The following is a 576,716-nucleotide window of genomic DNA, read 5'->3' as shown; positions in this document are numbered from 1 at the left end:
TTGATGGTGAAGGCGCAGTGGAGGATGAAAAACCTTTTGACATCCATGATCGTTTGGCTGTTTTACAGGATCTAAATGAATTCAGGACACACCAAAGTAATGTCCATCTGAAGCAGACCACCACTGGGGAAGTCAAATCAGTCACGGCAAGACCTGTCTGGATCCAAAAAGTCAGGGATCTGGTCAGAGAGAATAAGAAAGGCAAGAAAGAATTTGGGCCATCCTACAGAAAGCCTGTACAGGTCCCAGCAGTCGAACAAACAAGAATTGTACTTCTACCACCTCTTGCCGGAAAAAATAAAACATTTGTCTCAATTGAACTAATCAAACCAAACTATGTGGCAGATACTGAGTAGTAGGCCATGTGGACTCCACAGTAGCTGATGCCCTCCTCTCGCTTCAATTCAAGAAGTTAAAACAGAAAGACTCATCACGTTTGAAGAGTCCCCTGTACGGAATGATGGACTATGCAATAATGATATAGAACTCGTTCCTCTTGAACCTGAAGTTCAAATTCAAAATCAAAATGAAAGACAAATTTCTGTTCGACAAAATACTGATGTCTACATTAACATGCCTCGACAAGAGCAAACTACGATTTCCACAAATCCTAATGCAATACCAATAATTGATCAAACTGCTTCTGGCTACTTCATGAACTTTGATACGTTTTCTTTGGATCCAAGTGAACCTGAAACGATGCCAGACCAAAAATCACGCAAGCAGCATGTTAAAGACTTTCTGAACTTTCTTAAAAAGTCTTACCTGGTGTCACCTTGGGTAGAACTTTGGGTAATCACTGGGATACTTTTATTCCTATTCTGGGTAGCTTAGTAATAGTTTTTAGCATGCTTAATAATGGAAAATACCATCGACAAAGCTCTGCAGCCCAAAAGGTGAATTTGATTTTAAAACCACATCAACCATCTCATGAAGAACAAACAGACTTGTCATCAGTGAACATTATAGCAGTTCCTAATGGTATAGTTTGGGACAAGGTTGATTTTGATATATTTGGTCTGAACGTCCTTTTAAAATTCCTCATTTATTTAAAATAACCCTGGGTGTAGTCTGCGTAGTAGCGCTACGCGTAGCTACGCAAAGTGCACTTCTCACTACGCGAACTGCGTAGTGCGCTGTTCACGATGATTGCACAGTGCTAGATGCTTGTCCGCTCTGTGCAATCATTGAAATCGGCATCTTGCACAGTGCGAGCTGTCGTTTTCTGCCGCTTGAGTAGATTTTCAACGCGGACTGCTAGTTTCTCATCGCGAGCGGTCGCGAGCATACGCGAGCACTCGCAATGAGAAACCTGACCTCCCCGCGTTGAGAATCTCGCCAGGAGGTTTATTTTCCACACTACATCAAGTTGCTGATCGCGAACGAGGAAAAGGTCTTGCCGGGATGTCATTTTGCTCACTCGCAGTCGCCAACTTGAGGTTGAGGACCGTGAGCGAGCAAAAAATGCCATCTACACTACGCTACGTGTTTTTGAGTTGAGTTTGAGTTTAATGTATTTGTAAAGCGTGCTTTCACCGGCGGTTTCATGGCGCTGCAACAGACAGATTCTCAGAGTAGGAGAAGGAAAGCAGAATAGAAAGGAGAGAAAATAAGTGGTCTAGTTAAAACATTTTGCAAAGAAATGGGCCTTGAGTTTCTTCAGAAATTGAGGGTACATAGTTATAGATCTGAGCTCAAAAGGAAGGGAATTCCACAGGAGTGGGGCATGGGTTGCGAACTTTGATCCTCCCCATTTCTTTCTCCAAAAACGGGGGGCTGACAGCAGGGATTGCGTAGAGGAGCGCAGTTCCCTGGTAGGAACATAGGGAACAATCTCAGATGTAATACAGGCCGGGGCTGCGCCCAGTCGTGCTTGAAAGGTGAAAGAGGCAAGCTTAAACTGGACGCGTTCACGGATAGGAAGCCAGTGTAGGGATTTGAGGAGGGGAGTTACGTGATGGAATTTCGGAATATTGAATATCAGCCGTGCCGCCTGGTTCTGGATCAGCTGCAAACACCGTAGACTATATGCAGGAATACCCGCATATAGGGCGTTGCCATAATCCAGGCGGGAGATGACCATCGCCAAAATGATCATTTTCAGGGCGTCGAAGGTAAAAAAACGGGATACCCTGCGGATGGTGCGAAGTGTCAGGAAGGAGGAGGACACCACAGAACTAACCTGGGAGTGAAGAGTGAGCTGAGAGTTAAGTTTGATACCTAGAGTTTTAACTGAGGCAGAGGGGACCGGGGATGAGCCTAGTGAGGGAGGCCAGAAAAGTGAAGACCAAGGACAGGTGCTACCACCTGTCAACACCAGCTCAGTCTTATCTGGGTTAAGTTTCAGGTGGTTGTAGTTCATCCAGTCCTGGATAAAAGTCATGATAGACTGAAAGTTAGAGATGGAAGTAGGGGAAGAAGACAGATTGAAAACAAGATGAAGGTCGTCCGCATAATTGTATATGCTGACATCCATTTGCTGTAGTGAGAAAATAAGAGGGGCAATATAAAGGTTAAACAGGAGGGGAGAAAGGGAGGAACCTTGGGGAACCCCGCACTGAACTTTCCGGAAGTCCGCAGAAAAGACACCCAGGTGAACAGCCTGGGTGCGGTCCCTCAGGAAGGAGGATAACCATACCAGAGCGGTACCCCCGATCCCCGCCGCCCTGACACGGGAGAGTAAGATCAACCGTGTCAAAGGCGGCTGAGAGATCAAGTAGAACCAAGGCCTGGGCCTGGTTGGTATCCATTCCCTCCCTGAGGTTGTCTAGGACTGAGAGAACTACGGACTCCGTAGAGTGTGCGGGGCGGAAGTCAGCCTGGCTGGGAGCCAGAATCCCATACTCCTCCACAAAGGTGCTCAGGGACCTGGTGACATGTCGTTCGAGCACCTTAGCCAGAAATGGTAGGAGGGAGATAGGGCGGTAGTTGGCGGGGATTGAAGGTTCTGCGCCAGTTTTTTTTAGAATGGGGACAATGACAGCGGCTTTCAGTGGTGTGGCAACAACCCCCTGGGAAAGGGAACTGTTAGGGAAGTGAAGGGGGGGGTCTGGACAGGATGTATAAATGTGGCGAAGGATATGCGCAGGGCAAATGTCCAATGGGGATCCAGATTTGACAAGAGGAATTATTGTAGTCAAGGAATCTTTAGTCAGGGGAGGAAAGGTGTCAAGTTTGCCGTTAGGTGGAGGGCGCTGAAGGTCAACAAAAGTCGGGGGGGCGAGGGGATGTTGGCTTTAATAGTAGCAATCTTTTCAATAAAGAAATTATTTAAAGATTGACTGAGGTCCTGGGAAGGGGAAGGCTTGAGAGATGTCCTGTCGGAAAATGCCAGAGTGTGGACAATCGAGAAGATTTCCCTCGGTTGATTCTCAGCTGCAAGAATCTTAGATTAGAAATAAGCTGGTTTTGCAACCAAGATGGCCTTCTTATATTGAGCTAGAAGAGTGGTAAACTCAGCTCTGAGTGAGGGAGAATAGTTCCTCCTCCAGGCTCGGCACGGCGTACTGCAAGTTTGGTGGTTTTAAGATTCTCGTTAAACCACAAGTTGGCGTCTTTCTCCCGCTTAGAGGTCACCTGCTTCAGCGGGGCGATGGAGTCACAACTAGAGGAGAGCCAGTGTTCAATGGCAATGGCCTGGGAATGAGTGGAAAGGCCTTGTAAGGTAGGGTAGGAGGAGGCTAGTAATGTAGATAGGTTCTCCGGGTCCACTCGGCTCCATGAGCGGACCCAAACATTCTTTGGACGCGGGGGCCTGATAGTGGGATTGAGGGGAAGGGTAAATGAGATCAGATGATGGTCGGACCAGGTGCATGGCAAGATGGACAGAGAGTCTACCGGACAGTTCAAGGACCAAATCTGATCTAGGATGTTTCCTTTGACGTGAGTAGGAGAGTGAACATGTGATACGAAATTGAGGGTTTGGAGTGTATCTGAAAATTCTCTGGAGGACGGACATTCCGCTGGGTCTGAAGGCCAAAAGTTAAAATCTCCCAGTAATAGAATGGAAGAGTTATTGACCGTCAGTGTGGAAAGTACCTCCTGAAAGTCAGGCAAAAAAGATAAGGGTGATTGAGGGGGGCGGTAAGTGAGAACACAAGTGAGAGGGGGAGTGGTAGAAGAAGTGCGAATGGCAAGGTACTCTGTTGTAGCAATATCTGGCAGAGGTAGACATTGGAAGGGAAGGTCGGTCCGGGCGATGACCGCTACGCCGCCCCCATTCCTACCATTGAACGGTCTGCTCGAAGAGCATAATATGGAGCGGGAAGGGTGGCCAGTAAGGTAGGGAGAGAGTCCTCACTGAACCAAGTCTCTGTTAGGAAGAGGAGATCAGGAGCGTGGAGGTCTAGCAGTACCGACAGCTCGTGTGAGTGGGCCACTGCTGACCGGGTGTTGAGATAATAGGCAATAAGAGTCCTAAGTGAGACTGGGCTGGCGTCTTCTCTGAGAGGGTGAGAAGGAGTGGGGGGAGCGAAAGGGTTGGAAGATGAGGGAGAGGGGGACAGGTCATGCGAGGATATGAGAGAGCAAGTGGAAGCGGAGAGAGGCCAGGGGCCATGAAGACTGTGGAGTTGTGAGGAAGAGTAAGTGATGATTTGAGCAGAGTGACATGCCCCTGGCCCCGGTCGGCCGCGGACGGGCGCAGACGGGCTTGCCTTAGGCGCGCAATCGACGCGCCCTCTGCGCTCGTCCGCTGCATGTCCGAAATCTACACATGTTTTATGGATCTGTAAGAGGGGGTGGGGGGGGCGTGGCCTCGAAAAGGGGCATGTCCGCGGCAAGCGCCGGAAATGGCGCCAAGAGTGTCCCGGTACCAACAGCCGTGGCAGCGCTAAATCCGCTGCACGGGTGGTCTGGGCGAGTGAGGTCTGCAAGCAGCAGTCAAGGAGCAGATGGTGAGTGAGTTAAAAGTACAAGAAATAAGGTGACACTCAAATATTTTTAAAATCAATTTACACAAGGTTCGTGCTCCCGGCTTCCGCCTCAGAAGTATCTGTCAATCTGCCTGGCGCTCGTTATTTAGCACCTTTAAAGGCTAGAAGGAGGGCGTGGCCTCGAAAATGGGCGTGTCCGCGGCAAGCGTCAGAAATGGCGCCAAGAGTGTCCCGGTACCAGCAGCCGTGGCAACGCTAAATCCGCTGCACGGGTGGTCTGGGCGAGTGAGGTCTGCAAGCAGCAGTCAAGGAGCAGAAGGTGAGTGAGTTAAAAGTACAAGAAATAAGGTGACACTCAAATATTTTTAAAATCAATTTACAGAAGGTTCGTGCTCCCGGCTTCCGCCTCAGGAGTATCTGTCAATCTGCCTGGCGCTCGATATTCAGCACCTTTAAAGGCTAGAAGGAGGGCGTGGCCTCGAAAAGGGGCATGTCCGCGGCAAGCGCCGGAAATGGCGCCAAGAGTGTCCCGGTACCAACAGCCGTGGCAACGCTAAATCCGCTGCACGGGTGGTCTGGACGAGTGAGGTCTGCAAGCAGCAGTCAAGGAGCAGAAGGTGAGTGAGTTAAAAGTACAAGAAATAAGGTGACACTCAAATATTTTTAAAATCAATTTACACAAGGTTCGTGCTCCCGGCTTCCGCCTCAGGAGTATCTGTCAATCTGTGCTACGTGCAATTCGTGTGGCGCAAAGTAGCACAAACTATGCAAACTACGCGAGCGCAGCGTAGTTGTCCACCCAGGGTTATTTAAAATATCATTGAGTGATATCATTACCTTAAGTACATTTTCCGATGATTGGGACTTTGAAACTGTAAATAACATGTTGTCTGATTTAGAAAAATCTGCTGCATTTTCTAATAGTGAAACATTGGAAACCACATCAGATTTCGAAACGATATATTGTTTTCAACATTTTGGTCATCACTTTTTGCATAAATCTGCTTAACCTAGAAATGTGCTCACATACCATCAGTGGGAACATTGTCCAACACCGCCGAAAGGCAGTTCAAAAACATTTGCACAAAAGTTTCCATATTTTTCAGAGTTTAATATGCCTGACCCAGCCTCATATTATTATGAGGTTTCACCAACACCAGCACAGAAAAATATGTTAGCAAATACCAAACAGATTTTCTCTGCCTCCTTTATTGCCCAGTTGTCTGAACAAGGTTACGACTTATGGAAAGACGCCATAGACTTAAAACCAGTCTGGGGTACTAGAGAATGACAAGTTCATGGAACGGAAGCTTTGTTTAGAGCATGCCTTATCCCTCAACAGATCATCTTTTTGAATGAAACAGTGCAACAGACGTCTTGCCTTGGACTAGCCAAGAACAAAGACTTGAACACACCTCGGCTGCCAACTCCCTCACACACCGGGGGTAATGAAACATCACAGAAAGAGATTACAGTAGATGACATTGTACAATACAATAGATCAGACCATTATTGGAGGAAATTGTTGATTTGGCCCACAAGTGACATCCTGCAGTGTTGGGAAGTTGTGCCTTGATTGGCTAAAAACCTCAACACTCACACAGGTGAAACAACACTATCCTTACTGTCACGGGAGGTGGATCTTAGGGATCTTTTACTAGGTCCCAGGAAGGCACGTCAGAAATGTTTCATTTATGCTGGCATTTTTGCTGCCTGAAATGAAATATGGAAAATATCCCAACAAGAGGCCGCAGAGAGACTACAGAAAATAGACCGTATAAATCTAGAAAAATCTCTAGCAGTGGTAGACAATGGGTAAACAACATTGACCTCCAGGATATTTTCCTTAGGAAACATTGTATCTTCTGTAATAGATACACTGGACCAAGATTTGGCCATATTTCAACACGGGCAATCTCAGTTATGTTCTATTATGTTGTTAAGCTGGATGCTGCAATCTTTGCGTGCAGGCTATGTGCCTGGGTGTTTTATCAACAGCACGTCTCTGTTTTCTGAATACAATCTGACAGATAAGCAGATAGAAATGATACAAAGGGGAGCTAAGCAGATAGAAATGGCACAAAGGGGAGCAAAATATACAATGCTGGGTAGCGAAAAACTGGATGGATTACCATTTACAGTGGCAGAATCACTGTCCACAGAATGGCTAATCTATGGCCACAAAACTCTACCGGTCACTACTTTTCAGTTTCAGTATCGCCTTGAATAAGAGTAGACAGGCAGATGTGAAAAAATGGGTAAGGAATACATTAAGGAATCATGGGAATTACCATACAGATTTCAATGATGGAGTGGGGATCGAGAAGTGTTTCTAAGCAGTACAAACTGTGAGAACGCCTTAAGTGGATAACTCATATGTCAGTATATTTTGTTCCACGGGGCTTGTAATGGTTCTGTAGCGAACTTGTCCTGTCATCTGAGGGATGCTCCAGCTCAGTGGTTACTCCAGCATTTAGGCTACTTTCAAATGGGAGTTACTTAATGCTGAACACTCAAGGCTGCTGCGGAATGCTACCGGGCATTGCATATCTAGTAACCATGAGCTCCAGGGTTACTTGTTGTGTGCAAGTATTGTTTACATCGACACATACAGTCAGGGAGGCACTGTTATGGCCTTCACTAAATGTTTCTTTAATACGGTTTGATACTCTAAGCAGAATGAAAGCCATGCTTTTACAGAAGTCTGTGCCCTTAACCTCTGCACTAGAGACTTTTGATCTCCTAAAGGCAAGGTCTTCAGCAGAGATACAGGTGCTTATCCATACAAATAGGCCGTTCCATTTCACAGAAATGGTAAATCGTTTGATATGACAGGCATAGACTGCCTATTTAAGACCATAGGTTCTGGACTTCTAGGCACCTTTCAGACGGTACTTGGAGCTATACCAAACTTCACACACTCCGTATTTGGAAACAATTTTGGAGGACTTCCGCTAATACTGTTTCAAATAGCAGGTATCCTGATTGTTTTCTATCTGCTACGCAATGGACGTCCCAGTCACCATTTAGATGGAAAAAGCACGCGTGGAGCGTAAATACCATGACCGCATGGTACAACATCGCGGAACGCCTCGCCAAAGAGAACTAAGTGCATCTTGGTTCTTGTAATTTTGACCAGTTTGGATGGACTGCATCTTACCTGCCCTCCAAAGCCTATTTTGCAGAGAAGAATGCGTGGTAGACATTTGTTTGACACTCCCATCATGTGCGCAACCGGATGTGAATGCTCTACTGGACCCGATAATGGCCCATGTTCTGTAGTGTCCTCAGTGTATTCCAATGTTGATGGCGGCATAACTTGAGCCACCACAGGTAGTAACTGCACCTCTTTGTATGGATACTGGCTCCCCCACTGACACCCAGGCTTTGGACGGTGCACAGGCTGCCCCAGCACCAGCTGCGGACAGCATGGAACATCATCTGTGCTCAATTGACATACTCTGCGAGGTGCTACAGGGGCTGTCTACTGCGGAAGAAAATGTTGTGTCTACCAGACAGGATACATATAAAATTTACTCATTTGGTTTGTCATGTGCTGGAAGAAATTCGCCCTTTTAAAAAACAGGCTCAAAATTTGGAACTCAAAAACAAAATTGACATTCCTTTAATTTATTGGGCATACATGGCTTTCTAATGCTTATAGTGGTTCGGACTATAACTACGGAGACTTTAGCGCTATGGCTTTCAAAGATTTTCTTTTAACATTTGTACGTTTTTTTTGCATTTTTTTGGGAAGTTTTAAACATTCTAGCAAAACTAATGTTTTTATGAACTTTGTGCACACCTATATCAATGTAAAGGCTAGTAGGACGGTAATAAGTTACATATGTTGTCCAGTTCGAAGAGGAGTGAGTGTTATATTACATTTAGGTACCCTATATGGGCATACGTAAAATTGCAACCTTTCGCCTATATTCTTCCCTACATTACATACATAACGGTTCCTAGGGACTGACTTTTAACCTAGATTCGACACTGTATTCAGAACTAAGGGTGGGCGTAGTTCGTGAAGTAGTGCTTCGCGAAGCTACGCAAAGTGAAGTTCGCACTACGCGAGCTACGCGTAGCACTTCGCGAACTGCGTAGTAACATGTTCGAACTGTGCAAGATGTTGTTTTCAATGATTGCACAGTGCGGACAAGCAACCGGCACTGTGCAATCATTGAAAATGGCATCTTGCACAGTGCGAGCTGTAGTTTTCTGCTGCTCGAGTAGATTTTTACTCGAGCTGCAGCTTTCTCAACGCGAACTGGTAGTTTCTCATCGCGAGCGGTCGTGAGCATACGCGACCCCTCGCAATGAGAAACCTGACCTCCTCGCGTTGGGAATCTCGCCGGGAGGTTTATTTTCCATGCTCGCGATCGCGTACAAGGAAAAAGTCTCACCAGGATGTCATTTTGCTTGCTCGCGGTCGCCAACTTGACGTTGAGGACCGCGAGCAAGCAAAAAATGACCGCAGCACTACGCTACGCGTGTTCGCACTGTGCTACGTGCAGTTCGCGTAGTGCGAAGTAGCGCGAACTTCGCAAACTACGCGAGCGTAGCGTAGTGCTTCGCCCAGGCCTATTCAGAACGCAGGTTTTTCCCTAGTTCGAATCTCATACATTATGCATGAGGTTTTTTGGAAGCATAGTAGGTCTACCATCTCCTATATAATCTTGTATAAATTTCAGGCCCAAAGTCATCCTTTAGGCTGGCACAGTAACACAGCATGGTAGTTCCCCTGGGGAGACCTATGGGTATATATACATCACATTTTGCTTAGAAAGACAGAGGAGACCGAGACTTCTTGGCTGACACACTGACCAGAGATGCTGAGAATCCTGCATGCAGACACTTTAGCTCACAGCGGTCTAACATCCCTCGCGGGGTGTCCAACTCGAGACCAGGACGGGGTTCCATTTTCTCTCATTTTCAGGTAATGGGGTTGACTAGATCCTAGAGGGATTCTTGGCATAGCACACACACAGATGCTAGGTACATTTGTGTACATCTAGTTAGGAAGGCATAGTAGGAGAACACACTTTTTTCATGTATTTTATGTACTTGTATACATCCATGAATACTGCAAAATGGTAGAAGTGTACCATCCTTTTACTTTCATAGTACTTCTAATCATATATCTCTGCTACTGTCTAATGGTTGTTGCAGCTCATCTATTCCACACTAGAATAACAACTGTTCAATAAACTCTGTTTGATAAACATCCAGTATGTTTATTCTGTGTATCTCTGAGTCAAACTAAGTGAGCACGAGTGACTGAACGAAAGGTAGTATATTGTTTTCACGATTCTGAGGGATCAAGGTTGTCATGTTCTGAGGTTGCCAAGGACTATTCCCCCTGATAAAAGGAGATTCTAGTGGCAATGTGAGCTAGTTGATACAGACAGGCTATCATACCCAGAGGGTCATGGTATCAGTCTGCCACCAATCACACAGTTTATGTTATCCAAATGTGCAGATCCTGTATAGGTTATATAGGAACTACACAAAAACACTTGGACCTATCTCGGTTACTGCAAACCTCCTCCACCCTTGGTTGGGGGAAACTGAGCCAAAACCTTTAGCATCACTCGCAAATGACTTTCCAGACTCTCTGGAACTCACCCAAAGTTTTGCATCCTTTGTGCAAAACAACAACAGAACATGTGCTCTCTGACATTCAGATTGAACAACCCTTCAAAATTGTTTGCTGGGCAATTGTTCCTCCACAAACTTCTCCCAAGACTGGTGAGACAGTTTCCTACTTCCCCAGAAACTCAATCTATGCTCTTCAGGGGCAAATCCATTCCTCCTTGTCAGTGTTTCTTTCATGGGGTTGTAACTCTGTCTTTCACTCCTTTTGTAAGGCCAGTAGGGCATCCCACCCATCCTTAGTAATATAGCCCTCCATGACAGTTCCTAAATCTTCCTCAGGTATCCTGCGCACTACCAGAGTTCCCTCATACTCCTGTAATAACTGATGTATGTCATCCCCTCCTTCAAGCTAGGCACTAGGTTTGTGGGTATGTGCGTGGTTTTCCAAAAACTAGAGCCACAGTTTTTGCCAACACTGAACTCCACCTGCAGAACTTTCAAGCTTTGCTCAAGAGTGAGCATTTCCCTGACTAAGGCTCTTTCAGTCTCTGCACTCCTGTTCCGAACTAAGGCTCTTTCAACTTCAGCCGTTCTCTCCTCCAAAGCCAGCTGCGCTAACTGCAACCTGAGGTCCCTCTCCTACCATCTATCCCTGGGAGACAGGGCAGGGGAGGTAATACTGCTCCTGGCACTGGACTCAGCAAGGCACTACCAATCTATGGGGTCCTCCCTGTCTACTGGCGTCCCTTCCCGGTCATTCTCTTCCTCCCCCTCAGAATCTTCAGTGTCATTGCCCTTTTGGTGTGCCAATTGGGATCCCTCCCAGTCAGGATCCTCTAAGTGGCTCAATCACATATGCTGCCATGGTTTACCCGGAGTCCCGCAAGGAGTTCCCGCTCATACTTCTTCCCAATCTAGGGATCCTCCCAGGGTCTTCCCTAAACCCAGCACTCCCCGGTTTTCTTTTAAGACTGCCACCTTGCATTCACTTTCAAAATAGAACAGGGTTGTCAGAAGGGCTCACTCATTGACTTCCCCACTCACAGTGAGTCCCATGACCCTGCAGAACTCCCTCAACTCCTCCTGATTATAATCCAACATGTAATCTTCATCATAGATTCACCCCATTTTGACAAGGTGCACAGATGTAAGTGCAGCAAGCACATTCCCATGTGTAAGATCTGAAGCAGAAATAACAATAAAAAAATGACCAATGAGAGAATCAGGAGAAAAACAAAACATGTAAACGTTAGAAATGGGGGACTCTAGTTGCAATGGTTTGCACCTTTGTCCAAATAGGGACCCTTCCTTATAGTCAGGATGAGTGGGGTATACTACTGAATAACCCCTGTTCAGCCCCTTGGTAGCTTGGCATGAGCAGTCAGGCTTATCTCACAGGCAGTGTGCAAAGCATGTGCACATAACCAACAGTAACACAGTGAAAACACCACAAAAAGACGCCACACCAGTTTTGGAAAAATAACCAATATTTATCTGTGCAAACAAGTCCAAAAATAATAAAAGACCACCTTACAGTAATTAAAACTATGCACTTTGCAAGATTAACTTTAAAATGCGTTTCCTGGGAGTCAGTAGCTCCGTCCGGGGCTACAGGGGTGCTGAAAACAACAGAATCCAAAACTTCCAGCCGACTCTGCTGGTGCGGTTCAGCTGTAGCGTCAGCAGACTCGTAAACAGTACCTTAGGTTGCAGCTGTTTTCGTTGGTGCAGGCAGGTCGTGGCAACCAATACGGTTGTGATAGGAAACATAGCGGTGCAGTACCTTCAGGTCACGGTGCAGGCAGCGGATTGGTGATGATTTTCAAGCACTGTCGATGAGACCAGGGCTGCGGTGCCAAGTGAGGGAGTGCTTGTTGCAGTGCTGACAAGTCACGGTGCAAACTACAGAGTCGGTTGATTGGAGCTTGGGTTGGTTGGCAAAGACTGCTGTGTGGGACGGGGTGGTGAGTCATAGGACTCACAAGCAGTACCCCAAGCCACGGTGCAGTCACTGGGAGTCGAAGAAAGTGTGCAGCAACATCATCAGTGAGACCAGGGCGACAGAGTAAAGCAAGGCTGTGCAGAGTGTGGTGCCCATAGGTCGCAGTGAAAGCAGTGGCTTGGTAGCAGCGGCGGTCGTCATCGTTAGTGAGGCCAGGGTTGCCAAGTGAAGTGTGGCAGTGTCTTCTGTGGTGGCTTCAGGACACAGAGCCAGCAGTTGAGTCAGTGTCAGAGCCGGTGGCACTCCCTCTCTGTGGTAACTGAAACCCATGGTTCCAGAGGCGGTACCCAGAGGTAAGTGAAGTCTTTGTTGCCCCTGAGACTTCCTGAACAGGAGGCAAGCTCTATTTCAAGACCTTGGGAAATACTCACTCCAAGTGGAGAAAGTTCATTCCAGTCCTTTCACTGCCCAAGGCTGATGCAGCTACTGCAGGTCAACCCAGCAAAGCATCAAAATAGCAAAGGGGCAATACTCCTCCTGACAGTTCTTATAGCTCTTCTTCCTGGCAGGTTCCTTGATTCCTGTGAGTTCTAAGGTTCTGTGGTCTGGGCCCCAATATTTATTCTACAATTCTCTTTGTTCTCTCGGGTAGAGAGTGTCTGTGCTTAGTCCAAACCAGTTTGGTCATCTCTGACCCAGCTTCCAGGCAGAGAGAGTGTGGAGTCAGCATTGTCCAAGGCAGACCAGGCCCATTCAGGTGCAAGGAAATCTCCTCCCACTACACTAAATGAGGCCCATGTCTATTCAGCCCAGCCCTGACTCATCCAGGAAAGGTAGAACATACCTCAACCCCCAGTGGCTTTCTGAAGAGAATGCACATCCCCAACCCCTTTCACTCTAAAGGCAGACAGTCAATCCACAAACCCAGCAGAGGCACATGGGATGGCTAAGCAAGAAAATACCTACTTTCAAAATGTGGTATTTTAAAAACATGGGATATAAAAATCATCTTTAATAAAATATGCATTTCTACATTCTGAGATCAGGCATACTAAACTCAATTTCTCTATCTTGTCCCAATGGGAAGTTATAATAATACGATGATATGAGTAAACTTCCATACTATCCTATGGGACAGATGGCCTTTCAATTGTGAAAAATGAATTACACTGTCTTTCACTATCAGGACACGTTACTCATACACTGCACTCTGCCAATAGGGGTGCCTTGGGCCTATCTTAGGCAAAAAAAAGGGACGGTTAGGGCTTGGTAGTGGGTGCACTTGCCAAGTCGACATGGCAGTAAAAACTGCTTGCAGACACTGCATTGGCAGGTCTGAGAATCCTTTGAAAGGCTGCTCAAGTGGGTAGCAGAATCAGTACTGCAGACAAACTAGCATAACTGCATCAAATGATGGACGGAATGTTGAATGATTCAAACATTCTCTCCAAGTCAAGACATCTGGTTTAAATTCATTGTTCTTTTGCCCACTACACCACCCAAGTTTGGACCCAGCCAAATGCAAATAGGTTTTGACCTTGTGACTCATGGGAACATTCCAGATCATACTGCCGAGCAAGGTCCTCCTTGGACTGCAAACAAGCATCATAAGTAACCCTGGGCGTTGTGCTCCACTTTGCCCACGGAGTGCACGTAGCGCTGCCTGCTTCCCCGTTTACGAAGTAGGCGTAGCAGGCAGTGCTACGCACACACCGCAGCGAAGCAAGAAATGCGCATGCGCGGGCGTCCGCGCATGCGCATTTGCGTGAAGAAGTTACCGTCCAGCATGAAGAGGGAGCCCCGGGACGCCGCACTGAAGGTAAGGTGGTTTATTTACCTTTAACTTTCTTTAAATTATTTTAAAATGAGGGTGGGCGGGAGGTGGGCGGCGCGTAGTGGGGAAACGCGGAGCTCGCGAGTGTGCGTAGATTTTGCCACACTACGTGCTGCTTCACGTAGCCCCACTACGCCCACTACGCCCAGGCTTAATCATATGACCAGTTTTGGGCTATATGTCACCCTTCATCAGCCAGGCTAGCTTGAAGGCAGTGGCACAGTGAGCAAGGGACCCACCTCTGGGCATACCCATCCCACTGATGCAAAAAGTGTAACTGCAACAAATGATGGACAGAATGCTAAATGATTCGAAAATTCTCCCCCAGTCAAATGAGCTTGGTTAAATCCATCATTCTTTTGCCCACTATGCCACCCCAGTTTGGGCCCAGCCATAAGCAAATCAGTCTTGTCCCTGTGCCTCATGTGAACTGTCCAGAGCGAACTGCCAAACCAGGTCCTCCACGGACCGGAAACAAGCATCCTGGGATCAGTTTTGGGGTATGTCACCCTTCATCAGCCAGGCTAGCTTGAATCCAGCGGCACAGTGAGGAAGGGACCCACGTCTGGGCATACCCATCCCACTTAGGGTGAAAAGTGTAACTGCAATAAATGATGGATGGAATGCTGAATGATTCAAACATTTTCCCCAGTGAAGAGATCTGGGTTAAACCCATTGTTCTTTTGACTACTACGCCACCCCAGTTTGGACCTAGCCACAACCAAATCAGTCTTGACCCTGTGCCTCCTGGGAACAGTTGAGACTGAACTGCCAAGCCAGGTCCTCCCTGGACCAGAAACAATCATCCTGGGACTGGTTTGGGGGTATGTCACCCTTCATCAGCCAGGCTAGCTTGAATCAAGTGGTGCAGTAAGTAAGGGACCCATGTCTGGGCACACCCATCCCAATAACAGCGAAAAGTGTAACTGCAACAAATGATGGACGGAATGCTGAATGATTCAAACATTATCTTCCAGTCAAGAGATCTGGTTTAAATCCATTGTTCTTTTTCCCACTACGTCACCCCAGTTTGGATCCATGCATATGCAAATCAGTCTTGACCAAGTGCCTCATGGGAACAGTCCAGACTGTACTGCCAATCCAGGTCCTCTCTGGACCGAAAACAAGCATCCTCAGACCAGTTTTAAGTATGTCACCCTTTATCAGGCAGGCTAGCTAGAATCCAGTGGCACAGTGAGCAAGGGTCCCACGTCTGGGCATACCCATCCTACTTAGGACAAAAAGTGTAACTGCAACAAATGATGGACGGAATGCTGAATGATTCAAACATCCTCCCCCAGTCAAGATCTTGGGTAAAGCCATTGGTCAATTACCATCTATGCCACCCCTGTGTGGACCCAGCAATATGTGTTACAGAATTGACCAAGTGCCACATTGGAACAGTCCAGACCGAATAGCCAAGCCAGGTCCTTCCTGGACCGGAAACAAGCATCCTGGGACCTGTTTCAGAGTGTCACCCTTCGTCAGGCAGGCTAGCTTAAATCCAGTGGCACAGTGAGCAAGAGACCCAGGTCTCGGCATACCCATCCCACTAAGGTCAAAAAATGTAACTGCAAATAATGATGGACAGAATGCTGAATGATTCAATCATTCTCCCCATGACAAGAGATCTGGGTTAAATCCATTGTTCTTGTGCCCACTACGCCCCCACAGTTTGGACCCAGGCATATGCAAATCAGTCTTGACCTGGTGCCTCATGGGAACAGTCGAGACCAAACCTGATCATACCTGGACCGGAAACAAGCATGCTGGGTCTGCTTTTGGGGTGTCACCCTTCATCAGCCAGGCTAACTTGAATCCAGTGCACAATGACCAAGGGACCCACATCTGGGCATAGCCAACCCACTTAGGGCGAAAAGTGTAACAGCAACAAATTATGGATGGAATGCTGAAAAATCTGGGATAAATCCATTGTGCTTTGGCCCACAATGCCACCACAGTTTGGACCCAGCCATATGCAAATCAGACTTGACCCTGTGCCTCATGGGAACAGTCCAGACCGAACTGCCAAACCAGGTCCTCCCTGGACCAGAAACAAGCATATTGGGACCGGTTTTGGGATATGTCACCCTTTATCAGCCAGCCTAGCTTGAATCTAGCGGTGCAGTGAGCAAGAGACCCATGTCTGGGCATACCCATCCCACTTATGGTAAAAAGTGTAACTTCAACAAATGATGTACGGAATGCTGAATGATTCAAACTTTCTCCCCCAGTCAAGAGATCTGGTTTAAATCCATTGTTCTTTTTCCCACTATGCCACTCCAGTTTGGACCCAACCATATGCAAATCAGTCTTTAACTTGTGCTTCATGGGAACAGTCCAAACCAAACTGCCAATCCAGTTCCTCCCTGGTCCGGAAAAAAGCATCCTGGGACTAGTTTCGGGGTATTTCACCCTTTATCAGCCAGGCTAGCTTGAGTCCATTGGCACAGTGAGCAAGGGACCCACGTCTGGGCATACCCATCCCACTTAGAGCGAAAAGTGTAATGGCAAGAAATGATGGACAGAATTCTGAATGATTCAAACAATATCTTCCAGTCAAGAGATGTGGGTTAAATCCCTTGTTCTTTTGCCCACTACGCCAAACCAGTTTGGACCCAGCCATATGCAAATCAGTCTTGACCAAGTGCCTCATGGGAACAGTCCAGACTGTAATGCCAAACCAGGTCCTCCTTGGACCGGAAATAAGCATCCCCGTACCGGTGTCAGGGTATGTCATCCTTCATCAGACAGGCAAGCTTGAATCCATTGGCATAGTAAGCAAGGGACCCACGTCTCGGCATATCCATCCCACTTAGGGCAAAAAATGTAACTGCAACAAATGACGGACAGAATGCTGAATGATTCAAACATTCTCCCCCAGTCAAGAGATATGGGTTAAATTCATCGTTCTTTTGCCCACTACACCACCCCCAGTTTGGACCCAGCCATTTTCAAATCACTCTTGACTCTGTGTCTCATAAGAGCTGTCCAGACCGAATTGCCAAGCCAGGTCCTCCCTGGACGGGAAACAAGCACCATTTGATTTACAGGCCCTGGCACTCACAGTGCACCTTATTAGGGACTCACCAGTAGATCAAATATGCTAATCATGGAAACACCAATCCATGATACAATTTACAATAGGAGCACTTGCACTTAAACACTGGACAGCAGTGAGAAAGTGCACTGAGACACTAATATAGTAAAAACAGAAAGTCAGAAAGTAAAAAAAAGGGGAAACATGCCAATATATACCAGTTCTAATAGTAGTGGTCTAAGTGCAGAGTTTGTAGTGCAACAATGACTCACTGTGGCATCACGCCAACGCAAGTCCTATCCTCACTGCTGATTAAAAATTGGGACTTTGATTGGCTAGCATATGCACCTAAGCCAGGCAAAACCCACCACTCTAGTCAGGGCAAGGGAGTTACAAACCCAAGATAACATCTGCTCACCCCCTTGGTAATATGGCACGGGCATTCAGGCTGATCCCAGGGGCAATGTGTGAAGGTTTTGTACAACACACACCAGTAACACAATAAGTACACCAGAAAAGAGACCCCACACAGGATTTATAAGAATATGTCATATGTTGTTGATTAAACATACACAAAAAGACATACATCATAAGTGCTGTGTATCATATACGAATTCTTAATCAGTACTTGTTATCCTGAGAAGGCAAGAATCAAAATGACATACATGATTCCATCTCGGCATGAAATACACCAGGTTGGGGGTGTGGCTTGGCGCCCATGTTGACGGTAGCAAGTTTCAGAGCTCTGACCCCGGACTCCTGTAGATAACATTATCCTGAGCCCCCGGCACTCGGAAATGCAGGGAAATCGGTGCATGTCCACCCTGGGAAGCAGCTGCGATGACCTGAGGCGGCAATTTGCAGTATCCGGCCGGTAGTGGCGGCCGATGAGGGGGTGACGATCCTGAGGAGCGGGATCCAAAATGGCACCAGCAGTGTGAGGCACAGTTTGCTGCCTGATACCCGACCCAGCGGACCGAGCCATGTGGCGGGCAGGGAGCGCTCGCATCGAGGGGCAATAAGCAGTGGGGGTGGAGGCTGATGACCCACCCCCTATGTGGAGCTTCTCCTGACTCCGAGCTTGCAGTTGAGTAGCTGGACTCCGGGCAGGCATACAGAGGTGAGGAGCGAGACACAACGTCCAGCCGTGGCTATGAATGGCAGAGTATGGCCGACACGGTAGGATGGGAGAGGAGAGCACTGAGGTTCTGTAGCGATCCGAACCCGTGAATTCGGTATCGTAGTACTGACACGATTTCGGTACCAATGAACCGCAAATGATCCATTGTATAAATGGCAGTGTTTTCGCTGCGCAACTAGCATGAATTCACTGGAAAATAGGGCATTCTGTCGTAAAAGTCATGGCATCCATTTTGTGTTACGGCATCCATCTTGTTTCTTGCCCTCACATAGTCAATGAACGGACGATGACCCCGGCAGAGTCACCTTGTTAAGGACACGTAAGCTCGAGCCCGAGAAAGGCTGACGCTGCATGACTAGGCAGAATCAAGCTGCCTCCCTTGCCTGAGGCCAGTCCTGCTATACTGGTTCTCGTGTCCGTTGTCCTGACTGAAAGGCCGAAGACGGTAGCCATGCCCGTTTATGATCCATAAACACCTCTTATCCTACATTTCAATCCTTTGCACCTGGCTCTGCTCCTTTCCTTCTGGGCTTTTACAATGGGGAGGTTACGATTTTTATGATGGGGAGGATCGGGCGAAGAATGGAGAACTGTCGAGGGGACCTGATCGAATACCGAAAACCTGCAACTAATTATTGTTTAATGTCAAATTTACTGTTTGTTTGGGATACCGGGTTGGGCATGAGAAATATTCGTGTAATGTTGCCTAAAGACAATTTGCGTGTATTTAAGGAGTGACCCACTTAATGCAATTTGAACAGTCTCGTAGATTCTGCCTCTGTGTGGTTCCTATGATTTCTGTGTGCCTGCAGTAAATAAACCTTGGTCTTTGACGCCGCCATCGAGAAGCCCGTGTCTCTGTTTATTTGTGCACCGAGACAGGAGGAACTCAGGGGTCTTCGGGTGTTGTTTCCCTGACACCTCTGGACTCTTAAAAGTCCAGAACCTCAAATTGGCGCCCAACGTAGGGCGACGTCATCCGGTACCGGTCCAAAGCCTGAAAAGTTCGAGAAGTTTTGTGTGAAGATTCCGGAGGGAGGTACCCCGCTTCATCGATCCCTGCATGTCGTAAAAGTGGCCCGACGATCTCTTCCACGAGGGTTCCCGTTCCCAGACGGCTACAGAGGACCGCTGCCTTGACTGTCGCCCTGTCTTGGACCCGAGGTGCAGACCTTAGTACGGCGAGACGTAGACGGGTTCTCCTTGGTGACGTCTTCCACATTTCAGTTAAGTATTTAGTTACGCTCGATTTGGTTGTTCCTTGTTGCTCTGGTTTGATTCGTAGATTATCATTGGTTGCTCTTGTTTAGATAATCTTTGTTTTGGTATTGGTTCATTTTGGTAGGCCTAAGTTCTCTGCGCATATTTGTTGGAATTTGTTTTTTTCATGACTACCAGTAGTAATTGTTTCCTGTCCTGGTTACGTTGCAATGGGGATTCCCGGTTGGAGGATTCGTGTTCGGTTCCTCCGATTGGAACTCCTACGTATGAGCTCTATTGTAAACACGGTGTGGGTCCTATTACGTATAATGAACTATGGGTCCGTTATACCAAAAAAGATGGTGTCCTTAGTTGGCCACCGCATGGTAGCTTCGAAACGGAAATACTAGATAATTTAGAAATGAAGTTATTCAAGAGAAAAGCCCAGCCGGCAATGTTTGATTCTTTTCGCGTATGGCGCAAAGAAGCCAAACAGAGAGAAATTAGGAAAACGAAGAAAGAACAGAAAGAGAAAGGGTTGACTTTAATGGAGTCTGCTAGGCAGTTGCATGTCAACGAGACTGAGAAAGCAATGGAGGTGGCGAATAAAAAACATAATTTGGCAATTGATAAATGTTACCCTGTATTGCCATCATGTCCTGCTAAGCCGATGGAGGATCAAGAAAAGGATCCTCTGTTGTCTTACCTGTTGAATTCACCTCCACCGTATGCACAGGGTATTACAGTACCACAGTTACTACCTGTTGTACAGCCAGCTGCTGGCCAGCTTGGAATAGCTGCTCCACTTCCCTTGATTGCAGCTCCTATCCTTCCCGTGGTTAATGTTCCTTCGGCACCCCCTCTTCCTGGGTTGCCTGTTCCGCCTTTGCCTGTCGTTTTGCAAACTGCTTTACCTGCTACTCCCTCCCTTACTATTTCATCCGCTCCAACTACCTTGTCCCCGAACCCTGTGAACACTCTGACTCCGCTTTCCGTTCGTCGGAAAATAACCGACTCTGTAACTAATATCTTAACTCCTCTCTACAGGTCTTTAATTGGGACCCCCGTTTCTGACTCTATACAGAGACGTAGCCAGCTTCCTGGTTCCCAAGAACGAGACAATTTAGATTCGACAGCTCTTAGGTGGATGTCGAAAGCTGCGAAATATGATGCACGAAGAGTGTTAGAGACATTTATGCAATGGAATGAACCGACTCAACGTTATGTTTTTGATGTGATGTGTTCTCTTGTGCGTGAGGAATGGGAAGATGATGATTTAGACTCCATCCCCACTGACCTGATAAATATTCAGCAGAAATTTGCTGCAGGAATGGTGATAGGTCCAGAAGTAAGAGGAGCGATAGAACTGATTTTAGCTTATAGGGATGAGTCCCCTCTTCGAGCGACAAGAGACCCTGATGGTTCACCGAGTACTACTAGGAAATGACGAGGACAATATCCAATGAGGGAAGTTCCACCGATATGGCGTGATGCAGTTCAAGCTGATGGGAACTTGGGTATTGCAGCTGCTCCGGCACATTTCCAGAGAGTGTGGATACACATCCCTTGGAAACGGGCTGAAGTATTAGCAGTAAAACAAGCATTACCAGACCCACGTAAAAATCCTGCTGGTTATTACAAAGAGTTAACGCAGACAGTTCAAGCGTGTATCATGAATTTGGCAGACATCGAAATGTTATTTGGTAATGTGGTGCCACAGCCTATATGGGCCAAAATTCGGCAAGAGAACCACCCAGTCGCCTTAGGAGGTGATTGGCCAGCTATTATAGCGGCAGATACGCAACAAATTGGCGGTGCTAAGCCTGAACCTCTGATTGCTGACTTACCTGGCAGAATAATTACTCTAATGAAAACGCTGATGCCAGCGTTACGAGTCAATTGGGATAAATTATCAGCATGCAAGCAAAAGAAGGACGAAAGCGTCTCTGACTTTTTCACTAGATTTGAAGAAACCTTCGTAGATCACAGTGGGCAAGATATGAGTACTGAGGGAGGCCAGAGATTGTTTGTCGACAAGTTCGTGTTTAATTTATTACCTGAGCTTAGTAACAAGTTAAAGGATTCTGAAAGTGCATGGGCAGTGTCGACGACAGCACAGATACTTGCAACTGCTCAGTATTACGAAAATAGAGAGAAAGAAGAGAAGGAAAAATCAGAAAAGAAAACGAAAGATTTAAAAACCAAAGTTCTTTTGCAACAGGCGTATCCGCCTCGTTCAAATCAGTCAGATTCACAGCAGCGACCTCAGTTTCAGCAGCAGCCACAATTCCAGCAAGGGATGGCCCAAAGGTTTAATTATAGTTTTCCCTGGCAACAGTTAGCATGGAATCAGTGTGCTTATTGTAAAAAGGAGGGTCATTATAAGAATGAGTGTCCAGTTCTGCACCCACAGACTAGTGGTGTCCCAGCTCAGAGAGGTAATGTTGGGTTTATGCAAACTCCTAGAGGTAGAGGGCGTGGTATGATGACACCACAGACTGATCGCCAATCGAATTATTTCGATCAGCGAAATATACAACCTACGCAACCAGGTAGATCTCCACAGTATCATGTTGAGGATTACTATGATCATAATGAAGAGATCCAAAGAAGCGAGCAATAGGACAGCCGCAGGCAGAGAGAGGGAGTAGTATCAATTCCAGTTGATCAGAGTGGACCTTATGTCGCAGTAGTTACCTCAGGCGTGGTCGAACCGTTTCTGTTGGATACTGGTGCGGCAAAAAAGTTCAATTATGCATGCGAAACTCCCTGGTGCACCTTTGTCTGGCTTAACGAACACTTCAGTAGGTTTCTCAGGCGCCCCTGTTCACAATCCTGTTTCTAGTCCTTTGTCAATTTCTGTTGGGCCATGCGAACTAGAAGCACCCCTTATCCTAACAACCGGTTGTAATGAGAATCTGCTTGGTTTAGATCTGTTGAAACGCCTGCATGCGACATTGTACTGTTCTCCTTCGGGAGTACAGCTCACATTAGGCAAACGAGTCATCTCTCCAATGTATATGTCGATGGATAAGCTCCCACCGGAGCTGCGTTCTCTCCCTGATACTCTTTGGGCAACTGGTCCTAATGATGTAGGCCTCTTGGAAATTCCCCCTTATGTGGTAAGCCTGAAAGCTAATGTTAAATTTCCACGAATCCCACAGTATCGGATTTCGAATGAGGGTGAACGAGCACTCTTGCTGATTGTGAAAGACTTAATACAGAAAGATGTGATAGAGGAAACTAGAGGAAATGTCTGCAATAGTCCTGTTCTGCCGATTTTGAAACGTACTGACCCTTCCAAACCTCCAATTTACAGATTTGTGATTGACCTCAGAGAGGTTAACAAAATAGTGATTCCGCAGTTTCCTGTGGTACCAGATATCACTGCATTACTGACGTTGATTCCTGCCTCAGCTTCATGGTTTACAGTGATCGACTTGAAAAATGCCTTTTTCAGCATTCCCATAGCCGAAGAAAGTAGAGACATTTTTGGTTTCTCCTTAGGAGGTCGCAGTTTCAAATTCAAACGCGCTCCACAAGGTTATTGTGAGAGCCCTTCAATTTACAGCCAAGCATTAAAGAGTCAATTAGATACCCTCGTACTTCCTCATGGTGTTGCTCTGATCCAATACGTAGACGATCTTTTACTAGCCGCTGATGACAAGGAAACTTGCAAAGCAGCTACAATTTCTTTGTTACGTCATTTGTCAGACTTACATCACAAGGTGTCACCTTCTAAACTGCAATATTGTTGCCAAGAAGTGACCTACTTAGGTCATCTTTTGTCAAAGGAGGGAAGGAGGTTGACCCCAGAGAGAATCAAAGCAATTTCGCAAATGACTGTACCAAGCACACAAAGAGAAGTGCGTGCGTTTTTGGGTATTATGTCATACTGTAGGCAATGGATCCCAAATTTTTCTCTCATGGCAAAACCGTTGGTAGCCCTGACTGGAAAAGGTGTTCCGAGCCCTTTGCCATGGTTTGATGAATGTCAACAGAGTTTCTCTGACTTACGTGATGCGCTGTGTTCAGCTCCTGTGTTGGGTACTCCTGACTACAGTAAGCCGTTTACTCTATATGTCCATGAAAGAGAAGGTTGTGCATTGAGTGTATTAACGCAACAATTTGGTGACAAACAGCGACCTTGTGCATATTTCTCATCCACATTAGATCCGGTAGCTAGAGCATTGCCAAGTTGTTTGAGAGCTACAGCAGCAGCTGCAGTGTCGATTCGACAGTCTGCTGGACTAGTCATGAACAACATGTTAGTAGTCATGGTTCCACATGCTGTGGATACACTCATGAATTGAACGAAAACTCAGCACCTCACCAGTGCTAGGCTATCAGGCTATGAGCTGACGCTTTTGGCAAGTCACATTCAGATCAAGCGATGCAACATATTGAATCCAGCAACACTGTTGCCGACTACTCAGGAGTCGAGTGATTCAGAGCCCCATGATTGTTGTTTGAAAACTGAGGAAGAAACAAAAGGTAGGATTGATTTAAAAGACACTCCGTTGCTAGACCCAGACGGCACCTTATATGTCGATGGGTCATGCTTCAAACTACAGAATGGTGATGTGACGGCCGCGTATGCAGTTACGACTTTGAGTACGATTGTTGAGACTGCAAGAGTGAGTCAGAATTCTGCCCAAGCTGCAGAATTAATTGCACTAACAAGAGCGTGTGTTTTAGCTGAGGGAAAGATAGTGTATGTGTTTACTGATAGCCAGTACGCCTTCGGCGTTGCGCACAATTTTGGGCGTCTTTGGAGAGAAAGAGGTTTTGTCACGTCACATGGGACTAAGATCCAGCATGGACAGTTAGTCAGTGATCTATTGGAATCCCTGACCCTACCGAATGAAGTTGCAATTGTGAAGTGCAGTGCACATCGGAAGATTACGGATGATGTTGGGCGTGGGAATGCGTTTGCTGATGAGGTTGCTAAAGAAACGGCCAAGAACATGACGAGCCGAATGTACGTTGCAACGTCTGCAAGATGGATTGCTGAATCAGGAATGTGTGAGAATACGATTGAAAGTGTGAAAGCAATCCAGAATGAAGCAACTGAAAACGAGAAGAATGAATGGAAGGAGAAAACGGGTAAAATGGATTCAAGTGGATGTTGGGTTGATTTGTCTGAACAGCAGCGTTGGATGTTACCTGACGCGTATGTGCTTGCAGTAGTCACGATGGCGCATGGAGCGGCGCACATAAGTTCGAAAGGGATCTGTAAAATGTTAGCTTCAGTATGGAAGAACGATGGAATTACTAAGTGTGCAGAAAGAGTGGTGAAAAATTGCATGATATGCCTGATGCATAATCCTGGCAAGGGAACCCCAACCCCATCTGGCCATTTTGCTCCCCCTTCTTGTCCCTTTGAAGTGATTCAGTTGGATTTTATCCACATGGACAGCTGTAACAATCTCAAATACGTTCTAGTGGTAGTCTGTGCCTTCTCAAGATGGATTGAGGCATATCCGTTAAAGGATAACACTGCTATGTCCACTGCCAAAATCCTCCTCAAAGAATACTTCCCTAGGTATGGTATGCCACGGATTGTTTGGTCGGACAATGGAAGTGAGTTTGTAGGGAAAGTTATGAAGAGTGTGTGTGTGGGCCTGGGCATTTCTCAGAAATTCCACAGTGCGAATCACCCACAGTCAGCGGGTTTGGTTGAAGGGTACAATGGCACCCTGAAGCTGAAACTTGCGAAAATTCAAGCTTCCACTGGTCTCTCTTGGCCAGACGCACTGCCTTTAGCTTTACTGTCCACCAGAGCGACTGTACACTCTCGAGTAGGGCTTAGCCCATATGAGATTGTGTTCGGCCGCCCTGCTAATGTTTGGGGAGTCCCTAGGCCAAAGGAATTTAAACAGATTGAATACCCAATGTTGATTGATTACCTTCATGATCTGACTGCTAAATTGAGCCTTATTCATCAACAGGTATTCGAATCCTTGCCTAAACTGCCGGAGAGTCCAGGCCACACGTTGAAACCCGGCGACCAGGTCGTGGTCCGGAACTTTGAACGTACTCGGAACCTTCAGCCAAGATTCGTGGGCCCGTTCCAGGTCCTCCTCGTAACCAGAACTGCAGTACGCCTAGCTGGCAGAAAAAATTGGGTGCACGCCAGCCATACGAAGCCTGTCCCTCTTCCACTCCCCTATGACAACTGGGTTAGACAGGGAATTGGTGTATCCGAGACAGAACCTGTTCCTAGGCACATCCCTTTCAGTGATGCAGAGTACATAACGGACCAACCACGAACAGAAACACAGAACTTTGACACTTCAACAGGAACCGCTCCTTTGAACCCTGAACCGAGTATTGTACAAAGTGAACACTTGTCACCTGTGAAGTTGAACATTTCCGCACCTGTAGACCAACTATTCCAAGACCAGACGAGACCTGGAAAGTACAGATATAATCTACGTTCTCATGCTATGAACGAATGACATTGCATTATTACCTTTCTGTTTGAAGACTGTAAAACTGTTTTGATCATATTGCATTCCATTCAGTCAGGAAGCTTGCTAGAGTTTTTATCTTTTTATTTTTTCTGTTTCTCTCACCTTGCCATCTGGGTTACCGTAGGGTCGTAACGTGTGCCTTGTTTTAATTTGCAGGGGATCAGACACTAGGTCGGTTTCTTCTGTTTGTCTTGGGAACTCCCAGGATAAACAGAGGCAAGTTTTTAACAGGTACAAACCATCCGTTGCGAACGGTTGTAGAAGATGGAGCTTCCTGAATTACGACGGGTTAATGTCATAAATGTGCACAAGACAAAACTACATGACATATTGTACAGTAAATGTTTCCTAATGCAATGTACCCTGACACTTCTGATTGTCTTAATAACCTTGGTAGGCGGAATTATTTTTGGTATTCAATTGATCTTTACACCTGTTGCATCTACAGTGTCTCCCCATGCTCCTGTTTCCCCGACTGTTGTTTCTCTTCATTCTTTCCATCCTTTTCCTGCCCACGAGCAAGCTCGACGCTCTGAGTTTATAAATAACACTTTCATTCAGCTCTTGCACCAACATCAACTAGTGGTCAACACAACAAACTGCTGGGTATGTGGCTTGATACCACATACCATGGACAAGGGCATCCCTTATTTGGTTCTGCCTTTTAGTTATAATGGATCATTCTGAGCATTTCAGACCATGTTCGCTTATGCCCTAGAGACCTATCCCCCACGACCTCCGCGTTCCACCCGGTATAGCTCTGCTAATAGAGCCTTGGTAAAAGGAATCACTGACATGGTGAGAGATGTCAATAATACTCCGTACATTCCCAAGGATGAATTGCGAGTTTACATGGGTTGGAATGTTACAGAATACGGCATTACTCTGGGTGAGAACAAACGTAAGAGCTCAACTCCGATCTGGGTCGTACCCCACCAAGGTCAAGTCTGTTTGCAAGGAAATGGGAGGAATCCGAAAGCTCGACTAGGGAAGAGTGACTGTATCGAAACATATGTTTTTCCCTCACAGTCTTCCCCTGCATTCTTAGCTGCTAAGGGTACCTATTTTGTTTGCCAAGACAGAGCGTATACATGGCTGCCTGCTGACTTCTCAGGCTCATGTTATATCGCTCAACTGTTACCTCCGACATATACTGCTGCACCGGATTATCACAAAACCAGAGTTGTGAGAGGTGTTTTCAGTAAAGAAGATACTGCTGGCCAAGAGGCAGGAGACTTTTTCAAGGGTTTCCTCCCATTCTGGGGGCCTATGGCCAACAGTAGAAACTTACGTCAACTAACACGGGTAGTTGAATCCACCATCACTGAAACTGCGGGTGCCCTTAGTAACTTGACAGCTGAGCTTCAAGCGGATCGCCTCATGACGTTACAGAACCGTATGGTTCTTGATGTGTTACTTGCAGATCAAGGTGAAGTATGTAAGATGATCCAATCAAGTTGCTGCGTTTTTATTCCAGATAATGCGCCAACAGTATACAAGGCCATCTCTAAGTTACATAAGATTTCTGACTCTATTCATGTAGAGGAAGGTGACTGGTCATTAATGGGATGGTTCTGGAGCCTGTTGTCCGCGTGGGGATGGAAGGTTCTGATAGTCACTGGTGTTGCGTTAGTATTTTTATTTTCGTGCTGTCTCATTGTTCAGTGTGGTCCTGCCTTATGTAATCTCTGCGTTTCTACATGCGTAAGAAGACCACCTGTTTTTAGAGATACGCCACGAGATAGAGTAATGCTGCAACAACACATCAGTGACCTGATGAACATAGAAATGGACTCCGACATAGAGTGAGTTATTGCCTATGTAAGGGCAAAAGGACGGTCTGAGGTTCTGTAGCGATCCGAACCCGTGAATTCGGTATCGTAGGACTGACACGATTTCGGTACCAATGAACCGCAAATGATCCATTGTATACATGACAGTGTTTTCGCTGCGCAACTAGCATGAATTCACTGGAAAATAGGGCATTCTGTCGTAAAAGTCATGGCATCCATTTTGTGTTACGGCATCCATCTTGTTTCTTGCCCTCACATAGTCAATGAACGGACGATGACCCCGGCAGAGTCACCTTGTTAAGGACACGTAAGCTCGAGCCCGAGAAAGGCTGACGCTGCATGACTAGGCAGAATCAAGCTGCCTCCCTTGCCTGAGGCCAGTCCTGCTATACTGGTTCTCGTGTCCGTTGTCCTGACTGAAAGGCCGAAGACGGTAGCCATGCCCGTTTATGATCCATAAACACCTCTTATCCTACATTTCAATCCTTTGCACCTGGCTCTGCTCCTTTCCTTCTGGGCTTTTACAATGGGGAGGTTACGATTTTTATGATGGGGAGGATCGGGCGAAGAATGGAGAACTGTCGAGGGGACCTGATCGAATACCGAAAACCTGCAACTAATTATTGTTTAATGTAAAATTTACTGTTTGTTTGGGATACCGGGTTGGGCATGAGAAATATTCGTGTAATGTTGCCTAAAGACAATTTGCGTGTATTTAAGGAGTGACCCACTTAATGCAATTTGAACAGTCTCATAGATTCTGCCTCTGTGTGGTTCCTATGATTTCTGTGTCCCTGCAGTAAATAAACCTTGGTCTTTGACGCCGCCATCAAGAAGCCCGTGTCTCTGTTTATTTGTGCACCGAGACAGGAGGAACTCAGGGGTCTTCGGGTGTTGTTTCCCTGACACCTCTGGACTCTTAAAAGTCCAGAACCTCAGCACTGCACGCCCAGCTGGTATTCCCCTGATTGCCTGAGGCCCGAGATGAGAAATGGGAGTGGGGGCCCCGAGTGAGGTGCTTGGCTGCAGAGGGATGTTTCAGCTGAGCTAAAGCGGGAGGCCGTTTTAGAGGGGAGAGGAAGTATCGGGAGCCGCAAGTGCTCAGGCCCCCAGGACATAGTGAACCACGATAGGAGACAGCCGGAGAGGCCCTGCCGATGGATGAGGCCAACTGGGGACGTGTCAGGCCCATGGAGGAAATCGCCTGCTAATGTTACGGCCTGGAGGGAGACAGGCTGCAGGGAGGCCAAGACAAGGAACACATGAGAGATCCCGCACCTGAATGCGCCATAAGGATTGCCAGGGAGTGTGTAGAGGAGCAGCTGCCCATGTAAATATTATCCTATGACCTGTTTTGAGCCATAGATCGTGCGCTGCTGGGAACTTTGATGTGAGCACAGTGAGCGGCCATCTTAGTGGATAAAGAGGCCTAGAAAATGTTCACGTGTGGTCGGGTGATACACGGCCTAAACGTCTAAGAGACCAGATCGGGGCATCTACTCTGGGCTTATTTAATGGAATGTGAGCTATGTGGACCCTAAGAGTAGGCGTGTGCCCTGGAGACGAGAAGGTGCCATACTCTGACAGAGAATAGAACCTTGACCAGGCGGTGAGATCACTGTGGGGTACAGCGATGACTGAACAAGGACGCAAGCCCATACATGCAGGCCACTAGACTGGCTTTCTGAGCATCCCTTGGAGGAGTGCCGCTCAGACCATTGGGAGCCTGGCGGAGACACACAAGAAAGGTGCTGCATATACAACATGACCAGTTGCGCATAGAGTACCTGAGTGAGCGATCATCATGGGCAGAGTGGCCTGGTGAAAAGTGCAAGGCGCTGCAACAGCAGGAGGGGGAAGTGTCCCAACAGATGAAGAGGATGAGACTCTGGATTCAGGAAGGGACCCACCCACCTTGAAGCTTACCCTGGCAGACATAATGGAAGCCATTACGGCATCCCGAGAGGCGCTCAAAATGAAAATAGACTCCATAGGCACGAATCTTAATCTTCTGAAGGGTGACCACCGCCGGCTGTCGGAGAGGGTCGCTGGTGCAGAAAAGGTACTAGTGACGTCCCAGAGGAGGTGACAGAACTAAAGAAATCTCTCACAGTGGTGGCGGCGAAAGTTAAAATATTGGAGATGCGAGCAGAAGATAGTGAAGGGAGATCTTGTCACAATAATTTGTGCATTATAGGGGTGCCTGAGAAGGAGGAAGGAGAAGATATCGTGCAATACTTAGAGGATTAGATTAAGAAAGAGGTAGCCCTTGAGGGACTCCCGCAGTTTTACGCAATTGAAAGAGCGCATAGGGTGCCGACCAGACCTCTCAGGCCAGAAGTACCCCCAAAACCAGTTATTGCTTTTCTGCTCCATTTTCGAGACAGGGACCATATACTCAAGCAGGCCTGTCAAGTGAAGGACTTACAAATTGGAAATAGCTGAGTGATGGTGTTTCCAGATTTCACTAGAGAGGTACAGCGACAAAGATCCACGTTCCTGGCAGTGAAGAGAAAGCTACAACAAATGCAGCTCTCATATGCAATGCTATTTCCATCTAGATTGCGAGTTGTGGGGCCTAAAGGAGTGCAATTTTTCTAATGCCGCAAGAAGCCTGGGATTGGCTGGACACTGTCCCTGGACAGAAATTGGGAGGTAGTTTGCTGAGACCGCCTGCAGGAGATGGCGGACCAAATCAAGGACAATCGAGAGTGCCGACAGAAGTTCAAGTCAAGTCAAGTCAGAGAATTTATATAGCGCACTACATACCCAGAGGGTCTCAAGGCGCTTAGGGAGGGGTGGGGGATTACTTGTCAAATATCCACGTTTTAAGTTGCTTTCTGAATGCTAGGTGGTTCTGGGTAAGGCGAAGGTAAGTGGGAAGTGAGTTCCAGGTTTTAGCTGCTAGGTAGGAGAAGGATCTACCTCCCATGGTGGTTTTGTTGATGCGAGGTACAGTGGCGAGGGCTTGGTTGGAAGATCGTAGTTGCCGGGGGGGGTGTAGAAGGACAGTCGTGTGTTGAGGCATTCTGATCCGATTTCGTAGAGTGCTTTGTGTGCGTGGGTTAGGAGCCGGAAAGTGATCCTCTTATTGACGGGAAGCCAGTGGAGGTTTTTCAGGTGACCAGAGATGTGTTCTTTACGCGGGATGTCTAATATGATCCTGGCTGAGGCGTTTTGGATTCGTTGGAGTTTTTTCTGGAGTTTAGCGGTAGTACCGGCGTAGAGGGTGTTTCCATAGTCCAGTCGGCTCGTGACCAGAGCGTGGGTGACCGTTTTCCTAGTTTCGATGGGGATCCAACGAAATGTTTTTTTGAGCATGCGAAGAATGTTGAAGCAGGATGAGGAGACGGCGTTGACTTGTCTGTTCATTGAAAGTGAGGAATCCACGATGACGCCTAGGTTCCGTGCGTGGTCTGTCGGGATGGGTGCTTTTCCAAGGGCTTCTGGCCACCAAGAGTCATCCCATGTGGAGGGGGATGTACCTAAAATGAGGACTTCTGTTTTATCTGAGTTCAGTTTCAGACGGCTGTGCTTCATCCATTCGGCAACTTCTTTCATTCCTTCGTGAAGGTTAGTTTTGGCGGTGCTAGGGTCTTTGGTGAGTGATAGGATCAGTTGAGTGTCATCCGCGTAGGAGATGATGTTGAGGTTGTGTTGGCGGGCGATGGCCGCGAGGGGGCTCATGTATACGTTGAAGAGGGTGGGGCTGAGTGAGGATCCTTGTGGTACACCACAGATGACTTCAGTGGCCTTTGATTTGAAAGGTGGAAGGCGGACTCTCTGGGTTCTTCCGGTGAGGAACGAGATGATCCATTCTAGTGCTTTGCCTTGGATTCCGATATTTCTGAGGCGCTGTAGAAGGGTGCTATGGCAGACTGTGTCAAAGGCTGCGGAGAGGTCGAGGAGGATGAGGGCGACTGTGTCTCCATTGTCCAGTAGAGTTCTAATGTCGTCTGTTGCTGCGATGAGGGCTGTCTCAGTGCTGTGTTTTGCTCGGAAGCCGGACTGTGAGGAGTCGAGGGATTTGTTGGCTTCGAGGAAGGCGGCGAGCTGGTTTTTGACAGCTTTCTCGAGGACTTTGGCCGGGAATGGAAGGAGCGAGATGGGGCGGTAATTTTTGAGTTCGGTGGGGTCCGCTGTGGGTTTTTTCAGACGGGGCGCTGAGTTCAGCGTGTTTCCAGCTTTCCGGGAAGGTGGCGGAGTTGAAGGAGCAGTTGATGACGTCTCGGAGGTGCGGTGCTATGATGGAGTCTGCTTTGTTGAAGATGTGGTGAGGGCATGGGTCTGTGGGGGATCCTGAGTGGATGGAGTTCATCAGGCGGATGGTGTCCTCAGTGGAGATTGGGTTCCAGTCATTAAGGATGTTCATGTTTAAGGGGGGTGAAGGTTCAGCAGATGGTTGGGTGGGTTGGTCTCCGGGTTGGTTGTCGAAGCTGTTGTGGATGTCTGCAATTTTGTTGTGGAAGAATGAAGCTAGGGAGTCGCAGAGGGCTTGAGAGGGGGTGATGTCGTTGGAGTTGGCCGAGGGATTGGTAAATTCCTTGACGATGTTGAATAGTTCCTTGCTGTTGTGGGCGTTGTTATCTAGTCGATCCTTGAAGGCGGTTTTTTTGGCCTTTCGGATTAGTTGGTGGTGACTGCGGGTGGCGTTTTTGAAGGCGTCCTTGGTGCTGGTGGTTGGGACTTTTTTCCAGGCCTTCTCAAGGGAGCGGCAGAGTTTCTTGGACTTCTTGAGATCATCGTTGAACCATGAGGCCTTCTTGCTGCCAAGTTTGCTTTGTCATTTTTTCAGTGGTGCTAGGATGTCGGCGCTGTTGGATAACCATAGGGTGAGGTTGGTGGCGGCTTGGTCGGGGTTTGAAGAGTGGGCTGGGATGTTTAGAAGGAGCGATGAGGAGATCTGGTCGATGGTGATTTTGTTCCAGTTTCTTTGCTGAGTTGGTTGGGGGTGGTTGATGGGTTTGGGCTTGTTGTAGGTAAAGTGAACGCAGCTGTGGTCAGTCCAGAGGAGAGCCGTAGTGTGGCTGAAGGAGACATGATTGCTGGAGGTGAAGATAGGGTCGAGTGTGTGACCTGCGATGTGGGTGGGGGAGGTGACCAGTTGTTTAAGTCCGAAGTTGGCGAGGTTGTCCAAGAGGGTGGTGGAGTTGCGGTCGTTGTTCTTTTCAAGGTGAAAATTGAGGTCTCCCAGAAGGATGTAATCTTTGGAGGGGAGCGCGTGTGGGGTGATGAAGTCCGTGATGTCTTCACTGAATTGTGCGTGGGGTCCCGGTGGCCTGTAAAGGAGGGTGCCTCTGAGTGTGGTCTTGGGGTCGATGTGGATCTGGAAGTGAAGGTGTTCAGAGTTGGCGAGATTGACGTCAGAGCTGGTTGAGATGTGGATGGATTTTTTATGGACGATAGCGATTCCTCCTCCTGTGTGGCCGGTACGGTCCTTGCGTATGATCTTATAATTTTCTGGGATGGCGATGGTGATGTCTGGGGCGGAGGAAGCGTTCATCCATGTTTCTGTTAGGAAGGCGACGTCCGGAGAGATGGTGTCTAGTAGATTCCATAGGTCGATGGCGTGTCTGTGGACCGATCGGGTGTTGAGCAGGATGCATTGTAGGTGGTTGGGGTCGGGAATCTGGGGTGTGATCGTAGCGGGGTTGGTGACGGTACCGATGAATTTGCAGGAGTAGCATGAGAAAGGTCCATGGGTGTGTCCAGGAGCGGCTTGGACGCAGTTGGTGGAGCGGCCGGGGTTGAGGGCTAGGAGGGTGGTGGCATCGTAGGTAATGCGGGAGGGGTGGACTTTACGAGGACCAGGGGCTATGGCGCTGGGCGCGGTCCAGGCGCGGACGGGCGTAGACGGGCTTACCTTTGGCGCACCTTCAGCGCGAATGGGGCGCGATCGCTGCGCGTGAACGCTGCGCGCGGGAGCAACTGTCATATATGGATAGTGGAGGGGAGGGGCGAGGGCGGCTCAGCTGGGAGGCGGGGCGGGCTCACGAGGACGACAACAACAAACAAAATGGAGACGGAGGGGGGAGCACAGCGGAGCGCTAGGGGCAAACGCGCAAACAGAGTAAAAACACAGTATTAAATGATAAAAGTGCAAATGAAGCAAAGCGGCGACCAGGCAGATAGCAGGCAATACTAATTGGCAATTTTAGGTAGCAATGCAGCACAACGATACCAAATGTCTCCAAGGGACACTGGGAGCGACCACTCAGCCCGAGAGAGAGGAGCGAGTCACGGCGCTTTCAGGTAGGGGAGCGCTGTTTCTAGTCAGTGGGAGGGCGGCTCAGCTGGGAGGCGGGGCGGGCTCACGAGGACGACAGCAACAAACAAAATGGAGACGGAGGGGGGAGCACAGCGGAGCGCTAGGGGCAAACGCGCAAACAGAGTAAAAACACAGTATTAAATGATAAAAGTGCAAATGAAGCAAAGCGGCAACCAGGCAGATAGCAGGCAATACTAATTGGCAATTTTAGGTAGCAATGCAGCACAACGATACCAAATGTCTCCAAGGGACACTGGGAGCGACCACTCAGCCCGAGAGAGAGGAGCGAGTCACGGCGCTTTCAGGTAGGGGAGCGCTGTTTCTAGTCAGTGGGAGGGCGGCTCAGCTGGGAGGCGGGGCGGGCTCACGAGGACGACAACAACAAACAAAATGGAGACGGAGGGGGGAGCACAGCGGAGCGCTAGGGGCAAACGCGCAAACAGAGTAAAAACACAGTATTAAATGATAAAAGTGCAAATGAAGCAAAGCGGCAACCAGGCAGATAGCAGGCAATACTAATTGGCAATTTTAGGTAGCAATGCAGCACAACGATACCAAATGTCTCCAAGGGACACTGGGAGCGACCACTCAGCCCGAGAGAGAGGAGCGAGTCAAGTGCAAAGGAGCAAGGTCATCAAGGCGGTGGTGGAGCTTAGCCAACAGGAGTCCAGCCCTAGATCGACGAAGAGTGACTAAGAGGATGGCCAATCAGAAAGTTCTCCAAATATGAGCGCGACCGGAAATGCCTGTTGTGACACCCCGTACAGCGGATGAGCTGGGTTGATCTGGGGAATCTGGCATTTTGAGAGTATAATCTTGCGCAAATGATATCCTTTTGCAGAATATCTTCTGTGCAGACTGTGGAGGAGGAGGGCAGTGGTTAATACCCTCAGAATATTATAAATGAGGAGCTGTGGGGGAACTGACATATCTTACATGGAGAGGTCTGGTTGGCAGGGTATCCGAGGCTGGGCGATAGCCACTACACCCAAATCGTCAATATAATTAGTAGTGTTTGGATGGGAGGAGGGTTACTTCCACTTGTCCTGGGGAAGGGGAGTTGGGTAGCTCAGTTATCGATGGGACCCTCCATAGATTATAAATGCATCTCCTGGAATGTGTGGGGGATGAACTCCATGACCAAACCGCATAAAATACATGCTTTTCTGGTGCGCAGAGGAGTGCATATTGCATTATTGCAGGAGACGCATATCAATGCAAAAGAAGGGGCTGCTTTAAAATGCAGTTAGAGGGGACAATTGTTTTATACAAATTACTCTGCATTTGCCAGAGGAGTATTGGTATGGGTGAGGGCTGGGATCCCCTTCCAGTGCACAAGGGAACTTGTTGCCCCAAACGGCAGGTATGTGGTAGTCCTGGGTAAGCTGGATGGACGAGATGTAACGATTAGGAGTATATATGCCTCAAACATGGAGCAAGCTTCATTCTTGGCAGATAAGTCGTGGTCACTAGCACATGCGCTGATGGGATCGGTACCCCTGGGGGGGGAATACAATAGTGTTGAAGATGTTGGGCTTGACAGATCTCACCCCCCTACATGACTCACCTGCTCATAGGGTGGCACGGACAAAAAGAGATTGCCAACAGCAATGGGGATTAATAGACTTATGGAGGGCTCACCACCCCGGGAAACGGGATTATTTGTTCTTCTCCCCTATGCATGACCTACACGTCAGATTGGATGCTATTCTCAACACCCCTGATGTCCACAGGCATACACAGAGTAGAGAATATAACACAACCTGAGCACGCCAAACAAGTTTACACCAATATATTCAAAATAATATGATGCAGTTTCTTGGGATGTGAACTTAAGTCTTCATTTATTGACTCTTGCATTAGAGCCATTGAAAAATTATTATACTCTAGACCAGCAAAACAATGGGCACATGTTCAGATGCTCTTAACCATGATCAAATTAATTCTTAATAACAATATTTTTTTGTTCGATCAACAGTGGTATAGACAAACTCAAGGAGTTGCGATGGGCTCCAGGTTCTCTCCATCGTATGCCAACCTTGTCATGGGTTGGTTTGAGGAGGAGTGGATCTGGGGCCCTAAGGGATCAACATGGTGCAACTCCATCATTTATTGGGGAAGATATATAGATGATTGTTTTTTGATTTGGTCAGGTACAAATGATTCCTTCAATGTTTTTTGTGAATTTTTAAACTCTAATGATATGGGAATTCGTTTTACACACAACAGCAGTACCAAAGAAATCTTGATGTGATCTTATTTATTAAGTACAATCATATTCACAGTAAACTGCATCGTAAATCCACCACGTGTAATTCACTGTTGCACGCACAGAGTGCTCATCCCAAACAGCAAAAAGACTCAATTCCTTATGGGGAATAAATCAGACCGAGAAGGAACTGTAGTGATGAGGCTGATTTTAATCAATGTGTGGATGACATGAAAAATCGATTTGTTGAGAGAGGGTATGATAGCCATACAGTGGATAAAGCATTAAAGAGAATTCGGAAAATTAATAGAGCTGACACATTAACGGACAAACAGGCATGTAACAACAAATCAGAGGCGATCAGATTAATTACAGATTATAATGATCTCTCCGTAGGGCTTAAGAAAAGTATGAAACGACACTGGCACATAATCAAATCAGATAAACACTTTGAGCACCAATTAGGTGAAGTTCCACTAATCTCATATAGAAGAGGTCGTACCATCAGATCCCTTCTTAGTCCGAGTTATCCAATAAGCAGATCATCAGAAAACTGGTTATCATTAAGTTGTAAGGGTTTCCACAAATGTGGAAGCTGCAAAGTATGTGACCTAGCGATGGACAAGACAAAAGAATTAAAAAATCCTAGAGGCAAGCGATTTACGATCAGTCAAATGATTAATTGCAATAGCAAATTTGTTATTTACATGTTACAATGTAAATGTAACACATTTTACATAGGAAGCACCATCCGACCTTTAAAGGTACGCATCAGTGAACATTTAAGAGCGATTAGATATAAAGATACAAGATATTCCACCGCAGTACATATCAATGATTGCAGGATAGACAGAAACCATTTACTTTCTGTGGGATTGATAAGATCGAGTATGATCCCAGAGGAGGCAACACAGAGCTAAAATTATGACGTCAAGAAGCTATATGGATTTTGAAAATGAGAGCTGTTGAGTATGGGCTCAATTTAGATCATGAGCTACATTATTTTTTGGGAGAATAGAATACTTTAATTACAGTAGTCCCATTTGTGCAACAAGAAATATAAATACAATTACCAGCTGTGAGCAATGGTATAATTGATGACTTTGTATATAATATCACAAAAAATTAATACATAATGCAATGGTCAAGAAGTAATCATTGATCGCATGACATTTCACATAGTTATCGTTCACTGGATGTTGTAGATGTTTTACATGCCCTACCAATGAATTGTACCAGTGATTGACTGTTTTAATATGGCTCTTAGATGGTTGAACCAGTTGTTTGACAAAGTAAGATATTCACTAATGAATTGTATTAGTGAGGCATTCAGATAATCATGTTACACAAATGGAGAAGAAATATGCCTTATACCTGTTGTGTGATCAACCTTTATCCCTTTCAAATCTCATAGAATTTTGTTTCCACGATGCTAACACAGGGTGACACATTTTATTATGTAAATATTCCAGTCGATTTAATGCGATTTTGTTAGTTACATTACATTGCATAGGGGTCAAATTTGGCCTTTTGCACATATATAATTTTCAATTTATTCTCCGCAATTTACTCATGGCACACCGCTTACACTATTGAGTTTTGTATTTTTTCTAACTGCATCATGGCCGCCTTATGAGGTGGGGTTGAATACACAGAGTCATTCCGATGATGTAGATATAGTACTGGTTTCTACACTTATATTCGGGTCTTACTACTCGCGGAATTTTCCAAACTGAGAGTCATGCGAATATTTTGTGACTTGGTATATTTAATATTTGTAATTCTCCATATATTTAGTTCACGGCACATTTTAAGATTGTTTTTGTATTTGAGCCACGTTATTGTGATAACTACATCATGGCCGCTGCATTAGGTTTATGCGGATATGTACCCATGTTTGACTTGACGTCTTTGACGCTGCACCGGTTTTAAACACCTAGACTTCCAGGTCACGTTACTACGCACAATACTGGAAACGAGGAGTCATGTCGATATTACGTGACCACACTGTTTGGTAAGTCATTATATAATTACTCGATTCGCATTTATAATTGGTTGAATTTCAAAGTACGGCATAGACCAAGGTTTGACTGTTTGCTATTTTCATACGGTTTTAGAGCGTCTGCTATCTATGGCGATTTGCCGATAAACGAGAAGAATTTTTGTTCCTGATAAGGTTTCCACCTAATATTTGACCACATGAGTCGGGTTTACTTATATTTCTTGATGGCGAATCGATTATGCTCACGTAATTTTTAACGATTGAGTTCTAAATGATTGCGAATTATGGTTTTGGGGATTAAGTAAAGATGACGTTTTGGTATAATAGTTGTTCAGTTTATTAATTTGACACGCGGTTGTCTATGCAGATTTTGCACCCCAGTACTGCTAGTATTCGATTAACAATTGCAAATTACAGGATAGCACATCAAGTTCATGAGTCCTTGAGTCACCATGCTTATGATGCACTTTGGTACTCATATGTATACATTTCGTGATATTTATTTATACATATTCATATACTTTTCAGAACGGATAATTTTGAGTCCATCCATGTAATGCAAAGGAGATAATTGCCGAACGTAAGGTAGATACACTCGTAAAGTCAGTGTGTCGTGGTTCTGGGTCCCTGTTCTCACCATTGATATAGTTAATACACTTTTCTGGGTGAACAACACGCTACATTATCTTGTCCATTAAGGGACATATCTCTTGATGTCACTTTATTTTAGCATCGTGGGTGCCTCAAACCTATGTATATATGTGGTAACTTAAAGACCACCTGTAAGATATGTCACTCAATTGATGTGCTCCGTACCTTGGGCTCCACCTTTCTCTCACTATATGAGTGAATATGGATTGAGAGATATATAGACAATGTCTACTATACAGATAAAGTATATTATGTATATCTATTCATTTTCCAGCCCTGAGGAAGTCGCAGGTACTCCCAGGCGACGAAACACGTGTTGGCTTCATCAATAAATGAAGACTTGAGTTCACATCCCAAGAAACTGCATCATATTATTTTGAATATATTGGTGTATACTTGTTTGGCGTGCTCAGGTTGTGTTATATTGTTTGTGATCTCTAGGGGTCACCAGTCAGAAGGGTGTATGACCCTTCTTCCTTTGAGCACCCTTAATAATTGAACACAGTACATATTGGAAGTGGTGAGCGCCAATACAACCAGAGATCAATCATCCATTCTATTTATTCACAGAGTAGAGAATATCTCGCACATACAATCTCGGACCACAATCCTTTGTTGGTCTGCCTCAGCTGGTCCAGGATTATAGCAAATATGCCTTCATGGCACCTTAAACCAGAGGCATTGGAGGCTCAGGTGTACCAATCTAAGACCCGCATAGCCATAGAACAGTATTTTGCAGAAAATGAAAGAATGGCCTCCAATCTTAATACAGAGTGGGAGGCATTCAAGGTGGTGCTTAGGTGGCGCTGTATCTCCGAGGCGGAGGGAGTGATTAGGACTCTTCTAAGGAAAACACTGGATGCAGAGCAGAGGTTGAAACATGTTGAACATGAAAGACCAGGGAATGCAGAAAAACAGAGGGACATATTAGAGGCCAGGGAAGAGGTAGCGGGATACATAGAAGTCTGTATTGTTTTGATTACAAAAGCTATATGACAAGGGCCCAGGCAGAAAGAGACAAGCCTGGGGCTTTGCTGGCCTGGCTAGCTAATATGGCCAAGAGGGGATCTGCTATTTTGGAACAGAGAGATGACCAGCACGATATCAATCACAATTTCTGTGACTATTATACTGAAGTATATAAAAGTAAGGCTTCCCCTACGGCCGCAGAACTGGAGCAATATGTAGAAAGTTTTGAGTTGCCAACAATAGGTGAAGAAGAGGCAGACGCCCTGGGATAGGAGATAGAACTATGTAAGGTACTGGGTGCTGTTAAGGCTATGGCTAGAAATAAGACTCCAGGTACCGATGGGTACCCAATAGAATGTTATGCCACATTTAAAGACTTGCTGGGCCCCCGACTGGTAGCTCTGTATAACCAAGCAAAACAAAAGGGGACATTGCCGGGTACCACTAGGGAGGCCTTGATTGTCCCATTGCTGAAACCAGGTAAGCAAGCACACAACAAGACTGCATATAAACCACTGTCAATGCTGAATCTTGACTATAAAATCTTGAGCAGAATACTGGCCATACAGCTTTTACTACACATGATGAGTCGCATACATTGGGACCAGGCTGGATTCATACCAGCAAGCAATACAGCAATGGATGTGAGGAGACTATTAAGAGTATTAGGGGCTTACTCCTTTTGCAAGGAAGAGGCAACTATTCTGAGAATTGACATTGAAAAGGCATTCGATAGTCTCGATTGGCCGTACCTATTAAGTGTGATGTGCGTTTTCAGCTTAGGGCAGTGATTTGGAGAATGGACAGCCCTACTCTATAGAAACTCAACAGCATGGATTAGGACAGGAAAGATTATCTCACAGGGATACGCTGTGGAGAGAGGGACATGGCAGGGATGCCCGCTATCACCCGTGAGGTTTGCGATAGCCATGGAGTCGCTGGCTGCTAAGGCCACGTCTGGGGATTGGTACCACTGCCTGGAAGTAGAGGGGCATATCCATCTTATAGCTTTTTACGCCGATTATCTGATTCTGTTTTTGAGAAATATGGAAACAGAATTGGAGGGTGCTAAGAGGTGTTGTTAGACCTGGAAAGAGTAGCGGGTCTGAAGGTGAATTGAAGGAAATCAAGTTTGTTCCCTACTTTACCGGGGCAGGAGAAACCTCAGGCGGTGGAGAAGATTGAATGGGAAGGGAGATGCATGTCATATCGAAGGGTACAGATATACCATGATAAAATGGATCTCCTAGAGGGCAACGAGGGGAAGGTTATACGGGGAACCAAAGCCAATTTAGAATTTTGGGGAACCATCCCCCTTTCAGTGACAGGCAGAACGTCCTCGCTAAAGATGGTGACTCTCCCGAGACTCCTCTACATTTTCGGAGTGCTGCCAATATGGATACCTGCGGATCGGTTCAGGCAGCTCCGGATCATGATGACGGAATTCCTTTGGGGGCAGGAAGGAGGAGAGTGGCTTTGGCGACCCTAATGAGGCCCACACTGAGGGGGGACTGGTGGTGCTGGATTTTGAATACTATTATATTGCATCTCAACTGCAATACCTGACAAAATGGGTGCCCAGCCAAATTAGGGGAACCATGCAGCAGGGTGATGGATGCCCCGCTCGAGAGCTCCTTCCCAGAATTGTGTTGAAATTGCCTGTATCAGAGAGAGAAGTGAATGCGGAAGCGCATGTGGCCCACCAATGCTGGGTCGGAAGGTTGCAGAGAGCTAACGTGAGATGCCCTTATGCACCGGAGATACCATTAAAATATTGCATGGCATTGCCACATAGGGCAGACTGGAGGAAACTGGAAACATGGAAAGAAGCTGGTGCACTAACCATAAGACAGTTATATCAGGATGGCATGTTACTGCCCTTTGAAGCCTTTAGTGAGCAGAATGGAATACCGAGGAGTGACTTCCTCCTACATGCGGCCTTGACTGCAGCAATATGTAAGCACTGGGCAGTTGGCCTTACCAAACCTGGATTAGATGGAGGTTGCCAGTACGTAGTACGGCAGCGGGGACAATTAAGGTGGTCACCTGTTTGTATAGGAGGCTGAACTGTGCAACACTCCTCCCACTTGGTGCATGTACTGAATGAGCCACTTTTGTGGTCTGACACCCTATGATGACCCTCAACCACCACCATTTTGTATTGACTTAAGTGTGTTATGCTGCCCTAGCCTTAATGTAGGATGGGCTTGCATATGCCTGCTTTTCTTCTGCCTTTTAGTGGAATAGTCTTTCCAAGAATAGAAGGTATGAGATGTTGAGGTGCGGTCTTGTGGGTGGTGGTGCACACATGTGCTCAATGTTGTATACTGAGGGATTAAGTGTATAATGTTATTTGGGTTAGGTGAATTATGACTTTGACCTATTGGCTTTGACGTGGTCTAATGTCATTCTGCCTTCTGACTTTACCTTGCTTCAAACTTTTCTGTGTGCACAGTGGTGCTTGTAATTTGTGTGGATGAGAATTATAGGTGCCTTTGACATGGTTTCATGTCATCCTTGTTTTTCTGATTCCATCTTGCTTTGGTCCTTTGTGTGCATGGCTTAACTAACTCCATTTTCATGCTGAAGCCATTTTCTGTGCCTGCACGAAGAAGAGGGCATGTTTTGCTTTCCTCCTGTTTTTACTGACTAGAGAGAACTGGTTCTTATCAGAGGAATGTACATGGTTTGACTCGTAGCCATAGCAAGGGCCTGATCAACCATTGCTGTGACCTTGGAGCAAGCTGGTACGGGCTCTCATGGGAACTAGGGGGCGGAGTTTGCTAGAAGCTTCGCTGTGTTTGAATGTGTATTAAAAAGGGGAGTCTACACTGGCCTGGTGGAAGTTCATCCGTGGAGCAGACGTGATGTCACGGAAGAGTAGAGGCTGGTGTCACCTCTGAGCTTTTGCCCGGTTCAAGCAATGGACTCCCCTTGAGCAAAGTGGGGTGAAATGATGGAGCATTAGGTGAGGTGTCTCTGCTACTAACTGTCTCTTGATTCTTTACTGATTCTCTCCTTTCCTTCTTATTTTCTGATTCTGATATCCATACATATATATATATATTTCTACATATATGTTTGCCTTGATGGTGTTTCAATCATACTATTGATATGTTAGAGACTGCTATGATAGGTGCGTTTGGCTTACTGTGTGGTGCTGTTTACTAATAAATACATCCCAGATATACCAATTTGTCTTTTCCTTGTAGCAGGAGGTGTGAACTCTTCTTGGCCAAGTATTCTGTTGTAGAAGGATGGGTGAATTTCCTTCTAGCAGGTAATTGTGTTATAGGAAGTTGGTCTAATCCTGGCAAGTGATGTGTAAATTACTCATATGTTATATTGTTTTCTTGCCTTGCCTTTGGGGGAGTGTTGAAAGTTTGCCCACCTTAGGAAGTGCTGTGTATATGTTATATTCCATAAGTTTGGAACTGATATTCTCTCCCTGGGAAAGTGACGGTACATTCCTTGGTCCAGGGGAGATCTAAATTTGTCATTACAGTGCACTACAACAGAAATGGGAAGAGGATCTTGCGGAACCCCTGGAGGAAAAAACGTGGAGAGAACTAACGGAAAGGGTCAGCAAGGTCACTAGAGATGCCCAGTTTCAGTTGGTCAATTTTTTTAGATATTTCATAGGGCGTATCTTACCCCAGGGTGCATAAATCAGTATTATAGTCACAGCTGTGTCCCCTCACTGTGGTGAAGTGGGAGCGGAGTTCCTCCATATGTTCTGGATTTGTCCGGAAACAAAGAATTACTGGCAGGAGGTGACAGAAATGTTTGCGAAATTACAGAGAAGGAAGTGAACATAACTGCAGACTATTGCTTACTACAGAGATTTCCACATACTGCTAAGAACAAGGTCACTAGTAAATTTCAGGACCTGGGCTTAATATTAGCAAAGCAAGACATCACAAGCCACTGGAAGGCAATGGGGGGCCCCAGCATAAGCAAATGGAAAAGAAAATTTGAGCGTTGGGCAGGTTGTGAAGGAACGATTCGCTTGAGAGACGCTAAGCGTAATGGGAGCGAGAAGACATTGAACGCAGCCGGGACATGGGAGGCTCTGACGTTGCAGTTGAAGCAGCTCAATGACAATTCAGAAGAATAAGTCTGAGACTAGTTGGGGGTGGATGATTGATTCCCTGTATGGAGATGCATGGGTAGTGATGCGAGAGCAATCAGGAGTGACTCCCCATAGGAAGCCCTGACAGGAATTTCAGAGACGAAAAGGATGTTGTCCTGTAGGGAGATGCAAGTGTTTCATAACCCAAGACATGCCTGGGGAGAGGGACGTGGGATAGTGGGAGATGGGAGTTATTGTTTGGAGGAGGCGGGTGGTTGTATTACTTTTTGCCTTACTCATAGACATGTGTGTAACCAGCAACTATTGCTGGAGCTCCTGAGGACATGGAACCAGGGTGTGGACATTAACATAATACTCTTGAAATATACATGTGTATGAGAGGTACTGAAGCAAGCTTGCCGAGTGAAGCAAGCCTTTTATTATAGGATGTCTTGTTTTACAAACGACTAATGCCCCTGCCCTCCTATTAAGTTCTATGCTGTAATTAGGCTCCAATCATAGGCACCTGTGTGCCTATTACAGGGAATAAGGTAATTTTCTAATTCCTTACTCAATGAAGCAGGGGCCTCTATTGACAACTCAATTCGATGAGGTTAGGACACAGCCTATACAAATGTAAGTGTGCCCGCCTTCCTCCCTATATAGGCTGTGTCCTAACCTCAAACACAAGGGGCTTGTTTAACCCCTAATGTATGTTTGGAGTTAGAGGTGGGTTGAAAGTGGGTCTTCTACACTTCTGAGGTTCTTTGGAAGTCACCTCCACATCAAAGATATTTTGAGTATAAGTACAGGGACTCTGACCCCATGTTTTCAGACACTGTGTGGAATTTTACCCAGACACTGCTGGCTCTACAGGCTGCACAGTGCCAGAATGAACTGTCATGCAGCCAGGAAGATCTGTCATTGGACTGACTTGCTTGTTATGCTTGTCTGTTGCCTACTGATTACTGAGCTGCATAATAGACTGCCACTTTGCATCTGCCCTGATTGTGCTGGTCTGCCTGCCTGCTTTCCTGGACCTTTGTGAACCAAGTGATCTCCCAGGATCTCAGCACTGCTCCTGGCTTCTGCCTTTCCTGACCTTGTTAGCCCATATGGAGAAATCTATTTTTCATGCCTGAGTCTGAGGTGGGGGGCTCATGGCAGTGGATTCATCCACCAAAGTGTGTGGTGAGCACTTCTCTATCCCTGCGAAAAGCAGCATGGCTACTGCTGAGCCCCGCTCCAAGGAAATGCCTGTTCTGTATACAGCATTGGTACTGTGTCGAGGCCTGCCAACGTTGGCTGCGCAGCCTTCAGGGGAAACTTCTGAAGCCACTTTGGAATGAACAGAAGAAATAAGGGAGACCAGGATCACGTCAAGAAAGTACCAAAGACTCAGTTGTTTCCCTTACCATCCGTCCTAGAGCATAAAGGACACTGTGGGGGAGGGGTGTGCCCTGAGTGTCAAAACCTACCTGGTGCCGTTCTCCCCGAAGCTCTGGCAGAATGATGGCACAGAAGTGGAGGGAGAGAGAACCACAGGGTTAAACCTTTGACATCCTTGTGCAGGCTGCCCGTGAGCCCACCACATGGGAGAGCAAATCCGCAGTCCAGGATAGCCCAGAAGAGGAGGGCTTACAGGGAGAACAGAGGTTGTTCTAGGAAGACGACAGGTGGGAGCACAAAGAATCAGAAGTCGCCTTTGAGCAATGTTGAGAGGGGTCCAGGACGCCGAGAGCCTGGGAGGAGGTAAAGTTTGCATGCCGCTTCCAGACTGACAGACACCAAAGTTTACGCATCTGAAATCGGGTCTGAGGAATGGTGGACGCCTCAGGAGAGCTGGTGCACCGCCTCAATTCAGGAGAGTTGTGGCCATTGTGGTGAGTGACCGGGAGAAAGAGGAAGAGGGAGGAGGGTGGGAACTAGGAGCATACAGAAAGTACCACACCTTTCTCCCTTCCCCAGTAGCATTACCAGGGGCTGACTGTGCAACATCAATGTGAACCTCTAATAAGGTTCCTGACAGTTTTTTTTTCTCCCCACTTTCTTCACTTTCTATCACTCAATCTTAGCGCTATAACCACTCAAGTATCAGGGGCATTCTATACATATGTTGGTGTTTTGATTAGGCATGTTTTGGGAGCCTTATGTAAAATAAGTTGGGGCACTGTGCCTGAGATAAAAGAAAAGGAAACCGAGGACCCCTCCAGATAAATAAGAGATAAGTACTTTGCCCAAGTTTGGGAAAGCGGGGAAGACCTGCCTTTATTTATATATATATGTTTTCTATTTGTTGTTTTGGTTGGTATTTATTTCAGTTGTTGCATCAAGAGAAGAGTATTCTCCCCGAGAGGGTGTAGCTAAAAGAAAAAGAGAAGAAGCCCTATAGGAAAAAGTTCTTCCTTCTCCCCCTTTTTCTTTTATTTGTCCTCAAAATTTTCTTGTGTCCCTCACTCTCAATAGCCTTTTTTTTTATGCACACTCTCAGTGTGTGGTGAAGGCCTCTTTCAATGAACTCAAAGGAATTTCATAATACTCACCGCCCTTTCTTCTTTCATCCGAGCCTCCTGAGGTACGTCCATCATCACCAAAATAACCTGTAGAAGAAAATAAAGAAAGAAGAGAAAATGAAACACAGAGCCTTGCTTCACTGGGACTCAGAAAAAGGATCAGAACAGCCTAAAAACATTGCAACAACAAAGAAGAAACAGAGAAAGCCGTATAAAACACAATGTAAATCTGTTTCACTCTGACACTGCTTAATAAACCAGCCAAGATTGAGCACCTCATCCGGCCTCCTAGATTCTGTTTCCGCCCATCCCTCCGACAGACACTAATATGGAGGATGGGCTAAGTAATTGTGCTATCAGGATTGACCAGAAGAGCACCCTAATTGTATGCCACCTACCTGAGATAAGCAGATTAACATCAGCTCCTGGCTTTTATGACTCTCGAGTGACACTAAATGTTGCGAGGAGTAGAGGTCTGGACCCTGCTGAGAAACAAACTGCAAACGTACCATCAGGATAGATGAGGCAACCTTCTGTAATTAAGCTGCAACATTGGCAATGAGACCTGACTTGGTACACCTTCCCTTTACAGATACGGAAGAAAAGGTGGTACTGCAGTAAGCCTTTTGGATTATCTACTCCACCTCCTCCATGCCTTCAGTGATCAGACTGGACCTGTAGTCTATGTGGTCCTTGGAGTTTGCTTTCAAAAGCACTCCATACATCTTGTGTTAAAAAAGACAAGGGCCACCCTACTCACAAGGAACCAGGGAATCAATTATATAACAAGGAACAGTGGTTCCTGTGGACAATATGCATAATCTATGGTAATTCTTAAGCTCAATGGCACATACTCATGGGAAAGGAATGTCGGAAGGAGAATAAAAATAATACACAACAAGATATTCAACAGTGTTTACTCTTTATGCAAATTATGTAGAAGGGCTTGTCAAAAAAATGGTGCTCAGTGTCTCAGGTGAACTGGAACCTATATTTCAAGAGTGACAATTTACAACATACAATAGTTTTCAACTTATACAAAACGGCCACAAGTACATATATGAAGAATATTGGCAGCCTTATAACACAACACTAGGGGCTGGAAAGTGGTTTGTTTAAAGTAATTTAAACAACTGTTCCTTGTTACACAATACTCTTGCTGATTCCAAGTACATCCTTCACCCAATATTTTGTTTAGGCTGAGAGTGCAGGTATATGTTGGTGGCTAACTAAATGAAAACCGGAAGAACATTTGCTAGGAGTCTTATCCGGAAACATCAGTGGTCTGAAAGATAAGGTGAAGAGGGTATTACTGCAGAAGGCTAAAGATATCACTCACCCAATAGTCTCCTTCTATAGGAAACTCATCTGACGGGATCTCCTTATCCATTCCTGGTTCTGGGAGACTTGCTTCCCTACTTCTGAGGAACTCACGTTCTCTTTTCCAGCCATTCCAGAAGAATCCTCTAGGGTATTGCATCAATGTTTAGGGTCATTGGAGGGTCACATCACAGTTTCAGTTTTCTAATTGTGTATGCATATCTACAGCAACAGAACTAATCCCTAAAGTTTGCAATATTTTTGGGGCTCCCAGGTCCAGCATGAACACCGAGTCCTTTAAGGCTTAAGAACATAAGGTAAAGCTGTAATCATGTCCATTCACACAAATTAGCAGGGAGTTCTACTCATTGCATTCAACTGGTGAAACCGGTTAAAATATTTAACTGCAATGCTCATTTGCCTCTATTCATGAAAGGGCTTTGATGCATTGTTGAGTAATGGAACTGCTGCAAAGCTTGCAAGCTGACATACATCAGGTGAAACTGGCTACAATCTCTTAACTTGGTGGCAACAAACCGTCCAAGCCTTAGCCATCGTCATGCCGATCTCATCCAGCGAAACACAATTGTTTATCACTGTCACTTATTTGACACAAGGCCCATCAGTTTACGTCTTCTTGCCCCTGATTAGATTAAGATAGTGCATCTCAGTGCTATGGGGATGACATGCCTAGTCTTGGAATATATCCATTAGAAGCTCAGGCTACGTGTAATACATGGGCCATTCCCTTTAGGTCCTTTAGGGGAGTAATTTAACAGAAGTCATTCATTCAAGAGTAATCAATTGCTAAAATGCCCTAAAACAAGAAATCATACATGCCAAGTGCTTCTAAACTTGCCTAACAAAACAAACAAAGTAGCCCATCATGATACAGGCTGTAGATTTTCTTTCCAATCGCTCCTCAACCCAAATCCCCAACTCTGAAAACTGGGGAACCTTGTATAAAATAAAAACGCCATGTGAGGCATCACAGTTTATTTCACTTCATTATACTTTCAATATTTTAGTATAAGGCCAAATTAAAATAAATCTATATTGAAATCTATTAATTTTATGTATTGGAATGGACTAAATAATAATTCAAATGTAAGCACTGTCGAGTTGCTAAATTCATCATCAACGTTCTTTATTTTATTTTAAAAATTAAATCATAAAAGATTCAAATAGAATCCAGAACAGATATCCTATATCAAAGGAGTGATGCCCAATAAAACTAATAAATACAATTGTTGACAGCATGGTAGCACAATTGTGTCCAAAGGAGCTCAATCAATATAATGTGCAGCACGTGAAAAGATGGAGTGCATTTGTACAAGCTAAAAGCAACCCCAGAAATATGCAACAAGCGTTACAATTAAGAAGAAAAACATGAAAACAATCCTTAACCTGCCATAGATTTTGTGTGTCTTAACATTCATTTTTAAAAAGCAGCATACACTCTAACAGACGATCACGCTGCATACAATAAAGAAACATTACAGTGCTGGAACGCCAGTGGTTTCAGGATGTGTTTAAGACAGATTATGAAAACACAAAATGTATGAGCAAGAGCAGGTGATTCCTCCAGATCGTAGGTTCATCAGGGAAACACAATAAAAGCTAGACTGTGACTGCCCTGAATGTAAAGAGCACCAGCCTTTCTCATCATGAGAGCTCCAACTGCAGATAATACGCCATCTCTCCTGAGGCTAAAAACATATCAAAATCATGCTGATGGCACTTACTAAAAACCCGTTCCAATCTTTGTGAGAAACAGAATTCTGCATGACAAGATTTCACCAGCCCCATTTCGGACTTCTTTATATTGTCCGGAACAGTGAACATTACCGAGAAGCCAATATTGTTGAAAGCGTTGTCAATGAACCACAGCCAAGGAACTGACAGATCCAAGTCAAGGCAAAAGCAATGCAGAATAACCTCCCTGTTAAAACTTAGGCCATCACAGGTCCATATCCTAACCAAAATTAACTGAGTCCAAATCATATTGTAATTTAGGCTCTGAATGTAGTATATAATTGGAGTTAGTAGGTTGGAGATTCTGGATCCGTCTGCATATCCAATTTTTCTCAACCTGAATATGGCTGGCATTATGAAACCCCCACACCCGGCTACATAAGTAGCTGTGGGGGGACCCTGCAATTTCTACATCTTGAAATAGGGAAGGATATGACAATGACTTGCTTTTCACTCAAGGTTAAATAAAGAGCCTGCCGCTAACCCTGATCAGTTTCAAATAGGTGGCGTTTACCTGCGGCTGCCAGGAGCCTGATGTACCCCGAGGTAGCTAAAGTTCTTGACCGAGATCAAAGACTGGTCTGCAATCTGTCGGGAACCTATGTTCTTTTCCCCAAGGCCCGATGTCATGATATAGGACTTCCCAAAAATGAAAGCAACAAACAATCTAACCAAAATATGCAGAATGCCTGGAGTGCGTTCCATTAGTCGTTTGTATAAAACAACGCGGGGACAAAAAGATGAGCTATTTTCAGCAAATCACTGGTCACTGCAGACAAATTGCTGCTTAACAAATATAAATGATAAAGAGTAAAGTGGCTAAAATACACCCCTGGCGCACCCTGCTGGATAGAGAAAAAAACCTCAGTATTTTCCAACACGGCCATATCATACCCTGGCCTGGTCCCCAAATTCTCTTGTAGAGTATTTAAGAAATGTATCTGGGGGACCTCCACTCCCAGCTCCAATAAAATCAGCCACATTAAATGCTAAATTAATTGACCTTGTTTGCATAGTTCTATTATAATCAATCAACCCTTGCACACATCAGGTCTCAAGATTGTCTTCGTTACCCGATCAGGACTCCGGCCACCACCCCCCAGCCAACCAAGCCTCAGTCTTCGGACCGTCTTCTGTGATCTATTCAGTACTCACGCAGTAAGTCCCCTTGGCCTTCCGGTGCCTACACTACAGGTTACCACCTTACCTTAGCATCCTCGCATGGCGCGATAACCCTTAACATGCACGCCCTGCTACGTATCAGACCCTTCTCCTCAGACACTGCCCACATTTTTACCCTCTTAGGCACGATATGACCTACCCATACCGATACCATACTCTTTAATTAATACAGCGTACACAAGGATCACCTCTCTAGGCACCCCAACTGACAGCCTTCACATTCACCAGCGCTGCATTGGAACGTACTCTCCTTCTCGCACAAGTCCACTTATTCCCCGGGTGTCCTAGCATCACACTCATTGCTCGGGTCCTAGGCACGCAACTTTTTCAAATGCATCAATCCTTAGGCACTACCGCTACGATTGCGCCAGACTGTCACATAAGCGCTACACCATCAATAATTAATTCAGTATCCTATGGACACAGAATCCAATTAATTCATAACTTTCCCTCATTTTAGATTCTACGTGCTCGCACTTCATAATGTCCTGATGATGATCTTGAATTACTAAGATCGAAACGCCGTCGCCCACAATTTCAAAGTTCCCTTAAACTGTGAAAGTTACTTGGGTTCCTTTGATCTGTTTTTCAATGTGATGTAAAGTTCATACTGTCACTAAACACCTCACTTCACGCACTATCACTTATTTTTGTGTGAGCACTGTATATTCTCTATCTGCAAAAGTTAAACAAACGGATGCTACTCCATTTTATGATGTTAAGTAAAATGTGATGACTTCCTTTAATCCTCTGTGTCTTTGCATACATTTCTGAACTGAATCCACCTTGGCTTCAGCATATCAATGACTCCAATTGAATTAACTTCAAACTAAATACTTCTAGCCTTGCTACCTGAGGATCTTATTGACCTCACCCAGACCACTGTTTTGTTAAACTACACTACTACCCCAGGTCACAAACGTGTGGGGTCCCCTTGTTTTTGAAACACATCCTACGTGCAGTGGCTACACTGCAAGTGTTATCACCACTTGAGTGGTGTCCTTCTGTATTCTTACATTATTTATTTCTCTCCTACTGATCAAAGAATGACAAATCCAATAGCTCCTACCTACACAGAGGACTATATAGCTAGGATCATTAGTGGCCCTTCTCTTTTTCAAACATCAGCAGCCCCAACGGCACCTATTGACGCTGCTACAGATAAAATAACTAAACTAGAAAACCTTATTAAAAAGCACATCAGAAGAGAACTGCATGCGCGCATTCTTACAGTGTATCTTAAAGCAGACATCATTCCCCTAGGGCTACTGGTGCGTAACACCCCAGCCATTTTCCTACAGGACCCTAAATCCAAAAATGGCTTTGCACACATAGGGACAACATGCTCACACCATTGGATGGTCCTTGGTATAGACACTGCGCTTGAACAAAACAAAAAAGAACTTGAAGAAATACTACTACTTGAAAAAGCTATTCTGGAACTAGACAGTCTAGCAGACGCCAAATCAGTTCTTAAAAAACTTGACAAAACTATCTCTGACTTCCACAAGTTTGAACACCACAAAAAAGCAACCAAAGTGACAAAAGATATCAAAAACTACAGTAAAGAAAAAACATATCCATACCTCATGGAGGATTACTTTCCTCAGCCCCAATTCCCACAAAGACAACAGGCAGGCACATGGGGCAGATTCAAAAACAAACAACCAGTCACATTCTCTGACTCTTCTGCAGACTCCGACTCATCTGACCAAAGCGCAGGACCTAGCTCAGCCCCCAACACTTCCAAAGTTTTAGGGAGAGGCCAACACTTCCAACCAGAGAGGGGGAGGAACAAACAGAGATACAATTTCCAACCAGGAGAACGTCAGACACGATTTTTTTTTATCAATGGGGTTACCAGTACTAAATGAGCCCTTGATTGAGGATATCCCTCTCAGACAACCTACTGAAAAAATCCCTATTTTTAACCTCTCTAGCCATCAGTTGGCTACCTCTGAAATTTCCCTCCTCAGTAAGGGACTTTCTTATGTCCTCACTGAAAAAACTGATTGGTTTAAGATACAGACCGAAATTTTCCAATTCTTCAGAAGAATTAGACTCCAGGCCTTTCTTCTTAACAGAGATACTGCCCCCAATTTAGACACCACGGGACTACGTCTCAAATCCACCTTCATTCCACCCACGTGATCACTACCACCTGAGGTAGTATCCTTTGAACATCTTGTTCTAAAAGACTTGGACAAACTACGAAACCAAGCCAAGTTTGTCCCATACAATATAAGCATGGAAGAGAAAAAAAGCCTTCTCTATCTGAAAAATGCAGAAAACATTGTCATCAAACCATGTGACAAAGGTGGAGGGATTGTAATCCAAGACAAGACCACATACAATAAAGTCATTATGCGGCAGCTCAACAATACTACCCATTATGAACCATTAAATAACAACCCTCTCAATGGCATAAAAAATCTGATACAAACATCAACAAAGGCCGCAGAAGAGGCAGGTTACATTAGCCATAATGAGCTTCTATTTTTGAACAACAAAAACCCCAGAACTCCTGTACTTTACACACTTCCGAAGGTGCACAAAGATCCCAGTAATCCTCCAGGCAGACCGATCCTTTTGGGATGTGATTCCATCCCGGAACCCCTAGGGAGATATGTCAATTTCGTCATTCAAGATACTGTTACGGACACAATTGCCTATGTTAAGGATACAACACACTTTATTAACATAGTAGAAAAAGAGACCTTTGACCCATCATGCGAACTCTTAGTCACCTTGGACATTGAGTCCCTTTACACAAACATTCCACAAGACAAAGGCAGGGAAGTCATTGAAAAGCATCTCAACAATAGACCCCGTCCACACAAGGTACCCACGGAATTTATCATTTCCCTTCCCCAAATAGCTCTCTCTGAAAACTATTTTTGTTCAATGAGAAATATTGCAAACAAAGGAAGGGCACTTCTATGGGGGCAGTTTTTGCACCTAATTTTGCAATGCTGTACATCGATGAAATAGAGAAGGAATTTATCCTCAATGACCTCAACCCACAACGTAATAAAATCAAAAGCTGGCATCGATATATCGATGACATTTTCATGATCTGGCATGGCTCCAATCTGGAACTTGAAGATTTCTGCCTCTGGCTCAACAACTGTCAGCCAGATCTTGAATTCACACATAGCTCCAGCAATCATTCCATAAACTACCTAGATGTGACTGTCATTCAATCTGAGGGTACTTTATACACCACCCGCTACAGAAAAACCACCGAACGTAATACCCTACTGCACTATAAAGGAGCACATCCCAGAGCACTTAGAGATGGACTTCCTTTTGGCAATTCCTACGAATCAGAAGAAATTGCAAACTCAAAGAGGACTATTTTAGAGAAGCCAACACACTGTGTGATAAACTACTCAACAGAGGCTATCCTAGACGCCTAGTCAAGCGATCTATGAAAAGAGCGTGGTACTCTCACAGGGAAATACTCCTGGAGCCCAAACCCATAAAAGTCCTCTCACGGATCACCTGCGTCACCACCTTTTGCCCTTCTACCAGCAACATAACCAAAGTGGTTAAAAAACACTGGACACTTTTGACATTCATAAATATCACTAAAGAAGCCCCCCTCTTCTCATTTAGGAGAGGACGCAACATCAAAGACCATTTGGTTAGAGCCCAAAGACCAACACCCAAAAACAACAGAATACAGTTGTTTCTCGGACTGCCTCCTGTTATAGGCCATTTTAAATGTGGTAACTGTGCTGCATGCCCCTTCACAAGTAAAACCAAAGTATTCCAATGTGACACTGGCATGCATAATCTGATTTTTCTTTCGAACTATAACTCCACAAATGTAATTTACTGCATTCTATGTCCATGTAACCTAAAGTACATAGGCCAGACAACACAAAAAATCAAAGCCAGAATTGGACAACACAGAAGCAGAATTCGATGTCAAGTTACAACAGCCCCTCTTGTGGAACACTACCTTGAAAAAGGACACACAGAACAGGATATCCAATGGCAAGTGATCGACATGCTTCATCCCAACAATAGAGGTGGCGACCCCAACCTCATCCTAAACGGACTGGAATGCAAATGGATGTTCAATTGTCGCTCGATCGAATATTGCCTGAATACTATTGATGAGTGGAATATGATTCTGTAAGCCACACTCATTAATGCTGACATTTTACTCTAATCGTGTGGCAATAGATTCACCACCTCTCATGCTCACCGTCCCACTAACAATGACGTCAATGTTTTTTCACTTATTTTAATTAATTCAATTTTTAAGTGACATCACACCAGTTTTGTTGTACAACAAGCGATTATTCGTCAATTCATACTGTCATGACTTTTCACGTTGACAATTCTGCTTACTGTAATTAATTTCAAGTTGGGCTTTTCCTTCACATGTTAGCCTTAAATAATTGCAGATAATTCCGCTAAATCACACCGCTGGGAATCGTCTGAACTATTCCCTCACCAATCATGGCTGACCTTGACCACCTCCGGGTTACAAGGTTGACGCCCCAAACTCTCGGGATACGCATGCGCAGCTACACCCTTATAGGCCTCATAAGCAAGCTCCGCGCTCATGCACACCACACGCTCCGGACTACTGCCAGCGCGTTCACTCCGGGATTGACTCCCTCTGGAAACAACTCCATCCAAGTAAGTTAGATTCCTGCGGAAACGCCGCCCCTGTTGCAGTTCTTTCATCCCCCTAATTACCTTGTAACTTCCCCCTCAGAACTAGAGGGACTCTCGAATTAACACACGAGTCTCCACCTCCGCTCGGGCCTTCGTTACCCTATCAGGACTCCGGCCACCACCCTCCGGCCAAGCAAGCCTGAGTCTTCGGACCGTCTTCTGTGATCTATTCAGTACTCACGCAGTAAGTCCCCTTGGCCTTCCGGTGCCTACACTACGGGTTACCACCTTACCTTAGCATCCTCGCATGGCGCGATAACCCTTAACATGCACGCCATGCTACGTATCAGACCCTTCTCCTCAGACACTGCCCCAATTTTTACCCTCTTAGGCACGATATGACCTACCCATATCGATACCATACTCCTTAATTATTACAGCGTATACAAGGATCACCTCTCTAGGCACCCCAACTGATGGCCTTCATGTTCACCAGCGCCGCCATTGGAACGTATGCTACTTCTCGCACAAGTCCACTTATTCCCCGGGCGTCCTAGCATCACATTCTTTGCTCGGGTCCTAGGCACGCGACTTTTTCAAATGCATCAATCCTTAGGCACTACCGTTAGCATTGCACCAGACTGTCACATAAGCGCTACGCCATCAATAATTAATTCAGTATCCCATGGATGCAGAATCCAATTAATTCATAACTTTCCCTCATTTTAGAATCTACGTGCTCGCACTTCATAATGTCCTGATGATGATCTTGAATTACTAAGATCGAAACGCCGTCGACCACAATTTCAAAGTTCCCTTAAACTGTAAAAATTACTTGGGTTCCTTTGATCTGTTTTGCAATGCGATGTAAAGTTCTTACTGTCACTAAACACCTCACTTCACGCACTATCACTTATTTTTGTGTGAGCACTGTATATTCTCTATCTGCAAAAATGAAAGAAATGGAGCTACTCCATTTTATGATGTTAAATAAAATGTGATGACTTCCTTTAATACTCTGTGTCCTTGCATACATTTCTGAACTGAATCCACCTTGGTTTCAGCATATCAATGACTCCAATTGAATTAACTTCAAACTAAATACTTGTAGCCTTGCTACCTGAGGACCTTATTGACCTCACCCACTGTTTTGTTAAACTACAGTATTTAGAGACAGCATCATAATGGCTCTGTTTCCCCTGCTGGCGGAGGGGCAACTGCCTCCCCACAATCATTCCCCACAACCACCTAAACATTAAATCATGCTGTTATCATACTTTCTTTTCTTGTTAATTTTTTCTTTCATCTTTCTGCTAATCGCTGAACTGGTTATCACTGTTCTTCTTAAAAGATTTCTGATTGACACTGTGCCCCCATGTTTTAAAGTGCTGATTCTGCACATTATCCTTTTAGTATATTGATACTTTCAGCAGTACATGTTTGAATCAAAACTTAAGTATGTTTTCAGATGGTCTCCTTTGAGTGTTGCCTCCCTCCAAGGGGCTCTCCTACTGTTTAATGGGAAAATGCTAGGATTCCCGGAAGCTGGTTGGAATGTTATCTGATGTGGGTGGGGGTATTGAGCGGTTATTTGTTTCATGTTTGAGTATTTTTTCACACAGGACATATCTTATGCTTTAGATCGGCTCGGGGTTCTACGCATTCACACATCTTTCCATGATCTCAATTACATCACCAAGCAAGAGTCCTGGGGCAGGGTAGTTGAAATGTATTTCATGGGATGTGAGAGGACTATCGAACCCTCAGAAGGGACGACACGTGCTAGCTTACCTTGCCCGACATGCTGTCCAAGAGGCATTTTTGCAGACTCACTATGCCCCAAACTCAATCAATCGGTTTGCAGCCAATTGGGGGTAATTACTTTTTTTGCAAATCATAGTACTTACTCTAGAGGGGTATGTATCAAAGTCCATGAAACAGTACCATTTCAAGCGCACAAGATAGTTGCAAATCCTGGAAGCCGATTACTGGTATTCTTGGAACAGAGACCCTGTCTCTAATATTGACCCATCAGACTTCTTCACTAATATATCCACACATATGTCCCAACTTTCCACTGATACTATCCTATTGGGCAGGGATTTCAATCTTACATTGGCCCTAACTTTAGATATGATGGGTCTGGATTGGTCACCAAACCCACTCTGTGCAGGCACTAATTTTTCTCTTACAATACTTTCTCCTTGTGGATTCATGTCATATTCAACACTCCCTTGGTAAGGGAGTTTCTTTCTACTCAGCCCCACATGGGACCAGGTCCTGCATAGATTATCGGTGTGTTTCCTCTAACGTTTCTTTGAATGTTCTTTCTATTGAATATGTTCCCTGTACTCTCTCGGACTACTCACTGGTCGTACTGACCCTCTCTATTGTCAGTACCTCATGAACTCATGCACAATGGTGGTTCTTCATGGAGGCTTTACTGGACACCGTGTTTAGAAGCGAGATTAAGCATGCCATAGTGGAATACTTTCAACTAAATATGGCATGGGTGCCCAGTTATGTAACACTTTGGTAGACGCTTAAGGTATATATACGGGGATTATGTACCGCTAAACAGTCTGTGGTGCTTTGTTCCATCCTCAGGGAACTCAAGACTGTTGAAAAGGCATTGAGAGATCTTCATGAACATACATAAGAGGAGGCCCTCCACCCCTGTTACATCAGAGAGTGAGATTCCTTGCAGAGTTTCAAGCATTCGTTGCCTGGGAGGATAACTATCTATGTAAATTTGCACGAGCATGAATATATGGTGAGGGTGAGAAGCTGGGTCACACATTAGCCAGACTGATTTGTCCCCAGTGTCAATCCTCTTACATTTCATGGCTTCAATCAGATGACGGGACATTGATTACATGTAGCACTGACATCACCACTACTTTTTTTGATTATTACTCCCACCTATATGCCAGTCATTCTCCACCCTCCGACGAGGTCCTCACTGATTATTTGTCCAAAGTTGCCATGGTCTGGCTTAAGGACATTCAGCAGCAATTTTTGACCTCATCTATTACTGCGAATGAGGTTTCTCAAGCCAGAGATTACCTTAGCGGGACTCACGCCCCTGGTACTGATGGGCTACTTGGTAAAACATATAAGCCTTTAATAATTCCTCATCTGTTAGAGGTTTATGCAGAATCTTTAGAGAAAAGATTGATCCCTCCTATGATGAGTGAGTCTGTCATTTACCAGCTCCTTAAACTAGGCAAACCCCCTTACTGGTGCGCCACCTACAGACGCTTAGGCAGGACTATGCCATTTTAGGTAAGATCCTGGCAACTCGTATTTCAGTCCTGGATAAGAGAAAAAATATTTTGATTCTAAACTGGGTTTGTTCCAAATCGATCTACTTCCATAAACCTTTGCACGGTGTTTGCAATTATTAATCAAATTGCTCCTGAACTTGACGCTGAAAAAGCATTTGATGCACTAGAATGGCCCTTCCTATATGTCACATTATGCAAATTAGGCATCCCCAAATGTTTCTCTAATCTGACACGCCTCTTGTATGCAAATCCACTGGCCCGGCTTCAGGTAAATCGTGAACTTACAAATCAGTTTATGCTATTGTGGGGCACTAGACCGGGCTTTCCTTTTTGCCATTACATTTTTTATCGTTGCGGACTCCCTAGTGAGTCATCTGCAGGAGCTTCACTTACAACGTGGGCCTAGATTTCACTGTGGTCCTCTATTTTCTTCGCTATATGCAGATTAAGTTCTGTTCTTTGTCAGAGACCCCAAAACTAACCTCCCTCCACTCTTTTTCAAAATTGTATGGTTTGGTACATTCTCAGGACTTGTTATAAATTAAACCAAATCTGAAATATTTCCACTAACAGACGCTAAGATTCCCTTCACTCTGGATTTCCCTTTGCACTGGTGTGACAATTCCCCCCTCCCTATGTAACTGGGCATATTTTTGCATTGCAACGCAGCAGAGGTTATTCATCTCAATTACAGGGCCACAATTGATTGATTATCAACTCAAATTTAATGGTGGATCAGACTCCGCCAGACTATCACCTGCACAATTACCATCATTAAAATGGTGGTACTTCCACCTTTTTTTAAACCTTTTTCTTAATATTCCCATTCCACTTACCTGTAACTTTTTGGATACGCTCCAGGTCATGCTTACTAAACTAGTCTGGGCCTGTCGACAGCCATGCATCAGTTGGCAGACACTGACAATGCCCTATCAATGTGGCGGGTTTAGTGTCCTGAAATTTTATTTGCACTACTTAATGGTGTAGGCCCAATTTGCGTACTATTGGTACCACCCCAATGCAAAACTGCAATTTCTTGACCCGTAATGGTCACAGGCTCGCCCTCATCCCCTCTCCACCATTATACCGCATGGCCTAGCTAGGATGCCTACGGAAATACAGAAGCTTCAGATGACATATTGGGTTTAGATGAAACTGCTTCGCTACTAGAATGCTGACCTTCTCTACTCCCCACACATACCACTTCTGGGTCACCCGTGGTTGTTGCCTACTATGAAAACATTAACTAAGTGAACCTTAACCCGATGTGAGTAACATATGCTGAGTGATATATTTTGTGAAGCTCAGTTGCGCTTCATTGCAAATCTCGCAGAGGGAATTGACATGTCCCATTTGGATAGATTTATCCTGCCTAGAACACACGCTTCAATGTCTGCTGCACTATAATCCCCTGCAATGGAACCAGTGGACTTCCCTCCACTCTTACTAATCATCACACCTACCCGTAGAGCCCATTTGGCCTCCCTACTATTTCACTCAGCTCTGACACTTCGGCCTCCAGTGGGGATGGGAGGGCACGTGGCATGGGAAAGGGATCTTTGACACCCCCTGCCAGATACGCCATGGGCCTATTGCTGTGAACAAACCAGACTTATCTCTAGTACATACATAGAGGTTATCTAAGTACATACATAGAACATACATTACACCTAAGTTGCTGGCAAAGATGAACCCTACTAAACTTCACGGATGCCTTGAATGCGCAGCCAAACATGCAAATTATTCCCATTTAGCCTGGAACTGTGCACCAATATTAGCATACTGGGGGAAGATTTCCACTATCTCGCTCTGATGACTGACACATAGCAAAAACCTTCCCCATTAATGGTTCTATTAGTTTATGTTAAGCTATTGAGTGCTGGCATTCATTGATTCACTGCCATCGCCCTGCTCCTCGCCAAAAGTCAGGTTTCTAAACACCTAGGTGGACCTACAATCCCAAAGGGTAAAAAGGCCTGGATGAGAAATGTAATGTATTGCGACATCACTAGCGATACTTATGCTGCATGGCAACCACTCTCCTCAAGGCCCAGAAATATCTGGCAAACACTTCACTCTTATTTATTGCTTCATCCAGAGGAGTAGGAATGATTGTGTGTTGATTAGAGTTAGTAAGCTGGTCCGTTTATACATGTTAATGGAAATTGTATAATTTTTCTCCTACAGTGAAATAAAAGTCTTATGCTGCACAATGTGATAATCTTGCTCTGATACACACTCCCACAATGATCTGCAACATTTGATGTAGTTTTACATCTTGGTTATAGCTGAATTGCCCCATGGTGACCATGGTATATTTTGTACTTAATGTGGCATTGTTAGTGAAGCCCTAATGTGTCATTCTGTATATCTCTTGGTGGTTCTTCTTTGTTCTCCTTCCCTCTTTTTTGTTAAACCCCATATGATATTGCTTGGAAAACTGCAATACAAAAAGAAGAAATACAAATTATTAACCTATTAGTGTAAATCAATATAGACATCTCAGAAACTAACATAAAAATACATATTGGCAGAGAATACAAAGTCGGTAACCATGTCATTTTGTCCTCTGTTAACATCCAGGAGTTCTATTACTATCAACATTTTGCAAGACTTCTTTATAGTACTCTAAACTCTGTTAACAGTACAAGCAATAGGAGTATGAGGGAATTTAGCAAATGTAGAAACTAATGTGCACTAGGCAAAGTGCCAAGATAGTATTGGTGATACAATGCCATTTTCAAAAAGAGCATGAACCACCAGATAATGCCATTATCAAAGGCCTAACATTTAGAGATAACAGAAAACTAGACAGAAAGACAATAAAACAACAAAATAGCATACGACCATGAGCATTGCAGGTGGAGAAAGCACTCAACACCAATACAAACGAAATAGGGAGACTGGATGTGTGATCTAGAAGGGATGGGTTTGTAGGTCAGTGTTAACTATGATACTGGGCTACAAATTCAAACAAAAGGAACAGCAAGATTCAAGCCATAGTACTGATCTAGCTTTGAAAAAAAAAAACTAGAGACATAACAAAAATGGTTCATGTCATATTAGCTCATCGATCCATACGTTCTCACAGTGGAAAATGGTAGAGTATGTTAAGTTTTCCTTGTTGGGGTCTAAATAATATTGGTTCAGTAGAATTGCTGCTTTAGCCCCAACCTGAAAAATAAGTTCACATGAACTTCGATTTAAGGACATGAAGGGACTGTGATCAAGGACTGGCCTCAGAAGCCTTATGGTCCATTAGTAGGTTACATCATATAGGAGGTGTCCCCAACTTCAGTTAAATCACTCATTCACAGCATACAATGTGTGATAACTAAGGATGGGTGTAACTTGCGTACTCCCGTGTAACGTAATTATGCAAAATTTGCTAAATATTCCAAGGGATCGCATAGAATTATGTGAGATGAGAAATTTTGCATTTTGGTCTACTTTCTGAGTGCAAAAATTCCCCTTTGCATCCAAAATGGAAGCATTGTTGCCAGGAGAGCACTGCTTTAGGTCAGGCTCTGTCTTTTGTGCTTGCTCCAGGTTTTTGATCCCATGCCCTTGAAGCTTGCATTGGGTGGGCAGTCCTTAACCTGGGTCTGCAGAACTTGCGGAACTGTGCAAGACACCACAAGTCCGTTATTGACTTCCACAAAGCAAGCACCAAAATCATAATTTTTTATAATATAAATATGGATTGAGTTCTTTTGGGATACATGGACTTGACAGGTAGGGTGTGTGCATCCTTACCACTTATAAGGCTTTTTTCTTCTTTTCAGGATGCACTAACCGGGTCTCCATATCCCATAATGTTAGCTGCAACATTTGTTTAAGCTGTTATTCCCACAATCAGCAGGGCTTTGGTTCTGGAAATCCTAATATATCTATCTATCTATCTATCTATCTATCTATCTATCTATCTATCTATCTATCTATCTATCTATCTATCTATCTATCTATCTATCTATCTATCTATCTATCTATCTATCTATCTATCTATCTATCTATCTATCTATCTATCTATCTATCTATCTATCTATCTATCTATCTATCTATCTATCTATCTATCTATCATCTATCTATCTATCTATCTATCTATCTATCTATCTATCTATTACAGACCAATACATGTCATAGACCTACTGATGAAGCAGCTCCGACACTCAGAACGCCACAATACCCACCAACACCCCCAGGACCCCCCCCCCCACCACCGAGGCAGCGCAGAACAATACAGCAAACTTTCTGAAAACGGCATGGCCCCTAATCCACACAATAGCTGAATATTGGGACAGGTGTGAACAAACTATATGTGAAAGAAGCAATTAACCCATGAATAACAATGCACACAATGCAAAGCGTAGCGGAGATGTGCTGGACACACCTCAGTATGCAGAACACACACCTCTCCAAGTGCACAAATACTACTGGTGCTTGTACTGTTGTGGAGAGTGGACCCAACCATGTTACGTCAAACACTAGGGACGATCTCAGTCATGTAGCTGTATCGTCCCCCACGTAAGCATAAGAGTAATCGGAGTGGGCTGGTCCGACGTACGCCACTTCAGCATAGGAGTGTGAATAAATAGGCCGGGGTTCAGGGCGTTGTTCACTTGTGAACTGTGAAGACCAATGAAGAAGAGTAGGATCTGCTTCACATGGGTACCCCCAATTTTTGCTGGTGTTTCACTGTTTTTCAAACTTAATCTGGCTGTGGCCCAGCTAATCAGGACCCCAGCCTAGCTGCTTCCTCACTAAAATGGTTTGCATGTACATTAGGTAGATATCTAATTGGATTCTGGAGTGCCTTATAAGCCCCTAATATATGGTATACTCTGTACCTAGGGCAATGGTACCTCAGAGGCCTACCAGGGGCTGAAGCATGTATTATGCCACCCCTGGGAAGCACTTCAAAATGACACCACAGGTCTGCTACTGCAGCCTGGGTAAGGGTGTGCTTGCACCCCTTACAGTGGTATAGGCTACCTATATCACTATCATTGCACATACATATACAACCTATAAGTTACTCCTATGGCAGGCCTTACCAATCCTGAAGGCAGAGTGCTTGGTTTTTATGTGAGAGGGTGCCGCTGCATGAGCAGAGCCCCTCTCCTAGGCCTGGGCTAAATTTCCGTTCCGCTCGCGGAAATTGCGATAATTTGATATTTTCGCGTTCCGCGGAGAGCGCGAAAATGTCAAAATTTCCGCATTCCGCAGCTTAGCGATAATTTGTTTCTTGCTCGCGCTGTAAAATAATACATTCTCACGCGCGCGCGATCGCCTTACCTGAATCCCCACGTTCGCCGACATGTTTTCCCTATCCGGTCGCGTTCTCCATGAGATGTTGGTTTGTTGGTAGCCATTTGCGCTGTCTCGCGACAGTTCGCGCCCGCAGTGACGTCATGCGTCGCGCGATCACGTCTTTCTTCTCGCGATCATGCACCGCGAGAAGAGTGAAAACAAGATGGCCGCGCCCGCGAGCAACCGCATGGGTAAGTTGGCGAGCCGCGACCACGCAAAAAATACCGCGAACGGGCGGGAAAAACACTTCCGCATCTTCGCGATATTTCCGCGTGTTTGCGGAGATTTTTAACATTTTCGCAATAATTTGCGAAAGTCGCTTTCGCAAATTCCGCCCACCCCTACCCTCTCCAGCATTCAGAGTACCGCCTCTGATGCTGTTTGTGGTGCAGCCTGACCATATACTCTTAAGTGCATTATAACCTCGCGGTAAATGCTAATTTTGGGATGGCTGCACGGAATCATGTTGTGTTTGGTGTCAAACGCTTTGGAATACTACCCCCCTCCAGTTCTGGCAGCGAGGGTAGCATTCCACCCTTCTAGAGGGAGAGACATGTTCACACTGGTCTAACCCGGTAGGACTTTCTAGAGCCCTGGCATCACAAAATGGATGCCTCTGCCACAGACACAGGTCTGGCCTTCTGCTGCTGACCGAAACCCCGGCAGGGGAGGCCTGGACAATAGGTTTCCTGTCCCAGGGAGGTGTTTGCACCTCCCCAGACAGGCATATGTGTATTGGGGCTGAGCGGGAACACTCTCTGGTGCTTTGAAGTCCTGCTCTGGGGGCAAACTTGGTGTCCCTGTGCATAGTTCAGTTCAAACTGGTTGCAGGAGCTACCTGCCCCTGCTCTGGCATGAAACTAGGCAAAGGAAATGGGTGTAACCACCCCTCTTTCCAAACCCTCCCATAGGTGGGTCCCTAGAGTATGTCCAACCCCCAAACGTAGTATAAGTATGGGAACCCAGTCCTTGCGACTTTAGATTACACTGGACAAAACTCTGCAGCATATATCCTGGACCACTGATGTTCTATCCTGACTAGAAGACTGAAGAAATCTCCCTTAGTGTCAAGGAGTGACTCCCCTGCTTGGCAGGCACCAAAGAAGCAACTGTCCGGTCTGCAATTCCGAAGCTCCCGTTGGACGCCGAAGTCTCTGCATCACCAGAGATGGATTTTCTGACCTCCCCAAGGCTACCCTGAGTCCACTGCAAAGCTGAGGCCAGTGACTATCGTGGGTGATGAGGAACTGTGACCCCTGGGCACCGTGTACTATTGCTGGTACATAGACTTCCTGTTTATCCTTGAAGTTCTGCTGTGGGCTCCGAGTAGCCCCAGCCTTGAGCACTGACTGCACCAAAGATCTCCGGCCTCCACTCCACGAGTGACCTGTGGGCCGGGTTCCAGTCCCTCAGACCTTGCTGGTCTGCCCTGACGTCCTTGTTCTCTTTTCACGAGACTTGCCGTTGCCAAGGCTTGTTGGGTCCATTCTGGTCGCCGACACCGCAGCACTCGACAGACTTTGTGGGACAGCACGAATCCGGCTCTTGGACTTCGTCGACGCCTCCTGGACATCGTGGCTGAAGAGTCAAGACACCCGTCAACTCAGCTGAAGCACCCGACATCTGTGGGCATTGGTCCATCCTGCCCTCAGTCACTGGCAAGTGACCCAGACTCTGTCCTCTCTGCTTTCAGGTTCCTTCCATCCTAGATCCAGGCTTGGACTTCTTCGGACACTTCTCCTCTTCACAGCAGCAGCAGTTCTTCGCCAGCTTCCATTCAAATCGACGACGCGACCCAACACCAAAGGACACCTATGCACCCGGCTTCCCTGGGTGAGGTAACACGAGTACTCCGGTGCTCCCATGGGTGCTAGCCCTAGAACTTCCTAAGGTTTGGTCCTGACTCAATTCCAAGCGTCCCTAATCTTTAAATTTACAGCTGCGACATTGCCCATAGAAGCTAACGGGACACGACCCTCGTGGATCCCCGGTGTCACTACCTTGGGTGGTTCCTTGGGGTCCCAGCGATTCTACAGGCTCCAGGCCTTGTGTCTAGTTCAGTTGTGATTCTTATACCACTTTATTGGCATATGGTTTGGTACTCCCCTAGGGCCCAATCGTGTATTTGTGCTATTACTGTTGATTGCTAAATTGTAAATTAAGTACTTCGAACTCCAGTCTCATAAAGAGACTAGAGGGGTGTGTTTTATCTTAAATACATATATTCTAAATATATACCTGGTGTGGTTGTCCTTTAATTGATCATTCAAGAGATTATAGACTTGTAAAACAAGCTGCTTTACATTCCTTCAAGACTTAGCCTGAAGGCTGCCCTCCATAGCTACCACTAGAATAGCTTTCAATAAAGGTTGTCTTTAACCTATTCATCATAAAGGGGTTGCTTGGACTGATACAAGGTGTCCACTAGAACTAGTGGACTGCATATATCAGGCCAACTTCTCACATTGGTGTGCAGCGGGTGGGATTCTAGCTTGCTATTGCTTTACCAGATAATCTCAATTGAATTGATCAACTGAAAACCACCAAAGGTACCTTAGGTACATATAATATCAAGTTTAGTTACAGTAAGTTCTACTGAACTTAGAGTTGTGTGTTAAGGAATAGCACACCCTTTCTACAACTCAAGAGAATTTAGAAGGCCACACTAGTGTAGGTAGTGCAATACACCACACCACATTAGTAATGTCTAGTCAGCCAGAAACCAGTGGGTCCCTGCAAAATGCCCCTGGGCTTCTCCCCTATAAATATGAGGATCTCTCCTTTGCACAGCATAGGGCCTTATGTTCCATTAGGAAGCTGAAGACAGGCAAAAGCCCAACCACCCAGCATCTCATAAAGATACTTAAGCTGGATGATATCTCAGGGCCTAATGGGCCTGATGGAGTAGGCAGTATGGGTGGGGCAGCAGCTGAAGGTGGGCCTAGGGGTGGAAACTCCCCTGACCCTACCTCTAATGCTGACGAGTCTCATGACAATGATCAGAATCTGGTGAACTCAGCTCTCCTGGATGAGGAAGAGGAGGATGACAACAATGCTCCCTCCTTTATTCCTCCAGGAAGAGTTGAAAGTAGGGCTATAAGGGATAGATCTCTCTCAGGAGATCTGTCCAGTCTAACTCCTCTATAGGGACCTCTGTCTTTTCTCACAGAGGGAGGGAAACCTCACAGGAGAGGAGAGAGAGACTGCTGAAGTATGAGCAAGACAAGTTCAACCTCAGAAAGCAGCAGATGGCCTTAGATAATGAAGCCCTAGAGCTCTACAGAGCTAGTAAAAAGGAGGGACTAGAGTCCCTTGGTGACCGCAATTTCCCTAGAGATAGGGAGATGTCTTATGACCATAGAAACCTAAGTAAGATTGTCCCTCCCTACCAGAGTGGGGATGATATCCACAAATGGATAGCTGCCTTGGAGAGGGCCTGTAAAGTACAGAAGGTCCCTCAAGGTCAGTGGGCAACAATCTTATGGCTCTCCTTTGCAGACAAAGGTAGAGATAAGCTCCTCACTGTAAGAGAAGAGGATGCTGATGATTACAAAGTCTTGAAAAGTGCACTGATAGATGGGTTTGGCCTAACCACTGAACAAAACAGGTTACAGTTCAGAGACACCCAAAAAGCACAAATTCAAGACTGGGTTGACTTTGTTGACTGTGCTGCTCAGGCTCTGGAAGGTTGGTTATTGGGCAGTAAAGTGTGTGACTTCATAGGATTGTGCAATCTGATAATGAGGGAGCAGATTCTTAATAACTGTCAACATCAGCTGTTGCACCAGTACCTGGTAGACTCTGACCTGACCTCTCCCCAAGAATTGGGAAAGAAGGCAGACAAATTGGTCAGGACCAGGGTGAGGCAGAAGGTACAGAACCTAGGTGGTGGCCCAAAGAAGCAGGATTCTAAGAACTCTGACAAGGGTGGGGACAAGGGTAAAGACCAGAAGTCTTCTCAAGGGCCCCAAAAATCTTCTTCTAATGGGGAGTCACAGTCAAACAAAGGAAATGGCCAAAAGGAACCTTGGTGCAAAATCTGTAAACAGAAAACTCACTGGACCAGTGACTGCAGCAAGTCCAAAGAATCTACTCCAGCCACTATTGCCCCTAAGGCAACCGTTCCCCCTAGTACAGCTACAATAGGTGGTGGCAATGTTCGGAATTAGGGTGTAGTAGGGTTGACCCTAGGTTCTGAGATGGACTCTGGCCTAGTCAGAGTTCTAACTAAGGCTGTGCTTGTCTGTGATGGGGGCATGGATATGTCCCCCTGTGTGAGTCCCAGTAATCTGGGCAAATACAGACAACAGCCTTTGTTAAATAGAGTGGAAGCTTGGGCATTCAGGGATACAGGAGCAAGTGTCACAATGGTGACAAAAGATATTGTGGATCCTGGGCAGATTATACTTGGTGAAATGTACCAAGTGACCAATGCTAGCAATGTCAGAACAGACCATTCTCTGGCACTTGTTAACTTCTCCTTGGGAGGGGTAACTGGCCTTAAGAAGCTTGTGGTAAGTGCAGATCTACCAGTGCAGTGCTTGCTTGGCAATGATCTAGAGACTTCAGCCTGGGCTGAAGTGGAGCTCAGGACACATGCAGAAATGTTAGGGATCCCTGCTCATGTCTTTGCTGTGACTAGGTCACATACCAAAATGTCTAAGGCTGGACAGGCCCTGGATTCTAGAAAAATGGACCAGGTGCCTCGCAAGAGGAGGATTAGTAGGGTTAAGGCAGAACCTTCCCACCTGACTCAGAATGTTGATCACTCTCCTCAGGGAGATGATCTTGAGCCTGAAGAATGAACAGTCCCAGATTGATCTGGAACCTGACCAGGTTGAGTTCTTGGGAGCAGGGGGCCATTGCAGGTCTGATCTGAGCCAGGAGCAGAAAACCTGCCCCTCTCTTGAACCCATCAGGAAGCAAGCTGCTGATGAGGCTGCTGGGAATGCTAGTGGCACCCATAAAGTTTATTGGGATGATGGACTCCTTTACTCAGAGAGTAGAGACCCCAAACCTGGTGCATCCAGGAGGTTGGTTATAACTCTGAAGTTTAGGGGTTACTATTGACACTAGTCCATGATATTCCCTTGCAGGACACCTGGGCCATAACGAGACTTGGGACAGAATTGTCCCTCACTTTCACTGGCCCCACATGTGATAGACACAAAGAGATTTGTTGCTCCTGTGTAACCTGCCAAGCCATTGGCAAAGCAGGTGGCACTACAAAGGCCCCCCCGATACCACTACCTTTAAAAGGGTAGGGATTGACATTGTTGGTCCCATGGATCCCCAAACAGCATCTGGGCACAGATTTATACTGGTGGTGGTGGATCATGCCACCAGGTACCTAGAGGCAATTCCCCTAAGGACCACTACAGCACCTGTGGTGGCAAGAGCTCTCTTGAGTGTGTTCTCAAGAGTAGGCTTTCCTAAGGAGGTAGTATTTGGCAGGGGTGCAAACTTCATGTCTAGTTACTTGACTGCTATGTGGAAGGAGTGTGGAGTGAACTACAAGTTTACCACACCCTATCACCCACAATACAATGGTTTAGTTGAGAGATTCAACAAAACCATAAAGGTCATGATTAAAGGACTCACAGAGAAGCGTACGCGAAAATAAGACGTACTCTTGCCCTTTTATTTGCATACAGGTAGGTGCCTCAAAGGGGGTTGGTTACAGCCCATTTGAACTTTTGTTTGGTCAACCTGTCAGGGGTCCATTGTGTTTGGTGAAGGAAGGATGTGAGTTACCTCTCAAGCCCCCAAAGCAAGAGATAGTGGACTATGTACTTGGTCTCCGCTCCAGGATGGCTGAGTACATGAAAAAGGCAAACAAAAGCCTTGAGGCTAGCCAGGAACTGCAAAAAGCCTGGCATGACCAAAAGGCTGTACTGACTGTTTATCAGCCAGGACAGAAAGTGTGGGTGTTGGAGCCTGTGGCCCCAGCAGCCCTCCAGGACAAATGGAGTGGCCCCCATACAAGTGTTGAACAGAAAGGGGAGGTTACCTACTTGGTAGACCTTGGAACCCCTAGGAGTCCCCACAGGGTATTTCATGTCAACAGACTAAAACCATATGTTGATAGGTCAGACATGGGCTTGCTCATGGCTTCTGATGAAGGACAGGAGGAAGAGAGTGACCCACTCCCTGACCTGCTTTCTCAGAACCCTGATGATGGGTCAGTTTATGGTGTAGCCTTGGCAGGCAGCCTCACCGCCCAGCAGCAAACTGACTGCAGAGACCTTCTCAGCCAGTTTAGACATATGTTTTCTCTGACTCTAAGTCAGACCACCTGGTGCATTCATGAAGTGGACACTGGGGACAGTCTACCTGTGAAGAATAAGATCTACAGGCAACCTGACCATGTCAGGGACTGTATAAGGACAGAAGTCCAAAAGATGTTGGGTTTGGGTGTGATTGAACCCTCAGTAAGCCCTTGGGCTAGTCCAGTAGTCCTGGTACCTAAACCTCACACCACAGATAGAAAGAGAGAAATGAGGTTTTGTGTAGACTACAGGGGTCTCAATGTAGTCACTTGGACTGATGCCCATCCCATCCCCAGGGCAGATGAGCTAATAGATACTTTGGCCTCAGCCAAGTTTCTAAGCACATTTGACCGGACAGCTGGCTACTGGCAGATCAGACTAGCTGATGATGCAAAGCCAAAGACAGCATTTTCTACCCCTAGTGGGCACTATCAATTTGTGGTAATGCCCTTTGGTTTGAAGTATGTACCTGCCACCTTCCAAATGTTGGTGAATCAAGTCCTTTCAGGCCTGGAAGACTTTAGTGCAGCATATCTAGATGATATTGCTGTCTTTAGCTCCACCTCGGGGGATCACCTGGTCCACCTGAGGAATGTTTTGGAGGCCCTGCTAAAAGCAGGCCTAATTATCAAGGCTACTAAGTGCCAGATAGGGCAGAGTCAGGTTGTGTACCTGGGCCACCTTGTAGGTGGAGGCCAGGTTCAACCATTGCAGAGCAAAATCCAGACCATAATGGAATGTGTTGCTCCAACTACCCAGACTCAGGTGAGAGCCTTCTTAGGCCTGACTGGGTACTCTACAAGATTTGTCAAGGTGTATGTATCGATAGTGACTCCCCTGAATGACTTAATTTCTAAAAAGATGCCCAAAAAGGTTCAGTGGACAGCTAACTTTCAAAAGGCATTTGATGACCTGAAGCTGGCTATGTGCACGGCTCCCATTCTGCAGAGTCCTGACTACTCCAAGAAGTTCATTGTCCAAACAGATGCATCGGAATTGGGGGTAGGGGATGTACTGTCACAATTGAATGATGAAGGTCAGGATCAGCCAGTAGCTTTCATAAGCAGAAGGCTGACCCCTAGAGAGAAACGTTGGTCAGCCATTGAGAGGGAGGCCTATGCTGTGGTTTGAGCTCTGAAGAAGTTGAGGTCATACTTGTTTGGTACTCACTTTCTTGTTTAGACAGACCATAAGCCCCTCTTATAGCTAAATAAAATGAAGGGTGAAAACCCCAAACTGCTTAGGTGGTCCATTTCCCTACAGGGGATGGACCTTACAGTGGAACATAGACCTGGGAGTAATCATGCCAATGCAGATGGACTCTCTAGGTATTTCCACTTAGAACATGAAGACTCAACTGGTCAAGGTTAGTTTAATTTCCCTTCATTTGGGGGGGGGGTTGTGTAGGAGAGTAGGATATGCTTCATATGGGTACCCCCACTTTTTGCTGGTGTTTGACAGTTTTTTTACCTTATTCTGGCTGTGGCCCTGCTAATCAGGACCCCAGCCTAGCTGCTTCCTCTCTAAAATGGTTGGTATGTACATTAGGTACATATCTAATTGGATTCTGGAGTGCCTTATAAGCCCCTAGTATATGTTATACTATGTACCTAGGGCATAGGTCCCTCAGAGGCCTACCAGGGGCTGAAGCATGTATTATGCCACCCCTGGGAAGCACTCCAAAATGGCACCACAGGTCTGCTACTGCCGCCTGTATAAGGGTGTGCTTGCACCCCTCACAGTGGTATAGGCTACCTATATCACTATCATTGCACACAAATATAAAACCTATATGTCACTCCTATGGCAGGCCTTAACAATCCTGAAGGCAGAGTGCTTGGTTTTTATGTGAGAGGATGCCCCTACATGAGCAGAACCCTTTCTGCAGCGTTCGGAGTACCTCCTCTGATGCTGTTTGTGGTGCAGCCTGACCATATACTCTTAAGTGCATTATAACCTTGTGGTAACTTTGGGATGGCTGCGTGGAAACATTTCATGTTTGGTGTCAAACGCTTTGGAATACTACCCCCCCCCACCAGTTCTGGCAGCAGGGGAAGCATTCCACCCTTCTAGAGGGAGAGACATGTTCACACTGGTCTAACCCGGTAGGACTTTCTAGAGTGCTGGCATCACAAAATGGATGCCTCTGCCACAGACACAGGTCTGGCCTCCTGCTACTGACAGAAACTCCGGCAGGGGAGGCCTGGAAATAGGATTCCTGTCCCAGGAAGATATAACCACCTCCCCAGACAGGCAGATGTGTATTGGGGCTGGGCGAGAGCAATCTCTGGTGCTTTGAAATCCTGCACTGGGGACACACTTGGTGTCCCTGTGCATAGTCCATTTCAAACCGGTTGCAGGGGCTACCTGCTCTGGCATGAAACTGGACAAAGGAAATGGGTGTAACCACCCCTCTTTCCAAACCCTCCCATAGGTGGGTCCCTGGAGTATGTCCAACCCCCAAACTTAGTATAAGTATGGGAACCCAGTCCTTGCGACTTTAGATTACCCTGGATGAAACTCTGAAACATATATCCTGGACCTTCGACGTTCTATCCTGACTAGAAGACTGAAAAAATCTCCCTTGGGGTCAAGGAGTGACTCCCCTGCTTGGCAGTAGAGTAAAGATGGGTCCCTGCAAACAATACTCTAAACAGAAAACGTTACACAGATCGTTACAATACATAAAAGGAATCACAACACTAAATGACTGAGAGATGTTATTTAATCACATCCTCATCTTTGCAATCATATGAAAAAACTTTCAGGCTTGTATTGAAAATGTACCCAGAAGAAGGGGAAGTGAAGTAAAGGTAAAGTGCGTGATTTTTTTGAAGGATGGAGTGATATAGACAGGAAAGGTAATTAGTGCAATCCAACAATTCACATTTGGCATCCAATACACTTATTATTTTGCCACATGAGATATTGCAATAATTATTGGCCAAGCCTATGTAGCAAAACACAGTAACAATAGTCCATTGTTGATAGGCTGGTTAACATAAAAATGTCAACGTTTCGACCCCAGAGAGTATGTAGGTTACTGTCAACCTTACAGCAGGGACTTCCTCAGGACTGTGATGGGGGAAATAGGGGCCTCAGGAGAAAGCCCTACACTGAGGGCTGAAGCACAAAGAGGTCGGGCGCATGGGCTCCGCGAGGAAAAGAGTGTAATAACTCCACATGTGACGGAATAAATCCGGTATATTTCATAGAGGCGGGCCGTATTCATCAGCTTGTTGCCACTAGTTAAAGAATCTGCTCAACTCCCCGAAGTTTAAATTACGAGGACACTAGATCGCTCCTCGGTGGTCCAGTCATAAAACTGGTGACATCGTGCATCAATCGCGAGTCCGCTGTCAGCTAACATTAAAGAGATCGAGGGAGGCATCAAAGAAGCAACAGTCTGGTTTGCAATTCCGAAGCTCCCGTTGGATGCCGAACTCTCTGCATCTTGAAGGGGGCCCAAGTGCACACCTATTTTTTCAATATTGAATTGCTTCAACTTGTCCAGTAATAGTCCTTTAGCGTGCAGCCCGGTAACACGATCTGCCCAAGTACCGTGTGCAAATAGAATTCATCTGGAGCAGGAACGCCATTGCACTCCACCGGACGCACAGCATACTCCGTGATCAATACCACACAATATTCCATAAACTTTATCCATATTTCATACCAATTAATTCCATGTACTCCTTGTTTCTTTTTTCAATAATCTGTTTAATTCTGTCACATGTGGGGCGCTTTATGCATGTGAAAGTTTCTTCTGCGACAGATATGCCCATCCAGGCCTTTCTCTGAAGCATGTAAATACATAAATCATCCTTGATAGTGGATCTTTTTAACCCAATGCATTTCGGGCATTTAGTAGCCCTTCTTCAGGGGTCCACTGACAGTTTTAAAACATTGACATTAGTTCATATGTACTTCACTACGCATCATTAAAAAATTGCAAAACTGTTTTAGCAGCAACCAGTCTATTCCATGTTCAAATGCAAACTGACGTTTCCCCTCTGGATGCGCTCCTAAGCGCCATCAAACAAAATGTGCCCTGCGAAATCTGCAACTCCCATCTTATCCCCCCACTCTTTGCCTTAACCTCTATCTATCTCATTAAACGTTCCACGAATAAATGTTATTCTTATCACCAAAATGACCTCTACCCTGATGTCAAACCCCCATGCACACGCGTTCGTACCTTCCTTCAAAAAACAACGAAACTGAATTTACTCCTCACGCCAAACCATCTTTTCCTCGTTCCCACTATTAACTATTCAAATACAAACCCGTGACTCCTCCCACTAATTTAGCCAATCCCGTGATGACAACCTACCAAATAGCTACACCTCCCATAAGGCACTTTCTCAAACCCTCTCGTTTTCAACACTCCCAGCTGCAGCAATCTTCCCAAAACCACTTTGTACCAGTACCCCGCCCACCCTTAGCTGTTAACTGAGCATCAGTTATACAAGATTGTCGAGTTTCATAACATTCAATTTAAACACATATTGTTGCGCATTAGTGAGGTACTTATTTTAACACTCAGTTATATATACTGCAAAGTGCCGTCCATCAATTTTTTCGAACTCTGTTCTCAGGATGAAAAGAGATTTTCTGCCAGCACACGTGACGATTTCCATTTAATTCCATTTCATCGTACTCCTTGTGAGGGTGCAACATTGGATGAAGGGCAGTCATTATGAAAAACATCTTGAAGGGGGCCCAAGTGCACACCTATTTTTTCAATATTTAATTGCTTCAACTTGTCCAGTAATAGTCCTTTAGCGTGCAGCCCGGTAACACGATCTGCCCAAGTACCGTGTGCAAATAGAATTCATCTGGAGCAGGAGCGCCATTGCACTCCGCCGGACGCACAGCATACTCCGTGATCAATACCACACAATATTCCATAAACTTTATCCATATTTCATACCAATTAATTCCATGTACTCCTTGTTTCTTTTTTGATTAATCTGTTTAATTCTGTCACATGTGGGGCGCTTTATGCATGTGAAAGTTTATTCTGCGACAGATATGCCCATCCAGGCCTTTCTTGAAGCATGTAAATACATAAATCATCCTTGATAGTGGATCTTTTTAACCCAATGCATTTCGGGCATTTAGTAGCCCTTCTTCAGGGGTCACTGAAAGTTTTAAAACATTGACATTAGTTCATATGTACTTCACTACGCATCATTAAAAAATTGCAAAACTGTTTTAGCAGCAACCAGTCTATTCCATGTTCAAATGCAAACTGACGTTTCCCCTCTGGATGCGCTCCTAAGCGCCATCAAACAAAATGTGCCCTGCGAAATCATCCTTGATTGTGGATCTTTTTAACCCAATGCATTTCGGGCATTTAGTAGCCCTTCTTCAGTGGTTCACTGAAAGGGGGTTTGACATCAGGGTAGAGGTCATTTTGGTGATAAGAATAACATTTAGTCGTGGAACGTTTAAATGAGATAGATAGAGGTTAAGGCAAAGAGTGGGGGGGATAAGATGGGAGTTGCAGATTTCGCAGGGCACATTTCGTTTGATGGCGCTTAGGAGCGCATCCAGAGGGGAAACGTCAGTTTGCATTTGAACATGGAATAGACTGGTTGCTGCTAAAACAGTTTTGCAATTTTTTAATGATGCGTAGTGAAGTACATATGAACTAATGTCAATGTTTTAAAACTTTCAGTGAACCCCTGAAGAAGGGCTACTAAATGCCCGAAATGCATTGGGTTAAAAAGATCCACTATCAAGGATGATTTATGTATTTACATGCTTCAGAGAAAGGCCTGGATGGGCATATCTGTCGCAGAAGAAACTTTCACATGCATAAAGCGCCCCACATGTGACAGAATTAAACAGATTAATCAAAAAAGAAACAAGGAGTACATGGAATTAATTGGTATGAAATATGGATAAAGTTTATGGAATATTGTGTGGTATTGATCACGGAGTATGCTGTGCGTCCGGCGGAGTGAAATGGCGCTCCTGCTCCAGATGAACTCTCTGCATCACCAGAGGTAGATTTCCTGACTTCCCCGAGGCTACCCTGAGTCTACAGCAAAGCTGAGGCCCGTGGCTTTCATGGCTGACGAGGAACTGTGACCCCTGGGCACCATGTACTATTGCTGGTACATCAACTTCCTGTTTATCCTTGATGTTTTGCTTTGGGCTCCGAGTAGCCCCAGCCTTGAGCACTGAATGCGCCGAAGATCTCCAGCCTTCACTCCACGAGTGACCCGTGGGCCGGGTTCCAGTGAGACTGCTTGAGGCTCCTTCACGATCGCTAGCCCGTTGGCTAGTGGGTCCCGAAAAGGCAATTCCTCTTCTGCTTGGGTTTTCCTGGTTGCTCCAGATGTGCCCTGACATACCCTTGCTTGGTGAGTCCCTCAGACCTAGCTGGTCTGCACCGACTTCCTTCTTCTCTTTCCATGAGACTTACCATTGCCAAAGCTTGTTGGGTCCATTCTGGTCGCCGACACCGCAGCACGCGACAGACTTTGTGGGACAGCTCGAATCCGGCTCATGAACTTCGTTGATGCCTCCAGGACCTCGTGGCTGAAGAGTCAAGAAACCCATCAACTCACCTGAAGCACCCGGCATCTCTGGGCATTGGTCCATCCTGCCCTCGGTCACTGGCAAGTGACCCAGACTCTGTCCTCTCTGCTTTCAGGTTCCTTCCATCCTAGATCCAGGCTTGGATCTCTTCGGACACTTCTCCTCTTCACAGCTTCAGCAGTTCTTCGCCAGCTTCCTTTGAAATTGATGACGCGACCCGACACCAAAAGACACCTATGCACCCGGCTTCCCTGGGTGAGGTAACACGAGTACTGCTGTGCTCCCGTGGCCCTAGAACTTCCTAAGACCAAAAGGACTTGGTCCTGACTCGATTCTAAATGTCCCTAATCTTTAAATTTCCGACCGCGACATTGCCCATAGAACCCGCGGTTGTGTTTTCACACTGCACACGGCCCCCGTGAGTCCCCTGTGTCACTACCTTGGGTGGTTCCTTGGGGTCCCAGCGATTCTACAGGCTATAGGTCTTGTGACTAGTTCAGTCGTGGTTCTTATACCACTTTATTGGTATATGGTTTGGTGGGCCCAAACGTGTATTTGTGTTATTACTGTTAATTGCTAACTTGTAAATTAAGTACTTCGAACTCCAAGTCTCATAAAGACACTAGAGGGGTGTGTTATATCTTAAATACATATATTTTAAAAATATACCTGGTGTGGGTGTCCTTTCATTTGATCATTCAAGAGATTATAGACTGGTAAAACAAGCTGCTTTACATTCCTTCAAGACTTAGTCTGAAGGCTGCTCTCCATAGCTACCACTAGGATAGCTTTCAATAAAGGTTGCCTTTAACCTATTCACCATAAGGGGTTGTTTGGACTGATACAAGGTGCCCACTAGAACTAGTGGACAGCATATATCAGGCCAACTTCTCACAACCAACGACTGTGCCAGAGTGGCGGGCCACACCCTGCCGCCATGATTGTGGCTCTCCTCGACACTGGCCCCCTGCGAACCCAGCGGCGCAGCACCGCAAACTTATGACTGTACAGACTACTGTCTTCGATCTACACTGCGGGCAGCAGGCCTCACAATTCAGATGGAGTAGCGATTGCAGATGACGCAATGCAGTAGGCAAGAAATATTGCTCCTATTGCGGCCCTGTCGGACCACACATCATCGCAGGGTGTGCCTAACACTAACTCAGTGTACCACAAGTCATCGCCACGTGCCCTTACTGAGGCAGAACTCAATAGACAAAAGACATTGGTCTGAGTGTGGCGCCCCCGGACAACGCATCATCGCAGGGTACGTACACGCTGAGCGCCAAAGGTACCACTAACTCAATGCACCATAAGTCATCGCAAGGAAGGGTGAACAGTTTTATTTCAGCAGTGAGGCATACTATTACTCGAAAATCACCCAAAAATACTTATAAAATAAAAAAAAACAGAAGAATCAAACTACATTAATGACAGCGCCAGGATGCCCGTAGGGTTACAGTAGCGCTCTACAAATGCTATAAATAAATAAAATAAATAAATAAATTACAATTTAGTCATTTTGAAGATGAGAAATACAAATATGGACATACAATAGGTTGCAGATAGCTCAATTCCTGTTCCTCGCATACTATCCAAATAGAAGTACACACCTGGAAAACATATGTCTGTATGAAATACTGCAATATTATAGTTTTAGAAAAAATTTTACAGAGAAAATAAATAAACTGAAATATGCTGTAATTGGATCTGATCGATGTTTCTTAAAGAATGCCAAAGGAAATTTGATTAATCACAGGAAATTAAGTTGTGATACTCCAGATAAGAGAGAGATTTTCTATTTAGCTCTTCTCCAACTCTTCAAACCTTGGAGGACTGAAATGGAATTACTTGGAGATTTTGACTGCTATGAAGATTCTTTCAAAGCATGGAAAGACGTTGCTACCAGTGAGGCCCGCCTGGTCCACGCATCATCGCAGGGTGTGCACACGCTGAGTGCTTCAGGTGCCACTAACTCACTGCACCACAAGTCATCACCACGTGGACTTATTCAGGCAGAATTCAACGCAAGCCGCAACACATGGTGCCACTAACCCTGTTCAACACAAGCCGGCGACACGTGGTGCCACTAACCCTGTTCAACACAAGTCGAACTATCCCACATGTGTAACTGTGTCCTGAGTCCTGAATGGCAGTGACCCCAAGTCCATGGCAGCGAACACAGCACCAGACTCCCTCTGATTAGTTAGGCATATTTCCATATGCAAGGCCGGCGACACGTGGTGCCACTAACCCTGTACAACACAAGGCGCGACACGTGGTGCCACTAACCCTGTTCAACACAAGCTGATCCCACATGTGTAACTGTGTCCTGAGTCCTGAATGGCAGTGACCTCAAGTCCGTGGCAGCGACCACAGCAGCATACTCCCTTTGATCAGTTTTGCATATTTCCATATGCAAGGCCGGCGACACGTGGTGCCACTAACCCTGTTCAACACAAACCGATCCCACATGTGTAACTGTGTCCTGAGTCCTGAATGGCAGTGACCCCAAGTCCGTGGCAGCGACCACAGCAGCATACTCCCCTTGATCAGTTAGGCATATTTTCATATGCACGGCTGGCGGCACATGGTGCCACTAACCCTGTTCAACACAAGCCAATCCTACATGTGGAACTGTGTCCTGAGTCCTGAATGGCAGTGACCCCAAGTCCATGGCAGCGACCACAGCAGCATACTCCCTTTGAACAGTTATGCATATTTCCATATGCAAAGCCGGCGACACGTGGTGCCACTAACCCTGTTCAACACAAGCTGATCCCACATGTGGAACTGTGTCCTGAATCCTGAATGGCAGTGACCCCATGTCTGTGGCAGCAACCACCAACCTATGCATGTGGCTGTGGGCCCTTGCTCACCGCTACCTCTGGGCTACACTACGGTCAACAGGACTCACAATTCAGATGCAGTTACGATTCCAGATGACGCAGTAGGCAAGAGACATAGCTCTCACTGCAGTCCATCAGCACCAAGCAGCATCACAGGCTCATACACTTTGACAGTGTATTCTATACATATTTCATCTTGTCATGATACGCCTACACTGCGGTCAGTAGGGCTCACAATTAAAATTAAATATTGATTCATTAATTACAGAGTCCACTAGGCAAGTAACTATCACAGGCCTAAAACCTACATAATATCCTTTTAGTATCCTTGCTTCAAGAACTTTTTTTATATCAGTTACACCTTTAGTATAATCAACAATTTAATCTTCAATTGCAAACAAACACTCAACAACAGTCTACACTGCGGGCAACAGAGCTTGCAATTTGAAACTTTGACATGTGGTGCCACTAACCCTGTTCAACACAAGCCAATCCCACATGTGCAACTGTGTCCTGAGTCCTGAATGGCAGTGATCCCAAGTCCGTGGCAGCGACCACAGCACCAGACTCCCTTTGATCTGTTTGGCATATTTCCATATGCAAGGCCGGCAACATGAGGTGCCACTAACCCTGTTCAACACAAGCCGGCGACACGTGGTGCCACTAACCCTCTTCAACACAAGTCAATCTCACATGTGGAACTGTGTCCTGAGTCCTGAATGGCAGTGACCCCAACTTTGTGGAAGCCTTCAGTTTTATTTGTTGTTATTTTCTTTCAATAAAATGTTTCAATGTAAACCTATACAAGACTAAGATTCTTATTTATCCAACTGCACAGGGACACTTCTGGGCCCAGGAAGGTTGTTGGGGGTATGTTTGTAATGTGGGAAGAGGGTGTGTTACCTGCTGATGTGGGGAGAGGCAGCGTGAAAGGGGTATCTCTCACAGAAAGAATTCCAATATGTTTTCAAATATGCTTCAGAAAGATGCCAGCTGACGGACTGAATCACAACATGTTTTCAATGCTTATGTAGTGTGAGTAATGAACAGTTTGCACCCAGACTCGCAGAAGGACAACTCCGGCCCATCTGCTCTACTCACAGACAGTACTACGAGCCGTCCGCTCCCAAAGGAACAGCACCGTAGTAGTTCGCAGAGGTACAGGCACAGTAGAGTACTAGCTCGCAAAGGTAGAGAGTTACGAGCCAACGGACTGGCTTCTAACAGTATAGCTGCAAAGTGGTGATGTTGGGCAGGGACAGCGTGAAAGCGTTATCTTGCAGAAAGAGAGCTCCGGTATATTGAATTGCCCTGAGATCTTTCTTTTATATTTTCACTTGATGCAAGAAAGCCCGCTTGCTGGTCCAAGACCTTACTCCCTGCCAAATTTGGCGTAATTCCATTCAGCAGTTTGACCTGTAGACTTGCTTAAAGTTTCCTATGGAAAATCCATTGAGAAAACACATTTTCACACACCCACATAGCTACCTGACGCAGGCGTGCTCGCTGTTGGTGTGCAGGTCAGTGCTCTAGTTGTCAACATGTCACGGCCACTCCCTGAGGGCAGGTTTGCACACACACCACACCCATCCTGCACATGTGTCAAAGGCCATGTGACCACGCAAATATAATGCATCGACAACGTCACATTCTTTATTGCCGGTGGTCACTGGATGGCAGACGCTCCACAGGTCTGAATCATAAAGAGTCCATGAAGAGTTGCGCAGAAGGGTTAGTCACACCCTGAGCTGCATGGAGCATCAGGGGCCTACTACCAAGTTGCATGGACTTGACTTGCACAGGGTTAGTGCCACCCAAAGCTGATGTCGCCGTCAGGGGCCTACCACCACATGGCGCCGACTTGAGTTGCACAGGTTTAGTCGCACCCTAAGTTGTATGGCCGTCAGAACCATACCACCACGTGGCGCTGACTTGCATTGCACAGGTGTAGCGGCCCCAAAAGCTGATGTGGTCTCCGCCATTGATGACTCAGGACTCAGCGACAGGTGTGAGATCTTCTGGGCCGCGGAGAAGCTGATGTGGTCTCCGCCATTCATGACTCAGGAATCAGCGACATCTGTGAGATCTGCTGGGCCGCGGAGCTTTGACGGGCACGTGGAGTTCCCACTGGTAGACACTCCGGTGACAGCAGGTAATTATTTGTTCATGCCTGCGCAGGGGTGGCAGTGTCTCTCTCTCTCTCTCTCTCTCTCTCTCTCTCTCACTTCCCTCTCTTCACTCTCTCTCTCACTCTCTTCCTTCCTTTCCTTCTATCTCTCTCTCCCTTCTCCCTTTCTCACTCCCTTTCTTTCTTTCCCTCTCTTTTTCTCTCTTGAGTTTTTTTCCTTCTCTCTTTATCTGAGTCTCACTCCTCTGACATGCGCATTACACACGTCCTTATTTTGTGCTTTATTTTCCAGGTTGTGTCGTCGACATTGATGGACCCGAGAGGAGTCTTCCGCCTTGTTGTTTTGTGTTGAGTTTTTTAAATTTAAATAAACTTTTTGGTTGTTACTTAAGTGCTGTGTCACTCTTTCTCGTTCTTATTACTGTTATTTGGTGGTGTCCACCATGGTGTTAAATTTTGGGGCAGTTATAGCGGGAATACTGGTGATGTCTGCAGTTTGCACCAGCTTCTGAATAGTGTGTTAGATTTATCTCAACTTTAGTTGCATTAAAGTGCTGATAATGAGATGCAGAGTAGGCATTCCCGTGCAAAAACACACGTGGTGCACCTTTGCGATCTATTCTAATTACTAAAACCCTGTATTGAATTCCACTGTGGTAGTGGGTGCATTTACAGTGTACACACAAAATCAATAAAGAAATCTCATTGTATTTATATTGAGTGGGAATAGTGGTTCAGGTTCTGGATCTTGACGGGATACACTGCCCAGCTCGTATATTTTTCTGTACACGAAAAAACCACATCACAACTTTCACAACGAAAGCCAAAAAGTACGAAGCAAAACAAATTCCGGCGATAAGCCACATTAGCACCAGAGATTTTACACCTGCTTTCTGCTGGTGTTAGGCAGGACGACTACCTGCAGCATGAAAAGGAACACAGCCAAGAGCCACACCTGAACACCCACAGGTGCCATAGAGTCAATGAGCATGATACACGGTTACCCATGAGGGCCATAACACTCCTGGCAACAACCCCAGGACCGCCAATGCCCCCGAACTCGCATCTGAGCAAGTATGTCTGTGTGGTCATTGTGTTAGCATGATAGGCACTGGTCCTGCAACATCACAGTGTGCTGTCTTCTGCGGACGTTACCATGTCACCTCAGCGTTGACAGTGAGCCTACATATGTAGCTACGCACGCATCCTCCTGCATGCACAAGCGGCAAAGGGAACGGGATGTCTCACGCATGTCCGTGTGCAAGAAGTGCGGTAAGTGTGTCTCTATGTTCTGCTGTGTCCACCACAAGGGCCGCAGCTGTCGATGTTGTAAAGTGGCATGAACCACCTCCAAACGGCAGTGTCACGGTGTGATTGGAATGCCGCAGGACATGCGCCAATAGGCATTACAAAGGTGTGCCATAGGAGTGCACGGGATACAACAGCGCAGCGCACAAAAGTCTGTGGGCTAGTTGGAGGGAGGAGCAGCTGTTTGGCAACGTATCACACAGTGAACCCGCCCACGTGCCACGTGCTGATCATCTCATCCTTGATGACCAGGGTCGCAGACATCCCACAACACCCACGACCGGCCTTTGGACACATCCTGTATGAATGCACCTGGAGAAGTTACTGTGAGGATGAAAGGTTCTTTGTCTGAGCTATCTTGCGCTAACACATCTGCTGCTCGGAGAGGGAACTTGCAAGTAGCCAGCCTCCCTGACAGATACGATAATATTTCCATCTGTCTCCCACACTACCCACTGCCCAATTTGAGAACAACAAGTGGACATCCCACACTCAAAAGTCCTTTGTCGTAGTTAGCATGCGTGAAATGGCCATCACACATACTCCCACCACAACCCTGCCCTGCACCCATTGCACACAGACCAGGCTCATTGCACCAAGCTGTGCCATTTCATCCACAAGACTGGCACACGGCAAGCCAGTGCAGCTACAAGCAGAGCCACTGACGCATAGCAGGGCATCCTGAACACATGGTCGACTCCATTCATGTCCACCTATACCTTGCACGTCTGCTGCATGTCCTGGGTGCACTGCCTTTGCAAGTGCTGTGGATCACTTACCAGCACCATATACAAGTAACCGTGTTCCAAACAAAACTTCCTCCTACTACGTATAAAATATTGCTGACGCTACTTGGACAGGTGTGGCACAGCACCCAGAGCACATGACGTCACAGCATAGGACACACAGTTTGGGCTCACGGTTTCATCCCCGAGTCCAGCAGCAGCTCAATTTAGCAGCATAACACTCTAGGCAATACCCCAATTAATTTCCGTACCCCGTACTTTCAGACCGGTAGGGGTCAGTAGTTCAGCGCCTTTATCCCCGAGTCCAGCAGCAGCTCAGCTTACTCCCCCAGCGCCATCAGACCCGCATGAGTGAGTAGTTTGCACTTTCCAAATACTGAATTGATTTGATACGCACAAATTTACCTTCGCACTCACTGTATAACACCCCCTAAACGCCATACACAACTTACAATATTCGAAACAAAGTTCCTCCGAGTAGGTATAACTACATGCTGACACTACTTGCACAGATGTGGCACAGCGGCCAGAGCACATGACTTCACAGCATATGACACACAGTTTGGACTCACGCTTTCATCCCCGAGTCCGGCAGAAGCTCAGCTTAGCAGCATGAGACTCTAGACAATACCTCACATATTTTCCGTACCCCAGCAGTTCCAGACCAGTAGGGGTCAGTAGTTCATCCTAGTAGGTATAAACACATGCTGACACTTCTTCCACAGGTGTGGTGCAATGGAGAGGGCACCTGACTTCACAACATAAAACACACAGTTTGGGCTCACGCTTTAATCCCCGAGTCCCACATCAGCTCAACTTAGCAGCATCAGTCTCTAGGTGATACCTCACTTAATTTCCGTAGCCCAGCACTTTCAGCCCGGTAGGGATAAGTAGTTTGCTTCGCCCCCCTGTGTAGCACACCCTAAACACCCAACAGAGGTTACAGTGCTCCTACCCTCCTCTCTCCTCCTTTTTTTGCCCTTTTTTCCCCTTACTCCCTTCAACAGAATCACAAAATGGCTGCCAACACTTCCTAGTTGCAACCGCTCACACCGCTCGCAGCCAATAAGCAGCAAGCTCGTGCTTGTGCTTGTAACGTCTCAGCCAATCAGATGGCAAAATTCAGAAATATCGATATCTGTAAATATCGCTATTTCTCCAAAACTACTGATCAAATTTACACCAACTAAACAAAAGTGTGCTTTCTAGACCAAGACCCTTCTCCCTGCCATATTTGGAGTAATTCCGTTCACCCGTTTTACCTGTAGCCTTGTCTAAAATTTCCTATGGAAATTAACATGGAGACCCTCCTTTTTTCTTGCTCCCCCCAACGAATCACCCCCAAGCATTCATCATAGGAGCTGATATGAACAAAGAATTAGTTTAGAAAAGTTCATGAAGATTCAACAAACGACGCCAAAGTTAGAAGCCAAACTAAAATTGCTCTTCCTATCGACCGCCAGTAGGTAATATATATAATATATATATATAAATCACAGAAGATCCTCTGTCAACTTGCAGCATTGTTAGCGCTCGCATCCGCCGCAAAGAAACGACGAACCACCAAAATGCAGGCAATTTAGCGTTTTATTTCTGTTTGCTCTTGATTACGCGTTTCGGGCACCACTTGCCCTTGATCACATGAGATATATATATATATATATATATATTACCTACTGGCGGTCGCCAGTAGGTAGTTATAGTTAGGACCCTGTTTCCATAGGAAATCCGCAACATTCTATTTGGAATAACTTTGGCGCCGGTCGACGAATCCTCGCGAAATTTTCAAAATAGGTGGGGCGCTACGCTCCGCTCCTACCCTGAAAGTCTCGGGGGGATTCATCCAGCAGGGGCCGAGAAAAAAGGGGGGTCCCAAAACGCGTTTTCCCCATGCATTTTTCCATAGGACCTTTAGACACAGCTACAGCCCGAACGGCTGAACAGAATTACTTGAAATTTGGCAGAGAGGTAGCCATAAGGTCAAGGAAGTGCCTTTTGCAGGTCTGGTGTAAATCTGTTCAGTATTTCCTGAGAAAATAGCATTTAAAAGCATATATATATGTGGGCGGAGCCTAACCACACATCTCATCCTGAGATCTGATTGGCTGTCAGCACTTCATCCAAGAAGTGTTGGCAGCCATCTTGGGACCAATATACATGATAGCACCTCATTAAAAAGCATTGCAGTTGAAAGAAGGTTTTAAGACTTTAGTTACATTATAAATCATTTGTTGATGGTACCATACTCATTTTCGGAATTGTGGTATGTTCTAAGGTGATTTCACCATGTGAAAAAGCCTTCTGCTGGGATATCATGATTGAGAGAAAAATATTTTCTCATGCTTTTTCCACAGAGGTTTGGAAGGTGATCTATAGGCTAAACTGAGAGCTTATTTTCTGTAAATTCACATTATCTTTCTCAGTCATGTGAGAATGAAGTCTGACATTCTCAGTAAAACATGTACATCCAACAAGGGCAGAGACTGTCAGTTGATTCCTTTGTGTTCTACTGCAGCTTCCCAGAGTGTTCCAAAGAACTACTAGAGCGCTAACAGTCCTACTTATGATAAACGTATGGCACACCTGAAGCCATCTTGCTTGGATTAAAGTGGTAACTCTTAAAACATTTAATTTAAAAAGGAACAAAATGAGGGGGTTCATTTTTCCATAAAAAGTATGATTAGTGCTGCAGAAAGAAAAATTAGGGCACATTTTGAGTGACTTCTCAAATCCTCTTCTATTTCATTAAAAAATTCTGACATGCAGACTGAAACATGCACTTTCAATACCAGCAGCAGTTTTCCCTGGTGAGCAGTAGCTTTACTACAGTGATCTAATGAGCAAAAAGAGTGCTAACATTCTGAATTTATGGCAAATGTGTGACACATCTGAATGCCTTCTTGATGGAATCAAAGTAAAAAACTGAAAGTATTTCCTACTGAGGAGACTGCAGTAAATGAGGAAATTAGGAAACTTCATAACAAATAAGTCTCCCAAGATGGCCACCAGAGACAAAAGAGCCCAAATGTAGCCCAAATATCACCCAGATGTAGCCCAAGTATAGCCCAATGACAGAATGTCCCAGAATGTTCTTAAAAACAACTAGAGCGCTTACTGTCTTCATTATGACAAAAGTATGGCACACCTGAAGCCATCTTGATTGGAATAAACTGGTAACACTTAAAAAATTTAATTTAAAAAGGAACACAATGAGGAGGTTCATTTTGCCATAGAAATTATGATTAATGCTGAAGAAAGAAAATGAGGGCACATTTTGAGTGACTTCTCAAATCCTCTTCTATTTCATTAAAAAATTCTGACATGCAGACTGAAACATGCACTTTTAATACCAGGAGCAGACTTCCATGGTGCAGTAGTTTTACTACAGTGATCTAATGAGCAACTAGAGTGCTAACATTCAGAATTTATGGCAAATGTGTGACATATCTGAATACCTTCATGGTGGAATCAAAGTAAAAAACTGAAAGCATTTCCTACTGAGGAGACTGCAGTACATGAGGAATTTAGGAAACTTCATAACAAATAAATCTCCCAAGATGGCCACCGGAGACAAAAGAGCCCAAATGTAGCCCAAAATCACCCAGATGTAGCCAAAATATAGCCCAATGACAGAAGTGTGCAAAACACTTATTATTTTGTGTTTTTGCAGTGTTATATAGTGCAGACTTGTCAGGTATTGGAGTGCTTTACATGAGCATTGGTTACATCACACAAGAACAAATTCATTTTGGTTGTAGACATGGGGAGACTAAGTGATTTGACCAGAATCACAGAATGTCGAGCTGAAGCAGAAACTTCAACCTGGTTCCCCAGTTGCAAAGTCTGCAGTTCTGGAAGTAACACCACATCCTCTCCCCTAAGTGCAACATTTAATCAAGTGGTCAACTGGATAAAAAAACATAAAGATAACAAATAATTTAAAAGTGCTTTGCCGCTATTTGAAAACTCAGAAAATATGTCCTTATTTTAGTCTTTTAGAGCACTAACCATAATTCTGATGCCAATAAGACCCTCTCATATATGTAATTTCTAAAGGAAATGCTCTAGGTATTACAGTTTTGATTACATCAAGATGATGTCAGGCGTTCCACACTTTTGTAATAAATATAGAATGTTAGCAATCTAGTTGTTCATTAGGATACTGTTGAGAGGCAGAGGCCAGGGGCACGGACTCTGAAAATTGAAGGCAGGTAGGAGGGTGCAAAGGCAACAATTTAACCACACTGAGCAGGCAGGAAGGGCCGTGGAAGCACAACAGACTATGGAGGGCAGTGGAAAGGGGGGCAGGGGCAACAAACCAACAATACAGGACTTGCAAGAGAGGCTGTTGGAGGGAAGATCTATTACGGGTCAAGGAAGCTAGGGGCGGTCCCCAGATCCCCGGGAGCCACCACAGAACTGAGCAGGAGAGTGAGTCAGGGACAAAAGGGGCACCTTAATTTGAGCCGGGGTGCCTAGGAACGCTTGCTCCAAAAATGAAGAAAACAGACATATGAGACATGGAATTGGAGGCAGAATACAATGGCAGTTTAATGAGAAGATGCAACTTCAAAGAAACCGCAGAATAGAGACATAAAGTACAAAATACAGAATCCAGATAATCATACAGCTGTCATAATATTCTCTGTATCTCAATTAATGTACTGACAGAGAGAGAGAAAACAGTGCACATCTATAAATGCATCATGAGAAACAAGTTACACCAAGGAAAATGTTACCTAGGAACACTCACGTTTACTCTTAGAGCAAGCATTCCTGCAATTACAATACAAAATCTTTTAAATGCAAAAGTAAAGAGAACAATGGTTAAACATAACATGACATTTCATATAGGTAAAATAGAATAAGATACTTCAAGCAAAGCAGAGCAAGACATTTTAAGCAAAGGAAGTCAAGAGCTCCCAGCTCTTGGGGAAAACCTGCACTGCCTGTTAACCTACATACAGACGGCGAGGTAGTCCGTCGATATCTGTGGGTGCTCCCTTTTTATATCATTTTGTGGGCTCCTTTGCACGCTACATCTACCTACGTATGCTACCCAAAAGCTTCGTCTGCAGATTTTACCAGACATTTCGTCATTTACCCACTTAATGCTGACAATGGACTGGGTGAAAAGGTCAGTCTCTCAGGCCAATCGCTTATCGTAAGTTCCATAGAGCAAGCAGAAAATAATGGGTATTGTACGGGAATTCAATATATTCATGTATAAAATCTCCTTAGTTCTCCTAACTTGACGCTCTGCGGTTGCCACTTCCTTAAAAGCGGGAAACCTGCCCAGGAAGCAAGTACCAGTCCAGGATGCAGCCTACTGTATGTCGACAGCTTCAGGGGGATGTTGAACTTTGATACCGAGCACGGAGCACTCGGGTAGGGTGGGGGCTACTAGTTTGGATCAGAAGGCCTCGCAGACCTGCCTTCAGACTGCTATACACTAAAATTGCAGAGCTATGGTCAATTTAACAAAGAGGCCTACATATTGAACAGAAGGGCCTACACAGGGGTTTTATGCTGGCTGAGTGGTAAGGATGTCTCAGGATAATTATATAGCAACACAGGACCCGCTGGTCAATTTAATACGGCCTACAAATGCAGCTGGCAGGGCAAGGACAAGGGTCTCATACTTCAGGTGTGGACAGAACGGGCCAGGGGCCCCCTGTGATACAAAATCTACCCTCCTTCAAGGCTGTGGCAATGTAATAGACCATTGTGGGCAGAAGGAAGAGGCAATGGTAGTACAACCATACATGCCAACAGACCCGATTCAGCCAGGAAACGTCCAATGTTTTTAAGCTCAAATGGGCTTTATTTGATCTGTCTCCTGTCTACAATATCCTCTTTTTCAATGTAACTCAAAGGGGAAAATCAATACCCCAGTTTTTTTTCAAAATCTCCCTCTTACCAAGTTCAAAATGTTCGCAAGTATGGTACATTGGATCATGGAAGGAAATGGGATAGGGACATGGACTTGGATAACAGAGGACAGGAGGGACATGGAGAGGTGCACCAAACTGACCCTGCAGGGCAGGCATCAGGGTTTGCAGCAGCACAATACACCACACAGGGCATGCAGGACGGTAGTGCAGCACAACAATCCATAGAAAGCAAGAGGGATGGGACAGGACCATGCACATGGACAACAGAGAACAGAGGGGCAAGAGGCAATGGTAGCTAGCTGACCATAATGGACAGACAGGAGAGAAAGCTGCAGCATAACAGACCATAAAGGGCAGGAGGGACGGATCAGGGGCATTACAATGGAACAGACAAGCCAGGAGGGAGGGAGTAGGGCTGGGGGCAAGGGGGCAGGGCAGGAGCAGCAAGATAGCCATGGAGGTCAGGCAGGATGGGCACTAGAAGCAAGACACACCATGAAGAGCAACAGTGAGACTGTGATGGCATACACACAGACCATGGAGGGAAGGTGGGAGGGGGTCAGGGGCAGCTAACTGACCACACAGGGAAGGTGGGAGGGGCCATGGCAGCACAGAAGACCATGCATGGCAAGTGGGAGGGTTAGTGGCAGCACAATGGCTATGATGGGCAAGAAGGAGGGTGGAGGGGCATGCACAAAGGACGATGGAGGATAGAAGAGAGGGTCAGGATCTGTGCACATACAAGAAAGTTCAGGGGAAGGGACCTCACAACAGACCACACGGGGCAGGCAGGAGGAGCAGTTGCAGCACAACAGACCAGGGAGGGCAGAAGGGTGTGGCAGTACAATGGACCATGTAGGACAGGAGGAAGAGGATAGGGGCATGGCATGTGGACAGGCAGGGTGGAGGTGGCAGGGACAGGTTACAGTCATCTGACAATGCTAGGCAGGTGGGAAGGGAGTGGCAGCTCAACAGAACACTCAGAGTAGATAGGAGTGGCAGGTCCATGGGACATGGTGGGCAAAAAGGATGGAGCAGGGGCATGCACAAAGACATCGGAGGGCAGGGGGAAGGAGAATAGGGGCAGCAAGCTAAGCACAGAGTTTAAGCAGGAGGTCAATGATGGGGCATAGAATTGGGCAATGGAGGGCAGGAGGAGTGGACTGGTACATCATACTAAATTGAGGGCAGTGGCAGCACATCAGACCATGCATGGCAGGAGGGAGGAGGCTAGTCCATGGATTCACACAACAGAGGATAGGGAGGAAGGGGATGGGGCAGCAAGCTAACTGTTCAGAGAAGGCGGGTATTAGGAACTTTATTGTTTTTAAAACATTGTGTCTGTGCGAACTACTTAAAATATGAACAAGTATGCAGCATAATCTCACTTTTATTCAGGAAGAAGAGGACGTTTGTGACTGTGACTCCGGGCTCACTTGGCAGAAACACCCCCTGACCCTCCACCCCCTATCGCAAAATGTAATGCCCGTGAAAAGGGTAGGTGAACACAGTGTTATATAGAACATAGTCCTGAGAGCACGATTGAAAATGAAAACTAGATATAGTGTATGGTATAAACTATGCACCAAAAAGTGTGATATAAGATGAACCGGGCGTGAAATATAATATGCAATACATTGTGCGCAATGACAGATTCATTGGAGAGCGCGAGATAGCACAGGCACTAGCGCGTGCTATGCGATATGCGCCTTGGAGTGTAATATGCACAGGGCAGTGTTGTGTAACCTAACTAGTCTCTAAAGTTGTAATATAAAATATGTGCTGGGGAGTGTAACGTTGCATATGCACTGTGACAAAGATATGGATCCCAGATTGTAATATGTATGGCATAGCACTGTGCGTTATAACATAGGCATCGAGAAAGGCACGTTAGATGGGGCAATATAACCCGTGCGGAGACAAGTGTGGCATGACATATACACAGGGTGGTGTTACAGTGCACATGGGCTAGAGAGTGTCATAGCATATGCACTAGCTAGTGGAATACAACACAGAGGTGTGTGGCACTCGGCAGGCAATGGTGGGTGTAACACAGCATTGGGCTCTGTCAGGAGCACGCTGTGACTCTCAAGTGATGTTCGTCCCCTTTCCAGAGAGTAAAATAAAAAGTATTACACATCCGGCAGTGGATGTGTGTTTTATTAACCGTGAGGGGGGTTTCTTGCATAGTTTTGGTCGAATTGTTGTCGAATCCCCTTTGAATGGCTTGGTGTGCATGTGTATTAAATGTGCCCGTCAATAGCTACCCATGTTTGTATAAATAAACGACAAGGGTGTCTACCAGGATTAGGCACGGTAGGGCATCAGACATGTCAGAGCTTCACTAGTGGTGTAAATACATTCCACGTGGATTCATTGCATGTATAGTCGACTTTTAATGAATATCACGCAAATCGTCATGGTGATAGGTACGTACGGTTTGTCCAGCATGTCCTAGGTGTGTCTATAAATATATATTTTTAAAAAATAATAAAAAACAGTGGCCGGCCCTGGGGATTGGGGTCAAAAAAATATAATTGGGAGACTGGCCCTGGGGGATGGGGTCATCAGGGCCAATAAATTAGAATAAGAAGGGGAACCAAACAGCCCCCCTTCTTAAAAAACTAAAATAAATAAAAGACTGGCATCGTGCCGGAGGCCATGCCCCCTCCGTGCAGCACTCTGCAAACGCGCCCCCAACAGGCATCTCCAGTATGCGCCAGGGAGCTGCGCTGCAGCCAGGTGTTCTGAGGCCAAGCCCCTTTTTACACCTCTCTGCAACGCAGCTCTGTGGCGCTTACTGGAGGTACCTAGTGGTCTAGTTTGACCCTAGGGACCCTTAGGATTCAAGGGGACTTAATCTCTCAACTTAGAACAGCCACAGGGCGCGTTTACACAGTGGTGAAGGGAGGGGACGGGGCCTGAGGTGACGTGTGCAAACACGCACTATGGCACGTTTTAAATTGGGGATATAATTTCCCTTCAATACTGAGGGCCCCTGGGGGCTAACTAGCCCACCAAGTGCTTCCAGTAAGCGCCACTGAGCTGCATTGCAGAGAGGTGGTCCAGGCCGTGCCACTTTTTACACCTCTCTGCAACGCAGCTCTGTGGCACTTACTGGAGGTACCTAGTGGGCTAGTTGGACCCTAGGGACCCTCAGGATTCAAATGAACTTAATCTCCCAACTAAAAATGCACACAGGGCGTGTTTACACAGTGGTGAATGGAGGGGACGGGGCCTGAGTTAACGTGTGCAAAAACGCCCTGTGGCCTGTTTTAAGAGGTAGTTTTAATCCCCATGCCCTATTATATACTAGGGGCTTACAGAGGAGGTCATGCTAATCACAGGGGGACCCCAACGCATAATGTTCCCTAGTGTATGTAGGTGTTTTCACTGTTTTCGAAGTGTCTTTTAACATAGCACTGGCTCTAGGACTGGTTAGTCAGACTCAGTTACCACCAGTATCCGTCTGAAAAAGTTGAGGGTACAGGATGATTTTGCAACAAGGCTTCTTTCTGCTCTTCTTTTTGTTCTTTCTGCACGTTATCCTTCTTCCTGCACTTATCTTCGTATTTGAGGACTTCTGTTGCTTCTTTCTGCACTTCTTTTGTTTCTTTCTGTGCATTTTTTCTTCTTTCTTCACATGTCCTATCTCTGTAGGCATAGTTAGTAATTAGCATTTAAAAAACCTTTGAAATTCACAGAAAAAACCATAGGTTTCAGGCACGTTATAGTTAGGAATTAGCATTTAAAAAACCTCAGAAATTCACTGAAAAAAACATAGGTTTCAGGGGTTCAGCTAACTATAACTCGCGCGCCCGCAATGCACTGCTGATGACGTCACATATTACATCACTCATGACATGGTCAGTGACATCACTCATGACATCACTGATGACATCTCAAATGACATCACTGATGACATCACTGATGACATCATCCTTGTGATAGAGTGGCAGACCTCCTCTCACCCTAATATAACCTTTGATACACACTTTCAAAAATAGAGACTAAAATTTTCAAAACAATGGACATACCAATACCAGTTACAACAACCTCTTCAGTAATTCTAAGATCCACATACACATCCACTCATTCACCAACAGTCCTATACAGTCACTCATACATGTACTCACTCATCATATGTACTCATACACCTATACATCCTGTTACACAATGCCACTCATCCATAGAGTTACTCACACACATAGTCACTCATGCTAATAAAGAATCAAACATACATTTACTTGCATATACAGTTATACACACACCACCATACTTACTTCTACGGAAACTTACACATACTTAGTCTTTTAAACAATCACTTATAGAAACACATACTTATTCATACAGGAACTCTTTCAATCTCTCACTCTCACATATACTCACATATATACACCAATAGTCACATATACTAGTTTAAAACATATGTAGTTACTCATAAAGACACTATTGAGACAGTCATTCACTCACTAACACACCCATACACACACTCATCCACCCATACAGTCCTGCACACATGCTGTGTTCAACCCATACAAACAGTAAGTCACTCATTCATGCACCTATGCACTACGTAATACCCCCCACCGAACCATGCAGACACTCAGACTGATACTCAAAAAACCAACTAATAACCTATATAGACACCAATGTAGCTACTCACCAACCCATGCAGCCACTTATACACAAAGTGAGAGACTGATACAGATATTTACATATTTAAACATTACTCACTAAGCCATGTATTCACTATGATACACTTAATCAGTCAGTTACACAATCAATTTTTCAAAAACAAATCATCCATTTAGACACTTATATACCCATTTATTCTTCCATCGACCTTGAGATATACATATATAAAACATATTTAATTTTCAGAAAAACACACATTCACTGGATGATGTCATCAGTGATGTCATCAGTGATGTCATTTGAGATGTCATCAGTGATGTCATGAGTGATGTCACTGACCATGTCATGAGTGATGTAATATGTGACGTCATCAGCAGTGCATTGCGGGCGCGCGAGTTATAGTTAGCTGAACTAACTATAACGGGGGAATTTCAATGGTTTTGTACAAGTGAAAAGTCCAGCTAACTATAACACCCCTGAAACCTAGGTTTTTTTCAGTGAATATATATATATATATATATATATATATATATATATATATATATATATATATATATATAAATAAATATATATATTACCTACTGGCGGTCGCCAGTAGGTAGTTATAGTTAGGACCACGTTTCCATAGGAAATCCGCAACATTCTATTTTGAATAACTTTGGCGCCGGTCGACGAATCCTCGCGAATTTTTCAAAATAGGTGGGGCGCTACGCTCCGCTCCTACCCTGAAAGTCTCGGGGGGATTCGTCAAGCGGGGGCTGAGATAAAAGGGGGGTCCCAAAACGCATTTTTCCCATGCATTTTTCCATAGGACCTTTAGACAGGGCTACAGCCCGAACGGCTGAACAGAATTACTAGAAATTTGGCAGAGAGGTAGTCCTCAGGTCAAGGAAGTGCCTTTTGTAGGTTTGGTGTAAATCTGTTCAGTAGATTCTGAGAAAATAGCCTTTAAATCAATATATATATCTGAGCCAGCTTACGGTGCGCTTACGGTACGCTTACCGTACGCGTACGGTGGCGTGCGCGAGCGCGATTCTGATTGGCTCTTAGATCTTAGTAAACATTCGAATCGGCCGTAACCAGGAAGCGGCGGCCGCCATTTTCTCTCTCGCACTGAGAGTGATTTTTAAAATATAAAGCACAAAAACATGTAAAGGGGCTGTTTAGACAGCTCCCACACACATAGCCATGTTTAGGGAGTCCCCAAAGATCCCCCAAGGCCAAAAACCGAATTTTGATTTTTTCGCTAATTTCACCGATTACGCTTACCGTACGCGTACGATAAAAAATTATAAAAAAACAAAAAAGAATCCACACTCTCCCCACCCCGTGTGCAATTGGTGCCCGAAGGGCAACAATTGTGCATTGCTTATTAAACATGAGATAAACTAAAATATTTAAAACAAAAATAATAAAAAATAAAATTATCCACACTCTCTCGACCCCGTGTGCAAATGGTGCCCGAAGGGCACCATCTGTGCATGGCTTATAACTTTTACGAAAAATTAAAATAGTATCTTTTAAAACGAAGTGCATCATATGTCCTCCATGTGCGCACGGTGCACGAAGTGCATCGTGCGTACATGGCCCATCTAGCGTAACGTGGGCACGCGGTGCGCGTAGCGCACCACGTGCCCACCATGCGTGCATGGCACTAACTGTGTAAAGTGGGCGCGCGGTGCACGAAGCGCACTGCGTGCTCACTGTGCGCGCACGGTGCGCGAAGCGCACCGTGCGCGCACGGAACGAACTGCGTTAAGTGGGCGTGCACGCCACGAATGGCGTAAAGTAACTTAGCATTTAAAAAAACGTACAAATTCACTGAAAAAACCATAGGTTTCACACACGTTATAGTTAGGAATTAGCATTTAAAAAACCTTGCAAATTCACTGAAAAAAACATAGGTTTCACACATGTTATAGTTAGCGGAAATTTTACTGATAAAAAACCAATGAAATTCCCCCGTTATAGTTAGTGCAGGCAACTATAACTCACGCGACCGCAATCTTCTGCTGATGACATATGTGTCTTTATGAAAAAAAAATATTTGTAATATATGTATAGCTAAAAATGTATGGAAGAAGACATGGGCAAATAAGTGTCTAAATACAGTATTAGCATCAGCAGAGGATTGCGGTCGCGTGAGTTATAGTTGCCTGCACTAACTATAACGGGGGAATTTCATTGGTTTTTTATCAGTAAAATTTCCGCTAACTATAACATGTGTGAAACCTATGGTTTTTTCAGTGAATTTGCAAGGTTATTTAAATGCTAATTCCTAACTATAACGTGTGTGAAACCTATGGTTTTTTCAGTGAATATATATATATATGTTCCCAAAAGCCTCTGAGCTTTAAAGACGCACTCCGTGAGGAATTGTTCAATTTGCAAATGATGTCCCTGACGTGTTTCAGTGCACACCTGCACCTTAATCATAGGGAAAGGCAAGTTGGAACACCAGAACTGGACTGCCAACATCTTTTTCCAGATAATTAACACGAACATTGGCAGAACAATCATTGTTGGACACCGGACCCACCAAAGGGGAAGAATTGTGGACTACCGCTCCCAGCATGCTGTTCACTGGAGAACACATGCATTAGAAAGGGTAAAAGATGTTGGCAGTCCAGTTCTGGTGTTCCAACTTGCCTTTCCCTATGATTAAGGTGCAGGTGTGCACTGAAACGCGTCAGGGACATCATTTGCGGGTCCGAAGAGCCGCTGCTGCGTCAATAAAGTTCAAGTTGAACAATTCCTCACTGAGTGCGTCTTTAAAGCTCGGAGGCTTTTGGGAACATATATATATATATATATATATATATATATATATATATATATATATATATATATATATATATATTACCTACTGACGGTTGCCAGTAGGTAGTTATAGTTAGGACCTAGTTACTATAGGAACATGGCAACATTCTATTAACAATAACTTTGGTGCCGAATGTCTAATCTTCGCGAAATTTTCAAAACTAATTCTTTGTTGAAACCCGCTCCTATGTTGAAAGTTTGGGGGTGATACGTGAAGGGGGGGCCGAGAAAAATGGTGGCTCCCAAAACTTGTTTTTTCAATGTTAATTTTCATAGGAAATTTTAGACAAGGCTAAAGGTCGAACGGTTGAGCATAATTACCCCAAATTTGGAAGGGAGAAGGGGCTTGGTCTAGAAAGCATGCTTTTTTAATTTGGTGTAAATCCGTACAGTAGTTTTTGAGAAATATCGAAATTTACAGATATCGATATTTGGGAATTCTGCCATCTGATTGGCTGAGGTGTTACAAGCACGAGCTTGCTGGTGATTGGCTGCGAGCGGTGCAAGCGGTTGCAACTAGGAAGTGTTGGCCGCCATTTTGTGATTCTGTTGAAGTGAGTAAGGGGAAAAAAGAGAGAAAAAGTGGGAAAGAGGAGGGTAGGAGCGCTGTGAGGTTTGTAGGGTGGGTAGGGTGTGCTATAGAGGGAGTGTGAAGCAAATTATTTATCCCTACTGGTGTGAAAGAGCTGTTTTGCCCACTGTGAGATGGTGCTGATGTGAGGTGCTGGTACACTCTGGGATGAAACCGTACATCTAAACTTTGAGCTGAGTGCTGAAAAGTGATGTGGTGTGGGCGCTGTCGCATAGTGGGCACTGTAACATATCTGTGCAGCTGGTGTTAGTATGCGTTTAGGGTTTAGCGGGAGTGGGAAGCAAATTACTTAGTGGTATCGGTATGAAGACTCGAGGATGAAACTGTGAGTGTAAGTCGTAAGTTTATTGCTGTGAAGTGATGTACTGTGGGCGCTGTAGGATACTGGCCGCTGTAGCATACCTGTGTAAGTAGTGGTAGTGTGCGTTTATTCTATACAGTGAGTGTGAAACGAACTACTCATCCCTATTGGTCTGACGAGTCGATTGTATTGTTTTAGGAAGCAGGAATAAAGGAATAATCGTGAAGAATATAATGCAGAATGTTGAAATGCCAGAGAAGGAAAATGGTAAAATGAGTTGTGTCTAAGTAAGTGGTTGTGTTTAATAAAGGGATGGAGTGTGAACATTATATAGAAAATGTCTTTATTTCAGTGCCTTAATTGGACCCACTGGTGCAAGAGCTAGGGTATCCAGCTGATGCAAAGGTGAACCACTTCTGCTGTATTCAAACGTAAGCTCCACCATCTGTGAATTGTATATTACATGTTACAGTTGCATGTGAAATAAACAATAGCTATTACAATTGAATGACTCTACATTCTATAAAGAAAATAAAGGTAGGATATGATTAACACATGTATCGTTTAAGAGAAGAAAGAAATAAAAAAGAAATTGCAAAATGTAGTCATCAAACTTTTTATGTACCTTGGCAGTGCTTTTTTGTAACAGAAAATTAACAATAGTAGAATAGTTAGCAATCTGTTGTACAGTAGATTCAATGTGGTGCATGTCAGAATTGGTACTAGTTCTACCCACATTGGATCTTTGAGGATGAATCCAAACATTTCTCTATTGAGAAGCACATTCTGTACCTTTGTAGACAACCCGTACATTATTGTCTTCAGCTGTTTCAAAAAGAATCTTGTGTAGAGAGCTAATGCATCGTGCTTAGACAAACTCCAATTGCTTCTGCTGTAGTCAAATCTAAGCTCCTGCATCAGTGAATTGCACATTATATGTTACAGTTCTATGTGACCTACAGAATAGCTATTAGACATGAATAAATACATTGTATAATGAAAATAAAGGTAGTTTACGATTACCACACTGTGCCAACCAGTTCCTAAACAAAGTTGTCTTTTTATATTTTTATCTTGAGGTTCTGAGCAGAGGCTGACTTTGAGTAAAATTGTGTGAAAGCGCTTTGTGAATAACAGGCAGGCAGAGAGGTGTGTGCACAAAGAATAGATGTGGTTTCTAAATGGGTGTCGGGTTTAGGTTAATTTTGGAAGTAAATAGCGTATTTGCATAGGCTATACATCACCGATTCCTGGTTAGACTGGAGACGTAGGGGGGAATAATGAGGATAGAGTTCAAATGTCTGAGTATGCTTAGAAAGTTATTATATCAAAGTAGTAGGATTGAAGTGTATTATAAAAGATGTAAAGGAAAAAGTCAAAAAAGATGGAAAAAAGATGGAAAAAAATCCATTCAAGAATAATGTGAGTTTCTTACAAGTCTTGGAGATTCCAGTCCAGAAGTTCTTCAGCGGCTTGAGATGCGTAATGTTCCAAGAGGCTATTGTTGCCATTGTGTGAGAAAAGCAAAGCGATCCAATTCATATCCTCGAAAGGACAGTAATGTTCCTCGAATGTTGGAGCGGTAATTTGAATGGGCAGGCAATCTGCGATGTTGTCAAAGGTCGCACGTTGCAGGAGATCTTTCGCAGCTGCGCAGAAATCCCATTGCGCTGAGATTAATTTTTACATTGCATTCGCCATTGCTCTGCTGCCAGAACAATCACGTTCATGGTTTTCAAGATACTCCATTACCTGCTGGATATCGGGAGCGATTGTTGAGATGTTGGCAAGGCATACATCCATTTGCCAGTCGAATGGGCAGGTTTTGCAATGAAACAATGGTTGTACGCATACTGCATAAGTGTAGATAAATGTTATGTTGTAGCTAGCTCCGATAATAGATAGAGGCAGGAAGCCAAAACGTTTCTCCATTTTTTTTACAGTATTGATGTAGCTTGGCGAAGAGGCATATTCTGTCGGACATAGTTGTTACCATAGAGAGCGTAGCCATTTCTAGAAGTAGAATTAGTAGTAGGATGGCCGCAAAGAGGGTGAGAATTATGGGCACTGTTCCTGTTATTCCAAAGATGATCGAAAGAATATCTGAATGTAGTCTGGTATTAAAAGAAGGACAGTTTGAAAGTGTGTTAGAAGGCTGTAGGAGACCGTGTTAAAAAAGTGTGCCAGACCTTGAGTGTGACATGTGTTGAAAATTGTGTAACAATTCACAAAGTTTAATTGGTGGTTCGTATTTAAAAGGGAGTGTATTTTATTTGAAGTTTGTGGTATCTGCAGTCGATACATTTCTTTTGCAGAAGTGAGGGAGACTTCTGTTCTGAACAAAGGCGCTTTTAGTTTGGTTTGTTTCTTGAAATGTGTTTTCAAACTAGGAATTGAAGGCCAAGTTGAAGTTTGGGAGTTAGTTTGTGTGGGTGGGAATAAATATTGCCACAGGAAGTTACTGGGTTTGAAACAGTAAGGACATGCGGTATGCCTGCTCACATTCCGTAGGACTGTATGTTATTGAGAAGCAGATAACTGTTGTTAGAAAGCTGTGTGAATGTTGGTGTGATTGTGGGAGTTGGCGTCCTTTTAAGAAAGTACGCAAGATTGGTGGCTGTTAGCTTAGAAGCGTCGTGCAGTTGGACATTCTTGGATAGTAATGAATGACTGCCATTGTGGTCGCACTATTCACCTGTGAGAAAAACATTTGTATGCTCTTTAAGACAGCAATATGTAAATGGAATAAGCCACTGCTCGTGAATAAACACGCTACCTTATATAATGACATTCAACATGACAAACAACATGTGCACGTAGCAGTCTCAATGACACTATGTACTGTGGAAACCGTGGCTAGCCATGTACACAAACATGGCATGGCACCTATGCCTCACTATGCAGAAAGCGGGAAGAGATGAGAGCAAAGTATGTGCGAAGGTGGCAAGTAATTCTCGATTATAAAAGTATACAATGCAAAGTCTTGAGGGGATGTGCCGGACAGACTTGAGTATGCAGAGTACAGACATGTACATGTCAACATACACTGATGGTCTATTGAGTGAAGTGGACAGTGGACGCAACCATGATAGTACAGTCAGTAGGGAAGATTACGGAATGGTAGCGTGTACGTTCCTCCCCCCCCCTAATGTATAGGGAAGTGGGCTGGCTCGCCACATGCAAGGCTAGCGTAGGGGTATGAATAAAAGGCACGTTTCTTTGGGTGTGGCTCTCTTCTGGATTGGTGAACATGTCTTCCAGATCTGCGCAGCTTACACCGCCATGAGGCTGGCGCTGTGAACGAAGGTAGGTGCATGAATGATGCTCTCAGCCTGCTGGTACTCAGAAACCAAGCGGTACAAAAGGGGTGGTGATGGACGGAGCATCAGAACCAATCAAACACTCACTCCCAGTCAACAGATCTGGGTTTGATCCATCACCGTTCTTTAGCCCACTCTGCCACCCCAGTTCAGACATGGCCATATGCAAATCAGTCTGACCCTGTGCCTCATGGGAACAGTCCAGCCCGAACTGCCAAGCCATGTCTTCCCTGGACCGGAAACAAGCTTCCTAGGACCGGTTTCTGGCATTTCAGCCGTCTTCAGCCAGGCTTGCTTGAATCCAGTGGCAAAGTGAGCAAGGGACTCACGTCTGAGCATACCCTGCCAACTTATGGCGAACAAAGCGGTACAAAAGGGGTGGTGATGGACGGAGCATCAGAACCAATCAAACACTCACTCCCAGTCAACAGATCTGGGTTTGATCCATCACCGTTCTTTAGCCCACTCTGCCACCCCAGTTCAGACATGGCCATATGCAAATCAGTCTGACCCTGTGCCTCATGGGAACAGTCCAGCCCGAACTGCCAAGCCATGTCTTCCCTGGACCGGAAACAAGCTTCCTAGGACCGGTTTCTGGCATTTCAGCCGTCTTCAGCCAGGCTTGCTTGAATCCAGTGGCAAAGTGAGCAAGGGACTCACGTCTGAGCATACCCTGCCAACTTATGGCGAACAAAGCGGTACAAAAGGGGTGGTGATGGACGGAGCATCAGAACCAATCAAACACTCACTCCCAGTCAACAGATCTGGGTTTGATCCATCACCGTTCTTTAGCCCACTCTGCCCCCCCAGTTCAGACATGGCCATATGCAAATCAGTCTGACCCTGTGCCTCATGGGAACAGTCCAGCCCGAACTGCCAAGCCATGTCTTCCTTGGACCGGAAACAAGCTTCCTAGGACCGGTTTCTGGCATTTCAGCCGTCTTCAGCCAGGCTTGCTTGAATCCAGTGGCAAAGTGAGCAAGGGACTCACGTCTGAGCATACCCTGCCAACTTATGGCGAACAAAGCGGTACAAAAGGGGTGGTGATGGACGGAGCATCAGAACCAATCAAACACTCACTCCCAGTCAACAGATCTGGGTTTGATCCATCACCGTTCTTTAGCCCACTCTGCCCCCCCAGTTCAGACATGGCCATATGCAAATCAGTCTGACCCTGTGCCTCATGGGAACAGTCCAGCCCGAACTGCCAAGCCATGTCTTCCCTGGACCGGAAACAAGCTTCCTAGGACCGGTTTCTGGCATTTCAGCCGTCTTCAGCCAGGCTTGCTTGAATCCAGTGGCAAAGTGAGCAAGGGACTCACGTCTGAGCATACCCTGCCAACTTATGGCGAACAAAGCGGTACAAAAGGGGTGGTGATGGACGGTGCATCAGAACCAATCAAACACTCACTCCCAGTCAACAGATCTGGGTTTGATCCATCACCGTTCTTTAGCCCACTCTGCCACCCCAGTTCAGACATGGCCATATGCAAATCAGTCTGACCCTGTGCCTCATGGGAACAGTCCAGCCCGAACTGGGACCCGTGCTCACTGCGCCACTGGAGTCAAGCTATCCTGGCTGATGACGGCTGATAGCCAGAAACCGGTCCTAGGATGCTTGATTCTGGTCCAGGGAAGACATGGCTTGTCAGTTCGGGCTGGACTGTTCCCATGAGGCACAGGGTCAAGACTGATTTGCATATGGCCATGTCTAAACTGGGGTGGCGTAGTGGGCAAAAGAACGATGGATTTAACCCAGATCTCTTGACTGGGGGAGAATGTCTGCATTGTCAGCATTCCGTCCATCATTTGTTTGTTGTAACGCTTTTCACCCTAAGTGGGATGGGTATTCCCAGACGTGGGACCCGTGCTCACTGCGCCACTGGAGTCAAGCTATCCTGGCTGATGACGGCTGATAGCCAGAAACCGGTCCTAGGATGCTTGATTCTGGTCCAGGGAAGACATGGCTTGGCAGTTCGGGCTGGACTGTTCCCATGAGGCACAGGGTCAAGACTGATTTGCATATGGCCATGTCTAAACTGGGGTGGCGTAGTGGGCAAAAGAACGATGGATTTAACCCAGATCTCTTGACTGGGGGAGAATGTCTGCATTGTCAGCATTCCGTCCATCATTTGTTTGTTGTAACGCTTTTCGCCCTAAGTGGGATGGGTATTCCCAGACGTGGGACCCGTGCTCACTGCGCCACTGGAGTCAAGCTATCCTGGCTGATGACGGCTGATAGCCAGAAACCGGTCCTAGGATGCTTGATTCTGGTCCAGGGAAGACATGGCTTGTCAGTTCGGGCTGGACTGTTCCCATGAGGCACAGGGTCAAGACTGATTTGCATATGGCCATGTCTAAACTGGGGTGGCGTAGTGGGCAAAAGAACGATGGATTTAACCCAGATCTCTTGACTGGGGGAGAATGTCTGCGCCACTGGAGTCAAGCTATCCTGGCTGATGACGGCTGATAGCCAGAAACCGGTCCTAGGATGCTTGATTCTGGTCCAGGGAAGACATGGCTTGGCAGTTCGGGCTGCAACCAACTCTGGGTCTCAACATTGGAACGGTGTCTTCTTGATGCCATAATGGATGATGTTAGAACTGCATCTGAGAGTGGAGATGAAGGTACTCCCTTTGACCATGTGGAACCAACTCTAGGTGTAACGAGGTCTTAATCCTATGATTGAGGATGTCAGGAGTTAAAGTGTGTGGTGATTTTTGTGTATAGCTTCTGATGAGGCGCAACCAACTCTAGGTACCAACAGTGGAATGGTGTCTCAATCACACAATGGACGATGTCTGATATTACCAGTTGCTGGTTTTTCACAGAACTCCGTCTGTTGAGGTGCATCAGATTCTGTGCTTCTGTAGTTAAGTGCTGGCTGCACATGGTTATTAGGCTTAGTTGACTGGTATTGCTGGAATACAGCACGGTAGAGCAGGTCCAAACAGTGAAATGGGGTGTTAATTATATGATTGAGGATGTTAGAAGTTACAGTTTGTGATTATTTCTGTGTACCCCCTCCGATGAGGTGCAAGCAACTCTAGGTCCCAACAGTGGAATGGTGTGTTGATCCCACAATGGATGATGTTAGAACTAGGCCTGGGCTAAATTTCCGTTCCGCTCGCGGAAATTGCGATGATTTGACATTTTCGCGTTCGGTGGAGAGCGCGAAAATGTCCAAATTTCCGCATTCCGCAGCTTAGCGATAATTTGTTTCTTGCTCGCGCTGTAAAATAATACATTCTCGCGCGCGCGCGATCGCCTTACCTGAATCCCCGCGTTCGCCGACAAGTTTTCCCTATCCGGTCACGTTCTCCACGAGATGTTGGTTTGTTGGTAGCCATTTGCGCTGTCTCGCGACAGTTCGCGCCCGCAGTGACGTCATGCGTCGCGCGATCACGTCTTTCTTCTCGCGATCATGCACCGCGAGAAGAGTGAAAACAAGATGGCCGCGCCCGCGAGCAACCGCATGGGTAAGTTGGCGAGCCACGACCAAGCAGAAAATACCGCGAACGGGCGGGAAAAAAACTTCCGCATCTTCGCGATATTTCCGCGTGTTTGCGGAGATTTTTAACATTTTCGTGATAATTTGCGAAAGTCGCTTTCGCAAATTCCACCCACCCATAGTTAGAACTGTATCTGAGAGTGGAGATGGAAGTATTACCTTCTACCAGCTGCAACCGACTCTAGGTTCCAAAAGTAGAACGGTGTGCTGACTCCACAATGGACGATATTACAACTGCATTTGAGAGGAAGATACTCTCTTCGATCAGGTTCATCCAACTTTAGGTCCGAACTGTGGAATGGTGTCTTGATCCCACAATGGATGATGTCCAATATTACCTGCTGCTTGCTTTTTTCAGAAGTTCATGTGTTGAGGTGCCTCACAGTCTGTGATTCCATAGCTAACTGCTGCACATGATTATTCGGCTTGGTTGACAATAGTCGGTGGAGTATACTGTGGTACAGCAGGTGCAAACAGTGAAATGGGGTCTTGATTCTATGATTGAGGATGTCATAAGTTAAAGTCTGCGATGATTTTTGTGTACCCCCTCTGATCAGGTACAACCAACTCAGTGCTTCCGAATCCAATGGTATGTGGCTGTGAGTTGTGAATGACCACTGGATTTGGTGTAGACTGCAGTTCGCAGGGTTCACAATTGAGGTTGTGTAGTGATTGTTTAATTACAGAATCCAGTAGTTAAGTAATTAGAACATCTATTGAAACATGCACAATATTGTTTTAGCAAATTTGCGTCAAGAAGTTTTTTTATATCAGTTATAGGTTTAGTGAAATGACCAAATTTATCTTGGAAGTCCAAATGAACAGTGAATAGTGTAGATTGTTGCAAGATGAAATCGCATTTGGAATTGTTTTGATTTATTCATTGTAGAGTTCTCTGTAATTTATGCTGTTTTAATTTGTAAAGAGGGAGTGAGAAAAAGTATTGATGTTTGTGTGTGTGAGCACTGCTTTTAATTAACAATGCAGACAGTTGTGTTCACAATTCAAATCGAGTTGCTATTGTAGATTATGCAGTCCTGTAAGAGAAGAGATTGCTGTGGTGTGCTCTGTCTGCACCACTCATACGCATCATTGCAGGCTCCGCACACGTTTTCTTTGCTTCGTGTATTGCAAACTGTAGATCTCCAGTCAATGCTACGTGACTGTGGGCCCTTGCTGAACACTCTCTCTGGCATATACTGCAGACTTCAGTGTTCACATTTGACATTGAGTCGGTAATGAAGATGATGCAGTCCTGTAGGAAAAGACATTGCTCCAGTGTGCTCTGTCTGCACTACTCATACGCATCATTGTGTGCTCTGCACATGTTTTTTTTGCTTCGTGTATTGCAAACCGTAGACCTCAAGTCAATGCCACGTGGCTGTGTGCCCTTGCTGAACGCTCTCTCTGGCCTATACTGCAGACTTCAGTGTCCACATTTGACATTGAGTCGGTATTATAGATGATGCAGTTCTGTAGGAAAAGATATTGCTCCAGTGCGCTCTGTCTGCAACACTCATATAAATCATTGCAGGCTCTGCACACGTTTTTTTTTTAGTTTGTGTAGTGCAAACTGTAGAGCTCAAGTGAATGCCATATGGCTGTGGGCCCTTGTGACTGCTTACTCTGGCCTACACTGCAGACAGCAGTGTTCACAATTGAGATTGAGTCGCTATTGTAGATGAGGTAGTCCTGTAGGAAAATAAATAGCTCCAGTGTGTACTGTCTGCACCATGCATATGTATCATTGCAGGCTTTGCACACTCTATTTGTTGTTTCGCTGATGACATACTGGGTAGGTGAAGTCACTTTACTTATCTGTGGGTCCTTTGTGACCGCTCTCTATGGCCTACACTGTAGACAGCAGTGTTCATAATTTAGATTGAGTCGGTATTGCAGATGATGCAGTGTTGATGGCAATAGATATTGCTCTTAGTATGGCCTGTCTACAGCACGCATTATCGGTGGCTGTGCACATGCTAAATGCTTTTGATGTGGTTATGTGAGTGCACTAGAACTGATGGAGCGTTTATGATAAAATCTTTCTGTGTATTATTTCAGATCTATTGATTGTGTGTCAGTATACCACAAGTTGTTGTTCTTTGACGATTTAATTATTTCTGCATTATTTCACATCTACTGTTCCTACCTTACTGCAGCATAAATTATTGATTCTTTTAATATTGAATCTCTGTGTGTGATCCAATGATTACTGTTGCAGTTGATGCTAGCAGCAACCATTGTCTGAAGGCTGGTTTAGAATTACCGCACACACATCTAGCACAGACATCACTGGATATGTCACCATGGTAATAAAAAGGAGTCACGCGTCCGTGCCCGTATCCATTTCCGCTATCTATCTGTGTCCGTGTGTTCATTATGTATGCATGATACTGTCTCTGGGCCTTACTATATTACGTTGTGTTGTGGACAGCTTATGCAACCATGTTACCTGTGGTATTGGAGAAAATTTTGGTAATGTAACTTTTAAGTGTATGGGTATCATAAGTGGAAGGCTACTTTACAGAGCATGAATATTGATGAAAATGATGGTTGCATGTTGTGTGTAGTGTAAGATATGTGTATATTGCAAAAAGTTTTGAACAAAGCTCTCTAAGCAGAAGAGGTGTGTCTCATGAAATGCAGTACAGATATTGACTAAAATGGGTGGCGTTTTCGAACTCTTACAATGGGAAATGTTATGAACTAATAAAATGCTTTTTTTATGTTACATGGCAATCGTGCAGCCAGTGCGCAATGAGACTGCACCCGATGTGTTTTTGAGAAAATATATTTATTATAATATACGTTTAATAGAGTTAGAAATATATAACTGTTTAAAATATTTTTCATTATCGCTTGCTCTCATATACACTTTAAAGATTTTTAGATACAGTTTTGAGACAAAAAAGAGGGAACGGCGTATGCGGCACAACATCGTACGTCTATGATGCAACACAGGACTTGGCAGCGTGCACTCATTGCATAAGCAATGCGCAGTGGGCGCGACCCTATTCGTACATGATGTAATGCGCAGCTTAGTAGTGCGTACCCATTGCATACCAAAGTAGCAGCTGGCGCGACCTCATTGTACATGTTGTTACGCAGGATGCGGTGCCACAAACCCGTCGGAAACGAAATGCGAATCATTTAAATGTGGTGGATAGGATTCGCGTGTTGATCAAGCTTGGTAGACTACCGGTACAGGACTGTAGTTTTCTAAAAAATAAAAAAAGTTATACATATTTTGTGGGGAAGATATAAAAGATTACATCATTTGTAAAGTTTAAAAAAAGATGATAGAGTTGCAAAATATTCAAAAACTATTTGAAAAATATAGGTTTAATAAATATTAAAATATTAAATTAACATTTAAAAAACCTTCGAAATTCACAGAAAAAAACATAGGTTTTACAGACGTTATAGTTAGGAATTGGCATTTAAAAAACCTTAGAAATACACTGAAAAAACCATAGGTTTCAGGGACGTTATAGTTAGTTGGACATTTGACTCATATAAAACCAGAGAAATTTGCCTGTTATAGTTAGCTGAGCTAACTATAACTCGCACGCCTGCAGTGCACTGCTGATGATGTCACATATTACATCACTCATGACATGGTCAGTGACATCACTGATGACATCACTGATGACATCCAGTGGATGTGTGTTTCTATAAAATGTAAATATGTTTTATATATATATGCCAAGGTGTACTGAAGAATGAATGCATTTACAAGTGCATAAAGGAATTATTTCGTATGTGTGTGACTGACTGTATAAGTGAGTGATTGACCGTGTCTTACTGAATGCATTAGTGACTAAACTGTGTAAAAGTCTGTATTAGTCTCTCCATTGATGTGTAAGCAACTGCATGGGTTGCTGAATACCTACATGAATGTCTATATAGGTTATTGATTTGTTGTTTGAGTATCTGTATGGGTCCCTGAGTGTATGTGTGGGTGGATGGGTGGGTGTATGAGTCTGTGCACAGATGTCTGAGTGGGTGATTCAGTGATTGTATGGATTAAATAGTACATCTGGAAAGGGCTGTATGGGTGAGTTAGTGTGTCTAAGTGTGTGTTGGTGAGTGAATAAATGTCGCAGTGGTATATCTGTGACTAACTACATATGTTTTAAGCCACTATATGTGAGTGTTGGAGTATATAAATGAGTATACGTAAGACTATTACTAAGACTTATTTCAAGAGTGGGTGTATAAATAAGTGTCTGCTCTTATCAGTGATTGTATAAGACAGTAAATATGTGTTAGTGTCTGTATAAATAAGCGATATGGTATGTCTAAAAATAATGAAGTGGGTCTGTATAACTGTATACATAATAAAATAGGTATGTGATTCATTCTTTGCATTACTGACTAGGCGTGTGAGTAACTCTATGGATGAGTGGCAGCCTGTGACTGCATGTATAGATGTATGAGTGCATATTATAGTCCTCTATTGATGAGTAACTACATGTATAAGTGACTGGATGTGTGTGTAGACCTAGGAAATAGTGAGTTCTATGTAGTATATGGCATTCTTCTGTGTATGGTTTCAAAAATAGTAGTCAGCATTCTAGAATGGGTGTATCAAACTTTCTATTAGAGCATCAGTATGTGCATCAGATTTTCACGTGGATGATGTCATGAGTGATGTAATTTGAGAAGTCATCAGTGATGTCACTGACCATGTCAGCAGTGCATTGTGGGCGCGCAAGTTATAGTTAGCTCAACTAACTATAACAGGCGAATTTCTCTGGTTTTATATGAGTCAAATGTCCATCTGACTATAACGTTCCTGAAACCTATGTTTTTTTCAGTGAATTTCTAAGGTTTCTTAAATGCTAATTCCTAACTATAACGTCTGTAAAATCTATGTTTTTTTCAGTGAATATATATATATATATATATATATATATATAAATACATAGACATGCTACACCTACAAAAGAAGGCCAGGTACATTTATGCAAATTATTTAGGGTGCGCATTTTAGGAATATGGAAGTGCTACTGTTTTATCTGAACTTTTTTAGCACTATGGTAGAAATGTATCTACTGTTTACTGTATTAGTAGTTGCAATTTCTTTCCTACGCTTCTGTCTCCTGATTGGGGCAGCAAACATGTTTTACACAAGATTCTGGATCGATAAATACTTATTGAAATGTCCTAATTGCCATCCTGTGTATTTTATGAGAATAAGTAAGCACGAGTGACTGAGCGAGTGACGGAGCGAAAAGTGCTGTACTGTTTTTCACGATCCCTCAGGAATCAGGGATGTCATGTTCAGTGCTTGCCAGAAACTACCTACACCACTGTAAGATACAGGGGGTGGTTGTGGCACTGTAGAGCTAGCTGGTCTAAAGGCTGACAAATCCTGTGGGGGTGGCCGAAAGTGGTTTGGACACCAAGCCCTCAGTTTAGGTCATCCAAAATGTGCAGGTCCTGGGGATTCATTGGAACTTCTCGACAGTTCCAAAACATTGAAAAGTATCGGACTAACAAGTTGAGATGGTAACTGATTTGCATAGGGGAAGGGTCCCTTTCTGAATCTTGAAAAATGTATCAATGAGAGTTGTCTGCAGTTCACTGAATTAATGTTATCTCTCAGTAAAACTTTCTGAAAAAAGATAACTTTTTTAATAACATTTCTTTAATTTTTAATAGAAATCGTCATACAAAATATACTGTACCAAAATTCACAAGTATGCAATAGAAATCAGTGCAGTGGATAACAAAAAGCTAAAATATCAGACTAGTCTGTAAGGAATCACAGTATAACTTTCATAAAAAGTGTCACAGTGTCAACAAGACATAGAATTAAACAAATCAAAGCATATATCCAAATTCTGCTGGTGGCAAATGAAGATAGACACATGGAAAAAGAAAAGAAAAGGATGAAAAGAAGAGAACAAGAAACAGAAAAGAAAAAAAGATAAAAGAAAAAAATTACAAAGTGGCAAACTTATCTGGAAGATTAAGAGAGAGTGAACACCCTTGAGATCAAACAAGACATAATTCTTTCAAAAAAGTGTTTTCAATCCAAAAGAAGGTAGACACCCTGTTCATGGTAGGAAGCCATTACCATGTTTTGCACCCAGTTCATATGAGAAAGGGGTGTTGCCTGCCTCCAATGGCACAGGCTAGCCATTATAGCTACTGCAAGTCCAGTGTCTATTGATCCCTTCCTGTAATTGTCGAGGTATGCCACTTTCAATGTATTGTGAAGAGGGAGGGTCATAAAGTTAGGTTAATGCAAGAATGTATTGTACCTAGGATCTGTTGACAAAATGTGTGTAGTGAGGGGCAGGAGTATATCAAATTTAAAATGGTAACCACACCAACATTCCACTGTGGAATTCAGTTTAGCAGCCTTGAGCTGATGTTGGGACCTATGCCAATCATGTAATAATTTGGAAGAAACTAAACTTGAAGCAGTCCTTGGGGAGGCCCTTGTTGTTTGTGTCCAGGAGCTTAAGCCACTCTGTCTCTGACAACTCCTTGCCCAGTCAATCCTGATGATTTTCTTGCAGTGAATTCCAGAGAGGGGGGAAGTGTAGTTTGTCCAGCAGCATCTGATACAGTCTTATTCTGAGAGGAGCAGCTGAACCAGCAAAATCATTCTGCAATATAAAACAAAAGGTAGAACGAGTGAGTGGAAAATCCATGATAGAGATGTATTATTGGTAAAATATACAATTAGGTGACTGCCTGCCACTACCTGTAACAGCATATTATTCATAATCAAAGTGGACCCCCTCAAATAAATCTAAAATTGCTTGCAATAAAGGGCAACCATATACAATGAAGACATCTTCAAAATGGCCAACATGAGTAATAGTAGAATATACTTTTATTCTCATGTCCCAAACGCTCATGGAAGCACAGTCCATATATAATAAAAAGACAAGACAAAAAGAGTGAGTGGGGGAATATAAACCAAAACAAGCAAAGTCACATGAGTGAGAGGTCCTCAAATAAAACTTGCTCATGCCTTGGTGAACTTGTAGAGCTTATATGGAGTGTACAATCCATTGATCCCCACACTGGATCACAAAAAGTGCCCAAGTGTAGAGATGTCATCAGTGATGTCATCAGTGATGTCACTGACCATGTCATGAATGATGTAATATGTGACGTCATCAGCAGTGCATTGCGGGGGAGCGAGTTATAGTTAGCTGAACTAACTATAACAAGGAAATTTCACTGGTTTTGTATGAGTGAAATGTCCATCTAACTATAACGTCCCTGAAACCTATGGTTTTTTCAGTTAATTTCAAAGGTTTTTTTAAATCCTAATTTCTAACTATAACAACCCTAAAACCTATGTTTTTTTCAGTGAATTTCAAAGGTTTTTTAAATACTAATTTGTAACTATAATGTCTCTGAAACCAATGTTTTTTTCGGTGAAATTCAGAGGTTTTTTAAATGTTAATTTCAGAATTACATTTTTATAAAACCTATATATTTTTATAAAATATTTTTTGTAATATTTTGGAACTCTAATATCCATTAATATTTATTTATTTTACTTTTTTAAAATGATGTAATGTTTTGTATCTTCTAAAATAAATATCTATATCTTCTTTTTTTGGGGGGAGGAAAAACTACCGGTCGTGTACTAAGCATGATCGGTACGGGGCTCCTATTGCTAAAGTCGTGAAGGATGCGTGTTCGGTATGCGACGGGTGTGCAGTCCCGTGTCCCGCGTTATGTCATATACGTATGGGGTCGAGCCAGATGCGCATTTGGTATGTGACAGGTGCGCGGTATGAGGCCAAACATTACGTCTTGCACGTATTGAGTCATGCCGACTGCGCGATGGGTATGCGACTGGTGAGCGGTGCAGAGCCCCGCATTATATCAAAGACATATGGTGTCACGCCAGATACACGACTCCCTCAAATTTTTTTAGATCTCAAAATTATATGTATATAACTTTAAAGTGTATATGACAGCAAGAGATAATCAAAACTGTTTAAAAAAATCATATATTTCTACTTGTAATAACCTTATATTTTTGCAAAATCGCGTTGGGTGCACGCTGGTTGCGCGCTTGTTGCGCAAGCCCCATGTGACCTTAAAAAAAAGCATTTGATTTGTTCATAACACTTCCCATTGTAACAGTTGAAGGACCCCACCCATTTTAGTCATTCTCTCTGCAGCATCTTAGGAGAGACATCTCTTGTGCTTTGAGAACTTTGTTGATTTTTTTGGTGTATTTAAAAACAACTTTTTGGAAGAATGGCTTCTGAAGATCATCAAGTTGATGTTTCTTCAGGTGAAGAAGTGTTAGTGGAGGATCCTCCCAAGAAGAGACCTGAGTCCATCGTATGGAAATTCTTTACTTTTCCAGAAGGCAATAAAAAGGTGAATGCTAGGAAGATGTCCTGCTTGGTGTGTCCCAGAGTCCTGTCACAAGGCAGTGACAAAAAATACATGTGTGGCACAGCGAGTATGTATAAACATCTGCGCACCATTCACCCCAAGAATCTTGCACGGGAAGAATTTAAACATGCAAGAGAACCTCCACCACCAGCTGTTCCAAGCACTTCAGGAGCCTCAAGCTCTTTATCTCTTCCTATGGACAGTAGACCCAAATTTGCGTTCCTCCAGCAGGACTGCATCAAGTGCAATGCTGTGAGATGTTATGGCGAGCAGTCGTGGATGCTGTTTGTTCAGCACAGCGGAACCATCATTGTTAAATGTTTTTGTTTTTGGGATTTTGGAATGACGTTCAATTACAACTGCTAACAGTTTAGTCTGTTCCTTTATTTCTGTTTTTTTTTTATTAAGCATTTTGCAAAGTGCGACATTAGTATTTCCTTCGCATGACATGCGGACACAATTGCTTCGGTATCTACATAATCATTACCGTACGTCTCATAGTGCACACCCCACAGTTCCATCTCTAGCATCTGCACAGCCCCCCTGGATATACATACTGTGTGTGTGCCCACCCTAGTCTGTTGATATACTGACATTGGACTCCGATTCTTCCAGTGGGGGGGCTCACATATATTGCCTCGGTAGATGTTCCAGCCTCCCCAGACCTTTTCCCATTTTTATGGACACCCCCGATGGACATACACCGACTTTTCTGGCATCATCGCCATGTCCATGTCTTTACACCATTGAGCAAGTGTGGGACTATTTCTGGATCCCCAGTGCTGGGCAATGTTACGTTTGGCTATTGTCATGCCCAAAGTTACCCAATCCGGAGCAATTGCATTTAGATCCGTTGGTTCCCAAATATTGAGCAGGTAACACCTCCGGCTTGGGAGTGTGACGATATGTGTGACCTGGGAAAGCGTCCGCATTATTGCCATCCAGTACTGCACTATTTTGGGGCAGAGCCAGATAGTGTGGTAGAACGTGCCATTCTCCCCTCACTGCCGAAGACAGAGCGGTGTGTCCGCCCCATGTATCTTGTGTAGGAGTGTCCTAGTGTAATATGTGCGGTGCAGGATTTTCAATTGGACTAGCCGTAGTCGTGATGGGATTGCAGCTTCTCTGGGGGATGCTAATGCCTCCCGCCAGTCTGCCTCGTCAATATCTCCCAGTTCGTGTTCCCACGCAGCCTTCAGCGCTACCATGGGGTCTTTGCGGTTATCTGTTGGGTCAGATTTTTTTCCATGAAAAGCGCGTGGTCATGTGTAACGAAAATCCCTAGGTACTTAAACCCGTCTGTGACTATTTGAAGTGTGCACTCTCTTGGGAGCCGCGGTGGGGGCTGGGTAGGATATACAGCAGCGACTTTTCCCAATTAATAGTGTACCCTGACATCCGCCCGTACGCTGCACATATATCCAGAAGACAGTTGATGGACCATGCTGGGGACGTTAAATATAGTAAAATATCATCCGCATAAAGTGAAATATGATCCTCCCATCCACTGGCCCATCTCATACCCTGTATTGTAAGATCTTGTCTAATCCTTGCCGCCAGGGGTTCCAGTACCACTGCAAAGAGGAGTGGTGACAGTGGACAGCCCTGCCTTGTCCCTCTCTTTAATTCTGTTTTTTTAAAAACACCAAAAAAAATAAAAAAAATTTAAAAAACACAAAAAGAATATAAAAGAAAAAACACAACCACCTTATCCGGTTAAAAAAGAAAAATAATTGCATGGTAATGTCTGAAACATTGCTTGAGTATCTGTGTGGAGCATGATTTATTCAAAGAGTGCATTAGTAGTGCATGGTGATTATATGAGTGCATCAGTAGTGACTGCATGATTGCACAAGTGTATTTGTAACGTCTGAGGGCCATATAATCAAGACAGGGTGATAAAATTATCGTCGCTTTCTTGGCAGGAAACTGCAGCTAAAGCAGTGATAAAGGGCTTGATAATATGCTCCATAGAATTTCAATAGAAACCCATGTTAGACGTCTAACATGGGCTTCTATTGGAATTCTCAAGGGCATATTATCAAGCCCCTTATTGCTGCTTTAGTGGCAGTTTCCTGTCGATAAACCAGTGATAATTCTATCACCATTCTTGATAATATGCCCCAGAGGTATTGTATAAATGGATGGATAATGTGTGGATAATTGCATTACTATATAAGTGGTGCTGAGTAATTGAAAGAGTGCATCACTAGTGATTGGGTAATTGCATAAGTGCATCAGTACTGTCTGAATTATTAAATGAGTACATACGTAGTGGTTGAGTGACTGAAAGGGGGTATGAATATGGCCAGCGTAATTGTATGACGGCATTTGTTCTACATAGCTGCTTCTATGTGTGTATAAGTAATGTCTTTGTGGACTGCATGGATACTACCTTGGTAATTGAAGAAGTGAATCAGTAGTGTGGAAAGGGTTCGGGGACTTCATAGATTGTGCACATTTAATTGTAGCACTGCATGTCTTAGTGCCTGAGTCATTGTACAAGTACAATAATAGTGACTGGATACTTAGAGTGCTGCAAGTTGACAGCAGGGGGGAGTTTATAGGTGCTTGTGTTTTGGCACAGTGATTAGATAAGGACATGGTTCTGTCAGGATGATTGGAGGAGTAGACGGAGAGTGACAGTGTGATTGATGCATTACATGGCTACTACCTGGGTTATTGCAGGAGTGAATCAGTAGTGTGGAGGGGGTTAGGGGACTGCATAGATTGTGCACATTTGACTGTAGCACTGCATGTCTTAATGCCTGAGTCATTGTACAAGTGCATGAATGGTTACTGGATAGTTAGAGTGCTGGTAGTTGACAGCAGGGTGGGTTTATAAGTGATTGTGTTTTGGCACAGTAATTAGAATAGATAAGGACATGGTTCTGTCAGGATGATTGCAGGAGTGGACAGAGAGTGACAGTGTGATTGCAGGACTACATGGCTACTACTTGGGTAATTGCAGAAGTGAATCAGTAGTGTGGCGGGGGTTAGGGGACTGCATAGATTGTGCACCTTTGAATGTAGCAATGCATGTGCTAATGCTTGAGTCACTGTACAAATACATGGATAGTGACTGGATACTTACAGTGCTGCACGTTGAGAGTAGGGTGAGTTTACAAGTGCTTGTGTTTTGGCATAGTAATTAGATAAGGACATGGTTCTGTCAGAATGATTGAGGAATGGACGGAGATTGACAGTGTGATTGCTAGACTGCATGGCTACTACTTGGGTAGATGCAGAAATGAATCAGTAGTGTGGAGGGGGTTGGGGAACTGCATAGATTGTGCACCTTTCAATGTAGCACTGCATGTGTTAATGCTTGAGTCACTGTACAAGTGCATGGATAGTAACTGGATGCTTACAGTTCTGCAAGTTGAGAGTAGGGTGAGTTTATAGGTGCTTACTTATTGTTGGACTCATAGGATATGTAGATAGTGCTGGATGGGTGATTTGAGAAGTGCTTGGAACAGACAGGAGGATTCCTAGACTGCATAGCTACTAACTGCGTATTTAAAAGAGTGTATCACTAGTATGTGCATGGTTAGAGGTCTGCGTGCATAGTGCACAGGATATCATAGCTGTACTAGTGTTACTGGATAGGCCATTACATAAGTACATGATTAGAAACTGCAATAAATACAGTACTGCAAACAGAGTGCATAGTGAATTTATAAGTGCTTAGATATTGGCGGAGTGATAGGATAAGTATATAGTCCTGGATGGGTGATAGGAGGAGTGCATGGGACAGACAGGAGATTTCCTAGACTGCATGGGTACTAACTGCGTATTTACAAGAGTGTATCAATAGTATGTACCTGGTTAGAGGTCTGCATGCATAGTGCACATAATATCGTAGCTGTACTAGTGTTTCTGGCTAGGTCATACCAGAAGTACATGACTAGTAACTGGAATAATTACAGTGCTGCAAACAGAGTGCATGGTGAATTTATAAGTGCTTAGGTATTGGCGGAGAGATAGGATAAGTCGATTGTGCTGGATGGGTATTTGGAGAATTACGAGGGACAGACAGGAGGATTCCTAGACTGCATACGTACTGACTGGGTATTTAGAAGAGTGTAACAATACTATATAACTGTAGCTGAATGGATAGTGCACACAATATTATAGCTGTACTTGTGTTACTGGCTAGGCCACTTAAAAAGTACAAAACTAGTAACTGGAATAATTACAGTGCTGTAAACAAGAGTATGTCAATAGTATGTACCTGGTTAGAGGTCTGCATGCATAGTGCACAAAATATCGTAGCTGTATTAGTGTTAATGGTTAGGGCATTCCGTAAGTACATTAATAGTAACTGGAAGAATTACAATGCTGCATACAGAGTGCACATGAAATTTATAAGTGCTTAGGTATTGACGGAGTGATAGGATGATTAGACAGTGCTGGATGGGTGATAGGAGAAGTGTATAAATAGTATGTAGCTAGTTAGAGGTCTGCATGCATAGTTCACAGAATATCGTAGCTGTATTAGTGTTACTGGTTAGGGCATTCCATAAGTACATTAATATTAACTGGAATAATTACAATGCTGCAAACAGAGTGCGCAGGGAATTTATAAGTGCTTAGGTATTGGCGGAGTGATAGGATAAGTAGATAGTGCTGGATGGGTATTTGGAGAATTACATGGGACAGACGGGAGGATTCCTAGACTGCATACATACTAACTGGGTATTTAGAAGATTGTAACAATACTATGTAGATGGTTAGTGTTCTGCATGGATAGTGCACACAATATTATAGCTGTACTTGTTTTACTGGCTAGGCCATTTCAAAAGTACATAAATAGTAACTAGAATGATTACAGTGCTGCAAACAGAGTGCATGGTGAATTTATAAGTGCTTATGCATTGGCGGAGTGATAGGGTAAGTAGATAGTGCTGGATGGGTGATACGAGAAGTGCATGGGAAAGACAGGAGGATTCCTAGACTGCATGGGTACTAACTGGGTATTTACAAGAGTGTATCAATAGTATGTACCTGCTTAGAGGTCTGCATGCATAGTGCACAGAATATCGCAGTTGCACTAGTGTTACTGTCTAGGTCATTCCAGAAGTACATGACTAGTAACTGGAATAAATACAGTGAGGCAAACAGAGTGCATGGTGAATTTATAAGTCCTTAGGTATTGACAGAGGGATAGGAGAAGTAGATAGTGCTGGATGGGTGATTGGAGAAGTGCATGGGACAGACGGAAGGATTCCAAGACTGCACGGGTACTAATTGGATATTTAAAAGAGTGTATTAATAGTATGTAGCTGGTTAGACATCTGGATGGATAGTGCACACAATATTGTAGCTATACCTGTGTTTCTGGCTAGGCCATTCCATAAGTACATGACTAGAAACTGGAATAATTATAGTGCTGCAAACAGAGTACATGGTGAATTTATATGTGCTTAGGTATTGGCGGTGTGATAGGATAAGTAGATAGTGTAGGATGGGTGATTGGAGAAGTGCATGGGACACACAGGAGGATTCACAGACTGCATAGTTACTAACTGGGTATTTAGAAGAGTGTATAAATAGTTTGTAGCTGGTTAGAGGTTTGCATGCATAGTTCACAGAATATCATAGCTGTACTACTGTTACTGTCTATGCCATTCCATAAGTACAAGACTAGTAACTGGAATAATTACAGTGCTGCAAACAGAGTGCATGTCGAATTTATAACAGCTTAGGTATTGACGGAGTGATAGGATAAATAGATAGAGCTAGATGTGTGATTGGAGAAGTGCATGGGACAGACAGGAAGATTCCTAGACTGCATCTGTACTAACTGGGTATTTGGAAAAGTGTTTTATTGGTACATAGCTGATTAGACATCTGGATGGATAGTGCACACAATATTTAAGCTGTACTTGTGTTACTGGCTAGGCCATTCCATAGGTACATGACTAGAAACAGGAAAAATGACAGTGAGGCAAACAGAGTGCATGGTGAATTTATATGTCCTTAGGTATTGGCGGAGGGATAGGATAAGTAGATAGTGCTGGATGGGTGATTGGAGAAGTGCATGGGACAGACGGAAGGATGCCAAGACTGCACGGGTACTATTTGGATATTTACAAGAGTGTATCAATAGTATGTAGCTGGTTAGAGGTCTGCATGCATAGTCCACAGAATATCGCAGCTGTACTAGTGTTACTGTCTAGGCCATTCCATAAGTACATGACTAAAAACTGCAATAAATACAGTACTGCAAACAGAGTGCATGGTGAATGTATAAGTGCTTAGATATTGGCGGAGTGATAGGATAAGTATATAGTGCTGGATGGGTGATTGGAGAAGTGCAGGGGACAGACAGGAGGATTCCTAGACTGCATAGGTACTAACTGGGTATTTGGAAAAATGTATAAATAGTATGTAGCTAGTTAGAGGTCTGCATGCATAGTGCACAGAATATCGTAGCTGTATTAGTGTTACTGGTTAGGGCATTTCATAAGTACAGGAATAGTAACTGGAATAATTACAATGCTGCAAACAGAGTGCACAGGGAATTTATAAGTGCTTAGGTATTGGCTGAGTGATAGGATGATTAGATAGTGCTGGATGGGTGATAGGAGAAGTGCATGGGACAGACAGGAGGATTCCTAGACTGCATGGGTACTAACTGAGTGTGTCAATAGTATGTACCTGGTTAGAGGTCTGCATGCATAGTGCACAGAATATCGTAGCTGTACTAGTGTTACTGGCTAGGTCATTACAGAAGTATATGACTAGTAACTGGAATAATTACTGTGCTGCAAAAAGAGTGCATGGTGAATTTATAAGTGCTTAGGAATTGGCGGAGTGATAAGATAAGTAGATAGTGCTGGATGGGTATTTGGAGAATTACATGGTACAGACAGTAGGATTCCTAGACTGCATACATACTAACTAGGTATTTAGAAGATTGTAATCATACTATGTAGATGGTTAGTGGTCTGCATGGATAGTGCACACAATATTATAGCTGTACATGTTTTACTCGCTAGGCCATTTAAAAAGTACATAAATAGTAACTAAAACAATTACAGTGCTGCAAATAGAGTGCATGGTGAATTTATAAGTGATTATGCATTGGCAGAGTGATAGGGTAAGTAGATATTGCTGGATGGGAAATACAAGAAGTGCTTGGAACAGAAAGGAGGATTCCTAGACTGCATGGGTACTAACTGGGTATTTACAAGAGTGTATCAATAGTATGTACCTGGTTAGAGGTCTGCATGCATAGTGCACTGAATATCGTAGCTGTACTAGTGTTACTGGCTAGGTCATTACAGAAGTACATGACAAGTAACTGGAATAATTACTGTGCTGCAAACAGAGTGCAAGGTGAATTTATAAGTGCTTAGGTATTGGCTGAGTGATAGGATAGGTGGATAGTGCTGGATGGGTATTTGGAGAATTACGTGGGACAGACAGGAGGATTCCTAGACTGCATCCATACTAACTGGGTATTTAGACGTTTTTAACAACACTATGTAGATAGTTAGTGGTCTGTATGGATAATGCACACAATATTATAGCTGTACCTGTTTTAATGGCTAGGCCATTTAACAAGTACATACATAGTAACTGGAACGATTACAGTGCTGCAAGCAGAGTTCATGGTGAATTTATAAGTCCTTAGGTATTGGCGGAGGAATAGGATAAGTAGATAGTGCTGTATGGGTGATTGGAGAAGTGCATGGGACAGACGGAAGGATTCCAAGACTTCACGGGTACTAATTGGATATTTAAAGGAGTGTATTAATAGTATGTACCTGGTTAGAGGTCTGCATGCATAGTGCATAGAATATCGCAGATTTACTGGTGTTACTGGCTAGGGCATTCCATAAGTACACAACTAGTAACTGGAATAATTACAATGCTGCAAACAGACTGCATGCTGAATTTATAAGTGGTTAAGTATTGGCAGAGTGATAGAATAAGTAGATAGTGCTTGGTGGGTGATTGGAGAAGTGCATGCGAAAGACAGGAGGATTCATAGACTGGGTATTTTCAAGAGTGTATCAATAGTATGTAGCTGGTTATATGTCTGCATGCATAGTGCACACAAAATTGTCGCTATACTAGTGTTACTGTCTAGGCCATTTCATAAGTACATGACTTGTAACTGGAATAATTAAAGCGCTGCAAACAGAGTACATGGTGAATTTATAAGTGCTTATGTATTGACGGAGTGATAGGATAAGTAGAAATTACTGGATATGTGATTGGAGAAGTGCATAGGACAGACAGGAGGATTCCTAGACTGCATAGGTACTATCTGGGTATTTAAAAGAGTGTATTAATAGTATGTAGCTGGTTAGATGTCTGGATGGATAGTGCACACAATATTGTAGCTCTACCTGTATTTCTGGCAAGGCCATTCCATAAGTACATGACTAGAAACTGGAATAATTATAGTGCTGCAAACAGAGTGCATGGTGAATTTATAAGTACTTAGGTATTGGCGGTGTGATAGGATAAGTAGATAGTGCTTGATGGCTGATAGGAGAAGTGCATGGGACACACAGGAAGATTCCTACACAGCATGGACACTAACTGGGTATTTACAAGAGTGTATCAATATTATGTACCTGGTTAGAGGTCTGCATGCATAGTGCACAGACTATTGTAGCTGTATTACTGTTACTGGTTAGGGCATTCCTTAAGTACATGACTACTAAATGGAATAATTACAATGCTGCAAACAGAGTCCATGTTGAATTTATATGTGCTTCGGTATTGGCGGAGTAATAGGATAAGTAGATACTGCATAGTTACTAACTGGGTATTTAGAAGAGTGTATCAATAGTATGTAGCTGGTTAGAGGTCTGCATGCATAGTGCACAGAATATCATAGCTGTACTAGTGTTACTGTCTACGCCATTCCATAAGTACAAGACTAGTAACTGGAATAATTACAGTGCTGCAAACAGAGTGCATGTTGAGTTTATAAGAGCTTAGGTATTGACGGAGTGATAGGATAAGTAGATAGAGCTAGATCTGTGATTGGAGAAGTGCATGGGACAGACAGGAGGATTCCTAGACTGCATCGGTACTAACTGGGTGTTTGGAAAAGTGTTTTATTGGTACATAGCTGATTAGACATCTGGATGGATAGTGCACACAATATTTAAGCTGTACTTGTGTTACTGGCTAGGCCATTCCATAAGTACATGACTAGAAACAGATAAAATTACAGTGCTGCAAACGGAGTGCATTTTGAATTTGTAAGTGCTTAGGTATTGGCGGAGTGATAGGATAAGTAGATAGTGCTGGATGGCTGATAGGAGAAGTGCATGGGACACAAATGACGATTCCTACACTGCATGGATACTAACTGGGTATTTACAAGTGTGTTTCAGTTGTATGTACATGGTTAGGGGTCTGAATGCAAAGTGCACAGACTAATGTAGCTGTATTAGTGTTACTGGTTAGGGCATTCCATTCGTAAATAACTAGTAACTGGAATAATGACAGTGCTACAAACAGAGTTCATGGTGAATCTATAAGTGCTTAAGTATTGCTTGAGTGATAGGATAAGTAGATAGTGATGGCTGGGTGATTGAGAATTGCATGGGACACACAGGTGGATTCCTAGACTGCATAGGTACTAACTGGTTATTTAAAAGAGTGTATCAATAGTATGTACCTGGTTAGAGGTCTGCATGCATAGTGCACTGAATATCGTAGCTGTACTAGTGTTACTGGCTAGGTCATTACAGAAGTACATGACTTGTAACTGGAATAATTACTGTGCTGCAAAAAGAGTGCATGGTGAATTTATAAGTGCTTAGGTATTGGCGGAGTGATAGGATAAGTAGATAGTGCTGGATGGGTATTTGGAGAATTACATGGGACAGACAGGAGGATTCCTAGACTGCATACATACTAACTGGGTATTTAGAAGATTTTAACAATACTATGTAGATGGTTAGTGGTCTGCATGGATAGTGCACACAATATTATAGCTGTACTTGTTTTACTGGCTAGGCCATTTAAAAAGTACATAAATAGTAACTACAGTGCTGCAAATAGAGTGCATGGTTAATTTATAAGTGCTTATGCATTGGCAGATTGATAGGGTAAGTAGATAGTGCTGGATGGGAGATACAAGAAGTGCTTGGGACAAAAAGGAGGATTCCTAGACTGCATGGGTACAAACTGGGTATTTACAAGTGTGTATCAATAGTATGTACCTGCTTAGAGGTCTGCATGCATAGTGCACAGAATATTGCAATTGTACTAGTGTCACTGTCTAGGTCATTCCATAAGTACACAACTAGTAACTGGAATAATTACAGTGCTGCAAACAGACTGCATGCTGAAGTTATAAGAGTTTAAGTATTGGCAAAGTGATAGAATAAGTAGATAGTGCTGGGTGGGTGATTCGAGAAATGCATGGGACAGACAGGAGGATTCCTAGACTGCATTGGTACTAACTGGGTATTTACAAGTGTGGATCAATAGTATGTAGCTGGTTATAGGTCTGCATGCATAGTACACAGAGTATTGTAGCTGTATTACTGTTACTGGTTAGGGCATTCCATCAGTACATGACTTCTAAATGGAATAATTACAGTGCTGCAAACAGTGTGCATGGTGAATTTATAAATGCTTAGGTATTGGCGTAGTGGTAGGATAAGTAGATAGAGTAGGATGGGTGATTGGAGAGTTGCATGGGACACACAGGAGAATTCACAGACTGCATAGTTACTAATTGGGTATTTAGAAGAGTGTATCAATAGTATGTAGCTGGTTAGAGGGCTGCATGCATAGTGCACAGAATATCATAGCTGTACTAGTGTTACTGTCTACGCCATTCCATAAGTACAAGACTAGTAACTGGAATATTTACAGTGCTGCCAACAGAGTGCATGTTGAATTTATAAGCGCTTAGGTATTGACGGAGTGATAGGATAAATAGATAGTGCTAGATGTGTGATTGGAGAAGTGCATGGGACAGACAGGAGTATTCCTAGAGTGCATCAGTACTAACTGGGTATTTGGAAGAGTGTATTAATAGTATGTAGCTGGTTAGACGTCTGGATGGATAGTGCACACATTATTGGAGCTGTACTTGTGTTACTGGCCAGACCATTCCATAAGTACATGACTAGAAACTGGAATATTTACAGTGCTGCAAACAGAGTGCATGGTGAATTTATAATTGCTTAGGTATCGGCGGATTGATAGGATAAGTAGATAGTGTAGGGTGGGTCATTGGAGAAGTGCATGGGAGACACAGGAAGATTCACAGACTACATAGTTACTAACTGGGTATTTAGAAGAGTGTATCAATAGTATGTAGCTGGTTAGAGGTCTGCATGCATAGTGCAGAAAATATCATAGCTGTACTAGGGTTACTCTGTATGCCATTCCATAAGTACAAGACTAGTAACTGGAATAATTACAGTGCTGCAAACAGAGTGCATGGCTAATTTATAAGTGCTTAGGTATTGACGGAGTGATAGGATAAGTAAATAGTGCTAGATGTGTGATTGGAGAAGTGCATGGGACAGACAGGAGGATTCCTAGACTGCATAGGTACTAACTGCGTATTTACAAGAGTGTATTAATAGTATGTAGCTGGTAAGACGTCTGAATGGATAGTGCACACAATATTGTAGCTGTACTTGTGTTACTGGCTTGGCCATTCCATAAGTACATGACTAGAAACTGGAAAAATTACAGTGCTGCAAACAGAGTTTGTGGTGAATTTATTAGTGCTTAGGTATTGGCGGAGTGATAGGATAAGTAGATAGTGCTGGATGGCTGATAGGAGAAGTGCATGGGACTCACACGACGATTCCTACACTGCATGGATACTAACTGGGTATTTACATGTGTGGTTCAATAGTATGTACCTGGTTAGAGGTCTGAATGCAGAGTGCACAGACTATTGTAGCTTTATTAGTGTTACTCTTTAGAGCATTCCATAATTACATGACTACTAAATGGAATAATTACAGTGCTGCAAACAGAGTGCATGGTGAATCTATAAGTGCTTAAGTATTGGTGGAGTGATAGGATAAGTAGATAGTGATTGATGGGTGATTGGAGAAGTGCATGGGACACGCAGGAGGATTCATAGACTGCATAGGTACGAACTGGTTATTTAATAGAGTGTATCAATAGTATGTTTCTGGTCAGTGGTTTGCATGCATAGTGCACAGACTATTGTACCTGTATTAGTGTTACTGATTAGGGCATTCCATAAGTACATGAATAGTAACTGGTATAATTACAATGCTGCAAACAGAGTGCATAGGGAATTTATAAGTACTTAGGTATTGTCAAAGTGATAGTATAAGTAGATAGTGCTGGATGGGTATTTGGCGTATTACATGGGACAGACATGAGGATTCCTAGACTGCATACATACTAAATGGGTAATTAGAAGAGTGTAACAATACTATGTAGATGGTTAGTGGTCTGCATGGAAAGTGCACACAATAGTTTAGCTATACTTGTTTTACTGGCTAGGCCATTTAAAAAGTATATAAGTGGTAACTAGAACTATTACAGTGCTGCAAACAGAGTGCATTGTGAATTTATAAGTGCTTATGCATTGGCGGATTGATGGGGTAAGTAGATAGTGCTGGATGGGTGATATGAGAAGTGCATGGGACGGACAGGAGGTTTTCTAGACTGCATGGGTACTAACTGGGTATTTACAAGAGTGTATCAATAGTATGTACCTTCTTAGGGGGTCTGCATGCATAGTGCACAGAATATCACAGGTGTACTAGTGTTACTGTCTAGGTCATTCCAGAAGTACATGACTAGTAAGTGGAATAATTACCATGAGGCAAACAGAGTGCATAGTGAATTTATAAGTCCTTAGGTATTGGCCGAGTGATAGGGTAAGTAGATAGTGTAGGATGGGTGATTGGAGAAGTCCATGGGACAGACAGGAGGATTCCTAGACTGCATAGGTACTAACTGGGTATTTACAAGAGTGTATTAATAGTATGTAGCTGGTTAGACGTCTGGATGGATAGTGCACACAATATTGTAGCTGTACTTGTGTTACTGGCTAGACCATTCCATAAGTACATGACTAGAAACTGGAAAATTTACAGTGCTGCAAACAGAGTGCTTAGGTATTGGTGGAGTGATAGGATAAGTAAATAGTGCTGGATGGCTGATAGGAAAATTGCATGGGACACACAGGAGGATTCCTACACTGCATGGACACTAACTGAGGATTTACAAGTGTGTATCAATAGAAAGTACCTGGTTAGAGATCTGCATGCATAGTACACAGACTATTGTAGCTGTATTCGTGTTACTGGTTAGGGCATTCCATAAGCACATGACTACTACATGGAATAATTACTGTGCTACAAACTCTGTGCATGGTGAATGTATAAGTGCTTAGGTATTGGTGGAGTGATAGGATAAGTAGATAGTATAGGATGGGTGATTGGATAAGTGCATGGGACACACAGGAGGATTCATAGACTGCATAGTTACTAACTGGGTATTTTGAAGAGTGTATCAATAGTATGTAGCTGGTTAGGGGTCTGCATGGATAGTGCACAGAATATCATAGCTGTACTAGTGTTACTGTCTACGCCATTCCATAAGTACAATACTAGTAACTGGAATAATTACAGTGCTGCAAATAGAGTGTATGGTGAATGTATAAGTGCTTAGGTATTGACGGAGAGATAGGATAAGTAGAAAGTGCTGGATGTGTGATTGGAGAAGTGCATGGGACAGACAGGATGTAGGAAAGTAGGATCTGCACTTATGTAGCCCCCACTTTTTTTCTGATGTGAACACTGTTTTCTGGCAATAGTCTGGCTGGTTCCCTGCTAATCAGGGCCCCAGTCTCTCTGTTCTCTCTAAACAACTTGGAATGCATATTAGATGCACTAGTGATTGGATACTGTTGTACCTTATGAGCCCCTAGTATATGGTACCTTAGGTACCAAGGGAATAGGTACTTCACTGGCCTACCAGGGGCTGAAGAATGTATTATGCCACCCCTGGGAAGCAGACTAAATCTGACTCCACAGGACTGCTACTGCAGCCTGGGTGAGGTAGTGTTAGCACTCCTCACTGAGGTATAGGTTCCCTATATCTCACCTTACACACACATATAAAACTGTCAGTCACCCCTAAGGCAGGGTGCTTGGTTTACAATGTGAGGAGGTGCCTCTGCATGAGCAGGGCCCCTCTGCAGCTGGCAGAGTCTATTCTCTGTGGCTGTTTGTGGATACGGTTAAACCATATACTCTTAAGTGCATTATAACCTACCGGTAAATGCTAACTTTGGAAGGACTGTATCAAAACATGTCGTGTTTGGTGTCAAACAACTTGGAATCATACCCCCACACCAGTAACTGGTGTGGGAGTATGATCAAACCCTTCTAGAGGGGAAGACATGTACCTACTGTGGAAACACGGTCGAAATCTGAAAGAGCCTGGCATAACAAAATGGATGCCACCAGCAAAGACACTTGGCTGCCCTCCTGCTGCTGACTGAAACTCGCAGTGGAGGAGGCCCAACAATAGGCATCCTGCCACAGGGAGGAGTCACCATCTTCCAGACAGGATTTAGTGTATTGGGGCTGGGTGGGTGCACTCCTAGAGTTCTTTGAAGTCCTGCACTGGGCGAGCAGTAGGCTCCTCCGTGCATATGCCAGCTCAAACCAGTTCAGGGGCTATCTGCCCCTGCTCTGGCATGAAACTGGACAAAGGGAAGTGGGTGTAACCACCCACTCCCCTGACCCTCCCAGAGGAGTGGTCATAGAGCTAGTCCCTCCCTTTCGTATAAGATAGGGAACCCTTGCCATTGCAAACTAGATATGGCTGGACGATGCTCTACAAGAAGAATTCTGGCCCTTCGATGTTCCACCACCTCTGAAAGACTGAAGAATCTCCCTTGGAGTCAAGGAGTGACTCCTCTGCTTGGCAGGCACCAAAAACTTGAATCAACGGTCGCAAACTTTCCCGCTCCCGCTGCAGTCCGAAGTCCCTGCAGCCCTGGAGATGGATTTCCTGACTTCTTGATGGCCATTGTGAGTCCCCAGCAGAGCTGAGTCAAGTGGACCCCGCGAGTGATGAGGAACACCATTACCCATGTACAGTGCACTATTTTCAAGTGCAATCCCTTCACGATGGTCTATGAATTTGTGCATTGGACCACTTGTGGTCCAAGCCTCCAGCAAGATTTCCTCTGAAAATCAGTGGCCTATCTCATCTTTAGCGACCGTGGGCTCCTGTTAAGTGAATCCTCACGAGGTGTCTTTGCGATCTCTTGCCTGTTGGCTTGTGGGTCCCCTGAAGACTTTCTCATCAATGCAAAGGGCTCCCCTAGTTACTCCAGGCCTGCCCTGACTTACCCTTGCAAGGTGAGTCCCTCAGACCTTGCTGGTCTGCACCGCTGAGACTTGCTGTTGCCAAGGCTTGTTGGCTCAAATCCGGTTGCCAACACGTCAGTAAGCTGCAGACTTTGTGGGACAGTCCGAATCCAACTCCTGGTCATCTTCGACACCTCCTGGACCTTGTGGCTGAAGAGTCAAGACACCCGTGAATCACCTGAAATCACCGACTACCGTGGGCATCCATCTTCCTGGCCCCGGGTCACTGGCAAGTGGCTGTGAACACTGTCCCTTCTGCTTTCAGGTCTTCCTTCTTCTGAATCCAGCCTTGGATTCCACCGGACACTTCTCCAGTCTTCACAAGCAGGAAATCTTCTTCGGCTTCCATTGGAAAAGACGCCGCGACCCGACATCAAAAGACACCTATGCACCCAGCTTCCCTGGGTGAGGTAACTCGTGCACTCCAGTGCTCCTGTGTGTGTTGGCCCTTGAAGTACTTCCCTTGTAAGGGGCTTGCTTGTAGACTCTCCCGATTCGACTAATAAATGGAACTTTGGCCCCCCACTCCTTATCACACATTATGAAAAGGGACCAGACTTTTGTGAACATTACTGCCTGGCCTGTACGTGATGGGATCGCTTGGGATGCTGTAAAATTTCAAATTCACGGCCCCACTGAAGTAATTAATGTGCCAAATGTATTTCGTTTTTCTATGGGTGATGTCGTTAAGAAGAACATCCACTCGGATGACTGGGATGTTCAAGCCATAGAAGCACTGTTTTCTGATTTGAAATATTATGCTGCATTTGATGCTGAGGATTTGTATTTAGATACTGCTAATTATGATGAGCAATTTTGCTATCAACATTATGGTACGCATTTCCTACACAAAGCAAATACGTTTAGAAATTTTGTAAATTATACACAATGGGAACACTGTCCCGCCCCTAGGATGGGCAGCTCTGCCACGTTAGTGAACAAATTCACCTATTTTTCTGATTTTAGTGTGTCAAATCCGGCCTCTTTTTATTTTAAGGTTGCGCCTGAGTCTGCTTCTAAAGTTAGACTGACACACACCAAATTGTTGTATTCCAAGTCCTTTATGGACGAGTTGGCAATTGGAGGGTATGATCAATGGAAAGCTACTATCGATCTTAAATCGGTTTGGGGCTCCAAACCATGGCAAGTACAGGGAACAGAGGCTTTACATCGTGCCTGTCTTATCCCGAATCACATGTTATTTTTAAATTCGTCCATTTTTCAGACCACCTGTTTTGGATTGGCTACTTCTAAAAAATTAAATTCTCCCTCCATTCCGGGTGTGGGTGCTTATCCTAATTGGGGTAATCATACGGATATGTCCCTTGCGACGTTGCAGACATACGTTTCCAACACATCCTTCAATATTTCTGAATTGAATCCGGAAGGGTGGTTTGTGTGGCAAACGAGTTCGGACTCCTGTCACCATCGGTTTCTGGATTTGAAGCAGGGGTATACACAGGTTCGTGTAGACCCCCGTTTTGAATCTTCTCACACTGTAACTGCCTACTCAGTAGGGAAGTTATGCCAGTCTTGGCTGCAACATTCCACTTTAGCATCTGTTAAACTTCATTTAGCATGATTAAATGACAAAATAGATTTGAATGATTTTGTTAAGGGTCCTGCAGTTGGCAGGTCCAAAAGATGGGTGTATGCTGTTTACAACGAAGTTTGGAAGTTATCACAAATTGAGGCTGCATCCAGATTACGTGCTATTGATCAAGCCAATATGGAAAAGGTGTTGGCTGTAATAGATAATAGTATTAACACCATATCTTTTAGAATTTATACCTTAGATAATATTGTATCATCTGTGGTAGACATTGTGCAGGATGATTTGTCTGTATTGTATCATGGTCAAAATCAGTTGCGTTCTATTATGCAGTTTGCATGGACGTTGCAAATGTTAAAGGCAGGGAAAGTCCCTTGGGATTACATGAACACTTCATCTTTGTTCCTTCCTTTTAATTTAACTGCGAAACAACAGTTCATGTCCATGAAAGATGCTACATATTCATTACAACACATTGAAAAGTTAGAACCTTTGCCTTTCTCTGTTGCTGAATTGAATTCCGCTGTGTGGCTTATACATGGGTTAATCACATTACCGTTCCCTCTGTTTAAATTCAGTTTGTGCATGAAACATTATGCTCTATGCAGATATGAACAACTTGGTACTGCCTTCCTTCACGAAGTTTGGTCACTCCCATTCACGTATAGATGTGTGAGAGACGGCAAGGAGGTATACTTGAAAGGTGAAGAGTGCACTTCCACTCCGGATCACTCTGTTGTGTGTAGGCACATTCAATTGCATGGTGCATGTAATGTGCACGCCCCTAATTTAGCTGGCGTCCTGAAAGGGATCCCTGTGCCAGTTATAACACCGTCTTTTACGCTGCTTGCTAACGGTAGTTATTTGCTGTTGAATAATGAAGCTTGCTGTGGGATGTTAGTGGGAATTCCCTACATAGTGACTGTATCGCAGAGAGTAGTCTGCTGTAATAACGTCCTTTTCCCGCCCCCGCATGGACGGCTCGATGTATCCATCTGGCCTTCCATTCCAACCTTAAAAGCAGAGTTCAACAAGATGAGCAGAATAAGGGCTCTATTGTCTCAAAAAGAAGTCGCGTTGACTTCATCCCGGGAAACATTTGTCCTTCACGTAGCAAACACCCGCACTGAGGTGCAAGTGCTTTTGAATACTGATCTCCCACTTCATTTTGGGACCCCGATTCAGACTATCTTTAATGCCTCGTCAACAAGTGGCATGGCTCATTTTTTTTAAATTGTGGGCTCCGGCCTCGTGACCTCCTTTCAAACTATTTTTGGTGTGATCCCGGCCTTTTTTCATTCTATTTTTTCCAGCGTCTTCGGAGGTCTCCCTTTACTTCTCGCCCTCATAACTGGAATACTTTTGTTGATCTGCGCCCTGCGCTATGGATGCACAACTTGCGTCACACGACAACATGTCCCGGCTGCTCCATCTTCGTAACCGGATGCTTGAAGACTGTAGCACGTTACCACTGGCAACTCTAAGCATAGCCTATGGATTGTCCTTCCGGTTTCCCTACTTTACTTGTGTGCAACCCGTCTTTCATTGCCTAGATTGTCCGTTCCAATGAGCTCTGGATTATGATCGGCTAATGAGCCCCATAGTGGCTCATGAGTTGGACTGTTCTGGCGTCGGGATTATGGCCTGTGGAGCAGCACATGGAGTCCTTGGAAATTGGGACATCGGAACGGCTGCGATTGACTTCTTAGCAAGAAGTTATCTTGAAGAACACGCCAGTTGTCCTCGTCTGGTGCTGGAGGCTCCGGTGGTTGAGGAGCATGTATGTTCCTTCCCCGTCCTGAACTGGATGGCAGATCATTTTGCGGAACGTTCCAATGATTTCCTCTTAGAAGCTGTTGTGACTTATTGTGCTTATACATTGATGGATTGACTTTTGCACTTTCATTTCGTCCTACGTCAATAAATATGAGTTTTTTATTTTTTTTATCCTTAACATGGGTTTTTTCACTCCTTTTAATTTTTTTTTCTTTATTTTTTTCTTCGAACTTTTTCACTTACCTTATATGGACTTACAGTTCATGCCCTTGGTTCCGTTCTATCAAAATTGAACTCTGCGTTCTTGCAAGTGCACCCCTACTGGTTAGTGGTCCGATCAAGGGGGGGTGTAGTGAAGATCGTTATCTATATATGTACAATGCTAAGTTAGCACAACCGCGTTAGATGTTAGAAAGCCATCTTGCCGCTTTTGCTGCTTTTGCACACGACACTGTAGTCACATGTTATTAAATTGAGAAATGCTTACTCAACCTTGCTTCACATGAGAACTGTCTGTTGTTAACATCCCAAACAGTGAGCAGCAACCTTGGTCTGTACAAAGTGTAAAGAAACAGTCTGGGTCGCTAGACGGTGCATGTTGTTGAGTTCAGGTTGATCAGCCCACTATTTAGCCATAACACGCACGCAGCTGCAAATACCTGAAGGTGGTGCTTTTAATATTGCAGTGTTTCATGTTTTCATTACATTCGGAAGAAGAGCTTTCCCAGGAGCAGAGCATAGCTGATCCTGTGATGTGATCTCACTGAGCTGATCTTTACGGTATGGGGTTCCCCATTCAAGCCTAGAGACCTTTTACTAGTCTAATAATAATACTATTAGTTTGCTAGAGAAAGGAAGGTGGCTTAGATCCACTGTCATTTTAGTATGATTACTCCTTTCATTTTCTATGGTATTGTAACTATGCTGATGGTTTTGATTTTAACCGTTTGTCTGCTTATGTTAGCCAAACTGCTGCATCTTAGGACACGAGGTTTAAAAAATAAATTCTTTAAACTTTTACCGTGTCTCTGTTTATTCTGTGTTGGACTGGTATGAGAATAATTACGAAAAGGTATTTCTGATTCCCACCATTCCTGAGAAATACACTAAGTCGCTTGTTCTAGGTGGTCTATACATTGGGCCTGCCGAGCTAAACCTCAGATAACGAATGGGACACTGATGCTGGTCGGATAAGGGTTTCTGGGTTCTGAGGTGAGTTTTTGGTACACCACAATTCACTGAGGGCCTGGGTTCCTGCGCATAGTTCTGTGCATAAGCAGAATCCCTGCAACAGTAAAGAAGCTTTTCAAAGTAGTCTACTAAAGAACTTGTTTACAAATGAAAACACACCAGCAGAAGTAATGTGCAAGAATATGAAAGAAATAAAGTCTATAGTTTGCTTAATGCCTACAGTTGAAGAGTGTTATACATTTAATAGAGAGCTTATGAAATTGGAAAATGAAGAAATAGTTCACATTGAAGCTATTGATAAAATTGAGCATCAAGGAATAACAATTCTTCTTTCAGACAAACTACAGACTAAATTGCATTCTTTGGAAAAGTCTGTATAAAAAACTGCTGTCTTAGAAAAATTTTTAGATATGTGTTTAAACTGTCATAAATCTCAATGTTTAGGTGTAGATAATGCTTTGATAAATGTAGGAAGAACTGTGTTTAAAGAGGGAATGGTATATTTTGCATTATCTTGAGTTAGAATCTTGTCTGGTTTGTATTTATTAGATTTTTATGAGAACAAGGTTAGTGCTGATGTTAATTGTGTAAGAGAATATAATCGTTTGAGAAGGCTTTATGCTCCAAGTTTAGGTAAATATCCTATCTAAGAGAAATGTGTTGTGTGTTCAAAATGCAAACATGGTGAAGAATCAACTATGGTTGGAAAGCAGAAACAAAATCAAGAGAAAATAAAAGATGTAAAGAAGCAGAAAATACAAACAAATGATGATGTTGTTGGATTCCAATTAGAAAATGCTTCTGGTGTCAACTGCTATAGTAATGTTGTTCTAAATGTTATATTTTATCTTGAAGATGATTATGTGGAAATTATGGAAAGTCAGGAAAAAAGATTATGTTTGGCACTTTATACTTTATTTCAAGAATTGAGAACTGATAGAAGTAAGATCCATTCTGCTTCTGGTATTCGCCAACTGTTGGATTCATGTACTGGATCTTTAACGTTCAGCGCTAATATACAACAAGATGCACAAGAATTTTTGGTAGTTATGCTTGAAGTACTAGAAGATGAAGGGATTCAGATTGAGAGTTTATTTTGACTCAGTTACAAATGGGAACATAAATGTGAACTGCAAGCACTATATTTGACAATACCTGACTGCAAATCTGTACCATTTTCCAAATTACTAAAAGAAGCAGATCATGAGATGATCTTTTCTCGTTGTAAATCAACAATGCTATCTACATTATGCCTACAAAGATATGGAAAATATTTGATTATAATGCTACAATGCTGTAGACCCAATGGAAGAAAAGTGGAAACCAAAATTAAATATTTTGTTGCTAGTCAAGCGTTTATTTCTGGAAGAACTTTTGCAACAGTTGCTATTGTTTTCCATGCTGGAAGTACTACCACAAGTGGACATTATACAGTTTATTTACAGTGTAATAATGGTTGGAGTCACTGCAACGATACACACTTGGAAATGAAACCGATATTGCCTTATGAATTACCCAACTCATACTTGATATTTCTGAAACAAAGATTTTAGATACACCATTTGGCTTCATGGGAAGGTGTAAAGATACTTTAAAGAATTCATACTAAATGCTTTCAAAGCAACATTTTTGATCCATTATTTGGTGTATTGGGAACATTTTCACAGAAACTGCAAAGTAAAGGTAAGATTTGAAGATTGGAAATAGTACTGGATGTGTTATTTTTGTTGATTTTGTATTATATTTGTGAGAATTAGGGATTTGTTTTTTTTTAACAATCTAGTTGATTGTTTTTTTCCCTGCTGTTTATGATGAAACTACTCTGACATCACTGTGAATAGTGAAGTTACATAGTAGCTGATGACAGCAACAAAGGGAGAAAATGTGTTTTCTGAATGTTAAATTATGTTGTATTATTTAAAAACTCACTGCAATTTGTGAAATATATTACATTACATCGTAGTTTTGCAGTTTATTTTATGTAGTTGAAAAGTTAGAAAAAACTGTAGTAATGACAAACAGCACAATAGTAGTCGATATTTAAAAAACCTTTGAACTTCACTGAAAAAAACATAGGTTTCAGGGACGATATAGTTAGTTGGACATTTGACTCATATAAAACCAGTGAATTTCGCCTGTTATAGTTAGTTGACTAACTACAACTCGCGCCCCCGCAATGCACTGCTGATGACGTCACATATTACATCACTCATGACATGGTCAGTGACAGCACTGATGACATCACTGATGACCTCTCAAATGACATCACTGATGACATCGTCCATGTGAAAATCAGATGCACCTGATCAGACCCTAATATAACACTTGATACACCCAGTCTAAAATACAGACTATAATTTTCGAAACCGTGAACACACCAATACCAGTTAGTGCATATCCACTCTCTAATTTGTAGGTCTGCACATATCCATTCATTCACATATACACTCACTCATACATACAGTCAGCCATCAATATAACATTATCATATCCAGTCACATATCTATACAGACACTCACACACTGTCTCTCATTCTTAGAGTTATTCACACACCTAGTCAGTAATGGAAATAATCAATAACACTTTCATTTACTCACCTGTACAGTTATACACACACCACGTCACGTATTTAAACATATACTAACACATACTTACACTCTAATACAATAACTAAAACAAGGACACACAGATCCATCCATGTACTCTCACAATCACTCATTCACACATATAGTCATTTATACAGTCCAACACTCAAATATACTGCCTTTCACGTATGGAGTTACTCACATGTACCACTGAGGCATCCATTCACTCACCAGACACTCATACACATACTCACTCAGCCATACAGACCTTCACAGATACAGACTTGAACACATATACCTAGTGAATTAGCCACTCACACATCTATGCAGAGAGTCACACCCCCCCATCCACCCACGCAGACACTCAGGTACTCAAACAGGTACTCAGACAAGCAATGAATAGCTCATATAGATCCTCATTTAGTTGCTAACCCAACCATGAAACTGCTTACACACCAACTAACAACCTAAACTGTGTGAATGTCTATATCAGTCTCTCTAACACATGCATCAAGCAAGACATAATTAATTAATCACTTATACAGTTAGTCACACACCTACTTAATCATCCATCCTGAGTCTTATACACTCATTCATTCTTCAATACACCTTGGTATATATATATATTTATAAAACATATTTAAACTTTACAAAAACACACATTCACTGGATGATGTCATCAGTGATGTCTTCAGTGATGTCATTTGAGATGTCATCAGTGATGTCATCAGTGATATCACTGACCATGTCATGAGTGATGTAATATGTGAAGTCATCAGCAGTGCATTGCGGGGGCGCAAGTTATAGTTAGCTCAACTAACTATAACGGCCGAATTTCTCTGGTTTTATATGAGTCAAATGTCCAACTAACTATAACGTCCCTAAAACCTATGTTTTTTTTCAGTGAATTTCTAAGGTTTTTTTAAATGCAAATTTCTAACTATAACCTCCCTGAAACCTATGTTTTTTTCAGTGAATTTCTAAGGTTTTTTTAAATGCAAATTCCTAACTATAACATCTGTAAAACCTATGTTTTTTTAGTGAATATATAATATATATATTTTCTCTGAAAAAAACATAGGTTTCAGTGAAGTTATAGTTAGTTCCACATATCATTCGTACAAAACCATAGAAGTTCATTCGTTATAGTTATTTGAGCTAACTATAACTCACGCCCCCTCAATGCACTGCTGATGTCACATATTACATCATTCATGACATGGTCAGTGACATCACTGATGACATCACTGATGACATCTCAAATGACATCACTGATGACATCAGCCAGTGACAGTGTTTCTGTAAAGTATAAATATGTTTTATAAATATATGTTATGTTAAATTAATTTTATATGGCACACAGCTACCCAACAAGGGTTTCCCAGCGCTAAGCCTGAAGGAGCAGAAAAAGATTAAGAAAGAGAAAGCCAGAAAAGTACAGATGAATAATAGATTATTGGTTAAATTACCAAGTGTATGCTGCTACATTGGTTGATGAGTAGCTACATGAGTGTCTATATGGGTAATTGATTTGTTGCCTGAGTATTTGTATGGTTGCCTGAGTGTGTGTTTGGGTGGGTGGGAGGTGTGTGTCTTTGTGCATAGTTGTGTGAGTTCTTTATTTACCGGGTGTATGGTAGGCCTGAGCGTTGAACTACGCTCCGTTCGCGGAGCTTGCAAAGTTTAGGTAACTTTGCGATTCGCGTAGAGCGCGAAGTTGCAGATTGCTAGGCAATCTAGTGCGTAGCGTAGTAGTTTTCCTTCCTCGCGCGCTCAATATTCATTCTCGCGCGAGCGGTAACGTCTTACCGTGATTCTGCAATCGCCAACTTGCTTTTCTGTCCGTTCACGAGCGCCACGAGATTTGTAATATGGCTGCCCAAGCCCACGAGAGTGTGCGAACGCCAACACGTCATTCAGGCGCGCAAGCTGACTTCCAGCAGCTGTCTTGGTAAGATCGCGATCCCGAACATGCAAAAACTACAATCTGGCGAAGAATATCTCTCGAGCTTCATAAAACCTTCTCTAAAATGATCATTTTGCTCAGAAAAACTCCTCAGATTGTGATTTTGCTGTAGTCTTTTGTGCAAGGAGGAGTCCTTTAATTTTTTTAACTCTTTTTTTCAAGAGGAAGGAAGTGCCCCTGAGTCTACAACTTCCTGTTCCTGTCCAGCAGGCTACTCAAAGTGCTTTGTGCATGTGCTGTTCACTTTCATTTGGAGTTGGAGCTGGAAGGATCACTTTTTGTGTCTGTCTGCTGCATCATACCATTGGATTGGATTTTTTTGAGGACTTTTTGATTTGAGATTTAATTTACTACAAGTAAGTTGGAGAATTGGTGTGTTTGTTTCATTGGGGCTTTTTCTGGGATTTTCGTTGGGTACCCATGGGTCCATGTTTCGTGGTGTCTGTAAAATTTCAACATCATGTAGGGCATGGATGGCATAGTATTGAAGTGCTAAATTTGGCTGTTGGTGTGTGTGTGTGTGTGTATGTGTGCGCGTGTGTGTGTGTGTGTGAAATACCTTTGTTGGATGTGTGTGCTTGATGTGTAACTTCTTTCCAGTCCTTTCGTAGCCCTGTTGATTTTCATTTTTGTATTAAAGCTGTGTTGTTTAGCAGGCCTCCTTTGTCCGGTCATATATTATAGGCCTGCTTCAGTTCATTATTTTCCATGGCCTGTTGTGACTGTGAGTGCCCATGTGGCTTGTGGCAATTTTGTGGTGGAAGTTTAGTAGTGTATGCTTCTTTTTCCATAAGGCCTGCATTTTTTTTCTTTGTTCCCCTTGGCTCATGCTTGTTGTCGTTGTGTCCTCCTGGCCATGTGTGTGGTGGCCATTTTGTGAAGGCAGGCATTGTGCTTTTGCCATAGGCTTACATTGACTGTTCCAAGCTTGGGGTCTAGTCTGCCAGTAGTCCCAGAGGTAGTCAGCCTCAACTCTTTGGTGCGTTATTTAAATTTATAGTTTTACACCATGGATGGCTTTGGATTTTATTGCAAAAGGTGTTTGTTGGGGTGGAATAGCAGTTTTTGGGTGTGTGTTAAATAAAAAGGGCTTTTTCGCCAGTAGGTAACCCTAGGGATTCAGCTCGCGAACTTTCGATAACTCTACACAGCGCGACAACGCGGACTTACAGTTTTCGTCATTTTCGCGCTCTCAATGTACGTGTTCGCGCACGCGATAAAGCCTTTTTTTACAGTTCGCGATCCCGAACACGCAGCATTTGCAATCTGGCAAACAATATCTCGCGAGCAACATAAATCCTTCTCGAAAACGCTGATTTTGTGCAGTTTGCTAAAAAAACTCCTCAGGTTGTCAATCAGCTGTAGTTTTGGAGCACGAGTCACTTTTATTTCTTTTAAAATATTTTTATGAGAGGAAATTTACATTTTGTGTTGTCTGTTGAATTATTTTTTTCTCGCGAGCAAAATAAATCCTTCTCGAAAACGCAGATTTTGTGCATTTTGCTTAAAAAACTCCTCAGGTTGTCATTCTGCTGTAGTTTTGGAGCACAGAGAAGCTTTTATTTAAAAAAAAATATTTTTAGGAGAGGAAGTAAGTCCCACAGAGACTACAACTTCTGTTCCTGTCCTTTGAAATCACTTTTTTGTTATTATTGTGGTGGGTGGCCTGAGCATGTGTGGCGGCCTTTTTGTGGAGGCAGGCATTGTGCTTTTGCGATAGGCCTGCATTGTCTGTCTTGTATTCCTGACCTTTTTTTGTTTTTGTGAGTGGCCTGGGCATGTGGTGGCGGCCATTTTGTGGTACCAGCCACTGTGCTTTTTCCATAGGCCTCCAAGCTTGTGGCCTAGTCGTACAGTAGGCCCAGGGGTACTACTCATCAATCATCACAGGTGCATGGAATTTAAACAACTGTTTTTGTGTTGTGCGTTAAATTTCAACATCATGTATGGCTTTGGATTGAATTGTAAAATGTGGGCTTTACTTTTTTTCGGGGGTTACATTTCACTTTTTGGGTGTTGTAAATAAATGCCTTTAGTTTTTATGTGTATATGTTCGTTGTTGTTGATCCCTGATGCTGCATCCATCCCATAAGATGCACACATTTTTATTTAGGGCAAACAGGCTACACTACATTTATGTTTTTGTTCTTTGCTATTCTTCTTCCTGAGTGTACACAGTACAAGTACACCAGGAGCCCTGGCCTTGTCAGTCTCTTAAATGGCTATACCGTTGTTGTTCACTGACTTCATAAAATGTAATAATTGTGACCACCCACCAGACACTATGAAGTTATATATTATATTATTGATCTTTTGACTGATGTTCTTCTGGCTTTTTTGCTTTTAGGTGCACAAAAGACAGAGGAGGTGTGTCATCATTAAGCTTGGGCGAAGCACTAGGCTACGCTCCCGTAGTCTGCGAAGTTTGGGCTACTTCGCACTACGCGAACTGCACGTAGCACAGTGCGAACACGCGTAGCGTAGTGTTGCGTAGTGCTGCGGTCATTTTTTTTTTGCTCACGGTCCTCAACGTCAAGTTGGCGACCGCGAGCAAGCAAAATGATATCCCGGCAAGACTTTTTCCTTGTTCGCGATCAGCAACATCAAGTTGGCGATCACGAGCATGGAAAATAAACCTCCCGGCGAGATTCCCAACGCGAGGAGGTCAGGTTTCTCATTGCGAGGGGTCGCGTATGCCCGCGACCGCTCGCGATGAGAAACTACCAGTTCGCGTTGAGAAAGCTGCCGCTCGGGTAAAAATCTACTCGAGCAGCAGAAAACTACAGCTCGCACTGTGCAAGATGCCATTTTCAATGATTGCACAGTGCCGGTTGCTTGTCCGCACTGTGCAATCATTGAAAACGACATCTGGTACATTGCGAACAAGGTACTGCGCAGTTCGCGAAGTGCTACACGTAGCTCGCGTAGTGCGAACTTCACTTTGCGTAGCTTCGTGAAGTGCTACTTCGCGAACTACGCCCAGGCCTAGTGTTAAAGATAAGATATCTGAGGGTGTTGTTGACACCGCTGAGATTTTTAAAGACACTCGCAAACATGCAACTGTAGCCATGTTTGCTATGGAGAAATTTACCTACACTATGAGTAGGTCCAAGTTGGTCTTCCTTGACCTTAATATAACAGCACAGGAAGGTGGTCTGATCACCTCCACACATTTCAAACCTACGGCAAGAAACTGCCTTCTAACATATGACAGTTTCCATCCACGAAGTCTAAAAAATAATCTCCCAGTTGGACAATTCTTGCGCCTGAGACGCAATTGCACCACCCGGCAGGATTACAAGATCCAGGCCAAAGACCTCTCACAGAAACTAGTCCAACGACAATACCCACAACATCTAGTGTCGAAGGCACAAAAAAGAGCTTCCAACAACAACAGGGAGGCCCTCCTTGAACATAAACCCAAGGATACAGAAAAGAACCGCAAAAGACATATCTGTATTACAACATTCAACATCGCTTCGGACCAAGTAACAAAAATAATAAAAAAACACTGGCGCATTCTAAACAGTGGAGGACTGGACTTACAAAAACCCATGTTCAGTCACAAAAAAGCAAACAACTTGAGGAACTACTTGGTGCACCCTAGACCCAACCCAGCGAGAACCGCTGGCCCTATACGTCTACTCCACCCACTACCGGAAGGTCACCACCCATGTGGCAACTGCAGCGTGTGCCATCTAACCACTACGACCAAAACCGTTGCTTGCAACAATGGTACAACATGGAATCTCAGATCATTCACAAATTGCAACACGACAGGCGTGATATATCTTATCACTTGTGTATGCAATCTCCACTATGTGGGCATGACCACTAGAAAGGTGAATACCAGAATGATAGAACACCAAAGCAATTTCAGGTGCAAAAGAAACAATACAAAAATGACCACACATTTTCTTGAACACCATCACACACCTAATGACTTCAGTTGGGTCATTATTGAACATGTGGACAACCACCCCAATATTGAAAGGATACTACATGGGAAAGAGCAACGTTGGGTTTTCAAGTTGCGGTCTGACATCAATGGTCTTAATGACGACATACCGTGGGGACAATTCATTTAAAACTAGGGCTATAAAGAGAAAACTTTACCACCCTCACAATATATTTTTCCAAAATATATGTATTTTTTATAGATCTTGAACCATGCAACTTTATTGATAATGATCCTTTTACACTCGTGGCAAAGGCATTCCAAAAACCTTTAAAAAACCATTCCTTCTTTCAACTTTGGTGAATGATAAGCGAGGGGCATACCCATTTACTTTTTCACCAGCCAAAACACTTGAGTTATCACTTGGGATCAAATATCCAAAAGACGTTTATTGCTGTAAAATTCCAATCCTGATTCCACCATGACCTCATTGATAATATTACTATGTGAGCCCATAATTAATGGTAGACCTTACAATCGCTTCACCATTATGTCACGAAATTCCCTAAATACTTTCTTTATCATCGGCGATCTCGCTCAGAGAGCCTTGAGGATTTGGGCACACACTCTGATCCTCTCCCGTTCCAACATGGCCACCATAGTAAGGACCTGCACTGCAAAGTCCGTTCTCTTTTTCTATGCGGAAATGCCATTGAAATTAGACAGCCCGCCCGTGACCAAGTAGTATGCGGTCCGAGAGGCTGGGCTCTAGTAGGTGTTTCCAGAGTGCGGTTTTCCACGTACAAGTAAGTTATCAGCCCCGAGGGAAGCCGAGCACGCTCTCCGATATCACGGAGACCTTGCCTCTCGAGTCTCACTTTAACTCCGTTCTCCTCCCAATCGATAGGCTCACCACAAGGTACGGAGCCCATTTTTTAGAGACAACCAAGCCCCTTAACAAACTCGTATATATTTTTCTCCAGGTGTACGAGATCTCCACACCCCCTCCGTTGACCATGAGGCTTATTGCTTGCTTCTAAACATGTATGTAATGTTGTGCATATTTGTTAGTCTTGTATGTGTCATGTGTTATGTCAGACGCATGTTTGTTGTTTGTTTTGTGAGCAGAATTTACATTTATTAAACTTTTTCACTCACCTTGTAGCACAGCGCCTGCATGGAAGATTTAATTAACGCTGTTTTGAACATCCACATAGCGGCACATTAGAAAACTTAGTGTACCCTACACTGGTGTATAGTGTGACCATTATTGATTTGATTCTATTTTTTGCATATTGACTGCCTTGGGTCCCTTAATATTTGTGTTTCTTTACTCAACAGATATCTCCTGACGTATACTTACGTATGTATTCATTTTAACGCATGCTTATTAGTTGCAGCGTCTCACTTTCTTCACCTTATTTAGGTCTACTAGGAGTGGTTTCTCACACTGGGCTGGTCCCGGTGTGGTCCTGAGGAAGAGCTGGGGAAGCTCGAAACTAGTTGACCATATGCTAGGCACACCTTTCCATTACAGTTAGGGCCTTTAGCATATTACCCCGTTTTTAACCAATTAGCTAGGAGCAAGAATAAAATATATTTGGCCCACTAGTTGATTATTTTAAAACACTTTATCCCACTCCACTTCACTACACTTGCACTACGCATAAACTTGTTTTAAGTGCTCCTACGTAATATCGCAAGTCGCAGCACACCTCAGCCCGTAGAGGACTGAGAGGACCCCAATGATGAAGCATGTCACCAAGGGGAAACCCTGGTGAGTGAGGGGACTCAAGAAAGGCAAAGTTTTGCCCCTTTCTTCTTTTTTTGGGTGATCAGCGGAATCCTATTGTTTTTTCCGACACCCTCAGGTTAGGCTCTTTTACCTGTTCATTCAGGTTCTTTTTGATTTATGCTATGGAGAAATCTCATACTGCTGCAAACATTTTGGATGAGTTTAACAGCAAGGTGTTTGTGTGGCTGTGACCAAGAGGGCTTACCATTGGTTTTGTTGCCACGGACAATGGCAGTAATGTAGTTAGGGCCATGAAAGATGGCGGCTATTTCAGGGTCTCATGTTTGGCACACTGCATTAACGTTGTTGTTCAAGACTTTCTGAAAAATGAAAGCAAAGTCAGCAGCTTACTGACCACCTGCAGAAGAATATGCACACATTTCAACCATTCTTTTAAAGCCCGGAAGCAGCTGAGGGTCATTTAACGTGAGCATAAAATGCCAGTCAAAGCACTCATCCATGTATTACATGCTTGAGCGTCTGTTTGAGCAGTACATACCACTTAATGCTTATGTCATGAAAAGGTCAGGAGATCCTACTGTGAAAGGCATGACCGTTGAGATGGCCCAATGGGACCTCGTCAAATGCCTTACAGAGATGCTACTTCCTTTTGAGGTCTTCACACGTGAAGAGAGCAGGGAGGACTGTACTATGGGCCAAGCTATCCCATTGTTGTACATGCTAGAGGAAGAGCTGAAAGAGGTGTCAGAAATGTACGCAGGTGGGGATGACATATTATTTGGCAGACACCTTAGTTGCTCGCTTATCTGACAATACACGGATTCAAAATAACATTGTGTCACATCACATTACATTACTGCCTCAATTTTGGATCCACGTTACAAATTATTGCTGCGCGGTAATGAAGTAATTTCTTTTTCAGAAGTGGATGTTGCCCAGTACAAAACTTTGATAGCTCAGGAAGCCACTGACTTTGAAAACGAACGGATCTTAATTAGAGGCCCACCCCCCCAGGGCAGAAAAAGTACTGCAGGGCACCCAGAGTCAAGTTCTACTTCAGAGGCCGAGAGCAGTGCGTTTGCCTCCCAGCAGTCAACAACACTGCCAGCAATAACATCAACAGCACCAACAGGATCATCAGGCACATTTAAAAAAACGGCAGGTGATTGGTTTCTATGGGAAGGGTTTTGTACGTCCATGACTGATGCAAAGGCAAAAGAGGCCAAGCAAATCGGAGCACCCCTGAACATTGAGCGGATGGTTCAGGCCTATCTAGATGACACAACAGAGGTCTTCATGGAGCAAAGCCCATTGGTGTATTGGTATGGGAAAAGAAGCCAATGGCCAGTGCTCAGCAGGCTGGCGATAAAGTATGTGGCTTGCCCTGTTGCAAGGGTCTCTTCAGAGCGTGTTTTCAGTGCTGCTGGTGCCATAGTTACTGTCAAAAGGACCAGTCTCTCACCCAAAAGTGTTGAGAGGTTAACCATGATCAAAATGAATCAACACTTTATACCACCGGAGTACAAAATACGTGAATCACAGCAGGAAGAGGAGAGCGACTTCGATGACATAAGTAGTGGGTTGTACTTCTGTCCGAACCAACAGAGTTTGAGGACGAGCTCCTCTTCCCTGACAACTAGGCTTTCAAATTGTTCTCCCTTCCTTTATTTGTGTGTGACTGTGTATCTGTTTTCCTGGTTCAAAATCTAATCACAACAAATCCATCAACAGTCTCCTCTTTTTATTTCCCTATTGGAGTTGCACGTCTGTGCATAACTGTCCACTCCACTCCTCAGGGTCCTGCTCCATCTTGCTTACTCTCCCTAAATACATTTCAAGCAAGTCAGACATTGGATGGAGATGGAGAATAGTACAATACATGTTGCCACTAACAGTCCCTCCATAAGAAGTGAAACATGACTCCAGCTATATTCCGTTTTGTTTCCAAGCCGAAAGAAACTCATCACTGACTGTCAGAAGGCTAGGCAGGCATCAGATCTGACAGCCAAAGAGAACAGCAAGACAGGTAATTATTGTGAATGATGGCATGCATTGCATTGGATGCTGGTTGACTACGAATGAATGTGCATGAAGTAGAACTATACTAGCTTATCGACAAAGTAAAAGTGACTCAGGTGAGGTGACAGTTAATGTTTCCTTGTTGTTTAATAACCACATTGTACTCCTACCACTGCAGGTGCCGGACAATATCCATAGCAATTTTGTAATATGGAATATATTCTAAGCTTAATCAGTCACTACAGACTGAGTTGGTGTTGGAGAACACGTACCACACGGTCATCATCATGATGCTGCTGTGCATACTATATTTGCACACAGTCAGTCAGTTGGATCGGAGATAATTGATGGAATAACTGCGTTTCATGGGCTGACTTAAAAGGTAAACAGTTTGAACAAGAACCACAGCAGACCTAGGCTAGATGTCTGTGTAGTGGTGTGGATTGGAGTAGAGTGTAGTGGTATGAGGGACAGTGGCGCATTGATTTAGTAACTTCATTTGGAAAATTCTAGGTTGCTGCAGTGCATATGACATTTGTCTGGCTCGGTCAAAATGTAAGTAAGGGGTAGGGTGCCTGGCCTGTGCCGCAGTTCTCCTGTTCTGTGGCTGTTCTGGCTCCTGAGTCCTGTCCCGTTGTTGTTGTAGCTTAATGCTGTAGAGTAGACACTATGTATCCTATCCAAGCTGCCTCAGTCTGAAAGTGTCCTCTCCAGAGTCTTGTCTTCTCTTCTTGCACTCCACTGTAATTGAGTTTATTGTTTTAAATGCAGTAATTTTTCAATACCCTGTTTGTTTTTCCATCTACACTTACAGGCCGGCCTTTAACCTGTGCTATAGTGGGAGAAACTACTCACACTTACCTTACCAATCCGCATCAGGCAGGCAGTGGTACCCAAGATTGATGTGCGGAGTGTCCATGGAAGGGAGGACCAAGAGGAATGACGAGAATGCTGCAACTCCACATTTGGACCAGGATAATACAGTAACTTTTGCATCGTTCATCATTCGTCTTTAAATGTATTTAATTCCTTTTTTCTCTTCAATCAGTACAACTGTGGGTTGTGGTTTGTTTGGTAATTGATCCCTACAACTATTTTTTCATTTCCTTTGCTAGCTTGAAAAATAAAAGTAAGCCCGGGACAGCATGTAATTTGGTTCGGTCTGAGTTCTGAGGGTGGCAGACAGGCAAGGGAAATTTCATAATAATAATTTCTTAATAATAGTTAGTAAGTACAACTCATTATCATTAACCATCAAGTTCTCTTCCTCAGCATGCATGCATTTGCTTTTTCTCACTTTATACTTTGATTTCTTTGATAATGGATCATGGTCGTCTTACAAGATTGTGTTTTACTTTTGTTGTGTCCATGCATACTGTCTGTTTTTCTTTCTCAAACCTTTCCCAAAACCCCACTTCCCATCCATTCATCAATCCCTAACCCTCTTCCCCTGGGCTGTGTGATTTATATTGAGGTGTGATGTGACTACATTAAATGTACACCAACAATTGATCACACGCTTGCTGGGGCAGATGTGGTGAAAGCAACACTAATTGAATTTCAACTAAGGCAGGGCAAGGATCTTCTTCTGCTTGCCCACCCATGCTGTAGTTTACTTTGTTCTACTACTCCTCCCACAGTCTCTCAGTCAAGTGACTTTCTCTTTCTTTTTTCAAATGCTATTGCCAGTGTCTACTACTACCACCACAATAATGGCTTCTTCTCCGTTCATTTGGGAAACCAACCATGCAGCCATCAGTGTGCCAAACTTCATCATCAATCACAGGTAAGATAAGTTTGGTGGGAGGTATGGACTAGGAGGAGAGACTGACAGTACTATTCTGACAATTAAAAATAACTCAGTGAGGGGTACTGCATCTATCGGTTTGTGTGTTACAAAATCGGCAGATCTTTTAAATCAAACTCTGGCTGTGGGCAGGCAGCTGCACGGAAACAAAGTAACAAACCATGTAACTTAGATTGAATTCGGAAAACAGTAACCCACCACAAAACATTAACATCGTATAAGTAAATAGTATAAAAAGTAATATCCCCTAACAAAAATAACTGCAGCTAAAGCGGCGATAATGAGCTTGATGATATGCCCTTGTGAATTCCCATAGAAGTCCAGCTTCACACCACAACCTGGCCGGCTAAGGGAATTGACAAGGGCATATTATCAAGCCCATTATCACCGCTTTAGCGGCAGTTTCCTGCTGCTAAAGCAATAATAATTTTAATGCCGTTCTTGATAATATGCCCTGTTATCTTTCTAAATTAACGTCTTAAGCTGAAAGTCTGCTTTACATTTCTTTCGCTACATCAACCTTTCTTTAAAACACCACCAGAGAAGGGGGGTGAACTCTGGTCCACAAAGAGCAACTCAAGGCTTTCTTATTCTTGTTCAGAAACTTCATCTGCCTCTCAATGATTATGGCCAGCCTTTTCGGCCCCTTAAGAGGCTGGGTTGATGAGGATAATACGCAGTATTTAGGATCGCGGTGGAGAGTGCACGAAAATAAGGACAGATAGTTGAATAAAGGGCGACTGGATGGATGGCCAGATTGATGAATTGATAGCTAGATGGATGGATGCATGGATATATGGATGAATGGAAGGATAAATGGATGCATGGACCAGTACTTAGGATACACGGGTGGGCTGATAGATGCGTAGGATTGGTTCTGGACAGATGTATGTATGAATATATGGGCATTTAGCTGGATGGATGGCACAGTGCTTACCAAAGGTGAGTGGGTTGATAGATACCTAGAATAATTGCAGGGACAGATGATTGTATGTATGTAGGTAGGAATGTCTGAATGAATTGAAAGATGGTTGGATGGCGCAGTACTTAGGATGAATGGATGCAGGGCTTTAAGTGGGACGGCTCTAAACACCAGCAGTTATTTCAGAAAAACTCGAAACGGGTCTCTATCGGGCTCTATTTTCGGCCCTAGCAAAGGTAGTCAAGCTTCTTTTTTTTTGGACTGCAGTCAGAGCATTCACATCGATGTGCGCATGCTCATTTTGCTCACTACTGAGAAGTGGAGACATCATGCTACGTGAGCCACATTGTAGGAGGAATGGCAATCCTTTAAACAGTGTGTTTCCCGAACGTAGGATAATTCAAGGGGATTTTCTTAAGCACACAATGCTAGTTATCTTTATGTAGACCACGCCCCTACTTGGATAGCCCACACCCCTTTAACAGGTTTGCCCCGCCCATTTTAGAGCACCCCCCAGAGTTTTTCCCACTTAAAGCCCTCACTGTACCATAGTAACAAAGAAACGGTCCAAGCTTCCATTTAAATGTACAATGGCACCAAGTTTCATAATTTGCCATCAACGCAGGCAGCCTTCTACCACAGTGCAAGAGTGTCTATCAGCACAAAGGTTTGTTATCCACAGAAATGTTGTGTGATTTGCATAGCTGTCTGCTGGAACACTCATCATCAAAAGGTATTAAAACATGCACATTTTTGAGAAAAACGTATACCATACCATAAACCGCTTCATAAATGGGCCCAGTGCCACTACACCACCCTCATCCCCATTCTTGCTTAATCTTTCGAAATCAAAGAAAAACCCCAGCAAACCTGGTAAAGCCACTATAGCAATACAGGGACTTAATTTGAACAAATCTCTGCCGGAACGCCCAGCAACAAAATGTATGAAAACATGCCAATTTCCAGATAAAACAAATACCATGCCATAGAGCGCTTTATAAATTGATCCAGTTGCACTACATCACCTTTACTAGCTACACATATGCACATTACAAATGTCCGTGTTACAATCAGCAACATAACCACCTCTCCCACCCCCACCCCTTCCCTTTCTTAACCTTACAAAATCAAAACAACAAGCCCCACCACTTCTGTTAGCGCCACTATAGCCATACATAGCCTTAATTTCAACAGGTGTCTGCCAGAACGCTCATCAGCAAAAGATATTGAAACCTGCAATTTTCCAAGTAAAACATACACCATACCATAAGGCGGTTTATAAATAGTCCCAGTACCACTACACCACCTCCACACCTGCCCTTGCTTAACTTTACGCAATAAAACATATATATATATATATATATATATATATATATATATATATATATATATATATATATATATATATATATTCACTGAAAAAACCATAGGTTTTAGAGACGTTATAGTTAGAAATTAGCATTTAAAAAACCTTAGAAATTCACAGAAAAAAACATAGGTTTCAGGGGTGTTATAGTTAGCTGAACATTTCACTCGTACAAAACCATAGAAATTCCTCCGTTATAGTTAGTTCTGCTAACTATAACTCACGCGCCCACAATGCACTGCTGATGATGTCATATATTATGCCTATTTTTTTGTACTGATTTTCTACAGTTTTTTAACTGTTTATTTATAAATATTTTATTCATTAAATAACATTATATATTTTTCTGAAAACTGTAAAAAAAGCATTAAACTGAAATATTGTTACATTTTAATATATTTATAATATTTTTTTTTTTATTTTTTTTTTCCAAATTTTTTCGGAGTCGCGCACCCAAAGCGTACACATCATGGTGGGTGTGCGTATTCTAGCCGCCATTTTCGAAACGTCGTGAAGGATCCACGTACAGTGTGCGACGGCTGCGTGTTTTTCAGTTACATCATATACATTTAATATTACATGATGTGCGCGATTGGTATGCGACCAGTCCGTGACTCCTGCTCCCACGCATTCGCAACACATGCGCATTACGGTATGTGACGCTTGCGCGGTGGCAGGTCCCGCGTGACGTCATATACGTGCTGGGGCGGGCTGGGTGCACGACTCCTGCAAATTTTTTTTATGTTCTAAAATGATATGTATGTGTGTTTAATATACATATTAGGGCAAGAGACTATCTAAGATATTCACAAAAATATTATATTTGTATTTATATTATTTTTAAATATATTTTCGCGAAGTCGCGTCGGGTGTGTGCTTCGTGAGCGCAGCGTGCGCGGATCCCATCTGATCTAAAAAACAAAGATATCATTGGTTCATAACATTTCCCACTGTAGCTATAGATGGACCCATTTTAATCATTCTTGTTGGAGCATCTTTAGAGAGACATCTCTTTTCCTACAAGAACCCTTTTTGCTTGTTTTTTTTTGGTGTTTTTCAAAAAATATCAAACAAAATGGCATCTGGACAGCAGCAGCAGCAGGAGGAAGTATCTTCTGAAGAAGAATTCTTGCAGGAGGCACCTCATCCACAGAGGCCCGAATCTGTTGTGTGGAAATTCTTCACTTTTCCACCTAGAGAGAAGAAAGTAAATGCGAGAAAGGTGACGTGCAAAATTTGTGACCAAGTCCTGTCAAGAGGCAGTGAAAAAAAATACTCTTGTGGCACTGCTTCTATGTACAAGCATCTCCGGACCACACATCCTCTCATTCTTGCTTGGGAGGAAATGAGGTGAGCTGCTTTGAACCCCTTACCTGCTGGGGCAAGTACATCTGGAACTTCCTCAGGAACACATGCAATGGACATTAGGCCTTTCTCAAGCAACACTGCGTGAAGTGTAAGAAAATTATGCTTCGGTGAGCAGTCGGTGGATGCAGTTTGTGCTACACAACGCAACCATCGTTGTTAATTTTTTTGTTTTTTGTTTTTGGAATGATAAGTAATTACAAATGTTTTCTGTTTTATTTGTTCTTTTTTTGGTAATTTTTTGAAAAAACACCCAAAAAAATACAAAATTGTTAAAAAAAATAAAATAAAATACAAAAGAAAAAAGTTCTTATCAGAACTACCTTATCTGGTTAAAGAAAGAACTATAATTGCAAGGTAATGTGTGAAAGTTTGGTTGAATATATGTATACAGCATGATTGACTGAAAGAATGCATTAGTAGTGTATGGTGAATTTATAGGTGAATATTTATGAGGAAGTACTGCAGCGTTCCACTGCAAGCTCTTTAGCTGCACTGTACTGTGGCACTTCTGAAGCACAGGGATGTGACACATGTGCATGAATATGTTGCAAATCTGTGCTTCCCTCTGCACTGCTGCACAAACTGCAGCCATGCGGTGACACAGGCACCCTTACACCATGGTGCAAGGATGTCTGTGTCATGTGGAGATTGTTTTTGTGCAGGAAGGGACACCTTCCTGCACAAAAACAATCAGTAAAGGCATTTTCCTCTTTCAATGTATGCTGTGGAATGCAGCATGCATTGAAAGAGGAAAGCATGAGGAGAAATGAAAACAATTATCCTCGTTGCGCCTTGCTACACCAACTCTAGAATGGCGCATCATTCACACACATCTCCAGATTTATGAGAAATCCTAAATCTGGAGATGTGTCTTGTTCTTATGGGTGTTGCGTGGGAACACCCACAGCAACACCTATGGGACGCCCCTTCAACACAAAGATCTTTGTATGAAGGGGTCATATTTACAAGGAGAGGAAAAACCACGCAGGGTGGCTTTTCCTCTCCTTGTAAATATGAAGGAGTGCCTGGCACCATCACTACGTTACAAAAAGTGACGTACTGGTGGCGCAGGGTGCTCGTAAATCTGCCCCATAATTGCTTAGGTATTAGCAGACTGATACAATAAGAACATAGTGCTGGATGGGTGATTGAAGAATTGCATGAGACTGACAGGAGTGATCCTACGCTGCATGGGTACTACTTCAGTATTTAATGGAGTGGACCAAAAGTATGTATCTGCTTAGAGATTTGTAGGTATTATGCACAGAATATTTTATGTGTACTTGTTTTGGTGGCTAGGTCATTTTATAAGAATACCACTGGTAACTGGAATGATGACAGTGCTGCAAAGAGAGTGAACACTTTAATTTATAAGTGCTTACGTATTGGTGGAGTGATAGGATAAGTAGATAGTGGTAGATAAGTGATTAAAGACGTGCATGGGACAGACTGGACGATTCCTACACTGCATGAGTACTAACTGGGTATTTAGAAGAGTGCATCAATAGTATGTAGCTAGTTAGAGGTCTGCTTGGATAGTGCATAAAATATTATAGATGTACTTCTGTTAGTAGCTAGGCCTTTCCATAAGTTCATGACTAGTAAGTAGAATAATTACAGTATTACAAGCAGAGTGTATAGTGAATTTATAAGTGCTTAGGTATTGGTGGAGTAATAGGATAAGTAGAAAGTTCTGGATGGGTGATTGTAAAAAAGCATGGGACAGACAGGAGGATTTATACACTGCATAGGTACTAACTGGGGATTTAGAAGAGTGTATCAATAGTTTGTAGCTGGTTAGAGGTGTGCATGCATAGTGTACAAAATGTTGTACCTGCACTTGTGTTTTTGACTACGCCATTCCTTAAGTATACGACTAATAACTGGAGTAATTTCAGTGTTACAAAGAAAGTGCGTGCTGAATTTATAAGTGCTTAGTTATTGTTGGAGTGATAGGATACGTAGATAGTGCTGGATGGGTGAATGGAGAAGTGCATGGGACAGACAGATATATTCCTAGACTGCATAGGTACTAACTGGGTATTTAGAAGAGCGTATCAATAGTATGTAGCTGGTTAGAGGTCTGCATGCATAGTGTACAAAATATTGTACCTGCACTTGTGTTAGTGGCTAGGCCATTCCTTAAGTATATGACTAATAACTGGAGTAATTTCAGTGCTGCAAAGAGAGTGCATGCTAAATTTATTAGTGCTTAGGTATTGGCAGAATGATAGGATACGTAGATAGTGCTGGATTGTCGAATGGAGAAGTGCATGTGACAGACAGAAGGATTCCTAGACTGCATAGGTACTAACTGAGTATTTAAAAGACTGTATCAAAGCAATGTAGCTGATTAGAGGTCTGCATGCATAGTACACAGAATATTGGAGCTGTACTAGTTTTATTGGCTAGCCCATTCCTTAGGTACATGACTAGTAACTAGAATAATTTCAGTACTGCAAAGAGAGTACATGTTGAATTTATAATTGCTTAGGTTTTGGCGCTGCCTCCTATGTACGACATACTTTTTCATAGGGGACAGCGTTAAATACAATGGGTATTGTGGTGGAACGCAACCACAACACTCACTGCAAGCCCCTTTCACGCTAAGCATAGTGTGAAATGGTGCCTTATGTACAAGGCAGCGTCAAGCCATGTTAAGTGGCTTAACGCTGCCTAGTACATAAGGCGCAGCCCCTATCGCCATGGGAAAATCACAACAAGTGATGTTCCTGGGGCAATATGGGCTTGTACATATGCCTCCATATGTTCCTAGGACAGTATGCACTGTATAACAACAACGGTCACTTTGCAAACCATGATAAACAAGACATTAGTAAGAATATAGTCCAACAGTTGAATATAAAAATAAAAATAAAATTCATCTATAGCAGGTAAAAGACTCAATTTAAAGCAAAGTAATTGTTAAATATGTTGTGTCTTAATTATCCTTCTTTTCAAATTATAGCTATGACTACTTTACGAAGAGTAAAAACTTTGATTATTGAAGATTTGGCATGCACATCTTGTATACTGAGATTTACATAATTAGTTAGAGTTGTCCTCAGTTTATATGTAATTACGAATTCTGTGGATATATAGGAGCACTTTACTGCTGTTTGTTTTGTTACACATTCCAAACTTTCAACAAGTGCTGTGGAAATGAAGGGGCACCTTTTTGTCAGGCATATGTGAGTCTGGAGCGGATGTTTTATAAGATCTGTTTTAATAAGCCTGTTTTAATAAGTGGTGTAATCACTGTGTGTGAGATCTCTTTTTATTTTGTACTTTCTTGAGTTCATGATAATGCAGTGTGGTGTTTCCTATTTAACTTTGCATGGCACATCAATACAATTTAGTTTTGTTGAGGATAACTTGGGGTTTATTTGGTTTAAGATGTGGGAGCCCTTCATATTTGTTTTTGTTTTTACTTGTGTTATTCCTGTTATTTTTGCTTGGGCGACTGAAGTACTCACTCTGACGCACCTACCACCAATATTGCAAATTCTTCTTCTACTATTATTATAATTCAAATTCTTTACCATGAAAAAGGCACCATGGTATTTTATGCACTAGAGTGAGCATTTACAATTATGCACAGTTTACTTTTTCTTCTTTTTCTTGTTCATTTGAATATGGTAAACAATATGATCCTGTGTGAAGATGATGCACTTTTCAGGTCACTGGCCAACGTGGTGAATTCATTTATTTCCTGCTGTTGCACTTCTTTTTGGTTTGTTTGATTTTGGGTATTTTTACATCCATTTGGTGTAATTTACTGTGGTTCTCCTGGATTGTCTTTTGTCATCGGCATACGCTGTTTTGTTTTTCTTACTTCTAGTTTTGGCTTTGAATTTAAGTAGTGAATCCTTTTTGGTTATCAATTTCATATTTTAGTGTACCTTGGAAAGTTTCTCTGCTAACAAAATTACACAATTATAGTCAGTTTTTGGGAAATGACTAGAACTGACTTATAGTAACAATATGGATAAGTATCTTGTGATGCATTTTTCATTCTTTTTGTTAAACCACTTTTAGAATAGAGTTGGCTTCAGTACTACATATGGAGTAATTAACTTCTTTTCTCTTTTGTCTCATTTGTTCCCTTTGTTTATTTTTTCTTTTCCATTTGTCATTGTATTGCACTTCTCTGTTCACATATCCATGAAGGAGCGTGTCTCTTGCAATCAGTCAATCAATCAATCAATCAATCAATCAGGGTGGGTAAAGCGCAACTACTCACCTACGAGGGTCTCAAGGCACTGGGGGGGCTTTCTATTGTTATGATTTGCACTTTGTGGGCACAGCTTCAAAAGAATTGGTATTCTGTATTGTATGATCCGAAAATGTTGTTGCTGGATCCTCAGGGAATCTGGAGTCACACAATCTAGATTTCATCAAAACATTAACCATATGGCCCAGGACTGTGCTAGTTCTACCCTGCCATTTGATATATATGTACTAAAAGGCAGCCATATTTATAAAAATGTCTACACCCTATCCTGCAAAATGGCAGTAGGCTTTTCCACGAGGGGATTAGGGGGAAATTCCAAACCTGTGAGTCCCTTATAATCTCATTACTGAAACCTGGCAAAGATCTGCTCTCATATCGCCCCTATCGATATTAGCCACAAATTATAAGATTCTCCGTAAAAATGTATCTAGCCACCTATTGGAATATATGCCAGTCCTAGTACACACTCATCAGAATGGCTTTAATCCCAATCGCTCGACCACTCTCAAAATATGAAGACTTCACAGAGTACTGGAGCTCACCCTGTCCCACTGGCCCTTTGCCGCTTGTTTGGTAATAGACCTTGAATGTGCATTTGATATAGTGGAGTGCACATACCTGTTTGCAATGCTTTTGTGGTTTGGGCTTTCAGCTCAATTGTCAACTGCCTATTTTATATGGCCCTGACTGCCAGGGTCAAGATAGGCCAACTCATCTCACACCATTTGAAATCAGCCGGGGAAAATACCAGGGCTGTCCACTGATGCCCCTCCTCCTTACGTTAGCAGTAAAAACGTTGGCCCAACTGCAGTGACGAGGTAGGGAGGAGTGGGATATCTTTCGGGGAGATGAACGGCATTTGGTCTTCCTGTAAGCGGACAATGTCCTCTATTACATACAGGATATTCTGCAACGGCTTGGAGACATTGAGCTGATACTGCAGGAGTTCTGGAGTGCCTGGGGCCTGGAAGTGAATCGGGCCAAGACCTGGATGTTCCCTGTGTGCCAAGCATACCCGCCACAGTGCATCATGGTGGAACCACACAAGGTGCGATGGGAGCGGTTCACGTTTCCATATCTCGGATCAGAATGTGCCACAACATGAGAGACTTAATAGATGGAAATCTAAGTAGTGTGATTGCCTCTCTGCGGCTGTAGATGACCTTCGTGGGCATGCTGTCACTTACGTTAAAGGGACGTGTCTCTCTTACTAAGCTGGCGATGTTTCCTCGACTCCTTTCAGAACCTTTCAGCCAATATAACACGCTCCATGCTCCATACCCTGCATGGCATGCGGGGTCCTTTATTAGGAATAAGGGACACAGATGAGTTGCCTTATGGAAGCTTCAGCTCCCAGTGGCTAAGGGGGGCCTGGGAACCCCAGATTTTGAATATTGCTATATGGCAACTCCGTTATGGTGGCCGTCATGCTCGCTGGCTGGTCAACACATGGTTAAGCTTGACCCTCCTGCACAGGATTGAGCTGCACAAGGAATTCATGAGCTAACACTACCATCCAGTAAACTCCTGATGGAGCGGGTAAAATGTTTTCTTTTTATATACCCAATCCATTTATATAAGTTTATATTAAAATGATTAATAATTAATTATAATAATTAATAGCTTGATGTGAAGGTACTAAACCAACCTTATTAACCGAAAGAATACATGTGGGAATGCATTCACATGGCTAAAATTAATGGGTGAACTAAGTTTGTATGCTTATTACATCGGTAAATGTTGCTTGAGTATTGTTATTGTGATTTGCGCTTAAATAAACCAGCATTAACGGCTTTGAATGTTACATATGGCTAGATAGATGCATACACATAAGGGTATTAGCAAGGGTTTAACACTGTTTATTAATTATGATTTTGTGTTGCTTTGCTTAAAGTTGACTATTCTGGCCTACCAAAAGATGGCCGCCGACTGAAACCTAACTAAAGTACATTACTTCATCATTTGAACAATGGAGAAAGGCGACTGCACTGACTTCGTCCGTGTCCCTTGGGTGACCTGTCAGACCATGCCCATGAAGACTACCCTGGGCGAGGTGCCAATGTCCCTGAACGTGAAGCAAATGTTGCTATTGGAAAAAAATGAACTGTCGAACCCAACCTGTTACCAACGAACAGATACATTTAGGACTATGAATTAGCCTTTCCCATACATTCGCTGTGAGACTTCTTCCACATGGGAATATTTGGAAATGTTTCTTAATGTATTGAGATGTATTTGAATTCAGCCAATCGTTGGCTTGGGAAATGAGAAAATGTAACTTTAATGTGTAAATTTTAGTATAAATATTAGTAGACTAGAGAGGGAATAGGCTGCTCTTCGCTAGACGTCACTTTGTGCCGAAGCTATTGACGGAGAATCGATGATCAGAGATCTTTATGCTGACGGAGAGGACGGAGACTTTATAACTCTGATGAATTTACTGAGGACCAGTTCTGACTTAGAAAACGACAATTAGCCAGAATAGGTAAATATGACAAAAGATGATATTGCATTATTAGGATTTAACCTGCATATAAATTAGATAAAGAAAATCATTATTTGAATTACTGTGTCGGGTGATTATTTCATTGAAATGTTTATTGATCGGTTTGAGAGTTAAAGCATCATTAAACTAAATAACAACTAAATGATTCGACCGACCTCTTGATGGAGGAATTGTTAGGGTGATTCAGTAGAAGTGGTTTCCTCTATCAAAGCGAACAGCTGTGGTTAGGATTTGATGTCCCTTTGTAGGCACGGATAGATTGAGAGAATTAATGTTGGTGTTATGGGCCCCACCAGCGTGTGATGTGTGTATGAGCGTGTGACTGAGAAATCATTCTGTCCGTGGAAGCCGGGGGAAATTTAGTAATCCGAACTGCACCAGTATTTCTGGTAGCAGAGGATGGTTTTTATTGTTTTGGTTTAATGATTTTGGCATGTATATAACTTATCGATTATTGATTGGTATTGATATATGTACTAACACTATATGTTGAAGTTGTATTGAGTTGTATGTTGTCTGTACGGCTTCTGGGAGGTAGGAAGTCGGGAATTGATAACAATTCCGTAGTAGAGTATAGGTAAGTGCTGCTCTCGGGAAAGACGGGATTGTGGTTGCCCGTAGGTACACGGGAGAAACGTGTGACAATTGAAGTTGCACGACGCATTGTCTGGGTTCGATTCGGTAGCATCACCGAGTGTTACCATTAGTGCTATTTTCTGTGTGAGAAAGGTGTGAATGATGGCAAAGGGCTACCTGTGAAATTTTGGTCTTAGGTAACAGGAAACCAATTGGCATACCGATAACGCTTATCACTGAAAAGGTAGCAGGTGTTCTCTGAGCTTGTTAGAAGGACAAAGTAGAGGTAAGTGCTGCTTTGTCAACGTATGTCAAAATTCTGTAGTAGGACAGACTGTTCACTGTTCTCGGAAAAGACAGGATTGTGTGTGAATGAACTACATTTTCTTGTGTGAAAGTGCGTGAATGAAATAGCATTCGGGTTAATTGCGAAACTCTGGATTTATTTCTCAGGAGCATTGCGTTTCCAACTATGGGGCCGATTCCGATCCTGGAAATATTTTCCCCGTATGAATCGTATCTTTCTGGATTAGGTGTTAAAATGTATCTGCACCTTTCCCCTTCGGGAGCAAGGTAGTGGGAATCTAAGTGGAATATAATTTGCAAAGTTAAAAATGGGCCTCTTTCTCCTTTCTTTTTTTTTTTTTTTTTCTCATTGTTTCTTGTTTTTATCTTTATTTTTCTTATACTTGCTGGATATGTCTATTCCTTAGATTAAAAGGGTTCTAGTAGGTATTAGCTTTTCTCAAGCTGTCTCCATCGCAGACATCGCTGCCCATCATGTGCACAGACCAGGTCTGAGCGCTTCGTCGACGGCGGTAGGTAGGGGCTGGAAGGGGGGGGGATTTAGTCAGGGGCTGGAAGGGGAGGGTTTGGGAGTGGGGTGGGGGTTAGGGGAAAAAGGGGGAAAAATTCGCAGTTTGGTACACTATGGGTCCAATAGGTGGGGTAAGATCTTTAGGATTATGTATAAGTTGAAGCTTCAGACAGTTTTTGCCGTTCAAGTAGACTCTCAGGATGGCGAACATTAGGATTTGTACAGTTAATATTGGTGGACTGAACGATTGTAGGAAACGCCAAAATTTAGCCCATTTCCTCAAGTTCAATAGATTGGATGTCTTGTGTATGCAAGAAACGCACCTCCCATGGGCCAAAAGGAATCTCATGTCTGTGAGAGGTTATCAGCTAGTGGCATGCACGACGCAATCATCTACTATTAGGGGGGTTGCAGTTTTGGTTAGAGCTTCTTTGGGAGGAGTCAGACGGATTAAAGTGGATGGAAATGGGAGATGGGTTCTGGCTGAGCTGGAAAAGGGCTTCACAATCTGCGTAGTCTATGGATCAAACAACGATGACCCAGAGATTTTCGACTTTCTGGAAATAGAGTTAGCTACTTGGTTAACCCCCATAATTTTTTGTGGTGACCTTAATATTTCAGCAGACTGGGGTCCGAATGCAATTTATAAAGGGCGAAAACCCAAAGTTTTTAGGGCAGTCTCATCTTTAATCAGGTCACATGGGCTGCTAGATGCTTGGGGGATAAAGGAACCTAAAGATCCAGGGTATACATACTTTTCAAATCCCCACCAGAGATATTTCAGGCTGGATTATTTTTTAATATCAGATTCCGTAATAAGCAGGATAACAATCTCTAAATCCCCAAAGATATTATCGGATCACAACCCTTTGGTTTTAACTTATAATCTGGACGGGCTAGAAAGGGCACGAACAAGGTGGACATTGGAAAGGAGATTACTATTTGACGACAGATTTGTAGAACATGTTAGGGAATGGGTCGAGGAATATTTTTCGGCTAACAGATATAGCGCCTCACGCAATTGCGTATGGGAGGCATTTAAGGCCGCCTTAAGAGGCGAATTAATAAGCTGTGCGGCAAGATTGAGAAGGGAAGACAGGAGTGAGATAGAAAGATTAATGCGGGAACTCGTAATAGCCGAGGTTCAACACACCACCGATATAGTACAAGGCAGGGATAGCTCAGAGAGCCAAAGGAAATTAGTAGCAGCCAAAGCAGATTTACAGAAGGCCTTTACATCCAAGGCAACAAGTGAATTCAAAACTACCAGGATTCAACGTTATGAAACTGGAGAGCAAGCCGGTAGGTTATTGGCACTGCAAATTAAACAGGAAAGAGTTAAAAATAACATTATTAAGATAGAAGATAATGGGAAAGAGTACACGGAAGCTAAAGACATCCTCCAGGTGTTTAAGAATTTTTACCAAGATCTCTATAGGGAGGAAAATGTTAAAGGCCTACGAGGCCACGAGTATTTAGATACCGGCCCACGCCTTGACAACACCGCCAGGGAGGAATTGGAGGGCGATATTAGTGAGAGTGAGTTAGTAAATGCCTTGCAGGAGCTTCCTACTGGCAAAGCAGCGGGCCCGGATGGCATCCCGCTCGAGGTATATAAATGCTTTGCTTCTGCCATTACCCCATATCTGCTTGATTTATTTAATGGTATAGTTTATACAGGGGCGGTCCCAGATTCTTGGAGGGAAACTAATATAGTGGTTTTTCACAAGAAAGGGAAGCCTAAGGAAAAACCTGGATCCTATCGTCCCATTTCGTTAATAAACGCTGATACCAAACTCTATTCTAAAATTCTGGCCAAAAGGTTGGGCAGGGTCATAGGTGATCTCGTCTCCCCTTGGCAACACGGGTTTGTTCCTGGACGGGGCACCACGGATCACATCAGGAGGGCCATAACACTGTTTGATGCCCAGTCCACGGCGGGAGACGGGATGGCCATGATCCTGCTCGACGCAGAGAAGGCCTTTGATAGAGTGGTCTGGGACTTTCTCTGGGGGATTTTGGCAGGAAGAGGATTTGGTGAGAAACTTATGAGAGCGTTAAGAGCAATGTATATCAACCCAGTCGCCAGAGTAGTGGTTATGGGTGAGAGATCGGATCTGATAACAATAAATCGTGGTACACGTCAAGGTTGTCCTTGTTCCCCCATCCTTTTTGCGTTATATATCGACCCGTTTATCCAAAAGATTCTCGGATGCCCGGGAATTAGTCCAGTGATATGTCAGGGATACGAAACTAAGGTTATGGCATATGCGGATGACCTGGCGGTGACCACAGTGGACCCGCATCAGGCACTCCCTGAGCTGGTACAAATGGCAAAGGACTTCGGTGTAGATTCAGGATACTTACTGAATGAATCCAAAACACAAATTATTTGTACTGGAAATATCAGCAAAATTGATGAAAGATTTGTTGACTCGGCAATATACTTGGGGGTCAGAATTAATGCGGCAACAGTGAAAACTGTCGCTGAGAATTTTGGATCATTGAGCAAATCTATAGAAACAGAGCTAAAAAGAATTGATGTTCTACACCTTTCACTGATTGGAAGAGTCAACGTACTAAAAATGACTATGTTCCCCAAAATTCTTTATTTATTCCGTGCCATACCCCTCCTTATAGATGAAACAGTAATTAAAGGTCTGGAATCAATTTTCATAAAATTTGTTTGGCAATATGGGCGGGTCAGGCGTTCTACTAATTTATTATCTCTCCCCAGGGATAGGGGTGGTCTGGCATTACCGAATCTGAGGCTTTATCATTGGTCATGTTTGCTGGTACATATGTCTATCCTCTTTCAGACTGAGGCTAAACCTGCCCAGGGGAATCTTGGTACTCAGATGCCCCCCTCAATATTTGAATTATTAATTGGCCGTAAAGCGGTAGGTTTACTTATGCGGGAAGTAGATCGAAGGTATTACAGAAAGGCCCGCTTCAAGGTATTGGAAGGGGCTTGGGGGGTCTGGAGGGCAGTGTCAAAGTTTTTTGGTATCCCTAAAGTAAATCGATACCTTCACCTCCATAATTCTAGGGTATTCCCTCAGATGGCAGAAGATAGAAATCTGCAGGCATGGGGGAATTTGGGAATTAGGACAGTTAGGGATTTAATGAGCGGGGAGGAGATTCTGGATTTTGAGTCACTACAACACAGTGTTGGCATTTCTAGCAAATACTGGCTGTTGTATTTAAGATTAACAAGCTGGATGAAGGCTGTAAGACCTAGGACTTTACTGGTAGATGAATTTCCCATTATGGACCAGCTAGTCAAGGGGTGTCAGAAGATTAAGGTTTTCTATACTTTATTTATTGGCTCAATACAAGATGATTTGGAAAAATAGAATCCTCTTTGGCTATGAAATTGGGGAATCCTGTCGTAGATTTAGACTATGCCCTTCTCTTACAAAAGAAAATATTCCGCTCCTCTAACTTGAAGGCGCAACACTATAAAACCTTGTTCAATTTATACCATACGCCTGCGAAACTATATTCTTGGGGGATAAGGGAAGATGATCGTTGTCCCAGATGCAAGACAGGCCAGGCTGATTTGCTTCATATGTTTAATGATTGTAAGGCCTTGGAGGGAATACAGAGGGAAATAGAAAATTTTTGGGAGGGGCTGTTAGGCCAAAAAATCTTATTGTCAACCACCCTTATGATACTAGGTACCGATAATAGGCTAAATCTGGGGGAAACGGAGGAGGCCTTGGTGTTTATCTCCGTTGCAGTACTTAGGTTATTAATTTCTGCAGGCTGGAAAGATATTGTTGCTCCTTCTTTTCAAATGTGGCTTACTAGACTACTTGGCTTACATAATATAGAGATCATGCTGTACGCCCAGAAGGGGAAAAAAATAGGTGATTTCGGGAAAGGTATTTGGGCTCCCATTACAAGCTGGAGGAAGGCAAGATCAAGAGAATGAGTGAGGAGGAGAGCAGGTCATAGTGAATAGAAAGAAGGAATTTAATTTGTTATCTGTTGTTCTGAGGTCGCAAAAGGCTTTTGAAGAAGATGCTTCAACTGTAAGTTTAAAATTTATGTACTGGTTTTTTTTTTTTTTTATGTATTATGATGTCATTATGTACCTACTGCAAACAAAATAAAATAAAAAAAAATAAAAAAAAATGAATCGTATCCGGATTTTTTTCCGTACGAATCGTACAAGTACCGTACAAACTGCCAAGTACGATTCGTATGGGGAAAAGTCCATACGAATCGCATTGGGAAAATTCCCCAACACGTCCTGGGGTCGGAAAAAGTGTCAGACACGTCCCCGGATGATTTACCGTACGAATCGGAAAACTGATGTCCGAGCGCGCAAGTACGATCCGTCCAGTGCGTCCGATAGTACAACCGTATGGTAAAAAAAAAACGTACGGAGCGAACCTCTATAGCAAGCATGGAGACATGTGCCCGCATATGTGCCGAACCCCCCCCAGCCCCCGTAAGTACGTGCCGTATCCCCCCCATCCCCCGTAAGTACACGCCGAACCCCGCCAGCCCCCGTAAGTATGCGCCGTACCCCCCCAGCCCCCGTAAGTACGTGCTGAACCCCCAGTCCCCCCGCGGATGGATGCGGCGTACCCCCATCCCACCCGTGTATGTACGGTGCGTACCCCCACCAGTGTATGTATGGTGCGTACCCCCACCAGTGTATGTACGGAGCGTACCCCCACCTGTGTATGTACAGTGCGTACCCCCACCCATGTATGTACTGTGTGTACCCCCACCAGTGTATGTACGGAGCGTACCCCCACCCGTGTATGTATGGTGCAGACCCCCAGTAGCGCTGGGGGTCCGCACCGTACATACACGGGTGGGGGTACGCTTTATACATACACTGGTGGGGGTACGCACCGTACATACACGGGTGGGGGTACGCACCGTACATACACGGGTGGGGGTACGCTCCGTACATACACTGGTGGGGGTACGCACCGTACATGCACGGGTGGGGGTATGCACTGTACATACACGGGTGGGGGTACGCACCGTACATACACGGGTGGGGTGGGGGTACGTCGCATCCATCTGCGGGGGGCTGGGGGTTCGGCACGTACTTACGGGGGCTGGGGGGGTTCGGCACATTTTTACGGGGGCTGGGGGGGTCGGCGCGTACCTACGGGGGCTGGGGGGGTACGGCGCTTACTTACGGGGGCGGGGGGGGTTCGGCGCGTATTTATGGGGGCTGCGGGGGGTACTGCGCGTACTTACGGGGGCTGGGGGGTGGGTACGGCGCGTACCGGTCCCCCAATTACGCTCGCATCACAACGTACTTTGCTTTTCCGGCACTTTTTGGGTGCCGTAAATATATTGCCGTCCGGACTGCTGTTGGTACGAATCGTACTTCCTGGTTCGTGAAACGCAGACTGAATGCGTCCCGACGTCACGTCGGCGCTGTCCCGGATCACATTGGTATGTATTTTTACAGTCGGTCGCTGTTTTTTCCGATTCGTATGGAAAAGGTGTTTCCGTACGAATCGTACTTGCAAATTTGTAGGGTTTTTTTCCTGGGTACGAGTCGGACGGAGAAAACGCTCCGACCGACGGTTCGTACCCGGTTTTTCCAGGATCGGAATCGGCACCTAAGTGTCTTAATTCTGGGGAAAACAGTTAATTGATGCTAGGTAGAAGGGTGAAGTAGAGGGATGCGCTACTTTGCCAACGGACATAACGATTCTGTAGTAGGGCAGAGGTAAGTGCTGCTCTCGGAGAAACAGGATTCTCGTGGGAAAGGTCGTTTGCTATTCTGTGGTTAGCGAAGCAGACAATGGAGATGTTTGTATGTTGTAACTAACAAGTATCGTAAAATTGAAACAAAGTCTACCGAGTAGTTTTGTAAAGGAGGGGTAGACTGAAGACAGGAGTCAGGAGCAGGAGCTGCTGCAGTGACTGCTGACGTCAGAAAGACCACGCTGGGATTGGACAGCCAGTCAGAGGTGTAAAAACGCTCTGAATTGGTACGCCAGTGTAAAAAAACGCGCTAGGATTGGAGAAGCAGGGGGAAATTTAGTAATCCGAACTGCACCAGTATTTCTGGTAGCAGAGGATGGTTTCGATCCATCGACCTCTGGGTTATGGGCCCAGCACGCTTCCGCTTTCGGTCGAATCATTGAGGGAGCGGATAAAATGTTTTCTTTTTATATACCCAATCCATTTATATAAGTTTATATTAAAATGATTAATAATTAATTATAATAATTAATAGCTTGATGTGAAGGTACTAAACCAACCTTATTAACCGAAAGAAAACACGTGGGAATGCATTCGCATGGCTAAAATTAATAAGTGAACTAAGTTTGTATGCTTATTACATCGATAAATGTTGCTTGAGTATTGTTAGTGTGATTTGTTCTTAAATAAACCAGCATTAACGGCTTTGAATGTTGCATATGGCTAGATAGATGCATACACATAAGGGTATTAGCAAGGGTTTAACACTGTTTTACTCATTTCTATGTATTAATTATGATTTTGTGTTTCTTTGCTTAAAGTTGACTATTCTGGCCTACCAAAAGATGGCCGCCGATTGAAACCTAACTGCCCATGAAGACTACCCTGGGCGAGGTGCCAATGTCCCTGAACGTGAAGCAAATGTTGCTATTGGAAAAAAATGAACTGTCAAACCCAACATGTTACCAACGAACTGATACATTTAGGACTATGAATTAGCCTTTCCCATACATTCGCTGTGAGACTTCTTCCACATGGGAAAATTTGGAAATGTTTCTTAATGTATTGAGATGTATTTGAATTCAGCCAATTGTTGGCTTGGGAAATAAGAAAATGTAACTTTAATATGTAAATTTTAGTATAAATATTAGTAGACTAGACAGGGAATAGTCTGCTTTTCGCTGGACGTCACTTTGTGCCGAAGCTATTGACGGAGAATCGATGATCAGAGATCTTTATGCTGACGGAGAGGACGGAGACTTTATAACTCGGATGAATTTACTGAGGACCAGTTCTGACTTAGAAAACGACAATTAGCCAGAATAGGTAAATATGACAAAAGATGATATTGCATTATTAGGATTTAACCTGCATATAAATTAGATAAAGAAAATCATTATTTGAATGACTGTGTCGGGTGATTATTTCATTGAAATGTTTACTGATTGGTTTGAGAGTTAAAGCATCATTAAACTAAATAACAACTAAATGATTCGACCGACCTCTTGATGGAGGAATTGTTAGGGTGATTCAGTAGAAGTGGTTTCCTCTATCAAAGCGAACAGCTGTGGTTAGGATTTGATGTCCCTTTGTAGGCACGGATAGATTGAGAGAATGAATGTTGGTGTTATGGGCCCCACCAGCGTGTGATGTGTGTATGAGCGTGTGACTTAGAAATCATCCGTTGAAGCAGGGGGAAATTTAGTAATCCGAACTGCACCACTCCTATCACATGCTAATAAGCTTCTGACATTGCCTACAACAGACTCATTAGGGCCTTCAACTGACCTTGCCCCTGACACCTTACATGCCAGATATCTCTTTTGGATATCCTAGACCATTCAGAGAACTCCATGGGAGAAGAGGTGGAGCTCTGGGAGAAGGAGAGGTGGACACTCACAGTGCCCTGTTGCTGAATGGTGCCCTCATGACATTTGACCAACTCTGCAAAGACCGTGGCCTGCCCATTGTTCATTTCCTAGCACGCTGAATTCTGATAGGGCGAACTACAACATCTTTGCTATTTCGCCGACACGAAGCCAGACACTCATCCACTATTACATTTAGTCCACTTGATTGGTGGTGGTAGATATCTTATTATGTGGTTCACATGTGCGATGGCCTTTGCCCCATAGGAGTTTATGCATTCCACTAGGCAGCACTGGGAATAGGATATCAGGCACAAACCCAAGTAGAAAGAATGGAAGTACTCATATATCCAAACATATCTTTTTACAACGCAAACAATTACAACGCATGCTTTAACAACACAGTTTTTACATCGCAACAACCATTAACATTGCATGATTTTACAATGCATGCCATTACAAGGCATTTTTAGAAACTACCTTTACAACGCATTCCATTACAACGCATTCCATTACAATGCATACCATTACAATGCATAATACTTTCAGGGTAACAGTAGCGTAATTGTTGGATGGGGGTAAAAATTACTATTCCCACTCCAGTGAGTGCAACAGAAGGGTACGTGTTGCATAGTGTAGGGGTAAAAATTACTGTCCTCACTCCAGTGATTGCAACAGTAGGGCACGTATTGGATAGTGTAGAGGTAAAAATAACTATTATCACTCCAGTGAGTGCAACAGTAGGGTAAGTGTTGGATAGTTCAGGGGTAAAAAATACTTTTCCCATGTACTGCAAAACCCATACCCACTCTAAAACTAAAACAAATCCCCAATATGTACCTTATCATGCGTTGTAATGGCATGCTTTATAGTGGAATGCATTGCAATGGCATGAGTTGTAATGGTATGGGTTGTAATGGCATGCGTTGAAGTGACATGTGTTGTAATGTCTCCGTTGTAATGGCATGCAATGTAAATGCAGTTGCGTTGTAACAGCTGCATTGTAAAGGTAGTGCATTGTAATGACCATGTTGTAATGGATGTTTCCCATATAACCATGCAGACTTTCCTGCAATGCAAACTTCTGATACATTCAACAATGTGGCCAGAATTACACGGATATGGCACAAATGTTTTTTAGAGGTGGGCATGTTGGGGCTGTATGGGCACAGAAGGAAGGGAGGTGCCACTAATTGGTTTATTGACTGAGTCCTGATTATAACCAAGAGAACTGGTAGGCTGCTTGCTTTCTGGGCATGACCTATTGGTGTGCCGCAATGTTGAAATAGAGCAGGGCCAAATTCGTGGCACTCTATTGGGAGAAGTTCCGAGGGTTGTGCAGGGTTCCCATGGCATTGGAATGGGATGTCCTCATACATTTCCTGTTGGTCCTTGCCGAGAGGACTGAAAAGCCCAAGGTAGAGAAGGGATGGGTAGTTTGATTGCTCATTATGAGACAACACATATACCACATACTGTCTCCCCTCATTGACTTTCCTTTCCTCTCTCTCCCCCTTCTCCTCCTGTCCTTCTCTTCTCCACCCTCCCATTGTTACTATGGACCTGAGCCTACAATCTCTCTTATACTGTAGCCTGCCCTCGCCTGCCTTGATGCTGGAGAGATATGACCTCGTATGCCGTCTGCAAGCAGAGTGGCGCTGTGGATGCTTCCCAGCCTGTGTCAAGGTATCTGTTCTTTCGGACACATAGCTCTTGATGGAAAAACTATTAGTGTCCTACTAGTCACTTTTGTTGCATATGTTGTTTGTTGCATGTAAGAAAATAAACCAATATCACCTGTCACAACTGTCAATGCTGTATATGCTACTCTGACCTTTTGGGAAAATGTGATCTCTCTCTGTCTGTATGTTGTCAAGAATAAATCCCAGCATTTTGTCCAATTTGCTCTTAAAATCAATAACACTGGTTAAAAAAAGAGAAATCTCCAAACCTGCCTTCCTTCCTCTCTACATCCTTACTCTGTCTGTCAAAAACTTTATTCGATTCAGAACAAAGGAATCATAAAAGTCAAACAATTTCATTTACAAACATTATTTCAAAATCATTTTTAAAAAGGCATTCTTACAATTATAACACTAAACTGTTAAAATTCATTAGCTAAAATAATCACAAATAAAACCCCATAGCTGTTACTTCCAATCAAATTAAATGATTTCATTGGTTCTTCATGCCAGGGCATACATTAAAGTGCCGGTCAAAACAAATAGAGAATCAGAAAATCACGATGCAATGATATACAATATAGATAATCAAGGGTCAACTTCATGGTGCCCGATTTAGCCGTAACATTTCCTGATCAAAAGTGACATCCGTATAAAATTTAGCATTGCACAGCAAACACCAGGTGAAGATAGGGATAGTAAATGATCATAGCCCTCTTCATAATGGCATGGTTGCTTTTCCTTAAGGATCGGCTTAATAAACCTGATTCTCGGGTCCTTATATAGGGAACAGAAAAGAACAATGTGCATTGTGCTTTGGCTATCTTTGTCATTACAAGGACAGGGTGGCAGTCTCTCACACCAACCCCACTGTTTAGGAAACGCAAAGAGAAAATGCAGGGTGTGTAACCTAAACCTTGTCAAGTAGAATCGCCAATGCACATGGTTTGTAAAAGATAAATAAAACTGGTGCAGCAAAGTAGCCTTAGGGGCATAAGGGCTAACCAGGGAATTCACAAACGGTGATTTCCAATAAGTTGTTTTAATTACAGCTTTGATGTTTCCCTGTATATTTTCGGGGTTGTCAAAAATGTCACCCAGGCCTAATTTATGAAACATTTCATTTACATAAGATAGCCAGGGGATCTGTTTCATGTTTGCCAACTTTAAACAATCCCGGAGGATATCTCTAGTAAGCTGTAAGTCCTCTGATTGCCATATTTTGCCCCATAACAATAAAGGGGAAAGGTGAATGGTGTCACTCACGTAACTTAGACCTAATTCGTTGTGGACAAATCTGTTTGAGGAGCCTGATGGAGTAGCCAATACACGCTTTAAAAATTTATTCTCCATAATCTGTAGTGAGTCAGGGCTTTCAATCCCCCAAACTCCTGCCCCATAAGTAGCAACCGACAAACATTTAGCTTTATACAAAGTTTTTAAATGTGTGACAGGTTTTTGTCCTAGTTTGCCACAGAAACGGAACAGACTCTCTATAGAGCGACTAGCACTTTGAACTCGGGTCTGCATTAACGGGGCCCAACTTAGTTTGTTGTTAAAAAGGTTACCCAGATAATTAAAGTTTTCAACCTTTTCAATGGTAGAGTTGTTAACTACAAACTTTCTAGTCTTAGTGCCCTTTGGGCCACAGACCATGGCGAAGGATTTGGCAAAGTTAACCTTAAGGTCTAGGTCCAACATGAATTTGTGGAAGGCATCAAGACAGTGCTGCATACTGTTTCCTGTGAGTGTCATAAGTACCGTATCGTCGGCGTAAGAAAGCATTGGAATGCTCCTGCCGTTGACCTTTGGAAAGTCATAACAATTATCCAACAGATATTTTTCCAGGCCATTGGTATACACAAGAAACAGAAAAGGAGCTAATATGCATCCTTGTCGGACGCCCTCAGTTGAGAGGATAGACTTAGTTTTCTCTCCCCCTGGCCCAAACCTTATGGCTACAGTAGTTGATTCATGGAGTCTACGGAGCAAGGTGACCAAGGGTTCCTCGAAGCCCATGACCTCCATCATTTGCCACAACTTGCTCCGACACACAGTGTCAAATGCACTTGAAAGGTCCATGAAGGCAAGGTGGATGGAGGATTTCCTTGCCTTCATGTATTTACCTATGATCAGGGCCAGGTTCAGGCACTGTTCGACAGTACCTTTACCTTTCCTGAACCCATATTGGGAATCCACAATAAGGCCCACCGAATCTGCCCAAGTTTCCAATCTAGCTAAAATGACCCTACCCAATATCTTACACGATGCATCAATTAATGAAATTGGGCGATAGCATCGGGGATCTGATCTATCGCCCTTCTTAAAAATTGGCACCACTATTGCCTCCTTCCATGATGCCGGAATACGGCTAATAACGACTGCTCTAAAAACATTTAATAACAGGGGGGCCCAAACCTTAATATTATGTTTAAAAAAGTCCAAAGGCACTAGATCAGGGCCGGGTGCTTTTAATGGTTCGACAGAGCATCTTCCACTTCCTGTAAGGTGAACGACGCGCTCAAGGACAAGGAAGACTGAGAGACCACCAAATCCCTAACATCTCCTAGTGATGGTTCATTGGATAGAGTACCATGTGGGTTAAAAATCTTCCCAAAGTGTGATTCCCATGTTTCACATGCAATCTGCATCACAATGTTATCCTTGCCATTACTTGTAAAAAGGGGGCGATTAATAACTTCCCAAAAGAGCCTGCTGTCCTTCAATTCCGAGGCCTTCTCTAAATCTTCCCAAGCTTGGTTTTTTAGGTCCAGCTTCCTTGTTCTTATGGCTTCTTTGTATGCCAGTCTAGATGCTCTAACCACTTCTGTGTCCCTGGGTTTTTGTTTTAATGCCGCTTTCAAGGATCTGTGTGTTGCCGAACATGCGGCGTCAAACCATCTAGGACCAAGCATTTTGCTTTTACCAATTGGTTTTGTGAGGCGTTCGGCTACATACCCACATAAAGATTCAAAATTCCCTATAACCTTTTCAGGTGTTGTTGTAGGTGTTAAACATGCCTCGAACTCAGAGCTATATCTATTTAGGATCTCAGCCTCAAGACCTACCGCGTCTATTTTGCCCCATTTAAGTGTAATACCTTTGTTCCTACTATACTTTACAGGTTGCTCCCAGACAGAGTGTTTGGGTTTAACGGGACAAAGCAAGGATAAATTTAGAGGATTGTGATCACTGGCAGCATTAGCGATTACTTCCAGATTGTCAACATGATGGAGGTGTCCACTAGAGACAATTACATCCTTACTCTCGACTCAGCACATTTTACTTGGGTAGAGAGTAAATCACTTGATAATGCCCCTTTCACATTTTAAATTATTGCTTTAGAAAAAATGGTTATAAATAGAAGCAATTATTTGTCTTTTCTGAAGAATTTATGGAAAGTGGCAACTTTATCGTTTCCAGTAAAGAGCTGCAAAATGTGAGAGTTTGACTAGAAAGGCCTCGTTTTCTGGTTTGGATTTTGTCAAATTTGGTATTCCCAATAAAGCTTTTTATCAAGTTCTGTTCTATTTGAAATTCCCAAGACCAACTGAAATGCATGATTTGCTATTATTTTCTCCAATATTTGTAAAGGCAGGCTAATTCATAAAAATCATGAAAATGCATTGTATATGTATTAAACTTTGTATCATTTATACCACGATTTTGTAGGAACTGCTCCCTCAGTTCCCATAAGTGTTTTCCCCTTTTATGTTGTTATTACTTGGGCTAATTTCCACCAAACCACACATTTTTGTGGACGTTTGAGCAGTAAAAAAATCCATGAAGTTATTAAGCCTGAAGACAACTTTTCGGTGGAAATTGTTTTTATCAGTGACAGGTAAAACACCCGTGTCTAAAAAACTAAAATCCTGGTCCTTCTCAGGGAAACATTCCAGTCCAAATAATTTCTCTTGCTGGTGCATCACACCCTGTGCAAATATTTACTTTTCAGAGCTTTTGGATTCTATTGTTTGCCTTTTAAAGAACTTGGAAATTGTAAAACATTTTTATTGGCGGTGTAGCGCATTCTGTTCTTCAAACTACATTCAAAAGATCAATAGCTCAGGTGATCTCCATCTAAGGGGGTCAGAGACTGCTCATTGGAAACGATACAATCTGTCTTACTAAATTGTGTCCTTCTTACCATACATTGATTTTAAAAAAAAACGTAAGTACTAAATTGAAAATATCTGAGAAGACTATTAGAGATGACAAATACACTAGATGTGATTTATTTTCACTAAATCAATAAGCTTACAAGAGAGCTCATTTACTGGATAAGTAGTTCCCTACCTCCACTTGGAAGCTTTCTAATTGATTAAATGTAATAGTAATAGGGCAGAAGGAGATATTGTGGAATGAGTGGGAGAAGGGAGACATATGTAGATTGAAAGCTTAATACTAGAATAAAGTCTCCAAAATATCAAATGAAAGTAAAACAATTGCTAAATACAGCAGAACTCAGGTACATGTCGCTATATCACCATTGATTCATTCTCATAAGTATCATGCCCCAAACACAAATTAGCTGCACAAAAACAATCATTGGTAGGGACAATCCCATACCTGACTAATAAAATGAATAATGGTGCATTTATGCTTTTCTAAATGGAGTTGGTTCGCCAGCAAAACCTATTTGACAAGCCTACATTTGAAAGTATATTGGTTTTCACTTATAATTTCGAAGAAGTTCCCCACCATGAAAACGTGTAAATTCACCCCAGTCAAGGGCATGATTCATTTTGTTTAACGGTATGAAGGGGACTTCAATCCTCAAATTGAAAGGGGACAAAAGGAAACTTTCTCTTTGGGGAAAATATTGTCCATATTGAGAGAGAAACATTTGTAATAACATTCTCTATCACATTTCTACACAAATACATTGTCACATTTGCAAACACCTTTGTCAAGTGAGTACTCTCGATAATCTGCAAGGCCTACAGACTTGAATCTTTACTGCTGGAATTGTCTCTGAATTAAAAGAAAAACATTAATTTGCACCAAACTCCAAAATACCCATACAAAAGCAAGTCTACAACTTTACCCAGAGAGCATTTGTGAACCTAAGGTGACAACAACATATATTGTCTCTCCCTCATGTTTTAATTATTAGATAGATGGGCTATAATAGCGAAATTTCACTACTTGATATATACAACAGCTATGGTAATACTCTACATCAAGATGTGCACGACAATGGCAGTGCTCCCTGCAGACTGAGCCTATTATAAAATAGAGATGGGTCATAATAAAAGGAAAAAAGAGCCTGACTATATGTTACCCCATTTGTAATTATACATAATTAACACTGAGTAGCACAAAACGTCAATGGTAGTGATTCAGTTGTTCCCACAACCATGATTTTTAATCTCCTCAGTGACCTATAGGAACTTTTGTATTCTATTTTTTTTTATTCACAGAGTGCCATTGTCTTCTTTGCATCTGGCTATAATCAGCCTTCAGTATTCCTCACTTTGAACAACATAACATAGTCCTTTATCCATCTTAATGTGCCCCGGTCTCCAGTTCTACTGTCACAGGAAGGCAGCCAATGCACATCCACTGTCTGTGGAAGTTGTCCATATTCCGCCATGCTAAACCAGGAGCCATCTAAAATAGATTGCACTGGTCCAGTGCTCAGACTCTGACCAAACAGAGAGTCCAATCCTACTATCATTCATGTGCCACACTCTCACTTTTGCATGCATTTGTGTACTCAATGTAAGGACACAGGCCCTATGACCACTCAAGTGACAATTGCGGTCCCAACACACCATAAGCCAGTGAGAAAATATGGAGTTCATATTGTCATACTATAGTAATGATGTGTATTATGTTAGTAGGTACTGGTTGCTCAAAACTCCTAGATATTTTAGCTCATTCTATGACTTATAATGAACAGCTGAAATGTATTACTGGCCCTATGAATTATGCCAGTAAATCCCTATTTTTTTAGTACATGAGTTTGGAGTCTCTGGTGTCCTGGGCACTGAATAATGTGAGACATTTCTTCCCTTTGCCAAAAGTAACTTGGGCGGAGTGTGCGTTGTCGTGATACACAAGGCTATGCGAAGCGGGAAAAACTCTGCAATGCTATGCAGAGTTACGCTAGCATGCTGAGTTGCTTGATCCGCATGCTCGTGTATGCTTGCGAGATTTTTTGGACATTCGGCAATGCGGATTGCATGTTCGGGGGGAAATTTTGTGCGAACTTTACCATGTGGTTGCTGATGGGCAGAGCCATCTTGTTTTTCCTAGTCTTTGCATGGTTCTGGGGCCTGTTTTTCATCCCTCTCTAATCTTTTCAATCCTTTGTTTTTTACACTGTTTTTCTGATCTTTTATTATTTATTATCTATCCCTTTCTCTTCCTATGTGTATATTTTGCATATTATTTCTACTTTTACTGCGTTTTTTTTACTTTTTTCTACTGTTTTATATTACTTGCTTTTTTACTTTCCTACTTCTTCTCCTGACTTTATTTTTTACTCCTACATTTTCTTTTCTGCCCCACGCCCACCCAGACCATGGCTAAGGCTACCACCTCTAAGGGGAACGGGATGATGCCTGCAACCAAGAGCCGCCTTCCTTGCAGAAGATGGTGTCCGGAAGGGGTGAAGCCTGCACCCTTTTTGCTGAGGAGGAGGTGTCCGCCATTGTTTTTTTGTACTGCACCACCTCCTTGTAACCTTGGCATTAGGCGGCAGGCCCTGCTCTGGCTACGCTACCCAGTAGCGTCACCGCTGGTGGGCGAGGGTGTGCCGAGCAGTGTTTCGCTACTCTGGGGTCAGGCGCACCCATAACCAGCTGACTCACAGGTGGCCAGACATTTTGGACTGGGGGCAGGACCTGCTGGACCTGCTACTTGTTGAGGTCTTGGGGCTTAATGCATAGCTAATTATAGCAGTATTGTGTGTTCTGTTCTGTGTTATTGTTATTGCGAAAATTATTACTTTCCCAAATAGCAAGAATGCTGCTGCTTACATGCAGCTAAGTTACGTAGTAAAATCGTATGTAATTGTTATTCTTCTAGACACTAGACAGGTGCTCAGTGCTACTAATCTTACTTGTTTGCAACTTTGCTGGCTATGTAAGAAAGTTTAGCGATGCTAGTGAGACTCCGATTCTTTCCTTTGTCCTGTCACTAAGATAGTGGTGGATTAGTAGGTACATTTTTAGCGGTCCAGGGTGATGCATCCTCCGTCACGTCACATGCTACTGACTCCAGTCCTTAGTAGAACCTTTTGTAGTTTGTTAGTGAGTGAGCAATATAGCAACTCATCGGCACAACCAACCAACCAACAATTTGGTGTATACAATATGCATGCGTCCATCTGTGCATTTTTGAGGACTAAAATAAATGGAAATGCAGTCGTAGTGAACAATTGGCTGGTCAAAACGGGTTGATTCATTGATGATTTTAAATTAGATCAGAACTTAGAAAAATCAAATATCATTTTTGGCAATTCATTTCAAAGTCTTTGGAATAGGTGGGCTAGGTGGTACTGTATTCTGGAATTGGAATGGAGCACTGGATTAATAAAAAATAACCAGATGGTCCACGATACTACTACAAGTCAATCAGATTAGGTAGGTCAATTTTACTGCAATAGTTGGTTCCTGTCCAAAAAAGATATTATAACTTTTAAAAAAAATATTTTATTTGTTTCACACCAATCAATTTTTGGCTCTTTATTATATCCTATCTAACATGATCAGCATCCAGGGGGAAGAAGACGGCGGGGTAGTCTGAGGCAGGACTCAGAGGTAAAGATGCCTCTCAGGACCAGGATCGCTCCTCTACCGAGGGCTCTGCTGCTGGCCCGATTAAGTCCTCCTGTTGTTATATTAATATTTATATTTCCCCAACTTTTACTGCACCTTATTTTTTCCAAACTATTATTTCCATTTCCTAATTCTATTTTTTACCCAATCTTCTTCGATCTATCTGTTTCTAATTTCTTATTATCCCTGCCTCTAACTGCCTCTGACTACTACTACTATTAGTCTGTCTGTAGCTTGCACAGTTGGCCATTCTCTAATTTCAAAAAGTTTTAAAACTCAGATTTAGCAATAGCTCTAGCCACTGAGTCTAGTTCTTTGGGTTGTCCTTAATCTTAAGAGGCTTTTCGACAATTGCCACCAACAAAATGCACAAACAGATATTTTACTATTTTTTATACTACTGTCTACTCTACTCTAGTACACGATGTTTACTAGTGATGTAAGTGGTGTATGTATGTATTGTATTAACTATTTTCAATCTTGCTAGTAAAAAAGAATAAATATGGGGAAGCATATGTGGCTTCTAAAAAATATGTAATGTTATTTCTAGGTGAACCGACCACCAGTGGGCGTGGCAGGTGACACCAGCCAGGAAGGAGCAGCTGATGCGGCAGCTGCTTCAGGGGTGGGTGGGCCAGCAGCAGTGGCGTTTGGTGGTAAGTTATACTTATATTCATTAATTATTGACAACAGTTATACACTCGCTGAAAAGGTTTACAACACTGTCCTGCTGAGAGAGACTAAGTTGTTTTGAACAACAGTTGAGGAAGAGGACACCCTTTACTTAGCATTAGCAATAGCGTTAGTAGCAAGAGTTGAGTAACTAATGGCCTCTTCTATCTGACTTCAACTCAGCTGGGAAAGTTTTATGAAGAAGACAAATAGTCAGACGACCTTGATGAAAGGGAAAAAAGGATGGAAGGGGGAAGGACGGGCAACATGTAATATATGACTGTATGACTGACAGCGAAGGATGTGTGGGATGCATAGCTGGCTGATAGGAAACAGATGCATGGGTGGTTGAAGGATGAGTAGACGGTGAAAGAAAAGATGCCTGCCTGGGTGGGTGAAACTGTATGGGTGATAGAAAGAATCCTCCAAGGGTTTTCAAGGGTCGAACCCAGAGGCAACTAGGCAAGCAATGAAGGACGCATATGTGGTGGCTTAAAAAAAATATTTTGTGGATAAAACTATGGTTTTTTTGAGAGATTAAGAAGAATGATAGACATGTTTTTTTATTTTGAGTGGGTGAATGCCTGGATGATATTATTCAATCATCATAGCATAGGTGGAGAGTGTCACTGGATGAAGAGTCTCTGAAGAGAATGAAAAAGAAAAATACATCACACAAGAGTAGCAAAATAGAATAAGATTAGAATTTTAAAAATATAATTCTAACAGAGCAATGCAGTGATTGATAAATGGAAAAATCTCTGGAAAGAGAAGTAACAGGACTGTTTTTTTTTCAAGGCTTTTAATTCAAGGTTGTGTATCAGAATATTCCCTTGACTCACAGTAGTTTGTAAGCACAGCATATATACTATATCATTTTCAACTCTGTCAGTCTGCCATGGGTGGCCCATCGGCTGCATTGTTACACATTGTCCCATTATATATAATTAATGATCATTTGGATCAGATATCATCTGCCTTGTTGTAGTAGTCAGGGTGAAAGTGAAATTGAGCAGTTGCCATTGATGTAATAGAGTATGACCATATTAGAAAAATAAGATAAAATTGTGTAGTTGTAGACTACAGCTGCCCCACCTGCTGACAGAAGTAAATAAAAATAACATAAGTCTGCAACATGACTAGGGCACAAGCTGACTAAGCAGGAATTCCTACAAGGTTAATTTAGCTAAACAAGAGAGAGAGAATAGAAAGACTTGTCTACTCCATAGTGCCTAGTAGTAGTAATGAAACTCCCACAAATGTTAGAGGCTGAGGAAGTGGGAGGATACCACAAATGTTAAGGACTGTGCTTGCTGGTGCTGCTGTGCCACTATGTGTATAATTAATTTTGTGTTACTGTTTTGACAGGAGTATTGTTTACAATTGTCTTTTTTCTTTTTTGATATAGCTACTCCTTCCCAACCAACCAGGCAGGAGTTAGCTGCCATGGCTTGGCGCCAGAAGCTGGAGGCCACCTTCTCAGAATATCGGCAGCAGGTGACTCTGACGGAGGAAGCAGCAGCTATAGCCTCCTCCAATGCCCCAGGCCCGAGCCAGGCCCCCCAGTGGTACGTTACCATGGTCTGGCAGCTGGCCGCTGGGCTTTATTCACCACTGCGGCCCCCCTGGAAATGCAACTGCCAAGCATTCAAGCGCCGTATGCTCCTCTGTATGGCGCACCTACAGGAACAAATAATGGTCCTCGAGAGCATCCGGTGAGCCCGCCACTAGAACTCTGATGCCTTGCCCCTTTTTAAGTCTTTTTTGGTGGGTGAAAATTGGGCGTTGAGGAAAAGTTGCTGTTTGTAATTAATATTTATGGACAATGGATGGAGCAGACATGATTGGACTCTTTCTTTATTTTTGGACATTGGTTGGGGTTAAAAAGAGGGATGGGTCAGGTGTTGGGGGATTTTTCTATTAGTTTATTTTGTTAGGGGAATACATTTTTTAAACTTAATGTTTACAGACAATGTAAATGTTTTGTGGGGGGTTACTCTTTTACTTCACACTGTTTCCTTTGCTGCTGCAGGGCCGCAGTCAGTTTTTGATTTAAATAATGTGCAGATAATGTAACACACAAATAGATAGATGTGGTACACTAAATGGTGAGTGACTTGTCCTACTAGTACTGTCAGTCTCTCCTCCTAGTCCATGCAGTCTGTAACTGGACTCTGAAGGGTGTGGGTGTGTGAATTCATGAATTGTTTTCAATATTTTTAATAATTCCCCCCCCCAAACTTCTTCTCTTACCTGTGATTGATGTTACTTAGACAAAGCGATGACTGCATGGTGATGATTGTTCGGTTTTCCAAGATACCATATTGATGGTGGTAGTAGTAGTAGAAACTGGCAGTAGCATTTGCAAAAAAAGTAAATGAGACAGTCAGTTGCCTGAGGGATACTTGGGAAGGAGTAGTAGAAGTGCAGTACACAACAAGACTGCCAAACAATAAACCATGATGATGATGATAATCAATGCTAGTACAAGTTACACCCTGTAGTTGACTCGACTTATGAAGTGGACAAGCATAACTTTTAGTGCAGGAAGGATGATGAATCAATGCCGGCAATTAATTATAAAGGGTTATGTTCCTCTGGATAACAAATTGAATTGCAAATACTGACATGGGTGGGCAAGCAGAAGAAGATCCTCACCCTGCCTTGAGTTAGTGTTGCTTTCACCACATTTGCCCCAGTAAGTGTTTGATTAATTATTGGTGTAAATTCAATTCAGTCACACCACAATATAAATCACACAGCCTGGAGGAAGAGGGCTAGGGTTTGATGAATGTTTGGGAAGGGGTATTTGAGGGAAGGTTTTGACACAGACAAAGACAACACATGGATAACACTTAATCTTGGTAGATGACCAACATAAGTCTGTTAAGGGAGAAAAAGGAAGTGCATGCATACATGATGATAACTTAATGGTTAATGATGAGTAGTACTAGACTAGTAGTCAGGGCAGCAGTATATATTATTAATTATTATTATTATGCAATTGCCTTGCCTGTCTTGCCTGTCTGCACCAGAGAGACCCAAATTACATACATTTTATGTTTGTTGTAGCGGGCTTCCTTTTAAAGCTAGCAAAGAAAATTAATACATAGCTGTAGGGGTCAAATATATAGTCAAAAATATTACACAACAACGCACACAGTCATAATTATTGAAGAGAAAAAATGAATCAAATTAATAGATGATGACACTAAGTTACTATGTTATGGTGAAATTGGGGAGTTGCATCTCAGCATTGCTCTTGGTCCTTCCTTCCATGGACGCTCCGTTCATAAATCTTGGGTGCCACTGCCTGCCTGGCGGATGCAGATTGGTAAGAAAAGTGTGAGTTGTTTTTCCCAGTATAGCACATCGTAAAGGCCGGCCTGTAAGTGTAGATGGAAAAACGAAAAGGATATTGAAAAATCAAGGAGAAAAGTAAAGTTAAAATGCATAAATTAAGGAGAAGTCCAACAAGAACACTTTCAGAGGCAGCAATGCTAAATCATGTCTACTCCAGCATCAACTACAACAACAGCAGGACAGAGCAGGGCAGCGGAGCCCACCCAACCTCCACTTAGCTTAGATTTTGAGCCAGACAGAGCACATAAAAAAGCAGCAACATAGCATTTTCCAAATTAAGTAACTAAATCAATGCACCTCTGTCAGTCATACCACTACACTTGTCTCCACCACTACACAGACATGTAGGTCTGCTGTGGTAGTTGTTGACTTTTTTTTACCTTATAGAGTTATTCCATCAATCATCTCCGATCCTTCTGACTGACTGCCAGTATGGTATGGTAATCAATAATCATGGTGTCCAACTCTGTGGTGTACCAAGTGAGTCCAGATTCCAGAATCGAAAATGCAATGGATCGGCCTACAGTAGTACAATTTTGTTATTGATCAACAAAAACAGGAAACATTGATTGGATTCACTTTTTTGTGTGTAGAATAATACAAGTGGACATCATGCAAAACAACACAAACACCACTCACTCACAGTCAGGGTCCATTGCAAGCCATTATATACCTGTTCTTACTGGGCAGTCCCTCTAGGCTCGCAAAGGAGGATAGCTAAAGTCAGGTTCTTTGGATGGACTTGACGAGGCACATACACATTTCACATTTCTTGTACTATTCTCCATCCAATGTCTCGCTTGAGGGAAATAGATTTAGGGTGAGTCAGGACTGGAGCAGGACGTGGAGGAGTGGACTTAATTCTTCTTCACTGACTGCACACAGTTGCAACTCTGATCCAGCAATAAAAAGAGTAATACAGAAGGGATGGATTTGTGAACCAGTAGTAAATAAAGTTATTTAGATATATCTTTTTTTGGGAGGCATCAAAGAAAGTAAGAAAGTAACTGGACATTGAGAGAGCCTATTTGTCAGGGAAGTAGAGCTCATCCTCAAACTCTGGTGGTTTACTCAGAAGTAGGTCATCTAACACACTACTTCCATGGCCTAAGTCATATCATCATCATCTTCCTGCTGTGCTACTTCAGGTATGGTGTAATACGGTGGTATAAAGTGCTGATTCATTATGATCATTGTTAACCTATCCATGTTTTGGGGTGAGAGACTGGTCCTTTTCACTGTTACAACAGCAAAAGCAACACTGAAAACACGATCAGAAGAGACACTTGCAACAGGGCTAGACAGATAGCTTATCGCCACCCTGCTGAGCACTGGCCATTGGACCCTTTTCCTATACCAATACACCAATGTGTTTTGATCAATGTCGACCTCTGTTGGGTCATGCAAATAGGCCTAGTTTTTCCGCTCAATGCTCAGTGGTGTTCGCTTTGCTCGACCTCTTTTGCCTTTGCCTCAGCACTGGACCTAACAAGCCCATGCCGTACATATCATTCCTCAGCCAATTGTACTGGAGCTTATGATCCTTTCTTGTTCTGAAAGGCTTTAACTACCGCAAGTTAAACAAAAACTGACTCAATCTACCAAGGTCAAAGAGATATTATTAGCAAAGTGTAGTGGCTAACTGCAATCCCTCAATATCACCGCTCTATTAAAAGTGACAAACCTTCACACTGGTCAAAATGCTATAACAGCTATTATTCTGGAAGTATGTCCTATTGATTCTGGCAAGGCTGCAAACTTTCAAGCATTGTCATAACAGGCAAGACAAAACACAAAGGTAAGTTACACTTGTGAGTAATTGACATGTTTAACTTCACTCATTCTTACACTTTTTTGTAACTTTACAACTTTTGGCTACAAAATCTTAGTGTAAAGTTACTCAAAGGTATAGACTTACACATCTCCAATCCTGAAAAGGGGGAAAATCCTAAACTATGAGTGTAAACTACTACAAACAAGCATTTACAATGCAATGGTCTCGGCATTGTTAAAGTTAGAGCTATTGGCATTGCTCACGACATTCTTTTTGTTTTTGTTTTTTACAATGTCAATAGCTTAATCTCTCTCAAATGCGAGACCCATTGCATTTGCACCCACACACAGAGCCACACACACACTTTCTGTGGTGCCGCTGTTTGCTTCCGGAACTCCCTCTGCGAGGAACTACCACTGCCTCCACTCTGCTGGTGTTCAGGAAAACAGAAAAAAACGGCTTTTCAGTAACACATCCACGTACCCTCTGACTCGAAGGCCACTCCCCGGAGGTGCAGTGTTATAAACGTATCTATCGCTTCTGTGTACTGCAGTACAGTTACCAGGTGTCTGTGTGACCCGTGCAGTGCATTGATGCCTCGGGCAACAGGGCGCTATATATAAAATTAATAATTCTATAAATAGATTAGGAAGGGGGCAGGTGTTTCAGGCAGGAAGTAGGACGTTGATAAGGCTATACAGAATACAAGACTGCCAGTAGATACTTAAGACAGCCTGTGCAGAGATTGCTTCCAGTTCCGGGTCAAGAAAGCTCTTCCTCGAGGCACTGATTGTCTCGGGATCTGATCTAGACAGGGTTATCGAGCTAGAAACAACCTTCAAATGTGCAGCTCGATCCCACCCCGTCCTGTGAACTCCTGCGACTGTCAACACAATATAAAATAGAGTCAATTGTTGTTGAATGGCAACAGTGCAAGGCAATAAAACGGAGCCGGCTATTGTGAAGTTCTGATGAACAATGAGAGCTGTGCTTCCCTGGCCGGGATGCGAGAGGGAGGGGCCTCAGCCCCCACCGCTGCACTGGGAGCAGATCATCTGGCTGTCTAGCAACACTGACATTCAGAAGTCAGTCAGTCCTGAATATAAATAGCCGTAATGCCTCCGTTTCCGAGGAATACCCGCCATTATTTGGAGTAGGATAAGAATAACACCATCTCCATGAGAAATGCATCCTGGGAAGAACCCTTCTGGGGTCAGTGGGACATGATTGTGTCCCTGTTTGCACTAGTGACACTCAAGAGCTGAATGGAAACTGTGTTTGCTCCGTTGTAGTGCCGGCACTTGCTTGGAAGTTGTCCGCTTAAATATAAAAAATGTACAAGGGAAGCAAAATGAGCTTAAAGCATTCGCACAATCCTATTTTTGCACGCACAGGGCTAAATTGAGTGCAAAGCATACTGCGCAAATATATGCCCTAATATGTTTGCTCACGGAATCTGCACCGTGGTGAGGGTGATCCAATTTCTTAAATTCAGGTAATGGTTTATTTTTCATTTACCGCCTGCACCGGGCCAATCAGTGCACACCTTTCAAACCTCTCACACATTGAGCAATGAACAGGCGGGCTATGTTCTAATTGAGAACTGTACACTTGCACATGGTGTGATCCTGGACTCATTTCTCAGTGCCTGAGTTACCTTATCCGTCACGATAGGTATAGCTCAGAAACGGGCGAACCCCACGCCTTAGGACAATGTAAACATCGGGCCTTATAAGCGCCCACTCTTCAGCTGTCTTTTCTGCGTCACCTCTCGGAGCTGAAGTGACAGATGAACCACTTGCATCCTGCCCGTGCCTGCGCCCTGCGGGTCTGTGGTTTCAGCCACAGGATCCGGGGGTCAAGAATAGCAGTCCGGAGTCCGCGCGGCACATTTAAAGCAGCCAAAGATGACTTCAAGCGGGACAGATGGGTTTCTGGAGATAATAATAATATTATTAATATTCATTAATAAGGTTGGTGGTGACAAACAATCTGTTTCCACTTACTACGACTCGAGTGGAGCTTCGAAGTGCTGTGCCATTGTTGTTGTAGCTTAATGCTGTAGAGTAGACACTATGTATCCTATCCAAGCTGCCTCAGTCTGAAAATGTCCTCTCCAGAGTCTTGTCTTCTCTTCTTGATCTCCACTGTAATTGAGTTTATTGTTTTAAATGCAGTAATTTTTCAATACCCTGTTTGTTTTTCCATCTACACTTACAGGCCGGCCTTCAACTCACACTTACCTTACCAATCCGCATCAGGCAGGCAGTGGTACCCAAGATTGATGTGCGGAGTGTCCATGGAAGGGAGGACCAAGAGGAATGACGAGAATGCTGCAACTCCACATTTGGACCAGGATAATACAGTAACTTTTGTATCGTTCATCATTCGTCTTTAAATGTATTTAATTCCTTTTTTCTCTTCAATCATTACAACTGTGTGTTGTGGTTTGTTTGGTAATTGATCCCTACAACTATTTTTTCATTTCCTTTGCTAGCTTGAAAAATAAAAGTAAGCCCGGGACAGCATGTAATTTGGTTAGGTCTGAGTTCTGAGGGCGGCAGACAGGCAAGGGAAATTTCATATTAAAAATTTCTTCCCTGTACTGTCTCATTGGGTAATAATAGTTAGTAAGTACAACTCATTATCATTAACCATCAAGTTCTCTTCCTCAGCATGCATGCATTTGCTTTTTCTCACTTTATACTTTGATTTCTTTGATAATGGATCATGGTCGTCTTACAAGATTGTGTTTTACTTTTGTTGTGTCCATGCATACTCTCTGTTTTTCTTTCTCAAACCTTTCCCAAAACCCCACTTCCCATTCATTCATCAATCCCTAACCCTCTTCCCCTGGGCTGTTTGATTTATATTGAGGTGTGATGTGACTACATTAAATGTACACCAACAATTGATCACACGCTTGCTGGGGCAGATGTGGTGAAAGCAACACTAATTAAATTTCAACTAAGGCAGGGCAAGGATCTTCCTCTGCTTGCCCACCCATGCTGTAGTTTACTTTGTTCTACTACTCCTCCCACAGTCTCTCAGTCAAGTGACTTTTTCTTTCTTTTTTCAAATGCTATTGCCAGTGTCTACTACTACCACCACAATAATGGCTTCTTCTCCGTTCATTTGGGAAACCAACCATGCAGCCATCAGTGTGCCGAACTTCATCATCAATCACAGGTAAGATAAGTTTGGTGGGAGGTATGGACTAGGAGGAGAGACTGACAGTACTATTCTGACAATTAAAAATAACTCAGTGAGGGGTACTGCATCTATCGGTTTGTGTGTTACAAAATCGGCAGATCTTTTAAATCAAACTCTGGCTGTGGGCATGCAGCTGCACGGAAACAAAGTAACAAACCATGTAACTTAGATTGAATTCAGAAAACAGTAACCCACCACAAAACATTAACATTGTATAAGTAAATAGTATAAAAAGTAATATCCCCTAACAAAAATAACTGCAGCTAAAGCGGCGATAATGAGCTTGATGATATGCCCTTGTGAATTCCCATAGAAGTCCAGCTTCACACCACAACCTGGCCGGCTAAGGGAATTGACAAGTGCATATTATCAAGCCCATTATCACCGCTTTAGCGGCAGTTTCCTGCTGCTAAAGCAATAATAATTTTAATGCCGTTCTTGATAATATGCCCTGTTATCTTTCTAAATTAACGTCTTAAGCTGAAAGTCTGCTTTACATTTCTTTCGCTACATCAACCTTTCTTTAAAACACCACCAGAGAAGGGGGGTGAACTCTGGTCCACAAAGAGCAACTCAAGGCTTTCTTGTTCTTGTTCAGAAACTTCATCTGCCTCTCAATGATTATGGCCAGCCTTTTCGGCCCCTTAAGAGGCTGGGTTGATGAGGATAATACGCAGTATTTAGGATCGCGGTGGAGAGTGCACGAAAATAAGGACAGATAGTTGAATAAAGGGCGACTGGATGGATGGCCAGATTGATGAATTGATAGCTAGATGGATGGATGCATGGATATATGGATGAATGGAAGCATAAATGGATGCATGGACCAGTACTTAGGATACACGGGTGGGCTGATAGATGCGTAGGATTGGTTCTGGACAGATGTATGTATGAATATATGGGCATATAGCTGGATGGATGGCACAGTGCTTACCAAAGGTGAGTGGGTTGATAGATACCTAGAATAACTGCAGGGACAGATGATTGTATGTATGTAGGTAGGAATGTCTGAATGAATTGAAAGATGGTTGGATGGCGCAGTACTTAGGATGAATGGATGCAGGGCTTTAAGTGGGACGGCTCTAAACACCAGCAGTTATTTTCAGAAAAACTCGAAACGGGTCTCTATCGGGCTCTATTTTCGGCCCTCGCAAAGGTAGTCAAGTTTCTTTTTTTTGGACTGCAGTCAGAGCATGCACATCGATGTGCGCATGCTCATTTTGCTCACTACTGAGAAGTGGAGACATCATGCTACGTGAGCCACATTGTAGGAGGAACGGCAATCCTTTAAACAGTGTGTTTCCCGAACGTAGGATAATTCGAGGGGATTTTCTTAAGCATACAATGCTAGTTATCTTTATGTAGACCACGCCCCTACTTGGATAGCCCACACCCCTTTAACAGGTTTGCCCCGCCTATTTTAGAGCACCCCCCAGTGTTTTTCCCACTTAAAGCCCTCATTGTACCATAGTAACAAAGAAACGGTCCAAGCTTACATTTAAATGTACAATGGCACCAAGTTTCATAATTTGCCATCAACGCTGGCAGCCTTCTACCACAGTGCAAGAGTGTCTATCAGCACAAAGGTTTGTTATCCACAGAAATGGTGTGTGATTTGCATAGCTGTCTGCTGGAACACTCATCATCAAAAGGTATTAAAACATGCACATTTTTGAGAAAAACGTATACCATACCATAAACCGCTTCATAAATGGGCCCAGTGCCACTACACCACCCTCATCCCCATTCTTGCTTAATCTTTCGAAATCAAAGAAAAACCCCAGCAAACCTGGTAAAGCCACTATAGCAATACAGGGACTTAATTTGAACAAATCTCTGCCGGAACGCCCAGCAACAAAAGGTATGAAAACATGCCAATTTCCAGATAAAACAAATACCATGCCATAGAGCGCTTTATAAATTGATCCATTTGCACTACATCACCTTTACTAGCTACACATATGCACATTACAAATGTCCGTGTTACAATCAGCAACATAACCACCTCTCCCACCCCCACCCCTTCCCTTTCTTAACCTTACAAAATCAAAAAAACAAGCCCACCACTTCTGTTAGCGCCACTATAGCCATACATAGCCTTAATTTCAACAGGTGTCTGCCAGAACGCTCGTCAGCAAAAGATATTGAAACCTGCAATTTTCCAAGTAAAACATACACCATACCATAAGGCGGTTTATAAATAGTCCCAGTACCACTACACCACCTCCACACCTGCCCTTGCTTAACTTTACGCAATAAAACAAAGAGCCCCAGCACTCTTGTTAGTGCCACTATAGCCATACAGAGGCTTTATTTCAACACATATCTCCCGAAACACTCATCAGCAAAACGTATCAAAACATGAAAATTTGCGGGTAAAATATATACCATGCCATAGGGCACTTTATATATGGTCCCAGTGGTACTACATCACCTTTAGTAGCTAGACATCTGCACATTACTAAAGTCTGTGTTTTAATCACCAACATACCCACCTCCCCCACCCCCACCCGTGCCATTGCTTAACCGCATGAAATCAAAGAGAAACCGCCACCATTCCTAGTAGAGCCACTATACCCATACTCGGGCTTAATTTTTAAACGTGTCTTCCGTAACCCTTATCATCCAAAAGTATTCAAACATGCAAATTGGTGGGTAAAACATAAACCATCCCGTAGCACGGTTTATAAATAGGCCCAGTGGCACTACACCACCTTTGCTAGCTATACATCTGTATGTTAATAAAGTCATTTAAACACTCTGTAGAGTGTATAGCAGAGGATGGGGAGAGTAAACAAAGATGTAATTCCCAAACTTTTGATATACCGTCCCTTTACTGTATGTATATTAAGGACATTAAATTGAATGAAAAAATTGATGAGTTTCTCAAAAGAAATAGTGAAACTAAGCACCGGTGAAACCCGGACCACTTAAACACCTACGTATATTCAGCAGAGGAACACAGCCTGACAATTACTATCATTTGTAATGACATGTACTTTACTAATGTCAGGAAAGTCATACAGAAAATATATTGAACATTTTCATTTCTTTATTATCTCTCACACATTTATAAAATATCTCTTCTAAAGAAACACTCCCCAACCACTTCTATTTCATAGGAACAGACAATAATCAATACATTTACTACCACATATTTTAGTATATCTACCTTTTTATTATTCACTAGTCACAAACTACTAAAACTATTAACTATACCCAAATGCAAACCAGAAACCATGTTCATATTATATCTCAACCTATATTCAAATGATTCAAACAATGCGTACATATAAAAGGAACGTACCACTTTTACTATCTTCATCTTCTCTCCATGTAATCTCCAAACACTGTAGACGACCTCACAGTACAACAACCTACCTAGACTTATATTCAAATCTACCTCTCACTGTCAAAAATGAGACCACAATCTGTCCGCATAACATTTCTGTGTTTGGATTTATCACTTTTAACTTAATAGCACATACATCTCCTACCCCCCCTTTCCCACTACTTCCACAAAAAGTATAACTTACAAACATGGGACATTTTGTTTATCTCGCCTGGATACATTAACAAACCCAAATTAACGCTGTACCTCATTTTCAAAACCATACAGTCCTTTAAAGATGACAAACTGCACTTCTTCTTTGTGAAAAATTCCTAAACATATATAAAGTACTTATATAACAACAAGTCAAACTTTATGCATATTTTATAAGCAATATGAAAGACCCTACTTTACTAACAGGATATTATTTTCAAATAAAAAATACATTCAAACTTAAAAATATCACCTCAAATACTTAATCACTTCTACAGAACACATAATACACCTTGTTCATTTCTACCTTACCTTTGTAGTTGGTATGCAGATTTCAAATGTCACACACGCATACAATTCTTCCTTTCTCAAACAGTACATGTAATGTACCGCTTTCATCAAGAATGAAACCAGTAATGGTACAATTTCTCTGTTGCTCCACATATAAATACATGTAAACAACAAATCAGAATACTTCATTCCTTCATCGACATTCCAAAACTTATCTCCATTGGTTATTTTTGAATTTTGCATCTGAAAGACTACGTAATATTCCGCGCCACACACAGGTCAGAAGTTCAACCTATTTTATCACCACACTTTCGGGAACATTCTACGACACCTGCAGGTTAAAAGTTCATGATTTTTTTAAACGTAACCTTTTCTTTTTCAGCATATTCTCAAACATTTAACACCACCTGCGGGTTAAAAGTTCACCATTGTTTTAAGTTACAAATGTACCTTTCAAATGCAAGTAGCACGTCTGGTTGAGCTTTGCACATTTCATCCTATCGTATGAACTCCACGTTTAGACTGCTCTTTATTAACCAATGACAAACATGCTTTTTCACGCAACTAATATGCACCCTAGTTTTTAGTACCCGATGCTTCTTATCTTCCAATCAATTATCGTTTTCTGTGTAGTTTGCACTTTACAAATACCGTATTGATTTACCTTCGCACTCCCTGCATAACACCACCTAAGCACCATATACAAATTACTGTGTTCCAAACAAAACTTCCTCCTACTGCTTGTAAAATATTACTGACTCTACAGGTGTGGCACAGCAGCCAGGGCACATGACTTTACACCATAAGACACACAGTTTAGGCTCAAACTTTCATCCCTGACTCTCGCACCAGCTCACCTTAGCACCATCAGACTCTATGCAATACCTCACTTAATTTCCATACCACGTACTTTTAAACCGGAAGCTATGAGTAGTTCAATTCGCTCCCCTCTATAGCACACCCTAAGCACCGCCACAGGTTACAGTGCTCCTACAATCCTCTTTCCTACTTTTTTCGCCCTTTATTCCCCTTACTCACTTCGTCGGAATCACAAAATTGCGGCCAACACTTCCAAGTTGCAACCGCTCGCAGCGCTCCCAACCAATAAGCAGCAAGCCCGTGCTCGTAACGCCTCAGCCAATCAGATGGCGGAATTTCCAAATATCAATATCTGTAATTTTTGATATTTCTCAAAAACTACTGAACGGATTTACAACAAATAAACAAAAGCATGCTTTCTAGACCAATACCCTTCTCCCTGCCAAAATTGGGGTAATTCCGTTCACCCGTTCGACCTGTAGCCTTGTCTAAAGTTTCCTATGGAAATTAACATGGAGAAAACACATTTTGGGACCCCCCTTTTATTGCGGCCCCCCCTTGATGAATCACCCCCAAATTTTCCCACATAGGAGCTGATATGAACAAAGAATTAGTTTGGAAAATTTCATGAAGATTTATCAAACAACGCCAAAGTTATAAGCAAAACAAAAAATGCTCTTCCTATGGAAACTTGGTCCTAACTATAACTACTTACTGGCGACTGCCAGCAGCTAATATATATAATAATATATATATATATATATATATATATATATATATATATATATATATATATATATATATATATATATATATATATATATATTCACTGAAAAAAACATAGGTTTCAGAGACGTTATAGTTAGAAATTAGCATTTAAAAAACCTTAGAAATTCACAGAAAAAAACATAGGTTTCAGGGGTGTTATAGTTAGCTGAACATTTCACTTGTACAAAACCATAGAAATTCCTCTGTTATAGTTAGTTCTGCTAACTATAACTCGCGCGCCCACAATGCACTGCTGATGATGTCATATATTATGCCTATTTTTTTGTACTGATTTTCTACAGTTTTTTAACTGTTTATTTATAAATATTTTATTCATTAAATAACATTATATATTTTTCTGAAAACTGTAAAAAAAAGCATTAAACTGAAATATTGTTACATTTTAATATATTTATAATATTTTATTTTTTATTTTTTTTTTCCAAATTTTTTCGGAGTCGCGCACCCAAAGCGTACACATCATGGTGGGTGCGCGTATTCTAGCCGCCATTTTAGAAACGTCGTGAAGGATCCACGTACAGTGTGCGACGGCTGCGTGTTTTTCAGTTACATCATATACATTTAATATTACATGATGTGCGCGATTGGTATGCGACCAGTCCGTGACTCCTACTCCCACGCATTCGCAACACATGCGCATTACGGTATGCGATGCTTGCGCGGTGGCAGGTCCCGCGTGACGTCATATACGTGCTGGGGCGGGCTGGGTGCACGACTCCTGGGAATTTTTTTTATGTTCTAAAATGATATGTATGTGTGTTTAATATACATATTAGGGCAAGAGACTATCTAAGATATTCACAAAAATATCATATTTGTATTTATATTATTTTTAAATATATTTTCGCGAAGTCGCGTCGGGTGCGTGCTTCGTGAGCGCAGCGTGCGCGGATCCCATCTGATCTAAAAAACAAAGATTTCATTGGTTCATAACATTTCCAACTGTAGCTATAGATGGACCCATTTTAATCATTCTTGTTGGAGCATCTTTAGAGAGACATCTCTTTTCCTACAAGAACCCTTTTTGCTTGTTTTTTTTTGGTGTTTTTCAAAAAATATCAAACAAAATGGCATCTGGACAGCAGCAGGAGGAAGTATCTTCTGAAGAAGAATTCTTGCAGCAGGCACCTCATCCACAGAGGCCCGAATCTGTTGTGTGGAAATTCTTCACTTTTCCACCTAGAGAGAAGAAAGTAAATGCGAGAAAGGTGACGTGCAAAATTTGTGACCAAGTCCTGTCAAGAGGCAGTGAAAAAAAATACTCTTGTGGCACTGCTTCTATGTACAAGCATCTCCGGACCACACATCCTCTCATTCTTGCTTGGGAGGAAATGAGGCGAGCTGCTTTGAACCCCTTACCTGCTGGGGCAAGTACATCTGGAACTTCCTCAGGAAAACATGCAATGGACATTAGGCCTTTCTCAAGCAACACTGCGTGAAGTGTAAGAAAATTATGCTTCGGTGAGCAGTCTGTGGATGCAGTTTGTGCTACGCAACGCAACCATCGTTGTTAATTTTTTTGTTTTTTGTTTTTGGAATGATAAGTAATTACAAATGTTTTCTGTTTTATTCGTTCTTTTTTTGTTCATTTTTTGAAAAAACACCCAAAAAAATACAAAATTGTTCAAAAAAATAAAATAAAATACAAAAGAAAAAAGTTCTTATCAGAACTACCTTATCTGGTTAAAGAAAGAACTATAATTGCAAGGTAATGTGTGAAAGTTTGGTTGAATATATGTATACAGCATGATTGACTGAAAGAATGCATTAGTAGTGTATGGTGAATTTATAGGTTAATATTTATGAGGAAGTACTGCAGCATTCCACTGCAAGCTCTTTAGCTGCACTGTACTGTGGCACTTCTGAAGCACAGGGATGTGACACATGTACATGAATATGTTGCAAATCTGTGCTTCCCTCTGCACTGCTGCACAAACTGCAGCCATGCGGTGACACAGGCACCCTTACACCATGGTGCAAGGATGTCTGTGTCATGTGGAGATTGTTTTTGTGCAGGAAGGGACACCTTCCTGCACAAAAACAATCAGTAAAGGCATTTTCCTCTTTCAATGTATGCTGTGGAATGCAGCATGCATTGAAAGAGGAAAGCATGAGGAGAAATGAAAACAATTATCCTCGTTGCGCCTTGCTACACCAACTCTAGAATGGCGCATCATTCACACACATCTCCAGATTTATGAGAAATCCTAAATCTGGAGATGTGTCTTGTTCTATGGGTGTTGCGTGGGAACACCCACAGCAACACCTATGGGACGCCCCTTCAACACAAAGTTCTTTGTATGAAGGGGTCATATTTACAAGGAGAGGAAAAACCACGCAGGGTGGCTTTTCCTCTCCTTGTAAATATGAAGGAGTGCCTGGCACCATCACTACGTTACAAAAAGTGACGTACTGGTGGCGCAGGGTGCTCGTAAATCTGCCCCATAATTGCTTAGGTATTAGCAGACTGATACAATAAGAACATAGTGCTGGATGGGTGATTGAAGAATTGCATGAGACTGACAGGAGTGATCCTACGCTGCATGGGTACTACTTCAGTATTTAATGGAGTGGACCAATAGTATGTATCTGCTTAGAGATTTGTAGGTATTATGCACAGAATATTTTATGTGTACTTGTTTTGGTGGCTAGGTCATTTTATAAGAAGAATACCACTGGTAACTGGAATGATGACAGTGCTGCAAAGAGAGTGAACACTTTAATTTATAAGTGCTTACGTATTGGTGGAGTGATAGGATAAGTAGATAGTGGTAGATAAGTGATTAAAGACGTGCATGGGACAGACTGGACGATTCCTACACTGCATGAGTACTAACTGGGTATTTAGAAGAGTGCATCAATAGTATGTAGCTAGTTAGAGGTCTGCTTGGATAGTGCATAAAATATTATAGATGTACTTGTGTTAGTAGCTAGGCCTTTCCATAAGTTCATGACTAGTAAGTAGAATATTTACAGTATTACAAGCAGAGTGTATAGTGAATTTATAAGTGCTTAGGTATTGGTGGAGTAATAGGATAAGTAGAAAGTTCTGGATGGGTGATTGTAAAAAAGCATGGGACAGACAGGAGGATTTCTACACTGCATAGGTACTAACTGGGGATTTGGAAGAGCGTATCAATAGTTTGTAGCTGGTTAGAGGTGTGCATGCATAGTGTACAAAATTTTGTACCTGCACTTGTGTTTTTGACTACGCCATTCCTTAAGTATACGACTAATAACTGGAGTAATTTCAGTGTTGCAAAGAAAGTGCGTGCTGAATTTATAAGTGCTTAGGTATTGTTGGAGTGATAGGATACGTAGATAGTGCTGGATGGGTGAATGGAGAAGTGCATGGGAAAGACAGATATATTCCTAGACTGCATAGGTACTAACTGGGTATTTAGAAGAGCGTATCGATAGTATGTAGCTGGTTAGAGGTCTGCATGCATAGTGTACAAAATATTGTACCTGCACTTGTGTTAGTGGCTAGGCCATTCCTTAAGTATATGACTAATAACTGGAGTAATTTCAGTGCTGCAAAGAGAGTGCATGCTAAATTTATTAGTGCTTAGGTATTGGCAGAATGATAGGATACGTAGATAGTGCTGGATAGTCAAATGGAGAAGTGCATGGGACAGACAGAAGGATTCCTAGACTGCATAGGTACTAACTGAGTATTTAAAAGACTGTATCAAAGCAATGTAGCTGATTAGAAGTCTGCATGCATAGTACACAGAATATTGGAGCTGTACTAGTTTTACTGGCTAGCCCATTCCTTAGGTACATGACTAGTAACTAGAATAATTTCGGTACTGCAAAGAGAGTACATGTTGAATTTATAATTGCTTAGGTTTTGGCGCTGCCTCCCATGTACGACATACTTTTTCATAGGGGACAGCGTTAAATACAATGGGTATTGTGGTGGAACGCAACCACAACACTCACTGCAAGCCCCTTTCACGCTAAGCATAGTGTGAAATGGTGCCTTATGTACAAGGAAGCGTCTAGCCATGTTAAGTGGCTTAACGCTGCCTAGTACATAAGGCGCAGCCCCTATCGCCATGGGAAAATCACAACAAGTGATGTTCCTGGGGCAATAGGGGCTTGTACATATGCCTCCATATGTTCCTAGGACAGTATGCACTGTATAACAACAACGGTCACTTTGCAAACCATGATGAACAAGACATTAGTAAGAATATAGTCCAACAGTTGAATATAAAAATAAAAATAAAATTCATCTATAGCAGGTAAAAGACTCAATTTAAAGCAAAGTAATTGTTAAATATGTTGTGTCTTAATTATCCTTCTTTTCAAATTATAGCTATGACTACTTTATGAAGAGTAAAAACTTTGATTATTGAAGATTTGGCATGCACATCTTGTATACTGAGATTTACATAATTAGTTAGAGTTGTCCTCAGTTTATATGTAATTACGAATTCTGTGGATATATAGGAGCACTTTACTGCTGTTTGTTTTGTTACACATTCCAAACTTTCAACAAGTGCTGTGGAAATGAAGGGGCACCTTTTGTCAGGCATATGTGAGTCTGGAGCGGATGTTTTATAAGATCTGTTTTAATAAGCCTGTTTTAATAAGTGGTGTAATCACTGTGTGTGAGATCTCTTTTTATTTTGTACTTTCTTGAGTTCATGATAATGCAGTGTGGTGTTTCCTCTTTAACTTTGCATGGCACATCAATACAATTTAGTTTTGTTGAGGATAACTCGTGGTTTATTTGGTTTAAGATGTGGGAGCCATTCATATTTGTTTTTGTTTTTACTTGTGTTATTCCTGTTATTTTAGCTTGGGCGACTGAAGTACTCACTCTGACGTACCTACCACCAATATTGCAAATTCTTCTTCTACTATTATTATAATTCAAATTCTTTACCATGAAAAAGGCACCATGGTATTTTATGCACTAGAGTGAGCATTTACAATTATGCACAGTTTACTTTTTCTTCTTTTTCTTGTTCATTTGAATATGGTAAACAATATGATCCTGTGTGAAGATGATGCACTTTTCAGGTCACTGGCCAACGTGGTGAATTCATTTATTTCCTGCTGTTGCACTTCTTTTTGGTTTGTTTGATTTTGGGTATTTTTACATCCATTTGGTGTAATTTACTGTGGTTCTCCTGGATTGTCTTTTGTCATCGGCATACGCTGTTTTGTTTTTCTTACTTCTAGTTTTGGCTTTGAATTTAAGTAGTGAATCCTTTTTGGTTATCAATTTCATATTTTAGTGTACCTTGGAAAGTTTCTCTGCTAACAAAATTACACAATTATAGTCAGTTTTTGGGAAATGACTAGAACTGACTTATAGTAACAATATGGATAAGTATCTTGTGATGCATTTTTCATTCTTTTTGTTAAACCACTTTTAGAATAGAGTTGGCTTCAGTACTACATATGGAGTAATTAACTTCTTTTCTCTTTTGTCTCATTTGTTCCCTTTGTTTATTTTTTCTTTTCCATTTGTCATTGTATTGCACTTCTCTGTTCACATATCCATGAAGGAGCGTGTCTCTTGCAATCAGTCAATCAATCAATCAATCAATCAGGGTGGGTAAAGCGCAACTACTCACCTACGAGGGTCTCAAGGCACTGGGGGGGCTTTCTATTGTTATGATTTGCACTTTGTGGGCACAGCTTCAAAAGAATTGGTATTCTGTATTGTATGATCCGAAAATGTTGTTGCTGGATCCTCAGGGAATCTGGAGTCACACAATCTAGATTTCATCAAAACATTAACCATATGGCCCAGGACTGTGCTAGTTCTACCCTGCCATTTGATATATATGTACTAAAAGGCAGCCATATTTATAAAAATGTCTACACCCTATCCTGCAAAATGGCAGTAGGCTTTTCCACGAGGGGATTAGGGGGAAATTCCAAACCTGTGAGTCCCTTATAATCTCATTACTGAAACCTGGCAAAGATCTGCTCTCATATCGCCCCTATCGATGTTAGCCACAAATTATAAGATTCTCCGTAAAAATGTATCTAGCCACCTATTGGAATATATGCCAGTCCTAGTACACACTCATCAGAATGGCTTTAATCCCAATCGCTCGACCACTCTCAAAATATGAAGACTTCACAGAGTACTGGAGCTCACCCTGTCCCACTGGCCCTTTGCCGCTTGTTTGGTAATAGACCTTGAATGTGCATTTGATATAGTGGAGTGCACATACCTGTTTGCAATGCTTTTGTGGTTTGGGCTTTCAGCTCAATTGTCAACTGCCTATTTTATATGGCCCTGACTGCCAGGGTCAAGATAGGCCAACTCATCTCACACCATTTGAAATCAGCCGGGGAAAATACCAGGGCTGTCCACTGATGCCCCTCCTCCTTACGTTAGCAGTAAAAACGTTGGCCCAACTGCAGTGACGAGGTAGGGAGGAGTGGGATATCTTTCGGGGAGATGAACGGCATTTGGTCTTCCTGTAAGCGGACAATGTCCTCTATTACATACAAGATATTCTGCAAGGGCTTGGAGACATTGAGCTGATACTGCAGGAGTTCTGGAGTGCCTGGGGCCTGGAAGTGAATCGGGCCAAGACCTGGATGTTCCCTGTGTGCCAAGCATACCCGCCACAGTGCATCATGGTGGAACCACACAAGGTGCGATGGGAGCGGTTCACGTTTCCATATCACGGATCAGAATGTGCCACAACATGAGAGACTTAATAGATGGAAATCTAAGTAGTGTGATTGCCTCTCTGCGGCTGAAGATGACCTTCGTGGGCATGCTGTCACTTACGTTAAAGGGACGTGTCTCTCTTACTAAGCTGGCGATGTTTCCTCGACTCCTTTCAGAACCTTTCAGCCAATATAACACGCTCCATGCTCCATACCCTGCATGGCATGCGGGGTCCTTTATTAGGAATAAGGGACACAGATGAGTTGCCTTATGGAAGCTTCAGCTCCCAGTGGCTAAGGGGGGCCTGGGAACCCCAGATTTTGAATATTGCTATATGGCAACTCCGTTATGGTGGCCGTCATGCTCGCTGGCTGGTCAACACATGGTTAAGCTTGGCCCTCCTGCACAGGATTGAGCTGCACAAGGAATTCATGAGCTACCACTACCATCCAGTAAACTCCTGATGGAGCGGGTAAAATGTTTTCTTTTTATATACCCAATCCATTTATATAAGTTTATATTAAAATGATTAATAATTAATTATAATAATTAATAGCTTGATGTGAAGGTACTAAACCAACCTTATTAACCGAAAGAATACATGTGGGAATGCATTCACATGGCTAAAATTAATGGGTGAACTAAGTTTGTATGCTTATTACATCGGTAAATGTTGCTTGAGTATTGTTATCGTGATTTGCGCTTAAATAAACCAGCATTAACGGCTTTGAATGTTACATATGGCTAGATAGATGCATACACATAAGGGTATTAGCAAGGGTTTAACACTGTTTTACTCATTTCTATGTATTAATTACGATTTTGTGTTTCTTTGCTTAAAGTTGACTATTCTGGCCTACCAAAAGATGGCCGCCGACTGAAACCTAACTAAAGTACGTTACTTCATCATTTGAACAATGGAGAAAGGTGACTGCACTGACTTCGTCCGTGTCCCTTGGGTGACCTGTCAGACCATGCCCATGAAGACTACCCTGGGCGAGGTGCCAATGTCCCTGAACGTGAAGCAAATGTTGCTATTGGAAAAAAATGAACTGTCAAACCCAACCTGTTACCAACGAACAGATACATTTAGGACTATGAATTAGCCTTTCCCATACATTCGCTGTGAGACTTCTTCCACATGGGAATATTTGGAAATGTTTCTTAATGTATTGAGATGTATTTGAATTCAGCCAATCGTTGGCTTGGGAAATGAGAAAATGTAACTTTAATGTGTAAATTTTAGTATAAATATTAGTAGACTAGAGAGGGAATAGGCTGCTCTTCGCTAGACGTCACTTTGAGCCGAAGCTATTGACGGAGAATCGATGATCAGAGATCTTTATGCTGACGGAGAGGACGGAGACTTTATAACTCTGATGAATTTACTGAGGACCAGTTCTGACTTAGAAAACGACAATTAGCCAGAATAGGTAAATATGACAAAAGGTGATATTGCATTATTAGGATTTAACCTGCATATAAATTAGATAAAGAAAATCATTATTTGAATTACTGTGTCGGGTGATTATTTCATTGAAATGTTTATTGATCGGTTTGAGAGTTAAAGCATCATTAAACTAAATAACAACTAAATGATTCGACCGACCTCTTGATGGAGGAATTGTTAGGGTGATTCAGTAGAAGTGGTTTCCTCTATCAAAGCGAACAGCTGTGGTTAGGATTTGATGTCCCTTTGTAGGCACGGATAGATTGAGAGAATGAATGTTGGTGTTATGGGCCCCACCAGCGTGTGATGTGTGTATGAGCGTGTGACTGAGAAATCATTCTGTCCGTGGAAGCAGGGGAAATTTTGTAATCCGAACTGCACCAGTATTTCTGGTAGCAGAGGATGGTTTTTATCGTTTTGGTTTAATGATTTTGGCATGTATATAGCTTATCGATTATTGATTGATATTGATATATGTACTAACACTATATGTTGAAGTTGTATTGAGTTGTATGTTGTCTGTACGGCTTCTGGGAGGTAGGAAGTCGGGAATTGATAACAATTCCGTAGTAGAGCAGAGGTAAGTGCTGCTCTCGGGAAAGACGGGATTGTGGTTGCCTGTAGGTACACGGGAGAAACGTGTGACAATTGAAGTTGCACGACGCATTGTCTGGGTTTGATTCGGTAGCATCACCGAGTGTTACCATTAGTGATATTTTCTGTGTGAGAAAGGTGTGAATGATGGCAAAGGGTTACCTGTGAAATTTTGGTTTTAGGTAACAGGAAACCAATTGGCATACCGATAACGCTTATCACTGAAAAGGTAGCAGGTGTTCTCTGAGCTTGTTAGAAGGACAAAGTAGAGGTAAGTGCTGCTTTGTCAACGTATGTCAAAATTCTGTAGTAGGACAGACTGTTCACTGTTCTCGGAAAAGACAGGATTCTGTGTGAATGAACTACATTTTCTTGTGTGAAAGTGCGTGAATGAAATAGCATTCGGTTAATTGCGAAACTCTGGAATTATTTCTCAGGAGCATTGCGTTTCCAACTATGGGGCCGATTCCGATCCTGGAAATATTTTCCCCGTATGAATCGTATCCGGATTTTTTTCCGTACGAATCGTACAAGTACCGTACAAACTGCCAAGTACGATTCGTATGGGGAAAAGTCCATACGAATCGCATTGGGAAAATTCCCCAACACGTCCTGGGGTCGGAAAAAGTGTCAGACACGTCCCCGGATGATATACCGTACGAATCGGAAAATTGATGTCCGAGCGCGCAAGTACGATCCGTCCAGTGCGTCCGATAGTACAACCGTATGGAAAAAACACCGTACGGAGCGAACCACTATAGCAAGCATGGAGACATGTGCCCGCATACGTGCCGAACCCCCCCAGCCCCCGTAAGTACGTGCCGTATCCCCCCATCCCCCGTAAATACACGCCGAACCCCGCCAGCCCCCATAAGTACGCGCCGTACCCCCCCAGCCCCCGTAAGTACGTGCTGAACCCCCAGCCCCCCCGCGGATAGATGCGGCATACCCCCATCCCACCCATGTATGTACGGTGCGTACCCCCACCCGTGTATGTATGGTGCGTACCCCCACCAGTGTATGTACGGAGCGTACCCCCACCTGTGTATGTACAGTGCGTACCCCTACCCATGTATGTATGGTGTGTACCCCCACCAGTGTATGTACGGAGCGTACCCCCACCCGTGTATGTACGGGGCGGACCCCCAGTAGCGCTGGGGGTCCGCACCGTACATACATGGGTGGGGGTACGCACCGTACATACACAGGTGGGGGTACGCGCTGTACATACACTGGTGGGGTTACGCACCGTACATACACGGGTGGGGGTACGCACTGTACATACACGGGTGGGGTACGCACCGTACATACACGGGTGGGGTGGGGGTACGTCGCATCCATCTGCGGGGGGCTGGGGGTTTGGCGCGTACTTACGGGGGCTGGGGGGGATCGGCGTGTACTTACGGGGGCTGGGGGGGTCGGCGCGTACCTACGGGGGCTGCGGGGCGCTTACTTACGGGGGCGGGGGGGTTCGGCGCGTATTTACAGGGGCTGCGGGGGGTACAGCGCGTACTTACGGGGGCTGGGGGGTGGGTACGGCGCATACCGGTCCCCCAATTACGCTCGCATCACAACGTACTTTGCTTTTCCGGCACTTTTTGGGTGCCGTAAATATATTGCCGTCCGGACTGCTGTTGGTACGAATCGTACTTCCTGGTTCGTGAAACGCAGACTGAATGCGTCCCGACGTCACGTCGGCGCTGTCCCGGATCACATTGGTATGTATTTTTACAGTCGGTCGGTGTTTTTTCCGATTCGTACGGAAAAGGTGTTTCCGTACGAATCGTACTTGCAAGTTTGTAGGGTTTTTTTCCCGGGTACGAGTCGGACGGAGAAAACGCTCCGACCGACGGTTCGTACCCGGTTTTTCCAGGATCGGAATCGGCACCTAAGTGTCTTAATTCTGGGGAAAGCAGTTAATTGATGCTAGGTAGAAGGGTGAAGTAGAGGGATGCGCTACTTTGCCAACGGACATAACGATTCTGTACTAGGGCAGAGGTAAGCGCTGCTCTCGGAGAAACAGGATTCTCGTGGGAAAGGTCTTTTGCTATTCTGTGGTTAGCGAAGCAGACAATGGAGATGTTTGTATGTTGTAACTAACAAGTATCGTAAAATTGAAACAAAGTCTACCGAGTAGTTTTGTAAAGGAGGGGTAGACTGAAGACAGGAGTCAGGAGCAGGAGCTGCTGCAGTGACTGCTGACGTCAGAAAGACCACGCTGGGATTGGACAGCCAGTCAGAGGTGTAAAAACGCTCTGAATTGGTACGCCAGTGTAAAAAAACGCGCTAGGATTGGAGAAGCAGGGGGAAATTTAGTAACCCGAACTGCACCAGTATTTCTGGTAGCAGAGGATGGTTTCGATCCATCGACCTCTGGGTTATGGGCCCAGCACGCTTCCGCTTTCGGTCGAATCATTGAGGGAGCGGATAAAATGTTTTCTTTCTATATACCCAATCCATTTATATAAGTTTATATTAAAATGATTAATAATTAATTATAATAATGAATAGCTTAATGTGAAGGTACCAAACCAACCTTATTAACCAAAAGAATACACGTGGGAATGCATTCGCATGGCTAAAATTAATAAGTGAACTAAGTTTGTATGCTTATTACATCGATAAATGTTGCTTGAGTATTGTTAGTGTGATTTGCGCTTAAATAAACCAGCATTAACGGCTTTGAACGTTGCATATGGCTAGATAGATGCATACACATAAGGGTATTAGCAAGGGTTTAACACTGTTTTACTCATTTCTATGTATTAATTATGATTTTGTGTTTCTTTGCTTAAAGTTGACTATTCTGGCCTACCAAAAGATGGCCGCCGACTGAAACCTAACTAAAGTACATTACTTCATCATTTGAACAATGGAGAAAGGCGCCTTCACTGACTTCATCCGTGTCCCTTGGGTGACCTGTCAGACCATGCACATGAAAACTACCCTGGGCGAGGTGCCAATGTCCCTGAACGTGAAGCAAATGTTGCTATTGGAAAAAAATGAACTGTCGAACCCAACCTGTTACCAACGAACTGATACATTTAGGACTATGAATTAGCCTTTCCCATACATTCGCTGTGAGACTTCTTCCATATGGGAAAATTTGGAAATGTTTCTTAATGTATTGAGATGTATTTGAATTCAGCCAATTGTTGGCTTGGGAAATGAGAAAATGTAACTTTAATATGTAAATTTTAGTATGAATATTAGTAGACTAGAGAGGGAATAATCTGCTTTTCGCTGGACGTCACTTTGTGCCGAAGCAATTGACGGAGAATCGATGATCAGAGATCTTTATGCTGACGGAGAGGACGGAGACTTTATAACTGATGAATTTACTGAGGACCAGTTCTGACTTACAAAACGACAATTAGCCAGAATAGGTAAATATGACAAAAGATGATATTGCATTATTAGGATTTAACCTGCATATAAATTAGATAAAGAAAATCATTATTTGAATTACTGTGTCGGGTGATTATTTCATTGAAATGTTTATTGATCGGTTTGAAGAGTTAAAGCATCATTAAACTAAATAACAACTAAATGATTCGACCGACCTCTTGATGGAGGAATTGTTAGGGTGATTCAGTAGAAGTGGTTTCCTCTATCAAAGCGAACAGCTGTGGTTAGGATTTGATGTCCCTTTGTAGGCACGGATAGATTGAGAGAATGAATGTTGGTGTTATGGGCCCCACCAGCGTGTGATGTGTGTATGAGCGTGTGACTGAGAAATCATTCTGTCCGTTGAAGCAGGGGGAAATTTAGTAATCCGAACTGCACCACTCCCATCACATGCTAATAAGCTTCTGACATTGCCTACAACAGACTCATTAGGGCCTTCAACTGACCTTGCCCCTGACACCTTACATGCCAGATATCTCTTTTGGATATCCTAGACCATTCAGAGAACTCCATGGGAGAAGAGGTGGAGCTCTGGGAGAAGGAGAGGTGGACACTCACAGTGCCCTGTTGCTGAATGGTGCCCTCATGACATTTGACCAACTCTGCAAAGACCGTGGCCTGCCCATTGTTCATTTCCTAGCACGCTGAATTCTGATAGGGCGAACTACAACATCTTTGCTATATCGCCGACACGAAGCCAGACACTCATCCACTATTACATTTAGTCCACTTGATTGGTGGTGGTAGATATCTTATTATGTGGTTCACATGTGCGATGGCCTTTGCACCATAGGAGTTTATGCATTCCACTAGGCAGCACTGGGAATAGGATATCAGGCACAAACCCAAGTAGAAAGAATGGAAGTACTCATATATCCAAACATATCTTTTTACAACGCAAACAATTACAACGCATGCTTTAACAACACAGTTTTTACATCGCAACAACCATTAACATTGCATGATTTTACAATGCATGCCATTACAAGGCATTTTTAGAAACTACCTTTACAACGCATTCCATTACAACGCATTCCATTACAATGCATACCATTACAATGCATAATACTTTCAGGGTAACAGTAGCGTAATTGTTGGATGGGGGTAAAAATTACTATTCCCACTCCAGTGAGTGCAACAGAAGGGTACGTGTTGCATAGTGTAGGGGTAAAAATTACTGTCCTCACTCCAGTGATTGCAACAGTAGGGCACGTATTGGATAGTGTAGAGGTAAAAATAACTATTATCACTCCAGTGAGTGCAACAGTAGGGTAAGTGTTGGATAGTTCAGGGGTAAAAAATACTATTCCCATGTACTGCAAAACCCATACCCACTCTAAAACTAAAACAAATCCCCAATATGTACCTTATCATGCGTTGTAATGGCATGCTTTATAGTGGAATGCATTGCAATGGCATGAGTTGTAATGGTATGGGTTGTAATGGCATGCGTTGAAGTGACATGTGTTGTAATGTCTCCGTTGTAATGGCATGCAATGTAAATGCAGTTGCGTTGTAACAGCTGCATTGTAAAGGTAGTGCATTGTAATGACCATGCAGACTTTCCTGCAATGCAAACTTCTGATACATTCAACAATGTGGCCAGAATTACACGGATATGGCACAAATGTTTTTAGAGGTGGGCATGTTGGGGCTGTATGGGCACAGAAGGAAGGGAGGTGCCACTAATTGGTTTATTGACTGAGTCCTGATTATAACCAAGAGAACTGGTAGGCTGCTTGCTTTCTGGGCATGACCTATTGGTGTGCCGCAATGTTGAAATAGAGCAGGGCCAAATTCGTGGCACTCTATTGGGAGAAGTTCCGAGGGTTGTGCAGGGTTCCCATGGCATTGGAATGGGATGTCCTCACACATTTCCTGTTGGTCCTTGCCAAGAGGACTGAAAAAACCAAGGTAGAGAAGGGATGGGTAGTTTGATTGCTCATTATGAGACAACACATATACCACATACTGTCTCCCCTCATTGACTTTCCTTTCCTCTCTCTCCCCCTTCTCCTCCTGTCCTTCTCTTCTCCACCCTCCCGTTGTTACTATGGACCTGAGCCTACAATCTCTCTTATACTGTAGCCTGCCCTCGCCTGCCTTGATGCTGGAGCGATATGACCTCGTATGCCGTCTGCAAGCAGAGTGGCGCTGTGGATGCTTCCCAGCATGTGTCAAGGTATCTGTTCTTTCGGACACATAGCTCTTGATGGAAAAACTATTAGTGTCCTGCTAGTCACTTTTGTTGCATATGTTGTTTGTTGCATGTAAGAAAATAAACCAATATCACCTGTCACAACTGTCAATGCTGTATATGCTACTCTGACCTTTTGGGAAAATGTGATCTCTCTCTGTCTGTATGTTGTCAAGAATAAATCCCAGCATTTTGTCCAATTTGCTCTTAAAATCAATAACACTGGTTAAAAAAAGAAAAAAGAGAAATCTCCAAACCTGCCTTCCTTCCTCTCTACATCCTTACTCTCGACTCAGCACATTTTACTTGGGTAGAGAGTAAATCACTTGATAATGCCCCTTTCACATTTTAAATAATTGCTTTAGAAAAAATGGTTATAAATAGAAGCAATTATTTGTCTTTTCTGAAGAATTTATGGAAAGTGGCAACTTTATCGTTTCCAGTAAAGAGCTGCAAAATGTGAGAGTTTGACTAGAAAGGCCTCGTTTTCTAGTTTGGATTTTGTCAAATTTGGTATTCCCAATAAAGCTTTTTATCAAGTTCTGTTCTATTTGAAATTCCCAAGACAAACTGAAATGCATGATTTGCTATTATTTTCTCCAATATTTGTAAAGGCAGGCTAATTCATAAAAATCATCAAAATGCATTGTATATGTATTAAACTTTGTATCATTTATACCAAGATTTTGTAGGAACTGCTCCCTCAGTTCCCATAAGTGTTTTCCCCTTTTATGTTGTTATTACTTGGGCTAATTTCCACCAAACCACACATTTTTGTGGACGTTTGAGCAGTAAAAAAATCCATGAAGTTATTAAGCCTGAAGACAACTTTTCGGTGGAAATTGTTTTTATCAGTGACAGGTACAACACCCGTGTCTAAAAAACTAAAATCCTGGTCCTTCTCAGGGAAACATTCCAGTCCAAATAATTTCTCTTGCTGGTGCATCACACCCTGTGCAAATATTTACTTTTCAGAGCTTTTGGATTCTATTGTTTGCCTTTTAAAGAACTTGGAAATTGTAAAACATTTTTATTGGCGGTGTAGCGCATTCTGTTCTTCAAACTACATTCAAAAGATCAATAGCTCAGGTGATCTCCATCTAAGGGGGTCAGAGACTGCTCATTGGAAACAATACAATCTGTCTTACTAAATTGTGTCCTTCTTACCATACATTGATTTAAAAAAAAACGTAAGTACTAAATTGAAAATATCTGAGAAGACTATTAGAGATGACAAATACACTAGATGTGATTTATTTTCACTAAATCAATAAGCTTACAAGAGAGCTCATTTACTGGATAAGTAGTTCTCTACCTCCACTTGGAAGCTTACTAATTGATTAAATGTAATAGTAATAGGGAAGAAGGAGATATTGTGGAATGAGTGGGAGAAGGGAGACATATGTAGATTGAAAGCTTAATAATAGAATAAAGTCTCCAGAATATCAAATGAAAGTAAAACAATTGCTAAATACAGCAGAACTCAGGTACATGTCGCTATATCACCATTGATTCATTCTCATAAGTATCATGCCCCAAACACAAATTAGCTGCACAAAAACAATCATTGGTAGGGACAATCCCATACCTGACTAATAAAATGAATAATGGTGCATTTATGCTTTTCTAAATGGAGTTGGTTCGCCAGCAAAACCTATTTGACAAGCGTACATTTGAAAGTATATTGGTTTTCACTTATAATTTCGAAGAAGTTCCCCACCATGAAAACGTGTAAATTCACCCCAGTCAAGGGCATGATTCATTTTGTTTAACGGTATGAAGGGGACTTCAATCCTCAAATTGAAAGGGGACAAAAGGAAACTTTCTCTTTGGGGAAAATATTGTCCATATTGAGAGAGAAACATTTGTAATAACATTCTCTATCACATTTCTACACACATACATTGTCACATTTGCAGACACCTTTGTCAAGTGAGTACTCTCGATAATCTGCAAGACCTACAGACTTGAATCTTTACTGCTGGAATTGTCTCTGAATTAAAAGAAAAACATTAATTTGCACCAAACTCCAAAATACCCGTACAAAAGCAAGTCTACAACTTTACCCAGAGAGCATTTGTGAACCTAAGGTGACAACAACATATATTGTCTCCCCCTCATGTTTTAATTATTAGATAGATGGGCTATAATAGCGAAATTTCACTACTGATATATACAACAGCTATGGTAATACTCTACATCAAGATGTGCACGACAATGGCAGTGCTCCCTGCAGACTGAGCCTATTATAAAATAGAGATGGGTCATAATAAAAGGAAAAAAGAGCCTGACTATATGTCAGATTTCTACACACATACATTGTCACATTTGCAGACACCTTTGTCAAGTGAGTACTCTCGATAATCTGCAAGACCTACAGACTTGAATCTTTACTGCTGGAATTGTCTCTGAATTAAAAGAAAAACATTAATTTGCACCAAACTCCAAAATACCCGTACAAAAGCAAGTCTACAACTTTACCCAGAGAGCATTTGTGAACCTAAGGTGACAACAACATATATTGTCTCCCCCTCATGTTTTAATTATTAGATAGATGGGCTATAATAGCGAAATTTCACTACTGATATATACAACAGCTATGGTAATACTCTACATCAAGATGTGCACGACAATGGCAGTGCTCCCTGCAGACTGAGCCTATTATAAAATAGAGATGGGTCATAATAAAAGGAAAAAAGAGCCTGACTATATGTTACCCCATTTGTAGTTATACATAATTAACACTGAGTAGCACAAAACGTCAATGGTAGTGATTCAGTTGTTCCCACAACCATGATTTTTAATCTCCTCAGTGACCTATAGGACCTTTTGTATTCTATTTTTTTTTATTCACAGAGTGCCATTGTCTTCTTTGCATCTGGCTATAATCAGCCTTCAGTATTCCTCACTTTGAACAACATAACATAGTCCTTTATCCATCTTAATGTGCCCCGGTCTCCATTTCTACTGTCACAGGAAGGCAGCCAATGCACATCCACTGTCTGTGGAAGTTGTCCATATTCCGCCATGCTAAACCAGGAGCCATCTAAAATAGATTGCACTGGTCCAGTGCTCAGACTCTGACCAAACAGAGAGTCCTATCCTACTATCATTCATGTGCCACACTCTCACTTTTGCATGCATTTGTGTACTCAATGTAAGGACACAGGCCCTATGACCACTCAAGTGACAATTGCGGTCCCAACACACCATAAGCCAGTGAGAAAACATGGAGTTCATATTGTCATACTATAGTAATGATGTGTATTATGTTAGTAGGTACTGGTTGCTCAAAACTCCTAGATATTTTAGCTCATTCTATGACTTATAATGAACAGCTGAAATGTATTACTGGCCCTATGAATTATGACAGTAAATCCCTATTTTTTAGTACATGAGTTTGGAGTCTCTGGTGTCCTGGGCACTGAATAATGTGAGACATTTCTTCCCTTTGCCAAAAGTAACTTGGGCGGAGTATGCGTTGTCGCGATACACAAGGCTATGCGAAGCGGGAAAAACTCTGCAATGCTATGCGGAGTTACGCTAGCATGCTGAGTTGCTTGATCCGCATGCTCGTGTATGCTTGCGAGATTTTTTTGACATTCGGCAATGCGGATTGCATGTTCGGGGGGAAATTTTGTGCAAACTTTACCATGCGGTTGCTGATGGGCAGAGCCATCTTGTTTTTCCTAGTCTTTGCATGGTTCTGGGGCCTGTTTTTCATCCCTCTCTAATCTTTTCAATCCTTTGTTTTTTACACAGTTTTTCTGATCTTTTATTATTTATTATCTATCCCTTTCTCTTCCTATGTGTATATTGTGCATATTATTTCTACTTTTACTGCGTTTTTTTACTTTTTTCTACTGTTTTATATGACTTGCTTTTTTACTTTCCTACTTCTTCTCCTGACTTTATTTTTTACTCCTACATTTTCTTTTCTGCCCCACGCCCACCCAGACCATGGCTAAGGCTACCACCTCTAAGGGGAACGGGATGATGCCTGCAACCAAGAGCCGCCTTCCTTGCAGAAGATGGTGTCCGGAAGGGGTGAAGCCTGCACCCTTTTTGCTGAGGAGGAGGTGTCTGCCATTGTTTTTTTGTACTGCACCACCTCCTTGTAACCTTGGCATTAGGCGGCAGGCCCTGCTCTGGCTACGCTACCCAGTAGCATCACCGCTGGTGGGCGAGGGTGTGCCGAGCAGTGTTTCGCTACTCTGGGGTCAGGCGCACCCATTACCAGCTGACTCACAGGTGGCCAGACATTTTGGACCGGGGTCAGGACCTGCTGGACCTGCTACTTGTTGAGGTCTTGGGGCTTAATGCATAGCTAATTATAGAAGTATTGTGCGTTCTGTTCTGTGTTATTGTTATTGCGAAAATTATTACTTTCCCAAATAGCAAGAATGCTGCTGCTTACATGCAGCTAAGTTACGTAGTAAAATCGTATGTAATTGTTATTCTTCTAGACACTAGACAGGTGCTCAGTGCTACTAATCTTACTTGTTTGCAACTTTGCTGGCTATGTAAGAAAGTTTAGCGATGCTAGTGAGACTCCGATTCTTTCCTTTGTCCTGTCACTAAGATAGTGGTGGATTAGTAGGTAGTTTAGTTACTTAGTATTAGTTGGTAAATTTTTAGCGGTCCAGGGTGATGCATCCTCCGTCACGTCACGTGCTACTGACTCCAGTCCTTAGTAGAACCTTTTGTAGTTTGTTAGTGAGTGAGCAATATAGCAACTCATCGGCACAACCAACCAACCAACAATTTGGTGTATGCAATATGCATGCATCGATCTGTGCATTTTTGAGGACTAAAATAAATGGAAATGCAGTCGTAGTGAACAATTGGCCGGTCAAAACGGGTTGATTCATTGATGATTTTAAATTAGATCAGAACTTAGAAAAATCAAATATAATTTTTGGCAATTCATTTCAAAGTCTTTGGAATAGGTGGGCTAGGTGGTACTGTATTCTGGAATTGGAATGGAGCACTGGATTAATAAAAAATAACCAGATGGTCCACGATACTACTACAAGTCAATCAGATTAGATAGGTCAATTTTACTGCAATAGTTGGTTCCTGTCCAAAAAAGATTTTAGAACTTTTTTTAAAAATATTTTATTTGTTTCACACCAATCAATTTTTGTCTCTTTATTATATCCTATCTAACATGATCAGCATCCAGGGGGAAGAAGACGGCGGGGTAGTCTGAGGCAGGACTCAGAGGTAAAGATGCCTCTCAGGACCAGGATCGCTCCTCTACCGAGGGCTCTGCTGCTGGTCCGATTAAGTCCTCCTGTTGTTATAATAATATTTATATTTCCCCAACTTTTACTGCACCTTATTTTTTCCAAACTATTATTTCCATTTCCTAATTCTATTTTTTACCCAATCTTCTTCGATCTATCTGTTTCTAATTTCTTATTATCCCTGCCTCTAACTGCCTCTGACTCTGTACTACTACTATTAGTCTGTCTGTAGCTTGCACAGTTGGCCATTCTCTAATTTCAAAAAGTTTTAAAACTCAGATTCAGCAATAGCTCTAGCTACTGAGTCTAGTCCTTTGGGTTGTCCTTAATCTTAAGAGGCTTTTCGACAATTGCCACCAACAAAATGCCCAACCAGACATTTTACTATTTTTTATACTACTGTCTACTCTACTCTAGTACACGATTTTTACTAGTGATGTAAGTGGTGTATGTATGTATTGTATTAACTATTTTCAATCTTGTTAGTAAAAAATAATAAATATGGGGAAGCATATGTGGCTTCTAAAAAATATGTAATGTTATTTCTAGGTGAACCGACCACCAGTGGGCGGGGCAGGTAACACCAGCCAGGAAGGAGCAGCTGATGCGGCAGCTGCTTCAGGGGTGGGTGGGCCAGCAGCAGTGGCGTTTGGTGGTAAGTTATACTTATATTCACTAATTATTGACAACAGTTATACACTCGCTGAAAAGGTTTACAACACTGTCCTGCTGAGAGAGACTAAGTTGTTTTGAACAACAGTTGAGGAAGAGGACACCCTTTACTTAGCATTAGCAATAGCGTTAGTAGCAGGAGTTGAGTAACTAATGGCCTCTTCTATCTGACTTCAACTCAGCTGGGAAAGTTTTATGAAGAAGACAAATAGTCAGACGACCTTGATGAAAGGGAAAAAAGGATGGAAGGGGGAAGGACGGGCAACATGTAATATATGATTGGCAGCGAAGGATGTGTGGGATGCATAGCTGGCTGATAGGAAACAGATGCATGGGTGGTTGAAGGATGAGTAGACGGTGAAAGAAAAGATGCCTGCCTGGGTGGGTGAAACTGTATGGGTGATAGAAAGAATCCTCCAAGGGTTTTCAAGGGTCGAACCCAAAGGCAACTAGGCAAGCAATGAAGGACGCATATGTGGTGGCTTAAAAAAAATATTTTGTGGATAAAACTATGTTTTTTTTGAGAGATTAAGAAGAATGATAGACATGTTTTGTTTATTTTGAGTGGATGAATGCCTGGATGATATTATTCAATCATCATAGCATAGGTGGAGAGTGTCACTGGATGAAGAGTCTCTGAAGAGAATGTAAAAGAAAAATACATCACACCAGAGTAGCAAAATAGAATAAGATTAGAATGTTAAAAATATAATTCTAACAGAGCAATGCAATTATTGATAAATGGAAAAATCTCTGGAAAGAGAAATAACAGGACTGTTTTTTTTTCAAGGCTTTTAATTCAAGGTTGTGTATCAGAATATTCCCTTGACTCACAGTACTTTGCAAGCACAGCATATATACTATATCATTTTCAACTGTGTCAGTCTGCCATGGGTGGCCCATCGGCTGCATTGTTATACATTGTCCCATTATATATAATTAATGATCATTTGGATCAGATATCATCTGCCTTGTTGTAGTAGTCAGGGTGAAAGTGAAATTGAGCAGTTGCCATTGATGTAATAGAGTATGACCATATTAGAAAAATAAGATAAAATTGTGTAGTTGTAGACTACAGCTGCCCCACCTGCTGACAGAAGTAAATAAAAATAACGTAAGTCTGCAACATGACTAGGGCACAAGCTGACTAAGCAGGAATTCCTACAAGGTTAATTTAGCTAAACAAGAGAGAGAGAATAGAAAGACTTGTCTACTCCATAGTGCCTAGTAGTAGTAATGAAACTCCCACAAATGTTAGAGGCTGAGGAAGTGGGAGGATACCACAAATGTTAAGGACTGTGCTTGCTGGTGCTGCTGTGCCACTATGTGTATAATTAATTTTGTGTTACTGTTTTGACAGGAGTATTGTTTACAATTGTCTTTTTACTTTTTTGATATAGCTACTCCTTCCCAACCAACCAGGCAGGAGTTAGCTGCCATGTCTTGGCGCCAGAAGCTGGAGGCCACCTTCTCAAAATATCGGCAGCAGGTGACTCTGATGGAGAAAGCAGCAGCTATAGCCTCCTCCAATGCCCCAGGCCCGAGCCAGGCCCCCCAGTGGTACGTTACCATGGTCTGGCAGCTGGCCGCTGGGCTTTATTCACCACTGCGGCCCCCCCTGTGAATGCAACTGCCAAGCATTCAAGCGACGTATGCTCCTCTGTATGGCGCACCTACAGGAACAAATAATGGTCCTCGAGAGCATCCGGTGAGCCCGCCACTAGAACTCTGACGCCTTGCCCCTTTTTAAGTCTTTTTTGGTGGGTGAAAATTGGGCGTTGAGGAAAAGTTGCTGTTTATAATTATTATTTATGGACAATGGATGGAGCAGACATGATTGGACTCTTTCTTTATTTTTGGACATTGGTTGGGGTTAAAAAGAGGGATGGGTCAGGTGTTGGGGGATTTTTCTATTAGTTTATTTTGTTAGGGGAATACATTTTTTAAACTTAATGTTTACAGACAATGTAAATGTTTTGTGGGGGGTTACTCTTTTACTTCACACTGTTTCCTTTGCTGCTTCAGGGCCGCAGTCAGTTTTTGATTTAAATAATGTGCAGATAATGTAACACACAAATAGATAGATGTGGTACCCTAAATGGTGAGTGACTTGTCCTACTAGTACTGTCAGTCTCTCCTCCTAGTCCATGCAGTCTGTAACTGGACTCTGAACGGTGTGGGTGTGTGAATTCATGAATTGTTTTCAATATTTTTAATAATTCCCCCCCCAAACTTCTTCTCTTACCTGTGATTGATGTTACTTAGACAAAGCGATGACTGCATGGTGATGATTGTTCGGTTTTCCAAGATACCATATTGATGGTGGTAGTAGTAGTAGAAACTGGCAGTAGCATTTGCACAAAAAGAAAATGAGACAGTCAGTTGCCTGAGGGATACTTGGGAAGGAGTAGTAGAAGTGCAGTACACAACAAGACTGCCAAACAATAAACCATGATGATGATGATAATCAATGCTAGTACAAGTTACACCCTGTAGTTGACTCGACTTATGAAGTGGACAAGCATAACCTTTAGTGCAGGAAGGATGATGAATCAATGCCGGCAATTAATTATGAAGGGTTATGTTCCTCTGGATAACAAATTGAATTGCAAATACTGACATGGGTGGGCAAGCAGAAGAAGATCCTCACCCTGCCTTGAGTTAGTGTTGCTTTCACCACATTTGCCCCAGTAAGTGTTTGATTAATTATTGGTGTAAATTCAATTCAGTCACACCACAATATAAATCACACAGCCTGGAGGAAGAGGGCTAGGGTTTGATGAATGTTTGGGAAGGGGTATTTGAGGGAAGGTTTTGACACAGACAAAGACAACACATGGATAACACTTAATCTTGGTAGATGACCAACATAAGTCTGTTAAGGGAGAAAAAGGAAGTGCATGCATACATGATGATAACTTAATGGTTAATGATGAGTAGTACTAGACTAGTAGTCAGGGCAGCAGTATATATTATTAATTATTATTATTATGCAATTGCCTTGCCTGTCTGCCCCAGAGAGACCCAAATTACATACATTTTATGTTTGTTGTAGCGGGCTTCCTTTTAAAGCTAGCAAAGAAAATAATACATAGCTGTAGGGGTCAAATATATAGGCAAACATATTACACAACAACGCACACAGTCATAATTATTGAAGAGAAAAAATGAATCAAATTAAAAGATGATGACACTAAGTTACTATGTTATGGTGAAATTGGGGAGTTGCATCTCGGCATTGCTCTTGGTCCTTCCTTCCATGGACGCTCCGTTCATAAATCTTGGGTGCCACTGCCTGCCTGGCGGATGCAGATTGGTAAGAAAAGTGTGAGTTGTTTTTCCCAGTATAGCACATCGTAAAGGCCGGCCTGTAAGTGTAGATGGAAAAACGAAAGGGATATTGAAAAATCAAGGAGAAAAGTAAAGTTAAAATGCATAAATTAAGGAGAAGTCCAACAAGAACACTTTCAGAGGCAGCAATGCTAAATCATGTCTACTCCAGCATTAACTACAACAACCTCCACTTAGCTTAGATTTTGAGCCAGACAGAGCACATAAAAAAGCAGCAACATAGCATTTTCCAAATTAAGTAACTAAATCAATGCACCTCTGTCAGTCATACCACTACACTTGTCTCCACCACTACACAGACATGTAGGTCTGCTGTGGTAGTTGTTGACTTTTTTTTACCTTATAGAGTTATTCCATCAATCATCTCCGATCCTTCTGACTGACTGCCAGTATGGTATGGTAATCAATAATCATGGTGTCCAACTCTGTGGTGTACCAAGTGAGTCCAGATTCCAGAATCGAAAATGCAATGGATCGGCCTACAGTAGTACAATTTTGTTATTGATCAACAAAAACAGGAAACATTGATTGGATTCACTTTTTTGTGTGTAGAATAATACAAGTGGACATCATGCACAACAATACAAACACCACTCACTCACAGTCAGGGTCCATTGCAAGCCATTATATACCTGTTCTCACGGGGCAGTCCCTCTAGGCTCGCAAAGGAGGATAGCTAAAGTCAGGTTCTTTGGATGGACTTGACGAGGCAAGTACACATTTCCCATTTCTTGTACTATTCTCCATCCAATGTCTCGCTTGAGGGAAATAGATTTAGGGTGAGTCAGGACTGGAGCAGGACGTGGAGGAGTGGACTTAATTCTTCTTCACTGACTGCACACAGTTGCAACTCTGATCCAGCAATAAAAAGAGTAATACAGAAGGGATGGATTTGTGAACCAGTAGTAAATAAAGTTATTTAGATATATCCTTTTTTGGGAGGCATCAAAGAAAGTAAGAAAGTAACTGGGAATTGAGAGAGCCTAATTGTCAGGGAAGTAGAGCTCATCCTCAAACTCTGGTGGTTTACTCAGAAGTAGGTCATCTAACACACTACTTCCATGGCCTAAGTCATATTCATCATCATCTTCCTGCTGTGCTACTTCAGGTATGGTGTAATACGGTGGTATAAAGTGCTGATTCATTATGATCATTGTTAACCTCTCCATGTTTTGGGGTGAGAGACTGGTCCTTTTCACTGTTACAACAGCAAAAGCAACACTGAAAACACGATCAGAAGAGACACTTGCAATAGGGCTAGACAGATAGCTTATCGCCACCCTGCTGAGCACTGGCCATTGGACCCTTTTCCTATACCAATACACCAATGTGTTTTGATCAATGTCGACCTCTGTTGGGTCATGCAAATAGGCCTAGTTTTTCCGCTCAATGCTCAGTGGTGTTCGCTTTGCTCGACCTCTTTTGCCTTTGCCTCAGCACTGGACCTAACAAGCCCATGCCGTACATATCATTCCTCAGCCAATTGTACTGGAGCTTATGATCCTTTCTTGTTCTGAAAGGCTTTAACTACCGCAAGTTAAACAAAAACTGACTCAATCTACCAAGGTCAAAGAGATATTATTAGCAAAGTGTAGTGGCTAACTGCAATCCCTCAATATCACCGCTCTATTAAAAGTGACAAACCTTCACACTGGTCAAAATGCTATAACAACTATTATTCTGGAAGTATGTCCTATTGATTCTGGCAAGGCTGCAAACCTTTCAAGCATTGTCATAACAGGCAAGACAAAACACAAAGGTAAGTTACACTTGTGAGTAATTGACATGTTTAACTTCACTCATTCTTACACTTTTTTGTAACTTTACAACTTTTGGCTACAAAATCTTAGTGTAAAGTTACTCAAAGGTTTAGACTTACACATCTCCAATCCTGAAAAGGGGGAAAATCCTAAACTATGAGTGTAAACTACTACAAACAAGCATTTACAATACAATGGTCTCGGCATTGTTAAAGTTAGAGCTATTGGCATTGCTCACGACATTCTTTTTGTTTTTGTTTTTTACAATGTCAATAGCTTAATCTCTCTCAAATGCAAGACCCATTGCATTTGCACCCACACACAGAGCCACACACACACTTTCTGTGGTGCCGCTGTTTGCTTCCGGAACTCCCTCTGCGAGGAACTACCACTGCCCCCACTCTGCTGGTGTTCAGGAAAACAGAAAAAAATGGCTTTTCAGTAACACATCCACGTACCCTCTGACTCGAAGGCCACTCCCCGGAGGTGCAGTGTTATAAACGTATCTATCGCTTCTGTGTACTGCAGTACTGTTACCAGGTGTCTGTGTGACCCGTGCAGCGCATTGATGCCTCGGGCAACAGGGCGCTATATATAAAATTAATAATTCTATAAATAGATTAGGAAGGGGGCAGGTGTTTCAGGCAGGAAGTAGGACGTTGATAAGGCTATACAGAATAAAAGACTGCCAGTAGATACTTAAGACAGCCTGTGCAGAGATTGCTTCCAGTTCCGGGTCAAGAAAGCTCTTCCTCGAGGCACTGATTGTCTCGGGATCTGATCTAGACAGGGTTATCGAGCTAGAAACAACCTTCAAATGTGCAGCTCGAGCCCACCCCGTCCTGTGAACTCCTGCGACTGTCAACACAATATAAAATAGAGTCAATTGTTGTTGAATGGCAACAGTGCAAGGCAATAAAACGGAGCCGGCTATTGGGAAGTTCTGATGAACAATGAGAGCTGTGCTTCCCTGGCCGGGATGCGAGAGGGAGGGGCCTCAGCCCCCACCGCTGCACTGGGAGCAGATCATCTGGCTGTCTAGCAACACTGACATTCAGAAGTCAGTCAGTCCTGAATATAAAGAGCCGTAATGCCTCCGTTTCCGAGGAATACCCGCCATTATTTGGAGTAGGATAAGAATAACACCATCTCCATGAGAAATGCATCCTGGGAAGAACCCTTCTGGGGTCAGTAGGACGTGATTGTGTCCCTGTTTGCACTAGTGACACTCAAGAGCTGAATGGAAACTATGTTTGCTCCGGTGTAGTGCCGGCACTTGCTTGGAAGTTGTCCGCTTAAATATTAAAAATGTACAAGGGAAGCAAAATGAGCTTAAAGCATTCGCACAATCCTATTTTTGCACGCACAGGGCTAAATCGAGTGCAAAGCATACTGCGCAAATATATGCCCTAATATGTTTGCTCACGGAATCTGCACCGTGGTGAGGGTGATCCAATTTCTTAAATTCAGGTAATGGTTTATTTTTCATTTACCGCCTGCACCGGGCCAATCAGTGCACACCTTTCAAACCTCTCACACATTGAGCAATGAACAGGCGGGCTATGTTCTAATTGAGAACTGTACACTTGCACATGGTGTGATCCTGGACTCATTTCTCAGTGCCTGAGTTACCTTATCCGTCACGATAGGTATAGCTCAGAAACGGGGGAACCCCACGCTTTAGTACAATGTAAACATCGGGCCTTATAAGCGCCCACTCTTCAGCTGTCTTTTCTGCGTCACCTCTCAGAGCTGAAGTGACAGATGAACCACTTGCATCCTGCCCGTGCCTGCGCCCTGTGGGTCTGTGGTTTCAGCCACAGGATCCGGGGGTCAAGAATAGCAGCCCGGAGTCCGCGCGGCACATTTAAAGCAGCCAAAGATGACTTCAAGCGGGACAGATGGGTTTCTGGAGATAATAATAATATTATTAATATTCATTAATAAGGTTGGTGGTGACAAACAATCTGTTTCCACAGCTCTTACTACGACTCGAGTGGAGCTTCGAAGTGCTGTGAGCAGCAGGTGCTCTTGGGGCTGTATTCCCCGGCTCCACACATTTGAGCTCCCCGCCTTCTCTGACTTCTGGCTGTCTCGCGGACGGCGCGCGATCCCTGTTATTCTGCGCCGTTTTCCCCTCAGGGAGGAGCCGTCTGTGCTGAAGTGTGCAGCTCCGAACCACGGCCTCGGCAGTGACCGGGAAACAGGGTCCGCTCTCCGGCCCCGGAGGTGATACTCCTGTTCCTACAGCGAGTGACGCAAAACTAGAGTGAGCGAGACTGGGGGAACCGAGGGGAGCGCAGGCCGCAAGAGGGAGGTGAGAACCGCCGTCTGCGCAGCATGTGTAAGGAAGGAAGGGACGCGGGCATTACTGGAAGGGCAGAGAAGCGAAGCAACAGTATTCATAACACGAAACCGATAACAAACTCAAAAATAATAATAATAATGATAAGATTTTTCACAAACAGTCATTAGCACATGTACGTAGCAAATAATAATATATGTAAGCAGCCTGACGGTACATTACACGTCCACACAGGCGGACTCTGCCTTGGTTCCCGGTTGCCGCGGGCATCGCAGCGACTCAGCTAATCCCAGGTGTTCTTTGCGTCAGCCTCATGCAGGGGGGCATGAACCAGCGGGGTGGGCACCACGCGAGTCTACAGCGTGTCTTGCTCATGCTGCCTGCACAAGGAGCCAGTAGGCTCTCTGATTGGTTGACAAGGTCCACCAATCACAGTGCTTATTTGGTAGTTGCTAACCAATCAGAGAGCCGACTGGCGCGTGTAGGCAGCGTGAGCAAGACATGCCGTAGACTCGCTGTCTTATGGGCGTGTTTTAAAAAAGAGAAATAATCGAAAAAACACGCCCCCGAATCCGAAAAGGACGGGGCTTGTTTGGAGAGACTAACCTCTTTTCCAATGGCTGACCAGTATTCAAGAGGCCAGCCAATGGAGAAGAGGAGAGAAGAGAGGCAGGTTCAAGTCCCTCTTCTCCAAGTCATTAAATCTCGCGAGCGAGACTGCGTAAGCGCAGCCTTCGCTAGCCGAGACCTAAAAAGGACAATAATAAGTCTAGCACTGCAAATGACAGCCTCCAGCAAATCCTCCAATAGAAACAAAAAACAAAGGCAAGGACTTGAATGTAAACCCAAGGGAAATAGTCTTAAATTAAATTAAACATTGTAAATAGTTAAAATATATATATATATATATATACATATATGTATATATATATATATATATATATATATATATATATATATATATATATATATATATATATATATATATATATATTCAATGAAAAAACCAAAGGTTTCACACATGTTATAGTTAGCTGGACATTTCACTCGTAAAAAAACAATGAAATTCCCCCGTTATAGTTAGTTCAGCTAACTATAACTCGCGCGCCCGCAATGCACTACTGCATGTGTGAAACCTTTGGTTTTTTCATTGAATTTCTAAGGTTTTTTAAATGCTAATTCCTAACTATAACGTGTGTGAAACCCATGGTTTTTTCAGTGAATTTGCAAGGTTTTTTTAAATGCTAATTCCTATCTATAACGTGTGTGAAACCCATGGTTTTTTCAGTGAATTTGCAAGGTTTTTTAAATGCTAATTTTTTATTTTATTTTTTTAAAATTTTTTTAACATATTTTTATTTTAATTTTCTATCCTTTTTTAAAGACTATGGTTAAATTTTAAAAATTCTACAATATGTTTTTTTTTTACCATTTTTATAAAATAAACAGGTAAGATTTATTAGTATAACATGTTGGTTTTTTTTTTCCCTTTTTTTTTTTATTTTTTTTTTTAACGTGCGCGTACGGTAAGCGCACGTCTTGCTTTCATTACGTTAGATTTCTACGCTGCTTGCGTTCATTTACGCAATTTGCGTAGACGTATGTCACGCGCGGGCAGCGCGTAACGCGTACGCTGCACGCGCTTGTTACGCGGAAGTGAAGGGGTGTGCCTGTTTTGCCCATGCGCGCGAGCGCGTGTCTTTTTTACGCGCATGCGTACTTTTACCGTAAGCGCACCGTAAGCGTAACGTACGCGCACGGTGGGTCATGTGATCATGTAACACAACTTTTGATTGGTTGAAACTACTTTCAGTTCTAGAACTCTCCTACACCACACCCATTCCCCTCATTTCTGCTTGTGATCCCTTAGGAGAAGGAGCTGAGTTGTCTTTGTGATACGATGGCAGAACAGCAGAACTCTTCTGAGAGTGAGGCTAGCAGCACTACCTTGAGGCAGAGAAGGAGGAAACAAAAGAGCTCTTTCATATGTGTCAGAACTCCAAAGGATCAGAATCATTCAGTCTGTTTAACACATCAAGAACACACGATTTCTAGCACACAGAAGGTAAAGGCCATTACTTGGAAGGAAGCTTGGAGATTGTATAACTCCAAGATGGCCGACGAAGTGTTGAAGTTGATGGTCTAGTCTTTCTTCGTGACGGAGCTCTCTAGTGGCGCTCACAATAGAACGTTGGTGCACTTCACCGAGACTTTTGACAGAAGCGCACGCATTCTTGAATCCCAGTCAGTTAGTTAGTTAGTTAGGTTTCGTTGATGCTAGTCTGTTATCAATTCTTGTCATAGTAAAACAACTCCTGAGATATTGCCGAGTCCGAGATATTCAAATACTACTTTCGTCATAGAAGCTTCGTTGGATTGCTTGCGCAAGCCTCCAGCAGAGACACTATTCAATAATCTTTGAAAACCAATTCAAGACCACTACCTCGCCGAGGGAGCAGTGTTCCAGTCAGAATCCGAGCTGTCACAGAAGTTTCAGAATTTCGACTTCCTCAAGGAAGCAGCGTTCCCGACCGAAGACTGTTCAGAACTAGAAGCTAACTCGTCGAGTTAGTAAGTAACTCTCAACACCTCAGCTAAGTACCATGAGTTATTGATTGAGTGAATGTAATTACCTAGCTCGTGTTCCTGATAGTTCTGAGGAGACCGAAAAACTGTATATATATTATTTTCTCTGAGGAAGAACTTGATACACACCACATAAATATCATCTCCCAGTTGTCGAGAGGAGGCTACGTGAGAAGATTATCCGGTTGCCTTGTCTCTACACTCTTATTAGGAAAAAACTAGAATGATATAGTAATAAGAAATTAGGTATGTATAAGTTCAGTCAAGATAATAATTGATTAGAAAAGAATACAGTCCATTTGCAGAATCACTTATAGATATTATCTTGCTACAGAACGACCCTATCTTAAAATGACAGAAAGATACTGAAGACACACATGAGGAGAGGCAAAGGCCAAGGTTATACTGGTAGGTACACAGAGAGAAGGAAGTTGAGAGAGTATTTAAGATTAAAAATAAATATAGAACTAAGTATGCATGTGTTTAGTTTCTAGAACCAACTTTCAAGAAAGACCACAAGTGCAGAGAAGAAACAGAAGTTTGGAAGCAGAAAACCTCAGGCAGTCTCTTTGTCTTCTTTATTATTTTATCCACTCCCCCTTCCCCCACTGGGAGATTCCCCTGGGGGCTAGCAACATTGGCACCAGAGGTTCTCCTGGACGGGGCATTGGGAACAAGCATCTCTGCTCCTGCACAAGTCAAGATTTGACAATATGGGAGTATTTTTCTTTTCCAGAGGACAAGAAAAAGGTAAATGCACCCTTAGTGACTTGTAAGCTTTGTGGCCGTGTACTTTCAAGAGGGAATCCCAACAAGAAGTATTCCTTCGGGAATCACACCATGTTGAGACACCTTCAGATGTACACGGTAGGACATTTGCTCGACATACTGAAGGTAACCCTTCAGTAAGTCAACCAAGCACATCCACAGCAGCTCAGCCTGGTCCATCATCTGCAGTGCCGAGTCCATCTTCGGCAGGTCAGCTGAGCCCTTCATCTGTGGGGGGAGCACCTCCTTTTTCTCGTCCTCTGGAAATCAACCATCGGTTTTCGAGGGTTTTAGTTCGGTGCGCCACTTGTCATGATCTAATTTGTCATAGGGAGACCAGTGTTGCCCTAGTGAACAATTTAATAGATCAGCACATTTGTCGTAGAGACTAATATTCCCACTCTTTCTTTCCTCTGTCCCTGCATGAACACAACAGCTCTTTTAAGAGCCAACCTTACCTTTTAACTTTTTTTAATATATTTTTTTAAACTTTTTAAAAAAAAATTTTTTACCGTACGGTACGCGTAATTTTTTTTTTTTTTTTTTTTTTAATCACTAAAAATCAATTATCACATTACAAGGTCCTTGAGAGACTACAATGAAAAACTGAAAATGTGATTGTGGAGAAGTGGAAAAAAGGGACCATGACTTACCATACCCACTCAAAAAATTATTTTTTAATTTAAATTTAATTTTAATTGCTTTAAAAATGGTTCAAGTTTTCGAAAATGTTCTATCTCAATCTGAAAAAAAAGAAAAAAGTATTAATATTTAATAAAACATTTTATAATACAGTACACATATTTACATATTTTCCCCCAAAAATGTTTGCCTTTTTTTTGCTGTTTTCAGAATATATTGCATTTCACTATAAATTGTGAAAGCAATTGCATTCATCATTTAACAGCGGGCAAAAAAAAATAACAATCTCAAAGATTGTTTTAAAAAAGCCCAGAATGTCTTTTTGCATAAACATAACTTTATAGAAATGCATAATATTCTTAAAAAATATCATCTTATATCAATACTTATTTCTTTAAAATACCGTCTGACAATTTTGTTTCAGAAGTATAATCCCAAAAATATTATATCTCAAATAACTCCACAATACATGTGGTTCCATTTCCTTTAGGCTAAATAGTAATTTTAAAATTCTTTTTTGATTAAATTTCCAATGTTAATCCAATAAAATTCCAAAATTTAAATTGTACAGATCTCACCGATTGTCTGTAACATTTTGGTTTCCGAAAGATTAATTAATAATTAAATAAGTCCACAATAGAATTGTTTACCTTTCCTCATGGCCAAATAGTAATTTTAAAAATCTTTTTTGAATACATTTCAAATGGCAATCCAATAACATTCCAAAATTTAAATTGTGCAGATGTTACCGATTTTGTCAAAATTTTTGGTTTTCCAAAGTTTCATTAAAAATGTAAAAAGTCCACATTACAATTGGTTACCTTTCCATTAGGCCAAATGATCATTTGTAAAATCATTTTTTTTTTAAATTCCAATGGTAATCCAATAAAATGGTAAAATTGTTTTGTACAGATTTTGCCAAGTCTCTCTAAAATTTTGGTTTCAGTAAGATTAGATAGGAATTTGCTAAATCAAAAGGCAAACGTTGCTTGAAAATCAATTTTGAATCATTACACAGTGTCCAGCCTTTTTCACATTTAAGATAAACTGTGTAATGTCCAGAAGTAAAAGTAGGTCCTTCAAGGAAAATTATTGCAACTGTTACAAAAGTTTTTCCTGAAATTGATAATTGCTGTCCTGTAAACTTCTTTATTAAAGTATCTAATTTTGAACCATCAGCTTTACATCGTTGCCTCATTAAAATTACATATTGTCCGTATTCCTTTAAAATTAACGTTGAAAACATTTCAGATTTACACTCACTGCATTCCATGCTATGATTAGCATCTTTAACTAATTTAGCAAAAGTGACTGTTTTACTTTCTGGCAATGTTAAATAAATAAACCTTTCAGAATCAACATTAGAGCCACATATATTGTAACAGTTTTCACAACTATGTTCCCATTTATAAGAGAGACCAAACAAATTTTTAATGGGAACCCCTTCTTCTTCCAGTACCTGAAGAAAAAACATCAAGAATTCCTGAGCGTCTTGCTGTACATTTTGAGAAAACTGTGTTCGTCCTGAACATACATCTAAAAGTTTTCTAATTTCAGTAGCACTTTCTATTTGAGTTTTATCATTACTCAGCTTTTGAAAAAGGAGACTCAACTCAGAACAGAATCTTTTCCCTGATTTACTATTATCTGCTCTTGCACACTTTCCAGATAAAATGCAACATTCAGCACTACATTTGCGTAGCAGTTGACACCAGAGCTATTTTCAAAATGACATCCTACAACCTGTTCTTCATTTTCCTTTTTCTTTTTGCTTGCAATTACATCACTCCTCTTTTTTTTCCTCCTCTCTACATCTTCATTACAGATATTCTCATTTCTCCTTTTACGAGAAACTACACGTTTCTCCAACACAGGATACTGACGTAAATGAGGAGCATAGCTTCTTCTTAATCTATTATACTCCTTTACACAGTTTGTATCAGCACTAACTTTTGAGTCATCAAAGTCTATCATGAATAAACCTGATAATGTTTTGACTCGTGACAAAGCTACATATGCCATACCTTCTTTGAACACAGTTGAACCAATGTTCACAAATGCACAATCTACAGTCAATCCTTGAGACTTGTGAATAGTTACAGCATATGCTAGAGAAAACGGAAACTGCTTCCTACGTACATATAAATCTTTTACAAGCATAAAACGAACTGTACAACGACAAATATCTTTAACTTCTTCTATCTGATCAAATTTTATTTTTAAACATTCAATTCATTGGTTTCCGATATCACGACGTTGCTTACCTTGGTCCCGCCTACGGCGACCGTGTTCTCGGTGATTGATTTGAAAAATGCCTTCTTCTCTATTCCCATTCACCCTGATAGCCGATTTCTTTTTGGGTTCACATTAAATAATAGATCTTATCGTTTTTGTAGAATTCCCCAAGGCTATACAGAAAGCCCTAGTATTTACAGTCAGGCTTTGAAGCGACAGTTGGATTCTTTTGCCTTACTCGAGGGGGTCGCCCTCATTCAATATGTCGATGACATCCTGTTGGCGGCTGACACCCTGGAGTTGTGTGAGAACAGTACGATAGCCTTACTTTCCTTTTTAGCATCACGCAATCACAAGGTCTCTAGGAAGAAATTGCAATTCTGTAGACCAAAGGTGACTTATTTGGGTCACCTTTTGTCTAAGGAGGGGCGTGCACTCACACCAGATCGTATCCAAGTAATTTTGGACACACCAAGGCCATCCACGCAGAAGGATGTGCGTGCATTTTTGGGTCTTGTTTCTTTTTGTAGACAGTGGATATTGGGGTTTTCACACATAGCTAAGCCATTACTAGCGCTCTTGACAAAAGACACGCCCATCCCGATCCCCTGGTCAGATGAATGTGACGCTGCTTTTCAGCAATTAAGACAGGCCCTTTGTTCAGCACCAGTGTTAGGGACCCCTGATTATGCAAAACCCTTTTCGTTGTATGTGCATGAGAAAGATGGATGTGCATTATCAGTCTTAGTGCAGATGCACGGCGATAAGCAGCGCCCTTGTGCATACTTTTCGGCTGTGCTTGATCCTGTCGCCCGAGCATTACCAGGGTGTTTTCGCTCGGTTGCGGCGACAGCTGTGTCAATACGGCAGAGTGAAGGAATTGTATTGTCCCATAAACTGTTGGTGTTAGTTCCCCACGCTGTTGATGCCCTGCTTAATCAAACAAAGACGCAGCATTTGACCAGTGCCCGTTTAACGGGATATGAGTTGACGCTTTTAGCTCCTCACATTACGTTAAAAAGGTGCGTGACATTAAACCCGGCCACATTGTTGCCATACCCCGAGACCCAGCCTGAGGCACAGAAAGCGCATGATTGTATTCTTGTGACTGAGGAACAAACAAAGGGTCGTATTGATCTCCAGGATACGCCCTTTTCAGATGTAGATGGAGAGTTATGGGTAGATGGATCATGCCTGAAGCTACCAGATGGTACGACTTCAGCAGCGTATGCAATTACTACGTTACAGACGATAGTGGAGACAGCACGCATACCACAGAAATCAGCTCAAGCAGCGGAACTGATAGCGTTAACACGAGCGTGTGAGCTCAGTACAGGATTGTGTGTGAATGTTTACACAGACAGCCGCTATGCCTTCGGAGTAGCGCACGATTTCGGCCTACTCTGGAAGGAGAGAGGGTTTCTAACGTCACATGGGGTACAGATAATGCATGGGGAGTTAGTTCACAACCTTTTAACTGCATTGACATACCCAAAGAAAATCGCCATTGTTAAGTGTAGCGCCCATAGGAAAGTGGTTGATAAGGTTGGAGAAGGGAATGCGTTAGCGGATCGAGTAGCACGGGAGACTGCGATGCAGCCCGGCACTACTGCCATGTATGTAGTGAAGTCACAGGTGGAGAGATGGCATGATGCGAAGGAGCAAGTGCGAGAAATACAAAAGACCGCTTCTGACAAAGAGCGGGAACAATGGGTTAGCGAAGGAGAACTGGATGACGAGGGTTGCTGGAGAAATAAGCAGATGGATAGATGGAAGTTACCCACGGCTTTTGTACAACCTATGGTCCAGATGGCACATGGGCTAGCACATGTTGGAGCTTCCGCAATTGTGAAATTGCTTACCCAAGTCTGGGAGCATCCAGAGATTGCTAGCACAGCAAAGAGGGTGGTGCAGACCTGTATGATCTGTCTGAAGTATAACCCAGGGAAAGGTACGCGAACTCCAGCAGGAGGATTTGCGACACCCACTGCACCCTTTGAGGTTCTGCAGATGGATTACATCCAGCTTGAGCGCTGTAACAATTTGAAGTATGTTCTAGTAGTGGTTTGCGCCTTCAGTAAGTGGGTTGAGGCGTACCCTGCGAAAGACAATACTGCAATGACTACAGCGAAGCTGTTACTGAAAGAGTTTTTCCCCCGATACGGCGTCTGTAGACTTCTGTGGAGTGATAATGGCCCTCACTTTGTAGCAGATGTTATAAAGTATGTCTTGAAGGGCCTAGGCATCACCCAGAAGTTCCACGCCGTGTTCCATCCTCAGTCTGCAGGACTAGTCGAGAAATATAATGGTACACTGAAGCTTAAGATCGCCAAAATCCAAGCTTCGACATCTTTGACTTGGCCAGACGCCTTGCCACTGGCGTTATTGTCAATTAGGTCGGTGCCACACTCTCGAACCGGCCTTACACCCTATGAGATTGTATTTGGACGCCCAATGAATATTTGGGGTCCACCAAGGCCTAAGGCTGTGTATGATGTACCTTGTGTGATGATGGGTGATTATCTGGCACAGTTAACGGATAACTTGGTTTCTATTCATCAACAGGTCCGAGAGGCGCTCCCTGATCGGTCTACCGGTGAAGGACATGGTCTCCGCCCTGGGGATCATGTCATGCTGAAGGTCTTCGACAGAACGAACAGTTTGGAGCCGAGATGGGTCGGACCTGAGCAAGTCCTTCTTGCAACGAGGACGGCAGTGCGAGTCTCGAACAGGAAGAATTGGATCCATTCCTTGCACTGTCGAAAGGTACCGCCCGGATTGGTGGAGTCTGCCGTGCTGACCGATCAACGAGACATCCTAGCAGCAGAGACAGGCCGTGCTGCAGAGCCAAACGACACTGAGGAGCTTTTTCCGGACCATACGACTTCGGGAGGAAGGCGATATCATCTGCGACCAAGGAAGTGAGGTTTCAGTACCGGGACATACTGTCAGAACGGCCCTTGGGTTAGTGAAACGGAGAGCCGATGAGGCAAGGGGGGGGGATCAGCCCTGCATTAGTGTAGCGACACCCGTCTTGGCCCGCTGGTGAAGAAATCAACCGCTGCCCAAGGGGAAGAGTTCTGACAGACTTTTAGTTTCAGGAAGATATTAGGGTATTGTTTCCTTTGACATGGAGAAGAAGAAAATTCTTTGTGCGTTGGGGTTCATGCTAACAGTAGCTATCGTTGGTATAACCACATGGTTTGTGGAGGAGGCAACTCCTGCCCGAGAGACACTTGTGTTGACGACTCCAGTGCCTGCGGAGCACTACTTTTACACATTGCCATACCAAGAGTTGAAGCATCGACAATCCTATTTGAATAACACTTTCATTCAGATGCTGCATCACACCCACGTTGCTACAAATGCTACGAACTGTTGGATATGTGGGATGATGCCAGCCCATCAGAAGAAAGGAGGTACGCCATTCATACCCCTTCCTTTCTCTCACAATGGCTCTTGTAGAGCATGGTACACTCTGTTGTTTGCTACTCGAAAACCGACAGTGGGACGATTGCTTTTCAGACTTAATAAAGAATGCCATCAGGACAAGAATGGATATCCACAAGCGAATGGGACAATTTGGGAATGGGAAGAATACCGACCGGACAATGAATCCATTCCCTATATCTTCACGAATACCAGAGACACTGTGGGGAAGGAAAAATTCGTGATCCAAGTGGCCCAAGCCCAAGCGGACCTGTGTGTCCAGAGTGTGGGTTTTATCCCTGTCGGTGTCAGTGATTGTATAACCGTATTAAACATCGATGGGCTGAACAACAGCACCTTCCTAGCATCCCATAATACCTATTTCGTATGTGGAAATAAAGGTTATTACCGTTTGCCGGCTGGGTGGTCTGGGGTATGCTATGTATCATTCCTATTACCTCCTGTATTTCTAGCACCCGCGTCCTATCATAAGGATTTGAAGTTGTTGAATAATGTGACTGTAAATAGATATAAACGTACTTTATCGACTGATGATGTGGATCAGACTGATACTAGCTTGCAACAGTATATTGATTTCAACTTAGGACTGTTTTTCTTTGTCGGAGCTGCTTTGAATAGTAGGAAGATCCGAAGATTAACAAGAGTGGTAGAAGCTGTGACTAATCAGACTGCTGCTGCTCTTGGGAATCTTACGGAAGAATTACAGATTACCAGGATTGTTGCATTGCAGAATCGTATGGTGTTAGATGTAATGCTAGCTGATCGAGGAGGAGCCTGTAAAATTATTGGAAGTAGCTGCTGTGTGTTCATTCCTGATCATACGCCGTCCGTTTATAACGCCATTAATAAGCTGCATAAAATAGCAGCTGAAATCCACACAGAAAACGGCACTTGGTCCTTTTCTGGATGGTTTTGGGCATTGGTTACTGCCTGGGGATGGAAGGTCTTAACTGGTCTCTGTATTATTATAGCAATTCTGTTCTTTCTCTGTATGTGTATTCAATGTGGACCATTGTGCTGTTCTGTATGCATTTCATTCTGCATTCCAGATAAGAAAGCTATTGCCGAAGTTGCCCGCCAGAAGGGTCTAGCTAAAGAGGTTAAAGGAATGATGATAATTGACATATACGATGATTATTCTTGGAAACCAGATGTCTTCAGTAAATGCTGAAAGGGTCGTCTGTTGTAAATTAAGGACAGAATGTGATTAAGCATTTACTGAAAACATTAGTGTTTCCCTTTTATTGTGTTTTCCCCCATTATGTTGGCCGAAGTCCGGACTCCATTTTGTATTGACATGCTGCCATGTGTTCACCACGAGGAGAGTCCGACCTCTGTGTTAGTTGCTCTTGTAATCTGCCTAGCAACAGGTTATAAATAGCTCTCCCTTGTCCGTCTGGCGCATGCCCAGACTTGACCACATCTGTTATAATTAGCTTTGCTTGACCATGTGTTTTCACGGGCCCAAGGAGTGTGTTAGCTCCGCCCATGTATTGATTTGGTATCGAGAATGACCCTAAATGGTAATGTTCTTCAACTTAGTGGTATCCACCCACTCATGAGCCCCTTCGCTGTGTATAAAAGGGGACTGTGTATGCAAGTTCTTTGTGCTACTCCTTGCAATACTGAAGAGTGTTGTGTGGATTGTAGGACCACCCTTAAGGGTTAATAAACGTTGTTTTTGTACTTTGCAGTTTCCGTGCCAACTTCCTTATAGATTTCGTTACAGAAGAGCGAACCCTTGTCTCTTGCGGGCCTAGCTGGGGCTTGTATTCATCAAGGTGATTCCTTTTATGTTATATGCTGCTAACCCAGTTGGAGCAGTAACCACACAAGACAAAGTAGAATCCATTTTTTGCTGTAGGTAGCTTCTGATGACTTTTATTAGGAAACTTTTTCCAGTTCCAGCTTGTCCGCTTACATACATCCTGATTGGATGAAATGATGTGCATGAGCACTCTTTTTTTTCATGTAGAAATCCGTGATCAATTTTGTTTCTGATCTCTTCATAAATTTGTTGCTGCTCTTCGTTCAGTTGTCTTTCCAAATTTTGTAAGTCTATAAATTCTTCTTGAGCTTGATTCATAGCCGTTTCCACTTCATTCATGGCTATTGATGCTTCATTTTGAACGATTGGTTGTCCTAGGGGATCTTGACTGAGTGTTCCTGAACTTTGGCTGTCCTGAGAACTGTCTCTAGCTACTTCAGCTGCAATTGTAGTTTCCTGTTCAATTTCTTCATTTAACATTTGCAGATAAGTTGTGAATGTATTGCATTGTATGCTGTTTTTGCAAGCATTAAATGAATCTTCATAGCTTTGAAATTCTCCCAGTAGTTCATCCTCTGAACGCCATGGTTTAAACAGCTGTAAAAGAGCCAAGTAGTAAAATTCCTTTTTGTCAGTAGTGTCGCAACTCAGCTTCCGGTGATTTATCAAACTTCCTTTTGTTTGCTTCACCAAACATCCTTCCTCACCAATGACTTTATATTTTCCATTTTTGATGTCTTCTGCGGCTTTCCGTGAATAAATGTAGTTCTGCAGCACTTCATAGAGACACATGTTCTCCAGATGTTGACTTCTCTTGGGATAATATGTGTCCAACATGTTTGATTTCAAAATATCTGTACTTTCTGGGTCATTCTCGGCCAAATATTCAATTTCTCCAACAGATTTCAGTACCCGATTTCTCATTGCTGCAAGGCCTAAACTTGCCCAAATTATTCTTCTTGATTTCGAGTAGAGACTTGCAGAAGATAACCTATCTGAACATTCGTAGGATCCAATTTCTCGATGCGATAACATCTTTAAACTGAAACTGTACAGCTTCTTACTGACAGTCTTCTCGTGAGAAATCTCTTCCCACATTTCTTTCAATTCAGTTTTTTCAGATTTAGTAATGTAAGACGTTACATATCGAGCAACAGCAATGGAATTGTCAGCTACATACTGTATATCCATGTTAGCATTCCACATGGATACAATGACTGGGTTGTAGTCATTTATATTTTTTGATTCTTCTTTTCTTTTTAGGTTGTAGGTATTCTTAGGTGATATTCTTGTGATAGTATGTCTCACAGATGACATAAAACTGTTTACTCTTCCATTTGAAAGAACAGGTCTAGGAAATCCAAATCGACATTTAGTGTAGTATTTATCTTTGCTCTTGTATTTCCGTCGACAGTATTTTCCACACCGATGACTTTGGAAACGTAAAACTTGCTCCTTTAACTTTTTCTCTTCTGTGCTTTTTGGTATAGCACATGTTGCATATTCTTCAATGTAAGATAACACTGCTTCATCAGTATCTGTTCCAAACTTTGGGGCATCCTTGATCCACAACAGCATATGAATATGAGGAGCACCTCTTGCCTGGTACTCTTTTCTCCAAAAGAAATCCACTACTTCTCCTAGAGGTGGATTTTTTTTATTGCAGATGAAGGACATCATAGCCTCAAATCTATGATTGAAATATCTGCAAACATTAACCGGATCCAATGAGCACAGTTCTCCTGCTGTCTTGTATTTGATGTTTTTAATTTTTGAATTTGCCTCTCGTAGAAAATCCAGTAAATCATCCCAAGCGTACTCGGCACTGCTTAGGGTAAGGAACCATGTTGGTGTTCCTAAATTTCGTAACATGCATTTTAATTCACCATGGCGTCGGTACCAATATTCATTTGTCCTACTCTGACAAGCCATCAGATTGATCAGTTGTGTTTCCAAATGATCATCTTGGTGCTGCACTTTCTCCATAAAATCCTTAGCAGACACATTGTGTAAAGGTACCCAACTTTTTAAAATGTGATTTACTGCATAAGATAGTGCAGACAAGTCGCTTTCAAATAAAAGATGGAACAAATAAGGAATACTTTGTCGAAATCTGGGATCTTCAGCATATAGTCTTGTAGTCCGATACTCAGAAGCTGGAATCTGTTCTGGACGTTCATCGTATCGTCCTCCTTTTCCTGTAGGAAACAGCTGGGGAAAACATTGAGCTTCCAAGCTCTCCTCCCATACACTCACGGGAGTTCCTTTTGCTTTCTTCATCTGAAACAGATCAATATTGTCTCCCATAACTTCTTTTGAATGAAGAGGATGTATGCTAAAATGTTCATAAATTTCTTCTTCCTTTGACTTGTCCACTTTTTCAATTTGTCCAGTTGGTGTTTCTGTGTCTTCTTGTAAATCTTCTTCTTCTTCTTCTTCTATATTAATTGTTTCATACCATTTGTTATTCCTTTTCAAATACAAATTTGCTCTTTGTACTTTCCGTACATCTACCAGCTCCTGCCAAATCTTCTTATTCTTTGTAGGTACACCATTAACCAGAATAACTAATGGTTCAGTTTCCAAAGTATCCGCATCAATAGTTTCCATATTTTTCTTCAAATCCAAAGGCAAATACACCACTCTACCTTTTAAACCTCTCAGTAAATCTGAAGGAGGTAATTTACCAGTTTTGGGCTCCATACGTACTATGGTCTGGAACGGATGAACACATTTAAGAAGTATAGACTCATATGTATTTAATTCAGAAAGTTCAGCAGGAATAGCATCCAATTCTAAATTATTATTTACAGCTCTGGTCGGCATTCTATTTTCCTCTAACTTGTTGTAACAGTATTTACAAATACGCTGATCTTCACCCAATTCAAAACAATTTTCTAGAAATATATATGTGGCAAAATCCTTCCACTTATAATTATCTTCATTTTCACTCTTTCTGTAGAGATCAACATTCCTAGTTTGTTTTCTATAATGAGTTCTGCGGCAACAAATACAAGTAATATTTGGTCTTTCATTAGAGATTATTGCAAATTTTGTTATGTGATCATTAAATGTCTTACTTACAGAGGGTTCTACATTCTCTTCCACTTCTTCCTCATTTACTGTGTCCTTTTCTGCACTGTTTTGTTCAGGACCAAAGTAACAAAACTGAATTTCATCAACAACCTTCTCTACATCTGATACTGATCCACGAAACAGAGCCCTATTCAATTCATCTAACTTTATTGCTGGACTTTTAGCAAAATACAACCGTCTCACAAACTTTCTCATTTCAGTATGATGAACAGCCAGCATCCTAAAATGATGGAAAACACTATTACACACTTTTCTAGATAGACAAGCCAGAGAATGACCCTGCAAACCAGTATTCTCTCTCACTCTGCATGGATCTAGACTTTGAAGCACCTTAATCTTCTGTTTTACACTTTTTTTACTATATTCTCTTAGAAACTCACGAAATTTATCAATAGATTCCTGACGCACAGTGCAAATACTACTACAATTCCAAGTGTACACTGGGGCTTTAGGACGTCTCCCCATAGCCTCATCCGCCATCACTTGTACCTCATCTCTTGGAACCATTATCTCCTTCTCCATTATGCAACCATTTTTCACTTCATAAGCACGACCTCTGGTGTCAACTGCATGCAGCAAACTATTACTTTGAAAATAGCTCTCTTCATTAAAAAAAGGTTCACTACTTGAACTATGCATCCATTTTCCTAAAAACACTTTACAAAAGTTTGTTCTGTTCACTACTCTTTTCCTTTTGCTTTGTGATTTCAGTACATTAACCATTTTATCTAATGTACGCATCATATTCAAAATTAAAATGAATAGTTTCCTTTTTAATTCTAATGCCTTTGCTGCAATGGCTTCAATTTCTTTTTTTCTCTTGTAATATTTTGCCTTTTTCTTATATTTCTTCACATCCTTTATCAAATTGGACATAACTCTTCTCTGAAACATTTTTCTACGTATCTCTTTAAACGCTGTTTTTCTGTTTAAGTTAATCTTTATTGTTGCAGAAGGTATATTTGCATTAACTAAATTCTCAATTTTTTCCTGTTTTTTTCTATTGAAAACATTCTTTCCAGTACAGACATTTTGTACATTTTTCCTTTTTTTGAATATGTTCTTTAAAAAATCTTTTGTCTGCTTACCAGAAGATTTTTTCTTTTTCCCAACATGAGCATCTCCAACTAACTTAGGTCCTCCAGTTGTCTTCAAATATAGGTTTTTTTGTGGTCTTTCTTTAGTCTGGATTTTGTAGGCATCTTAAATTTTGTTCACTGCTCTTCAGCAATACCTGAAAAAAACTAAAAAAAAATCCTTTATTTTATTTAAATATATTACTACATTTTTTATGATCTTTTGAAATCTTAAAATACTATAAACCCCTTTCCTATAAATGAAAATCACAATAACACCTTCACAAATTAAATATCTAAAAACAATTCCTGTGTGCACACAGAGTCATGCTTTGAAATTAGGCAGAAAACGAAATTTCTTTGCCAATTACAAAGCATACTTTCTACTACTTTTTTGGCAAGTGATAAACACTTTTACAGACTGACACATTATGAATCCACTTTTCAGATTCTTAAAAAAGCACATGTCCAAACAGCTTGTTGAGACCAGCAACATGTGTAACCTGGGTGACTGACTACACTCCAGCAAGGGCAATCAGCCTTAGTGATGCTGAATGTATTTGCATTACTGACTGAAACCTAAAACCCCACTCAGTTGTGAATACTGTGCATGTTTCGACAGGATACACAGCTGGTGTGTGCTAAGAGTTTGCTTCTGCACAAAAAAATAGGTCCCCCTTTCCATCTAATGCAAATGTAAAATCACCAGAGCAATACGCAATAAATCTCTGCCTGTAATTCCTATTTGCACACAGAGTCATGTTTTCATATTAGTCACAAAACGAAATTTCTTTGCCAATTTGAAAGCACACTTACTACTCTTTTTTTTGGCAAGTGATAAACACTTTTACAGACTGACACATTTTGAATCCACTTTTCAGATTCTTAAAAAAGCACATGTCCAAACTGCTTTTTCAGACCAGCACCATGTGTAACCTGGGTGACTGACTACACTCCAGCAAGGGCAACCAGCCTTAGTGATGCTGAATGTATTTGCATTACTGACTGAAACCTCAAACCCCACTCGTTTGTGAATACTGTGCATGATTCCACAGGATAAGCAGCTGTGTGTGCTAAGAGTCTGCTTCTGCACAAAAAATGGCTCCCCCTTTCCATCTAATGCAAATGTGAACTCACCAGAGCAATACGCAATAAATCTATGCCTGTAATTCCTATTTACACACAGAGTCATGTTTTCACATTAGTCACAAAACGAAATTTCTTTGCCAATTTGAAAGCACACTTACTACTCTTTTTTTTTGGCAAGTGATAAGTACTTTTACAGACTGACACATTATGAATCCACTTTTCAGATTCTGATAAAAGCACATGTCCAAACTGCTTTTTCAGACCAGCACCATGTGTAACCTGGGTGACTGACTACACTCCAGCAAGGGCAACCAGCCTTATTGATGCTGAATGTATTTGCATTACTGACTGAAACCTCAAACCCCACTCGGTTGTGAATACTGTGCATGATTCCACAGGATAAGCAGCTGGGTGTGTGCTAAGAGTCTGCTTCTGCACAAAAAAATGGCTCCCCCTTTCCATCTAATGCAAATGTAAAATCATCAGAGCAATAAGCAATAAATCTCTGCCTGTAATTCCTATTTGCACACAGAGTCATGTTTTCATATTAGTCACAAAACGAAATTTCTTTGCCAATTTGAAAGCACACTTACTACTCTTTTTTTGGCAAGTGATAAACACTTTTACAGACTGACACATTTTGAATCCACTTTTTAGATTCTTAAAAAAGCACATGTCCAAAGTGCTTTTTCAGACCAGCACCATGTGTAACCTGGGTGACTGACTACACTCCAGCAAGGGCAACCAGCCTTAGTGATGCTGAATGTATTTGCATTACTGATTGAAACCTCAAACCCCACTCGGTTGTGAATACTGTGCATGATTCCACAGGATAAGCAGCTGGGTGTGTGCTAAGAGTCTGCTTCTGCACAAAAAAATGGCTCCCCCTTTCCATCTAATGCAAATGTAAAATCTCCAGAGCAATACGCAATAAATCTCTGCCTGTAATTCCTATTTGCACACAGAGTCATGTTTTCCTATTAGTCACAACACAAAATTTCTTTGCCAATTTGAAAGCACACTTACTACTCTTTTTTTTGGCAAGTGATAAACACTTTTACAGACTGACACATTTTGAATCCACTTTTCAGATTCTTAAAAAAGCACATGTCCAAACTGCTTTTTCAGACCAGCACCATGTGTAACCTGGGTGACTGACTACACTCAAGCAAGGGCAACCAGCCTTAGTGATGCTGAATGTATTTGCATTACTGACTGAAACCTCAAACCCCACTCGGTTGTGAATACTGTGCATGATTCCACAGGATAAGCAGCTGGGTGTGTGCTAAGAGTCTGCTTCTGCACAAACAAATGGCTCCCCCTTCCCATCTAATGCAAATGTAAAATCTCCAGAGCAATACGCAATAAATCTATGCCTGTAATTCCAATTTACACACAGAGTCATGTTTTCATATTAGTCACAAAACGAAATTTCTTTGCCAATTTGAAAGCACACTTACTACTCTTTTTTTTGGCAAGTGATAAACACTTTTACAGACTGACACATTTTGAATCCACTTTTCAGATTCTTAAAAAAGCACATGTCCAAACTGCTTTTTCAGACCAGCACCATGTGTAACCTGGGTGACTGACTACACTCCAGCAAGGGCAACCAGCCTTAGTGATGCTGAATGTATTTGCATTACTGACTGAAACCTCAAACCCCACTCGGTTGTGAATACTATGCATGATTCCACAGGATAAGCAGCTGGCTGTGTGATAAGAGTCTGCTTCTGCATACAAAACAATAGCTCCCCCTTTCCTACTAATGCAACTGTAAAATCACCAGAGCAATACGCAATAAATCTCTGCCTGTAATTCCTATTTGCACACAGAGTCATGTTTTCACATTAGTCACAAAACGAAATTTCTTTGCCAATTTGAAAGCACACTTACTACTCTTTTTTTTGGCAAGTGATAAACAATTTTACAGACTGACACATTTTGAATCCACTTTTCAGATTCTGAAAACAGCACATGTCCAAACTGCTTTTTCAGACCAGCACCATGTGTAACCTGGGTGACTGACTACACTCCAGCAAGGGCAACCAGCCTTACTGATGCTGTATGTATTTGCATTACTGACTGAAACCTCAAACCCCACTCGGTTGTGAATACTGTGCATGATTCCACAGGATAAGCAGCTGGGTGTGTGCTAAGAGTCTGCTTCTGCACAAAAAAATGGCTCCCCCTTTCCATCTAATGCAAATGTAAAATCTCCAGAGCAATACGCAATAAATCTCTGCCTGTAATTCCTATTTGCACACAGAGTCATGTTTTCATATTAGTCACAAAACGAAATTTCTTTGCCAATTTGAAAGCACACTTACTACTCTTTTTTTTGGCAAGTGATAACACTTTTACAGACTGACACATTTTGAATCCACTTTTCAGATTCTTAAAAAAGCACATGCCCAAACTGCTTTTTCAGACCAGCACCATGTGTAACCTGGGTGACTGACTACACTCCAGCAAGGGCAACCAGCCTTAGTGATGCTGAATGTATTTGCCTTACTGACTGAAACCTCAAACCCCACCCGGTTGTGAATACTGTGCATGATTCCACAGGATAAGCAGCTGGGTGTGTGCCAAGAGTCTGCTTCTGCACAAAAAATGTCTCCCCCTTTCCATCTAATGCAAATGTAAAATCTCCAGAGCAATACGCACTAAATCTATGCCTGTAATTCCTATTTACACACAGAGTCATGTTTTCACATTAGTCTCAAAACGAAATTTCTTTGCCAATTTGAAAGCACACTTACTACTCTTTTTTTTGGCAAGTGATAAACACTTTTACAGACTGACACATTTTGAATCCACTTTTCAGATTCTTAAAAAAGCACATGTCCAAACTGCTTTTTCAGACCAGCACCATGTGTAACCTGGGTGACTGACTACACTCCAGCAAGGGCAACCAGCCTTAGTGATGCTGAATGTATTTGCATTACTGACTGAAACCTCAAACCCCACTCGGTTGTGAATACTATGCATGATTCCACAGGATAAGCAGCTGGCTGTGTGCTAAGAGTCTGCTTCTGCATACAAAAAAATAGCTCCCCCTTTCCTACTAATGCAACTGTAAAATCACCAGAGCAATACGCAATAAATCTCTGCCTGTAATTCCTATTTGCACACAGAGTCATGTTTTCACATTAGTCACAAAACGAATTTTTTTTGCCAATTTGAAAGCACACTTACTACTCTTTTTTTTGGCAAGTGATAAACACTTTTACAGACTGACACATTTTGAATCCACTTTTCAGATTCTGAAAACAGCACATGTCCAAACTGCTTTTTCAGACCAGCAACATGTGTAACCTGGGTGACTGACTACACTCCAGCAAGGGCAACCAGCCTTACTGATGCTGTATGTATTTGCATTACTGACTGAAACCTCAAACCCCACTCGGTTGTGAATACTATGCATGATTCCACAGGATAAGCAGCTGGCTGTGTGCTAAGAGTCTGCTTCTGCATACAAAAAAATAGCTCCCCCTTTCCTACTAATGCAACTGTAAAATCACCAGAGCAATACGCAATAAATCTCTGCCTGTAATTCCTATTTGCACACAGAGTCATGTTTTCATATTAGTCACAAAACGAAATTTCTTTGCCAATTTGAAAGCACACTTACTACTCTTTTTTTTGGCAAGTGATAAACACTTTTACAGACTGACACATTTTGAATCCACTTTTCAGATTCTGAAAACAGCACATGTCCAAACTGCTTTTTCAGACCAGCAACATGTGTAACCTGGGTGACTGACTACACTCCAGCAAGGGCAACCAGCCTTACTGATGCTGTATGTATTTGTATTACTGAGTGCAACCTCAAACCCTTAAAGTATTCCTTATTTTTACCAGTACACCTTAATTTATCGTGAAAACATAGTCCATATTATTTTTTTATGTTCCTCACATTTAAATTTCTCCCAAAACAGAAAATAATAAACACAACTTCAACAAAAGGAATTCCAATTCTATTATTCATTTCTTAATTTACCATATACATCCCCTCTCAAATTCTAAACTCACCTTTAAAATTAGTTAGTTGTGAAAAAAATGTGGCACTCAAACAGCAGATTATCAGAGCCAGGATCTCTGTTCTGTTCACCTCTCTCCTCTCAGCAGAACCAGATAATGGCAAACTTTCCCTTTCTTTTTCCACACATATACATGTTAATTTCAAATCTCAGTGCTTCCCCCTTTTTTTCAAATGTAATCACACATTTCTATTGGTTGAAAACCAACCCTTTTCCAAAAGTACCCTTCCCCCAACTTGACTTCTGCCTAGTACCCTTCCCCCAACTTGACTTCTGCCTGCTACCATAGCAACAGCTCATGGAACACTGCTGTGTGGAGTTAGGTCAGAAGTTCGCCACACAATGTTTCATTTCCAAAGAGCAGGAGTGCTTGACTTTTCAAACCTAACAGCAAATCCATAGTACTGTTCTTTAGTAACACATTTTTCTGTACCAATACAACACATGCTTCTATAAATTTACACATACAGCCTAGTTTTTATTCTAGAATGGTATGAAACAGCCAATCAGTTCTTTTTTTTATAAAAAAATATGTATGCCTCCATTTCCAAACTGTCTTTCATTTCTTTTTACCATTCTACTGAATTACACCTCCTGAGTGCATCCAGTTCTCCTTTGAAGATGTTCACAGTGTGGATTGTAGGGCACAGCTATGTCTTCTGGAGTGAAACGTATGCAGAGAAAACAGATATGGTGAGAGACCTTGCTTTGCCAAATGTAGACATTAAATGGATTGGTCAGAGAGGGTGAAAGTGGCACCAATTGATGCCATTGGTGAAATTCTTCATGCAAATCCAACACCCTTACCTCATAATAGTGCACTGTGGTGGCAATGACCTAGGCACTTTGACTGGGGTAGGTCTGGAAATGCTTATGAAGGACACCTTTGCACAACTGTTTTCACTTTTCCCTAAAACTGCCTTTGTGTTTTCTAACATATGCCAAAGGCAAAAATGGAACTGGTCCAATCATTTTTGTCCGCAGATTGACAAAGCAAGAAAGCACGTCAACAAATCTGTTTCTGCTTTCCTCCGTGACTATGGTATGGGTTCCATTTACCACAACAACTTGCGTTACGACATGCAAGACATTTATAGAGGAGATGGTGTACACTTCACTGATGAAGGGAACAGAGTCTTCCTCTTGAACCTTAGACTCTGCGTCGGTACTTACTTGTAGGTACCAATAAAAAATCCCTTCATAAACACAACAGCTCTTTTTAGAGCCCCCTAATATCTAAACACTTATTTTTTTTTTACCGTACGCGTACGGTGAGCTTACCGTACGCGTACCCCGCGATTTTTTTTTAAATCAATAAATGTTTTCTTTGTACTTTTCTGTCCTTCTTTGACCCCCTTACAAATGTTAGGGGGTCTGTAACTCTCTTCCTTGCCCCCTTTTCAAGATATCACCCTTTTTTTTCTGAGTGAAATACACAAAATGGTGGCCGCCGCTTCCTGCTTTCGACCGATTAGAATGTTTACTAAGATCTAAGAGCCAATCAGAATCGCGCTCGCGCACTTCACCGTACGCGTACGGTAAGCGCACCGTAAGCGCACCGTAAGCTGGCTCAGATATATATATTGATTTAAAGGCTATTTTCTCAGAATCTACTGAACAGATTTACACCAAACCTACAAAAGGCACTTCCTTGACCTGAGGACTACCTCTCTGCCAAATTTCAAGTAATTCTGTTCAGCCGTTCGGGCTGTAGCTGTGTCTAAAGGTCCTATGGAAAAATGCATGGGAAAAACGCGTTTTGGGACCCCCCTTTTATCTCAGCCCCCGCTTGACGAATCCCCCCAAGACTTTCAGGGTAGGAGCAGAGCGTAGCGCCCCACCTATTTTAAAAAATTCGCGAGGATTCGTCGACCGGCGCCAAAGTTATTCAAAATAGAATGTTGCGGATTTCCTATGGAAACGTGGTCCTAACTATAACTACCTACTGGCGACCGCCAGTAGGTAATATATATATATATATATATATATATTCAAAAGCAAAGCACACTCCACCCTCTGGTGCGCGCAATCAGGCTCAACCGCTGTGCTTCATTTTAAGAAAAGTTTTTATTCCGGCAGAATTAAGTAGCATTACGCGTTTCAGCTCTACTGAGCCTTAATCATATGCAAATCATCCTACAGTCACCACCTGGTTGATTATAAACCTGGCATTAATGGACAGTGACAGGGGACTAAAATAAACATTTCCCAACAGTAAATCCGTGGCTGCGGGGTGTAATTGCAGTTCATATGTCAGTTCGAAATTCACATTTATTTCTTCAATGAAACAGTGGCTTAGTTCATTAGACTCTATGTAAATAAAGTCTAAGTATTTTCTTGTCTTTACAGCTCACTGTTTTTTCTCGAATATTTATCGAACCACAGTTCCCACAATGCTTCAATTTTAACAAAATGTATACCATGTCCCAACTGCCGCAGAATTCCAATACCTGCTGTTTGGATTTATCGTCAATAGGAAGCCCGCCGGCTGACAAAGAAGGGAAACGGAATGAATTGAGCAGGGCCACAGTTGCGAGGCCCGCACAGAAAATTCTGAAAACTTTGATGAGTCAGCCAGGATTTGGGGGGGAATTGGTTCCCTGCATGCTGCGCTTGTGTGGAGAAAACGGAGGCAGACCAGCTTCTTCCATCGAAGTTTGCCAGTATCAGCCACGACTTTGGATGAAAAGTATATTGTTGGAATCTTTGCCGTACATGGAACTTTTTCCTTTAAAGGCATGAAGGAGACCAGAAGTGATATACTGGAAACCAGAGAACCGAAGGTATTGGAATTCTGCGGCAGTTGGGACATGATATACATTTTGTTAAAATTGAAGCATTGTGGGAACTGTGGTTCGATAAATATTCGAGAAAAAACAGTGAGCTGTAAAGACAAGAAAATACTTAGACTTTATTTACATCGAGTCTAATGAACTAAGCCACTGTTTTATTGAAGAAATAAATGTGAATTTCTGTTCTGCTTGGGTTTTCGGATCAGGTGGAACCCGCTCAACAGAGCCTTTCTAACCCAAACCAGAACGTTACCCCCTCCCTAGGGCCTTTTTACACCTAAATAACCACATATATATGTACCACCTAAGGACAGGGAATTCCTATTATATATATATATCCAGACCTCACAGCCTCGCGATCTCAGCAATCACAGTCTCGCGGTCTCAGGCAGACCCAGAATCTCCTACCCAGACGGCAGCCACACACAGTCTCGCGGTCTCAGGCAGACCCAGAATCTCCTACCCAGACGGCAGCCACACACAGTCTCGCGGTCTCAGGCAGACCCAGAATCTCCTACCCAGACGGCAGCCACACACAGTCTCGCGGTCTCAGGCAGACCCAGAATCTCCTACCCAGACGGCAGCCACACACAGTCTCGCGGTCTCAGGCAGACCCAGAATCTCCTACCCAGACGGCAGCCACACACAGTCTCGCGGTCTCAGGCAGACCCAGAATCTCCTACCCAGACGGCAGCCACACACAGTCTCGCGGTCTCAGGCAGACCCAGAATCTCCTACCCAGACGGCAGCCACACACAGTCTCGCGGTCTCAGGCAGACCCAGAATCTCCTACCCAGACGGCAGCCACACACAGTCTCGCGGTCTCAGGCAGACCCAGAATCTCCTACCCAGACGGCAGCCACACACAGTCTCGCGGTCTTCAGGCAGACCCAGAATCTCCTACCCAGACGGCAGCCACACACAGTCTCGCGGTCTTCAGGCAGACCCAGAATCTCCTACCCAGACGGCAGCCTTAGCACGAGCTCATCCTATTATTACCGTAGTACACGACAGGGGAATCGGGATTACTATATATCAGATGACACAAAGACTATTAGTTGAGCACAACCTGTTCTTTAGTTCGAGGGACTCGTTTCCTCCCTCATTCAGAGTTGAATCTGACTAGAAGAATAGGCTATCCTCCTATACAAGAATACACAACACATGCTGACTCACAACAAGCTAAATACTTTATTTAATTGTCACATGCACACTCGCAGAATACATCATATATACAACCTGCAAGGAAAGTAAAAGGTTAAGTTATACACTTCAAAGAAAAGGGGTCGACATCACCTTAGTCGTATGTAGCCTGTGCTCAATGGTCATCTAGGTTCCCTTCTCGTCTGTGCCTCGGCTTCGCCTGGAAGTCACACCTCCGCAGTCGCGGATCTACTCCCTTCTCCCTCTCCGAGTCACTGGGACCTCTTCCTCATCGGCTACTCTCTCCTCTTTAGATTCAAGTTCGTCATCTGTCTTCCCTGGAATAAGTAGTAGCTTTTCTGCTAACGGCCAGATGCCGCCTATGGTCTAGAAGCAAGTGCCCATATCTAACTCAGACTTTCACTAATATAGAGGTGCATTCTCTCATGGAAATTTCCAGCTCGAAACCTGCCGCCCACCAAATTCCTGTACCTCCCCGTGCCAAGGACACGTTCCCAGCCGGCCGGCCTGATGTAGTGTCTTCGGCAGGGGAAAAATACACTCCTTCGATAAGGGCCGGCCTGAACCGGTTCTCTCCGAGCGAATAACACCTCATAACTAAAACATCACCCTTCGTCTAGAAATGTCCCAAGCTGCCGGAGCAGAAAGAAAGATGGAGTCTCTCCTGTCTGAGGCCTACCAGGCCTGAATTCAGCACGACTCCATGAAATACCCTCACTATAGGGCAGGTTATCCTTAATGCTAACGAATCTATCCCCTAGGCTATGTATGTAGGCCCTGATCTATGGGTAGGAGCACGGGATCGTGTCAAAGTGTCTAATAAATAGGCTCTATTCACTACTCTAATCCTTAGACTTGGATGGAAAGAGACTGAAGTCATATTGATCGCTCTACAACACAAGAAGGCCGGGAAAATCGAGCAGTACATTTCACCCTTGACTTCAGTCTATTAAACATTCATTAAACAGAACTAACATCGGTGGAAGAATAATATGAAACAAAATTAACTGATCTATGTCTAGTGCCAGGTGTGCAGAATTGAAGCAGTGAAGGGATACACTGAATAAAGCAACAGATAGAAATCAAAACAGCGATAGCAATCAAAATGCCACCTAATGTGTGGCGTAACATATGCACGTCCGGTAACCAATTAAAGAGCCAGTCAAACCAGCCCTGATCAATGTGTTTTCTAACTTCATCGGTTAAGTCATGCAACTTGTCAATATGTGCACGAATGGATTGTGTATGATCAGATAAGTTAAAACAGCAGAGGCCTTCAAAGTCCGAGCAACCATGTCCATGTTTAAGCAAAAGATAATCAATGGCTGCTCTATTTTGCAAAATGGCCCTACGTTCACCCTGGGCGTCTAATAGCAAGTCAGACAAGACTGTAGAAGTATTATTAATAGATTTCACCATCCAGCAAGCCATTTTCCCAATGGATTTGGCATTATAGACCGCCAAAGCAGGAACACCAATAATTGAAACAGCTAGGCTAAGATATTCAGACTTGGAATATAAATGCAAAGATGAGTCACAATCCTCCTGTAACATCATAGTATCTCGAAGCACACGAGAGTTGGCATTTGGATGTGATGAAAACATTAGTAAACTCAGTCTAGTAATGGCACACGGGCCTCCGGAAATGTTTGCAGGGACATATGGCCAGGAAGTATTACCACATGAGAAAAGCCATCCGGCAGGTAGCAACATCGCACGATAGTGACTGGGAGTAACTACCAAACTATTGCAAGTCATATTGTTCTGGACTGAGACACATGTGGTCGGTGTCCTCTGAAAATACAAAGTCCGTTCGTGAGGTGTGAATGAAGTGGCGCCTCTTAACTTGAGGAGTAGGCATTCAGAAATTGCATTAGGATTACATGTAAGAAAGAAGCATAGGTCACCTTGTGTGATATTATACGTAATTATTTGAGACTGGATGGGGAGTTGGTCATTCGGCAGTTCAATACACAAAGGACAATATACATGGTTAGCAAAATCACCCAGGATAATATTCGGACGAGCCTTCGAAATGTTAAAGATACTGATTAAAGTCTCCAGTGAGGCGGGGACAGCAACTAGGCAAGTCGCAAGAATGTCATGCACAGATCTCATCGGTGTCAAGCAGAAGTGAGGGGCATCAGTCACTCTCTTGGCCAGTAATGTCCAAAAGTTCGATGACGAATCCCACGCATTGAAGGAACGCAACACTCGGGTTCTCCATTCATCCCGGGTTGACGGGATCCCTTCTCTTTCGCCGAACCAGTCCGAAAGGAGTCCAGTTCCGACACATCCTGCAGCAACAATCCAAAGAATGATCTGAAAAAGAACCAAATACAGGCATTAATCATTCTCGTAAATAACATTTATCAGCTGGGACAGCTTCCCAGCTATCTTTCCCTGGCCTCATAACCAAAATGGTATTGTCCTGACCGGTGGCAATAACCTCTGCTTGTTCAGGGGGATTCTTAGGCGATTGCACCCAAACCCTGGCCCCAGGGTTATCCGTAGAGCCAAAGCCTTTCTGGCCACGTACAGTTAGCAAAGTTGGGGCAGTGCCTTTCATTATTTCACCACTGAAAACAGGCATAATGAGTAATTGAGCCACTCGGTCAGTGCGGTGTATCAGTAAGTCAACCTCGCTGCTATTTAGCAGGAGTACCTTAATCTCTCCCTGATAGTCACTATCAATTACACCTCCAAGCACCTGAATGCCTTTTACAGCCAGCCCCGATCTAGGGGCGATCAATCCAAAATTCCCAGGTGGTATATGAATACCAACACCAGTAGCAATGATGACCCGATTCTTACTCTCCAGAACGGCGTCATCCATGGCGTGCAAGTCTAGACCTGCCGACCCTGGGGTCGCTCTGCATGGAGCCAGAGCTCCGGGGGTAATTTCCCAATACATCACAGTTTTACTTATTACATTAGGCATAGTCTCAACATTTGGGGGAAACAAACGCATAAGTGGAGATTCAGCATTTAAAAAAGGACGATTATTCAGAATCAATAGTGCTTGGGGTAAAAAGTCTCGCCAATTTTTATACTTGTCATCTGTTAACTTACGCAGCTGATCCTTTAGCAGGCCATTCAACCTCTCCACAAGGCCCGAGGCCTGTGGATAGTAGGGTATATGGAATATCCATTCAATATTGTTTTCCACACAGAATTCCTGTACCAATCTTCCACGAAAATGGGATGCATTATCAGATTGAATTTGGAATGGCACACCATAATACATCATAATCAATTCTAATGTTTTTATGGTATTCAATTGGGTGGCTTGCTTACATGGAAGAGCTACCAGCAAACCACTATATGTATCGACAATTGTGCAAACATATTGACAATTCCTACTCATGGGAAGGGGTCCGATGTAATCAATCTGCCAAATTTGAGCGGGAAGTTTCCCGCGATGTAAATGGCCTCTAACAATTTGGGGTACCTTACGCTGTCTGATATGTTGACAGACTGGACAATGTAAAATAACATTTTTGATTAGATCCAGGGGAATATAAATTCCTCTATCAGCAGCCCACCTGCTAGTGGCCTTCTCTCCAAAGTGTCCTGCCTTCTGGTGTGCCCATTTCGCCAATCCCTCAATATCAGGATCTTGTCTGTCCACCACTGCCTCAGCAATTTTAGATTTTTCATCTGCAATGTTATGAAAAAATTTGTCAAGGGAGTCTATTGGGGTGTGAGCATCCACATGGAAGATGGTAACAGTACTCTGTGGGAGCATCTCCCAAATCTCTTGCCATAACTCTTTTCCCCACAATTCTTTGGAGTGTAACCTCCAATTATGGGAATGCCAAGTCGGCAACCAAACAGCCAGTCCATTGGCAGTGGACCAGGAATCGGTGAAAATATGACATGTACCAGGTAGTTCTTGTTTCAAAACTTGGTAAACAGCGTAAAGCTCGGCAAATTGGCTACTCTTCCCTTCACCAGTTGTGCTCAACAGTTTCTGTGTGACCGGATTATAAGACACCGCCTTCCAGTGCCGTGTCGTTCCAATAAACTTCGCTGACCCATCTGTGAACCAAACATGGTTTCTGTCCTCAGCGGACAAATCATCAAAAGGTCTACCCCACTTGACAGGAGACTCCTGTTCTAAAGGTACGGAACATTCACTCTCAGTCTCAGTCGACGGTGCTTGCGCCACTTGCTCATGTAAAAACGCAACTCCTTTCGGGTCCACACGTGCCCTGTCTTGTATATACCATTTCCATTTAATCACACTCGCCTCCTGAGCATGCCCAATTCGATGAGTTTTCGGTGAACTCAAAACCCACTGCATAATAGGAATTTCAGGACGCAAAAATATATCATGTCCCAAAGTCAATTGCTCGGTATCCACCAAAGCCCAATAACAAGCAAGTAGCTGTTTCTCAAAGGGTGTATAACGCTCACCAGCATCAGGTAGCTTTTTGGTCCAAAACCCTAACGGTACCTTACTCCTGCCTTGTTTCTGCCATAGACTCCAATTTGCATAAGGGCCTTGCACAGACACATTCAAATCCACATCACCATCACGTACAGGCCATAGATCCATAGCATGTTGAATTGCCTCTTTCGCCAGACTAAATGCATCTTGCTGTTGCTTACCCCATTCAAATGCATTCTTTTTACGTGTAATTCGGTACAAAGGGGCCAATATTTGACTCAAATGAGGAATATGCTGGCGCCAAAAACCAAATAAGCCAATGAAGCTCTGGGCTTCCTTCCTATTCCTCGGAACCGAAAAATCAAGAATCTTCTGTTTAACTTGAGGGATCACCTCGCGGTGTCCCTCATGCCAATTAATACCTAAAAATTTTACAGCTTGGGACGGACCTTGTAATTTATCCGGATTGATCTCCCAACCTTTCTCACGCAGACACTCAATGACTCTATCTAATTGTGTCTGAACATCCTCTTGTGTTTCGCCTTGGATCAAAACATCATCAATATAATGGCATATCTGAATTTTGGGATGAGCTGGTACCTCAGCCAAGTGTTCTGCCACCAGCCGGTGACAAATCGTAGGACTATGCACATAGCCCTGAGGAAGACTTCTGAACGTCATCTGACGCCCATTCCACGTAAAACTGAACTGTTCCTGACACTCAGGGGCAATTGGAATAGAAAAGAAAGCATTAGCAATATCGATGGACGCATACCATGTGCCTGGATGTGTTTGGATTCTTTCAATCAGGGTGATAACATCCGGTACTGCAACAGTCAAAGAGGGCGTGTGTTTGTTCAATTCTCGATAATCAACAGTCATGCGCCAAGAATTATCACTCTTACGCACCGGCCAAACAGGATTATTCCAAGCAGAAGTAACTGGAGTTATAACGCCTGCATTAACCAACTCCTGAATGGTGGTACTAATCTCTTCATGACCACCCGGAATACGATACTGCTTCTGACAAACCACTTTGGTCGCCTGGGGAACTTGTATGGGGGGCATCCTTAAACGACCAACTCGTATAGGTCTGGACGAGATATAATGCGTCGTTCCAAATTGGTAACACCCATCATCAAGATGCAACGTCATTCCCTTCAAAATATCAATTCCAATTATGAATTCTAAGAGTGGCACCACTAATACAGAATATTCCTTTCTAGGGATTCTACCTATTCTCATTTCAAGCAAAGTTTGAACTGCAGGGGTTTCTTTTCCTCCTAATCCGGTAATAGTAAAAGGCTGCCCTGTAAACTTCTTTGATTTTCCATGAATAAGAGTGGCCTCCGCTCCTGTATCAACTAATGCTCGGGCCCTTTGGATATTACAATGTCTCCAATAAATATCAATATCTACATAGGGTCTATTATCTCTATGAGCCCATCTGTGTACCGGAGCTTGACCTATTTCCTAGTCATTCTTACTGCATTCTGTGTACCAGGACAAATCAGGATAAAGACTCTCACGTTTCTTAGGTATCGGTACCTCCTGTTCATATCCATTCCCCGTACGGAACGGATTCAAGTCTTCAGTATTATACCGTGGGTTACGATCAACCAAGCTGTGACGATTCTCTCTCCTCCTCAACTCAGGAGATTGATCCCTATCATCTCTACGCCTGCTGTAAGCATGATCATTTCTCCCCCTTTCCTTTTCCCCCTCTCTCTCCCTGTCCCGCTCTCGACGGGGGGACAGATCACGTACAGGACGCCGATCATCACGACGATCAGAGCGCCCACGGCGATCGTCATCACCGCTACCATCAGAACAACCACGATCACACTCAGTCGTTCGAACACGCCGGGCACCCTCCTTCCGATCCAAGCCCCGTTTGCGAAACAACTCCCACAAACGAGCAGTAATCTCACCATCAATGTCCTCCCGACGCACACCATCAGCCAAAAGACCAGTAAAGATATCACGTCTAGTAAATTTATATTCACCAGGAGTACGAGTGTCAGACCGGGACTGACGTTCAGGTTTAAACCACTCACCCAACTCACCGAGTTGGCGCACCGATTCCAACACCGTAGACAGCACATTACCAGTCTGGTTAATCAACAAAGTCATCATGACCTGCTTGTAGGCAACAGGAGAAGAGCGAATGATACGATTCCGCACAGAAGAAGTCAACATCCCATCAAGCAACCTGTCAGCAGTGCCCAGAAAAATAGCCGTTTTCATCACTTCCTCCTTAAGACGTTGCGCAGCATCACGCAAGGTATACCACGGCTTGTCATTGACAGGCCAGTCAGATTCCGTAGGATACTTCAGATTACAACCCTCAGTCGCCAATTGGAGCAAAGAAATTTGACCACCACCATTATAGTTACGAAAATGATCTTGCACAGTAGAATCCAAACTCAAAGACCAAAATTTCAAACAATCACCAGCATCCAACATAATACCAGCAGCGCCTAGTTCATAAAGGCGCACCATCCATGTGAGCAAGGCCTCACCAGTCCGCTGCCGAAAGCGCTGCAAAATATCACTAATTTCTTGTTGGGTAAAATCTTCTAAACAATCTAAAGAAACACCCTGCGGAGCATTGGGAGACTGCTGCAACTTCCGACGAAAAACCGGATGCGCAGAGACCACGGGGCGAGCATCACAAGGAGCCCGAGCAGTACTAGTAGAGGGACAATCAGTGTAAGGAGCATCGATCCCGCCCGAAGAACGAGCGTAATCACGGGGTGCACCATCAGAGGTGCGAGAAGCAGACTTACTCTCATGACGGGAACGAGAAAACTCGTGCGTAACAGACTCCTCACCCGAGGAACAAGATGTACTCGAGTCCCAGATATTACCATCCCATTCATCAGGGCTCCAATCTAGTCCAGCTTTCGCCACGACCAGACGCACCTTACGCGTCGAAACCCGACCACGCCTGTTCTTGTACTTATAACGAGCAATCCGCACAGCCGCCCTTTCGGCAACCGTTTGGTAAGTGTCAAGTTTGTCAGAAAGCAACTTATTTTGACACCGCAATAGAGTATTAGAATTCTGAATCTCAACAAAGTGTGCCTCCACATCCTTAAGAGAGATCTGTAATTTCAACAATCTCTCATGCAGAATCCGATACGCAGACAGAATAACCCAACCTCTGCGCCCCAAAGCGGGAACCTCCTCACCCTTCAATACAGGTGCCGTCTGCAAACAAGTAATCACGTCAGCCAGTTCCGCCGACTCCAAAGAAGAGTTCCAATTTTCACTCAGACCAGTAGAGTCAGCCCACTCTCGGGCTAAGGCACCATAAGGCGTTGAATCCCATCCGGGAATATCAACGGACAATTTAAGAGTAGATTTAGATTTCTTAGAAAACATCGCGAAAAAAGAAAGAAAAAGAAACGTAGAGAAAAGAAAGGAAGAGAGAAAGAGAGAGAGAAAAAACTATACACGCAAATATATAAAAAAGAACGCAAAGAAAACCACGTACACACCGAAAGCAAACATAAGACAAACAAAACGCACACAGGTTTCGTAAACAGTTCGTGACGCCAAATGTTCTGCTTGGGTTTTCGGATCAGGTGGAACCCGCTCAACAGAGCCTTTCTAACCCAAACCAGAACGTTACCCCCTCCCTAGGGCCTTTTTACACCTAAATAACCACATATATATGTACCACCTAAGGACAGGGAATTCCTATTATATATATATATCCAGACCTCACAGCCTCGCGATCTCAGCAATCACAGTCTCGCGGTCTCAGGCAGACCCAGAATCTCCTACCCAGACGGCAGCCACACACAGTCTCGCGGTCTCAGGCAGACCCAGAATCTCCTACCCAGACGGCAGCCACACACAGTCTTGCGGTCTCAGGCAGACCCAGAATCTCCTACCCAGACGGCAGCCACACACAGTCTCGCGGTCTCAGGCAGACCCAGAATCTCCTACCCAGACGGCAGCCACACACAGTCTCGCGGTCTCAGGCAGACCCAGAATCTCCTACCCAGACAGCAGCCACACACAGTCTCGCGGTCTCAGGCAGACCCAGAATCTCCTACCCAGACGGCAGCCACACACAGTCTCGCGGTCTTCAGGCAGACCCAGAATCTCCTACCCAGACGGCAGCCACACACAGTCTCGCGGTCTTCAGGCAGACCCAGAATCTCCTACCCAGACGGCAGCCTTAGCACGAGCTCATCCTATTATTACCGTAGTACACGACAGGGGAATCGGGATTACTATATATCAGATCACACAAAGACTATTAGTTGAGCACAACCTGTTCTTTAGTTCGAGGGACTCGTTTCCTCCCTCATTCAGTGTTGAATCTGACTAGAAGAATAGGCTATCCTCCTATACAAGAATACAAAACACATGCTGACTCACAACAAGCTAAATACTTTATTTAATTGTCACATGCACACTCGCAGAATACATCATATATACAACCTGCAAGGAAAGTAAAAGGTTAAGTTATACACTTCAAAGAAAAGGGGTCGACATCACCTTAGTCGTTTGTAGCCTGTGCTCAATGGTCATCTAGGTTCCCTTCTCGTCTGTGCCTCGGCTTCGCCTGGAAGTCACACCTCCGCAGTCGCGGATCTACTCCCTTCTCCCTCTCCGAGTCACTGGGACCTCTTCCTCATCGGCTACTCTCTCCTCTTTAGATTCAAGTTCGTCATCTGTCTTCCCTGGAATAAGTAGTAGCTTTTCTGCTAACGGCCAGATGCCGCCTATGGTCTAGAAGCAAGTGCCCATATCTACCTCAGACTTTCACTAATATAGAGGTGCATTCTCTCATGGAAATTTCCAGCTCGAAACCTGCCGCCCACCAAATTCCTGTACCTCCCCGTGCCAAGGACACGTTCCCAGCCGGCCGGCCTGATGTAGTGTCTTCGGTAGGGGAAAAATACACTCCTTCGATAAGGGCCGGCCTGAACCGGTTCTCTCCGAGCGAATAACACCTCATAACTAAAACATCACCCTTCGTCTAGAAATGTCCCAAGCTGCCGGAGCAGAAAGAAAGATGGAGTCTCTCCTGTCTGAGGCCTACCAGGCCTGAATTCAGCACGACTCCATGAAATACCCTCACTATAGGGCAGGTTATCCTTAATGCTAACGAATCTATCCCCTAGGCTATGTATGTAGGCCCTGATCTATGGGTAGGAGCACGGGATCGTGTCAAAGTGTCTAATAAATAGGCTCTATTCACTACTCTAATCCTTAGACTTGGATGGAAAGAGACTGAAGTCATATTGATCGCTCTACAACACAAGAAGGCCGGGAAAATCGAGCAGTACATTTTCGAACTGACATATGAACTGCAATTACACCCCGCAGCCACGGATTTACTGTTGGGAAATGTTTATTTTAGTCCCCTGTCACTGTCCATGAATGCCAGGTATATAATCAACCAGGTGGTGACTGTAGGATGATTTGCATATGATTAAGGCTCAGTAGAGCTGAAACGCGTAATGCTACTTAATTCTGCCGGAATAAAAACTTTTCTTAAAATGAAGCACAGCGTTTGGGCCTGATTGCGCGCACCAGAGGGTGGAGTGCGCTTTGCTTTTGAACATTTAGAGTCCTGACACAACTCAACAGGCCCCGATTCGAGAGGCTGGGCATTCCTAGTGTTGTCTTTGCTGTTTGGTTTTATATATATATATATATATATACATATATATATATACACACACAATTTAATGTTTAAAAAAGTATATCTTTTTATTTATGAAAATATTTTTACAAAGAAACAAAAAAGGAGACCCTTATCACTGGATTCAATGTCACAGTTGGTTTTACAAACTGACAAGTATTATGCAAGAATAGAAATGAAAAATGGTGTTTCTAGGCTGAAAAGCAATACATCAATGGTTTAAGATAAGCGGCATTTCAAAATATTTTGGAAAGTAGGCTGGCATGATTTTATGTAAGTATGTTTAGGAAATGTTTTTTCCGAGGTTCCCAAGCCATGTATAAAAATCTGATTGGTCTTGACCCTCTATTTTGTTTTTATGTATTTTACAAAACATACAAATATTTCCAAATAGTGATAGGGAATATTGAAATGTGCTTATGATTACTTAGATCACATATTGTTGTCAACCTATTCAATTTTGAAATAAATAGAGCATTCATGAAAATGAATGCATTCTTGATATTCAATGACATTAAAGTTATTTCCTCATGTTGAATTAAAAAAATGAATGTGTAACTTTAATAGAAAATAGTATGAATCAACAATTAGGTAATGCATCCAATAAAGTAAAAGTAATTTGAGTCTAATTAGTACAATGTATCTTTACATTCATTTTAAAATACAGAAAATATATAAATAAATATAAAATATGCATTATTTCTTTTTTTTAAAACACGTAATCATATGTATTTTTATTTTCACTATTTTAAACAATTTATTTTAATTCAACATTATTTCCTATAGGGTTAAATTAATGTTGCTAATTCCATTACATTTCTTAGAAAGTGGTTGCAAAGCCAGTGGTTGGGCGTGTGTGGTGGTGTTCTGTTCACCGAAGCAGCGCAAGCTAAATGTGGGCAGGTTACAACCTAACTCTCTGATCTGCTTGTGTCAAGTCTAAATGTTTGTATTATAATCACAAAGGACTAAATCTGATAAATTTAATTCCAAAAGCAAGCTAAAAAGAGGTGATGATGCAATATGGAAAATAATGATATCCTCCAATCTTCCACAAAGAATTGATTCCCTCAACACCAGCCTAATCGAAGCACTGCACGCAATTATTTTGAGAGTATAAGATTCTCAGTAAAAATGTATCTAGCCACCTATTGGAATATCTGTCACTCCTAGTACACACTCATCAGACTTTCTTTTATCCCAATCGCTCAACCACTCTCAACATATGAAGACTTCACAGAATACTGGAGCAGAGCCCGTCCCACTGGCCATTTGTCGCTTGTTTGTTAATAGACCTTGAACTAGGGGTGGGCGGAATTTGCGAAATTAACTTTCGCAAATTATTGCGAAAATGCCGAAAATCTCCGCAAACACGCCGGAAATATCGCGAAGACGCAGAAGTTTTTTTGCCGCCTGTTCGCGGTATTTTTTGCGTGAACGCGGGTCGCCAACTTACCCATGCGATTGCTCACGGGCGCGGCCATCTTGTTTTCCCTTGTCCCGCCCTCTCGCGATGCTTACTTCCTGTTCCGGGTCGCGCAATGCATGTTCGCGCCTGTTCGCGGTCGATATTTCATGTTCGCGACCGCTTTTACTTGATCGCGTTGCTTTTTGCTTGCTCGGGGAGAAAATATCGCGCGAACTTGCGCACGTGGTCGCAATGGGCGCGGCCATCTTGTTTTTCACTCTATTGCATGGTTCTGGGGCCTGATTTTCAATCCTCCCAAAATCCTTTCAATCCTTTGTTTATCGCCACTTTTTTTGGATCTTTATTACTTATTATTTCTCTAACTATTTTCCTGCTTCTATATTTTTGGTTTTTGTCTATTTTGTTTTTGTTTTTTAGCTACTTTTGCCTCTTTCTATTCCCTGCTATTTATTTCCTTTACTCCTTTATTTATTTGACCTTTTCTTTCCCGCCCCGTCCCTAGAACCATGTCCAAGGGTAGGGCTGTTCGCCGGCGCAGCCAGAGCCGCGACGGCGCCCACAAGGGGTGCAGGCACGGGCCTTATTTGGGAAGGAGGAGTTGGCTGCACTAATTTTCTTTGTGCAGCACCACCTCCCCTCAACCCTGGCAGCAGGTGGCAGGCCTGGGTCCGGGTACGGCCTAACGGGGACCGCGTCGGCAGCTGTGGGGGAAGGTGCGCTGGGCAGTGTCGCACATCTCTGGGGTCCGGCGCACCCAGGTACAGCTGACGCACCGGTGGTCCGACATCCTGGACCGTGAGCAGGACCTGCTGGACCTGCTAGGAGTGGAGGTCCCGGGGCTTGGTGAGTACCTATTTAATTATTACAACTTTGTGTCTGTTCTTCTGCTCTATGTTATATATTGCGAATATCTTTTTTTCCTTCCAACCAGCTAGAATGTTGCTGCTTACAATACATTCCAGGTTAATAACGTTTAAAAGTCTTCTGTGATTATGACACAGGTGCTCTTCTGCGCTACTACTAATCTTACTTGTTTGCAGCTGTGCGTTTGCGCTTGCTTAGCGTGATTCTTTACGAGTTTATTTTAGAGAAATTAAGTTACGTAATGCTACAGTGACTCACGTCCACTCCTTACTTTGTCCTGTCACTAATAGACAGGGGCTGATTGATACTTAGGTTTAGGTACTTTGTATGAGCTTCTAATTGGTTAGTGGTATACGTGATGCCCACCTCACTCAGTTATGTGACATGCTGCTAGTACGGCAGTCTTTAGAACCTTTTCTAGTTTGTTCAATGAGTGGAGGTAGGCTTAGCAGTTACTTAGCAGTAGCAGATCAGCATCAATCAAACCAAAATTTGGTGTATACAAAAAATGTAGTCATTTTCATGTGTCCTCCATGATTGGACCATACGCATTGTTGAGGAATACAGTGGAAATGCATACTTAATGTACAATTGGCATGCCTGGAATAGGTGGGCTAGGTTGAGTGGTACGTTGTACTACTACTTAGGCTTAGTTGTAACTTAGATTTCTGGAATCAGAATGGAAGACTGGATTACTGTTGATAAATAGTAACTTAAGTAGTCGAACTGCAAATCCCCAGATATTACATGTTGACCAGATGAGATCGGTCAATGTAGTTATTGCAATTGTTGTTTACATAAGTATTTTTTGACCATTGTTGAAAAATATTGTATTTGTTTGACACCATCCATCAATGTTTGTCTCTTTCTTATATCTTTCCTGTTCATCAGCACCCAGGGGCAAACCGACAGGGACTGGGCAGTCGGTGGGACAAGAACACCACCAGGAGGACACCGCTGAGGGCTCCTCTGCTGGCCCCAGTAAGTCTTCTTGTTTTTAATAATATTTCTTATTCCATAACTTTTACTGCCCCATTTTTCCCGAACTATAGTGTGTTTCCAAATGCAATTTTTTTACCACCAATTATCCTTCGATCTGTACGGTTTCAAAAATCTTATCCCTGCCTCCGCTATGATGACTCTGAGTACTACTACTACTACTACATACTATCAGTCTGTCCGTTCTGTAGTAGCTAGTCTTGCCCAGTTGGCCAGTGCCACTCTTTGTGAAAGGTTGTAAAATAAAACTCATATTCACCAGTAGCTCGTACAATCCGTTGGGTCGTTGTCTTGTACTACTTTTACTCTTATTGATGTTGAGGCTTTGAAAATTCACAGCAACAACAGCCCTACCAGATTTCTTAATATTTTGATATGATACCCTATAGGACATACCACTGTTGTAGGGATCTTGCACATACACTTGCACCAGAAAATAGGATGTTGGTGATGGTAGGTTGGACCTTCCTTGCACACCTCAATCAGAAATTCCGCACCCACCACAATTCCACTGCTTGACTATATTACTGTCTTGTCATACCTATTAGGTCTCGGAACCCTCCCCCCAAGATACCCAACAAGTACACAACCCAGAACATAACACACCCAACCTCTGTCGTGGAAGCAATTCACATGCACACCCTTACTTTAATTTGCTCACTCGTGTAAGTTAGTCCACACCAAATACCACCAAGTCTATGTAAGTTTAAAATGTTTATTTCAATTTGAGAAGGTCTGTACACTGTTTTCTTAGCAGCACCAACCGGCAAATCAATAACATTAAAACAATATACATTGTTACACTTATACAGTTGGGAATTAAATCATGATAACTGAACAGTGGTGGAAGGCAGCACCACCATCCCATAGCAATTTAGTTTATATAAATTTATAAATGAAGATGTGAGTGAAGGGACCCCTCACCTCAGAAGAACCTAGTACTGGTAGTTGGTGCATCGTTCAGAAGCTCTGGTTCATAGAAGGGAATCTTGCATCTGTAATGCGAAAAAAGAAATGGTGTGCGTTAGTATATTGCAACTTGCAAGCATTTCTCAGCCGTGCCAAAAAGTGTAGCATCTATGGATAAGCAATATGGACTAACAGTAACAGTAGTACACCAGTTCTTCCTAAAAAAGTGGCTTGTTAATGTTTGTTGACCGCTTGTATGCAGCGCGTAGACTAGACAGTAGCAGTGTGAGGCTGGTCATGTGGGCTCAAAGGTGTCTTAAGAAGCTGCAAGGTAAAGGTAACGTCACATGTGCATGGCTAGGGCTAATCAAGCAAAGGCTACAATGATCATATAACTATTAGTGTCTACTCTACTACTACCTGATTTGTACTAGTGATGTTTGTTAGTATTGACTCATTTTTCAACCTTGCTACTGATCAATAGTGGGGAGGTGTATATGAGGCCTAATAAATGTGTAATATTTTCTAGGCGCACTACCGACCACCATTGCCGGGGCCAGCGAAGGCGACGCGGAGGGCGAGGATGCGGCAGTTGCAGATAGCAACGGAGCGGTAGGGGGAGTGGCAGCACCAGTGGCAGGCGGTGGTAAGTTAGATTCATAATCCTTAACTATTGTTGAACTTGACAGCACACTCACTGCAAGGGTGTACTGTATGTATATGTATACTGTACAGTTGTGACTTAGGGCCCCATTAGGATGGTGGGCGTATTGCCCCCGCCGGGCCGGCTGGAATTCACTGCCGTCACCGCAGGGGCAAACCTCCCGCCATCCCTGTAGAAAATATTCAGACATGTCCAGGCGGAAAAGGGTTCAATATGGAGGTGGTGTCTTTCTCACCACACCGCCAGCCATATAATCTGCATTTTGGAATGCCTTTGTGTGGCGGCATTGCCGTCCGCCACGGAAAGGCATGCACACATTGCAGAGGATGCTTGGGGGCCCCCATGGAGGGTACCTACCTATGCTATGGTACCCCCCCGACTTTCAAAGCAAAACGTGACAGGCTCCGTGCGGGGCCCGTCATGTTGTGCTTGGAAAAGCAGCACAACATTTTAGCATTGCTTTCAGCAAAGCCAACCAGAATTTAAATTAAAAAAAACAGGGTGCGCCCGCCACTGTGCCGGGCGCATCATCCTATTTAATTGTCCCCATGGGACCCCCACCCTTTTTAGCAGTCGGATGGCGGGCGGACAAAGTCCGCCCGCTATCCGATGTCGTAAGTAAGTATGAGTTGTTGGGGACGTTTGAAGAGTGAACTAGAAGACTAGAATTCCCTTTAATTGGTATAGGACTAGGAGCCGGAGTATTGAGTAACCAATGGCCTCATCTATCTGATTTTAACTCCGCTTTGAAAGTTTTATGGAGAAGAGCACCTGGTGCACTGTTCAACTAAAAAGTGTAAGACAGGTGGAAGGAAGAAGGACGGGCGACATTTAAAATGTTATGTACTACTGTGCTTTATTTTATAGTGCTACTCTACCATGCCACTATGTGTATAAATAATTACCTGTCCTACTGTTTTATTAAGACTATATTTTACAATTGTCTTGTTTTTTTTCTTTTTGATACACAGCTACTCCGAAACTCAACCGGAAGGAGTTGGCCGCCAAGGCACGGCGCCGGAAGCTGGAGGCAATCCAGCAGGAATACCGGTGGCTGGTGATCCTAGCCGAGGAGGAGACTGCAGCAGCAATTCAAGCCTCCTCCAGTGCCCCGGGCCCCAGCCACCGCCCTCCAGCGGTACGGCGCCACCGTCTGGCGGCTGCCCGCCGCCACCGTGCCATCTCCGGTGCCCCCCCCACTGTGGCTGCAACTGCCACGGCCTTAGACGCCGCAGGGCCATTTAGAGGACGAGATGCGCCAGATGCGTGTCCTCCTCCAGTACCGCCCCACCAGTTAGTCCCTGTCACTGCCCCTTTTTTAATTCCTGTTCTTGTTCTTTACTCGTTTGGCCGTTAGACTTTTTTCTACTGTGGACAGTGGTTGGGGTTAGGGAGGGGGGTGGGTCAGCTTTTGTGGGTTTAGTTTATTTTTGTTAGGGTAAATATATTATATTTTTCTATGTTACATGCAATGTTGTTAATGTTTTGTAGGTGGGGTAACTGTTTTACATCACACTGTTTCTGGTGCTGGTGCATGGCCGCCCATAGCCTGTGTTTGATTTAAATAATTTGCTGACTGTATAAGACATAAACAGATAGATGCGTCACACCTCACTCATTGACTGGTCCTTCTAGTACTTTCAGTCTGTCCTCTAGTCTATGCATTCTTTGGAGTGGTGTGTGAAAATGAAATCATTGACAACATGTCCATTATTAATTCTGCCTCCACCAAACTTCTCTCTTACCGGTGCTTGATGTTTATGTCCAACTGTGGCACAGCACTGGCTGCATGGTGAAGATGGTTTCCTTTTTCATACATGCCATGATTGGGGTGGTGGTGGTGGTAGTATAGTAGTAATAGTAGACACTGGCAGGGTGGCAGCATTTCCAAAAAAAGAAAAGGAGACAGTCAATCGCCTTTGAGAGACTGTTAGAGGAGTAGTTGAATGAAGTACATTACAGAACTTACCAAACAACAATTATATGCTCAAATATTTGACAAAAAAACTGAATGGTGGTTATGAGGATAGCCTACTAGACAGAGTTACAAACTATAGTTGTGTCGACTCGAGTCACTTGACTATGCCTACAGTCTAACAGATAGTGCTGTATATGAGGAATGACAACAAACAAATCCAATCAATGTCGGCAATTCATGCTGAGGTATATGTTCCTTTGAAAATAACCTCTGAAATATCCTACTCATGGGTGGGCAAGCAGAAGAAGATCATCGCTCTGCATTGAAATTGAAGTAGTGTTGCTTTCCCCACATCCGCCCCAGCAAGTGTGTGATTAAGTATTGGTGTACATTTAATTTAGTTACACCTCAACAATAAGTCACACAGCCCGGGGGAAGAGGGTTAGGGTTTGTTGAATGGATGAGAAGGGGGATTTTGGGAAAGGTTTGACATAGAAAAACAGTATGCATACATAGACAAACAAACGACAATCATTGAAGACTACCATATCCATATGTTAAGGGAGAAAAGGGCAATGCATGCATGATGATGAGAGACCCGGATTACATACACTTCTATTTCTTGTTCTGTTCCGGCCTTAATACTTTAACAGATAGCAAATAGAAATGTTAAATATTGGTAGTGAAGAATCGTAAACACAGAGCAAACCTAATGAAGATTAATAATAACAACTCCAAGAACACACTGTTGTAAAGATTGTATACAAGATATTAATCAAATTATTTAAAAGAAGTTAAAAGTGGATACTGTTACTGTCTTACCCTGGTCAAAAATGTGGACTGGATTTTTGCATCTCGGCATTTCTCTTGCTCCTCTCGTCCATCAATCTTGGGTGTGTCGCCTCGCCACTCGCCACTGCCCGGCTGGAAAAAAAAGGTGATTGATTGGTAAGGTAATTAATATGCATTGTAATGTTTTACAAATATTTGGGTAAGGCCTGGCCTGTAATTTTAGATTGAAAACCAAAGGGGATATTGAGAAAGAAAGTGAAAACAAATGCACAAGTGATGGTGTAGTGCAACAAGAACAATTTCCGAGGTGGCATGTATGCATATGCATCATCTCTGCTCTAGTCTGTTTCCAGCATTGACCTTCAACAGTAACAGGAGAGATCAGGCCCACAGTGCTTACCATTCGCACATCCTACGTTAACACTTTAGAGTCCTTTTTTTTTCTCTCAAAGAGTTGGACAAACGCAAAGCACATTATCCATTCCAAACATAGCATTTTACAGTTTAAGTTAGTAAAATCAATGCACTGCAGTCATCCCACCGCTACACTCTATTCAACTTCTACACAGACATTTGGGTCTGCTGTGGTTGTTGTTGACGTGTTTACTTTTAGGCTTTTCCGTTTTATGCCACTCCTGAAAAATCCTCCTCCTGACTTCATCATCATCTCTGATACTTTTACTGACTGAAGATCGGCCTGCAGTATAAGTATAATTTTTATGACACAACAAGAGTAGAAATATAAATATTACTGACTTGAGTCATTCTTTATTGTGTACAGAAAGATAGATTACTACTAGTACACTTTGACATCACTTTGTGCACAACAAACAAACAACGCAAACACAAAGACCAATAGCTCAGAGTCAGGTGTCCAATACATGCCATTAATTGTCATCATTCATTACCTGTTCCTTCTCATCTTAAGTTAACGGGCCATCTCTTTCGCCATCATCATGATGGACGGTGCTGTTAAGTCACAGTCATTTGCATTGCGCCGATTGAGTGAGTCCCCTTCCTGTATTGAATTAAAAGCAATGTATCACCAAGATGCAGGAGAAGTACACATTTCTTGTTTGCAAGAAGGGGAAAATTAGTGTGTTCTGTAGAAAGTTGATTAGTGGCAGTGCACAATTACATCAATTCATGCGCAACACACACAACAAAATCTACATCATTCAGTCTGCGATTCTGCGGCCAATGCATGGCCTCAATCATTACCTGTTCCATCTCATCTTGTTAACGCTGCAGGCCGTCTCTTTCGCCATCATCATGATGGACGGTGCTGTTAAGTCACAGTCATTTGCATTGCGCAGATTGAGTGAGTCCCCTTCCTGTATTGAATTAAAAGCAATGTATCACCAAGATGCAGGAGAAGTACACATTTCTTGTTTGCAAGAAGGGGAAAATTAGTGTGTTCTGTAGAAAGTTGATTAGTGGCAGTGCACAATTACATCATGTCATGCGCAACACACACAACAAAATCTACATCATTCAGTCTGCGATTCTGCGGCCAATGCATGGCATCAATCATTACCTGTTCCATCTCATCTTGTTAACGCTGCAGGCCGTCTCTTTCGCCATCATCATGATGGACGGTGCTGTTAAATCACAGTCACTTGCATTGCACAGATTGAGTGAGTCCCCTTCCTGTATTGAATTAAAAGCAATGTATCACCAAGATGCAGGAGAAGTACACATTTCTTGTTTGCAAGAAGGGGAAATTTAGTGTGTTCTGTAGAAAGTTGATTAGTGGCAGTGCACAATTACATCAATTCATGCGCAACACACACAACAAAATCTACATCATTCAGTCTGCGATTCTGCGGCCAATGCAATGCATCAATCATTACCTGTTCCATCTCATCTTGTTAACGCTGCAGGCCGTCTCTTTCGCCATCATCGTGATGGACGGTGCTGTTAAGTCACAGTCATTTGCATTGCGCATATTGAGTGAGTCCCCTTCCTGTATTGAATTAAAAGCAATGTATGACCAAGATGCAGGAGAAGTACACATTTCTTGTTTGCAAGAAGGGGAAAATTAGTGTGTTCTGTAGAAAGTTGATTAGTGGCAGTTCACAATTACATCAACTCATGCGCAACACACACAACAAAATCTACATCATTCAGTCTGCGATTCTGCGGCCAATGCATGGCATCAATCATTACCTGTTCCATCTCATCTTGTTAACGCTGCAGGCCGTCTCTTTCGCCATCATCATGATGGACGGTGCTGTTAAGTAACAGTCACTTGCATTGCGCAGATTGAGTGAGTCCCCTTCCTGTATTGAATTAAAAGCAATGTATCACCAAGATGCAGGAGCAGTACACATTTCTTGTTTGCAAGAAGGGGAAAATTAGTGTGTTCTGTAGAAAGTTGATTAGTGGCAGTGCACAATTACATCAATTGATGCGCAACACACACAACAAAATCTACATCATTCAGTCTGCGATTCTGCGGCCAATGCATGGCATCAATCATTACCTGTTCCATCTCATCTTGTTAACGCTGCAGGCCGTCTCTTTCGCCATCATCATGATGGACGGTGCTGTTAAGTCACAGTCATTTGCATTGCGCAGATTGAGTGAGTCCCCTTCCTGTATTGAATTAAAAGCAATGTATCAACAAGATGCAGGAGAAGTACACATTTCTTGTTTGCAAGAAGGGGAAAATTAGTGTGTTCTGTAGAAAGTTGATTAGTGGCAGTGCACAATTACATCAATTCATGCGCAACACACTCAACAAAATCTACATCATTCAGTCTGCGATTCTGCGGCCAATGCATGGCATCAATCATTACCTGTTCCATCTCATCTTGTTAACGCTGCAGGCCGTCTCTTTCGCCATCATCATGATGGACGGTGCTGTTAAGTCACAGTCATTTGCATTGCGCAGATTGAGTGAGTCCCCTTCCTGTATTGAATTAAAAGCAATGTATCACCAAGATGCAGGAGAAGTACACATTTCTTGTTTGCAAGAAGGGGGAAATTAGTGTGTTCTGTAGAAAGTTGATTAGTGGCAGTGCACAATTACATCATTTCATGCACAACGCACACAACAAAATCTACATCATTCAGTCTGCGATTCTGCGGCCAATGCATGGCATCAATCATTACCTGTTCCATCTCATCTTGTTAATGCTGCAGGCCGTCTCTTTCGCCATCATCATGATGGACGGTGCTGTTAAGTCACAGTCATTTGCATTGCGCAGATTGAGTGAGTCCCCTTCCTGTATTGAATTAAAAGCAATGTATCACCAAGATGCAGGAGAAGTACACATTTCTTGTTTGCAAGAAGGGGAAAATTAGTGTGTTCTGTAGAAAGTTGATTAGTGGCAGTGCACAATTACATCAATTCATGCGCAACACACACAACAAAATCTACATCATTCAGTCTGCGATTCTGCGGCCAATGCATGGCATCAATCATGACCTGTTCCATCTCATCTTGTTAACGCTGCAGGCCGTCTCTTTTGCCATCATCATGATGGACGGTGCTGTTAAGTCACAGTCATTTGCATTGCGCAGATTGAGTGAGTCCCCTTCCTGTATTGAATTCAAAGCAATGTATCACCAAGATGCAGGAGAAGTACACATTTCTTGTTTGCAAGAAGGGGAAAATTAGTGTGTTCTGTAGAAAGTTGATTAGTGGCAGTGCACAATTACATCAATTCATGCGCAACACACACAACAAAATCTACATCATTCAGTCTTCGATTCTGCGGCCAATGCATGGCATCAATCATTACCTGTTCCATCTTATTTTCAGTTAATGGCCAGTCTCTCTCGGCTCTGAAAGGAAGATAGCTATAGTAGTCATCTGATTCATGGTCCACTTGTTTTGGAAGGACGAGGAAAGTTTGAATTTGTTGTTACCATCATCCAATCATCATTCATGAGGGAAATGGAATTGAGCAGGAGATTCAGTATGATCGAGCGGAGGAGCTGGATTCTGAGGACTGTAGTGTCAAATGGCAGACACCTGAAAAGTGTATCTTAAATTAGAAGAGTAGAAGACGGTGATAATGGATTTGTTGCGATTCACAAGTTTATAAATGGAACGACAGACACATAAACAAAGGGGGAAAAAAGGGAGGAAGACAGTAAGCGCGAGCCTAATTGTCAGGGAAGTATAGCTCGTCCTCAAACTCTGGGGGTTCTTCCAGTAGTAGGTAATCATCTGACACAATACTTCCGTCACCTGAGCCGCTGTCCTCATCTTCCTCTGTTGATTCATGCATTGTGTAATTCAGTGGTATGAAGTGCTGATTCATTTTGATCATTGTTAACCTCTCCACGTTTTTTGGAGATAGACTGGTCCTTCTCAAGGTTACAATGGAACCAGCAGCACTGAAAACATGTTCGGAAGAGACACTTGCGACAGGGCAAGCCAGATAGCTTATCGCCAGCCTGCTGAGCTGTGGCTATTCAGACCTTTTCCTATACCAATACTGCACTGGGTTTTGATCAATGTACACCTCTGTTGGGTCGTCCAGATAGGCCTGGACCATCCGCTCAATGTTCAGGGTTGCTGCTGGTAAGCTTTTGTGCTGGTTTTTTCTGTGCATCAGCACTGTGCTTACAATAGCCCATCTTTACATACCAATCTGATAATGATTGTACTCAGCCTAATGATCCAGTTATTGTTTCTGTAGTCGATGGTGATGGTGAGTGTTGTGATTGTGAGCCAACCGCACTGCCCTCAGCCGACGAAGTTGCACTTGATTCTGCATGGCCTGCTTCAGTATCAGTACTCGTTGTGGGTTGATGTGGCAGGCTTTTAATTAGCAGCCCTTCCTTTTCAAACTTAATGGCTGCTTCAGCTATACAACTTTTGTAGCGGGCAACATCATTGTCGGAAAAAGCAAGGAATGTCTTCACTAGTCCTAATTTTGCACGTGGATCCAGAATTGTGGCACAAATGTAATGTTTTTGTGACAAAATGTTATTTTGTATCCCTACATTTTCAGTTAAGCGCCTGGATAAGCTCTCCATCAAGTCATGGGCTTGCCTTCTGTCCTATACACCTTTGTAGGATTCAGACACATTATTCAGCTCATGCTCTAGCATTTGCAACAATGGGATAGCTTGGCCCATTGTACAGTCCTCCATGCTGACTTCAACGTGTGAAGACCTCAAAAGGAGACAGCATCTCAGTCAGGAATTTAATTAGGGTCCATTGCTCCCTCTGAAGGGTCATGCCTTTAACACTAGCATCACTGCTTCTGTACCAGACATATTCATGGAGTGACCTGTGCTGTTTGTACAGACGATCAAGCATGTAATATGTTGAGTTCCAACGTGTTGCCACCTCCTGGATGAGTGCCTTGACTGGCATCCTAAATTCACGTTGGATGATCCTCAGCTGCTTCCGAGCTTTAAAAGAATGGCTGAAATGAGTGCATATTCTTCAGCAGATGGCCAGTAAATTGCTGACTATGGGTTCTTTTTTCAGAAAGTCTTGCACTATAATGTTTATGCAGTGTGCCAAACATGGAACCCTGAAATAGGAACTAAGTTCCATGGCCTTAAGTACATTACTGCCATTGTCTGTGGCAACAAAACCAATACCAAGCCCTCTGGGCCGCAGCCATTCCAAAACCTTGGTGCGAAACTCTTCTAAAATGTTTTCAGCCGTATGAGATTTCTCCATGGCGAACATGGCTACAGTTGCATGTTTCCGAGTACCTTCAAAAATCGCAGCTGTGTCAACAACTCCTCGTGCAGATAGTTGATCTCTAACCCCCACAAAAGACATCCAGTGTGCAGTGATGCACATGTAATCTGTGGCTTGGCAACTGCTCCACATGTCTGTTGTCAGTTGGATATTGTGCACAGCACTCTGCTGCAAACCTTGACCAACCAATTTCAGCACATCATGATGTAGTGCCGGAACAGCAATTCGTGCAAAATAGGACCGGCTGGGAACCTTCCATTTAGGGCAGATGGCAGACACAAATTCAAGGAAACCCACCCCTTCCACAAATGAAAAAGGAAGAAGGTCCAGTGCTAACATTTTAGCCAGCTTCGCATTGTACAATCGTGCCGTTGGGTGGTTGCGGTGGAACTGCCCCTCCAACCTAAACATGCTGTCAATGCTAGGCTGGCCTACTTTCCTTAGTGGTCCTGTTTTCATTAACCCACTAAGGCTCAACGACACAGATTGTCTCATTGAGGTAGTCGCCGGTCGCCTTGGTGTCTCAGCCTGACTCTGAGTATGGCTTTTACTGCGGTGCCACTGTGATGTTACTGAGGAGGATGTGGGCGTTACCACTGCAGTACTGGGCACAGGACTAGAAATGCCTCCCTGTTCTTCACCTGCCACCACAATAATATCGCTCCCTGATTCCTGAACAACTTCAATGGGTTGAGTTTTTCTACTTTCTTTTAACTTAAGTAGGTGATCCTCCCACACGATAGTGTGGTGTATTTTTAGATGACTTGCTTGTCCTCCGGTACCATAGTTTGTACCAAGCTTACCACGCCGAACACCTTGCCGACAAATTGAGCATATAGCAACGTTCTCCTCCTTGGCGCTAACAGAAAAGAAGTCCCAAACTTGGGAGGAGAACATTCTGGCACTGCTGGATGTGCCACTTTCAACACCAGATGAACTTGAGGGGGTGCTTGAAAATATGTGACCCTGTCCACCTACACTGTGACTTTTACTACCACTACCTACTGAGATGGTTGAGCTGGATGTAGGTCCCTGCCGGGCCTTGGAAAATATGGCAGCTGGAGGTAGTGGTGGTGTAACCTGTGTTGGTGAGATCCGTGCTACATCCCACTCAGTAGCAGCCTTTCTGGATAGGGTGAGAATGGCGGTCTCCAATCCCTTTAGGGCAGGAGTAATGTGCGTGATGACTGGCTCGTCTTCATCAACATCATCACCCCCCTCTTCTACATCTACCTCCATAACTCTAAGTTTTTCTGGGACCTTCCTTTTCAGAAGCAATGTCTTGTGGCGTACATCACTCTCAGACCGAGCTGGTGGGACCCAAGTGTCATCACGATCATCAGAAGCGGGGCTTGAAGAAGAAGATGATGGACGAAGCCTCCTTTTCCTTGCTGGTGGTCTGGAAGACAATAGATCTTCTGAAACAGTGGTTTGACTTTGCTCCACTTTGTCTGCAGGAAGCTCGATTTCCTGAAATGCCCCTACGTCAGGAGCAACAACTACTATGGTGGGCTGTTGCGGCGGCTGCTGCTGTTCTTGTTGCGGCTGCTTCTGCTGTTCTTGTTGCGGCGGCTGCTGCTGTTCTTGTTGCGGTAGCTGCTGCTGTTCTTGTTGCGGCAGCTGCTGCTGTTCTTGTTGCGGCAGCTGCTGCTGTTCTTGTTGCGGCCGCTGCTGCTGTTCTTGTTGCGGCAGCTGCTGCTGTTCTTGTTGCGGCAGCTGCTGCTGTTCTTGTTGCGGCGGCTGCTGCTGTTCTTGTTGCGGCGGCTTGACACTGATCTGCTGAGTTTGCGCCTGCGTTGAACTTGATTGTGTACTACTTTGCGGTAATGACATTTCTTGAACATCGCTGCTCGTTAGTAGACTGGCTACCTCTGCGACACTAAAGCCCTTGGGCCTAGGTTGGTGGGTTTGGACCACTGTGCTGCTCCCAGTTGGTTCCCGGACAACGCTTTGGTGCCAAAAAAAACATTGGCCGGCACACCACCAGTCTTGGTTAATGGCACTTCCTTTTTCTGTTCCTTCTTCTCACCGGCAACTTTCTTGGTACTGGACCTGGTACCTTTCTTTGGGGCCATCTACTTCAGATGTCAGGCAGGATGCAGATGCACAACAAGTTCTGGTCACACGTGGACGTGATGCGCAGCAGGACTTCTGTCTGGCTGGCAGTACAACGGGTAGCCAGGTGATGCCGATGACACCTCCTACTCTGTCTTTTGTGCACCTAAAAGCAAATAAGACAGGAGAAGAACATCAGTGAAATGTTGCATTTGTTGTTGTGGTTCAGTTACTTACTGTACTAGTGCAAACAAAAGATAGCTCTAGTTAAAAGAAAAAGTCATAAATGGCTAGACTATGTTATACTACTAGTACTGTGTACAACCACACACTACACTCTCAGGAAGGATAGGAAAGTTAATAATAAACAACAAAATAAAAATCTAATGGAAGTGGGGTGGACCATTGCATTATTTGAGCATCTCAGCATCCATGGAGCTGCTGCTGGCAAAGGGGGTGGATGGATGGAAGCAGTAAGCCAAAGAGCCAATATGAAAACCATGCAGGCCTATGGCAAAATCAGGACACTAATACTCACAGTCCAAACACCCAAAAAGGCCACCACCCAGATGGACACACACAAATCACAAAGAAGCCGGGGGCCTGGGAAACACCAGGAGCTGACAAAAGGCCTATAAAAGTCAGGTAAAGGATGCCTGCTAAAGCACACTGCTCTGCTTAATGCAACAAAATGTAAATACAAACATTCACAGGCCCCAAAAAGCTCTGCAGGGTGCATGCATTGCACACCAACACACCAGTGACCAGACACATAAAAAAAGCATGGATTGTTTTTAAGACACCCAACATCAGCAAGGCCACCCCCGAAAAAGCACACTTCCCCAACTAAATCCAATGCCATCCATGCCCTAAATTATGTCTAAATTCAACAGATCACATAGAAAACACTTGATTAATAAAGCTGTGGCTACCTGCTCTGATCCTAGTGGATGAAAAAGCAGGCCTGTTGGCAGACAAGGCCAGGCAAGCGTGCAGGCCTAGGCCTCAAAATGGCCACCAGCCACATGGCCAGGCCCAACAACATCACAAAGGCCACACCCAAAAAACACACTTCCCCAACTCAATCCAATGCCATCCATGCCCTAAATGATGTCTAAATTCAGCAGATCACACAGAAAACACTTGATCAATAAAGCTGTGGCTACCTGCCCTTATCCTAGTGGATGAAAAAGCAGGCCTGTTGGCAGACAAGGCCAGGCAAGCTTGCAGGCCTAGGCCTCAAAATGGCCACCAGCCACATGGCCAGGCCGAACAACATCACAAAGGCCACCCCCAAAAACACACTTCCCCAACTCAATCCAATGCCATCCATGCCCTAAATGATGTCTAAATTCAACAGATCACACAGAAAACACTTGATCAATAAAGCTGTGGCTACCTGCTCTGATCCTAGTGGATGAAAAAGCAGGCCTGTTGGCAGACAAGGCCAGGCAAGCTTGCAGGCCTAGGCCTCAAAATGGCCACCAGCCACATGGCCAGGCCGAACAACATCACAAAGGCCACCCCCAAAAACACACTTCCCCAACTCAATCCAATGCCATCCATGCCCTAAATGATGTCTAAATTCAGCAGATCACACAGAAAACACTTGATCAATAAAGCTGTGGCTACCTGCCCTTATCCTAGTGGATGAAAAAGCAGGCCTGTTGGCAGACAAGGCCAGGCAAGCTTGCAGGCCTAGGCCTCAAAATGGCCACCAGCCACATGGCCAGGCCCAACAACATCACAAAGGCCACCCCCAAAAAACACACTTCCCCAACTCAATCCAATGCCATCCATGCCCTAAATGTGCTGAAAATGAAATACATTCAAAAAACAAAAGGAACAGTTGCTTCATCATGCACACACCCACCCATGAGGCCATGCCCATGGCTAGCTCGGCCTACTACTACTACCCACAAAATAAAAAAAATAAAAAAAAGGAATGATGATAATTAATTAATTATCAAAAATAAATTGTAGTTACAACAACTGCAATGCCCACAATCAAACAAACACAACAACCACTTACTTGTAAAATATCCTATTCCAAAAATCCTGAAATCCAATTGCAATGATGCAGCAGACAAAAAGAGTGATCTTTCCAGCTCCAAATCCAAAGGCAGAATGAGCAGGAGATGGACAAAGCACTGGGAGGAGGCTGCTGGACCGGAACAGGAAGTTGGAGATTCTGTGTCACTTCCTCCCTCTCTCCATCTTTTAAAAAAATGACTCCTTCCACAAAAAAGGAAAGCCAAATGTCAATGTAAGGAGTTCTTTTCATCCAAAATCAGCATTTGCAGATGGTTTCATGCTGCTAGAGCCGATATTCCTCTCCAAATTGAAAATTTTACGTTGTTGAGTTCTCGAGCTTCACATTACTTCTGCCGGCGTGTCGAAAACGACATGATCGCGTTCTCTTCTTTGTCCCTGTCGCATTGGATATGACGTGTTCACGGTCTCTTTCTCCTGTTCGCGTTCGATTAGACGTGCCCGCGTCCTCATCCTCTGGCTCGCGATGTAGAATGACATGTTCGAGATCACAATCTTCTCATACTCGCGCGGTGCATGATCGCGAGAAGAAAGACGTGATCGCGCGACAAATGACGTGATCGCGTGACAAATGAAGTTAATGCGGCCGCGAACTGTCGCGAGACAGCGCAAAATGGCTACCAAAATCCAACATCTCGTGGAGAATGCGACCGGGTCAAGAAAACTTGTCGGCGAACGCGGGGTTTCAGGTAAGGCGATCGCGCGAACACGAGAATGTATTTTTTCACAGCGCGAACAAGAAACAAATTATCGCTAAGCTGCGGAATGCGGAAATTTTGACATTTTCGCGCTTTCCCTGGAACGCGAAAATGCCAAAATATCGCAATTCCCGCGAACGGAACGGAATTTTGGCCCAGGCCTACCTTGAACGTGCATTTGATATAGTTGATTGGACATACCTGTTTGCAATGGTTTGGGCTTCCGGCACACTTGCTCCCTCTCACCTGCCTATTTTATATGGCCCCCACTGCCAGGGTCAAGACAAGCCAAATCATCTCACACCACTTGAAATCAGCTGGGTAAAATACCTGGGGTGTCTGCTGATGCACCTCCTCCTTACGTTGGCACTAAAACAGTTTGTAATACACAAAGAAAACTATGAGTCTAGTAACGTTAGAGACCTACAATGGTGTAATGGTTCTGAAATGGCTTATTTTAGAACAACCATTTATTCCACCGCATGTCACAAATGTCACCAGGTTCCTTTTTCTCAAAGAACAGAAATGGGTGTTCAAACTCAAAAGTGACTGCTATGGGCTAAATGACGATATTCCGTGGTCTTCGATTTAAGAACTACACGATTTCACTCTTTATTTTCATGGATGTTAACAGCCTGTATCATCACATGTCTGGCTTCCAACCCTAGGAATATCGTTTTGTACCCTCCACTGAGTGTCTATCACTAATTCCTGTTCACACGCAACAACGTGATGATTAATGACAAAACCGCCAGTGCATCAAGGACATTACACACTGGGGCTAAGAACAATATACAGCGTAAACCCCTCTCGCTACAAATCTAATGAACGAGGATCAAGATTGCCTCTATTTCAAGCATATCTAGGTATGACAGATTGCGCAACCCGTTCTGTAGTCCTCTTTTCCCTCAAGACACTACAGTTCCCAGAGCCCTTGAGGTCACGGGGTGACGCAATCAATCTGAGCCCGTAAACCGACGCACACTTGGTTTCCCGGGCAACCTAGACCACTCTTCATTTATACCAGGAGCTCTCAACACGCCGGTTACCTCCCCTTCGAGCTCAGCATCGGCAAGAGGTACCGACGGATAGGTGAGCGCAACTAACATCAGTTTACTTGATTATTTTATCTAGTTCAGAGTATGGCCTGTGAACAAAATACTTTTCGTTTTTTCTGTCTGACTACAAACGAGTGAGATAATGAACTTTCTCTAACGCAGTGGAATACAATCGCCTAACAGTATTCGTAGTTCTCTCTAACAGACAGTTCACCCATATAACACAACATGGTTATACGATTGTCATTTCGATCCTACTGATTTGTAATCGTAAGGCTTACGGTGATTTTTCGGCATGGTTTTAACTTCACGCAGTGCTTATGACAGTTTTCCTATGCAACAACCCACCTAAAGGGGTAGACAATGTTGAACCCTCTTATTATTTTTACAGAGCGGTGCCTCCATAACCTGAGCAGTTGCCAGGTGAGGTGAGGCGCACACCCACTACTAATTGGGTAAGTGCTGCGAACTTCATTTAACAAGTGTATTAACTAGGACAAACTTATAGTTGTCTAAGATACATCAAGAGTATTAGCATACTTGATATTTCTGTCTGGATGCATTGTTTTTGACCTCACATGATCATGATATCAATGGTTTTGCTTTGTTTGTTGTGTGTTCATCATTTGTGTTTCTCCGTGTAGGTCAAAGAATTAAACTAATCCCCACGGATCCATAAATTGGGTTCAGGTTGTATTTCAAATTTCTAATTATTTTTAGTTACTCTGTCACTAATTACTTATGCAGTAGCTTAATTGGTCCTGACGAAAGCTAGGATTACTCATATCCGACAGCTGAAACATGTAGACCATTTCCATCACAGTTATTTGTTGAAACTGTTGTAGCACTGTTTTTAATCATTGCCATCAAGGTAGCGTCCTAATAAAGTTTATCTTGTGCCTTGATAGACGATTTTTAAACAGCACTTGCTCACTAGCACTTTTTCTTTTGCACTGCAGCCATCATCCTCAATAACTACTACTAAAACACCTTGTTCTTCATCACTATCTAAACACAAAACCACCAAGAGGTCTGGGACACTTATGAGATCAATATCTACATTTTCCAAGTAGAAGATGGTTCTCAATTAATGTCCCGGTTCCCAGATGATGAAGCCAACCACGTCATGTGGATGATGGGAACCATATTCATACACATATGAACTCACATTTTCACCTTACTTAGCATAACCATTACACCATTGTAGGTCTCTAACGTTACTAGACTCATAGTTTTCTTTGTGTATTATATTATTGATTTGGGGATTTCAAAACTATTAGAGACTTTACACCTTATCCCTTGGCCCCTTACTCTCTTTTGAGATACTTTAATATAGTAACTAAAACAGTTTGCCCAACTGCTATGGTGAGGTGGGGAGGAGTGGGGTATCTTACTGGCAGATGCATGGCATATGGTCTTCCTGTACGTGGACAATGTCCTCTTTTACATACAGGACTTTCAAGGGCTTGGAGACATTGAGCTGATACTGGAGGAGTTCTGGTGAGCCTCAGGCCTGGAAGTGAATCGGGCCAAGACCTGGATGTTCCCTGTGTGCCAAGCATACATGCCAAAATGCATCATGGTGGGACCACACAAGGTGCGATGGGGGCGGTCCAAGTTCCGATATCTCGAATCAGAATGTACCACAACACGAGAGACTTAATAGATGGTAATCTAACTAGTGTGATTGCCTCTCTGCGGCTGCAGATGGCCTTCTTGGACATGCTGCCACTTACGTTACAGGGATGTGTCTCTTATTAAGATGGCGATGCTTCCTTGACTCCTTTCATAACATTCTAGCCCATATACCACGCTCTACGTTCCATACCCTGCATGGTATACAAGGTCCTTTATTTGGAATAAGGGACACAGATTAGTTGCCTTGTGGAAGCTTCAGCTCACAGTGGATAAGGGGTGTCTAGGAGCCCCAGATTTTTAACATTACTTTATTTCATCTCAGTTATGGTGGCCGTCACACTCGCTGGCTGGTCAACACATGGTTAAACGTGGCCCTCCTGCACAGGATTGAGCTGCACAAGGGATTCATGAGCTACTGCTACCATCCAGTAAACTCCCAGAAGTTTCTGAGCATTGTCTATACAGCTACATTAGGGCCTCCAATTGACCTCTCCCCTGACACCTTACATGCCAGAGATCTCTGTTGGATTTCCTAGACCATTCAGGGAACTCCATGAGAGAAGGGGTGGAGCTCTGGGAGAAGGAGGGGGTGGACACTCAGAGTGCCCTGTTCCTAAATGATGCCCTCATACCATTTGACCAACTCTGCAAAGATCATGGCCTGCCCATGGTTTACTTCCTAGCACACCGAATTATGATGGCCGAACTACAAAGTTTTTGATATATCACTGACACGGAGCCAGACACTTATCCGCTATTACATGCAGTCTACGTGATTGGTGGTGGTAGATATCTTATTACATGGTTCATGCGTGCGCTGGCCTTTGCCCCACAGGAGTTTATGCATTCCACTAAGAAGCACTGGGAACAGGATTAGTCGCAAATGCACGCAGAAAGAGTGGCAGTGCTCATATATCCGAATATATCTTGTTACAATGCAAACAATTATAACGCATGCTTTAACAATGCGGTTTTTACATCACATCAACATAAATATTGCCATTACAATGCATTTTTTAGAAAGTACCTTTAAAACGCATTCCATTACAATGGTTACCATTACAATGCATACCATTGCAATGCATAATACTATTAAGGTAACAGTAAGGTAAGTGCTGGATAGTGTAGGGGTAAAAATGTCTATTCCCACTTCAGTGAATGCAACAGTAGGGTAAGTGTTGGATAGTGTAGGGGTAAAAAATACTATTCCCATGTCCCCCAAAACCCATCCCCACTCTAAAACAAAAAAAATCCCCAATACTTACCTCATAATTTGTTGTAATAGCATGCATTGTAATGCCTGCATTGTAATGGCATGCAATGTAAATGCAGTTGCATTGTAACAGCTGCATTGTAAAGGTAGTGCCTTGTAATGACCACATTGTAAAGGATGTTTCCCATATATCCATACAGACTTTCCTGCAATGCAAACTTCCAATACATTGAACAGCATTTTACACAGAGTATACCTTACACCAGCATGAATAAAGAAGATATATGGGAATTAATTCACATGCCCTAGATGTGGCCAGGATGCCGTGGATGTGGCACATATGTTTTTGAACTGCCGGAAGCACAGTTACTGTGGGGGACAGTTGTGCACTCCTTGCTGGTAGTCACAGGAAGGGAGAACCTACACACTAAAGAGGTGGGCCTGTTGGGGCTTTATGGGCACAGGAGGAAGAGAGGTGCCACTAATTGGTTTATTTACTGAGTCCTGATTATAACCAAGTGAACTATAGCCATGAACTGGTAGGCTACTTGCTTTTTGGGCATGTCCTATTGGTGTGCAGCAATGTTGAAATGGAACAATGCCGAATCAGTGGTACTCTATTAGGAGGAGGTCAGAGGGTTGTGCAGGGTTCCCATGGCATTGGAATGGGATGCCCTCACACATGTCCTGCAGGTCCTTGCCAAGGGTCCCGAGAAACCCAAGGTAGAGAAAAACAGGTGGGTAGTTTGATTGCTCATTACGAGCCAACACATATACTCCATACTGTCACCCCTTATCAAACTTCCCTTCCTCTCTTTCTCACGTCTCCTCCTGTCCTTCTCTTCTCCCCCTCTCATTGTTACTATGGCCCTGAGCCTACGATCTCTCTTATACTGTAGCCTGCCCTCGTCTACGCTGTCTGCAACCAGAGTGGCCTGTGTCATGGTATCCGCTCTTTTGAACACATAGCTCTTCATGGAAAAACTGTTAGTGTCCTGATAGTTACTTTTGTTGCATATGTTACTTGTTGCATGTAAGAAAATAAACCAATATCTCCTGTCACAACTGTCATTGCTGTATATGCTACTCTGACCTTTTGGGAAAATGTGATCTCTCTCTGTCCATATGTTGTCAACATTAAATACCATCATTTTGTCCTATTTCCTCTTAAAATCTATAACATTGGTTAAAAAGAGAAAAGAGAGAAATCTCCATACCTGCCTTCCTTCCTCTCTATGTCCTTACCCCTTGACTTAGCACATTTTTCTTGCATTGTATATATATATATATATATATATATATATATATTAAACTTTCTCTACATTGTATCATTTATACCAAGATTCTGTAGGAACTGCTCCCTCATTTCCCACAACTGTTTTTCCCTTTTATGTTGTTATTACTTGGGCTAATTTCCACCAAACCACACATTTGTCTGGGCTTTTGAGCAGTAATAAAAACCAATGAAGTTATTAAGCCTGAAGACAACTTTTCAGTGGATTTATTTTTTCTAGTGACAGATACAACATCTGTGTCTAAAAAACGAATATCCTGGTCCTCCTCCGTGAAACATTCCAGTCCAAATAATTTCTGTAGCTGGTGCATCACACCCTGTGCAAATATTTACTTTGCAGAGATTTTGGATTCCATTGTTTGTCTTTTAAAAGAACTTGGAAATTGTGAAACATTTTTATTGGAGGTGTAGAGCACTCTGTTCTTCAACCTACTTTTAAAAGATCAATAGCTCAGGTTATCTACATTTAAGGGGGCCAAAGACTGCTCATAGGAAACGATGTAATCTGTCTTACTAAATTCTATCCTTCTTAATACACATGGATTAAAAAAACACGTAGATACTAAATTGAAAATATCTGAGGAGACTATTAGAAATGGATGACAAATACACTAGATGTGATTTCTTTTCACTAAATCAATAAGCTTGCAAGAGAGATCATTTACTGGATAAGTATTTCCCTACCTCGACTTGGAAACTTCCTAATTGATGGAATGTAATAGCAATAGGGCAGAAGGAGATATGATGGAATGACTGGGAGAAGGGAGACATATGGAGGGTAGAATGCTCAACAGTAGAACAAAGGGGTCCATTAGGATGGCGGTCGGAAAGCCATTCCGACCACCGTGCTAGTAGAAATTAACCATCCACAGGTACCACGGGAAAACCGGCAGTCAAATTATGATGAACCGCCATAAAAATCCAACCGCGGATTTGCTGAGGAAAGACCCAAAACCGCCGCACGTGTAGCGGATTGACCGCACGTGAAATTAGGATAACATGTCAGGGACAGCAGAATGATCTGCTGTTTCCGACCACCGCAATCGCAACCATTGATGAATGGGAGAGCCGGCGAAAGGGCGGTTGTACACTCACCGCCACTGCCGCTCCGGAACAGTAATGGCGGTCGACAAAAAAACACACAACAAGGCTACCAAGTGTGGCCATTAACCTGGCTCAGCCTCAAAAACACCTAACACGCCCCAATGACATATCCCCATGGCAACTAAAAAATACAAATCACAGGTCAAGCCACACAACACACCTGACAGGAAAACACCCTTTTGACCCACACACATAGCTGAGTATAAAATCAGCCCCTTCCCAGACCAGAATCCCTTGCACTACTCCACTAGTGAAGGAACCAACCCCACAGCACAAAGGAGAGGCAAATATGCACAAATCACACCATCACAACACCATCACAACACCACGCACATCACCACCACCACTTTCACACCTGCACCTTTCACCTGTCACAGAAGAAATTGCCCAAATTCACTGACAATGAGTTGTCAGTGATGGTAGATGAGGTAATCAGAGTTGAACCACATTTAGTTGGAAGCCTGGTCCAACAGATACCACAAGCCACTAAAACTCAAATGTGGGCAAGGACAGTCAACAAAGTCAATGCAATAGGGACCATCCCACACTCCCAGAAGGAGATCAGGAAGCGGTGGAATGACCTCAAGAGCAAGGTAAAAGAGAGGAACAACTGGCTCAGATGACTGGCAGTGACCTTCCCATTCCACTACGAACATTCACCGAATGGGAGGAGAAGATGCTTGCCACACTGCATCCAGAGAGTCTCACAGGAATAGCTGGGGGAGTGGAGGCTGGTAAGTATCAACAAATGTCTACCATCACACTGCTATGTACTGTCTTGCACAACTACAAAGCTACACCTCCTAGGTCCAGATGCATGCATGTACACCACACTCTACTAAACATATTGTAATTGTAATTGTAAAATCACTTATATAGCGCATGGCTACCCGTAGGCATCCCAGCGCTCTTGGCAACGGTAACCCTGGGCTAGTCCGATCTACATTCCTACTGCAAGCTGATTTCTGGGGAATAGGAAGGTTTTGAGTTTCTTCCTAAACTGAAGGAAGGTCTGTTCCTGCCTCAGATTACATGGGAGGGTATTCCATTCTCTTGCTGCTTGCAGAGAAAAGAGCCGGCCGCCCGAGCGGGCTCGCTTTATCCTGGGAATGATTGCCAGGTTGTGGTCACTCGAGCGGAGATTAAGTTGGGGCTTACAGGGACTTATCATATTTTCCAAAATGGAAGGGACTTCTCCATGCATGATCTTATATGTGATGCATAGGGATTTAAATCGCACCCGTTCCTTCACAGGGAGCCAATGGAGTGATCTTAGAGCTGGCTTCGCCGACATATATCGACTAGTTCCAGTCAAAATCCTGGCGGCATAGTTCTGAGCCACTTGTAAGGTTTTAAAAGTGGATGCCGGTGCCCCAAGGTATATAGCATTCCCGTAGTCAATTCGTGATAAAACCAAGGATTGAACTACGGTCTTCTTTGCTTTTTCAGGGAGTTGGGGCAGGATTTTGCGCAGGGATTTGAGTATCCCATGACAAACTGCAGAGGTCTTTCTGGCTTGTGTTTCGAAGGACAAAGCTTTGTCGAGCCAGAAGCCTAAACTTTTTATTTCTGGTTTGGGTGGTGGTATGGCACCCATACAAGTGGGCCAAGCTAGACAGTCGGGGATATCCTGCTTTCCTAAGAGCATCAGCTCGGTTTTTCCTCCGTTAAGTCTAAGCTGAGACGAATTCATCCAGTTTACTACCACCTCCAAACAATTAGCCAGATTGTTCGGGGGAGCATCTGTTTGTTGCAAGGAAAACACCAGCTGGGTGTCATCCGTGTAGCTTATTAACTGGATGCCAAACGGAGCAACTAGTTCCGCCAACGGGGCCATGTAGACATTAAACAGTGTGGGGCTAAGGGACGACCCCTGTGGTACCCCACACTGTAACGCTAACATGCGAGAGCAGTTGTTACCCTCAAACACCTGAAAATATCTTTCCTCGAGAAAAGATCTCAACCACTCCATGGCTTTCCCGGTTATCCCGATGCTCCGAAGTCGAGACAGCAGCAAATGATGACTTACCGTGTCGAAGGCAGTGCTGAGGTCCAGAAGGATAATGGCCGCGCTGCCACCTGCATCCAAAATACTTCTGGCCTCTTCTACCACCCTCAACAGTGCTGTCTCGGTGCCTTGTCCCTTCCTGAACCCCGTCTGGGATGGATGGAGAAGATTGTACTTCTCCAGGAATGCCGCCAATTGGATGTTTACCAATTTTTCGGTCAATTTCCCCATCCCAGGTAACAAGGATACCGGTCGATAGTTAGCCGGGTCTCCTGGGTCGAGGTTCGGCTTTTTAATCAGGGATCTGACCATGGCCACTTTCCATGCCTTTGGGACCGTAGCCGATTCCAGGGAGGTGTTAACCATCTTAATTATGGGTTCGCTGATGGTTGGAAGTGCCTGGTTAAGTATTTTCATGGGGACTGGGTCTCGTGGTGATCCACTTTTTATACTCCTCAACAGAGAGTGGAGAAGCTCTTCCGTGAGGGGGGCAAACTCGGAGAGTGTTGGACATTCACTTCTTTCCTCCGGAGGAGGTACACTATGATGTGAGGCCGGATCCGATACCGGGATCGTCTCAAGAATTTTATGTATTTTGGTCTGGAAATAGTTCGCCATGTCATCACATCTTGTGTCCTGCTCGTCTGCTTTTACAGGGGGATCTGGGATTTTTGTCAAGAGCTTTACAATCTTGAACATTTCCCTGGGGGCATTGGCGGCGGATTCGATTTTGTTCGCAAAGAATGCAGTTTTAGTGATAATAAGAGTGGTTTTGTATTTCTTCAGTGTGGCTTTGTAACTGGTCTTCCTTTCCACGCTAAAATCCTTCCGCCAGTGTCGTTCTGCCCTTTTACATTCTTGTTTTAGTGACCTCAAGTCTGAGGTAAACCATGGATGTTTCAGCTCTCCCTTCCTAATTGTTGAGGGTTTTTTTCGGTATAAGCGTATCTAGGGATTGGGTGATCCACTGATTAAAATTATTGACAGCCCCTTCTACATTAAGATTATCCAGTGGCTTACTGCTTTCTAACAGTCCCTTCCATTCGTCCACGTCAAGTTTTGTCCAAGGTCTTATTAGTCCTCTGAGGAAGTAGTAGTACTCGTCCTGGAAATTCTCCAGTGAAAAGGAATCACCGAGTGATCTGACCAGGGGACAGGGTAAGGCTCCAGGACTGTTATAGTCGCAATGTTAGTAAAAATGGGGTCAAGAGTATTTCCTGACTTGTGCGTGGGGCGCCGAACCTTAAGGTTAAGGTTATAGCTCTCTAGGTCATTTTCTAAGTCTTTAGCTGCCCTATCTCCTAGCTTGTTAAAATGGAGGTTAAAATCTCCTAATAACAGGAAGTTCGTGACCGTACATACCCCTCCTATCACCGCCTCCAGCAAGCTTTCGTGAAATGTGCCAAGGGGGCCTGGTGGTCGATAAATCAACATCCCTGCTATCGAGCTCTCACATGAGGGATGGAGGGTGAAATGTGTACTTTCACATCCCTGAATCCTAGTATCCTGTAGTCGGCAGCTTATATTCTCCCTATGGATAATTGCAATCCCTCCTCCTACCCTCCCTGGATGGTCTTTATGCTGTGCTATATATCCTGGGGGTAGTGCCTCGACCAGATCTGGGCCAGAATGTGCCCCCAGCCAAGTCTCCACGAGAAACAGGGCATTGAGATCTCCGAGGGTGATTAAGAGTGAAATTTCCTCCTTATGTCCAGGCAGGGATCGACAGTTAAGTAAGGCCATCTTCAGGGTTGTAGTCTGTTTAGCTTCGTCAAAAGCCTGTTCCGTTACTTGAAAAGGGCAGTGATTGCATGCTTGATGGTCTTTCGTCATATGTCATACAGATCCAACTTTCACTCCCTCTGATTCAACCCAAAGGTAGCTAGCAATACTTACCAGTAGGTAGCGATCGTAACAGGGAGGGGGGTTTGTGGGTAGGAAGCTTGCACTCCCACCAGGGCCCATCTAAAAGCTCAGCTGGATGGAGCACTCCCCTCCACCCAGAAGCAAGTGGCAGCCATTACATTGCCCTCATCAAACTAACAGGTAGGTAGACATCTTAACAGGGAGGGGTGTTTTCTCACATCAAACTTACAGGTAGGTATCTATCTTAACAGGGAGGGGGGTTTCTCACATCAAACTTACAGGTAGGTAGCCATCTTAACAGGGAGGGGTGTTTTGGGTGGAAAGCCTACACTACAACTCACACCAGGCCCCCTGTCTCAAAGCTCAGCTGGATGGAACACCCCCCACCCAGAAGCAAGTGGCAGTCATTGCATTCCACTCATCAAACTAACAGGTAGGTAACCATCTTACCAGGGAGGTTGTGTTTGGGGTGGAAAGCCTGCACTAGAACTCCCACCAGGCCCCCTGTTTCAAAGATCAGCTGGATGGAACACTCCCCCTTCACCCAGAAGTAAGTGGCAGCCGTTGCATTTCACTCATCAAACTTACAGGTAGGTAGCCATCTTAACAGAGGGGGGGTTTGTGGGTGGGAAGCCTGCACTACAGCTCCTAACAGGCCCCCTGTCCCAAAGCTCAGCTGGATGGAGCACTCCCCCATGCAGGAGCAAGTGGCAGCCATTGTATTTCACTCATCAAACTTACAGGTAGGTAGCCATCTTAACAGGGAGGCTGTGCTTGTGAGTGGGAAGCCTGCACTACAACTCCCACCAGGCCCCCTGTTCCAAAGCTCAGCTGGATGGAGCACTCCCCCTACCCAGAAGCAAGTGGCAGCCATTGCATTCCACTCATCAAACTAACAGGTAGGTAACCATCTTAACAGGGAGGTTGTGTTTACTCACATCAAACTTACAGGTAGGTAGCCATCTTAACAGAAAGGGAGTTAGTGGATGGGAAACCTGCACTACAACTCCTAACAGGCCCCTGTCCCAAAACTCAGCTGGCTGGATCACTCCCCCCCCCACCCAGGAAAAAATAGCAGCCATTGCATTTCACTCATCAAACTTACAGGTAGGTAGACATCTTAACAGGGAGGTTGTGTTTGTGGGTGGGAAGCCGGCAGTACAACTCCCACCAGGCCACTTGCCCAAAGCTCAATTGGATGGAACACTCCCCATACCCAGAAGCAAGTGGCAGCCATTGCATTCCCCTCATCAAACTAACAGGTAAGTTACCAGCTTAACAGGGAGGTTGTGCTTTGGGTTGGGAAGCCTGCACTATAACTCCCACCAGGCCCCTTGTCTCAAAGTTCAGCTGGGTGGAACACTCTCCCCCTCACCCAGAAGCTAGTGGCAGCCATGAACTTCACTCATCAAACTTGGAGGTAGGTAGCCATCTTAACAAGGAGGGGTGCTTGCTCACATCAAACTTACAGGTAGGTAGCCATCTTAACAGGAAGGGGTTTGTGGGTTGGAAGCCTGCACTACAACTGCCACCAGGCCCCCTGTCCCAAAGCTCAGCTGGATGGAGCAGTCCCCCCACCCAGTAGCAAGTGGAAGCCATTGCATTTCACTCATCAAACTTAAAGGTAGGTAGCCATCTTAACGGGGAGGGGTGTTTGTGGGTGGGAAGCCTGCAATACTAATCCCTCTAGGCACACTTGTCCCACAGCTGAGCAGGATGGAACACTCCCCATACCCACAACCATGTGACAGACATTGCATTGCTCTCTTCAAACTTACAGTTAGGTAGCCATCTTAACAGAGAGGGATGTTTGTGGGTGGTAAGGCAGCACTACAACTCCCACCAGGCCCCCTTGTCACACAGATCAGCAGGATGGAATACTCTCCACACCCACAACCATGTGACAGACATTGCATTGCACTCTTCAAACTTGCAAGTAGGTATCCATCTTATGCTCTCTTGTCCCACCCCTAAGCAGGATGGAACACTCCCCCATCCAAGAGCCATGTGAAGCCTATTCCCTTCCTCTGTTCCACTTCACAGGGAGGTAGCCATCCTAACAAGGAAGGGGGTATGTGGGTGGGGAAACTCCCCACACCCACAGCCATGTGGCAGCAATTCCCCTCAACTGTTTCACAGAATAGGTAGGTAGACAGTGCATGCACCCTGCCATTCCTCTCAAAAAGCATGGAGCATATGGCCACACCAGCCCTCATATGTCATCCAACTTGGTATAGATCTAATAGCCACTTCCAGTGTGTAGACAGCTAAGCGTATGTAACTGTCACCGAAATGTAAGTGTGACTCACCAAATCACATGTTGAAGAAAATAAAGGCACAATCATGCACAGCACTGAATGCCATGTTTAAGTGCCATGGGGCAGAGCATCAAGGCCCATATGAACACAGAACATGCATGGTCAGTTGGTAAAAGAATGTAAAGCGCATGATATGACAAAGGTTTGCATAAGATCACAATAGCTAATTCTTGCTTATCTGTAACGTTCAGAGTAAACAAAAAAGACGCTTCACATAAAGTTCTTGTGCTGCAAGTCGTTAGAAGATTTCATGTCCTTGAAATCATACAATCTATACCTGGGACATGGTATCGATTAACATGTCACACCATGAACAAGTAATGAATGTACCTCAACATCATGTCATGATGCTCAGTATCTTGCAGCCATACCAAGTGAGTGCAATGTAAACTGTGTGGTGCACCACATATAACATCCAAACATCTAACACCAAGCTTTTGGGGTGCTCTTCAATTACCATTTCATCTCTGTCCAACAGGAGATCAACAATTGACAGCTGCAGATAACAACACCGACCTGCAGAGCCAGTCTCCTCCCCCCCCCAGAAAATGGACTCTCGGATGCAGACTCCCTAAGCTTACCAGATGCGGAGCCTGAACCTGGCCCATCAGGACTGCCAGGGTGCTGCATGTTCTAGGCCCCAAATGTCCCCACCAACACCACCTCAACAACAACAACCATTCTGACCCCTGCTGCAATGACCTATGCAGACCCATCCACCACCATCACAACCAGTGTTGCCCGCAGCACTCTCCCTGCCTCAGAGGATACCAGCACCACCCAAAAATCTGAGGAGGGCAGGGGAAGTCTGTGGGTGCATCGAAGGGTAATGCCACAGGTCAGGGACAGCAGTGCAGGTGGGAGGGCAACTGGGGGACAAAATCGACAGGACACTGGGGCCGAAGACCTGTCCAACATCTCCAGAGTCCTTGGGACATATGAACAAACCCAGGGGCACATGGGCCAGGTTATGGAAGAAGTGCGTGAGCTCCACCTGCTGCTGAGGTCCATGGACACACATATGGGCCAATTCATGGACCTCATGGGCCAGCTTGTAGGTGTTCTGAGGGACAGTCATGCGGCCCAAAGGACAGCCATCAGCACAGAGGCAGCAGTCAAAATGCTCCCCTAGGCCTTTTCACTACCATCAAAGATAGCAGACAATAGCACTGTTGTACAATGTCAATCACACTTAAGGGAAGTAGCGGTTGATGAGCTGTTGACGCAGGTCGACACCTTCCTCCTCTTCACTATCCTCATCACTGGACATGTGTGGGTTTTCAGGCAGGGGCATTTGCTGCTTACCATCGTCCAGGATCAGGGGGATCTCTTTGTGCCAGGCCAGGTTGTGGAGCATGCAGCATGCAACTACGATCTGACACACCTTTTGGGGAGAGTAGAGTAGTGCACCTCCGCTCTTGTCCAGACACCGGAATCAAGACTTCAGAAGACTAAAAGTACGCTCCACCACACGATGTGCCCTTCCATGGGCATCATTGTAGCAGACTTCACCTGGGGTCCTGGGATTCCTCAGTGGGCTCAGCAGCAAAGGCCGGTTGGGATATGCAGAGTCACCTAGGAGTGAGATACACAGACCAATTTTGTAATATAACTGTGGCTGAGGACAGCATGTCACACATACAGCATGCTACTTGACTTTGCGTACTCACCCACAATCCATGCACACTCCGTATGCGGATTTGCCATCAGCTGTGGTACGACGCTGTTACGCAGTATGTAGGAGTCATGTGCTAGTCCTGGAAATTTGGCACAGACATGGGAGAATATCATATCCACTTGGCATACCACTTGCACATTAATGGAATGGAAATGCTTCCTGTTCCTTTAGATGTGCTCACATGCCTGTGGTGGAACCAGGCCAACATGTGTGCAGTCAATGGCACCAACAACATTAGGGATGTGGGCAAGGTCATAAAAATCACCCTTCATAGCTGCCAATTTATGTCTCCTGGGAAAATGGATGTACCTGTCCTTGTAGGTCATCATAGCAGACAGAACATCATGTAGCACCATGCTGAACATTGGTTGAGACATCCCACCTGCGCTGGACACCGTGTACTGGAATGAACCAGTTGAAAAAAAATGCAGGGCCTCAATCACCTTACACTTTGGTGTCAAAGCAGTCGGATAGGTTCTGCGAGGTCTCAGATGGGGCTCCAACTGACCACATAGGTCTTGAAGGGAAGGTTGATCCAAATGGAATGTACGTATGATGTCTTCATCCTCCATGTCCGCAAGCAATGTGAATGGACGATGCACATTTGGTTGCCTCATAGGTGAGATGAAAGGGGGCACTTGTCAATTCAATTCCCCTATGAGATATGCCCAATATCTTACGTTTTGACTGACACAGCACCAACAATGACTGGCATGAAATTACAGCATAAGTCATATACAGAGGCACCTTGATCTAAAGTAGTTGTACACGTTTCCAATATGTACATAGTGAGCACCCCAAAAACTATTCTAACTATGTGAATGCCTAATGGTACATTCCAACATCTTGTGTCACCAGCCCTTAGAGTAGTTGACACAGCACATGTCTGAAACAGCAACGCTGCTGGCTTCAACATAGCTGCAGTATCTGCCACACCTTCTTGCATGATTTAGACAGGGCACCCATTACCAACACAATGAGCACAGTGTGTGCATAAGGATCAAGTATAAACATGAGTTCAGCAATCTACACAGTGAACTAGGCACATTATGTAGTCAGTCCATCAATACTGTGGGTTGTTTAGCCATCTCACACATTGACACGTGTACATATTTGAGAGTCCATCACAAAACAGATCTGTGTACATGCACAACAACATCATAAGTGGCATGTGAGGGAGTACATGCCAATGCATGTAATCCTGTGCATAGTCATCAGTGAGTTAAATGCCACACTAGCATTGAATTACACTATCTGGTGGCATGATTCATAGTAAGTGTCTACTGTTCAATGCTGAGAACTGGTCATTGCCATGGCCACAGCATGATGTGTCCATAGGTGCCGCAAACGTGCACCGCCACCACAATCACAGCCATTGGAACCAATTGAAAGATGTCAATTCACGGTAGCGACCATCTGGGCCCTGCGGTGTCACACCGCCAATGCCCGTCCCCTTTCAGCCAATGGGAACAGCAATCGCGGTAGTGAAATGGACTATTGAAAATCACAGTAGGCATTCACCGCCACCGCTGGACAGGTCATTGGGGGCAATTGAAAGATGCCAAAACACGGTAGTAACCGCATGGGCCTTGCGGTGTGGCACCGCCAATGCCCATGCTCTTACAGCCGATGGGAAACCGCAATCACTGTAGTGAAATACACATTTGAAAATCGCGGTAGGCGTGCACCGCCACTGGGGGGCAGGTCATTGGTCACATTTGAATAAATCTGACCTGGAACACCAATTGCAGCAACTGAGTACCACTGAAACAGCCCCAAGGGCTATATTTATTTCTGGGAGAGAGCCACACATTTTCACTGCATCCAGACACTGCTGCCTGACATTCTTCGTCCCCAACTGCTGCAGTTCCTGTCTTCTGGACCCAGTGATGGCGAGAACTGAGAACATCAGGACCCGTCCCTTCACCACAGTGGAGCTGGAGGTCCTGGTGGACGAGGTGCTTTCACAGTATGGGAGGCTATATGGTGCTCCTGATGTAATGGTAAGTGTATCAGAGTGAAAGTTGTAGAGTGCAAAGAGTGCACACATGAAGTTCCTCTGCTGTAGTATGTGCCTGTGAGTGCAAGTTTGTGAGATACACTGCCTAGCATGCAGACTTTAGGTAAATGGGGTTTGTAGCCTAATTCCACAGATCCATGTCTGCATTTCAGGATGGGAGGGACATGCAGTGTTTTTGCAAACTTACAGTAACACTGCTGGTTTGGAAAGTGGAAGTCAGAACAAACATTGCCTGTGCTAATGGATGTCCGAGTCCATGAGGTTTTCACATGTTCATTTGTGATATTACAAATGTGTTTCGTCCAGAGGGTACTGAAGGATGTGAGACCATTTTTCATTTTGCCACCATTGATATGTAAGCATTATGAACACACTTGAAATGCTTGAGGGTGACACTCTTGGTGGAAATGCACCTATGACACATCGTATTAATGTACTTCTGAAACATTCTCTGTCCCTTGTTTTCATTATGTGTATTGACTTGCATGTGTAGGCACTGTTTGCCCAGTCATATTGTACATGCATGTAAATGTTCTGAAGGCCCATGTTTAACCTCAGTGTGAGTTCCCCTGGCCTGCACAGATACTGCCCAATTTGACAGGGACCCATCAGTAAATGGACAGAGTGAGACATATGTGTTGTCTACCACCCTATTCATCAATCATCTATCTTAGGCCTGTGGATTGCATGAGACAAACCTTGTGACAAGGGTGTGAGAATGTAAGATCATGTCCCTAAATGTGACCTCCATGACACAGTGAGACATTCACAGGCCAATGACATTGAGGGGTGTGTAGTGTTAGTCACAGTGAGTTTGCCCCGACACATCATTTCTAATGTAATGTATGGCTTGCTCCCTCACATAGTGCATCACAGATGAGGGCCTTCTTCACTTTATTTCTGTGCTGGCATTCTGCATGTGTATGAGGTGGCAGGGTACTGTGTCCATCCTCATACCTGCATGCATTTTTATACGATTATCTGATGCTAATGTACTACTTGTCATGTTGTATCGCCTCTTCTAAACATATCTGTATAGCTGTGCTAAGATTGTGCATGCTCCTGTACTGAGAAACAGTGATGCATAACCCAGTGTCACTGAAACTTCCTCTTCTTGTCTCCCATGCCTGCAGCTTAAAGTCCACCAGTGTAAGGCGTTATGGAGGGCCAGTGCACACAAGGTGTGGGCTCTGGGTTTCTCCAACCGACGGCACACACACTGTCACAAGAGGTGGGAAGACATCTGCCGGCTGAGCAAAAATGTGACAGAGATGATGCTGGGGCTGCTCCCATGGACTGGAAGGTTGGCGGGCAGAAGCATGACACCACTAATGGCCTGAATCTTGGCTGTGACACAGCCAGAGCTGGATGGACATTTGAGGGCCCATCACCAGCAAGTTGGGGATGAGTATTCTGCGAAGGATGACTTGGGTATGAGTGACTACATGTATCCTAACCCTGAGCCAGTGCGGAGCTCTATGATCTTTCTAGTGTGATGCAATGGCTTGTAAGTGGCCTCAGTGTTGAGTGCAGCTGTCATGCATTTTCACTACATATACTTTCTCATGTTTTCAATATAATGGCACTTGACATTGCAAGATGGGATGTGGCTTTATGACATTTGCTGCATTATGGGTGTCATAGACATCACTGGAAAGTGAACAGCACTGTGCTTCATATTTGTGTTCTTGTGTCGATGTGTGCAGTGCCTGACTTCGAAATTGTGAGAACTATACATCTGACACCAATGTGCAAGGGTCGTTGTGCTTCAAAGCACAACATGGTGGACAACAGTAGCTCATGGCCATAGAATAAGGACATTCTGGAGCCAGTGTCTGTGTTGTCCCCTTACAGTGACTCCATATGTGACCGTGACAACATATTGAGATGTACATCTATCTCACCTACAGGCATGCAGGTATGTTTACAGAAAGCAGTATGTCAGGTTACAACGAGGCACAAGCCAGCTATTTGGCTGTGGGAACATCACATGGGTCATTAATGCCAAATATGCATGTTTACATGCATCTTCCTGAATTAAGGTTGCACATGCAGACTGCACAGGGTATCATATTCCTGTTGTGTGCTTTGCTTGCATATGGTGTTTGCGAGTATGGCACTACACCAACCCCATGTCTCTGTCTATTGCAGCATCTACCAAGGGCATGGAAGGACAGGTGACAGGCATCAGTGGGGAGGAATCTGGCATGACTGCTACACATGAGCTCACTGACACTGATGTGACCAACGCCTCGGAGGGGGACAGGAGTGCCCTTAAATAATCACACCTAGAAACACCAACCTCAACATCATCATCATCTGACTCCAGCGGCGACTCCTCGATGTTTGCGGGCACAGGGAGTGGGAAATCTGCCTCTTGTTCCACCACACATTGTCCTGTGCTCACCCTCCCAGCTACTACCACTAGTGCTGCCCGTGCCTGCAGCAGTAAGAAGGGTAGAGTGTCCTTCCCCCAGGCACTGCTGTCCCTTTCTCCCCTGTTGCCCTCAGTGTTGAGGCGATCAACCTTTTGTGCCAGCTGTGTGTGGGTCAGACTGCTCTCCTGAATGCCTTCCAGGATCATGACAAGAAGTTGGCACAGGTAGTTGCCTTCATGGAGCAGATTCATTCTGACATGTGTGGGCTACAGAGAACTGTCCAGTCTTTGTCCTCCACAGTGATTCCAACCATTCAGCTGTCACAGGCTCAGAGTCCAACTCCAGTTCTTCAGCAACCACCCTGCTAGTGGCAACATCTGACGACAGTGAACACACACCACAGCCCTCAAGCTCCAAGTACTCAACATGCAGCACACAACACCAGCACTATGGGTGGCATCGAGCACAGACACCATCCCCAAAACAAAATACAGGTAAACAGGAGCGCAAAGGCAAAAGCCATTCAGGTGACCTTCAGGGACATCAGGCCAAGAGGAAGGCCTCAGGCTCCCATGCATCCAAACCATCCCCATCAAAGGACACTCCCATCCTCAAACCTGTTCCCAAAGACAAACACACAGTTGCCCTGTCTGCTATGAAGCTGGTGCCTTCAAAGAGTCTGCAGAAACAACTCTCTATGGCAGATTCACCCACAAGCTCAACTCCCACCCACACCCCTGTGAAGCTGGGACAGGAGAGCAATGTGGGGGGTTCACCTGGTCAACAGGGAATGGAGGGGAAAGGCAAGGCCAGGCCACAATTACCGCCAGATCCAGCAAATCCCCACAGGGAAGGTCACCACCTGTACCGGCTGCACCTTTGGTGGAGAGTGAAGCTGTTGTGCCCACCCCACTTCCCACTCCTACCAAGACAATTCTTGGCTATCAAATCCCCAAAAAGTGGAGAGGCAGCCCTCCACATTCACCCTCACACACTTTGTCTCACTGCAGCATGTTTTTGCCTCCCCGTGTCACCATGCCACCCGGTCCAAGGAGCCCTCCAGCTTCCAAAGCCACTGATGACTCTACCTCAGCTGGTCCTCTCTCTCCCAGGTCCAGTCCTCCAATGGGCCCCGACAATAAGCCACCTCCCAGTTCAACTAACAGCCAAGTCTGAGGCAAAGTCCCCCCCAACCCATCTCTCCCACAGCAGTACCTGGACTGCCCATTTGTATCCCCAGAGCTGTGGTGATTCCCATGACAGTGTGTGGTGTTACCCATTCCCTGTGCAGGTTCTCATGCACATATGTACATACTTTGAACTATGTAGTGGCCAATGGCCTTGCTGTTTGTCACTTTGGATGCCCATTCCCTGTGCAGGTTCTCATGCACACATGTACATACTGTTAAATATGGAGTGGCCAATGGCCTTGCTGTTTGTCACTTTGGATGCCCATTCCCTGTGCATATTCTCATGCACACATGTACATACTTTGAACTATGGACTGGCCATTGGCCTTGTTGTTTGTCACTTTGGATGCCCATTCCCTGGCAGGTTCTCATGCACACATGTACATACTTTGAACTATGGACTGGCCAATGGCCATGCTGTTTGTCACTTTGGATGCACATTCTCGGTTCAGGTTCTCATGCACACATGTGCATACTTTGAACTATGGACTGGCCAATGACATTGCCATTTGTCACTTTGGATGCCTATCTGGGTGATATGTAATAAAGACATTTACTCCTATTGTCTGCTTTGTCAGTGTCCTTGCTAAATAAAATGCTTTCTGTATTGGTATGGTTGCATGTGACAAATGCTCTGTGTGCCACTTTAGTATTGCCAATTGCTTGTTTTACTTTTTCAGAGTTTGCCAGAGGTGACAGGCACTTTAGTTCTTCTTGACTCTGAGGCGTGAGAGTGCAATAATGATTGTTTGTGATGATCTACTGTTATCCTAATCATCCTATGGTCATGTTTGCTAAATTGTACACGTCATGTTATGATGCAATACCACAACAGAGGTGAATTCTATCCACCTGATTACTTGTGTGGTGGCCAGGGTCCATCATATCTGTGTGATCTTTCTTCATGTGTGTACAGCAGTGTTTATGTGTGCTCATCTTGTGTAGGCCTGTCTTCCTAGTCACATGGGTACATTAGTATATGTGAACTTGAGTGGTCATACTGTGTGAATGGGCTGTCGTTGTGAGTAGTGTTGATGTGTGTGTGCCCCTGCAATTCCAACTGCACACATGTGTGATACATGTAATGTGTGCCTGTTAGTTTAAACTGTCTGCAATGTACTTCAGATTGTGGGCACATGTAGGAGTTGGTAGGTTGGGCACTGTGCAGTAAGTTGGTGGGTCCTTGCACCCCTGGGAGATACCTACATGTTGTTACTGCCAGTTGTGAGTATGCAAAGTGGGTGACTGCCAAGTCTGTGTTGTGTTTTATTGGTCAGCCATGTGTCTTGTTTCTGTCTGTGCTCACTGTGCAGACCTTCTCAGCCACATTGACATTATTTGTGAGTTTTCTCATGCATTTCTGTCACTTGACACATTCTTTGCTTCAGTATGGTATGTGGTATGTGGAGTCATCAACACGGGTGGAGCGCCTTGCTGCTCCTATCGAACGCACAACCTTAGTCCTTACAGTAAAGGTAACTCAGTTTTTCTGTTAGTTAACTTCTTTTAATGCATGAATGTTTCAAACACGTCTACACTTTGTCAAAGTTGAAATAAATCTAATTCCCCGCCCACCGTAGAGTATTACTTGACACATTAAATATGGCATTTTACCACATAGCATACTGACAGACGTGTTTGAAACATCCATGCATCAAATAAAGGGCCGGAAGGTATTCTGGGATTAGTAGTTTAAAACATCGTAATTAAGGTGATTGGTAGTTGTAAGAGGTGGAGAGCTGGCGGACACTGTGAAAAAAGCGGGAGGTAATAAGTGGGCGGTTTTACATATCGGTTTGCACATCGTTGCAATGAAGGCGGGGAGTGCAATGGGAAGATGTTTGAAGTAAGTAGGGAGAAAAACGTTGGTTGTAAAGTGAAGCCGCTGGAGTGAAAGATGTGTTGAAATTCATAGTGATATCAAAAGGGGAAAAGTTTTGTGGGTTGTAAAAGTTTGTTGTGGTTTAGGTTTTGATGCAGAGTTAAGCAATTAGAGGAAACACGTTAATATGAGCGATTATAAAACAGAACATGAATAAAAACTGGGATGTATTTTCCAATGAGCGTCATAACCAAGGTACTGAGTCTTTCCGTTAAAGCAGATTTTTTTTTAAATTTGTAGTGAATCCCTGATGAAGGGCGAAGATTATGCCCGAAATCCATTGGATACATCAATGAGGATGATTTTAAATGTATTCGTCATGTTGCAGTAGAAAGGCCTGGATGGGCAATCTGCAATATTTGAAGTGTTCCAAATATATTAACTGTCATGCATGTGATTGTGAAAAACTGGATGGAAATTGTTCTGATCTATGGATTAATTGGACATTAAAAGAAGTTAACTAACAGAAAAACGGAGTTACCTCTTCTTTAAGGACTGAGGCTGTGCGTTCGATAGGAGCAGCAAGGCGCTCCACCCGTGTTGATTATTCATTCGAGTGATATGTGGAGTCATGCCACTCCCTATAGGTGTTTCTGATGCCTACACATTGTGAGTGACTACTCTATGTGTTTGTGCACTGTGCGCTCCTCACCTGTCCAATACTGATTTACACACCACTTCAATCTCATGTCTTCCACCCCATAGCTTGCCAGTGTGTGAGCCTCACCACCACTTCATAGCGTGACACTATGCTTTGTGATGCTGAACTGTGTACAGGACCAATGTGCCACTCAGGACAGTTTTCCAATTAGTTATGTTGTATTTTCTTCTACTGATTTGCTGTCATGGTTGCTCATGTGCAGTGCATATGTTTGGGCAGCACAGTCCTCTAGTCTGGTTGTTTGCCCCCAGGTTTCTCTTAGTTGTGCATCTGTGTGTGTGGGTAAGCTGTATGTGTGTTTGCTGAGGCACTGCTACTCTTCCTGAGTGTGACATTCTCTGTGTGCTGTGATGATTTGTGTTGTGGGAGTTCATGGTGTGACACTCAAATGTGTGTGCTACTGATTTGGTTGGTGTGCACACACTGCTTGGTGTGCATCCAGTGTTGTCAGTGTATGTTGCCTTGTACTTGCTTGTTGTGCATCGCCCTGATCTCCATCTGAGTTTGCAATGTGATGGACTGGTATTTTGCATTTGTTGTGTTTTTGTTGTGGATGTATGCAGTGTTTGGCCTGTGTTGGCTCTTTCTACTGACAGGCCCGTAAGCAGACGGTAGTTGCTCTAGTTGGTTTAAGATTGGACTATTGTAATGCACTCTATGTAGATATCAACAAGGGTCTCATTCATCGCCTCCAGGTTGTGCAGAATGCTGCAGCAAGATTTGTTCTAGCCGCACCTAACGCTTCCTCGGCTACCTTAGCCAGGAAGAGTCTGCATTGGCTTCCAATCCAGGAGAGGATTTATTTTAAACTTCTGTGCCTCGCGTTTGGAGCCCTATTGGCTGGTTCCTCGGATGCCTTAGGTTCCCTGCTAACCTGCTATACCCCTAGCAGATGTCTTCGCTCCTCTGAGATGAATCTTCTTGTAGTTCCCCATTTTAAGAAAGTCAGATGGGGCAGCAGGGCCTTTTCCAATGTGGCCCCTCGATTATGGAATGCTCTCCCCTCGGAGATTAAGGCCCAACCTTCACTAGCCCTTTTTAAAAAAGCGCTCAAAACGTGGTGTTTCATTAAGGCCTACCAGTAAGCAGGTTCATCTGATTTAACTAGCATTCTTTTTGGTTAGGCGCCTTGACGCCCATTGGGCTTAGTAGCGCTTTATAAATTTGATTTCATTTCATTTCACAGATGCTATGTGTGTGTGATGTTCTATTTGCATGACATTGTGTGTGAGTAGTTGTTGCTGTTTGATACAATCAGATGTGTGTTGCAGGTGCTGTGTGCATTACTTGTGTGTCTGTCACATGCAGCAAGGTGGATTCTTATTACTGGGCTTGTTTTGAGTGAACATTGGTCGTTTGTCCTCCTATATTTTTCAGGATTGTCCATGCTTTTCGTACACTATGGCACCTTGTTCACTTTATAAGTGGCGTGGTATCTCTGGCTGTGTTAGCTGATTGTCCCATTGATCCCAGTTAGTGTTCATGATTAATTTTTGAGGATGCACTTCTTGTTTGTGTTGAGGTATGGTGTCTGTGCATTGGCCCTCAGTGACAATGTTGTGTACTCCTGTTCTGTCTAGGGTCACATTGCCTTTCCACTGTTTGACTGCACATGTGTGGGCTTGTTAGACTTCTGTGTATGTTGTTATGAGCTTTGTGTTTGGCTATTGTTTCTCCCCTTCTTATGGCGGCCGCGCGCAGTGGGCGCGCCGCTTGTGCGCCGAAGGCAAGTCCGTCTGCGCCCGTCTGTGCCTGGACCGCGCTCAGCGCCAGAACCCCTGGCCCCCACGAATGCCATGACACCCGACACTGATACGACTCCAGCACCATCCACGCACTCAACGCCAGACGATCATGCCCCTGCTGCCTGGCCACCCCAAAGCACACCCAAGGACCCTACTACTGCTGGAACTGCAGCTTCACCAGCATCCGGCCCGCCAACCCACCGACCAGGAAAGAACCCAACTACCTCAGATGCATTCTTCTCAACACCCGCTCCTTCCGCAAACACGCCGTTGAACTCTGGGACCTACTCGACTCAACCTCCCCAGACATCGCCTTCCTGACGGCGATCTGACACCAGACATCGCCATAGCCATCCCAGAAGGCTACAAGATCACCCGCAGTGACCGCACCAACGGAGTAGGAGGAGGAATCGCCATGGTCCACAGGAAAACTTTCAGAGTCTCAACCAACACCAATGACACCCTCAGCATGCCAAACACCTGCACTTCCAGATCCACGCCAACCTCAATACCACCCTCAGAGGAACCCTCATCTACATACCCCCCAGACCCCGACCACAGTTCAGCGACTCAATCTCCGACTTCGTCAGCACTCATGCCCTTGCCTCCACGGACTACATCCTCTTCAGGGACCTGAACTTCCACCTCTAGAACAACAACGACACCAACTCCACCACCCTGATCGACAACCTTGCCAACCTCGGACTCAGACAACTCATCACAACACCCACCCGCTCCGCCAGCCACACGTTTGACCTCATCTTCTCCGCAAGCCCCCACATCTCCTTCAACCACACCACCAAACTCCACTCGATTGACCATCACTGCATCCACTTCACCTTCCGGAAACCCACCACGCACCACCGCACCCAACAGATGCCTTGCCACTGCAGGAGCAAAGTCACCAAAAACCAGCTAACCCCCACCCTCACCCAGAGTCCACCTGCTGACCCCACTGACCCCGACTCCGCCGCCCGCAACCTTAGACAGTGGATCAACGACTGCGCCAAAACCCTCGCCCCGTTCAAGAAACCCTTCAACAGCCACACCAGCAAGAAAACCAGCTGGTTCACTGAAGACCTCCAGACCTCCAAGCAAACCTGCCAAAAGCTAGAGAAGACCTGGAAACGTGAACGAACACCGGACAGCTACGCAGCCCACAAGAATGTCACCCGCAGACATCATCACCTCATCAGATCCGCCAAAACTGCTGCCTTCAAAGACCGCCTAGACAACAATGCACACAACAGCAAAGAGCTATTCAACATTCTAAAGGAACTCTCCAGCCCCAGCTCCAACACCAACGACATCCCACCTTCCCAAGACATGTGCGACTCGCTGGCCACTTTCTTCCATCGCAAGATCGCAGACATACACGACAGCTTCAATGCCAGGATCGCCCCTACAACCACTGAGACCTCCGCCCCTATGACCACCATCCGCACTGACTGCCTGCTCTACTGGACCAACATAAACGACGACGGCACCATCAAGATCATTAACACCGTCCACTCCAGATTCCCGTCAGACCCATGTCCACATCACATCTTCAACAAAGCCAGCACCGCCATCGCACCCCATCTCCGGAAAGCCATCAAGATTTCCTTTGAGACAGCAACCTTCCCGGAGAGCTGGAAGCACACCGACATCAACGCCTTTCTCAAGAAACCCAAGGCGGACCCCAAGGATCTCAAGAACTTCCGGCCCTTCTCCCTGCTCCCTTTCCCGGCGAAGGTCATCGAGAAGACCATCAACAAACAACGGTCCCGCTACCTCGAGGAGAACAAACTCCTAGGCCCGTCCCAGTCCGGGTTCTGAAGCAACCACAGCACCGAAACTGCCCTCATTGCCGCCACCGATGACATCAGGACCCTGCTAGACAACAGAGAAACAGATGCCCTCATCCTCCTGGACCTGGCAGTCGCCTTCAACACGGTCTGCCAACGCAAACTACACACACACATCCACGGCACCGGGATCCAAGAGAAGGCCCTGGACTGGACCACCTCCTTCCTCTCTGGCAGAACCCAGAGCATCCGCCTCCCCCCCTTCTGCTCCAAAGCCACCGAGATCATCTGCGGCGTACCCCAGGGCTCATCCCTTAGCCCAATGCTGTTTAACATCTAAATGGCACCACTCGCCCACGTCGCCCGACTGCACAACCTCAACATCATCTCTTACGCCGATGACACCCAGCTGATCCTCTCCCTCACCAAGGACCCCCACACTGCCAAAACCAACCTCCACAAAGGAATGAAGGCTGTCGCTGAATGGATGAGGTATAGCCGACTGAAGCTGAACTCAGACAAGACGGAGGTTTTCATCCTTGGATCCAGTCCCTGGGATGACTCCAGGTGGCCGACTGCACTGGGAACAGCTCCAACACCCACTGACCACACACGCTACCTAGGGGTCATCCTCGACTCCACCCTCTCCATGACTAAGAAGTTCAATGCCGTCTCTTCCTCCTGCTTCAACACACTCCGCATGCTCTGCAAGATCTACAAGTGGATCCCCACCAAATCGAGAAGAACGGTCACCCAGGCCCCCGTCAGCAGCAGGTTGGACTACGGAAAGCCCTCTACGCAGGAGCCTCGGGCAAACTCCTGAAGCGGCTTCAACGCATCCAGAATGCCTCTGAACACCTGATCCTCAACATCCCTCACCACAGCCACATCACACCCCACCCGAGAGACCTGCGCTGGCTCCCCATCAAATAGAGGATAACCTTCAAGCTCCTCACCCACGAACACAAGGCACTCCACAACACCAGACCAGCTTACCTCAACAGACGACTCAGCTTCTACACCCCCACCTGCCAGCTCCGTCTCCGCGTGAGTGGATTCGCTGCTGCAGTATATTGAGCTGTTTGTGGCATTGTGCGTTGTACATTCTTTAACACTAGCCACCCAGAGTAATTCAGGATGGGGTGACTTGTGTGGCTCTCACCTAGTTCTATTACACAGAATCTCCTGCAAACCCCAAACTTTGTAAAAAAAACACATTTTTCTAATATTCTGTGATGGAAAGTTATGGAATCTGCAGGGAGCAACACAATTCTAACAACCCAGCATTCAGCCAAGTTTCCCAATAAAAATGGTATCTCACTTGTGTGGGTGACCTGAGGAAGGTGGTGTTTTAAACAGGATACCCACCGAAACGCGTAAACGCAAGAGAGTGAAGGCATATTGTAGATTGTTAAGACAGTTGTTACTCTTACTGATTAAGTTTTCTATATAATAATTTTATGTAGAACAAATTATCTGGATCTAATGTATGTACCTTCATTGTTGACAAGAAACTGTTTTTCGTGCAGGTTCTCCTTAATATTAAATTTGTGTACAGAATGTCAGAATGTTTTTAACCTATTTTAATATTGTTCGATAATTCACTGTATCTGACCAAGTGTCTGGTTAATTTGTAATAAAAATATGTTTATATTGTGAGCACTTGGCCTTTGATGGTGGGGGTGTTTGGTTCTGGTGATTTGTTGTGCGGAGAGCCCAAAGGGGATTCTCTTTTTGACTATGGTCTATTTGGTGCCCTACTCCTTTGGTGGTAAAGGGGCCCCTCTCATTTTCTTTGTGTGGGTCGACCTAGTGTCCTCAACAGGAATTTGCCCAAAATGTACTGTGGGGACTTAAAAATTCGATCACAAAAAGACATGGTTTTGTGAGGTAATCACCTGCTCCTTTGGCCCAGGGCTTGGCAACCATCTAGGGAAGCCTACCAAAACCAAACAGTTCTGAAAACTAGAGACCTGGGGGGATTTAGGGAGGTCTGGCTTGCGTGGATCTCCAAAAGGTTTCTTACCTAGAATCCCCTGCAAACCCCAAATTTTCCTAAAAATAATATTAATACTTTTTCCTCAAATTTCTGTGTTGAAAAGTTGTGTCACTGGCCAGACACAAATTTCCTACCACCCAGCATTCCCCTAGGTCTCCGATAAAAATAGTTCCTCACTTGTATGGGTGGGTCATCTGCCCATAACAGGGAGGGGCCCAAAACGTATTGTGGAGATATCAAATGTATCTATCACAAAATAACCTGCGTTTGAAATGGGGGTACCTACGTTTTTCTTGCTGGGCTCGGCGGCTATATAGGCATATAGGCATACCTTCCAAACCTAGACATTTCTGAAAACTAGACTGCCGGATGAGTCCAGGGAAGTTTGACTAGCATGGATCCACCGAAGTTTCTTTCCCAGAATCCCCTACAAACCTCATCATTTGCTAAAAAAAAAAAATTTCCTCACATTTCTGTTTGAGATCACCATGCAAGCATGAAATTAAACTCACTGTCAGAGCCTGGTCCTGGGACCTGAATCACCTTAACCTCCAGTGGATTCCACTGGACTCGACTTGCAAGTGATGCAGTGTCACTGGTGCATTTTCCCATTGACCACAATGTTATCCAGTAATACTCATCTGACTGTCTTTATTTTGGTATTTTAAATTATATATTTTTATTATTATTATGAAATTTGTTAAGCGCGCGGCTACCCCCAACGGGGGTGTCCCGGTGCTGAGGACAGTAGCTGCAGAGAACATGAATGCTAATAGCTGGCAAACAGCCATGTCTTCAGTTTACATCTGAACTGAGATTCTGAATCGATCATTCGGATGTTAAGTGGGAGGGCATTCCATAGCCTTGCAGTAATCACTGCAAAAGCTCTGCCACCTTTCCTTGATCTGTAGAACCTGGGGGGGAGCAGAAGACGGAGGTGATTGGATCTGAGAGCTCGAGATGAGTGGACTAGTTTCAGCCTATGTTTGAGATACCCTGGCCCCTTACCATTCAAGGCCCTGAACGTCAGGACCAGGGCTTTAAACTTAATACGGGAAGAAATCGGAAGCCAGTGAAGGTTCTTTAGGTGAGGGGAGATCAAATGGCGGTAAGTAATATTACAGATCAACCTGGCCGCCGCGTTTTGAACCATCTGCAGTCGGTGTAGGAGATATGCTGGTGCACCCACGTATAGGCTATTACAATAGTCCAGGTGGGAAGTAATAAGAGCATGCACAATAGTCTTCAAAGAATCCGTGGGCAAATAGGGGGACATCTTTTTTATCATGCGCAGTTTGCCAAAGCAGGCAGAAGTGACTTTATGAATTTGGGTCTTACCCAACAACTCGTTATCAATTTGAAAGGCCAAATTACGAGCAGTTTTAACAGGTGATGGGGGAGGGTTTAATTCAGACGGCCACCACAAGGATGGTAGTAAAGGAGATTTTTGGTTAAAAAAAAGTACCTCGGATTTGTCGGTGTTTAGATTCAGGGTATTAGAGGTCATCTATTTGGTGTTGGAATTATTTCAAGTGGTGTCAATTACTTGTCGTCCATGTTTGTACATGCTTAACACATTTCCTCTAGTAAAGCATGACCGCTCTGTGCCACACTACCAGGACTGAGCTGTGGATTTATTAATGTTAATCCAAAAGACCTATTTAGGAGTAACGTGAAGGTATTACACAGTTAAGCTTAACCAGCCTCACTCCATAATACCCCACTTTCCAAAGTGCTCTACCACAGGATAAGCAAATATCCTGCAGTTATTCATGGGCAGTACACTTGCAGCAACGGTGTACTTTAAACACAACCCCTGGCAACATCATTCATACAAAAATATGTCAAGCCACCCAGCTGGAGTACTTGTCGCTGCCTAAACAGCACATTCAGATCAGGCTATATTCACACATTCCCTCATAAAAAAGTACACTTTAAAACACAAATCACAAACTCCTGACACCATCATGCTCTTGTGTACTACACTTTGTAAACAAACAGAAGGAAATCTAAATACTGGGTTAAATTGAGCTTTGGCTTGTGACTTTATATATACATTTATAATACAAAGAACGCCCTCAGTTTTACAAATAACTCAAAAATAATAACCTCACAGCTCCTGATATCACCCAGCTGCCCCAGCCTACCCCGGTCCTATGTTGTTTGTTGGAAAATATCCACTCCTAACATTATTAACTACTGGAAGCCACTGCTCACCGAACCCCTAAGACTGACTTCTCAGTGAATACTTGTGTCATATTTCTTATATAGAACCAGTTTCAAACTGAATCACCTCTAGTGTTTTCCATGAATTAGCAATGTGAAGTGGGTATTTGTATAGGCGGTAGATTGAGAGCAATTCGAAAGTGATATCCTGCAAAGCCAGACCTACTTTATCACACTGCAGCAAACATTCTTAAGTCAAAAAGATCGTAGTATTTAGTCCTTGCTCATTCAGTTATTGTCCTGTAAGCTAAAACTGTCAATTTGTGACTGTATTTCGGTAAAACTAGAAACGTGTTGCTAGGGTAACTGAAAATACTCATTGGATATTATTGAATTCTAAGTAGTGATTGGTCTTAGATGTAAATATGAAACTGAGGATGGAGGTTTGAGCTTTTCATAAAAAAGTATTTTGTGCAATTCAAAAAGAATTAAATAATAAAGTATAACATAGTAATACAAATAAGATTAAAGAGTAGAACATAAGATGCAATTAATTTTCAGGATAAGAGAATATGATGCAAATACTGAAAGAACATACCAAGGGGCATATTTATGAGCCCCTTTGCATCACTTGTGCACCACGCACCATGGTGCAGGAGTGACATATCTTTTAAATGAGATTTATGAAGCCATGTAAAGCCACCTTCCATGAAACTGAGTGGCTTCATAGATCTAGAGGAATACAAATCACTGCGTCGCATTACTCTGCACCAGAGACCATTTCCGTGCTTGTTGTATTTTGGACACACCTACAAATTTACCAGAAGTGGTAGACTTGGGAATGCGCTGAAAACCACCAGGTGAGGTGTAACAAGAGGAAATATCTTTATTTCTCCTTGTTGTGTCATCTTCGTATGTGTGCTGCATTCTGCAGCATACTTAGAAGGAGGAAAAGGCCTCAGGTGATTGTTTTTGTGCAGTAAGGTGCCCCCACCTGCACAAAAATAATCCTGCTTATAAAGCAGGCACTCTTACACCATGGTGCAAGGGTATCTGCGTTGATGCGATGCATTCAAAAGAGTGCCAGCACAGTGGAAAAGGCAGGAGTGCACTGTATTGCCTTAAAAATTGCACGTTCTTTCCCTTTCCCTGCCAGACAGTGAAATGCAGAAAGGTGACTTGCTGCCCTGCACTTCGTGAGTTTCCAGCAATTAGGACCCCAAGTTTGCCCCAGACATAAATTATGTGCATATTTTATCAAAGGCACTTTAATAAACATTGTGGACTATTCATGAGTTGGTTTGTGTGGCTCTTCCACCACGCAACACGGTGCAAGAGCAAGACAAACCTTGCATGTGATATAAGAAGCCATGCAAGGCCACTTTGGATGGCCTTTAGTTGCTCCAGAATTCTGGAGTAAAGCAATGCAGCACAAATCACTGCATTGCCTTACTCTGTCCTGGGAAGGCGGTCCATGGGCATTGCATGGTTATTCCCTGGCAACTCCAATGGTTTTTACTGGTGTACTCGTTTAATGGTTTACTGGTCAACCTGGAACCTGGAAATCTGCATAAAAAGATACACCTTCTCTGGTGAGGAGTAATGGGGAGAAATAACTTTATTTCTCCTCGTTAATTTATGTTCTTTCTCTTTCTATGTGTGCTGCTCAATGCAGCACAGATAGAAAGAGGATTATGCTTCTCAGGATTCCCTTCCTGCATGACAATTATCCTGTATGCAATGCAGGCACCCTTGCAGCATATTGCAAAGGTTGTCTGCATTGGTGCTAGGCTGCCGAAAGGATGTCAGTGCAGGGGAAAAAGCAGGAATGTGTCGTATTGATTTAAATACAGCACATTCCTGCCCTTTTCCTTCTCATGCAGTGCAGCACAGCAGGGTGAAGTAAATGAATAGAATTACTTAGTCCCCTCTGCCTAAAATGTCCAGTTTCATTGCACTTTGCTGTGAACACTCAGTAGTAGTTGTAAGGGACACATTCAAGAATCGTTTTTATCTTGGGGGTAAAGTGACCTAAGTGCTACCTACCAAAGTCATATTCCATCAGGGCCAATGGAGATAATTGTGGGGCAAGAACTGCCATAAAGTTGTCCATCTCGTTTTTCTATTTTCCAATTGATTCCACGCCTCCACTGTGCGAGCCCCGGTGGTAGAGTAGGATTAGTGGTGGGGCTCAGACCAGGGTGGAATCAGTTTCCACCACTTGCTCTAAAGTGAGGCCTTGTTTGTTTAACACTGGAATATGAATCAAGGACTCACTGGTGACCTCTTTTGTCAGACACAGCCTTACTTAATAATTAGGATATCATCTCCAACAGAGTAATTTTCAACATTATTTTGATACTTTTCATATTAGCAGAATTTAGAAAAATTATTGATGTCAATAATAAAATTCGGAGTAACGCGCGTGGAATAGATGAGATGTTTCTGTTTGCTGTCTCAGAGGAACACTGATGTCATGAAAACAAACACTTTGTGCTTGGGAAGCCAAAACAAGTCTCATTAATCAGATTGGGTTTGACAATTTAATTATCTGACATTTACTTAGTGCTCCTCTCCTTCATGTGTAAATATATACATTGGATGGCTCTTATGACTGAAGTTAAGGGCGTCATCATTTTCAAAGGACACACAACCGTTGTTGATGCCATGGGTCATCTTTTGCCAGCGGTAAAAAAACATAATGTATGACTGGGTTTTGCTTTAGGGCAAACGAGACCAGGATGAGCAGCCTCTATTTCATTTAAAAAAGACATCAAGGGCTTATGCAATTTTCATGAGTGATGTAAAAAAAAATCAGAAATCTGTTTTTTGCAAACGATTCACTGAAAACATTGTTTTCTTTTTTAGAATACATCTGCTAAAGAACTGCTGACCTAAAGAATTAAAGCTTGCTTGCAACTGGTGGACGCACAGAAAGAGAATACTGGATAACCAAATCATCATCAAGAAAATCCCCAAAGACAGCAACCACTAGCTTTAAAAAACAGTCAGCGATGCCTGATGAACATTCAAAGAGCGAAGGAATAAACACCCTCCTTCTACTCAAGACAGTAAGGAAATGAGCTGAGTGGGTCCTGCACTTAAGGGACCCGATTCACAGAATTAACTTAAGACAAAATCCTAAACTTACTACTTACTACTTTTGGTATTCAAAGAATGCACTTACTACTTTTGGTATTCACAGAATGGATTTACGACTAATAACTTTACGTCCGGAAGCTACGCCTCTGGGCCGGAAGCTCCGCCTCTGGGCTGGAAGCTCCACCTCCGGGCCGGAATTTCCGGCCCGAGTGCGGACGTAAAGTTAGTAGTCGTATATGTGTCTTTCTGAAAAATAAATATTTGTAATATATGTATAGCTAAAGATTAGTGGAAGAAGACATGGGTAAATAAGTGTCTAAATACAGTGAAATGTCCAGCTAACTATAACATGTGTGAAACCTATGGTTTTTTAAGTGAATATATATATATATATATATATATATATATATATATATATATATATATATATATATATATATATATATATATATATATAGATAGATATAGATATAGATATAGATATAGATAATTACAGAGTATCAACACTTGTTGAAACTGACTTCAGTTATAACATTGGATGGGATGAAAGCGGCTGGAGGAGGGTGGTGTAGAGCTTGCAACACAGCACTTGGGACATTGATGTGAGCAAGGGGAAGCGGCAAGCATTGTCCACTGTGGAAGAGGTACTTAACTGGAGCGCATGCACCTACAAACTCGGAGTGCCAGGATCGGGGTATTCCTCCACGCCCACTTTTGGATCTTCACCTATCACAGTAACGCAAGTTCAGTTTAAAAACAATAGGACCTGCAACACTTCAAACGCGTCATGCTGGATCATTAAAAGCTGATAGTTCCACAACCCGTGTGTACTCAAATCTTTTTCTGTGGAGAGAAGTTTTTGGTCCTGAGCTTGGAAATTTGGTGTGGCCACGAGCACCTAGAGCATCGCTCCTTAACACCCTTCCATGCTCATGAGCACAAGTGTAAGTGTGCTCATGACGGAACCATTCCGTCATGAGCACACTTCCAAAAAATCCCTCTGCTGTAAACAGCAGAGGGATTTCCCATATTTTGTTCTTTGCTTTGGGAGGTGAGGAAGAGATTCAACAACCTCCCAAAGCATGGTTAGGGTTTTCATTCTAATGAATGATCCCGAGCATGGAGTGCTGTAATTATTACAATGAAAAAAGAAACTGAAACGTTGTTTCAGTTTCACAGTTTCGGTGCTTGTGGGGCTATCTCAGCCCTCTGAGCACTGAAAACATTGGAGAGGTATTGTGGGAAATGGGAGAATATCACCTTTCCAATGGTACCCTTCCCTAGTGGATCCTTGCTTTGGGTTCGCCCCAGGAGGGTGATATGCAAGCAGGGATCCACCCACTAGCCACCAGGGAGGGGGAGTGACCCCTTGATCTCCCGAGTAAAATGATACCTCACTTGTGTGGCTGTCCAATGCAGAATTAGCTAAAAACTTTTTTTTTTAAATGTAGCGCTTAGAACTTGTGGTGCTATACCTTTCATCCCTATATTTTTGGATCTTCCCAGTCACAGGCCTTTGGCCCATCCACACAAGTGAGGTATCATTTTACTTGGGAGAACAAGGGGAATAATTGTTGGTAGGACATTTGTGCTGGCACAGTGATCCCTTGCAAAAAAACATTGAAAAAAGTGTTTTTTTAAGATAAATTTGAGGTTTTCAGGGGATTTTGGGTAGGGAAATGTTGGAGGATCCATGCATGCCATACCTCCCTGGACTCACCTGGGGGCATATTAACAAGCCAGGCGATAAAATTATCGCCGCTTTAGCGGCAGAAAACTGCCGCTAAAACGGCGATAATGGGCTTGATAAAATGCTCTATGGCATTCCAATTGATGCCCATGTTGAATGTGAAGGACGTCTAACATGGGCTTCAATTGGAATTCCATAGAGCATATTATCAAGCCCATTATCGCCGTTTTAGCGGCAGTTTTCTGTCGCTAAAGCGGCGATAATTTTATCCCCTGGCTTGTTAATATGCCCCCATGTTCTCTAGATTTCGGCAACCATCTTGGGAAATGTGAGAAGGTGCCCTCTTTCTGCATGGTTGCTCCCACTTTATGCTGAATTGCTGATGTGCTTTGACTGAGTGTGCCCTGGGCTGCTGCTAATCAGGTACACAGGGCCTATGTTCTTTCCCTAAAACTGCATTGAAGCCTTAACCCAATTGGCATCTCAGGCCAAAGGTCAGACCCTGGTAAATGGTACCATAGGTACCAAGGGCACTGTGACCAGAGAAGGCCTGCATCATTTATTGTGCCACCCTTAGAGGTCCTGTACCTTTAGACTCACACACTGCCTTTGCAGGTTGCTTGTTTTAATGCAGAACAAAGTGAAGAGTCGACATGGCACACATCCCTGTCTGCCATCCCTACAACCCACTGCCCTGGTATAGATCAGTCACCCCTCTATCTGGGTACACTATAACAGTGGTGAGTGTACAGGTGCATGAGCCCTATACCCCTACCTTGTCTAAGTCCATTCTTAGACATTATGGGGCTGATTTACAAGTCCCTTGCACCTCATTTACACCGCCGCTGCGTAACTTTTGCATTTACCAATGTTATTTCTTATAGATGACATATACGTCAAATGTGTAATGTGAAGTACTTGTGTATGGTGGAGTCATAAGTAGCAAAGTGGAGATATGTTGCCAGACATTCCTGCTAGGGTGACTGGCTGTATATGCTTAATCCTGTGATTTTACCTGTGATGCCTTTTAGAGGCTGTGATTGCAATGCATTCCAAATGTTATAGATATGAGAAGAACCTCAGTTAAAGTGATGCCCAAACATGTATTCTTGCTACTGCGTTAGGGGAAGAACAACCCAGACTGTTAGCCACTAAGATGTAGAGGTGTATATTTTAGTGTCAGTATAAGATGCTCAGTCAGGGTTATGTGTCCCCAGGGCAGGTGTACCTATTTTTAATTCTTGTTGAGATGATGGGGTGAGTCGCCACTGGGATGGTGCCAGCTGGTAAGGCCCTCGCTCCAGTTTCTGTCAACCCAGTGCAGTAGGGGGCAAGATGATGTACATACATGGGATTGGTGGTAATAGACCCCCCCTTGCAGCAGGGGTGGAGATGTTATGCAATGTAACAAAGTACTTCCAACAGCTTATGTATATTTGTAAATTGGTGCATAGTATTGAGTAGTGTGTGTGTCTAATAAATGTACTCTTACTTTTATAAAGCAAAGTATAGACTGGGCAACAAATTATTGGGTTTTATTTCTGCACATCTGTAATGGCAATTACTAGCCCAAACCACCTACAATGAGTAAGCCTTAGACTGCTCTGCAACGCTACCCACTGAGAGTCAAGCGCTACACTAGGGTGTTTGGTTTCCAGTGAAGGACAAATGTGACATGGTATTTTTTTACAAAGTTTGAGGTTTGCAAGGGATTGTGGGTAAGCAAACCTGGTGGGAGCCAGACAAGTTATCCTGTCCTGGATTCCGCTGGGTGTAGTTTTAAAAAATGTATAGGTTTGATAGGTTTACCTAAGTGCCGGCAGAGCTAGGGTTCAAAATCTACAGCTAGGCACTTTGCAAAAAAGGGTCTGTTTTCACTATGTAAATGTGGTGTGTCCGCATTGCGTTTTGCACCGTTTCCTGTTGTGGGCACTAGGCCTACCCACACAAGTAGGGTACCATTTTTCTTGGAAGACTTTGTGGAATGCGAGGTGGGTGGAATTTTGTGGATCCACACAGATTCCAGAACTGTCCAACACAGAACTGTGAGGAAAATATTTTCTATTTTTACAAAGTTTGAGGTTTGCAAGTGATTCTGGGTAACAGAACCTGGTGAGAGCCTAGATTTCCCCACATGTCTAGTTTTTAAAAATGTATAGGTTTGCTAGGTTTCCCTATGTGCCGGCAGAGCTAGGGTTCAAAATCTACAGCTAGGCACTTTGCAAAAAAAGTGTCAGTTTTCACTGTGAAAATGTGATGTGTCCACGTGGTGTTTTGGGCTGTTTCCTGTCACGGGCACTAGGCCTACCCACACAAATGAGATACAATCTTTCTCAGAAGACTTTTGGGAATGCAGGATGGGTGGAATTTTGTAGATCCATGGATATTCCAAAACTGCACCATAGAAATATATACATTTTTTTTTTTTACTAAGTTAGAGGTTTGCAAGGGATTTTGGGTAACAGAAGCTGGTGAGAGCCAGACAAGTCATCATATCCTAGATTTTCCCGCATGTCTAGTTTTTACAAATGTATAGGCTAGCTCGATTTCCCTAGGTGCTAGAAGAGCTAGGGTTCAAAATCATCTGGGCATTTTGCAAAAAAGGGTGTGAAAATGTGGTGAGTCGATGTTGTGTTTTGGGCCATTTCATGTTGCGGGCACTAGGCCTACCCACACAACTGAGGTATCATTTTTTTCTGAAGACTTTTGGGAATGTGGGGTGGGTGGAATTTTGTGGATCTACACAGATTCCAGAACTTTGCAAAACAGAAATGTGAGTAAAATGTGTTTATTTTATTACCCAGTTTGAGGTTTACAAGGGATTCTGGGTTACAGAACATGGTAAGAGAAAGACAAATCACCCGATTATGGATTTCTGAGGGTGTATAACTTTCAAGAATGTATACTGTGCCTAGGTTTCACTAGGTTCTGGCAGAGCTAGAGTTCAAAATCTCCAGGTAGGCACTTTGCAAAAAAAGTGTCAGTTTTCACTGTGAAAATGTGGTGTTTCCACATTGCGTTTTGGGCCGTTTCATGTTGCGTACACTAGGCCTATCCACACAACTGAGGTACCATTTTTCTCAGAAGACATTTGGGAATATGTGTTGGGTGGAATTTTGTGGCTCCACGAAGATTCCAGAACTTTGCAAAACAGAAATGTGAGGATAATGTGTTTTTTGCATTACCCAGTTTGAGGTTTGCAAGGAGTCTGGGTAACAGAACTTAGTGAGAGCCAGACAAATCACCCCATCCTGGATTCCCCTAGGAGTCTAGTTTTCAAAAAGGTATAGGTTTGCTAGATTAGGTTTGCTAGATTTTCATAGGTGCCGGCAGAGCTAGGGTTCAAAATGTGTTAGGCACTTTGCAAAAAAAGTATATTTTTTCAGTGTGAAAATGTTGTGTGTCCATGCTGCATTTTGGGCCGTTTCCTGTTGGCAGCACTAGGACTACCCACTCAAGTGAGGTTCCATGTTTCTCAGAAGACTTTGGGAAATTCAGGGTGGGTTGTATTTTGTGAATCCACGCAGATTCCAGAACTTTGCAACACAGAAATGTGTGGAAAATGTGTTTTTCTTTTTACAAAGTTTGAGGTTTGCAAGGGTGAGATCCCAACAAGTCACCCCATCCTGGATTCCCCTGTGTGTCTTCTTATTTAAAAATGTATAGTGTTGCTAGTTTTCCCTATAATGCGGCAGATCTATGGTTCAAAATCTACACATAGGCACTTTGCAGAATAAGTGTAGGAGGGGAGCAAGATGGAGTTAGCTTGAACTCACGCCACTCAGCCGCTCATGCCAGGCACATCAATCAACAGCTATGTGCCCTGCGATGCTGATGCCGACTCAGAGAGCGAGTGGACTGCCGGTGACCGGTCTATACCTTCAGCTGGTTGCATTTGATATGCATATCAAGGATGCCGAACACTTTGGAAACGTACGCGGGGTGTCGGTAACTGTGAGTGCACCCGAGGCTTCGGACTCTGTTTATTTGCTGGCTGGTGCACTACATTGTGTCACTTGTATCCGCGTTAGCCTCCTTCAACTTGGTGATTCGGCTGCACAAAAGAACTCAGCGGTGCCGGATCTAAGTCATGACGACCAGGGGCGCTAAAACAGGCAAAATCAACAAATCGAGAGCAGCCCAAGCCAGCACTAACTCCGAGATGTTGGACTGGCGGAGAACCAGCCCAAAGGCAAACAGGAGGATAGTTACAACAAGAAGTTGACAGGGAGGCTCGGGGGGGGGTGGGGGGGGTGGAGCACAAAAGGAAGCAGTGGGATCTCAGCTCTCGGAAGCCAAGTTGTTTTCTGAATTTAAGGCACCACCTTCCACAACAAATCCCACGGTCAACCCCACAATCCTCATATTTCCCCCTGAAAACGCGCCTGAAGGCTCGTCGCCAATGAAACTAATTGACCCAGCTTCCCAGCAAGAAATAACTTCACTAAAGGAAACTCATGCAGCGATGCAATTAGCAGAGATGGGAACTTTAACCAGACAACATGAAGCCACGGAAGATCTGATAGTGCCTTTTGTCCGCCCACAGAAGAAGATACCAGGGGTCCAGCTGTACAGGGAATCATGGCATCTTCTGACCCCACATCTGGTCTCTCAGAAGAAGCCCTCAAACCCCCTGCAGCTGGCACCAATAACTACATCCGGAAATTGGAAGCCAGTTCTGGCCATCAAGTCCCTTGGACCCCGGAGCAAGGGGGTGAAAAGTTTTACTTGGTATTGGATGGCTCTGATACTACCACAGATGAGGGTGGGTCTAATACAAGTGAAGATAACAGTGAGGAATCACCTACAGACACTGGAACAGTGCAACACCCTAGGAAGGCAAGAAGCAAGGCTAAAAGGCGTAGCCAGTTAAGTGGGACTATTCAGAATCACAGATGTCCTACCACCTTGATGAGGATGTTACTCATGTGCCACTTTGGGAGAGCGTAGAAAATGCTCCAGAAGACAAGGCTGAACCCTCTTTAGCTTCCATTTTAACTTCTATAAAAGAATCCTCAGAGGAGGTTCATGATGATAACCGTTCAGCTAAAGGGGCTGCAAAAAAACTAGAAGGGGGCATTCGCAAATTGAATAAAATCTGCACTGACATAAGTGACCGTGTAACCATGGTTGAAGGTCTTACAGAGAGTTTGGAAACAGAAGTCTCCTCTGTAAAAGACCAAGGTTCCTCCAACACGGCTTGCCTATTCGATCTAATGACAAAAATGGTGGAACAGGAAAATCGGCAACGCAGGAATAATCTCCGTTTACTTGGAATCCCAGAAGGGATGGAGGGAGAAGATCCAAGGCGCTACATAGTGAAGCTCTTATAATAATCTTTTCCTGATCAACCTAGCTGGAACTGGGACCACGAAGGGCAGAGGGCACATCGCTTCCCTTTATCTTAAAGCAACAACGCGATGGCAGCAGTTTCTCCAGAGGAAAACCAAGGGCGTTCCTGGTGTACTTTGGAAACTTTCTCCTCATGCAGTTGGTTTATGATCAAGCCCGTCCTAATTCTCGGAAGGGGTCCAATGGTGTAATATTCTTTGCCAAACCTGACTTTTGCCATCAGACAACAAAATCTGCACTGACATAAGTGACCGTGTAACCATGGTTGAAGGTCTTACAGAGAGTTTGGAAACAGAAGTCTCCTCTGTAAAAGACCAAGGTTCCTCCAACGCGGCTTGCCTATTCTTTCTAATGACAAAAATGGAGGAACAGGAAAATCGACAACGCAGAAATAATCTCCGTTTACTTGGTATTCCAGAAGGGATGGAGGGAGAAGATCCAAGACGCTACATAGTGAAGCTCTTACAATAATCTTTTCCTGATCAACCTAGCTGGAACTGGGACCACGAAGTGCAGAGGGCACATCGCTTCCCTTTTATCTTAAAGCAACAACGCGATGGCAGAAGTTTCTCCAGAGGAAAACCAAGGGCATTCCTGGTGTACTTTGGAAACTTTCTCCTCATGCAGTTGGTTTATGATCAAGCCCGTCCTAATTCTCTGAAGGGGTCCAATGGTGTAATATTCTTTGCCAAACCTGACTTTTGCCATCAGACAGTAGAGTGAAGATAGCGCCTGCGTCAGTTAATCCCCCCTTTCCAGCAGCTCGGAGCTCAAGTGTACTTAATGAACCCTGCCAGACTGAAAGTTAAATTTAATGGGGCTTCCAGAATTTTTTTGTCCGAGATTAAGGCTGGGGGATACCTGGGAGAAATCAGGTCAAAAAAGGGCTCAAGTTAAACCTAAAGGCGATCACCCACCTGTTTTATATTTTTTCAGGGGGGGAATGTCTAACATCTTTGTTCATTCACCTTGATCTTTTTTTTTCTTTTTCTTCTCTCCCTATGCATTCTCTTGCTCTGACTAGCCTTCTCAAGAATCTATTGCACAGCTATCATCTGTCTCACCGAGCATTTTTATAATAGACTTGGGTAAAAGGTATATGAAGCAGGGTATGTTCTTGAATTTATATTTCTTATCTTCCTGTATTTGCTTTTTTTCTTACTTTATATTCTATTTTTTGCACGGTATGAACAGATATAGCTGAAACTCTACAAACTGTTCTAATGTGTGGTTTAGTGGCAGAGACTCACTTCTGACTACCATCACTCAGGGTTTTCCTGAATGCTCTATGGTGGGTGGAGGGTAGGGTGGGAAATTGCTTTGAGTTGGATGGACTAAGGACACTTTTTTTGTACACAGTCACTTGTTAAAACACTTGTTAAAGTAAATAATCACATAAAGTTGAGCGCCTTGAAAGGATTAAAAACGTTGAAAAAGGAAAAAAAACGCAAAAAAAATGTTTACTAGGATGAGGACAATTTCAAGGTTTTTGGTTGGAAAACTGTTTATGTGGAGAACACAATCAGGGTACTGTCTACAATGGTCCAAATGTCTAAAAATGCTCAAATAAATGAGATAAACATCCCCAGAATTGTTTCAGTCATCATATGCAGATTGAATGAAGCTATGAAGAGACAAAAAGTAGCGCAGGGCTTACACTCTCTGGGAGCTGATAATGTCAGCCTCCAAGAAACACACATAGAAGGCTCACAAAAACACTTATTGAACTCACTGGGATATAAAATCATTGGGGAACTACACAGGGTGCTAAAATAAAAGGCGTAGGGGTCATGGACGAAAATAGATTACCCTTAAGATCTACCCGTGTGAAATCCGACTCTCTGGCAGATGGGTAATAGCAGAGTGCTGTTTCCCCCCAATTTTTCCTTCACTTTATGCTCTATCTACGGAAGTAACACAGATGACCCCGGGATCATTAACTGGATTACAGGAGAACTTTCCCACTGGCCCTCCCCAATCATTATCTGTGGCGACCTTAATATTAATCTACCTTGCAACTGGAAAGCTGAATAAAAATGGACTTATGTTGGTAGGAAGCCCCGAGTATACCAAGCAATATTAAACCTAATTCAAACCCATGGGCTCAGTGATGTTTGGACTAGCCTAAATTCCACTCTGCCTGGCTATATCTATTTCTCTGCCCTGCATGGCTCATTAGCTAGGTTAGATTATTTTTTGATCTCCTCCTCTCTACTCCGTGACTGTGCCATAGATATTGCCCCGTGTTTTATGTCGGACTACAAACCGCTTGTTTTAAATATTGGGGGGCTTGGAAATTGGAGGGAAGTCCCGAAATGGAGCTTTGAGAAAGCATTATTACAAGACGTAGGATATCGAATATGCATGCAAGCATGGATCCAAGAATTTGTTGAGCTAAACGTGGGGTCAGCTTCAATTATGACACATTAAAGGCGGGCATCCGGGGAGAGACCCTTAGGTTTTTTTTCAATAAAGAAAAACAAAAAAGAAAAAGCATTGATCTCTGAACACGAGGAAAAGCTAAAAAAGGCTGAGGAAAAACTCATTCAAACAGTTCAAACAGGGGTGGAAACAGAACCTGCCCAAATTGAAGTGACAATCATTAAAGCAGAAATTGGGTCTGTGTTTGCGAAGAAGGTTGCAGCTAAATGGGCCTCGACAAGGGAAAAAAAATATGAGTGTAGTGAACTCATCGGCATCACTAGGCTCTTAATACCATACAGCAGGTCACAGCTAGTGAAATACTTTCGATCCAACTTGCAACCGGAGAGGAGACTAATGATGCGAGTGAAATCCAAAGGGGATTCCTAGAGTTTTACTTGAATCTTTATTCGGAGGAGAACAGTAGCCCAGCAGACGCAAGAGAGGAAGAGATCACTAAATATCTAGTAGAAGATAATTTATCTCAACTTAGCTTGGAAAATCGTGACCAGCTTGAGGATCCCCCGACTGGGGAGGATATCGCCCAAGCCTTAGTTAGCTTACCGGAAGGAAAGGCCGCAGGGGTTGACTGTATCCCTGTTGAGTTTTATAAACTTTTTGCCCCCCAAATAAGACTATTTTTACTTCTTTGGTAATATCCATCTTCAACGGGGCTTCCCCGCCTGCTTCCTGGTCCAATGATAAAATCTGTATATTTCCTAAAAAAGATAAATCACCATTAGAAATGGGATCGTACAGGATGATTATACTCATTAATTGCGACTCGAAGATATTTTCTAAAATCCTTTCAATTAGACTATCCTCAGTAATTGAACCTCTAGTGTCAAAATGGCAACACAGGTTTATTCCCAAGAAAGGCACTACCGAACACATTCGGCGGACCATTACGTTGTTTGATGCAGCCCAGGTAACAGGAGACCCGATGTCGCTAATTTTACTAGATGCTGAAAAAGCATTCGACCTGGTCTCCTGGCAGTTTCTTTGGGGTGTTATGAGAAAGATGGGCTTCGGGCTGAAGATAACACAAGTTATTCAAGCCCTTTACCTCAACCTGACAGCCAGTGTATCAATAAATGGGAGGCTAATTGAACAATTCGAAATTTCACGGGGTACCAGGCAGGGGTGCCCTTGCTCCCCTTTGCTTTTCGCACTATATATAGACCCCCTGATCAAAAAAATAGAGAACAACTCAGCTATTCAGGCAGTGAGCATATTCGGGTGGGACACAAAAATTATGTCTAATGCCGATGACCTGGCTGTAGTCACCCCGGAGTCTGAGAGTGCTATTGTAGCTCTGGAATTGGATGCCCAAGAATTTGGGAAAATCTCGGGGTACAAACTTAACAAAAATAAAACGCAGATTATTCTTAACAACAAAATTAATTGGGTGGACAGACAGTTTGTTCCTGAGACAAAATATTTGGGGGGGACTGTGACTGCAAACACAGACGAGATTGTGGCAGAAAACCTAACCACATTGGCAGCTGATACTAAGAGACCGCTCAATCGAATTTACAATCTGTATCTGACCATAGTGGGTAGAGGCAACGACATTAAGATGACTTACTTTCTCAAGTTACTCTACCTCTTCCGGTCTATCCCACTAGAGTTCAATAAAACCATGCTACAGAAATTTCAACACCTCTTCACACAATTCATACGGGCATACTCTCATCCCAGATGGGAGCTCAAGCAAATTTCTCTTCCTAGGGAGAGGGGGGGGATGGGCTTTTCCTAATATACCACTCGATTATTGGGCTTCAGTCCTACAGTATAGCACGTAACTACTGGGGGAAGATTCTTTTACTCCAGCCCTTCAAACTATTATTAGGAGTGGAGGCTCGTGGTTGTCTTTGGCGACAAACGTCCTTGGGTACTATAAACAAGTAAGATTTAAGACTCTGATGAGCATTTTCCCAATGTGCGCAGGATTTATGGGCTGGGGAGTTTGAACTACTACTGCCCTATTAACAAGAATTCTAATTTGCCTGCTATTCGTGGAAAGTCTTATCTTCAAGACTGGTACAAAGCCGGTATATTAAACTGGGTGATTTAATCACCACCAAAGGAATTAATCTATTTGCCAATCTTAAAACAAATATGGACTGCAAGACCAGCAATTTTCTGTCTCGAAAGGCTGCCGGTCTCTGGAAGCACAACGACATCAACGCCTTACTCAAGAAACCCAAGGCGGACCCCTAGGATCTCAAGAACTTCCGGCCCTTCTCCCTGCTCCCTTTCCCGGCGAAGGTCATCGAGAAGACCATCAACAAACAACTGTCCCGCTACCTCGAGGAGAACAAACTCCTAGGCCCGTCCCAGTCCGGGTTCCGAAGCAACCACAGCACCGAAACTGCCCTCATTGCCGCCACCGATGGTATCAGGACCCTGCTAGACAACAGAGAAACAGATGCCCTCATCCTCCTGGACCTGGCAGTCGCCTTCAACACGGTCTGCCAACGCAAACTACACACACACCTCCACGGCACCGGGATCCAAGAGAAGGCCCTGGACTGGACCACCTCCTTCCTCTCTGGCAGAATCCAGAGCGTCCGCCTCCCCCCCCTTCTGCTCCAAAGCCACCGAGATCATCTGCGGCGTACCCCAGGGCTCATCCCTTAGCCCAATGCTGTTTAACATCTAAATGGCACCACTCGCCCACGTCGAGTGAAATACTTTCGATCCAACTTGCAACCGGAGAAGAGACTAATGATCCGAGTGAAATCCAAAGGGGATTCCTAGAGTTTTACTTGAATCTTTATTCGGAGGAGAACAGTAGCCCAGAAGACGCAAGAGAGGAAGAGATCACTAAATATCTAGTAGAAGATAATTTATCTCAACTTAGCTTGGAAAATTGTGACCAGCTTGAGGATCCCCCGACTGGGGAGGATATCGCCCAAGCCTTAGTTGGCTTACCGGAAGGAAAGGCCGCAGAGGTTGACTGTATCCCTGTCGAGTTTTATAAACTTTTTGCCCCCCAAATAAAGACTATTTTTACTTCTTTGGTAATATCCATCTTCAACGGGGCTTCCCCGCCTGCTTCCTGGTCCAATGCTAAAATCTCTATATTTCCTAAAAAAGATAAATCACCATTAGATCGTACAGGATGATTATTCTCATTAATTGCGACTCGAAGATATTTTCTAAAATCCTTTCAATTAGACTATCCTCAGTAATTGAACCTCTAGTGTCAAAATGGCAACACAGGTTTATTCCCAAGAAAGGCACTACCGAACACATTCGGCGGACCATTACGTTGTTTGATGCAGACCAGGTAACAGGAGACCCGATGTCGCTAATTTTACTAGATGCTGAAAAAGCATTCGACCTGGTCTCCTGGCAGTTTCTTTATGGCACCACTCGCCCACGTCGCCCGACTGCACGACCTCAACATCATCTCTTACGCCGATGACACCCAGCTGATCCTCTCCCTCACCAAGGACCTCCACACCGCCAAAACCAACCTCCACAAAGGAATGAAGGCTGTCGCTGAATGGATGAGGTACAGCCGACTGAAGCTGAACTCGGACAAGACGGAGGTTTTCATCCTTGGATCCACTCCCTGGGATGACTCCAGGTGGCCGACTGCACTGGGAACAGCTCCAACACCCACTGACCACACACGCTACCTAGGGGTCATCCTCGACTCCACCCTCTCCATGACTAAGAAGTTCAATGCCGTCTCTTCCTACTGCTTCAACACACTCCGCATGCTCTGCAAGATCTACAAGTGGATCCCCACCAAATCGAGAAGAACGGTCACCCAGGCCCCCGTCAGCAGCAGGTTGGACTACGGAAAGCCCTCTACGCAGGAGCCTCGGCCAAACTCCTGAAGCGGCTTCAACGCATCCAGAATGCCTCTGAACACCTGATCCTCAACATCCCTCACCACAGCCACATCACACCCCACCCGAGAGACCTGCGCTGGCTCCCCATCAACAAGAGGATAACCTTCAAGCTCCTCACCCACGCACACAAGGCACTCCACAACACCAGACCAGCTTACCTCAACAGACGACTCAGCTTCTACACCCCCACCTGCCAGCTCCGTCTCCGCGTGAGTGGATTCGCTGCTGCAGTATATTGGGCTGTTTGTGGCATTGTGCGTTGTACATTCTTTAACACTAGCCACCCAGAGTAATTCAGGATGGGGTGACTTGTGTGGCTCTCACCTAGTTCTATTACACAGAATCTCCTGCAAACCCCAAACTTTGTAAAAAAAACACATTTTTCTAATATTCTGTGATGGAAAGTTATGGAATCTGCAGGGAGCAACACAATTCTAACAACCCAGCATTCAGCCAAGTTTCCCAATAAAAATGGTATCTCACTTGTGTGGGTGACCTGAGGAAGGTGGAGTTTTAAACAGGATACCCACCGAAACGCGTAAACGCAAGAGAGTGAAGGCATATTGTAGATTGTTAAGACAGTTGTTACTCTTACTGATTAAGTTTTCTATATAATAATTTTATGTAGAACAAATTATCTGGATCTAATGTATGTACCTTCATTGTTGACAAGAAACTGTTTTTCGTGCAGGTTCTCCTTAATATTAAATTTGTGTACAGAATGTCAGAATGTGTTTAACCTATTTTAATATTGTTCGATAATTCACTGTATCTGACCAAGTGTCTGGTTAATTTGTAATAAAAATATGTTTATATTGTGAGCACTTGGCCTTTGATGGTGGGGGTGTTTGGTTCTGGTGATTTGTTGTGCGGAGAGCTTTTTTGCCTGGTTGTATTAAGTCGCCCAAAGGGGATTCTCTTTTTGACTATGGTCTATTTGGTGCCCTACTCCTTTGGTGGTAAAGGGGCCCCTCTCAGTTTCTTTGTGTGGGTCGACCTAGTGTCCTCAACAGGAATTTGCCCAAAATGTACTGTGGGGACTTATAAATTCGATCACAAAAAGACATGGTTTTGTGAGGTAATCACCTGCTCCTTTGGCCCAGGGCTTGGCAACCATCTAGGGAAGCCTACCAAAACCAAACAGTTCTGAAAACTAGAGACCTGGGGGAATTTAGGGAGGTGTGGCCTGCGTGGATCTCCAAAAGGTTTCTTACCTAGAATCCCCTGCAAACCCCAAATTTTCCTAAAAATAATATTAATACATTTTCCTCAAATTTCTGTGTTGAAAAGTTGTGTCACTGGCCAGACACAAATTTCCTACCACCCAGCATTCCCCTAGGTCTCCGATAAAAATAGTTCCTCACTTGTATGGGTGGGTCAAGTGCCCATAACAGGGAGGGGCCCAAAACGTATTGTGGAGATATCAAATGTATCTATCACAAAATAACCTGCGTTTGAAATGGGGGTACCTACGTTTTTCTTGCTGGGCTCGGCGGCTATATAGGCATATAGGCATACCTTCCAAACCTAGACATTTCTGAAAACTAGACTGCCGGATGAGTCCAGGGAAGTTTGACTAGCATGGATCCACCGAAGTTTCTTTCCCAGAATCCCCTACAAACCTCATCATTTGCTAAAAAAAAAAAATTTCCTCACATTTCTGTTTGAGATCACCATGCAAGCATGAAATTAAACTCACTGTCAGAGCCTGGTCCTGGGACCTGAATCACCTTAACCTCCAGTGGATTCCACTGGACTCGACTTGCAAGTGATGCAGTGTCACTGGTGCATTTTCCCATTGACCACAATGTTATCCAGTTATACTCATCTGACTGTCTTTATTTTGGTATTTTAAATTATATATTTTTATTATTATTATGAAATTTGTTAAGCGCGCGGCTACCCCCAACGGGGGTGTCCCGGTGCTGAGGACAGTAGCTGCAGAGAACATGAATGCTAATAGCTGGCAAACAGCCATGTCTTCAGTTTACATCTGAACTGAGATTCTGAATCGATCATTCGGATGTTAAGTGGGAGGGCATTCCATAGCCTTGCAGTTATCACTGCAAAAGCTCTGCCACCTTTTCTTGATCTGTAGAACCTGGGGGGGAGCAGAAGACGGAGGTGATTGGATCTGAGAGCTCGAGATGAGTGGACTAGTTTCAGCCTATGTTTGAGATACCCTGGCCCCTTACCATTCAAGGCCCTGAACGTCAGGACCAGGGCTTTAAACTTAATGCGGGAAGAAATCGGAAGCCAGTGAAGGTTCTTTAGGTGAGGGGAGATCGAATGGTGGGAAGGGATATTACAGATCAACCTGGCCGCCGCGTTTTGAACCATCTGCAGTCGGTGTAGGAGATATGCTGGTGCACCCACGTATAGGCTATTACAATAGTCCAGGTGGAAAGTAATAAGAGCATGCACGATAGTCTTCAAAGAATCCGTGGGCAAATAGGGGGACATCTTTTTTATCATGCGCAGTTTGCCAAAGCAGGCAGAAGTGACTTTATGAATTTGGGTCTTACCCAACAACTCGTTATCAATTTGAAAGGCCAAATTACGAGCAGTTTTAACAGGTGATGGGGGAGGGTTTAATTCAGACGGCCACCACAAGGATGGTAGTAAAGGAGATTTTTGGTTAAAAAAAAGTACCTCGGATTTGTCGGTGTTTAGCTTCAGGGTATTAGAGGTCATCTATTTGGTGTTGGAATTCTTTCAAGTGGTGTCAATTACTTGTCGTCCATGTTTGTACATGCTTAACACATTTCCTCTAGTAAAGCATGACCGCTCTGTGCCACACTACCAGGACTGAGCTATGGATTTATTAATGTTAATCCAAAAGACCTATTTAGGAGTAACGTGAAGGTATTACACAGTTAAGCTTAACCAGCCTCACTCCATAATACCCCACTTTCCAAAGTGCTCTACCACAGGATAAGCAAATATCCTGCAGTTATTCATGGGCAGTACACTTGCAGCAACGGTGTACTTTAAACACAACCCCTGGCAACATCATTCATACAAAAATATGTCAAGCCACCCAGCTGGAGTACTTGTCGCTGCCTAAACAGCACATTCAGATCAGGCTATATTCACACATTCCCTCATAAAAAAGTACACTTTAAAACACAAATCACAAACTCCTGACACCATCATGCTCTTGTGTACTACACTTTGTAAACAAACAGAATGAAATCTAAATACTGGGTTAAATTGAGCTTTGGCTTGTGACTTTATGTATACATTTATAATACAAAGAACACCCTCAGTTTTACAAATAACTCAAAAATAATAACCTTACAGCTCCTGATATCACCCAGCTGCCCCAGCCTACCCCGGTCCTATGTTGTTTGTTGGAAAATATCCCCTCCTAACATTATTAACTACTGGAAGCCACTGCTCACTGAACCCCTAAGACTGACTTCTCAGTGAATACTTGTGTCATATTTCTTATATAGAACCAGTTTCAAACTGAATCACCTCTAGTGTTTTCCATGAATTAGCAATGTGAAGTGGGTATTTGTATAGGCGGTAGATTGAGAGCATTCGAAAGTGATATCCTGCAAAGCCAGACCTACTTTATCACACTGCAGCAAACATTCTTAAGTCAAAAAGATCGTAGTATTTAGTCCTTGCTCATTCAGTTATTGTCCTGTAAGCTAAAACTGTCAATTTGTGACTGTATTTCGGTAAAACTAGAAACGTGTTGCTAGGGTAACTGAAAATACTCATTGGATACTATTGAATTCTAAGTAGTGATTGGTCTTAGATGTAAATATGAAACTGAGGATGGAGGTTTGAGCTTTTCATAAAAAAGTATTTTGTGCAATTCAAAAAGAATTAAATAATAAAGTATAACATAGTAATACAAATAAGATTAAAGAGTAGAACATAAGATGCAATTAATTTTCAGGATAAGAGAATATGATGCAAATACTGAAAGAACATACCAAGGGGCATATTTATGAGCCCCTTTGCATCACTTGTGCACCACGCACCATGGTGCAGGAGTGACATATCTTTTAAATGAGATTTATGAAGCCATGTAAAGCCACCTTCCATGAAACTGAGTGGCTTCATAGATCTAGAGGAATGCAAATCACTGCGTCGCATTACTCTGCACCAGAGACCATTTCCGTGCTTGTTGTATTTTGGACACACCTACAAATTTACCAGAAGTGGTTGACTTGGGAATGCGCTGAAAACCACCAGGTGAGGTGTAACAAGAGGAAATATCTTTATTTCTCCTTGTTGTGTCATCTTCCTATGTGTGCTGCATTCTGCAGCATACTTAGAAGGAGGAAAAGGCCTCAGGTGATTGTTTTTGTGCAGTAAGGTGCCCCCACCTGCACAAAAATAATCCTGCTTATAAAGCAGGCACTCTTACACCATGGTGCAAGGGTATCTGCATTGATGCGATGCATTCAAAAGAGTGCCAGCACAGTGGAAAAGGCAGGAGTGCACTGTATTGCCTTAAAAATGGCACGTTCTTTCCCTTTCCCTGCCAGACAGTGAAATGCAGAAAGGTGACTTGCTGCCTTGCACTTCGTGAGTTTCCAGCAATTAGGACCCCAAGTTTGCCCCAGACATAAATTATGTGCATATTTTATCAAAGGCACTTTAATAAACATTGTGGACAATTCATGAGTTGGTTTGTGTCGCTCTTCCACCACGCAACACGGTGCAAGAGCAAGACACACCTTGCATGTGATATAAGAAGCCATGCAAGGCCACTTTGGATGGCCTTTAGTTGCTCCAGAATTCTGGAGTAAAGCAATGCAGCACAAATCACTGCATTGCCTTACTCTGTCCTGGGAAGGCGGTCCATGGGCATTGCATGGTTATTCCCTGGCAACTCCAATGGTTTTTACTGGTTTACTCGTTTAATGGTTTACTGGTAAACCTGGAACCTGGAAATCTGCATAAAAAGATACACCTTCTCTGGTGAGGAGTAATGGGGAGAAATAACTTTATTTCTCCTCGTTAATTTATGTTCTTTCTCTTTCTATGTGTGCTGCACAATGCAGCACAGATAGAAAGAGGATTATGCTTCTCAGGATTCCCTTCCTGCATGAATATTATCCTGTATGCAATGCAGGCACCCTTGAAGCATATTGCAAAGGGTGTCTGCATTGGTGCTAGGCTGGCGAAAGGATGTCAGTGCAGGGGAAAAAGCAGGAATGTGTCGTATTGATTTAAATACAGCACATTCTTGCCCTTTTCCTTCTCATGCAGTGCAGCACAGCAGGGTGAAGTAAATGAATAGAATTACTTAGTCCCCTCTGCCTAAAATGTCCAGTTTCATTGCACTTTGCTGTGAACACTCAGTAGTAGTTGTAAGGGACACATTCAAGAATCGTTTTTATCTTGGGGGTAAAGTGACCTAAGTGCTACCTACCAAAGTCATATTCCATCAGGGCCAATGGAGATAATTGTGGGGCAAGAACTGCCATAAAGTTGTCCATCTCGTTTTTCTATTTTCCAATTGATTCCACGCCTCCACTGTGCGAGCCCCGGTGGTAGAGTAGGATTAGTGGTGGGGCTCAGACCAGGGTGGAATCAGTTTCCACCACTTGCTCTAAAGTGAGGCCTTGTTTGTTTAACACTGGAATATGAATCAAGGACTCACTGGTGACCTCTTTTGTCAGACACAGCCTTACTTAATAATTAGGATATCATCTCCAACAGAGTAATTTTCAACATTATTTTGATACTTTTCATATTAGCAGAATTTAGAAAAATTATTGATGTCAATAATAAAATTCGGAGTAATGCGCGTGGAATAGATGAGATGTTTCTGTTTGCTGTCTCAGAGGAACACTGATGTCATGAAAACAAACACTTTGTGCTTAGGAAGCCAAAACAAGTCTCATTAATCAGATTGGGTTTGACAATTTAATTATCTGACATTTACTTAGTGCTCCTCTCCTTCATGTGTAAATATATACATTGGATGGCTCTTATGACTGAAGTTAAGGGCGTCATCATTTTCAAAGGACACACAACCGTTGCTGATGCCATGGGTCATCTTTTGCCAGCGGTAAAAAAACATAATGTATGACTGGGTTTTGCTTTAGGGCAAACGAGACCAGGATGAGCAGCCTCTATTTCATTTAAAAAAGACATCAAGGGCTTATGCAATTTTCATGAGTGATGTAAAAAAAAATCAGAAATCTGTTTTTTGCAAACGATTCACTGAAAACATTGTTTTCTTTTTTAGAATACATCTGCTAAAGAACTGCTGACCTAAAGAATTAAAGCTTGCTTGCAACTGGTGGACGCACAGAAAGAGAATACTGGATAACCAAATCATCATCAAGAAAATCCCCAAAGACAGCAACCACTAGCTTTAAAAAACAGTCAGTGATGCCTGATGAACATTCAAAGAGCGAAGGAATAAACACCCTCCTTCTACTCAAGACAGTAAGGAAATGAGCTGAGTGGGTCCTGCACTTAAGGGACCCGATTCACAGAATTAACTTAAGACAAAATCCTAAACTTACTACTTACTACTTTTGGTATTCAAAGAATGCACTTACTACTTTTGGTATTCACAGAATGGATTTACGACTAATAACTTTACGTCCGGAAGCTACGCCTCTGGGCCGGAAGCTCCGCCTCTGGGCTGGAAGCTCCACCTCCAGGCCTGAATTTCCGGCCCGAGTGCGGACGTAAAGTTAGTAGTCGTATATGTGTCTTTCTGAAAAATAAATATTTGTAATATATGTATAGCTAAAGATTAGTGGAAGAAGACATGGGTAAATAAGTGTCTAAATACAGTGAAATGTCCAGCTAACTATAACATGTGTGAAACCTATGGTTTTTTAAGTGAATATATATATATATATATATATATATATATTCACTGAAAAAACCATAGGTTTCACACATGTTATAGTTAGCGGAAATTTTACTGATAAAAAACCTGTGAAATTGCCCCGTTATAGTTAGTGCTGGCAACTATAACTCACGCGACCGCAATCCTCTGCTGATGCTAATACTGTATTTAGACACTTATTTGCCCATGTCTTCTTCCATACATTTTTAGCTATACATATATTACAAATATTTTTTTTTCATAAAGACACATATGTCATCAGCAGAAGATTGCGGTCGCGTGAGTTATAGTTGCCAGCACTAACTATAACGGGGCAATTTCACAGGTTTTTTATCAGTAAAATTTCCGCTAACTATAACATGTGTGAAACCTATGGTTTTTTCAGTGAATTTGCAAGGTTTTTTAAATGCTAATTCCTAACTATAACGTGTGTGAAACCTATGGTTTTTTCAGTGAATTTGTACGTTTTTTTAAATGCTAAGTTACTTTACGCCATTCGAGGCGTGCGCGCCCACTTAACGCAGTTCGTTCCGTGCACGGTTTTTATCAACTTTAATAAGCCCTGTACATTTGGTGGCCTTCGGCCACCAAAAGCACAGGGGGTGGGGTCAATGTGGATAGTGTTTTTTTTATTTCGATTTTATAATTTCATGTTGCCAAAATTACGTTTTTTTTCTCTAATACTAAGCCCTGCACATTTGGTGGCCTGCGGCCACCAAAAGCACAGGGGGTGGGGTAAGTGTGGATAGTGTTTTTTTATTTTTATTTTTTTACCGTACGCTTACGGTAAGCGTACGGTAAGCGTACGGTAAGCGTACTCCGCGAAATTGCCGAAAAAAAAATAAAACCGTTTTTGCTCTTGGGGGATGTTTGTGGACTCCCTCAACATGACTATGTGGGAGGGAGTTGTCAAAACAGCCCCGTAACATGTTTTTGGCCATCATGTTTGATAAATAACACTCAGTGCGAGAGACAAAATGGCGGACGCCGCTTCCTGGTTTCGGCCGATTCGAATGTTTACTAAGATCTAAGAGCCAATCAGAATCGCGCTCGCGCACGCCACTGTACGCTTACGGTAAGCGTACGGTAAGCGTACCGTAAGCGGGCTCAGATATATATATTGATTTAAAGGCTATTTTCTCAGAATCTACTGAACAGATTTACACCAAACCTACAAAAGGCACTTCCTTGACCTAGGGACTACCTCTCTGCCAAATTTCTAGTAATTCTGTTCAGCCGTTCGGGCTGTAGCTCGTTCTAAAGGTCCTATGGAAAAATGCATGGGAAAAACGCGTTTTGGGACCCCCCTTTTATCTCAGCCCCCGCTTGACGAATCCCCCCGAGACTTTCGGGGTAGGAGCGGAGCGGAGCGCCCCACCTATTTTGAGAAATTCGCGAGGATTCATCGACCGGCGCCAAAGTTATTCAAAATAGAATGTTGCGGATTTCCTATGGAAAAGGGGTCCTAACTATAACTACCCACTGGCGACCGCCAGTAGGTAATATATATATATATATATATATATATATATATATAGATATAGATATAAATATAGATATAGATATAGATATATATATAGATATAGATATAGATAATTACAGAGTATCAACACTTGTTGAAACTGACTTCAGTTATAAAATTGGATGGGATGAAAGCGGCTGGAGGAGGGTGGTGTAGAGCTTGCAACACAGCACTTGGGACATTGATGTGAGCGAGGGGAAGCGGCAAGCATTGTCCACTGTGGAAGAGGTACTTAACTGGAGCGCATGCACCTACAAACTCGGAGTGCCAGGATCGGGGTATTCCTCCACGCCCACTTTTGGATCTTCACCTTTCACAGCAACGCAAGTTCACTTTAAAAACAATAGGACCTGCAACACTTCAAACGCGTCATGCTGGATCATTAAAAGCTGATAGTTCCACAACCCGTGTGTACTCGAATCTTTTTCTGTGGAGAGAAGTTTTTGGTCCTGAGCTTGGAAATTTGGTGTGGCCACGAGCACCTAGAGCATCGCTCCTTAACCCCTTCCATGCTCATGAGCACAAGTGTAAGTGTGCTCATGACGGAACCATACCGTCATGAGCACACTTCCAAAAAATCCCTCTGCTGTAAACAGCAGAGGGATTTCCCATATTTTGTTTTTTGCTTTGGGAGGTGAGGAAGAGATTCAACAACCTCCCAAAGCATGGTTAGGGTTTTCATTCTAATGAATGATCCCGAGCATGGAGTGCTGTAATTATTACAATGAAAAAAGAAACTGAAACGTTGTTTCAGTTTCACAGTTTCGGTGCTTGTGGGGCTATCTCAGCCCTCTGAGCACTGAAAACATTGGAGAGGTATTGTGGGAAATGGGAGAATATCACCTTTCCAATGGTACCCTTCCCTAGTGGATCCCTGCTTTGGGTTCGCCCCAGGAGGGTGATATGCAAGCAGGGATCCACCCACTAGCCACCAGGGAGGGGGAGTGACCCCTTGATCTCCCGAGTAAAATGATACCTCACTTGTGTGGCTGTCCAATGCAGAATTAGCTAAAAACTTTTTTTTTAAAATCTGGCGCTTAGAACTTGTGTTGCTATACCTTTCATCCCTATATTTTTGGATCTTCCCAGTCACAGGCCTTTGGCCCATCCACACAAGTGAGGTATCATTTTACTTGGGAGAACAAGGGGAATGATTGTTGGTAGGACATTTGTGCTGGCACAGTGATCCCTTGCAAAAAAACATTGAAAAAAGTGTTTTTTTAAGATAAATTTGAGGTTTTCAGGGGATTTTGGGTAGGGAAATGTTGGAGGATCCATGCATGCCATACCTCCCTGGACTCACCTGGGGGCATATTAACAAGCCAGGCGATAAAATTATCGCCGCTTTAGCGGCAGAAAACTGCCGCTAAAACGGAGATAATGGGCTTGATAAAATGCTCTATGGCATTCCAATTGATGCCCATGTTGAATGTGAAGGACGTCTAACATGGGCTTCAATTGGAATTCCATAGAGCATATTATCAAGCCCATTATCGCAGTTTTAGCGGCAGTTTTCTGTCTCTAAAGCGGCGATAATTTTATCCCCTGGCTTGTTAATATGCCCCCATGTTATCTAGATTTCGGCAACCATCTTGGGAAATGTGAGAAGGTGCCCTCTTTCTGCATGGTTGCTCCCACTTTATGCTGAATTGCTGATGTGCTTTGACTGAGGGTGCCCTGGGCTGCTGCTAATCACGTACACAGGGCCTATGTTCTTTCCCTAAAACTGCATTGAAGCCTTAACCCAATTGGCATCTCAGGCCAAAGGTCAGACCCTGGTAAATGGTACCATAGGTACCAAGGGCACTGTGACCAGAGAAGGCCTGCATCATTAATTGTGCCACCCTTAGAGGTCCTGTACCTTTAGACTCACACACTGCCTTTGCAGGTAGCGTGTTTTAATGCAGAACAAAGTGAAGAGTCGACATGGCACACATCCCTGTGTGCCATCCCTACAACCCACTGCCCTGGCATAGATCAGTCACCCCTCTATCTGGGTACACTATAACAATGGTGAGTATACAGGTGCATGAGCCCTATACCCCTACCTTGTCTAAGTCCATTCTTAGACATTATGGGGCCGATTTACAAGCCCCTTGCACCTCATTTACACCGCCGCTGCGTAACTTTTGCATTTACCAATGGTATTTCTTATAGAGGAACTATAAGTCAAATGTGTAATGTGAAGTACTTGTGTATGGTGGAGTCATAAGCAAAGTGGAGATATGTTGCCAGACATTGCTGCTAGGGTGACTGGCTGTATATGCTTAATCCTGTGATTTTACCTGTGATGCCTTTTAGAGGATGTGATTGCAATGCATTCCAAATGTTATAGATATGAGAAGAACCTCATTTAAAGTGATGCCCAAACATGTATTCTTGCTACTGCGTTACGGGAAGAACAACCCAGAATGTTAGCCACTAAGATGTAGAGGTGTATATTTTAGTGTCAGTATAAGATGCTCAGTCAGGGTTATGTGTCCCCAGGGCAGGTGTACCTATTTTTAATTCTTGTTGAGATGATGGGTTGAGTCGCCACTGGGATGGTGCCAGCTGGTAAGGCCCTCGCTCCAGTTTCTGTCAACCCAGTGCAGTAGGGGGCAAGATGATGTACATACATGGGATTGGTGGTAATAGACCCCCCCTTGCAGCAGGGGTGGAGATGTTATGCAATGTAACAAAGTACTTCCAACAGCTTATGTATATTTGTAAATTGGTGCATAGTATTGAGTAGTGTGTGTGTGTCTAATAAATGTACTCTTACTTTTATAAAGCAAAGTATAGACTGGGCAACCAATTATTGGGTTTTATTTCTGCACACCTGTAATGGCAATTACTAGCCCAAACCACCTACAATGAGTAAGCCTTAGACTGCTCTGCAACGCTACCCACTGAGAGTCAAGCGCTACACTAGGGTGTTTGGTCCCAGTGAAGGACAAATGTGACATGGTATTTTTTTACAAAGTTTGAGGTTTGCAAGGGATTGTGGGTAAGCAAACCTGGTGAGAGCCAGACAAGTTATCCTGTCCTGGATTCCGCTGGGTGTAGTTTTCAAAAATGTATAGGTTTGATAGGTTTACCTAAGTGCCGGCAGAGCTAGGGTTCAAAATTTACAGCTAGGCACTTTGCAATAAAGGGTCTGTTTTCACTATGTAAATGTGGTGTGTCCGCGTTGCGTTTTGCACCATTTCCTGTTGTGGGCACTAGGCCTACCCACACAAGTAGGGTACCATTTTTCTTGGAAGACTTTGTGGAATGCGAGGTGGGTGGAATTTTGTGGATCCACACAGATTCCAGAACTGTCCAACACAGAACTGTGAGGAAAATATTTTCTATTTTTACAAAGTTTGAGGTTTGCAAGTGATTCTGGGTAACAGAACCTGGTGAGAGCCTAGATTTCCCCACATGTCTAATTTTTAAAAATGTATAGGTTTGCTAGGTTTCCCTATGTGCCGGCAGAGCTAGGGTTCAAAATCTACAGCTAGGCAATTTGCAAAAAAAGTGTCAGTTTTCACTGTGAAATGTGATGTGTCCACGTGATGTTTTGGGCCGTTTCCTGTCACGGGCACTAGGCCTACCCACACAAATGAGATACAATCTTTCTCAGAAGACTTTTGGGAATGCAGGATGGGTGGAATTTTGTTACTAAGTTAGAGGTTTGCAAGGGATTTTGGGTAACAGAACCTGGTGAGAGCCAGACAAGTCATCATATCCTAGATTTTCCAGCATGTCTAGTTTTTACAAATGTATAGGCTAGCTTAGTTTCCCTAGGTGCTAGAAGAGCTAGGGTTCAAAATCATCTGGGCATTTTGCAAAAAAGGGTGTGAAAATGTGGTGAGTCCATGTTGTGTTTTGGGCCATTTCATGTTGCGGGCACTAGGCCTACCCACACAACTGAGGTATAATTTTTCTCTGAAGACTTCTGGGAATGTGGGGTGGGTGGAATTTTGTGGATCTATACAGATTCCAGAACTTTGCAAAACAGAAATGTAAGTAAAATGTGTTTATTATATTACCCAGTTTGAGGTTTACAAGGGATTCTGGGTAACAGAACACGGTAAGAGAAAAAGAAATCACCCCATTATGGATTTCTGAGGGTGTATAACTTTCAAGAATGTATACTGTGCCTAGGTTTCACTAGGTTCTGGCAGAGCTAGAGTTCAAAATCTCCAGGTAGGCACTTTGCAAAAAAAGTGTCAGTTTTCACTGTGAAAATGTGGTGTTTCCACATTGCGTTTTGGGCCGTTTCATGTCGCGTACACTAGGCCTACCCAAAAAACTGAGGTACCATTTTTCTCAGAAGACATTTGGGAATATGTGGTGGGTGGAATTTTGTGGCTCCACGAAGATTCCAGAACTTTGCAAAACAGAAATATGAGGATTATGTGTTTTTTGCATTAACCAGTTTGAGGTTTGCAAGGAGTCTGGGTAACATAACTTAGTGAGAGCCAGACAAATCACCCCATCCTGGATTCCCCTAGGAGTCTAGTTTTCAAAAAGGTATAGGTTTGCTAGGTTTTCATAGGTGCCGGCAGAGCTAGGGTTCAAGATGTGTTAGGCACTTTGCAAAAAAAGTATATTTTTTCAGTGTGAAAATGTTGTGTGTCCATGCTGCATTTTGGGCCGTTTCCTGTTGGCAGCACTAGGACTACCCACTCAAGTGAGGCTCCATGTTTCTCAGAAGACTTTGGGAAATACAGGGTGGGTTGTATTTTGTGAATCCACGCAGATTCCAGAACTTTGCAACACAGAAATGTGAGGAAAATGTGTTTTTCTTTTTACAAAGTTTGAGGTTTGCAAGGTTGAGATCCCAACAAGTCACCCCATCCTGGATTCCCCTGTGTGTCTTCTTATTTAAAAATGTATAGTGTTGCTAGTTTTCCCTATAATGCGGCAGATCTATGGTTCAAAATCTACACATAGGCACTTTGCAGAAAAAGTGTAGGAGGGGAGCAAGATGGAGTTAGCTTGAACTCACGCCACTCAGCCGCTCATGCCAGGCACATCAATCAACAGCTATGTGCCCTGCGATGCTGATGCCGACTCAGAGAGCAAGTGGACTGCCGGTGACCGGTCTATACCTTCAGCTGGTTGCATTTGATATGCATATCAAGGATGCCGAACAATTTGGAAACGTACGCGGGGTGTCGGTAACTGCGAGTGCACCCGAGGCTTCGGACTCTGTTTATTTGCTGGCTGGTGCGCTACATTGTGTCACTTGTATCCGCGTTAGCCTCCTTCAACTTGGTGATTCGGCTGCACAAAAGAACTCAGCGGTGCCGGATCTAAGTCATGACGACCAGGGGCGCTAAAACAGGCAAAATCAACAAATCGAGAGCAGCCCAAGCCAGCACCAACTCCGAGATGTTGGACTGGCGGAGAACCAGCCCAAAGGCAAACAGAAGGATAGTTACAACAAGAAGTTGACAGGGAGGCTTGGGGGGGGGGTGTGGGGGGGGTGGAGCACAAAAGGAAGCAGTGGGATCTCAGCTCTCGGAAGCCAAGTTGTTTTCTGAATTTAAGGCACCACCTTCCACAACAAATCCCACGGTCAACCCCACAATCCTCATATTTCCCCCTGAAAACGCGCCTGAAGGCTCGTTGCCAATGAAACTAATTGACCAGCTTCCCAGCAAGAAATAACTTCACTAAAGGAAACTCATGCAGCGATGCAATTAGCAGAGATGGGAACTTTAACCAGACAACATGAAGCCACGGAAGATCTGATAGTGCCTTTTGTCCGCCCACAGAAGAAGATACCAGGGGTCCAGCTGTACAGGGAATCATGGCATCTTCTGACCCCACATCTGGTCTCTCAGAAGAAGCCCTCAAACCCCCTGCAGCTGGCACCAATAACTACATCCGGAAATTGGAAGCCAGTTCTGGCCATCAAGTCCCTTGGACCCCGGAGCAAGGGGGTGAAAAGTTTTACTTGGTATTGGATGGCTCTGATACTACCACAGATGAGGGTGGGTCTAATACAAGTGAAGATAACAGTGAGGAATCACCTACAGACACTGGAACAGTGCAACACCCTAGGAAGGCAAGAAGCAAGGCTAAAAGGCGTAGCCAGTTAAGTGGGACTATTCAGAATCACAGATGTCCTACCCCCTTGATGAGGATGTTACTCATGTGCCACTTTGGGAGAACATAGAAAATGCTCCAGAAGACAAGGCTGAACCCTCTTTAGCTTCCATTTTAACCTCTATAAAAGAATCCTCAGAGGAGGTTCATGATGATAACCGTTCAGCTAAAGAGGCTGCAAAAAAACTAGAAGGGGGCATTCGAAAATTGAATAAAATCTGCACTGACATAAGTGACCGTGTAACCATGGTTGAAGGTCCTACAGAGAGTTTGGAAACAGAAGTCTCCTCTGTAAAAGACCAAGGTTCCTCCAACGCGGCTTGCCTATTCGATCTAATGACAAAAATGGTGGAACAGGAAAATCGGCAACGCAGGAATAATCTCCGTTTACTTGAAATCCCAGAAGGGATGGAGGGAGAAGATCCAAGGCGCTACATAGTGAAGCTCTTATAATAATCTTTTCCTGATCAACCTAGCTGGAACTGGGACCACGAAGTGCAGAGGGCACATCGCTTCCCTTTATCTTAAAGCAACAACGCGATGGCAGCAGTTTCTCCAGAGGAAAACCAAGGGCGTTCCTGGTGTACTTTGGAAACTTTCTCCTCATGCAGTTGGTTTATGATCAAGCCCGTCCTAATTCTCGGAAGGGGTCCAATGGTGTAATATTCTTTGCCAAACCTGACTTTTGCCATCAGACAATAAAATCTGCACTGACATAAGTGACCGTGTAACCATGGTTGAAGGTCTTACAGAGAGTTTGGAAACAGAAGTCTCCTCTGTAAAAGACCAAGGTTCCTCCAACGCGGCTTGCCTATTCGATCTAATGACAAAAATGGAGGAACAGGAAAATCGACAACGCAGAAATAATCTCCGTTTACTTGGAATTCCAGAAGGGATGGAGGGAGAAGATCCAAGGCGCTACATAGTGAAGCTCTTACAATAATCTTTTCCTGATCAACCTAGCTGGAACTGGGACCACGAAGTGCAGAGGGCACATCGCTTCCCTTTTATCTTAAAGCAACAACGCGATGGCAGCAGTTTCTCCAGAGGAAAACCAAGGGCATTCCTGGTGTACTTTGGAAACTTTCTCCTCATGCAGTTGGTTTATGATCAAGCCCGTCCTAATTCTCTGAAGGGGTCCAATGGTGTAATATTCTTTGCCAAACCTCACTTTTGCCATCAGACAGTAGAGTGAAGATAGCGCCTGCTTCAGTTAATCCCCCCTTTCCAGCAGCTCGGAGCTCAAGTGTACTTAATGAACCCTGCCAGACTGAAAGTTAAATTTAATGGGGCTTCCAGAATTTTTTTGTCCGAGATTAAGGCTGGGGGATACCTGGGAGAAAGCAGGTCAAAAAAGGGCTCAAGTTAAAACTAAAGGCGATCACCCACCTGTTTTATATTTTTTCAGGGGGGGGAAATGTCTAACATCTTTGTTCATTCACCTTGATCTTTTTTTTCTTTTTCTTCTCTCCCTATGCATTCTCTTGCTCTAACTAGCCTTCTCAAGAATCTATTGCACAGCTATCATCTGTCTCACCGAGCATTTTTATAATAGACTTGGGTAAAAGGTATATGAAGCAGGGTATGTTCTTGAATTTATATTTCTTATCTTCCTGTATTTGCTTTTTTTCTTACTTTATATTCTATTTTTTGCACGGTATGAACAGATATAGCTGAAACTCTACAAACTGTTCTAATGTGTGGTTTAGTGGCAGAGACTCACTTCTGACTACCATCACTCAGGGTTTTCCTGAATGCTCTATGGTGGGTGGAGGGTAGGGTGGGAAATTGCTTTGAGTTCGATGGACTAAGGACACTTTTTTTGTACACAGTCACTTGTTAAAACACTTGTTAAAGTAAATAATCACATAAAGTTGAGCGCCTTGAAAGGATTAAAAAACGTTGAAAAAGGAAAAAAAAACGCAAAAAAAATGTTTACTAGGATGAGGACAATTTCAAGGTTTTTGGTTGGAAAACTGTTTATGTGGAGAACACAATCAGGGTACTGTCTACAATGGTCCAAATGTCTAAAAAGGCTCAAATAAATGAGATAAACATCCTCAGAATTGTTTCAGTCATCATATGCGGATTGAATGAAGCTATGAAGAGACAAAACGTAGCGCAGGGCTTACGCTCTCTGGGAGCTGATATTGTCAGCCTCCAAGAAACACACATAGAAGGCTCACAAAAACACTTATTGAACTCACTGGGATATAAAATCATTGGGGAACTACACAGGGTGCTAAAATAAAAGGCGTAGGGGTCATGGACGAAAATAGATTACCCTTAAGATCTACCCGTGTGAAATCCGACTCTCTGGCAGATGGGTAATAGCAGAGTGCTGTTTCCCCCCAATTTTTCCTTCACTTTATGCTCTATCTACGGAAGTAACACAGATGACCCCGGGATCATTAACTGGATTACAGGAGAACTTGCCCACTGGCCCTCCCCAATCGTTATCTGTGGCGACCTTAATATTAATCTACCTTGCAACTGGAAAGCTGAAGAAAAATGGACTTATGTTGGTAGGAAGCCACGAGTATACCAAGCAATATTAAACCTAATTCAAACCCATGGGCTCAGTGATGTTTGGACTAGCCTAAATTCCACTCTGCCTGGCTATATCTATTTCTCTGCCCTGCATGGCTCATTAGCTAGGTTAGATTATTTTTTGATCTCCTCCTCTCTACTCCGTGACTGTGCCATAGATATTGCCCCGTGTTTTATGTCGGACTACAAACCGCTTGTTTTAAATATTGGGGGGCTTGGAAATTGGAGGGAAGTCCCGAAATGGAGCTTTGAGAAAGCATTATTACAAGACGTAGGATATCGAATATGCATGCAAGCATGGATCCAAGAATTTCTTGAGCTAAACGTGGGGTCAGCTTCAATTATGACACATTAAAGGCGGGCATCCGGGGAGAGACCCTTAGGTTTTTTTTCAATAAAGAAAAACAAAAAAGAAAAAGCATTGATCTCTGAACACCAGGAAAAGCTAAAAAAGGCTTAGGAAAAACTCATTCAAACAGTTCAAACAGGGGTGGAAACAGAACCTGCCCAAATTGAAGTGACAATCATTAAAGCAGAAATTGGGTCTGTGTTTGCGAAGAAGGTTGCAGCTAAATGGGCCTCGACAAGGGAAAAAAAATATGAGTGTAGTGAACTCATCGGCATCACTAGGCTTACAGCAGGTCACAGCTAGTGAAATACTTTCGATCCAACTTGCAACCGGAGAGGAGACTAATGATCCGAGTGAAATCCAAAGGGGATTCCTAGAGTTTTACTTGAATCTTTATTCGGAGGAGAACAGTAGCACAGCAGACGCAAGAGAGGAAGAGATCACTAAATATCTAGTAGAAGATAATTTATCTCAACTTAGCATGGAAAATCGTGACCAGCTTGAGGATCCCCCGACTGGGGAGGATGTCGCCCAAGCCTTAGTTAGCTTACCGGAAGGAAAGGCCGCAGGGGTTGACTGTATCCCTGTCGAGTTTTATAAACTTTTTGCCCCCCAAATAAAGACTATTTTTACTTCTTTGGTAATATCCATCTTCAACGGGGCTTCCCCGCCTGCTTCCTGGTCCAATGCTAAAATCTCTAAATTTCCTAAAAAAGATAAATCACCATTAGAAATGGGATCGTACAGGATGATTATTCTCATTAATTGCGACTCGAAGATATTTTCTAAAATCCTTTCAATTAGACTATCCTCAGTAATTGAACCTCTAGTGTCAAAATGGAACACAGGTTTATTCCCAAGAAAGGCACTACCGAACACATTCGGCGGACCATTACGTTGTTTGATGCAGCCCAGGTAACAGGAGACCCGATGTCGCTAATTTTACTAGATGCTGAAAAAGCATTCGACCTGGTCTGCTGGCAGTTTCTTTGGGGTGTTATGAGAAAGATGGGCTTCGGGCTGAAGATAACACAAGTTATTCAAGCCCTTTACCTCAACCCGACAGCCAGTGTATCAATAAATGGGAGGCTAATTGAACAATTCGAAATTTCACGGGGTACCAGGCAGGGGTGCCCTTGCTCCCCTTTGCTTTTCGCACTATATAGAGACCCCCTGATCAAAAAAATTAGAGAACAACTCAGCTATTCAGGCAGTGAGCATATTCGGGTGGGACACAAAAATTATGTCTAATGCCGATGACCTGGCTGTAGTCACCCCGGAGTCTGAGAGTGCTATTGTAGCTCTGGAATTGGATGCCCAAGAATTTGGGAAAATCTCGGGGTACAAACTTAACAAAAATAAAACGCAGATTATTCTTAACAACAAAATTAATTGGGTGGACAGACAGTTTGTTCCTGAGACAAAATATTTGGGGGGGACTGTGACTGCAAACACAGACGAGATTGTGGCAGAAAACCTAACCACATTGGCAGCTGATACTAAGAGACCGCTCAATCGAATTAACAATCTGTATCTGACCATAGTGGGTAGAGGCAACGACATTAAGATGACTTACTTTCTCAAGTTACTCTATCTCTTCCGGTCTATCCCACTAGAGTTCAATAAAACCATGCTACAGAAATTTCAACACCTCTTCACACAATTCGTACGGGCATACTCTCATCCCAGATGGGAGCTCAAGCAAATTTCTCTTCCTAGGGAGAGGGGGGGATGGGCTTTTCCTAATATAACACTCGATTATTGGGCTTCAGTCCTACAGTATAGCACGTAACTACTGGGGGAAGATTCTTTTACTCCAGCCCTTCAAACTATTATTAGGAGTGGAGGCTCGTGGTTGTCTGTGGCGACAAATGTCCTTTGGGTACTATAAACAAGTAAGATTTAAGACTCTGATGAGCATTTTCCCAATGTGCGCAGGATTTATGGGCTGGGGAGTTTGAACTACTACTGCCCTATTAACAAGAATTCTAATTTGCCTGCTATTCGTGGAAAGTCTTATCTTCAAGACTGGTACAAAGCCGGTATATTAAACTGGGTGATTTAATCACCACCAAAGGAATTAATCTATTTGCCGATCTTAAAACAAATATGGACTGCAAGACCAGCAATTTTCTGTCTCGAAAGGCTGCCGGTCTCTCAGGGTTTGCGAAAATAGATCTTATCGACAACTTAATGGGCCCAGTTCCATCTCGTATTGGCTCTATCTATTCTGCATTGAATAGCCAAACCCCTGACGACCTGCCCAGAATAGAAGACAAATGGCAATCAAAGTTGGAGTTTCCACACAGTACGTTCTATAATGCTTTGAAATCTGCCCAGAGAGATCTGCTGTCGGCTAAACTACAGGCACAATATTCTAAAAATGTATTCTTTTTATATAATACTCCTAGCAGAGTCGCCAAATGGGGCACAGACAAGGGGACGTTGTGTGCTAGATGTTCAGAGTTTAGCGTAGACTCAGTACAAATTTTTGCCACATGTCCGAAACTTGCTCCACTCCTTGTAAAAATACAGGATTTTCTTGGGAGGGTTATCTCTCAGGACATTGAGTTGACCCCCACGACTATCCTGTTAGGGATCCAAGACGAGGAGAGCAGAAAGAAAGGCGGGGCACTTATCTTTGTAGCAATGATGGTTTAGAGGATCTGTATAACCTCTGCATGTTTTCTCAGTGGCAGGCTCGATTAGTCGCGACTTATCATCTTGAGAAGGCTATCTATGCCAAAAAAGGTCACAAGGGGCAAAGGAGGGGCATAACTATTTGGGAACCTTTAACCCCTTCCATGCTCATGACGGAACGATTCCGTCATGAGCATCGGTTGAGCTGTGCTCATGACGGAACCGTTCCGTCATGGCCCCGCCCGCGCTCGAACCCTTCAGCACCGCGGGGGAATCCGCGCAGCGCTGAAGGGGTTAATTGTTTGGCTTGATCAGACAGGACCATAGGGCTAGTTCAAGTTGGGCCCCTTACCCTCCTCTATTCTTTCTTTCTTTTCCCTTTTTTTTGGTCTTAAAATATATTAATGTCTTTAGCACCAGAGGCAGGACCCACAAGCTACTATCCAACTTAAGGGTCCTTTTTCCTGGATTACGCTTATTCCATTATGGCTGCTAGTGATTTTATTATCGTGAATGAGTTTTTTGCTTTAAGTGACTCTCGTTGGTCCATCCAACATTTAATCTGTTTATTTTCTCTGTTTGAACAGGGGGGTGGGGTGGGGGGTCGGTCCAGGGTGGTTTGATATTGCCTCTTTAGTGTGTAAAATAACAACAACAAAAAAAGTGTCCGTTTTCAGTTTGAAAATGTGGTGTTTCCACATTGCGTTTTTGGCAGTTTCCTGTTGCGGGCACTAGGCCTACCGACACAAGTGAGGTACCATTTTTCTCAGAAGCCTTTGTGGAATCCGGGGTGAGTGGAATTTTGTGGATCCACGCAGATCCTAGAACTTTCCAAAACAGAAATGTGAGGAAAATGTATTTTTCTTGACAAAGTTTGAGATTTGCAAGGGATCTGGGTAGCAGATCCTGGAGAGAGCCAGACAAGTCACCCCATCCTGGACTCCCATGGGTGTCCAGTTTTGAAAAATGTATAGGTTTGTTCGGTTTCCCTAGGTGGCGGCAGAGCTTATGTTCAAATTCTGCTAGGCACTTTGCACTGTGAAAATGGGGAGTATCCACGCTGATTTTTGAGCCGTTTCCTGTCACGTGCACTAGGCCTACCCACACAAGTGAGGTACCATTTTTGTCTGAAGACTTTTGGGAATACGGGGTGGGTTGAATTTTGTGTATCCACTCAGATTCCAGAATTTTGCACCACAGAAATTTGAGAAAAATGTGTTGTTTTTCCAAAGTTTGAGGTTTGCAAGGGATTCTGGGTAGCATAACCTGGTGAGAGCCAGACAAGTCACCCCATTCTGGATTCCTGTGGGTGTCTAATTTCCAAAATGTATAGTTTTCCTAGGTTTCCCTAGGTTCTGGCAAAGCTATGGTTCAAAATCTCAAGCTAGGCACTTTGCAAAAAAGTGTCTGTTTTCACTGTGAAAATGTGGTGTTTCCACTTTGCATTTTGGGCCGTTTCATGTTGCGGGCACTAGGCCTACCCACACAAGTGGGGTACCATTTTTCTCTGAAGACTTTTGGGAATGTGTGGTGGGTGGAATTTTGTGGATCCACGATGATTAAAGAACTTTGCAACACAGAAATGTGAGAAAAATGTGTTTTTCTTTTTGCAAAGTTTGAGGTTTGCAATGGTGAGATCTCAACAAGTCACCCCATCCTGGATTCCCCTCGGTGACTTGTTGTTTAAAAATGTATAGTTTTTCTAGTTTTCTCTATGTGCTGGCAGAGCTATGGTTCAAAATCTACACCCAGTCACTTTGCAAAAAAAGTGTCAGTTTTCACTTTGAAAATGTGGTGTTTCCACATTGCATTTTGGGCCGTTTCCTGTGGCGGGCACTAAGCCTACCCACACAAGTGAAGTACCATTTTTGTTGGAAAACTTTGAGGAAACTGGGGTGAGTGGAAAATGGTGGATCCACACAGATCCTAGAACTTTCCAACACAGAACTGTGAGGAAAATTTATTTTTCTTGACAAAGTTTGAGGTTGAAAGGCATCCTGGCTAGCAGAACCTAGTGAGAGCCAGTCAAGTCACCCCATCCTGGACTTCCATGAGTGTTCAGTTTTGAAAAATGTACAGGTTTGCTAGGTTTCCCTAGGTGGCGGCAGAGCTAGGGTTCAAATTCTGCTAGGCACTTAGCAAAAATAGGGTCAGTTTCACTGTGAAAATATGGTGTATCCACTCCACGTTGATTTTTGGCCCGTTTTCTGTCACAGGCACTAGGCCTACCCACACAAGTGAGGCACCATTTTTGTCTGAAGACTATTGGGAATGCAGGGTGGGTGGAATTTTGTAGTTCCATGCAGATTCCAGAACTATGCACCACAGAAATTTGAGAAAAAAATGTTTTTTTTTGTGCAAAGTTTGAGGTTTGCAAGGTTTTCTGGGTAACAGAACCTGGTGAGAGCCAGACAAGTCACCCCATTCTGGATTCCCAAGGGTGTCTATTTTTCCAAAATGTATAGTTTTCCTAGGTTTCCCTAGGTTCTGGCAGAGCTAGGGATCAAAATCTCCAACTAGGCACTTTGCAAAAAAAGTGTCCGTTTTCACTGTGAAAATGTGGCGTTTCCACTTTTCATTTTGGGCTGTTTCATGTCACGGGCAGTAGGCCTACCCAAACAAGTGAGGTACCATTTTTCTCTGAAGACTTTTGGGAATGTGGGGTGGGTGGAATTTTGTGGATCAACGCAGATTCCAGAACTTTGCAAAACAGAAACTTGAGGAAAATGTGCTTTTTTAACACGCTTGAGGTTTGCAAGTTATTCTGGGTAACAGAACCTGATGAGAGCCAGACAAGTCACCCCATCCTGGACCCTCTGGGTGTCTAGTTTTAAAAAATGTATAGATTTTCTAGGTTTCCCTAGGTGCCAGCAGAGCTACGGTTCAAGATTTACAACTAGGCACTTTGCACACAAGTGAGGTACTATTTTCCTTGGAAGCCTTTGAGGAATGCGGGTGTATTTTTTTGGGGGGGGGGTGAGGGCATTGGCATGCCCATTCTGGGCAGCCCCCACCCCAATGTATATATATAAGAAATTCCTGATGCCTTGTGGGCTTTCTGCCCCCCCGGGGGAGCAGATCAGGGGCTACTGCCCCCATCTGCCTCCTGTGGAGCAGAAACACAGTGGCCTTTTTCGGGAAGCCCCTACCCCTACGTATATAAAATAAACAATCCCTAGTGCATTGTGGGCTTTCTGCCTCCTGGGGGCAGATCAGGGGCTATTGCCCCCATCTGCCCCTTGGCGGGCAGAAAGTATTTTTCCTTCTTTGGGGTGTAGGGGGTGCATTGGGATGCCCATTCTGGTTTAAAAAGTTATCCCTCGTGTCAAGGGTGCTTTCTACCCCTTTGCGGGCAGATTGAGGGCTACTACCCCATCTGCCCCCCAGGGAAGGCAAAAAGACTGTCTGCGGCAATATTTTATGGGGGTAGCAAAGTCCCCTTCCCAAGGGGCCGCTCTGCCCTCCCTGGTGGCTAGTGGGTGGATCCCTGCTTGGTGATCGCCCTCCTGGGGTGATCCACAAGCAGGGATCCACTAACAACTGGTACCATTGGAAAGGGGAGATTCTCCCCTTTTCAACGATACCTCACCCATGTGTTTCGGTGCTCAGGGGACTGAGATAGCCCCTAAGGGTGGGCAGAATTTGCATAGTCGCGCTACACAAAGTTCAGCGAAATGGTAAAATATCTTTGCGAGCACGCAGAGTCCTGCGAACATGCGGAATTGCTTGTTCCGCCTCTTTGAGAGGCCTTTTTCCTGTTCGAGAACGCTGTTTGCGTGCTCGGGGGGAAATATCTTGCAAACATTCATTTTGAAAGCGCAAACAAGCAAACAATTCAGAGAAGGCATGGATTGTGGAAGTTTTTGCAATTCCTCGTTCTCCGCAGAATGCGCAATTACCCAAATTCTGCAAATTCCGCAAGAGGAACGGAATTTACCGCCCAGGCCTAATAATCCCACAAGCCCCAAAACTGTGAAGCTGAAACTAAGTTTCAGTTTCGTTTTCATTGTAATGTGCGAGATCGTCCTTACAATGATAACATAAACCTTGCTTTGGAAGGATTGAGAAGCTCTTCCCCACCTCCCAAATCAAAAAAATAAAAATGTGAAATCCCTCTGCTTTTTACAGCAAAGGGATTTTTTGCAAGTGTGCTCATGATGGAATGGTTCCGTCATGAGTTCACTTGCACTTGTGCTTATGAGCATGGAAGGGGTTAAAGATAGTCTCTGTACAAGAAGTATGTATTTATTCTCCACTAAAACTGTACAACAGTTAGTTTTATTCACTAATCTTCCCTTCTGGTTTTGACACCTCATGTACAACACTATTTTGTCAAGAGTCTTCATTCTATTTAGAATCAAAATGAAAAGCTTCCTCTTCAAAGCAAAGGCCTTCTCAACTACTCTCCCAACTCGTTTTTTCTGTTTCACTACATCTCTCCTTCTTCAACACTTTTTAAAAATGCAACAATTATAACATTTGTGCAGAACCTAAGCAGCCATCTAAATACCCACTTACAAAACATGCAGTCAATGAAATATTGAGACACACATGCACTAATGAAACACTTAGGCTCTACTCATGTAATTACGTAGAAAGTACCATTGTAATAAACCTATCACCCATATTGTCTAAAGACTACATATTCCACAGTAAAACTCATAAATACATGGATTTGTGAGAGAAATTACTTTATTTAAATCATAAAAAGAACGGCATGACCGCTGATACACGTAAAATTCATGAGCAAGGTACAGATTAATTGATAAATTCTCATTAAAATTTCTTGTGATAGTCAGTCATGCTATAAAATACATTGGGGGAGATTTACAAGCCCTTTGCGAGACATCTACACCGCCGTTGCGTTACTTCTGTGACGCAGCGGCGGCGTAAACCATGCGCCATGTTGCGCCTTATTTACAACGTGACGCATCTAGGGAGATGCGTCAAGTTGTAAAGCCCTGCGCTACATTAAACCTGCGTCAGGTTTAATGTATGCAGGGTGGGCGTTCCGTCGGAAAAAGCCTCGGAAAAGTGACGCAGTGAAATCTACAAGATTTCACTGAGTCACTTTTCCGACGCTGCTGCGTCAAAACCCTGCGCCTGCTTGAAGCAGGCGTAAGGCATGACACAGCATGTTAGCTATGGGCAGCCCCTGAGCATTGCTGGGGTTGCATCGTGCTTGCAACACGACTCCAGCAATGCGCAGCCCTTATGCCATCAGATGCATCACGCATCTGTTTATCCTTGCGCCACGATGCACTGCATTGTAAATGCGGCGCATCTGTGGTGGCTCAAGGGTAACTTGTGTGACGCATCTTTCCTGGCCCATCCCTGCTGATTTGCAGGGATGCGCCAGGAAACATAAATCTGCCCCGTAGTTCTTAGGTGGTTATACTTCAGCTGTGTCTGGCTAGGTTAGTTAAGTAATCTCTCAGAGTTGCCCTGGGGCGATTAGCGGATAAAATGGCGATATTCATTTAAAAGGAAATGTATGTTTCTTAAACACTATGGGGCATAGCAACAACAACCGGCAATAGTTATCGCAAAGCGCACTTAGCGCTAGGATAATTTTCACCGGCTAGCGTGGATTTTTATCGCTGAGATAGCGTGCTATTAGCAACGCTTATCTTAATAGCAATAAAAATCCTCACGCTAACTGGCTTACAAGAGATCATCGCTGGAAACCCAGCGATAATCTCAGGTTAGCTTGTTGATAGGGACTCACAAACTTAGCCATGATATCCACCTTCCATAGGCTATCATGGCTAAGTCAGTCCTGAAGCAGGCGTAAGTAAAGTAGCGATAACAGGGGTTATCGCTACTTTTCCTGTCGCTATGCTTCATAGCGTGGGGCTTGATGATAGGAGAAATGTCGCTTAGCGACATTTCTCCTGTCATGTCAGGTCAGGAACCCCAATGCTAAAGCAAGGTTTCACGCGTTAGCGTGACCTTGCTAATATAGCGATAAAATTATCGCCGCTTTTCGGCCGAAAACGGCCGCAAAAGCGGCGATAACTTTTTATCGCCTCGTTGTAAATATGTCCCCAAGTCTTTGTGTGTATTTTTCCAATAAGCGATCTTTTAGGTTCAGCTTGGTCATCTGAGATAAAGTGCTAGTGCCATTGATGAATCCCTACTATTTCTCCAAGGTAAAGTGCATCGTGCTGTAAGCAAAAAGACTGAAGACTGATTAATTGCACTTCATCACCGTGCATGCCTTGCCGGTTCAAGTTCTCTAGCTCTCTTTTCTAGTTCGTTTGCAGCTAAGCTCAAAAACGTTATTGCTTTACCTGCCAGTTGTACTGTCGAGCCTCCTAAGCATTTTATTACGGCGGATCTACAAGTCCTTATTTGTTCTCTTTTTATTATGGGCCGCAAGAGTTCTTTCCGTATGGCTAATAATGCCGGACAAATGCAAAGTAGGTGGAGCAATGATTAATCTCTTTGTCCACAAAGGCGGCAGTCCATTGAGGGCCAGGTCCGTTTCCTTTTTGGGATTAGGACTTTTGATGAATAAACTCCCAGTATCAGTAAAATCAGTTTCTGCTTTGTGCGATTTGCAAAATGTTCCGACAGGTATGGTTGAGGCTTTAACATTTCATATGTTGGCAACACCATCCATGCATTGATTTTTGTAGTCAATGAGGCTTTATCTTTTTCCTGAGATATTTGCTGGATCGTTTTATTGACTATTCATTTGAACTCCGGATAGGATGGTATTATGTGCCAAGCTTCCTCTAACTTTAGAGCTACAATCGATTGCTTCAGAGATGGATAAACCAAGTTACTCAATCTGGATTGCCTTTCAACCTCTAGCCAGCAGTAGTGTGGCAGAGACTATTCCTCCGCTGCCCGCATTCTCCAATAGTATTTTACCAGCGCTCCTTGTCTTGACGGGATCTGTTTTTTAAACCCGAATTCTAATCTAATCTAATCCAGGCTTGAGGATTGTGGTGCGGAATTGTGAATAGGTTTTTGAAGAGGATGGTTTGGGCGATGTTCAGAATTATTGCGTCCTTTGTGTTTAGGAGTTCCGAACCATACATGATTGATGGCAAAAATTTTGCTGCCACAACCTTTAATAAGTGAGTCGTCGAACAGTCGCTAAGTTTTTTTTGCAAGGTTTTAAATGCAAATAGTAGCTGTTTTGTTTTTATTTTCCACTGTTCTATATATTGCTTGTCGTTAAGGTGGCCATCTAATGTTACTCACAGATATTTGTATGTTCCCTCCTGATCCAGGCAGTTACTGTTGATTGTCCAAGTAAATGTCAGTATCTTCTTTTTTTGTTTTTTTTTAAACCTTTATTACAGAATGCAAAAGATATAGAAGGATGGGCCTACAACCTTCAGGCCGGCCGCTAGCAAACAGTGGAAGCATAAACACAATTATTAAACACAAGCGGCAAGTGATAAAGGTCCCAGAAGTCGAAGGAAGCGTTGGTGGCCACACCGTCCGGAGCCCCCAAATGGCGGTTCCATTTTTTATAAGAAACTACAAACAAATCCACAAGGCAGCAAACGTCAAAGCAGCATTATGAGCTCCCCTGGGGAGGACCCTACTGATCCACAGGAATAGGGGGGGGGGACGGGCCAGGACAGAAACAAAGTGAAAACGATACCCAGAACCAAGGTAACAAGCAGACTAGGGAGACTGGGCCACTGCCAAATCAGGCGTCAGCGGCGGGGTACAAATCCCGCCATGATAGGAGTTCCAGGGGCCCCACACTTTCACCCATTTCCCAGGCTTACCTCTCGCCACATACACTACCGGCTCCCGAAACATACACCAATCCATGTTGTCCTTCCACACCGAGACCGTTGGTGACCTCTGGGAGCCCCACAATTGGGCTATGTCACGCTTGGCCACCATATATCCCAGAGTCACCCACCACGTCTGCGGCACCGTGTAATCAGTCGGCTCCCACACATTTAGCAGACATCTCCTAGCCTCGGGAAACAGCGTCACATGCGTGACCGATTGCAACACCGCATGTACACCACGCCAGAATCGCGCCACCTCCAGGCATTCCCACAAAGTATGGAAGAAGGTCCCTAACGAACCACACCCACACTTACACAGCCCATCCACGGCATATCCCATACGCATCAGAACCGGCCCCGTAACGTAGACCCTGTGGAGTATTTTGAGCTGGACGAAACGAAGGCGGGCCGGTATGGCCACCTCTTTCGGGGAGGCCACCGCAGACACCCAGTCCTCGTCATCCAGCTCCAATCCATCGGCAACCCATGCCTCACGAAGGCCAGTCAGCATTCAGTATCTTTTTGTGTGGGCTTGAGAAACACATAACCTTGTTTTTTTAAGTTTATGTCTAATTGAGTTGCAGCTGTGTATTCTGCTAGTTGGTTTATCAGTCGTTGGAGGCCGCAGGCGTTTGAGATAACAACATGATGTCGTCAGCGTATTGCAGACTTGATATTCTCCCTTTCCCCAATTTTGGAGAGTCCCGTAATATATAGGGCTTTAGGCAAGCCGCTTGGTCCCGGCACCCCGTTGGACCTCTGTTTTTTTATTGCGTTCAATACTTGTTTGTGTGTAACCTGTAGATAGGGGATTGGTGGGTCTGACCCTGATGTTTCAAATGGACCTCGCTGACGTTTGCCTTCTGGTTGTTTGACTTGGGGGTTGCTGTGGTCTATCAGGTTCAATATACAGGTCGTGGAATCTGGGGCCTGGAAGGTTAGTCTCGGTGTCACAGCCATCCAGAGCTCTTTGATTGGAGTGTCTCTAGAAGTGATGGCGCTAAACCGTCTCGCCTTCAATGTGTCATGTTAATGGTTGTGCCAGGGACTATCTGTGTGTTAAATATAGCTACTATATGAGCTATCCATGCCTGTTCGGTTATGTCAGAATTATAATGCTGATTTTTTGCGTTTAGTAGGACATTGATTTGAGCTCAAAACTCTTCTGAATTTTGTTGTCGGCTGACTTAAAGCATTTTCGTCCAGAATTGCTTGTTGCATGTGCACTTTGCTGCACAAATCTCTTTTTTAGGTCACTTTTCATTTGTTTGATTATGGTCGGGGCCTGCCGAGAGGGTTGTAGGCCATGAGTTCGCATTTGTCTGAGAGCTTTATTTAGTTGTCTTTTTTTATCCTTAGGGTGTGAGTGTACCAGGCTGACCCACCAATCCTAGCAGATTTTGTTTTTTAGAACTGTTTGAGAACTTTCTGTTTAGGCTGTTGACATGAGACTCCCAGGCCTCTATCTCTAATGGTTTTGCGGCAGTATAGGGCAATAGAGAAAAGCAGGACTTCATAATTGCATCTAGGGTGTTATTATTCCATGTTAATCGTTTTAGATTGTACAGTTGGGTGACTTGTGTGAGAGCACAGGTTGGCCGGGACTTTACTTGAATGTTGGTTAATATAAAAGATTGAGGATAGTGGTCGCTGTCTACTCTTTCTATTACTTGAAATTTCGTGATGAAAGGAAATAGATCGGGATCTACTAGAGTGAAATTGATGGTTGCTCCTGATTTTGCTGTCACTCTTGTAAAAGCTGCCGGTCTATCTTGTGAACCTCGACCATTTAAGGTGTACAATGATTGGTTATCCAGTAGTGCAGCACATTTCTTACCCGAAGTGTCACGTCTAGTTGTATTGTCATTCCTGGCCTTCATGTGTGTTGGTAGATTTTTTCCTGGCCTTGCATCAGGTTCATATTGAAATCCCCGGACAGTATTATGGTGACATATGGGTAGGTAAGCTTTAGGGTTTTGAGGGCGACAACCAATTGTTGGATGTCTCTCCCCTAGTGCTTATATGCAGGGTGCATGTAGATGTTTAGAATTAGCAAGGTACAGGTGGTGGAGACTGTAAGTTTAATACATTGCATCCAGAGGGGAGTCTAAGTCGATATTTTCTTCTTATCATATAATATCTGTTGAGATATAGATTGATAGGCCACCTTTGGCTCTTCCGTGTACTGCCTCCTTTTTAGCTGGGATAAGATGTTCTTTGTAACCTACGATTGGGGTATTTGTTGTCTGCCATGTTTCTTGCAATAGTAGTATGTCATACTGTAGAATGAAGTCAGCAAAGTAAATTTCCTCTATTTTGGAGTCCAAATCATTCACGTTCCAGGAGCAGATTATACAGCCCTGTAATGTATTTGAGTTTTTGTGGATTTTTGTTCATGCAGCTCCTTGTTGTATGTTTAGGGGGTCTCCAATGCTGGTTATCCTCTTTATTGGATGTTTCTGAAAGTGATATTGTGATTGTGATTTGTCTTATTGATTGGGTTTCGTCCTTCGCTTGGCCCAGATTATCAGGACCTTTTGCTCCTTTTAATATGCCCTCTGTGCAGTAGGGCTGTTGTAGTGGGCTTGGATAACAAGGTGGTTCCGCCTTTTTTAATTCTATACCCCATGATGCAAACGCCTCCTTGTGCTTCAAGAGCTGTTCAATGATCGAGTGATCTATCCAAGTGGCTATTGTTATTTCAGGCCCTATTTGGTTTGGGTTAGGTTTGAATTCAATTCTTTCCAGGTCCCTAGATGTAATATGTCTCAGGGCTGGAAGAGATTTGAGTAGCCTTATTATAGCGCTTCGATTCAATATATCGTGGGCTCCCCTCGACTTATAATGTGGGACCAATTCTATCTGGCCTTGAGCAGTGAGCAATTGTGGTTTTGTATGGTTGATCGGGGTCCCTTTTGATGCTTCTATTGAGCCTTGGTGATATGTTTCAACGGGATGGGTATGTTCGGCTTGATCTTGTTTTGTGCATTCAATGAGCTCTCTAACCCTCTGGGACTGTGGGTTAGTTTTGATTTTGATATTAACGATACGCGCCAGTATGACTCCTTTCCCTCTAAATGCCACGTCCTGCATACAGATTTTGCTTGTTTTTATCTCTAATTCCTGTGAGATTTGGTTTGTACCTGTTTTTATTGTTTCTTTCCTTGTTGTGATTTGAATATGTTTTATATTTTACTTTTTGAAAAAGTTTCGTTTTTTTGTGCATTGTGGTTTCTTGGAGCGGCAGGCTCTTTTATTGCCGGGTTGTTATGATCCGGCGTGCTATCTGCACTGCTGTTGCTTTCATCACCTTTATCTTGACTTTTCCGAGTGGATGTCAATGATAATTGTGGAATGGCTTTGTTTAGTTTACTTTTCCTTGCTTTCCTCAGGCGTTTCCATTCTTTGTTTGGGGTGTTTTCAAGCTTATTTGCTCCTTGCTTTTTACAGCTTCCTTTGATAAATTACTTTGATTAGGAGCTGGTGATGAACCTTCTAAATGTGGTTGTTCATCTGGTTGTTCGGACCCTATCTCGGCATCAGGTAGAATTCTACTTTTGCCTTCTTGAGACTTGATTTCCTCTTTCGATCTTTTGATGTTAATGCTGGAGGTGTCCCCACTGACTCTGTCTGTTTCCTTGGGGTCTCTTTCCATAGGTGTTATGGAGTTAGTTTGTGTTTCCCTGACTGCCCTAAACAACTCTGACATTATAGTTGGGACACTTGCGAGCTTATCGATTATTTGGTAACAGTGGAAAATATGGTATGTGATGTCCTGCGCTTGGTGTACCTTTATTATCATGGTGTTTAGGTCATGCAACTTTTGTTCTATCCCCTGAATGTATAATGCTAAGACATTTAGTAGCTCGACTTGGGTATCCAGCTTGTCGGCATGATAGGTCATAGCTGATCTGATCGTTTTCATGGTGCCTAGTAGTTGTATCAAAATGGTCCTGTTGGTGGGCCTTCTTGTGGTTCCATTGAAAATTGTCCCCCTTGTTCCTTGGTGTTTCTTGGTTGCTCAGATTCACATAAGTTTTGTGCTTCTAAGAGGCTGACTGGCTTGAGTACTTCAGCCTCGTGGGACTCATGGGCCACTGCCCCCTTTTTCTTTTGTTGAGCTAGTCCCTGTTCCAACTGCTGTGCAATTTGAGATCTGTTAATTGATATCTCTAAATTGGCGGGGACTTGTTCTTGCCCACAGGCTATTAGACCCCCAAGTTGATAGAGAGGTTGTGGGTCGACCGATGAGTATAGTAATGCGCAGGAGCTATCGATGCTGTCCTGCCAGAGCACCAGGTTGTCTTCAGGGCACTGCACTTCAGGGCACTGCAGAGCAATTTGTTGTTGCTGGTATTGTTTGCTTAGTTGGCTTGATTGAGCCTGGCAGATCCATTGTTTGGACATGGACTCCCAGGTTAATCCTGGGGCATTATGGACTACAGCCTCTACGGCCTGATGATAGGGTCCTTGGTGGACAATAAATGAGCTCAAACATCCCTGTGTAGGACTGGCACAGCGTACACCTTCTGTTGTGGTAGGCTTGTTCTGTACCAACCTTGTTTGCTATTTTGATGTTGTTTTTGCTATGATTATCTCTATGTGTCTCATTAATGTTATTGCCTGGCCTGTCCCCCTTGATTTCCTTAGCTTCCTTGGCTTCCTTGACTGCTTTATGGGCCTTTTGCTTCTCCAGAAATAGACTGCGGGATACTTTTAAGAAGTCTGTTATGAGAGCCCGCTTACTGGGTTTGGTGCTGGTTTTAATAGGGGAGCAGTGGCGATAGTAAGAATATAGTTCACTTCTTTGATGTTATCTATTTTACTCTCCTTATCTTTTTCTTGATCTGGATCTTGACCTTGATCAAATTCCAATTCCAATTGCAATTCCTGGAGCCTGCTGAAGTCTTCCATTGCTTGTTGGTCCCCTTGTTGGTCTTCTCCCTCCCTTTAGGATTTATGTTGTGGGTTACCTGCTGTGCCCCTAACTTTTTCTGATCTCATGGTGGGTTACTGGTGCAGTTTTTTGCTCCGTCTATAAAGCATGGATATTGTTGCGACCGAGAGCACTACGACTTGATTAGGCATGATTGTCCTAGCGATTGTATTCCTTAGCTTCCTTGGCTTCCTTGACTGTTTTATGGGCCTTTTGCTTCTCCGGAAATAGACTGCGGGATACTTTTAAGAAGTCTGTTATGAGAGCCCGCTTACTGGGTTTGGTGCTGGTTTTAATAGGGGAGCAGTGACGATAGTAAGAATATGGTTCACTTTTTTGATGTCATCTATTTTACCTCTCCTTATCTTTTTCTTGATCTGGATCTTGACCTTGATCAAATTCCAATTCCAATTGCAATTCCTGGAGCCTGCTGAAGTCTTCCATTGCTTGTTGGTCCCCTTGTTGGTCTTCTCCCTCCCTTTAGGATTTATGTTGTGGGTTACCTGCTGTGCCCCTAACTTTTTCTGATCTCATGGTGGGTTACTGGTGCAGTTTTTTGCTCCGTCTATAAAGCATGGAAATTGTTGCGACCGAGAGCACTACGACTTGATTAGGCATGATTGTCCTAGCGATTGTATGTTTGCTTACTCCCTGCCGCCTTGCACCTCCGTGTCCTGAGAGGGTGAGGTGGTCTTGGGGTATTTGCGTTGGTGTCCTTTAGGCGCTCCTGGTTTTAGGCTTTGAGCTCCTCCAGGCACCCTGAATGATCTTTACTTTACTTTACATTAGGCAGAGGGTGCTGAGGATACGAAGTGTGCAGGAATTAAAGGCCAGAGCACCAGCGTGGGAGCAGGCGAAAGGAGAGGCAAAGGCTAGCAGTGCAAACAGGGCGGGATCACAGGCTGCGTCCGATCTAATCGGGCCGCCCCTGCAATACCGCCAAGGGCTCACTCTCACTGGGGCCACCTACTAATGGCGGCCACGCTTTCCACTTACCGCGGAAGCTCCCGCTAAGAAGCCTATGACCAGACTCTTCCATCTGGGCTGGGCTTGTGCCTCTGCTGCTGCTGCTGGGCGTTGCGTCTCCCCCTCACTCACTACGGAGCAATAGAAACGCTACGGGTCATGGCTTGCCTCGCTCACGATGTGCACTGAACCACATGTTGTCATGTTCTAGCCGAATAAATTTGATGAAATATGCCTGCAGCTGAGTGCAGCCTTCTTTCTTCATGGGCATTGGGGGAATTGGATTTATATTTGACGGTATAGCCCGATGCTGGTACAGGACTGCACCACCTTGTCAATGTCAGCACGGTGCCGCCAGGACATTCACGGATGGCCCGTGTTGCCACAGATTTCTGCGTAAAGGACCTATGATTTGCTTGTGATTTGGGCGAGATATGGGACTGCATGGCTTGTAATTAATGAAACATGACCAAAGAGCACCCATTGAAGGGTTTATTAATATGGACTGGGTTTTTTAATGACATCAGATATGTGCCTCTTGGATGTCCATTTGGACATATGATGATTTTGAAATCGTGAACATTTACCATAATGCATCATGTTTTAGTCCGAGTGGTTGGCCCATCAAAAGTGCCTTCCGCATAATTAAAAGGAAACAGTCATGTGATTAACGGTTTGCTGGCCATACCCCATGAGTAAGGATTTGCCGAAATGCGTCGGAGGTGGCACTCCTTGTTGTCACGTTCTGGCCGAATAAATTTGATAAAATATGCCTGCAGCTGAGTGGAGCCTTCTATCACCATGGGCATTGGAGGAATTGGATTTATATATATATTTTCACTGAAAAAACCATAGATCTCAGGGACGTTATAGTTAGGAATTAGCATTTAAAAAAACCTTAGAAATGTACTGAAAAAACCATACGTATCAGGGACGTTATAGTTAGAGCACTACGACTTGATTAGGCATGATTGTCCTAGCGGTTGTATGTTTGCTTACTCCCTGCCGCCTTGCACCTCCGTGTCCTGAGAGGGTGAGGTGGTCTTGGGGTATTTGCGTTGGTGTCCTTTAGGCGCTCCTGGTTTTAGGCTTTGAGCTCCTCCAGGCACCCTGAATGATCTTTACTTTACTTTACATTAGGCAGAGGGTGCTGAGGATACGAAGTGTGCAGGAATTAAAGGCCAGAGCACCAGCGTGGGAGCAGGCGAAAGGAGAGGCAAAGGCTAGCAGTGCACACAGGGTGGGATCACAGGCTGCGTCCGATCTAATCGGGCCGCCCCTGCAATACCGCCAAGGGCTCACTCTCACTGCGGCCACCTACTAATGGCGGCCACGCTTTCCACTTACCGCGGAAGCTCCCGCTAAGAAGCCTACGACCAGACTCTTCCATCTGGGCTGGGCTTGTGCCTCTGCTGCTGCTGCTGGGCATTGCGTCTCCCCCTCACTCACTACGGAGCAATAGAAACGCTACGGGTCATGGCTTGCCTCGCTCACGATGTGCACTGAACCACATGTTGTCATGCTCTAGCAGAATAAATTTGATGAAATATGCCTGCAGCTGAGTGCAGCCTTCTTTCTTCATGGGCATTGGGGGAATTGGATTTATATTTGACGGTATAGCCCGATGCTGGTACAGGACTGCACCACCTTGTCAATGTCAGCACGGTGCCGCCAGGACATTCACGGATGGCCCGTGTTGCCACAGATTTCTGCGTAAAGGACCTATGATTTGCTTGTGATTTGGGCGAGATATGGGACTGCATGGCTTGTAATTAATGAAACATGACCAAAGAGCACCCATTGAAGGGTTTAATAATATGGACTGGGTTTTTTAATGACATCAGATATGTGCCTCTTGGATGTCCATTTGGACATATGATGATTTTGAAATCGTGAACATTTACCATAATGCATCTTTGGTACGGTGTCCCCCGGGGTAGTGGAATCACTCAAAGAAAACAAAAGAAACAACGGTCACTGACCTTATCCTGCGCTTATTATTAAATAGTCCATCACCACACCACGTGTGAAGTTTGAGACAAGAGCATGAGGGAGGGTCACTGATTTAACCAGGGTGGATGCTTCTACGCTGCTGGCAGGTGCGGGTCTCCTTTCTTTTATTATCTATTGGTTATTTGGGAGTCTCTTCTTTTATTAATTCTAAAATATGCGGAAGAGGGGGGCTTACTGCAAGAGGGAAATAAATAGCACTGCTCCCCAGATTCTTGACAAGTACGAGCCTTTGGGGTGTCGTCTTTTATGAGCGTTGACTATGCAGAACAAAAGGGTGGGGGGTTACAGGGCAATTTGAAGGCAAAGAAAACAAATAATAAACGCACTTTCTAGATTGTCCCTCCCCACTCCCGCACTCTTCCCGCGGTACCCGTTACTTACCACTGTCTTCCACAACTCTCCTGTGTTGTGGCAGCTCGTGCGTATTCCCCGGGATCCACCAGTCTTCAGCGCCGACGTCGGAATCCTTCAGATCTTCGCTTGCGGAGTCCTCGGCGGTCCCTCGGAAGATAGCGGCGTCCTCGGCTTTATCGGCATCTTCTTCCGTCGTTATCGACTTCCTTCCAGCAGGCGTGCTGGTTGTTTCTCCTTCCGCCTTTTTCTGCTGCTCCTGACCTCTTTGACCGCTTCCTGATTGGTTAGGCTGTTGTGTTCTTTCGCTTCCGGTAGAAACGACTTTCGGGTCAAGTCTGTCGTACTGTGGGGCGGGGAAAAGGCATCTGTTATGATGTGGATCGTAGTATCGGCTTCCAATTATGCAGATCGGTATTCGAATACTTTCCCCTCTGGTCGTAATCCACCTCACAGTGTCAAAGCCTGACTCATTTTATCAATGCATTAGCAAAGACTGACTTCTAAGGCTACTAAAACTTGACAACATGACAGGTTTTAAAACACTTATCTGTCAGCAAATACATAATGTTACCAAATGCTTCTCTCACAGTGGTTCCCAAATGCACACTGACTCACAGTGTGATTCTTGACAAGCAACACTATCCCTAGGAGTTTACCAAAACTCATTCACTACTCTGGAAGGGATAAGGGTACTGCACACAATCTACATATTTCAGTACTGCACTTTACTGTCAATGCCTGACTCATTTTATCAATGCATAAGCAAAGACTGGCTTCTAATGCTACTAAAACATGACAACATGACAGGTTTTAAAACAGTCATCTGTCAGCAAATACATGATATTACCAAATGCTTCTCTCACAATGGTTACCCAAATGCACACAGACTCACAGTGTGATTCTAGACAAACAACACTGTCCCTAGGAGTTTACCAAAACACATTTCTTAATCTACGAGTACTACATTTTAGTGTAGAAACATGACTCATTTTTGCAAATTCATAAACAATGACTGGTCTCTAATTCTGCAAACACATGAAAAACACAAATGCTTATCACAGAATGGTTTCTACATGCACACACACTGTCAATAAGATTGTAGACAAAAAAAGTACTCCCTGCACTTTAGCAGGAGAAATACATTAATCTGATTAATATCAAAATAGACCACATGCATCCCCTCACAATTAAATAACTCACCTTTCAAGTTGATTTGTAGATTAAGAAGTATATCAGTCACACACCAGATTTTCTTACACAGAATCTCTGCACTGTGCACCTGTCAGCAAAACCAAAGAATGGTTATTTTCCACACATATACATGTAAACATCAAATCACATTCCTTCCCACATAAATTCAAAAGCAAACACACATTTCTATTGGTTAAACATTTCAACCCTTTCCAAATGACATAAATTTGAACCCTACCCCCAATCTGCCTTCTGCCTGTTACCATAGGAACAGATCATGGAACACTGAACTGAGCACACAGGTCACAGGTTCAGCACACAATGTTGCTAATCAAAACAGCAAGTGTGCTTGAGTTTTCAACATATCAGCTTATCATATATAATGTTCCTTTCACGCACTTTTTGTTAACCAATAAGAGTCATGCGTTTATAAAACAGAAACATACACCCTACCGTTCAGTGTAGATGGTAACTGCCATTTCATTTACAGAGACCATATGAGTGCATCCAGACCTCCCTTCAAGATGCTTAGAGTGTGGATTGTGGGACACAGCTATATTTTCTGGAACCAAAGGTATGCAGAAAACAAAGGCATTCACAAAGTCCTAGGTTTGCCAAATGTAGACATTAAATGGATTGGACAGAGAGGGTTAAAGTTAGGCCTGGGCTAAAATTCCATTCCGCTCGCGGAAATTGCGATAATTTGACATTTTCGCGTTCCGCGGAGAGCGCGAAAATGTCAAAATTTCCGCAATCATCATTTTACCGGAAATTTTTAGCTTGGTGGCGCTGTAAAATATTACATTCTCGCGTGCACGCGATCGCCTTACCTGAATCCCCGCGTTCGCCGACAAGTTTTTCCGGTCGCGTTCTCCACGAGATGTTGGATTGTTGGTAGCCATTTGCGCTGTCTCGCGACAGTTCACGCCCGCAGTAATGTCATTCGTCGCGCGATCACGTCTTTCTTCTCGCGATCATGCACCGCGAGACAAGTGAAATCAAGATGGCCGCGCCCGTGAGTAACCGCATGGGTAAGTTGGCAAGCCGGGACCACGCAGAAAATACCGCGAACGGGCAGGAAAAAAACTTCCGCATCTTTGTGATATTTCCACGTGTTTGCGGAGATTTTTAACATTTTCGCGATAATTTGCAAAAGTGAATTTTGCAAATTCCGCCCAACCCTAGTTAAAGTGGCACCAATTGATGCCGTTGGTAAAAACCTTTATGCATATCCAACACCCTGACCTCATAATAGTGCACTGAGGTGGCAATGACCTAGGCACTTTGACTGGGGTAGGTCTGGAAATGCTTATGAAGGACACCTTTGCAGAATTGTTTTCACTTTTTGCCAAAACTCCCTTTGTGTATTCCAACATATGCCAAAGGCAGAAATGGAACAGGTCCAATTATTTTTGTCCACAAATTGAGAAAGCTAGGAAACATGTGAATAAATCTGTTTCTGCTTTTCTCCGAGACTACAGAATGGGGTCCATTTACAATAACAATCTGCGCTTTCATATGCAAGAGATGTATAGGAGAGATGGAGTACACTTTACTGATGAAGGAAACAGAGTCTTCCTCAACAACTTTAGACTCTGCATAGGTACTTACTTATAAGTACCAAAAACTCTCAATGAACACAACGGCTCTTTTTAGAGCCACTCAAGAACAAAACACTTAAGCTTCATGTTTATCTCCCAAAAATGTCAGTTTTTTTTTCCTTGGATCCGCGCACCCAACATGCTAGGAACCGCGCACCCAACGCGTTAGGATGCGCGTCTCCTAATTTTACCGTAAAAAAAAAATAGCCCCTATCACTAATTTTTATTATCCCCGGGGACCCCATCCCCTGGGGCTTATAAAAAAATGTTGTAGACCGTGGGGGGAGCCCCAACGCCCCCACGGTCCCAGCCAGCTCCCCGCGTCCTTCGGGAACCGGCATTGCTTTTCCACATGGGGAGCTGCTGACATGCAGCTCCCCATGTGGAAAAGCAATATCGTTTGGATTTTGAAAGAGAGAGCAGGTTTACCTGCTCTCTCTTTCAAAATCCTAACGAAGTTTGCTATGGGAGGGCGAGAAACTCCAGACCTCTCATAGCAAACAACAGTGTCCAGGACACTGTAGGAGCCGGCCCTGGGGGGTGGCGGTCCCCAGGGCCCTCGAAGGCTCCAGGAGGGGGGCGACGCAGCCCCCCTTCCCCTATTAATTATATAATTTTTTACCCGCGGGATTTGGCCCACCCGGGGGCTAATTATTAACGAAGCGCGGACGCCCGCGCTTCGTGTTTTATTTTTTTCCGCCCAGATCCACGCACCCTACGCGCATTTCGCTTTTTTATTTTTTTTTTAAAAGGGGGTCCTTCTGGGACCCCCTAAACAACACTAGAGGGTCAGAGTATTTCTACCCTGCCCCCTTTATATGTTTTAAACGCTTATTCCCCTTACTTCTTCAGCCTCGCTTCTACCGAGGAACAAAATGGCTGCCAACAGTTCCTGGTTTCGAATGTAGACAGACACACGACAGCCAATTAACATTCAGCGCGTGATCGGGAGGGTGCGCGCTCGGTTTAGGGGAAGGTGCGCTTAGGGTGCGCTTAGGGTGCGCGGATCCTCCGAGGCCATAGATATATCTATCTTTTTTAGTCTAATTTTCTTAGGAACTACTAAACAGATTTACACCATTTATGCAAAAGGCATGAGTCTGAACTGAGGAGTAACTCCTTGCCAAATTTGGTGTAATTCCGTTCAGCAGTTCGGGCTGTAGCAGCGTTAACAGGTCCTATGGGAAATTGCATGGGGAAAATGTGTTTTGGGACCCCCTTTTTTCTCGGTTCCCACTTGACGAATCACCACGAAACTTTCAGGATAGGAGCGGACCGGAGCTGGCCAAAAGTTTTGAAAACTTCGCGAAGATTCGTCAACAGGCGCCAGACTTATTGGGAATAGAATGTTGCGGATTTCCTATAGAAAATAGGTCCTAACTATAACTACCTACTGGCGACCGCCAGTAGGTAATATATATATTTATATATATATATCTCTATTACCTACTGGCGGTTGCCAGTAGGTAGTTATAGTTAGGACCTATTATCCATAGGAAATTCACAACATTCTATTTGGAATAACTTTGGCGCCCGTTGACGAATCTTCGCGAAAATTTCAAAACTTTATGCCAGGTCCGGTCCCCTCCTATCCTAAAAGTCTCGGGATGATTCGTGTAGTAGAGGCTGAGAAAAAAGGGGGCTCCCAAAACGTGTTTTCCCCATGCAATTTCCCATAGGACCTATAACCGCAGCTACAGCCCGAACTGCTGAACGGAATTAAACAAAATTTGGCATAAAGGTAGACCTTGGTTCAGAGTCATGCCTTTTGCTTAAATGGTGTAAATCCGTTCATTAGTTCCTGAGAAAATTAAAAGTAAAATCACATATATATCTGGGTGGAGCCTAACCACACATCTCATCGTGAGATCTGATTGGCTGTCAGCACTTCATCCAAGAAGTGTTGGCAGCCATCTTGGGACCAATATACATGATAGCACCTCATTAAAAAGCATTGCAGTTAATAGAAGGTTTTAAGACTTTAGTTACATTATAGATCATTTGTTGATGGTACCATACTCATTTTAGGAATTGTGGTATGTTCTAAGGTGATTTTACCATGTGAAAAAACCCTTCTGCTGGGAAATCCTGAATCATGTTTGAGAGAAACCTATTTTTTCATGCTTTTCCCACAGAGGTTTGCAAGGTGATCTATAAGCTAAACTGAGAGCATATTTTCTGTAAATTCATATTATCTTTCTCAGTCATGTGAGAATGAAGTCTGAAATTCTCAGTAAATCATGTACATCCAACAAGGGCAGAGACTGTCAGTTGATTCCTTTGTGTTCTACTGCCGCTTCCCAGAGTGTTCCAAAGAACAACTAGAGAGCTAACAGTCCTACTTACGATAAACGTGTGGCACACCTGAAGCCATCTTGATTGGAATAAAGTGGTAACTCCGAAAATATTTAATTTGAAAAGGAACAAAATGAGGGGGTTCATTTTGCCATAGACAGTATGATTAGTGCTGCGGAAAGAAAAATTAGGGCACATTTTGAGTGACTTCTCAAATCCTCTTCTATTTCATTAAACAATTCTGACATGCAGACTGAAACATGCACTTTCAATATCAGCAGCAGACTTCCCTGGTGAGCAGTACCTTTACTGCAGTGATCTAATGAGCAACTAGAGTGCTAACATTCTGAATTTATGGCAAATGTGTGACACATGTGAATGCCTTCTTGATGGAATCAAAGTAAAAAACTGAAAGTATTCCTACTGAGGAGACTGTAGTAAATGAGGAAATTAGGAAACTTCATAACAAATAAGTCTCCCAAGATGGCCACCAGAGACAAAAGAGCCCAAATGTAGCATAAATATCACCCAGATGTAGCCCAAATATAGCCGAATGACAGAATGTCCTGTTGCAGGGATTCTGCTTATACACAGAATTATGCGTAGAACCCCGGGACCTCAGTGAATTGTGGTGTACCAGAAACTCACCTCAGAACCCAGAACCCAGTATCCGGCTAGCATAAGTGTCCCATTCGTTATCCGAGATTTAGCTCGGTGGTCCCAATGAAAAGACAACCCAGAACAAGCGACTCAGTATACTCTCAGGAATGGTGGGAATCGGAAATACCTGTTCGTATATTATTCTCACATCAGTCCACAACAATAATCAACAGAGACACGGTGTAAATAAAAAGAGTTTATTTTTATAGACCACGTGTCCTAAGATGCAGTACTTTGGCTAATACAAGCAGACAAATGATTAATATCAAAACCATCAACATAGTTACAATACCATAGAATATAAAAGGGGTGATCATATTACAATGACAGTGGATACTACCACCTTCCCTTTACTAAGAAGCTAATATTATTATTATGCTAATAGAAGGTCTCTTAGGCTTGAATAGGGGACCCCATACCTCAAAGATCAGCTTAGTGAAATCACATCACAGGAGCATCAGGAGTCTTCTCGCAGGAAGGCTCGTCTTCGGTCTGAATAATAAACATGATGTCTGTGATATTAAAAGCACCAACTTTCAGGTATTTGCAGCTGCGCGTGTGTTATGGCTAAATAGTGGGTCGATCAACCTAGAGTGGAAAACATGCATTGTGTAATAATCCAGACTGTTTGTCACACCATGTACAGACCAAGGTCGCTGCGCAGAGCTTGGGATGGTAACAACAGATTGCTCTCGTGTGAAGCAAGTCTCGAGTCAGCAGTTTGTTTAAGAAATAACATGTAAACGCAGTGTCGTGTGCAAAAGCAGAAAGATGGCTTTCTAACATTTAACGTGGTTATGCTAACTTAACAATGTATGTACGTATTCAGGGAGAACTCACTACACGCCCCCTTGATCGAAGCACTATTTAATAGGCAAGAAAATAGAGAACGCAGAGTTCAGGTTCGACAGAGCAGAACAAGGCGTAACCAATTCAAAGTTTCAGAATGTGCTAAAGTCCGAAACTACAAAAAAATAAACATGGGTTTTAAAAAAAAATGCAAGTAAAAAAAAAACTCAAAACGACCATCAGGAAGAGAAAAAAGAGAAAGAAAAGCATAAATGGTGCGCTAGGGTGCTGTCCAGTAGCACAGGCGCAAAGGACGATAGTTCAGTTAATCCATGAATGTATAGGCAGCATATGTGGCAACTGCTTCCAACAAAAAATCGTTTGCAGGGCCACTAAAAGTCTCAGCCATCCAATTAATTAAAGAAAAGGAACATACGTGTTCTTCAACCATCGGAGCCTCTAGCACAATCAGAGGGCAACCGGAATGTTCCTCCAAATAGCTCATAGCCAAGAAGTCGTAGGCAGCCGCTGAGATGTCCCAATTACCCAGGATACCATGCGCCGCACCACAGGCCATAATCCGGACACCAGAACAGGCCAACTCGTGAGACACTAGGGGCCTCATCAGTCGATCGAAATCCGGCACCGGAGACACCGTATTGGTTAAGCACAAATCCGGAGGCCATTCAAAGGGACAATCCATGCAGTGAAATACAGGTTGTACGCAGGTGAAGTAGGAATACCTGAAGGATAATCCATATGCCAGGCTCAAAGTCGCCAATGGCAAAGTACCATAAAAGTCAAGCATCCTATCACGAAGAAGATGCAGATGGGACAGGTGCTCGTGTGGCACAGAAAGAGCAGCCATTCCGTAGCACGAAAAGTAAAAGCAGCACACCTGTCACCAGCGCCAGAAGCAGCGGAACACCACCAAAGACGCTCGAGAAAATCAAATGAAAAAATGCCGGAATCACACCAAAAATAGTTTGGAAAGAGGTCACGAGGCCTGAGCCTACAAGTTTAAAAAAATGAGCCAGTCCGGTCGTGGACGAGGCATTGAAAATAGTCTGGATCAAAGTGCCGAAATGTAGGGGGAGGTCAGTATTCAGAAGCGCCTGTACCTCAGTGCGCGTATTAGCAACGTGAAGGACAAATGTTTCACGAGATGAAGTCAATGGCACCTCTTTTTGGGACAATAGAGCTCTTATTCTGCTCAACTTGTTGAACTCTGCTTTCAAGGTTGGAATCGAAGGCCAGATGGAAACATCCAGCCGCTCATGCGGGGGTGGAAAGAGAACATTATTGCAGCAGACAACTTTCTGCGAGACAGTTACTATGTACGGGATTCCCACTAACATCCCGCAGCAAGCTTCATTATTCAAAATTAAATAACTACCGTTTGCAAGCAGCGTGAAAGAAGGCGTAATCACAGGCACTGGGATACCTCGTAGGACGCAGGCCAAATTCGTGGCTTGTACATTGCATGCGCCGTGTAATTGAATGTGCCTACATACCAAGGAATGATCTGGCGTCGTGGTACATTCCTCGCCCTTCAAATAAACCTCAGTTCCGTCCCTAGTACATCTATACGTAAAGGGGAGGGACCAAACCTCATGTATGAAAGCGGTGCCCAGCTGTTCATATCTACCCAGAGCATAATGTTTCATACAAGACGTAAACTTAAAAAGTGCGAACGGCAGAGTTATCAATCCGTGGACTAGCCACGTGGCTGAATTGATCTCCGCCACAGAGAAAGGCAACGGTTCTAATTTTTCAATATGTAACAATGAATATGTAGCATCTTTCATGGACATAAATCGCTGCTTGTCAGTAAGGTTAAAGGGAAGGAATAACGATGTAGTGTTCAGATAGTCCCAAGGGACCCTCCCTGCCTTTAACGTCTGCAACGTCCATGCAAACTGCATAACAGAACGCAACTGGTTTTGACCATGATATAACACAGACATATCATCATGCACAATATCAACAACAGAAGAAACAATATTATCTAACGTATAAATTCTAGAAGAGAGAGTGCTAATGCTATTATCTATAACGGCTAAAACCTTCTCCATGTTTGCTTGGTCAATAGCTCTCAATCTGGAAGCCGCCTCAATCTGCGACAACTTCCAGATTTCGTTGTAAATAGCATACGCCCACCTTTTGGTTCTGCCACCCACAGGACCTTTAACAAAATCATTCAAATCTATTTTGTCATGTAATTGTGATAAATGAACTTTGACAGATGCCAAGGTGGAATGTCGCAGCCAAGATTGACATAACTTACCCACAGAGTATGTAGTTACAGTATGTGACGACTCAAACCGAGGGTCTACGCGTTCCTGAGTATACCCCGGTTTCAGTCCCAGAAAACGACGTTGACAGGTGTCTGAACTGCTTTGCCAAACCAACCAACCCTCACTATTAAATATCGAAATATTGAAAGATGTATTTGAAACTAATGATTGCAAAGCAGTAAGGGACAGATCTGTGTGGTTATCCCAATTGGGGTAAGCGCCCAGATCCGGCACAGAAGGTGACTTTAATTGTTTAGAAGTAGCCAATCCAAAACAGGTGGTTTGGAAGATGGATGAATTTAAAAATAGAATATGATTTGGTATAAGACAGGCACGATGTAAAGACTATGTACCCTGAACCTGCCACGGTTTGGAACCCCAAACCGACTTAAGATCAATAGTAGCCTTCCATAGATCATAACCTTTGATTGACAACTCGTCCATAAAGGACTTGGAATAAAGTAACTTTGTGTGTGTCAGTCGAACCTTTGCGGCAGACTCAGGCAGCACCTTAAAATAAAATGCTGCCGGGTTGGAAACACTGAAATCGGTAAAATAAGAATACTTATTAACTAGGGTTTGTAAACTTCCGAATGAGGGAGTAGGACAGTGTTCCCATTGGGTAAAATTTACAAAATTCCTAAACGTATTTGCTTTATGCAGGAAGTGATTGCCATAATGTTGAAAACAATACTGTTCCGCATAATTAGCCGCGTTTTCATATAAATCTTCAGCATCAAAAGCGGCATGATATTTCAAATCAGAAAACAGTGATTCAATGGCGTGCACATCCCTATCATCAGAACGTATGTTCTGCCTAACCACATCACCCATAGAAACACGAAATACATTAGCTACATTAATGACCTCAGTAGGCCCATGAATTTGGAATTTAACAGCATCCCATGCGATTCCATCCAAGACGGGCCAGGCAGTAATATTCACAAAAGTCTGGTCCCTCTTCATGATGTGGGACGAGGAGTGGAGGGCCAAAGTTCCATTGATAAGTCTAATTGTCGATCTCTCTCTGAGATAGTGGCCATCCACCAAACGGAAAAAAACTATCACAAATCCAATTGACATAAACAAAAAAATAGTAAAAAGCAACAACCAGATATATGTCCAAGGGGCAATCAAAAAATGTCTCTTAAACCAGCTGAAAAAAACAGCAATGTTCGATGGGGGGCTTGAGGGCAATGAGTTAGTGTCAAAGGAGAAACGGGACTGGCCAAGTGCTGTAGATTGTAAAACAGGCGAGGGACCACGTGTAGGATAAGCATACTCAGTCTCTTCGGGCAAACCACCAGCCGATGGTATCAACAAGGGATCAGTAACTGATTGCATCTCGATGGCAACATCAGGCAAGGTGTTAGAAGCAAGAGTCAACATAGAATTTCTTTGCATCGTCTGGCATGAAACTAAGAAGTATCGGCCACTCGCTGAAGTTTGACATTGTCAATAGAGATGTACCTGTTATCTTTGCGACCAGGAAGTGGAGGTAAAATGACTGTTCTTGTACCCTGCACTCCAAGCACTGGAACTGGTGCACGATAAGAGGGGCCGAACTCCTTCTTGTTCTCCACCTTCTCACGGACCAGGTCTCCAACTCGGGGTAGCCAGCCGACTACCGGAATCTGAACCTCAGCATCAGATGTGGAGGGCAAGTGTTCCTTCGATAGAGTGTCTCTGGCTTCTTGTAGAGTCTGCAAAACAGCACAGTGATCATCTACGTCAAAGGGTGCGGTCGACGCCGCCATGTCTAGACCATCAAGGTCTGGGACAAACATTCTGATTCCGAAGAGCATCATGTACGGGGTCCGCCCACCCAGAGACCTTCTAGGGAGATTATTAAGTGCACGTTGGACGTTATACAAATGGGCTAGCCAGTTCCGGCCTGTGCCTAAAACACGTGCTGTCAATGATTGCTTTAAGTCACGGTTCATCCGCTCCACCACACTATTACCCTCAGGTCGGTAGGGGGACGAAAATTTGACTAGGACCCCCAAATTTCTCATAGCCTCCTTGTAAGCCTTAGAGGCGAACGCAGGGCCCTGATCAGAATGGAAGGTACCACACGCAAAAGTTCCCACAAAGACACGCAAATCCCTGATGACAGTCCGCGAGTCAGCACTCCTTTGTGGCCATACCCATAGAAAACGTGTGCACGAATCCACTGCAACCAAGATGTACTTGTACGCAGTATCAGAAGAAAAAGGACCGCAGTGATCCAAATAAACACAACCAAATGGTTTATTAGATATGTACAACTGTGTTTGTGGTGGGCGCGCAACAGTAGAAGGTTTAATCTGTTGGCAAACGTCACAATCAAGAACATAAGCGCGCGCTTGTTTATATAAACCAAACCACCAGTAACGTTGTTGTAGCAGAGATATTGTAGCTGACACACCGGCGTGGGCAGACGCCAACCCCTCGTGCGCAGCTAGGATCAGTGCTGGTCTGCAGTCCGCGTTGGGAATAATTCTGTCACCAACGTCGTTAATCCTCACTAATGGGACGTTATCAGGACTTAAATGATAAACGTAACGAGAAGGAAAACCCTTCGGGTAATCACTTCCCTTCTCTGTAGCAGCAATAACTGCCAAGATGTCATCATCAATCTTACTTTTGGATCTTGTAACTGCTGCCACTAAGTATGTAGCCACTGCTGTTTTTGCTGCCTCGTCAGCCAAGCTGTTGCCGACAGCATGGACACCAAGTCGCTGGTGACCAAGAGTGTAAATAACATTCACGAGAGGGAGACGTTCTTTAAAGTCTGCCACTCGAACCCAAAGCGTTTTATGCTTAATTGTGCTACCTTTCGTGTCTCGATAATCATTCTGAGACCAGAAATGTAAATTGTCATTGTAGGACTGGACACAGTAGAAGGAATCACTCACTATAAGAGTAGTGACTCGGGGATCAGCAAACTCCAGTGCAAGCACTAGAGCCCGAAGCTCCGCCAATTGCGCGGTACAATCACCCAATGACTGCGTATGCACTGCATCAGATTGGAATTCACCATTTACGAATGTACCTATGACAATTGCGCAAGCCGCTGAGTAAGCGTGCTTCGATCCAATCGCGGGCTGCGCAGACCCGTCAGTGTATATGACACAATGGTATTCTTCGAGCGGGCGCAAAGACAGAGGTGCCGGATGAACGAATTCATACTGCAAGAACTCTTGAGTCTGTAATGAGGCATCAAAGATGTAGGTGACGTCTGGCGACGTCAGTGTTGTGGCCCATTGTATCCACCGAGGATGCAAAGCTTTAGAATTTGGTACACTTGCCTTTGTCACTGCTTCTAAGGCAGGATAGGGTGTTACAACCAGAATCTGTTTCCCATGTGACAGTGCGCGTTCTTTAAGGATCGCCATCTGTACAGCAGTCAGAACTTTTTCGACCGCGGAAAAACGTAATTCAGCAGAGGTGTACAAGTGGGATTTGTACGCAATGGGGACTGTATCGCCCTCATTAAACGTCAAATACGTGAAACCCACGGCGCCTGGCACTATTCTTATTACCAGGTTAGTGCGGTTATCACGTGTCAGCAAATATTGTGAAGCAAGAAGGTCAGCCTGTAAAGACTGTAACATTTTAGAATGTTCCAGCTGCCAGCTAGACTTCGAAAATGTGGGTTGTACCAAGGCGTAAAGCGGCTTGATACGCTGGGCAGAATCAGGAATGTACGTACGGCCGAAATTCAGAAAGCCCAGCAAAGATTGTAATTTCTTTAGTGTCGTTGGTGCACTCAAGCATGCGCACTTCTCCAGAAAGTGGGGAGCTAACCCCTTCCCTTCATTATTGAGCTCGTAGCCCAAAAACAACACCGTATATTCCGCGATGTGAGACTTCGCAAAATTGAATTTGTAGCCATAGTCAGCAAAACTCACTACAATATTGTCGACTCGAGACAGATGCGGCAACAGCTCATCATCCGTGAGGTAGATATCGTCAACATCGGAGTATGCCTCGGGGTCTATTCTTTCTAAGAGAGAAACCACGCGAGCGGAAAAGACGCCAGGGCTATTTTTGTAGCCCATGGCTAATCTCGTAAACTGTTTTTGTTTGCCGCCCGATGTAAACGCTGTCCACTGGCTACTCAGTGTGGACAGGTTATGGCCAAAAAAGCCATTGGAAATGTCAAGTGTAGTTTTAAACCTTTTACGCACGAGACTGTCGACAAGAGCCGAGCTATGTGTATTTTGTACTGCGCAGGTCCGGCAATGGGAGTTTAGGTGCCGGTAATCCAAAACTAAACGGTACGAGCCATCAGGCTTCGTTACAGTGAATAAAGGGTTATTCATAGGGGACACACAAGTTTCAATAACACCCTGATATTCCAATTGTTCAAGGATCGCCGCGACGTGGGGTCTAGCTTCACGACGCATGGGATATTGGGGCTGAGGCTGGGGCATAGACCGTAATGGAATCTCATGACAGGGGGACAACCGGTCCCAACCCACCTGAGTACGATACACTGCTGGCGCAAGCGCCAGCGCCCACTCCCCAGCGTACACTTCAGCCTGGCCCTTAGGCACTGTGTGCGCAAAGGACGGGAGGATTACCTCCTCCCCTCTAGGAGCTTCCAAAATGAAGGCTGGGGGCCAATCTGCCTCCGCTAGGAGGATATCATAGGTGGTGGTCAGATTATCCCAAAAGATCCCTTTTATAGTACGTTGTATGTCACCCTCAATTAATAAGACTATTTCATAAAGTCTGTCAGGGGGAGCCACTCTGGTGTCAGCTGTTTCAACAGTAACCAATATATCAGTTGCTGTCACTGCCAGAAATGGACGCAGAGCTTGACGGACTATGGTAAGCTGTGTCCGCACTATCTGAGGCATACCTTGCCGTCAGAGCCGCCACTTTCTTCTTCTGAAACGGGGGTCTTTGTCGAGCAAATTTGTCCTGCTTGCCTTTACCCTCAGTCTGTCGGGGTTGGTCACGCTGTTGTGGAGCACCCCGACCTTTGCCACCGCCTCCGCCACCGGACTGTGTAGCCGATGTTTCCTGTGAAGAACGAGGAGAACGCTGTTCAGAAACCTGAAATCTATCAGGAGACTTAATAGTAGCACGATCTCGCAGATCATAAGTGCGTTCACTACTTGACTGTACGGGAGAGGCAGGCCGAGAGCCCTGTTTCTGCTGCTGCTTTCCCTGTTGTTTAGACCGCCAATTTTGTTTCGGAAAATTTGGCCGGTCATCCTTACCAGAAGTTTCTGCCTTACCCTGCTGCTTAAAATCGGGATTTTTGATCACAGGCTTAACTCCTAAAGAGCTACGACCCAAATCTCGATATGCTTCAGAGATTATTTTTGCAAATTCCTGCGGCTTGTCCTCTTCAGCAACTTTCTTCAGTTCATTACGAACCTGAAAGTGCAACGCATCACCCTTAAGGTTTCCCATTATCATGGTAGCCACCAGGCCAAAATCTCCGAGGAGCCGCATCCCTAATTCTATCGCAGACTCCGCTCCATGGTCCTCTTGAACACGTTTAATAACGGAGGGCAGCTGTAACATAGACGGAGTGCCAAAGCACTGCGCGTACGTTGCAGCAAAAACCTTACCCCAGGAAACACAATCATCCATATGGGGAACTAAGTCTTTAGGCAAACTAATGGTGAGGATCCTGTGTTTCTCCACAGGAGTTGTATGCGGATAAACCGCCTCTATTTGGTCAAATTTTTCAGCAAGCCAAAAGGGATAATCATCCCTCGTGAGGGGGCGCTTGCCCATAACAGAATTAACCATAACAGGGCTAATGACCACCGCGTGACGATCACTAGGTTGTCCCGCACTAACAGGCACCCCCGCCTGTACAGTGCGCGACACATACTGCACTAACGCCCTATATACTGTTATAAGGGCAGTGTGTAGTACACGCAATTCAGCCACCGTCACCGTGAGGTAACGGGGATGAAGCGTAAATCCGGCTAATTCCGGCCAAGTGGCCCCCGCAATTGATAAAGGGCCCATTCTCGGCGGTATTACCGCATGGGGGAGGGCGCCATTAAACCAAATCTGATGTTGCCAAGCAGATATTGGTATCTCCTGTGTCCTATACGGCGCATAGTTAGCAGGCACGGCAGTAGCAGTGTAAGAATGAAAGGTATCGTCATCCCCACTGACTGCCGGAATCGTCACCCAAGAGTAGAATAACTCAAAAGGATGAGCCGCATCGGCTCCTACCACAAAGATGACGTCCATGCCCTGCGTCAAATGACGTTTCAGTGCCGCACGGCTATGCGCCGCAATATCTATCGACATTAGGACAAACTACACTTCAAGTATTCAGTAGCACAAGGGTTCAATTACCTTTTTAATGATCAAGCTTGAAGGAACCTATATCAATAGAACTAGGTAGGTTTAAATCCGTCAGACTTGTTATCCGGAAACAAGAATGAGGGTGCTGTGGACTAAATGTAAGCACTACTAAGGCGTTTCAACTCATAGACCAAACGTTAGGTGCGCCATGTTGCAGGGGTTCTGCTTATACACAGAACTATGCGTAGAACCCCGGGACCTCAGTGAATTGTGGTGTACCAGAAACTCACCTCAGAACCCAGAACCCAGTATCCGGCTAGCATAAGTGTCCCATTCGTTATCCGAGATTTAGCTCGGCGGTCCCAATGAAAAGACAACCCAGAACAAGCGACTCAGTATACTCTCAGGAATGGTGGGAATCGGAAATACCTGTTCGTATATTATTCTCACATCAGTCCACAACAATAATCAACAGAGACACGGTGTAAATAAAAAGAGTTTATTTTTTTTTATAGACCACGTGTCCTAAGATGCAGTACTTTGGCTAATACAAGCAGACAAATGATTAATATCAAAACCATCAACATAGTTACAATACCATAGAATATAATAGGGGTGATCATATTACAATGACAGTGGATACTACCACCTTCCCTTTACTAAGAAGCTAATATTATTATTATGCTAATAGAAGGTCTCTTAGGCTTGAATAGGGGACCCCATACCTCAAAGATCAGCTTAGTGAAATCACATCACAGGAGCATCAGGAGTCTTCTCGCAGGAAGGCTCGTCTTCGGTCTGAATAATAAACATGATGTCTGTGATATTAAAAGCACCAACTTTCAGGTATTTGCAGCTGCGCGTGTGTTATGGCTAAATAGTGGGTTGATCAACCTAGAGTGGAAAACATGCATTGTGTAATAATCCAGACTGTTTGTCACACCATGTACAGACCAAGGTCGCTGCGCAGAGCTTGGGATGGTAACAACAGATTGCTCTCGTGTGAAGCAAGTCTCGAGTCAGCAGTTTGTTTAAGAAATAACATGTAAACGCAGTGTCGTGTGCAAAAGCAGAAAGATGGCTTTCTAACATTTAACGTGGTTATGCTAACTTAACAATGTATGTACGTATTCAGGGAGAACTCACTACAGTCCCAGAATGTTTTAAAGAACAACTAGAGCACTAACAGTCTTGCTTATGACAAAAGAATGGCAAACCTGAAGCCATCTTGACTGGAATAAAGTGGTAACACTAAAAACATTTAATTTGCAAATGAACAAAATGAGGGGGTTCATTTTGCCATAGAAATTATGATTAGTGCTGCAGAAAAAAAAATTAAGGCACATTTTAACTTCTCAAATCCTCTTCGATTTCATTAAAATATTCTGACATGCAGACTGAAACATGCACTTTGAATACCAGCAGCAGACTTCCCTGGTGAGCAGTAGCTTTACTACACTGATCTAATGAGGAACTAGAGTGCTACCATTCAGAATTTATGGAAAATGTGTGACACATCTGAATGCCTTCTTGATGGAACCAAAGTAAACAAGCATTGAAAATGCAATAGGTCTCGCCCTTGTTTAAGTCAAATCAATTCTGTTTGTTATTAGGTGGCTTTTTAGCTTTGTTTTTATTAGTGTTTTTCAAACTTTCATGTACATAACATGCATATATGTATATGTATATGCATGCATGCATTTATATTTGTATTTATATAGATATGCAGATTATATATATGTTTATATATGTATGTATATATATACACATACATATATATAAATGCATATGCATATATATATGTATATATATATGTGCATGTGGGTGCGTGTAGTGAGAGGTAGAGAGAGGTAGAGACGTAGAGTGTAGAGGTAGAGAGGTAGAGGTAGAGAGGTGGAGGTAGAGAGGTAGAGAGTAGTAGAAAGAGAGTTAGAGAGAGGTAGAGAGGTAGAGAGTAGAGGATGAGTAATAGAGACTAGAGAGTAGAGATTGAGTAGTAGAGAGTAGTAGAGAGAGTAGCAGAGAGTGCGTAGGAGAGAGTAGTGCAGAGAGTAGTAGAGAGTGAGTAGTAGAGAGTGAGTAGTAGAGAGTAGTAGTGAGTGGGTAATAGAGTATGAGTAGTAGAGAGAAGTAGAGTAGAGTAGAGAGTGAGTAGTAGAGAGTAGTAGAGAGTGAGTAGTAGAGAGTAGTAGAGAGTGAGAAGTCGAGAGTGAGTAGTAGAGAGTGAGTAGTAGAGAGTAGTAGAGAGTGAATAGTGGAGAGTGAGTAGCAGAGAGAGAGTAGTAGAGAGCAGTAGAGAATGAGTTGTAGAGTGAGTAGTAGAGAGTAGTAGAGCGAGAGTAGTAGAGAGTGAGTAGTAGAAAGTAGCAGAGAGTGAGTAGTAGAGAGTGAGTAGTAGAGTGAGTAGTAAAGAGTACTAGAGAGTAGTAAAGATAGAGTAGTAGAGAGTGAGTAGTAGAGAGTAGTAGAGAGTGGGTAGTAGAGAGAGAGAGTAGTAGAGAGTGAGCAGTAGAGAGTAGTAGAGAGTGAGTAATAGAGAGAGAGTAGTAGGGAGTAGTAGAGAGTGAGTAGTAGAGAGTGAGTAGTAGAGAGTAGTGGAGTTGTAGAGAGTGAGTAGTACAGAGGAGTAAAGAGTGAGTAGTAGAGTGAGTAGTAGGGAATAGTAGAGAGTGAGTAGTAGAGTGAGTAGTAGAGAGCAAGTAGTAGAGAGCGTGTAGTAGAGAGTGTGTAGTAGAGAGAGAGTAGTAGAGAGTAGTAGAGAGTGAGTAGTACAGAGAGTAGTAGAGAGTGAGCAGTAGAGAGAGTCGTAGAGAGTAGTAGAGTAGTAGAGCGTGAGTAGTAGAGTGTGTAGTAGAGAGTGAGTAGTAGAGAGTAGTAGAGCGTGAGTAGTAGAGAGAGTATTAGATAGTGAGTAGTAGAGTGAGTAGTAGAGAGTAGTAGAGAGCGAGTAGTAGAGAGTGAGTAGTACAGAGTGAGTAGTAGAGAGTAGTTGAGAGTGAGTAGTAGAGAGTAGAAGAGAGTGAGTAGTAGAGAGTAGTAGAGTGAGTAGTAGAGAGTGAGTAGTAGAGAGAGATTAGTAGAGAGTGAGTAGTAGAGTAGTAGAGAGTGAGTGGCAGAGAGTAGGAGAGAGTAGTAGAGTGAGTAGTAGGTAATAGTAGAGAGTGAGTAGTAGAGAGAGCAGTAGAGAGTAGTAGACTAGTAGAGAGTGAGTAATGGAGAGTGAGATGTAGAGAGATTAGTAGAGAGTAGTAGAGTAGTAGAGAGTGAGTAGTAGAGAGTGAGTAGTAGAGAGTAGTAGAGAGCGAGTAGTAGAGAGTGAGTAGTAGAGAGTGAGTAGTAGAGAGAGAGTAGTAGAGAGTGAGTAGTAGAGAGTAGTAGAGTGAGTAGTAGAGAGAGAGTAGTAGAGAGTAGTAGAGAGTGAGTAGTAGAGTGGTAGAGAGTGAGTGGTAGAGAGTAGTAGAGAGTAGTAGAGTGAGTAGTAGAGAGTGAATAGTAGAGAGTAGTAGTAGAGTGTAGTAGATAGAGAGAGTAGTAGAGAGAGAGTAGTAGAGAGTAGTAGCGAGTGAGTAGTAGAGAGAGAATAGTAGTGAGTAGTAGAGAGTGAGTAGTAGAGTAGTAGAGAGTGAGTGGTACAGAGCAGTAGAGAGTAGTAGAGTAAATAGTAGAGAGTAGTAGAGAGTGAGTAGTAGAGAGTGAATAGTAGAGAGTCGTAGAGAGTGAGTAGTAGAGAGAGTAGTAGTAGAGAGGGAGTAGTAGAGAGTAGTAGAGAGTGATAAGTAGAGAGTGAGTAGTAGAGAGTAGTAGAGAGCGAGTAGTAGAGAGTGAGTAGTAGAGAGTGAGTAGTAGAGAGAGAGTAGTAGAGAGTGAGTAGTAGAGAGTAGTAGAGTGAGTAGTAGAGAGAGAGTAGTAGAGAGTAGTAGAGAGTGAGTAGTAGAGTGGTAGAGAGTGAGTGGTAGAGAGTAGTAGAGAGTAGTAGAGTGAGTAGTAGAGAGTGAATAGTAGAGAGTAGTAGTAGAGTGTAGTAGATAGAGAGAGTAGTAGAGAGAGAGTAGTAGAGAGTAGTAGCGAGTGAGTAGTAGAGAGAGAATAGTAGTGAGTAGTAGAGAGTGAGTAGTAGAGTAGTAGAGAGTGAGTGGTACAGAGCAGTAGAGAGTAGTAGAGTAAATAGTAGAGAGTAGTAGAGAGTGAGTAGTAGAGAGTGAATAGTAGAGAGTCGTAGAGAGTGAGTAGTAGAGAGAGTAGTAGTAGAGAGGGAGTAGTAGAGAGTAGTAGAGAGTGATAAGTAGAGAGTGAGTAGTAGAGAGTAGTAGCAAGTGAGAAGTAGGGAGTGAGTAGTAGAGAGTAGTAGAGAGTGAGTAGTAGAGAGAGTGAAGTAGAGAGTGAGTAGTAGAGAGTAGTAGAGTGGTAGAGAGTGAGTAGTAGAGAGTAGTAGAGAGTGAGGAGTAGAGTAGTAGAGAGTGAGTGGTAGAGTGTAGTAGAGAGTAGTAGAGTGAGTAGTAGAGAGTGAGTAGTAGAGTTGTAGAGTAGTCAGACAGTGTCAGTCAAGTGTCAGTCAGTGTCAGTCAGTCAGTGTCAGTCAGTGTCAGTCAGGCAGTGTCAGTCAATCAATGTTACTCAGTGTCAGTCAGTCAGTGTCAGTCAATCAGTGTCAGTCAGTCAGTTTCAGTCAATCAGTGTCAGTCAGTGTCAGTCAATCAGTGTCAGTCAGTGTCAGTCAGCCAGTGTCAGTCAGCCAGTGTCAGTCAGTCAGTGTCAGTCAGTCAGTGTCAGCTAGAGCAGCTCTGCTTACCTGGTTCTCTGGCTCTAAAGCATCTCTGCTGACCTGGTTCTCCCTCTCTAAAGCAGCTCTGCTGACCTGGTTTCTATGGCTCTACAGCAGGTCTGCTGTCCTGGTTCTCTGGCTCTAGAGCCGCTCTGATGACCTAGTTCTTAGGCGACAGAGCAGCTCTGCTGACCTGGTTCTCTGGCTCTAGAGCAGCTCTGCTGACCTAGATCTTAGGCTACAGAGCAGCTCTGCTGATCTGGTCTCTGACTCTACAACAGCTCTGCTGACCTGGTTCTCTGGCTCTAAAGCAGCTCTGCTGACCCGGTTCTATGGCTCTAATGCTGTTCTGCTGACATGGTTCTCTGGCTCTAGAGCAGCTCTGCTGACCTGGTTCTCTCCCTCTAGAGCAGCTCTGCTGACCTGGTTCTCTCCCTCTAAAGCAGCTCTGCTGACCTGGTTTCTCTGGCTCTAGAGCAGCTCTGCTGACCTCGTTCTCTGGCTCTAGAGCAGCTCTGCTAACCTGGTTCTTAGGCTCTAAAGCAGCTCTGCTGACCTGGTTCTCTGGCTCTAAGCAGCTCTGCTGGCCTGGTTCTATGGCTCTAAAGCAGCTCGGCTGACTTGGTTCTCTGGCTCTAGGGCAGCTTTGCTGACCTGGTTCTCTAGCTCTAAAGCAGCTCTGCTGACCTGACTCTCTGGCTCTAAAGCAGCTCTGCTGGCCTGGTTCTCTGGCTCTAGAGCAGCTCTGCTGACCTAGTTCTTAGGCCCTAGAACAGCTCTGCTGACCTGGTTCTCTGGCTCTACAGCAGCTATGCTGACCTGGTTTTCTGCACTCACAATGCACGCACCCGACTTTGCGAAAATATATTTAAAAATAATTTAAGTTTATTATAAGTACAAATATATTATTTTTATGAATATCTTACATAATCTCTTGCCCTAATATGTATATTAAAGACACATACATATCATTTTGGAACATAACATTTTTTTGTGGGAGTCGCGCACCCAGCGCGCCCCAGCACGTACATGATGTCACACGGGACCCGCAACCGCACAAACATCTCATACCGTAATGCGTATGTGTCATGAATGCGCGGGAGCAGGAGTCGCGGACTGGTCGCAAACCAATCGCACACATCACGTGATATTATATGTATATGATGTAACTTAAAAACACGCCTCCGTCGCACACCATACGTGGATCCTTCATGACTTTTCCAAAATGGCGGTTAGAATGCACGCACCCACCGTGATGTGTACGCTTTGAGTGCGCGACTCCGAATTTTTTTAACATTTTTTTTGTTAAAAGAAAATAATATAAATATATTAAAATAAAATATGAAAACAAGAAAATTAATCAATATTTCAGTTTTATATTTTTTTGTTGTTGCAATTTTCAGAAAAATATATAATGTTATTTAAGGAATAAAATATTTATAAATAAACAGTTAAAAAACTGTAGAAAATCAGTACAAATAAATAGGTATAACTACTATCACACTTAAATGTAGCATTTAAAAAACCTTTGAAATTCACTGAAAAAAAACATAGGTTTCAGAGACGTTATAGTTAGAAATTAGCATTTAAAAAAGCTTTGAAATTCACTGAAAAAACCATAGGTTTCAGAGACGTTATAGTTAGAAATTAGCATTTAAAAAACTTAAGAAATTCACAGAAAAAACCATAGGTTTCAGGAGTGTTATAGTTAGCTGGCCATTTCACTCGTACAAAACCATAGAAATTCCTCCGTTATAGTTATTTCTGCTAACTATTTCTCGTGCGCCCGCAATGCACTGCTGATGATGTCACATATTGCATAATTCATGACATGGTCAGTGACATCACTGATGACATCACTGATGCCAACTCAAATTACATCACTGAGGACATCACTGATGACATCATCCAGTGAATGAGGTTTATTTTGAAATTTAAATATGTATTATATATATACCAATCATGTGGTTTTCTTACAATAAACATTGGCAACAGACTGTGATTACAATGATTCATCTCATCCATTAGAAGATATAGGGGACGGGGTCCAGGGGGCCAAAATTAGCCTCGGGAGGGGAGGACACGCAGGCCCCTTCCTGTTTTTTCTTTTTTTTAAAAAAGAGGTCAGGCTCTGGGGGATGGGGTCCCTAGGGCCCCAAAAATACTAAAAGAAGGGGGGCCACACAGCCCCCCTTCTAAAAATATATTTTAAAAAAGCCGGCAGCTCGCCGGAGGCCCCGCCCCTACCCTGCACCACTCTGCAAACACGCCCCTTGGCATGTTCTAAGTTGTGGAATTAAGTCCCCTTGAATACTGAGGGTCCCTGGGGGCCAACTGGCCCACCAGGTACCTCCAGTAAGCACCACACAGCTGGATTGCAGAGAGGTTGTTCGAGGCCATGCCCCTTTTCACACCACTCTTCAAACAGGCCTCTTGGCGCACTGCTGGTGGACGAAGGGGTCCTCTTGTGTCCTGAGGACCTCAGGATACAAGTGGACTTTATACCCCAACCAGCAGTGCGCCAGGAGCTGCGTTTGCAGAGTGGTGTAAAAAGGGGGCGTGGCCTCAGACCACTTCCAGCAATCCAGGTGTGTGGCGTTACTCACAAATGTACCACTGAGACATCCATCCACTCACCAACACACCCATACACACACTCACCCACTCAAACAGCCCTTCACAGAAGCACTCTTGAACCCACACACCCAGTGAATCACCAACTCACACATCTATGCACAGAGTCACACGCTCCCACCCGTCCACACATACACTCAAACACAAGTGCAGATACTGAAACAACCAATCAATAACCCATATAGACCCTCATTTAGCTACTCACCAACCCATGCAACCGCTTACACACCAACTGACAAACTAAACTGTGTTAATGTCTGTATCAGTCACAGTTAGACTTGGAATCTGAGTTTTTGCTTTCTGACCCCTTAGTTTTGACTCTGTTTTTGCTGGTGTAATGATGCTGCGCATTTTTCTCACTGCTGACCAATGGTAAAGGGCAAGTGCTCCTGTATTAAAATATGTTATGCAATGGTGTTTCCGTGATCGGCCTATTTTATTTATTTGACAGTCCCTAGTAAAGTGCACTGCGTGTGCCAGGCCCATAAATCAAATGCTGTTGGTGGGCTGCAGCACTTGATTATGCCACCCGCGCAAAACAGCCTGTAAAGTGTAACTCTGGCCTGCCATTGCAGAGCCTGTGTGCATTCTGGGACTGCCATGTCGACTTGGCAAGTGCACCCACTTGTCAGTCCCTAAACTTTCCTTATTCTACATGTTAGCCACCCCTAAGGTAGGCCCCAGGTACCCCGGTAGGCAGGGTGCATTTTACGTGAAAGGTAGGACATGCCCTGGTGTGTGTGTGGCATGTCCTGATAGTGAATTACAGCCAATTTTGTTTTTCACTATTGCTAGGCTACCTGTTACCATAGGCCAGAATGGGCAGTTTGATTATAACATCTTATAATCCTAAATGACCCAGAAAACATGGTAGAAAAACAAATTTAGTATGCCTGAACTGTGCTTGAAAATACCACTTTTAGAAAGTAGGTATTTTCTTGCCTAACCATACAGCCTGCCTCTGCTAGGTTGTGTATTGCATGTCTGGTTTGTGAGTGACAGGGGCTGGGGTGGCTCCAGGAGGCAGGGTGAGTCAACACTAGGCTGAATATACCTATCTACACTGGGAGTGGTGGGAGGAGTAGCACCTGGACCTGAATAGGGCTGTGCCCGCCTTCCACAATGCTGGCTCCACTTCCTGTGGTGCGTATGATGACCCTGGCCCACACTGACAAAGGAAGAAGTTGTCCACTGGCAGAATGCACCCAGAACTGGTTTAGACTAGGTACAGACCCACTTTGCATTCAGAGAACAAAGGAGTTGGTGGTATACATATTGGGACCCAAACCCCAGAACTTTAGAACTCTTTTGGATCAAGAACACTGCCAAGAAGAAGAGCTGGAGAAGCTGTGAGGAGGACCTACCACTTTGCTGTGTGCTTTGCTGTGTTGGCCTGCTGTGGCTGCTTCTGTCTTGGGCAGTGAAAGGATTGGACTGAACTTTCTGCAGACTGCTTTGTGAGTTTCTCCAAGGGCTTGAGGTAGAGCTTGCACCCCATTCAAGAAGTCTCAGGAACAGCAAAGACTTCGAGCTCTTCTGCCCTCAGCACTGGGGACTGTGTGTTTTGTGCTGCAGCAGAAAAAAAGCAACTCGACGATGTGTACGACGCCGCTGCTGACTCCGTGTCCTGACGGCACCACAGATGGCAACGCCGCACTGCGACCCTGGTCTTGCTGACAACGCCTGTTGAAGCCACCACCGAGCCGCAGCTCACACCGTGACCTGTGGGCACCACACTCCGTACCACCTTGCTTTACGGCGACGCCTTGGTATCCCCGATGATATCGCTCCCCACCAGAATCGACGTTGCTGCTTGCACCATGGTTCGAGGGCATCGCTTGTAAAGATACACGACGCACCACCCTCATCCAGCACGGCAGCCTTGGCCTACCAACACCGGTGCCATTGACTCCAGTTCATCAGCCGAAGACAGAGCCGCTGCATGCACCGTGACCTGCCAGCACCGTGAGGAGCACTGCCTTCATCTCACACCGCAACCCTGGTCTCACCGATGACGCCATCTGATGCCACCACCGAGGCGCTGCTCACACCGTGACCTGAGGGCACCGCACACCGCACCACTGCAGTTTGCACTGCAGCACCCGACGCCTGCCAATGCCAGCGCTCCTGAGTTTAACAAAGAAGAGTTCAATCTGCAACATGTGTGCCTTTGAGGGCCCCGATGACTCCTGCACCGACCTCTGGAACCGACGCCTGCAGACGCTGTGTTTTTGGAAGCTCAATGAGAGGTCATCGACGCCCTGCATTTCTGAATGGTACTGTTTGCGGGTCTTCCCAACTGTAGCTGGCCCGCGACACCACGGTCAGCCAGAACTGCTTGGATTTGTTTGCTCACGACGTCGTGATAGCCCCGGACAGAGCTATCGACATTAAGGCACTGTTTTTTGATAACTAAAGATTTTTAATTACTGTATTATGGATTTTTATTGTTTTGATCTTGTCTTAAGTTTATAAAAATATTGGATATTGTTCTAAACTGGTGTGGTGTCCTTTTGTATTGCTAACACTGTATTACTGTTGGTTATGTGCAAATGCTTTACACACAGTCTCTGAGATAAGCATGACTGCTCGTGCCAAGCTACCAAGGGGGTAAGCAGGGGTTATTTTAGGAGTGTAACTCCCTTATTCTGACTAAGAAGAAGGGTCCCTATTTGGACAAAGGTGCAAGCCCTTGCCAACTAGAGACCCCCATTCCTAACAGTCACTAACCCATGCATTTAGTAAGACACATTTAATCACTCACTTATACAGTGTAGGGGCAGTGAATGTCACAGTTTGGTTGCTTGAACAGAGAAAGATGTACCACCTATGTTTTTTCTTATATGATGGGATTGTGACATGAGGTGGCAAACTTGAGTGGAGATTCCTTCAATGAAAGTATGTGGAGATTTTATTCCTGATGAAATATGGTGCAGTTCCATGTATTGCTTTGTTGGGAATAAAAAGCAGCTTGAAGGTGGATGTTCTGGCAATCAGTAACCAATGTAGGGCCTCAAGGCAGCGAGATGTTGGCTTGTGGCTTTACGTGTAGGAGTAGTCTGGCAGCAGAGTTCTAAATCAATTGTAGCCTATTTCTAGTTGATGAAGATGATCCACGGTAGAGGCCATTGGCATAACATATAATTCCTATTTGTAAAGTGCATCATTATTAGGGTTTTAAGGTACTGGGGGCCATCATGAAGATTAAGTGAGCTATTGCCCAGAGTCACATGATGCTGAGCTGCTGACGGCTATTGAACAGTGAGCCCTGTGTTCTGGAGTCAGCCGCTCTGGCTGCTGTGCCACCCCTCTCCCTAATTCATGATCACTTATAGGCAGTACAAGAGATATAGTAGCTGAAACTTGTGCGGAAATCCCAGGTGGGGGAATATGTGTCACAGAGTTTTCATAGTAATGAAGTTTTTTTTTGCTAATTTGTCCACTTGGGCATTCATTGATAACTTGGAGTCCATGGTAATAACAAGGTTTCTTACTTCCTCAGATACTTTAGGAGGTGGTCCCAGATTGTCAGGCCAGGCGCAGATTCGGTCATAGTTTTGGAAGCATTGAATTTGAGGTGGCTCCATGTCCACTGATCAAAGTTTCTTAGGCAAGTGAAGATGTGTCTCACCTATCGCTCTCACTTTTCACTTCCCATTTCACATCTATCTAAATCTCTGATTCTCCCAAATAAAATGTAAATCGCATTATATAATCTTCCTTATACAAGTCAAGTCAAGTTAAGCTTTATTTGGTTTATAAAATACAACCATTAAAGCATTCTAAAAAGGTTCAGATTATTCCATTAAAAATACCAAATACTTAATCAATCACATACATTCCAATACATAAAGTGCATGACAATGGAAAACAAAATAGGTTAAAATGTGGTGCAAAATCCGCTAAGTAGGTTAAGATGTTATACAGGATCTAGGGGCAATTGAACAATATCACAGGATCCCAGTTGTTCATATGTTAAGGCCTCCAAATGGGAATTGTCGTTCTTCTTTTGATCGCCATTTGTAAAAAACATTTACTGCATTTCAAATCATCTCATTTTCCAACCTAAAGCTATGGTTAAAAGCCTATTTATAAAAATACAATCTGCTATCAACCAACAGTGGACGTAAAACATATTTCTAAATATCTCTGTAAAAATTACAAAAAAGCATAAAGTGCAGGGTCGTCTGTGGTGATTTTCCATCTCAGGGGCCATTTGGGAGGGTACGATTATACTTGTCCATCTTTAAGAATGCCAACAAGTGATGGAGACTACCGAAGCGTAGCCTGGTTAGAAAAACTAGTGCTGTACATTTCTTGTAAACAATAGATATGGTTGGGTACTCGGTGATACTGGCCCTTCACAATATAATTTTATCATCTGTTTAGAGCATACTGTCCTATCTCTTAATGCATCTCTTGATTGTATGGCAAGACCGGAGGCTAAGATTATGCAATCCTCTTTATTGCGCCACCCCACAGCAGCATTTCGAAGAACATAGAATACAACAAAGTTCTTTAGAACATATCAAATAGCCAGAACCTCCATGACTCTTCCTTCTTTTTTGCTGCTGCCCTTCGAGTGGGACGGGTATGCCTAGACATTGGTCCCGTGCTCTCCATGCCACTGGAATCAAGCTATCCTGGCTAAAGAGGGGAGAAACCCCAAAACCAGTGCTAGAATGCTTGTTTCAAGTCCAGGGAGGACCTGGCTTGGCAGTTCGGGCTGGACTGTTCCCATGAGGCACAGGGACAAGACCAGACTTGGGCCAAAATTCCGTTCCGTTCGCGGAAATTGCGATATTTTGGCATTTTCGCGTTACGCGGAAAGCGCGAAAATGTCAACATTTTCGCATTCCGCAGCTTAGCGATAATTTGTTTCTTGCTCGCGCTGTTAAAAAATACATTCTCGCGTGCGCGCGATCGCCTTACCTGAATCCCCGCGTTCGCCGACAAGTTTTCCCGACCCGCTCGCGTTCTCCACGAGATGTTGGATTGTTGGTGGCCATTTTGCGCTGTCTCGCGACAGTTCGCGGCCGCATTAACGTCATTTGTCGCGCGATCACGTCATTTGTCGTGCGATCACGTCTTTCTTCTCGCGATCATGCACCGCGCGAGTATGAGAAGATTGAGATCTCGAACACGTCATTCTACATCGCGAGCGATGTGGGCACGTCTAATCGAACGTGAACAGGAGAAAGAGACCCCGAACAGGTCATATCCAATGCGACAGGGACAAAGAGAACGCGATCATGTCATTTTCGACACGCCGGCGGAAGTAATGTGAAGCTCGAGAACTCGAACATGTAAAATGTTCAATTTGGAGAGGAATATCAGCTCTAGCAGCATGAAACCTTCTGCAAATGCTGATTTTGGATGAAAACAACTCCTTACATTGACATTTGGCTGTCCTTTTTTGTGCAAGGAGTCCTTTTTTTAAAAGGTGGAGAGAGGGAGGAAGTGACACAGAATCTCCAACTTCCTGTTATTGTCCAGCAGTCTCCTCCCAGTGCTTTGTCCATCTCCTGCTCATTCTGCCTTTGGATTTGGAGCTGGAAAGATCACTCTTTTTGTCTGCTGCATCATTGCAATTGGATTTGAGGATTTTTGGAATAGGATATTTTACAAGTAAGTGGTTCTTGTGTCTGTTTGATTGTGGGCATTGCAGTTGTTGTAACTACAATTTATTTTTGATAATTAATTATCATCATTCCTTTTAAAAAAAAAAAAAATTGTGGGTAGTAGTAGTAGGTCCGAGCTAGCCATGGGCATGGCCTCATGGGTGTGTGCACGATGAAGCAACTGTTCCTTTTGTTGTTTTTTGAATGTGTTTCATTTTTAAGCACATTTAGGGCATGGATGGCATTGGATTGAGTTGGGGAAGTGTGTTTTTTGGGGGTGGCCTTTGTGATGTTGTTGGGCCTGGCCATGTGGCTGGTGGCCATTTTGAAGCCTAGGCCTGCAAGCTTGCCTGGCCTTGTCTGCGAACAGGCCTGCTTTTTCATCCACTAGGATCAGAGCAGGTAGCCACAGCTTTATTAATCAAGTGTTTTCTGTGTGATCTGTTGAATTTAGACATCATTTAGGGCATGGATGGCATTGGATTGAGTTAGGGAAGTGTGTTTTTTGGGGGTGGCCTTTGTGATGTTGTTGGGCCTGGCCATGTGGCTGGTGGCCATTTTGAAGCCTAGGCCTGCAAGCTTGCCTGGCCTTGTCTGCCAACAGGCCTGCTTTTTCATCCACTAGGATCAGAGCAGGTAGCCACAGCTTTATTAATCAAGTGTTTTCTGTGTGATCTGTTGAATTTAGACATCATTTAGGGCATGGATGGCATCAGATTGAGTTGGGGAAGTGTGTTTTTTGGGGGTGGCCTTTGTGATGTTGTTGGGCCTGGCCATGTGGCTGGTTGCCATTTTGAAGCCGAGGCCTGCAAGCTTGCCTGGCCTTGTCTGCCAACAGGCCTGCTTTTTCATCCACTAGGATCAGAGCAGGTAGCCACAGCTTTATTAATCAAGTGTTTTCTGTGTGATCTGTTGAATTTAGACATCATTTAGGGCATGGATGGCATTGGATTGAGTTGGGGAAGTGTGTTTTTTGGGGGTGGCCTTTGTGATGTTGTTGGGCCTGGCCATGTGGCTGGTTGCCATTTTGAAGCCTAGGCCTGCAAGCTTGCCTGGCCTTGTGTGCCAACAGGCCTGCTTTTTCATCCACTAGGATCAGAGCAGGTAGCCACAGCTTTATTAATCAAGTGTTTTCTGTGTGATCTGTTGAATTTAGACATCATTTAGGGCATGGATGGCATTGGATTGAGTTGGGGAAGTGTGTTTTTTGGGGGTGGCTTTTGTGATGTTGTTGGGTCTGGCCATGTGGCTGGTGGTCATTTTGAAGCCTAGGCCTGCAAGCTTGCCTGGCCTTGTCTGCCAACAGGCCTGCTTTTTCATCCACTAGGATCAGAGCAGGTAGCCACAGCTTTATTAATCAAGTGTTTTCTGTGTGATCTCTTGAATTTAGACATCATTTAGGGCATGGATGGCATTGGATTGAGTTGGGGAAGTGTGTTTTTTGGGGGTGTCCTTTGTGATGTTGTTGGGCCTGGCCATGTGGCTGGTGGCCATTTTGAATCCTAGGCCTGCAAGCTTGCCTGGCCTTGTCTGCCAACAGGCCTGCTTTTTCATCCTCTAGGATCAGAGCAGGTAGCCACAGCTTTATTAATCAAGTGTTTTCTGTGTGATCTGTTGAATTTAGACATCATTTAGGGCATGGATGGCATTGAATTGAGTTGGGGAAGTGTGCTTTTTGGGGGTGGCCTTTCTGATGTTGGTTGTCTTAAAGACATGCTTTTTTGTATGTGTCTGGTCACTGGTGTGTTGGTGTGCAATGCATGCACCCTGCAGAGCTTTTTGGGGCCTGTGAATGTTCGTATTTACATTTTGTTGCATTAAAAAGGCAGAGCAGTGTGATTTAGCATGCATCCTTTACTTGGCTTTTATAGGCCTTTTGTCAGCTCCTGGTGTTTCCCAGACCCCTGGCTTGTTTGTGATTTGTGAGTGTCCATGTGGATGGTGGCCTTGGTGTTTTGACTGTGAGTTATTAGTGTCCTGCTTTTGCCATAGGCCTGCATGGTTTTTCTATTGGCTATTTGGCTTACTGCCTCCATCCATCCACCCCCTTTGCCAGCAGCAGCTCCATGGATGCTGAGATGCTCAAATAATTTAATGGTCCACCCCACTTTCATTACATTTTTATTTTGGTGGTTATTATTAACTTTCCTATCCTTCCTGAGAGTGTAGTGTGTGGCTGTACACAGTAGTATAACATAGCTCTAGTTAAAAAAAAAAGTCATACATGGCTACACTATCTTTGTTTGCACTAGTACAGTACTAAGTAACTGAACCACAACAACAAATGCAACATTTCACTGATGTTCTTCTCCTGTCTTATTTGCTTTTAGGTGCACAAAAGACATAGTAGGAGGTGTCATCAGCATCACCCGGCTACCCGTTGTACTGCCAGCCAGACAGGAGTCCTGCTGCGCATCACGTCCACGTGTGACCAGAACTTGTTGTGCATCTGCATCCTGCCTGACATCTGAAGAAGATGGCCCCAAAGAAAGGTACCAGGTCCAGTACCAAGAAGGTTGCCAGTGAGAAGAAGGAACAGAAAAACGAAGTGCCATTAACCACGACAGGTGGTGTGCCGGCCAATGTTTTTTTTGGCACCAAAGCGTTGTCCGGGAACCAAGCTGGGAGCATAACAGCGGTCCAACCCCACCAACCTAGGCCCAAGGGCTTTAGTGTCACAGAGGTAGCCAGTCTACTAACGAGCAGTGATGTTGAAGAAATGTCATTACCGCAAAGTAGTACACAATCAAGTTCAACGCAGGCGCAAACTCAGCAGATCAGTGTGCAGCCGCCGCAACAAGAACAGCAGCAGCGGCCGCAACAAGAACAGCAGCAGCCACCGCAACAAGAACAGCAGCAGCCGCCGCAACAAGAACAGCAGCAGCTGCCGCAACAGCCCACCATAGTAGTTGTTGCTCGTGACGTAGGGGCATTTCAGGAAATCGAGCTTCCTGCAGACAACGTGGAGCAAAGTCAAACCAATGTTTCAGAAGATCTATTGTCTTCCAGACCACCAGCAAGGAAAAGGAGGCTTAGTCCATCATCTTCTTCTTCAAGCCCCGCTTTTGATGATCATGATGACATTTGGGTCCCACCAGCTTGGTCTGAGAGTGATATACGCCACAAGACAATGCTTCTGAAAAGGAAGGTTCCAGAAAAACTTAGTTATGGAGGTAGATGTAGAAGAGGGGTTGATGATGTTGATGAAGACGAGCCAGCCATCACGCACATTACTCCCGCCCCAAAGGGATTGGAGACCAACATTCTCACCCTATCCAGAAAGGCTGCTACGGATCTCACCAACACAGGTTACACCACCACTACCTCCAGCTGCCATATTTTCCAAGGCCCGGCAGGGACCTACATCCAGTTCAACCATCTCAATAGGTAGTGGTAGTAAAAGTCACAGTGTAGGTGCACAGGGTCACACATTTTCAAACACCCCCTCAAGTTCATCTGGTGTTGAAAGTGGCACATCCAGCAGTGTCAGAAAGTTCTCCTCCCCAGTTTGGGACTTCTTTTCTGTTAGCGCCAAGGAGGATAACATTGCTATATGCTCAATTTGTCGGCAAGGTGTTTGGCGTGGTAAGCTTGGTACAAATTATGGTAACGGAGGACAAGCAAGTAATCTCAGAATACACCACACTATCCTGTGGGAGGATCACCTACTTAAGTTAAAAGAAAGTAGAAAAAGTCAACCCATTGAAGTTGGTCAGGATGAATCAGAGAGCGATAATATTGCGGTGGCAGGTGAAGAAGAGGGAGGCATTTCTAGCCCTGTCCCCAGTAGTGCAGTGGTGGCACCGCCCACATCCTCCTCAGTAACATCAGAGTGGCACCGCAGTAAGAGCCATACTCAGAGTCTGGGTGAGACACCAAGGGGACCGGCGGCGAGTACCTCAATGAGACAATCTGTGTCGTTGAGCCGTAGTGGGTTAATGAAAACAGCACCACTAAGGAAAGTATGCCAGCCTACCATTGAGAGCATGTTTAGGTTGGAGGGGCAGTTCCAACGCAACCACCCAACGGCACGATTGTACAATTCAAAGCTGGCTAAAATGTTAGCGCTGGACCTTCTTCCTTTTTCATTTGTGAAAGGGGTGGGTTTCCTTGAATTTGTGTCTGCCATCTGCCCGAAATGGAGAGTTCCCAGCCGGTCCTATTTCGCAAGAATTGCTCTTCCGGCACTACATCATGATGTGCTGGAATTGGTTGGACAAGCTTTGCAGAAGAGTGCTGTGCACAATATCCACCTGACAACAGACATGTGGAGCAGTTGCCAAGCCACAGATTACATGTGCATCACTGCACACTGGATCTCTTTTGTGGGGCTTAAAGATAAACTATCTGCACAAGGTGTTGTTGAAACAGCTGCGATTTTGGAAGATACTCGGAAACATGCAACTGTAGCCATGTTCGCCATGGAGAAATCTCATACGGCTGAAAACATTTTACATGAGTTTCGCACCAGGTTTTGGAATGGCTGCGGCCCAGAGGGCTTCGTATTGGTTTTGTTGCCACAGACAATGGCAGTAATGTACTTAAGGCCATGGAACTTGGTTCCTATTTCAGGGTTCCGTGTTTGGTGCACTGCATAAACATTATAGTTCAAGGCTTCCTGAAAAAAGAACCCATAGTCAGCAATTTACTGGCCATCTGCCGAAGAATATGCACTCATTTCAGCCATTCTTTTAAAGCTCGGAAGCAGCTGAGGATCATCCTACGTGAATTTAGGATGCCACTCAAGGCACTCATCCAGGAGGTGGCAACACGTTGGAACTCAACGTATTACATGCTTGATTGTCTGTACGAACAGCACATGTCACTCCATGAATATGTCTGGAAAAGAAGAGGGGATGCTAGTGCTACTGTTAAAGGCATGAACCTTGACATGGAGCAATGGAGCCTAATTAAATGCCTGACTGAGATGCTTTCTCCTTTTGAGGTCTTCACACGTGAAGTCAGCAAGGAGGACTGTACAATGGGCCAAGCTATCCCATTATTGCAAATGCTAGAGTATGAGCTGAATAATGTGTCTGAATCATACAAGGTGTAGAGGACAGAAGGTAAGCCCATGACTTGGTGGAGAGCTTATCCCGGCGATTAACTGAAAATGTAAGGTTACAAAATTAAATTTTGTCGCAAGAACATTACATTTGTGCCACAATTCTGGATCCACGTGCAAAATTGGGACTACTGAAGACATTCCTTGCTTTTTCCGACAATGATGTTGCCCGCTACAAAAGTTGTATAGCTGAAGCAGCCAGTAAGTTGGAAAACGAATGGCTGCTAATTAAAAGCCCGCAAGATCAACCCACAACAAGTACTGATACTGAAGCAGGCCATGCAGAATCAAGTGCAACTTTGTCGGCTGAGGGCAGTGTGGTTGGCTCACAATCACAACACTCACCATCACTATCGACTACAGAAACAATAACTGGATCATTAGGCTGAGTACAATCATTATCATTACTGGATTGGTATGTAAAGATGGGCTATTGTAAGCACAGTGCTGATGCACAGAAAAAACAGCACAAAAGCTTACCAGCAGCAACCCTGAACATTGAGCGGATGGTCCAGGCCTATCTGGACGACCCAACAGAGGTGTACGTTGATCAAAACCCATTGCAGTATTGGTATAGGAAAAGGTCTGAATGGCCACAGCTCAGCAGGCTGGCGATAAGCTATCTGGCTTGCCCTGTCGCAAGTGTCTCTTCTGAATGTGTTTTCAGGGCTGCTGGTTCCATTGTAACATTGAGAAGGACCAGTCTATCTCCAAAAAACGTGGAGAGGTTAACAATGATCAAAATGAATCAGCACTTCATACCACCGGATTACACAATACATGAATCAACGGAGGAAGATGAGGAAAGCGGCTCAGGTGACGGAAGTATTGTGTCAGATGATTACCTACTACTGGCTGGCCCCCCAGAGTTTGAGGAAGAGCTATACTTCCCTGACACTTAGGCTCGCACTTACTGTCTTCCTCCCTTTTTCCCCCTTTGTTTATGTGTCTGTCGTTCCGGTTATAAACTTGTGAATCACAACAAATCCATTACCACCGTCTTCTACTCTTCTAATTTAATATACAGGTTTCAGGTGTCTGCTATTTGACAGTACAGTCCTCCGAATCCAGCTCCTCCGCTCCATCATACTGAATCTCCTGCTCAATTCCATTTCCCTCATGAATGATGATTGGATGATGGTAACAACAAATTCAAACTTTCCCAGTCCTTCCAAAAGAAGTGGACCATGAATCAGATGACTACTATAGCTATCCTTCTTTCAGAGCCTAGAGAGACTGGCCATTAACTGAAAATAAGATGGAACAGGTAATGATTGATGCCATGCATTGGACGCAGAGTCGCAGACTGAATGATTTAGATTTTGTTGTGTTTGTTGTGCATGAATTTATGTAATTGTGCACTGCCACTAATCAACTTTCTACAGAACACACTAATTTCCCCCTTCTTGCAAATAAGAAATTGGTACTTCTCCTGCAGCTTGGTGACCTATTGCTTTTAATTCAATACAGGAAGGGGACTCACTCAATCTGCGCAATGAGTATGATTGACACAACAGCACCGTCCATCATGATGATGGTGAAATAGACGGCCCGTTAACTTAAGATGAGAAGGAACAGGTAATGATTGATGCCATGCATTGGACGCAGAGTCGCAGACTGAATGATTTAGATTTTGTTTTGTTTGTTGTGCATGAATTTATGTAATTGTGCACTGCCACTAATCAACTTTCTACAGAACGCACTAATTTCCCCCTTCTTGCAAATAAGAAATTGGTACTTCTCCTGCAGCTTGGTGACCCATTGCTTCTAATTCAATACAGGAAGGGGACTCACTCAATCTGCGCAATGAGTATGATTGACATAACAGCACCGTCCATCATGATGATGGCGAAATAGACAGCCCGTTAACTTAAGATGAGAAGGAACAGGTAATGATGACAATTAATGGCATGCATTGGACACCTGACTCTAAGCTATTGGTCTTTGTGTTTGCGTTGTTTGTTTGTTGTGCACAAAGTGATGTCAAAGTGTACTAGCAATCTATCTTTCTGTACACAATAAAGAATGACTCTAGTCAGTAATATTTATATTTCTACTCTTGTTGTGTCATAAAAATGTTACTTATACTGCAGGCCGATCTTCAGAGTCAGTCAGTAAACGTATCAGAGATGATGATGATTAAGTCAGGACTCAGGAGGACGTTTCATGAGTGGCATAAAATGGAAAAGCCAAAAGGTTAACACGTCAACAACAACAACCACAGCAGACCCAAATGTCTGTGTAGAAGTTGAATAGAGTGTAGCGGTGGGATGACTGCAGTGCATTGATTTTACTAACTTAAACTGTAAAATGCTATGTTTGGAATGGATAATGTGCTTTGCGTTTGTCCAACTCTTTGAGAGAAAAAAAAAGAATTTTAAGTGTTAACGTAGGATGTGCTAATGCTAAGCACTGTGGGCCTGCTCTCTCCTGTTACTGTTGAAGGTCAATGCTGGAAACAGACTAGAGTAGAGATGATGCATAGTTGCCACCTCGGAAAGTGTTCTTGTTGCACTACACCATCACTTGTGCATTTGTTTTAACTTACTTTCTCAATATCCCCTTTGGCTTTCAATCTACAATTACAGGCCGGGCCCTGCCCGAAACTTTGTAAAACATTACAATTCATATTAATTACCTTACCAATCAATCACCTTTTTTTTTCCAGCCGGGCAGTGGCGAGTGGCGAGGCGACACACCCAAGATTGATGGACGAGAGGAGCAAGAGGAATGCCGAGATGCAAAAATCCAGCCCACATTTTTTACCAGGATAAGACAGTAACAGTATCCACTTTTATCTTCTTTTAAATCATTTGATTAATATCTTGTATACAATCTTTACAACAGTGTGTTCTTGGAGTTGTTATTATCAATCATCATTAGGTTTGCTCTGTGTTTAAGATTCTTCCCTACCAATATTTAAAATTTCTATTTGCTATCTGTTAAAGTATTAAGGCCGGAACAACAGATCAAGAACTAGAAGTGTATGTAATCCGGGTCTCTCATCATCATGCATGCATTGCCTTTTTCTCCCTTAACATATGGATATGGTAGTCTTCAATGATTGTCGTTTGTTTTTCTATGTATGCATAATGTTTTTCTATGTCAAACCTTTCCCAAAAACCCCCTTCCCATCCATTCAACAAACCCTAACCCTCTTCCCCCGGGCTGTGTGACTTATTGTCGAGGTGTAACTAAATTAAATGTACACCAATACTTAATCACACACTTGCTGGGGCGGATGTGGTGAAAGCAACACTACTTCAATTTCAAGGCAGAGCGATGATCTTCTTCTGCTTGGCCACCCATGAGTAGGATATTTCAGAGGTTATTTTTTTTAACAAAGGAACATATACCTCCGCATGAATTTCCGGCATTGATTGGATTTGTTTCTTGTCATTCCTCATATAAAGCACTAACTGTTAGGCTGTAGGCCTAGTCAAGTGACTCAACACAACTATAGTTTGTAACTCTGTCTAGTAGGCTATCCTCCTAACCACCATTCGGTTTTTTTGTCAAATATTTGAGCATATTATTGTTGCTCAGTAAGTTCTGTACTGTACTTCATTCAACTACTCCTAACAGTCTCTCAAAGGCGATTGACTGTCTCCTTCTCTTTTTTTGCAAATGCTGCCGCCCTGCCAGTGTCTACTGCTACTACTATGCTGCTACCACCACCACCACCCCAATCATGGCATGTATGAAAAAGGAAACCATCTTCACCATGCAGCCAGTGCTGTGCCACAGTTGGACATAAACATCAAGCACCCGTAAGAGACTAGTTTGGGGGAGGCAGAATTAATAATGGACATGTTGTCAATGATTTCATTTTCACACACCAGTACAAAGAATGCATAGACTAGAGGACAGACTGAAAGTACTAGAAGGACCAGTCAATGAGTGAGGTGTGTCGCATCTATCTGTGTTTTATACAGTCAGCCAATTACTGAAATCAAACACAGGCTATGGGCGGCCATGCACCAGCAAGGAAACAGTGTGATGTAAAACAGTTACCGCACCTACAAAACATTAACAACATTGCATGTAACATAGACAAATATATTTAATTTACCCTAACAAATAAACTAAACCCACAAAAGCTGACCCACCCCCCTCCCTAACCCCAACCAATGTCCATAGAAGTCCGTAACGCCCAAACAAGTTCCCACCCACCCACCCAAACAAGAATTAAAAAAGGGGCAGAACAGGATGACAGGGACTAAGTGGTGGGCAGGACTCCAGGAGGACATGCATCTGGTGCATCTCGCCCTCTAAATGGGCGACGCGGCGTCTAAGGGTGCGGCAGTTGCAGCCACAGTGCGGGGGGCACTGGAGATGGAATGGTAGCGGCGGGCAGCCGCCAGACGGTGGCGCTGTACCGCTGAAGGTCGGTGGCTGGGGCCCGGGCCACGGGAGGAGGCTTCAACAATTGCAGCCGCAGTCTCCTCCTCCTCCTCGGCTAAGACCACCAGCCGCCGGTATTCTCGCTGGATTGCCTCCAGCTTCCGGTGTCGTGCCTTGGCGGCCAACTCCTTCCGATTTTATTTCGGAGTAGCTGTGTATTAAAAAGAAAAAAACAAGAAAATTGTAAAATATACTCTTAGAAAAACAGTAGGACAAGGTAATTATTTATACACATAGTGGCATGGTAGAGTAGCACAGTAGTACATAACATTTTAAATGTCGCACGTCCTTCTTCCTTCCACCCGTCTTTCACTTTTTAGTTGAACAGTGCACCAGGTGCTCTTCATAAAACTTTCAAAGCTGAGTTGAAATCAGATAGATGAGGCCATTGGTTACTCAATACTCCGGCTCCTATGCCAATTAAAGGGAATTTTAGTCTTCTAGTTCACTCTTCAAACGTCCCCAACAACTCATACTTACTTACACATTTCCTCAAACACGAATCGTTGCGTGGGCGCATTAAACTGGGAAAACGTTTCAAACACTATACGTGAAGTGTACTTAACAGGATTACAAATCCATTTACGTGCCATTTTTACCAACGACTCACGTTCCCTACCATCAGGAAGCTGACTGCGCCTCTGGGCAACGTCAGAAAGAGTCGATCCAAGTATTGGCCCAAAAAGCAGAGAATAAAGAGTAGCAACAGCATTCAGGAGACGGCTACGAACAGAAGGAGAAGAAGAAGGAGGTACAGGAGCAGCAACAGTAGGAGTGGAGACAGTAGAAGTGGATGCGGCACCAGGAGTAGCGGGAACGACAGGCTGAGGAGGGACTGGTAAAGGTGCAGTAGGAAGAAAAGCCGGTAAAGGAGGATGAACAATTTGCGGCACAAGAGGATTCAGGAGAGCGGGAGGAACGACGGGCTGACCAGCAGCCGCCAAAACAGCAGGTTGAGGAATAGGAAGAATCATAGGACCCACAGTATCTGGAGCATAGGGAGGTGGTGATTTCAACAAATAAGACAATAGCGAATCTTCTATCACTTCTTCTCCTGTCTTATCAGCATTAGACGGTAACACCGGATAACACTTATCCACCGCCATATGATGAAGTCGAGCACTAACTTCCTGCTCTTTCTCATCCTTGTCTCGCTGATACTGTTCTGCATTTCGCATCACCGTAATGACACCTTCTCTCTTATTTTTCTTACTCTGTTTGATTTCTTTCTGCTTGGCCTCTTTGCGCCATAGCCGGAAGGAATCAAACATGGCTGGCCTAGCCTTCTTTTTAAATAGTTTAGCTTCAAGATTATCTAAGACGGCAGTTTCGAAACTACCATGTGATGGCCAACTAAGAACACCATCATTTTTAGTGTAACGAACCCAATATTCGTTATATACGATAGGACCCACGCCATGGCGACTATAGAGCTCGTAAATTGGAGTTCCAACCGGAGGTATCGGGCATGAATCCTCCAGCCGGGAATCCGTTCTGCATCATTTAAGAAAACCAAACAAAGTACTACGGCCAGGCATCGTGCACACTAACCGAGTTTACAAACTTCAAGGGCTATCAAATTATGATGTCCTCGCACAAAAAATGCAAGACCCTCGGTTTTTGGCAATTGCAATCGTCAAATAAAACCCAACAACTAAGAACCACAAATGCAATGGAACCATGCAAACAACAAAGGAACACTGGGAGCGACCCACAAATACTTAACTGAAAGAGCAATGGCGTCACCAGGAAGGCCCGTCTATCGTCTCGCCGTACAAAGGACTACGCCAGGCGCCAAAACAGGTCGACAGTCAGGGCATCAGTCCGTCGCAGCCGTCAGGAGGCGGGGATCTTCGCGGGAAAAGACGTCGGGCCACTTATTTCGACAACTGGATCGATGAAGCAGGGTGCACCTTCCCTCGGAGATTTCACACGAAGTTCCTCACGATCGTCGGGCTTTGGACCGGTACCGCTGATGTCGCCCCACGTGGGCGCCAACTGAAGGACTGGGTTATTCTAAGACCCAGCGGTGCCAGGGGACAACACCTAAAACCTTCGTGGGTTACCTGTTCTGGCGTACAAAACACAGAGACACGGGACACTTCCAGCGACGTCAAAGATCAGCGTTTATTTACTGCAGGGATACAGAGATCACAAGAAGTACACAACGTGTAGGTTCTCGGAGACTGCTTCAAATTGCAAAAGGGGATCGCTCCTTTTATACACGTTTTTGCCATTGCACAGCATGGCAAACAAAGGTTACAACTCAGTTCCCACAATAAACTTCAAAAGAGTCGTGCTCATGTTTCAGGAGGCCGGAACATAATTACAGCAGCATTGCCGGTTCCCAACTGTAAAAACATATCTTCCCCACAATAAAACACATTCCATTCTGACCGTAAACACATTAAGAGAGGGGACAAAAACAGATGCAAAGAAAGAACAAGGATGCACAACAGATTAGAAAAAGGTGTTGGGAGTAATAACGGAAACTTGATAACAGGATCAAAGACCTTGTGTCCAATGCATGCATGACTGAAACAATAGACTAGCACGGCAAGATGAGCCTTGAGCGGGGCCATCTGCCTTCGCCGTGTCATTTCCCCTATCGTAAAAGCCACCCTAAAAGAAACACGTGTCCCTCGTGTAAGCTTGAGAGTACCAGGGTCACAGAGCGGACAAAGTCCGTTCGCTGGCTACTTGAGGGCAAGAAACAAAATGGATGCCGCATCTAAAATGGAACCCGAGGGTTCGGATGGACAAACCCAAAAATGAGACGAACCATACGTGGTTGCGTAGCGAAACTGCGTACACCCACTAAACTCGTCATTTGCGGTTCGTAGACACCAAACTCATCCATATTCGACACCACTCAAAAAGTGTCGTTCCATCTCACACGGAACCTCAGTTCCCATAAGGCACAGGGTCAAGACTGATTTGCATATGGCTGGGTTCGAACTGGAATGGCATGGTGAGCAAAAAACTATGGATTTAGGGACAGATCTCTGTCCTGGGGTGAATGTATGACATTGTTCTGCATTCTGTCCATCAACTGTTGTTTTTTCATTTGTCACCCCGAGTGGGACAGGTATGCCTAGACGTAGGTCCTGTGCACTCCATGCCACTGGAATCAAGCTATCCTGGCTGAAGAGGGGTGAAACCGGTCCTAGAATGCTTGTTTCCAGTCCAGGGAGGACCTGGCTTGGCAGTTCGGGCTGGACTATTCCCATGAAGCACAGGGTCAAGACTGATTTGCATATGGCTGGGTTCAAACTGGAATGGCATGGTGAGTAAAAAAACGATGGATTTAGGCCCAGATCTCTATGCTGGGGTGAATGTATGACATTGTTCTGCATTCTGTCCATCAACTATGGTTTTTGCATTTGTCATCCCGAGTGGGACGGGTATGCCTAGACGTAGGTCCTGTGCTCTCCATGCCACTGGAATTAGGCTAACCTGGATGAAGAGGGGTGAAACCCTGAAACCGGTCCTAGGATTCTTGTTTCAAGTCAGGGAGGACCTGGCTTGGCAGTTCGGGCTGGACTGTTCCCATGAGGCACAGGGTCAAGAATGATTTGCATATGGCTTGGTTCAAACCGTAATGCATGGTGAGCAAAAAAACAATGGATTAAGGCCCAGATCTCTGTACTGGGGTAAATGTATGACATTGTTCTGCATTCTGTCTATCAAGTGTGGTTTTTGCATTTGTCACCCCGAGTGGGACGGGTATGCCTAGACATAGGTCCGGTGCTCTCCATGCCACTAGAATCAAGCTATCCTGGCTGAAGAGGGGTGAAACCATGAAACCGGTCCTAGGATGCTTGTTTCCAGTCCAGGGAGGACCTAGCTTGGCAGTTCGGGCTTTACTGTTAACATGAGGCACAGGGTCAAGACTGATTTGGATATGGCTGTGTTTAAACTGAAATATCACGGTGAGCAAAAAAATGATGGATTTAGGCCCAGATCTCTGTACTGTGGTGAATGTATGACATTGTTCTGCATTCTGTCCATCAACTCTTGTTTTTGCATTTGTCACCCGAGTGGGACGGGTATTCCGAGACGTAGGTCTTGTGCTCTCCATGCCACTGAAATCAAGCTATCTTGGCTGAAGAGGGGTGAAACCCCGAAACCGGTCCTAGGATACTTGTTTCCAGTCCAGGGAGGACCTGGGTTGGCAATTCGGGCTGGACTGTTCCCATGAGGCACAGGGTCAAGAATGATTTGCATATGGCTGGGTTCAAACTGGAATGGCATGGTGAGCAAAAAAAACAATGGATGTAGGCCCAGATCTCTGTACTGGGGTGCATGTAAGACATTGTTCTGCATTTTATCCATCAACTGTTGTTTTTGCATTTGTCACCCCGAGTGGGACGGGTATGCCTAGACGTAAGTCCCATGCTCATCAAGCTATCCTGGCTGAAGAGGGGTGAAACCCTGAAACCGGTCCTAGAATGCTTGTTTCCAGTCCAGTGTGGACCTGGCTTGACAGTTCGGGCTTGACTGTTCCCATGAGGCACAGGGTCAAGACTGATTTGCATATGGCTGGGTTCAAACTGGAATGGCATGGTGAGCAAAAAATGATGGATTTAGGCCCAGATCTCTGTACTGGTGTGAATGTATGACATTGTTCTGCATTCTGTCCATCAACTGTTGTTTTTGCATTTGTCACCTCGAGTGGGACAGGTATGCCTAGACGTAGGTCCTTTGCTCTCCATGCCACTGGAATCAAGGTATCCTGGCTGAAGAGGGGTGAAACCCCAAAACCAGTCTCAGGATGCTTGTTTCCAGTCCAGGGAGGACCTGGCTTGTCAGTTCGGGCTGGACTGTTCCCATGAGGCACAGGGTCAAGATTGATTTGCATATGGCTGGGTTCAAACTGGAATATCATGGTGAGCAAAAAAATGATGGATTTAGGCCCAAATCTCTGTACTGGGGTGAATGTATGACATTGTTCTGCATTCTGTCCATCAACTATGGTTTTTGCATTCGTCACCCCGAGTGGGACGGGTATGCCTAGACCTAGGTCCTGTGCTCTCCATGCCACTGGAATCAAGCTATCCTGGCTGAAGAGGGGTGAAACCCCGAAACCGGTCCTAGGATGCTTGTTTCCAGTCCAGGGAGGACCTGGCTTGGCAGTTCGGGCTTTATTGTTAACATGAGGCACAGGGTCAAGACTGATTTGCATATGGCTGGGTTCAAACTGGAATATTACGGTGAGCAAAACAAATGATGGATTTAGGCCCAGATCTCTGTACTGGGGTGAATGTATGAAATTGTTCTACATTCTGTCATTCAACTGTGTTTTTGCATTTGTCACACCGAGTGGGACAGGTATGCCTAGACGTAGGTCCTGTGCTCTCCATGCCACTGGAATCAAACTATCCTGGTTGAAGAGGGGTGAAACCCCGAAACCAGTCCTAGGATGCTTGTTTGCAGTACAGGGAGGACCTGGCTTAGCAGTTCGGTCTGGACTGTTCCCATGAGGCACAGTGTCAAGACTGATTTGCATATGACTGGGTTCAAACTGGAATGGCACGTTGAGCAAAAAAACGAAGGATTTAGGCCCAGATCTCTGTACTGGGGTGAATGTATGACATTGTTCTGCATTCGGTCCATCAACTGTTGTTTTTGCATTTGTCACCCGAGTGGGACGGGTATGCCTAGATGTAGGTCCCGTGCTCTCCATGCCACTGGAATCAAGCTATCCTGGCTGAAGAGGGGTGAAACCCCGAAACTGGTCCTAGGATGTTTGTTTCCAGTCCAGGGAGTACCTGGCTTGGCAGTTCGTGCTGGACGGTTCCCATGAGACACAGGGTCTAGACTGATTTGCGTATGGCTGTGATCAAACCAGAATGGCATGGAGAGCAAAAAAAAGATTGATTTAGGCCCAGATCTCTGTACTGGGGTGAATGTATGACATTGTTCTGCATTCTGTCCTTCAACTGTTGTTTTTGCATTTGTCACCCCGAGTGGGCCGGGTATGCCTAGACGTAGGTCTCGCGCTCTCCATGCCACTGGAATCAAGCTATCCTGGCTGAAGATGGGTGAAACCCCAAAACCGGTCCTAGGATGCTTGTTTCCAGTCCAGGGAGGACCTGGCTTGGCAGTTCGGGCAGGACTGTTTCCATGAGGCACAGGGTCAAGAATGATTTGCATATGGCTGGGTTCAAACTGGAATGGCATGGTGAGCAAAAAAATGATGGATTTAAGCCCGGATCTCTGTACTGGGGTGAATGTATGACATTGTTCTGCATTCTGTCCATCAACTGTTGTTTTTGCATTTTCACCCCGGGTGGGATGGGTATACCTAGACAAACGTCCTGTGCTCTCCATGCCACTGGAATCAAGCTATCCTGGCTAAAGAGGGGTGAAACCATTAAACCGGTCCTAGGATGCTTGTTTCCAGTCCAGGGAGGACCTAGCTTGGCAGTTCGGGCTTTACTGTTAACATGAGGCACAGGGTCAAGACTGATTTGCATATGGCTGGGTTCAAACTGGAATATCACGGTGAACAAAAAAATGATGGATTTACGCCCAGATCTCTGTACTGGGGTGAATGTATGACATTATTCTGCATTCTGTCCATCAACTCTTGTTTTTGCATTTGTCACCCCGAGTGGGACGGGTATTCGTAGACGTAGGTCTTGTGCTCTCCATGCCACTGGAATCATGCTATCCTGGCTGAAGAGGGGTGAAACCCCGAAACCGGTCCTAGGATGCTTGTTTACAGTCCAGGGAGGACCTGGGTTGGCAGTTCGGGCTGGACTGTTCCCATGAGGCACAGGTTCAAGAATGATTTGCATATGGCTGGGTTCAAACTGGAATGGCATGGTGAGCAAAAAAATGATGGATTTAGGCCAAGATCTCTGTACTGGGGTGAATGTATGACATTGTTCTGCATTCTGTAGATCAACTGTTGTTTTTGCATTTGTCACCCCGAGTGGGACAGGTATGCCTAGACATAGGTCCTGTGCTCTCCATGCCACTGGAATCAAGCTATACTGACTGAAGAGGGGTAAAACCCCAAAACCAGTCCCAAGATGCTTGTTTCCAGTCCAGGGAGGACCTGGCTTGGCAGTTCGGGCTGGACTGTTCCCATGAGGCACAGGGTCAAGATTGATTTGCATATGGCTGGGTTCAAACTGGAATATCATGGTGAGCAAAAAAATGATGGATTTAGGCCCAAATCTCTGTACTGGGGTGAATGTATGACATTGTTCTGCATTCTGTCCATCAACTGTGGTTTTTGCATTCGTCACCACGAGTGGGACAGGTATGCCTAGACGTAGGTCCTGTGCTCTCCATGCCACTGGAATCAAGATATCCTGGCTGAAGAGGGGTGAAACCCCGAAACCGGTCCTAGGATGCTTGTTTCCAGTCCAGGGAGTACCTGGCTTGGCAGTTCGGGCTTTACTGTTAACATGAGCCACAGGGTCAAGACTGATTTGCATATGGCTGGGTTCAAACTGGAATATCACGGTGAGCTAAAAAAACGATGGATTTAGGCCCAGATCTCTGTACAGGGGTGAATGTATGACATTGTTCTGCATTCTGTCCATCAACTGGTATTTTTGCATTTGTCACCCCGAGTGGGAGGGGTATGCCTAGACGTAGGTCCCGTGCTCTCCATGCCACTGGAATCAAGCTATCTGGGCTGAAGAGGGGTGAAACCCCAAAACCAGTCCTAGGATGCTTGTTTCCAGTCCAGGGAGGACCTGCCTTGGCAGTTCGGGCTGGACTGTTCCCATGAGGCACAGGGTCAAGACTGATTTTCATATGGCTGGGTTCAAACTGGAATATCATGGTGAGCAAAAAAATGATGGATATAGCACCTGATCTCTGTAATGGGGTGAATGTATGACATTGTTCTGCATTCTGTCCATCAACTGTTGTTTTTGCATTTGTCACCCCGAGTGGGATGGGTATGCCTAGCCGTAGGTCCCGTGCTCTCCAATCCACTGGAATCAAGCTATCCAGGCTGAAGAGGGGTGAAACCCCGAAACCGGTCCTAGGATGCTTGTTTCCAGTCCAGGGAGGACCTGGTTTGGCAGTTCGGACTGGACTGTTCCCATGAGGCACAGGGTCAAGACTGATTTGCAAATGGCTGGGTTCTAAGTGGAATGGCATGGTGAGCAAAAAATCCATGGATGTAGGCCCAGTTCTCTGTACTGGGGTGATTGTATGACATTATTCTGCATTTTGTCCTTCAACTGTTGTTTTTGCATTTGTCACCCCGAGTGGGACGGGTTTGCCTAGACTTAGGTCCTGTGCTCTCCATGCCACTGGAATCAAGATATCTTGGCTGAAGAGGGATAAAACACCGATACCAGTCCTAGGATGCTTGTTTCCTGTTCAAGGAGGACCTGTCTTGGCAGTTCGGGCTAGACTGTTCCCATGAGGCACAGGGTCAAGACTGATTTGCATATGGCTGGGTTCAAACTGTAATATCATGGTGAGCAACAAATCGATTGATTTAGGAGCAGAGCTCTGTACTGGGGTGAATGTATGACATTGTCCTGCATTCTGTCCATCAACTGTTGTTTTTTGCATTTGTCACCCTGAGTGGGACGGGTATGTCTAGACGTAGGTCCTGTGCTCTCCATGTCACTGGAATCAAGATATCCTGGCTGAAGAGGGGTGAAACCCCGAAACTGGTCCTAGGATGCTTGTTTGCAGTCAACGGAGGACCTGGTTTGGCAGTTCGGACTGGTCTGTTCCCATGAGGCACAGGGTCAAGACTGATTTGCATTGGCTGGGTTCAATGTGGAATGGCATGGTGAGCAAACCAACGATGGATGAAGGCCCAGTTCTCTGTACTGGGGTGAATGTATGACATTGTTCTGCATTTTGTCCATCAACTGTTGTTTTTGCATTTGTCACCCCGAGTGGGACGGGTATGCATAGACGTAGGTCCTGTGCTCTCCATGCCACTGGAATCAAGCTATCCTGGCTGAAAAGGGGTGAAACCCCGAAACAGGTGCTAGGATGTTTGTTTCCAGTCCAGGGAGTACCTGGCTCGGCAGTTCGTGCTGGACTGTTCCCATGAGACACAGTGTCAAGACTAATTTGCATATGCCAGGGTTCAAACTGGAATAAAATGGTGGGCAAAAAAAAATGAAGGATTTAGGCCCAGATCTCTGTACTGGGGTGAATATATGACATTGTTCTGCATTCTGTCCATCAACTGTTGTTTTTGCATTTGTCACCCTGAGTGGGACTTGTATGCCTAGACATAGGTCCCGTGCTCTCCAATCCACTGGAATCGAGCTATCCTGGCTGAAGATGGGTGAAACTCCGAAACCGGTCCTAGGATGCTTGTTTCCGGTCCAGGGAGGTACCGGTTTGGCAGTTCGGACTGGACTGTTCCCATGAGGCACAGGGTCAAGACTTATTTGCATATGGCTGGGTTCAAAGTGGAATGGCATGGTGTGCAAAAAAACGATGAATGTAGGCCCAGTTCTCTGTACTTGGGTGAATGTATGACATTGTTCTGCATTTTGTCCATCAACTGTTGTTTTTGCATTTGTCACCCCGAGTGGGACAGGTTTGCCTAGACGTAGGTCCTGTGCTTTCCATGTCACTGGAATCAAGATATCTTGGCTGAAGAGAGGTGATACCCCAAAACCAGTTCTAGGATGCTTGTTTCCTGTTCAGGGAGGACCTGTCTTGGCAGTTCGGGCTAGACTGTTCCCATGAGGCACAGGGTCAAGACTGATTTGCATATGGCTGGGTTCAAACTGGAATATCATGGTGCGCAAAAAATCAATGGATTTAGGCCCAGAGCTCTGTACTGGGGTGAATGTATGACATTGTTCTGTATTCTGTCCATCAACTGTTCTTTTTGCATTTGTCTCCCCGAGTGGGACGGGTATGCCTAGACGTAGGTCCCATGCTCTCCATGCCACTGGAATCAAGCTATCCTGGCTTAAGATGGCTGAAACCCCGAAACCGGTCCTGGGATGCTTGTTTCCAGTCCAGGGAGGACCTAGCTTGGCAGTTCATGCTGGACTGTTGCCATGAGGCACAGGGTCAAGACTGATTTGCATATGGCTGGGTTCAAACAGTAATATCATGGTGAGCAAAAAAATGATGGATTTAGGCCCAGATCTCTGTACTGGGGTGAATGTATGACATTGTTCTGGATTCTGTCCATCAACTGTTGTTTTTGCATTTGTCACCCCGAGTGGGACAGGTATGCCTAGACGTAGGTCCTGTGCTCTCCATGCCACTGGAATCAAACTATCCTGGCTGAAGAGGGGTGAAACCCCGAAAGCGGTCCTAGGATATTTGTTTCCAGTCCAGGGAGTACCTGGCTCGGCAGTTCGTGCTGGACTGTTCCCATGAGACACAGGGTCAAGACTGATTTGCGTTTGGCTGTGATCAAACCAGAAAGGCATGGTGAGCAAAAAAAAGATGGATTTAGGCCCAGATCTCTGTACTGGGGTGAATGTATGACATTGTTCTACATTCTGTCCATCAACTGTTGTTTTTTCATTTGTCACCCGAGTGGGACAGGTATGCCTAGACGTAGGTCCTGTGCTCTCCATGCCACTGGAATCAAACTATCCTGGCTGAAGAGGGGTGAAACCCCGAAACCGGTCCTAGGATGCTTATGGCTGGGTTCAAAGTGGAATGGCATGGTGAGCAAAAAAACAATGGATGAAGGCCCAGTTCTCTGTACTGGGGTGAATGTATGACATTGTTCTGCATTTTGTCCATCAACTGTTGTTTTTTGCATTTGTCACCCCGTGTGGGACGTGTATGCCTAGACGTAGATCCCGTGCTCTCCATGCCACTGAAATCAAGCTATCCTGGCTGAAGAGGGGTGAAACCCCGAAACTGGTCCTATGATGTTTGTTTCCAGTCCAGGGAGTACCTGGCTTGGCAGTTCACGCTGGACTGTTCCCATGAGGCACAGTGTCAAGACTAATTTGCATATGACTGGGTTCAAACTGGAATATCATGGTGAGCAAAAAAATGATGGATTAAGGCCCAGATCTCTGTACTGGGGTGAATGAATGACATTGTTCTGCATTCTGTCCTTCAACTGTTGTTTTTGCATTCATCACCCCGAGTGGGACGGGTATGCCTAGACGTAGGTCCCTTGCTCTCCATGCCACTGGAATCAAGCTATCCAGGCTGAAGATGGGTGAAACCCCGAAACCGGTCCTAGTATGCTTGTTTCCAGTCCAGGGAGTACCTGGCTTGGCAGTTCGCGCTGGACTGTTCCCATGAGGCACAGTGTCAAGACTAATTTGCATATGACTGGGTTCAAACTGGAATATCATGGTGAGCAAAAAAATGATGGATTACGGCCCAGATCTCTGTACTGGGGTGAATGAATGACATTGTTCTACATTCTGTCCATTAACTGTTGTTTTTGCATTTGTCACCCCGAGTGTGACAGGTATGCCTAGACGTAGGTCCTGTGCTCTCCATGCCACTGGATTCAAACTATCCTGGCTGAAGAGGGGTGAAACCCCGAAACCGGTCGTAGGATGCTTGTTTCCAGTCCAGGGATGACCTGGTTTGGCAGTTCGGACTGGTCTGTTCTCATGAGGCACAGGGTCAAGACTGATTTGCATATGGCTGGGTTCAAAGTGGAATGGCATGGTGAGCAAAAAAACGATGGATGAAGGCCCAGTTCTCTGTACTGGGGTGAATGTATGACATTGCTCTGCATTTTGTCCATCAACTGTTGTTTTTTGCATTTGTCACCCCGTGTGGGACGGGTATGCCTAGACGTAGGTCTCGTGCTCTCCATGCCACTGGAATCAAGCTATCCAGGCTGAAGATGGGTGCAACCCCGAAACCGGTCCTAGGATGCTTGTTTCCAGTCCAGGGAGGACCTGGCTTGGCAGTTCGTGCTGGACAGTTCCCATGAGGCACAGGGTCAAGACTGATTGCATATGGCTGGGTTCAAACAGGAATATCATGGTGAGCAAAAAAATGATGGATTTAGGCCCAGATCTCTGTACTGGGGTGAATGTATGACATTGTTTGCATTCTGTTCATCAACTGTTGTTTTTGCATTTGTCACCCCGAGTGGGAAAGGTATGCCTAGACGTAGGTCCTATGCTCTCCATGCCACTGGAATCAAGCTATCCTGGCTGAAGACGGGTGAAACCCCGAAACTGGTCCTAGGATGTTTGTTTCCAGTCCGGGGAGTACCTGGCTTGGCAGTTCGTGCTGGACTGTTCCCATGAGACACAGGGTCAAGACTGATTTGTGTATGGCTGTGATCAAACCAGAATGCTATGGTGAGCAAAAAAAAGATGGATTTAGGCCCAGAGCTCTGTACTGGGGTGAATGTATGACATTGTTCTGCATTCTGTCCTTCAACTGTTGTTTTTGCATTTGTCACCCCGAGTGGGCCGGGTATGCCTAGAAGTAGGTCCCATGCTCTCCATGCCACTGGAATCAAGCTATCCTGGCTGAAGATGGGTAAAGCCCCGAAACCGGTCCTAGGATGCTTGTTTCCAGTCCAGGGATGACCTGGTTTGGCAGATTGGACTGGTCTGTTCCCATGAGGCACAGGGTCAAGACTGATTTGCATATGGCTGGGTTCAAAGTGGAATTGCATGGTGAGCAAAAAAACGATGGATGTAGGCCCAGTTCTCTGTACTGGGGTGAATGTATGACATTGTTCTGCATTTTGTCCATCAACTGTTGTTTTTTGCATTTGTCACTCCGTGTGAGACGGGTATGCCTAGACATAGGTCCCGTGCTCTCCATGCCACTGGAATAAAGCTATCCTGGCTGAAGAGGGGTGAAACCCCAAAACTGGTCCTAGGATGTTTGCTTCTAGTCCAGGGAGTACCTGGCTTGGCAGTTCGTGCTGGACTGTTCCCATGAGACACAGGGTCAAGACTGATTTGCGTATGGCTGTGATCAAACCAGGATGGCATGGTGAGCAAAAAAAAGAGGGATTTAGGCCCAGATCTCTGTACTGGGGTGAATGTATGACATTGTTCTGCATTCTGTCCTTCAACTGTTGTTTTTGCATTTGTCACCCCTTTTGGGCCGGGTATGCCTAGAAGTAGGTCCCGTGCTCTCCATGCCACTGGAATCAAACAATCCTGGCTGAAGATGGGTGAAACCCCGAAACCGGTCCTAGGATGCTTGTTTCCATTCCAGGGACGACCTGGTTTGGCAGATTGGACTGGTCTGTTCCCATGAGGCTCAGGGTCAAGACTGATTTGCATATGGCTGGGTTCAAACAGGAATTTCATGGTGAGCAAAAAAATTACGGATTTAGGCCCAGATCTCTGTACTGGGGTGAATGTATGACATTGTTTGCATTCTGTCCATCAACTGTTGTTTTTGCATTTGTCACCCCGAGTGGGACAGGTATGCCTAGACGTAGGTCCTGTGCTCTCCATGCCACTGGAATCAAGCCATCCTGGCTGAAGAGCGTTGAGACCCCGAAACCGGTCCTAGGATGTATGTTTCCAGTCCAGGGAGTACCTGGCTCGGCAGTTCATGCTGGACTGTTCCCATGAGACACAGGGTCAAGACTGATTTGCTTATGGCTGTGATCAACCCAGAATGGCATGGTGAGCAAAACAAAGATGGATTTAGACCCAGATCTCTGTACTTGGGTGAATGTATGACATTGTTCTTCATTCTGTCCATAAACTTTTTTTTTTGCATTTGTCACCCGAGTGGGACAGGTATGCCTAGACGTAGGTCCTGTGCTCTCCATGCCACTGGAATCAAACTATCCTGGCTGAAGAGAGGTGAAACCCCGAAACCGGTCCTAGGATGCTTGTTTCCAGTCCAGGGATGACCTGGTTTGGCAGTTCGGACTGGTCTGTTCCCATGAGGCACAGGGTAAAGACTGATTTGCATATGGCTAGGTTCAAAGTAGAATGGCATGGTGAGCAAAAAACACGATGGATGAAGGCACAGTTCTCTGTACTGGGGTGAATGTATGACATTGTTCTGCATTTTGTCCATCAACTGTTGTTTTTTGCATTTGTCACCCCGTGTGGGACGGGTATGCCTAGACGTAGGTCTCGTGCTCTCCATGCCACTGGAATCAAGCTATCCTGGCTGAAGACGGGTGAAACCCCGAAACTGGTCCTAGGATGTTTGTTTCCAGTCCAGGGAGTACATGGCTTGGCAGTTCGTGCTGGACTGTTCCCATGAGACACAGGGTCAAGACTGATTTGCGTATGGCTGTGATCAAACCAGAATGGCATGGTGAGCAAAAAAAGATGGATTTAGGCCCAGATCTCTGTACTGGGGTGAATGTATGACATTGTTCTGCATTCTGTCCTTCAACTATTGTTTTTGTATTTGTCACCCCGAGTGGGCCGGGTATGCCTAGACGTAGGTCCTGTGCTCTCCATGCCACTGGAATCAAGCTATCCTGGCTGAAGATGGGTAAAACCCCGAAACCGGTCCTAGGATGCTTGTTTCCAGTCCAGGGATGACCTGGTTTGGCAGATTGGACTGGTCTGTTCCCATGAGGCACAGGGTCAAGACTGATTTGCATATGGCTGGGTTCAAATTGGAATGACATGGTGAGCAAAAAAACGATGGATGAAGGCCCAGTTCTCTGTACTGGGGTGAATGTATGACATTGTTCTGCATTTGGTCCATCAACTGTTGTTTTTTGCATTTGTAATCCCGTGTCGGACGGGTATGCCTAGACGTAGGTCCCGTGCTCTCCATGCCACTGGAATCAAGCTATCCTGGCTGAAGAGGGGTGAAACCCTGAAACCTGTCCTAGGATGTATGTTTCCAGTCCAGGAAGTACCTGGCTCAGCAGTTCGTGCTGGACTGTTCCCATGAGACACAGGGTCAAGACTGATTTGCGTATGGCTGTGATCAAACCAGAATGGCTTGGTGAGCAAAAAAAAGATGGATTTAGGCCCAGATCTCTGTACTTGGGTGAATGTATGACATTGTTCTACATTCTGTCCATCAACTTTTTTTTTTGCATTTGTCACCCGAGTGGGACAGGTATGCCTAGACGTAGATCCTGTGCTCTCCATGCCACTGGAATGAAACTATCCTGGCTGAAGAGAGGTGAAACCCCGAAACCGGTCCTAGGATGCTTGTTTCCAGTCCAGGGATGACCTGGTTTGGCAGTTTGGACTGGTCTGTTCCCATGAGGCACAGGGTAAAGACTGATTTGCATATGGCTAGGTTCAAAGTGGAATGGCATGGTGAGCAAAAAACACGATGGATGAAGGCACAGTTCTCTGTACTGGGGTGAATGTATGACATTGTTCTGCATTTTGTCCATCAACTGTTGTTTTTTGCATTTGTCACCCCGTGTTGGACTGGTATGCCTAGACGTAGGTCTCGTGCTCTTCATGCCACTGGAATCAAGCTATCCTGGCTGAAGACGGGTGAAACCCCGAAACTGGTCCTAGGATGTTTGTTTCCAGTCCAGGGAATACATGGCTTGGCAGTTCGTGCTGGACTGTTCCCATGAGACACAGGGTCAAGACTGATTTGCGTATGGCTGTGATCAAACCAGAATGGCATGGTGAGCAAAAAAAGATGGATTTAGGCCCAGATCTCTGTACTGGGGTGAATGTATGACATTGTTCTGCATTCTGTCCTTCAACTGTTGTTTTTGCATTTGTCACCCCGAGTGGGCCGGGTATGCCTAGACGTAGGTCCTGTGCTCTCCATGCCACTGGAATCAAGCTATCCTGGCTGAAGATGGGTAAAACCCCGAAACCGGTCCTAGGATGCTTGTTTCTAGTCCAGGGATGACCTGGTTTGGCAGATTGGACTGGTCTGTTCCCATGAGGCACAGGGTCAAGACTGATTTGCATATGGCTGGGTTCAAATTGGAATGACATGGTGAGCAAAAAAACGATGGATGAAGGCCCAGTTCTCTGTACTGGGGTGAATGTATGACATTGTTCTGCATTTGGTCCATCAACTGTTGTTTTTTGCATTTGTAACCCCGTGTCGGACGGGTATGCCTAGACGTAGGTCCCGTGCTCTCCATGCCACTGGAATCAAGCTATCCTGGCTGAAGAGGGGTGAAACCCTGAAACCTGTCCTAGGATGTATGTTTCCAGTCCAGGAAGTACCTGGCTCAGCAGTTCATGCTGGACTGTTCCCATGAGACACAGGGTCAAGACTGATTTGCGTATGGCTGTGATCAAACCAGAATGGCTTGGTGAGCAAAAAAAAGATGGATTTAGGCCCAGATCTCTGTACTTGGGTGAATGTATGACATTGTTCTACATTCTGTCCATCAACTTTTTTTTTTGCATTTGTCACCCGAGTGGGACAGGTATGCCTAGACGTAGATCCTGTGCTCTCCATGCCACTGGAATGAAACTATCCTGGCTGAAGAGAGGTGAAACCCCGAAACCGGTCCTAGGATGCTTGTTTCCAGTCCAGGGATGACCTGGTTTGGCAGTTCGGACTGGTCTGTTCCCATGAGGCACAGGGTAAAGACTGATTTGCATATGGCTAGGTTCAAAGTGGAATGGCATGGTGAGCAAAAAACACGATGGATGAAGGCACAGTTCTCTGTACTGGGGTGAATGTATGACATTGTTCTGCATTTTGTCCATCAACTGTTGTTTTTTGCATTTGTCACCCCGTGTTGGACTGGTATGCCTAGACGTAGGTCTCGTGCTCTTCATGCCACTGGAATCAAGCTATCCTGGCTGAAGAGGGGTGAAACCCCAAAACTGATCCTAGGATGTTTGTTTCCAGTCCAGGGAGTACCTGGCTTGGCAGTTTGTGCTGGACTGTTCCCATGAGACAAAGGGTCAAGACTGATTTGCGTATGGCTGTGATCAAACCAGAATGGCACGGTGAGCAAACAAAAGATGGATTTAGGCCCAGATCTCTGTACTGGGGTGAATGTATGACATTGTTCTGCATTCTGTCCATCAACTGTTGTTTTTGCATTTGTCACCCCGGGTGGGACGGGTATACCTAGACGTAGGTCCCGTGCTCTTCATGCCACTGAAATCAAGCTATCCAGGCTGAAGATGGGTGAAACCCCGAAACCGGTCCTAGGATGCTTGTACCAGGCCAGGGATGACCTGGTTTGGCAGATTGGACTGGTCTGTTCCCATGAGGCACAGGGTCAAGACTGATTTGCATATGGCTGGGTTCAAAGTGGAATGGCATGGAGAGCAAAAAAACGATGGATGAAGGCCCAGATCTCTGTACTGGGGTGAATGTATGACATTGTTTGCATTCTGTCCATCAACTGTTGTTTTTGCATTTGTCACCCCAAGTGGGACAGGTATGCCTAGACGTAGGTCCTGTGCTCTCCATGAAACTGGAATCACACTATCCTGGCTGAAGAGGGGTGAAACCCCGAAACCGGTCCTAGGATGATTGTTTCCAGTCCAGGGAGTACCTGGCTTGGCAGTTCGTGCTGGACTGTTCCCATGAGACACAGGGTCAAGACTGATTTGCGTATGGCTGTGATCAAACCAGAATGGCATGGTAAACAAAAAAAAGATGGATTTAGGCCCAGATCTCTGTACTGGGGTGAATGTATGACATTGTTCTACATTCTGTCCATCAACTGTTGTTGTTTGCATTTGTCACACCGAGTTGGACAGGTATGCCTAGACGTAGGTCCTGTGCTCTCCATGCCACTGGAATCAAACTATCCTGGCTGAAGAGGGGTGAAACCCTGAAACCGGTCCTAGGATGCTAGTTTCCAGTCCAGGGATGACCTGGTTTGGCAGATTAGACTGGTCTGTTCCCATGAGGCACAGGGTCAAGACTGATTTGCATATGGCTGGGTTCAAAGTGGAATGGCATGGTGAGCAAAAAAACCATGGATGAAGGCACAGTTCTCTGTACTGGGGTGAATGTATGACATTGTTCTGCATTTTGTCCATCAACTGTTGCTTTTTGCATTTTTCACCCCTTGTGGGACGGGTATACCTAGACGTAGGTCCCGTGCTCTCCATGCCACTGGAATCAAGCTATCCTGGCTGAAGAGGGGTGAAACCCCGAAACTGGTCCTAGGATGTTTGTTTCCAGTCCAGGGAGTACCTGGCTTGGCAGTTCGTGCTGGATTGTTCCCATGAGACACAGGGTCAATACTGATTTGCATATGGCTGTGATCAAACCAGAATGGCATGGTGAGAAAAAAAACGATGGATGAAGGCCCAGTTCTCTGTACTGGGGTGAATGTATGACTTTGTTCTGCATTTTGTCCATCAACTGTTGTTTTTTGCATTTGTCACCCCGTGTGGGACGGGTATACCTAGACGTAGGTCCCGTGCTCTCCATGCCACTGGAATCAAGCTATCCTGGCTGAAGAGGGGTGAAACCCCGAAACTGGTCCTAGGATGTTTGTTTCCAGTCCAGGGATGACCTGGCCCGGCAGTTCGTGCTGGACTGTTCCCATGAGACACAGGGTCAAGACTGATTTGCGTATGGCTGTGATCAAACCAGAATGGCATGGTGAACAAAAAGAAGATGGATTTAGGCCCAGATCTCTGTACTGGAGTGAATGTATGACATTGTTCTACATTCTGTCCATCAACTGTTGTTGTTTGCATTTGTCACACCGAGTTGGACAGGTATGCCTAGACGTAGGTCTTGTGCTCTCCATGCCACTGGAATCAAACTATCCTGGCTGAAGAGGGGTGAAACCCCGAAACCGGTCCTAGGATGCTAGTTTCCAGTCCAGGGATGACCTGGTTTGGCAGATTAGACTGGTCTTTTCCCATGAGGCACAGGGTCAAGACTGATTTGCATATGGCTGGGTTCAAAGTGGAATGGCATGGTGAGCAAAAAAACGATGGATGAAGGCCCAGATCTCTGTACTGGGGTGAATGTATGACATTGTTCGGCATAATGTCCTTCGACTGTTGTATTTGCATTTGTCACCCCGAGTGGGATGGGTATGCCTAGACGTAGGTTCCGTGCTCTCCATGCCAATGGAATCAAGCTATCCTGGCTGAAGATGGGTGAAACCCCGAAACCGGTCCTAGGATGCTTGTTTCCAGTCCAGGGAGGACCTGGCTTGGCAGTTCATGCTGGACTGTTCCCATGAGTCACAGGGTCAAGACTGATTTGCATATGGCTGGGTTCAAAGTGAAATGGCATGGTGAGCAAAAAAATGATGGATGAAGGCCCAGTTCTCTGTACTGGGGTGAATGTATGACATTGTTTGCATTCTGTCCATCAACTTTTGGTTTTGCATTTGTCACCCCGAGTGGGACTGGTATGCCTAGATGTAGGTCCTGTGCTCTCCATGCCACTGGAATCAAACTATCCTGGCTGAAGAGGGGTGAAACCCCGAAACCGGTCCTAGGATGTTTGTTTCCAGTCCAGGGAGTACCTGGCTTGGCAGTTTGTGCTGGACTGTTCCCATGAGACACAGGGTCAAGACTGCTTTGCGTATGGCTGTGAACAAACCAGAATGGCATGGTGAGCAAAAAAAGATGGATTTAGGCCCAGATCTCTGTACTGGGGTGAATGTATGACATTGTTCTGCATAATGTCCTTCGACTGTTGTATTTGCATTTGTCACCCCGAGTGGGACAGGTATGCCTAGACGTATGTCCTGTGCTCCCCATGCCACTGGAATCAAACTATCCTGGCTGAAGAGGGGTGAATCCCCGAAACCAGTCCTAGGATGCTTGTTTCCAGTCCAGGGATGACCTGGTTTGGCAGTTCCGACTGGTCTGTTCCCATGAGGCACAGGGTCACGACTGATTTGCATATGGCTGGGTTCAAAGTGGAATGGCATGGTGAGCAAAAAAACGATGGATGAAGGCCCAGATCTCTGTACTGGGGTGAATGTATGACATTGTTCTGCATTTTGTCCATCAACTGTTGTTTTTTGCATTTGTCACCCCGTGTGGGACGGGTATGCCTAGACGTAGGTCCCGTGCTCTCCATGCCACTGGCATCAAGCTATCCTGGCTGAAGAGGGGTGAAACCCCGAAACTGGTCCTAGGATGTTTGTTTCCAGTCCAGGGAGTACCTGGCTTGGCAGTTACTGCTGGACTGTTTCCATGAGACACAGGGTCAAGACTGATTTGCGTATGACTGTGATCAAACCAGAATGGCATGGTGAGCAAAAAAAATATGGATTTAGGCCCAGATATCTGTACTGGGGTGAATGTATGACATTGTTCTGCATTCTGTCCTTCAACTGTTGTTTTTGCATTTGTCACCCCGAGTGGGACGGATATGCCTAGACGTAGGTACCGTGCTCTTCATGCCACTGAAATCAAGCTATCCAGGCTGAAGATGGGTGAAACCCCGAAACCGGTCCTAGGATGCTTGTTCCCAGTCCAGGGAGGAACTGGCTTGGCATTTCGTGCTGGACAGTTCCCATGAGGCACAGGGTCAAGACTGATTTGCATATGGCTGGGTTCAAACAGGAATATCATGGTGAGCAAAACAATTATGGATTTAGGCCCAGATCTCTGTACTGGGGTGAATGTATGACATTGTTCTGCATTCTGTCCATCAACTGTTGTTTTTGCATTTGTCACCCCGGGTGGGACGGGTATACCTAGACGTAGGTCCCGTGCTCTTCATGTCACTGAAATCAAGCTATCCAGGCTGAAGATGGGTGAAACCCCGAAACCGGTCCTAGGATGCTTGTTTCCAGTCCAGGGAGGAACTGGCTTGGCAGTTCGTGCTGGACAGTTTCCATGAGGCACAGGGTCAAGACTGATTTGCATATGGCTGGGTTCAAACAGGAATATCATGGTGAGCAAAAAAATGATGGATTTAGGCCCAGATCTCTGTACTGGGGTGAATGTATGACATTGTTTGCATTCTGTCCATCAACTGTTGTTTTTACATTTGTCACCCCGAGTGGGACTGGTATGCCTAGACGTAGGTTCTGTGCTCTCCATGCCACTGGAATCAAGCTATCCTGGCTGAAGAGGGGTGAAACCCCGAAACCGGTCCTAGGATGTATGTTTCCAGTCCAGGGAGTACCTGGCTCGGCAGTTCGTGCTGGACTGTTCCCATGATACACAGGGTCAAGACTGATTTGCATATGGCTGTGATCAAACCAGAATGGCATGGTGAGCATAAAAAAGATGGATTTTGGCCCAGATCTCTGTACTGGGGTGAATGTATGACATTGTTCTACATTCTGTCCATCAACTGTTGTTTTTGCATTTGTCACCCCGAGTGGGACAGGTATGCCTAGACGTAGGTCCTGTGCTCTCCATGCCACTGGAATCAAACTATCTTGGCTCAAGAGGGGTGAAACCCCGAAACCGGTCCTAGGATGCTTGTTTACAGTCCAGGAAGGACCTGGCTTGGCAGTTTGGGCTGGACTCTTCCAATGAGGCACAGTGTCAAGACTAATTTGCATATGACTGGGTTCAAACTGGAATAACATGGTGAGCAAAAAAATGAAGGATTTAGGCCCAGATTTCTGTACTGGGGTGAATGTATGACATTGTTCTGCATTCTGTCCATCAACTGTTGTTTTTGCATTTGTCACCCCGAGTGGGACAGGTATGCCTAGACGTATGTCCTGTGCTCTCCATTCCACTGGAATCACACTATCCTGGCTGAAGAGGGGTGAAACCCCGAAACCGGTCCTAGGATGCTTGTTTCCAGTCCAGGGATGACCTGGTTTGGCAGTTCGGACTGGTCTGTTCCCATGAGGCACAGTGTCAAGACTGATTTGCATATGGCTGGGTTCAAACTGGAATGGCATGGTGAGCAAAAAAACAATGGATTTAGGCCCAGATCTCTGTACTGGGGTGAATGTATGAGATTGTTCTGCATTTTGTCCATCAATTGTTCTTTTGCGTACGCAGCCAAATCCCCTTGTAGTCCTTCCTTGCCGATGCCCACCTTTGAACTCTCACGATGTAAGAATGGCCAAGAGTCCAATCTCTGTACCCGCATTCCGGGGGGCCTGTCACAACAGAAATGCATCTTAAATTGCAGCGGGTTGAACGGATGCCTTCAAAGGCATCCGAGGCCTTTATGTGTTCTCCACTCAGCCCGCTCAATGCTGCGTGTATCCCACATGAGTGTGGCACAAATTCGTTTAGAGTGAGACCTGCCCAACCCAGGGCCATCCTGTCAACCGTATTTAACTGGAAGGGGCTAAAGTACGAGTCATCCCCATGTCGAAGCAGAGGCCGGTTATCCTGTACCCTGCTCTGCAGGTATCTATGCATTGAGGCAGACCAGACAGCACTCGCTATCCTCCAGGCAATCTAGGCAAACATGCTTGCTTTTGGTCTACTGGGGCCATAGTATGCATTGTCATTGTTAAACACCATTATGGTGAATGCTGTGGCTTGGGGCAGCGCATTTCACTGTGCAGGCAGCAATCTGCCTGCACTTTGTAAGGGTATTGAAGATGCCCTTGCAGGCAGGTGCTGTCAGTGACTACACTGGCCAGCAAGGAGATTTTTGGGGAGGTCAATTGGACCCCCTTCTCCCCTCCAGAAGACTGCACACACTGTGAATGAGTTCCTCCTGAGAGCTTTTTTGCTGCTGAACCGACATCTGTAATATGGCACGGGCACAGAGGCAAATGTTTTCCCTCATTTGCATAGGGCATGCCCCTATAGAAATGAGAGAACGTCCCCTGATGGTAGCGCTGGCGACCAGTGATATCGGTATTACTGAAGGTGGTGCACAAGCATCTGCACCCCCTTCTGTAACACCAAAGTGTCCTGGGGACGTGCAAAGTGGGTACAACCGCCTATTGTGCCCCCAAGGCACTTACTGTAATATGGCCCCTGTTCTGTCTTTGAGTGGCGGAGATGTATTTTCATGTGTCTCTCCCTATTCATATTTTCTCGACTCTGAAGTACGCTTCCCCTGGATTGTATCTAGAAGGGGCTACCAGCTCACTAACCCTGTGACTCATGAAATATGTCAGCGTAAAGGCTCCCTTGAAGAGTGTGATTTCCTGCTCATGCCTGCAAATGCTCTGGATACCACAGAGCGGACCCCATAGTAAGTCAAAATTGATGCGGCGCAAGATCTCTAAATCACTGCCATTGAAAACAATTAATTGCATCAGCTATCGAGTATTCACACTCAGGAATGTGTCTGGCTCTAATCACTAAGTTTTCCCTAAGCTGACATCTGATCAAGCTTTTGAGCATGCATAACACTAGGGGTGGGCGGAATTGGCGGAAGGCACTTCCGCCAATTCTCGCGAGAATGCCCGCGATTTCCGCGATCACGCGATATTTCCGTGATCGCGGAAATTGGTGCTTCCGGCCTGCCGCTGCCGTTACAGTGACCATGTGTGTCTGTAACGTTGCGGCGCCGACGTTCCTGGGGTCCCTCGAGTCAGCTCAGCTGTCCAGGTCCATCAGTGGGGGAAAGGGCGGAAGACGTTGCCCACCGCTGGTGTGTGGGGCGGGGCTTCCATGCAGTTCACATGCCTTCTGTTTATGGGCCAGAGACCGAGCAGAGCAGCAGATGAGGAGACTGAACCTCCTGGAGACTACGCGGGGATTGCGCTCGAGTCGGAATCACGGATCGGGTAAGTGACGACGACCTGGGGGAAAAGCACACCTGCCCAGCCTCGACCTAGCTCCCTAATGTTTTGTGCTGATAAAGCGTTACTGAATTTGAGCTTCCACTCGGGCCCCTGCTTTATTTATATCTGTAAGTGCTTCCTGTTGTGGTTGGCCAGGCAACAATTTCCGTTCCCTCCCGGAAATTGCGACAATTCGGCATTTCCGCGTTCCGGTCGGAACGCGGAAATGTCGAATTGTCGCAATTTCCGGGAGCGGAACGGAAATTGTCGCCCACCCCTACATAACACCACTGTACATCGCACTGTCCATAGGTTCAGAGCTTGGACCACCACATGATTTTCCTCCCATAGAGTGATTTGCCTGTTGCAGGCCGCTCTTCCCATTTGGAGAATGCTACTATGATAGGGAAGAGTTCAAGGACTGTGATGCTCTTGATGAGTTCTTTCTATGCCATTGCACAGACCATTGCGCTTCTATCCCTACTGAATTCAGAATGGTTCCGAACACTTCGCCCCCTGCTGCATCAGTGAAATGTTCTAGCTGCCCTGCGGTCATCCAACGTTCATTCCACATCAACGTTTCCATTGAACCCCTCCAAGAACTCTCTCCACTGCCTGAGGTAATCTTTGACCCATTTGGTTAGCCTAACCCTGTAATGTCTTTTTGTCTGTCCTTTGGTCAACCATGCTAAGGGCTTTGCAAACGGCCTCCCTGCTGGGTTCACGCAGGTGGCAAAATTCAATTTATCTAGCAGTTGCAACATTTCACCTAGTGTGGCCTTGTGCTTCAATAGTAGTGCATGGATGAAATGCAGAGGTCCACTATCTTGGCTGGGGCCGCCAACATATACCTTCTTCCATGTCTGACTCAATCCCCAGGAAGGATAGCTGCATGACCGGGCCCTGCTTTTTGTGTGTGTTAGTGGCACCCCCAGTTCTCCTACCATGCTCATGATATGGCCCAGTAGATCCTCGCACTCGGTGGAGCCTGGCGCACTGATGAAGCCAAAGTTGTCAAGGTAGACAGACCCCCAGTTCCCATTCAAGGAAACTCCTGAATGTTTCAAAATAAACACATGAGATTGCACATACCATGAGTAGGCACCTATTGTAATATTAACTGCCTTGAAGGTAAAGGTCTAGAATGAGGTAGCTGTTAGGTTGCACTGGTGGGAGACAGAAGGCCAACTTGATGTCTGTCTTAGTGAGCAATGCCCATTTTCCTATAGCTTTGTTCTATCTATGGCATATCCATGGTTGCTTAGGACACTAAGCAGCTTTCTTGGTCCAGCCACTCATTTACTGATTTGCCCAAAGGGTGTGACAGGTGGTAAATCAACCTGAACTCTCCTTCCTCTTTCTTCGATGCCATGCCAAGGGGGAAAACCATGAAATGATCGACGGAAGGTTCAGAGAAGGAGACCGCGAACCCACCTTGGCCAACTTCTTTATAACTTTCTGACTAACCGCATCTCAGTTTAGTCAGACTGACTTCAGGTTCCGGCCAAAGCATTGTACTCCGGGGCCCTAATATGGAATGGTGAAACCCAATACTGAAACTGTGAGCCAGCAGCTTCCTCTCTGTTTGCTTTGGGTAACTGTAACAATCGGATTATAATAATGGGTATGGGGAGAGGGGTGTCTGGTCTCTGTATGCTGCCCCCAAAGCCCGGTAATAGGTTGCTATTTCTAGTTGTTGTTGCCTTTGCTTTACCCCTTCTGCAATTGTGGGGTGTGCTACGCCACAGTTACTGCAAGCCGATTTTAATTTGCAATACTACCCCCACTTACATTTGCCCTTATTGTACTTCCAGGAGGCTTCATTGCAACCTTTTACAGGCCTCTCCCCCAGAAAAGGCCTTTGTTCTACTGCCTTGGGTACTCCTTTCTTGTTTCCCTTTGGTCCCTATTGTGCAGAATGCATGCTCCTGTGTGCTCACAACTTCCCTGCCTACTACCATGTGATTTGTGAAGCCCTCCATGTCCTGATGGTCCCAGTCAATCACTGGCCAGGTCTACAATTTCTTCCGAAGACCCTTGTTGTAGTGGAGACATGCATGTCCTTGGTATTTCTGCTGTGCTTCATGTACATTTTGCTCATGTAAGAAGAGTGCTACAGCACTTTGCAGGAACACTTCCCCAAAAACACATGCAAGGGTCCAGAAGGCCCGAAATCAGTTTTCGATGGTCCTTTCTATCCTTGGTTTTCCCCTATCTCTCTTGTTTTCTTCCTTTTTGTCCTGCAATGTCAGGTCCAGTCCCACCTTGCGCACCTCTAATATGGAGAATATGTTGATATATTACTTGCACCAAATCCTCTCTTTCACCCCTAACAGGATGAGACTAGCAAGACCAGTTTTGCAGGCTATAATGGGCAGATCCCCGGGGACTGGCAGATGTATTCCCTGGTGGGTTTCCCTTCTGTGACCCCAAGTGGCCTTCCCCCTGCGAAGGCCTTAGTAGGATCAATGCTCCTAGGTGGTGAGGGTTCATTGTCGACCGCAAGGTTCACCTCCTTGTAAACCTCCTTGACCAGTTGCTTGTTGCCCTGTTCATTACCCATGTCTTTCTCACCTGCTGGGTGCCCACCAGGGTTCTCTATTTCTTTTCATTCATTCCCTTTAGTTTGGGACAGCCCTGGTAGATTGGCATATTGTGTCTGCCCTTGCCAAGGGTCCCTGCCCTGCCAAAAGATTGGGAGGTAACACGCAGCTGGGAGGCCTCTGGCCCCAGGCCTCTGCCACCATGATGCTGCTGGGGATGGTGGGGGAGACTGTCCCCAAGCCCCTGGCTCTCCTTGCTAAGCCCCTGTCTCTCCTTGTCAAAACCCTGCCCTGTGTGCCTGGCCTGTCCGGCTGTGTTGCCATGATGGCCTGCTTGTCCCTTCAATGTGGAATTCATTACTCCTAATTGCATGCCAAAGTTAGCTATTCCCCGAATGGAGGCCCCGCACGCCTGTGGCACTATATAACTCATTTGACCCTTCGCCGCAGCGCTGCTTTGCCTTTGTGTCTTACCGTTGTCTGCCGCTCAGTCTTTCTCCTTGCCAGATTCGGAACCTTTGGCTGTCAGCATCCTGGATGCAGATGCCTTCTGCTGGCTATTGTCGATGTCCTCGCTGCTGCTTTCTATTATGCTGACCTCCGAGCAAGCGGGAGGCGGATGTCTCCTTTGTCCGTTTGACCCCTTACTAGGGCTTCCAGCTCTAGCCACTTTGCTTCCTTTCTGGTCTGAGTACTTGTAGCAGGGAACTGTCTCCTTCTGCCTCTTGCATTTATCCTTCGCCGTCAGGGCCGCTGTTCCGGCTGCAAGCCTCCCATGTGGTGGTGAGATAAAACTTCGAGTGAAAAATATCAAGTGTTAGTAATATTGAGTCCAAAATATTATGGGGTGGAAACATCTAGTGCAAGAATATCGTAGTTAAGAATATCGAATATAAGGTAAATAATATTGATTTTTATTATTTGTTAAGTATTTAGTTATATATTTTATCTGTAAATGATGTTGTTTATTTTTTCTATTGTTGTTTATGTTTTTTAATGTATTTGTATATTATTTTTTGTAATGTAGAGGGCTGTGGGTTTATAGGGGTATAGGGTAGGAAGTAATTTAATTATAATACATTAATGTTTATTTATTGTAAAATATTATTTATTTAATTAATGATTGATTTTGTTAATTGTATAATCATTATTTTGTAAATTGTTAATTAATATACGTTGTTTTAATTAGTAATTAAGTATGTTAATATTGCAAATAATGTGTTTTTAATTGATTTTTATTTATGGGGTGTAGGGGTTACTGATGTAGAGGGGTAAGGTATTTAATTTTAATTAATTGTTAATTAATTTTAATTATGTAATTGATCGTTAATTATGTTACTATTGTTACTTAATTTTTTTTTATGAGAGGGTAGCAGGATTTATGGGTGTACAGGGTTGGCAGTTATTAGATTGAAAATAATTGTTTTTTAATAATATTATTTAATTACGTTAATTGTGTGAGTAGTTTTTATTGTAGGTGTGAGCTATGAGGTTCATAGGGGTTTAGGGTGGGAAATAAATATATTTTAAGTTATAAATATTTTTGCTTTTTTAATAATGATTTCTTCTTAAATTTGATTTTATTAATTGTGTATTCAATTTATTATTACATTTTAGGAGTATGGTGTATATTTTGGGGGTATGTTGTGGAAAGTTAAATAAATGTCATTGCATATTTAATAATATTGTAAAATATATGTGTTTTTATTTTAGTGTTAGGTTTTGGTTGTAAGTTTTATAGGGTTAGATGTCGGGCGGAAATTATAGCTAAATTTATTTTATGAATTTAATTTATTAATAGATACTTTTTATTTTTCAAATCTGTTTATTGAATATAATTTGAACAGGGAAAATCACAAGAAGATATAAAGCAAATACATCCCAAATAACAGAATACACAGACGAAGTCTTGCACGAAAAAGACATTACAATATAAACCAAAGCGGGGTATGGGAGCAATAGGAGAATAGGGGGGAGGTAATGCGCTGTTTCCTTGGCATGGGTTACAAGTGGACACTGTTTTTGAAAGGAAGGCCTCTATTCACGAAAGCACCACATTGAGGGAGACTTATGGGCTCACCTCTAATGGAGAAATGAAATGAGTGAGGTTTATGTATGTCTATGTAGTACTTTGTACATGTATTCACCACTATGTATTATTGTTAGCAGATTTTGGGAACAGTGGATGCATATCTCAACACGCAAACAGGGAATGGGTAAACAGACCCCAGATAAAGGGGACAGGAAGGGTAGGATGCGTTCAGGTTGGTGTTGGGGGATGACTAAAGCTTCCTAAGGGGGGGGAGAAAGACATCCCCTTACGTATACAATGGAGTAGGGCAAGCTGGCTGGGGACCTCTAGAATGGGGCAAGATAGGGTCGTCAAAGAGCTGTAAGGCTCTCAGACGAGGAGGGACCAGTTGGGAATGCTCTATCTGGGAGAAATCTTTAATTAATGGCTGCCAGGTGCACGTGAATTTAGTGTCTGTATGATTGATACGGGTGGTAAGTAACTCAAGAGCCTGATGTGCCAAAAGTGGAGAAACCATGCAGCAATAGGTGGAGGGTTGGGTTTCTTCCAGTATAGATCTGTGGACTGCCGTGCTGCACCTAGCATTTGTGTTAGTAATCGCTAATCAAAGTGAGTCATAGCTGCCAGTGTTGAAGGTCTGATACCTAGCAGGGTCACTATCTGAGAGCTAGGAATAGGAAATGCCATTGTGTCCTTGATGTGACTAAGGATTTCTTTCCATAATAGCGTTAGTCTGGGACAAGACAAACAAATGTGGATGAGGTTGCCTCTATCTCCCTGGCACCTCCAACAGGTTGGGGAAAGCCTGGTATTATCTGCTGGATACGGGCAGGAGTAAAGTCCCATTGCATCATAAGCGTGAGTGACGACTCGCGCTATCTGAAATTTACTTTTTATAGTTGTGAGGTTTTTAGTTTTCAAAATGTTTTAATTTTCACTGTTTGTTTAAAGTTAATATATTATATTTAAAAACATGTTTTAATATTTGTATTTTATTTTTAAAATTAGTTTTTGTTTATATATTATTTGTCTGTAATGTAGTACTGACTGTAGTGGGAATAATATATATTTTTTAATTTTAAAATCTAACACTTTCCTGACTGTTGCACTGACTGGAGTGGGAATAGTACATTTTACCCCTACGTAATCCGACACTCTCCCTACTTTTGAACTGACTGGAGTAGGAATAGAAGATTTTACCCATCCGCAATTCAACACTTTCCCTACTTTTGTACTGACTGGAGTAGGAATAACAAATTTTACCCCTCCGCAATCCAACACCTTTGCTACTTTTGCACTGACTGGAGTGGGAATAGTAAATGCTACCCCTCCGCTATCTAGCACTTTCCTTTCTTTGCACTGACTGGAGTTGGAATAGTAAATTGTATCCTTCTTCAATCCAACACTTTCACTACTCTTGCACTGATGGAGTAGGGAATAGTAATTTTTACCCCTCCGCAATCTAACACTTTCCCTACTCTTGCACTGATTGGAGCAGGAATAATGCATTTTACTCCTCTGCAATCCAGCACTTTCCCTACTTTTGCACTGACTGGAGTGTGAATAGTACATTTTACCCCTCTGCAATTCAACACTTTTCCTATAGTTGCGTTAAGTTTAGTGGGATTTTTTAAATATTTTTTTGTTAATTATTCATTTTATTCTTGTGTTATTTGTAGCGGGAATAGTACATTTTAGTATTTTACACTGTTATATTTTATGTAATCTTATTTTAATTGTAGTTAGAGTAGTAAATATTATTTTTGTGGGATGTGAATTTTTTTTACTGTTGTGTTAGGTGGGAGTATTTAGTATAACAATGTTTTTTAATGTAGTGGAAAATGTATATGTTTTTATTTTAATAAAAAAATATATATTTTATGTTGTTATAATTTCTATAATAATGTGTTTGTTTTATTAAAATAATAATTATAATCTGCAATCTTTATTTTTCTAAATTATGTTTATTTAAATTGCAAGAAATGTGTGTTGTCTAATTTATATTTAAAACTAATGTGGTTTCCTTTTTTGTAATATTTTATGTTTTTAGTATATTTAAATATGATTACATGTATTTTCTATAATATATTATTTATGATTTTTTAAATTATAATATTATTTAAAATACTAGTTTATTTATTTGGCGTCGTTTGACGAAACTTAGCGAAATATTCAAAACGAATGGCCCGCTCCGGTCAGCTCCTGTCTTGAACATTTCAGGGTGATTCATCAAGGGGGAGCCGAGAAAAAAAGGAGGGTCCCAAAACATGTTTTCCCCATGTTAATTTCCGTATGAACTTTAGAGAAAGCTACAGCCAGGACTGTTGAACGGAATTATACCAAATTTGGCAAAAAGGTAGGTCTTGGTCCAGAAAGCGACCTTTTTTTAAAATGATGTAAATCCATTCAGTAGTTCCTAAGAAATTAGAAAAATAAATGTTTCGATATCTGAGCACTGAGGAGGAGTCGCGACTCCTCCCAAGCACAAGCTGACTTCTGATTGGCTGCCAACACTCCAAACCTGCGAGTCACAAGAAAACAGTGAAAAAAACCTTAAAAAACAAGAAAAGGGGGCAGAGTAGAAACACCCTGAGCCCCTAGGCCTGCTGAGGGGGTTGCCAAAAAAAGCATTTTTTTTTAACGGCAGAATTCAGACTGGGTGCACAAATCCATACGAGCAAAAATAAACGAAGCATGGGCTCCCGCGCTTCGTTATTGTTAAGCCCTGGGAGGGCCAGGTCCCAGGGGTAATCCCAAATTATATATTGAGGGGGCCCGTGGAGGCCACTGCAGCCCGGGGGACCACTACCTCCCCAGGGCTTCATTAATGATTTGTTGGGGTGGCACGCATCCCCTCCCGCAGCCCCTAGCTCGAGTCAACCCACACGCCCCAGGGACCACCACCTCCTCAGGGCACTAAATATTCAAATTCGGGGGTCTGTTATGGACACCTGGCCCTGGGGACCACCACCTCCCTGGGGCATTATAAATGAAGGGAGGGTGATCACGCGGCCCCCCCTCCTGGAGCCCTGGGGAGCCACCCCCCAGGGCCAGCTTCTTCAATGTCCCGGGTGCCCTCCCCCAGGACATTGCAATTTGCTAAGGCAGGGCTGGAGCATGGCTCCCGCCTTGCCATAGCAAACTCTGCTTTGCTTGATTAAAGTGAGAGCAGGTAAACATGCTCTTGCTTCAATCAAGCAAAGCAGGATTGCTTTTGCACAAGGGGAGCAATGGCGGCTCCTGCAGGAGATGGGAATCCAGTGAGACAGTGGGGGCATTGGAGCTCCCCCCACAGTCCCCAACAGAGAGGCCAAGCCCCGAGGATGGGGTCCCCAGGGCCATAATCGGCCTCTGGAGGGGGGCCACGCAGCCCCCTCCTAACATTTTAATTTTTAAAAAAACAAGGCAGCCTGGCCCCTGGGGTTGCGGTCCCCGGGGCCAAAAGTGGCCCAGGGAAAGGGGACCACACAGGCCCCTCCCATATAAAAGATTTTAAAAAATAAAATAAAACAGAAACTGGCAACTCGCCGAAGGCCCCTCCTCCCTGCAGCACTCTGCACACGCGCCCCCTGGCATGTTCAAAGTTGGGGAATTAAGTCCCTGTGAATACTGAGGGTCTCTGGAGGCCAACTAGCCCACCAGATACCTCCAGTAAGCGCCACATAGCTGGTTTGCAGAGAGGTGGTCTATGGCCATACCCCTTTATACACCACTCTGCAAACACGCCTCTTGGCGCACTGCTGGTGGGGTGATGAGGTCCTCTTGTGCCCTGAGGACCTCAGGACACAAGTGGACTTCATCCCCCAAGAGATTGTCCCGGGATTTCAAATAGATTGGAAGCTGACCATATGCTTTATTGGGAATACCAAATCTGATAAAATCCAAACCAGAAAACGAGGCCTTTCTAGTCAAACTCTCACTTTTTGCAGCTCTTTACTGGAGATTCTAAAGCTGCCACTTGCCATGAATCCTTCAGAAAAGACAAAACATGCCATCTGTTTATAACCATTTCTTCTAAAGCAATAATGTAAAATGTGAAAGGGGCATTATCAAGAGATTTACTCCCTACCCAAGTAAATTGTGCTGAATCGATGGTAAGGATGTAGAGAGGAATGTAGGCAGATTTGGAGATTTCTCTTTTTGTCTTTTTTTAACAAATTATATTGTTTTTAGGAGTGAATTGTACAAAATGCTGGCATTTAAGTTTGACAACATATAGACAGAGAGAGATCACATTTTGCCAATGGGTCAGAGTAGCATATACAGTAATGACAGTTGTGACAGGAGATATTGATTTATTTTCTTACATGCAACAACCAACATATGCAACAAAAGTAACTAGCAGGACACTAACATCCAGAGCTATGTGTTCGAAAGAGCAGAAACCATAGCATGGGCTGGGAAGCATCCACAGTGCCACTCTGCTTGCAGAAGCATACAAGGCTTATCACTCCAGCATCAAGGCAGGCAAGGGCAGGCTACAGTATAAGTGAGATCGTAGGCTCAGGGCTGTAGTAACATCTGGAGGGGGAGAAGAGAAGGACAGGAGGAGAAGGGAGAGGGAGAGGAAGGGAAAGTCAATTTAGGGGAGACAGTATGGGGTAAATGCGTTGGCTCATAATGAGTAATAAAACTACCCACCCGTTCTCTTCCACCTTGGTCCTCTCGTGGCCCTCGGAAAGGACCTGCAGGTCATATGTGTGAGGGCATCCCATTCCAATGCCATGGACACCCTGTGCAACCCTCGGACCACCTCACAACAAAGTGCCACCGATTTGGCCATGCTCCATTTCAACATTGCTGCACACCAATAGGGCATGCCAAGAAAACAAGTAGCCTACCAGTTTATGGCTATAGTCCTCTTGGTTATAATCAGGGCTCAGTCAATAAACCAATTAGTGGCATCTCCATTCCTCCTGTGCCCATACAGCCCTGACTGGTCCACATTTATTGTATGTAGGTTCCCCCTTCCTGTGACTGCCAGCAAGGAGTCCACAACCCCACACCATAACTGAGCCTCCAGCAGTTCCAAAACATATCTGCCATATCTGCAGCATCCGAGCCACATCTAGGGCATGTAAAATAATTCCCATATATATTCTGTATTTACGCTGGTGTATAGTACGCTCTGTTTAAAATGCTGTTGAATGTATTGGAACTTTGCATTGTGGGAAAGTCTGCATGGATATATAAGCACTTCCACTCTTTCTGCGTGAGTTTGCGGACAATATTCTGTTCCCAGTGCTGCCTAATGGAATGCATAAACTACTGTGGGGCAAATGTCATCACACGTGTGAACTAGGTAATAAGATATCTACCACCACCTATCACTTGGACTGCATGTAATAGTGGACGAGTGTTTGGCTCTGTGTCGGTGACATTCCATAGCCGTTGTAGTTCAGCCATCAGAATTCGGTGTGCTAGGAAATGACCCATGGGCAGACCACGATCTTTGCAGAGTTTGTCAAATGGCATGAGGGTACCATTCAGGAACAGGGCACCCTGAGCATCCACCCCCTCCTTCTCCCAGATCTCCACCCCTTCTCTCATGGAGTTCCCTGAATGGTCTAGGGTATCCAACACAGATCTCTGGCATGTAAGGTATCAGTTGGAGGCTCCTAATGTACCTGCAGTAGGCAATGCTCAGAAGCTTATTAGCATGTGGTGGGAGTTTACCGGATGGTAGTAGTAGCTCATGAATCCCTTGTGAAGCTCAATCCTGTGGAGGAGGACCAAGTTCAACCAGGTGTTGACAGACAGCCAATGTGATGGCCACTTTAACTGAGCTGCCATATGGTAATGTTCAAAATATGGGGCTTACAGACCCCCTGTATCCACTGTGAGCTGAAGTTTCATAAGGCAACTCATCTGACATCATTTATTCCAAATAAAGGACCCCGCAAGCCATGCAGGGTATGGAACATGGGGCCTTGTATATGGGCTGGAAGATTATGAAAGGAGTCGAGGAAGCATTGCCATCTTAGTAAGAGAGACACGTCTCTGTAATGTAACTGGCAGCATGACGAAGAAGGCAATCTCCAGCCGCAGAGAGGCAACCGCCCAAGTTAGATTACCATCTATTAAGTCTCTCATGCTGTGGTACATTCTAATCTGAGATATCGGAACGTAGACCGCTCCCATCGCACCTTGTGTGATCCCACCCTGATGCACTGAGATGGGTATGCTTGGCACACATAGAAAATACAGGTATTGGCCTGCTTCACTCCCAGGCCCAAGGCTCTCCAGAACTCCTCCAGTATCAGCTCAATGTCTTCAAGCCCTTTCCAAATGTCCCATATGTAAATGAGGGCATTGTCTGCATATGGCTGGATCCAAACTGGAATGGCATGGTGAGCAAAAAAACAAAGGATTTAGGCCCGGATCTATGTACTGTGGTAAATGTCTGACGTTGTTCTGCATGCTTTCCGTCAATTGTTCTTTTTGCATTTGTCGGCCCGAGTGGGACGGGTATGCCCAGACATGGGTCCCGTGCTCTCCATGCCTCTGGAGTCAAGCTATCCTGACTGATGAGGGCTGAAAGCCCAAAACCAGTACTGGGATGGGTGTTTCCAACCAGTGAGGAACTGGCCTGGCAGTTCTGGCTGGACTGTTCCCACTAAGCGCAGGTTCAGGACTGATTTGAATATGGCTGGGTCCAAACTTGAATGGCATGGTGAGCAAAAAAAATGGATTGAGGCTCAGATCTATGTACTGGGGTGAATGTATGACATTGTTCTGAATTCTGTCCATCAATTGTTCTTTTTGCATTTGTCACCCCGAGTGGGACGGGTATGCCACTGGAGTCAAGCTATCCTTGCTGATGAGGGCTGAAAGCCCGAAACTGGTCCTAAGACGCTTGTTCCCATTTCAGGAAGGACCTGGACTGGCATTTTGGGCTGGACTGTTCACATTGGGCGCAGGATCAGAACTGATTTGCATATGGCTGGGTCCAAACGTAAATGGCATGGTGAGCAAAGAATCGATGGATTTAGGCCCAGATCTATGAACTCAGGTGAATGTATGACATTGTCCTGCATACTTTCCATCAATTGTTCTTTTTGAATTTGTCACCCCAAGTGGGACGGGGATGCCCAGACGTGGGTCCCGTGCTCGCCACGCTACTGGAGTTAAGCTATCCTGGCTGATGAGGGCTGAAAGCCCGAAACAGGTCCTAGGATGCTTGCTTCCAGTCCAGGAAGGACCTGGCCTGGCAGGTCATGCTGGACTGTTCCCATTGGGCACAGGGTCACAACTGATTTGCATATGGGTGGGTCCAACTGGAGTGTCATGGTGATAAAAAAAACAATGGATTGTGACCCAGATCTATGTACTGTGGTGAATTTATGACATTGTTCTGCATTCTTTCCATCAATTGTTCATTTTGCATTTGTCGCCCGAGTGGGATGGGTATGTCCAGACAAGTGTCCCTTGCTCTCCATGCCACTACAGTAAAACTATCCTGTCTGATGAGTGCTGAAACCCAGAATCTGGTTCTAGGATCCTTGTTTCCAGTCCAGGGAGGAACTGGCCTGGCAGTTCGGGCTGAAAGGTTCCCATTGGGCGCACAGTCAGGACTGATTTGCATATGGCTGGGTCCAAACTGGAATGGCATGCTGAGCAAAAAAATGAAGGATTTAGTCCCAGAGTTATGTACTGGGTTGAATTTATGACATTGTCCTGCATTCTGTCCATCAATTTTCAAATTAGGTTGATGGCATCACATAACCTTGCATTGATTTTTAGTAGGTTTGATATGTCAACACTTGGGCTCTTTTTGTGATCGAGTGTGTGGGGCAATGGCATTGTACAATCTATATAAGCTCTACAAGTTAACCAAGGAGTCACTTTGCTTGTTTTGGTTTATTTGCCCCCCACTTACTCTTTTTGTCTTATTTTTTATTATATATGTACTGTGCCCCCATTAATGTTAGAGGCATGGGAATAAAAGTATATTCTGCTATTACTCATGTTTGCCATTTTGAAGATGTCTTCATTGTATATGGTGCCCTTCAGTGCAAGCAATTTTAAATTTATGTGAGGGGTCCACTTTGATTTTGAATAATATACTGGTACAGGTGGTGGAAGGCAGTCAACTAATTGTGTATTTTACTTGTGGATTAGCATGGCTGGTGATTCATTCACAACTTCTGAGGTTAGTAATTACTCAGAAGCTGCTGCCAGTCTCCTTGTGTTCCTAGCTCATGTTTTTAATGGTTCACAAGTTCATATGCTCTTGCTCTTTTGGGTACTTGTAACAAATGACTGCTAACTAAGGCCTCAATTGAAAATCAATGGTGAGATTAGAGAGCCAAATGCAAATACCTGCTTATTAGCCATTGAGGGGCCAAGGCCCCTTGACTATCCTCAACTCTCCATGCCACATGCTGAGCCAGCACTGCTTTCTTGCGGCGGCAGTGCATTGTCACAATATAACATTGCACAGCACAACCCACGATCCTGCCTACCGCTGTGAGTTGGGCCATACTCCTCTTGTGGGCACCACAGTGGGCAGGAACCCACTGGATCTTGCAGTACCAACAAGTGATGTATCCCTGGGACACTATCAATGGTGAAGGCACAAGTGTAAGGGTCCACACATTTGACGGAAGCCATGGCTAACCACAGTTAGCGCAGTGGCTACAGGGACATGCATTGAGCTTAGCTGCTCAAGACCTTTTTGGGAGCTGAACAGTGGTTTGATCTCTCAGTCGCTCAGCAATAGATTATGCTGACTATGTACATCTCAGAAGCTCCCATTGCTTTCACAACAACATTCCTCTTAGCCTGACCAATTGGGTATCATGATGCAGAAAATAAATTATATTATTCAAAAAATATTTTTGTGGCCATATAGTATGCATTTGTTTCATAATATGTGACTCAGAGAGGATCTAGCTTCCAAAGTAACTTCTTCCTTACTTCTACATGGATTTATATCAGCATCCGAAATTTTCAATTTAGCAGGTTACTTTATACATAATACATCACTAACATAGATTTTCCACTCACTCAATCTTTCTTCCTTTTGTTTTATATTGCAGAATAATTTTGCTGGTTCAGCTGCTCCTCTCAGAATAAGACTGTATCAGATGCTGCTGAACGAACTACCCTCTCTCCATTTATTGAATTCACTGAAAGAAAAATGGCAGGATTGACTGGGCAAGGACTCCTAAGACAGAGAGGGGCACATTCACAAGGTTATATTGCTGAGTTAGCGTCACTTTATAGCAGCCAAAGTGGTGATAAATTCATCGCACCATTCACAAGCTGGCTGATGGGGGCAGGTGACTGGTGATATCAGCTGATATCACCAATTTACCTGCGATAGTAGCCTGAAAAAACGACGCCATGGATGACACCGGCAACTAACGCTAATGAGATGCAGAGTAGTCGTAACCCTGCAAAAAAACGTGGAAAAACCACAACACCGCTTTCATAATGAACTGCCAGATCCATGACACGAGTCAAAACCACACAATAAGCCACGGTAGCTGCAAGTATTTAACACCTGCCTCAAACATGTGTAAAGATGGATGACTCCCTGCATTAGGCAACAGAGCCCTGCACACAGCCACACCCAAAGAAGAAACAATGTCATGGAGCTACTCATAATGCAGCTCGGAGCCCTAACAGGGCCACAACACCCACAGCCACCCCCCCAGGACCTCCACCACCCTCTGGACCTGTCCCCCGGACCACCACAGAGGCAGAGCAGAGTGAGACAGAGGACCTACCAAAAATGCACCACTCTCACACACCTAACGCCCGTGGAAGTCATTGCCCACTACAGGCTCAAAAGGGTACCCATCCTCTGCATCCTGACCCACATTGCCCACAGGCTGACAGTACCAACACAGCGGACAACCAACATCCCTACGCAGACAAAGTTGCTGGCTGTGCAGCATATGTTGGCCTCTGGTACCTTCCAACCAACAACTGCCAGAGTCGGAGGGGTCTCACAGCCAGTCCTATCAAATTTCATCACATCTGTCCTGGAAGCCATCCTCAGCTTCATACCCCCATACTTTCACCTCCCCAACAATGCGCAGGAACAGCTGGAGACAAACCAAGCTTTCTACGACATAGCCGGATTCCCAGCCATGTTAGGGGCAATTGACTGCACAATGTCCCACTTGTGCCCCCTGCGGATATTGCACACCATTACCACAACAGAAAGCATCAGCATTCCATCAATTTGCTGGCAATAGTGGACCACAGGGGACACTTCACCAATGTCGTCGCCAACTACCCAGGCAGTGTGCATGATTCCTTCATCTTCCGACAGTCCATCATCAACCAGCGCTTTCAGGATGGCACATATGGAACGGGACTGCTCGTTGGTAAGTGCCAAATCAACACATCACATACCCCAAAGCCACCAACACACACGCACGACTGTGGGAATGCACACATGAACAACCCACATACAACATGTCAAACTACACAACTACCTACCACACATGACAACACCACTCCATGGTCCTCCTGGGCTACCCCTGCACCCAATAGAGATATTACGTGGCACCACTGCCACACAACAGCTGAACATGTGGAGATGCAGAATGCAGCCATGTGTGAGGATGCATGTGACCCATTAATGAGAATGTGCATAATGAGAAGTGAGGCATGGATGTGCAGGACAGACATGGCTATGCAAACCACAGAAATGTCCATGCAGACAACTGCTGGTGACTGGAGAGTAGTGAGCAGTGGAAGCAACAATGTCACCTCAAGCCGTGGAAGAGAGAGCGGAAGCGTTGCACGCTTCGTCCCCCCTGTGTATGTGAGTGTAGTGGGCTGGCACTGAGTACACCCGGGCTGCGCAGGGATGTGGTGACAAACCCCGTTGCACAGGGCGTGGTCCACTCCCGGGAAAGCCAACATCACTGACAGTACAGCGCGGCCTTCAATGAGGCTGACGACGTGAGCTGCAGGCCCTGCGACCATGTGCACCTGATGCACCCCAGGACGCTGATGCACAGACCAGACCTGCCCGCCCCAGCGCCCCACGGCTGCACTGCTCACCTGCCAACACCATTGTGTGTTAAAGAGGACCCAACACTTGCCGTTGCAAGCTCCAGGCCCCAGTCATGTGTGCTCAGCAACCTCCACAGTACCATGCTGGCCCCCCCGACCATGGCCCACATCACTCCTTAATTATTGACATGCTCCACCGGTGTCGTCTTCAGACCAGTAGTTCCCACATGTGGAACAGTGTCCTGAGTCCTGAATGGCAGTGACCTCAAGTCCGTGGCAGTGGCCACAGCACAAGACTCCCTTCGATCAGTGTGGCATGATTGCATTAAGCAGGCCTGCGATACGTGATGCCACTAACTCTGTGCACCATGAGTGACCGTCATTGGCTGGCAGAACATTGTTGGTGTCTGAGCCTGTGGCATAGGGGTTTTCATCAGCAACGGGGAGGTACAGCCTTGGTGTTGGGCCTGGGTCTGTGGCATTCATGTGCGCCATGTTGTAGGAACAGCTGGCATGTGCCCTCTGCATCATGCCCTGGGGGTAGGCCCCCTATTCTCCCTTTGACACTCTGTGGAAGGCACATATGACACATACAAGACCCTGCTGTGCCCTCATGACCCTGCACCAGTCTCCTGCAGTTCAGCGTCCCATGTCGGTGGGTCCATGTCGGACACTGTGCATCTGAGGTCATTAGCCCAGTGTGACTCGAGTCATTCCCCCTTGTAGTTCTGACATTGAATTAATGAGTGCCTGATGACTGTTGGAGTTGTTGCCAGCACCAGCTACTCCCGAAGGGCTGGCTTACACTCACCCTACACACAGCCAGCACAGGCGTCACTGTATTGGTGGGCCTGCCATCACATCCTGCCGAAAAAAGTATTGACTCTTTTCTCCCTGCACTGACACAGGTGATCAAGGATATGCACTCTGCCCTTGGATGATGACATCCCTCTGAAACCTGAACACACTCACCCACAGGCAGTACAATGTGGCCCACATACTCACCAGAGGCATAGCTGAACGCACATTTGGTGTGTTGAAGTCACGTTTCAGGTGCCTGGACGGTATAGGTGGAAAGCTCCTGTACAGACCGGACATCATGTGCAAGAGGATCGTTGCATGTTGTGTGTTGCACAACATCTGTGTTCGCTCCAATGCCCCATGGATCCCAGTTCCTGAGATACCGGACGATGATGGTGACGATGGGGCAGGTGGCCCACTGCAGCTGCGGCAGGAATGGCCCTGAGGAACTTCATCATTGACACTTACTTCTGATGAGCAAGTCACATTGTGGCCGTCCATGGCAATCGTGGGATAATTGAGGATGTCCAATAACGATGCATGTGTGAATAAAATATATTTGCCAGTAACAGGATGTACTTGTACATTGTCATGTTCCATGTCCCTGCGGTTTCAGGTGTGATTTGCCATGGTGTGCCCATTTGCGGAACCTATTGTGTTATGTGTTCTGTTGTGGAGGGGTTGCTGTTTGTACCGGGATGTTGTCAATGTCGAGGTGCACTTCTGCTTATGTGCGTATGCTGTATGGTGGGCGAATCACTCCTGCGGCTCTAATTTGTCTGCCACTGGTCTCTTTCATGTGGTGTGCAGGTCGGTTCTGCTCTTCCACAGGGCTTGGATGTTGTGGTGTACATGTTGTCCTTTGCAGTTGGTCAGGGTGCATCCGTGGTCTTCCGCTGTTGATGCTTTTTTTCTGTGGCATTTTCCGTATGCTGTTCTTGTGCTTTTTCCCTCATTACGCATTTGTGTTGCTGCCCTCGTGCTGGTTGTCACTGTTTTCTTTTCGTGCTTTGGCCCATCGCAGGTTTTTTGGTGTTGTAGTTTGTGTTTTTATCTCTGTCGAGGTGGTTGTATCGCGGTCATTGTCCACGGTTTCGGCAAACTATTGCATGGTACCGCCTTGTTTTGAATTCCATGTTGACACAGGGTTATTTTCCCGCGATGGGCTGCAATGCGATGTTGAGAGATGCGTTAAGCTACTCTTGCGGTAGTTATCACACGTTCTGGTGAATATACCCCAGAGTGGCTTGAGCTCCTGGACACACACAACAAGGGCCTATGCAAGGACTGGCTCAAGTTCAGTTTCTTCAAATGTATACATGATTGTCATAGGTCCCCACATCGGCTCAAGGCAGCTAACCGGAATTCCACAGTGGCATGTTGGTGTTGTGATCACCGGCATGGCTACATATTACATTTGATGTACTTCTGACCCGCTCTACAGGCATTTTTGCTACAATTCTTAGGTACAATAAATGATTGCCTTAGCCTCACTCTGTGACCCTCCTTCTGATATTTCTTCATAACACATTGAAAGTGGCAGACCTTGAAAATTACAGGAAGGGCTCAATAAACACAGCACTTGCGGTAGCTATGATGGCTATCGTTTGCCATTGGAGGAGGCAACACAACCTTCTCATATGGTCTGGATGCAAACCATGGCAATGGCTTCCTCCCATGAATAGGGTGTCTACCTACTTTTAGATTAAATACACTTTATGTCTCTTTTGATATCATGGGTGTCTGTTCTGTCTTAATCTTCCAGATAAGCTAATGACTTTGTAATTTCTTCTTTCTTCTTTTTTATTTTCTGTTTCTTGTTCTCTTCTTTCCATCCTTTTCTTTTTCCATGTGTCTATCTTCATTTTCCACCTGATGACGTAGCTCAATTTGGATATATGCTTTGATTTGTTTAATTATATGTCTTGTTGACACTTTGGACTCCGTTATTTGGGTTATACTGTGATTTGTTACAGATTAGTCTGATATTTTAGCCTTTTGATATCCGCTGCACTGATTTCTATTGTATACTTCCAATTGTTGGAATTGTACATTTTGTATGATGATTAAAAAAAAATAAAGAACTGTTTTTAAAAATATTATAATTTTTCTGAAAGTTTCACTGAGAGATTACATTAATACAGCTAATTGCCCCCAGGGGCCCTCAGGATTGAAAGGGAATTTATTCCCCAATTTTAAATGCACCACAGGGCGTGTTTGCAAACATGTCACCTCAGGCCCCACCCCCTCCCTTCACCACTGTGTAAAAGCACCCAGTGGCGCGTTTTAAGTTGGGAGATTAAGTCCCCTTGAATCCTGAGGGCCCCTGGGGGCCAACTAGCCCACTAGGTGCTTCCAGTAAGCGCCACTGTGCTGCGTTGCAGAGAGGTGGTCTAGGTCATGCCCCTTTTTACACCTCTCTGCAACGCAGCACTGTGGTGCTTACTGGAGGTACCTGGTGGGCTAGTTGGACCCCAGGGACCCTCATGATTCAAGGGGACTTACTCCCCCAACTTAAAATGTGCCACAGCCCCGTGGCGCATTCTTTGGCCCTAGGGGTCCTTGTGGGACCCCCTGAGCAGGCCTAGGGGGTCAGGGTATTTCTACCCTGCCCCCTTTTCTTGTTTTGCACGTTTGTTTTACTGGTTTCTTGTGCCTCGGTTCTACCGAGGCACAAGATGGCTGCCAACACTTCCTGGTTTGAAGTGTTGACAGCCAATTAGAATGCAGCTCGTGATCGGCAGGGTGTGCGGATCCACCGCGGCCATAGATATCAGAATGTTTATTTTTGTATTTTCTCAGCAACTACTGAACGGATTTACACCATTTTAAATAGGTGCGCTCTCTGAACCAAACACTACATTTTTGCCAAATTTGGTGTAATTCCGTTTGGCAGTTTTGGCTGTAACCGTGTCTAAAGTTACCTATTGGAAATTGATTTTTTGACCTCCATTTTTTTATTTTCTCCGCAACTACTGCATGGATTTACACCATTTTAAAAAAAGGGTGCTTTCTGAACCAAGCACTACCTTTTTTGCCAAATTTGATGTCATTCCGTTAAGCAGTTCGGGCTGTAGCCGTTTCTAAAGTTTCCCATGGTACTTAACATGGAGAAAACATGTTATGAGACCCCCCTTTTTTCTCAGCCCCCGCTTGCCGAATCACCCCGAAACTTTCAATACAGGAGCTGACCGGAACACCCCACTAGTTATGAAAATTTCATGATGATTCCTCATCCGGCAGCAAAGTTATTGGGAAAACAAAAAACGCTTTTCCTATGGAAACTAGGTCTTAACTTTAACTAACTACTGTCAACCGCCAGTAGGATATATATATATACAGACAGACTAATACAGACATTCACACAGTATAGTCACTAACACATGCATTCAATAAGACACATTTAATCACCATCGCTCATACAGTCAGTCATGCACCTACTAAAACATCCATTCAGATGGTCATTCCCCCACTCATTCTTCAATACACCTTGGCCTATATATATAAAACATATTTAAACTTTAGAGAAACACACAGTCACTGGATGATGTCATGAGTGATGTCATTTGAGATGTCATCAGTGATGTCACTGACCATGTCATGAGTGATGTAATATGTGATGTCATCAGCAGTGCATTGAGGGGGTGCGAGTTATACTTAGCTCAACTAACTATAACGGCCAAATTTCTCTGGTTTTGTACGAATGAAATGTCCAACTAACTATAACGTCCCTGAAACCTGTGTTGTTTTCAGTGAATTTCAATTTTTTTATGCTAATTTCTAACTATAACATCCCTGAAACCTATGTTTTTTTCTGCGAATTTAAAAGGTTTTTTAGATGATAATTTCTAACTTTTAACGTTCCTGAAACCTATGTTTTTTTCAGTGAACTTCTAAGGTTATTTAAATGCTAATTTCTAACTATGCCTACAGAGGTAGGACATATGCAGAAAGAGGAAGAAAGGCAAAAAAGAAGCAAGAGAAATGCAGAAAGAGGCAGCAGAAGTCCAGAAAGAGGAACAAAGGTGCATAAAGAAGCAAGATATATGCAGAAAGAATCAACAGAGTGGCAGAAAGTGGCTAGAGGGGTACATAAAGAGGCAAATGAAGTGCAGAAACAAGCAAACGGGGTGTGGAAAGAGGCAAGAGGGGTGCATAAAGCGGTAAGAGAGGTGCAGAAAGTGGCATGAGAGATACAGAAAGAGGCAAGTGGGATGCTGAAAGAAGCAAGAGAAGTACAGAAAGAAGGAACAGAGGTGCAGAAATAGGCAAGAGGGGTGCAGACAGAGGCAAGAGAGGTGCAGAAAGAGGGAAGAGGGTGCAGAAAGAATCAAGAGGTGTGTAGAAATTTTCAAGACATGTGCAGAAAAAAACAAGAGCAGTACAGAAACAACCAAGAGAGATGCATAAAGAAGGCAAGAAAGGGGCAGAAAGAGGCAATGGAAGTACAAAAAGAAGCAACAGAGGTGCAGAAAGAGGCAAGAGAACTGTAGAAAGAGGCAAGAGAACTGTAGAAAGAGGCAAGATAGTTGCAGAAACAGGCAAGAGATGTGCAGAAAGAGGGGACAGGGGTACAGAAAGAGGCAAGAGAGGTGCAGAAAGAGGGAAGAGAGGTGTAGAAAGAGGGGAACAGGGTGGAGAAATAGACAAAAGGGGTGCAGAAAGAAGCAACAGGGGTGCAGAAAGAGGCAAGAGGAGTGTAGAAAGAGGAAGCGAAGTGCAAAAAGAAGCAACAGAGGTACAGAAGGAGGCAAGAGAAGTGCAGAAAGAGGCAAGAAAGTTGCAGAAAGAAGCAACAGAGGTGCTGAAAGAGGCAAGAGAGGTGCAAAAAGAGGATAGAGAAATACAGAAAAAAGCAAAAGTGGTGCAGAAAGAGGCAAGAGCAGTACAGAAATAACCAAGAGATGTGCATAAAGAGGCAAGAAATGTGCCGAAAGAGGCAGGAGATGTGCAGAAAATGGGAAGAAGGGTGCAGAAAGAGGAAATTGAGGTGCAGAAGGAGGCAGGAGAACTGCAGAAAGAGGTAAGAGAGTTGCAGATACAGGCAAAAGGGTTGCAGAAAGAGGGAACAGGTATGCAGCAAGAGGAAAGAGGGGTACAGAAAGAGACAAGAGGGATGCAGAAGTTTGCAACAGAGGTGAAAAAAGAATCAAGAGCAGTGCAGAAAGAACCATCAGAGGTGCAGAAAGAGGAAAGAAAAGTGCGGAAAGAAGCAGAAGATTTGCAGAAAGAGGCAAGAGAGGTACAGAGAGAGAGAGGAGTTGTGCACAAAGAGGCACGAGGGGTACAGAAAGAAGCATATGGGGTGCAAAAAGAAGGAAGAGAAGAGCAGTAAGAAGCAACAGAGGTGCTGAAAGAGGTGCGAAGGGTGCATGAAGAGAAATCAGGGGTGCAGTAAGAGGCAAGAGGGGTGCAGAAAGAAGCATATGAGGTACAGAAAGAGGTAACAGAGGTGCAGAAGCAAGCAAGAGGAGTGCAGTAAGAAGCAAGAGAATTGCTGAAAGAAGCAAAAGTGGTGTAGAATGAAGCAAGAGAAGTGCATAAAGGGGCAAGTAAGGTGCATAAAGAGGCAAGAGAGGTGCAGAAAATGACAAGAGAAATTCAGAAAGAGGCAAGCGGGATGCAAAAAGGAGAAGAAGGATGCAGAAAGAAACAAAAGAAGTGCAGAAGGAAGGAACTGAGTTGCAAAAAGAGGGAAGAGGGGTGCAGAAAGAAACACAAGGAGTGTAGAAATAAGCAAGTGATGTGCATAAAGAAACAACAGAAATGCAGAAAGAAGGAACAGTGGTGCAAAAAGAGGGATGATGGGTGCAGAAATAGGCACAAGGGGTGCAAAAAGAAGCAAGAGATGTGAAGAAATAAATAAAAGAAGTGCAGAAAGAATAAACAGAGGTGCAGAAAGAGGCAACAGGGGTGCAGAAAGAGGTAAGAGGGGTATAGAAAGAAACAAGAAAACTGTAGAAAGAAACAAAAGAATTGCAGAAAGAAGGAACTGAGGTGCAGAGAGAGGCAGGAAAGGTACAGAAAGATGGGAAAGGGGTACAGAAAGAGGGGAAAGGGGTGCAGAAAGAGGCATGAGGGGTGCAGAAAGATGCAAGAGATGTGCAGAAAGAAACAAAAGAAGTGCAGAAAGAAGGAACAGAGGTGCAGCAAGAGGCAGCAGGGGTGCAGAAATAGGCAGCAGGGGTGCAGACAGAGGTAAGAGGGTTTGAGAAATTGTCAAGCAGTAGAAAGAAAGAAGAATTGCAGAAATAAGTAACAGAGTTGCAGATAGAGGCAGTAAAGGCACAGAAAGAGGGAAAAGGGGTGCTAAAAGAGGCACGAGGGGTACAGAAAGAAGCAAGAGAAGTGCAGAAAGAAGCACTAGAGGTGCAGAAAGAGGGAAAAGGGGTGCATAAAAGGGCAAGAGAAGTACAGAAAGAAGTAACAGAGATGCAAAAAGATCGAAGAGCTGTGGAGAAAGAGGCAAGAGGGAAGCAAAGAGAAACAAGACAGGTGCAGAAAGCAACAACAGAAGTGCAGAGAAAAGCAACAGTAAGAGGTAAGAGGAGTGCAGAAGGAGAGATGAGGGGTGTAGAAAGAGGCACAAGGGGTGTAGAAATAGCACAAGGGCTGCAGAAAGAAGTAAGAAAAGTGCAGAAAGAAGCAACATAGATGCAGAAAGGGGGAAGCGGGGTGGAAAAAGAGGCACAGTGGGTGCAGAAAGAGGTAGGAGAGGTGAACAAAGAGGCAAGAGTGGTACAGAAAGAAGCATTTGGGGTGCAAAAAGAAGGAAGAGAAGTGCAGAAAGAAGCAACAGAGGTGCTGAAAGAGGCACGAAGGGTGCAGAAAGAGGCAAGAGAAGTGCAGAAAGAAGCAACAGAGGTACAGCAAAAGGCAGGAGAGGTGCAGAAACAGGCAGGAAAGGTGCATAAAGAAGGAACAGGTGTGCAGAAAGAAGCAAGAGGGGTGCATAAAGAAGCAAGTGGGATGCAGAAAGAGGCAACAGAGGTGCAGAAAGACGCAAGAGAGGGGCAGAAACAAGCACGTGAAGTACAGCAAGAGGCAAGAGAATTTCTAAAAGAATCAACAGAGGTATAGAAAGAAGCAAGAGAAGTGCAGAAAGAGGAACGTGAGGTATATAAAGAGGCAAGAGAGGTGCAGAAAATGACAAGAGAACTGCAGAAAGAGGCAAGCGGGATGAAAAATGGGGAAGAAGGGTGCAGAAATAAATAAATGAAGTGCAGAAATGATAAACAAAGGTGCAGAAAGATGCAACAGGGATGCAGAAAGACACAACAGAGGTGCAGAAAGAGGTAAGAGGGGTGGAGATATTGGCAAGCAAGTGTAGAAAGAAGCAAGAAGTTATAGAAAGAAACTAAATAATTGCAGAAAGAAGGAACAGAGGTGCAGAGAGTGGCAGGAAAGGTACAAAAACAGGGAAAAGGGGCGCAGAAAGAAGCAAGAAAAGTGCAGAAAGAAGCATCAGAGGTGCAGAAAGAGGGAAGAGGGGTGCAGAAAGGGGCAAGAGAAGTAGAGAAAGAAGTAAAAGAGATGCATAAAGAGAGAAAAGGGGTGGAGAAAGAGGCAAGAGGGAAGCAGAGTGAAGCAAGACATGTGCAGAAACAAACAACAGAAGTGCAGAGACAAACAACAGATGTGCAGAAAGAAGTAAGAGGAGTACAGAAGGAGAGAAGAGGGGTGCAGAAAGAGGCACAAGGGGTGCAGAAAGAGGCACAAGTGATGCAGAAAGATGTAGGAGAGGTGCACAAAGAGGCATGAGGGGTGCAAAAAGAAGGAAGAGAAGTGCAGAAAGAAGCAACAGAGGTGCTGAAAGAGTCATGAGAGGTACAGAAAGAGGCAAGAGGGGTGCTGAAAGAAGAAAGAGAAGTACACAAAGAAGGAACAGAGGTGCAGAAAGAGGCAAGAGGGGTACAGACAGAGGCAAGAGAGGTGCAGAAAGAGGGATGCAAAATGAGGAAAGAGGCGTGCATACATTTGGAAGACAGGTGCAGAAAGAAACAAGAACAGTACAGAAACAACCAAGAGCGGTGCAGAAAGAAGGCAAGAGGGGGACAGAAAGAAGCAATGGAAATGCAGAAAGAAGCAACAGCGATGCCGAAAGAGGCAAGAGAACGGTAGAAAGAGGCCAGAGAGTTACAGAAACAGGCAAGAGGTGTGTAGAAAGAGGTAACAGGGGTACAGGAAGAGGCAAGAGAGGTACGGAAAGAAGAAAGAGAGGTGTAAAAAGAGGAAAGAAGGGTGAAGAAAGAGGCAAGAGGGGTGCAGAAAGAAGCAACAGAAATGCAGAAAGAAATAAGAGGAGTGCAGAAAGAAGCAACAGAGCTGCAGAAAGAGGCAGGAGGGGTGTAGAAAGTGGAAGAGGAGTGCAAAAAGAAGCAACAGAGGTACATAAGGAGGTAAGAGAAGTGCAGAAAGAGGCAAGAGAGTTGCAGAAACAGGCCAAAGAGGTTCAGAAAGAAGCAAGAGCAGTGCAGTAAGAAACAACAGAGGTACAGAAGGAGGCACAAGACGTGCAGAAAGAGACAAGACCAGTGTAGAAAGAACCAAGAGACATGCTAGAAAAGGGAAGAAGGGTGCAGGAAGAGACAAGAGTGGTGCAGATAGAAGGAAGAGAAATGTAGAAAGAAGCAAAAGATGTAGAGTACCAGGGAAGAGGGGTGGAGAGTGCAGAAAGAAGCAACAGAGATACAGAAAGGGGGAAGTGGGGTGGAAAAAGAAGCAATAAGGATGTAGCAAGAAACAAAATAAGTGAAGAAAGAAGGAACAGAGGGACAGAAACAGGCAAAAGAGCAAAAGAGGTGCAGAAAGAAGGAACAGGGATGCAAAAAGAAGCAAGAGAGTTGCAGAAAGAAGCTACAGAATTGCAGAAAGATGGATGAGGGGTGGAAAAAGAGGCAAAAGAAGTGCAGAAAGAAGCAGTAGAGATGCAAAAACTAGAGAACAGGGGTGTAGAAAGGGGCAAGAGGGGTGCAGAAAGAAGCAAGAGATGTGTAGAAATAAATAAAAGAAGAGCAGAAAGAAGTAACAGGGTGCAGAATGAAGCAAGAGAGGTGCCGAAAGAGGGAGAAGGGGTGCAGAAAGAAGCATGAGTGGTGCAGAATGAGGCAAAGAGGTGCAAAAGAAGCAGGAGTGGTGCATAAATAAGCAACAGAGGTGCAAACTGAAGGAACAGAGGTGCTGAAAGAGGCAAAAGGGGTGAAGAAAGAAGGAAGAGGGGTGGAGAAAAGGCAATTGGTGGATAATAAAAGCAAGAGAGCTACAGAAATAAATAAAAGAAGTGCAGAAAGATGGAAGAGAGGTGCAAAAAAGAGGCAACAGGGGTGCAGAAAGAGGGACGAGGTTCTGCAAATGTATCACTGGTGCAGAGCAGGTGCTATATCCAGCACTCAAAAATATGCATCCTCAAGGCACAATAAAATACAATATTGATAGAAAGCAACCTCAGATGGCTGTTATTAGGACGGACCAAGGGCCCCCCTGAAATTCCAGGTTTAATCTCCTGTTCTGTTGTATTGGCAGTGCCCTCACAAAGGTTCTTTTGTTAGTGATTTGTGCCACCGATCATTGTTAGCCCTTGCCTGTGCCTCTTTTGGGAATAGGAGCCTCTGATGGGGTCCATCTAAAACAAAATAGGGTTCTGCGCGCACAACTTATGTCAATGAAACTTGTGGTTTTTGCCCAGATGTTAGGTTCCAATTCAATTTCCTTTGTCATGAAAATGGCCTCATGATTTTGATACACTAGGAGACCAAAACGTCAACCTTTACCCCCTCATTAATCTTTCCAATATAGATTTAAAAAACAACATGTATTCTAGGCATAAAGTCTTTGGAAATAGGTTGACTGGTTATTCTCAATAATGCAAGGTATATTTTTGGAAACACTCATAGAAATACAATATGGACTTGCTGTTTAACAAATATCCATATGATCCTAAATAGAAATTGCATTCAACTGTTTATTAATATTTGTGATTTTTCTATTGAAAATAAATCATTGAAAACTTGTGATGCACAGTCGATGATTATAGAAAAAAGGGTAACAAATCTCAAATGAATTAACTTATTAAAGTTGAGTTTTTGAAGTCACAGTACCTGCTGCCAGAGCCAGCAGACAAGGAGAAAAGTAGCATAATTAAACCAGCTGTTTAAAGAATAACAATGTTGCTTTTCTTTCTTGTGCTTTGCTATTTTAGCTGTACATTGACAAGAAGAAATAGATAATGATTGCAGCTTGTTATTTTTTTCAATGCTTAGGTAATTATAGAAAAGGAAAAATATTTCGGCATGCTTTTACGCATTCCAAGGTACCACACTGTTTTTTTTATAACTCATTTGTATTATGCTGACTAATATCTATCTGCAACAAATATCTAACAGCTTTTTTGTGTTTTAACTTTGCACTAGAGATTCTATTTTTATTCTTCATGTTTGCAAACCAGCTCACTCTCTCATGTGAAGGAGTTACACAACAAGGAATTAAGGGACTGATTATGAGTTTGGCACAGTTGCGCCGGCTCTCCGCATGCACAGCTGCGCGAAACCTGCGAGGACCGCAAACTGTATTACAAGTTGAACTCATGTACAGCAGACGGTCCTTCACCTTTTTCATGGTGGTGCCTGAAAAACAGGCACCACAATGGGAATGGCAAAAACGTTCCAGCACGGCATGGACGGTGACGTCCATGCTGTGCTGGAACTTTCGGAGAATAACGACAGGGGGGCACATGTTGTGCCCCTCTGAATGAATCCCCATGGCCGGTGGGCAAAAGGGGCCCTGTAGGGCCCCCTTTATTTCTCCACCACCAGCCTTTTAATGAAATTAAATGGCTGGTGATGACAGAACTTGTAATGTGCTAAGAGGGACTGTGCCAGTCAGGCTGAGCATCTTACATTATGGCACAGTTGTGCCACCACCAGGGAATGACTAGTCCCTGGCGAAACCAGTGGTCCTTCGCTACAACAACTTTGAATGTCGTAAGATGGTGGATGGTGAACCACCACCTGAGTCTGGCAGTCAGAAGACCACCAGACTCAAAGTCAGGCCCTAAGTGGTTTGTGGGAAAGGTGATGGTGTGAACATGTATTACAACCATTAAACTATCCACTGACATATATGATAAGGATATTGCAAGTCACTGAGGAGCTCCATAACTTTATAAAGCCCTGTTTGGTAGCATTGTTCTATATGAACATGGAACTCCTCGGAGACTTGCAATATCCTTATAAAGTATAGCAGGGGATACTTTGCCCCATGTATGATGCTAACAACAGTGGGGACAGCAGACAACCCTACTGTGTATTCCACTTAATATGAATTTTACCTGCTTGCAACCTCTTTGTAATCTAGTGGGAGGTTATGTTGGAATATGAGGAGTGCAGTGTCCTGGTGAACAATGTAAGAAACTTCATGAGTGGCCGAGTATTGTCGGTAGGATTACCCAGTTCATCAAGTTAAAGATTTCTGCTTGATTTTTACTATTCAGCAAACTATGTATTTACACTTTCTGATGGAGTTTGTGGTTTGGAGTCATGTGTGACTTCTGCTCGTTGAGTATGTAGATACATTTTATCAATTGTGCTAGAAAACGAATCCATTCTGAATTGGGATTAATTTGTTCTAAATTCGAATCCTCAGTCCATTGATAATATGCGAGGAAGTGCTATTTAGTACCATGCTAGAATTTGTAATGGGAATTGCTGTTATGCAGCCATAGGAGTTCATGTTCATATTTTGAATGGATTGTGGGTGTTGCCTAAAATGGTGGGGTGAATAGGATTCAATGTAATATGTAAAATGGTACTAGATAACCTATGGGGGCAAATCACCACATGGGCTATTTATGCAATATCGCTACTAACGGTGATCAGTGATTTAGACCTAAAATAAGGAAAGTTCCGCTCTGAAAAGAGAGAGCAAAGGCCTGATAATGTTATAGATAAAGTCAAATGTACTTAGCTTACAGTACATGATTGGTTTGCTGCAAGCCAAACAAAATTGCTTAGGAGTGAAACAAATGAAACAAGCATTGGAAATGCATTGATTTAGCCTATGTAATGAATAAAGGGCTGTTTTCATCAATCATAGTCAGGGAGAAGGAAAGAGGTCCACAGGGGTGGAGAGGATGTGGTGATATGGCCAGAGCTGCTCACTTGAGAGCTGGGGATCCTGGTTCTAGTATCGGTGGTGCCCATCAACATCCTGTGATTCTATGCAAATCACTTAATCTCTCTGGGTGATAAATTGTTATGTAAATATGCTGCAAGAGTAAAAGGCAAAACTTTATGAAAATATAGTTCCACCAAATGGAATGATAACAGTATTTCAGCAGCGGTAAACTGATAGGAGAATCAAACAAGGAAAAGGCATTGGTAAATACAGGAAGTATGCTACAGCCAATAGAAATGGGGGAAAAGTACAGGAACCAATGAGAGGCCAGGAAAGAGAGGAGGTGGGATGTAAGTCACTTTAAAGTTTATATTAAAAACAATAGATTTCTCAAGTATGGCGCCAGCGCTGTGCAGGTGAAACCTAAAATGGAAAAGAACATAAAAAAAGGGAAAAGTAAAAGAACGCCAAGTACTGACTTTACATGCATGGCTTTGTAATTACCAAAGTACACATATATTTCTACTTTGGATTGTTACAAGTTCATGGACATTGTCTCTAAATCTTTTTATTATGGAGATCAGCCCTAGAACTTTTCTACTTCCGCTTAGGGCCTTTTTTCTGTTCAACTGCCTCTATTTAAATTTTTTGATAGAAAGGACCAGTAGAGGTCAGGAAAATACCAGAATTGCTTTCTGCTTCTTCAACTGCCCCTATTTAACTGTCTGGATAGAAAATGGCCAGTAGAGATCAGTAAAATACCAGAATTGCTTTCTGCTGAGGGATTTTCTTTTTTAAAATTTTTCTGGGAACAGCCTCTATTTAACTTTCTTGATAGAAATGACTAGTTGAGGTCAGTAAATACCAGAACATTTTTAGCATTCTCTGGATTCCAGTCCATAAAAATTGTTTTCCACGAGCACCCGTAGACAATAATATTTTTTTCAAATCTTGTATTTTCAGTGATATGACCACCGAAGGCCCTGATTTTATATTAAAAACAGAGCTTTGGACTATACCATTTCCTGCTGAAAGGCAATATTTCTCTCCATGTGTTCCCATACCTGGTGTGTCATGCAGTTTGATGCTTACTTTTCCTCCATATTAAAGAACAGTAGATGTTTCAGAACCCAGGCTAATGTGCTGCATAGCTTAATACATTTAAAGTCCCAAAGGCGAGACAGATTGCATTACAAATGCTTGTTCAACATATTGCCCACGAATGTATCCCTGAAGACCGAGAAGAAGCAAATTTATGAAACTAAGGAGTTCAGTGGTGTCTTCTTTTCATTCCTCTTTCCCAGCAGTGCACCATGAACTGAGGCAGCTCAGAGGAATCATTAATCCAGTTAAACCTATTTATTATTTTGTATTTACTTTTCTTTGACCTGACTTCACTTTTCTCTCCTTGTATAAACAGTGAAAGTGCATCCATGCCCATCTGTTAGACTGCTGTATGATTCCAATATCAAGGGCTTACCTGCTATAACCGTGTGTGGTGCGATGTTGTGTTGCAGTCTGCACAACACACGGATAAAACACAACTTGACCTAATGCAGGCACACGCTTGAGATTGCCATGAGTACCTATAAAAAACATGTTTTTGTCACCTAAGCCGCCATTCAGCAAAGCAGGCATGTGTACTTCCAAATACGTTAAGCCCCACTGTAAGTTTTCTAGTAACCACAAAAAGCTGTTTCTTTATTTCTCTTCCCCTCGATAATCAGCAAAAACAATGCATTGCCATAGTCCAGCAGTGGCTCATTTGTCAGTGCCTGGCCTTTTGCAAGATTGAGGCAGCTTTCTGCTCCCCGTTGATTTGTGAATCTTTGTGTTCCCGCACCTATAATTCAGGTCTGATGTGATCGAAAATCAGAGCCCTGAAATACACTGCCATCCCCAAAGCCATGCATTTTTAACAAACTATCAGAGTGCACTTGCTTGACACCAGATCCAAAATAAGCAGGGCAAAGCCAATTGTTTGGGGAGTGCTAAGCCTCAATTGCTTTACTTCTTTTTTGTACACACCCCCATTAAAAAGTAAAAGTGTAAAAGTAACAAAAATAAAAAATGCCACAGTTTAATGTGGCTTGATAAGTGTTCAAAAAGACAGTACATAAACATGTCCAATATGCAAAAATTAATTAAAAACCTAGAAGAGAAAGCAGAAATGAAAGTAATCATTTGCCTACCAATGATGGTACAAACGTGGATTACTTTTTAGGCGGATGTGCACATGCTAAAGTGAAAAATGAATCACTGACATTGAGGAGAGCTAATAGCTGCAGTGGGCCGATCAGTTGCCAATGCTGTCGGCTGTGGTGGCTGGAAACAAAATGGGAATGACCTGGAGCTGCACAATGGAGGAAGACGTCTTTGCGAAAGCCTCTGCATGCATTTTATAATGACTTAAAAAAGCAAGGCAGTGTCTAGGCCAGCATATGCAATTTCGCACCAAACAAGTGAATGGCGGCTTTTACGTGCTCTTCATGAGAGGGAGGTTCTAGTAATATGTGAAACGGAACTATGTGTCATCTTCTCTGCAGTTGTGTGCCAGGCGTTTCTGATAGACCACTTATCTATAAGCATAATTCTCATCCCCAGTGCCTATTTGTTTATTCCACTTTATTGTTACATGCTTTAAAATATCTTTTATCATTAGTACCTCTTTTGTTGTACATTTCTGTAAATCAACAGCCAGGCTGGAAATATTTATTTCCCTTCAACTATACACATACTTGATGAAGATTTGCCTCCCTTTGGTACCGGGGAAAAAACTTGGGGGACTTTTTCAAGGTAAAAGCATTTATTTCTCTACGCTGTGTTTGATAGGTGTTTACAGGGGACTCTAATTGCACTAATGGCACTTACAGTCACTTACAGTTCTGCATTGTGCCCCCACTTAGCAAGGCCCGGACAGAGAGACGGAACGGAAAACTGATTGGAGGGGCAGATGAGTGGGTGTGAGCGGGTGTTATGGGTTTGGCCATCTTAAAGCTTTGAGGCAGTTGATATGCTTCTTTCATATGGGGTGTGCTTTGATTGTGCCTGAGACCAGTCCACACCCAGAACTAGTATGCTTACACCACCTGGGCTGCGTACAGAAACCGCTCTCGCATTATCCAATGCATTTCCCCCGAGACTGCTCAAACTATTAAGCAGGTGGCACATGGCTGCTTTATGCAGGAGTGTCAGAAATGCATGGCCAACATGGTCATGTCTGAAGCTAAGTTTTAAAACCTTTTGTGTATGACCATGAGTTAGCACCCAGAAGTAAAGCGGTTCAGTTACCCTCAAGGCTTCTGGAATTACTGCAGGAAACTACAACAGACACATGCAGTTTGGCCATGGTGTGTTCTGAACCAACACTATCTGGATAAATGTCTTGTTACTTACCCATAATCTTCATTACCCCGATTAGGGTCCTCCTCGTCCCAGTCCTTACGCAGTGAGGGAGTTCTGACTCCTCCCAGCCAAACAAAACGCTGGAAAACTAAAAGCTAACGGTCACATAAACCCCTCCCACCCACCGCTGTGCCTGTTATCAACAAGTCTCAGACACAAACACAGAAGGAGGGAGGGAGGGAGGGAGGGAAGAGGAACCTAATCGGGGAAATGAAGATTACCAGTAAGTAACAAGACACTACCCCCTCATGGGTCCTCCTCATCCCAGTCCTTACACAGTGAAGAACTCACAAGCAGAGAACCAATAAGAAAAAATGCAGGACACCAAGGATCCCTGCAAAAAGTACAAAACTTTTAATCAAATAAATGATAAACGAACAGCAGAGTTCAGAACGCCAACAGCAAAACTGTCAACAGATGCATGCAAAACATCAAGTCGATAATGCCAAACAAACGTGTGATGGGACTGCCAAGTGGCCACTCTATAAATCTCCTGGATAGAGACCCCCGCCACCTTAGTCCAGGAAGCAGACACAGAACGTGTCGAACAACCCTGCACCTGAGATGGAGGAGGCAGATCCACAGACTTAAAGGACTGGCAGACCACCAAACGCACCCATCGACAGATCGTTAAAGTGGAAATCTTCTTCCCTTTATCCACACCCCCACAGGAGACAAACAGGGCAGGAGAAAGCCGAAACCCCAGCGAACACTGTAGGTAAATCTGAGAAGCCCTGCAAACATCCAAAGAAGATGGAACAAGGGAATCTCCCTCCGTAGGTAAATCAGGAAGCACCACTTCCTGTTGAAAATGGAATTTGGAAGAAACCTTAGGCAGAAAAGCCATAAAACAACCCGATCCTGCAGGAACTGTAAATAAGGGAAAGAAATGAGCAAGGCACCCAACTCACCCAACCGACGAGTGGAGGTGATGGCCAGCAAAAAAGCCACCTTAGTGGACAACCACAACAAGTCAGCCTCCAACAACGGTTCAAAAGGGGGCAACTGCAGACCCCGCAAAACAGTAGGCATATCCAAAGAAGGCACGATGACAGGAGAGACCGGATGACGAAGCCTAAAGCTTAGAAGAAGCCGACTCACCAAAGGGGCAACAACCTCCAAGGAAGCCCCTGAACCCCGACAAGCAAGAACCGCTGCCCATTGAGCAGACAATGTGGAAGGGGAAAGGTCCTTCAAAAAAACGTCCTGGAGAAAATCCAGCACAGAAGCAGGATCCCCAAGCACAGGATCCACACCTTGCAAAGAACACCAAGAGACAAAAGATCCTCAATGTAGACCATAGTATTTGAGGGTCGAAGGCCGACACAACAACTGGATGTCATGAGCCACCACAGAAGAACAGCACAAAGACTCCAATGTCAACAGCTCAAGAGACAGGCTGTCAGTTGCAAACGACGGACACAATGCAGAGACAGGAGCGGAAATTGAAGAGGAGCTGAAATCAAAGAAAGCCAGACTAACAGCCACAACAGGAGAGGAAACCAAAGACGGCAAGGCCAAAAGGGAGCAGTCAACAAGACTGACAACCTCTACCCCTGAATATTCTGCAGTACCCTCAGGATGGAGGGGAATAGGAAGGAAGGTATACAGAAGATCCAAAGGCTAGGGAAGCAAAAGAGCATCCACCGCCCAAGCCTGAGGACACAGCACCTCCAAACAAAACCTGGGAAGAAGTGTGTTGTGAGGAGAGGCAAAGAGATCGATCCAGGGAGTATTTGGGACTGGGAGTTTCCTGTAGGGTTTACTCCTTTTTGCACGCCATGAGTGATGGGGCTTCTTCTTCTGTGACTGCAAAGGCAGTTTCAAAGCCGCATAATGTCCAGGAACTGCAAGAGGATGACGGTTTGCAGTTGTCTAGGTCTGCACTGCTGGAGCCTGCGGCGAAGCGGTCTGAGGATGATGGAGAACATGGACAATTCCTAGGTTGAGAAAAATCGGATATGCAGATGGATCATGAATCTCCCACTTACTAACTCCAATTGTGTTCTGCATTTGGAGCCTAATTTGCAATATGTTTTGAACTCAGTTAAGTTGGCACCACTTTGCTGTGGGTTTGGATATGGACCAGTGATAGCCTAAGCTTGAACAGGGAGGTTATTTTGGATTGCTTATGCCTTGACTAGGATCTGTCAGTTCCTTGGCTGAAGTACATTGACAACGCTTTCAACAATATTGGCTTCCCGGAAATGTTCACTGTTCCGGCCAATATAAAGAAGTACAAAAAGGGGCTGGTGAAATCTTGTCTTGCAGACTTTCTGTTTCTAATAAAGATTAGAAGGGGTTTTTAGTAAGTGCCATCAGCATGATTTCTATGTAGTTTTAGCCTCAGGAGAGATGGCGTATTATCTGCAGTTGGAGCTCTCACGATGAGAAAGGCTGATACCTTTAAAATTCAGGGCAGTCACAGTCTGGCTTTTTATTGTGTTTCTCTGACAAACCTACGGTCGGGAGGAATTACCTACCAGTCTGCTCTTGCTCATGCATTTTGTGTTTTTTTGCAAATTTTACCAAACTCTCTTCATAATCTGTCTTAAACACATGCTGAAACCAACGGCGTTTCAGCACTGTAATGTTTCTTTATTTTATTTACAGTCATTTGGCAGCTTGAATGTCTGTTAGAGTATATTCTGCTTTTTAAAAATGACTGTTAAGACACACAAAATCTATGGAATGTTGAGGAGTGTTTGTCATGTTTTTCTTAATTGTAACACTTGTTGAATATTTCAGTGGTTGCTTTTAGCTTGTACCAATGCACTCCATTTTTTAATGTGCTGCATTTTACAGAGATCACGCTACTCTGTAAACAATTGTGCTACCATGTTATTATTAATTTAATGTATTTATTTTAATGAGCATCACTCCTCTGATATAAGATAGCTGTTCTGAATTCTATTTGACTCTTTGATGATTTTATTTTTGAAATTGAATAAAGAACTTTGATGATGATGAATTTAGCAACTCGAAACTCACTGAAGTTGGGACTACAGTGCTTACATTTGGATTATTATTTTTTTTTTTGAAACCGTTTATTACAAGACTCAAAAATATCCAAATATGGGCCTACAACCTTCCGGCCGGCCGCTAGCAATGAAAGGAGCATACGATACACATTTATAAAACATGTGGTGCTGCGGAGGAGCATGCACAGGAGTTAACAGCGTTGAGAGCCACACCATCCAGACCCCACTATACGGTTTCATTTTAAACTTAAAGAACAACAAGGAAAAACAAACCCACAAGGCAATCTACAATCGGAAATAGCAGCACGTGCTCCCCTAGAGGGGTATCCTAACCATCCATAGGAGTCTCAAGCGGGGGAAGAGATCAGGACTAGGGCTGGGTAAACCCAATGCCCGGTACCGGGGGGATGAGTCGGCTAAGGGGACGGGGCCGGCGACGGATCGGGCAATAACGCCGGAGCACAGATTCCCCCGCGGTAGGCGTTCCAGGGGCCCCATACTTTCACCCATGTCCCAGGCTTACCTCTCACCACATACACCACCTTTTCCCGAAACATGCACCAATCCATATGTTCCTTCCAGGCCGAGACAGTCGGGGGCCTCTGGGATCCCCACAGTTGAGCAATATCACGCTTGGCCACCATATATCCCAGAGTCACCCACCACGTCTGCGGCGCCGAGTAATCGGTAGGTTCCCACACATTCAACAGGCATCTCCTCGCTTCGGGCAACAGCGCCACATGCGTAACCACTCGCAGCACCTCATGCACACCACGCCAGAACCCCTCCACCTCCGGGCACTCCCACAAGATATGCAGAAAAGTCCCCAAAGCACCACACCCACGCTTACACAACCCGTCCTCAGCATAGCCCATACGCAGGAGCTTTGGCCCCGTCATGTAGACCCTGTGGAGTATCTTGAGCTGGACGAAGCAAAGGCGAGCCGGTATGGCCACCTCTTTCGGGGAGGCCACCGCGGAGATCCAGTCCTCGTCGTCCAGCTCCAGCCCATCGGCAACCCAAGCCTCACGAAGGGCAGTCAACAAGCCCGAGCGGTCGTTGATCAGTTTTTTGTAGATCAGTGAGATCGTGCTGTCCGGGACGTGTCCATCCAGCACTCTATCCTCCAGGGGGGAATACTCCGGGATGGAGGCAACGTCCGGGAAGACGGAGCCCAGTGCATGACGGACCTGCAAATACCGAAAGTACTCACTGCCCTGTAACTGAAATTCCGTCTGCAGCATCTCGAACGTTTTAAATCCTCCCCTCGTCCAGAGATCCCCCACTTTGCTAATGCCTATTATGTCCCACTTCTCGAAGCCCTTCGAGGTCCACAGGGAGCCCAACCGCTCAGACGCGTATAGTGGTGACGCCCGGGTCAAACGGTCCTTCCACCCCATAGCTACATTGGCCGCGTGCCACACTCGCACCATGACACGCGTGGGGCCCGTTAGGCGAGCGTCGGGCACGCTAGAGTAGAGCGCTCGATTATAGTCACCACCTGGAAGTAGCATCTTATCCATTTCGAATGCCGGGTTTAAGGCGGGCCCGTATAGGCCACGATTAATCGCAGCTAGCTGGGAGGCCCAATAGTACCGTTTAATATCCGGGAGGGCAATCCCCCCGTCATACCATGGGAGCGTCAACTTCGCCAGGGCAATACGCGGCCTCCCGTCCCAGAACAGGCGGCGTTGCAAACTCTCCACCTCACGGAAGTAGCGCGCCGGGACTAGGTCCATAGTGTTCTGCAAAGCGTACAGGAAGCGCGGCAACGACATCATCTTGAACAATGCCGCCCGGCTGAGCGGCGAAAGCGGCAGGCGCCGCCAGCGCGCGACGTCCTCCTTCAGGCGCTGGAGGGGGGTAAGCAAGTTCCGATCGTAGCGGGCCTCCGGGTTCAGAGTAATGAAGACACCCAGGTACCTGAACCCCCGCGGGGCGATCTGGATCGGACAGCCCCGCGGGAGGATGGGAGCCTCCCCAGAGAGCACATACACACATGATTTAGCCCAGTTGATGACAAGGCCGGAGTTGCGACCAAATGAATGCAAAACATCAACCAGTACTATCAGTGATTTACGTGGGGAGGCTAGGTACAAGAGGATGTCATCAGCGTATAGGGATACGCGGTCCTCATACTCGGGGGTCCAGCGGAGACCACGGATAGAAGGATGCCACCGCAGCCACTCCGCCAGGGGCTCCAAGGCGAGCGCAAAGAGGAGCGGCGATAAGGGGCAGCCCTGCCGCGTGCCCCGGCCCAGCTCGAACGGAGCCGATACTCTTCCGTTCACCACCACTTGCGCCAGTGGGCCCGAATACAGCAATTTGACCCAACTGATGAACCCTGGGCCAAATCCAAACTTCGCAAGCATCGCCCAGATGTATGGCCATGCAAGCGTGTCAAACGCCATGGTGGCGTCTAAGGACGCCAAAATGGCCGGCTCCCGTATGAACGGGACACGTGCGAGCACCCCATGCAAACGCCGCAAGTTAAGGGCTGTGTTGCGATGGGGAATAAAGCCGGACTGGTCCTGATGAACCAAATTGCCCACCACGCCGACCAGCCGATTGGCCAGTACCTTGGCGAGAATTTTGGGCTCCGCATTCAGTAGCGAAATGGGCCGATAGGATGTAACCCGGTCCCGAGGTCTCCCCTCCTTGTGGATAACCACGATTGTAGCCAGACGCTGGTCCAGCGGGAGGGAGCCCACCGAGTGGGCCGCCAGGAACATAGCCCGGAGGTGGGGTGCCAGCGTATCCGGTCGCAACTTGTACAACTCGATAGGGAGACCATTCGAACCCATGGCCTTGCCGGAAGCGACCGAGCGTATGGCGAGGGCGATTTCGTCGGAGGTGGGAGCGGCGTCCAGTGACACCTGTCCTCCCCCGAAAGGGACGGCAGCGCGATATCCCTGAGCAGGGCACGGGAGTCCTCTTCAGAGCAGCAAGACACCGGGGAATACACCCCACGGAAATAATCCGCGAAACAGGAGACAATTTCTTCTGGCTCAGTTACACACACACCATCCATTTTCTCAATCAGCGGGACCACACGATTCGCTCTCTCTTTTTTGTCCAACCACGCTATCAGTTTACCAGCCTTATCACCCACATCATACAGTCACCCCTGTTGCTCTCTACTGAGGCCCCTGGCCGCCTCCGTGACGAGGGCCCTATAGGCCGCTTGCTTGAGTTGGAGGACATGTAATGCGGCATCCGTCACCCCACCTTCTAGATTACCCTCCAACTCGGCTATTTCAGCCTCCACCCGGGTCACCTCCTCCCGCTCGCGCCTCCGGGCGTGGGAAATAAGGGATAGGGCCTCCCCTCGGAGTACTGTCTTGAAGGCCTCCCACAGTGATACAGCCGAAGGCACGGACCCCACATTCTCATCAAAATATCGCTGAAGGGATTTAATCAAGTCAGCGCGAATGGTGGGGTCGCGCAGGTACCAGGGATTGATTGGGACCACCCTACCCTCACCCCTCGGAAAGACATCAAAGTGTAACAGGAGCGGGGAGTGGTCCGAGATACCCCATGCCAAATGGCGCACCTCTCCCACCCTCCCAACATAGGCCGCCGGGACAAGGACATAATCTAGTCGTGAGAGACTACCATGGGCCCCCGAGTGGAAAGTGTACTGCAGCTGCGTGGGGTGTTTTAAACGCCAGCAGTCCACCAATCCCAATGTATCCAAGAGGCCGGATAGCCACGCCTGTGACCGGGGGAGGTCCCTAGGGGGGTGACGATCCACAGTCCCAGAAACCACCGCATTGAAATCCCCCCCCACCACTAGAAGCCCCCCCGGAAGGCCAAGGAGAAGGCACCCCAGGTCCGCAAAGGTGGTCGACTGCAGCCCCGGTGGGATGTATACTGACACAAAGACAACCACTTTGCCCTCCATTCTTCCCACCAAGACCGTGTAACGTCCCCTGTCATCGTGGAGCACCTCATCAATCTCCAACGGGAGCGAGTTCTTCACCATGATGCCCACACCCCTTGAGCCAGACGTGAAGCCCGAGTGGGCCACTAGGCGATAGCCACGCCGATTCATGGCACAGAAGGAGTTGCCAATGAGGTGTGTCTCCTGCAGAAAGACTACATCGGGCGAGATTCGCTTCAAGAACTGCAGGACCACACCTCGTTTGATCCTGTCCCCCAGTCCATTCACATTCCAAGACAACAAAGTTAATTCCCTACCCCCCATCATATACAGAAGCCATCATTCGTCCCCCCGAGATCACTTTAGAACTAACACAAAAATACTTTTGCCTTGTGATGAAAACGAACAACACCCCATCACTACCCACCCACCCCAACAAAACTCCCCCCTCCCTGCACCCCTGCATGATCCCGAACAGCCCCCCCAACGTGCAGTGTGCCTGTCACCCCATATATAGTTAAACTAACTAGACCCCCTAGAGGAGGAGGGAGAACCCCCAATAGACCCAACACAACCTCCATAGGAGGGGAACTTACACAGACAGACGCATAATCGAAAGTGGCATCATTTTCGTCCAGAGCGAGGCCTAATATTAAACCCTCAGTCCCGATCCAGTGGGCCGTCTCCCCACGCCGCCCCCCCCCCGCCCCCCCGATCACGATCCCCAGACAGAGTATCCAGCCAGTCCCCGGCCGCTTCGGGACGATCAAAGAAGTGCGTGCGACCTTCCACCTCCACTCGCAGCTTGGCTGGGAAGAGCATGGCGTATTTGAGGTTTAGGTCCCGAAGACGGCGTTTGACGCCTAGGAAGCTCAGTCTCTGCTTCTGGACCGCTGGGGTGAAATCAGGGTAAAAATTTACCTCCATATTGTCAAGCTTAACCGGTCCATGCAGTCTGGAGGTTTGCAGGATAGCGTCTCTGTCCGGAAAATTGAAAATCCGGGCAATGAGAGGTCTCGGAGGGGCTCCGATCTTCGGCCTTCCCCCGGGAACTCTGTGGGCCCTCTCCACAGCGAAGAATTTACTCAGCCCCCGTGGCTGGAGATGGGTAGCAATCAGGTCCTCCACAAAGAGGTCCGCCGCCGCCTCCTCGCGTCCCTCGGGCACCCCGATGATGCGGATGTTGTTCCTCCGGGCCCGACTCTCGGAGTCCTCCAGGCGTCGATCCATAAGCGCACTCGCCTGACTAAGCCGGCGCACCTCTGTTTGTAGGGCCGCCACATCTGTCGTAAGGCCTGATGCGGTGTGGGCCAAAGAATCAACTCGGTCATTGGTTTTGGAAAGATCGGCCCTCACCAGGCCAACATCCACGAGGACCGAGTCGATCTTCTGCGCCAGTGTATCGAACCGCTGGCCCACCGAGGCCTTCATCTCGGCAATGGCGCCCATGACATCTCGCAGAGTCAGATCCGTGGGCAGGTCTGAGGCATCAGGAGGGCCCTCAGGGGACTTGTGCGGTCCATCGGGAGATCCCTTCTGGAGGGTATAGCGGTCCATACTGTTGGCCTGATGGACGGCGCCACGCCGGGTCGATTTGATCTTTGCCCGGTCTCCATCTTGTTTCGTGGCCATGGCCACCAGTCTCCCAGTCACACCAGCCACGTCGTGAAGGGCAGGCAAGCAGGGCCACGAGCTCCGGGGGGGGGGCACCTCAGATCAGCGGGGTGGATCACAGCCGGCGGGCAGGCAGGGCCTCCCAGCGAGGCCACACCAACACAAAGAGCCCCGTGACCCAACCTCGCAGAGACGGCAAGGGGGTGCGAAAGCGAAAGCGAAAGTGCGGGGTACGCGAGTCGCCAGGCCCTGCCTGCCGCTGTTGTTCACTTTGTCACTGGATCACCCCACAGCGCAAATCTGGGGTCCGGCGAGGAGAAGGCCGCAAACCTCAATCGGTGCTCACTCCGGTGTCCGAGGTCCGATTCGGAAGCGGGAAACGGGTGCCACCTCAGCTCAAGCTCACCAACACAGTCCCCTCATCCGGGACAGGGTAATTTCAGGATAATCGTAGGAGGTTGCGGAGGTCCTCGGGAGCCTCGCACCTACGCGGCTATCTTGGTTGCGCGCTAGGCTCCTCCTTGGATTATTATTTAGTCCATTCCAATACATAAAAATAATAGATTCCAATATAGATTTATTTTAATCGTTTCCTTAATTAAACTAAAATATTAAAAGTAAAAGTATAATGAAGTGAAATAAACTGTGATGCTTTACTTGGCATCTGTTTGATTTTATTTTATACAAGATTCCCCAGTTTTCAGAGTTGGGGATTTGGGTTGATGAGCGATTGGTAAGGAAATATACAGCCTGTATGATGGGCTACTTGGTTTATTTTGTTAGGCAAGGCTACAAGTACTTGGCATGTACGATGGTTTTTTTTTAACGCAGTTTACCAATTGATTACTCTTGAATGAATGACTTCTGTTGAAGTACCCCCTTAAAGGACCTAAAGGGAATGGCCCAGGTATTATACGTAGCCTTGGCTTCTGATGGATATATCCAAGACCAGACATGTCATCTCCATAGCACTGAGATGGACTCTTTTAATCTAATCATGGGCAAGAAGACATAAACTGATGGGCCTTGTGGCAAATAAAGGACAGCGATCAACAATTGTATTGTGCTGGAGGAGATCATCATGACAATGGCTAAGGCTTGGATGGTTTGTTGATTCTAAGTTAAGAGGTTGTAGCCATTTTCACCTGGTGTGTGTCAGCTTTTGAGCTTTGCTGCGGTTCCATTTCTCAACAACACATCAAAGCCCTTTCATGTGTAGAAGAAAATGAACATTGCAGTTAAATATTGGAACGAGCTTCACCAGTTGAGTGCAAATAGTAGTTCTCCATGCTAATTTGTGAGAATGGACATGATTACAGCTTTACTTTATGTTTTTAGGCCTTAAAGGACTCCATGTTTATGTTGGTACTGGGTGCCAAAAAAATACTGCATACTTTAGGGATTGGTTCTGTATTATAGAGAGATGCCAGCAGAGTAGAGCAACTGTATATTGCTGTAGATATGCATACACAATTAGAAAACTGTGATGTGATCCTCCAATGACCCTAAGCAATGATACAATACCCTAGAGGGTTCCTCCGGACTGGCCGAAAATGAGAAAGTGAGTTCCTCAGAAGAAGGGAAGCGAGTTCCAGGAGCCAGGAATAGATAAGGAGATCCCTTCAGATGACTTTCCTATAGTAGGAGGCTATTGGGTGACTGGTATCTTCAGTCTTCTGCACTGACTCCCTCTTCACCTTATCTTTCAGACCACTGATGTTTCAGGATGAGACCCTTAGCAAATGTTCTTCCGGTGGTCATTTAGTTAGCCACCAACACATAACTGTGCTCTCAGCCTTACAAAATATTGGGTGAAGAATAGACTTGTATGTGGAAGAAGTATTGTGTAACAAGGAACAGTGTTTCAAACTACTTTAAACAAACCTCTTTCCAGCCCCTAGTATTGTGTTAGAAAGCTGTCAATATTCTTTATATATGTACTCGTGATTGTTTTGTATAAATTGAAACCTATTGTATGTTACAAACTGTCATTGTTGAAATATAGGGTCTAGTTCATTTGGGACACTGAGCACCCTTTTTTTGACAAACCCTTCTACATAAATTGCCTAAAAAGTAAACACTGTTGAATATTTTGTTGTGTATAATTTTTAATCTCGTTCCAACATTCCTTTCCCATGAGTATGTGCCATTGAGCTTAATAATTACCATACATTATGCATATTGTCCAGAGGAACCTTGTTTTATAATTGATAACCTAGCTCCTTGTGAGTAGGGTGGCCCATGTCTTTTTGAGCACAAGAAGCATTGTGTGCTTTTGAAAGCAGACTCCAAGGACCAATTAGACTACAAGCTCGGTCTGATCACTGAAGGTGTGGAGGAGCTGGATTATATCGTCCAAAAGGCTTACTGCAGTACCACCTCTTCCTTTGTAGCTGTAAAGGGAGGGTGTACCAATTCAGGTCTCATTGCCAATGTTGCAACTTAAATACACAAGGTTGCCTCATCTATCCTGATGGTGCTTTTGCTGGCCGTTTCTCAGCAGGGTCCAGTTCTCTACTGCTCGGGACATTTAGTATCACTTGAGAGTCAGAATAGCCAGGAGCGGATGTTAATCTGCTCATCTCATGTAGGTGGCATGCAAGTGGGTGCTCTTCTTGTCAATCCTGATAGCATGGTTACTTAAGCCCATCCTCCATATTAGTGTCTGTGAGAGCAATGAGTGGACACAGAATCTAGGAGGCCATATGAGGTGCTTAAACCTGGGTGGTTTATTAAGCAGTGTCAGAGTAAAACAGATTTACATTGAATTTTATACATCTTTCTCTGTTTCTTCCTTGTTGTTGCGATGTTTTTAGGTTGCTCTGTTCCTTTTTCTCTGTCCCAATGAAGCTAGGCTCTCTGGTGCATTTATTTTCTCTTCTTTCTTTCTTTTCTTCTACAGGTTATTTCTGTGATGGCGGACGTACTCCAGGAGGCTCAGAGGAAAGGAGAAAGAGCGGGGAGTATTATAAAATTCCTTTGGGTTCTTTGAAAGAGGCCTCCACCACACCGAGAGTGTGCACCCAAAAAAGGCCATTGGGAGTGAGGGAAGCAAGAAAATTTGGAGAACAAAAAAAAAAGAAAAGTGGGGTGAAGTAAGAATTTTTTTCTTATATGGTTTCTTCTTTTTCTCTTTTTCTTTAAGCTACACTCTCTTGGGAGAACACTCTTCTCTTTATGCAGCAAATGAAAAGAATACCAACTAAAACAACAAATAGAAAAAAATATATATATATATAAATAAAGGAAGGTCGTCCCTTCTTCCTTAAACTTTGGCGAAGTACCTATCCCTTATTTATCTGGAAGGGACCTCTGTTTTCTTTTCTTTTATCCTTAGCACAGCGCCCCAACGTATTATTCATAAGGACCCCAAAACGTACTTAATCATGACACGAATATATGTATAGAATGCCCCTGAGACATGAGTGGTTATAGCACTAAGATTGAGTGAAAGAAAGTGAAGAAAGTGGGAAGAAAAAAGTGTCAGGAACCTCATTAGAGGTTTACGTCGATTTCATACCATCAGCCCCAGGTAATGCTACTGGGGGTAAGAAAGGTGTTGTACTTTTAATAAGCTCCTATTTCCCAATCTCTAACCTCTTCCTCTTTCTCCCGGTCACTCACTGCAATTTCAGCAACTCTTCTGAGTAGCGGTGGTGTACCTGCTCTCCTGAGGCTTCCACCATTTCTCAGACCTGACTTTGGACGTGTCGTCTTTGGTGTCTCTGTCAGTCTGGAACCAGCGCCTCTACCTCCTTCCTGGCTCTCACCATCCTGGACGTGTCTCAGTGTTGTTTAAAGGCAACTTCCTGGTTTTCACACTCCTGCCCTTCGTCTGCCTGGAACTTCCTCTGTTCTCCATGTGGACCCTCCTCTTCTGGGCCGTCCGGGACTGTGGATTGGTTCTCCTGTGTGGTAGGCTCATCGGCAGCCTGCACATGGGAAGTCAAAGGGTTGACTCTTTGTTTGTCTCTCTCTTTCCTTCTGCGCCATTGTTCTACCAGAGGTTTGGGGGAAAAGGCACCAGGTAGGTATCAATGCTCAGGGCACATCCCTCCCCCATAGTGTCCTTTATGCTCTGGGACATGCTAAGGGAAACAACTGAGTCTGTAGTACTTCCTTGACTTGGGCCTGGTCTCCCTTCTTTCTTCTGTTCATTCCCAAGTGGCTTCAGAAGTTTCACCTGAAGGCTGGGCAGCCAGCATTGGCATGTTGTGCAGTTCGTAAGAATCCCCAGGACCTGCATAGTATGGATGACCTAAACTGATGGCTTAGTGACCCGACTGCTTCTGGACACCCCCACAGAATATGTCAGCCGTTAGACCAGCTAGTTCTACAGTGCCACTGCCATCCCCCTGTATCTTACAGTGATGTAGGTAGTTTCTGGCAAAGACTGAACATGACAACACTGATTCCTCAGGGATCTGGGAAAACAGTACAGTACAATTTGCTGAGGCACTCTTGCTTGCCTATTCTCGGAAAAAACACAGGATGGCGATTAAGACATTTCAATGAGTGTTTATTGGTCCAGCGACAGTCTTGTGTAAAACATATATGCTACGACAATCAGGAGTCAGAAGCATACAAAAGAGATTCAAGTACCAATATAGTGCTAAAATGATGAACATAAGCAGTTCAGATAAAAACAGTACCACTTGCATATTCCTAAAATGAGCCTTTAGTAATTTGCCTAAATGTACCTTGCCTAGATCTGTATGTGTAGCACATATATGCATGTATGTATGTGTATTTGTAGCTAAGAAACCCCTAGGGAAGAACCAGCCCCCTCACCTGATGGGTGGGAATGAAGGACCCAGTCTCTGCATCGAGGATGACACCCCGCAAGGAATGTCTGACCCCTGCGTGTCAAAGATTCAGCATGCAGGATCCCGTGTCAGCTTGGAAGGAATTCTTCTCTGATTTGTAGGGGGAATAAGGGTCTTTTATACTAGAGTCATCAGTCCAGGGTTTCTTCTAGAATCAATATGTTTTGAAAACAACCATAAATGTTTTAGAAACAATCATGAATGTTTTTATCCAAACAAATGGGATCATGCACAGCTGGTAGTTGGCAATGGATGAAAAAAGTGGTGACCCTTATACAGAATAATTATACTGTGCCTGAGGACATGCTTATGTATGTCAGGTACAGGGATTATGATAGAGTACTGAGAGCCTGGTGTCAAAGAGACAGGAGCAAGCTACTAGGTAAAAGGTCACCTGTTTAGAATTGTTATTGTCATGTGGATGGGACAATGTATGTAAAATGGGGTATACATGACAGGACTATTCTATAGGACATGACATCCACTCCTCATCAAAAGGTCAGCAGGGTCCGCTAGGTAATGAAAAAGCTATTACTATTAAAAGGCATAAAATTCATTTACAATAAAACATACTAAAAGAACTTTCAAAGCCTGAAAAAATGTCCATAAATGTCATTTTTCCCTAATAGTTTTCAAAAAGGTTCTCTAAACTTATATATGTGGTTTTTATTACACTGAGCACCTTGAAAGTCACTATACTCTGTTAGAGCACAGAAGAAAAATAAAGCAAAGCCAGTTTTGACCTTCAATTTGGTAAATGTTAAAAAAGTTTCCAAATGGTTCCCAGCACAGGAGAGGCCAGATTGTTTAAGACTCCTGCTCTGAAGACTCAACATCGCTGAACGTCATATCAGCAGGTGGCAATCCCTCTAGAACTTCCAGTATAATGTTGAGTGAGCAAAGATGGTCGTCTCTGGTTCCCACAGCAGCCACTGGGGGAGAATTATGCTTGTACACCTGAACCCGATGCCTGTACCTCTAGAGCAGAGCCGATTTACCTTCCAACAAGAGCGGAAGCATCCATTGGATTCTCTAGAAATGCTGTCATCAAAATGAATACGCTATGGACAACTGTACACATGGTTCTGCAAGGTCTCCATGAGCACTTCTATGTGCTGCAGCGCAACCGATGGAAGTGTCAGATACAGGTCCAATATTCAGCCAATTCCGCAGAAGAGACAATGGAACACAGGCAGGACACAGTCTAGCCAGACTGGTCTGAAAGACAGGAACCAATGCTCACTCAGCTCTCAAAGCCCATGCGTACTCAGGTAGAACACCATACGCTCACGACATCATTGTTCCGGCTGTGTTCTCTCCATTTCCTGAGGGATTACGACGTCCATTGTGAAGCAATAGGATTAAAATCAGGATGCCTGTTACCAATAGCAGGACCAAAGGAAGCCCTCCAAAAATGCTTCCAAGTTCAGTGTATGAAGGCTGGAATTACTCAGAAGAAGGTCTAAAAGGTGGGTAAGAGACCTGATCCAAGGCGCTTAAATAAGTGTACAATCCCACTCGTATCAGACATGTTAAAGATACGATGAACCATTTCAGGAAGTTTGTACAGACCAGTACCTGTATCTCTGCGCAACCTGGAGATCAAAAATCACTCGGGCTGAAGTTAAGGCCACATTTTGTTGAAACAACATGGCTTTCAGTCTGCACAGTGAATTAAGCCATATACTGGAAACATTCAATGAAGCCACAGTGGTGACTCACTAACTGTGCGAGCTGGGAGAAACAATATTTGCTTACAGCAAACAACCCTAAGGTTTCCTCTAACTAGATATGCAATGTCTGGTGCCAGCCTGCAACAGCCTTGATCATTCAGCATTAAATAACTCCCATTTGAAAGTAACTCGAAAACCGGATGAATCACTGCAGCTGGGGAGCCTTTCAAGTAGCAAGAAAAGTTTGCTTGTTAGACATTGCATGCTCCATGAAGCGACACCTCTTTACATTCTAAAGACCCACTTAAAACCCTCTCACAGTCTGTTCCACTTAATAAAACTTCAGTGTCTTTATTTCTCCACCTATATCTGCATGGTAACTCCTAGGTTTCCTATATGTACCCTTCACCCAATGCTTTATCCCTGCCTGTTTGGATGTATCTAAGGCAGTATTGGCATTTTGTTATAGACATGAATTAACCATACCATAGATGGTGACTCTGTTACAGTAAAAGGTAACTTCTCTAATTTTTCAATGAGTAGCATGGTGTACTTTGCATCTCTGCGTGCCATGGTCAGCTGTCTGTCGGTCAGATTATAAGCCGAAAACAGATATGGGCCGTTAATATACCGTCATGGCACATGGACAGAATGCAATGATTCTAGCGTCCAGCTTAAAAGCACAATGGAGCGCAATTGAGGTTGCCCATGTAGTAGAATAGACAAATCTTGTTCCATTACGTTGATTGCTGAGGACACAAGGTTGCTCAGTGAATAAATATGCAGAGAAAGTGTGGTCATACCATTGTCTACCCCAGCAAAGGCCTTTCTAGGTTAATCCTATCAATCTCACATAATAACTCAGCAGCATCCTGTTGGGAGACGTTCTACAGTTCATTGTATATGGCATATAAGAAGTGTTTTTGACACGGTTTCTTGGGACCTAGCAAGAAATCCCTATGATCCATGTTGTCAGCTATAAGGGACAAGTGTTGTTTCTACTGTTGTAGGGTTGAGGTTTTTAGCCATTCTAGGCACAACTTCCCAACACTATAAGAAGTCACTACCCCTGGGTCATCTGTGTATACCTATGGATACTAAACCCTCCGGTGGTACCCTTGAATCTTGATTTACAACTATTCATGTTGATAGGCCAAACCAACCATCCCTTCCAATTGGGAGCTGATGAATTGTACGTACCACTCTGTATCATTACACCCAATATCTCCTCACTTATCAGTGTGTCAATAAATAAACATTCAATAGGTGTGGGCAAGGCGATGTGTGGTGTTTACAGGTCTTTTATTTTTGCAAACCTGTAGCATGTAGTCTGTTGCACTGTTCTGTTCAGGAATATTATCTGTAATGTATGAGGCAAGCTCTTAATGAATCCTCTGTTCCCTGAACCTGCCAATCTGTCTGCCCTTCATATGGATTTTGTGTATATCGTGTCCTTCCAATAATGGAAACCTTGTATAGATAGTTGGGAGATAAAAGGTGCAAAATATATGAGCTTGGTGTCAGAATCATTTTCTTCGCTGTTGCATTCATCTGTACTAACTTATAGTATTTACAATACATACTGTCGAAGTCAGGTGTTTTTCCGTACAATTCCCTGTAAGAAAATGCAGTAGATTGTTCTAAATCTGAGAGCATAGTATTTAAAGTCTCTATGTCCCAATCATTAGAGAGTGTACTCGGGGTAATTAAATCATTCATTGAAATTTTGAATATATCTTTGGAATTTTCAAAAGTATAGTAGGACCAAATACATCATATGATCTCTATCCCAAACTATACCATCCGCTACTGGAACAGCTGTAATGTTCACTAGGGACAAGTCTATTGTTCATGGTGTGATAACATATGTGGGTCCAGGACCAAGTTCACACGTTGTGTTGCAGGGATTCTGCACAAATACAGAAGTATGCACAGGAAATGGGATCTTGGTGTATAGGGACTGAGTCTTCCTTCCACCTCAGTACCCAGGACCGACTAGTTATAGTGTCTTCACTATTCTACTCATTCCTAGAGGAACAAATTATTAGACATCCCAGAACACAACACTCCCAGTTCTCTCAGGAATCGCGGTAATAAGACACACCTTTTTACTCACTCTCTGTTGCTCATCCAAAATAAGATCTGACAGAGACACAAAGCAGTTTAAAATATCTATTTTAACTAACATGCCCTAACATGCAGTATTTGTGCCACAACAAGCAGGAAAATGCAGCATACAAATATTGTCAGCATAGCAGTTAGTCCATAAATCATGAAGGGAGATGTCATCATAAAGAGACAATGGAGAAAGGACTATAGCACCTAACCTCCCTCCTTGCGAAGAAAAAATATTATTATATAATAGAAGATCCCTGGGCTTTGTCAGCAGACCACATACCTTAGCCTATAGAAGACAGATCTACATCATGGGCGCTCGTCTCCCAGGAAAGGTCCCTCTCCAAGTGTTTGTTACCTATTCATGCACCCCACTAAAAATCCAAGTACGCTATCCAAACAACAGCTGCATCGGTATGTTTTGGCTAGGGACTGGCCAGAACAAAATACCAAGGGATATTATTGTTCAACCTTGCACATAATGTTCAGAAAAAATCCCAGGAACATGCAGAGAGCAAACACAGCAATTAATTTTCATGTGAAAGTAATCTTTGAGAATATTGCAAAAAATAAAGATGTGGAGTAACATGTGCAAAACAGCAGGCAAGCTGCAACAAGCTCTTGCTAAGTTAGTGAAAAACGACAATGTCCCTACGGGCATGTGTCAAGCTTCCCTCGGCCAGAGCATTAGCCATACGCAAGAAACAAAAATTAAATGTAAGCAGAGGCAAAGCGCCTGTGTTGTAGGCCAATTTGTTTAATGTCCGGGAAAAAAAAACGCAGATTGGGCGCTCAAAAATAGCTAATCATTCATAGTTAGTCATCAACTTAAAAAATGTTGCTGGTAAAGCAGAACTCCAGGACATTGTCCATTCCTTCCATAGAAAAAATACATGACTTCCAGTTTAGTAGGTCGAAGGAACACACATGCTCCTCAAATCCAGAAGCTGTTAGGAGCATCTCAGGGCAACCACTGTTAATCTTGATGAAACTGCACTCAATGAGACTCTGCGCCAGAGCACAGGTACTCAAGCCTGCCATTGGTCCGAGCAGAGGATGGCATACCAAACCCATACCCCTAGAACATTCACAGTAATGGGCCTTTAGTGGACCCACTACCAGATCATAATCTAGGGCAGCATGTGTGTTATTGGAAAAGCAGATATCCATGGCCCATTGAAAAGGGCATCGGAGGCAGTGAAACACAGGTTGCACACAGGTAAAGTAGGCATAGCGAAAGGTCAGCCAGTAATTGATGGAAAAATATTCTACTGGCATAGAACCAAAAAGCTGGCACATACGATCACGGTACAGTTGTAACTGGACCGGGTTTTCCAGCATCACAGATTGAAAATCCATTGTGAAGCAATAATGGGATAACAAGCACGCCGCAGACCAACAGGAGCACCAGGGGAAACCCTCCATAGGCGCTTGATAAAAGAGATTGAATAAAAGTCAGAATTAATCCAAAAATAGTCTGAAAGGAAGAAACAAGGACGGATCCCACAAGTTTAAAAAGTGAGCTAGGCCCTTCTCATCAGACACATTAAATATTTAGTATATTAATTTTCCACAATGGGGTGGAAGATTCGTATTTAGCAGCAAGTTTATCTTGCTTGCGCTTCTTGCCAGCTGCAATACGAAGGTCTATCGAGCCGATGTGAGACGAGATCTTGTTGAAACAATAGCGTTTTGAGTCTACTTAGTTTATTGAAATCTGTTTTGAAAGTCAGAATGAAGTCCAAAGAGACTATCTAGAATCCCATGCGGGGGTGGAAATAGGACATTACTGCAGCGTGTAACTCTTTGAGAAACTGTTACTATATATGGGATGGCAGCTCTCAAGCAGCAGAAATCGTGGTTATTCAAAATAAGATAACTACCGTTAGAAAGTAATGTTAATACGTGAAAAATAGCCAGGACAGGGCTACCTTTCAAAAAACAAGTTAGATTAGGGACCAAAATATTACAGGCTCTGTGTAACTTAACCTGTGCACAGACCAGGGAATGTCCTACTGTGGAATCACAATATTCCCCTGTAAGGAAAACTTCTTTTTCTGCATGTTGACATCTGTAAGCGAAAGATAAAGAACACAACTCATGAATAAAATTATTGCCAAGGGGCTCATATCTATCAATCGGGTAATGTTTTAAGCATGCTGTGAACTGAACAAGTGAGATAGGAAGGTAAATAACCCCATGTATTAACCACACAGCTGGATCAGTCTTGGCTACCGAAAACAGCAACTGTTTTAACCCCTTCTATGCTCATGACGGAATTGTTCCGTCATGAGCACAAATTCTAGTGTGCTCATGACGGAACCATTCCGTCATGAGCACATTTTTTTTTTGCCTCGGGAGGTGAGGAAGAGCTTCCCCAACCTCCCCATGCCTACTTTTGTATTTCACTGTAATGACGATCGCACGCATGGCGCACAATCGTCATTACAACGAAATCGAAACTTAAACTTAGTTTCAGTTTCTCAGCTTTGGTGCTTGATGGGCTATCTCAGCCCGCCGAGCACCCAAAAAGATGCGAGAGTAATCGTTGGAAAGGGAATAATCTCCCATTTTCAATGGTGCCCTTCCCTAGTGGATGTCTGCTTGGAGATGACCCCAGGAGGGCGATTCCTAAGCAGTGATCCACCCACTAGCACCAGGAAGTGGGGAGAGGCTCCTTGGGCAAGGGCCTTTCCCCCCCATTGCGTTTTAGGTACACCAGTCTTTCTGCCCCCGGGGGACAGAAAGTCCACTAGCACCAGGGATTTTTTGTCCCAAAATTTACTGAGGGTGGGGGCTGACCAAAATGGGCATGCCAATGCCCCCACCCCACCAAAGTTACAGCCTTTCTGCCCCCCTGGGGAGTAAAAAGCCCACTAAACACAAGGGAGTTATTTTGGACAAATAAAATTAGGGTGGGGCTGCCCAAAACAGGCATGCCAATGCCCCCATCCCCCCCAAAAATACAGTCTTTCTGCCCTCCAGGACAGATGGAGGCAGTAGCCCCCAATCTGCACCCCCGGAGGGGCAGAAAGCCCACTATCGCCAGGGATTTGTTTCCACAATTTTACTAAGGGGGGGCTGCCCAAAACAGGCTTGTCAATGCTCCAACCCACACCCCAACAAAATGACAGCCTTTCTGCCACCCCTGGGGGCTGATGGGGCAGTAGACCCCAGCCTGCCCCGCCGGGGTGGCAAAAAGCCCACTAGATGCCTGGTATTTATATTGGGCAATTGAAATTAGGGTGGGGGCTGCCTAAAACGGCCATGTCAATTCCCCCACCCCCAAATAAATTACAGTCTTTCTGCCCCCCTGGGGGAGATAGGACTAGTAGCCCTCAATCTGCCCCCCCCCCTGGGGGCAGAAAGCCCACAAGAAACCAGGGAATTTTTTTGTATTCATGTAGGGGTGGGAGCTGCCCAAAATGGGCATGATGATACCCCCAGACAAATTCCAGTCTTTCTGCCACCCTACGGGGGCAGATGGGGCAGTGGCCCGAGATCTTCCCCCCAGGGGGGCAGAAAGCCCACTAGGCACCAGTGATTACTCTGGCTTTTTTATGCATGGGGTGGGGGCTGCCCAGTCTTTCTGCCCCCCTTTGGGCCATATTGGGGTAAATTCCCCCACAGAGCAGCAGAAAGCCCACAAGGCACAGACTTAATTTTAGCAATGTGCCTTCCTGTGGATTTTGGGCCCTAGCGAAGGCCGGCACATAGGGAAACCTAGCAAACCTGTACATTTTTGAAAACTAGACACCATGGGGAATCTAGGAACAGATGACTTGTGTGGCTCTCACCAGGTTCTGTTACCCAGAATCCCTTGCAAACCTCAAACTTTGCAAAAAACCCACATTTTCCTCACAATTCTGTTGTGGGAAAGTTCTGGAATCTACGTGGATCCACAAATTTCCAGTTTCCTTCTACACAGCATTCCACCAGGTCTCCCGATAAAAATGGTACCTCACTCGCGTGGGTGGGTCATGTACCCACAACAGGCAAGGGCCCAAAACCTAGTGAGGTGACATCAAAATTACCTATCACAAACCAACCTGGTTTTTAAGGGGAGTTCAATTAGTTTTTGGCCCTGGGCTTGGCGGCCATCTAGGGAAATCTACCAGATCCACATATTTCTGAAAGCTAAACACCAAGGGGATTCCAAGGAGGTATGGCTTGCATGGATTGCCGAACATTTTCCTGCCCAGAATCCCCTGTTACCCTCAAATTTAGTAGAAGAAATCACTTTTTCCACACATTTTTGTGTGGGAAAGTTGTGGTAGCACCGGGCTGACACAAATTACCTACCACTCAGCATTCCGCCAGGTCTCCCGATAAAAATGGCACCTCACTCGTGTGGGAGGCCCAAGAACCCTTGACAGGCATGGGCCCAAAATGTATTGAGGCCACATCAAAATTGCCTATCACAAAAACGACCTGGTTTTGCAAGGAGGGGTCACCTCAGTTTTTGGCCCGTGCTTGTCAGCCAGCTAGGGAAACCTACTAAACCTCGTGTGGGAGGCCCAAGTACCCGCAACAGGCAAAGGCCCAAAACGTATTGGGGCGACATCAAAATTGCCTATCACAAAACAACCTCGTTTTGCAAGGAGGGTCACCTGGGTTTTTGGCCCCGTGCTCAGCCGCCAGCTAGGGAAACCTACCAAACCCACACATTTCAGAAAACTAGATATCCAAGGAATTATAGGGAGGTATGCCTTTTCTTTCCCCGAATCCCCTGCCAACCTCATATTTAGCTGAAAAAATCTCTTTTTCCACAAATTGTTGTGTGGGAATGTTGTGGCATCACCTGGCTGACACAAATTTCCTACCTCCCAGCCTTCCCCCAGGTCTCCCGATAAAAATGGTGCCTCACTCGTGTGGGAGGCCCAAGTACCCTTGACAGGCATGGGCCCAAAATGTATTGAGGCAACATCAAAATTGCCTATCACAAAAACGACCTGGTTTTGCAAGGAGGGGTCACCTCAGTTTTTGGCCCGTGCTTGTCAGCCAGCTAGGGAAACATACTGAACGCACAGATTTCTGAAAACTAGACACCCGGGGGATTATAGGGAGGTATGGCTTGCGTGGATCCCCAACTTTTTCTTGCCCAGAATCCCTTGCAAACCTCAAATTTTCCACCTATTTTTGTGTGGGAAAGTTGTGGCATCACCGGGCGGACACAAATTTCCTACCACCCAGCAATCCCCCAGATCTCCCGATAAAAATTATGCTGCGTGGCTTGGCGTGGATACCTTATGTGGTCAAAAAGTTACAGGGGCCTAAGCGCGAACTACCCAAAATAGCCAAAAAAAGGCTTAGCATGGGGGGGAGGCCCAGCAGCAAAGGGGTTAATTGTTCAATATGTAACATTGTGTATGTGGCATCTTTCATGGACATTAATTTCTGTTTATCAATCAAATTAAATGGTAAAACAGTTCAAATGCATTAAAATAATCCCATGGTACTTTTCCATTTTTAAGTGTTTGCAGCATTTAAGCAAACTATATCACAGAACATAACTGATTTTGACCATTATACAAAACAGACACTTCATGTTAAACAATGTCAATGACAGAAGAAACAACATTATTCTAAAGTATATATATGGGACGATAGAGTATTAATGAGACAGTTTCAAAATTTCATTATATGCAGAATACATAAAACGTTTTGTTTGAGGGGCATTCGGACCTGAAAGAAAATCATTTAAATCAATGTCACCTGAAAAAATACAGACGTAATAATCAAAGAGGAGGGAAAAAGAAGCTTCCTGCCGTCACCTACGTCACCTACGTCTCAAGTAAGATACCTTTAACATATATATTTCTTCCCAGAATAGAATCGGTATTCTGAGGCCCACCGGTGACACCATGAAGTTTTCATTTTAATGCCCACAAGGTAAAGGCCGACGCTAACCTGTTTTAACCACGGGCACTCACTCTGCTAATAATGCATCGCGCAAATATTTTTGAGTCCTCAATACCTCAATTCCTTTGCCGCACGCAAACTCCGGACTCACTTTTAACCACACACGCTAATCGAGTCCTTCGGAGTAACGGGTTCTTTCCTGGGTATAATGTTGTGTTTTTCAGAATGTACAACAGACAGTATACATGCACTCCATGACCTTCCTTCGTAACTAAGACATAAATAATCAGGTACAATTTCGCTAAGTGGGACAGCGTATTTACCATACCTGCCACTGCCTCACTATCTAGAGCAATTGACTATCATGTTAATGAGAGAATTTTTATCACTAGCCTCAGACGCTAATACTAACATAGCGTGATGTACACTTCTGTAAACTTGAACCAATCTGCAATGTTTCCCCCAATCTTTTTGTATTTATATTTATATTTATTCACACGCATAACTTATGCTAGGCACTCACTCCCAATGTGGTAAACTGAGTTATTCTGTTGCAGCAGTCTCCTCCTGAAACTATTAAATGTATTTAGTTTCATGTACAACTGCACTTTTCTCCTTTTTATTTCCAGGTACAGATACTATTGGTCTGACCTTATGACTCAAGAGTGGTGAGTACACCTCTCATTGCAGAGCCCAAAGGGGCCCCGCACACTTAACTTCGGTCCTGACGAAAGCCCCTAGAATATACAGAGGGCTGAAACATGTTGGCCCTAAACAGTGAGATCAGTAACTCGTTCTAAGAAATGCACGATAATTATTTTAACCTCCCACATCACTGCCTCCCTACTAAATCATTGAGGATACAAGTGATATAGGGACTTTAATTATTTCACAAGAGCACAAGCACTTTTTTACCCTTATCTCTGACCACTACTGAGAGTACCAGCAGGTCTTCCTCCAGGTGGAGGTCAGCAAAGAAGAAGACCCAATGATGATGCTGAAACAGTACACAAAGGGGGAGAATCAAAATATACCGCCATCGACCTGTGTACATGTATGAGGGTTTTTTATGACGGATACTATCGAAAGACCCTGGTAACACAGGACAAGTGGTCCATTCTCCACCCCCCTTGATTTATAACTGTTGTTTCACAGACGACAGTGTGGAATGTTCCAACCATTGCTGACATCATTTTCCCATGAAATATATGGTAACTCTATGCAAATGTGGGAAACGTGGATCATGTCTACTCTGTGTCCAACCCTTTATATTATTCAGAAAACTTAATGGACATGCATTTGAAGTTGTCGGCCACATTAACCATCACAAGGGAGCGATATCGGAAGAGCTTAAAGTGCAATTTTGAAGTAAGACCTTTAAGTCTTCAATTGTATAGTTGGTATGTTTTTGCCATGTATAATATGCAGCTAATGCTAAAATGGAGGATATATTAAGATTTTTGGTTGTTGATAAACCAAAACAAGTAGTCTGTTGTACGGTGACATTTAAAAATAAAATTTGAGACAGTATCAAACAAGCATAATGCAAAGCTTCTGTGCCCTGCACTTGTCAATCCTTAATACCCCAGATGGATTTTAATTCAATTGTGTCTTTCCAATGCTCATAATCCTTCACGGACAAATCCTTCCTGCAGGACATAGAGTAAACTAGTTTAATTTTGGATAACATACATTTTGAATAGGGAGGCATCTTAAATATATAAAAATAGGACAGATAGATTGTAACCAGAAAAGTATACAAATTTACTTTGTTGGGTCTTCGAACTTCCCAGTAATGGTGTTATGCAATGCTCCCATTGAGTTTTTGTTGTGTGTAAGAAATGATGCCTATAATGCTAATAACAAAATTAATCTGCGTAATTCGCAGAATTTAAATATAAAACTTAAGTGTCAAATGCAGCATAATATTTTAAATCAGAGAACAACAAATGAACGGCATGAACGGCCCTGTCATCAGAATGGATGTCGGGCAAGACCACATCTCCCAAGTAAATTCGGAATACGTATGGAATGTTCAAAATTGCCGTCAGGCCATAGATATCAAAAGCAACTTTATCCCAGATTATACCTTCAACAACAGGGAATGCTGATATATTGACAAGGGCATGGTCTCTTTTCATTATGTGGGACGATGTGTGAGGGGCCAGAACTCCATCAACAAAGTTCACAGCTGAGCGTTCAGGTAAACAATGGCCATTAATGAGTAGGAAAAACACGGTCACAAATTCGATCCACATGGAGAGGAAAATTATCATAAGCACCATCCAGATATATGTCCAGGGTGTGACCAAGTAAGTCTTTTTGAACCAGGAGATGAAGACACTGGTACGGGTATGGATATCCCGCACAGAACACGATGAGGAAGATGGGCCAGAGGAGAAGCTATCACGATCCATAAAATACCCACTGGACCACAGTTGGATCAACAGTGGATGTGCTGCATCAGATGTTTGAGGTAAGGTACTCTCAGGAATGTTGTTGAACATTGCATTAATCTCTTAGCATGAGCTGAAAGCCATTTTGTACTTGGCAGCCATTTTAGTTAGCTATGTGCTGGACATTTGCTGTTTCCCTCTCCTAGAGTCTTGCACATGCTCAGATGGGCCTAGCTAGTAGAATTCCCCTGTTCCTAATATAGAACTGTCAGGCTGTTCTAACTGATGTCAGCAACGTATTACTCCTCCTACTTGTTGACTGTGCAGTTTCTGTATGAACATCTATGTGCATAACTCTTCTCATGTGTACTTGTACCACCTTTTTTCAGCCCCTGTGTGGGTATATAATGCCCCTGTTCTCTGTACTCCTTAGAAAATGTCTCATACAGTGATTTGAGAATGCTGTGTGACACATTTTTTCCCTCTTCAGAGGTTAAATAAAAAGATGTCTTTTATATTACAGCTTCTGTGCCAATCTCTTCTTTGTTGGTTTAAAAGGACCAGGTGTATCAGTGAAGCCCCTGAGAAGGTTTTGATTTCTACAATTGGTGCCCTCTGTGAGGCTCATCAGAGAAGTGGCTATCCAAGGGAGTGATCCTGATGGGAGACAGGAATCTACTGAGGAGGACAGAACAGGACTCTAGTAAAAAGGTACCCTAAAACTGAGATTCTGTCTCTGCAGCCCAGTATATTTCTGGTCTTCCTGATTGGACTCCTCCAACTGCTTACCACTCCTGACGGAGAACATTTTTGGCGTGAGTATTCTAAAACTGACCGTTTGGTCACTCAGAACTTGGCAGTTAGAATCTGGAAACTTGTGCTTGGTAAGGTCGTTTGTTACGACGCTTTTTGGATTTGTATGAAAGTTGGCCAATATTTGGAATTTGGAAATATGTAAACTGCAGTTTATGTAGGCAGGTAATGAGAAACTTTTGTATTCTTGAACGGCACACTTTGAGTTAAGTGCTACTTTGTGTATAATATTGTATATGCTGCAATATTTTTGGCATGCCTGTTCTTAGCACACATCGTAGAATGTGTTGCTTTATTGTAGGTACCCTTGGAACTTGTATAGAATTAGCCGGCTCCCCTAGAGGGGATACCTAACTAGGTTTAGGTATAGAAACATATTACTTCCTTGGTGACTAGTACCCCGAGGAACTAAATATGTACGTAGAAAGGATCCTGGTCTGTGCACTTAGTAACATTCATAAGTGGTGATATGCAAAGCGTTTTTTTTTCCTGGTGTTCTGCCAGCCAAATCTAGTGAATATGACTTACAACTAGTATTTACAAATGGTTTGGTTTAAGTACAGTCTGTGGGCTGTCTTTTGTTTCTGGCTTAAGTGTTGATCTGTGGGTTAAAGTGTGTTTAAATGTCTGTGGTTTGTCATTAGTGGTACTTGTGTGAGTATGTACCAATTGCACTCTTGGTGTAAGAATGGCGCGCCTTAAGCTCTCTGTGTTATGTGTTCTGAGTATATGACACCGTTTTGAAAATGTCTAGAATTAGCTCAATGGTTTTTTTTGGTCATCATTCTGTTATGCAAAACATCATTAAAATAAAATATATTTTAAAAGAATCCAGCAATGAATTATATAATATATGGTAAATAGCTGCGCGCTATCATTAAATTGACAGAGTAAGACACTATACATGTGTGCAAATTGCCACAATGTTAAAGATAAAATTAGAATTCACATTGAATAGGAATAAAAAAGCTTCAAAAACGAAATTGTGTGTTTTGCAATAAATAAATTAAGATTCAAAATGTCACAGCATTTATCCTTATGTATTAGGTATTAAAAGGCATTCACATTATCTGAGTGAGTTGGTTGTTGCTGAACTAAAATACACGTTACAGAACGACAGATTTGTGCTGGCTCAAAAGGCTGACTTGAAAGGCTTGTGAATTTGACGCCTTTTCGTGTCAAGCAGCTGTGTAAACATTAGACTATTTCTGACTCCGGCCACAGAAAACAGCTGAAGTCGACTACATCTTAAGTCAGTGCAAACACGGAGTAAAACCCTGCATTTAAGACTGCTGTTTTAAAAGTTAGAAATCAGGTTCATTATTTTTGATAAACAGAGGACAGATTGACAGTAGGAATTTCTTTTCTTAATGCCTTTTCAAATAAGGATAAGAGTGTTTTTTGATGTTAAATAGTAAAGACTGTCCTTTATTTAAAAGCTTCTGTGCTTAGGGCTAAGAATGAATGCGTTTAAATATGATAGGCAAGGGATGCAGCTTGCTTTTCATATGTGGACTCATCAAAATGATTGGATTTATTAAAAAAAATATATATATATTTTGATTATAAATAAAATGTTATTTAAAATAGGTGCATTAAATTAGTTTTTTAATATTTATAATGCCTAATAATGATGCTGTGACCTCCTAGCATCCAAATTGAATTTAAGCCGTGCTATACAGCAATAGGGGGTCACTTACATGTGCAATGTCACTTTACGTAGGCGTACAAAACTCATTTTTATAAGGGTATACATTATACATTTCTGATGCCACATCTCTGGGATATGTAGAGGACATTCTGGGGATGACTAGTATGCAAACACATTTTAGGATATTCATTTTTAAGTGCCCCAAACATCAAAGTCGAAATTGAGTAAAATTAACTATTTAAATGAGGTTATTCCAATCAGAGCAACTTTTAAACTGCCTTAGGCTCCAGTAAATGCCCAAATGTAAGTATAGAATGAATAGCTGACATCTATACTGCTAGACAAGCACTCAGCACACTGCTTACAAATATAAATATGTACAAAAAAACTGTCAGAAGGTATTAAGCTTACCTCTGAATTGCTGGTAGACAGGAATGGAGTGGGTTGTTGAGCTCCCAGTCTCCAGGGTCCCTTTGAATTGGTGAAACTGCATGAAAACCTTGCACACAAGATGGAACAGCTGCGAATAGGTTAAAGGTCGAAGTTCTACATTTAGAAGCAGGGCTCAGCGCATCATTTGCTTTGACATTTCGACATTTGAAAGACGAAATGGCAGGGCAGGGACAGAAAGAGGTTTTGCTTACTTTTTTTGGCAAAAGCAAGTTTTTGTTCACTCATATGAACAGATTGAATAATAATGGTATATGTGAGCTCTTATTAAGACAATGGCTCTGCCATATATATAGCACTAATGCTTTTAGGGCTGAATTAAGGAAGCAATGGTATTTAGTTTGAATTCATGTGCCCTTGTGTTACACTTGTACATTTGCTAAAGGAATATGTTCTTTAGCTAGCTCAATGTGCTATTTAGCTCCTCAGAGTTTGTTTATGCCCAGTTGCTACAAATTGGGGTTGATAGTGTTGACAGAATGAAACCTGTTACAGGTTTCCTACTGTAAAAAATGGGGGGAGGAGGCTAGCTCCTCTACAAATTAAGGGTAGGCAAATTTATGTTTTCTCTCTCTTTTTCTCAATATCTTTTGAGCCTGTCTAAACTGTCTGTGAAATAGCCATGAGACATTTAATTGGCTATTCAGTAATACTGTTTTTAACATTATTATCATTAATAAAATGAATAAATAAATTTGCTTTTGTTACTGCCCATCCTGTCTGATGAAATTATGAAAGGATGAGTAGTCTAGATTGTGGTTTCCTTATTTGATCTTTAAGGGGAACTAGCTGTGGTTAGTTTTTGTTCTAAAATTCTCAGGTTATAACACCACTATTGTTTGTTATTCTCATGCTACATACAGTTTTGCAAACAGTTTTGAGGAAAATATTGTTTTATAGGAGTCTGTTTGTCACACGATGTTCTACTGGAGAAAATGTACCCATTATGTTGAAGTTTTTAGTTATTTATGTAATAGGAATCCTTGTTAAACTAGCAGTTTTAGATGTTCCTGTTGCTCCTATAACGTGAGAGCATGGTCCTAAGCATACAATGTAGGTTGGTGCTTTTATTAAGATAAATCATTTTAGAAGTGTCTGCAGTCCTGTACAATTAAAGCAAAGTCTATGAGTAAAAGTGTAGAACATTTCCTTTTTTCTTGAGGGTCTTTAGATGATTAAGATGGGAATATACAGATGTAAGGATTTGGAGTATGTCTGTATTGTTTTTCTCTTTTCCTCAGAATTCAGTAAATGAACACAGACTTCCTTGGCTGCTTGGGATTGGGTGACGTATTACTCTTGTCAGTTCACCAAAGAGTTCCTTTTAAATTTGCCAATAGGTCGAGGCTGTTGTTTTTTTTACTCTCACATAGATGAAAGTGATTCTTGGGTGCCTTGCTAATATATGGGGCGTCCCTAGACTAGGAAGTATTCTGAGACTAACCTCTCTGTTGATGGATTATTTCTGTGCCTTGTCTAAAGACCTTTTGTTCTGTCCACCAATAGATATTTGCTGCCTTACAACCATTGCCAGAGGGGCGCAGACGTCAGATCTAGCTTGAGGAGTCAGCACCAGTCCAGCTTGAATTCAAAGTGAAGGTAACCAGCACAGGCATTGCTGGCAACCAGGACCTCAGTGAAGGTAGAAGGCCGGAAGCACTGGGATGTGAAGTGTGTACCCCTGCCACTGTCTTGGGCGAAAGACGGGGTCACAAATCAGAAAGGAGAAATCGTGGATCAAGTTTTTGATGCCCAGCCGAGAGTCACAGACCGACCAGGAAGGCGAGAAAGTTTTTGCTTGAGGTAACCCCCTTTGAAACAAGGGTTGCTTCAGAGATCCTAGCAACAGGCCTCTGAATCCTGGTCCCAAAGTGGCTGTAAAGTCTTCACCTTTGTTGGTCAAGAGATACCTGGGCACACTGAATGCAATCTATGGCCCCAAGGAAAGAGCAGTGTGCCAGCAGAGCAATACAGGAGTTAGGGAAGGACTTGAGTTCAGGGTGCAGGTGCTGTGTCTCTGGTGCCTGTTAGATTAAAGTGAAGAAAACTGGTGCACTGCCTGAGACACTGGACAGGATCGCTAAGAGCATTTGCCCAGGTGGGTGATTACCCTATCCTGAAAGAAGAAACTTTTCCCTTGAAACTGGGTCGTGATTCCTGAGTTGCGAGTTGTGCAGCTCCACCGTGGGAACAACAAGAGCCTGCCTGTGAGGCTCAAACGGACACGGAAAATGTACCCCATTGGTTGTCCCATTTTTGAGGAAGAGCAGCCCTTTGCAGCTCTTCATCCTAATTCTCATGGTCCTGTTTGTATTAGGAATAATGTTTATTCTAAGAGAGAAAAGTTCCTCTGAGCAGTTGACAAATGTGACTTTACCCTTTCCTTGATTGATACTCTAGCCCTCATAAAGGAAACACTGGAAAAGTCTAGCAAAAATGTTTTTATTAGATATGTGCTGTTGGCTATTTTGAAGTTGAAATTGATGGTCACTGAAATGCATAGGAGCCTTGAAAATGTTTTTACTGGATGGTTCTAGGATTTTCTTAGGACTAGAAAGCTAATAGTTCTGTTTCTGAAAATAGTAATTACTCTCTCCTGCTATCTGTATGACCCAATTCTCTGTTCCCTTTGCACTCCTGCTTATACCTTATACATACCCGCTTAACAATATTTAGAATGAGAAATGCCCACCTAGCAATGAATTAGGATATTGATAAATTTATGAAAAAAATCTAATGTGCATATTTTCTGTTTTCCTACTGGATTATGGGAAATGTCTTTAGCTCATGCTTAAAGGACCATCTGTTGAAGATTGCATTAATCTCTTAGCATGAGCTGAAAGCCATTTTGTACTTGGCAGCCATTTTAGTTAGCTATATGCTGGACATTTGCTGTTTCCCTCTCCCAGAGTCTTGCACATGCTCAGATGGGCCTAGCTAGTAGAATGCACCTGTTCCTAATATAGAACTGTCAGGCTGTTATAATTGATGTCAGCAACTTATTACTCCTCCTACTTGTTGACTGTGCAGTTTCTGTATGACCATCTATGTGCATAACTCTTCTCATGTGTACTTGTACCGCCTTTTTTCAGCCCCTGTGTGGGTATATAATGCCCCTGTTCTCTGTACTCCTTAGAAAATGTCCCATACAGTGATTTGAGAATGCTGTGTGACACATTTTTTCCCTCTTCAGAGGTTAAATAAAAAGATGTCTTTTATATTACAGCTTCTGTGCCAATCTCTTCTTTGTTGGTGTAAAAGGACCAGGTGTATCAGTGAAGCCCCTGAGAAGGTTTTGATTACTACAATGTCAATTATGACTTCAACTGGAGGAGAATCATACTTAATATCTTCAGGAGTGGATGTAGAAGGAAAAACTGATAATAATTCAATTGAGGTTTCCATCTACCCTTGTAATTGCTGGGCAGTAGTCGAAGATACAGAAACCATTGGGTTCAGCGAACATTATTGATGTGAAATACTTTGAGGCATAGTATACAGTATCGGCCATATGGGGCAACAGTAACATGTTCGATTGAAATGAAGTGATTCTCCTTATGATCAGGTAAAAGAGGCAGGATCACAGTACGTGTGCCTTTCAAGCCAAGGACTCTGACCGATGCATGGTAGGATTGACAAAATTATTTTGTGTTCTCCACCGTTTCACGGACCAGATATCCAACATTAGGAAGCCAGCCAGAAACAGGAATCAGCACAGCCTGATCAGCAGAAGAAGGCAACTGGGCTCTTGCTTGTGCATCATGCGCTTTTTGTAGACCCTGTAACATAGCACAATGATTATCTACGATGAAGGTTGCGGTAGCCGCCACCACTATAGACCATCAAGGTATGGCACAAACATTTCAATAACAAAGAGCATTTAATATAGGGTCTGCCCCCTCAGAGATCTTCTATGGAGATTATATAATGCATGTTGGACTTCATACAAATGAGCCAACCAACTGCTGCCAGAACCTAAGACTCTAGCTGTCAAAGATTGCTTTAATTTACAGTTCATCCGTTCCACAACTGAATTGCCCTTGGGCTGGTATGATGAGGAATATTGCACCTGCAGCCCCAGGGACTTCATTGCATCCCAGTAAGACTTAGAGGGAAATATAGGACCTTGGCCAGAATGGAAGGTGCCATAAGGAAATTTCCCAAGAAAGACATGCACATCTTTAATGAGAGTTCGAGCTTTAGCACTACGTTGAGGCCAAACCCAAAGAAATCTAGTGCACGAATCCACTGCAACTAAGATGTGTTTAAAAGCAGTGTCAGATGTCAACAGACTTCAGTGATCAAGATAAATTCAGCCAAATGGCTGATTAGAGATGTAAAGCAGAGTATGTGGTGGGTGCAACAGTAGAAGGCTTAATTTGTTGACAAATGTCACAAGAAACAACATATTTATGTGCCTGTTGATATAAACCATGCCACCAAAAATGCTGCTGCAAAAGAGAAACAGTCGCATTCACACCAGCATGTGCAGAAACAACTCTTTCATGTGCGGCTATGATTAAAGAAAGAGTGCAGTCCTTGTTGGGAATCAGCCGATCCCCAATAGACAGAACAGTAGCAAATGGAATTTGATCTGTTGACAAGTGGTAAGTATAATGTGAAGTAAAACCATGGGGAAACTCTGTTCCCTCCTTCTTAGCAGCAATAGCTGCTAAGATATCATCATCAATTTTAGTCATGGACCTAGTGACTGCTGCTACAGAACAAGTGACTACTGCAGATTTAGCTGCCTCATCAGCCAGGGAATTACCAACAGCGTGTGCTCCCACACGTTGATGGCGCAAGGTATGGATAACATGTGTGAGTGGCAAACATTCCTTAAGAGCAGCCACCTGAGCCCAAAGTGTTTTATGCTTAGTTGTACTACCTTTAGAATCACATAAATCATTTTTGTTTCAAAAAGAATAAGTTGTCATTGAAGGATTGTAAACAGTAAAAGGAATTGCACACAATAAGTGTAGGAAATTCTAGATCAGCAAATTCAAGAGCCAAAACCAAAGCACGTACCTCCGCCAATTGAGTTGTGCCATCACCAAGGGACTGTGTGTGAACCAAAGAGGACTTAAAATCCCCATTTACAGTTTTTGTGCCACTAATGCTCATGCTGCCAAAATTGCGTGTTTAGAACCAATGGCTGGCTGTTCAGATCCATCAGTGTAAACAATGCATTGGTACTGACCAAGAGGAAGTAATGGCAGAGGAGGTGGGTGAATATGTTCATATTGTAAAAACTCCTGTGTCTGCAAACAAGGATGAAAAATAAAGTTGACATCAGCTGACGACAAAGAACTAGCCCATTGTATCAAACGTGGATGCAAGGCTTTAAAGTTTGGGAGACAAGCTTTTGTAACAACCTCTAAAGCAGGTAATAGAGAGACCATGAACATGTGTTTACCCTGAGGTATAATCAGGAATGTATGTCCTCCTGAAATTCAGGAAACCCAGGAAAGATTGTAACTTTGTAAGAGTAGAAGGAGGTTGCAATTGAGCACATTTCTCCAGAAAATTAGGGGCCAACCCCCTACCTTCATTGGTGACTTTGTAACCCATAGAAAGAACTGCCAAACAGACAATTTGCGACTTGGCAATGTTGAATTTGTATCCAAAGTTAGCAAAATACATTATGATGCAATCCACATGGGCAAGATGTGGTATCAATTCAAAATCCATCAAATAAATGTCATTGACGTAGGAGAATGCATCAGGGTCAATGTCATACAAAAGAGAAACTATCCGTGCCGCAAAATTGCCAAGACTATTCCCATACCTAATAGGTAAACAAGTCTACCATTTGTGATTGCCATGGGTGCTGAATGTGGTCCAGTCACGGCTTTCAGAAGCCAAATTGTGACTGTAAAATCCATTGGAGATTGCAAGAGTCGTCTTATATTTTTTACTAACAATGGTATTGACTAACAGAAAGCTGCGGGTGTCCTGTACCACAAAGGTATGAACATGACTGTTCATATTATGGTCCTCCAAAACTATACGATATGAACTATCCGGTTTTGAAATCAGTAAAAGAGGATTATTGATGGATGAAACACAGGGTTCAATTACACCCTAATGTTCCTATTGGGTCTTTTGCTTCATGTTTAATTGGATATTGTGGTTAGGGTTGTGGCATAGATCACAAAAGAATCTCATATACTGGGTACTCAATATCCCAACCCACCTAATTGCGATATACAGCTGAGGCAAGCGCTTGCACCCATTCTGCTGCATATGCTTGTTTAGCCTCCTCTGAGACATAAATCGAAAAACTCGGGAAAATAACATCCCCCCCCCTAGAAGAAGCTAGAACAAAGAGGTGAGGCCAATACACCTCCGCTAACAAAATTTCATAGGAAGAAGTAAGGCTGTCCCAAATGACCGTCTTAATCATGCGTTTAATATGACCTTCAATTTGAAGGCTTATTTCATAAAGCCTATCAGGGGGTGCAACTCATGTGTCAGCTGTTTCTACTGAAATGAACGTGTCAGTTGCTTTCGCCTCCAGACACTGGTGGAGTGCCTCCCGCACTATTGTAACTCCTGCCACGCTGTTGAGGAGCAGGGTCCTCACCATCTGAGTCATACTTTGAAGTCAGTGCAGCAGCTTTCTTCCTTTGAAAAGGGGCACAGTGCTGAGGTGGTCCCTCCTATGTTTACATCAAACTGGCGCTGCAAGTCCCGTCTTGTCAGCTTAGACTGGCCTTGTCTGCGATTCTGACGCTCTCCCCCACTGAACTGTTCAGCCGCTAATTCCTGAAAGGAACGAGGCGAATGAGGATCAGGGACCTGAAACCTCTCTGGTGTTTTAATTTTAGAGCGGTCACTCAAATCATATGTACGGTCAGAATCATCTGGTGTTGGTGACCCAGCACGAGAACTAGGCTTCTGTTGTTGCTGCCGCTGATTTTTATTCCATGCCTTTTTAGGAAAGACTGGATGACCCTCCTTGTCTGAAGGGGGTTTACTGTGTACCTGAGTATAAGGTCTTACTCCCAAACTATTGCGACCTAATGATATATATACAGCCGCAATAATGATTGGTAACTGCCCTTGCCGAACAACGTTTGCCATCACCGAAAGACGTTGACGTACTTGCAAGCTAACTGCTTTATCTTTAACATTAGCCAGAATCATATCGAACACAATAGGGAACATGCCCATTAATCTCATCCCCAATTCCAGGGCTAGACCAGCCCGTGTTCATATTGAATCTTCTTCAGAACGCTCGGGAGAACGCTCATAAAGGGGGTGCCAAAGCACAGTGTATACACTGCAGGAAACACCATGTCTCAGGTGGTGCAATCAGCTAAAGCGGGAACAATACGACTCGGTACACTCATCGTAAGGATCCTGTGTTTCTCAACAGGTGTAGTATGGGGAAAACAGCTTTGAGTTGCTCAAGTTCTTCTGCAAGCCAGTAAGGGAAATCATCCCTATTCTGAGAACACTTACCCATCACTGAATTATTCATGATGGGACCTATAACAAGACCACCACCGTGTCCCTGTGGTTGAGCAGCATTCCACTTGAATGTTATGAGACATCAACTGAATGACAACTCTAAGTATATGAATCAATGTTGTATGTAATTGATGTAGCTCTGCGACAGGAACATAAAGATAATTTGGATGTGGTGAAAAAACAGCCGAAATGGGCCACGTGGCCCCATCAACTGTTAAGGGGCCTAAACGGACCACAGAAACAGGGTGAGGTAGGGCACCATTAAACCATATGGTATGCTCCCAGGCTGTCAACAGGACTTCAAGTAATAGATAAGGGTGAGGTTTCTGCTAAACCGCGGCTGCAGTAGAGTCATGAAACAAATTATCATTCCCATCTATCGCTGGAAATGTAACCAAAGAATAGAAAACTTTGAAGCGGTAAGCTGCACCCACCTCAACAACAAAGGTAATATCAGGTCCCTCATTAGGTACTCCATGTTGATTCAAATGGGCTATGACCTCCGCGCTGTTAGGCACTGCATTAGCGACTGCCATAGAAAAGCAGAATTCCAAATCAATAGGACAGTAGCGCAAAAGCGGGTCAATAAATAGAGAAGAACCTTTTAAAATTCAAGTGTGAAAAACGTATGAAATACAGGAGGCTAAGCCCCCCCCACCATGGACATCTCCGGAAACTGGTGAGACTAAGTACCAGACCAATCATTGGTGGCCTCATTTTTAGAGATTCTACACAGAACTATGCGCAAGAACTGAGAACGGGGTGTATAGGGACTGAGTTTTCCCACCACCTTAGTACCCATGAACCTAGGACCAACTAGCTATAGTGTCTCACTTGCTCTCCTACTCATTCCCAGAGAAACAAATGATTAGACATCCCAAAACACAACGCTCCCAGTTCTCTCAGGAATCACAGTAAAAAGACACACCTTTTCGCTTACTCTCTCATAGTCCTCCACAATAAGATCTGAAGGAGACATGAAGCAGTTTAAAATATTTATTTTAACTAACGTGCTCTAACATGCAGTATAAGTGCCACAACAAGCAGGAAAATGCATACTACAAACATTGTCAGCATAGCAGTCAGTCCATAAATCATGAAGGGAGATATCATAATAAAGAAACAATGGAGAAAGGACTATAGTGCCTAACCTCCCTCCCCTTGCTAAAAAAAGTAATATTATATAATAGAAGATCTCTGGGCTTTGTCAGTAGACCCTACAGCTTAGCCTATAGATGGTCGATCTACATCATGGGCACTCGTCAATGACAATGTCCCTCTGGTCCATGTGACAGTTGTACTGCAGAGCGTTGTGGGAGGTAATGACCATTCAGTAGTAGGACAAAGACAGTTACTATCAAATCCAAATTAACAGGAACATGATCCCTAATGCAAACCAAATATGCAACCAAGGGGACACAAATTAAGTCTTTTTCAGTCAGAGATAGAAATGTTTAATTTTTTCTTTCTTGGAAATAGATTGTGATTGCTCAGTTTCACTTTGATCTGAAAAAAAGTCATCAATGGTGATAAAGTAGCCAGACGCAATTCGATCTATCTTTTATTTTTCTTAATTCCTTTTTTTTGTAATGTGCACCATAAAGGAATTTTGCATTTTCATATACCATAACAATGATTGCAACATTTGTGTGTGATGAGGGAGTCTAAATAAAGTCCACATATCGGAATAAATAAAGAAGAACTGTTTTTCAATTTATATATATCCATCCCCCTTCTGAGGCCTTCAATAATCAGATACATTCTGGTCTAATTTCTATCCGGGTGGCCCGTCCAACACAATTCAAATTTAAACAAATTACAGGGGAACCTGAAGGAGCAGTAATTATTGAAAATGTAGCCTATTGCAGTGGGGACAATACCATCCGGTTGCATAGTCGGAGGGGATGACCCAGTTTGCAGCAGATAGTCCTCAGAGGTTGCCTAATGTCTTTTGGTCTAGATGTGGGAGGCGGCAGGGGCGCATATAATTCACTATTGATGTTGCAATAAGTGAGGTTCGACAACCAGGCAGTAGCCATGGGGGTAACCCTACTTCCTCAACGAATATCAATTTCCCTCTTCGCAAGGAGAAGGAAAAGTGCTGTGAACCTCCTCAATTGCTTGGGGAATCCCTCCACATAGCCTAACAAAGCGACCTCAGAAAGGGGCACTGATACCTGTCCTATAATTTGTGACAGAATTACATATGCGGCCCTCCAATACTCTCTTATTTTTACACAGTTCCATGTCATGTGTGCAAAATCAGCATGTGGGCCCCCACATTTCAGGCAGATGGGAGGCCTACCCGAGTCAATAGAGTTAATCTTTGCCGGAGACATGTAAGTTCTCCACAGGAATTTGAAATGTATCAAGTTGTGTCTACTGTTGGGGGAAATCTCATTTGTCTGAGAACAACATTATTTCCACTGTGAGTCCTGTATAGGATGCCCAAGGTCCCTCTCTCAAGCATTTCTTACTCTGGCATCTATAGAAACCAGAGCCATTGCTGCTCTATACAGTTTAGAAATCAGGTGGTTCCCTTTTTTTATTGGAGATCACCAATGTAAAAAGAGAGAAGGGCTCTGGTTCCAGCGGAAAGCTAGCAACTATCTCTCTAAACGCTCCGCGCACCCTACACATGACAAATTTGTCCATAAAAGTGGTGGAGCTGAAGCGCACATCCTCCAAGGCATGGAACACATGACCCCCTGGGAAAAGATCCCCGAAATACTCCAGGGAGAAGGAACCAAGAGTCCGCTGCACCAATCTCCAATCTTTCCTCCGTAACGGGTAGCCGAGGGTTATTGCACTATGGAATCTCCTAGGAATATAATGAACCCCTACCTGCCACCCGAGTCAACTTATGCCACGCCCAAATCATTGTAGAGACTGTTTGGATGTCCCTGGGATCACGGGGGAAGCCTTGCGGTAAGACTGTGTTAAGCAGGGCTGGTAGCACCAAGTTTGCTTCCGGTTTAGCATAAGGGATCTGGGCGTCTGGGTGATATCAAGAATGTGCAAAGCTGCAATGAGCTACTAGGTAATACACCGGGAAGTTTGGAACACCAAGCCCTCCCCACTCATATGGCTAGGTCAATGTGTCCCAGCACACCCTGGCCCTCTTCCCTCCCCAAATCAGCCTGATAAGATGAGATCGAATGATTTTAAAAAAAACAGTTGGAGAGTGGGATGGAGATGTTGTGAAAAAATTACAATAATTTAGAGAGGACAACCATCTTTACTGCCCGCAATAGAAAGGGGAAGCTTTAGCCAGTGATCTATCTGTTGCTTGAGTTTATAAATAGCCGAGCTGTAGTATAACCTCAAAGTTGCTGAGTATCACGGTGTATCTGGATACCTAGATATCTAGTTGATTCTTCACACCATTGCAACAGGAAACCGCAGTCCCATTAGTGGCACTAGGTGTTAGGGGAAAATTTAATGTCTTGTCCCAATTGATGACAAGTCCGGAGAAACTCATGGATCTAATAATTTCCCTAATTAGAGGCTCCAGGTTCTCCTCTGGATGCCGAACATAGAGGATGACATTGTCTACGTAGAGGGAAACTAATAGGGGGGCAATCTTAAACTGGAGGCTGCTATGCAGGTGCCGCTCCTGAAAATGCCGCACTAGCAGATTTAGCTCAAAGATAAAGAGTAATGGAGACAGAAGCAACCCCGTCTCGTGCAATGGTGAAGTCAAAACTGAGAAGATAAAGTGTCATTCAAACTAAGACTGGCTGTGGGGGAGGTGTATTAAAGTGCAGAGAGTTCAACAAAACCCTTAGGCATTCCCATTCTTGTCATGACCATGAGAATAAAGGGCCACTCTAAGGAGTCAAAGACCTTTTCAGTGTTTTATAAAATGGCTTCAGCCGGAACCTCCGGTGAAATCTGGTGTAAAACCGTGAACAATGTGCGAAGATTTAATGCAGTTGACCTGTGAGGGGTAAACCCCAACTGGGCCGATGAGATGATACGGTCTAATAAAAGAGCCAGCCTAAGTGCGATCATTTTGGTGAGAATCGTGTAATCCAGATTCAGCAACGATAGCGGCCTTTAGGAACCACATGTGAGGGGATGACTTCCAGTCTTGGGTAAGGGAATTATAACGGCCTCTCACAACGTAGGAGGGAGTTCTTTGCACTCGAGTGCTTCATTATATACCTTAATCAAATAAGGAGCCAGGAGGTATTTATAGGTTTTGTAAAGATTTCCAGTGAAGCTGTCCAGTCCCAGGGCAGTCGAACCATTAATGTCATTGATTGCGCTCACGATTTACTCAGCAGAAAAAGGCTCCACCGAGAACTCTTGCATTCCCTTCTCCAACCAGACAAGGGCAATCTCGTCAAGGTATTCCTTAAGGACCTAATTGATATGTGTCGCACGCAAGGAGTGTAGCCCTGCACAATAGTCGAAAAAGCCGTCCCGTATCTCATGTAGTCCGTAATTACTTATCCATAGATGGTTGCTTCCTTAATAATTGCAAGTTCATAGCTCTACATTGAGCCCCAAGGAGTGAAGCCGCGCTCAATCCATGCGCCGTGCTCCACATTGAGCCCCGTACTTCGGAACTCGTGGCCCCCTTCACATGGGGTGGTGCTCGCTCAGCGGCTGGCCTGCCGCTTGTTACATCAAGGCTCATTGGGGTGACCACAAGGCAAGCAGCACTCGAACACGACACTCTTTTCCCCAGTAAAAGCATTTATTTGGTATGCACAGCTTCGCTTCTCAGTCTATTAGCATACGACTGCCACCTGACGCGTTTCGTAGTTCACTTCCTCAGAGGCACCGCAGTCGAAGGAAGCAAGCCGGGCCACATCCTCCTTTTTAATCCAATCGTCCGCTGATATGCAGCTGCTCTGGATGAGACAAAACGCAATGATTAATGGGAGATGTAGTCCGTAATTACTTATCCATAGATGGTTGCTTCCTTAATAATTGCAAGTTCATAGCTCTACATTGAGCCCCAAGGAGTAAAGCCGCGCTCAATCCATGCGCCGTGCTCCACATTGAGCCCTGTACTTCGGAACTCGTGGCCCCCTTCACATGGGGTGGTGCTCGCTCAGCGGCTGGCCTGCCGCTTGTTACATCAAGGCTCATTGGGGTGACCACAAGGCAAGCAGCACTCGAACACGACACTCTTTTCCCCAGTAAAAGCATTTATTTGGTATACACAGCTTCGCTTCTCAGTCTATTAGCATACGACTGCCACCTGACGCGTTTCGTAGTTCACTTCCTCAGAGGCACCGCAGTCGAAGGAAGCAAGCCGGGCCACATCCTCCTTTTTAATCCAATCGTCCGCTGATATGCAGCTGCTCTGGATGAGACAAAACGCAATGATTAATGGGAGATGTAGTCCGTAATTACTTATCCATAGATGGTTGCTTCCTTAATAATTGCAAGTTCATAGCTCTACATTGAGCCCCAAGGAGTAAAGCCGCGCTCAATCCATGCGCCGTGCTCCACATTGAGCCCCGTACTTCGGAACTCGTGGCCCCCTTCACATGGGGTGGTGCTCGCTCAGCGGCTGGCCTGCCGCTTGTTACATCAAGGCTCATTGGGGTGACCACAAGGCAAGCAGCACTCGAACACGACACTCTTTTCCCCAGTAAAAGCATTTATTTGGTATGCACAGCTTTGCTTCTCAGTCTATTAGCATACGACTGCCACCTGACGCGTTTCGTAGTTCACTTCCTCAGAGGCACCGCAGTCGAAGGAAGCAAGCCGGGCCACATCCTCCTTTTTAATCCAATCGTCCGCTGATATGCAGCTGCTCTGGATGAGACAAAACGCAATGATTAATGGGAGATGTAGTCCGTAATTACTTATCCATAGAGGGTTGCTTCCTTAATAATTGCAAGTTCATAGCTCTACATTGAGCCCCAAGGAGTGAAGCCGCGCTCAATCCATGCGCCGTGCTCCACATTGAGCCCCGTACTTCGGAACTCGTGGCCCCCTTCACATGGGGTGGTGCTCGCTCAGCGGCTGGCCTGCCGCTTGTTACATCAAGGCTCATTGGGGTGACCACAAGGCAAGCAGCACTCGAACACGACACTCTTTTCCCCAGTAAAAGCATTTATTTGGTATGCACAGCTTCGCTTCTCAGTCTATTAGCATACGACTGCCACCTGACGCGTTTCGTAGTTCACTTCCTCAGAGGCACCGCAGTCGAAGGAAGCAAGCCGGGCCACATCCTCCTTTTTAATCCAATCGTCCGCTGATATGCAGCTGCTCTGGATGAGACAAAACGCAATGATTAATGGGAGATGTAGTCCGTAATTACTTATCCAAAATAGGTGGCAGTCGTATGCTAATAGACTGAGAAGCGAAGCTGTGCATACCAAATAAATGCTTTTACTGGGGAAAAGAGTGTCGTGTTCGAGTGCTGCTTGCCTTGTGGTCACCCCAATGAGCCTTGATATATAGACCTGCCATCTTAACATCGCACACCTTGCCCCTAATATCGGGACTATTTCAGTCGTTGATCTTTCTTTCACCCCCACCACGCAGCCAAATCCCCTTGTGATGAATTCTGGGACCTGTAGTATGCTGTCACGAACTACAGTGGGCGTGATGTCAGGTGATCGTGGGGTGGAGCTCCTTAGCCAATGGGAGCACAGCAGGAGGTTAATGAAGGTGTGGGTGGAATCGTGTCTTGATTGCAGAGGCATCTGAGGAAGGCGCAGGAAAGCGCCGAAATGCATTATGCCTGAAGTGTCCAAATAAAGGCTTCCGACCGGACCCCCGTGTGGACTCTTACTTCTCTTGCCTTTGAGGAGTGTGTTTTGGACATTTTGCACGCGGGCCAGTGGCGTGCTTAAGAGGCCCCGTTCAGTAAAGAGACTGGAGTGTTTGCTGGCTTTGCTGCTTTTTCACTTAACCAAGGATTTGGTAACTCCAGCCCGCCTTGAAGTGCTGACGCGGGACAGGGCTTCTGCCATGAGCAGCTCGTGACTGCACGAGATGACGGGAATCATTGCATCCCGCCCTGTGGCCCGCCTGCTGTTTTCACTATGGGCTTTGAACGTTAGCGGGGACCCAAGGAAGCCAGAGGACAACTTTTTCACAAGAAGACCTGCCATCTTAACATCGCACACCTTGCCCCTAATATCGGGACTATTTCAGTCGTTGATCTTTCTTTCACCCCCACCACGCAGCCAAATCCCCTTGTGATGAATTCTGGGACCTGTAGTATGCTGTCACGAACTACAGTGGGCGTGATGTCAGGTGATCGTGGGGTGGAGCTCCTTAGCCAATGGGAGCACAGCAGGAGGTTAATGAAGGTGTGGGTGGAATCGTGTCTTGATTGCAGAGGCATCTGAGGAAGGCGCAGGAAAGCGCCGAAATGCATTATGCCTGAAGTGTCCAAATAAAGGCTTCCGACCGGACCCCCGTGTGGACTCTTACTTCTCTTGCCTTTGAGGAGTGTGTTTTGGACATTTTGCACGCGGGCCAGTGGCGTGCTTAAGAGGCCCCGTTCAGTAAAGAGACTGGAGTGTTTGCTGGCTTTGCTGCTTTTTCACTTAACCAAGGATTTGGTAACTCCAGCCCGCCTTGAAGTGCTGACGCGGGACAGGGCTTCTGCCATGAGCAGCTCGTGACTGCACGAGATGACGGGAATCATTGCATCCCGCCCTGTGGCCCGCCTGCTGTCTTCACTATGGGCTTTGAACGTTAGCGGGGACCCAAGGAAGCCAGAGGACAACTTTTTCACAAGAAGACCTGCCATCTTAACATCGCACACCTTGCCCCTAATATCGGGACTATTTCAGTCGTTGATCTTTCTTTCACCCCCACCACGCAGCCAAATCCCCTTGTGATGAATTCTGGGACCTGTAGTATGCTGTCACGAACTACAGTGGGCGTGATGTCAGGTGATCGTGGGGTGGAGCTCCTTAGCCAATGGGAGCACAGCAGGAGGTTAATGAAGGTGTGGGTGGAATCGTGTCTTGATTGCAGAGGCATCTGAGGAAGGCGCAGGAAAGCGCCGAAATGCATTATGCCTGAAGTGTCCAAATAAAGGCTTCCGACCGGACCCCCGTGTGGACTCTTACTTCTCTTGCCTTTGAGGAGTGTGTTTTGGACATTTTGCACGCGGGCCAGTGGCGTGCTTAAGAGGCCCCGTTCAGTAAAGAGACTGGAGTGTTTGCTGGCTTTGCTGCTTTTTCACTTAACCAAGGATTTGGTAACTCCAGCCCGCCTTGAAGTGCTGACGCGGGACAGGGCTTCTGCCATGAGCAGCTCGTGACTGCACGAGATGACGGGAATCATTGCATCCCGCCCTGTGGCCCGCCTGCTGTCTTCACTATGGGCTTTGAACGTTAGCGGGGACCCAAGGAAGCCAGAGGACAACTTTTTCACAAGAAGACCTGCCATCTTAACATCGCACACCTTGCCCCTAATATCGGGACTATTTCAGTCGTTGATCTTTCTTTCACCCCCACCACGCAGCCAAATCCCCTTGTGATGAATTCTGGGACCTGTAGTATGCTGTCACGAACTACAGTGGGCGTGATGTCAGGTGATCGTGGGGTGGAGATCCTTAGCCAATGGGAGCACAGCAGGAGGTTAATGAAGGTGTGGGTGGAATCGTGTCTTGATTGCAGAGGCATCTGAGGAAGGCGCAGGAAAGCGCCGAAATGCATTATGCCTGAAGTGTCCAAATAAAGGCTTCCGACCGGACCCCCGTGTGGACTCTTACTTCTCTTGCCTTTGAGGAGTGTGTTTTGGATATATATATATATATATATATATATATATATATATATATATATATATATATATATATATATATATTCACTGAAAAACATAGGTTTCAGGCCTGATATAGTTAGGAATTAGCATTTAAAAAACCTGCGAAATTCACTGAAAAAAACATAGGTTTCATGCCTGATATAGTTAGGAATTAGCATTTAAAAAACCTTAGAAATTCACTGAAAAAACAATAGGTTTTATGGGTGTTATAGTTAGCTAGACATTTTACTCGAACAAAACCTTTGAAATTTCTCCAATATAGTTAGTTGTACTAACTACATCTCGCGCGCCCGCAATCCACTGCTGATGATCTCACATATTACATCATTCATGACATGGTCAGTGACATCACTGATGACATCTCAAATGGTTTTTTCAGTGAATTTCAAAGGTTTTTTAAATGCTAATTCCTAACTATATCAGGCCTGAAACCTATTTTTTTTTCAGTGAATTTCAAAGGTTTTGTACATTTTTAATGTATTAATTGTCATACTGTTTTTTTTTATACTGATTTACTACATTGTTTAAACTGTTTATTTTTAAATATTTTTTTTTAATTACATTATACATTACAATACAAAATATACTTTCTCAGAATGAATTACTTTAGTTCAAATACTTTGCAAATAGGCAATAGACTTTTAAGTACAGTAGTTACAGTTGTTGCTATGGGCAACACAATTTCAAACACAAAGCAACATTGAGCTCAATGTCAATTTCTAGTCAAATGCAATTAGTTACTTTATGGATTACTTTTCTAACCGCAGGACTGGATGCTAGATTCAGTCCTTGGACATTTCCTGTAAACAGTTGAGTAAAAGCGTTTTGGTTACAGTAGTGATTTTTAAGGATTATTATTGTATTTTAAAAGTTGACACTTAGAAAAATTTTCACATAGAATCACCAATGTTATCCTAAGGCAGAAAATTCACTTAGCAGGTAAGTACTGTTATCGTTACTTTTTCTTACTCAGTGGTGGATCCTGGATCCAGCACAGGTGAATCTCCTGTAAACAGTTGAAAGAATGTGTTTAAGTCATGCAGACGATTTTTTAGGAATATTTTTTTTTTGTGAAAATCGACACAGAGAAACTTTTCTACTTAAAAGCACACAATGGATTCCTATGGAAAGAAATACAAGTTACTGGTGAGTACGCTTAGAATTACTTATCAGGATCAGTGCTGGTCTAAAACATGCAGCACTGGGTTTTCTCCTGATAACAGGTGAGTAAATCGGAATTCGTAGTTCGGCTGATTTTAGAGGAATATTTGTACGTTTCAAAAATGGACACTTACAGAAACTTTTCTACTGAAAACCACACAATGGATTCCTATGGAAAGAAATGCAAGTTACTGGTAAGTACGCTTAGAATTACTTTTCAGGGTCAGTGCTGGGCTAAAAGATGCAGACCTGGGTTCTCTCCTGATAACAGGTGAGTAAATTGGAATTCGTAGTTCGGCTGATTTTAGAGGAATATTTGTACGTTTCAAAAATGGACACTTCGAAACTTTTCTGCTGAAAACCACACAATGGATAACTATGGAAGAAAATACAAGTTACTGGTAAGTATGCTCAGAATTACTTTTCAGGGTCAGTGCTGGTCTAAAAGATGCAGCCCTGGGTTCTCTCCTGATAACAGGTGAGTAAATCGGAATTCGTAGTTCGGCTGATTTTAGAGGAATATTTGTACAATGGTAAAGGAAGGGTGCGGGGTCTGAGGTGATGTGTGCAAACACGCCCTGTGGCATGTTTTAAGTTGGGGAATTAATTCCTCTTCAATCTAGCGGTCCCCTGGGGGCCAACTAGCCCACCAGGTACCTCCACTATGCGTCAGGGAGCTGCGTTGCAGAGAGGTGTTCAGAGGCCATGCCCCTTTTTACAACACTCTGCAACGCAGCTCCGTGGCGCTTCCTGGAGGTACCAAGTGGGCTAGTTGGCCCCTAGGGGACCTCTGGATTGAAGAGGAATTCATTCCCCAACTTAAAACGCGCCACAGGGTGTGTTTGCACACATATCACCTCCGGCCCCGCCCCTACCTTCCCCACTGTGCAAACGCTGCCCTGGGGGTCCTTGTGGGACCCCCTGAGCAGGCCTAGGGGGTCAGGGTGTTTCTACCCTGGCCCCTTGTCGCATTTTTCGCATTTGTTTTTTAGGTTTCTTGTGCCTCGGTAGAACCAACACTTCCTGATCTGGAGTGTTGACAGCCAATTAGAATACAGCTCATGCACAGCAGGGTGCGCACTGGGTGCGGGGAGGATGCGCGGATCCCCCGAGGCCATAGATATATCTATCTTTTTAACTCTAATTTTCTCAGGAACTACTGAATGGATTTACACCATTTAAGCAAAAGGCACGAGTCTCAACTGAGGACTACCTCTTTGTCAAATTTAGTGTAATTCCGTTCAGCAGTTCGTGCTGTAGCTGCGTCAACAGGTCCATTTGGAAAATGCATGGGGAAAATGTGTTTTGGGACCCCCTTTTTTCTCGGCCCCCGCCTAACGAATCACCGTGAAATTTTCAGGATAGGAGCGGACTGGAGCTGGATAAATGTTTGGAAAATTTTGCAAAGATTCATCAATCGGTGCCAACGTTATTCCAAATAGAATGTTGCGGATTTCCTATGGAAAATAGGTCCTAACTATATCTTCCTACTGGCGATCGCCAGCAGGTAATATATAGATCTTCTTCTGATCTAAGTATATTATATATATATATCATGTGATCAAGGCCCGTGGGAAGGGCTGAAACGCTTCATGGCAACCTCTTGCTCTAAATAAATCTTTGCACATATTTGTGGTCCGTATCCGTTGTTTGCCTAAATAGACGAGCAATCTAAGCGGAGTGTTTGTGTATATATATATATATACATACATATATATATATATATATATATATATATATATATATATATCCATGCTCCTGCTTGGTTGGTCGTTTGATTTGAAAAGCACTCGAAAAACACCAAGGTGTTCCAAGCATGACACCTTTATTAAGCGGAAAGGAAAACGTCTCTCTACTGCTTAACAGTTCCCACCACGTACGCCGACGCGTTTCGAGGCAATCCTCTCTTCAGGGCTGGAAGTGGAAAAATGCACCTCCGATCACTCCCTGCTTAAAAGCACCTTGTGACATGCCACATGGTCGGTTGCCACCTGTGCGAAAAGCAAAGTATTCTGGGCAATGTAGTGTCGGCTTTGGATAAGAGTGCCATTTCCTGCTGAACGGAGCCCCCAAATGAGCCCCGGCAGATCGACGTAGTCCTTCAATTCCTTGATGTTGGTCCCCAATTAGAGGCCGGCAGATGTCAGCCCCTGGGGCCCCCAGGTTCTCGGGGTGGTGCTCTTCGACGGCACGACCGCCGCCAATAAATCCATGCTCCTGCTTGGTTGGTCGTTTGATTTGAAAAGCACTCGAAAAACACCAAGGTGTTCCAAGCATGACACCTTTATTAAGCGGAAAGGAAAACGTCTCTCTACTGCTTAACAGTTCCCACCACGTACGCCGACGCGTTTCGAGGCAATCCTCTCTTCAGGGCTGGTAGTGGAAAAATGCACCTCCGATCACTCCCTGCTTAAAAGCACCTTGTGACATGCCACATGGTCGGTTGCCACCTGTGCGAAAAGCAAAGTATTCTGGGCAATGTAGTGTCGGCTTTGGATAAGAGTGCCATTTCCTGCTGAACGGAGCCCCCAAATGAGCCCCGGCAGATCGACGTAGTCCTTCAATTCCTTGATGTTGGTCCCCAATTAGAGGCCGGCAGATGTCAGCCCCTGGGGCCCCCAGGTTCTCGGGGTGGTGCTCTTCGACGGCACGACCGCCGCCAATAAATCCATGCTCCTGCTTGGTTGGTCGTTTGATTTGAAAAGCACTCGAAAAACACCAAGGTGTTCCAAGCATGACACCTTTATTAAGCGGAAAGGAAAACGTCTCTCTACTGCTTAACAGTTCCCACCACGTACGCCGACGCGTTTCGAGGCAATCCTCTCTTCAGGGCTGGTAGTGGAAAAATGCACCTCCGATCACTCCCTGCTTAAAAGCACCTTGTGACATGCCACATGGTCGGTTGCCACCTGTGCGAAAAGCAAAGTATTCTGGGCAATGGAGTGTCGGCTTTGGATAAGAGTGCCATTTCCTGCTGAACGGAGCCCCCAAATGAGCCCCGGCAGATCGACGTAGTCCTTCAATTCCTTGATGTTGGTCCCCAATTAGAGGCCGGCAGATGTCAGCCCCTGGGGCCCCCAGGTTCTCGGGGTGGTGCTCTTCGACGGCACGACCGCCGCCAATAAATCCATGCTCCTGCTTGGTTGGTCGTTTGATTTGAAAAGCACTCGAAAAACACCAAGGTGTTCCAAGCATGACACCTTTATTAAGCGGAAAGGAAAACGTCTCTCTACTGCTTAACAGTTCCCACCACGTACGCCGACGCGTTTCGAGGCAATCCTCTCTTCAGGGCTGGTAGTGGAAAAATGCACCTCCGATCACTCCCTGCTTAAAAGCACCTTGTGACATGCCACATGGTCGGTTGCCACCTGTGCGAAAAGCAAAGTATTCTGGGCAATGTAGTGTCGGCTTTGGATAAGAGTGCCATTTCCTGCTGAACGGAGCCCCCAAATGAGCCCCAGCAGATCGTCGTAGTCCTTCAATTCCTTGATGTTGGTCCCCAATTAGAGGCCGGCAGATGTCAGCCCCTGGGGCCCCCAGGTTCTCGGGGTGGTGCTCTTCGACGGCACGACCGCCGCCAATAAATCCATGCTCCTGCTTGGTTGGTCGTTTGATTTGAAAAGCACTCGAAAAACACCAAGGTGTTCCAAGCATGACACCTTTATTAAGCGGAAAGGAAAACGTCTCTCTACTGCTTAACAGTTCCCACCACGTACGCCGACGCGTTTCGAGGCAATCCTCTCTTCAGGGCTGGTAGTGGAAAAATGCACCTCCGATCACTCCCTGCTTAAAAGCACCTTGTGACATGCCACATGGTCGGTTGCCACCTGTGCGAAAAGCAAAGTATTCTGGGCAATGTAGTGTCGGCTTTGGATAAGAGTGCCATTTCCTGCTGAACGGAGCCCCCAAATGAGCCCCGGCAGATCGACGTAGTCCTTCAATTCCTTGATGTTGGTCACAAGGTGCTTTTAAGCAGGGAGTGTCGGAGGTGCAATTTTCCACTACCAGCCCTGAAGAGAGGATTGCCTCGAAACGCGTCGGCGTACGTGGTGGGAACTGCTAAGCAGCAGAGAGACGTTTTCCTTTCCGCTTAATAAAGGTGTCATGCTTGGAACACCTTGGTGTTTTTCGAGTGCTTTTCAATCAAACAACCAACCAAGCAGGAGCATGGATTTATTGGCGGCGGTCGTGCCGTCGAAGAGCACCACCCCGAGAACCTGGGGGCCCCGGGGGCTGACATCTGCCGGCCTCTAATTGGGGATCAACATCAAGGAATTGAAGGACTACGTCGATCTGCCGGGGCTCATTTGGGGGCTCCGTTCAGCAGGAAATGGCACTCTTATTCAAAGCCGACACTACATTGCCCAGAATACTTTGCTTATCGCACAGGTGGCAACCGATCATGTGGCATGTCACAAGGTGCTTTTAAGCAGGGAGTGTCGGATGTGCAATTTTCCACTACCAGCCCTGAAGAGAGGATTGCCTCGAAACGCGTCGGCGTACGTGGTGGGAACTGCTAAGCAGCAGAGAGACGTTTTCCTTTCCGCTTAATAAAGGTGTCATGCTTGGAACACCTTGGTGTTTTTCGAGTGCTTTTCAATCAAACGACCAACCAAGCAGGAGCATGGATTTATTGGCGGCGGTCGTGCCGTCGAAGAGCACCACCCCGAGAACCTGGGGGCCCCGGGGGCTGACATCTGCCGGCCTCTAATTGGGGATCAACATCAAGGAATTGAAGGACTACGTCGATCTGCCGGGGCTCATTTGGGGGCTCCGTTCAGCAGGAAATGGCACTCTTATTCAAAGCCGACACTACATTGCCCAGAATACTTTGCTTATCGCACAGGTGGCAACCGATCATGTGGCATGTCACAAGGTGCTTTTAAGCAGGGAGTGTCGGAGGTGCAATTTTCCACTACCAGCCCTGAAGAGAGGATTGCCTCGAAACGCGTCGGCGTACGTGGTGGGAACTGCTAAGCAACAGAGAGACGTTTTCCTTTCCGCTTAATAAAGGTGTCATGCTTGGAACACCTTGGTGTTTTTCGAGTGCTTTTCAATCAAACGACCAACCAAGCAGGAGCATGGATATATATATATATATATATATATATATATATATATATATACATATATATATATATATATATTTATTTTTTTTACAACAATGGCCCGAAAGCATGAAGGCGCACACGACAGCAGCTGCAAAGCCGGGGCTTTATTAACACTGAGAGCCAGCATCTTCGTTTGAGGTAAAAGTTCTGTGTCGACGCGTTTCAAGGCATTCGCCTTTTCTTCAGGACAGCTTGAGTCTTCACACAAATGTCTCCAATCGGTTCCTTATAAAACATTCACGTGACCCCCAGTGGGTCACGCAGTGTTTGAGTCTAGTACAGTGCATGTTGGGACACGTGGTCCCCCGTTGGATAATTAATTATTGTCCTATAGTAGGTTCTGTGTGAACTCCATTAAAAAGCAATTTGTTTCCCCAATGGGCCCTCAAATGCCATGCTGGCTACATTAACTCACAGTTGCTGTGCTGCTTGCGGCCACGGCATAGTTCCTGAACACCGTGCAGCCTCTCCTTCATTCTGTGGTGATGGTGCAGCCTTCCACGGCAGGGCAGCCGTGAAAATAATCTTTACAACAATGGCCCGAAAGCATGAAGGCGCACACGACAGCAGCTGCAAAGCCGGGGCTTTATTAACACTGAGAGCCAGCATCTTCGTTTGAGGTAAAAGTTCTGTGTCGACGCGTTTCAAGGCATTCGCCTTTTCTTCAGGACAGCTTGAGTCTTCACACAAATGTCTCCAATCGGTTCCTTATAAAACATGCACGTGACCCCCAGTGGGTCACGCAGTGTTTGAGTCTAGTACAGTGCATGTTGGGACACGTGGTCCCACGTTGGATAATTAATTTTTGTCCTATAGTAGGTTCCGTGTGAACTCCATTAAAAAGCAATTTGTTTCCCCAATGGGCCCTCAAATGCCATGCTGGCTACATTAACTCACAGTTGCTGTGCTGCTTGCGACTGCCACCTGACGCGTTTCGTAGTTCACTTCCTCAGAGGCACCGCAGTCGAAGGAAGCAAGCCGGGCCACATCCTCCTTTTTAATCCAATCGTCCTCTGATATGCAGCTGCTCTGGATGAGACAAAACGCAATGATTAATGGGAGATGTAGTCCGTAATTACTTATCCATAGATGGTTGCTTCCTTAATAATTGCAAGTTCATAGCTCTACATTGAGCCCCAAGGAGTGAAGCCGCGCTCAATCCATGCGCCGTGCTCCACATTGAGCCCCGTACTTCGGAACTCGTGGCCCCCTTCACATGGGGTGGTGCTCGCTCAGCGGCTGGCCTGCCGCTTGTTACATCAAGGCTCATTGGGGTGACCACAAGGCAAGCAGCACTCAAACACAACACTCTTTTCCCCAGTAAAAGCATTTATTTGGTATGCACAGCTTCGCTTCTCAGTCTATTAGCATACGACTGCCACCTGACGCGTTTCGTAGTTCACTTCCTCAGAGGCACCGCAGTCGAAGGAAGCAAGCCGAGCCACATCCTCCTTTTTAATCCAATCATCCGCTGATATGCAGCTGCTCTGGATGAGACAAAACGCAATGATTAATGGGAGATGTAGTCCGTAATTACTTATCCATAGATGGTTGCTTCCTTAATAATTGCAAGTTCATAGCTCTACATTGAGCCCCAAGGAGTGAAGCCGCGCTCAATCCATGCGCCGTGCTCCACATTGAGCCCCGTACTTCGGAACTCGTGGCCCCCTTCACATGGGGTGGTGCTTGCTCAGCGGCTGGCCTGCCGCTTGTTACATCAAGGCTCATTGGGGTGACCACAAGGCAAGCAGCACTCGAACACGACACTCTTTTCCCCAGTAAAAGCATTTATTTGGTATGCACAGCTTCGCTTCTCAGTCTATTAGCATACGACTGCCACCTGACGCGTTTCGTAGTTCACTTCCTCAGAGGCACCGCAGTCGAAGGAAGCAAGCCGGGCCACATCCTCCTTTTTAATCCAATTGTCCGCTGATATGCAGCTGCTCTGGATGAGACAAAACGCAATGATTAATGGGAGATGTAGTCCGTAATTACTTATCCATAGTTTGTTGCTTCCTTAATAATTGCAAGTTCATAGCTCTACATTGAGCCCCAAGGAGTGAAGCCGCGCTCAATCCATGCGCCGTGCTCCACATTGAGCCCCGTACTTCCGAACTCGTGGCCCCCTTCACATGGGGTGGTGCTCGCTCAGCGGCTGGCCTGCCGCTTGTTACATCAAGGCTCATTGGGGTGACCACAAGGCAAGCAGCACTCGAACACGACACTCTTTTCCCCAGTAAAAGCATTTATTTGGTATGCACAGCTTCGCTTCTCAGTCTATTAGCATACGACTGCCACCTGACGCGTTTCGTAGTTCACTTCCTCAGAGGCACCGCAGTCGAAGGAAGCAAGCCGGGCCACATCCTCCTTTTTAATCCAATCGTCCGCTGATATGCAGCTGCTCTGGATGAGACAAAACGCAATGATTAATGGGAGATGTAGTCCGTAATTACTTATCCATAGATGGTTGCTTCCTTAATAATTGCAAGTTCATAGCTCTACATTGAGCCCCAAGGAGTGAAGCCGCGCTCAATCCATGCGCCGTGCTCCACATTGAGCCCCGTACTTCGGAACTCGTGGCCCCCTTCACATGGGGTGGTGCTCGCTCAGCGGCTGGCCTGCCGCTTGTTACATCAAGGCTCATTGGGGTGACCACAAGGCAAGCAGCACTCGAACACGACACTCTTTTCCCCAGTAAAAGCATTTATTTGGTATGCACAGCTTCGCTTCTCAGTCTATTAGTATACGACTGCCACCTGACGCGTTTCGTAGTTCACTTCCTCAGAGGCACCGCAGTCGAAGGAAGCAAGCCGGGCCACATCCTCCTTTTTAATCCAATCGTCCGCTGATATGCAGCTGCTCTGGATGAGACAAAACGCAATGATTAATGGGAGATGTAGTCCGTAATTACTTATCCATAGATGGTTGCTTCCTTAATAATTGCAAGTTCATAGCTCTACATTGAGCCCCAAGGAGTGAAGCCGCGCTCAATCCATGCGCCGTGCTCCACATTGAGCCCAGTACTTCCGAACTCGTGGCCCCCTTCACATGGGGTGGTGCTCGCTCAGCGGCTGGCCTGCCGCTTGTTACATCAAGGCTCATTGGGGTGACCACAAGGCAAGCAGCACTCGAACACGACACTCTTTTCCCCAGTAAAAGCATTTATTTGGTATGCACAGCTTCGCTTCTCAGTCTATTAGCATACGACTGCCACCTGACGCGTTTCGTAGTTCACTTCCTCAGAGGCACCGCAGTCGAAGGAAGCAAGCCGGGCCACATCCTCCTTTTTAATCCAATCGTCCGCTGATATGCAGCTGCTCTGGATGAGACAAAACGCAATGATTAATGGGAGATGTAGTCCGTAATTACTTATCCATAGATGGTTGCTTCCTTAATAATTGCAAGTTCATAGCTCTACATTGAGCCCCAAGGAGTGAAGCCGCGCTCAATCCATGCGCCGTGCTCCACATTGAGCCCCGTACTTCGGAACTCGTGGCCCCCTTCACATGGGGTGGTGCTCGCTCAGCGGCTGGCCTGCCGCTTGTTACATCAAGGCTCATTGGGGTGACCACAAGGCAAGCAGCACTCGAACACGACACTCTTTTCCCCAGTAAAAGCATTTATTTGGTATGCACAGCTTCGCTTCTCAGTCTATTAGCATACGACTGCCACCTGACGCGTTTCGTAGTTCACTTCCTCAGAGGCACCGCAGTCGAAGGAAGCAAGCCGGGCCACATCCTCCTTTTTAATCCAATCGTCCGCTGATATGCAGCTGCTCTGGATGAGACAAAACGCAATGATTAATGGGAGATGTAGTCCGTAATTACTTATCCATAGATGGTTGCTTCCTTAATAATTGCAAGTTCATAGCTCTACATTGAGCCCCAAGGAGTGAAGCCGCGCTCAATCCATGCGCCGTGCTCCACATTGAGCCCCGTACTTCGGAACTCGTGGCCCCCTTCACATGGGGTGGTGCTCGCTCAGCGGCTGGCCTGCCGCTTGTTACATCAAGGCTCATTGGGGTGACCACAAGGCAAGCAGCACTCGAACACGACACTCTTTTCCCCAGTAAAAGCATTTATTTGGTATGCACAGCTTCGCTTCTCAGTCTATTAGCATACGACTGCCACCTGACGCGTTTCGTAGTTCACTTCCTCAGAGGCACCGCAGTCGAAGGAAGCAAGCCGGGCCACATCCTCCTTTTTAATCCAATCGTCCGCTGATATGCAGCTGCTCTGGATGAGACAAAACGCAATGATTAATGGGAGATGTAGTCCGTAATTACTTATCCAAAATAGGTGGCAGTCGTATGCTAATAGACTGAGAAGCGAAGCTGTGCATACCAAATAAATGCTTTTACTGGGGAAAAGAGTGTCGTGTTCGAGTGCTGCTTGCCTTGTGGTCACCCCAATGAGCCTTGATATATATATATATATATATATATATATATATATTCACTGAAAAAACCATAGGTTTCACACATGTTATAGTTAGCTGGACATTTTACTGATAAAAAACCAATGAAATTCCCCCGTTATAGTTACTGCAGGCAACTATAACTCACGCGACCGCAATCCTCTGCTGATGCTAATACTGTATTTAGACACTTATTTGCCCATGTCTTCTTCCATTAAATTTTAGCTTTACATATATTACAAATATTTTTTTTTCATAAAGACACATATGTCATCAGCAGAAGATTGCGGTCGCGTGAGTTATAGTTGCCTGCAGTAACTATAACGGGGGAATTTCATTGGTTTTTTATCAGTAAAATGTCCAGCTAACTATAACATGTGTGAAACCTATGGTTTTTTCAGTGAATTTGCAAGGTTTTTTAAATGCTAAGTTACTTTACGCCATTCGTGGCGTGCGCGCCCAGTTAACGCAGTTCGTTCCGTGCGCGCACCGTGCGCGCACAGTGAGCACGCGGTGCGCTTTGCGCACCGCGCGCCCACTTTACGCAGTTAGTGCCGTGCACGCACAGTGGTCACGCGGTGCGCTGCGCGCACCGCGTGCCCACGTTAAGCGGGATGGGCCATGTACGCACGATGCGCTTCGCGCACCGTGCGCACATGGGGGACATATTTTGCGCATCTTTGTGAAATGTATTCTTTGTTAACTTCTTACATGTTTTATGCCATACACAAATGGTGCCCTTCGGGCACCATTTGCACACGGGGTGGGGAGAATGTGGATAATTTTTTTTTTTTTACAATTTTTTACCGTACGCGTACGGTAAGCGTAATCGGCGATTTTCCGAAAAAAATTTTTTTTTTTTTTTGGGCTTGGGGGTGGTTTGGGGACCCCTGTATCAATGCTGGGTGGTTAGGATCTCATGAAACTGCCTCTTTACACATTTTTGGGGTTCGTTTTTGCTGCCCAACTCAGGAAGCGAGAGAGAAAATGGCGGCCGCCGCTTCCTGGTTTCGACCGATTCGAATGTTTACTAAGATCTAAGAGCCAATCAGAATCGCGCTCGCGCACGCCACCGTACGCGTACGGTAAGCTTACGGTAAGCGCACGGTAAGCGCACCGTAAGCTGCCACAGATATATATATTGATTTAAAGGCTATTTTCTCAGAATCTACTGAACAGATTTACACCAAACCTACAAAAGGCACTTCCTTGACCTGGGGACTACCTCTCTGCCAAATTTCATTAAATTCTGTTCAGCCGTTCGGGCTGTAGCCCTGTCTAAAGGTCCTATGGAAAAATGCATGGGAAAAACGCGTTTTGGGACCCCCCTTTTATCTCAGCTCCCGCTTGACGAATCCCCCCGAGACTTTCAGGGTAGGAGCGGAGCGTAGCGCCCCACCTATTTTGAAACATTTGCGAGGATTCGTCGACCGGCGCCAAAGTTATTCAAAATAGAATGTTGCGGATTTCCTATGGAAACGTGGTCCTAACTATAACTACCTACTGGCGACCGCCAGTAGGTAATATATATATATATATATATATAAATATAAATATATATATATATTCACTGAAAAACATAGGTTTCAGGCCTGATATAGTTAGGAATTAGCATTTAAAAAACCTGCGAAATTCACTGAAAAAAACATAGGTTTCATGCCTGATATAGTTAGGAATTAGCATTTAAAAAACCTTAGAAATTCACTGAAAAAACAATAGGTTTTATGGGTGTTATAGTTAGCTAGACATTTTACTCGAACAAAACCTTTGAAATTCCTCCAATATAGTTAGTTGTACTAACTACATCTCGCGCGCCCGCAATCCACTGCTGATGATCTCACATATTACATCATTCATGACATGGTCAGTGACATCACTGATGACATCTCAAATGGTTTTTTCAGTGAATTTCAAAGGTTTTTTAAATGCTAATTCCTAACTATATCAGGCCTGAAACCTATGGTTTTTTCAGTGAATTTCAAAGGTTTTGTACATTTTTAATGTATTAATTGTCATACTGGTTTTTTTTATACTGATTTACTACATTGTTTAAACTGTTTATTTTTAAATATTTTTTTTTAATTACATTATACATTACAATACAAAATATACTTTCTCAGAATGAATTACTTTAGTTCAAATACTTTGCAAATAGGCAATAGACTTTTAAGTACAGTAGTTACAGTTGTTGCTATGGGCAACACAATTTCAAACACAAAGCAACATTGAGCTCAATGTCAATTTCTAGTCAAATGCAATTAGTTACTTTATGGATTACTTTTCTAACCGCAGGACTGGATGCTAGATTCAGTCCTTGGACATTTCCTGTAAACAGTTGAGTAAAAGCGTTTTGGTTACAGTAGTGATTTTTAAGGATTATTATTGTATTTTAAAAGTTGACACTTAGAAAAATTTTCACATAGAATCACCAATGTTATCCTAAGGCAGAAAATTCACTTAGCAGGTAAGTACTGTTATCGTTACTTTTTCTTACTCAGTGGTGGATCCTGGATACAGCACAGGAGAATCTCCTGTAAACAGTTGAAAGAATGTGTTTAAGTCATGCAGACGATTTTTTAGGAATATTTTTATTTTGTGAAAATAGACACAGAGAAACTTTTCTACTTAAAAGCACACAATGGATTCCTATGGAAAGAAATACAAGTTACTGGTAAGTACGCTTAGAATTACTTATCAGGATCAGTGCTGGTCTAAAACATGCAGCACTGGGTTTTCTCCTGATAACAGGTGAGTAAATCGGAATTCGTAGTTCGGCTGATTTTAGAGGAATATTTGTACGTTTCAAAAATGGACACTTACAGAAACTTTTCTACTGAAAACCACACAATGGATTCCTATGGAAAGAAATGCAAGTTACTGGTAAGTACGCTTAGAATTACTTTTCAGGGTCAGTGCTGGGCTAAAAGATGCAGACCTGGGTTCTCTCCTGATAACAGGTGAGTAAATTGGAATTCGTAGTTCGGCTGATTTTAGAGGAATATTTGTACGTTTCAAAAATGGACACTTCGAAACTTTTCTGCTGAAAACCACACAATGGATAACTATGGAAGAAAATACAAGTTACTGGTAAGTATGCTCAGAATTACTTTTCAGGGTCAGTGCTGGTCTAAAAGATGCAGCCCTGGGTTCTCTCCTGATAACAGGTGAGTAAATCGGAATTCGTAGTTCGGCTGATTTTAGAGGAATATTTGTACAATGGTAAAGGAAGGGGGCGGGGTCTGACGTGATGTGTGCAAACACGCCCTGTGGCATGTTTTAAGTTGGGGAATTAATTCCTCTTCAATCCTGCGGTCCCCTGGGGGCCAACTAGCCCACCAGGTACCTCCACTATGCGTCAGGGAGCTGCGTTGCAGAGAGGTGTTCAGAGGCCATGCCCCTTTTTACAACACTCTGCAACGCAGCTCCGTGGTGCTTCCTGGAGGTACCAAGTGGGCTAGTTGGCCCCTAGGGGACCTCTGGATGGAAGAGGAATTCATTCCCCAACTTAAAACGCGCCACAGGGTGTGTTTGCACACATATCACCTCAGGCCCCGCCCCTATCTTCACCACTGTGCAAACGCTCCCCATGGTGTGTTTTAAGTAGGGGGATTAAATCCCCTTGAATCCTGAGGTCCCATGGCGGCCAACTTGCCCACCAGGTACCTCCAGTATGCGCCAGGGAGCTGCGTTGCAGAGAGGTGTTCAGAGGCCACGCCCCTTTTTACAACACTTTGCAATGCAGCTCCGTGGCGCTTACTGAAGGTACCTGGTGGGCTAGTTGGCCCCTAGGGGACCTCTCGATTGAAGAGGAATGAATTCCCCAACTTAAAACGTGTGTTTTTGCGCAGTATCACCTCAGGCCCCGCCCCCTATCTTCACCACTGTGCAAACGCACCCTGTGGCACGTTTTAAGTTGGGGGATTAAGTCCCCTTGAAGCCTGAGGTCCCCTAGCGGCCAAGTAGGCCACCAGTAAGTGCCATGGATCTGCGTTGAAGAGAGGTGTAAAAAGGGGCGTGGCCTCATGACACCTATCTGCAACACAGCCACCTGGCGCATACTGGAGGTTCCTGGTGGGCTAGTTGGCCCCCAGGGACCCCCAGTATTCAAGGGGAATTAGTTCCCCCTCTGCAAATGCGCCATGGGGCGCGTTGGCAGAGTGGTGTAAGGAGGGGGCGTGGCCTCCGGCCCGATCCCGTTATTTTTTTCCTTCTTTTTTTTAGAAGGGGGCTGTGTAGCCCCCCTTCTTTTTCAATTTTTTTAGCCCTGGGGACCCCATCCCCCAGGGCCCGACCCCAATGTTTATACTTGAAAAAAAAATCGGGAAGGGGGCCACCTGGCCCCCTTCCCGAGGCCATAATTTGCCCCGGGGACCCAATCCCTGGGGCATGGGCCTTTTAAAAAAAACATTTTATGGAGGGGGGCTGCTTAGCCCCCCTCCTCTGGCCACTTTAAGGCCCCGGGGACCCCATCCCCCGGGGCCAGCCATTGTTTTTAAAAAAAAAAACATTTCTATTTAATGGGGAGGGGGGCCGCGTGTCCCCCCTCCCGGGCCACTTCTGGCCCCGGGGTCCCCATCCCCATGGCCTGGCCTCTCGTTGGAGACCGTGGGGGTCCCCAATCCCCCCATGGTCCCAGCCGGCTCCGCGCCTCCTGCGAGGGCCGGCATTGCTTTTGAACATGGGGAGCAGCTAACATGCTGCTACCCATGTGGAAAATCAATCTGCTTTGCTTCATTGAAGCAAGAGCAGGTTTCCCTGCTCTCGCTTCAATGAAGCAAAGCAGTTTGCAATGGCAGGGTGGGAGCCACGAGGCTCCCGCCCTACCATTACAAACAGCAGTGTCCCGGGGTTGGGCACCCCGGGGCACTGCAGAAGCCGGCCCTGGGGGGTGGCGGTCCCCAGGGCCAATACAAGGCTCCAGGAGGGGGGCCGCCTGGCCCCCCTCCAACATGTACAAGTTGCCCTGCGGGGTGGCGGTCCCCGGGGCTGGCCCCCCCACATCAAATCATTTTAAGCTCCGGGGGTGGCGGTCCCCGTGGCTTGGGGGACTGCGAGCCCCCCCACCTATGTTAACCAAGCCCCGGGGGGTGGCGGTCCCCGGGGCTGCAGGGGGGCCATGAGCCCCCCCACATACACAATCTTGGAGCCCCAGGGGGTGGTGGTCCCCAGGGCAGTGTGAGGTGGATTGGGACCCCCCACACTTTTTTTTTTAATTATGCCCCTGGGATTTGGCCCCCAGGGGCAAATTAGAGTATTCAGCGCAGGAGCCCGCGCTGATTTTTTTTTTATTTTTGGCCAAAATTCGCGCTGGGTGCGCGAATCTCACCGATTTTGTAAAAAAAATAAATTTTTTTTGCCCTGGGGGTCCTTGTGGGACCCCCTGAGCAGGCCTAGGGGGTCAGGGTGTTTCTATTCTGGCCCCTTGTCGCGTTTTTCGCATTTGTTTTTTAGGTTTCTTGTGCCTCGGTAGAACCAACACTTCCTGATCTGGAGTGTTGACAGCCAATTAGAATACAGCTCATGCACAGCAGGGTGCGCACTGGGTGCGGGGAGGATGCGCGGATCCCCCGAGGCCATAGATATATCTATCTTTTTAACTCTAATTTTCTCAGGAACTACTGAATGGATTTACACCATTTAAGCAAAAGGCACGAGTCTCAACTGAGGACTACCTCTTTGTCAAATTTAGTGTAATTCCGTTCAGCAGTTCGGGCTGTAGCTGCGTCAACAGGTCCAATTGGAAAATGCATGGGGAAAATGTGTTTTGGGACCCCCTTTTTTCTCGGCCCCCGCTTAACGAATCACCGTGAAATTTTCAGGATAGGAGCGGACTGGAGCTGGATAAATGTTTCGAAAATTTTGCAAAGATTCATCAATCGGTGCCAACGTTATTCCAAATAGAATGTTGCGGATTTCCTATGGAAAATAGGTCCTAACTATATCTTCCTACTGGCGATCGCCAGCAGGTAATATATAGATCTTCTTCTGATCTAAGTATATTATATATATATATCATGTGATCAAGGCCCGTGGGAAGGGCTGAAACGCTTAATGGCAACCTCTTGCTCTAAATAAATCTTTGCACATATTTGTGGTCCGTATCCGTTGTTTGCCTAAATAGACGAGCAATCTAAGCGGAGTGTTTGTGTATATATATATATACATATATATATATATATATATATATATATATATATTTTTTTTTTTTTACAACAATGGCCCGAAAGCATGAAGGCGCACACGACAGCAGCTGCAAAGCCGGGGCTTTATTAACACTGAGAGCCAGCATCTTCGTTTGAGGTAAAAGTTCTGTGTCAACGCGTTTCAAGGCATTCGCCTTTTCTTCAGGACAGCTTGAGTCTTCACACAAATGTCTCCAATCGGTTCCTTATAAAACATTCACGTGACCCCCAGTGGGTCACGCAGTGTTTGAGTCTAGTACAGTGCATGTTGGGAAACGTGGTCCCCCTTTGGATAATTAATTATTGTCCTATAGTAGGTTCCGTGTGAACTCCATTAAAAAGCAATTTGTTTCCCCAATGGGCCCTCAAATGCCATGCTGGCTACATTAACTCACAGTTGCTGTGCTGCTTGCGGCCACGGCATAGTTCCTGAACACCGCGCAGCCTCTCCTTCGTTCTGTGGTGATGGTGCAGCCTTCCACGGCAGGGCAGCCGTGAAAATAATCTTTACAACAATGGCCCGAAAGCATGAAGGCGCACACGACAGCAGCTGCAAAGCCGGGGCTTTATTAACACTGAGAGCCAGCATCTTCGTTTGAGGTAAAAGTTCTGTGTCGACGCGTTTCAAGGCATTCGCCTTTTCTTCAGGACAGCTTGAGTCTTCACACAAATGTCTCCAATCGGTTTCTTATAAAACATGCACGTGACCCCCAGTGGGTCACGCAGTGTTTGAGTCTAGTACAGTGCATGTTGGGACACGTGGTCCCCCGTTGGATAATTAATTATTCTCCTATAGTAGGTTCCGTGTGAACTCCATTAAAAAGCAATTTGTTTCCCCAATGGGCCCTCAAATGCCATGCTGGCTACATTAACTCACAGTTGCTGTGCTGCTTGCGGCCACGGCATAGTTCCTGAACACCGCGCAGCCTCTCCTTCGTTCTGTGGTGATGGTGCAGCCTTCCACGGCAGGGCAGCCGTGAAAATAATCTTTACAATATATATATATATTACCTACTGGCGGTCGCCAGTAGGTAGTTATAGTTAGGACCTATTATCCATAGGAATATCCACAACATTCTATTCCCAATAACTTTTGCGCCGATTGACGGATCTTCGAAAAATTTTCAAAACTTTTGGCCAGCTCTGGTTCGCTCCTATCCTGAAAGTCTCTGGATGATTTGTGTCACGGGGGCCGAGAAAAAGGGGGTCCCGAAACGTGTTTTCCCAATGCAATTTCCCTTAGGACATTTAGCCGCAGCTACAGCCCGTACTGCTGAACGGAATTAGACGAAATTTGGCAAAGAGGTAGTCCTCAGTTCAGACTCATGCCTTTTGGTTAAATGGTGTAAATCCATTCAGTAGTTCCTGAGAAAATCAAAAGTAAAATCACATATATATCTGGGCAGAGCCTAACCACACATCTTATCGTGAAATCTGATTGGCTGTCAGCACTTCATCCAAGAAGTGTTGGCAGCCATCTTGGGACCAAAATACGTGATAGCACCTCATTAAAAAACATTGCAGTTAATAGAAGGTTTTAAGACTTTAGTTACATTATAAATCATTTGTTGATGGTACCATACTCATTTTAGGAATTGTGGTGTGTTCTAAGGTGATTTTACCATGTGAAAAAGCCTTCTGCTGGGATATCATGAATCATGTTTGAGAGACAACTATTTTCTCATGCTTTTCACACAGAGGTTTGGAAGGTGATCTATAAGCTAAACTAAGAGCATATTTTCTGTAAATTCACATTATCTTTCTCAGTCATGTGAGAATGAAGTCTGACATTCTCAGTAAAACATGTACATCCAACAAGGGCAGAGACTGTCAGTTGATTCCTTTGTATTCTACTGCAGCTTCCCAGAGTGTTCTAAAGGACTAACATTCCGAATTTACGGCAAATGTGTGACACATCTGAATGCCTTCTTGATGGAACCAAAGTAAACAAGCATTGCAAATGCAATAGGTCTCGCCCTCGTTTAAGTTAAAGCAATTCTGTTTGTAATTAGGTGGCTTTTAGCTTTGCTTTTATTAGTGTTTTTCAAACTTTCATATACATAACATGCATATGTATGCATATATGTATATGTATGCATGCATTTATATTTGTATTTATATAGATATGCCGATTATATATATGTTTATATATGTATGAATATATATATATATATATATATATATATATATATTATCTACTGGCGGTCGCCAGTAGATAGTTATAGTTAGGACCCTGTTTCCATAGGAAATCCGCAACATTCTATTTGGAATAACTTTGGCGCCGGTCGATGAATCCTCGCGAAATTTTCAAAATAGGTGGGGCGCTATGCTCCGCTCCTACCCTGAAAGTCTCGGGGGGATTCGTCAAGCGGGGGCTGAGAAAAAAGGGGGGTCCCAAAACGCGTTTTTCCCATGCATTTTTCCATAGGACCTTTAGACACAGCTACAGCCCGAACGGCTGAACAGAGTTACTTGAAATTTGGCAGAGAGGTAGTCCTCAGGTCAAGGAAGTGCCTTTTGTAGGTCTGGTGTAAATCTGTTCAGTAGTTCCTGAGAAAATAGCATTTAAATCAATATATATATGTGGGCGGAGCCTAACCACACATCTCATCCTGAGATCTGATTGGCTGTCAGCACTTCATCCAAGAAGTGTTGGCAGCCATCTTGGGACCAATATACATGATAGCACCTCATTAAAAAGCATTGCAGTTAATAGAAGATTTTAAGACTTTAGTTACATTATAAATCATTTGTTGATGGTACCATACTCATTTTAGGAATTGTGGTATGTTCTAAGGTGATTTCACCATGTGAAAAAGCCTTCTGCTGGGATATCATGATTGAGAGAAAAATATTTTCTCATGCTTTTACCACAGAGGTTTGGAAGGTGATCTATAAGCTAAACTGAGAGCTTATTTTCTGTAAATTCACATTATCTTTCTCAGTCATGTGAGAATGAAGTCTGACATTCTCAGTAAAACATGTACATCCAACAAGGGCAGAGACTGTCAGTTGATTCCTTTGTGTTCTACTGCAGCTTTCCAGAGTGTTCCAAAGAACTACTAGAGCGCTAACCGTCCTACTTATGATAAATGTATGGCACACCTGAAGCCATCTTGCTTGGATTAAAGTGGTAACTCTTAAAACATTTAATTTAAAAAGGAACAAAATGAGGTGGTTCATTTTTCCATAAAAAGTATGATTAGTGCTGCATAAAGAAAAATTAGGGCACATTTTGAGTGACTTCTCAAATCCTGGCATGCAGACTGAAACATGCACTTTCAATACCAGCAGCAGTTTTCCCTGGTGAGCAGTAGCTTTACTACAGTGATCTAATGAGCAAAAAGAGTGCTAACATTCTGATTTTATGGCAAATGTGTGACACATTTGAATGCCTTCTTGATGGAATCAAAGTAAAAAACTGAAAGTATTTCCTACTGAGGAGACTGCAGTAAATGAGGAAATTAGGAAACTTCATAACAAATAAGTCTCCCAAGATGGCCACCAGAGACAAAAGAGCCCAAATGTAGCCCAAATATCACCCAGATGTAGCCCAAGTATAGCCCAATGACAGAATGTCCAAGAATGTTCTTAAAAACAACTAGAGCACTTACTGTCTTCATTATGACAAAAGTATGGCACACCTGAAGCCATCTTGATTGGAATAAACTGGTAACACTTAAAACATTTAATTTAAAAAGGAACACAATGAGGGGGTTCATTTTGCCATAGAAATTATGATTAATGCTGAAGAAAGAAAATGAGGGCACATTTTGAGTGACTTCTCAAATCCTCTTCTATTTCATTAAAAAATTCTGACATGCAGACTGAAACATGCACTTTTAATACCAGGAGCAGACTTCCATGGTGAGCAGTAGTTTTACTACAGTGATCTAATGAGCAACTAGAGTGCTAACATTCAGAATTCATGGCAAATGTGTGACATATCTGAATACCTTCATGATGGAATCAAAGTAAAAAACTGAAAGCATTTCCGACTGAGGAGACTGCAGTACATGAGGAAATTAGGAAACTTCATAACAAATAAATCTCCCAAGATGGCCACCGGAGACAAAAGAGCCCAAATGTAGCCCAAAATCACCCAGATATAGCCCAAATATAGCCCAATGACAGAAGTGTGCAAAACACTTATTATTTTGTGTTTTTGCAGTGTTATATAGTGCAGACTTGTCAGGTATTGGAGTGCTTTACATGAGCATTGGTTACATCACACAAGAACAAATTCATTTTGGTTGTAGACATGGGGAGACTAAGTGATTTGACCAGAATCACAGAATGTCGAGCTGAAGCAGAAACTTCAACCTGGTTCCCCAGTTGCAAAGTCTGCAGTTCTGGAAGTAACACCACATCCTCTCCCCTAAGTGCAACATGTAATCAAGTTGTCAACTAGATAAAAAAACATAAAGATAACAAATAATTTAAAAGTGCTTTGTCGCTATTTGAAAACTCAGAAAATATGTCCTTATTTTAGTCTTTTAGAGCACTAACCATAATTTTGATGCCAATAAGACCCTCTCATATATGTAATTTCTAAAGGAATGCTCTAGGTATTACAGTTTTGATTACATCAAGATGATGTCAGGCGCTCCACACTTTTGTAATAAATATAGAATGTTAGCAATCTAGTTGTTCATTAGGATACTGTTGAGAGGCAGAGGCCAGGGGCACGGACTCTGAAAATTGAAGGCAGGTAGGAGGGTGCAAAGGCAACAATTTAACCACATTGAGCAGGCAGGAAGGGCCGTGGAAGCACAACAGACTATGGAGGGCAGTGGAAAGGGGGGCAGGGGCAACAAACCAACAATACAGGACTTGCAAGAGAGGCTGTTGGAGGGAAGATCTATTACGGGTCAAGGAAGCTAGGGGCGGTCCCCAGAGCCCCGGGAGCCACCACAGAACTGAGCAGGAGAGTGAGTCAGGGACAAAAGGGGCACCTTAATTTGAGCCGGGGTGCCTAGGAACGCTTGCTCCAAAAATGAAGAAAACAGACATATGAGACATGGAATTGGAGGCAGAATACAATGGCAGTTTAATGAGAAGATGCAACTTCAAAGAAACCGCAGAATAGAGACCTAAAGTACAAAATACAGAATCCAGATAATCATACAGCTGTCATGATATTCTCTGTATCTCAATTAATGGACTGACAGAGAGAGAGAGAAAACACATCTATAAATGCATCATGAGAAACAAGTTACACCAAGGAAAATGTTACCTAGGGACACTCACATTTACTCTTAGAGCAAGCATTCCTGCAATTACAATACAACATCTTTTAAATGCAAAAGTAAAGAGAACAATGGTTAAACATAACATGACATTTCATATAGGTAAAATAGAATAAGATACTTCAAGCAAAGCCGAGCAAGACATTTTAAGCAAAGGAAGACAAGAGCTCCCAGTTCTTGGGGAAAACCTGCACAGCCTGTTAACCTACATACAGACGGCGAGGTTGTCCGTCGATATCTGTGGGTGCTCCCTTTTTATATCATTTTGTGGGCTCCTTTGCACGCTACATCTACCTACGTATGCTACCCAAAAGCTTCGTCTGCAGATTTTACCAGACATTTCGTCATTTACCCACTTAATGCTGACAATGGACTGGGTGAAAAGGTCAGTCTCTCAGGCCAATCGCTTATCGTAAGTTCCATAGAGCAAGCAGAAAATAATGGGTATTGTACAGGAATTCAATATATTCATGTATAAAATCTCCTCAGTTCTTCTAACTTGACGCTCTGCGGTTGCCACTTCCTTAAAAGCGGGAAACCTGCCCAGGAAGCAAGTACCAGTCCAGGATGCAGCCTACTGTATGTCGACAGCTTCAGGGGGATGTTGAACTTTGATACCGAGCACGGAGCACTCGGGTAGGGTGGGGGCTACTAGTTTGGAGCAGAAGGCCTCGCAGACCTGCCTTCAGACTGCTATACACTAAAATTGCAGAGCTATGGTCAATTTAACAAAGAGGCCTACATATTGAACAGAAGGGCCTACACAGGGGTTTTATGCTGGCTGAGTGGTAAGGATGTCTCAGGATAATTATATAGCAACACAGGACCCGCTGGTCAATTTAATACGGCCTACAAATGCGGCTGGCAGGGCAAGGACAAGGGTCTCATACTTCAGGTGTGGACAGAACGGGCCAGGGGCCCCCTGTGATACAAAATCTACCCTCCTTCAAGGCTGTGGCAATGTAATAGACCATTGTGGGCAGAAGGAAGAGGCAATGGTAGTACAACCATACATGCCAACAGACCCGATTCAGCCAGGAAACGTCCAATGTTTTTAAGCTCAAATGGGCTTTATTTGATCTGTCTCCTGTCTACAATATCCTCTTTTTCAATGTAACTCAAAGGGGAAAATCAATACCCCAGTTTTTTTTCAAAATCTCCCTCTTACCAAGTTCAAAATGTTCGCAAGTATGGTACATTGGATCATGGAAGGAAATGGGTTAGGGACATGGACTTGGATAACAGAGGACAGGAGAGACATGGAGAGGTGCACCAAACTGACCCTGCAGGGCAGGCATCCGGGTTTGCAGCAGCACAATACACCACACAGGGCATGCAGGACGGGAGTGCAGCACAACAATCCATAGAAAGCAAGAGGGAGGGGACAGGACCATGCACATGGACAACAGAGAACAGAGGGGCAAGAGGCAATGGTAGCTAGCTGACCATAATGGACAGACAGGAGAGAAGGCTGCAGCATAACAGACCATAAAGGGCAGGAGGGACGGATCAGGGGCATTACAATGGAACAGACAAGCCAGGAGGGAGGGAGTAGGGGTCTGCACATGTAAACAGAGGGCTGGGGGCAAGGGGGCAGGGCAGGAGCAGCAAGATGGCCATGGAGGTCAGGCAGGATGGGCACTAGAAGCAAGACACAACATGAAGAGCAACAGTGAGACTGTGATGGCATACACACAGACCATGGAGGGAAGGTGGGAGGGGGTCAGGGGCAGCTAACTGACCACACAGGGAAGGTGGGAGGGGCCATGGCAGCACAGAAGACCATGCATGGCAAGTGGGAGGGTTAGTGGCAGCACAATGGCTATGATGGGCAAGAAGGAGGGTGCAGGGGCATGCACAAAGGACGATGGAGGATAGAAGGGAGGGTCAGGACCTGTGCACAGACAAGAAAGTTCAGGGGAAGGGGCCTCACAACAGACCACACGGGGCAGGCAGGAGGAGCAGTTGCAGCACAACAGACCAGGGAGGGCAGAGTGGCAGTACAATGGACCATGTAGGACAGGAGGAAGAGGATAGAGGCATGGCATGTGGACAGGCAGGGTGGAGGTGGCAGGGACAGGTTACAGTCATCTTACAATGCTGGGCAGGTGGGAGGGGAGTGGCAGCTCAACAGAAAACTCAGAGTAGATAGGAGTGGCAGGTCCATGGGACATGGTGGGCAAAAAGGATGGAGCAGGGGCATGCACAAAGACATCGGAGGGCAGGGGGAAGGAGAATAGGGGCAGCAAGCTAAGCACAGAGTTTAAGCAGGAGGTCAATGATGGGGCATAGAATTGGGCAATGGAGGGCAGGAGGAGTGGACTGGTACATCATACTAAATTGAGGGCAGTGGCAGCACATCAGACCATGCATGGCAGGAGGGAGGAGGCTAGTCCATGGATTCACACAACAGAGGATAGGGAGGAGGGGGATGGGGCAGCAAGCTAACTGTTCAGAGAAGGCGGGTATTAGAAACTTTATTGTTTTTAAAACATTTTGTCTGTGCAAACTACTTAAAATATGAACAAGTATGCAGCATAATCTCACTTTTATTCAGGAAGAAGAAGACGTTAGTGACTGTGACTCCGGGCTCACTTGGCAAAAACACCCCCTGACCCTCCACCCCCTATCGCAAAATGTAATGCCCGTGAAAAGGGTAGGTGAACACAGTGTTATATAGAACATAGTCCTGAGAGCACGATTGAAAATGAAAACTAGATATAGTGTATGGTATAAACTATGCACCAAAAAGTGTGATATAAGATGAACCAGGCGTGAAATATAATATGCAATACATTGTGCGCAATGACAGATTCATTGGAGAGCGCGAGATAGCACAGGCACTAGCGTGTGCTATGCGATATGCGCCTTGGAGTGTAATATGCACAGGGCAGTGTTGTGTAACCTAACTAGTCTCTAAAGTTGTAATATAAAATATGTGCTGGGGAGTGTAACGTTGCATATGCACTGTGACAAAGATATGGATCCCAAATTGTAATATGTATGGCATAGCACTGTGCGTTATAACATAGGCATCGAGGAAGGCACGTTAGATGGGGCAACATAACCCGTGCGAAGACAAGTGTGGCATGACATTTTCACGGGGTGGTGTTACAGTGCACATGGGCTAGAGAGTGTCATAGCATATGCACTAGCTAGTGGAATACAATACAGAGGTGTGTGGCACTCGACAGGCAATGGTGGGTGTAACACAGCATTGGGCTCTGCCAGGAGCGTGCTGTGACTCGCAAGTGATGTTCGTCCCCTTTCCAGAGAGTAAAATAAAAAGTATTACACATCCGGCAGTGGATGTGTGTTTTATTAACTGTGAGGGGGGTTTCTTGCATAGTTTTGGTCGAATTTTTGTCGAATCCCCTTTGAATGGCTTGGTGTGCATGTGTATTAAATATGCCCGTCAATAGCTACCCATGTTTGTATAAATAAACGACAAGGGTGTCTACCGGGATTAGGCACGGTAGAGCATCAGACATGTCAGAGCTTCACTAGTGGTGTAAATACATTCCACGTGGATTAATTGCATGCATAGTCGCCTTTTAATGAATATCACGCAAATCGTCATGGTGATAGGTACGTACGGTTTGTCCAGCATGTCCTAGGTGTGTCTATAAATATATATTTTTTAAAAATAATAAAAAACAGTGGCCGGCCCTGGGGATTGGGGTCAAAAAAATATAATTAGGAGACAGGCCCTGGGGGATGGGGTCATCAGGGCCAATAAATTAGAATAAGAAGGGGAACCACACAGCACCCCTTCTTAAAAAAATAAAATAAATAAAAGACTGGCATCGTGCCGGAGGCCATGCCCCCTCCATGCAGCACTCTGCAAACGCGCCCCCAACAGGCATCTCCAGTATGCGCCAGGGAGCTGCGCTGCAGACAGGTGTTCTGAGGCCAAGCCCCTTTTTACACCTCTCTGCAACGCAGCTCTGTGGCGCTTACTGGAGGTACCTAGTGGTCTAGTGTGACCCTAGGGACCCTTAGGATTCAAGGGGACTTAATCTCTCAACTTAGAACAGCCACAGGGCGCGTTTACACAGTGGTGAAGGGAGGGGACGGGGCCTGAGGTGACGTGTGCAAACACGCACCATGGCACGTTTTAAATTGGGGATATAATTTCCCTTCAATACTGAGGGCCCCTGGGGGCTAACTAGCCCACCAAGTGCTTCCAGTAAGCGCCACTGAGCTGCATTGCAGAGAGGTGGTCCAGGCCGTGTCACTTTTTACACCTCTCTGCAACGCAGCTCTGTGGCACTTACTGGAGGTACCTAGTGGGCTAGTTGGACCCTAGGGACCCTCAGGACTCAAATGAACTTAATCTCCCAACTAAAAACGGACACAGGGCGTGTTTACACAATGGTGAAAGGAGGGGACGGGGCCTGAGATAACGTGTGCAAAAACGCCCTGTGGCCTGTTTTAAGAGGTAGTTTTAATCCCCATGCCCTATTATATACTAGGGGCTTATAGAGGAGGTAAGGCTAATCACAGGGGGACCCCAACGCATAATGTTCCCTAGTGTATGTAGGTGTTTTCACTGTATTCTAAGTGTCTTTTAACATAGCACTGGCTCTAGGACTGGTTAGTCAGACTCAGTTACCACCAGTATCCGTCTGAAAAAGTTGAGGGTACAGGATGATTTTGCAACAAGGCTTCTTTCTGCTCTTCTTTTTGTTCTTTCTGCACGTTATCCTTCTTCCTGCACTTATCTTCGTATTTGAGGACTTCTGTTGCTTCTTTCTGCACTTCTTTTGTTTCTTTCTGTGCATTTTTTCTTCTTTCTTCACATGTCCTATCTCTGTAGGCATAGTTAGAAATTAGCATTTAAAAAACCTTTGAAATTAACAGAAAAAACCATAGGTTTCAGGCACGTTATAGTTAGGAATTAGCATTTAAAAAACCTCAGAAATTCACTGAAAAAACCATAGGTTTCAGGGGTGTTATAGTTAGCTGGACTTTTCACTTGTACAAAACCATTGAAATTCCCCCGTTATAGTTAGTTCAGCTAACTATAACTCGCGCGCCCGCAATGCACTGCTGATGACGTCACATATTACATCACTCATGACATGGTCAGTGACATCACTCATGACATCACTGATGACATCTCAAATGACATCACTGATGACATCACTGATGACATCATCCTTGTGATAGAGTGGCAGACCTCCTCTCACCCTAATATAACCTTTGATACACACATTCAAAAATAGAGACTAAAATTTTCAAAACAATGGACATACCAATACCAGTTACAACAACCTCTTCAGTAATTCTAAGATCCACATACACATCCACTCATTCACCAACAGTCCAATACAGTCACTCATACATGTACTCACTCATCATATGTACTCATACACCTATACATCCTGTTACACAATGCCACTCATCCATAGTTACTCACACACATAGTCACTCATGCTAATAAAGAATCAAACATACATTTACTTGCATATACAGTTATACACACACCACCACACTTACTTCTACGGAAACTTACACATACTTAGTCTTTTAATCATTCACTTATAGAAACACATACTTATTCATACAGGAACTCTTTCAATCTCTCACTCTCACATATACTCACATATATACACCAATAGTCACATATACTAGTTTAAAACATATGTAGTTACTTATAAAGACACTATTGAGACAGTCATTCACTCACTAACACACCCATACACACACTCATCCACCCCTACAGTCCTGCACACATACTGTGTTCAACACATACAAACAGTGAGTCACTCATTCATGCACCTATGCACTACGTAATACCCCCACCGAACCATGCAGACACTCAGACTGATACTCAAAAAACCAACTAATAACCTATATAGACACCCATGTAGCTACTCACCAACCCATGCAGCCACTTATACACAAAGTGAGAGACTGATACAGATATTTACATATTTAATCATTACTCACTAAGCCATGTATTCACTATGATACACTTAATCAGTCAGTTACACAATCAATTTTTCAAAAACAAATCATCCATTTAGACACTTATATACCCATTTATTCTTCCATCGACCTTGAGATATACATATATAAAACATATTTAATTTTCAGAATAACACACATTCACTGGATGATGTCATCAGTGATGTCATCAGTGATGTCATTTGAGATGTCATCAGTGATGTCATGAGTGATGTCACTGACCATGTCATGAGTGATGTAATATGTGACGTCATCAGCAGTGCATTGCGGGCGCGCGAGTTATAGTTAGCTGAACTAACTATAACGGGGGAATTTCAATGGTTTTGTACAAGTGAAAAGTCCAGCTAACTATAACACCCCTGAAACCTATGGTTTTTTCAGTGAATATATATATATATATATATATATTCACTGAAAAAACCATAGGTTTCACACATGTTATAGTTAGCTGGACATTTTACTGATAAAAAACCAATGAAATTCCCCCGTTATAGTTACTGTAGGCAACTATAACTCACGCGACCGTAATCCTCTGCTGATGCTAATACTGTATTTAGACACTTATTTGCCCATGTCTTCTTCCATTAAATTTTAGCTATACATATGTTACAAATATTTTTTTTTCATAAAGACACATATGTCATCAGCAGAGGATTACGGTCGCGTGAGTTATAGTTGCCTACAGTAACTATAACGGGGGAATTTCATTGGTTTTTTATCAGTAAAATGTCCAGCTAACTATAACATGTGTGAAACCTATGGTTTTTTCAGTGAATTTGCAAGGTTTTTTAAATGCTAATTCCTAACTATAACCTGTGTGAAACCTATGGTTTTTTCAGTGAATTTGTACGGTTTTTTAAATGCTAAGTTACTTTACGCCATTTGTGGCATGCGCGCCCACTTAACGCAGTTCGTTCCGTGCACGCACGGTGCGCTTCGCCCACGTTACGCTACATGGGCCATGAACGCACGATGCGCTTCGCGCACCGTGCGCACATGGTGGATATATGATGAGCATCGCTGTGATATTTAAAATATGTGTTAGTTTTAATTCTAATAATCCATGAACAAAAGGTGCCCTTCGGGCACCTTTTGTACACGGGTTGGGGAGAGTGTGGATATTTTTTTATTTTATTTTTTATTTTTTACCGTACGGTAAGCGTAATCGGCGAAATTTTCGAAAAAATTAAAATTGCCTTTTTTCCCTTGGGGGGTCGTTGGGGACTCCATGGACATGGCTAGGTGCTTGGGAGCTGTCTAAACAGCCCCTTTACATGTTTTGGGGCTTTGTTTTTCCACCCCCTGTCAGAGTGCGAGAGAGAAAATGGCGGCCGCCGCTTCCTGGTTTCGACCGATTCGAATATTTACTAAGATCTAAGGGCCAATCAGAATCGCGCTCGCGCACGTCACCGTACGCGTACGGTAAGCGCACCGTAAGCGCACCGTAAGCTGCCTCAGATATATATATTGATTTAAAGGCTATTTTCTCAGAATCTTCTGAACAGATTTACACCAAACCTACAAAAGGCACTTCATTGACTTGAGGACTACCTCTCTGCCAAATTTCAAGTAATTCTGTTCAGCCGTTCGGGCTGTAGCTGTGTCTAAAGGTCCTATGGAAAAATGCATGGGAAAAACGCGTTTTGGGACCCCCCTTTTATCTCAGCCCCCGCTTGACGAATCCCCCCGAGACTTTCAGGGTAGGAGCGGAGCGTAGCGCCCCACCTATTTTGAAAAATTCGCGAGGATTCGTCAACCGGCGCCAAAGTTATTCAAAATAGAATGTTGCGGATTTCCTATGGAAACGTGGTCCTAACTATAACTACCTACTGGCAACCGCCAGTAGGTAATATATATATATATATACACATACATATATATAAATGCATATGCATATATATGCATATATATGTGCATATGTGTGCATGTAGAAAGAGGTAGAGGTGTAGAGGTGTAAAGGTGTAGAGGTGTAGAGGTGAAGAGGTGTAGAGGTAGAGAGGTAGAGAAGTAGAGGTAGAGAGGTAGAGAGTAGTAGAGAGAGAGGTAGAGATATGTAGAGAGGTAGAGAGTAGAGGATGAGTAATAGAGAGTAGAGAGTGAGTAGTAGAGAGTAGTAGAGAGTGGGTAGTAGAGAGTGAGTAGTAGAGAGTAGTAGAGAGTGGGTAGTAGAGTGAGTAGTAGAGAAGAGTAGAGAGTGAGAAATAGAGAGTACTAGAGAGTGAGTAGTAGAGAGTGAGTAGTAGAGAGTGAGTAGCAGAGAGAGAGTAGTATAGAGTACTAGAGAGTGAGTAGTAGAGTGAGTAGTAGAGAGTAGCAGAGAGAGTAGTAGAGAGTGAGTAGTAGAGAGTAGTACAGAGTGAGTAGTAGAGAGTGAGTAGTAGAGTGAGTAGTAGAGAGTGAGTAGTAGAGTGAGTAGTAGAGTGAGTAGTAGAGAGTAGTGGAGAGTAGTAGAGAGAGAATAGTAGAGAGTAGAAGAGAGTGAGTAGTAGAGAGTAGTAGAGAGTGAGTAGTAGAGAGTGAGTAGTAGAGAGAGAGAGTAGTAGAGAGAGAGTAGTAAAGAGTGAGTAGTAGAGAGCAGTAAATAGTGAGTATTAGAGAGTAGTAGAGAGTGAGTAGTAGAGGGAGAGTAGTAGGGAGTAGTAGAGTAGTAGAGAGTGAGTAGTAGAGAGTGAGTAGTAGAGAGTAGTAGAGAGTGAGTAGTAGAGTGAGTAGTAGGGAGTAGTAGAGAGTGAGTAGTAAAGTGAGTAGTGGAGAGAAGTAGAGAGCGAGTAGTAGAGAGCAAGTAGTAGAGAGTGTGTAGTAGAGAGTGAGTGGTAAAGAGTAGTAGAGAGTGAGTAGTACAGAGAGTTGTAGAGAGTGAGTAGTAGAGAGAGTAGTAGAGAGTAGTAAAGTAGTAGAGAGTGAGTAGTAGAGTGAGTAGTAGAGAGTAGTAGAGAGCTAGTAGTAGAGACCGAGTACTAGAGAGTCAGTAGTGGAGAGTGAGTAGTAGAGAGCGAGTAGTAGAGAGTGAGTCGTAGAGAGTGAGTAGTAGAGAGTAGAGAGTGAGTAGTAGAGAGAGAGTAGTAGAGAGTGAGTAGAAGAGAGTGAGTAGTAGAGAGGGAGTAGTAGAAAGAGAGTAGTAGAGAGTGAGTAGTAGAGTAGTAGAGAGTAAGTGGTAGAGAGTAATAGAGTGAGTAGTAGAGAGTAGTAGCTAGTGAGTTGTAGAGAGTAGAAAGAGATTAGTAGAGAGTAGTAGTGAGTGAGTAGTAGAGAGTAGTACATAGTGAGTAGTAGAGAGTAGTAGAGAGTAGTAGAGAGTAGTAGAGAGTGAGTAGTAGAGAGAGTAGTAGAGAGTAGTAGAGTAGTAGAGAGTGAGTATTAGAGTGAGTAGCAGAGAGTAGTAGAGAGCTAGTAGAGAGCGAGTAGTAGAGAGTGAGTAGTGGAGAGTGAGTAGTAGAGAGCAAGTAGTAGAGAGTGAGTAGTAGAGTAGTAGAGAGTGAGTGGTAGAGAGTAATAGTAGTAGAGAGTAGTAGAGAGTAGTAGTGAGAGTAGTAGAGAGTAGTAGATAGTGAGTAGTAGAGAGTAGTAGAGAGTGAGTAGTAGAGAGTGAGTAGTAGAGAGTAGTAGCGAATGAGTAGTAGAGAGTGAGTAGTTTAATTTAAAAGGAACACAATGAGGGGGTTCATTTTTTTATGGCAAATGTGTGACATATCTGAATGCCTTCATGATGGAATCAAAGTAAAACACTGAAAGTATTTCGTACTGAGGAGACTGTAGTAAATGAGGAAATTAGGGTGGGCGGAATTAGCGAAATTCACTTTCGCAAATTATCGCGAAAATGTTAAAAATCTCTGCAAACACGCGGAAATATCGCGAAGATGTGGAAGTTTTTTTCCCGCCCGTTCGCGGTATTTTCTGCGTGTTCGAGGCTCGCCAACTTACCCGTGCGGTTGCTCACGGACGCGGCCATCTTGTTTTCACTTGTCTCGCGGTGCATGATCGCGAGAAGAAAGACGTGATCATGCGACGAATGACATTACTGCAGGCGCGAACTGTCGCGAGACAGTGCAAATGGCTACCAACAATCCAACATCTCGTGGAGAACGCGACCGGATCGGGAAAACTTGTCGGCGAACGCGGGGATTCAGGTAAGGCGATCGCGCGCACGCGAGAATGTATTATTTTACAGCGCGAGCAAGCAAAAAAATTCTGGTAAAATGCAGATTGTGGAAATTTTTACATTTTTGTGCTTTCGGCGGAACGGGGAAATGTCAAATTATCGCAATTTCCGCGAGCGGAACTGAATTTTAGCACAGGCCTAGAAACTTCATAATAAATAAGTCTCCCAAGATGGCCACCAGAGACAAAAGAGCCCAAATGTAGCACAAATATCACCCAGATGTAGCCCAAGTATAGCCCAATGACAGAATGTCCCAGAGTGTTCTAAAGAACAACTACAACGCTAACAGTCTTACTTATGACAAAAGTATGGTACACCTGAAGCCATCTTGATGGAATAAAGTGGTAACACTTAAAACATTTAATTTGCAAAGGAACAAAATGAGGGGGTTCATTTTGCCATAAATTATGATTAGTGCTGCAGAAAGAAAAATTAAGGCACATTTTGACTTCTCAAATCCAATTCTATTTCATTAAAATATTCTGACATGCAGACTGAAACATGCACTTTGAATACCAGCAGCAGACTTCCCTGGTGAGCAGTAGCTTTACTACAGTGATCTAATGAGGAACTAGAATTCTAACATTCCGAATTTATGGCAAATGTGTGCCACATCTGAATGCCTTCTTAATGGAACCAAAGTAAACAAGCATTGAAAATGCAATGGGTCTCGCCCTCGTTTAAGTTAAAGCAATTCTGTTTGTAATTAGGTGGCTTTTTAGCTTTGCTTTTCTTAGTGTTTTTCAAACTTTCATGTACATAACATGCATATGTTTGCATATATGTATAGGTATGCATGCATTTATATTTGCATTTATATAGATATGCAGATTATATATATGTTTATATATGTATGTATATATATATATATATATTCACTGAAAAAACCATAGGTTTCACACATGTTATAGTTAGCGGAAATTTTACTGATAAAAAACCAACGAAATTCCCCCGTTATAGTTAGTGCAGGCAACTATAACTCACGCGACCGCAATCCTCTGCTGATGCTAATACTGTATTTAGACACTTATTTGCCCATGTCTTCTTCCATACATTTTTAGCTATACATATATTACAAATATTTTTTTTTTCGTAAAGACACATATGTCATCAGCAGAAGATTGCGGTCGCGTGAGTTATAGTTGCCTGCACTAACTATAACGGGGGAATTTCATTGGTTTTTTATCAGTAAAATTTCCGCTAACAATAACATGTGTGAAACCTATGGTTTTTTCAGTGAATTTGCAAGGTTTTTTAAATGCTAATTCCTAACTATAACGTGTGTGAAACCTATGGTTTTTTCAGTGAATTTGTACGTTTTTTTAAATGCTAAGTTACTTTACGCCATTCGTGGCGTGCGCGCCCACTTAACGCAGTTCGTTCCGTGCGCCCACTTTACGCAGTTAGTGCCGTGCACGCACGGTGGGCACGCGGTGCGCTACGCTCACCGCGTGCCCACGTTATGCTAGATGGGCCATGTACGCACGATGCGCTTCGCGCACCGTGCGCACATGGAGGACATATGATGCACTTCGTTTTGAAAGGTAACATTTTAATTTTTCGGACAAGTTAGAAGCCGTGCACAAATGGTGCCCTTCGGGCACCATTTGCACACGGGGTGGAGAGAGTGTGGATAATTTTTTTTTTTATTATTATTTTTTTAAATATTTTAATTTATCTCACCGCTAATAAGCCATACACAATTGGTGCCCTTCAGGCACCATTTGCACACGGGGTGGGGAAAGTGTGGATAATTTTTTTCTTTTTATAAATTTTTACCGTACGCGTACGGTAAGCGTATTCAGCAAAATTAGCGAAAAGAAAAAAATTCTGTTTTTGGCCTTGGGGGATCTTTGGGAACTCCCTCAACATGGCTATGTGTGTGGGAGCTGTCTAAACAGCCCCTTTACATGTTTTTGTGCTTTATATTTTAAACATCACTCTCAGTGCGAGAGAGAAAATGGCGGCCGCCGCTTCCTGGTTTCGACCGATTCGAATGTTTACTAAGATCTAAGAGCCAATCAGAATCGTGCTCGCGCACGCCACCGTACGCGTACGGTAAGCGTACCGTAAGCGCACCGTAAGCTGGCTCAGATATATATATTGATTTAAAGGCTATTTTCTCAGAATCTACTGAACAGATTTACACCAAACCTACAGAAGGCACTTCCTTGACCTGAGGACTACCTCTCTGCCAAATTTCTAGTAATTCTGTTCAGCCGTTCGGGCTGTAGCCCTGTCTAAAGGTCCTATGGAAAAATGCATGGGAAAAACGCGTTTTGGGACCCCCCTTTTATCTCAGCCCCCGCTTGACGAATCCCCCCGAGACTTTCAGGGTAGGAGCGGAGCGTAGTGCCCCACCTATTTTGAAAAATTTGCGAGGATTCGTCGACCGGCGCCAAAGTTATTCAAAATAGAATGTTGCGGATTTCCTATGGAAACGTGGTCCTAACTATAACTACCTACTGGCGACCCCCAGTAGGTAATATATATACACATACATATATATAAATGTATATGCATATGTATGCATATATATGTGCATATGTGTGCGTGTAGAGAGAGGTAGAGGTGTAGAGGTGTAGAGGTATAGAGGTAGAGAGTTAGAGAGGTAGAGGAAGACAGGTAGAAGGTAGTAGAGAGAGAGGTAGAGATATGTAGAGAGGTAGAGAGTAGAGTATGAGTAATAGAGAGAAGAGAGTAGAGAGTGAGTAGTAGAGAGTAGTAGAGAGTGGGTAGTAGAGAGTGAGTAGTAGAGAGTAGTAGAGAGTGAGTTGTAGAGTGAGTAGTAGAGAATAGTAGAGAGTTTGTAATAGAGAGTAGTAGAGAGTGAGTAGTAGAGAGTAGTAGAGAGTGAGTGGCAGAGAGAGAGTATTTGAGAGTACTAGAGAGTGATTAGTAGAGTGAGTAGTAGAGAGTAGTAGCGAGAGTAGTAGAGAGTGAGTAGTAGAGAGTAATACAGAGTGAGTAGTAGAGAGTGAGTGGTAGAGTGAGTAGTAGAGTGAGTAGTAGAGAGTAGTAGAGAGTAGTAGGGAGAGAGTAGTAGAGAGTAGTAGAGAGTGAGTATTAGAGAGTGAGTAGTAGAGAGTGAGTGGTAGAGAGTAGAAGAGAGTGAGTAGTAGAGAGAGAGTAGTAGGGAGTAGTAGAGTAGTAGAGAGTGAGTAGTAGAGAGGGAGTAGTAGAGAGTGGTAGAGAGTGAGTAGTAGAGTGAGTAGTAGGGACTAGTAGAGAGTAAGTAGTAGAGAGTGAGTAGTAGAGAGTGAGTAGCAGAGAGAGAATAGTAGAGAGTACTAGAGAGTGAGTAGTAGAGTGAGTAGTAGAGAGTAGTAGAGAGAGTAGTAGAGAGTGAGTAGTAGAAGGTAGTACAGAGTGAGTAGTAGAGAGTGCGTAGTAGAGTGAGAAGTAGAGTGAGTAGTAGAGAGTAGTAGATTGTAGTAGAGAGAGAGTAGTAGAGAGTAGAAGAGAGTGAGTAGTAGAGAGAAGTAGAGACTGAGTAGTAGAGAGTGAGTTGTAGAGAGCAGTAGAGAGTGAGTATTAGAGAGTAGTAAAGAGTGAGTAGTAGAGAGAGAGTAGTAGGGAGTAGTAGAGTAGTAGAGAGTGAGTAGTAGAGAGTGAGTAGTAGAGAGTAGTAGAGAGTGAGTAGTAGAGTGAGTAATAGGGAGTAGTAGAGAGTGAGTAGTAGAGTGAGTAGTAGAGAGAGGTAGAGAGTGAGTAGTAGAGAGCAAGTAGAAGAGAGTGTGTAGTAGAGATTGAATAGTAGAGAGTAGTAGAGAGTGAGTAGTAGAGAGAGTAGCAGAGAGTAGTAGAGAGTGAGTAATAGAGAGTAGTAGAGAGTGAGTAGTAGAGAGTGAGTAGTAGAGAGTTTTAGACAGTGAGTAGCAGAGAGAGAGAGTAGTAGAGTGAGTAGGAGAGATTAGTAGAGAGAGTAGTAGAGAGTGAGTAGTAGAGAGTAGTACAGAGTGAGTAGTAGAGAGTGAGTAGTAGAGTGAGTAGTAGAGTGAGTAGTAGAGAGTAGTAGAGAGTAGTAGAGAGAAAGTAGTAGAGAGTAGAAGAGAGTGAGTAGTAGAGAGTAGTAGAGAGTGAGTAGTAGAGAGTGAGTAGTAGAGAGAGAGTAGTAGAGAGAGTAGTAGAGAGAGAGTAGTAGAGAGCAGTAGAGAGTCAGTATTAGAGAGTAGTAGAGAGTGAGTAGTAGAGAAAGAGTAGTAGGGAGTAGTAGAGTAGTAGAGAGTGAGTAGTAGAGAGTGAGTAGTAGAGTGAATAGTAGGGAGCAGTAGAGAGTGAGTAGTAGAGTGAGTAGTAGAGAGAAGTAGAGAGCAAGTAGTAGAGGGTGTGTAGTAGAGAGTGAGTAGTACAGTGTAGGGTGAATAGTAGAGAGAGTAGTTGAGAGTGAGTTGTAGAGAGAGTAGTAGAGAGTAGTAGAGTAGTAGATAGTGAGTAGTAGAGTGAGTAGTAGAGTAGTAGAGAGCTAGTAGTAGAGTGAGTAGTAGGGAGTAGTAGAGAGTGAGTAGTAGAGTGAGTAGTAGAGAGTGAGTATTAGAGAGAGAGTAGTATTGGGTAGTAGAGAGTGAGTAGTAGAGTAGTAGAGGGTGGGTGGTAGAGAGAAGTAGAGAGTAGTAGAGTGAGTAGTAGAGAGTGAGTAGTAAAATAGTAGAGAGTAGTAGAGTAGTAGAGAGTGAGTAGTAGAGTGTGAGTAGTGGAGAGTGAGTAGTCGAGAGTGAGTAGTAGAGAGTGAGTAGTAGAGAGTGAGTAGTAGAGAGGGAGTAGTAGAGAGAGAGTAGTAGAGAGTGTGTAGTAGAGTAGTCGAGAGTGAGTGGTAGAGAGTAAAAGAGTGAGTAGTAGAGAGTAGTAGATAGTGAGTAGTAGAGAGTGAGTAGTAGAGAGTGAGTAGTAGAGAGTAGTAGCGAGTGAGTAGTAGAGAGTGAGTAGTTTAATTTAAAAGGAACACAATGAGTGGGTTCATTTTTCCATAGAAATTATGATTAGTGCTGAAAAAAGAAAAATTAGGGCACATTTTGTGTGACTTCTCAAATCCTCTTCTCTTTCAATAAAAAATTCTGACCTGCAGACTGAAACATGCACTTTCAATACCAGCAGCAGACTTCCCTTGTGAGAAGTAGCTTTACTGCAGTGATCTAATAGGCAACTAGAGTGCTAACATTCCGAATTGATGGCAAATGTGTGACTTATCTGAATGCCTTCATGATAGAATCAAAGTAAAACACTGAAAGTATTTCCTACTGAGGAGACTGTAGTAAATGAGGAAATTTAGGAAACTTCATAACAATAAAGTCTCCCAAGATTGCCGCCAGAGACAAAAGAGACCAAATGTAGCACAAATATCACCCAGATGTAGCCCAAGTATAGCCCAATGACACAATGTCCCAGAGTGTTCTAAAGAACAACTAGGGTACTAACAATCTTACTTATGACAAAAGTATGGCACACCTGAAGCCATCTTGATTGGAATAAAGTGGTAACACTTAAAACATTTATTTGCAAAGGAACAAAATGAGGGAGTTCATTTTGCCATAGAAATTGTGATTAGTGCTGCAGAAAGAAAAATTAGGGCACATTTTGACTTCTCAAATCCCCTGTTATTTCATAACATTTTTTTGACAAGCAGACTGAAACATGCACTTTGAATTCCAGTAGCAGCCTTCCCAGGTGAGCAGTAGCTTTACTACAGTGATCTAATGAGCAACTAGAGTGCTAACATTCAGAATTTATGGCAAATGTGTGACACATCTGAATGCCTTCTTGATGGAACTAAAGTAAACAAGCATTGAAAATGCAATAGGTCTTGCCCTCGTTTAAGTAAAAGCAATTCTGTTTGTAACTAGGTGGCTTTTTATCTTTGCTTGTATTTGTGGTTTTCAAACTTTCATGTACATAACATGCATATGTATGCATATATGTATATGTATATGTATATGTGTGCATGCATTTATATTTGTATTTATATAGATATGCAGATTATATATATATGTTTATATATGTATGTATATATAGATATACACATACATATATATAGGCCACTACCTCCAAGATTAAGAGCAGAGGTTATGACCGATCGTAGGGTATGCTGGCTGGGTAATAGAGCCAAGAAAATGGAGGGAGACTGTGTGATCGTTAATTTCCGGGACCCTAGGGTGGTGAGCCATATTTGTTCCTATCCCAATGACCTGAGAGCCACTGGAATATCTACTTTGGATATGTCTTATTTTTATTCATTAGACTCTCATGTTGCTCCCTGTGATGCGTCTGTTCCATGGGAAAGGGTCAATAAGAATTCCTATCGTCACACAGGATTCGACTTCCATCTTCCACTGTTTAGTTCTTTTGCCCCGCTGCATACCCTAGATGGTGTGGATTGACTACCCTCAACTCCAACGATTGGGAATAGAGTGTGTAAGGCTAGACCAGGACCTGATATCACGGGTCTAGTGGGGAGGGGCGAGTCAAGGAGGGAGCCCCTGGCCCCGGGCATGCTACCTCCTTATCCCTCCCGGGTAACATCTATTAGGTCACATTTAACTACTAGTGATCCTGATATACCTGAGAGTGAGATTATTGGTTGTGAACACATCAGTATACATCCGGCTATATCAGGAGCACACCCAGTTACTTTGATTTCCGCCTCCACTGGTTCTCCCCCTATGACTTTGGTTTCATGGAACATCGCTGGCCTCTGTAGTAAAATAACTCTGGAAGACTGGTCTACCTGGGTAAATATGCATGATATCCTGGTATTCCAGAAAACCTGGGCTGTTGATCCTATCTATTTCCCAGGATATTTAAACTTCTCCAAAGGGGCTGTACGTGGAGCAAAGGGTCGTCCTTTTGGTGGCCTTTGCATTTGGGTCAAGCAAACCCTTGGGTATAACCTTAGGGAGTTGGCTATAGATAGTCTTGACCTATTGATCATTGCACTAGCCCGCAAAGATCTCCCTGAAATCCTGATTATAAATATTTACAACAGGGGTCTCCCGGGCGGCCGTGGTACAAATACATTCCTCCAATTAGATGGGTTTTTGGATAAAGTCAATACGGGCACTAATGTTGTAATATTGGGCGATTTGAACTGTTGCTTCGAGCCACTCCCAATTGCCCCCGTCTCTCTCACAGGGGAGGTGGACGCGGTTTTTAATATCCCACCTCTGGATCTCCCTCCTATCAAGAGGTGGACCGAATCCGCTACCCAGTGGATGAGCCTTTGCATGGAGCGGGGCTATAGAGCCGCCAACGGTCGGACTCCATCAGATAAAGTTGGTAGGCCGACATTCTCTGATGGTAGACGCAGCACGAGTCGAATCGACTATGCCCTAATTAAGGTGGAGTATTGGCCCATGCTATCTGATATGGTGGTCCTAGACCGACCCGAGAGTGATCATAACCCTCTGGTCTTGAGTTTATTACTATGTCCAGCACCTAGAGATAAACCTTCTGAAATAGTGACCGCTGAAACTTTATTAACTAATAACCAACGGCGAGTACGGTGGGACAAGGTAGCAATTGATAGTGTACTACTGTCAGAGATTAGCCAAAAGGTTTCTTGCGCTGTTGGGGATCTACAGCATCTACTGAGTGCTGAAGACACACATACTGAGGCCACCCTAGTACATGACCATTTATTTTTAGATCTTAAGTCTATTTTCTCTAAACCATGTAAGGGCAAAAAACTTGTTACCCAAAAATCTAAGTCTTGGTATAATAAAGCATGCCGAATCTCATACAACAAATTGAAACATGCTATCATCACTAAAGACCGGGTGGTTATCAAACAAACCAGAAAAGACTACTCCAAGGCTAAAGCAATAGCCAAACGAGAGTGGGATAATGACCACTGGAACGATCTTTTGGCCGCTAGCAAAAATAGGAATTTATCCCAGTTTTGGCTTATTGTAAAGTGGGGCAACTGTTCTGATACCCAGATTCCCAGCAACCATGTTTCTCCGGACAACTGGATCTCACACTTTGAGTCCCAGTTTTCGGTTGGAAGCTTGGTCGAGGGGTTTGCCCATGCAGAAAGCAGGGATTTGACCATCTCCTCCACTTTTAATTTTGACTGCGCTGAGGTTGCTGCAGCCTTGAGAAAGGTGCCTAGTGGTAAGGCCCCGGGAATCGATTGTGTCCCCGCGGACCTCTTCAAGTCTGACCCCGATAACTGGGTACCCTATATTGCACATCTCGCTAACGCTATAGCTAGAGGGGCTGCTATTCCCGATTCCTGGAGGGGCGCAGAGATCCTTCCCATTTTTAAGAAGGGCGATCGTTCCTGTCCGGGGAACTATCGTCCGATCAGCCTTATTGACTCCGTTCAGAAGATAATTGCTAGGATGACCCTGGCTAGAATCCAGGCCTGGATTGAACAGGAGGATATCATCTCTCCACTCCAGGCCGGTTTTAGACCCTGCACCAGTACCATCGACCAGGCATTCAAATTTCAACTGATTGTCTGGAAAATGGTTTATCTATGTGGTGGTACCTTATATGCTGCCTTTATTGATCTTCGGTCAGCATTTGACTTGGTCAATAGGACCAAGCTATGGGATGTTTTGGTGGAGCTAGGGATTCCGGGAGATCTTCTGAGCATTATCACTAGGCTGTATGATAACAACTTCGCCCAAGTGCGCTGGGGGAAACAGGGCCAGATTACTAAAAGATTCAGGGTCAATCGGGGTGTCAGGCAAGGGTGCGTCCTTGCGCCCACGTTGTTTCTATTGTTTATCAATAGAGTGGTCCAGTACTTTTCATCTACTCCCACCGACGCACCCATGTTGGGTGGAAGTAAACTTCCACTCCTCATGTTTGCCGATGACACCCTACTTCTTTCTCAGACACTCTCAGGGTTACAGTCGGCATTGAATGTTTTCTCTAAATTCTGCAATGACTTTGATTTGTCTGTGAATGTGTCCAAAACCAAATACATGGTATTTAACAAAGGGAAATGTGCGAAAGGCCAAGTGTTTATGAATAATGATTTGCTTGAGAGAACTAACGTCATGACCTATTTGGGGGTAGTATTTGAAAACAAGTTGGACTGGAGGCCGCAGATTGACGTCCTTACTCTTAAATTTGCCCAGCTTTCTGGATGTCTCGCCAAAGAACAAAAGCAATCCCAGTCGAAAATAATTGGCCCCCCAATGAAAATCCATAATGTTAGGATAAATTCAGCGATCCTTTATGGAGCTGAACTCTGGGGTTTTGCCAATCTCTCTCCCCTGGTCAAAGTTCAACATAAATTCTTCAGAATGCTCACGGGCCTCCCCAGTTCCACCCCATTGAAACCACTACTGCTGGATCTCGGCTCCCATTCATTTGACGACATCGCTAGGTTTAAGCCATTGGCCTTTTGGAGGCGACTTTGGACTGTTCCCGAACTTGGTCCCTATGCCAAAGCCTTTCTTGATGTTCGTTCTATTTTGGGAGCTGGTAACATCCCCTGGTTCAGACAGGTAAGACAACTTTTGGATTCCATGGGTTTAGGTACTTTGTGGACTGACCCAGCCAATAACTCATTTCCCCCCTAAAAAAGATTTTAAAGATCTATACTGGTCAATGGTACTGCAAAAACAATTAACTTCCGTTTCAACCGACTCTTTGACTGGTAGGTTTCTCGAACAAAAGAATACCCCATTCCTTGAAGCCTACTGGGATACCATCACTAGGCCGAGAGATAGAAAACTTTACCACCAGTTTAGAGTCGGTACATTACCAACAAACTTATTCACTAAAAAATGGAAGGGTGTATCGTCTGATTCTTGTAACTGGTGTTCTGGATGTGTCGACTCTGTGGGTCATATCTTTTTTTGTCTGCCCTGTTTACGCAGCCCCTCGGGCTATATGGCTAAAACCCCTTTGTCGTACCCTGGGAACAAGGCAAGGGTCAGTAGCACTTGATTTCCTGCGCTTCGATACTAGCAAATATGTTGTAGTTGCAGTTGCCAAGTTTTTAGCTTGGGTGTGGCTTATTAGATTGAGGAGGCAATAAAATTATTGTACCCTGGATCTTTGAGATTTTAACATTTTGTATTATGTTGTAATAATTTTTAAAAGACAAAATATCCTGTTTATATTCTTTTATATTCTGTAAACTGTCTTTTTATGATGAATTGTCGATAAATAAAGACTTTTTGAATTGAATTGAATTGAAATATATTAAAATAAAGAATGAAAACAAAAAAATAATCAATATTTCAGTTTGAATGTTTTTACAATTTATTTTTTGCAATTTTCAGAAAAATATATGATGTTATTTAATTAATGAAATATTTATAAATAAACAGTTAAAAAACTATAGAAAATCAGTACAAGAAAGTAGGTATAACTACTATCACACTTAAAAATTAGGATTTAAAAAAACCTTTGAAATTCACTGAAAAAACCATACGTTTCAGAGACGTTATAGTTAGAAATTAGCATTTAAAAAAGCTTTGAAATTCACTGAAAAAACCATAGGTTTCAGAGACGTTATTGTTAGAAATTAGCATTTAAAAAACCTTAGAAATTCACAGAAAAAAACATTGGTTTCAGGGGTGTTATATTTAGCTGGCCATTTCACTCGTACGTTATAGTTAATTCTGCTAACCATAAATCGCGCCCCCACAATGCACTGCTGATGATGTCACATATTGCATCATTCATGACATGGTCAGTGACATCACTGATGACATCACTGATGACATCTCAAATTACATCACTGATGACATCACTAATTACATTATCCACGTGACAATCTGATACAACTCATCTTACACTAGCATAACCTTTCATCACTCACTGAAAATACAGAGTACCATTTTTGAAACCATTGACACACCAATACCAGTTACTACATACTCACTCACTGATTCCTAAAGCTACACACACAACTCCCCATTCAACAACAGAATCATTTATACATGTAGTCACTAATTAATAGAACACTATCAAATGCACTTATACACAGATATAGACATTGACACATCAGCTGTCATCTTAGTCGGTTATGCAGTCATCCTACTCACTCATGAAAAAAATTATTCACACTTACATTTACTCACTTACACAATTATCCAACAACACAATATTTATTCAGACACATAGTAACTCATAGTTAATATGTTAAATCACCATTACAATTATACACTCATTCATATAGTTACTCTCACAATCACTGACTCTTACACATACTTATTTATATACACTAACTCTAACATACAATGCCTTTTATTTGTTTACTTTGTTGAAGATGTACAACTAAAACATATATTCGCTCACCAACACACAAATAAATTCACTCAGTCACCCAAACAACTTTTTCCACATGCACTCTTAAACCTATACACCTAGTCAATCAACCATTCACACCTCTATGCATAGAATTACACACACCCCATCCAATCACACACAAACTCAGTGTCCCATACAAATACTCACCCAACTAACCAATAACTAATATACACACTCCTGTAGTTAGTGACCAACTGATGCAGCATGTTATACAACAACAGAGACAGTGATGCACACATTCACATAGTTTAGTTACTAATCCATGTATTAAGTGAGACACTTTTAATTACTCACTTAAACAGACAGTCAGACAGCTACTAAATCATCCATCCAGACAGTTATATATCCACTCAATCTTCAATACAGATTGGTATATATATAACACATATTTAAATTTCAAACTAAACCACATTCACTGGATGATGTCATCAGTGATGTCATTTGAGATGTCATCAGTGATGTCATCAGTGATGTCACTGACCATGTCATGAATGATGCAATATGTGACATCATCAGCAATGCATTGCGGGCGCGCGAGTTATAGTTAGCAGAACTAACTATAATGGAGGAATTTCTATGGTTTTGTATGAGTGAAATGGCCAGCTAACTATAACACCCCTGAAACCTATGTTTGAAGATCAGCCACACTGGCAAGAGGTTTGATTATCCACCCATGCTCAGTATTCGCTATTTGATTTAATTAAACCATTATTAAATATTAATTTCCGGTATCGATTTATCATCCTTCCAGCACTAAAGGTTACTCTTGTCCACTTCAGAGGTCGAGTCGACTTCAGTTAGTTGTAACTTGTACTAGGCTATCCTTAACACCATTATGTTTTATTTTACTTCAACATTGCTTATCATCTGGCTTCTTGTTTGGCAGTCTTCTTCTCGTGTACTGTATTTATACTACTCGTTCCCTAGTCTCCCTCAGGTGACTGACTATTATTTTTGTGTGCAAATGCAAGTGTCTACTACTGCTACCACCATAAGCAACAGACAGCATTGAAAATAATCAAGTAAAATGTATACCTCGAAATGTCAGCAGAAACTGTCCGTGAACGTGAATCAGCGGCAGAAGAGCTTTTCACTAGCTCATTTAAGATGATTACAACAATAAGTACACCCACCGATAGTAATGCAGCTAAAGAGGGGGATGTCAAAGCCCTATTTTGAAAGCTTGAAAAGTGTATGAAATCTGAAATTACTAAGTGGTGGGAACAGAAATTTTCGTCCAAGTACGTGGAGGTGGGAACAGTGCCACGAGGCTTGAGAATTTTACTGGCTCCAAGCTACGAAAGCCCCAAATGTTAAGGGAATGGGGAGAGAGTAACTTACAGGCATCTATGAATTTGGTCAAAATTTTGGATAAATATGCGGATATAGACCGGGAAGCTCTGATGTTAGAGATTGAACAAATTAATGAAAGTCTGAATAAACTTGAACCTAAAGACTTTTTTTCTAAAACACAAGCGGAAATAAAAGATCGTTTGAGCAAACAAGAAGATAAGATCAAGCCTCATAAGGCTTATAAAGTCGCAAGAGATAAAGCTGATTACGAGCAAGGCCGCACTTTTACATTTTACATTTGCCCGGAAATTTGAAACAGCAAAGAAAGTCAAGTTTAACAGTAAAGGGAACAAATTGCAAGAACAAGGTGCAAGATATAATTCCAACATTGAAACGAGCGAACTAAAAAGCACTTCAGATGTGGACTCACTGGCTAGTGAGGTTTCATCAGATGGAGGTAGCAGCCTTGGAGATCAGGCACATGGCAGAGTGTTGGATCTCGGAGAGGAGGTAGATTCTTTAGCGTTAAACTGCCGCAAGACCCCAAGACCGAGACAACCGAAAAAGAAAGAAGAAGGAGAAACAATACAAGAAGCGAGAGGCGCAAAATGAGGAAATGCAAAAACACCAAGAAAAACATACTGGAGCAGAAAATGAACACGGATGACAATACTATTGTCAACCTGTCTACCACCACTCTCACAGAGGCTGAAAAACAGCTTCTAGCTCTAGGGCTCTCATTCTGTCCTATCAGTGATTTTGATTATACTCGCACCAGAGTTGACATTTTTTGCTTTATCCGCAAATTAAAATGTAAAAAGTTTTTTTCCATCAAGGAAGGTTTGAAAGGAACACAAACTGATGATAATACCAGCAATGCTAGCGTGGAACTCCAAGCTAGAGATGTTCCTGCACTTTTAACTCCGCACAATTTGAGTGAAGAAAGGCTTACTGTAGTTTCCAACAGCATAGACATGTTGCCAACACAGGAAAGACTTGCTATGGCCCAAATCAAACAATGTGGAGCGGGCATCAGTCCCTTCAAACCTAAGTCACACTTTATTCCGATGATGCCTGAGGATGCCATCAATATTTCCCACAAGGTTTTTACTGAGGAGATTAAAAAATTGCACCACCAAATCAAACATAGAAGACGCCAAAAAAGTGATCAGGAATTGCAGTACTCTAAGCTTATGAAAAAACTAGGGGAGAATCACGAAATAGTAATTACCAAATCGGACAAAGGGGGCAACATTGTCATTTGGCCTCAAAAAGACTATAAAGTAGAAGCTCAAAGGCATCTCGAGGACCATTTAAAAGCAAAATTGTTACAATTTAAGAGAAAAGATGTATATCGTCAGAGGAATATAATGTCCTAAAAGTTGAACATCCAATATTGCCTAGGCTGTACTTAATTCCTAACGTCCACAACAGCTACCCCAGTCCCCGGCAGACCAATTATTGCAGCCATTGGAAGTGTAGGGGAACATGTAACCCAATATGTGGACTATTTTCTACAAGACTTGGTAAAACAACTACCTACTTTTATAAAGGACCCTGGGGATCTATTGAATAAACTAACGGATATACAATGGGCGGAAGATTTGCTGTTTATCACGTTAGACATTGAATCCCTTTAAACGAGCATAGAGCACGAACCAGGCCTGAATGCCTTAACACATTTTCTGGATACTAGACCATCGGACTTTTATATCCATAACAAGATGCTCTTAGATTTTACAACATGGTGTCTTTTTAACAACTACTTTCTGTTTTGTAATGAAGTGTACCTGCAAAAGAGAGGCATGGCGATGAGGGCCTGTATCTCTCCCAGCTATGCATGTTTGCATGTTGGCTGGTGGGAGGAACAGGTCCTGAAGCGCACATTTCATTCTGATTACTGTAACCATGTAGTGCAATGGTGGCGCTACAGTGACAATGTTTTTATTGTTTGGAGGGGAAATGTGAAGAGTGCTATGGATTTTATCGATAAAATCAACATCAATACTGCCAATTTAAAATTCACTTCACAGATCAGCAAGCAACAGGTGGAATTTTTAGATGTTAAAATATACATCAAAAATGGGAGCGTAGCGACAACTCTTCATAGGAAGGCCACAGCTGGCAATACAACTCTACATGCCAGCAGTGCGCATCCCCAGCACACAATAAAAAGCATCCTGTTTGGAGAACTAATACGCCTTAAGCGAATCTGTAGCACAGATGAGTATTTCACTATATGCAAACATGATGCCCTAGAAAGATTTAGAGTTAGGGGCTATAGCAAAGTTGATATGAAACCGAGGGACACACTCCTATCCAAAGTAAATTACGTATATAAAATTGAAACCACGATGAGTGCTCCAAGATTAATTATTGCCTTCAGTAAACAGGAGAGAAGAATCAGGTCCATCATTAAACGTAACTGGCCCATTATTATGACAGATGGAGTTTGGGCTCCGAATCTACCTTCTCAACCCACAATCACATATAAGAAGGGACCTTCCATGACAACACAGATTGTGAAGACTTTTCCCGAACTAGCAGCAGCAAAAAAATGGCTACAGCCGAAGCAGAGGTTCACTAAATGTTCCTCCTGGGGAGCATGCAGGTTCGGTGTTAATACTACCTCTTACTCGACTCCTTTCAGTTCAGACTTGGTTCTGATAAGGGTAGTTTCAATTGAAAAACTGAGTTTGCAGTTTATGTTCTGACGTGCACCTGTGGCCTCAGATATGTGGGCAGCACCAAGCTGCAGGTGCACGTCAGATGATAACTACTTATCAGAATAACACAAATAACACAAATACTAGTGAAAGAGTGAGTGTGGTTAGAAAGTAAGAAAACAACTACTACTGATTTAAAACAATTGGATGAAAGTATGTATTATCATTATAAATCAAATGGTGATTTGTCATTAAATGCATTTGTTAAACACCTTTACCAATATGTTAACACAATGGATGTGAGTGACTGTTATATTTGAATGATACTACCTACTTCTGTCTCAGAAGGTGTGACATATCACCATATTCCATTAACTTATGGCGTGTCTTGTAGTGTGGTAACTAGTTTGTTTTATGTTACTGGTGAGTTGCAATGCTACTATAGTAACATGGGTTTAGTATTTTCAGAAATTCCTATTAGAAGAAAAATGAATCTAGTACTTAGTGGTAAAAATGCAGAGTTCATGGGAGAATTCTCCCTAACAATGAATCCCTTAGATATAACACATGCTCATAGAAATAATCTAACATGCCTTTTTCGTGATGAAGAAAAAGATTTTCTCAATTTAGTAGAAGAAAGATGGCAGGATTTCCAAAAGAAAGTGGTTGAGCAAAAGTCCCATATACATCCATGCGCTGCTTTAGAAGGGGATTATAAGATTGACGACATTTATGCTGAAATGTCCCTGGACTTGTCAAAACTGGGGAAATTCTGTCTACATAGATTAAAAACTGAATATAACAGTATTTTCATTGGTACTAGCAAATGTGAACATACCTTCCTAATAATGGGGTGATGGGGACTAAAAGGTCGAACTAATCCTGTATTTCCTGGAATTTATTATGTGTGCGGTAAAAATGCCTACTATAGGTTACCCATCATTATCAACAACAGGGGCAGCCCAACACACCTGCACCAGGGGCAATACTATCTAATCCTTACAAAGGTTCAAGAAACAATTTGTTTAAAAGTACAAAACATAAATATACAAATCAATTATACATTATTGAAAAAAGAAGAGAGAGAAAGAGAAGAAATATAATAGGAATACTCATATGCAAAAAAGCAACATAAATGTATTACAAAATCGAAAGTAAAAACAATTAGGACAGTAACGCTCAAAACAATGTGCTGGTATACAAACAATATAAATCACAAACCAGACAGGTGGCAAACGAAAAAATAGATGTTACTGTGACGGTACAACATATACATAAATAAATGTGTCCTTCATAAGTATTGCCCACAAAATCGTTGACGGCGTTTCGACCACTGTAAAATTACATAGTCATCCTCAGGACTAGGAGTTCCATTGAGCGTCACACATAATTCCGTATCTGAAAAATACATATGGGTCAAGATTATAAGAAGTAAAACTCCTTCAAAAGAAAAGGCCCGCTAGGACAAAGGAGAGAAGGAGAAAGAAGAGAAGAAAAAACAGAACCATGCATAGAAGGGAACGGAAACGCAAAGCTTGCCTCCAAAATGGACAACCAATGAACAAAAGAATAAATAACAGAAAAATAGAAAAAGTCACCTTTTAAAAAGAGTGATAAGGACTTCAACCTTAGTTACTTCGATTGGTCCAAAGACAATTTCACAACATCACTAAAAGAAAAAAACTATAATGAGAGACAGGTTCCCTATATACTTAAGAACTAAGGAATAGATCCTACATCACTGGCCACTTACATAAAATGGGTGGATATTGCTTCAACCAGTCACAAAAGATCCAAAGTTTGAAAATACAACCCGTCTCAAAGAATCCGGATTTATTTATTTAGAGTTTAATGGCAACAATCCTTGTAGTTAAAGGCATGGTATCAGTAATTGGTGAGCAAAACACCAATGTGCAAAACACCAATGTGCTTCCGCACATGAATCAACTAGAAAGCAAAAGAAAACAAGACATAAAGACATACAGATGTATTAGTTTAAAAACAATGTGGCCACGGTTACAGTTATCTTCCGGCCGATAAAGGCAGGAGCAATAATCATAAGGGATGACATACACGTGTTATGCCCAAAAGTACACAAGAATACTCCTTCTTAAACAGCTTCACTCAATACTAGACCGCCATGGAGTTAAAAACGTAATAGACTCACGTGTCAGCCTCTCATATATATATGTGTACAAGTATACATACATCCAACGCATTCAGGACGAAGAACAGCGTGAATGCTTACCGGGCCCTCAAGAATCAATATATGTACATAGAATTACTCCTTCTTAGACGACATCACTCAATACTGTACCACCATGGAGTTAGAAACGTGTCAGCCTCTCATATAAATATGTGTGCGAGTATGCATACAGCCAAAGCATTCAGAACTTTATAGTAACGGCCAAAAAACAGCGTGAATGCTTACCGGGCCAAACCAAAGGGCGGCAACAAATTCCAAAGCTTCCAGTGCATTACTTCGATGTTTGCCCTATCCGATATAATTTTTGGGATAGACGCGCGTCGAGAGTGCGTATAGACAAAGAAAAAGGACTTCGATACACCGTCGAAATCTGATGACAAGCGCCACCTTGGAACGGTGAAATGATTACTTAAATAAAATAAAAAAGGGGATTTTGTGCCCTCTTATAGTGGTCCGAAAGTAACAGAGCATTATATTAAAAATTATTCAAAAAAAGAAGATAAGGAGAACATATATTCTAAACCAAAATAAGTAAAAGAATCCACCACCATAGAAAAAGAAAAAGGGAAGCATTTTCATATCGAAGGAACCTTGACAGTAGTGAGATTTGTATACACCTCCTGCAATTGAGGAACCTAAATACAGCCTCATACACATTGAATGACAACAAGCTGTTTGTCATCAATTTAGCAAGAAAGAGGGGATAAATATGTACAATATTCCAGGTTTGAGAAAAATAATTACCAGTTACCTGCACAATGGTAGGGCAGATTTAAAATATTGCCATTGTATTTCCAAAGGTATACTGAATCAATAAGATCAATGAAATGTATGACATAAGTAAAAGACTAACAAGAAATAAAAGAGCAAGTTTTGCAGACATAGTAGGTGATATATTTGGTGCACTGATACCGCCAGTTGGAGTCATATTGAATTCACATAAGATACGTCAATAATCCACTGTAGTTGACAGTTTATCAACAGATACTGCGGGAGGATTCTTAATGATCAATACTGAAATGGTTGCAATCAGATCTATTGTTTTGCAAAATAGTCTTGCCCTTGATATCCTATTGGCAAAAGAAGGAAGAGTCTGTGACATGTTGAAAGTTCAAAATTGTTGAACATATATCCCGGACAAAAGTACAGGTATTGAGGGATATTTCAAGAATATTACAAAGATTCATAAAGATTTGACCCAACTGGAGGTTCTCGGTGGATGGGAAACTTTTAGTAAAAGTCTTTCTAAAATAGGTAACTGGTTTTCCACTTTTGAAAGTAGTTTTTTAGGGAATTGTTGATCCCTGTGATTTCAATAGCATTAGTGATGTTAATGATAGTAATGACCTATAAATGTTGCAAGGGAAAAATGAGAACTGGGTCAATGATCGAAATAAAGAATAGAAGGATGGGAAGAAAGAGAAAAAGGAAGAAATTAAAGTTAGAGGAAATGAGAGATAATCTGAATGGTACGATAAAATAAATAAACATAAAAGATGAAAAATAAAGAATGTGTAGAAAACAACGTAGGTACCACTATTAAAAAATAAGGTTGGCAATTTGCAATGATGGGTATTTTAGGATGGCTCTAAAATGCCATAAGAGGGGGGATTGATGGAGCAAGGATTCAAGGAAAAGAAACTTGCTTGAATCAATCTCTCATTAACAGTTACTAATAAATAGAAATAATAAATAAGAGAAAACTAACATGCACATGACATTTACATACTGGCAAAAGAGTTTTATGCACGCTTGAATAACAAAGAGCAATTTGCTACGTAACTGAAATCTTGCTTGAAACTGAAAAATGCTTTGTGCATGTGCAAACCAGAATCGCAAAAATAACCATGTGACTCACTTGTTTGAGAGGGAAACTCTCACGCATGCGCAAAGACTACAAATCTTAGGTCATGAGGCACCGTGTGCTTAACATATGCTTACCTGACCTTCAAAAGAAGATGTTGCTGCTAATGCTTATGCTTAAAGGAAAAAAATGTAACATGGGATAGAATAGAAGTGGGTGAAGAACAGTGACAATCACATATCGAAGAAATTAACATCCGTTTATGTTTCTTTTATTGATAGTGTATGTTTGGGCCTAATGTGTTAAGCCAATGAAAAAGTTGGCGGTGAAGATGTACGTCAGTTGGGACATGAATGGTGGGATAAAATTGTGACCCGCTGACCTGATCTTTGACAGGCTGCCAAGAGCCAAGGACAAGTCGTTGTGATAACATGTTCATCGACTGTAGGGTCCTATTGAACAATTGTTTGAATTGATACATCGGAGGCATGGGAAAATAATAAGGCAAAATAATAAATGAGCTAAAGGGGAAGGGTTTCGCTAAACAAAGATTTAGTTAAGAAATTAAACATGACAGCATGAGGTGATGACAACTCCTCTGCCCCTGCCCAATCACAGTCCATGATTCACTGATATTTGCAACTTTTGAGGGTGGGACATGCAGAATTGACTAAAGCTGTGTTGTTCGTTGTCGATGCTGAGTGAGGTGTGGGCAATAAAGTAAATATATAAACCTCGGCATTCTAATTCAATTATCATATCAATTCATATAGTTATTTAGCACAGATCAATTCAAAGTACCAGCAGGACAGCAATTCAGGTCTTGCTTTATCAATTTAATGTGAATATATCACAAAATCATAATCACACATTTCAAATTTAAACACAATAGCAGTGTGGTTGGGAACAGACAGCTTGGTGTGGCAATTTTCCTTTTAAGCGTTGAACCAGCAGAAAAGGATTTTCATTGTTTGTATCCACAAAGTATCGAAATCCACAGGAAACAGGAAAAACCCAATTTAAAATATATCACAAAACCCCAGCATGCAGATCCACCGATACACCGTGTTTTTATTACTTATGAGTTTTTTAAAGACAAGAAAATTGTGCAGATAGGTCAAAGGTAACCCATAGTGCAAAATGAATTAAAAAACAGGCAGTGCTCATTGCCCAAGATGATGCTATTGTATCTGATAGAGAGTTATTCAGGAAAGCCCACCACAAGATACTATGGAACTTGTCCAAATAGATACCTTCAGTTGTTGTGTTATATGGGCGACACACAGTATTTGTGTAGAAATGTCCAAGTCTCTATATGGTACTCGTCTTTCCTCTGTTAAAATTTCACAACAAGAAGAAAGGAAAAGTTCTATGAGCATTCTAACTCTTAACTTAAAAAATATGAAGTCCCATATATATTGGAGAAACAATGATTTAATGATAAATTACCTAAGTGTATTTAGATTCTCTGTTAAAAAAGAAGACCGCGTCACGTATTTTACTTATTAAATCCACTGGTTATTTATTCTGTGAGATTAGAACAGATATATAATCAATAGTCTATATTTACAAGATTTGATAACCCTGTTTTAGTCTTAAGCTTGTATATATCAATGTCAGTATGCTTGTTTTATATATTTTAACTTATAAAATCAGGTGTGGGCAATAGCTGCTGCTGAGAAGAAAAAGAACAGACCGGAAGATTAATTCCTGGAAGACAGCCTGATTAGATTGGAGATTCGCGGAAGAATATCGAGGAGGGAGAGAGTGCAAGAGAGGGATGCATTCCAGTGTGTCAGGATTCTAGAGAAGTGTAGTAAGTATTTCCCTGTCCTGATACTGTCCTATAGTCTTTGTCTCCTGATTCTTATGTCAGGAAACCCCCACCAGTTCTTTGGCCAGAAGGTTGGTTTTCCCCATTTCACCATTTGGTAAATATTATTCTGTCTTTAATTTGCATATCTTTTTGCAAATGTATGATTTATCACGTCTTTTGTTTCTTCATCCATCACTCCTAATGCATTAATTTGTTAAATGAGTCTACAAATTGAATGTACTTTGATAAATTAATTTTTCTCTCCCATGAAAGTTGATGGAATTTGCACTGTGAATGTGTACAAATCAGCGTTCATATTGACTGAGTTATTAGATCAAATTCATTGAATCTTACCCGGAATCTGTGATTATTTAATCAAGAGTTATAAGATAAATTAATGAATTTGTTAATATCACCATCAACTACTCGACTAATGGTCCATTGACCAAAGGAAGGGTGTTGATCTGTGAAGGTTTGCTAGGCATTGGCTAATCCAGATCAAGGTGAAAATAAAACTTGACCGCAGCCAAATAGTCAGGAAACTTGAATGTGTATATGGGCCCATTTCTGAGGAATTTGCTGATTGTGAAATGTTCTGGCCTTTTGCTGGATCACTAAAAAATGTTTTAACACCATGCCTGCAAAAATAATCTAGCTTCACTGAGCAATAATTGACAGTCATGGTGGATGAAATCATTAGAATAGAGAAACACATTTTTGGGTTCCTAATTCCACAGACTCCTATCAGTAGGGAAATGGAAATGTGAGACCTGATAACCAACAAAGTGAATGCTGTTGGTAACACCTTGCGCACACAGGGAGACTTTAGGAAAAGGTGGAAAGACATAAGGCTGAAGATACGTACAAAGTACAACAGCCACCACTTGGGTGCTCAGAGGACATGTGGTGTCCCTCCCATTACACCATTACAACACTTACCCTGGAGGGAGAAGCTCTTGGCCATCCTGCATACTGAAGGCTTGTCAGGAATAGAGGGGGGAGTGGTAAGTTCAACTTCAGCAGCTACCCATTCTCTATCTAATTACCTAAAATGTAATACTCAAAGTAGCTGAGATGTTGGTTTATCTGTGGAAATGTGCAATGTTCCATATAAGAGAACATGTATTCAACTCCTGGACATGCCACATTAAAGTACATTTCCATTAAATTATCTATACAGAAACCATTATATGTTTTAAAATGTTAATGTAGGGTCCATCCCAAATGCACGTTGCCAAAAGCTATGGTATAGTGATTGTTTGTCAAGTATTGCTAACGTGGGATTGAACTGACTACAACTACCATGAGGCATTTTCACTCCACTTCTAATCAAGATGTTACACTCCTTTTGCCCCTTCTCGCTTGTCTCCCATTTGACAACGATCTTCACTCATCATGGACTGTGCAATGTACAGACAATGCCCACTCAGATATACCTATGCATGCTTTGCTTCATGCTATCCAGGACCCATCAACTGAAACTATTGATGGCAGGAGTGAGACCATAACAATGGTGTACCCCAAATATATGTCAGCCATGAAGAAAATTCAGCTCATTAGGACTGCCAGGTAACCCCTTGACTGTGCACTTCTCTCATGATGAACTATACTACATATGCAAATAAGTTAGGTGTTTGTCTGAATTAGATACAACTATACCATGGAATGAAAAAAATGACATGATAATACTACACTGTGTTGGTAGTTGAGTGTTTGAGCTGTCATGTCTGTCCCTAAAGCTAAAATGCCACATAGCTTCACATCTAATGAGCAGATGCCATCTTAATATTTGATAAATGTCTACACATGTCTAATACCCACTTTCAACTCCATGCTAATAGCTGACAATACTAATCTCTATTTTGTTCCATTCTAGGTACCCATTACTTTTGACACAAACAGCATTGATCTAGATATCTCATATCCGCCAATTACAATGTTTTCCATTTCTCAACAAGTCAATCCACCAATGCACCGGAACAGCAGTTGGTAACTGAACAGAGTTCTTCTCCTTACCAGCAAGAACCCGTCAGTGATGACAACATTCCTGAAGAAGTGGATGTGGATGATGGACCTGGCCCATCTGTTCAGCCTGGGCAGACACCAATAGTGGGGCTCACTGTGCCCACTACAACACTTTCCACCACAGCTACAACACTGCCAACCACTGCCCCCTCACCTATGCCTCTAGCATAGTGACTGCCATCCTGTGCATCCCATGTCTGGTTTCTGATATGGCTAGCACCACCTCAGTCATGGAGGAACCAGGACCCAGTGGGAGGGTGTAGTCAGGGTCAAGGCCATAGGGCCAGGAGGGGTAGGCATCATGAGAGGGTAAATGTGGGTCCCAAGAGTGAGCCTGCTGAGGACACTGCCACCCAGGCTGCCATCACCCAACTCCTGGGAGTCTACCAAGACTTTCAAAGTGTCATGGACCAGGTTTTGACTGAAACCTGGTAAATGAAGGAGATGCAGCAGAACATATACTAGGAGGTGGCCGGTATCCACATTGTGGTGGCCAGAGTACATACAGAGGTAGCCGGTAAAAACACTGAGGTGGGTGGCCTCTGCACTGATGTGGCCACCCTGGTTGGGATGTAGAGTGATATAAACACCACCATCTGCAGGGCTTTTCCCCCTGAATCTACCCCTTCCTGTGGCCCAGGTATATCCCTACTATCAACATCTGCCACAGAAAGATAGGCCCTGATAGAGGATGATACGCCTGCAAGTGCTTCTGTCTCAGAAGCTCCAGATCCCCATACTGCCTGTAGGAGGGGACATACATGGAAAAATCTAGGAGCTCAGGATGATAAGAACCCACCATCAACAGGATACCTCGCCCCTAATGTTGGTCTGTGTGTGCTACACATTCACTTTGTTGACTGATCCTGCCCTCTTTTCCCTATCTGATGGGAGGAGTATGTTGGTCTTTGGACTCCAGAACAAAAGGACTCTACTGCAATGGTTCATCCAAAATGGCAGACGATTTCACTTTTTTGTTGTCATTATTTTATTATGTCACTGGCCTTCTCAGGCTTTTTTACTCAAATATAAAAGCACATCACCAATACATTGTCTCCTTTTGTAAAACGCACATATACATTGTGAATTTACTTCCATGTGAATTATGCAATGTAAAAATTAGGGACTTTTGAAAACATGGATATATTGTCATTGAATATCGTCAAAATCAGGCTCACTACCATGTTAGAAAAACACATAGATACAAGTGTCTGAGCTTACAGCATTTTTATTCCATAGTTCAAATCATAGGCTGACATAATGTCAGACACATAGGAAATAAGACATGTTTCATTCACCTAATCACTTTCTGACTCTCACAACATGGAAGGAGGGGATACATCTGACAATATCCCACACAATAGGCAACAACAAACTAGCAGTATTCCGTCAGCTGGAGCCATTTTGACCACCTCACAAAAAGAATCTCACATCAAATCAATAAAGAAACAGACACGTCATTACAACAGTTTCTGACCATAGGGTCTTTCTTTTCAATTCAGTGTTGCTTGCATCTGGTGGAATTCCACAAACAAATGACAGTGATATGCTACAAGTACATTGGCTTACAATGAGGAGACACAGCTAATGTTACATCTAGTTCCTCCATAATGAGCAATAAGCCAATGTAAAGGCTGAATAACATGATATGGGCACAACACAACATTGTGTTGGATCACATGATGGCATACATATTACATTATGACCAAAGCACCACAAGGAACAAGTCCAATGGAAGCCAAGTAACTTCCATCCTCTGACTGTGCAAGCTGTCTTGGTACCTGCTTTGTACATCCAAACTCTGCAAAAGACATTCCCTGGACCAATGCATGTCCACTCTGTACGTCTGAACAGCGTTATATACCAGCTAGTGTCATAGCTTTGAAACGTCCAAATGAAGATGCCATGGTGAAGGTACCCACAACAGACCAACACACAGAGATGAGATAAGAAAACATACATATGCCTAGTGGTCAGAGTTTGTGGAGTCCTACTACGTGTAAATCCGCGGAGTCGCAAAAAGACTCTACCATGCCGGAGTTTGCCGGCATGCCCATTTGCGTTGCTTTAGAAATAAGAGTGCGTCTTCATGCTCCAAAATCACATGGGAACGTACTACGTGGTCCTGTAGTCTGCTTGCATTCTGAATCACGCTTGAACAGCACCACCCGGTCTGCATGGGCACAGCCATATTGTTTTTCTGCTCTTTATAATGGTGCTGACCCTAATTTTGAATCTCTTAATCTCTGTGATCCTCTTTCTTCATGACTTTTCTACCCCTAATGTTTACTCTTTACAATAGTGTTCGTCTTTGTTTTGTGTATTTGATGTACTTGTGTTTCTGTGACTTTTTTGACTTATTTCCACTTCTTTCCTTATTTCTTTTTTCTGTGGCTACTCCCTGCGAGAGCATTGGCAGCACTGGGGGAAGGTGCACCGGTGCATGAGGCACATCAGTGAGGTTCCATGCACCATTCAGCAGCTGAGCTGAAGCACTACTGGGCAGACATTCTCGACCAGGAACAGGACCTGCTTAACCTGCTAGGCATCGAAATTCAGGGGCTCAGTGAGTATTAATTGTTGGTTGTGTTTGTGTTCTACAATGCTAAAATAAAAATCCGAATAGCAAGCTGCTCACACTCAGAGGCAAGTTATGTTTAGCAAAATTTATGCTGATAGCTAATTGTGTGATCCAGTTTCTAGTTTCTGCTAGGAAGGTGCCACTACCTGATCGCATTCATCAGACGCTTGCTTTGGCTGATTAATTAACAAGCCATTGCAGACTTTTTCTTCTGTCACTATAGTGACTCACTAATTAAAGCGTTCTTGCTGTGACTTTGTTTATGAAGCTTTTACAGTTGCAGGCTATTTAATTGAATTCAGAGTGATGATGTGAAGTATGTATCTATGCATTGCAAAAAAGGGAGACTGGGTTGGCTCATCAAGGGTGTTGAGAAATGGGAATAGAATAAAATTAAAGATCATTCACTGCAATACATTAGTTCTAAATGCAGTTTTTGTCAAGGAGATTTGTAATATGGATTTAACAACAGTTTATAGACTCAAGTCCAAACTAGAAGAACTTAAGGTGATCTGTTTTAGCCACTGTGTTTGGTTTTCTAAAACATTTTGTGGAGATTATTAACAGAATCACTAATCTATTTGTATTTGTCTTCCTACTTTCTTTCATCAGCACCCAAAGGCAAGAAGAGGGACGATTCGGAGTGTCCGGGGCCAACTGGCCAGCCAGTGCCAACCACCAGTGTCGCTGCCTAGGGCTCTGCAGATCCCAGTAAGCCCTTTTATGATTGTTGTGGACTTCCTAGTCTAGAACTGTAGAATTTTGGGGTACTTATTGGTCTCTTGAAATGTTGTTGCTATCCACCATGATCAGGCCCAAGTAAGCTAGTATTTTACAATTTTTTAAAAATCACCATGTATGTTTGTTCAGAAAGATTTCCTTTTCCTGCTTATTCTTAGCTCTAACAAAGTTCTGTTCATGAGAGTAGTCATTGACATCATGGACCCCCCCCCCCTAATTTAGTGTGCCGCAGACCCATTTATTTATAGTTACAGTACAATACCAGTTTACAATGACAATGCAAAGATACTGGAAAAAAGTATGAGGTGGCACTAGCATTGCATTTGCCACTCAACACCATATGGTTTATATTGACCATAAGTCCGTGCCTGGCTTTTCTAACTTTGTGAACCAACCAATCAAATGCCCAGAGTGATATTTGGAATATACATGCTAACTGAGCTGTAGTGCTGCATTGCTGTTGTATTTGGTATTGCGTATCTGGGACCTAAATTATGTGTAATGTTTTATTCTAGGTACACAGAACATCAGAGTTGCCGGCTCCAGCGTTGCTGCAAGAGGAGATGTGATGGGCCCATTGCAGGGGGAGAAGCGGCAGCAGGGACAGGCTCTGGTAAATCACATACATCTTGGGCAGTCAACCTTGAATCTGGGGAACTGGGTTTGAGTCTCGGCAATGATGCTGAAGATCCTGCGATTCTGGGCAAATCACTTAGGGGTCCATTAGGATCCGCCATCCTAACGGTGCTGGGACCGGCAACCAGTGGTGCTGTGATCCTGCACTGGCAATTAGGATGCGACTGCCACCCCGGCGGTCGCATCCCGCATATTCAACATTGTGGCGGGCGGTACTGTAAGGAGCAGCCGCCACAATGTTGAATATGCATGTTGTGCATTGGCATGCACAACGTGACAGGCACTGCGAGGTGCCTGCCACCTTTTCCATGCCAATGTAAGTGCAGCCCCTCACCTCCCTGGGGGCCCACAACGGGCCCCCAAAGTAAAAACCTCATGCTTTTCCACTTTCCATGGCGGAGTCTCTGCCATGGAAAGGCATTTTACCGCACTCATCATAATATGGATGGCAGTGCCTGCAAGGCACCGCCACCATATTATGGGCCTTTTCCGCCTAGTAGCCAATCATGACGATGGCCTACCAGCGGAAAAGCGGCGGATGGTCTTTCTGTCCACCGCGGTACCCCCGCCATGCTAATGTGGTTGGGGTAAAAGGCCGTCCGGCGGGGTGTTTTGGCAGGTGGATGGCCACCGCCGGTTGGGCGGTGGCGATCCGCCAGCTTTGCTAATAGGCCCCTTATTCTCCCCGTGCCTAACAAAAAAATTAACGTTTCCTCATGTAACCCAACTAGTGCTATGTAAAGCGCTCTGATTCACGATACCTTCGGGTCAGGTTTGCGCTATATAAAACTCCGTAAAATAAAATATATGAGTGAAATGATGGGTGGGCCATTCTTGGAATGTGCCACATTTAATCATACAATACCTATGTGAAGTGATTCTAGGAGAACATATATCATGGTTTAGTGTAATAAATTAATATACACTTGTTAAACTTTTTCCCTTTTGAATTGAACCATAACTGAATAAGCTCAATATGAGGAATCAATGATCACTGTAGTGGCCCCTCTATTATATATATAAAAAAGCTCTACCCTACCTGTCTAAGACTCTAGTCCCTCTACCCTACCCTCAGCAGTAGAGAAAATCAAGTTTCCTTCCCTTGGTTACTGGCCAGCGAATGAATTTGTTGGAAATATGTGGTGGTGGGCGAGGCCACAGAGTAAAGTGGGAGTAAATGCATGATTTGATTTCAAGTTTTTTATATGGCATACACAGTGACGAATGTGCCAAATAAAATCTATATAATCCATTCCTTTAACTGTAGTGCAGTCATTAGATTAATTGAACTCATCGTCTACTTACAGCAGAAAGGATAATTATCTGCATTTCATACATGAGGTGTGTGACTGATGTAGTATCTTATTTATTATTCATCAGCCTCTTTGGAGACGGGGTAGAAAGAGAAATGCATTTGGCGAAGAGTAGGGCTACTGGAATTAAAAATAGATAATTGTTAACTACAACCGCAACTAGTTGCAAACTAACGGCAATGAGAAGAAAAAAAAAAATCTAAACACTATCTTTTTAATCCTGTAATGTTATTCTTTCCTGTTACTTTTATGCCACATAGTCACTGCTTTTTTATGTTTGCCAACATGTGTGGGTAAAATAAAACATAAAATTGGCCTGGAAATTCTCCTAATCATAATCATCACATCAAATAATTTCAGTGGCCCTATAGGATCAGCAATCTCCGACTACTGTCCCACCCAGTTATTTATAACATTTGTTTGCACAGGGCATTTTTTACAATTTATCTTTTTTGTTTTTCTCAATATAGCTGCTCCTTCTGGTCCATCCGAACCACCCAACAGGAAGGAGAGACCAGCCTGTTTGTGGCAGCAGAGCATGGAGCGTATCCAGTAGGAATACCGGTGGCTGGTGGTCCTGGAAGAGGAAGAGGAAGAAATCAACATACAGAAGATGAACCCCAGTGCAGCCGGTTCTCCTCAGCCTATAGCCACCCAGCCATCCCATCACCAGCGCCACCACCGGTCAACTGCTGCTGCCCCCACCATAATGGCAACAGGCCATTACAGCGACATATCCTGCAGTGGCTGGACTCAATCTAGGGCCAGCTCATCTCAATGGAGCAGAGCATGGACCATCTCTAGACCAACATCCATAATGCCCTCTTTTAGCCCTTTTAAATTTTTTGTTTTGGTGTGAGGTATTTGTTGGGGCATGAATATATTTGCAGCAATAACAGAACTTTACAAGAGAGGTCCCACTTCCAGTTCCACCCAGGTGAGCTCTAACTGTAGGATTGTTCTGAATGATTGATTGATTATTGATTGATTATCTATCGTAGACAACTAAGTGGAAGTAGAAAAACTCAGTAAGTGGGCTGAATATTTATAAAAGATGTATAAAGAATTGACACCACCTGAGTACTACATGATGATGCTAACACAATGAGAATGCCTGATTGTGCTAAGATAGACAAAATAGAAATACTAGTCAGTGTTAGCTTATGTGGAGCTAGCAGTATTACTCGTGAATTCCACAAGTTATCAAATATGGACTCAAAGTCTGGAGTCGACTAACCCTGGGCATAGTTCGCCTAGTCGCGCTTTGCGAAGCTTCGCGAAGATGTACTTGCACTACGCGAGCTACGCGAAGCTTCGTGAGCTTGCGTAGTTGCTTGGGGCGCCCGTTCGCGATGGATTTTTCTTGGTCGGGAGCGCGGTGAGCGTGTTCGGGGAGCTGTTTGCATGCTTGGGGGATATATCTCACGATCTTACCCATGCGGTCGCCAATGGGCGCGGCCATCTTGATTTTCAATTGTCCCGCCCGCTCGCGATGCCTTATTTACTGTTCCGGGTCGCGGATAGCGTGTTCGCGATGTGCATTGACTTGTTAAGGAGCGCATTTTACTTGTTCGCGATGAATAGTGCATGTTCGCGAGAAATATCGCGCAAAATTACCCACGCGGTCGCGAATGGGCGCGGCCATTTTGTTTTTCACTCTATGCTATGGTTCTGGGCCTACTTTTCTATCCTCCCTTTATCTTTGCAATCCTTTGTCTTTAAAGCATGTTTTCTGACTTTTTTTAGTTATCATCTATCTCTCTCTTTGCCTAAGTTTATGTTTTGCATTTTATTTCTACTTTTACTGTGTTTTTTTTAACTTTTATAAAGTTCTTTCTTTCTTCTTCCCCCTAACTTTTTTTTCCCCTTCTAACTTATCTTTTCCGCCACCCACCCACCCCAGAACCATGGCCATGGGCACAGGTAGTGCCAAGGGCAAGGGACCTGCAGGAGCAGCAGACAAGGGCCGCCTGCCTTGCGGCAGAATGCGTCCTGCAGGGGTGCAGGCCCGGCAACTGTTTGGGGAGGAGGAGGTGGCCGCCCTTGTTTTTTTCATCCAGCGTCACCTCCCCTTGACCTTGGCAGCAGACGGCAGGCCCGGCTCCGGGTACGCTACCCAGGAGAGGCACCGTCGGTGGGCGAAGGGGTGCCGGGCAGTGTTCCGGTCCTCTGGGGTCTGGCGCACCCACAATCAGCAAGCCCACCGGTGGTCCGACATCCTGGACCGGGAGCAGGACCTGTTGGACCTGCTAGGTGTCGATGTCATCGGGCTTGGTGAGTAACTTATTGTGCATAAATTAAATTTGACGAACAACAAGATTACTGCTGCGTGCCAAGCGTTGCTGGTAAATTACGTTCCAAAAAGCAAAATCTTCTTTGATTTAAGGACCCAGGTGCTCGGTTGTACTCTTACTTGTTTGCAACTTAGTTTGCGCTAGCTTGTGCTGATTATGTAAGAGAACTGAAGTTAGGTAATGCGATTTGCTAGAGAGACTCTAGTCCTTCCATTGTCCTACTGTGAAATAGTGGTGGATGGATATTGGATACTAGGTTTAGTTTGTTAGTATTAGTTAATAATTATTTTATGCGGTCTGCGTGACGCCTCCTCGTTCACTGAGTGCTGCTTACCCCAGTCCTCCGTAGAACCTTTTGTACTTTGTTTAGTGAGTGGTAGGCTTAGCATGGTCAGTCAGTAGCAGAACTAGATCAGAATCATGCAACCAACCCACAATTTGTTGTATGTATGTATGCACAAATGTATGCATTTGTCCTCCATCTCATCTATGCATTTGATGGCTGAAAAAAATGGAAATGCAGACTTAGTGAGCAATTGGCCCATCTGGAATAGGTGGTGTAGGTCAGGTGGTACTTACTAGGCTTCATATTGTAATCAGAATGATTATGGAACACTGGAGTGTTCATAAATAAGTAGACAATCCGTGAATGCAGGAAGAAGCCAGTAGTCGATCCATCTGATTAGATTGGTCAATTTTATTGCAATTGTTGTTTCCTAAAATGTTGTTTGACTTATTTTTCCAAATGATTTATTAATATTTGTTTCACAGCACTCCTTAATGTTTGTCTCTATCTTTATTATATTTTACATGATCATCAGCACCACCCAGGGGCAAGAAGACGGGGTCGGAGTCGGCGGGGGAACCACAGGACCGCTCCTCTACCGAGGCTCCTGCTGCTGGCCCCAGTAAGTCCTCCAGTGGTTATATTGACATTTATATTTCCCTAACTTTTACTGCATCTTTTTTTTCCGAACTATAAATTATGGTTCCACTTTCTAATTCTATTTTTTACAAAAGCTTACTTCTTTGACCTTGACTATCTGTTTCCAAATTCTGTTTCTCCCTGCCTCTAACTAAGTTGCTTCTAACTGCCTCTGCTATGACTCTCTGTACTACTACTACTACTATTACTATTATTACTCTGTCTGTAGCGAAGCTTGCACAGTTGCCCACTCTTTATTGAAGGTTTTCTTTGGAATAATAAAACTCTGATTGACCAATAGCTCTAGCCACTGTGTCCTCCTGTCCTTTGGGTTGTCCTCTTCTAGTCTTCTCAATGTTGACGCTTTGACAATTACCACAAATACTACATGATACTACTATTGTCTAGTGATTCTGCAGAGCCACATACAGAACTATGCACAACAAAATAGGGTGTTGGTGATGGGAGGTTTGACCTTACTGATCAAACCTCAGTCCGAAGAACCCACGATCCCCTGACCGACTAGCTATAGTGTCTCACATTAGGGTCCCACTCCCGACCCCCCCACGAAGAAGATACACAATGTTGATGATCACTGAGACAGACAACCCAGAACATAATAACACCATTTTGCTCACTCACTTGTGTAAGTCCACCCCACCACACCACATACCACAGAGTCTATGTGTAAGTTCAAAAGGTTTATTTGAAACAAGTAACAAACTCTGTACATCGTTAATATGAAATTTAGTTTCCTACAGCCATAGTCAATAAGCCAGCAAAAAGCCTAAGATTAAAACAGTAAACATTTACAAGTGCATGACAACAAGAACAAGAGCCAAGATCTTTTGAATTCTGGAAGACCCCTCACCGTAGAAATACTGGCTACATCATCTTGCATCATAATAAGCTCTGTAAATCTCTGGTTTGTAGAAGGGAATCTTCCGCCTATTATATGAGAAAAATGCTGCGCGTTAGCCGTTAGATAGTATACTGGTGAATGCAAGCATTTTGCAGTCATGGCAAAAAGTGTAACATGTATGTGATGGCTAAGCAATATAGGACTAAACAAACTCAATAAGTGGGTTGTTTTTCGACCTCCTCACTTGTACGCAACAGTCAAGTGGCCTCAAAGGCGTCTACTGCACATGTCATCATCATTCACAGCTTTATTTCGGTTAAAAACCATAAAAGCACAGGTATATAGTACAAAAATACAATGATAAAAATTCATAGTACATACTCAGCCATAATACAATACATAAAATAGTTAAAATATGCTTAGAAAACAATATCGACAATAAAAACAGTTAGTGACCAGGAAGAGGAACAGTAGATCTATAAATAGAACAACATAATGCTACACATGGTTTGCCTTAATCATTACATTTCTTGCGAACCACATGGAGAGAAGAAAGCTCGAAGTGGCAAAGACAAACACAGGGGTCGTATCAAATTTTAATAGTCTAAAGACTTCCCTGTAATCCCTAAGACCTCTTAAATTGCAAAGGAAAATGATCCATTTAAATCGAGCCCTGTTATAGGAGGGACAGAAAAGCAAAACATGCACATGAGTCTCCTCTACATGCTCGCAATCAGGGCAAGGGCACCACCTGGATGACGAAGGCATCCATTTGTTTGTCAAAGCCCTCAAAGGTAAAGATCCGTGTCTGAACTGAAGATACATTTTTTTTCTAGTGAGGGCCGGATGTCATCTAAAAACTTTTCAAAAGCATAATAGTCCTTCACCTCCAAGAATTTAAGAGACAGCCTGCCCTTGCTAGAGTCCAGATCTCGGAGATTCAGGTGATGCTGTTTAAGAACACCACCCAATGCCCTCTTGCTAGTCAGAGGGCAAGATGTTTCTGGTGAGGTCCACAAATCTTCCCTATGTATATCGTAGCAGAGTTGTTTGACATGTTTAAGCCACGCAATTTTGCCCGATCCCCTTATAGACAAAGGGTCGACTAACTCCTCCTTGTAGCTTAATAACTCTGTGTTGACCAAAGTCTCCTCCAGTAAAACAGAGGTCGATGAAGAATAGTCTCCTGGATAGGACACAATCCCAAATCCAATCTTAAGAGGATCAAAGGGGTACTCTTAGGGAGGTTTAGAAGACGTCTAATAAAATTATTTTCGGTAACGGACATAGAGCTGGCATTAACATGACCCCAGAGCTCTACACCGTATAATGCCGCTCCCCTAGCCTGAGCCCTATATATTTCCACTGGGGGACCCACGGATTTGTAAGAACATTCATTAAAAACCTTTAAAATTCCACCTGATGATTGTATTAATTTAAGATTAGCCTTGACCATATGGGAATCCCACTCCATCCTGTCATTCATAGTAGCTCCCAAATAATCAAATGTGGAAACTTTCTCGAGAAAACATCCCTCCAAATGTGGACAGGGATAGGTTGATTGTTTGGGGGGTGTCGTACCTGGTCAGTTGTGAGCTGAGGTCTCCTGCCCTGTGACCTGTGACTTCGGGAACTTCGTCTGCAGCCTGCCTGCCTGTGCACTGGTCTCCCTCCCGCTGCCGCGCTTGCAACGCCCGCGGAACCGGCAAGGAGGGGGATTACAATTCCCAGCAGCACCTGGTGGGGCAGGGCGGAAGCGCACGCCCACTGGACGCGCCTGGAGGCGCTACAAATTGGAGCGCTCCCTCCGCGTCGCGGGACCGCGCGCGGGCAGCGCCGGGCTGAGCCCAGGCAGAGGGCGGGCCGCCTGTGGCCGTCCGGGGCCGACCAGGCCGGGCTGGGCTCTCCCCTTGATATTAAGTGCTAAAAGTAAGTTGTTGCAGTTACAGTTCCCGGACTATTGACATTTGTGCAATCTTTGACTGTCGTTGCTTATTGACCTGTCTGGTTCTGTGTTAAATGGCTGGAAAGGGGAGGCGTCTCAACCCCACAGTGGCTGGGACTATGGACCAATTCATTACTCGCGCTGTCTCGGTATTGGAACATGAAATAGCCATTACTGAAAGACGCCTTTCGATTGATCCCTCGCTTGACAGGCACTCATCATTGGGCCCGCTAGCTCTTGTAAAATCCCCAAATACTCTTAGAGAGCAGCTGCGGGGGGAGGTAACACTACTTTCAACGTCTGATTCCTCTCAGCGACTGTTATCTTCACCCGGGAGGTCGATAGATCTCGCAGTTATGACGGATGTAGTGCTAGAGGAGGAAATTGTACCTACGCCCGTGCCCAACGTTCCCCATGCTCCCCATCCCCAGACTAGAGCAGGGGCTAGATCTATTACATCTACCAGATCAGTCATTCAGAAAAGGAAAAGGGGAGGGGCCATGGATGGCGGCAGGCTGGCGAAAATACCCAAAGCATCTAAAAACACGGTACCTCCCGACATCTCAAGCACTAGCGCCCATCCCTCCATGATCGACTCCAGTACACACGTGCCCCTTTTATCTGATACTAGCAACACAGTCTCTCAGTTAGAACGAATTGTTTGATCCTTAATTTCCCCATTATTCGAAAGGATCGAAAAGGTGGCAACAAATGTTGATAAATTGGAACAATCTATCCTGGATAACTTTTGTTCGCTAAAGAATGTTGTTAAGCAGTGCACTAGGGATATATCTAAAACTAATTGCACCCATGAAGCAAACTCTACCTTTGCTGTCCCATCCTCACTTGGCATACCTCCCGCCCCTGTTCCAACTACTACAGGTATTGGTTTAGGCATAGATCCAACTATGCCACTTCCAAATACCCAACAACCACTACGGCGGGAGGGAGTTCTACAAAATAATCAGCACCCGAGGCGGGAGGGTCGGCCAAGCAAAGCACCCATGGGCACTAACACTATGAATTTAGAAAACCCGAGTACGACTGTTGATATAGCCCTCCCAGGTAATGCATCCAGCCCACTCTCGACCCAAATACATCTACCACTAGAATTCTTTCCCTATGTTGTGGTATTAACGGGTGTCCCTGAACTCCCCACCAACAAAAATGAATCTTTTGAGCAACTAAAAAATAAAGTAAGTCACTGGCTCAACATCCATAGACCAATCCCGAATGAATTGAATGGTCGGATTCTTTTCATTAGAAGGGTTCAATGGATATGCTCCCAACCTAAAAACATCCAAGGAGATTGCATTATTGTCAATTTCAAAGACCCACGCCTCTCTAGGTTCATTACTGACCACATACCCTACAGACCTAGATCTGGAATAGAGGCCCACAACCTGAACTATTTCTACACTCGAGATTTTTGTCAATGACAACTCCATAGTATGACAATCCCCTTACCTCTTAAGACACTGAGGGCAAACGATAGCATATCCATAGATGCCCAGGCGGTTACTTCTCTGGCCCCGCTAGGACCACACACATCACCCAGAGCCCTATTGCCGTGTCCACCCGTGCTGAGTGAGAGGGCAAATGCACTTAGACAGACTATTGTGCACCACACCACACAGCCTAGTAACTACTCTGGCACCCTCTTGTCTTGGAACTTGGCTGGCATTAGGACTAAATTTGACTCACCTGAATGGGTTAGCTTTGTTAACAACTATGATGTCTGCCTATTACAGGAAACATGGTCCTCTGAGGCCCGGTTCATGCCGGGATACTTGAATTTTTACGTCCCAGCAACTAAAGGGCCGAAAGGCCGTCCATCTGGTGGACTAATTATTTGGGCTCGCCAGGATTTATTTTCACGCGCTGTTGTGATCGACACTGGGTCCCTGGATATTCAATTAGTGAGACTAGCTTTCGATCACAAGGGCACTTTGGATATTTATAACATCTATCTTCGGGGAACGAAAGGGAAAAAGTGAAGGGAGTTGGACATTCTATCTACACTTATAGAATCTAAATCGTGCAACAGGGACTTGATCGTAGCTGGGGACTTTAATGTTACTTTCGAACCCCTTCTAGATTCAGACTCCGAATGGGGTTTCGACCCCGATGAGGACCGACAATGGGGTATCCCAGTACTCTTGCTACCCCCTATTAAAAGGTAGTCTATGGTAGCAGTTCAGGTAAACGCACTTGAAAGCGGCCTACGGGCACTGAACGGAAGAACAAAAGGAGACAAGCTGGGAGCACCCACCTTTGATAATGGCCGTTCAGCTAGCAGGATTGATTATGTCCTTTGTTATTTGAGGCTGTGGTGCCATCCTATAGATATGGTGGTGAAGCCTAGATTAGAGAGTGACCACAACCCCATTTGTGTTTCTCATAGATGGTGGGGTAAACCCCGCTCATTGACCAAGGAACCTACTTTGGCTCCCTCGATGTGTGTGCCAACAAATGATATGCGGAGGCTAAAATGGACTTCAGTAAAGACTAATGTCTCAGTAATGGCTCGTATCAATACTAATCTCTCTGCAACCAATGCGAACCTTGAGGAAATTTTGAAAACTAAAGACCAAAATGTGCAAGCAACTAGAATACATGAGTCATTTTTCGAGGGTCTACGTGCCTTCTTCTTCACGCAATCAAGAAAGGGTACCAAGCCACCGTCTAAGCAACCTAGGTGGTATGACAAACAATGCAAAAGTGCAAGAGGCACTTTGGCTCAAGCCCTCTCTAGTGGGAGTATTCCTCTCATTCAATCTGCTAGATCTGCTTATAAGAAAAGCCTCGCCCAGCAAAAAGAAAATGGGACAAATTGTTCTGGCTTGACTTGAAGGAGGCTTGCTATGCCCGGGACACCAGACTGTTTTGGAATGTGTTAAAGTGGGGCAGAGGGGGCTTGCCTGAAAACCCCTCAAACCACGTCACTCAAGAAGATTGGTTGGCGTATTTCAAACCCCAATATGCACGTGACCCCCAATATAGAAATTTGGGCTCAATTCCATATGTCTTTTATTCGTCCGGGCCCTTTAGTTCTAATGACGTTTTAGCCGCTTTGTCTTGTGTAGCCGCAGGGCGGGCCCCTGGCTTGGACGGTGTTCCATCTGATCTTTTCCTTGACAACAAAGCTTTCTGGAGCAAGTACATCACTCTAATTGCGAACGCTGTGGCTGAAGGTGCCCCAGTACCTAAATCCTGGGGGGGTGCTATCATAATCCCAATATATAAAAAGGGTGATAAAAGCCTCCCAGGGACTTACAGGCCCATCAGCCTAATCAACACAATCCAAAAAGTCATTGGGAGGATGGTAATGAATGAGGTACTCATTTGGATCGAAGCTAACAAGATCCTTTCTAGTCTCCAAGCGGGCTTTCGCAAATTCACCAGCACCGTGGATCAGGTGTTCCGCTTTAAGCAATTGCTCTGGAAGGTTGTCGTACTAGGCAAAGGCAGTCTCTACGTCACTTTGGTTGATCTAAGAGCTGCCTTTGACCTTGTCCCCCGAGAACAACTCTGGAGAGTTCTCGAAAAGCTTGGTTTACCCCTGGAGCTCTTGACTCTAATCAGGAGACTGCATGAGCCTAACTTCGCAAAATTACAATGGGACGGCCCGGGGGAAACAACCCCCGAGTTTCCTGTTGAGCGAGGTGTGCGTCAAGGATGCGCCGTGGCCCCAACACTTTTTTCTTTGTATATTAACGGAGTAGTTGATTATATGCTTCAAGCTAACACCGACGCTCCCAAGTTGGCAGGAGCCCCTATACCAATATTAATGTTTGCCAACAACACCCTTTTCGTGTCTAAAACCCCGTGCGGCATGCAAAGGGCTCTGTCAATTTTTGAAAACTTTTGCAAAGATCATGGCTTGGAGGTCAATGTGTCAAAGACTAAGCTTATGACAGTCAACCCACACCCAAGTTATAGAACTGGTAAGCTCATAATGAACGGCCAAATTCTGGAGGAGGTAACAAACTTCACCTACTTGGGCATTCATGTGTCCCACAATAATCGGTGGAACAGACATTTAGAATTGTCCACGTTGAAACTCACCCAGATTACGGGAACGCTGGTCAAAGAGCATAAAAAATCTTTTACTAAACCGGTCAAACCAGCGTTACAAGTATATGAGGCAAAGGCCCTAAACTCAGTCCTGTATGGGGCAGAGCTCTGGGGTTTTGATGCTTTAACATCCCTAACAGCCGTTGAAAACAAATTTTTTCGCTACATTACTGGCTTACCACAAAGTACGCCAATGGTCCCATTGCGTTACATTCTAGGTAGAAAGGCCATTAAGGACCTGGCCAATCTCCGTCCGGTTTTATACTGGAGGAGACTATGGACTACACCTGAGCTCCGATCTTACGCAATGGGTATCATGGACGTAATTCAGGTTGACAAGTTCCATAAGATAGGGTGGCTAAGGAACCTCCGCGAATCTTTAAAAGCTCTGGGGTTGGTAGGCCTATGGAACGATCCAGTTGTTGCTGAGTTTCCTGCCAAAAAGCTATTGAAAACATTATACTGGGAACAGGTAACTCACAGGGTGTGGGGCGCTTCTACTTCTTCCACGATGACCAGCCATTTTTTAGAGGCAAAGGTCACACCTCTTTTAGAACCTTTTTGGGATCTGATCACCTTGCCAAGGGATAGGAAACTCTATTTTCAACTTAGAGCAGGTTCCCTTCCACTCAGGGCCCTAACTAGTGTGTGGTTTGGTGCAAGCACATGTTCCTGCCCTGTTTGTGGTGCCAAAGAAGAAACTATCGCCCACTTTCTGTTCGTTTGCCCTGTATACGCTACTCCTAGACGTCATTGGCTCTCTCCTCTATGTAAATTACTGGGCACAAGGAGTTCTGCCGTAGCTATTAGAATCCTACATACAAGCACTTTACCAGTCCATTCAATAGTCTTAGCCAAATACCTAGGGTGGGCATGGTCTCTCAGACTTAAAGCCCTTCAGCGCACTGAGAAGGCACATAGGTAGGGCCTTAAATCCCGCTATAATTCCGCTACCATTAGTTTGTTATCCCCGTTTTAATCACTGCTCTTATTATTGATATGTATTGTACATCATCTTGTCTGCTGCAATGTTTAATATCTCTCTTATTTACAAATTTTATCTATTTATTGGAAAGATTTTATATTATCAAGTGATTGTGATATTTTATAACTGTGTTTTGTTTGTGTCTTGTATGAATTACTTTTAATTCGAATAAAGACTATGATGATGATGATGATTGTTTGGAATTAAAAACCATATATTTGGTTTTAGAAAGGTTTATTTCCAAATTTCTCGAAGAGCAGAAAGAACAAAAGGCCTCCAATGTCCGCTGGGCTCCCATTGGAGATTTTGAAAGTAGGAGGGTGTCATTAGCGAACATTAGGGCCGGTATTCTGCGTGCTGCTAAAATCGGGGAATCAAGATCCTTTGCCTCCAAAAGATGAGTAATCAAACCATTGATGAATAGAGTGAACAAGGTGGGGGCCAACACACACCCCTGCCTAACATCCCTGTCCACCGGGAAGGGCGCAGAGAGCTCACCATTCCTACCGTAGCGAACCCTTGCAAACGTTCCAGAATGGAGTCGCTTGAAGAGGTCACAAAGGTAAGAGGGGGTACCCATCTTGAGTAGGATTAACCAGAGCTTATCCCTCTGTACCAGATCAAAAGCGGATCTAAGATCCACAAAGATCAGGTAAAGAGAACCCTTCCCCAAGAACACCGTTTTCCACTGTACCAACTGCAACCTAAACAGTTGATCAATTGTGGAAACTCTAAGGCGAAAGCCTGCTTGGAAGGACGATAGAATGTGGAATTTGTCCATCCAGCTTTCTAGCCTAGCTAATAAGATTCGATCAAACACCTTTTGGAGGACATCAATGAGACTGATAGGCCGATAATTTACTGGATCTAAAGGGGAGGCCTTTTTATAAATAGGGATGATTTCTGCGCCCTTCCAAGTATGAGGGATAGCCATACCAGAAAGAATTGTGTTATAATATATCATCAGGTATGGAACCCAAACCGTTGGTTCACTTTTAAATAGATCCCCAGGGATCCTATCTAGACCAGGGGCTTTACCAGAAGAAAGACTCAGTAGGGCAGCCTGAATTTCAGAAGAGGTACAGAGAAATGAATCAGAGTCCCCTACTTCAAAAGGGGCTTGGGGAGATGTGGTAATTAAAATAGGTGAAGGTTCAACCACAGTGTCACTTATCGGAACACTAAAAAGGGGCTTAAAGTGCCTCAACCAAGCCTCCTCACTGAGACCAGGTGTTATAGCTGGGGATCCTTCGCTTCTACCACACCTGACTAAGTTCCACAAAGTCCTGGAATCATGACTATCCAGGGCATCCTTTATATTAGCCCACCTGTCTACCTCCCAGTCTTTTTTAGCTATAGATGTAACAGATTTATATAGAGATCTCGCTCCTCTGATGCTATGAGACGTCCCATGTTTCACCTCCCATAGGAGGGCCCGTTTAGCATCCTTACAGCTAGAGTTATGCCAATTGGCTTGTTTCCTTACCCCATTTAGCTTAGATTTTGCCGTGATATAAAAAAAGCTAGCGGCCATTGAAAAAAGTTTGGTGTGGATTGTCTATAAGGCTTCAAAATTTAATGAACCCTGTCCGGCCTCCATAAGAATACATACTTCGGCTAGGTGGGTGACCACCTGTGAATAGAAAGCCGCAATTTTGTTTGGGGTAGACCCACCTGATGGGACGACCACCAGCCACCGCTAATAGGTTGGGTACTGCGGATTGAAGTAATGTCCCTAGGGCTCGAGCTGGATCCAGATGATGTAAGAAGTCCAGACTGAGGAGATTATGGTCACTATCAGCCCTGTCCACTATGGTAAGAGATTTGAGATGGGACCAAAACTCCAGAGAAACCAAGATGTAATCAATGGTTGAACTTTTACCCAGTCTATTATAAGTATGCTTCCCGGGGGTATCTGGGGCAAATCTACCATTGCAAGCTCGCAATGAATTAGATACTATGAGCTTGTTAATCTCAATAGCCAGAGGTGTGAGACGCAGAACAGGGTACATAAGACAATCCTGTATATTCCAGGATAAATCTACCTCAGAAGTAACAGAGGGTATGCCAACCAAGGGTTCAAAGTGGCAATTAAGATCACCACCAATGATCTTATGTGGAAGTGCAGAACACTAAATCAGAAGGTCATTGAGGGCATTAAGAATGGTAAAACCTAAATGTAAAGGAGTGGAGCATAAGTAAATATGAATTACTAGTATCGAAGTACCATCCCCGAACTTCAAAATTATACAAAGAATTTCCGAGGATTGGGAATCAATAACACTAACTGTACACCCCAAATGGGTAGCCACCCAAGTACATAGACCCCCCGAGGGACGCCCCCTGGGACCCTGCACAGCCGGGACATTATAAGAAGCAAAACCAACCTTGACCGGGGAAGTCGTCATCCAAGTCTCTTGGAAGAGACAGAGATCGTAATTATCTATCAGAGCCTCCCAGTCGGGGTTGGAGAGTTTGGTACCCAGCCCGCTACATTCCATGACCCTATTAAGGAGCCAGTGTTTGCATCGTCAGAGGAGCTAAGAGATACAATCTCTGAACTTACAGAATGAACTCGATGAGGTGTTGGAGACAAACCTACATCATCATCAGGTATACCAATATTGGAGCCAGAGGGAGTCACAGGTGCTTTAGCGGCACAAACCATAGAAAAACCTCCCTCTGCACTCTCCCCCTCCGACTTGAAGATGTTAGGCCGACCATAGAGTGGACCAGTTGCCCCCACAAAGGGAACTAGTCAAGCCTCGTTGTCCAAACAACCAAAAGAGTTGGCAACGGGAATACTATAGGTAATAATGTGTGGACCAAAATGGGTATTCCTTAGATCGGACCTTGCCAAGTCAACTGGCCGTTGATAAAAATAACTCAGAGGCAAAGGTAAAATTAAACTCTGGGAAGACCGATCATGCCATTCAAGAATAAAACTGGCCACTCTAGGATCCCTGAAATTAATAATAACACAATCCCCTCCTTTATCTTTTTGATTTACTCCCAGCCAACCCACCTTTCGGACGAACAAAATTTCCCCGGTACTCCCTCTTGGTATAGATCTATAAGTATTCAACCAATGGGTAACCTTGTTCTTCAATTTGTGGTAGGATTCCTGGCGAGCTCCAGACAGGGGGGGAACACCAGTAAGAACCACCTCATATGGCGAAGCCTCCGGAGGTAAATGTGGAAAAAGTGATGGTGGTAGTTGCCCAGTACTATGAACATTCCCATCTTTAAATTGGGGAATAGGAGCACTATCCTCTCTCCTCTTACCCAATGTTGGATTAAAAAGAGTAGAAGGGGGGGGCATACTAGGAACAGGTAAAGACAGCCTAGAAGGTAGGGGGGGTCAGGTGCGCTTAGACCTAGAGTGGGAGGGGGTATGTTCATACTAGGTAGTGCCCGTGCCCCACTATCATTAAAACCAGAAGGGCAAGCTGTAGGATTGGTACCTTGATGTCTAGGCGAAAAAGTTACAGTGGGCTTGTGGGAAATCCCACTCCCAGAAGGGGCAGCCAGTTGCCCAAATGGTTTACTGTTAATTAGAGATACCACTCGATCAATCTTACTCATCAGAGTTTTAAATTGAGAAGTGATGAGTGATTCCAGTTGGGTTTGTAAATCAATTAAAAGATGGGTGGCCCATATCGGGGGTGCTAGAGGGGCAGACGGTTGTATTGGACCCGCATTGAAAGATGTTCTGGGTGCAGGGTTATTGGTAGGAGGTTTAGTACATGGCTTAGCCTTTTTTTTTTCCCCCGGGGTTTTTGGGTCCTAGATGTCACTTGGAGATCCTGGGGTAGTGGTGTGGTGTTCGATAGAGTACCCACAGGGCTGTCCACGAAAATGGTTTGGGCACAGGGAAGCTCAGCAAAAGAGGATGCAAGAGACGAAACCAAGTTGTTGTCTATAGGAATAGAAACATTCCCAAGAGTTGGAGAAGAAATTAGACTTGGGGTAAGAGACAAACGTCGCTCAGTATTTTCAATTGCATTTGTCACCACCCCTATAGTTTTTTGCAACATTTTATCAATTGCCGTAAGGCTTGGAAGAGGGGTATTAAGAGGCACATTTTGTCTGGTGCAGGGACAACTAGTCACTATTTTGTTTTTGCCCATTATCTCAAGCCTATTAGTTCTCGGTGTAGCCCGATACCACACTCTCTTGACTGCACATGTCAATAAGCTGGCAGGTATAATTAAATATGCGCCAAAAGAGTAGTAGTCGACATGATGAATCTAAAAGGGTTACACATGGCTCAGGCTAACTTTCAAAAGAGTAGATTAGGACTAGATGATCCTAGGAACCATATCACTACTAGTGTCTCTCTACTGACTGTACTTACTGTCTAGGGCTTATGTATTTTGGATTAACTTTTTTTTCAATGTTCCAAGTGAACGCTATTAAAATAGGGGGATGTTTCCAGGCATCTAAACATTTGTGATGTTTTTTTCTAGGCACACTACCATCCACCAGTGCCGGCGGGGCCAGCAGCGATGCCGCCATTCCGGAGGGGGTAGGAGAACTGGCGGCACCTGCAGGAGAGACAGAGGGGGAACAAGCAGCAGTGGCCGGCGGCAGTAAGTTATATTCATTACTTCTTGACATTACTACTAGATGGAAGTGTGTTCACTATTTCACTGTACTGTGTGACTTATTAATTTGTAGTGAACATTATACAACGGTTATAGAAGACACTCTTTACTTGAGTTGAGTAACCAATGGCCTCTTCTATTTGACTCCAAAATCAGCTGTGAAGGTTTTATGGAGAAGACAAACTCAGATCAGATGACCTTGATGGATGTGTTGAACAAAGAGGGAAAGAAGTAATGGAAGGACGGGCAAGATAAATAATATGACTGACTGGTAGAGAAGGATATGTTGTTGGAAGCATGCATAGGTGGCTGATAGTAATCAGATCAGATGCATGGGTTGTTGAAGGATGGGTGGAAGGTGAAAGAGAATGCCTGCCTGGGTGGGCGACACAGTATGGGTGGAAAGTGCTAGATAGCAAGAATCAGCGGTGTTTGGTTCAAATTCAAACTCAAAGCCAAGGCAAGCAAGGAAGGAGCGGAAGCATGGGTGGTTGTTGGGTGGTTGTTGGTAAAACCAACTAACTAACTATGAGATATATACAAAAGAAGGATAAACGTTTACTTTAATGGATGTATGCCTGGATGTACTATCATCAATAGACAGTATCGGTGGAAAGTGTCACTGGAGATTCTTACTTTGAAGAAAATGTAAAAGAAACTGCGCCACAGTAGCAAAGCGTAGGGGAATATAGGTAGTATTATCAGAATACAGTAGACTTGCAGTAGTTTGCAAGCACGTCATATATATATATATATATATATATATATATATATATATATATATATATATCAACCACCAAGTCCTATCTTCCACAAAAGAGAGGACACCGACACCAACGACTTTTACTGGATTCACAGGTTTATTGTTATCACTCCATTGCTACGCGTTTCGGCATCACCTGCCTTAATCATGCAATATATATATATATATATATATTATCAAGCGGAAGCCCCTTCCTCCCACTCTGGGCACCACTCTCTACCTATTATTATTAATGTATTTTCGATTGGGTCAGCCAGCCTGCAAAGGGTGGCCTATCTGTTGTTTATGGTTATTGGTTACACAATCAATGAAAGCAAAGTACCCTCTGCAGTAGCAGTTGGTGGTGGGAGTGCTGGTGGGCGGTGACATGGGGAGGGGCAGGGTGGGTAGCACTGGCGAGTAAACTGTGTATTACGGCCAAATACAGGTAATCAACATAAAAATAAATACAATTATTTTCATTGTGCGCACTGCACCGCTGAATGCGATGCAATGCGTGCAACAATTTTTTTTTAAATGTATTGTTTAATTACCTGTGATTGTCCTTAATCCATAGTTTACTATCCCCACCCTGCACCTTCCCACGTCACCACCCGGCAGCACTCCCACCACCGACCGCTACTGACCTGATGTCGTATTACCATCTATAATATGAATACAAGCAATGATCATTGGATCAGATAAATAATCAGCCTTTTTGCAGTACCCAGGGCAGGGTGTAAGTGAAGTTGTTCATTTGCCCTTATGTAACAGACAGAGTATGGCCAGTGCCACCGGCCGTAAGGCGTCATACAAAAATATGAGCTTCCCCACCTGCAGACAGTAGTAGTAAATAAAACTAACATGAGTCTGCATCATGTGTCTCATATCTGTTTCTCTTGGGTGCAAGCTTAGCTGACTGAGCTGGCATGCCGGCTACAACAAGGTTATGTAATTGCGCTAAACTACAGATAAGAACAACACGACTGGTGTACCGGAGTACATAGTACGAATATAATGTCGGAAACTCCCACAAATGTTAGAGTCCACGGAAGTAGGAGTAGAGATACTTACCATCAAATCACAAATTTTATGAACTGTGCTTGCTAGTGATACTGTGACACTATGTGTTGAATGATTTTAGTGTTTCTGTTTTGCTAAGAGTATTGGCTACAACATGTTCTTTTTCTTTCTTGATATAGATACTCCTTCCACATCCACACCAAAACCATCTCAGAAGGAGTTGGCCGCCAGGGCCCGGCGCCGTAAACTGGAGGCCATTTGCGAAGAATATCGCTGGCTGGTGGCTCAGGCGGAGGAGGAGGAGGAGGTGGCTGCAGCTGCAGCCTCCTCCAATGCCCCGGGCCCCAGTCAGGCCCTGCCTCCAGTTTCACGGAGCCGTGGTCCGGCAGCCGCCCACCGCCGCGCCTCCATCTCAACCACTGCTGCCTCCACCCTGCATGTAACTGCAGGGCATTTCGCCGCCAGCTGCTCCGCCGGATGGCCCGCTTAGAGGAGAACCTAGAGGAGCAGGTAAAAATCCTGGTGGACAAACACCTGAAGGCCCGCCGACTATAGAGGACCTTGTCATTTGCCCCTTTTTTAATTCCTTTTGTTGGTGGGTGGGTTTTTGGGTGTTGGGGATTCGTTCAAACATTGGGACTCTTGGACTTTCGTTTCGTTTCGTTGTGGACATTGGTTGGGGTTAGGGAGGGGGGTGGGTTAGGTCAGAGTGGGATAGTTTATTTTTGTTAGGGGATATTACATTTTACACTATTTACTTATACGATGTTAATGTTTTGTGGTGGGTTACTGTTTTCCGAATTCAATCTAAGTTACATGGTTTGTTACTTTGTTTCCATGCTGCTGCATGCCCACAGCCAGTGTTTGATTTAAAAGATCTGCCGATTTTGTAACACACAAACCGATAGATGCAGTACCCCTCACTGAGTTATTTTTAATTGTCATAATAGTACTGTCAGTCTCTCCTCCTAGTCCATACCTCCCACCAAACTTATCTTACCTGTGATTGATGATGAAGTTCGGCACACTGATGGCTGCATGGTTGGTTTCCCAAATTAACGGAGAAGATGCCATTATTGTGGTGGTAGTAGTAGACACTGGCAATAGCATTTGAAAAAAGAAAGAGAAAGTCGCTTGACTGAGAGAATTTGGGAGGAGTAGTAGAATAACGTAAACTACAGCATGGGTGGGCAAGCAGAAGAAGATCCTTGCCCTGCCTTAGTTGAAATTCAATTAGTGTTGCTATCACCACATCTGCCCCAGCAAGTGTGTGATCAATTGTTGGTGTACATTTAATGTAGTCACATCACACCTCAATATAAATCACACAGCCCGGGGGAAGTGGGTTAGGGATTGATGAATGGATGGGAAGTGGGGGTTTGGGAAAGGTTTGAGAAAGAAAAACAGACAGTATGCATGGACACAACAAAAGTAAAACACAATCTTGTAAGACGACCATGATCCATTATCAAAGAAATCAAAGTATAAAGTGAGAAAAAGCAAATGCATGCATGCTGAGGAAGAGAACTTGATGGTTAATGATAATGAGTTGTACTTTCTAACTATTATTACCCAATGAGACAGTACAGGGAAGAAATTATTAATATGAAATTTGCCTTGCCTGTCTGCCGCCCTCAGAGCTCAGACCGAAACAAATCACATGCTGTACCAGGCTTACTTTTATTGTTCAAGCTAGCAAAGGAAATGAAAAAATAGTTGGAGGGATCAATTACCATACAAACCACAACACACAGTCGTAATGATTGAAGAGAAAAAAGGAATCAAATAAATTTAAAGACAAATGATGAATGATACTAAAGTTACTGTATTATACTGGTCCAAATGTGGAGTTGCATCATTCTCGTCATTCCTCTTGGTCCTCCCTTCCATGGACACTCCGCACATCAATCTTGGGTACCACTGCCTGCCCGATGCGGATTGGTAAGGTAAGTGTGAGTTGTTTCTCCCACTATAGCACAGGTTAAAGGCCAGCCTGTAATTGTAGATGGAAAAACAAACGGGGTATTGAAAAATTACTGCATTTAAAACAATAAACTCAATTACAGTGGAGTGCAAGAAGAGAAGACAAGACTCTGGTGAGAACACTTTCAGACTGAGGCAGCTTGGATAGGATACATAGTGTCTACTCTACAGCATTAAGCTACAACAACAACGGGACAGTACTCAGGAGCCAGCACAGCCACAGAACAGGAGAACCGCGGCACAGGCCAGGCAGTGCAGGCACCCTACCCCTTACCTACAATTTGACCGAGCCAGACAAATGTCATATGCACTGCAGCAACCTAGCATTTTCCAAATGAAGTCACTAAATCAATGCGCCACTGTCTCTCATACCACTACACTCTACTCCAGTCCACACCACTACACGGAAATCTAGCCTAGGTCTGCTGTGGTTCTTCTTCAAACTGTTTACCTTTTAAGTCAGCCCATGAAATGCAGTTATTCCATCAATTATCTCCGATCCAACTGACTGATTGTGTGCAAAGATAGTATGCTCAGCAGCATCATGATGATGACCATGTGGTACTTGTTCTCCAACATGAACTCAGTCTGTAGTGACTGATTAAGTTTATAATATATTCCATATTACAAAATTGCAACGGATATTGGCCGGCACCTGCGGTGGTAGGAGTACAATGTGGTTATTAAACAACAAGGAAACATTAACTGTCACCTCACCTGAATCACTTTTACTTTGTCGATAAACTAGTATAGTTCTACTTCATGCACATTCATTCGTAGTCATCCAGCATCTAATGCAATGCATGCCATCATTCACAATAATCACTCATTACCTGTCTTGCTGTTCTCTTTGGCTGTCAGATCTGATGCCTGCCTAGCCTTCTGACAGTCAGTGGTGAGTTTCTTTTGGCTTGGAAACAAAACGGAATATAGCTGGAGTCACGTTTCACTTCTTATGGAGTGACTGTTAGAGGCAACATGTATTGTACTATTCTCCATCTCCATCAAATGTCTGGCTTGCTTGAAATGTATTTAGGGAGAGTAAGGAAGATGGAGCAGGACCCTGAGGAGTGGAGTGGACAGTTATGCACAGACGTGCAACTCCAATAGGGAAATAAAAAGAGGAGACTGTTGATGGATTTGTTGTGATTAGGTTTTGAACCAGAACAACAGATACACAGTCACACACAAATACAGGAAGGGAGAACAATTTGAAAGCCTAGTTGTCAGGGAAGAGGAGCTCATCCTCAAACTCTGGTGGTTCGGACAGAAGTACTTCTAAAAACCCACTACTTATGTCATCGAAGTCGCTCTCCTCATCCTGCTGTGATTCACGTATTTTGTTCTCCGGTGGTATAAAGTGTTGATTCATTTTGATAATGGTTAACCTCTAAACGCTTTTGGGCGAGAGACTGGTCCTTTTGACAGTAACAATGGCACCAGCAGCACTGAAAACACGCTCTGAAGAGACTCTTGCAACAGGGCAAGCCACATACTTTATCGCCAGCCTTCTGAGCACTGGCCATTGGCTTATTTTCCCATACCAATACACCAATGGGCTTTGCTCCATGAAGACCTCTGTTGTGTCATCTAGATAGGCCTGAACCATCCGCTCAATGTTCAGGGGTGCTCCGATTTGCCTTTGCATCAGTGATGGACGTGCAAAACCCTTTCCCGTAGAAACCAATCACCTGCCGTTTTTTTAAATGTGCCTGATGATCCTGTTGGTGCTGTTGATGTTATTGCTGGCAGTGTTGTTGACTGCTGGGAGGCAAACGCACTGCTCTCGGCCTCTGAAGTAGAACTTGACTCTGGTTGCCCTGCAGTACTTTTTCTGCCCTGGGGGTGCGGGCCTCTAATTAAGATCCGTTCGTTTTCAAAGTCAGTGGCTTCCTCAGCTATCAAAGTTTTGTACTGGGCAACATCCACTTCTGAAAAAGGAATTACTTCCTTACTGCGCAGCAATAATTTGTAACGTGGATCCAAAATTGAGGCAGTAATGTAAGGTGGATGTGACACAATGTTATTTTGAATCCTTGTATTGTCAGATAAGCGAGCGACTAAGGTGCCTGCCAAATAATATGCGTCTACTTTGTCATCCACACCTGCGTACATTTCTGACACCTCCTTCAGCTCTTGCTCTAGCATGTACAACAATGGGATAGTTTGGCCCATAGTATAGTCCTCCCTGCTCACTTCACGTGTGAAGACCTCAAACGGAAGTAGCATCTATGTCAGGCATTTGACGAGGTCCCATCGGGCCATCTCAACGGTCATGCCTTTCACAGTAGGATCTCCTGACCTTTTCATGACATAAGCATTAAGTGGTATGTACTGCTCAAACAGACGCTCAAGCATGTAATACGTTGAGTTCCAACGTGTTGGCACCTCCTGGATGAGTGCTTTGACTGGCATTTTATGTGAATGACCCTCAGCTGCTTCCGGACTTTAAAAGAATGGTTGAAATGTGTGCATATTCTTCTGCAGTTGGTCAGTAAGCTGCTGACTTTCCTTTCATTTTTCAGAAAGTCTTGAACAACAATATTAATGCAGTGTGCCAAACATGGGACCCTGAAATAGCCACCATCTTTCATGGCCCTAACTACATTACTGCCATTGTCCGTGGCAACAAAACCAATGGTAAGCCCTCTTGGTCGCAGCCACTCAAACACCTTGCTGTTAAACTCATCCAAAATGTTTGCAGCAGTATGAGATTTCTCCATAGCAAACATGGCTACAGTTGCATGTTTGCTAGTGTCTTTAAAAATCTCAGCGGTGTCAACAACACCATCAGATAACTTATCATTAACACCCGAAAAAGAGACCTAGTGTGCAGTGATGCACATGTAATCAGTGGCTTTGCAACTGGTCCACATGTCTGTTGTCAGGTGTATACTCTGAACAGCACTCTGTTTTAAGGCTTTTCCAAGCAATGCCAGCAGGTCGTGATGTAGTGCTAGAACAGCAACTCTTGCGAAATAGTAGCAGCTGGGAACTTTCCATTTTAGGCATATGGTGGTCACACATTCAAGAATACCCACCCCTTCAACAAAAGAAAAAGGGAGAAGGTCCAGTGCTAACATTTTAGCCAGCTTTGCTTTGTACAAACGTGCTATTGGGTGGTTGCGTTCGTACTGCCCCTCCGGCCTAGTAAACATGCTAAGAATGGTAGGCTGCATGGTATTCCTTCCTGTGGTCAACGTCGCACTTTTTGGGCCAGCAGTACTCCTTGGTGTCTCAGGCTGACTTTTACTCTTGTGCCAATGAGATGTGGCTGAGGATGTAGGCGTTACAACTGCAGTGCTGGGGACAGGGCTACTTTGTGTACCACTACCACAGAGACTGTCTCCCTCTTCTTCCTGTTCCACCGTGAGCGGACTTTCTACTCGTATATGCCCAACAGCAATGGTTCCAGTTTTCATGCGACTAAGGTGCTCCTCCCACTGGATTGCGTGGTGTTTTTTCAGATGGGTCATTTGGCCTCCGGTACCATAGTTTGTACCAAGCTTACCACGACTAGCAGAGGTATGACAAACGGAGCATATAGCAATGTTCTCCTCCTTTCCACTAACCGTAAAGAAGTCCCACACTGGGGAGCTTAACTTTTGTCTCCTGCTGGAGGTGCCACTCCCACTTCCAATGCCGGATGAACTGGAGAGTGTGTGTTGAATTTGACGCTGTGCGGTACCACTACCTACTTCTGCTGAGGTAGTGCTTGTGCTGGATGTAGGGCGCTGCCGGCCCTTTACTAATGTAAATATGGAAGCTGGAGGTCGTGTTGGTGTTACCTGTGTTGGAGGTATGCGTGCTACATCCCTCACAGCCATTTTGGATAGTGTAAAAATGTTGGTCTCCATCTCCTCAGGCCCGGGAGTGATGTTCGTGATGACTGGCTCATCATCATCATCATCATCCTGCTCTTCTACATCAACCTCCATAAGTGTAAGGCTTTCTGGAACCTTCCTTTTCCCATGCCTGCTCTTGTGACGTGTTTCCCTCTCAGACTCAGTTTGTGGCTTCCAAGTGGCATCTAGATCATCAGAAGGGGGCTTGGTGAAGAACTTGATGTACTAACCCTCCTTTTCCTTGCTGGGGATTTGGAAGCCAATGGAACTTCTAAAGGAGTGGCTTCCTCTTCTTCCTCTGCATGAGGCTCAATTTCCAGAACTGCCCCTACTTCGGGAGGAACTACAGCTACTATTGCAGGCGGTGGTTGCGGCTGTTGACCACTTATCTGCTGTGTTCCCTCCTGCGTTGATTGTGTACTACTTTGAGATGGCGATAACTTTAATTCAGGCTCAGCATCACTGCTTTCTCCCATAAGGCTGGCTACCTCTTCCACACTCATCTGCTTGGGCCTGGGTTGGTGGGTTGGGCCCACTGATGTGGAGGTGCTGCCCCCAGGTTGGCCCCCCGACACCGCTGCTGCAGGCGTCATTTTTGGTGTCCCATAAAAGGTTTTGGGAGGCACACCCGACTTAAGTAACACTTCCTTATTCTTCTGTTCCTTCTTCTCCATGACAACTTTGTTGGTACCGGAGGACCTGCTACCTGCTTTCCTTGGGGGCATCTTCTTCAGATGTTAAAACAGCACTCAGTTGCACAAGTTGCAGAGATGCCTGGTCAGGTCACTCACACGTCACGTCGTGTACAGCAGCAGGACGTCGGTCTGGCACCACAACGGTCGATGATGATGACACACCTCCTCTGTCTTTTGTGCACCTAAAAGCAAAAAAGCCAGAAGAACATCAATCAAAAGATCAATAATATAATATATAACTTCTTAGTGTCTGGTGGGTGGTCACAAATATTACATTTTATGAAGTCAGTGCACAACAACAGTATAGCCATTTAAGAGACTGACAAGACCAGGGCTCCCGGTGTACTTGTACTGTGTACACTCAGGAAGAAGAATAGCAAAGAACAAAAACATAAATGTAGTGTAGCCTGCTTGCCCTAAATAAAAATGTGTGCATCTTATGGGATGGATGCAGCATCAGGGAGCAATGACAACAAACATATACACATAAAAACTAAAGGCATTTATTTACAACACCAAAAAAGTGAAATGTACCCCCAAAAAAAAGTAAAGCCCACATTTTACAATTCAATCCAAAGCCATACATGATGTTGAAATTTAACGCACAACACAAAAACAGTTGTTTAAATTCCATGCACCCGTGATGATTGATGAGTAGTACCCCTGGGCCTACTGTACGACTAGGCCACAAGCTTGGAGGCCTATGGAAAAAGCAAAGTGGCTGGTACCACAAAATGGCCGCCACCACATGGCCAGGCCACTCACAAAAATAAGGAAAGGTCAGGAATACAAGACAGACAATGCAGGCCTATTGCAAAAGCACAATGCCTGCCTTCACAAAATGGCCGCCACACATGCTCAGGCCACCCACCACAATAATAACAAAAAAGTGATTACAAAGGACAGGAACAGGAAGTTGTAGTCTCTGTGGCACTTACATCCTCTCCTAAAAATATATTTTTTTAAATAAAAGCTTCTCCGTGCTCCAAAACTACAGCAGAATGACAACCTGAGGAGTTTTTTTAGCAAAATGCACAAAATCAGCGTTTTCGAGAAGGATTTATGTTGCTCGCGAGGTATTGTTTGCCAGATTGCAAATGCTGCGTGTTCGGGATCGCAAACTGTATAAAAAGGCTTTATTGCGTGCGCAAACACGCATATTGAGATCGTGAAAATGACAAAAACTGTAAGTCTGCGTTGCCGCGCTGTGC

Source organism: Triturus cristatus, chromosome 7 (assembly GCF_964204655.1).
Source record: "Triturus cristatus chromosome 7, aTriCri1.1, whole genome shotgun sequence".
NCBI classification, from domain to species: domain Eukaryota; kingdom Metazoa; phylum Chordata; class Amphibia; order Caudata; family Salamandridae; genus Triturus; species Triturus cristatus.
This window is presented reverse-complemented; position numbering follows the sequence as displayed.